At 32.3% G+C, this 572,343-nt stretch overlaps 45 protein-coding genes, 3 long non-coding RNA genes, 6 other non-coding genes and 1 pseudogene across 72 annotated transcripts; 25 read left to right on the top strand and 30 right to left on the bottom strand.

The window, feature by feature from the left end:
* Positions 1–4,133: 4,133 nt before the first annotated feature.
* Positions 4,134–7,143, bottom strand: LOC105789143 (replication factor C subunit 2). The gene is made up of 7 exons (XM_012616392.2): positions 6,905–7,143; positions 6,325–6,431; positions 6,131–6,232; positions 5,702–5,897; positions 4,785–4,913; positions 4,511–4,705; positions 4,134–4,414 (listed from the first exon to the last, which is right to left on the bottom strand). Exons 1-7 carry the CDS (start codon positions 7,061–7,063, stop codon positions 4,304–4,306), a joined length of 999 nt encoding a protein of 332 aa, XP_012471846.1. The 5' UTR covers positions 7,064–7,143; the 3' UTR covers positions 4,134–4,303.
* A 5,339-nt stretch (positions 7,144–12,482) lies between these two features.
* On the top strand, positions 12,483–15,705 carry LOC105789142 (E3 ubiquitin-protein ligase At4g11680). Its single transcript, XM_012616391.2, has 5 exons — positions 12,483–13,124; positions 13,941–14,063; positions 14,161–14,293; positions 14,827–14,991; positions 15,110–15,705. Exons 1-5 carry the CDS (start codon positions 12,568–12,570, stop codon positions 15,275–15,277), a joined length of 1,146 nt encoding a protein of 381 aa, XP_012471845.1. The 5' UTR covers positions 12,483–12,567; the 3' UTR covers positions 15,278–15,705.
* A 981-nt stretch (positions 15,706–16,686) lies between these two features.
* On the top strand, positions 16,687–28,458 carry LOC105789141 (protein unc-13 homolog). The gene is made up of 26 exons (XM_012616389.2): positions 16,687–17,145; positions 17,291–17,355; positions 17,733–18,000; positions 18,193–18,259; positions 18,419–18,569; positions 19,134–19,301; positions 19,802–19,900; positions 20,032–20,241; positions 20,366–20,467; positions 20,622–20,852; positions 21,006–21,083; positions 21,645–21,716; positions 21,799–21,978; positions 22,075–22,233; positions 22,942–23,034; positions 23,629–23,700; positions 24,005–24,122; positions 24,547–24,719; positions 25,519–25,603; positions 26,042–26,179; positions 26,309–26,415; positions 26,605–26,682; positions 26,763–26,858; positions 27,004–27,099; positions 27,181–27,364; positions 27,743–28,458. The coding sequence occupies exons 1-26, from the start codon at positions 16,944–16,946 to the stop codon at positions 27,910–27,912; spliced, it is 3,462 nt and encodes a 1,153-aa protein (XP_012471843.2). The 5' UTR covers positions 16,687–16,943; the 3' UTR covers positions 27,913–28,458.
* A 7,345-nt stretch (positions 28,459–35,803) lies between these two features.
* Positions 35,804–40,348, bottom strand: LOC128034851 (uncharacterized). The gene is made up of 5 exons (XR_008190920.1): positions 40,288–40,348; positions 39,732–39,815; positions 37,969–38,034; positions 36,723–36,807; positions 35,804–36,022 (listed from the first exon to the last, which is right to left on the bottom strand). It is a non-coding gene; the product is annotated as an uncharacterized LOC128034851 (long non-coding RNA).
* Positions 40,349–48,328: 7,980 nt separating this feature from the next.
* LOC105789140 (uncharacterized) lies at positions 48,329–49,281 on the bottom strand. Its single transcript, XM_012616386.2, has one exon. It carries the CDS (start codon positions 49,075–49,077, stop codon positions 48,595–48,597), a length of 483 nt encoding a protein of 160 aa, XP_012471840.1. The 5' UTR covers positions 49,078–49,281; the 3' UTR covers positions 48,329–48,594.
* Positions 49,282–65,591: 16,310 nt separating this feature from the next.
* LOC105789139 (heat stress transcription factor B-2b) lies at positions 65,592–67,596 on the bottom strand. The gene is made up of 3 exons (XM_012616385.2): positions 67,399–67,596; positions 66,766–67,121; positions 65,592–66,690 (listed from the first exon to the last, which is right to left on the bottom strand). The coding sequence occupies exons 2-3, from the start codon at positions 67,024–67,026 to the stop codon at positions 66,019–66,021; spliced, it is 933 nt and encodes a 310-aa protein (XP_012471839.1). The 5' UTR covers positions 67,027–67,121; positions 67,399–67,596; the 3' UTR covers positions 65,592–66,018.
* A 1,922-nt stretch (positions 67,597–69,518) lies between these two features.
* Positions 69,519–72,333, bottom strand: LOC105789137 (uncharacterized). The gene is made up of 8 exons (XM_012616384.2): positions 72,207–72,333; positions 71,822–71,976; positions 71,673–71,727; positions 71,549–71,606; positions 71,265–71,359; positions 71,069–71,172; positions 70,825–70,953; positions 69,519–70,640 (listed from the first exon to the last, which is right to left on the bottom strand). The coding sequence occupies exons 2-8, from the start codon at positions 71,953–71,955 to the stop codon at positions 69,770–69,772; spliced, it is 1,446 nt and encodes a 481-aa protein (XP_012471838.1). The 5' UTR covers positions 71,956–71,976; positions 72,207–72,333; the 3' UTR covers positions 69,519–69,769.
* A 6,133-nt stretch (positions 72,334–78,466) lies between these two features.
* On the top strand, positions 78,467–79,401 carry LOC105789136 (thaumatin-like protein). The gene has a single exon (XM_012616383.2). The coding sequence runs from the start codon at positions 78,546–78,548 to the stop codon at positions 79,218–79,220; it is 675 nt and encodes a 224-aa protein (XP_012471837.1). The 5' UTR covers positions 78,467–78,545; the 3' UTR covers positions 79,221–79,401.
* Positions 79,402–95,759: 16,358 nt separating this feature from the next.
* Positions 95,760–96,462, bottom strand: LOC105789903 (LIM domain-containing protein PLIM2c). Its single transcript, XM_012617207.2, has 2 exons — positions 96,236–96,462; positions 95,760–96,156 (listed from the first exon to the last, which is right to left on the bottom strand). Exons 1-2 carry the CDS (start codon positions 96,344–96,346, stop codon positions 95,905–95,907), a joined length of 363 nt encoding a protein of 120 aa, XP_012472661.1. The 5' UTR covers positions 96,347–96,462; the 3' UTR covers positions 95,760–95,904.
* Positions 96,463–114,547: 18,085 nt separating this feature from the next.
* LOC105789135 (uncharacterized) lies at positions 114,548–119,478 on the top strand. The gene is made up of 9 exons (XM_012616382.2): positions 114,548–114,971; positions 115,250–115,450; positions 115,569–115,694; positions 115,840–115,877; positions 115,986–116,073; positions 116,187–118,382; positions 118,518–118,673; positions 118,818–118,876; positions 119,051–119,478. Exons 1-9 carry the CDS (start codon positions 114,894–114,896, stop codon positions 119,283–119,285), a joined length of 3,177 nt encoding a protein of 1,058 aa, XP_012471836.1. The 5' UTR covers positions 114,548–114,893; the 3' UTR covers positions 119,286–119,478.
* Positions 119,479–135,515: 16,037 nt separating this feature from the next.
* Positions 135,516–139,197, top strand: LOC105789134 (probable LRR receptor-like serine/threonine-protein kinase At1g63430). Of its 2 annotated transcripts, none has more exons than XM_012616381.2 (13): positions 135,516–135,893; positions 136,066–136,204; positions 136,291–136,362; positions 136,467–136,610; positions 136,695–136,844; positions 136,959–137,075; positions 137,161–137,225; positions 137,342–137,590; positions 137,699–137,904; positions 137,980–138,112; positions 138,191–138,348; positions 138,422–138,637; positions 138,711–139,197. In XM_012616381.2, the coding sequence occupies exons 1-13, from the start codon at positions 135,809–135,811 to the stop codon at positions 138,954–138,956; spliced, it is 1,980 nt and encodes a 659-aa protein (XP_012471835.1). In that variant the 5' UTR covers positions 135,516–135,808; the 3' UTR covers positions 138,957–139,197. The 2 variants fall into 2 exon arrangements, with proteins under 2 accessions (XP_012471835.1, XP_012471834.1); XM_012616380.2 differs by having other exon boundaries at positions 135,518–135,893; positions 137,161–137,240.
* Positions 139,198–140,316: 1,119 nt separating this feature from the next.
* Positions 140,317–141,277, bottom strand: LOC105789133 (actin-depolymerizing factor). 2 transcript variants are annotated; one of them, XM_012616379.2, is made up of 3 exons: positions 141,171–141,277; positions 140,819–141,084; positions 140,317–140,725 (listed from the first exon to the last, which is right to left on the bottom strand). In XM_012616379.2, the coding sequence occupies exons 1-3, from the start codon at positions 141,171–141,173 to the stop codon at positions 140,575–140,577; spliced, it is 420 nt and encodes a 139-aa protein (XP_012471833.1). In that variant the 5' UTR covers positions 141,174–141,277; the 3' UTR covers positions 140,317–140,574. The 2 variants fall into 2 exon arrangements, with proteins under 2 accessions (XP_012471833.1, XP_052483596.1); XM_052627636.1 differs by lacking the exon at positions 141,171–141,277 and having other exon boundaries at positions 140,819–141,090.
* Positions 141,278–146,873: 5,596 nt separating this feature from the next.
* Positions 146,874–149,686, top strand: LOC105789131 (tubulin beta-9 chain). Its single transcript, XM_012616377.2, has 3 exons — positions 146,874–147,369; positions 147,481–147,750; positions 148,730–149,686. Exons 1-3 carry the CDS (start codon positions 146,976–146,978, stop codon positions 149,401–149,403), a joined length of 1,338 nt encoding a protein of 445 aa, XP_012471831.1. The 5' UTR covers positions 146,874–146,975; the 3' UTR covers positions 149,404–149,686.
* A 1,453-nt stretch (positions 149,687–151,139) lies between these two features.
* Positions 151,140–153,230, top strand: LOC105789132 (tubulin beta-9 chain). The gene is made up of 3 exons (XM_012616378.2): positions 151,140–151,625; positions 151,692–151,961; positions 152,236–153,230. Exons 1-3 carry the CDS (start codon positions 151,232–151,234, stop codon positions 152,907–152,909), a joined length of 1,338 nt encoding a protein of 445 aa, XP_012471832.1. The 5' UTR covers positions 151,140–151,231; the 3' UTR covers positions 152,910–153,230.
* A 4,463-nt stretch (positions 153,231–157,693) lies between these two features.
* LOC105789130 (protein trichome birefringence-like 19) lies at positions 157,694–160,305 on the top strand. Its single transcript, XM_012616375.2, has 2 exons — positions 157,694–158,229; positions 159,295–160,305. The coding sequence occupies exons 1-2, from the start codon at positions 157,798–157,800 to the stop codon at positions 160,096–160,098; spliced, it is 1,236 nt and encodes a 411-aa protein (XP_012471829.1). The 5' UTR covers positions 157,694–157,797; the 3' UTR covers positions 160,099–160,305.
* A 1,023-nt stretch (positions 160,306–161,328) lies between these two features.
* LOC105789129 (tubulin beta-7 chain) lies at positions 161,329–164,028 on the bottom strand. Its single transcript, XM_012616374.2, has 3 exons — positions 163,536–164,028; positions 163,170–163,439; positions 161,329–162,360 (listed from the first exon to the last, which is right to left on the bottom strand). The coding sequence occupies exons 1-3, from the start codon at positions 163,927–163,929 to the stop codon at positions 161,690–161,692; spliced, it is 1,335 nt and encodes a 444-aa protein (XP_012471828.1). The 5' UTR covers positions 163,930–164,028; the 3' UTR covers positions 161,329–161,689.
* An 11,342-nt stretch (positions 164,029–175,370) lies between these two features.
* LOC105789128 (5-amino-6-(5-phospho-D-ribitylamino)uracil phosphatase, chloroplastic) lies at positions 175,371–177,446 on the bottom strand. The gene is made up of 2 exons (XM_012616373.2): positions 177,288–177,446; positions 175,371–176,745 (listed from the first exon to the last, which is right to left on the bottom strand). Exon 2 carries the CDS (start codon positions 176,741–176,743, stop codon positions 175,601–175,603), a length of 1,143 nt encoding a protein of 380 aa, XP_012471827.1. The 5' UTR covers positions 176,744–176,745; positions 177,288–177,446; the 3' UTR covers positions 175,371–175,600.
* A 13,487-nt stretch (positions 177,447–190,933) lies between these two features.
* Positions 190,934–194,291, top strand: LOC105789127 (uncharacterized). 3 transcript variants are annotated; one of them, XM_052627635.1, is made up of 3 exons: positions 190,934–191,080; positions 191,604–193,479; positions 193,568–194,291. In XM_052627635.1, the coding sequence occupies exons 2-3, from the start codon at positions 191,620–191,622 to the stop codon at positions 193,895–193,897; spliced, it is 2,190 nt and encodes a 729-aa protein (XP_052483595.1). In that variant the 5' UTR covers positions 190,934–191,080; positions 191,604–191,619; the 3' UTR covers positions 193,898–194,291. The 3 variants fall into 3 exon arrangements, with proteins under 3 accessions (XP_052483595.1, XP_012471825.1, XP_012471824.1); XM_012616371.2 differs by having other exon boundaries at positions 190,934–191,085; XM_012616370.2 differs by lacking the exon at positions 190,934–191,080 and adding an exon at positions 191,193–191,373.
* A 2,513-nt stretch (positions 194,292–196,804) lies between these two features.
* TRNAV-CAC (transfer RNA valine (anticodon CAC)) lies at positions 196,805–196,878 on the bottom strand. The gene has a single exon. It is a non-coding gene; the product is annotated as a tRNA-Val (tRNA).
* A 441-nt stretch (positions 196,879–197,319) lies between these two features.
* Positions 197,320–197,391, bottom strand: TRNAD-GUC (transfer RNA aspartic acid (anticodon GUC)). The gene has a single exon. It is a non-coding gene; the product is annotated as a tRNA-Asp (tRNA).
* Positions 197,392–204,487: 7,096 nt separating this feature from the next.
* On the bottom strand, positions 204,488–204,559 carry TRNAD-GUC (transfer RNA aspartic acid (anticodon GUC)). The gene has a single exon. It is a non-coding gene; the product is annotated as a tRNA-Asp (tRNA).
* Positions 204,560–205,696: 1,137 nt separating this feature from the next.
* TRNAV-CAC (transfer RNA valine (anticodon CAC)) lies at positions 205,697–205,770 on the bottom strand. The gene has a single exon. It is a non-coding gene; the product is annotated as a tRNA-Val (tRNA).
* Positions 205,771–209,691: 3,921 nt separating this feature from the next.
* Positions 209,692–209,765, bottom strand: TRNAV-CAC (transfer RNA valine (anticodon CAC)). The gene has a single exon. It is a non-coding gene; the product is annotated as a tRNA-Val (tRNA).
* Positions 209,766–211,188: 1,423 nt separating this feature from the next.
* LOC105789126 (kinesin-like protein KIN-14J) lies at positions 211,189–218,967 on the bottom strand. 4 transcript variants are annotated; one of them, XM_052627634.1, is made up of 22 exons: positions 218,616–218,967; positions 217,813–217,970; positions 217,575–217,732; positions 217,316–217,414; positions 216,567–216,770; positions 216,376–216,459; positions 216,131–216,208; positions 215,940–216,032; positions 215,816–215,845; positions 214,738–215,079; positions 214,580–214,661; positions 214,370–214,465; positions 214,121–214,300; positions 213,884–213,990; positions 213,613–213,791; positions 213,193–213,357; positions 212,858–213,111; positions 212,594–212,757; positions 212,120–212,354; positions 211,792–211,972; positions 211,581–211,693; positions 211,189–211,473 (listed from the first exon to the last, which is right to left on the bottom strand). In XM_052627634.1, exons 2-22 carry the CDS (start codon positions 217,904–217,906, stop codon positions 211,406–211,408), a joined length of 3,006 nt encoding a protein of 1,001 aa, XP_052483594.1. In that variant the 5' UTR covers positions 217,907–217,970; positions 218,616–218,967; the 3' UTR covers positions 211,189–211,405. The 4 variants fall into 4 exon arrangements, with proteins under 4 accessions (XP_052483594.1, XP_012471820.1, XP_012471821.1 ...); XM_012616366.2 differs by having other exon boundaries at positions 211,792–212,354; positions 218,616–218,966; XM_012616367.2 differs by having other exon boundaries at positions 211,792–212,354; positions 217,825–217,970; positions 218,616–218,966.
* A 5,075-nt stretch (positions 218,968–224,042) lies between these two features.
* Positions 224,043–224,441, bottom strand: LOC105789727 (probable E3 ubiquitin-protein ligase RHC2A). The gene has a single exon (XM_012617091.1). It carries the CDS (start codon positions 224,439–224,441, stop codon positions 224,043–224,045), a length of 399 nt encoding a protein of 132 aa, XP_012472545.1.
* A 474-nt stretch (positions 224,442–224,915) lies between these two features.
* On the top strand, positions 224,916–227,819 carry LOC105789125 (uncharacterized). The gene is made up of 5 exons (XM_012616364.2): positions 224,916–225,285; positions 225,666–225,732; positions 226,319–226,367; positions 226,974–227,018; positions 227,572–227,819. The coding sequence occupies exons 1-5, from the start codon at positions 225,019–225,021 to the stop codon at positions 227,636–227,638; spliced, it is 495 nt and encodes a 164-aa protein (XP_012471818.1). The 5' UTR covers positions 224,916–225,018; the 3' UTR covers positions 227,639–227,819.
* Positions 227,820–227,887: 68 nt separating this feature from the next.
* On the bottom strand, positions 227,888–231,469 carry LOC105789123 (uncharacterized). Its single transcript, XM_012616362.2, has 6 exons — positions 230,668–231,469; positions 229,810–230,060; positions 229,359–229,734; positions 229,133–229,264; positions 228,874–229,049; positions 227,888–228,220 (listed from the first exon to the last, which is right to left on the bottom strand). The coding sequence occupies exons 1-6, from the start codon at positions 231,211–231,213 to the stop codon at positions 228,097–228,099; spliced, it is 1,605 nt and encodes a 534-aa protein (XP_012471816.1). The 5' UTR covers positions 231,214–231,469; the 3' UTR covers positions 227,888–228,096.
* Positions 231,470–235,954: 4,485 nt separating this feature from the next.
* LOC105789122 (UDP-N-acetylmuramoyl-L-alanyl-D-glutamate--2,6-diaminopimelate ligase MurE homolog, chloroplastic) lies at positions 235,955–240,770 on the top strand. Of its 2 annotated transcripts, XM_052627632.1 has the most exons (5): positions 235,956–236,352; positions 236,683–237,543; positions 237,705–237,821; positions 237,906–238,081; positions 240,285–240,770. In XM_052627632.1, the coding sequence occupies exons 1-5, from the start codon at positions 236,112–236,114 to the stop codon at positions 240,405–240,407; spliced, it is 1,518 nt and encodes a 505-aa protein (XP_052483592.1). In that variant the 5' UTR covers positions 235,956–236,111; the 3' UTR covers positions 240,408–240,770. The 2 variants fall into 2 exon arrangements, with proteins under 2 accessions (XP_012471815.1, XP_052483592.1); XM_012616361.2 differs by having other exon boundaries at positions 235,955–237,543.
* A 263-nt stretch (positions 240,771–241,033) lies between these two features.
* LOC128034585 (probable pectate lyase 19) lies at positions 241,034–243,966 on the top strand (annotated as a pseudogene).
* A 5,268-nt stretch (positions 243,967–249,234) lies between these two features.
* On the top strand, positions 249,235–254,124 carry LOC105789121 (signal peptide peptidase-like 2). Its single transcript, XM_012616360.2, has 14 exons — positions 249,235–249,568; positions 249,990–250,148; positions 250,241–250,352; positions 250,595–250,714; positions 250,824–250,975; positions 251,089–251,271; positions 251,467–251,501; positions 251,897–252,053; positions 252,488–252,541; positions 252,688–252,780; positions 252,916–253,058; positions 253,359–253,429; positions 253,640–253,723; positions 253,823–254,124. Exons 1-14 carry the CDS (start codon positions 249,422–249,424, stop codon positions 253,951–253,953), a joined length of 1,641 nt encoding a protein of 546 aa, XP_012471814.1. The 5' UTR covers positions 249,235–249,421; the 3' UTR covers positions 253,954–254,124.
* Positions 254,125–257,268: 3,144 nt separating this feature from the next.
* On the top strand, positions 257,269–259,548 carry LOC105789119 (aquaporin PIP1-1). The gene is made up of 4 exons (XM_012616357.2): positions 257,269–257,717; positions 257,855–258,153; positions 259,014–259,154; positions 259,249–259,548. The coding sequence occupies exons 1-4, from the start codon at positions 257,390–257,392 to the stop codon at positions 259,342–259,344; spliced, it is 864 nt and encodes a 287-aa protein (XP_012471811.1). The 5' UTR covers positions 257,269–257,389; the 3' UTR covers positions 259,345–259,548.
* A 1,289-nt stretch (positions 259,549–260,837) lies between these two features.
* LOC105789118 (short-chain dehydrogenase TIC 32, chloroplastic) lies at positions 260,838–268,890 on the top strand. 4 transcript variants are annotated; one of them, XM_052627630.1, is made up of 16 exons: positions 260,868–261,145; positions 261,423–261,654; positions 261,732–261,808; positions 261,888–262,041; positions 262,125–262,203; positions 262,283–262,367; positions 262,465–262,514; positions 262,607–262,767; positions 263,784–264,160; positions 264,259–264,407; positions 264,918–265,025; positions 265,196–265,252; positions 266,078–266,143; positions 266,229–266,289; positions 266,381–266,438; positions 268,706–268,890. In XM_052627630.1, exons 1-16 carry the CDS (start codon positions 261,040–261,042, stop codon positions 268,752–268,754), a joined length of 1,869 nt encoding a protein of 622 aa, XP_052483590.1. In that variant the 5' UTR covers positions 260,868–261,039; the 3' UTR covers positions 268,755–268,890. The 4 variants fall into 4 exon arrangements, 3 of the variants coding, with proteins under 3 accessions (XP_052483590.1, XP_012471809.2, XP_052483591.1); XM_012616355.2 differs by having other exon boundaries at positions 260,869–261,145; positions 262,468–262,514; XM_052627631.1 differs by having other exon boundaries at positions 260,870–261,145; positions 266,381–266,427.
* LOC105789117 (UDP-glycosyltransferase 74F2) lies at positions 268,773–270,530 on the bottom strand. The gene is made up of 2 exons (XM_012616353.2): positions 269,857–270,530; positions 268,773–269,772 (listed from the first exon to the last, which is right to left on the bottom strand). The coding sequence occupies exons 1-2, from the start codon at positions 270,502–270,504 to the stop codon at positions 269,050–269,052; spliced, it is 1,371 nt and encodes a 456-aa protein (XP_012471807.1). The 5' UTR covers positions 270,505–270,530; the 3' UTR covers positions 268,773–269,049.
* Positions 270,531–272,163: 1,633 nt separating this feature from the next.
* LOC105789116 (short-chain dehydrogenase TIC 32, chloroplastic) lies at positions 272,164–276,130 on the top strand. 3 transcript variants are annotated; one of them, XM_012616351.2, is made up of 9 exons: positions 272,164–272,304; positions 272,405–272,539; positions 273,192–273,423; positions 273,908–273,987; positions 274,129–274,282; positions 274,376–274,454; positions 274,915–275,002; positions 275,106–275,152; positions 275,263–275,659. In XM_012616351.2, exons 2-9 carry the CDS (start codon positions 272,434–272,436, stop codon positions 275,425–275,427), a joined length of 951 nt encoding a protein of 316 aa, XP_012471805.2. In that variant the 5' UTR covers positions 272,164–272,304; positions 272,405–272,433; the 3' UTR covers positions 275,428–275,659. The 3 variants fall into 3 exon arrangements, 2 of the variants coding, with proteins under 2 accessions (XP_012471805.2, XP_012471806.2); XM_012616352.2 differs by having other exon boundaries at positions 272,174–272,304; positions 272,400–272,539; XR_008193764.1 differs by lacking the exon at positions 272,164–272,304 and adding an exon at positions 275,895–276,130 and having other exon boundaries at positions 272,322–272,539; positions 275,263–275,485.
* Positions 276,131–276,257: 127 nt separating this feature from the next.
* Positions 276,258–278,305, bottom strand: LOC105789114 (BTB/POZ domain-containing protein At5g41330). Its single transcript, XM_012616350.2, has one exon. The coding sequence runs from the start codon at positions 277,887–277,889 to the stop codon at positions 276,498–276,500; it is 1,392 nt and encodes a 463-aa protein (XP_012471804.1). The 5' UTR covers positions 277,890–278,305; the 3' UTR covers positions 276,258–276,497.
* A 3,004-nt stretch (positions 278,306–281,309) lies between these two features.
* On the bottom strand, positions 281,310–284,899 carry LOC105789113 (uncharacterized). Its single transcript, XM_012616349.2, has 2 exons — positions 284,567–284,899; positions 281,310–283,362 (listed from the first exon to the last, which is right to left on the bottom strand). The coding sequence occupies exons 1-2, from the start codon at positions 284,678–284,680 to the stop codon at positions 281,641–281,643; spliced, it is 1,836 nt and encodes a 611-aa protein (XP_012471803.1). The 5' UTR covers positions 284,681–284,899; the 3' UTR covers positions 281,310–281,640.
* Positions 284,900–297,452: 12,553 nt separating this feature from the next.
* Positions 297,453–304,738, bottom strand: LOC105789112 (puromycin-sensitive aminopeptidase). Its single transcript, XM_012616345.2, has 33 exons — positions 304,552–304,738; positions 304,075–304,137; positions 303,910–303,954; positions 303,585–303,725; positions 303,410–303,485; positions 303,109–303,185; positions 302,895–303,008; positions 302,728–302,802; positions 302,527–302,634; positions 302,229–302,441; positions 302,084–302,145; positions 301,929–301,956; positions 301,757–301,843; positions 301,632–301,657; positions 301,309–301,372; positions 301,138–301,218; positions 300,942–300,989; positions 300,804–300,822; positions 300,643–300,647; positions 300,520–300,531; positions 300,359–300,415; positions 300,150–300,259; positions 299,978–300,058; positions 299,700–299,883; positions 299,359–299,507; positions 299,132–299,270; positions 298,846–298,992; positions 298,660–298,741; positions 298,401–298,576; positions 298,202–298,312; positions 297,996–298,112; positions 297,822–297,893; positions 297,453–297,640 (listed from the first exon to the last, which is right to left on the bottom strand). Exons 1-33 carry the CDS (start codon positions 304,627–304,629, stop codon positions 297,563–297,565), a joined length of 2,925 nt encoding a protein of 974 aa, XP_012471799.1. The 5' UTR covers positions 304,630–304,738; the 3' UTR covers positions 297,453–297,562.
* Positions 304,739–307,092: 2,354 nt separating this feature from the next.
* TRNAT-UGU (transfer RNA threonine (anticodon UGU)) lies at positions 307,093–307,164 on the bottom strand. The gene has a single exon. It is a non-coding gene; the product is annotated as a tRNA-Thr (tRNA).
* Positions 307,165–308,632: 1,468 nt separating this feature from the next.
* LOC105789111 (ubiquitin-conjugating enzyme E2 5) lies at positions 308,633–311,886 on the bottom strand. Its single transcript, XM_012616344.2, has 6 exons — positions 311,724–311,886; positions 311,552–311,631; positions 311,168–311,282; positions 310,980–311,032; positions 310,743–310,871; positions 308,633–308,969 (listed from the first exon to the last, which is right to left on the bottom strand). The coding sequence occupies exons 1-6, from the start codon at positions 311,861–311,863 to the stop codon at positions 308,836–308,838; spliced, it is 651 nt and encodes a 216-aa protein (XP_012471798.2). The 5' UTR covers positions 311,864–311,886; the 3' UTR covers positions 308,633–308,835.
* A 4,805-nt stretch (positions 311,887–316,691) lies between these two features.
* Positions 316,692–317,482, bottom strand: LOC105799945 (uncharacterized). The gene is made up of 4 exons (XR_008190915.1): positions 317,388–317,482; positions 316,995–317,083; positions 316,859–316,912; positions 316,692–316,757 (listed from the first exon to the last, which is right to left on the bottom strand). It is a non-coding gene; the product is annotated as an uncharacterized LOC105799945 (long non-coding RNA).
* A 7,608-nt stretch (positions 317,483–325,090) lies between these two features.
* On the top strand, positions 325,091–329,007 carry LOC128034582 (uncharacterized). Its single transcript, XM_052623155.1, has 2 exons — positions 325,091–325,256; positions 328,553–329,007. The coding sequence occupies exons 1-2, from the start codon at positions 325,091–325,093 to the stop codon at positions 329,005–329,007; spliced, it is 621 nt and encodes a 206-aa protein (XP_052479115.1).
* A 5,975-nt stretch (positions 329,008–334,982) lies between these two features.
* LOC105789109 (probable E3 ubiquitin-protein ligase RHB1A) lies at positions 334,983–338,096 on the bottom strand. Its single transcript, XM_012616340.2, has 5 exons — positions 337,951–338,096; positions 336,805–336,957; positions 335,756–336,188; positions 335,549–335,658; positions 334,983–335,455 (listed from the first exon to the last, which is right to left on the bottom strand). The coding sequence occupies exons 2-5, from the start codon at positions 336,871–336,873 to the stop codon at positions 335,426–335,428; spliced, it is 642 nt and encodes a 213-aa protein (XP_012471794.1). The 5' UTR covers positions 336,874–336,957; positions 337,951–338,096; the 3' UTR covers positions 334,983–335,425.
* A 6,698-nt stretch (positions 338,097–344,794) lies between these two features.
* LOC105789108 (uncharacterized) lies at positions 344,795–348,485 on the bottom strand. Of its 3 annotated transcripts, none has more exons than XM_012616338.2 (7): positions 348,224–348,485; positions 347,150–347,627; positions 345,733–345,877; positions 345,514–345,650; positions 345,362–345,421; positions 345,199–345,267; positions 344,795–345,098 (listed from the first exon to the last, which is right to left on the bottom strand). In XM_012616338.2, the coding sequence occupies exons 2-7, from the start codon at positions 347,339–347,341 to the stop codon at positions 345,003–345,005; spliced, it is 699 nt and encodes a 232-aa protein (XP_012471792.1). In that variant the 5' UTR covers positions 347,342–347,627; positions 348,224–348,485; the 3' UTR covers positions 344,795–345,002. The 3 variants fall into 3 exon arrangements, with proteins under 3 accessions (XP_012471792.1, XP_012471793.1, XP_052483589.1); XM_012616339.2 differs by having other exon boundaries at positions 345,754–345,877; XM_052627629.1 differs by lacking the exon at positions 348,224–348,485 and adding an exon at positions 347,840–348,093.
* A 14,043-nt stretch (positions 348,486–362,528) lies between these two features.
* Positions 362,529–369,302, bottom strand: LOC105789106 (beta-adaptin-like protein B). Its single transcript, XM_012616337.2, has 15 exons — positions 369,081–369,302; positions 368,300–368,497; positions 367,473–367,586; positions 367,095–367,345; positions 366,635–366,770; positions 366,367–366,546; positions 366,136–366,228; positions 365,790–366,001; positions 365,585–365,648; positions 365,292–365,471; positions 364,795–364,887; positions 363,931–364,337; positions 363,505–363,694; positions 363,221–363,424; positions 362,529–363,127 (listed from the first exon to the last, which is right to left on the bottom strand). The coding sequence occupies exons 1-15, from the start codon at positions 369,165–369,167 to the stop codon at positions 362,828–362,830; spliced, it is 2,709 nt and encodes a 902-aa protein (XP_012471791.1). The 5' UTR covers positions 369,168–369,302; the 3' UTR covers positions 362,529–362,827.
* A 2,091-nt stretch (positions 369,303–371,393) lies between these two features.
* On the top strand, positions 371,394–377,451 carry LOC105789105 (general transcription and DNA repair factor IIH helicase subunit XPB1). Its single transcript, XM_012616335.2, has 20 exons — positions 371,394–371,559; positions 371,647–371,687; positions 371,786–371,861; positions 371,968–372,136; positions 372,237–372,459; positions 372,550–372,606; positions 373,122–373,265; positions 373,655–373,735; positions 373,863–373,950; positions 374,302–374,639; positions 374,731–374,806; positions 374,902–375,095; positions 375,267–375,430; positions 375,509–375,581; positions 375,929–376,042; positions 376,177–376,257; positions 376,361–376,420; positions 376,560–376,643; positions 376,725–376,867; positions 377,036–377,451. The coding sequence occupies exons 1-20, from the start codon at positions 371,550–371,552 to the stop codon at positions 377,130–377,132; spliced, it is 2,313 nt and encodes a 770-aa protein (XP_012471789.1). The 5' UTR covers positions 371,394–371,549; the 3' UTR covers positions 377,133–377,451.
* Positions 377,452–380,077: 2,626 nt separating this feature from the next.
* LOC105789726 (uncharacterized) lies at positions 380,078–384,720 on the top strand. Its single transcript, XM_052623153.1, has 8 exons — positions 380,078–380,318; positions 380,571–380,592; positions 380,675–380,731; positions 380,823–380,904; positions 382,286–382,381; positions 383,052–383,176; positions 383,662–383,680; positions 384,364–384,720. The coding sequence occupies exons 1-8, from the start codon at positions 380,219–380,221 to the stop codon at positions 384,718–384,720; spliced, it is 858 nt and encodes a 285-aa protein (XP_052479113.1). The 5' UTR covers positions 380,078–380,218.
* A 73,005-nt stretch (positions 384,721–457,725) lies between these two features.
* Positions 457,726–461,919, top strand: LOC105789104 (hydroxyproline O-galactosyltransferase HPGT1). 2 transcript variants are annotated; one of them, XM_012616333.2, is made up of 12 exons: positions 457,729–458,061; positions 458,156–458,219; positions 458,518–458,567; positions 458,643–458,836; positions 459,487–459,550; positions 459,625–459,697; positions 460,010–460,130; positions 460,524–460,611; positions 460,719–460,769; positions 461,048–461,119; positions 461,196–461,308; positions 461,584–461,919. In XM_012616333.2, exons 1-12 carry the CDS (start codon positions 457,940–457,942, stop codon positions 461,604–461,606), a joined length of 1,035 nt encoding a protein of 344 aa, XP_012471787.1. In that variant the 5' UTR covers positions 457,729–457,939; the 3' UTR covers positions 461,607–461,919. The 2 variants fall into 2 exon arrangements, with proteins under 2 accessions (XP_052483588.1, XP_012471787.1); XM_052627628.1 differs by lacking the exons at positions 461,196–461,308; positions 461,584–461,919 and having other exon boundaries at positions 457,726–458,061; positions 460,976–461,115.
* Positions 461,920–464,284: 2,365 nt separating this feature from the next.
* On the top strand, positions 464,285–467,027 carry LOC105789103 (BTB/POZ domain-containing protein At1g63850). 2 transcript variants are annotated; one of them, XM_052627627.1, is made up of 3 exons: positions 464,285–464,444; positions 464,567–465,592; positions 465,695–467,027. In XM_052627627.1, exons 2-3 carry the CDS (start codon positions 464,621–464,623, stop codon positions 466,637–466,639), a joined length of 1,917 nt encoding a protein of 638 aa, XP_052483587.1. In that variant the 5' UTR covers positions 464,285–464,444; positions 464,567–464,620; the 3' UTR covers positions 466,640–467,027. The 2 variants fall into 2 exon arrangements, with proteins under 2 accessions (XP_052483587.1, XP_052483586.1); XM_052627626.1 differs by having other exon boundaries at positions 464,296–464,444; positions 464,553–465,592.
* Positions 467,028–504,208: 37,181 nt separating this feature from the next.
* On the top strand, positions 504,209–508,138 carry LOC105789101 (homeobox protein BEL1 homolog). Its single transcript, XM_012616330.2, has 5 exons — positions 504,209–504,529; positions 504,634–505,440; positions 505,901–506,283; positions 506,564–506,624; positions 507,301–508,138. Exons 2-5 carry the CDS (start codon positions 504,697–504,699, stop codon positions 507,880–507,882), a joined length of 1,770 nt encoding a protein of 589 aa, XP_012471784.1. The 5' UTR covers positions 504,209–504,529; positions 504,634–504,696; the 3' UTR covers positions 507,883–508,138.
* A 10,145-nt stretch (positions 508,139–518,283) lies between these two features.
* Positions 518,284–520,653, top strand: LOC105789099 (uncharacterized). Of its 2 annotated transcripts, none has more exons than XR_008193763.1 (3): positions 518,284–518,450; positions 518,903–519,384; positions 520,054–520,653. It is a non-coding gene; the product is annotated as an uncharacterized LOC105789099 (long non-coding RNA). The 2 variants fall into 2 exon arrangements; XR_001132227.2 differs by having other exon boundaries at positions 519,988–520,653.
* A 7,272-nt stretch (positions 520,654–527,925) lies between these two features.
* LOC105789098 (uncharacterized) lies at positions 527,926–530,692 on the bottom strand. Its single transcript, XM_012616329.2, has 3 exons — positions 529,465–530,692; positions 528,330–528,872; positions 527,926–528,245 (listed from the first exon to the last, which is right to left on the bottom strand). Exons 1-3 carry the CDS (start codon positions 530,449–530,451, stop codon positions 528,144–528,146), a joined length of 1,632 nt encoding a protein of 543 aa, XP_012471783.1. The 5' UTR covers positions 530,452–530,692; the 3' UTR covers positions 527,926–528,143.
* A 10,789-nt stretch (positions 530,693–541,481) lies between these two features.
* LOC105789095 (probable polygalacturonase) lies at positions 541,482–543,703 on the top strand. The gene is made up of 6 exons (XM_012616327.2): positions 541,482–541,847; positions 541,929–542,216; positions 542,302–542,422; positions 542,498–542,672; positions 542,774–542,844; positions 542,926–543,703. The coding sequence occupies exons 1-6, from the start codon at positions 541,815–541,817 to the stop codon at positions 543,591–543,593; spliced, it is 1,356 nt and encodes a 451-aa protein (XP_012471781.1). The 5' UTR covers positions 541,482–541,814; the 3' UTR covers positions 543,594–543,703.
* An 8-nt stretch (positions 543,704–543,711) lies between these two features.
* Positions 543,712–547,778, bottom strand: LOC105789096 (mitogen-activated protein kinase 4). Its single transcript, XM_012616328.2, has 6 exons — positions 547,307–547,778; positions 546,423–546,552; positions 545,523–545,660; positions 544,797–545,129; positions 544,255–544,438; positions 543,712–544,166 (listed from the first exon to the last, which is right to left on the bottom strand). The coding sequence occupies exons 1-6, from the start codon at positions 547,471–547,473 to the stop codon at positions 543,994–543,996; spliced, it is 1,125 nt and encodes a 374-aa protein (XP_012471782.1). The 5' UTR covers positions 547,474–547,778; the 3' UTR covers positions 543,712–543,993.
* Positions 547,779–551,491: 3,713 nt separating this feature from the next.
* LOC105789093 (heat shock protein 90-1) lies at positions 551,492–554,947 on the top strand. Its single transcript, XM_012616325.2, has 4 exons — positions 551,492–551,811; positions 552,495–552,636; positions 552,767–553,047; positions 553,143–554,947. Exons 1-4 carry the CDS (start codon positions 551,668–551,670, stop codon positions 554,697–554,699), a joined length of 2,124 nt encoding a protein of 707 aa, XP_012471779.1. The 5' UTR covers positions 551,492–551,667; the 3' UTR covers positions 554,700–554,947.
* Positions 554,948–556,054: 1,107 nt separating this feature from the next.
* LOC105789092 (transcription factor MYB106) lies at positions 556,055–563,222 on the bottom strand. The gene is made up of 8 exons (XM_012616324.2): positions 563,018–563,222; positions 562,799–562,928; positions 561,667–562,375; positions 557,945–557,977; positions 557,804–557,852; positions 557,427–557,706; positions 557,207–557,336; positions 556,055–556,376 (listed from the first exon to the last, which is right to left on the bottom strand). Exons 1-8 carry the CDS (start codon positions 563,148–563,150, stop codon positions 556,293–556,295), a joined length of 1,548 nt encoding a protein of 515 aa, XP_012471778.2. The 5' UTR covers positions 563,151–563,222; the 3' UTR covers positions 556,055–556,292.
* Between the last annotated feature and the right edge of the window lie 9,121 nt (positions 563,223–572,343).

Below are 572,343 nucleotides of genomic sequence, written 5' to 3'. Positions count from 1 at the left end.
AAATAGCATGAAATGCATATAGATTGTTATCCGGTTATTGTATTTAAAAATTAATATTTTAGTCAGTGTTTTCATTTAAAAATACAAAATTTAACTTTTTAAAAGATTGATGGTCAAATCCTACACTTTTTAAAAAGTTGATGACCAAATTTAGCTCAAAAAAGAATAAAGACCAAATTGATAAAATATGTAAATATTAAGAGCTAAATTTATTATTATACCTTTAATTAAATCTTTCAAAAAACTATTCCTCTAATCAAGTTGCTCTACCAACTTAGGTATTTTAAAATATTTATCAGTTTATACATATTTTAAAAACATTTTAAAATATTTTGAATTATTTATTCACTTAAATTGGATTTAAATTGGTATGATAATCCAAATAATAACTTGATTTTTAAATAAATATAAATTTTTTAATGAAAGCAAAATTATCTAATAAAAGATGGAGAGATTATTACTTGGGGAAAAGGGAGATTAGGAGACAAAATGATGATTTGAAAAGCAATAAAAAGGTTTTAATCCTTTTTAGCTCTTCTTTAATCATTTTAATATATTAGAAAGGGCAAAAGGAAAAGCTTAATCATGTTTTCTTTATTACTATTATAATATATTAATATATTTCAAATATAATCAATATAATTTTTAATTAATTTGAATTCAGCCCATAAACACCTTAATCATATTTAACTCCATCTTTATTTTTCTTTTATTTCAGTCATTTATTTTATTTTTTAACCTCTCTTTCATTTTTCTTTTTTCTTTGACCAATTTAAATTAAATTTTAAGTTTGGTTTACCCATTTTTCCTAATGTTCTTTTAAATTTTAAAGGATCAAAATATATTTTTACCATTAGATTAACCCACTTTTCTCATTTTAAAATTAGTTTATATAAATTTCAAAAAAATTATATATTATTAACTAGCTCAAGTCAATATTGATTCCAAGTACAAGTAGAAAAGTAAAAAAAAAATAGTTTTTTATTTATTTATATTTACACTTAAATACTTCACTTATTGAGTTGGATTTTTCTTTTCCAAGTTGGAATTATAATGATTTTGAATGCATTTTTCAAATAGGATGAGATCACATATTTGGTGGAATTATGTAACCTTTAGATCAAGAATTATATTTCAAAACACAAGTCTTTTTCCAATGGGGAAACACATGTTTTTTTTCTTCTTTTAAATTGCTTTCATTAATTTCCAGAAATTTCAATTTAATCAAATATCATAGCGGTTTTTTATACTATGAATCAAATTGTATTTTGCTCCGTCTATTAAAAAGGGGCAAATTAGTCCTTTCTGTAAAAATTTTATGCTTTTGTACTGTTAAAATCTGGCATAACTAACAAAAAAATCAGACAATGACACTTGGTGTGCCACGTATACCTCATGTTGATATACAATAACTAATTTAGAAATAGATAAAATTTTTAATAGAATGACTAATTTGCTCTTTAACGTACATGAATTAATTTGCCTACCTTTTTAGTATAGAGGCCAATATGTAATCTAACTCTTAATACGGAGACCTACATAATACATTTACCATCAAATTCGACTTTGATTTTCTTAATTCACTTTTGAAATTACAAAAATCTATCATTATCACACATTTTTATTTGTTTATTGTATTTAATTTAATTTTAAAAACTTGTGCAATTTTAAAAAATAAAATTAAGTTTGTAATTGATATTTCTAATAAATTTGCAAAAGAAAATTTAAATTTCAAACATATTGGGAAATAATATTGATTATATATAAGTCCAAAGTTATGACTAATTCTACAATTGAAAATATTTAATAAAGAAAATCACAACTTAAATGTTGAAGTTGTGGATGATAATTGTTCGTCATTTGTAAGGATGTAGACGTTTATTTGGGTATAATTAAATTTAGTTTGCAAATATTATGTTATGTTTATTTGGGTAATAGTTAGAATTTTTTTATATTTTTTATTCAATGCTAATCATTCTTTAAATAATTTCTCTGTAACATACAATATAAATGAAGTTAGAAACAAAAACTAGTGTGAAAAGAAATCCTAAACCCCACATGAAATCTCTAAACGCGTTTAGGGGACTCGAGGCCCTTTTAAATGAACATTTATCTCTAATGTCGTGTTTTAATTTTTTTTGATATAATATATAATCTCGCTATCATCATTATTTTTATATTAATCACAAATCAACGCACCAGCTATTTAAAGTGCCTTTAATTTAGATATGATGAAAACGCAGAGGCAAAATGGAAAAAGGAAGGGTGACGCAAGCTGAGATTAGGCGGAGGCGGAGGGAATAGATGATGAAGTTGGTTGTAAGAAGCGTGTGCGTGTGCGTGTGCGTGTGTTTATCAATATGTATGTGAAATATGAATCGAATCTGCAGGAGAACATGCACAAATTGTGTTGAAGTATGAGTTGGTGAAATGGGTATGGTAGGCTGCCTTGCTTGCTTCCAAGCTACTCTCTCATCTACATCACGTTGCCATTTGTCTCTCATCTGCCCCCTTTTCTTTTCTTTTTTATGACTTTTTTCCCTTCAGTCCCTCTCATCCACCAAAACCACTTTTAACCTCTGCCTCTCATTCTATATTTATGTGTCATGTGGGAACTTTCCTTTCTCATTTTCCATCTATGTTTTGTACCCACTTTAAATTTAGTATCTCTATGCTTCTTTATAGAGATAAAATATATTTAACCCCTAAATTTGATAGCTTTCTTTTAATTTGATCCTTAAATTTTTTTTCCCCAATAGTCTTGAAACTTAAGTTGGAACTAAATGTTTGTTCTTGTCCTTTTTATATATAAAGTTCGTAATTCATTAAAAATTTGAATACAAATCTTTTACCACTCTTCCGATTACTTAGTATTTGTATTTGGGTTAAGTTTAAAATAAAAGGAAATAGTAAGGTTGAAAACTATTGCTCACCTCAGCTTTTATTGTTGAACCAAGACAGGGATGATAATAATAATTCCTTTTGAACTTTGATTAGTTATGTCTGGTGTTAATCAACAGGTCCACCTCAATAAAATAAACGCATTAGGGATGCTCTCTTCTCCATTTTACGTTTTATTTCTTAATAAAACTGAGATGGATTGACAACAAGTGGCATTAATTTCTAGCCTTAAAACTCATAATTAAACACTAAGCATCCCTTTAGCAGGCGATACGAGAATATTTTAGAAGCATTTTGACAAAAATTTGTCCCTGCCTTCTAAGTATTTTTCAATTTTTTTAGTGTTTTATGTTAAAATACTTTCAGAAATTACTAAATTAAATAATTAGTGATTGTTCATGATTCTCAATGCATTAAATAAATTTTAAAAAAGCTTATTTACAGATTAGATAAAAATGAAATCTTTAATAGAAGTTACATCCAAGACGAACATTATAAATGTAAACTGTTTTTCACTTAAATATGTTGGACGTCCAATGATGCAAATCTTTATCGATTCATAATTTATCTTAAAAAATTCACAAAAACGACCTATTCAAGAGCAGAGTTGAGCAATTCAGATCAACCGAGATGAATTTAAATATGGAAATTTGGACTTCAAACCAGCCTGACCCAAATTATTATTTAAATTTAATTATAAAAACATTTTATTTTTAATAAATAATAAATTAGAGTCATAAAAGAATCAAGCTTGGCCAACCCAAGTGAGGTCTAAAAGAGCCATTGGATCCACTTTCCTATGTCTCAAGTCTCAACCCAGGGGCCAGGTTTTAGGTAGCTGAGTTGCCCATTCCATGTCTATAATCACTTACTTAAAGCCTAAAAGCCTTAGACCTAGGCCTAATTCACAAACCATAATCACAACCCACTTCTCTAGAGCCACTTCAGGGGCTTAGGCCGTAGCCATAACTACCCTGCTTCTATTTCTTGGTTTGCCTAAGTTTCACAATATGAATAAACTATGAACGACAACAACAATCAGGTTTTGACTAACTAAAAGTTGAAGCTAAAATAAATAAAACCTTGATTTTGTTATACAACTCGTTATGGTATTCATGAGGAAAATGGCATCTAAACCGAAAACGATCAAAAGATTCGCCATCGCCATTCACTACCATGACACACAGGAGGCCATGAAGGAGAAACCAATTAAAAGGCAATAAGCTCAGGAATCGGTAGCAACTAGCAAGTGCCCATATAAAAGCAACTTCAGCAATCAAATGAACAAAAAAGGTTTCTATGCATGTAACCTAAGACATCTAGTGCTAAAATCTGCTTATCATCACAAAAAAAAGGTTCTTGTAAGAAACCAGCAGGCTCTAATTTTACAAACCATCTTAAGTTATGTTGCTTTAGCAGTTTCGCGAACTTGAGAAAACTTTGCCAGAAGACCACACAACTGAAGATATGAACCAACTCCATCACAGATCCTCATATGAGCAAACCCAGTTTCCTGCAACTCATCATAAGAAATAATAAATATTGTGGCAAAAGACTGGATTTTGTACTTAAATGTAAATTAAATACCGGCCTAGCAAGATTGGTGTACCTTCATGAATTCCAGTTTTAAGTACTCGGCCATATCATAATTTTTTATTATTCTGAAAAGGGTAGTGATTATATCAGTAGGAGAATAGCCCAAATCATAGAGTTGCTTCAGAGCGAAACAAGCATCATCAAATTTCCCTTCAAGTACATTGCGGACCATATTTTTCACATGCAATGGATGAGGCTGGTCACAAACCTGAAAAGAAACAAACATATTATAGCATTCCCAAAGACATATCGTACCAATTTGTTAGAAGTACTTTTTGAGATATAACCTTGAAAACATTTTCTTGATTGACAAAACGGAATCCACTGTATGTAGCCTGCAAGTTGTTCAACGCCTGTCTCATATCACCATCAGCTGTGAAAATGATGGCTTCAAGACCTTCCGGAACATACGGTACCTGCATTGATTGAAACGTGAGGTCAACTATACATTTGCATCAATGGAAAGCATCATTGATTGTCCTGAACAATAAATCCTTGAGCCACTCAACAGTAAACAGTTATCTCAAAGTAACTAAAATTCTGCCTCTTTAGTATTTTTCAGCTAACACATGGAACTGTGGAATCATCATTGCAAATTATAGACTTCACTTGATAAAGTGAAAAGAAAATAGGAAGGACAGAAAATTGGAAGAACAGATCAATAGAAAGATGGAAAATATAATTTTTCTTTCCATTGGTGTGCTTGGAAGGAAAGATGGAAAATCAAAAAAAAAGTAATTTTCTTTCTAGTCATTGCTAGGTAGAGTTGAAAAATAAGAGGACAGAAAATGAAACCTTTGTAAAATGCATAATTTTGAACTAAAATACATCCACCTCTCATTTGGAATGATTTGTTTCTTATGCATTAAGATAGAAATTCATCATCTCTCTTGTCTTCTTTCATCTCGATTTTCTTTCCTACCAAGCACACCCAAATTTTATTTTCTTATAACTTTTCCACTCCCTCCTTCCATCCTCACTTTTTCACTCAACCAAACACACCCTTAGTGTTTAAAAAGCAAATAGACAAAGGCACCCCCTTGAAAAGAGAAGTGATGAAATTGGCAACAAGCAAAAGTGTTAGCATTTCATAGAGACTCATCCTTAATGATAACAAGAATGAGAAAAGTAGGGGGGCCAAAGGTACCCTACAGACATCAAGTAACATGCAGGAATAAAACTTATTGCAAAAAAACTAGTATACCTGCTCTGCATCTACTACCACCATGAGACGGCCAAGAATCTCCTGATCAGATAACCTTGAAAATCGAACAAGGGCACATCTACTCTGAATAGGTTCAATGATTTTTGATGATGTATTGCAAGCAAGAGCAAAACGAGTAGAGTTTGAGTATATTTCCATCGTCCTCCTCAAGGCTTGTTGTGCACCAGATGTCATGCTAACAGCAAAAAAATATAAGCATACCAGATATTTAATAGAAAGAAAAGAAGAAACCCAGTGAATTAACATTATAAACTCAAAATCAAAAGAAGCTCCCAGCACAAATTAACAAAACATAAATACACAAGGTAGTTTGATTATTCAAATTCTAGCAGATACAAGTAGATTATCAAAAGAAATAGGCAGCATGATCAACATCAAGATTCATGTCATATAACCACTAGATTTTACCTGTCAGCTTCATCCAAAATAATTATCTTGTGCCGTCCAGGAGGTAAAGTTACTTTCTTTTGAGCAAACATCTTAATCTTGTTCCGAACAACATCTATACCCCTATAAGATAAAAAGAAAAATAACAATGGAATTTGCCAACTTAAAATTCAAAAGTTAAAGGAACTAAAATGCCACGAACACCAAAAGTTTACCTGTCATCTGATGCATTAAGCTCCAAAACAGCCTCCTTATAGACTGGCCCCAAAAGCTCATGTGCAAGAGCCAAAATACTAGTTGTTTTACCAGTTCCAGGAGGACCCTAAGAAATATCGTGCAGAATATTCACGAAACTAAGAATTCTTATTCATTGCTTGGATTTTTTTTTTTTAATTTTGCTTTCATTCATTAATTCTCAAAGACATTAATCCTTAAAAAATAACTCAAAAATATGTTTTACCTATACAAGATCTCGGTACACTACATTCAAAGCAAGTCATCAGCCTACTTTAAGGTCCTTCAAGCAACTTTACCCTTTTTTCCCTAAAATTTTAACTTAATTGTGGAACCTTATCACATTTCCAGCGCTTAATGAAAATCCACCGGTTATTATTCTTCAATAAAAAAATGAAGATCCCACCAGTTATTTTAGTAGAGTCATTGCTACTATGAGTTAGGGTTTTAACTAAACTAATCGAATCGGCCAATTCCAGTAATGACAAAGCATTTCAGAAACCCAATAAGCAATTGAATCGTAATCAGAGGTCTGAACTTAAACAGTTATGAAGAACTTACGGATAAGATGAGATTGGGCATGTTGCCATCGCGAGCAATGACTTGGAGTCGAGACACGGCATCTTCGTTGCCGACGATGTCAGAGACTTTGCTCGGCCTGTATTTTTCTACCCAAGGCACGTCGTAACCGCCGGCTGTGGACGATGAAGAGGACGTCATTGTTATTTTTGAGTCAGTGAAAGGCTTTGCAAATGCAAAGCGATGGTATTTCACTATTTGGAGGGAAATAGAACGAGACCTACAACATTTCCCCGCTCGTATTTATTTTGTTTCGAGGGTCTATAAATTTGAAAATTGCAATATTGTCCCTTTACTTTTATTATTATTGTAAACGCCCTGCTAATGGAGAAGGATTTTTGTGATATGAGTATGTCAGCATAATTTGATTTTTACTGAACTAATCAAAGGTAAAAAAATCTCTCAAGTCCTTCTCAATTTTAAAATTGAGCAAATTGATCTTTCTCAAAAATCGGAACAATTTAATCCCTACCAATTTCGAAAGCGAGCACTTAAAGACAATTAATTACGATATTAATGTTTTCATTCAATTGTACATAATTTTAATTTGTATAATAATAAATTTATTTGGTTTAGGTGACAGATTTAGTCGTCTCACAACATCATTTTAGCATCAAATCGAGAAAAGGTATCCCTCGGTTCAATATTGGACGACATGCCATTAGTGAATTGGTATGATCCATAATTATCATATTCGGTTCATTGAAGAACCAATTTGACGTCACTATCGAGTGAGTGGTTGGATCCGTCAAGAGAGTTAATGATTAAGTTTAAACAATCCACAGAGTTGAAGCCATTGATTTGAGTTAGGTTCTTCTAGTTCGTAAGGTTGCCAATAAATTAAATCGTGGAAGTTGCTTTTAAGGTTATCCACCTGGTAAGGGCTAGCTATCGGGCTATTCCCCCAGTGGCTATTCCTCGATCTCTATAACCAATTTATCAATTGAAAGAGAAAATCTATTGTTCGGGCTCAATTCATAGCTGGAGTCAAAATCATGCTTAAAGTTAGAGTTTTCATTTATTTGTTTTATTTAGATTTAATTTTGTTTTACTTATTTTTATTTCATTTTGTTTTACTTATTTTTATTTCATTATTATTTAATTTATATTATTTATTTTAGATTTTGATCTATTATTTATTTAATTTAATTTAGCAGATTTGTCTACTTTTGGTCATAAGAAATTGTAAAATTAATCAGTTCAATCTCAGTGGGATCGATCCTAGTTACTATTCTGTAAATTTAATTTAATTTTGATTTAGGCGAAAGAGAAAATCCATTGTCTAAGATCAGTTTGTAGTCGGAGTCAAAATCACACTTGAGGTTAGAGTTTTCATTTATTTGTTTTATTTAGATTTAATTTTGTTTTACTTATTTTTATTTAATTTTTATTATTTAATTTAGATTTAGATTTAGATTTAGATTTAATCCCTCTTTTATTTATTTTTGAAAATTTGTCTAATCTTGGTCATAAGAAATCGTAAAATTAACCAGTTCAGTGTTTGTGGGATCGACCATACTCACTATACTGCAAATTTAATTTAATTTTGGTTTAAGCATAACAATTTTTTTTAGTGGACTCGAACCCATCAAATTTTAGCATTGCCGTTGGAGACTAGTGTTAACTAATTTTATGTTTTCTTTTTAACCAGGTACGGACGTACCGACCGCTCGAGTACGATCTATAATTAGAAAAGGCTACTTATGGCAAAAAAAAAACCAAAAAAGATGATGAACGATCGAATGTATTCCGCTATGGCTATGAATTATTATATGTTTGGGTTTATGTCTGATTACCCAATGAGAACACAAGAAATAAATGTATCACCCATGGAAATTAAATTTAATGATGTTGCTAACATTATTCATTGTACTGGCGCACAGGAATTTGATCTGCTACAATTCATTGTGGGAAATTAGATTATTTTTAGCACTTAGCAAGCTTATTTTCTAGCAATTTAGTATTGTTTTAGTTATTTTTTTGTTTTAGTACTTACTTAATAAAATTAGCAATTTTGAGTGTTTTATGACCTCTTAGGGCAACTCAGGTCTAAGAAAAGACTAACATGTTGACTGAGCGTGCAAGACATCAAATCGGGCCAATAAGTCAGTGGATTGCCTCTGATGTTGCAACACCCACTCCAGAACCTCCAGGAAGCATTGTGTCTTTGATGTCGCGATACTAACCATGCGATGTCGCGACACCCAACCTAGATGTGGAAAGGAATATTCTACCTTTAATGATGCGACACCACTGCGACGAGGCCACTAAGTTGCTAAAGGTGTTTTTGTCCGTAGAACTTTAATCATTTATGTTCGTCAATTGTATTAGGTTTAAATGAGTCATCTGACATGATTCCTATAAATAGTAATGCTCAGAACATTAGAAAGGGGCATTTTCCCTTGATTTTAGTTTAATATATAAATTAAGGTTTGTTATTTGGGATTATGGGCTATTCAAACCTTGTTCTTTTCTATTTCAATTCCAATTTTAGTTTATTTCTTTAATCATTTATGTTCCTTGCATTTGATCGCCAATCACTTAACATCTATTACGGGATTTTACGTTTTTGCGCGCAATTGATATCTCTAGATCCAAATCTTTATTCTCTCTTTTACTCTTTTGAATATTTATTGTTAATATTTGAAAATAAATTAGAGATGTTTACATTTAGATTCATGTGTAACTAAAATTCTAAGGAGATTAACGAGTGGATATGAGATTAATTAACGAACATTTTAGATTTGTTCTAAAATTAGTTGGATTGGGTTGAGTGAGATTAAACCTTAGGCTTGACGACTATAGGAAGTTATCTAGGTATATGAGGTCGAAAGAATAATCTACTTAGCATCATTTGACTAGTTAATTTAGTTAGAGGCCGAAATGTAATAACTAAGTTAATTAAGTGAAACCTTGAAAGCAGTAGTTAATTATGAACACTAAAATGAGTAAATCTTTTGTTTGTTTAATTGGGTGATTTTGAATTGTTTATTTTATTTTCTTAATTTGCATGTTCTCATTTAGCATCTCTCTATTCTTTATTTATCGTAATATGATTTTAAGTAGGTACTATTTAGACTTGTTAGTGTAAACGTTAATTGCTATTTAATTTAGTCTCCATTGGGTACAATTATCGAAATACTTCAGTGTTCTGTTGTACAAACTATATTACAACTTGACCCGTATATTTGCGGACACCACCTAATTCCTATATGTAGTTGCAGTATTTTCTAGCCTTGACATTCGCATGTTGGGTGGCGGTCAGAAATATAACGTTGACCATGGTGTGTGGTATATGTACTGCACCCAACCATGCGACTGAAATGTGTCTTGTCTGGGAGGACAATTATCCGATACATTTTAGCACTATTGGAAGTTTTCATTGACCATCTTAATAAAGATACGACTCATTCTTTAATACAAGGGTTGAAGTATGCTTGAGCTCATTTGATCAAAGTGTTGTGTAAACTTTGGATTCGTGATTGTCATTTTCATTGTCGAAGTCACAAACGGTGACGAAAGATTGTTTCCATGACCAGATCCCTTACCAATACGGTACGAATGCCCATGAGAATAGTATGTCGAAAAACAAGCGTGGCGAATTGTTGCACTAGATTCAACTAAAGAGGTTGGGATGCTTAGGAACTACCTTGCTAATGTGCTCGTCAACAACTTGAGTTATGTGTCATTCCCGTATTACTAGACACATCAATTGGATAGAAATGCTTGTGGCCCACTTGGTTGAACCATTGGATATATACCTTAAAGGCTTTGGAATTATTGTCTCAAATAATTTCCTTATATGTGCTCTACTCATCTTGTTGGTTCCAAAGCTCAACACATGGTGTATGCTCTGCTGACTAACGCTTTTCTACCTCATCAAATCTATCCTATGGAGTTGCTTAATACGTTAGGACTCTACTAGAATTTCTTGGACGAATCCAAACTAGTTTTCACTCGATCAGGGTGTTGCCACTGCACGAAGTGGAAATAGAAGATGTGCACTCGCACTTTGAATAACTCATACTGTTCAAAAATAGTCTCCAGTATAATGGCAAACATTTCGTTGTTTAGGCATGACATCCACTAAAACTACAAATATATACAAATATATTTATATTCATTGATAGGAATACTAAATTTCATTAGATGCAAATACAACATCAATATACCTCTTCATCGGTTCGTCGATCAATGTCTCGCCACATTCATATCGAGTCCCTCCTATAGCACAAATGGTCCAAGTGGCCTCTAAATCCGTTCCAATATTAAATGCAATATGAATTTTCAAGTATTGATACCAAAATAAAATTTAAAATAAATATATATATGATATTTTTACCTTTTAATAAAAGGTAACTCCTAATAATGGAAAGGAATGGACGCTAATCAAAATATTTGTATCCATACCCATGTTTGCAAGAGCAAGCCACAACTGTTTATTTCATCAATCTATTCACAGGTTGCCTTGCAAAATGCTCTATACAAGTAGACTAAAGTTGTAACACCCTAATCAAATCTATCCGCAACCTTAAAGTCATTTAATAGATGAAGATACATGCAATAGACCTTGTTTCCAAACAAAGACATTATTGTTAGACTTGTTTGGCAACAATATTCCTCAAACCATCTAAAGTATCCAAGCTCTAGTGTAACAATCTATTTCCTTCATTGTTGCATATGGTACAGGGGGCGACGTGACAAGCCTTCCAACCATGTGCACTTCACGCAACACCCGTCTAAGTCCTTCTCAAGTTTATCCATAGATGGGACAACACTCAATAATCGATGGCACTTGTACTCAACATCAACGTCACTAGGTACAATTACCTTGTCAATTGGAAGGCCACTTATTAAAGCAACATCTTCATCTGTTTTCGACCTTCATCTTTCCAACAATGCAACAAACAACTTGAGGGTGAAATCGGACTTTGCTATCGTAGATGTTAGATATAAACCGATATTCTTCAAGTGTTCTATGACACATCTATCTAATTTCAAGAATTTTAAATTGTATCTGGTATAAACAACTCGATCATCTTGCTGTTAAAAAAGATCACAAAAGAATAATATTAAAATTCAAAATATTCTTAAAAGCATTTTCAATAAAGATTGTCAACTTCCATTTAGTAGGTTAGTTGAATCAATAACCAAATATATTCTTAGGTCAAACAATTAAACTTTGAACTCGACTTCTATAATCGTCAACGTATTATTAATTATACTTTAGATTTAAGTCTTATATTTTTAATAAATTTATTATAAGTTTGGATCAGATCATTCTTTTTGACATGATATCTAGAATTGACTATAACATTTTCAACTTATTAATAGAAATATACATTTTAGCATATTCAAACTCACTCTACTATATTAATAATAATACCCATATCAATCGAGTTAAAATTAATCTGCAGATTTAAATCTTATAAATAATTGCTAGAATTCCATAAATATTTATTTTTTCCATGAGTACATAAAAAATGTTAGAAAGCTGTATTCCTTTGAAATCCAGTTATATTTGTATTTTATTAATTATCCAAAACATTCTATGTGCCGAAAGTTAAATCAGAATTGTCCAAAAAAAAAAAAAAGGTTTAAGTCAGAAAAGTTCAAGGAAATTTTGTTCTACAGTTCTCACCAAAATGACTTCGACGACTCCAACGAACAGATCCTCTGCCGATGACATCACCAACACCACTCCCTTCCTCTCATCAACAACCACCGTGTCACGTTCCGACTCCGCCACGCGTCCATCAGTGCGTCGTCAGAGCCTTCGTGAAGCGGCTCGGTTCATGCGCCGAGCCACAAGCCGAAGAACGATGCGCGAGCCATCTATGCTTGTTCGAGAAACCGCCGCCGAGCAGCTGGAGGAACGCCAGAGCGATTGGGCTTATTCAAAACCCGTGGTGATTCTCGATGTCATCTGGAATTTTGCTTTCGTTGCGGTGGCAGTTGGGGTCTTGTTCTTGAGCCGTGATGAGAACCCCGAGATGCCGTTGAGGCTTTGGATAATTGGGTATGCTTTTCAGTGTTTGTTGCATATGGTTTGTGTTTGTGTGGAGTACAAGCGGCGTAGGAGGCGGCAGAGCATGGATTATAGTCCATTTAATGCAGGGGAGGATGGTGTTTTGAGCTCGGGATCGGGAGTTGAATCAGAGCAGTACGTAACGTTTGCCCAACTGGAAGAAGATAATGGAAGGTAGACATTTATATTGATCATAAAAGCTATATTGGTCTTCGATGATTTAGAAGTTAATGATAGTTTTGGGTTACTTTTCAGATATTGCTTCTTATTGGTTAATTGTTAGGTTAAGATGGAAGATATTACTTATGCAGTGATAACCGAGATTATGTTTCATTAGTCATTTTGGGAATTTTATTTGTGCTTTGTGGAGTTGATTTGAACATTCAAATTCGATATTGAAGTTGTAGTGAGTTATGAGAATCTGCCCTATGTGGTTGGCATTAGTTGAATCAAGTGCTGCAAATCCTTATTATGATCTTTGGCATGTGTGACTGTTTTACAGTGTCCCATGTATATATCTAACCTCACCCATTACAGTGGTAAAAGTATCATGGAGGCCCTTGTACTAAGAGCTAGTTTGCATTTTGCACACTTTACGCAAAAATTAGGCAAATTAGTCTTTGTACATCAGATTAAAGAGCAAACTAGTCCTTTTTGATAAAAATTTCATCCAATTCTACTGTCAAAAACTGGCGTAGCTGCTAGAATAACGAGTTTCTCATGATGACGTATAGGGGCGTATCTCATGATGACGTATGGGGGCCAATTTGTAACTGTAGAAATTGATAGATATCTTAACAGAAGGATCATTTTGCTCTTTGATCTAATGTATAGGGACTAATTTGCCCATTTTTTTAGTAGAGGGGCAAAATGTAATTTGACTCCTAATATAAGGGCCTTTATGGTACTTTAACCCCATTATAGCTTATGTTGTATGTGATACTGGAAACCTGTGGTTAGTGGCTAATCATTTCAAATTGATGTTTTCAGCAATGTTGCAAAGCATCTTGAATCTGCAAATACTATGTTTTCATTCGTCTGGTGGATCACTGGATTCTATTGGGTTTCTTTAGGTGGCCAAGCATTGGCACGTGGCTCCCCCCAGCTTTATTGGTTAGTTCTTGTGTCATTTTTTCGTGCTGCTTTTTTGGTGTTTAAAGGTTTACTTGGTAATGCGATCTTAACTCTTTTAATGCTATATTTTCTGCAGGCTTTGTATAATTTTTCTTGCTTTTGATGTGTTCTTTGTTGTTTTCTGCGTTGCTTTGGCATGCATCATTGGCATTGCTGTTTGCTGCTGTCTTCCATGTATTATTGCCATCCTATATGCTGTGGCAGATCAGGTAACTTTCGAATCCTATTTGCATGTAAGATTTTCGTGATTTTTTTATATGCCTTGTTAATTTGTTTGTGCATTAGATGCTTTAGCTTTGTGCTCGTCTTTCAAATGGTATGGTTAGTGGAGGTAAAAAGCTTGTTAAACTTTAAAGTTAACTTAGAATCATCAAGTTTGTATGGGGAATGCCTCTTCATTTTCGTGCATGAATCCAATTCGGTTGAGATGATTGTCTTATCACACTGGATTTAAAGGAAGTTGATAGAGGTTATTTTCGGAAAGTTGATACAATAGAATGACGGCCTTTTGTGTGAGATACGCATTTTGTATGTTGAATTTTACTTGATGTCCATGCTTCCAGTTCTTATATATATACATGTGAAAAGATACTTACTTAACTTTCCGCATTTGACTGGAAAGTTTAAGTTGAAAATTACAAAGACAATTAAGATGGCATTTGCTTAGATCTTTTGTAGGATGTTATATTCTCTGTGTCGGTTTACCTTTCTCTTTACTTGCTTAATATGACTGTCGAATCAGGAAGGAGCTTCCAAGGAAGAAATTGATCAGTTGTCGAAATTCAAGTTTCAAAAAAATGGTGATAATGAGAAACCTGCTGGTGATGTCCAAGGACCTGTTGGGGGAATTATGATTGAATGCGGTACTGATTCCCCCATGGAACAAGTGCTTTCCCAGGATGATGCAGTGAGTTGATTTCACTCTCTCTCTTTTCCCTGTTTATTCATTTCTCCTTCCTCGTATGATTTGCCCGACTTGGTTATTCAAGTACCCTACTTATATCAATTCTTGGTTTGATTTATAGGAATGTTGCATCTGCCTTTCTGCTTACGAGGATGGAGTTGAGCTAAGGGAACTTCCTTGTCGCCACCATTTCCACTGTGCCTGTGTAGATAAGTGGCTATACATAAATGCTACCTGTCCTCTCTGCAAGTACAACATTTTAAAGAGTAGTTCCCAAGAGGAAGTGTAGAAGAACCAAAAATAAAACAATCATTTACAGTCACGTCTAAGACCTTTGCATAGGGATTTTAGCTCGAGAGTATTATAATGCAGAATATTTCACGTAGACCGATCCAGGCTATTCTATTATTGTTGTTGTTGTGGTTGATGTAGATGTTGTTGTAGTTTCTTTTAGTGCCTGTGACAGTCAATGATGCACTTGTTTTACCTAGGTCCTTCATGGAGTTGTTGTGTATATCGATGTTTCCCGGGGCATCCAAGCACTAACCAAGTTGAGAATGGGTCACGGTTCCAGCTTTTCTTTCTGTTGTTTGTAGTTCTGTATACTGTCTTCAGATGAAACTTTCTGTTGTTACGAAATGTTTTAGTATGATGTATAACATACTATTTTGCATGAGAATATTCAGCTTCCAAAATCCATGAGATTTTTTATTTGTACTTTTTGTTTTCATACACGGAAAATTTTAATAGATTAAGAGTGGAATTGGATGGGTGGTGCGTTTAGCTGTGGTTAGTGTCAAAACAGTGGATGGCGATAAGATTAGATACTGTAGTGTTAGACAAAAAGTAAGCTAAACACATCGCACTCATTCGCCCATCCAAACTCACCCTAATTATATTTCGGATATATATTTAGATTATATTTTTCAAAAAAATTCCTTTCCTTTTGATCTTTTGGTGGAATTTTTATTTTAATTTTAGCTCGATTATCATAAGTATTGTTGTCAATGCAAAAAGGACTTTGGGTAATTCTAGATATCATCGAATTTATAATAAAATTATTAAAAAATTGTTGGCTAGATTTTAAATCAATCTTTAAAACATTTTATTTTAATTGAATTTTTAAAGTATTGTCATTAAATATAAGCTAAGCTAAAATGTAATGTTGAAAATAGTATTTAAAACATGTAATGTAAATACCTCAAGAACTATTTGAAAAAGACACCATTCTTTAAAATTTATCTAGATGATTTCAAAATACTGTAGGTCAGATTTAACATGATTTTAACACCTAAATTGATAAGATGTTATTGGAAACAATTTAAAATTTAAATTATAGTTTGAGATGGTCAAACACAAATAGCCATTTAAATAAAATAAGAGTAATTTACCCTTAAATTATTAATTTATTAAAATAAGAGCTGTTTCATAAAAAATAAAATTGTAAAAGAGAAGACTAAAAATAACATTTAAAGCATACAATAATGAAAGCTTTTGAACAATTTGTAGACCATTTTATATTTTTGTAAACTTGAATAATTAAAATATAAACTTACTAATAATTTATAATTAGGAGTGTAATTACTCATAAAATAAATACAACATCCGAAAATCTCCGGCGCGATAATAAAAAATAAGTCGGGTTGAAAAAATATAAATAAGGAGAACATAAAGGATGGGAAATGCAAATAAGCAGGGTACAGGGGACAAAAGGCTGGTAAAGAAACAATCTCCGCCATCAAAATTGTCCTTTTGGACTCGGCTTTTCGCGCTCCCCGATATGGACACTTTTTTCTTTTTTGTGTGTGTATTGTAATGAAATTTGTGAAATCCATTTTCTTCCCAATCAGTACAGTGAAAGGAAAAGGATTTCTTTTAAGCGTCTGAAAATTCAAATTTGTTAGGTCAATAAGCAATTAAACATGGACTTGTATTTGTAACTTGGCCTAATTTTTATGTGTATAACCGGGCGACGGATAAAAATGGAGCAGGATTCTCTGCTACAACGTTACCGTCGCGATCGCCGGAAGCTCTTGGAGTTTTTGTTATCTTCCGGTTTGATAAAGGAAGTACGGACGCCGTCCGGCTCCACTCCTCTCTACGACGCCGACTTCGACAAACTCAGTGCCGATTACATCCTCCACTGTATTAAATCTGGTATATGCTTCCTTTCGTTTTACTTTCATTTCCGATAAATCGGACGAGAAGGAAAAGAAAAAGAAGGAATTCAGCTGGAAATAGTGATTAGTAGTTTCTAGAATCATCCGTGTTTAGTTGTTTCTTTTCATGTGCTTATTTTCAGGTGGAATCGTTGATGTTTCTGAAGCTTCTAAGAAGTACTATGCAGAATCTGCTCATCCAATAATGGTAATAAATCACCTTATCTCATTTTAGTTGTAGTACATATTAAGTCTTTTACTGTTTGCTTTGCGTTCTAGTGAATATGTAAATAGTACTTACTTATTTTTTTCTCCTTTGTTATTGCAATACTTTCACGTGCTTGTGGAATAATTTTAGATTAGGTTTTCAACAATTAGAATTTAGAACTGTTATTAGGAATGAGTAGTTTTTAAGCTAAACTAGAAATGTGCAACTTGTGCCATTAGATTTTGGAGAATTAGTTTGGTCTTTAATGCTGGAATTACTTGCAGTGAACAAAAGATGCACTATTGACTTGAAGTCTTAAACTATATTTTTACTATTACTAATATATGTTTTTAATTTTTTTGGTTCTTAAATTGCAGATTCATTCTAAATTAGGAGATTCGTATTTTCTTACTTCTGATCCAGATATAGCTGGATCTCCTCCTCGGCGGGTGCCTCCTTCAACTAGTGTTAGCAGTAATAACCATGCTTCATCTTCATCCAGTAAGCTGGATTCTTTCGACATGAAGAGTGTTGAAACTCATGGGGATGACTATGGTTTGAAACAGAAAGTAGAAGCAGCTGTAGCTAGGGCTTCTTTCAGGGATTCTGGAATACCTTCTCTTGGGTTACCTACCCTCAAAACAGGTATTAGTTGGATAAACTTATATTAAAATTTAATTCAGAAGTTTATAAAACATTTACTAAATGTTTGTCTAATTTTTATTTACTGCCATGTATTTACTGGTACAAACAATGCCATAAGGATGCTAATATTTATATCTTGTCTTAGCATTTCTTGTTTGAATAAACTGATACATAACTTCAGGATTTTTGAAGGATTGTCTGATGATGACTTGCGGGAATCAGCCTACGAGTTATTGCTTGCATCTATGTTTTTTTCTGGGTACTCTCTCTCTTTCTCCGCCTGTGTATATGAGTATCAGTGGGTTCTAGTACATTTGATCTGATGTGATTTCAAGTAAATCCGATGATTGTATCCTAAAATCTTTGTCTCAACTTGATGTCTGGTTGTCATCTCTAGCTCATTTATTTTTGTTATCAGGGTCGAAATGTTTCCGGTTGAGGATAGGAAGAAAGAAAAGAATTCAAAATTTTTGTCTAGATTAAAGAGTAAAAGGGAAAAACCACATTCAAGACCTCAGCTGTCAGAAAGACATTCAGAACTTGTTGATACTATTCGTGCACAAATGCAGGCAAGCTATAAATCTTCTCCTTTTCTGGTATAACTTCAGTTTTATCTTGTAGATATAGGTATAGCTGTTTGAGAAAATACAATTATTCTTTTGAAGTTGTTGTTACTATTCATGTTACACGAAACCAGGTCTTTTAGAAACTTCTTGAATCCACGTATCAAGTGTATATTGTGTTGACTATGGGTGTGAAAAGACTTGATACTTGTCTTTTTATGGTCATGAGTTAATCATGCTACTAGTAGTTAGTGTTTTATGATGGTAAAGTTATTTGAAATTTCTAAGTATTAAAATTTAATTCTCATCCATTTAACTAATTGTGATCCAATAAATAAAAATATAAGTATCATAAGTACTGAATAAGAAAAAAAGTCTGATGAAGATATTCAGATCAGTTATTCGACAATTTGTTAATCAACCATACTATTCGTCCCAACTTGTTGTCAGTCAACCTCGTGTGCACTATGTTTGCTATCATTTTATCCTTTTGTTTTTGTTTTTGGTGTTTTTTTTTTTTTTTTGGTATTGCTTGGTTAAATTTTAGTAGTAAATACTCCCCTTTACTAGATTTCAGAAGCAATGGATGCATGTATTCGGCGAAATATGGTACAACTTACTGCAAGAAGAACATGTGGGCAAATTGATCTGCCTCAAATCTCATTAGAGCTACTCATTGGCATTTTCAGATCTGATTTTCCTAATGAAAAATCTTATATACAATGGAAGAGTAGACAGGTATTATAAACTTTTTTGTATTGTTTATTAGCCTTATTTTTTTATATAGTGAACTAAATATCTTTTAGTTGGAGTTCAGAACTTCAATAAATGCAACTTATATAATGTATTTGTAAAGCTAAACTTATTAAGGCCACAGTAGCTGTGCTGACATATAGGAATGTTGTTTGGATCACTTCATCAAAATCATGGTTCCTCAACCAACTTTGATTATATCAAAATATATTTCTATAGACGGTGATTAAGCTTAAAGAACTTCCCTAGTGAAGCATTAGGTCTATTACAATATATTTTTGAGTTATCTACCAGAACTTTGTTGTAAAATCTGCACAGGTATGCACGTGTTTGTTTATATTGAACCTAAATATTGGCTGGTTATTAAATTTACAAAAAATGAATGTAAAATGGTTAACTTCTCCAAGCATAGAACTCACTGTGCTGTTTTATTATTATTATTATTATTATTATTATTGTTATTATTATTATTATTATTTCTGTAGGTGAATATACTAGAAGAAGTTCTATATTTTTCAGCTGAACTTCCAGAAACAGAACGTGTAATCATTAAAACTTGTCTTGCAAAGATTAGAGATACAAAGGTATGCTCTGTGTGGATTTTAAATATTCATGGAGAATTACTTGTGGCACCGAGATGGCTTCAAATTCAATTGTAATTGTCACTTGATTATCATTATTTAAATAGACATTCTTGGTTCATTGGATGCTTTAGGAATGGGATGTTGCAATGTCTCCTGCTCAACGAGTTGAGATTATATCATCTATTAGACAGGTGGCATCAAAAGCGTTCTTCCAGCAGGGGAAGTTTGGTCTGCAAAATGAAACCTATTACTGGCAAGCTGCTTATCATTTGAACATTAGACTTTATGAGAAATTATTGAATGGTGTTTTTGACATTCTTGATGAAGGCCAACTCATAGAGGTGCCAACGCAGATCCTTAGTCATATTGTTGTTGGCTTGATTTTTTGTTTGCACAGTTTTTGTGATTACTTCTAGAATATTTACTTTTTATGTTGATGAGTTTGTTATTTCAAAATTTTGCTAGGAAGCAGATGCAATACTGTCACTTATAAAACTGACTTGGTCCACTTTAGGCATCACCGATAAATTGCACGATGCTCTATATGGGTGGGCTCTTGTTCAACAGGTATGTCTTATGTTATTGTAATGTTTGTTGTTGCATAACTTTATCCTTTAGCAATGATATATCATCTTTGATTTACGACTCATTTATGTGTTCAAGTCATTAAAATTATTGTTCATTATGAACTTTTTAACCATTGGTATTTTCTCTATTGAAGTTTGTTGACACTGCTGAAGGCACTTTGTTGGAGCATGCTGTTCTTCAGTTGCAGAGAGTTGTATCTGCTAAAGAAGATGACTGTAATGAAGGGCAATATATGAATAGTATAACATGTTTAAAGGAAAGAAATGGCAGTCAAAAAAAGCTAAATCTGGTGCAGTCCATTTTCCTGTCCATAGGCACTTGGTGTGACAGTAAACTACAAGACTATCATCTACATTTTAGTGAGGTTTGTTGCTAGTTTGGCTAAATTTTTTCTTGGTTCTATTTCCAAGCACATCCTTTTGTTCAATAATTTTATTTTATTTTAGTTATTGTTGTCTGATTATGGGTGAATATGGAACTCTATACCTGTTAATTACGAACTTCTTTTTTTCCACAGAAACCTGTTCACTTCAAAAAAGTGGTGGCTTTGGCTTCGACTATAGGATTGCTCAGTTCTGCTGATTGTGCTGATAAGGTAAGGTTGACCGTGATGGTGCACAGTTACATACATGTTTGGTTGTTCAATGAAACATGTTATTTATATAACCTGATAAGCTTTTAAAATCTGGAACTTGTAAAAAGATGAAGCTCGTATTGATGTAAATATTTAAAAATTGAGCTAATCTCAAGTTCAATATAGCATGTTACTTTTGGCTTGAGCTTTGTCAGACAATATAATTGTGTTTGACTACAGCTTCACTTGGTTTATTATGCAATAAGTTGAACATATACAAAGTTTTCTCTTATTACTAAGGTCATATCGGATGGCTACCCAATTCTGTCGTGAGTAAGCAATTTGCTCATAGCATGAACCGGTGTTTTCCTCTTGGCTGAGTTCTTTTTAGTTGGACATAAAAAGCCCAGATCAAACACCAAATTGTCCAACTGAAAAGAGCTCAGCCATAAGGACACACCAAAAAGTAAGATGTGGTTTAACAATTGCCTCTTCCTTACCATTTGAGGATGAAGCTTATGTATATCTATTGACAATTTTTCAAGCTTATGTATATCTAATGACAATTTTTCCTCCAAGCAGGTAATTGTCAATGCTTCTCGTGAGAAAGTTAAAAGTTATGTAGAGAGGTCTCTTGAAGCTGCGATCGGGAGGGTGAGTCTTTTTATAACTATAGATATATATACATGTATAGATTTCTTCACAGATAGTCAATTAAAGCTGTTTATATTTTTAGGTGGCAGTTACTGTTCTTGAATCTAAAGAAAGGACACATCGGTTGGCTCTACTTGCAAACCAACTAAGACTGATTGCTGACAGGGAGTTAAAAATATTTTTCCCAGTATTGCGTCAGTGGTCTTCTGAATCTATGATGATTTCAGTGCAGAAACTACACCAATTTTATGGGGAAATACTGGTTTGTTCCTTTTAAATGAAACAGTCTCTTTTAGTTGAAATTATATTTGGTAGTATGCTGTATCTTTACTGGGAGACTATTCTTGTCAATTTGTAGATTACATTCCTAAAGGGAGTCTCATCTTTATCTGAAGATGCTAGATCAGTGCTTCCTGCTGCCTATGCCCTGGACAACGAACTTGGCCAACTTTATACTTCTGCTCTTGAGGAACAGAAAGTGCAGCACTCTCCTAGACCATATTTGGACCATTACCAGGTTATTTGTTTGCATTTTATGATACTGTATTACTTATCAAAGTGTTTTGAATCATGTTTGTAAACTTATGTCTCTGCATTATCATTCTATCTTGTATCTGTTATTGTATTTCTCCTCGTTGTTTGCTTCCTGCAATATTACCTTTTTATTCTTTTCTGGTGTTATTCTTTGTTCATGATTCACATATTACTAGCTAGTGTTTTCTTTTCAATGGAGAAGCAATTGTTTTTCTCTAAGGATTAAATACTTTCTGAACTCATTAGTCTGATATTTGAACATTCTATCAATTTTTTAAAGCCCCCTGGATCTTAATTTAAATGTGACCGATATCATGTCATTCAATCCTTATTTGGTCCCTTTTTAAGAATAATATGTTAACTGAAATACAGAGAGGTGCACTTTACAGACAACAGCTGGACATGATTTTGCTTATTGGTTCACTTGCTGTTTTGTGGACTTCTGGTTATAAAAGAAAAACTTTGATTTAGGATTAATGATGATCTTAAACATAATTTTCTTTGTGCATCCGATATTATTTAGGTTGATGCAAGTAGTGGAGTGGGTAATGGTATCGTGCAGGTTGGAAAATGTTCCACATAGAAATATTTAGGAGCTAAACATTTCCAAAAGAAAGTGCTTTTGATGTATGGGTTTAGATAATAACGTGATGACTAAGTGGAGTATTAATTTTGATTTACTTGTGTGCAGATTGAAAAAGTCTCAGGGCCATTAATTATTGATTGGGTGATTGGTCAGCATACTCACATACTGGAATGGACAAGAAGAGCATTGGAACTTGAGGTTAGTTCCATAGTAGGATTATGTTAATTTATTCTTTTTCTGTATAGTAGGATGGTATCAATTCATACTGAGACTGTATAGATTTGTACCTGTACATGGTTATGAATTTTTTGAGACAAAAGTGAGAAAATGAAACATTTGATAGACTCATATTGACAACTGAACTTGTTGACTTATTTTTTTCTTTGTCTCTAGCTCTTATTTGTTGCGTCTTTGATTTTGTTTAATTTTCCTCTTTTTTTGTGTTCATTGCACAGACTCACACATATTTTCTTTCTTCTTGCCTCTGTTCTTTTCTTTCTCCCTCTAAAAATATTTTTGTGGTCACAAATCCCTTTGGTTCTATTTTCTTGAGCTACTTTTGTCAATGAGTGACAGAAGATGATGATTTTGACCTACCTTTCAAGCCAAGGTAGGTTGTTTTTATCCTTAATTGGATTTGATGCTGATATATGATAACATGTTTGAATGTATGAAATATAAGTATCCTGTGTTTGTCTTACTAACAGACAGTTATCATGAGTTGTTTCAAATTAAAATTGCCGGAACTCTGGAACAATGGTTAAACCACATCTTACTTTTTGTAATGTGCAGGATTGGGAGCCGTTGTCATTTCATCAAAGGCAGGCAGCATCAATAGTTGAAGTTTTTAGGATATTGGAGGAGGTAAGCCATCTCTGGATTTAGGGCCTGTAATTCTCTTATGTGTTTTTTGTATGTGGGAATTTCCATATCCATAGATTGCTCTTTGATGCAATAGATATCCTTGCCTTAGGAATCTCACCCTTACTAAGTTTCATGAGTGCTAAATAAAAGCTGTAAATGCACCTTCAACCAGGAAAGATAGTAATAACTTTTCATGTATTTAATTCTATTATTTTATATTTAAATTGTAATAATTGAATCTCATTTGCTTAGTTGTATTTGTGGTTTATGGTTTCTTGTTTCTCTTAACTGTGTTAACTTGCAGACAGTGGATCAACTCTTTGGAATGAATCTCCCTCTGGACATTACTCATCTGCAAGCCCTTCTATCTATAGTTTTCCACAGTTTGGATGCATATCTGCAGAGAGTTCTCAATCAGTTAGGTAGTACCTATGTTTTGTTTCCTATCTTTGAATTGTGCTTGGGAAAGTTAGGGCATTATCTTGTTATTATTTTCATGATGGTTATTACCTCATTGTTATTAGCTGAAAGCAACCTTTCTATGCCTACACCTTTTCTTTGAAATCCTTGGTACTGCTAGGGTGTAGCTAATTCTTTTGTTCTAGTTGAACATCTAGTGGTAGCTATGTAGCCTGGATCCAAATTACTCTTTGTTTATTTGCTTGTGTTTTTAATGTCACGGATCTTCTGCATGCCTTTTCAAGTTTTTTTCTTTTTGCAATTGATAGTCTTAGTGCTTTTCTTCATTATTGTTAATATTATTAGATTATGGAAGTTTCTTCTCGTCAATTGCTCATATTACCGAATATATTTTACAACGTGATGATGGTACATTAAATATTGCAGTTGAGAAGAATCATCTCTACCCATCGGCCCCTCCATTGACTCGTTACACTGAGACAGCTATTCCACTAATTAAGAAGAGGTTGAATGAATACAAAGTCTTAGATGACATCATGCTTGATAGATTGAATGAACTGACAATACCCAAACTCTGCATCCGGCTGAACACCCTTCAGGTAGTCTGATCATTTTTAAAAGTATTGATTACCTTATAATGTATTTTGTTACAAATAAACAAATTTTGGGTATGTTCACTCTTGTTGCAGGAACTGTCTTTTGGGATTATGCAAATCAATTTTCAGCTTTTTAAGAACATATAAGATTTAACACATAATTTTATCTTCAATCTAAAAACTATTTAGTCTGAGCTAAATCTGCATTGAGTTTAGAACAGGAAAGTCTAATCTGAATGCAGCCTAAGATCAGTCATTTCAACATTGCTCAAAATCCATTAAGACTTTTTACGTAATATACCAAAGTTCCTTTCCTGTCTTTGAAGAATTCTGTACTTGTTTTTGCTTTTGATTTGGTTGTATTCGTTCTTATACCTAGCAGGTATTGATGTAGTCCTTTTCCAAATTGTTTTTGGATTACTTGATATTTCTACTTACTTTCTTGTCAAAAACATTTAGAGTTGATTGTAAATCTCCAAAAGTAAGCCAGTTGTTTTTTTATCCGGATCGAGTACATGGTTTAATAAATGTGATGTAGAGTTGGTTCAAATTTGCAGTATGCAAGATTTAAACGCTGGCTTAGAATTATATTGGCAGTTACGAGATTTCCAAAATGGCATTTTCACTGTGGTTTTACTTGAGATAATTATTTTTACTCTCTTGACTTATATCTATTACTAGGTTTTTATTTGTGATAATAATTTCTAGTAACGGGTCATGTATCTATATCTTGGGTATTACAATGCAAAATTCTCAGAATACTGTCAACTTATGCTTGTGGCATATTCTTGTTTCCATGCAGTATATTCAGAAACAGGTTGGCGTACTTGAAGATGACATTCGAAACTCTTGGGCAGCTGTAAGGCCATCCCTTAACCAAACACAGGGTAAGTTATATATGCATGTAACTAATAACAGGAATCATAGGCTGTGATGCAATGATGGCATGAATGTATGTATTTCTGGATGTAAAAGCTAATTGTACAACTGGAAAAGGCAAGATGTCTCTACCACATAAAGTTGGATGAAGTATTACTGCACACTAGTTCTGGTTGTTTTATATGAATGATCATTTATAGGAGATGAACAGACCAACATGAAACAGCATTAAGAGCGTTGCCATATACAACACGAACTTTCTTTTTAAGTGAAAAGAAACTTAACAATTGAGATTTGGATTTTGGAAGGACATTTTTAGTCATTTTATTCATAATGGTTATATTAATTTCAGGATCTTCCGTATTTTATTTTATATTTAGATCCCTCCCTCCTTTCTACAGTTTTGTGGTTATTATGATCTTGATAGTTTCCTTCCTTTCATCCAGCTGAAGAAGAGCCTGTGGAGATTTTGGAGAGTGACTCACTAACACATAACGAAACAGTAGATGAACTCTTTGGTACGACCTTTAACATCATCAGGGATACTGCTAAAGATATTGGCCAAAAAACTTGTGACCTGATTGGTGAGCCGCTTGCATTTTCTTTTAAAGACTGCAAAATATTTTTATTTTCTAATCTTCGCTACTGAGGATTGATTATATTATTACTATTATTCTTAAATTTCAACTTCTTTCTATTTAAATAATTTCTAGGAACAAGAGTTGTGTTTTGGGATCTTAGAGATGCATTCCTGTTTCATTTATATCGCGGCAATGTTGAAAGCACTCGTTTGGAGAATTTTCTTCCCGATTTCGACATGGTAATACACTAAAGTAGATGGCTTCTGCCTTCTCCAATCTTTCTATTTCTCTCTTTTGTTGTGTGCATGGTTGCACCTATGAATATTTGTAGGAATTTTTAAACATTTCTTTTCTCTGTCACATTAGTTTTAATTTTTTGCTACCCCTTTAAAGATATATTGTGCTAATATTGGCTAGCTTGAATGCAGGTTCTGGACAATGTATGTGGCGTGATAGATGATGCTGTTAGAGATGTTGTAGTTATAAGTATTTATAAGGCTTCATTGGTATGCTCGTGGCTTGTCCTCCTGTGATCCGTTAATGCCCTTGTTTAACAACTTAACTTTTTGTTTCCATCATGTCTCAGGAAGGCTTTGTTTGGGTATTACTTGATGGAGGTCCTTGCCGTGCCTTCTCTGATTCGGATATCATCCTTATGGAAGAAGACCTTTTGACACTAAAGGTTTGTATTGCATGAAAAAATACATTTCATGTTCAATAAGCATGACACTTTCTATAAAAAGTGCCAACAACCTTGATGCATGTATTCAGGATATTATCTCTATGAATTATTTACTAGCTAATAGAAGTGTATTGTCTTATTCTAGGAATTTTTCATTGCCGATGGAGAAGGCCTTCCAGAGTCTTTAGTTGAGCAGGAAGCAAAATTTGCTGAACGCATTCTTCACATGTTTTCTCTTCAGGTTGGCCAGCTTATACTTTTAAGTGTTTCTTGTGTATAGCAAAATTCGTAGTACATTGGTTTAATCATTGCTTTTTGGCAGACCGAAACTGTTATTCAAATGCTAATGACTGCAAGTGAGCTCATTTCAATGGGATTAGATTCAAACAAACAAGGCCATACAAACTTGGGGGATGCTCACATTTTAATGCGAGTATTATGCCACAAGAAAGATAGGGAGGCATCAAAGTTCTTAAAAGTGCAATATCAGCTACCCATGTCTTCAGGTGATACTTTCTATGCAGTGTAGCTACAAAAGTGTTATTGGAAATATAAGCAATTTACCAGAAATATGAATGAATCGAAAGAACAGGCTATTCAAGGAACAAAGTTATCATTTAATTAATGTTACAGGCTGTTTTCGTTAATTAATGTTTAGTAATAGTATTTCCTTTGCTCTACACATGAGCTCTAAAGATATGCTTAATTGATGTTCAGAAATTTAGCAGCTTATGATAATTGTTATGCTTTAGGGTATGTTCAAATGCTTTACATCATGAGAGTTGGAAGCCACGATAAACTGTTTGCATATTGAATTGATGATTAATTCTTGGTTATCAATAGTTTTCATCTACTGAAATTTTGGCTGATCAATTCTTGACTAGATTATGACGATACTCCCTTAGGGGATTCGACCTCAAGATTGCCTCGTATGTCAGATGTTCTTAAGCGAAGCACCTCAATTCGCTGGAACAAGAAACGACAAAGTAGTTTTAAATCGATGAAGAAGAAAATTCAAGGAGCAACAAACGAAATCAGAAATGTTGGAAGGTAATGTAGCTGCGAAATCATGTTTGCATATAGGGCTTTATTTATATCTTCATCAAATCTCAATAGAGCATTCTAGCTGTCTCCTTGTGCTTAGAAAATGAGCTGGGTCTCTAAATCCAATTTATTTATAGTTGCATGCAAGTAAAAAAGGCCAATGGTGGTAACACTAATTAGGGACTTAGGCATCATGCATACAACTTATTTATGAATGTAATGTTCTGTCGGTACAAATTCGTGTAAATCTACCCTCCAAACCAAGAATACCGAGAGAAACGAGGCCTACCCCAATAACTAAATACCTATCCAAGTTTTGTTTTAGTAGTGATCAAACTGTAAACTTTCATTTTTTGGCTCTTGTTTTTCTTATTTCATATGTTTTAGCTGGTTGCAATTGTTGAAGGGAATGAGAGATCCTAATATTTTGGGTTTGAAGTAGTGAAAGGACATCGGTTTTCATTCATTTTCTTCCTTTTTCTCTATTATATGATGTAATAGGCCGACTTTAATCAATTTTTATTATCTTCCATTAATTATGTGGATTTTTTTTTAATTACCGAAAATGAGTGTCAATTCATTTTCTTCCCTTTGCTCTATTTGATGATGTTATAGGTTGACTTGAATTCATTTATTGTTATCCCTACTCATTAAAATGGATAATTATTTCGTCTTAGTATTATCCGTTCTTATATGGGTTAAGAATAAGATAATTAAAAAAATTAAAGGTTTCAAAGTGTATAATTATATCACTTTTTAAAGGTTTTATTTGTCTTTATTGTGTCTGTTGATTTGCAAATGCAAAAGAGTGGTAATTTCGAGGATAATTTTCATAAATAAATTCTGTAGTAAATTTGTATATAATAATTTACGGAAAAAAAAGGTTGAGAGCAAAAAGAAATTTGAAAGAACTTTTATGATTCTTTGCATAATTATGATTATTTAGAAGTTTATAACTTGTGGATTATTTGCAATATAAACAGTGGAAGAACGTTAGAAGTGGATAAATTGTTTCCAAGCTCACGTTATCATTATCATTATCATTATCATTATCATTATCATTATCATTTGTTTTATATATATTTCAATGATAAGAAGTCCACGTAATGAAACTTATCCGTTCTAGTATATTTTTTTATTCATAACAAATAAATCCCTTTTTCTTATTTGTCGTAAAAAGTCAAAAAACCAAAACCACAGTCACAAACCCAGCTATGCATTTTTCGTCCCACTATTTGATAACAACCCCTAACCCAGCTAATGTTGTCGGTTCTAGTGAAGAAGATACCTGTCATTCACATTTTTAATGAGTTTAGTGTTTTGAGGTGATTTTTTTTTAAAATTTTTGTCAAATAATTTGATATTGTTTATTTTTTAAATTTATGTTATGACACTCTTTGAACAAATTTTTGTATATTGTAAATGAGTAAAAGAAGAAACACTATAGTATTTGTTTAACAGTAAAACAATAAAATCAAGGTGTAATGTTATAATTTTAAAAACAAGTCGTGCCAAATATAAGTTTCAAAATGTAAATATAAATTTCAAATGAAAGGTTAATTTGACGTATAGTTCTTGAGCTCTCATTCAATGCGGATATGGTACCACTTTTGTCATATATGTGTACTCCAAAATTTTAATATCGTTTAGTTTATTTGCTAATTTTGTAAAATCGCATAAATGAATGTTACATGTTATACGCTTGGTTTTGGGTTTTGAATGTGATTTTTTAGATTGATTAAATTATTTAAATTTTTTTATTTCTGTTCTAAAGCAATACACAAAATTAGAAAAGAAAAGCTAAATTGAATAATAAAATTATATTTAAAATTAAAATCAATCATATAATAATAGAAACATTGATATATTTATTGTTGTCAAGTCAACGTGTATTGATACATAGAAGAATGTTACGAGTATTAAAGTAGACGATATCTTTATACAATTAGTACATTACACATTATATGAAAGTTCAAAGTTCAATTTTCAATGTTAATAATAAAGAGGTTTCACAAAAGAGAATAACACAAGGACCTTTATACAAAATAAATGAGACCAACCCTCTTTCAGTCAGTTGATTTGGCAGGCATAATTACTCGGCGGCTACCTAGCCACCACCGGCGTGCCAATAACCTCCTGACCGGCGTGCATAGGGCAACCATAACTTTCCAACTTTAACCGGAGATCAACAATCTTATTACCCCTTGAACCATATTTCCCCCGTAGCTTGTAACTCAAGTACCGGACTGACCCTACCGGCGGTTCCCCAATATCAGCAGCCGGAATCTGACACCAACCTAGTAAATCCTTACGACCAAGGAGCCTTTTGGTGTGTAGTTGAAGATTTATGTAAGAGTTATTAGCGAAGAAGGTGGATTCTATTGGTACCACAAAGCTTTCACCAAATGTAGATTTCTCAGCATTAACTTCGCAAAGATTTTTCACACCATTGAACTTAGTGAGAGATATATGGAGTCTTAAATGTCGAGTAAAGAGACCACAAGAAGCTTGTTTTTTAAGGTTCTCAATTGGCAAGACTGTTAACTCCATTACGAACTGTGGCAATGAGCAATTGTCGGCCATGGATGTTTCAGAGACGACCCTTTTTTGCTTTGGGTGGAGTTGGATAAGAGGTGATTTAGTGATAGATTGATAGGTACTAATAGCCGACTTAAACTATATAAAACAACACATTATGGAGACCGTACAACTTGCCGTCCAATAGCAAAAGGATTTAAAGAGAAAAATGCGTCTTTTTATCGCACCAATGTTATTAAAGATTCCTAAAAGTTTTAAGTGCTTGAGTAGATTTACCCATTAAGTGTTATCCTCGTATGAGTATACTACTTAAAAAGAGGTTTGGAGCTTCAAGATACTTTAAGGGTGAGTTTGGATGGGCGGTGCGTTTACCTGCAGTTAGTGTAAAAACAGTGGTGGCGGTGAGATTAGACACTGCAGCGATACTGTAGCGTGAGACAAAAAGTAAACTAAACGCACCGCACCGCACCCAATCGCCCATCTAAACCCACCCTAAGCATTAGAATGAATGGCCGGTTGAGAATTAGTATGGTTCCTATTTAAGAAATGAGGAAGAATTATGCCTAATTTTAGGTATTGTATAAAAAAAGGTAAGCTTAAGACTCGTAATTAGTTAAAAGACGTTAATTTTTTTTTCAAACAAGTTCAACACGTTAAAATTTTTTAATTTTGTTTTGACCCTACTTTTTTAAACTAAAAATACTTCAACAGATTTTCAGTTTTTTTCGTTTCACCTTAAATTCTTTTGGGGATAAATAGTAAACTCTAGGGTAAATTATACCCAATGTCACCAAACTATTAGTAAGTTTACATTTTGATCTCTCAACTTCAAAAAGTTACAAAATAGTTATTGTACTTTTCGAAAGTTTTCATTTAAGTCATTGAACTATTAGAAAATTTTTTATTTAAATCATTAAGTTGAGTTTTTCTAAGTTTGACTAGCGAGCTCCAAGCGATGATTCAACGATTGGTACAGAGGATCAGTACTCATTGACAAGTAGACATACCTTAAATCCATGTCGATCTGGTGGTTAGTGTCAGAGATCGAAGAAGAAAGCTGTTTGGATTTTGATTCATAAATTTGTGATGTTCAAAGTTGTTTCATGAAAAAACTAAACTGTAAAAGAGGAGAGGAGAGCTTTCGATTGGTGCAAGTGGTGCAAATAGAGAAGGCTATACAACAGTGATTTTAATAGCCTACTGACTTAAATGAAAACTTTCGAATCGTTTAGTGACCATTTTGTAACCTTTTGAAGTTGAGTGACCCAAACATAAACTTACTAATAATTTAGTGATCTTGAGCGTACTTTACCCTAAATGAAAAATTTCACAAAACATTTTCAAGATTTTAAAATCTTAAAAACACAAATTTAAAATAATTTGATATATTTTTTTAATGTTTTTGAATTGGTAGAATTTTGTTTTGATTTGTTTTAAACTTTAAAGGATTTTTAGGTTAAGAAATGATCTCCCAAGGATAGTATCCTTAAGGTCAACCCCAAATTTAATCCCATACAACATCTAAATTGAAAAAGAAGGACAAAATATTAATCCAAGAATTGATCTCTCATTCTAACAACTACATTGATGAAAGTGTTAAATGAAACTTATATTATTAACCAGACATTCTAACTTGTTTACAGAGATATCATCAGTGACATAAGTTTCATTTAACACTTTCATCAATGCACTACGATATGTCTCTGAGCTTAAGAGCAAAGCTAGTACTGATATGCGAGCTGGTTGTTTGTGTAGCTGTTTTACAACACTATACTAACTATACTTTAAGAATTTCAAGAATTTCTTAGCCTCTTTCTCAGGTACCGGCTCATTAACAGGTGATTCAAGTCTAGCCGTCTTTTCTTTCTTATGTTCGACCGCCGAGGCTTTTCCTTTAACAAGCTCGGTTTTTGTATTTGCAGGATCATAGCACCTCCCACTGCGCGTGTAGAAACCCATATCCTGGCCCTCATCTGAAGTGCTAATCGGGTTCTCCTCTCCCGGGATCATCACGTTGCAGTCATAATTCCATGGAACCCTTTTGCTACCTTTATAGGAAAAGCCACGGGTTTCTGAATAATGACTCTCGGTGCAACTTGTGTCCCTGCTTCATAATTTATCGGCCGTAAAATAATCACCACTGGGTGGTTGACCTTATAGACCTTCTCTATCGACCCTTCTTCTGAGGTGCACACATCTTCTTCTTCTAAGCCCTTGACATCTTCATAAAATTCAATTTCTTTGTTATCCATCAAATTTTGCACTAGGGCCCTGAACTCAACGCATTCTTGGATTTCATGACCTTCTTTAGCGTGGAACTCACAATAATTCCAAGCTCCTTTGTGTCTTTCCTTTGAATCTCATATGATTAATCCTCTATTTATCATTTTTTGTCAGAACCATTTTAGTAGGGATTTCACCTCCGCAACATCGATTTTGGTCCTCTTCCCTCAATTCTCAATTATCGCGTTTACCTCTTGGCCTGAATAACTAGGTAACATATTTCCTACCACATTAGGTCTCAATGGATCATCGAACCTTATGATCCCCATCTTAATGAGCCTTTCAATCAGCTTCTTAAATGCAGTGCAGTTCTCAATTCAGTGTCTCGTTATTCCTACATGGTACTCTCATTGAGCATTCGCATCGTACCATTTTTGGAATAGAGGTTGCATGGGCTTTAAGTAAAATGGGGATACCACATGTGCATCGAACAAGTTCTGATATAACCACCTATATGTCATCAAGATGGGCGTGAAAAAGATTAAAAGAGAAAAAGAAATAGGACTGGATCGAAATGCCATTAAAAAGCGGAAGGATCGAAAGCATAAATATCCTCTATAGGCGAAAACACGCGAATCTTAGGGGATAGATCGGGTCGAGCGATGGGTCGCGTCAAAACGACGCCGTTTTGGCGTCTGAAATTAAATCCCAAAACGAAGCCGTTTTGAATGGGTTATATAAGTAAAAAACTTAGAAAAAAATCATTTTATCTTTTTAAAAAAAAAAAACCCTCAACTCTCATTTTTCTTCTCAAAGCCTCCTTTTTTTGTCTCTTTTTTTTAAAAAAAAAACTTAGATTCTAAATCCAGAATAGAGGTGCTCATGGGCCGGACTACCGGCCCGACCGACGGCCCACTTGAAATATGGGAGGTTTGGGTAAAAATATAGGCCGAAATATGGGCTTGGGCAAAAAATGAGGCCGTTTAGAAAGCGGGCAGACCTCAAGCACCACTTTTTCACTGCCCGATATAATAAATATATTTTTTAATTTTAAAATATTTTTACATACTTTTTAATTTTTTAAATTTTAAATATTTTAAAATACTTTTTTAAATTTTTAATTTTAAAATATTTTTAAAATACTTTTTAAATTTTTTAATTTTAAAATATTTTTAAAATACTTTTTTAATTTTAAAATTTTAAAATAAAATGGTAGGGCTCTGGGCTTATGATTTTTTCGGGCGGGCTGGGCAAAATCTTAGGCCAATATTTGAGGCGGTAGGGCCGAGCCTAGGACTCGGGCCAAAATTTTTTATGGGCCCGGCCCGAACCCGGCCCGGCCCATGAGCACCTCTAATCCAGAGGCAAACGCCTAAAATAATTAAAAAACAAAATCGACTTTCGCCCTTTTCTGCCGAAAGAAGTCATCTTTAATCGGATATGACGGACCTCGGCCACTCATGGAGGTAGACTGCGAAGATTCAAGTAGGTTTTCAACCTTTACTTTTTATTTTATGTTTTTTTATATATAAAAAAGGATTCGCAAAAAGATAAAGTAAAATCACCTTTTGAAGTTTTGTATTATGTTTTTTTGATTACTTTTGTGTGTAAAAAAAATCGATTTTTATAACCGAAAAAATATTACAATATATACTTTTCGATTGCTTGCTTCTGCTTCTTTTCCCTTTTTTGTGTGTCGAATCACATCCCATCACATCCTAGTAAGGCACTCCATGACTCTACCACCAACCTTATGCAATAAGGTAGTTCTTTAGTAGGCCCCACACCAAGTTCATCGCTTGTATAAGACCTTCGTTAACAAAAATGAATTCTAGGCCTCCCTTACTGTAACACCTCTAACCCGTATCTGTCACCGGATTAGGGTCACGAGGCATTACTAAACATAAGTACAGATCCGAACATTTACACAAATTGTAATCATATAATTAAAGCATATGACTAATTAAATATTAAAGCATACGTTATTACTCAAATTACATAAGAATGATACCTCAAAATTTAACCGAATCCGTACCATGTATGTAAACATATTTTCAAACAAATAAATATGCCTCAAAGTTATACCATAAGTATACCTACTTTACAAATACATAACTTAAATCATAAGCACATTACCTTAATAATATTCAAACACCTAACATAAGTTAAACACTTTACTTCATAATTCAATGCATGCTTATACATGGCTTAATGTCCGTTAGCAAATGCGGCATTAACAACACCATAATATGATCAAATATATTTCATTAAACATAAAAAAATATTATGGGCATTTAACCACATCGAATTTAACCATTCAAGCAAAATTATGTGCACTCATTGTCATTTATTCTATCCTCTAATCGGCTAGTAATTACCATATAAAAACCATACCTAATTCATGCACAACTCATTTAACTAATATTAGCCAACAATCCAAACATTAGCAACCATGACATAAGTGCATATATATACATTCAATTTACCTAACTTTAGTCAATTTTGCATGTGCATCATTTACTAACTCTAAACCTATTTCCAAGACAACTATACATCAATTTATAATACCAAAACATACCTATTTACTCATTACAAGTTTGTGCGTATATGTATACATCAATTGAGCCATTTCCAAACACTCATACTAAACATATCACTTTACATATACTTTATAGTTCTATTAGTCGAAGATATTGAATTAAATATTATAGCCTTTCCACTCCTCTAATAAACATCAATCATGTTTCATTTTCATATGCAAAACCAAATCAAATAACTCTATTTGCAATCATCAAACTTAACCTTCAAAAATTTGTACCATTCCTAACTTGATCTGTACCTAAAGTCTCACTCATTCAAGCATAATATGTATGCATACTCTTTCATTTCCAAACTGAATCAAAGTTAACCAATATACAATCAAATATAAATTCATCATTTTACCTCATTTAAAGCCAAATTATAAACTAACCATAAATGCAAATCTAACCATGTAACAAGCATACTTGATGAGAAATTACAAGGCATTCATGACATATGCTAACAAATCATATAACCAAATTACCATTCATGCAAGTTATGAAACATACTTACCATAATAAGCTTAAACCATAATCAAATATAATCGGACTCAAGCATAATGATCAAGCCATTTTTGCATGGCATATATATATACAATTTCAAACTCAAACACAATAAGACTAGCTTATACATGTATACACTTTCAAATCCAACCAAAACAAATGCTAAACTATACATGCCATAAGTTCATAGTTCAAGCTTTTAAAATACAAAAATAGTGTTCGATAGTGTGACGGATTTCCTTGACGATCCCTGAGCTCGTAACTAGCTTCCAAAATCTATAAAACACCGAATGAACACACAAAGTAAGCTTAGAAAGCATAGTAAGTCATAAGCAAATATATCATCATATGAACATTAGCATTATAATATCATTTGGCCAAATATGAATAATCACATGTACATATAAATCACCTTTTATAACATGAATAAATTATATCATTAGTTCAAGTACTAAACTTACCTTATTTTCATGAACATTTCACTTCGCTCGTACCTGAACCATTTAGCTCGATTTCATATTCGATCTTAACTTAACATTGCCCATTGAACCATTCGAAATTAATAAACTTAGATAGCTCGAAAAGATTGTTCAATGCCAACGTCCCAGACATGGTCTTACATGAAATCAAATATCGATGACACTGTCTCAGACAGGGTCTTACACGAAATCATATACGATGCTAATGTCCCAGACATGGCCTTACACGTAAATCTAAAATTGATGCCAACGTCCCAGACGTGGTCTTACACGAAATCACATATCGGAATCCTATGTCATGACATATGTATCCTAACTATTCCTAAGGTTCGTACAGGGCTTTCGGACGTCGTAATTCGATCGATTCAAGGTCGTAGTTACTTCTCCCATACTTATATCAATTCAGAATACACATATAAAGTTACTAAAATACAATTCGGCGTAATTAAATACATTTTCATACAAATTTAACAACAATTATTAACTTATGAACTTACCTCAGACGAAGACGAACGGACCGGGACGACTATTCAACAACTTTAGTTTTCTCCCGATCCAAATCTGATTTCCTCTTTTCTTGATCTAAATTAATATAAATTAAACTTATTTAATCACATATGTACTAAAAAAAACATAAAAGGGCAATTTGCACTTTAGCCGCTAACATTTCACATTTTTCACAAATTAGTCATCATTTTACAAAACACAAAATATTCAAAATTTCACCACACCCAAGCTTGGCCGAATTTCACTAAGGTCCCTAGCAGCCCATTTCTTTAATTTATTTCACATTTTGACCCTTAAATTTATGGAATTCACAATTTAATCCTAAATAGGCATTTTTACTAAAAATCACTTAATTAAACTTGACAATCTAACAACATATATTTATTTTTCATCATCAAACACAAAAATCATCAAGCTATCAACAATGACAAATCTCAAATTCATCATCCATTCAGAAAATTAAAGTATGGGATAGCTAAAACACGAAGCAACGATCTCAAAAACGTAAAAATTATAAAAAAAACCGAGCAAAAACGAACCTTGAATCAAGCTTGGACCAAGGCCAAATGTAGCTAGCTTATTTTCTTTCTTTTTCCTTTGAAGTTTTGGCAAAGATGATGAACATAATGCATGGTTTTTATTTTATGTTTTATTATATTAACATATTTAACTAATTTACAAAGCTAACCTTAAGGATTTTAATGATAAAACCTTATAATATAAGCCCATTACCGTCCATGCATAATTTCAATGGTTAAAATACCACATAAGGACTCCACATTAAAACAACACATCAATTTTGCACATAATCAATTAAACCATAGCTTTTATATTTTTCGCGATTAAATCCTTTTTTTATAAAATCGAGCACACAAACGATAAAATTTTCACACGAAACTTTCACACATATTAATTCACATACTGTAAACACCAAAAATAATTTTGAAATATTTTTTTGACTCGAATTCGTGGTCTCGAAATATGTAACACCCCGACCCACGTCCGTCGCCGGATTAGAGTTACAAGGCATTACTAAGCAAAGCACACATTCGAAAACACATTTTACCCAATTTAAACAAAATGATCATGAACAAGCCATTTTTAAACCAAACCGATCACAAACATGGAAATTAAACCATTTTCGCATGGCTAATTATATATTATGATCCAAAACTAATCAAAAACATAATCAAGCCTATACATGCCATAAGATCGAGATCAACTTTAATAAAATACCAAAAGAAGTCGATAGTGTGATAGACTATTCTGATGATCCCCGAGCTCGTAACGCGACTCCAAAATCTATAAAACAGAGGTAAACAAAAACACACACAGTAAGCTATTAAAGCTTAGTAAATCTAAAGCTTAACAAATTATATAAAGAAAAAAAAACAATTAAATAAGTTATTGGTATATCTATTGAATTTGCAAAAATCACATATATATTGTCTTTTGAATATTTGCTATTCATAATCCCCTTATTTATAATCAAACATATGAATTCACAAAATACAAATCACTAAACTCATATATAAATATAAACAATATGTATACCACCAATTTATATATATATATATGCATTCGTCAAAAGTCCTACTTACGAATGCATTACATATTATTTGCATATAATCATATGCATACGAAATTTTCATAACTTAAAACTCAATGTATATACATTTCAATTATGAATAACCGAATGCTTATGTATTTGCACCTAACAAATTATCATAACCAAATGAGTATACATATACATCAAATAAATATGTTCAGATATAATCACATTTACCAAAATACATATATATATATATATATATATAGCACAGTACAAATATATTCCTTAAAACATATACCAAATGCATATATAAATTTACTATAATGCATATAACCATATATATATAATTTCATATGTAACAAGTGTAATAAACCGTGTATGTATATAAATATATATAAACTCTCCAAATATATAATAACAAGTATTTATCGCTCATCAAACTTATTAATCAAATATATATACTTGATCTTCAAATATATATAATATTTACATATCACGTACATATTCAATATATTGAAACCAGTAATATAATCACCGAATTTAGCCTCGCTAGGTTGTAAAACTCGATTTAATACACCGCTTTTAGCACCGCTAGACTTATAGTCCGAATAATTTCACTGGCATTAAGCCTGCTAGACAATGAGTCTGAATTATATCACCGGCATCTAGCCTGCTAGACAATAAGTCTGAATTACATTCGATCACTTTGTATTAGCCGTTCAAACTAACAACCTCATATATTCATTCCCATTCAAGAACTTTCGCATGAATAATTTCACATAATCGAAACTTTCTTAAACATATATAAGTTCCATACCTAAATTCATTTCAAGAACATATATGCATATACTTGCTTCATCGCATTTCATAATATCTTACACATATATCCTACCTAAATTGGATTAAGCACCTATTCATGTATGTAAACATATCCAATCAAATATAGCATATTCATATATTTTCAACTCACACATAAACATACCTATTCAATACTACATATATACTCATGAATTACATGTCTTAAATTAATTCCAAAGATTTATACATGTATATATATATATATATATATGTATATTCGAACCTTACATAATAACAAGTTATAAATACCTTTGAATCTAAACCAAGAATTTATACATATTCAATATTCATACTTTAACTAAATTCAAAACTTATATATATAGATTAGAGTGTTTTAAACATACGAATACATATACATATATACTTACTTATTCGAATATAATTCATACTTTTATACATTTTATATTTTTATTTCAAACCATAAATTTATACAAGATTAAACTTGTATTTTGAACATTATAATTATATAAATTATTCATAACTTAAAATTTATTCAGTTAACATACTTTTATTTTATCTCAATACCAAATACAATTAGTATACATGTATAAATATTAACTTAACAACTCTTAATTGCTAATAGACTTACCTCGGATGTCGACGGACTGTATAATCGACTATTCGACTACTTTCGACTTCCCCTGATCTAATTCCGTTTTCTTCCGTTCTTGATCTAAATAAATTCAAATTTAACTAACTTAAACACACATTCATTCAATTTAATCCAAAAAAAAAACACATAAATGGGAAAATTACCATTTTACCCCGACATTTACATTTTTGTAATTTAGTCCCTATTGCATAAAACACAAAATACACAAAATTTGCATATACCATATCTAGGCGAATCTTCCTATAGTCCATCTAAGTCCACACATTTTATTTATTTCACATTTTAGTCTCTAAAATATTATTTTTGCAATTTAGCCCTAATTACTCAATTTTACCAAAATTCCAATACAAAACATATTAATCTAAAACATATCTTTCATTATTCATTATCAAACATCACAAAACACAATTATTCATCAATGGCATAGCTCAAAATATTCATCAAAATAAAAAATTTGAGCATGGGTCGGGTAGTATTCGAAGCAACGATCTCAAAAACATAAAAATCATCAAAAATCGAACAAAATCCATACCTTAATCAAAACTTGAAAGTGCCGAATGAAACAAAGCTTTAAACCCTTTTATTTTCTTTCAAATTCGGCCAAAAGATGAAAAACATAGCTTTTAATTTGTTATATTAAACATATATTAACCTTATTATTAATTTACTATATTAACCTTTACTAATATATATATAAAACATATATAATAAGGTTACATTAGTCCTTTGCCACCCACTAACTTACATAGTGGGCTAATTGCATCATAAAATCTCTAAATTATAAAGACAACAACAATTAGGCACTTTCATATTTAACCATTAAATTTTTATTTTACGCGATTTAATCCTTTTATTTAATCGGACACTCAAACGGCAAAATTAAAGCACGAAATTTTCACGCTAGTAAATTCACACATAATAAACACAGAAAATAATATTAAAATATTTTTCTAATTCGGATTTGTGGTCCCGAAACCACTGTTCCGATTAGGGTAAAAAAATGGGCTGTTACAAAATCACTGTCCGACTAGGGTCTAAACCGGGCTGTTACACTTACACAACAATACCCAGTTTGAACTTTTTCAAAGTTCTTAAAACTCACAAAATCACCACTAAAATCTCTTGACATTTTGTGTGAATTGCCTCTAGTCATCATTTATAAACCTTGTATCCATAATTGGCATTGTCTGTGGAAAATTGAACAAGAAGGTATAGCTTTTCCTAACAGAAGTAAACGCAACATTCAAAACCTAGAAAACCCAGAGAATATTTAGCAAGAGCACCATATAGTTGCTCTTCCAATGCCATCCAAAGTGACCAATCAACATGAACTATTGAGCCAAATTTATTAGGTTAGGCCTCCCTACAATTTTTATGGTTAAAAATGCAAATTTGACTATAATAATTTGTATTATCCTTACCCTCAATATCCCATGCATTAATATCACATACATTTGCACCTACAAACTCAAACTACTTACGAAAATTATCTATTGTTATCACCCAACCTTCAAAGGCTTGCTTTCAAAATTTCATACCAAAAAATCGAGTGATGCCACCAGACTCTATACCAACCTTCAAGCAATACTTAAAACTAGGAACCCAAAATGGATTTTTTTTTCTAATTCAACTCCAAGAATAAAAATAGGTCTATCCCTAACATGAAGAATATTAGCCTTAGACAATTCGCCCCAAACAATGACAAAGCTAAAGGAGGAACTTTAGTTCACACACCAAGGGAACCTCAAATTGAGGGGGCAAAAACTTTTACAACCCCTTCAGCTATACAAGAACAAAACTGACAGGGCTCACCAAAACACCCTACAGTCAAGAAGATAAGAATGGACCATTTGTACTAGATTTGATAATTATACTCCTCTCAATGTCTCATGGGCTTACATTTTAAGCAATATGGAAAATGAGGAAATCATTGGGCCCTGCCACCTTCAAAATAGTCAAACATTTAAAAGAGACAATCTTTGTTGAAATGCCAAATTCATGGGGATTTTAGACACGTAAAAGAAGACTACCTCTATTTGAAAAATACAATCAAAATGGCTATAAGACAAGGAAATCTTAGGTAGTATGCTAAACAACAGACCTAGAAACAAGAAAAAATGAAACTAAGACCTCACAACAAGATTGTAGAGCCAAAACAATAAGAAAGAGGGCTCATGAGAGAAATAATAAGCAATATCACTAGCATATCTAAAGAAATTATAGTCCATTCAATATTTACCCTCGAAGACTAGAAAGCAAAAGCTTGTGATTTAGGTTTACCACGATAAATATAATATCATGCTCATCTGCATTTTTGTTGCTATCCAATGAACAAAGCCTTTATATTTCTCGAGAAAGCTTTGTAGGATTATTGAATGACAAAGATACACAAAAGCTAAAAAGAACCTTGTTGATAGTCACTTCGCTAGCCAACCTACTAAAGTCCTCGTCAATATGGTAACATAAGGTACTTGATCAGCAATCAAAAAATATATTGACTTCTACTTGACGTTAACCCCTATTCTTGCAGCTTTGCCTCTTTAGGCATCCTAAAAAACTAAACTAACCTCTTAAGGCCCTCGATTCTATAAGACCTTGATGCCCAAGTCTAATGCCAATGATAGAGGCTATGCCCCATTGACGGCAGAAACTAATGCCAAAAAAGTTCGCTGCTAGGATAGAAGCCACAAACGTAGGGGTAAATGGAACCCCACCTCAAACATGTACATGTTAGATAAAACGCCTTTTTATTCTTCACCATTTCACTCATTTTGTAAGTACCTTCTAGCATAAAAAATTCATAACAATAATAGGTCAACTGGATTTCCCTCAGCATAAACATTTTCCTTATCTCCATTTTCGTTGTGTACTCTCAAAAGTTACCCTCTATCCTACTATCAAACTCTCTAAAAGTGCTACTTGCCTATTTCTTTTTATCTTTCTCTTACCTTTGTCCCCTTCCTCTACCTCTACTGACCATAATCTCAACCAAAGTTTACAAAGAACTTTAAAACTACAAAAAAAAAAAAAAAACCAATCACAAAGAACCTTGTAAACTCTGAATGATATAGTAACATTAGAGAAATGTAAAATAGCAAATTCAAGCAATCTAGAGAAAAAAAACTAGAATAATAAAATAAAAGGATGAAGAAAACTTTCCCAAATCTAAACTTCTTCATTCTAGCATGAATCTTTCATGTGTAAGGCAATTGCTAGTGAATTTAGTAACACTTCCTCATGGTTTTCACTAGAATGAAACATCATGGATAAGCTTCAAAATACATGAAAACTAATAGCCAATTGGCGCAGGATGCGTGGCAAAACCCATCATTAATATGTGATTTCACCACAATGAGATGTCAACATGCATCTTTCTCATTAATGAAAAGTTGAACAAACCTAAGATTTAAAAGTACGATTACATCACGTGAATTTCAACATGCTTATATTATTTACATTGATTTGACTTGTGCTTATTTTGTTTACATATTTATATGCAAATCAAGATCATGCAAAGTATGCTTCATGAGATATATTGTCCATTGCATGATTGAGTACACCACTTTATCCTCACTAAAAAGTAGTTGTGTATAGTTGTTAGAAAGCTAAGTTTTAATACTTAGAAGTCAAGTCTCGAATTCCAGTGGCGTTCTTTGGCTACTGACTTGCAAGGTCTCGAGACATAAACCCCTAGTCTTGAGTCTTGATTCCTAAATTGCCTTGTAAACACTAAAAACACTTGAAAATACTTCAAGTACAACAAAATAACATTTGATCAAGTAAGAAGCACATTTAGGACATGTTAAGTTGGGTATTTGCAAGTCTTTTAAAATGTTTGGTTACTAAATGACTTAAGAAATAAACAATTAAAGCCTATCTTAAATATTAATATATCAAAAACTTGAGACATCAAAGTAAATATACCACACAACAATGTCACCATTTCCATGCTAAAGAAACCAATACAAAGTACTAAAAAACTATGACTAATTTTGGTTCAAACTTTTTTTTATTTTTATCATTTCTCCTTACCTATCGTTCCAAGTGTAGAAGAATTCTCCAATTAATTCAAGAGGCTTATGATTTTACTCCTTTTAACTCTTTTTTTTTAAAACAAATGAGTACTACTTCAAGTGGTTTCAAATTAGAACCCCACTCAAAGTAGCAAATTGAATCCAACTAAAGCTACATATGCAATGTGACATGCAACTAAACATACATGACCAAAAATCAGCAAAAAAAAGTCTTCCAACTATATAATATAATATAATATAACCCACAAGGTATAACATTGAAGGGAATGGTTTGGAATTAATTTTCTTTCATTTAATACCGGCATTCGAGGCAATTTCCACTAACAACATGCATCAACATTGTTTGGTAGATTCCGACGGCTAGAGCACATGGTGACTAATAGAAAAAGACCAACAAATCTTCTGTAAATATCATACAAGTCATATTAATGTTGACTAAAATGGCCATATGATATATGGTTGCTTGTTGGTGCATAAAGTCACCAAATCATAAGATAAAATAATAGCACATGGTTTTACTAAATCATATGCTAAAATAACTTTTTTGACGAAATGGTTTTTTTTTCTCTTTTCGCATCCAAGGGTATGACTTTTTTCTCATTAATCAAATTAGATTAAGTTTTAGTTAAATTAAAATAAAATTTTAATAATTTTATATCAATCCAAATTCAATCTTTCAAATCTGGGTAATGCTTATTTTGTTAATTTTCGTTCATATATTATGACTGAAAATTGAAATATATTCAAACTTTAAACTGAAATAAATTTAGATAGGGCTTGCATATAATCTATGAAAACCTTCAATGATATTTATGTATTGATGAGACTCAAACCTTGAACATTTAGATCTCGAAGTCTTAACTTTACTAACAAATCAATGCATTGTTAGCCTAGGTCTTTCGTATATTTGATTAAATTCAAATCAAATGAAACTTAGGCTATTTTTTGTGTGTGTGAAAATATAAACAAACAATTACTATGAAAACGAAATCAATTTGTTAAGTCAGACTTTTAAAATTAGCTATGAGCTTCCCGGGAGCTTTGTCGAAAACATGAACATCTTCATTCTTGTCTGATGCCATTTTAGTTAAGAAATCTTTCATGCTTTAACCTCCATTGTTTAATACGCTCTAAAACTTACGGAGATAGAATTTGATATTGGCAATTGCCCATCTTGAATGCTTTTCAACTCTACTTGTATTTGCATCAGCATACCACACGCTCATCTTCACAGCAAACTTGCACGAAACAACTGCATAAACTTCCCAGCATATAAAAACATTGCTAGATTTTAGTCTAATCAATTAAAAAACATGCAAATATGTAGCAACATTAAAAAAATGCAAATATTGCTAATTACATAGCAAAATGGCACGAAGATTGAGAAAAGAGTGACTGGTAAAATAGTTTAAAATACTTCTAATTTAATAGACATGGTTAAAATAAAACTATAATTATTGTAATTAAATATATATGTATATTTATTATATAAAAAAACTATTATTCTTGTTAAACTAAGTTTGAGCATTGAAAATTGACTATAAACTAATTAATGAATATATAAATTTACAATGCAGCTTCAATTCCTAGCAAACTTATAATCCCATCTTACCCAAACACTTTCATCGAATAATCATGATATATAAATATAAACCTTACCATGACATATGTATATATAAAATATACATATACAATGGTGTTTGTATTTACATTATAATATAAGATATGGTTTCATTTCATTGTCAACATCCTTAACCAAGCAATTCTTGCTTCTTAAACACGTCGGTCTAATTGGTTGTCTTCTATCCTATCATAACCCTAAAAATTATAATAAACTGGTGGTGATTAATCCATGTCGCTCCACCATCCAACACAACATTAAATATATAGCTAGCAAATTACCCTCTATCACTTTTTAACATTATGGTTCAATTAATTATGAATTGACTTACATACTTTTGATTCAAGTCTTCTCTCTCTCTCTCTTTTCTTTTTCCTTTTAAGTTTGTTTTGGTAAATTTATCACCAATCTTAATTTTCCAATTTAGTTAATTTTATAATTGCTGCAACTTAAAATAAAGTAAAAACAGGATAAATTTTAAAATTATACATTAATTTTAATTTAATATGTAATTATATACATGAACTGTGGTTCGATGTATACTTGAAATTTTAATTTTATTTAATCATATACATTAAAAGAAATAGGTACATCAATTTATTTTTATATTAGATAAATATAATTATTTATGTATGCAGATATAAATATAAAATGATGTTATATCAATAATTGTGTTAATAATTTACAATAATTGAATCAAATCAAATCAAATCAAAAATTGCATAAAATCAAAGTTCATGTATATAATTTCACATTAACCATAGTTCATGTACAGTTTTAGGATTTATCCCAAAGAAAAAACTATGTATACATATTGAAATTCTAACTAATTTTATAATCACGTATTTTATTTTTGATACTTTTCATATCCGTTTTATAGTTTATATTTGAGGCTTGTAATTATCTCTCTCAATAATATATCTTATCATTATACCAACTAACTTCTATAAACAAATTTGCAACTGTCAGATTACACTATGCACCTAGTTTTGTTTGTGGAAAAACATGTGTTGTCGGAAAGTGATGGAGAAGTGTCGAAAAAGGAACTGTACAATTTCTTTTGTTTTGTTTATTTATTTTTTTACTTAGAAGTGGAATAGAGAGAAAATTCCTCCTAGTGTTCCTAAAATCATGGGTTCATATTATTATTGTAATAATTTTCAGAATAAATGCATGAATGATGCAAATGAATCTCCTTTTCCAACAAACATAAACTTCAAACTCTATCACAAGATAAAATTTTATATGTTTGGAATTTTATTAAAATTCATCTTAAAAAGTCGACAAGAGTTCTTTAAATATGTCCTGTCAGATCATTAAGAATGAAGTTTATCTGAATTTATTAATCATTTTAAGCCTTGTGATTCATAAGTATCTTAGAGAATATGACTCTCTTTTCGAAGATATATACAATGCTAAAAAAGTTGCATTATGCGTAATTTGATAACTATAATCCTAATATATAACTTTTACACTTTAACATTAGTTTCTAATTAGTCCATCATCAATTAGAAATTAGTTACTTGAGTATTTACACATATTTAGTTTATCGTTATTTGATAATTGAAGGCCTATTAACCCTAACCATACTAAATCACTTTTAATTTGGACTAAATAGCGAATAACAATATGTAATTATTCTTATTATATAAGTGATGTTCATATTATCCAATAATCTCCCACTTAGATCACATATATATTCTTATTACCTTATAACCTTATGAACTCAAAACTTTACTATCTTAATCAAAATGTATTTTAAACAATCTTCTCCATCAATTATGTTAACATAGAACCCAATGCGACTTTCTACATAGAACGTAGCTAAATCCGCCCTGATTATGTAAATTAACCCAACCAAATGACATAGATCAAGCATGAATGTGTGTAGAATGAAAATTATATTATGCAATATGATCTAAATATATATATTTTCCAATTAGTCTTCCTTAAACCATAGTGAGATCAAATCATATCAAAACTAGCGAGAATAAACCAAACTAAACTTTATTTCTGCTGACAATAATCTTAAAATGTTCGTAAATTGAAATAACAAAAAATGTGTTTATAACATAAGATCATTTGAAATGACAAACTTCTACTAAAACTTAATATCTTCAAATGACATGAGACTCATGTGAGTAGTGTGCTCATGAAAACCTTAGGTGGTTGTCCTTAGTAAGTAGGTTTGCAATCATGGAGCCTATATCAATATGCTCTATAAGTATCCGACCATTTTGAACTCTTTTTTTAACAACTAGGAATTTAATATCTATAAGCTTCGACTTTGATGTGTTCATATTGTTATCGAAATAAGGACTGCAAATTTATGGTTAAAACATAACTTAAGTGGTCTTTTGTTTCATTCACAATTCCCAATGTAGTGGCAAAATTTTGCATTCATATTCCAACAAAATTGTAGTTTGTATAGTCAAAGATCTCTAACTTATCAAATCTCCTATATGGGAACGTGTATTATTTTGGCTTATACTTATGAATCATTTGAATTCCTTCCAATAATCCATAATCTCAACAATGTATATAATATTCAAATGCATACAAACCTATATTAGACACCCTATTGTTGAAGTATAAGAAATTTTTTTGCATTTCTTTAATTTTAACACCATTTTTGAGACATTGACTAAGACTGAATTTGCCTCACTTAGTATCACCTGATTTACAATCATGCATGTTAAATCTCTTTAATACATTTTTTATGTAAGCTCATGTGATAACCCAATAATATCTCAAGAATGATTTCGATGTAAAAGCGAACAATTGTTACGTGTTTACTATCAAAATTGAACATGATCAATATTAGCATAGCTTAAGTTATATGTATTAAACCTTAAAAGGGGTTATAAGCCACATAATTTTTTATTTGAGGTATACGTTATACTTTAAACTTCGGTTAATAACCCTTAATTAAATAATTTATATATAATATTAATAAACAAAAATGATTGAAGTCTTTAAAAGGTTTACATCCTTCAAAAACAATTAATTTCCACAACATTATCCATACAGTACAATCGTTCTCATCGTAAACCCTGCCATTTCACCACCGCATCGGCACAGTCACCTCCGGTCCCCACAGTTCCTCCACTTGTCAAATACTCAGACTCTTTCCAGCTAGACCCCACTTCCCTGCCAAGCGGCATAACCCTAACCGGTACACCAATCACAGTCCGACACCTGTCATTAGAATGGACTTCAACTTCACCGCAACGTTGACAACTCCATGAGTCCTCGTCCCGTCAGCCTCCCTCAGCCGGTAACTCAGTTGCCTAACGGATCCCACGGGCGGCAACCCTATATCGGCGGCCGGAATCTGGCACCAACCCAGTTGAGCCTTGCCGGAAATGAGCCGTTTGGTGAATAACTGGAGATATATACACGAGTATCGATTAGCAAAGAAGGTATGATGAATGGGAACAAGGAACTTATCACCCCAAGTAGGGTTAACACCACCTTGGTCATCGACCCTCGTTTGAAACCCACGGCAGCTCTTTAAATCGGCAGCTTCTAACGGCGGAGGGAAGGTGGTGATGGTAATGAAAGGCCTGAGACGGTGTGTGAAGAGAAAAGAAGAAGTGTTCTTCAGCCCTTGAGCTGATACCACTGTCATCTCTAATGTGAACTGTTGTTGATTGTTATCCAACATATTCGAATCCAATACAAAGGAAAGAACAAGGCAAAGATGCAGATATAGGGTTTGAATTTATAGCAGATATCATATGGAATATAAAGAGTGAAAATATGCAGGAAATTTAGGGGTTGAAGAAGAAGAGAAGGTATTATTAAGTTAAGAGTGCAACTTCGTGGTAGAATAATGGATGCTGAGAAATTTAAACGATGAGTAAGGTTAAAGCAACTGGTGAGTACTTGATTGGACTAAATAGTAGGTATATTATTAAAACAAATCAAATAATTCCAAATTGTAACATTTAGGGATAATGATTTATTTGGCCTTCTAATTTTATAAAAAATCATTTTAGTCCTCTATTTAATTTTCTAGTCTTTTAATCCTTGAATTTGTGTTTTTTTTTTAAATAACCCCAAAATGAATGAAAAAAGTTTTGTTAACTTTGTTGACGTTGCGTACATGTGAATTGCCACATGTATGTCAAGTTAGGAATTAATTAAATTTTAAAATTTTAATAAAAATTTTAAAAATTATATATATATTTTTAAAAATTTTAAATTTTTTTAAAAAATAATTAATTGCCAACGCCGCGTACACATGAACTGCCATAGGATTTCACGTCAGCAAAGTTAACAAACGTTAACTTTTCTTTCTATTTTTGGGTGATTTGACAAACAACGCATGCTTAGGGGCTAGAAGACGTGAATGCTAAAATGACTTTTATTTATAAAGTTAGAAGGCCAAATAAGTCAGTATGCCTAACATTAACCGTATAAAAAGAATCTAGAAAATTATTATTATTAATTACAGTTGAATTCCAAAAAATATAAAAATATCAACTTAATTTCATTTTAATTTAATTTAATGTAAATAGTTTTAGCAGTAGAATGATGAGCTTGATTTCTTTTAATAATAGAAAATCAAATGGATCTGATCCAAGGACCTCCTAAGTGAAATAATAGTTTAAATTTGTTAGATTTGGTTATGTAAGTCAACTAGAAGTCTGGAGTGAAATTACTTTAAATTGATAATAATTAAAGGAAGGGAGGAAAAAGACCGAGTCAATTATATTTTATATAGTGATGGAGAATCATGGCAAATGGCAACTACCTCTCATTCATGGGAAGCTCACTAGTAGCTTCCACTTTCCACATGACATAATAATTTGCTTTGCTGTTATGTTTTGGATTTAGGGTTCCTCTTTTATTTGGTGGTCCTTTATTAATAATTTTTACAATTTATATATAGATGTTAATATAATGATAAAGCAGTCGATTGAGTCCTAGTTCAGCTGGTATTGATATTATTATCTATGCAAGAGGATATGGATTCGAACACGTTGAAGTATTGAGGAGGGACTATAGGTAGTCCTAGGTATTTATATTAAAAAAATATTTAAAAAGTAGGCTAAATGCTCAAATTGGGGTCCAATCTTTTAGGGGTTGCTCACATAAGGATTAAGCTTTTCAAAATGATTATATGACGGTCTAACTAGACCTGTTCATGGGTCGAGCTACTCGTCTAGGCTTGAAGGCCTATCTAAAATTTGGGAGGATTAGAGCGAAAATATTAGGCTCGAAAAATGGATTTAGGAAAATAAATTAGGCTCGTTTAAAATATGGGTCGGGCTCGAACTTAAACATTCAAGGGTCGAGCTCAGCCCGATCGAGCCTATTTTTAAGTTTATAATATTTTATATTTCTTTATTTTTATATATTATGTAATTTATAACACATAAAAAATATATATTAAATATATAATACTACACTAATGTAAACATTAAAATAATACTACAAAAACTATATAAAAATTTCAATAAATAAAAAATATTAAATTGAAATAATATAAAAACTTTTTAAGAATAATATGGGCGGGCTTAAAATGGGTTTGAGTTAGTCTTTTGCATTTATCGGCGAGCTTGTGCAAAATTTTAGGCTCATTTTTCGGGTCGGACTTGGGCAAACATAAAATATTTTAATATCATACTTAGGTCCGATCCATGAATACCTCTAGGCCTAACCTTTATAAAACTGCTCAAATAAAGGCCAAACATTTCAAAATTGTCAAATAAGGGCCTAACATTTTGAAAGTACTCAGATAGGGGCCAAACCTTTTCAAAAGTGACTTAACGAATGTCGTATATTAAGTTTTAAATTTTGTATTGATTGCTTTCTTTTCTTTTCAAACAATATCTAATTCTGGTTGTACGTATTTTATTCCAAATATATCAACATTTACTTAATTTTTTTCTACAAATTAGGTGAAGTTCATGAAAAGTCTTTATTTGAACATTTTAAAAGATTTAACACTTATGTGAACAACCTCTAAAAGTTAAACCCTACTTTAAGGATTTACTCAAAAATAATAATATTAGAAGCTGAAAACTTACTATTAAAGGAATGATTCACCAACAATTTTTTCTTATTTTTCATACATTATTTCTAGGTTTTTGCTTTTGAAAATAGTAAAATTCTTTTATTATTTAACAAAATAAGAGCCATGGTTCATCTTTAATTAAATTTTATTCATTTAGAAAACCTAATCATAATAAATGTGTTTAATCAAATTTGACACTTTTAAAATTATAAAAAATATTTTTAATTCAGATGTCTAAAATTATCTATAATTTCTCAACTCTTAAATGAGATAATAAATATATTTTATCGCGCTCGAACTTACATCCTCCCATGTAGATAACAATATCGATACTAAGTACTCTTTCTAAAATTTATATTAATGTTTATTTTCCTAGTTATTGTAATGTCTAGAATTTGCACAACCCAAAAAAAAATAACTAGGTCCGAACTCCGAGGTGACCATAAGGGAAATTAAAGACATTTCCATTACATCCCATAAATAGATAACAGCGTCTGATTCCAACTTTCTGTCACGTCAATATCCTTATTTGAATAGGATTCATCGATCATATTAAACAGATTAAAAAAATTACGTATAGAAGAGAATAAAATTTATTATGTTGTCATACCACTTGTTATCAAGATGTCATATATAAACCTTATATGTTGGCTTGATGGTCAAGATATTTACCGCTTCAAACGTAGTCTAGTTTGAGTTGTGCTAATCGCATTACTGTTAAGACTTTACCTTCTTCTTATAATTCACTAAAAAATAGACGTTATGTAAAAAGTTTCTATAACCGATCTATCAAGTAATTATTTTTAAAGTTAATTAAAATTTATTCAAAAATATATATGAATTAACAATCTCAATTGGTACTAGCATTTATTTTCGATAATTAATCATAAAAATTTCTATATCAATTGAAATGAGCTGTCTATTGAGTCTTAAACTCATCATTTCGTGATTCCATATATAAAGAAAAATTAATTTAATTAATCATGAGATATGATATAATGGTCACGCATCTCATCTTTTAATCATGTAGTTAAGAATTTGATTTTCGCTCATAAAAATAAAACACATTTTACGACCAATCATTTATTTTTTAATTACCACTACCAAAAGATGAATATCTTAATTTCCAAAAAAAATAACTTAATATAATTTAATGTATGAATTTATTAATTATTGGAACATTTTATGATCTTTTAGCATATCCATGCAGATAAGAATGCATGGATTTTTCTAGGCGATAAGGAGTAAACGTGGCTACACCAAAGTGCTTCCATCACGTCTACGTGTCTATAAAATAAAATAATATTAAAAATTATTTAAATAATTTAATTTCTAAGATTAACCAGAAATATTACCCACCGAATCCAAAAGAAAAATCATCTCAAAGGACGTCAAGATTCGGCGGATCACTAGTTTTTAGCATTTAAGTCTTCCTACATTTTCCTCCTTTGCGTCGGTCATCACAGTTACGTTTCCTACTTCATTTTCCACAAAATTTCCGAATAAAATTATGTAATAAATATATTTATATTTTTATAGATTTATCGAAATATAAAAATAATAAATATTTTAAAATAATATTTTTTATTTTGTAAAAGAAAAGGGATAATTTTTAATTAAGTTAAAATAGGTGACACCAACCCAATTAATACTTTAATATATAATATAAATAGATAATATACATCCATTATGAACCAAAGATTTAATTGCTTTAGGCACCCTTAAATTATGACCTTCATTTTAAATTGGTTCTTAAAACTTTAAAATATTTTAATTACATCTTTAAATTATCGATGTTATATAAATAAGATCCTTCTATTGCTAAAATTGTTAATTTAACCATTAGATGACACGTCCTTATGTAACATAATTTAAAATGAAGATTATAATATAAAATGTATAGTGTACAATTAAATTTATTAACTAAAATTTATCAAATATACACCAATATAAAATTTAAAAAATCCTAAGTATTGCACGAACTTTCTCTTCTGATTTTGCAGGTAGACTACATTAAATGAACTGTGAGGTTGATGATGTAACTTTTTATAAATAGGTCAGGAATTTCTGCTTAATTTCCAATGGGAATCATAAAAAGGATCAAATTGCATGTGATTTTCTTCCTTTTCTTCTTAAAATGAGAGAATGACGGCAATTGAATTCCTTTCTTTTCCTCTTTTTTGTCCTATAATTAATTATACAATGGGACATGCATGCATCTAAGAAAGTTAATTGAGTTATTTATTGCATTTTTTTAATCCTTAAATAAAAAGATAATGCATTTCAGTATATTCGAATTCATGTCATCTAGTATGGTGGAGCATAGTGGAAACTCAAGGGGTCATGACCCCCCTAAAATGGTAAAAATTTAGATCTTCTATAATTTATAAAATTTTAAATTAGTAATAGTAAAATTGTATTTTGGCCTCCTAAAAATGATAAAAATTTGATTTAACCTTTTAAAAATTATAAAGATATAAGCTATTAAGATGATGAAATTACATTTTTTACTATCATAAAAATAAACAATTTAATTCCGCCCCCCAAAAAATTTCAGGCTCCACCACTACCTGCATTGACAATAACATCAATACTAGTCGAATTAAAATTCAATCGGCAACTCAAAAGAGTATTTTATACTTACCTTAACGTGATAAATTTAAAGTAAGTTTCCTTATATAAATGCATAATGAGTTGGGAAATTGTTTAGTTGGATCACCCAAGGAGCCAAGTAAAGTCCAGGGGAAGACACGCTTTCCACATGAAATTGGATTTTATTTATGGACCATGTCAACCTTTACTATATTCTTCAAATTTTCTTTTTGTTAGACAAAAATTCATCCTATTTTATCAGATTTGGGATGTGATATGGTTCCGAAGAATGAACTGGGCAGTTCCAATAAGATTCTATTCTTGAACAAAAATTCATTTTTTGATTTATTTCATCTATTCCATGACCAGAATAGGAGGGGATACTGAGGCCCCTGCTAGCCCCATCTAGATTTACCTCTGATCATGATGTTAGTTTTTGGAATAAATATCCAATACCACTAAACTAACCGTTAGAGTTTATATTAAAATACAAATATTAAAGTTATTTGATAATTTTGATTCAACGTGTAATCAGGGATGAAGTAAGAAAATTGTTTAAGGCAGCGAAATTAAATTGTAATTTTGCCGATAGTAAAATATAATTTCACTATTTTAATAGCCTATATCTTTATAATTTTTAAAGAATTAAATTGTTTTTTATCATTTTAAAGGGTCAAAAATATAATTTTATTTTTACTAATTTAAATTTTTAAAAATTTTAAAAAGCCTAAATAAAAAAATCATTTTAAGGAGGTCGAGGCCGTACTAAGCTCCCTAACTATGCCCTGTTCTACACATAAACTATATTTAAGATTAATTACTTCATACTTTTTTTATTTTTAACCAAAAAAAATCATTAAAAGTAATAGATATTATTTGCTAGTGCAACTAGTTGCAACTTTGCAGTTGGAGGAAATGCTGATTGTTTATTTTGTTGGCATATTTAATCTTTACTTTAACTATTTTTATGCATATTTTTTAAGCATTTTTTATTGAAAATTTTTGTGATCTTGATTAAACTCTTAGGAAAACAATTGGAAATTGAACCTAGATAATTGTATAGAGTAAGACTACAACACGGTGAGTGAGTTGAGCTTAAATTATAACTTATATTGTTGAATTATAGCGAGTTATTATCTGGGAAAAGCACCATAGATGTAGAAAAATATTCCAAACTACATAACCAATTCGTGTCTCACAATACAACTTATCACTAACTTTTATTGTATCAACTTTTATCCTAAAGACATCAGGATTGAAAAGGAATTTAGGGTCTGTTTGATTGACGGAATTGATTTTCCGGAAAATTATTTCTAACTTTTCCAGCATTTGATTGGCGGAAAGCATTTTCCATTTGGAAAATGAACTCCAAAACAAGGGAAAATGGGTTACATTTTAGGGAAAATGTCTTACCCTTTCAATTTCCGTAAGACATTTTCCGTGCTCTCCTCTCTATCGCCTCCTTCATTCCTTCCTTCATTTCGGTAGAAAACCGCTTACATTTATCGATTTTCCAAGAATTTTTTTAATTATTCAATACTTGTTTTTTAACACAATTACAAATAATTTATTTGATATTAGTTTTTTCAATTTATAACGATTAATATTGTAGCTTAATAATTGAGTATTATTATAAATAAATCATTGCAATATATGTAAAAACAATTTAAAATATAAAATTTATTAATATATATTAATATATGTAAAACAAATTTTCTGAAAAATAGTTTTAGGAAATCATCGTGAAAATATTTTACATGATTCAATCAAACACCGTAAAATATTTTCCAAGAAATCATTTTACGAAAAGTAAAACATTTTCCGAAATCATTTTACGGAAAACATTTTACCGACAATCAAATGCACCCTAGTTATTTTCATGTTTGTTATAATGTTGAAATATGCTATAAGTCCTTGTATGATTTACAAATTTGAAATTTAGTCACTCTACTATTCATATTTCAAAATTCAGTCCAATCTATTAATATTGTTCATTTTTTAGTTAAATTTGTTGGTGTGACATTTTAAATAAAAAATACTCACTAAGTAGTAATGTAACTAAAAAATGGCGTTATAATGAACCTAATTTTAATAAAAATAATTTTAACAGTTTTAACAATTGGACTTAATTTTAAAATCTAAAAAGTAGAGGGACTACATTTTAGAAATAAAAGTATAGTGAATAAATTTCAAATTTTCAATTAATACAAAAGCTATAGCATATTTCAATCTTGTTATAAATATTTGCTTGTATACATAATCATAAATGTAAAATGATGTGGGGCAAATGTAAGGTGCAAGCAAGGGACTTAGTAAAATTATAAGATTATAAACTTGTATGATGATAAATTTATCTTTGGGCCTTTGAAAATTTATCTATATTTAATATATTAACTCACTTTTTTACACTTTAATCTTAATAATAATAATAATAACCTTAATTATTATTAGTTGAGAAAATCTATTCTTTTACACTAAAATAATCTGACTTAATTAATAACCCACTAAATATTATGACAATACTAATACAAAAATAATTTTATATTCTGTGATTCGTAATAAAGTTAGGTTTCTATTTTAGAGTCAGATTATATTTTATTATTTTTATTAAAAAATGAGTAAATTAATCATTATACATTAGATAAAAGGGTAAATTGATCAGTCTATTAAAAATTCCATTTCATTTCTATTGTTTTAAATTGATTATTATACACTGATTGGGTCTTAGCTTAATTGGCATGGATATTGTTACTAATGCAGGAGGACGTGGATTTGACTGCACTGAAGCGTATTATCCTTTTATTTATGGGTTAGAGGGGGGACATCGGTAGTTTTAAGCGTTATCTCAAAAAAAAAGCACATGTGTAATAGTCAAAATATTATGTCAACCGTCCCGATTTTTAATAATATAAATAGATAAAATTTAAAAAGAAAAATTAACTTACTTTTCAATTTGTAGACTAATTTTTTTAAAATTCTCAAAATTAACTATAAAAAGGAGTTAGCAGAACTCATTATCAGGCGGTGCGGCGCACGCTGAATTAATAATAAAATAATATTAAAAAATGTCTTCTTCTAGAAAAAGGTTCAGCAAAAACCAAACTAAAATAATCCAATAAATTCATGCCCCCACTCTGCTTTCTTTTTGGTAGACTTCATAATTTTTTGTAATTCTATTGACTTCATAATTTTTGGAGAATTTGTGGGTAAACTAATTTTTCACAAATAAATTTGTGTTAATTTATAAGTTTTGAGAAATTATATTTGAATCGAGTTTGAATTTTGAAATTAATATTATTTAAAAGATTTTACTTAATACCACTCGACAAAAAAAACTACATAGTACCACACATTGTTTAATCAATAATGATGTTTATAAAATTAGAATCCAAGAGGAGGAGGAGGAGGAGGAGGAGGAGGAGGAGGAGGAGGAGGAGGAGGAGGAGGAGGAGGAGGACTATCTGAGACTAAATTTTTTAAACATCATTGATGCGGTGGATTTCATTATAGTTTCTGATCATATTTTTGACATAATGTTTAGAATTATCCATAACTCCTCCCTAACCCATAAATAGAAAGATAATGCTTCAACGCACTCGAACTCACATCCTTCTATATTAACAATAATATTTATACCAATTAAATTAAAACTCAATCAGCTTATATTATTATTTCATGTTAATAATGATATTTCTTTAAAAAGTATATTTACGACATCAAACTCGAGCTTAAAGGTTACACATGGCTTTTAAAAATCAATTAAAAAAAGGTTTACATTTAAAGCAATGATTGGTATATATTATAGAGAGGAATAGCAAGAACTAGAATTTCATGGAATCCAACTCAAATGGTACCTATCAACCATGAAATCTTGCTTATAGTGCTGGTTTTAGTCAATAAAGTCGGCATAATTTTTGGTACATAAAGTTATACAATATTGAAGTAGCAGGGACCAAACAATTAGATTTTCTTTTTGGTTGCTGAGGAAAGTGCTGGGGGATTTCTTGCCTTGTTATTATCAATTTTTCTGGTCGACAATTCAATATCTTATCGTAAAAGAGTAAGTAGTAAAATTTAATCTTTATACGTTAGATTAATCAAATCTTAGAACTACTTATAGTCTTTCTCCAAACTCATAAATAAGAAGATGATGCGCTTTACTTCACTTAAACCTATATTCTATATTGATAACAATGCACGTATCAATCTAATCAGCGATAATATGTGATTTGACTTTTTAATAATTTTGAGAAAAGCTAAAAGAGGAAAGCACGTGCACCCAACTAGACTTCTTTTGCCCTTTCATTTCCATTAAGGATATATTGTATTTGTGGTCCTTTGATCTATATGACAATTTCCCTTTTCTATGGAGGTGGAATTTTCTTTTGTGAGCAAAGAGATATGGTATTTGATTCATACAAAGACCAAGACTCTGATGTAATGTGGAAAACATGTTTTGGTTTATTTTCACTAGTATTAATTAATTCATGGCTTTTTTTTATATTATTTCAAATTTTGGTCAGATAAATCTTAAAATTATGCATGAAATTTGGTCGATGTATAATTTTATACATAAACTTTGATTTTGTGCAATTTTATACATGATATTTTGGTTTGATCCCAGAAAAGAATAGAACTATTTATGATGATGTATTCATAAGTAAGTTACCTCACCCTATTAATATTATTATTAGGGATAGACATTTAAAAAATGAAGGATACTACCCCTCAATACTTCAGGCGCCATAGCCGCTGAAGTTAGGCAATACATTTCGAAAATGTGTGCCCAACAAACAACAAAGAAATTAATGAAACCGTCATTAAAATGCTGTGATAATTTTGAGGATGTCCCTCAAAAATTTGATTGTAAACGACCCTATACAGGTCCAACTAATAAGAATAAGAAAAGGAAGTATAATAATAAAACTTCTCATGAAAAATATTCTAAGAAGGCAATTATTCTAAAAAGAAATATTGTCCAATGGGTAAAAGGAGCTGCATGTGTTGGCTCTGTAAAGAAGGTGGTCATTACGCAAGTGAATGCCCTAAAAAAGGATCAAAATCCCAAAAGGTTAACAAGCTATATTAGCCTATGTAGACACAGGAGCTAGTATAAACCCGTGAGTGTTAAAATTGCTGATAACAGCATTATACAAATAAAATATGTAGCAATAATGCTAGATATTATAATAGAAGGATGTAGATTACCTACACCAAAAAAATGGCAACCCGATTCCGGTGTTCCCATGAGTATAGGAAATAATTTCCTAAGATTATATGCACCTTTCACACAATATGTGGATAAGGTAAGCATTAGGTGTCCAAAATTAATAGGAGACCGTAGTAAAATGATAGAAACAAAGATCATAAGGGTACGCTAAAAGCAATATATGCTTTTATCATTTCTCAGGAGGAGAGGATTAAGACTCTAGAATCAGAAATAAAAAACTAGAAGAAAGATTTTCTCTAGATATTTTAGGAGTTAAAAACACTAACCCTGCTTTAATAAAAATTAGGCTAAAAGACCCCACAGAGGAAGTCATTGTTCCTAATAATATTCCCTATAACATTGATGAGTTTAGAGAAGAAATTAAGTCATTAGTGATAAAGGCGTGGTTAGACCTAGTCAGTCCCAACATAGTGCCCCAGCCTTCTATGTCAATAATCATAATGAGCAGAAACGAGGTAAGCGTAGAATGGTCATTAATTATAAAAAGCTTTAATGAAGCTACTATAGGAACCCCTAAGGTTGGGTCTAGATGGAATAGTAGTTTCAGGATCACAAATTCGACGAGAAAAAATTTATTTTAAAATTATGACATGGGTTGCATTATGATAGGAAGGTTGAATGAAAATACTGGTATGAAAATTTTATCGATTTAGTGATTAATTAAAGAAGATTAAATTACAAAAGTGAGAAAAGTTTTGTTATCCAATAGTAAATATTCAAAATTTGAGGGTTAAAGTGTAAATATGAAAAGTTGAAGGAGCAATAGTGTAAATATTTTAAGGGTGGAATAATCTAGAAACTAAGGAAGATGGATGAATTGGGACCAAATTGAATATATGAAGTAATTATGAGGGACTAAATTGTAATTTTATCAAATTAAGTGATGACTTAAGGATGAAATTTTAAAAGATCTAAAGGGCAAAATGGTCAATTAGAAGAAAGAGAAATCTAGAAAATAATGATGATGTTGGAGATATTTTAGATTAAATAAATAAATATTAGTTTATTTATATTTTAAATTGATTTTAACGATATTTTATTATTATTATTTTATTTAGTGTATATTTATGGAAGAAAAGAGGAAGAATCATCATCTTCTTCCCCATGCAACTCACGTATGAAGAAAAAGAAAGAGAGAAACTTTCTTTTCTTTACAATTTGGTCCTTTTACCAAAAATTTACTATTTTCACTTAGAAATCAAAAGAATTTCCATATCCATCAAGAGAGAAAGATAACAAGGAGACTATGGGGAGCTAGAATATCAAGTTAGATTCAAGAAATAGAAGCTGGAGGAGGGAGAAAATAAAGTTAAAGATTGAAATCAATGGCATAAGGTAAGAACATCAAGATTTTTATATACTTTTGAGTTTGATATTATGGAAAAAGTAGGAAATTAATGTTAAGGTAGAGTTTCATTATACTTGTTATGTTAGTAAAGGGAAATAAGAGAAAGTGATGGAAAATATTGAAGGGAAGGAACAGGGATTTAAATTGCGGTCGCGGTCACGTTTTCGGTCGAGTCGCGTTTATCGCGGTCGCAGACATAACGAACGCTATTGCGGTTACTGCGGGTATCGCGGTCGTGAATTTTTTTAAAAGTCGCACAACTTATTGTAAAATATAGTAATTATAATTATAATTATAAAAATAATAATTTTTAGAGTATTTTCTAACACTTATGAACTTTTATTAATATAATTTTGTGTGTAACCCTAAACAAACCCTAAGTAATGAAAATTATGAAAATTTAAAATAATAATAAATAATAAATAATTATCATTATAAATCATAATTACAATATTAATTAAAAATAACATATAAACTAAAATTATAAATCTAATAACATATAAAGGAAATGAAACAGTTACCTCATTCTACATTTCAAACCTTTCCTTGTTATTAGAAATCCCTAACTTCTCAAATTGCTAGATTCAGAGACAAACAAAATAGGAATAGTGTTTTCACCAAATTCAACCTTTTTCACCAATGGGCAATGGCCGCCTTTCTTTTTTGCTTTTTCACACAAATTTTCCGCCATGCCGCCTCCTAATCCACGCCAAGACGCCCGATAGCAAACCCACTCAACCCCGACGGCTTTTCATTTTCTTTTCCTCTTTCACTATTACTCAACCAACTTTTTTTCCCTTTTTTGTTCGCCAGATCTCTGCTCATCGCTAAGTGCTCTCGCTACCCATTTCTCATCTTCGTTCCTAATGGCGATCCTAAGTTTTCTTTATTGAAACTTTTCTTTGTACCGCTTTTTTTGCTTGTTTTGTTGAGGTATTCAATATTCATGATCCATGGGTATGAGAAATAGGATTTTATATTTTCTATTCTTTGTTGAGTTTTGAATCTTTGGACTTTGATTGCTTCTTGCTGTTGTTTTAGTGTTTCTGTTGATTTTTGTTAGAGGAGATGATTTTTTTTTAGTTTGCTGTTAACGGAAAATAACGGGAATAGCGGCCCGTTATTGCCGCAATTGGCCGTTACCCGTTAAATTACGGCCGTGATCCACCGCTATCGGAGTGAATCCGCTTCACACCGCTATTTTCAGCAATTGCGGTTTCGGACGGCGCCGCTACCGCTATATAACGGCCGCTATTTCGGTAGCGGACCGCAATTTGAATCCCTGGGAAGGAAAGTGTTATAAATTTAGTTATCAACATTTTACACTAAAACAGTTTTGAGACAGCAGCAGTAGTCTGACTTTGAAAATCTAACAAAAATCGTATAAATTGAATTAGAGGATGAAAAAAATATGAAATTAAAGCTTATTAAGTCTAGTTTCTCATAGAAGAAACTATGTAAGCAATGGAATTGTAAATTATGAGATATAATAGGTTTTGTGAGATAAGGTCAGAATGATTTCGGGTTCCCCTGTACTGACTTTGGAAAATCATCAAAAATTGGAGAAAAATAATTAGAGGCTTAAATTTATATTTTTAAATCCTTAATGAGTCTATTTTCAATAGAAACAAATGGTAACATCATTCGAATTCTGTACGAGGAGGTAATTAATTTTTAGTGAAGAAGGGTTGGAACTGTCAGACAGCAGAACATGGATGACTTTAAAGAATAAACTGTACTTATTGGCTAAACCAAAAATTCTAAAAATTTTATGGTAAGAAGATATGTGAGTCTAGTTTCATAGAAAATTAACGGATCTAAATTTGGATTCTGTTTCTCAAGATATAAATAATTTAGTGACTATGACTCAAGTGGACGGCTTTGAATGAATATATAAGTAAATGGTGAAATTATAGATAATGTTACCTATAAGCATATTATATACATTAAGGATGTGGAATGGAGAGGAGGAGGAGGAAAATATATGATTATTCAACTAGCATGAGTTTTCATTAAAAATGACCAATTTACATGTTTTAGGTTCGAGATTAAATTGAACAAATGTGAAACTTTAAGGGTAAATTTGTAAAATGTCAAAAAGTGAACAAATTGCATGAAATGAATTGTTTTATTATTTAAATTAGTAAATTAAATGAAATAATAATTTAGATCATGATTGAGTGGAAATTGAGAAAATAGAATTTTTTTCAAAATGTCCCCTAATTTTGGTATTTACGTAATTTAGCTTTGTTAAGTTCGTATGAATTATATTTTGTATAATTTTAATTGAAGTGAATGCTATTTGGTAATGAATATTATATATATGTGTGTTTTATTATTGGAATTGAATTATTGTTGGTAATATGTATAATTATTAGATGTTTTGAAATGATTATCGGAAGCTCGATTGGATTGGAAGCTTGCTGGAGATATATTACATTATCCGTTGGTTCTATCAATAAGTTTGGATGATTTGACTCTGGTTATAATGACATGTATAAGTTAAATTGGTTAACCTTGGCTAATTAATGTTTTGTGATTAACGTTGGCTAATTAATGTTTTGATTTTGATTGGTTATAAATATGAATGCTTGATGAAATAAAAAGTCTGAAAATTAATTAGTAAACTTTGGTAATACTCTATAACCCTATTCTGACGATGGATACGGGTTAAGAGTGTTACAAATGAAATGGTTTTCATCCTTAGATGTAAAATCTGTCTACTGGCAATTAAGGTTAGATTAGGAAAGTAAACCTTTTACAGCCTTCTCATTTTCACCACAAAAATATTATGAGTGGAATACTATCCCAGTGGGATTAAAGCAATCCCCAGGTTTGTTTCAAGATTTTATGAATAATAATCTTACAGGATTAGAATCATTTTGTGAAGTTTATATAGATGATATTATCATTTTTAGTAATAAATCTAAAATTGATCATCTAGAAAAGGTAATACAAGTTTTAGACCGATGTAAAGAGAAAGGTATATTCTACATTAATAAGAAGATAATGCGTTTTACCTCACTTGAACTTATATTCTACATTAATAGCAATACACATAATAATCCAATCAGCGATAATATGTGATTTGACTTTTTGATAATTTTGAGAAAAGCTAAAAGAGGAAAGCATTTGCACCCAACTGGACTTCTTTTGCCCTTTCTTTTGTGAGCAAAGAGATATGGTATTTGATTCATACAAAGACCAAGACCCTAATGTGATGTGGAAAACATGTTTTGGTTTATTTTCACTAGTATTAATTAATTCATGGTTTTTTTCTATTATTTTAAAATTTCGGTCAGATAAATCTTAAAATTATGCATGAAATTTGGTCTGATGTGTAACTTTGTATATAAATTTTGATTTTGTGTAATTTTATACATAATATTTTGATTTGACTCAATTTTCACAAAGTATTAACATAATTATTGATATAGCGTCATTTTATGTTTATATATTACATACACTTGAAATTATATTTCTTCAATATAAAAATAAATTAATGTATTTATTTATTTTATTATGTATAATTACAACAAATTAAATTTTAAATATCAATTTACATATTTTAATCTTTCTCATTATTAATGCTCATTTAATAGGTGCAACCTAACTAAATTCCAACAAACATTAAAGACATAACAACCACCACCAAGCACAAGAAAACTAAAAAAACTTGGTGAAACATAAGATATTAAAAAAAACTTTAAAAAAATAAAAACAAACAGTTCTCGAAGTTTGAAAAGACCCATCAATAGGTCGTGTATCAAATAATTCTATCAAGAAATAAGGATAACGATAGAGATGATCTAGGCTCAATCCCTTTACAATTGAAAGATGATATATGCATGGATAGAGTAAAATTTATTAACTTAAATTCATCAAAGATACTGCTTGCGACGGGTTTTCTTATGGATCTAGTAGATAAACATAAATGGAAGGTGTTAATAAGCTTAGAAGAGTTTTAAGTGTTGGAGGAGTACTCCTTTTAAAATTCAAGCCCATTTGGATTCATCTGGTTATTGTTTAGGCTTTTTTGGTGTTTCTTTTGGCCATGGAAGAATTTTTTATGCCTTTAGTTAATAGTCTTTCATTTGTTTTCAAAGTTTTAAGGGTTGGGGATTTTGAGACAGTTTAAGCTTCTTTAGATATGTGTTGACCTTATCCATCAAAGTTTAGCCTCTTGAGTACTCTTAAGACGTGTATGAGCCTGTAAATATGTACTTTTCGAACACTCCTTAGAGAAGTTTTTTTAAAATGACATAATCGATTTATAGTGATTCGGCTTCAACTGTTTACCTTCATTATCTTAGCTCAACTTACCTAAGACTTTTCTCACTCACTACTTTGAATTGCTACCTTTGAAGAATAGGGTAGCCTTTACAATATCTATCTTTTACGATTAATATAAAAATCGCTTTCCCTAATTTTTCAAGGCTAAAACAGAACAAATTCCTCTAAGCTTTTTATTTAAAAATCTTAAGTTCACTCTTTAATACAATAAGAAATTTGAGCAAACAAATGGCGTTTGCAAAACTAAACTCTAAAAAATACAATACACTATGTACAAGAAGAGAGGAAAGAAATAAAGAATTAAGAGATTTTCTTTTTAATTTGCTTGCTTGAACATTTGGGTATCTCTTTATTATATGTTGGTATAAATCATAGATGTCTTCATATGATTTACTATCCGAGTATAATTCAAGGTAGAGGTGATATTGAGATAATGCCCTCCCAGAATTCGAACTTAGTTTAACTATAATCTAACTGTTTAGATATCTCTTAGTTATGTGTATTGATTCACAGACGAAAAAAAGGTCATTTAAAGCCATAAAAGCACGAGTTCAAACAACCTTGTAACACAAATGAGATCGATCCGAAAAATAACTTTAGAAAGAGGATCCATCCTTAGAATGTTGCGTTGATGCCGACTTTGGAGGGGTCAATCCATCGCCACTTGGGTGCTTAGATAAAATCTACATAATCTAAATAAAACAATCTTAGTATAGGTAGTTTAATCCAAAAATCCCATCATTGGTAAGGCTCCTAAGCAACAACTGTTAATTTTCTTCAATCAGCTTTAACCCTGTGTAATACAATAACAAGATGAATAAATAGCCAACTACTGCGATTTGAAATGGAGGCCCGTCTTCGAATGCCCCATTCCGTTTGGGCAATTTTGCCCATGTTTACTCCATTTTACATGTTCTGTCGTCTGTGGGCTTTACATTCTAGAAGCATCCAGAACAAGTATTTCATATGGCGCCACGTGTCTGATTCCCCAACACGTGATTCTTCGAAACATGCTCGATAGGGACCACGTTGGCGCGTTCCTTTACGATTCTCATCATCAACATAGCCATCCACTGATTAAAAGAAAATCAAATAAATAATAACAACAAATCTCATTCGATCATTTGCCAAGCCCCAGCCACGTGGAGTCCTGATTATCATTGTTGCCATCCAACGGCTCTGATTTAATGTCAGATCCAGGCTTAATCTCCTGCTGCTGCTCCTCATCCATCACCCCTTCCTCTTCCTCACCTTCTCTCCTCACGCGCTTCATCCCTATTGAAACTCCAAACAACTTCGGCCTCAAATCCTCCGCTGCTTCCTCCTCCGTCTCCGCTGGGACAGGCTTCGAACCACCACCGTCCCTCGTCCTCGCTGGCAAAAGATCCAATGCCTTCCCTTCAGCCAAGTTTGAACGGTTCTCCACTTGACCGGAAGCATAATTAGTCATCAAAATTACAATATTGTTATACAGCCTCTTCAACTGAGTTAACTCATGGTTAAGCTGCATGTTTTCTTTTCTAAGCCTCTCGTTTTCCTCCAAAAGCTCCGCCGTTGTCGTGCAGCTCGTGGTCCGATTCAAAACGGTAGCAACAGGAGGCGAGTTCGATGAAATAACCTGCTCATCGCTCGAATTCGACGGCGATGGCTTACAAGCAACCGCCGCGATGGTCATCCCAGAAGCATTATGAGTTATTTTCCGGCGCTGTATGTCTCGGAGAAGTCCTTTTTCACCTCTTTTGAAACAATCGTTAGCGAACTCCCATCTATCAGGCACTACCTTCCTAAATCCCTAAGAAAAATTAAAATTTAAGTTGAATTAAAAATAACTATTAGTACTATCACGTTCAGATTTTTAAACACTTACATATGTATTGAGTTGACGAACGAAGCTAGAGAAATTGTTATGTTTGAAGTACTTAGGGAGCAAATCACGAGCAAACTCAGCTGGGCGCCAAACTATGAAAGTTGATCCGTCGTCGTTCCATGAAATCAAATCATCGACGGATGGATTATCGACGAGCTGATAGGTTTTAGAAAGGAACGGAGTAGGTAAAGACCGTTGTGAGTCAGCCACAGCACCGCTGGCATGAGATTCGCAGGGTTGATCGGCCGGCAATGGTGCCATACGGTTCGTTTCTAGATCCGAACTCTCTAGAGAGAGGGAGACAGATCACTTTGGCGTTCCTTTACATCAAACGTAAGCGAAAGAATAATAACGCTCTGATTGGCAGCCGAGAGAGTGTTAGAAAAAGAATATAAACAAATGAAACAAAAAAATATCTTCGATGCATAGAGCTGAAAACATCTTTTTAAGTTTACCAAATTCAACATCAAATCTTATATAGATCATTCAAAAGCACAGAAACGGAGACGGTTTCAGAATAATATTAAAAGATTTCTTGCTTTCGTTATGAACAAATATTATAAACATCCATACATAAGCATAGAGAACAAATTACATTAAAAAAACTCAAAATTGTTCAAATAAATTCCGTACCTTAAAAGGCAACGAAAATTTTCTCAGTAACCAAACAAGAAACCAGGTCCGTCATGCGATAAGATCGTTGAATCCAAAAGGGTTTCAACACCGTAAGAGAGTGAAAGACGGCGACAGCACCGTTGCAGAACGTAAGGTTAGGTTTTTATTATTTCTAGAAGATTCTGGGATTTGGAGTAAATGATATAAGGGGAAGAAAGTGGAAAAGGAAATCGAGAAAGAAAGGATAATAATTAATAAAATATTAAATTAAAAAGGGAAAATATAGAAAATTAAAGAAAAGGTCAAAGTACGTGGGACCCAGATGGACACTGAGGTTACGGGTGCGTCTTCTAGAAACTCCGTCCTTTCCTTTTGATGATTATTCGGTAAAAGAATTTTAAATGGTCTAATTTTGTCATCGGTCCCTGTATGTTTGGCATATTTACAATTTACTCTTTCTACTTTTAATCGTACTTTTTATTAAATATTCCATCAATTTCTAATGTTAAAAATTGGTATGGTTACGTGTAAAAATAAAGTAAAAATAAATGAAAGTTTTAATAAAGTAATTTATTTACTTTTTAATCTAACATATAAAAATTAATATACCTATTTTTTAAGTAGAAAAATATAATCCAATTTATAGTACAAAAGCTCCCCTAGTATTTTTCTAGACAAAGCATCAACCCGTCTTTTGTTTTTTGGGGAAACACGAACAGCACAGTTATTCTAAAATATCCGCAAGATAATCTTGCAATAATCGAACACCAGAAGTTTGATTCTTTAGCCGAAGTTAAACCCATAACTCTCCAGCCATGTTTGTTATTTCATCAAGTTAGCAATGGGATTTGTTGTAAAAGAGAGTTTTGTTCAAGTCATTTTATTGGGTTTTTTTATGCAATTGATCCAAAATAATTAATTATTTACGAAAATAGCCTAAAAGTCAAATTTTATGTATGTAAAAAAATAACTTTTTTGGGTGTTGTCACTGTGTCAAGCAGCATCGACATGTATTTTTTAAAATACCCATTAAAAATACGAGTATTCAGGGAGGGAAAAAAATATATTTTTTAATGGATGCTTCCAGTTTATTAGGTGGCACCAGGGAAATTTTCTTTTGAAAAGAAACAGTTGAAATAGAAAAAAACGAAAAAGAAAATAAAGAAAAAAACCCGTGATCGATGTTTGCTTCATAGGTGGTTCTTGTCTTATTTGTTTACCAATGCCACTATCAGGTTGCCAATAGTTCTTTCCGTTTTTTATTTTATTTCTTTTTTTCCCTTCTTTTTCTCAATTAGAAACCCTAACTGTAGTACTTAATAGCCACTAATGCCACCATTTATGGATGCCTTTTGTGTCAATTATGACACCAAAGAAGATATTTCCTCCTTCTCGTTGACTTTTATGGTTCAAATCTCCCAATAGCGGATTCCAAAACTTCTAAAACAATGACCAAAGTTTCAAATTACTCTTTCTACAACGATTTTTTTAAAATTATTATCGATGGCACCTGGCACAATGATGGCACCTAAACACATATATATTTTTTAAAACATTTTAACAGATGCCACCTAATAGACTGATAGCACCCATTAAAAATATTTTTTTTTTACTATGAATGCCCGTATTTTTAATGGGTATTTTAAAAAGTACATATTAGTGCCACTTGACACAGTGACAGCACCCAAAAAAATTATAGTTCTTTAAAAAGTGTATGATTGACTAATAATGAGAGGAAGATACCGCCGGCATGTCAGGCGACACTTACATAATTTTTTACTGAAGTCATTTTCATAAATAATTAATACATTTGGGTTAATTGCATTAAAAAACCCATTTCATTGTCTTGAAATTATTTTAGATTCTGCCATAATATTTTCACCTTCAATTCTCAAATATCATCTTCAATTAATTATCTTACATTTCCAACAATGAACGTCCAATGATGTGATTTTGTATTCGTGATATTCATATTCTTATAGATGTTATTTCTTAAGATCAAATGTTATTTTTATTCTTACCATCCTCTTTTGATATGTTTTTCTTTAAATTTTGATCCTGGTCTCTAAATGTCAATCTTGCAATCTTTTTGTTGTTTTGGAAAAGAGAAACCTGTTTGCATATATGATTGCAAAAAGTAAAAATAAACATCAAACTTCATTGCTTGAATCTGATAGTTTGTGAGTGTGGGTGTTTATATATAGTTTATGTATATATAATGCCCGTGCTCATATATAACTTATGTATATATAATGACAGAGTTGATTTTCTGAACAGGATATCATTCCAAATATCCCTAGACATATGTGGTAATATACTTTGACACACCAGGGTACTGGTTTTCAATGCATAGATATGGTGATGTCAAGCACATACCCCTGTCCAGAACTCACATTTCTTCCATATGAAAACACGAAAAAGTCCTTACAGGATAGGAGGCGGCGAATTCCGAGATGTTATCGTTCCAACCCTTTTTGTAACTTCTCTTCCTAATGATAGAAGGAGTGTTCTTGAAGGTCATTGCAGATATCCTCAATATAGATTCTAGACTCCTACTGTTAGGAGAGAGGCTTCCAATGAGTTTGTTAGGTGGTGAAGCATGGCAAAATGAACTTTTAAAACGGATATCTCCATTTTCCACAACGGGAAATACAGTACTTATCGAACCTTCTCGCTGAGCTGGCTCGTTATGCAACGAGCAGTCACTTGAGTATGCTGTATTTGTTCTCCGGATTTTGCTTTCCGGGTTGAAAGCTAAGGAACTTGATGGAGAACCGACTGATGTTGAAGCAAGAAGAGCACAACCACCCTGAGAAACTATCCTGAATAAGGCTGGTTGAGGTTCATGTACCTTAGTGTGCTTATCATACCTTGTTACAGATCCAACGATTGAATCATCGATTGTACCCTTCTCATTGAAATGCACGGGCATCTGATCATACGACACTCCTGGAGACCTGTACTTTCCTACATTACCGGGGTCTGCTCCTAGTTTGATTTCTGGTGGACCAGCAATTCCAAGAACCAAATCCAAATTACATGTTTCAGCACTATAATCCACAGTAACATTCTGATTGACAAATTTTGTTTCATCAAGACCCTGTCTGAAGTCTTTGACCTTCATGCCTTTCGGCATAGTTTCCCGATCATGAAAATCAGAAGACCCTTTTTCGATGCCCTTGGCATATCGACGAGGCGAGTGCAAACCAAGCTTCTTCTTTAAGGTACAGTTCCAGTGATTCTTTATTGCATTATTGGTCCTGCAAATTGCCAAAATGATATGAGCAGAGGAAAAAATATTCAAACCTCCTGTATTATCCATGTCCAAAATTTCAACAATTAACGTGTCCGACACCTGTGTCCCGAGTCCAGTTAACATAGCATATGGCATTAACTGTCAACATATGTAGCAATTGTTTTCGGACTAATTTATTGAACGCATACCTTCCAGGTAGAAGCTCAGCTAATTTACTCCACTTATTCCCATAAATTTGGTGATAATATGTAAGAATGGCCTCCTCTTCTTCTCCCCATGAATCTTTTCTTATGGTTGGATCCAAATGATTGTACCACCTGAAATATACACTAGTTTTATCGCACAAACCCGAATCACATCACGACACACTAACTAGGCTCCTGGTTAGCCAAAAATAGGCCATTGCCATATCAGAATCTATAATGCACTGACCTTTCTCGGCATTGCTTGCCTATGCGACCTCCCACAAACTTCGCAATAACAGACCATCTCCGACAACCGAATTTTTTAACCAACCGAGTAATACAATCATCCTCCTGGAATTTCAAAAACAACAACAGCCCGAAGTCAAGTATCAATGGTACTAGTATCTCAAATACCACGAAAACGTACTCTTTTATATTCAAACCTCTTTTGTCCAAGGTCCTTTCGAGATTCCGGGATTCAAGACCTTTTGCCATCGATGCAAGCACAGGATATCTGTTCTTCCAGGGAGAAATTCAGCTGCAAATAGCAAACATTAACCACATTTCACAACTGCAAATCCGAATAATCCGTAAGGACGATGAAGACTAAGCGCAACCGCATAGTGGAAAGAAATTTCCGAAACTAGTAGATGCAATTAAACTAAAAGGAAAAGCCTTCATTCATTGGAAACTAAAAGCGAAAAGAGGTGAAAAATTTCAGTCCCACCTATTCCCTTCCAATTCCTTCCATTGCATTTTTTCACAGCTTCAATCAAAAGATTATCCTGTTCAACCCACAATAACATAAGCATACATACAAACATACATATCAGTCACAACAAGGGACTAACCTCTTCTTTAGTCCACCCTCCTTTCATGGACCAGAGAGTCGGACCGGTTACCCTTCTGGTATATAGCAACAAAAGCTTAGTTTTATCAAATTAATTAACAATGTTCAACACAGACAAGTTCATGGGACATTGTAATGATAAAAACATACCCTTGAAGAGAAGGTGATGTTGTAATAGTATCAAAACTGCTGCTTGAAAATGAAGAAGGTGAAGCAGATGATCTATCCTCTTCAATTAAATCTTCATAATAATACTCTTCTTTCTCCTTTTTTACTTCCACCATAGTTACAAATATGAGCTAAACCTGTAAAAAAAATAAATTAAAGCTCCATTTAATCAAAAGGTTTCACCATCATTTCTCTCAACACTTTGAACTTTTTTTCTGTTTGTTTCCAAAGAAAACAAAGTAAAAGAAATGTAACACTAAGATAAAAAATATTTCCCACATTTTCCTACGGTTTCTGGCAAGCCAAACAGAGCAATAAGAACATAAATTATACATAACAAAATCAAACTAAAGGAACCCAAAATTACCTTAAAGCAGAGGCTCTGAAATTTTGGGGTTTCGATTTTGTGTTTTTCTTTTTCGAGAAGATTGATAAAATGAAAGTGAAGTAGCGGGAAAACTAGAATAGAGTTATGTTTTATTGTGTGTTGTCTTGTCGGAGAAGCAAAAGGTCGGGGGAGAAGCTTACGTTGGAAGGTTTTCTAACGGCTAATTTAACGACGTTTTCAGTTTCTTTCAACGTTTTTAAACGGAAACCGTTTGCCGACCTTGAGGAGAAGCCCAATAACTTTAAGTGTAAATTATGTCTAAACTATTAGTAATTTTAGGTTTTAGTTATTCAACTTCGAAAAGTTATAAAATAGTCATTGAACTATTCAAAAGTTTTTATTTAAGTTACTGGATTGTTAATTTTTTTTTTAAAGTTTAGCTAGCGAGGTCTAAGTAGTGACTCGACGATCGATACAGTGGATTAATACCTATTGGCGATCAAAGAAGAAAGTTGTTTGGATTTTGGTTTGCAGATTTATGACATTCAAAGCTGGTTAATGGGAAAAAAAATTGAATTATAGAAAAGAACAAGAAAGACAGATTTTAATTGGTATGGACAATACGAATAGTGAAGTCCATATAGTAGCGATTTTAACAACCCCGAGACTTAAATGAAAACATTTAAATAGTTTAATGAACATTTTGTAACATTTGAAATTTAATGACCAAAACATAAATTTATTAATAATTTAGTGACACGAGTGTAGTTTATGCTAACTTTTATTAGATTATGACATACAAATGGAAAAAATGTATGTAACAAATTTAATAAACACGAAACTTTAGTTGAAATGATGAAAGTATTAATAATTATTGTATTTTGAGTATAAATCTCATAAAACGTATTTTTTAGATTTCATATTATTTGAAATGATAAAACGCCCCTCTTGAAATGTTTATTATTTTATAAAAGAAGAGCTTTTGATAATTACTTAATTAAGTTAGAATTCGGTTAAACAATAACACCAACTCAATAAACTCCTTAAATATCAAAAGCCCATTTTTTTTATTATATTATCATGTTTGTTTTACGATTCATGTTCAGAGTTTGTGGTTGCCATTTCAAACATGTCGTCTTTAACGTTTGAACATACATTTCATCTTGAGAGTACAATATATTTTATCGCTGTATCCAATATTTATAGGTAAAAAGCCTATTTAATGGCATACATTTTTCAAATAATTGTGGACTCTTTTTTTTTAAAGCTTAAATTAATTTATGATTTGGCCCAAGTCTTTCTTCAAGCCCTTTTTTATTTTAAGGCTTTCAATCTTCGCTGCTTTTGAGGTTGTTTTGGGCCCTTGCGGCAGTATACATACACTTAAATGTTATTTGGTATTTTGTTTAATTTGCAGAAAATACAAAAATAAAATAAAACATTATATAATTTTAAAAATAAAAAATGAAAATTTAGTATAAAAATCACCAAATTTATAAAAATTACAAATTACGGCGGGTTTGTCTCACAAAATGATTTATAAAAAATATTTTTTACATTTTCTTGTGTTTGTTTGTGGAAAATAATTTGGTTAACAAAAATAAGTCTATTTTCATAGAAATTGACTTACCATTTTAAGAAGCATAAGTTATTTTCGGAAAAAAATTCATTTATAAGTAATTTTATTTTTATGTAAAAATTAATTTAATCAAGCCTAATATTATCATAATAATAATTTTTATTTTAATATTTTAAAATTTTTATAAATATTAAAATATTAATATCAAATATTATAATTTCCAATATTATTAAAGATATATACTTAATTACATATTTAATAATATAATAAATGATTATTATTTTAATATTAAAGATTTTAACAAAATTTTTAACAATAATAATTTTATAAATTAAGTAATATTCACTCTCTATGTAATATATGTAATTTAAATTAAGTTTTAATTAGGTATTGTTTATTATTAAGTTTTATATGATATTAATTATTATAAAATATTATTTCATTAGAAAATAAATTTTATTGTCAAAATAAAATATTACTATAATATTTTGTAACAAATATATCGATTTTGTGTTTGTTTTATTATGAATAACTTTTAAAAAATGATTTAAACAATATCAAATAATAGAAAATATTTTATACAGAATCATCTAAACACTAAAAATATAATTTTCTTTTCAAAAAATCAATCTATTTTTTTAAATTATTTTTCGAAAATTATTTTCAATCAAACAAATGTAGTCTTAATCTTTAATATGCTTCCAAAGTGATGGGGTTTTAACCGACACCATGCCATCGACACCCTAAAGAACCAAGAACTCACCATGCTTTATTAGTGTTTTAATACTGCATTAGTGGATGTATCGTTTTTTTTTTATTGGGACTTGGTTTTATTGGTTTATTATTAGAATGGTGCACATCGAGTAGAATAGCTGTAATTGGTGTGAAACCGACTACATTGGTTATAGGTGTTCACTCTAAAACCCACATCCAGAGCATAATCCATTTGTCGAGCACTCTTTTGAACTCGTTGTCTTTTTAGGTAATTTTAGGCATTTGGGCTCTCTACAATGTCAAAAAACAAAATCCCAAGTGAGGGTATACAAAACGTGTTAAGGGATTCTCTGGCACCAAATGAATGACACTTCAAATACTTTTGTGGAAGAATTTGAAATACCTCATTAAGCATAAACAACTTTCTTTTTAAAAATGGTTAAAATATGTCACAGGTCATTGTACTCTTCACAAATTTAGAATTTAGTCCCTATACTTTTTTTTTCAAAAATTTATTCTCTTTACTTTTCAACATTTAAAAATTTAATTGTTAACACTATTAAATTTTTTGTTAAATTGGTTGGTGTGACATTCAACTAAAAAATGATGTTGTGATGAACTTGAACTTAACAAAATAATTTTAACAATGTTAACAGTTGGACTAGAATTTTAGAATCTAAAATGTAAAGGGACTAAATCCTAAAAATAAAAATACATAGACAAAATTGTAAATTCTGAAAAGTACATGAACTTATGACATATTTTAACAACAAAACTATAGTGTAAAAGTTATTCCAAAATCACATGTTTGTAGGATTTTTAAATGCCATGATTTTAAGAGAATTTAATCACATTCTATTAATATAAAATTTGGTACCTGAACTTGACTTTTTATATCCAATTTGGTATTAGAACTAGAACTTTTTCCTAATTTGGTATATGAATTTGATATTTTTTTCTTAATTTGACACTTAATATTTTTTTAGGTCTAATTTGATACTTGAACTTTACTCTCTCTCTCTCTCTCTCTCTCTCTCTCTCTCTCTCTCTCTCTCCTCCTCTCTCTCTCTCTCTCTCTCTCTCTCTCTCTCTCTCTCCCTCTCTCTCTCTCTCTCTCTCCTCTCCCTCTCCTCTCCCTCTCTCTCTCTCTCTCTCTCTCTCTCTCTCTCTCTCTCTCTCTCTCTCTCTCTCTCCCTCTCTCTCTCTCTCTAATCAAAGATTGATCAATATGTGGCAAATGACATTGTGTTTCTTTCCTGCAACTTAAATGTTAAATCACTTTTAGTTTAACTTTTTTTTCTATTTAATTAATTTAAAATAATAAATTTCTTTTATTTTGAGTTTTTAAAACTCTTGTTTTTTTAATATTAATTTGTTAATCATAGTTCAATGCATACACTTTTAACACAAATTTTCTCTAATACTGACGACATTTTTTGTAGTATAACATGAAAATTTTAACACCATAAGTAGAGGTGATCATGGGCCGGGCCGGGCCGGGTTCGGACAAAATTTTAAGCCCGAGACCGGCCCAAAATATGGGCCTAAAAATTAGTCCAAGCCTGGCCCGAAAGAAAATTGCTAAGCCCGAGCCCAACCTGGCCTGGCCATATTTAATTTTATAACACCAAAAAAGTATATATTTAATATATATTTGATTAAATAAAAAAAAATATATTTAATATATAATTTGGGCCGGGCCGAGCAAAAAAGTTTTACTTGAGGCCCGACCCATTTTCTAAACGGGCCTCTTTTTTACCCAAACCCATATTTCGGGTCTCTATTTTTACCCGAATCTTTCCATTTTTTGGGCGGGCCACCCAACCCATGATTATCTCTAACCGTAAGTGCTTTGGGTAATTTATATAATATTTAACAAGTTTGGATACCAAATTAAAACTAAAAAAATTAGGCATAAAATTAAGAAAAAAATGTCAAATTTCAGTACGGAATTAGACTAAAAAATTTTTAAATAGCAAAAATAAAATCAAAATTAATTGGAATCACATAATATATTTCATTTTTATTTATCACACAAACAAAATATGAAAAGAGCACATAAAATTCAGCACATCATTGTCAAAATTTTCGAAATTTCTTAATTAAATACATTGCGGTGCTGACTAAAATACTTGAGACCGCAATTAACGGGGACATTTCAAATTCCACAAACTTTACAATTTCACCCCAAAATGTCGTCTTCCACTTCTACACATTAATTCCTTTTTCCTTTAAATAAAATAACAAATTTTAAAAGCATAATAAAGACTTTTTTTTTGATAAAAATATTACGAAGAGACTCTGTATTATGGATCAAATTGTATTTTGTTCATTTTACTCAAAAAAACGAGTAAATTATTTTAAAGACATATTAGTCATTTTTATTAAAAATTCAATCTATTTATATTGTCAAAATTTGGCGTCGTGACATGTCACATTTACATCATGCTAACAATAGAAATGGATAAAATTTTTAACGGAATCACTTATTTACTCTTTAATTTAACTAATTTACCTATTTATTGAATAAAAAATACAATTTTCCATCAAATTCGTTAATTCTGACATCTAAAAGACCCATATGGCCATATTCTAATTTTCACATCACATGATAACCGACAAAGAATAGTCTATGATAGGGAACACTCCTATCCTTTTCCTTTAAAACATATCCCACAACTTGAATATAAAATAATGAATTTTTTATATAAATTAAAATTTTGAATACAAATATATTAATTTTTAAGTAATTATTATATGAACATTTTAAAGTAATTTTTAAATCACCCCAAAATGAATGGAAAAATTAATGTTTTTGAACTTTATTGACGTGGCGTGCATGTGGATTACCTCATGGATGACACGTTAGCTTTTAATTAATTTTAAAGTTTTTAAAAATTAAAAATTTAAAATCATTAAAGTTATTAAAAAAAGTATAATTTTTTTAACATTTTTAAATTTTAAAAAATTAATTAAATGTTGACATGTCATCCACGTGGCAACCTATGTGTATGCCACGTCCCAAAATTAACAAACATTAACTTTTTCATCTATTTTAGGATTATTTGAAAAAGAATATAAGTTTAAGGGTTAAAAGAGACGAAAAATTAGAGGACAAAAAAAATCATTACACCTTTCTTTTCTTTTCTTTTTAACGTGAAGAGTCTTTGATTTTTAAAAATCTTGTTGCATATCGGAAAAGAAAAAGACTATATTAGGTCCATTTACAATATCGGTAAAAAACCATTTAAAATTGATTCAATAACTATTATTGGTGGAGTTTTAAAGAATTTGTATATAAATCTTATTGGGATCGATAATTGGATGTGTGGTTTTTAATTATTTTTTAATTATGAAAAGAATATGAAAAATAAAAAATCACCATCATAATATTAGTTAAAATGTATATTAATATTTTCTGAACTGAATATAATCGATTAATTAATTCTTTGATTAGTGGCAGGTAAAACCCTAACAATAATACGACTAACACAGCACGAACCCAAGCCACACATGAGGTAATAAATACTCTGACCATCAAGCCAAGGTTCTCACTCACCTATAATTCAAAGATTTAAGTGGAAAATAATAAAATTTTTGTAATAAAACTTTGAAAACTTATGTGTAGAAAATTTATTTGTATTACTTCAGTTTCTAGATTTTGTGAGTAACAAGAAAGTGTCAACACATGTATGTATATATTTTCAACACAACTGTATTAGGTTTTTTTTCTTAATAAGCTCATTATTTTTCAATAAAATCTAGAAAAAAAATTCAATGTTAATTAATAAAGTAACACTATACCAATGCTAAGCTATATAATTTCTCGGAATGGCCTAACAATGCATAAATTAATGCTACTCTTGACTTGACTTGAGGTGAAGCCAAATGTCTTAACATCATCATCTTGATAAAAATTCTAGCACGCAATTGCACCCGTAAATCATACAAAGCACTGCCATGGCCGCCCCCCCTGGCTCCATCCCTCTATATAAACCCTTCGCTCATTGCAACTCCAAAGCACCATCAAACCCATATTACTACGACATATACAATTTAGCCAACTCTTGTGTATTTCATCCACGATGAATCCCTTCAAAACCTTGCCAACCCTTTCTTTCCTCTTCTTAACCCTTTTCAGCTTAGCCCATGCAGCCACATTTGATATAAGAAACAACTGCCCTTACACCGTTTGGGCTGCCGCATCTCCGGGTGGTGGCAAGAGACTTGACCAAGGTCAAGCATGGCAAATCACTGCAGCCTCTGGAACCACACAAGCCCGAATTTGGGCTCGAACCAAATGCAATTTCGATGCCTCCGGGAAAGGCTCATGCGAGACAGGCGACTGCGGTGGAGTCCTCGAATGCAAGGGATACGGTAAAGCTCCCAACACACTAGCCGAATACGCAATCGACCAATTTGAGCACCAAGACTTCATTGACATCTCCAACATCGATGGCTTTAATGTTCCTATGGAGTTTAGCTCCAACTCCCGAGGGTGCACTAGGGTTATCAAGTGTACGGCCGACATTGTCGGACAATGCCCGAACCAGTTGAAGGTTCCCGGAGGTTGTAACGGGCCTTGCCCAGTGTTCAAAACTGAAGAACATTGCTGTAATTCTGGGAACTGTCAACCTACCGACTTCTCGAGGTTTTTCAAGGAGAGGTGCCCCGATGCTTATAGTTACCCAAAGGATGACCCAACAAGCTTGTTTACATGCCCCACAGGGACTAATTACAAGGTTATTTTCTGCCCATGAAAAGTATTTGGGATGGTTTTAAGTCCTTTCTATACACAAATTAGTAGGTTTATATCAATAAATGGAATAAACTCGAATGCTATTTGAGCACATTTCTTGATGTGCATATGTTCTGATTTGTAATAATAGTGTTTGTCATGAATGAAAATTTGGAGTCTCTATGGGTTTCGTTTTGTGTTCATCATCGCCATGCTTCTGTAATCATACAACTTTGTTGTTAGAATCGAACAAGATAGGTTGATCAAATTAGGAATCGATTAATATATCGACTCTATTTTTGAGTGAGCTATTTGGAACTAATTGAACCAAATTAAAAAATTAATGGAATCAATGGCTAAACCGTTTTTCTCTATTTTTTATTTTTTATAATTTATTTAATTAAAACCAAATGACTTGTATCATAATCATTTTTATTTTACTTTATCAATATAGAAGAGATAAGATAATTTTGGAAATGGCACTGTTTGGAAGATCAACCATAAACCCCAAATATGAATCATATAACAGACATGAAGTATACCAAAAAGATATATAAGGATGAGGCCAACAAGTGTTGGGTGCAGTAGTAAATTACATTACATTTCTAAGGAGAGCATGCAAGTCGAAACCTTAAAAGATGATATTGTCGGAAGAGAGAATTACAAACCTAAAACATGGACAGTAAAATGGGCATAGAGCATAAATATATTGCATAATAACTTATTTGTCCCCCCAGTTTTATAAAAAAATTCATTTTAACCCTCGATTTAAAAGTTCATCTTTTTTTAGTCTTTAAACTTGCGTTGTAATTTGTCAAATCACCCCAAAATGGATAGAAAAATTAACGTCTGTTAACTTTGCTGACGTGACATACACATGGTTGTCACATCAGTAATTAATTAATTTTTTAAAAAGTTATTAAAAGGTATAAACATTATAAAATTATAAATATAAGATGTCATGTTTATTTAAAAAAATTGACTATTCAACCAAACAATCTATTTGTAACAATTAAGTCCTAGGTATATTTGGGCTTTCTTTTTATGATGATAAAATATACATTATCCAATATATAATTGGACAGTTTTGCAATTAAGCCCTTAAATTTAGCCCATTTCTATTCAGGTCTGATAATTTTTCCCTGAAAATAAATATTTTCTTCTTTTCAAAACCTAAACACAATTGTGAAGTTGTTCACCAATTCCTACTTAATATAATATCCATCATGCAACCTAATATTTGATTTTTAAATTAATTAATATATAAAAGAAAATAAATTTATATTGATATCTTTGGAATGTAACCAATACTTATACCAACACCATTTCAAAGAATCTTCTACTCATTGGGCTCTTTTTTTCTTTTTTTAATTATTCACGAAATAAAAGAGAAAATCATATATACGAACATTTTTTTAAAATGATTACACGAATCAACTGAACATCTACCATACATGCATGCATGCTAGTAATGTTTCAAAGTGAAACTAATGCAGCTTTGGCATGATGTCAAGTACCAAGTACTGTGATATGTCTCTTCTGTGAAATTTTTGTATGAAAACTGCTTGTTTTGGACACTTCAATCTGTCAAGTCCTATTTCTACACTCACATACATACAAACATATTATATATGTATATGTGTATATATTATGTTTGATTTTATTATTGGGTATATTTCCCTTATTTGAAATTCATAGATTTTGTAGTCCATTGACTCATCATTTTCATATCTAAATTTGTAGGTAAAAGTACTATGAAGGTTTTTGTATTAAGTAGAAGTGTTATGCACGCAAAGTATTTAGATCAATTTTTTAAGTTCGGGCTTGATCCATCTAAAAAAATGAATTTACTTTTTTGTCCAAGCCCAACCCAATTTAAGAAAGATAAACCGGTCTCGATCTGACCCGCCCATATTTAATATTTTAGATTAGTTTTTATTTAAAATATATTTTTTAAATACAATACACTAATTGTACTAAAAAGGGCTAAAATAAAAATACATAAAAAAATATTTATATTAAAAATACTACCATAAATATAATAAATATTTTATTTTATTAAAAAACCCAAATAAATGTAATAAATATTTTATTGTATTAAATATAATTTTAAAATTTTATATTTTGGGTTGGATTATTTAATTGAATAAGTTTTATTTTAGGTTTTCAATAATGGATTTAATTATTGTTGGGTTGCTGATTTAATTACAAATATAAATATAAACATATATAATTATTATTTAACACATATAATTTATATAAATTTTTTTATACCATAATATATTTGGGCTAGGCTCAGGTCAAGAAAATCTTGTCTAATGCCTGACCCATATAGAAAATAAGCCTTAAATTTTATCCAAACTCATTTTTCGGGCATCGCATTTTGTCCAAACTCTCCTATTTTTCAAATGGCTCCACTCATGAATAGGTCTAGTGTTAAGAGTCAATTTGCATTTTACTCTATTTACTCAAAAAAATGAACAAGTTAGTCCATGTACATTACATCAAAAAGTAAATTAGTCTTTTCTATTAAAAATTTCATTTATGCATACTGTTAAAAATTAACGTGGCTGACAAAATAATCAAATAGTGACATGTCACGTATATGTCATGTTGGCGTACATGGGCTAGCTTTAAATAGTAAAAATGGATAATATTTTTAACCGATGAACTAATTTACTTTTTAATTTAATAGGAGAAACAAATATAATCTTATAAGTCCACCATACCTTTAGGTAATGTTAAAGTTTTTGGTGTTACTGCTTTGCTTGCTAACCTAATTCTTGTATATAATAGGAAAATTGTATTATTACACTTAAATAATTATGGAAGTAACATCAAATAAAATGTGGGTTTTGAGTTTTTACCCTTTTAAGCCATAAACAAAGAAGATGCATATATTATTAGCAACTAAAACATTGTTTTCATTCTCTTTTTATTTTATTTTTAAATTTGTAATAAAATAATAAATCTAAAAATCATAAGTTATAACCATTGAATTATTAAAACTTTTAGCATCAAAAATAAAAATAATAATTTAAACACTCATAATATATAAATCAATCATTTTGATCATTTCCGTTAACATTACGAGATAACGTAATAGTTAAAAAATTAATATAATAATAATTTTTATATATTATATCGATTTATTCATAAATTTAAAAAATTCGCCTTTAAAATTTACAAATAATCTCATTTTATACTAATTTTAAAAAAAATTAAAAGAATATATAAAAATAAATATTTTCAAAATACTATAATAATAAATTAATATTAATATTAATACTAATATTGAATAAAATAAAAATCCCCCACCTTCCTCTCCCCCACACCCCCACCAGACCTCCTCCACCGCCGTTCCTGTGAAAACAATACCCGGGAACTCAGTATGCATTGAAATAAAAGGGTATTCATCCATCACTTGATTGATTAACTCGAACTTCCAATTCCAAATTATCGGACCATACTTCCCTAAATCATTGCAGGTTTCCATCTGAATATTCAAAACCCATATCGGAAAAATCAAGAAATTACAACAAAAAAGATTTTTTTTTTCTTTTTTGCTTCTTTGATTTTTGGTTATTGAAGAGAATGAGGGTGTGTGGGTTATATAGATATTTAGCTATGGAAATCATATGAAGATGTTGCTTGGAAGGCGGTGAGAGAGAGAGAGAGAGATGGAGCGTGGGTGCCGCCATTGAAGCAAATAAAAACAGAGGGTTTTCAATATTCATCGCGTTTGGGTTGGGGGTGGGGAAGGGGAAGAGAGATTTAATATTAATATAGTTTATTATTATATATTTTTAAAATATTTGTTTTTATTTTTAAAAAATTAAAATTAAAATATATAATTTATAAAAATTAAAGGGTAAATAAATTATTATATTAATTTTTTTAACTGCAACAATTTTTTATTTATGATTATGAACGAGGAGTAATCAAAATAATCGCATTATTTACAAAAAAAAAATTCAATTATTTACAAAATTACAAAACTCCACCTCTGAGAAAGAACCAAGAATTTCTGCAAAACCAAAAAGAAAATTGCATTCTGTTTCTCAAACTATCTATTAATTACACATATTTCTTTTCAAAAAACACAAAGACGAAGTATAGGGTGCCAAAAATTTGTATACCTCAAACACATACAATTAAAAAGATCTGCAATGGATTGAATCAATTATGAAGAGGGTTAGGTCCCCCAGGAACTGTTCTATAAGAAACTTGATAAACCGGTTGATCCTTTTCAGCTCTTGATGATGGCTCTGGAGATTTTGCAGGAAAATGCCATGTGTGGAACTCTGTGTTGCTTCTTTCTTCAGCTTCACTGCTTAAGCTTCTTCTGTGGATGAAGTGGCAACTTGAGAGGTGGGTGATGGAAGCCAATATGATCATCAGGAACATGAATGAGGATTTGGGGTTATAAATTTTCATGGTCTTTTTTCGAATGGATGATGAGAGGAGGCTTGTTTTTTGGGGAGTTGAATTTTGTTCAACTTTAAAGAGGCAGGTGTGGAGTTTTTATCAATATGAAGATCCAAGACATAAAGGAAACTAGTGGTGACAATATAGCCAAAAAAAAGAAGAAAATTAGGAATTAATTTGGTTGGAATGACGGAAATGCCCTTCATTCATGGCTAATATCTGCCCCATCCTCGTCTTTAATAACTTGGAGACAAAACTACAGTAGGAAATTAGTGGTAGTAGTTGTGATTTTTCTTTTACTTTGCTTTTGGTTTCTAGTCTATGATGCAAGTTTTTCTTAATTGCTTTATTTTTTATTAGTCCGGTGAAGCTAGTTGGTCGGTTTTAACCTTGGTTTAATCAGTTAATTTAATTTGTCATCGATTTTTAAATTTTATAAATGAATCAATTGAAAAAAATTCAATAACCCAAGATCGATTATTAAAAAATCGACTGAATTAACCGAATCAAAATCGATTTGGTTTGGTCATTTTCTCATCTGAAATCAATCAGATCAGGTAAATAGATGGATTAAAATTTAAATGTTCAAAATTGTGTAAAAGGATAAAGTTGTATACAGTAGAGGAGAGAGAGGCTAAATTGGTCATCCTGCACTTGGTGGAGTGCAACCTTGAAAACCTGTGTTTTTTCTCTTTCTAAAAGGCCTGTTTTAACCGTTGACTTTACATTAATTTGGGATCAAATCTTAATTGCCAATTTGGGGTTTGGATTATTGTTATTGCAAACTCCAAAGATCAATAATTGATGGGTTCTCTTTTCCTTAAGGGTCTTGAATTCATGGACAAATAGTAGTGTCCCCAATAGTTTTTCTTCATCACATGTAATTGCTTCGAAGCATATACTAAGAGTTTTATGAAGGCACATTCCTTTCGGGGGCTCCATTTTTAAGTACCTCAAGTTTGTCCCAAATGATGGGGTAGTTGCAGCAGCAAAGATTTTGCCACGATGAATTTTGGGCAATATATGATGGTCTTATATTGGCTTGGAATGCAAAGATGAAGAAGATTATAGTTGAAACGGATTATACTCTAGTTGTTGGGGCCATTTTGGATATCTCCTATGTAGTTTCATACAGAGATTTGGTCTTACAAATTCAAAATCTGTATAGACGAGATTGATAGGTAGTCATACAGCAAATTCCAAGTGAGGCTAATGTTGTCGCGGATGAATTGTCCGGTTTGATGATGAATTTTCCTCATGGTCTTGAAGTGTTCCAGCAGACTCCGGATCTATTAGCGGAGTAGTTATGTAAAGATGCTTAGTACGCGATTATTTGTGTCGCGAATAGCATATAGTTAATTTACTTATTATCTAAAAAAAACTATATAATATTAAGTTTTAACTCTTTTTTTACTCACCCATGGTGTTAATTTCATCTCTAAAAGGGATAAAATTTCCATTTACCTACTACCCTTTATAGTGTTAGTCTCATAACAAACAATTAAATGAATAATAAATTTGATGTTTCCCATTAAGGTACTAATGGGACCTTAAGAAAATAATAATAATTAAGGGATTAAATAAAGTGGACCAAGGAATATTTTATTATGATGGGATCCATACCTGTAAATTCTTTTGTGCACATCCTCTCTGCTCACCAAGTTAGGTAGTTTATTTTGGCTGGACTATGGGGACTTATTTATAGCCAAAAACAAAAAATCATTTGAAAAAAAGAGGAAGAAGCTGAGGGAGTAGATTATGATCTTTTAACATGTTGTGTGCCTGAGGCATCAGCTTGGGTCTGAAAAAATGGACTAAAGTAAAAGCTTTGCCTAACTTTTTAGTATCTGATAAAAGATGAAAAAGGGAGTAGGGTTCACACTGTTGTCAAAGTCCAAAAACTTGAAAGTCCTTTTTAAGCTTTGTGGAAGGGCTAGTCAGCTGCCCCAGCTTGATATTTTTCTTGAAATGACATCATTAACTTGTCAATTATGAATGATTTCTTTGTCCATGTGAATCCAAGGTCTTGACATTTTATGTTTCTAAATTGGATGAATTAGCTATTTAGATTGAATTAAAAATTTTCAACAAGAGCTGATGTATTAATGACAAAATCTGAAAGGTTGAGGTGAGGTGAGGTGAAGTGCAATATATGAGATTTTGGGTAAAAGTATCATGGGATTTTTATATTAGAGTTGGATTACATTTTGTTCCTTCTACTAAAAAAATGGATAAATTAATCTCTGTACGTTAGATCAAAGAGCAAATTAATCTTTCTGTTAACGATTCTACCCACTTTTACTGTTAAAAAATAGTACATGTATGTCAGTATAAGTTATATATGGTATGCCATGCAGTAATCTGTTTAGTTATTTCATCACTATGCAGGTTTTTAACAATAAAATGGATGAAATTTTAATAGAAAGAACTAGTTTGCCCTTTTTTGAGTAAAATGGGAAAAATACAATTTAACTCCTAATACGTAAATTTTATGATCGCCTAATTGTATTTAATTGATAGGAGATTTCTCTTTTCAAAAAAGTTAGAGATATTCAATGAAATCGCATGATCAAGCACAAATTTTATCTATGTTGGTTCATAAAAGAAAGCTTGCCTTGTCTACATCAAATACAAAACAATTAACAAGGTTACATAACCTCTTTTAAAATTGTTACAGAAAACAACAACGGTTATCTTCGAAAGAGATAGACTCGTTCTCGGTACAATCTAATGACCTCTTAGGTGTTTCAACAATAATCTGCACAAGTTTTCAACATAGATAATTAGAGAAGATTTTTCTTTCTAGCATTATGATGTAGAAGATCCTATAAATATTTCACAATACTAGAACATTACCAGGCATAAAAGGTAAAAGAGCTTTGCGATAATATTTTTATTTAAAATATTTAAATAACTCTTATTTTTTATTTTAAAAATATTTTAAGGAGGCATTAATTCGAAAGTTATTTGCAACTATCAAACAAATTTTTTATAAATATAGTAAATGACCCTTGATCTATACATCCATTCTTATATTATTATTTAAATGGTTTTTTATTCAAAAGTAATTTGTTTTAGCACATAAATTGATTTTTATTCCGTTATATAAATTGACTTTTTTATTTAGGTGTGATCGGATCACCTTAAAAATGATTTTGGTCCATGAGTTTAAGAAAAAAAACGGGTTCGGGAGTCAGTTACATACGAGGAAGGATTAACAACCTCGTAACACCCAAAATTGGTACCGAATTGATTATTTAATGTCTTAAAGTTGAATGTAAAAAATTTGAAAATATTAAAAACGATCCCCATTTTAATAATGATATTTCTTTAAAAATTTGTATAAATTTGAACATATGTAGGAAGGCCTTCTCATCCCGAGGCAACGAAATATCGTATCTTGTAAGTTAGGATGCAACATTTGAATTCCCGAGCATAAGCTAACTTTTACAACCCTTTATTGAAACTTTGTGTATTTGAAAACTAAAAATGTTTGGCCATCTTGATTCAATGAGGAAATCGAAACCCCGTAAGTTAGAGCACGATTCTTCAAAGTTCCAAAGACGATGCATGAGTTTGCTTTTATTTTAAAAAAACCTCGTCTCGAGATAACGAAATATCATATCCAATGAGTTAGGACACAATGTTTCGAGGACCCCAGATTCCGAGTATTGCATTATTTTGAAAACCTTTGAATAAAATGATTTCAATACTTTAATTAAGCGTAATCTTTTGAACAAAAAACGATGGAATGATAAAGTATAACGCGAAAGGACATCTCAAAAATAAAATATACACCAATGAATAACGAATAATCAATAAATACGAATTAAGAAATACAATACACATAATAACAATAGTTATATAACATGCAGTATTTTAACAGTAATAAGAACAATCAAAAATAAATAAAATAGATAATAATAATGGCAATAACAACAATGTATGCACATAAAGAACAATACCAATAAAATAGCATAAAGAAATAAATATGTAAGTAAATATAGAGGAGTAATTTATAAGATATTCACAACAAAGAACTAAATTAAAATATAGGTGAAATTAGGGAAACATTAGGTAAATAAAGTAAATAAGAATTTTGATTAAAAGAAGATTAAACACAAAAAAATAAATATAAAAATAAATAAAACAATTGAATTAAAATTTTCAACAAGAGCTGATGTATTAATGACAAAATCTGAAAGGTTGAGGTGAGGTGAGGTGAAGTGCAATATATGAGATTTTGGGTAAAAGTATCATGGGATTTTTATATTAGAGTTGGATTACATTTTGTTCCTTCTACTAAAAAAATGGATAAATTAATCTCTGTACGTTAGATCAAAGAGCAAATTAATCTTTCTGTTAACGATTCTACCCACTTTTACTGTTAAAAAATAGTACATGTATGTCAGTATAAGTTATATATGGTATGCCACGTGTAACTGTTTAGTTATTTCATCAGCTATGCCAGTTTTTTAACAATAAAAATGGATGAAATTTTTAATAGAAAGAACTAGTTTGCCCTTTTTTTGAGTAAAATGGGAAAAATACAATTTAACTCCTAATACAGAAATTTTTATGATCTGCCTAATTGTATTTAATTGATAGGAGATTTCTCTTTTCAAAAAAAGTTAGAGATATTCAATGAAATCGCATGATCAAGCACAAATTTTATCTATGTTGGTTCATAAAAGAAAGCTTGCCTTGTCTACATCAAATACAAAAACAATTAACAAGGTTACATAACCTCTTTTAAAATTGTTACAGAAAACAACAACGGTTATCTTCTGAAAGAGATAGACTCGTTCTCGGTACAATCTAATGACCTCTTAGGTGTTTCAACAATAATCTGCACAAGTTTTCAACATAGATAATTAGAGAAGATTTTTCTTTCTAGCATTATGATGTAGAAGATCCTATAAATATTTCACAATACTAGAACATTACCAGGCATAAAAGGTAAAAGAGCTTTGCGATAATATTTTTATTTAAAATATTTAAATAACTCTTATTTTTTATTTTAAAAATATTTTAAGGAGGCATTAATTGAAAGTTATTTGCAACTATCAAACAAATTTTTTATAAATATAGTAAATGACCCTTGATCTATACATCCATTCTTATATTATTATTTAAATGGTTTTTTATTCAAAAGTAATTTGTTTTAGCACATAAATTGATTTTTATTCCGTTATATAAATTGACTTTTTATTTAGGTGTGATCGGATCACCTTAAAATGATTTTGGTCCATGAGTTTAAGAAAAAACGGGTTCGGAGTCGTTACATACGAGGAAGGATTAACAACCTCGTAACACCCAAAATTGGTACCAATTGATTATTTAATGTCTTAAAGTTGAATGTAAAAATTTGAAAATATTAAAACGATCCCCATTTTAATAATGATATTTCTTTAAAATTTGTATAAATTTGAACATATGTAGGAAGGCCTTCTCATCCCGAGGCAACGAAATATCGTATCTTGTAAGTTAGGATGCAACATTTGAATTCCGAGCATAAGCTAACTTTTACAACCCTTTATTGAAACTTTGTGTATTTGAAAACTAAAATGTTTGGCCATCTTGATTCAATGAGGAAATCGAAACCCCGTAAGTTAGAGCACGATTCTTCAAAGTTCCAAAGACGATGCATGAGTTTGCTTTTATTTTAAAAAACCTCGTCTCGAGATAACGAAATATCATATCCAATGAGTTAGGACACAATGTTTGAGGACCCCAGATTCGAGTATTGCATTATTTTGAAAACCTTTGAATAAAATGATTTCAATACTTTAATTAAGCGTAATCTTTTGAACAAAAACGATGGAATGATAAAGTATAAGCGAAAGGACATCTCAAAATAAAATATACACCAATGAATAACGAATAATACCAATAAAATAGCATAAAGAAATAAATATGTAAGTAAATATAGAGGAGTAATTTATAAGATATTCACAACAAAGAACTAAATTAAAATATAGGTGAAATTAGGGAAACATTAGGTAAATAAAGTAAATAAGAATTTTGATTAAAAGAAGATTAAACACAAAAAAATAAATATAAAAATAAATAAAACAGTTCGTAAAGAATAAAGTGAAAAATAATAAAAATAAAAATTTAAAGCTTAAAGGCCTAGGACGAATTAAAATTAAAATAAAATTAAAGCGTATAAATTTAATTGGATAAATTTTAAAAAAACTAAAATTAGGGCCAAAATTATACATGCGTGCAAGTCGGGGACTAAATGAGAAGTAATCCTAAACTCCTTAAGCATCGACTTCATGCGGGACTAAAATGAAACGAGGGATAAAATTACGGGATAAATTAAAAGAAAAGAAAAGAAAGAAAAGGACCAAATTACAAAATAATTGCAAAAGTGGAGGGACGGCGTAAATAGTCCATTTTCAAGAAACACGTGGATCCTCACCATGGGTCGGGTCAATCGCGGGTTAAATGTGAAGCAGACGCCGTTTTGGGCTATTGAATCGACCTCAAACGCGTCATTTTACAAAGCTTATAAGAGTCAATTTTAAAAAAATCATTTTAACCCTTACCCAAAAAAAACTAAATCCTTCCCTTTTCTCTCTTTGACCCCCAAGGTAGAACTCGGTCGCAGACCACCTCGGTGGCGAAAAATGAAAATTCACCATTTTTTAGTTTTTCAATCCCGGACCCATGGAAGCGTCGATTTTCATCGAAATCGACACCTCGTCCAAATAAAGTACGATTTTAACCTTTTATTTTCGTTTTCTTTAAAACAAAACAAAAATAAATAAATAAATAAGCGAAATAAAAATCTACCTTTATATAAAACCGGTATTTGATTTGATTTTCTGTTTTCTTTTTATTTTTGTAAAAATAATACATAGAATCGAGGCCTTTTATAGCCGAAATTTTCCTATTTTCTCTACTTTTACTGTGTTTGTGTTGGTATTGGACTCTCCTAGTCCGTTTTGCGTGAGCGTGGCGAAGGTGGTTCAGAGTTGTCTGCGGCTCACGTCTGAGGGAGGTGGTCCTAATTCTTTGCTTGTGGCGATATCTGCTAGGGTTTCTTCGAAATTTTTGTTTGGACCACATTGAAATTGGGTTAGGGTTTAGATTGGGTCTTGGTGTAATTTGAATTTGGGTTTGTAATCGGGCATGGGCTTGGGCTGAATGCGTTGAGTTTATTATTTTGAAAACCTTTGAATAAAATGATTTCAATACTTTAATTAAGCGTAATCTTTTGAACAAAAACGATGGAATGATAAAGTATAACGCGAAAGGACATCTCAAAATAAAATATACACCAATGAATAACGAATAATCAATAAATACTGAATTAAGAAATACAATACACATAATAACAATAGTTATATAACATGCAGTATTTTAACAGTAATAAGAACAATCAAAAATAAATAAAATAGATAATAATAATGGCAATAACAACAATGTATGCACATAAAGAACAATACCAATAAAATAGCATAAAGAAATAAATATGTAAGTAAATATAGAGGAGTAATTTATAAGATATTCACAACAAAGAACTAAATTAAAATATAGGTGAAATTAGGAAACATTAGGTAAATAAAGTAAATAAGAATTTTGATTAAAAGAAGATTAAACACAAAAAAATAAATATAAAAATAAATAAAACAGTTCGTAAAGAATAAAGTGAAAAAATAATAAAAAATAAAAATTTAAAGCTTAAAGGCCTAGGACCGAATTAAAATTAAAATAAAATTAAAGCGTATAAATTTAATTGGATAAATTTTAAAAAAAACTAAAATTAGGGCCAAAATTATACATGCGTACAGGGTCAGGGACTAAATGAGAAGTAATCCTAAACTCCTTAAACGCACAGCTTCATGCGGGACTAAAATGAAACGGGGATAAAATTACAGGGATAAATTAAAAGAAAAAGAAAAGAAAGAAAAAGGACCAAATTACAAAATAATTGCAAAAGTGGAGGGACCGCGCGCGTAAATAGTCCATTTTCAAGAAACACGTGGATCCTCACCATGGGTCGGGTCAATGCGCGGGTTAAATGTGAAACGACGCCGTTTTGGGCTATTGGAATCAGCCTCAAAACGACGTCATTTTACAAAGCTTATAAGAGTCAATTTTAAAAAAAAATCATTTTAACCCCTTACCCAAAAAAAAAACTAAATCCCTTCCCCTTTTCTCTCTGCAACAGCCCCCCAAGGCCGGCCGAACTCCGGTCGCCAGACCACCTCGGTGGCCGAAAAATGAAAATTCACCATTTTTTTTAGTTTTTTCAATCCCCGGACCCATGGAACGTCGATTTTCATCGAAATCGACACCTCGTCCGCAATAAAGGTACGATTTTTAACCTTTTTATTTTCGTTTTCTTTAAAACAAAACAAAAATAAATAAATAAATAAGCCGAAATAAAAAATCTACCTTTATATAAAACCGGTATTTGATTTGATTTTCCTGTTTTCTTTTTATTTTTTGTAAAAAATAATACATAGAATCAGGGCCTTTTATAGCCAGAAATTTTCCTATTTTCTCTACTTTTACACTGTGTTTGTGTTGGTATTGGACTCTCCTAGTCCGTTTTGCAGGTAGACGTGGCGAAGGGCTGGTTCAGAGTTGTCTTGGCGGCTCACGTCGAGAGGCGGAGGTTGGTCCTAATTCTTTGCGTTGTATTTGGCGATATCTGACTAGGGTTTCTGCTTCTGAAATTTTTGTTTTGGACCACATTGAAATTGGGTTAGGGTTTAGATTGGGTCTTGGTGTAATTTGAATTTGGGTTTGTAATCAGGCATGGGCTTGGGCTGGTACGTTGAGTTTATTATTTTTTTGTAATTTGGATTGTTATGGACTTGGTTTTAATATTAAAATTTGGTTTTTATTTTTGGTGTTTATTAGGCCGGGCAATAATTGGGTATTACAAAAACAATGCAGATTTAGAGGGAAAAAAAAAATAAAGGGGAAAGGGAGAGAGGGGAAGAATAAGTTAAATTTAATTTAAAAAGGATCACGAATCAAGTGATTATGGGGAGAGGAAAAGAGGAGAATGAATAATTTAAATTTAATTAAAAACTATCATGGTTTTTGGTCGAAAATGTTGTTTCTTTAATATCAATTATTAAAAGGTTAATTTGTTTGACGATAAATTTGATTAAAATTTGTTACATGTGAAGTTGATATTAGTTGAAAGTTTCATATTTTTAAGTATTTGACAATACGATCAATATTTTTGAAGAAAAAAAGTATAAAGGGAATCTAGAAATCGAGAATAGTTCATTGCTATTTAACAGTAATTTAAATAAAGAAAAAAAGAACTAATGGAATTTAGAGGTCAATAAAAATTTGTGAAACAGCCCGTAATATTTATACAATCTCCTTATAGGTTGTTGGTGGACACTTGTTAAGACTCTTTTCTCGACACCTATCGGATTTTATTTTGATTTTAGGATTTTGGGCCTTCAAGTGTTAAAATTATATATTTATAAATGGTTCACATAATTATTTTTCAATTGAAATTTTTCAGAAAAAATATTTTATTTTTTTATAGATTTTTAAATATAGGGCATAGATAATATTTTTAAATGATTCATTTGGAAAAGAGTAAGAAGATAAATTTATTTTTAATTATTTTGTTGTAAAATTGGAGTTTGTCACTATACTTTATTTTTATTTTTATTTATCAGTGTCCTTATAAACTAAAGATGAATTTATCACTATACTTTTAATTTTATATTGAATTTTGTTAATTTACTTTTATTTGATTGAATTTTGTCATTAAAGTTATATTACTTATTGAATTTTACTATTTAATTATAATTTAAAATAATTCGAATATAAATTTTAATAAAAAATTGTATATTTTACTTTAATATTTAAAAAATTGTTAAACCATATTTGTTAATTACTTCGAAACACAAAGTGTTAATGGAAGTAGTGTTTGGCTGTAGTGGCCATTTCAGTTGCCACTGTAATGAACAACTTAAAACAATTAAATAAAAGTCACACAAGTTGTTTACACAGTTTAGATTTTCTACATTTGCGGAGCTTAGCTGAATGAGTAAACCTATTATCTTTTTCACCAATGCAGCAAGTAAATCATGTCCTAACACCCCACGATGTATAAACCTTACTTTTGGTAGTAAAGACTATATCACTCACCTCTAAATTCTCCTCCTAAAAATTTAGGCTATAAACACAAGCTGTTTACACTCAAATGTGACCACAAAAATATGTTACTTTGTTAACAATAAAGTGCTCTTTATGCTCTGTATAAAACCTATACAAGTCTCTCAATATATAGAAGTATTCGGAACTTGCTAACATACTAGAGATAAATTACAATCCAATCTCTTAATATAGCAACTATAAAATAGTAGCAAACAATATAATAATAAAGACCAATATAAAATGGACTGTTGACATTCATTTTTCAATGTGATCTCGATCTGTTCTCCATAATTTAAGTGATCTAATTGCTTGATCCGAACCGATTTAATCTTTAAAGAAAGTTGCTTTAAATGGATTTGTCTTCAATGTCGAGCTTGCATATATCCAGAATATCGACACAATTCAAAGTCAAAGATTTTGTTTCAATAAATTGTCAAACTCCAGATATAGCTAGTAATAAGTTGTTGCAAGGATGACAGAAGTGGCCACTCTTGATTGATACTTAGTAAGCCACTTCAAAAATTTGCCTCAACAAAAATATTAAGCTAATCAATATAATATTAAAGTTAAATACAATGGTTATTTTTAAGTTTTTATTGCATTAAACAAAAATTCTAATTTAATTTATTATTTTTAATATTTATAAGTTAAATTATCGTTAACTATTAAAATATAGTATTTGAAATAATTTTTCTTATTAAATTATTTTTCAAATCACCAAAATTAATATTGAGTGTTAAATTTTAATTAAAAATAAAAATTGTTGGTAAAATTTAATAAAATTCAAAGATTAATAATAAAGTGTAACCACATCGAGTTGAATGGAAAATTTATTTAATTTTTCAAAATATAATGATAAATTAAAAATTATAAATAATTACAATTTGTTCATACATTTGCTTTCGGGTAAATTTAAAATCAATCCAACGAAAATAAAATACCAATAATAATATTTTATTAATTTTACCTAGTAAAAATACATTAAAATAAAATTAATATAAATTATATATTTATTTTATATTTGAATGAAACAAACAATTAACATATTATTAAATTTTATTTTATCAACTAAAATTTAAATAAAAATAATTTTATTTTAATTAATTAAAAAAACAGTGAATAATTCAAAGAACTCGGAAAACAAGAGGTTAATTTTAATAATGCTCAAAACAAAGCATCATAGTACCACTTTAGCTAGGCTTATAGCCCAAACTAATTAGCCACTTGTTCTTGATCCACCAATGATGACTTGACGCATGGCACAGGGAACAAGATATACATCCCTTCTCTCCTAATTTGTTGCTCCAGGCATGGCCTTCTCCCCCATCTTCTACTTTGACCACCTAAGTATCACCATTTTTATAGGTTTAATTGATCGTGTGCTCTTTTTGACATAATGTCTAGAACTACTTATAATTTCTCTCTAATACATAAATTAGAAGATAATGCATTTCAACATACTCGAACCCACATTCTTCTACATAATACTCATTCCAATTGAGCTAAGACTTAATCGACTTCATATTTTATTTTATTTTATCCTTCTTTTCTTCAGGTTTAAAGGAGCACTTTTTTTAATAAAAGAGCTCTTAATTTTTAAATATTTTAAATTTGCCGGTCTAAGTAATAAAATAAAATAAAATATAATTATTTTTAAGGTTAACATAATGTATTATCTTTTGATACAATATTAAGGTAAGGAATTGGAATAATACGATTTGAACCGTATTGAACGTAAGATGGAAGTAACAAAAGTCTTAATCCTTTAATTACCACTCTATACAAAATTTTATATAAAAATACAAATTTATATGTATGTAAATACCAAAAATAATATTTCTTTGAGTAATATTATTTTCAAAATTCATATGAAGTAAAAAAATCAAAATATATTTCCATTTATCAAAACCCTCCATCTCCCAATCACTACATTAAAGTAGGTTTAAAAAATGCTTGCAAAGTAGAAGAATGGGAAGAACTAGAGTGAAAATAAACAGAAGTTAAGATCCCTTTCATTACTTTTCAATAAGTCATACTTATGAATGGTGATAGAAAAAAAAAAGTAATGGAATGTAGCTTAACCCGTAAAAAGAAAACACCTAATTCAAATCCCTATTGTAAGAATCATCTTATTCAGCTTCAGCTTCAGCTTCAGCCCCTGGTGTTGGATCATCTTCTGTCTTGGCTTCTGATGAGGTTTTCTTCATGGCAGTTGCCTTGGTAACATGTGCATAGCTACCTTTCTCTTTGAACAATTGAGCAAAGTGGATCTTACAATAGAGGATACCATCTAATGCAGCAAATGAAGATGTTGTAAGCACACAACCACCATGTGAACACCTAAAGCAGTTTTTATGGTAGATTTCTCCTTCCATTGTCACCTGTTAATTAAACATTATTCAAAATCGTATCACGTTGAATAAGATACAAAACAAGGCAGAATTGGAAATAGTAGCTGACCTTCTCTAATGGGTATGCAGTTTTCTTGCAAACTCCACATTTGTCTTGTGTGCCGGAGAAGAAGGATGCATATTTGCCAGCCTTTTTCTCTGTTGTCCCATTGGATGCCATTTTTCTTACAATTATTACAAATAATAAATGGTTTCAATGAAAGACAACACTGAGTTTTGTTCTCTAACTCAAAGGTTCTTGAGATAGAAAACAAAACTCAGATATGATTTGTTTATTGCCTGTTTCAGTATGTTGTTTAATGAATCTTAAATAGGGCAGATTTTAAGAGTAAAAATTGCAAAACTAGTGGAGGGTATTTATTAAGGATACACAATCAAAGCTCCATCACTAATTTCTTGGTGTGTATAATATTTTGTGCCACAGGGTCATCAAGGATCCATCACCAAGTCTTTCATGGACGATTTAAATTATAGTTTTCAGGGTTAACTTTCGTTAAATGTGCAATTTCATGCATTAACCTGATTTTATGTAATTATACACATGAAACTTAAATTGTCGTTCATGTATATATATACATTAAACTTTGATTTTGATTCAATTATACACATTTAAAGAAACGAATGCATATATTTGATTAATATAACTATTTGTGTACGCAATATATTAGCGCAAAATGGTGCTAATTCAATCGAATCTAATTAAAATTTCATATATAAAATTGCACAAAAATTAAAGTTCATATATAACATTATACATTGAACTAAAGTTCATGTATAGTTTTTATATATATCCCTAATTTTTTCATACATTTAAAAGATATATATACTCATGTTTTATCAACTGGTACATCTCGTTTTGATAATAAATCGGACCCTAAACTATACTTTGCATTACAATGAAAGCTTCGGCTTGTATTGGTCATAGAGGTGATCATGGGTTGGGTTATCCGGCCCGGCCCGATGGCCCGCCCAAAAAATGGTAAGATTCGGGTAAAAATATAGGCCCGAAATATGAGTTTGGGCAAAAAAAAGAGGCTCGTTTAAAAAACAGGCCGGGCCTCAGGTAAAACTTTTTTAGCCCGAACCCGGCCCGAATTATATATTAAATATATATTTTTATTTTTAATTAAAAATATATTCTATATATTAAATATGTATTTAATATGGGCCGGGCCAGTCCGATTACATAACTAATCAACTCTAATTGGTCATACCATTACGTTTTGCCTCATTTTATTCTTATTTATCGGAATAATGTATACCAACCGGTACATAACTAATCCACATGAATAATGCTAAAAAATGAATTATTTTAATTAAAAATAACTATTTTAATAAAAATATATTATCTTAATCAAATTTAATTATAATATATAACATTTAATATAAAAAACTAATATCTTATTATTTTTGAGTTACTAAAATGAACTACCGGAAGGATTGATGGCAAGTATTATATTTTTGGATTTGTTGAATAATGTATTATATTTTTAAAATTTATATATTAAATTTTATTTAATTTATGAATATTTTCATATATATTAAAATATTTTTAAAATATGAATAAATTCAAAATAATAACATATCGATATATCGTTATATATAAATAATAATAATAGAAAAATAATATATCCACTTATACGATATTAACTAGGATTATATCAAAATTTAGATATAATTTTTTTATTTTGTAGTTAGGATATATATATATTATTCTAAAGTTCGTATGTATGTATAATATTTCAGCTTTGAAGGTTTTACAACTAAAATAGTCTTTAAATTTGTATTATTTATCAAATCACTTTAAAATAGATGGAAAAGTTAATATCTGATAACTTTGTTGACGTGGCGTGGCATACACGTGGATTGTCATGACATGTCAGTAATTAATTATTTTTTAAAAATTTTAAAAAATTCAAAAAAATATAAAAAATATTTTTTAAAGAATTAAAATTAGTAAAATTATTTAAGAAGTATAAAAATATTTTAATTTTAAAATTTTAATTAATTGTTAACATGACATACACATGGACTCAGGGGCAAAGCTAGAAATTTTATTTGGGGGCGAGAGAAAATTATAGACTTTTGGAGGGGCCAAGGTTAAATTTTTTTTGTACTAAAATGCTTAAATTACATTGTTTATATTTTTAAAGGTGCTAAAAATGAAAATTTTCCATTTATTCAAAAAGTGAAAAACTTAATTTGAATGATTTATATTTTAAGAGGGGTTAAAAAAGAAAATTTTCCTATCAAGCGGGGTCAAGGTCCTTACCAGATCCCTTAATTTTGTCACTGCGTAGACTACCCCGTGGATGTCAGGTTAATAAAATTAACAGATATACTAAAAAAAACGAAAAATTAAATAAAAAGATAGAGGAGAAATAAATTATTATGTTATTTTTATCTATTTGCTGAACTTTTTTATTTCATCTTTTGTTTGGGGGTACAACTGCTGTTTTCTTCATTAAACTTGACAGTTGTAATAAATAAATAATATTATCCAAAAGAAACCATATAGTAATTAATAAATAAACCGACCACGAAAATTTATATACAAATGTATCACAATCATACTTCGTAATGCTCAATATTAATATAAAATTCCATTAGTTTAAATCCAAAATGAAATTATTAAAACTTTTATTTACTATTTAAATCATTAATTTTTGAGGATATTACATATTGATAGTGTATTTTATTTTGATTATCTAAATGAATTTTTTATTTAATTATTAAGTTTTTCGAAATTCAATTTTTTTAATAATAATAATAATAATAATAGTAAAAAATGTCAACTTATTGCCTTCAATTAGTATGAGGTTTCGTTATGCCTTCAATTAGTATAAGGTTGTTACGCCTAAATAGGCTTCTTATTGTATTGAAGCGGGTGGGTCGTCCGAAGTACTATTCTAGTAGGTGGCTTTGAAAAATGAATGATGCTACTCCTCTAGTTGAGACGGGTGATCGACCAGGGCATTGCGTCATGAGCGCGGATCAAAGCCCGTGACGAATGCACACAAAACGTTCCATGGAGGTCAACTGATTAAATGGGGTTCATTTGACTCACTTAAACTAGCTCAATTCATGGAACATATGAAGAAACCTATCTACTTGAAGCATTGGTAGTCCAGTGAAACACTCCAATAAAAGTAGAGTTATGATGGTAAATATTTTGTAACCCTAAGGGATAAGATTGTATAGTGTTTAAATCTCTTAGGACTCTCATCTTATAGATAGGCTTTGGTCTCAACCATGGATGTGATTTAAACTATACCGTTGGATTTAGAGGATCTCAACTATAAATAGAGGTCTTCCCTAGAGTTACTGAATATATTTGAGAACATTTATTCAAAAACCTTTGTGTATTGCTTTATTGTGGCTTTCTCAGATCTTTCATTACTGTTTCGCTTTGAATTTGTTTCCGCTTTATTTCAATGCCTTAGAGAATTTCCTTTGTGAATTCTCACTTTCGAGAGTTAGATTGACTTAAACAAATTTTAAGCTAAAACCTCACATTTGTGAGATTAAAATTCTAGTCTCGTGACAATTATCTCAAGTAGAGTCAAGGAAGAGATCAACACCTTCTACTTTACTGACACATATCCATATGGCGGAGTGATATAACAATATTATTCGTGTTGTTACAATATATTATAACATGCTCTATCATTATATTGGAAAAATTACCGACATTAAGAATTTTAACCTTTTCTATTTGGCACTAGAAATGTTTTTAAATATTCAATTCTTACATCATACGTGGAAGAAAAGAACATGCATGTATGGTATCCAAGCTTGAAACTTTGACTGATGGGTTCCCACAGGTAGACCCTAGCTTAAATTAAATTAAATCTCAACATCTCTATTCTAATCAAACTTGTCGGATTGCCTCCACACATGCTCGCAATGCCATCTTTTTTCTCGAAAAACTTGGTCCGGAACCATAGCATTGGAAGCCCCATAAAGTGTTAAAAAAACAAGCAAAAACATGGGACCAACGCCCATGGTATCCCCCTATCTCTTTCTCCTATAAATATATATAGGAATAGGATCTTACTTCACTTTCATTCAACCATTCATAGTCACTTTCACCATTTTTATTCATATTCTTCAGGGAATATCAATTCAAAATGGATGTGTTTATTCCCGAAGAGTACGTTATAAGAAGAAGATTTGAGAAAAAAGAAGCTACCATTGCTGAGGAGAGATCAAATATGGTGGTGAAGGCAAGCCAGAGAAACGAAGTGGAGACAAAGTCACTTCCATTACTGCTATATGGAAGAGCAGGTACCAATGGGTTTGTAGCTTCTGGTGGGATTAATGAAAATATAGTTTTTAGCTGCTTATCAGCCTAATTCAATGCCCAAAACAAAGCTATTTTGTAATCATCCAATTGGAATCAATGTATGTTACCTAGCATTAATGTATAATATATGTTAGTTTTAGGGTGTTGACTAGTTTTCATTTCCGTACCATGCACACGTCAGTGGTATTGTTATCTATAAGGGAATAATTTAGATTAAAATAATCCTAAAAACTAAGGTTTTAGGCACCAATAAAATAGTGCCACATCATCAAATTTTAAAGATAAGAAAGTATTAATACATATTATATTTGTCTAATCCAGTTCGGCTCAAAATATGGGTTTAAAATTTGACTCAAATATCCTCATATTTTTAAATGGCTAACTTAAGTCCATTTAAAATCTGCCCCTATTTTTTTTAAATGTAAAATATATATTTATCTTGTTTCAAATTTAATATTTAAATTTTTATATATCTTTATTTATTAAAAAATTATCTATAATCATTTTAACATTTTTTAATGTTTACGTTGTAGTAATATTATATATTACCATGTAGTTCATTTTTATGTGTTATAAATTGCATATTATAAAATATTACAAACTTAAAAATCGACTAGGTTAGGTTCAAGCTTTGAATGTTCAAACTCGAGCTTGACCCACATTTTGAACGGGCTAATATATTCCCCAAGTTTATTTTTTGAGCATAATATTTTTGTCTAAACTCTCCCAAATTTTGGGCGAGCCTTTGAATTTAGGCGGGCAACCTGACTCATGAACATGTCTATATATCAACCTGTTAAAAAAGATGACATAAAGCTTGTTGCTATATCAACGGGCAACTCTTGGAGTTTCTATTGGTTCAAACAAACATCCTTTCTTTACTAGTTTGTCTCAGGTAAAAGTATTATAGATGCTCTTATACTAAAAGTTAGATTACATTTTACCTCCTTTACTAAGATATGGGCAAATTAGTAAATTGGTCATTGCTGTTAAAAATTTCATCCACTTGTATTATTAAAAATTGGGGTAGTTGACAGAATAACTATATAGTGACACATGGTGTGCCACGTGTACCTCATGTTGAGGTACAATGAGTCAATGACCGACTTTTAATAGTAAAAAATGAATAAAATTTTTAACAGAAATATCGATTTATTCTTCGATCTAATGGGTTAATTTACTTACTTTTTCGTAATAAAAAAGATAAAATGCAATTTAAGATTGAAGGAACTCCATCACCGATTCTCTCCAATTTCTTTCCTTCAATGATTTCCATTAATTTCTGACATCGTGTTTCTTTAACAAAAAAAAAAAAAATAGCCTATAGGAAGCTGGAAATGGCAAACAATGTACTTCTGTCTTCGTTACTATATATAATTCTGTTTCTTTCTTCAACGTTATTGGTGCAAATTGGCAAAAGTTTAGCAGTGGAGGATTTGTCAGCTTTCTTTCAGCAGAGTTTGCAGTTGATGGCAATTGGTGGTAGAACCAGAAAGATATGTGGGTACTTGGGCACCAGCACCACCAACACCAGGGGCAGAAAACTAGTGATGATCAACAAAGGCATCATATGAAATGAAATTCCTGGATATTAGGTATTAGATTGCATTTTATTTTTTCTATTAAAAAAATAAATTAGTAATACATTATATTAAAAAGTAAACTAGTCTTTTCTGTTAAAAATTCCATCAATTTCTGCTGTTTAACACCGGCATGGCTAACAGAATAATCGAATAGTAACACGTGGCATGCCATACGTACCAGATGTTGATGTATAGGGACCAAACTTTAACTGTAAAAATGGATGAATTTTTTAATAGTAGGACCGCTTTACTCTTTGGTCTGATGTGCAAGAACTCATTTGCCCATTTTTTAGTAGAGGGAGTAAATTGCAATCCGGTTGCTAGCACAAGAGCCTGCATAATACTTTTATCTAATTTATAATTTTTTTGAATTTTTTCATAAATTTAATAATTTATATATTTTGTAAAGTTAGATTTTTTTAAATCGTGACCAAATTAATAAAATGTATGAATCTTGAAAGCTAAATTTCTTATTATTCTAAAGATCATGTTAGCATTTTGTTTGATGACAAAATACATTTTAATATTGGACTTACTAGAATTTAAAATTGATCAAACCGAAATACGAAATTAACAAAAAAAGAAAACACTTTTTCAATAACCAAAACAAGAATGCCCTAAAACTTGAGTGGTTACGTAAGTAGTTTACAAAATTATTAAATATTAAATGAAAAATAGCATAAATTAATTTTATATATTGTTTTGCTTAGACAATTATAAATTATGTTAATATCGTACTGGCTCGAACTAAGCTTAACGACCCATAAACACCTTTGGTCGGTGGCTTGTAGAGGTGTTTATGAGTCGGATTTGATAGAGCTCATGTATGGCTTCGACATTGTACTTAATTTTCTAAGCCCATCCCGGTCCAAAATATGAATATCAAATTTTATCTAACCTCGTGTATATTTATAATTAGCTAACACAAGCCATTTAGACATGTCGGTTTTGTTATCTTTTATTTTTAAAATATAATTATATAGATTTCACTACCATTACATATTTTTATTTTATTAAATTTTAAACAAAAAGAAATTTAACATTTTTTAATATTTATATGATAAATAGTATATCTATTTTTAATATGATTAATTTAAATAATACATAAAAAGAAAAAAAAAACATAAACATATTGTAATGAAAAAAATAATTTATATATTTCTGATTTTCTTCTCATCATAAGAGGCCCAAATTGAAAGGACCTAATTGATATAAAGGAAAGTGGGTAGGCTAAAACGTCCAATAGCCCAAACATTTTAAAGAGCTGGCCTAACTTCATACACTATAGGGTTATTTTTTTTTCCCTTTTTAAGACATAAAAATGAGTGTCCCAAAGTTTTTTTAAGGAAATTTTTTTTTTTGAAAATCTTCAATTATTTTATTTTTAAATGAGCTTTTATATAAATATATATATAAATATATATATATATATATATATATATATTCTCTAAGGGCTTGTTTGATAAACTGAAAACTTAAGTGTACTTGAAAAATTAACTATTGAATTTTCATTGAATTTTATAAGTATTAATTTTATGTTAGAAAATTCTTTGATAAATTAGTAAATATAAGCATTGAATATAATTATGTTGTTTGATAAAATTAAATATTAATTTTTGAAAATTATTTATTTTTATTTTTAATTTTATTAATATAATAATTTATATTATTTTGAATAGTTTTGGATGAGAGATAAATATGTTAATTTGAATATCTCATTTAAAAAAATGATAATTTCTTTCAATTTTTAATAAAATAAAATCAACTTAATATTTTCTACTAAGTGATAATTAAGTAGCTATTTACCTACTTACCTTATTAACATTTTTTGTTGAAAATTTTATATAAATTAAAAACTAAAATGATTGTCAAACATACATTAAATAACTTTTTCCTTTATCAATTTTTTAATTTTAAACTAAATAAATATTTATTTTAAATAAAATTAAATTTAAGTTTGGATTTATATAAATAATAGTGTATCCACATTTATTATATGAGTGAAAAACAAAAATAATATAAAAACTATTTAACTAATAATTTTTTCTTAAAATGATTATTGATAAATAAATAATATAGATAATTATTTTTGGGGAGGACTCACTTACACAATGTAAAAATTAAAGTAGTTTTATATACTTCCATAACTATTTATATGATCAATATTGACGATCCAAATGCTATATTTCATGGTCTATTTATATAGATCATGCATGTTAAATTGATATAAATTTGAAACTTCTAACTATTTATATATTTTATGTAAAAAGAATCTAATCGTTGAATATATATTAATATATAAAGTATTTCAGATCGATATGATCTGGATGTCGATCTGTTTGAAAATTTACATGCATGAAAAATACAACTATATTGATAAATTCAGCAGCTAGATCGTTAAAAAATTAATCATATAAATAGTTACAGAAGTCTGTAAAACTATTTTAGTTTTTACACTGTGTAAGTGGATCCCTCCCTTTATTTTTATTTTTTTTGTAATCAAAGTATCATTCATATCTATTTTATGGTCCATATGCAAACTAAAGCTTTCAGGGTTCGTGGCACCTCCTCCTAATAAAGTTGCCTTCAATGTTCAAACCTAAGTTTTTTTTCTAGAAGTGCAATGTGTCTTATTATTACACTCAAAACTTATTCGTAAATACAAATAATTATTAATAAAAAATAAAATGAAAAAAGAATAGAGCGCGATTTTAGATTTCCTTCTTTACAAATATTAAATTAGCCATACAATTTTTTTTGAATATTCTCATTATAGATTCCGATCATATATGCTTTTTTTGACACAATATCTAGAACTACTCATAGCTCATCCCCAACTCATAAATAGGAGGATAATGCGCTTCAGCACACTCGAACCCACGTCCTCCTGTATTGACAACCATGTACATATTAATCGAGTTAAGATTCAATCGGTAAATTAATAAAAAATTTATAAACATTGTATTGTTAGTTTATCATTTTTATTTCATAAGGTATAGATTCTATCCAACACCTCTAAACAACAACAAAAAAAGATGTACAAAATGAGTGGAATAGTAAGGTGATGATGCAAATAAGACCAAAATCAAATAAATTGAAATGTGTTGTGAGAAAAAAGAAGAAATAAAATGATGTTTAGGGACCCAACTGCCCTCTGCCCCTTTGGTTGTATGTGACCTACAAAATAGCATAACCTTCACGTGAGCACTTTGGGTTGTCTCTCATGTTTGCACTTATTATGCTTCATTATGGTTTCAAGGTCCCATTTACCAGCTTTTTTTACTCTATTTTTCTCCTAGAATTTTATGTCATTTTCAGCTTTATTTTCGTGCAAAGCTATTATATGGTAAAGTGAGGTATATAATTGGGTTTGTATTTAATACATTGATGTTGAAATTTATCATATTTCCATCTAATTTTATTGTAGTTGTTCATGATATTTTAATTTGTAGATTTACTTGTTGATTGAGTCTTAATTTGATTGGCATCGACATTTTTGTCAGTGTAGGTTCGAGTGCATTGAAGTGCATTTGTCTTTTATTTAAGGGTTGAGGAGGAGTTATGGGTAGTTCTCTTATATTAATGGTTAGGGGAGAGCAATTTTTTATTTAGCCAATTGGAGCGGGTCGATTTGTTTTGACCTTGATTTAATCAGTTAATTCAGTTGGTTGATCGAAAAAAACGATTTATCTTATATTATTTAAAATATATTTATATTCTATAATATATAATAACCATATAAGCCCAACCTAATACCCCTAAAGTCAACCCAATAAACCAAGGTTGATTAACAAAAAAAATCAACTGAATCAAAATCGGTTCAATTTAATCAATTTTCTCATGTTAAAGTCAATTAAATCGATTCGGAAAAAATGACCAAACCAACCGATTAAACCGATCACTCACTCCTAAATACGGTTGCAAAATGAGTTACGAAGGCCACAAAAACTCAATGTGTATGAAGGATTGGGTGGTTGTGACGCTTTAAGATCTCGCTGGATTGATCTAACAAAAACATCCTTAAAATGATATTATTTGTTTTGAAAAGAAATGGTGTTTTAGTTGTTAATCAATTGAATCGGTGCCCAATTGAGTCATGCTACCAGCTCAATTAAGGGTTTAATATGTAGTATAAATAGATATAAAGAAAACAATTACCATACATTCAATACGTGAGGTTGGTTTCAATGTTTAATTTGGTACTCAGATTGAATGACTTCTTGTAGCCCAATGAATGTTTGACACGTGCACTATAGTAAAAAAAATATATAGGTACTTGATTAAGACAAGAAAAGTTTAGGTACGAAATTGAATATTAAAGTCAAACTCAAATATTTATTTGAGACAAAACACCCCTCAAGTCCAAATTGTGATAATAATAAAACTTAAATACTAAATTAAACATTAAAACTGAACACAAAAATCAAATAATATATTAAACTAAAAAAACAAAGATTTAATCATGCACAGAAATTGAGAAATTATAAAGAAAAAGACTCAAAAAAAAAAAAGGACAAAATGGGTATGATACTTTGATGTCTTAGGTAAATCATGTGCCTTTTTTCTAGCTTAAATTAGAAGTTTCATATAATTATTCACTTTTTTATCCAAAAATCAATGTAGGGTTTTGGGAATTTTTGGTTTTTATTCAATTTAGTCCTTGATTTGATTGACAAGTTTTCTCAACTTCCCCTTATTGAAGCCAAAAAGGTTGTAATGTCCCCTAACTTTCTTGTGAGATGAACATTTGTTGATAGCTTAATCATTAGCCCCTAAAAAGCATGACATTGCTGCTTTGTTATACGCAATTCATGGTAAAGTTAAAGTAAATAATGAAATCAAATTTAGATTAAGGGTCCCCTCTCAAAATCAGATTTGGAAAGTCATGCACTTATCTGTTTAATTTTTGGAATTATTCATTTTTATTCTATTTTATTTTATTTAAAGTTAATATAAGTTCTAGCTGTGTATAAGCATGAGCTATTGAGGGATCAAATTCAAAATTGGTGTTACAGGCAAAGATAAATTTTTTGATAGAGGGACAAGATCGTTTTTTTCTTTAAAAGATCAAGATGTAAAAGCTACAAATTTGTTATTGAATTACTAATTTTTAGGAGGGCTCAATTTTTTTCCTTTTTGATTTCATTTAAGGAAGGAGCTAAAAGGGGTTAAATTGAATTATTTAGGTTTAAGAGGAGCTGAACCAATCATATTACCACTTCTTGGTCCGATTACTCTATCCGGTTCAAATCAAATAAATTATTAAATAATTAATAAAACTATTTTAAAAATAAAAAATTACAAAATTATAAAATCCGGTTCAACTGGTTTTTTTAGCCCAGTTCAATAGAGGCGAATTGTTATAACGGCCTATGAGCCCCCTAAAAATTTAGAGAAATTTTAATTTTTTTTAGAAAAATTTAACTAGGCCTCTCAAATTTTTTGAAATTTCTCATTAAAATTTTTTCTAAAGAAATTTTTGTTAAACTCTTAAAATTTTTGGAAATTTTACTAGGCCCAGAACTTAATCCCAAAATCCGCTATTGCAATTCAATCTGTACCGATTCGAGAGGTAATTGATTTTTTCCTTATTTCGGACAGTGTACTGACCAGTTCTTAATCCAATTGGTCAAATCGATCGATTCAATTTGGTTCTAAAAACATTACAACTAAACTATTTAACCAAGATGCTAGAAACAAATCTAGGGAGGGCAAGTAGGGGCTTAACCCCCAAGTTTTAGATAACCTTTTAACCACTTATAAGTGATAAAATTAGAAAAAAAATTTATGATTGGTCCAAAACTAAAAAAAATTTCATTTTAATCCTCACAAAAATTACACTTCAACCTAAAAAAAAAATTATAATTCAATCCCCACCTCTCTTAAAAAGTTGTATACAAGGGAATTGGACATTGATGAAAGTAGTAGTGCGGTGCATTAAAGGGGATGGACCCAATAAATCACTGCTGGTGGCTTAGCTTAAGAGCCATCCATTGCAACTTATCCACTTCGCCACTAATCGAATCATTAAAAAGAAACACTTGAAATTTTGGTTTCACTAACAACAGTACTCGCCATTGGTCTGAATGCATGTGTTTATATGCTTAGTGGGGTTGCACAGCATGGCCAAAAAGTAACATGACAAGTTCCAAGGTTGCAGTTACTGTTCCTTACGTTAAATTAAAGAAAACTCTTTCTAGCATCGATTTCATCAAAACATTAGTTTTGTCTGTAATTTATCATAATGCAAAGTTCATTATGCCAATTGTAACATTAAAAATATTTGGGTAAATTATATCCAAGATGACTAATTATTAGTAAGTTTACGTTTAGATCATTCAAATTCAAAAAATTACAAAACGGTTGAATTATTCAGAAGTCTGCATTGAAATCACTGAATTGTTAAAATTACTATTGTATAAGCTTCTCCGTTCTCACCTCCGCCACCAATTGAAAGGGTAAACTTTCTCTCCTCTTTTAAAATTTAGTTTTATTCATAAAACAGTTTTAAATTTTACCAATCTGCGAATCAAAATCCGAACATCTTTCTTCTCCGATCTCTGACACCAACTATCAAATCAGCTTGGATTTGAGATATGTTCTTCTGCTCATTAGTGGGTACTATTTTGCTATACCAATCATCATATCGTAGCTCGAAGCTTGTTAGTTGGACTTTAAAAAAAAAAACGGCTTAATAGTCTAGTAACTTAAATGAAAACATTTGAATAGTTCAGTAACTATTTTGTAACTTTTTGAAGTTGAATGACCTTGGTGTGGTTTACCCAAAATATTTCTATGTATTTGCAGACAGTGGAATCTGGTTGTTGGGGTGGAGTCTGCTGGGACTAACAAACAATGGTGAAAAGGCAGGCTTTTTTGAACCGAAGTGGCGTCTTTGTTGAAGGATGCTTTGCCTTTGGTTTCCGTCTCTGTGGGTACACTTCTATGTAGATATGTATTATTCACCGCCAACACATGATATGGCCAGCTTTAAAGCTAAATTAAAAGAAAAAGAAGATATGCAAAGCAACTCAATACAACCTAGATTTGTGAATTTTTATTTTAAAATAATTCGATTTCATCATAAAATTTCAACACTTTAACTTATCCGATTCAAGTTTGATTTGGTTCGAACTTAAAATTACCTAAAGAAATAATCTAAAATGATTTAAACTTGAAGTGACCAAAACTTAAAATGATCTAAATATATTACATGAAAATCTCGAGTTTCAAATTGAATGCTATAACCTAAAAGGACCCAAACGCAAAAAAAAAAAAAAAATCCTATCCAAAATAAGCTCAACCCAAATTGATTCAAAACTGACATACCTCAACCCACCACCCAATTTACAATTTTATAACATTTTTTAGTACATTTGCGATTGAGTTATACACGAAATAAATCATTGTCAACTCACACACCACAAATAAGATTATCATGTGATTCAAACTATTGTTTTCAGAACTGAAACGAATGGAAGATCGAGAGTTAGTAGGGTATCAATCATAAGTAAGAGGTTAAATCAATTGACTCATGAACTGATTGAACAATCAGACTAACCCGATCGAACTAAAATAACCATTTCAACTAATTTTCTTAATTTTTTAAAAAATTTTTAAAATATTTTTATTCAACCAAACAATTATAAAAACTGAGATTCAGAAGTAAACTTTGATTGAAACGTAGTATGTGAAATTTGGGAATAGATACCAGTATCACTGAGGTTCACATATAAGAAGTTAATTCTCTACCTAATCCTTCTTTTTTTGATCTTTTATCGATTGACTTTTCTTATCGAGTATAGAGCCAGCATTAATACAAGTTTACTGCAGTGAACAAATCGAGGAAACCAATTTCTCTTCGAATTTTATCGATGTATTAAATAACATTAGTTTACTTGTATGGTCAGTTGTCTTGTTGGTTGTCTCTCTTTCAATTTAATAATCGAAAATGTTAATTAATAAAGAAGAATATAAAGAGGAGAAGGTGGTGGTACTAAAAAAACCTACTCACTTAAATAAGCGAAGAGACGAAAAAGTAAGGAAACGAGGTAGAGAAGATTGTGAATACAAGAAAGGCAGAGTGCTGAGGATATTGCTTCGTGTTATTGATGGGAGAAAAGGTCTCTTGCACAGTAGTGCCACATCACTTTCAATTCCTAGACACGGTGATCATGTGGTCGGCTAGGTGGCAAGGTTGTCATACATGGGTTGTCTTCAAGTGTGGTACTGCTCTAATATTCTCCTTACTAAGGTAATATGTAGTTGTTATAGGAGTGTACTGACTAAAAGCAGGTGGACAATGTAAGGTGGAGCACCATTCGTAGGTGCTTCTCACGTAACCTCTCACGTGCCACGTGTCCAAACCAGGTGGGGTATAACAATACATAATCATCATTTGAGTCCAACCCCACTATAATAATCATCTCAACCTCGAAAAAAGGTTTTCCAAATAAGAACTCATCCATCGAAAGAATTATAACCAGAACCTATCGAAACCCTTCTGTTATATATGATGCATAAAAATCACATCATAAAAGATTTTGCTACCAAACAAATGATTGTCAAGATGCGACAGGACGTGACCTAATTACCCTACCACATCTTACTCCCACCTTCGAAATCTACTTGATTCTTTAATTTACTTGCTATGGCTCTCGACATTATCGTATGAACTACCCAAACTGTCCAACTTCAAACTCTACATCAATATAATCATTAACCTAATAAAAAGAAGAAGAAAAAAACCATCTAATAACTCAAGAACAACAAGACATATTAACCTAATAAAAAGGTTCATGAACTATTTGCTATCAAAATAAAATAATACCCCAAAAGTCATAAAAGAGTGCCATCTTCATCTTATTCAAACCTCCCACCTAACATATTAGAATGTAAACCAAAAGGCACGTGAATTATATTGTATTATATTATCATATAATATAAGGTGCTAAAGAATAATAGGATTTAATTTTGGTTGGTCCAATATTGTCCCATTTCATCATACAATATTAAAGACCTAAATCTTTGTCAAATTTATTAGAAGAGAGGTTTAACTAATTGACTTTGATTCCAAACCTAACAAACATATGAAAGAATCACGTCATAATTATCATTAAATAAATTCCATAATTATGCATGATAGCTACAAATAATGCATGGATAAAAAATTAATGCATTTGACATTTTTATATCATTGTATGATTATTAATATAAAAAACAATAAATGTTGGACATCAAGTAATTCAAATTGTACTATTTTGTTTTTTTTTTAAATATTTTTAAATAATAAACAAATTTTAGAAGCAAAAGCAATCTAAAAATCTCAATGGACAAGCCGGTTGAGTCTGAGCTCAATTGACATAGGTATTATTGTCAATGCAGGAGGATGTGGGTTTGAGTGCGTTGAAACGTATTATCCTCCTATTTCTGGGTTGGGGAGGGGTTATGGATAATTCTAGCCATTGTGTCAAAAAGAACAAAACATGGTAGCAATTTTTCGTATAATGATAAATTTAGCTCTTAATGTTTACATGTTTTATTAATTTGACTCTTAACTTTCCAAAAAGAGTCGAATTATTTTTTTAACAAAAATATTGATTAAAACATTGAATTTATATACCCGACAACAAGCATAACAATTCAAGTGTATTTCATGTTTTCTTTTTTTTAATGAACTTTTATAATTTTTGAATTGCAATTTTTTATTTTAAATTATTTATCGGCCGACATATAAGACAAATAATGTTATATAAGTATGAAGTAGACATAAACTATCACACAAGTTGTCACACCAACATCATTAAAAAATTAATATTTTAATCAACATTGACTTTTAAAAAATTTAATGGTCAAATTTAACTAAAAATAAGGATCAAATTAACAAAAAATAAAAAATAAACATTTTATTTAAAAATGGGAAATTTATATGATGCTGAAACGTATTTTTTGGGGGTTAAAATGTCATTTTCTAGTGATTTGAATACAAGTTTAGTTAATTAATTAATCATTAATTAGTGTGGCAATTGGCATTTACTAAATCTTTGGATTCTTATTTTGAGTAGTCCGTCGGCACCCAAACTTTGTAGTTTATTGCTACAGCCAATATTAATTGGCAAAATTTAACAAATGACATTAATGGGGTCAGCTATTATCATTATTTTCTAAATATTTATTACCATTTATATAATATTCAAAGACGAAAAGAAAATAGAATCCAATAAAATCCAATAACATTTATTACTAAAATAATTTTGAGATACATACACATTCAACCTACCAAAATTGAATATATTGCTCTTTCATTCAAATAATATAAAATTAAATTTTTAAAGGAATTAAACTACAATTTTATTATCTTGAGGACAAACTGTATTTTTACCATTAAATTAATTTATAATTTTAAAATTTTAAAGTGGCTAAAATGATATTTTACTTTCCCACTTAAACCTGATTAACCTAGAATTGTTGCAGTCATATATGCTACGAATTTCAACCTATAAATAGCCCTTAGTTACTCTAGGTTTTACACAACAAAAATTATTTAGATGGAGAGAATTTTGTTCTTTGTTTCGAAGTGTTTTTCTTGTGGTGGCTTCGAATTTTTCTTTTAATTCTCTCCATCTTTTGTACTCTCATTTATTATAATGAAATCTCCCTTTGCCTGTGGTTTTTCATCCTCTCCTGAGGAGTTTTTCCACGTAAAATTTGGGTGTTCAATCTTTTCGATTATTATTTTTTCACTTTGTTCATTGTTTAATCGGGTTTATCCCTTACATATCAGTATAAAGACTATTAATAACTAAATTAAAGTACAGAGATTAACTCCATAACTCGAACATAATAAAAACAACATAATTTAACTTAATGAAAAGAGTAGATGACATAAATACTAATAAACAAACAATGATGAAAATATAATACCCATACTTAATTTTTACACGATACATTTGTGTAAAATTCAAAGAGGAAGAAGAAAAGGATTGAATGCACATGTATCACATTGATGTAAGCATTTATTCAAAAAGCCTTGAAGGAAAAGGATGTTGAAAAGTGAAGTGTATTTTAACTACATTTTAATGTCCAATAATTCAAAATGTAGATAATCAAACATTTCCATTTCAAACCAATTTAACAAAAAATGGGTTAAGTGGATTGAGTCTTAGTTCGATTGGTATCAGTATTGTTGTCAGTGTAGGAGGACGTGGGTTCGAGTGAGATGAAACGCATTATCCTCCTATTTAAGGATTGGGGAGGGGCTAACATTGTATAAAAAAAGAACATATATGATTAAGTTAAAAGTTTAAAATGCATGTTTCCTAATTTACATCCTATCGTTGTATTTATTTTTACTAAAAAGGGAGAAAAGACAAAAATACCCTTACATTAATATTTATTTCTTTGTAAAAGTAATGATTTTTTAGTAATTTTTAACTAAATTGATGCCCGATTAACTTATGATACCAACTTAATATTGATCAAAAGTTTCATATTAACATAGTAAGTATAAAAAATAAATGTTTAATTCCACCAAACATCCCTAAATTATAAATCGTGTTTTAAAGTGGTATCTAAACTCAAGAAGAGTCTAATGAATATTCAAACTAAAGTATCATTTTAATTAAGATTTTTTGTCACTTTAGTCGTATCTTTGGCATTAAAAATCGATTTGGATCTGACGTGCAGGGGCAAAGGCAAGGGACAGGTAGTAACCTTGGTCCCCTCTAACATGGTAAATTTATTTCTTTAAATCCTTTACAATTTATAAAATTACAAATAAATATAATGATAGAATTATACCTCGACCCTCACAATATTTATTATTCAATTTTGACCCTTTAAATAATATTTTAGCTTCGCTCCTATTGACATAGTTCCTTATTTAATCACGTATAAATTAATAAATATTTTTAAACACGACAAAATCAAACTTATATTTAGTGCCAAAGTTGATGACTAGATTAACGGAAAATTTTAATTGGAGGACTCAATTGGAATATTTCAACTTTTAGTGGCTGATTTATAATTTAACTCATAGTTTTAGGACTTCTTTAAATTAACCCATAGTAAAATTTCTTGGATTTCGACTATGTAATTTCATTTTCGTCCATCAGGTCCGTATATTATATTTTATAGTTTTATCTTAACCGTATCCCAACTTATTAGGCTAATACAGTCAAAATCAATTAATATTTTTTATTTTTTCTTACAAACTACCCGTTTCACCCTCGTCCGAAACATGGAATATTTGCTACAACAAAACTGACACATGGGGGCATTAATGTCAAATTAATAACCTTTACTTACTGTTCCCTTTGCTCAAAACAAACAAACACATGTTTTCACCTAATACGTAATTAATTTTAATTAATCCTTGATTAAAAATTAATTTAATCACAGAGAAGCTTCTCCTTCAATTTTTTTCTCTTCCAAAATTTTCCCTTTTCTTATATTAAAAATAAAATACGTGCAATCTCTTTCCACCAGAGAGACTGTTACAACTTGCAAATGGCTCTGTGAGGGACAGAGAGAGGGAAAGAGCTCTTCTTTAGATCTGTTCTCTTTCAAGGCGTTTTTTGATTCTGAGTTCTAGGCTCGGTCTTTGACTCAGTTCCACTCGAATTGAACGAACTCGGTTCTGTTCAGTTGAACTCTATGTGTGGACTGCTGTAACTGGCTCTGTTTTCCCCGGTGCGTGCTTGCATTTTGGATTGGATTTCCGGCATTGGATCGAGAGATCGATTGAATGACGGCTTGCCAGCTGGATTTTCCGGACCTCAGGTGAGAGTCCGGGAATCCCGGCGATTTTTGCGGAGAAGATGTTTAAGTCGGCGAGATGGAGGAGCGACAAGAACAGGAGCAAAGCCGTCTTCAAGCTTCAGTTCCATGCAACTCAAGTACTCTCATTATTTCAAATTCTTTATCTTTCAGAATTTCGTATTCATCGAACATTTTCTTGTAAATTCATCTTTTTACTTTTTTTAGTAGCTTATTAGTCAGAAATTGCAGCTAAAACTGAAAAAAAAAAAAAAGAAATCGATTTGATTTTCTTGAAGCTGTTTGAGCTATTTTTCTCAGTTTAAATGATAAATATTTTAAATTTTTTTTCCAGTAATGTGATTGAATAAGTTTGAAGAATATTGAAATATTAATAGTTTTTTTCTGTGTGATTTAGGTTACGCAGTTGAATGTGCAAGCATTGATGATATCAGTGGTCCCTGGCGATGGAGGAAAACCGAGAACAAAGCTAGAAAAGGCGACGGTTCTAGACGGTAACTGTCGGTGGGAAAATCCAGTTTACGAGACCGTTAAATTTGCTCGGGATCCAAAGACTGGGAAGATCAATGAAAGAATCTACCATTTTATTATATCATCAGTAAGACATAAGTGTATACTTTTGATGAATTCATGTCTTGGATGTGTTGCATCTTTTTTTTTTTTTTTTTTGTTCCTTAAAATAATGGTGTAGTGAATATTTTATATGTTTGTTGTAGGGATTGGGAAAAGGAGGAGGTTTAGTTGGGGAAGCTTCAATTGATTTTGCTGCTTATGCTGATGCAATTAAAATTTCCACCGTTTCTCTTCCATTTAAGAATTCAAATTCTAAAGCAATTTTGCATGTTAGTATTCTCACTCTCACTCCCTCTGTTTCTCTCTCATATTTATATGCATCACGGATTACTTTTGGTTGGGATTTTTCTTTAATCTTTCCCCATTATTTATGTTGATTGATGTTTTGAAATTGAATTCAAACTGTTGGACCAGGTTTCAATTCAGAGGCTGCAGGAAAATGCTGATCAAAGGTAAAAGACTTGTCAATTCTTATTGAATTCTTGTAGTTATTGGATGTTATTTCAGAGCCTGGATCGTTTGTTTTTAATGTTGACTTTTTTTTTTGATAATTATTACAGAGAGGTGGAAGAAATTGAAAATGCGAGCATTGAATCGCAAGATAGGAGCTTGAAGGTCGATGAAAACATTAAGAACGAATCCACTGAAGTAAGGCACTTATCATCATTTTCGGTTTTCTTGTTGCTGCTGTTAATATAAAAGTTAATTGAAAGTGGATTTGCATGTTTTACTTGTTTCTTTGTTTATCATCTGTCTGACAGGATGTGACTTTCAGCAAAATCACCCACAATGTTGAATTGCTTGGGAACTGTAGAGGATCCAGTGGATCTGATATTACCATTTCAAGTTCTGATAGCATCTCTGGACTTAATACTCCACAAGAACTTGGAATGAGAAACAACAACATCAACCAGGACCCTTATCTGTCATCTATGAATAGCACCTCAGTTATTCCTAAAGCAACATCAATTACTTCCACAGCAATCTACGAGGAATGGTCAGCAGGGTCTGATCTTGGAATGAGTACTGATGACTCAAACAGTTCTCAGGACACCTTTCCGCGAGAAATTTCCCAACATGGTTCAGATAATGAGATTGAAAAGCTCAAGAATGAGATCATTTCTTTGTCCAGACAAGTGGATGTGTCGGATTTGGAATTACAGGCTCTTAGGAAACGAATTGTAAAGGAGAGCAAAAGGGGGCAGGATCTCTCGAGGGAAGTTGTTACTTTGAAAGGAGAGAGAGATGCACTCAAATTAGAGTGCAAGAAGCTGAAAGTCTGTGAGAAGCGAATGGATGATGCAAAAGTGAAAAGCAGGCTGCAGATTGAGAGTGGGGACCCCTGGGTTCTTGTTGAAGAAATCAGACAAGAGTTGAATCATGAGAAGGCATTGAATTCCAGTCTTCAGTTACAAATGCAGAAGACGCAGGAGTCAAATGCTGAGTTAATTCTTGCTGTACACAACTTAGAAGAAATGCTGGATGCGAAGAATATGGAGGCATCCAATCCACCCAATAACAAATCAGGATCCCATGTCAGTGCTGAAGAATTGAGAGTAATCATCTCAGGAAATCACACAGATGACGATGATGATGACGAGCAGAAGGAATTGGAACAACTCGTTAAAGAATATAGAGACACCAAGGAAACCTCTGTACTTGAACAAAAGATCATGGACCTTCACAGAGAGATGGAGGTCTACAAGAGAGATAAAGATGATCTTGAGGCACAAATGGAGCAGCTAGCACTTGACTATGAGATACTGAAGCAGGAAAATCACAACATCTCCTACAAACTAGAGCAAAGCCAACTGCAAGATCAACTAAATATGCAGTACGATTGCCCATCTTCCTTTGCTAACATAAATGAACTCGAGGCCCGAATAGAGTGCTTGGAAAGTGAACTCAACAAGAAGTCAAAAGAATCCTCTGACTCTTTAACTACCATAAACGAACTAGAAACCCACATCAACAGCTTGGAGGAAGAGTTAGAGAAACAGGCACAAGTATATGAAATGGATCTAGAATCTATCATACAAGCCAAAGTTGAGCAGGAGCAAAGAGCTATCCGAGCAGAGGAAGCCTTGCGAATGACAAGATGGAAGAATGCTAATACAGCTGAAAGTCTGCAGGAGGAATTTAGAAGGCTCTCTATGCAGATGGCCTTTACATCTGATGCAAATCAAAAGGTGGCTACAAAAGCTCTGACTGAAGCTAGTGAACTACGCTTGCAGAAAAATGAGCTGGAAGAACTACTCAAGAAAGCTAACGAAGAGCTGCAATCAGTTAAGGAGGATTATCAGGCAAAACTCTGTTACTTTTTTAATCAAGTGAATTTAAAATCAAATCAGATAGTGCAGATGTTGAAGGAAATTGATGATAAATCAAAGCAGCTTGAACATCAAAAGAAGCATGAAGAAGAAGTTAGTGGGACTTTTTCCCAAGAGATCCAGAACCTAAAAGCTGAGATTGACAAGCTGACTACAGAAAATAAATGCCTTCGTGAACAAGCTCAACAGACAGAAAAGTTGACACTGGAGTTGGATCACATCAAAGCATTTGCTGAAGAAATTGAAGTGCAGAATCAAAGAGGAAATTTAGAAAGAAATGAGCTGGTGAGTACAATTGCTTTGATGAGGGTTGAGAAAGAAGCTGCAGCTGAATCCTTGCAATCAGAGCTGGACACCCTCAAAAAACAATGCACTGAATTGAAGTGGTCGGTGTATGAGGTTGAAGTAGAGAAAGAAAAACTCAGAAAGCAAGTAGTTGAATTAAAGGATGACCTTAAGAAGAAGGAAGATGCTGTTACTACCATGGAAAAGAAGCTGAAAGAGAGCAATGAAAGAGCGGCAGTTTCTGATGGAACAAAAACACCATTAGAAGACGATAAATCTGCCATGGTTCCTCTCAGTCCTATAGAGGTTGCAAGCCTAAGGGAGAAAGTAATGCTGCTTGAGGTAAATTTTCACATTCGAGTTTTATTTAAAATCCTCTTTGGAACAGTTTGTTGCACACGGTTCATCTTTTTTTCTGGAGCAGAGTATGAAAAAGGAGAATTTGTGTTCATATGATTCATATTTTCCTCATGGCAGGGACAAATAAAGTCAAAGGAAACTGCTTTAGAAACGTCAACAAATGTCTTCTTGGAAATGGAGAAGGATCTTCAGAAGAAAATTGATGAGTTAGAAAGCAGAGTAGAAGAACTCAGTGAGCGCAGCACCAGTTTCTGCAAATGCCAACTCCAAAAGGTCAGAAACATTATACCATGATTGTTAAGAAGATACAAAAGAACTCATTTTTAAGGGGAATTCTCTAATATTAATGAACAATAATTTGAAGGTCATTATATCCAGCTTTGACTTATATTTTGTTCTAAATATATAAAAATGCAGGTGTGTAAATATTCCGAGGATACATCAAATGACATTATATCAATGCCTTTTGCGAAAAGGTAAGACTTGGAAGATATAAAACTCTATTTTCTGACTCTGTTCTTTTTGTACCTTTTTCCACTATTCTTCCTTGTACTAGTTAGTTGAGGGAATAAATACCAAGAAGAGTATTAAAGAAACCAAAGAAAAGAGAAAGTGACTAACAATTACTTCTATTGATATCTTATCCGCAGCAAGTATGACAGTTTGTCAGAGAAAGAACAGTCTATTGTCGATAAAGACGGTAACCAAGATGAATTGATAGCTGAACTAGAATCATTAAGAGAAAGAAACAAATCAATGGAAAATGAATTGAAGGATATGCAAGAACGATATTCCGAGATAAGCCTCAAATTCGCGGAGGTAGAAGGTGCACGACAACAGCTTGTGATGACTGTACGTACCCTAAAAAATACCAAGAGGAGCTGAAACTTAAAAAGGTAAAATCTTCCTATACAAAAAAAAAATGGAACGTAAAATTGAACTAGTAGCTTGGTGTGCCCGCACGGAAAAATTTAGGTGGTGACAGTTCCTATTTTGAGTGAATAAATTAAATTGTACAAAAAAAAAAATGGACAGTTCCTTTTTAGTTTCCAAATGTAGGTAAGTTTTCCTTTGATTATTCAGGTTTGAGTTTTGTTCTATCCCATATTTTCTTTTTTGTTATCATGGTAACAATCTCCATTAATATAATTATTTCATTTTTTGATAAAATAATAGACCCTAAAGAAAAACCTCTTGGTGGGCCAAGTTTAGAAAGATATCTTGTTTCTATTCAAGAACAGGTTCACATTATTGGATTTTGTACATAAAACTGTGAAGAAGTCTATATGGGTCTTTTTTCGGAATTGTGGGAATTTCAATGTTTTTAGAATTAAATTTATGGTTAAACTAGTCAGGTGATCGGTGCCCAGTCCAGTCCAATTAGTTCATCTGATTCTCAATTCGATGGTTGATCGTACCAATTCGTGGATGAATTGGGTTGTCTTGCTTTAGACCTGATTCGACCAATCGGTCCAGTTTAGTTTCAACAACTAGTTTTTATTTTTAGGTTTTTTTTTGGGGTTAAGATTCTGGTAGGCTTTGGGCACTTATGTTTTTCAAATCACTAGTTTTTAAATGTGGGTCCTGAGCTTGGTTTGTTTAATTTTGATAGGCCACTAAATGCTTGGGTCACGAAATTTGTACAAGCCGGTTCGTCAGAGCCAGGCCTAGCCATCAGGCTCCACGTTTCCCAAACTTTCAGTTTTCCAACTTTACCCATGGGATTTTACATGGAGTAGAAAAGTTGCTGAAAATTACCTCTTTACTTATAAATTATAAAGGCTAAAAGTTCGGGGAGGGGTTGAGGACTCCGTCAATCCTTCTAGCACCGCCTCTGATTTGAAATTTGGCCACCAAAATTAAAGATACCTTTAGATGGATGATGAGATCAATTTTGATGAATAGTGAAATTCGAGTATTGTAGCAGTGAGGTAGAAACAATAATGATGTGTTTAGGTTGGAATGTAGTTGAAGCGGTGATGGAAAAATAGGAAAAAGAAATGCATTAGATTAAAAAGGGTACATAAAAATAAAAAAATTAAGAATTTTAATAAAATTATTTAAAATACATAAATGTATAATATACAAGACATAATATATCAGTTTGTGAATGAAAACCAGAACTCGATTTTACCCATTTGAGTTGTTTCTCAAAAAGTTTCTCAAAGTTTCTCAAAACTTTTAAGTTTACAAAATTTAATTTTTAAGTTTCCAAATTTTCAAATTAAGTTTTCAAACTTAAGCTTTCAAATTACAAATATATCATTACCAATTCGATCTTCAGATCCTTGGGATTTACTGGTATCAGAGCCAAGGAGGACCAGGTATTTCTAAGTTTAAGAAAATATTCAATTTGTTTTCAATATTTCTGAGTTCTGGTTTAACTATCTTCATTAATGTATTATTATTTTTCTGAGAATTGATACAGTGTCCAGTTAGCCATGGGTTAGGCGTGTCAAGGACTAAGTATCCCTGTAAGCAATTTAATTAATTCAGAGATTCAAATAGTAGAACCCCCTATAGGAAATAAGAAAACAAAGCATGTTTCCTTTCCTTAGAAGAACCAATTCTTCTGCTAGCTTTGTTTCTAATCAATCCCAAGAATCTGACCAAACCTCAAACAACACTGTTAATGAACAAGAAGAACATTATGAAAATATTCCCCAAAGATTTGATAATTGGACTCTTCCAAGAGTTCCAACAAACCAAGTTTACAAAAAAACAACTGTTGAAAATTTAAATGCTTTTTGCAGTTATGTTATAAAAACAAAAGAAATGAGTTTACCTATTCAAAAAGAATATGAAACAATCCAATTATTAGATAAAGTCGTCATTAATAAACTCAAAGAACAAAGATACAAATACATCCATTTTGGATTAGTCCAGGTTGGGGTCAAACCTCTTAGTGTTGAACCCACTAAAAATACTTCAATATTAGTAGTCTTAAGAGACCAAAGACACATCATGTTTAATGACTCATTATTAGGAACTATAGAAACAAGCCTATGTACAGGCTCAATACATTTTAATTGTTATCCAAATTTTATGGTTTCTTTGATTGATAAAAATATTTTACAATCTTTGACACTCCAAATACATACCCATAACTACAAAATGCTTCCTGGTACAGAAGTATTAACTTTGGCTTATAGACTCCATTTCAAAGCTATGTATTCTGTAGTTAATACCAAGGCTCTATTCCAAAGCCCAAAAGGAGAAACCCTCTTAATAGAGACATGCACCACAAGATCTCATACCACAATCCCCAGAACAATACAATGGCATGAGATAAACTTTCTTGATAAGTGGAAACTTGAAGGTGCTACAGACCCTGTGGCACCAACCCCCATAAGAAACACTTCATTAAGTGAAATTTCTCAGCACCAAGATGGCACAGTTGAATTAAAATTCAATAGGCCACAAAGAATGCCTCCAAGACACTCCTTCAAAATAGGAAGTACCAGCACAGCTTTTAGGAGGCTAAATATAGAAGAAGAGTCAAATCCAGAAACACAAACAGTAGATTTTAGGACAGCCAGAGCCTTTGTCTCTTCTATCCCAACAACATTTAGGACCAATTAACAAGGAATAGATAATTCCTCAAATATAGCTCAACCTATCTATGCCAGACAGGAAGAGAGTCCTCAAAATTCACCTAACATGTCACTAACTTATTCATCAATGACTAATAATGCAAGACAAAGAGAAAATTCAGAAATATTTGTTTTAGAAAAATTGTTTGAAATAAATAAAGAATGGTGTAGAAAGCACTTCTATTCCAACAAAAATAAGCAAAAAAGAGAAGATTACTTTAAAAATTATAATGATAAAAAGAAAGCATTCTTCAAGAATATTATGGATTTATGAATACTCATAAAGTCTATATAAAATTCTTTGAATGATTTGAAGAATATTATTTAGGATCTGTTAATATAATAAGGCATAATACTAGATGGCAGACTAATAAAGGAGAAATTGAATCTCAACATCCCCCTTTAATGGAGGTTCAATATCTTCATAAGAATATTGGAATAAAAGCAAACCCTTTAAGAATGAGAGCTCCTGATGCAGAACAAATCTCATCAAAAGATATCAAAATGATAGTAGAACAAAACAATTATACAAATATTAATCTTCATACAATAGGAAAACAATTAGATTATATTGAGACTCTGGTAGAAAGTCAACCAATCAAGAAAGAACCAGTAAAAGAGATAATCGAAAAAAGTTCCAAAGAACCAATATTCACACCTTATGAGATTCCAAAAGCTTTCCAAAAATCCCAAAATGATTTCTTAACAGAAATCCAAAATAGACTTAACGCTTTAGAAAACTACAAGTCTAGATTAATTGCCCCTAATACCCCAATACAAACCCAATATTCAGTAAATACATTACACCAATCCTCCCAATCTGACTCGGATCAGTCAGATGAACAACAAATTAACAAGATGGCTTGGAAAGAACCAAAAAGATTATATTATCCAAAAATCACTGCACCTGATCTTAACATAGAAGAAAAACCTGTTTTCCAAAATAAATACAATGCTAATACAATTTATGAATGGAATATAGATGAAATTTCTGAATACAATATTCTTAGTTTATTACAACAAATGACAATGGTTTCAAATGTTTATAAAACCCAAAATCAAAATGGATTAATCAATGATCATGCTATAGCTAATCTTTAAGTTGCTGGATTTAATGGTCAATTAAAAGGATGGTGGGATCATGCACTCACAAAAACCCAACAAGAAGAAATTTTAAAAGCAATAAAAAAAGATGACCAAGATAGAATTATTTTAGACGAACAAGGAAGATAAATCCAAGATGCAGTAGCAACTTTAATTTTCTCAATCTCTAAACACTTTATTGGAGATCCTTCTCATCTTAAAGATAGAAATTCAGAATTATTATCAAATTTAAAATGTAAAAAATTAACCGATTTTAAATGGTATAAAGATGTCTTTATAACTAGAGTCATGCAAAGATCTGATAACCAACAACCATTTTGGAAAGAAAATTTTCTAGCAGGACTTCCCACTTTATTAGGAGAAAAAGTTAGGAATCAGATAAGAGAAAATTACAAAGGTATTATTCCATATGAAAAGCTTACATATGGTGAACTAATTAGTTTCACCCAAAAAGAAGGATTAAAAATTTGTCAAGATTTAAAATTACAAAAACAACTCAAGAAAGAAATATATCAATGAAGAAAGGAATTAGGATCATTCGCCACCAATTTGACATCGAGGAATGAACACGCTTCTTCAAAAACATGTTACCTGAAAAGTCAAAAATAGGAAAAGAATATTTAGAATATTATAAAAACCTAAATATAAAAAATACGAAAATGGAAGAAACAACAAAAAGCAGAAAACAAAATTGATAAAACAATAAAATGTTATAGATGTGGAAAACAGGACATATCTCAAAATATTGTAAAATCAAAAGAAAATCAATAAAATTTAGAAGAAGTGATAGAACAAAAATTAAATGAAATCCTATTAGAAACAACTTCTTCGAAAATGATACATCTCTTCAAACAGATGAATTATAAATAGACGAATTACATACAACATCCAGTCTTCTAGAGATGAAAATGAACCTTCAATTAATATGCTAACTAGAGATCAAGAATTTATGATAGAAGTTATTGATAAAATTCAAGACCTAGAGCTTAAAAGAGAATACCTTTTGAAATTAAAATCCTCATTAAAAGATAAACCGAAAAAGAAAAAGAAATCATTTCTAGTCAATAAAAATGTATAATATACAAGACATAATATTTAATAAATATGAAAAATAAAACCAAGACAAATTACAAACTCGAATTACGGTTGGAAATAAAACAGATTAAATCAAAACTTTCTCAGCTTAAAATAGAACAACAAGAAATGAAAGAACAAATGAGGTCCTTAAAACACGAAACCTCAGAAAAAAGTTCATCGAAGCGAACTCGAACTCAAGAAAATACACAAGAATATATGATGGTTCTAATCAAGTATCTATTCAAAGATATTTAATAAAAATAAATATTGTCATAAATAATGAATTTCAATTAGAAACAATAGCCTTTTTTGATACAGGAGCGGACCAAAACTGCATTAGAGAAGGAATAATTCCAACAAAATATTATAATAAAACATCAGAATCTCTTAAGGCTGCAAATGGTAAAAAACTAAAAATTACTTACAAAATTCCAATGCGGAAATATCCAACAAAGGTATAAAATATCAAACATGTTTTTTAATGGTAAAAGATATTACCCAAGATGTCATATTAGGAACCCCATTCATATCCTTCTGAAACCTTATAAAGTAACAAATAATTCTATCTTCACTAAAGTTTTAAACACTAAGGTGGAATTTCCTTTTGTAGAAAAACCGAAAATAAGAAATCTCAACCTATTAAAATCTTTATCCATTCATAATGGACAAATTAATAATTTAATTAATTACAAACGAAACAAATCTCTTTCCTAAAAGAAGAAATATGTTTTAAAAATTAACGAACAATTAAGAAAAGAGAAATACAAAAAGAATAGATCAAATTAAGAAAGAAATAGAATCAACAATTTGTTCTGACATTCCTAATGCCTTTTGGAATAGAAAGAAACATGAAGTAACATTACCATACGAAAACGATTTTGATGAAAGAAAAATACTCACAAAAGCAAGACCTATACAAATGAACAAAGAAATGGAAGAATTTTGTAGAAAAGAAAAACAAGACCTTCTTAATAAAAAATTAATTAGGAAGAGCAGTTCCCCTTGGAGTTGTTCAGCATTCTATGTAATAAAAAATGCAGAACTTGAAAGAGGAACGCCAAGATTAGTAATTAATTACAAACCTCTCAATCAAGCCTTAAAATGGATTAGATACCCAATACCAAATAAGAAAGATTTGCTACAAAAACTTTGTAATGCAAATATTTTCTCAAAATTTGATATGAAATCTGGATTTTGGCAAATCCAAATAAAAGAAGAAGAAAGATATAAAACAGCATTTACTGTACCATTTGGACAATACAAATGGAATGTAATGCCTTTTGGGTTAAAAAATGCTCCATCTGAGTTCCAAAGAATAATGAATGATATTTTTTACCAATATTCTCAATTCACAATAGTATACATCGATGATGTATTAGTATTTTCAGAAAATTTAGAATAATAAATTTAGAAACTACTAAACCATTATTTCTTATGACTTTTATAAAGATCGATATATGTTTAAAGTGTTTTTCTAAATTTTCTGAAAATACTAATACTAATAAATTTAGAAACTACTAAACCATTATTTCTTATTTCTTATGACTTTTTTCTGAGGTTTCGTGTTTTAAGGACCTCATTTGTTCTTTCATTTCTTGTTGTTCTATTTTAAGCTGAGAAAGTTCTGATTTAATTTCAAGGAATTTACTCATGTTACTTTTCAGATTTAAAAATGTAAGTGCAATTGTTAGCACCGTCAAAATTCTTTTATTAAATTCAGGTTCATTAAAACGTCATTTTCTTGTTACATGACTACCGAGTGACTTTTTATTTATTTATTTTAAAATATCGTACCAATGAATTTTATAAAATAATTTAGCTAGAGTTAACAATTGGACTTGAATTTTGAAATTTAAAAGCTAGAGGGACCAAATTCTAAATGTGTGAAGTGTACGGTGCACATTTGAACCTAAATTAAAATACAAAGATAAGGACCAAAAATATAATTTGACCTCAGATTGATCAAAACTCTTTATTTGTTTAGATTATTTGCATTCAATCATTGGTACCATTTTGGCAACGCCTTTCTTGAACTTGATAAACTAAGAATTCATGGATTTGAAATTTGAGGAGCTCAAAATGGACTACATTTATGATTTACATGTATCACTTGTTAAATGAGTATATGCAAAGTAGTTGAAATTTGAGGCAAATGTACCAAAAGGAGCATTGGGGTTGTGCTCAAAGACAATGGCCTATGATGCACAAGGACTTGAAGGGAGGAAGAAGAAGAAATTCATGATGGAATAATTGGTGAAAGGCCCTTCTATTAAATTCCATGCAACCCTTCCTTCCCCTTAACCTCGAGCTCTTGCATTTGGGCAAAAGGCCCATCAAAAAATTCAAAATTATATAGTAAGTAAATAACTATTCTTTTAAGCATGAAATCCAGGAGAAAATGTGTCACACTTCATATTTTGAAATCCGGTTTAATAGGGTGGGTCGGGTTGGACTGTTTTGACTTTTGCTTAATTCGGTCGGTTATTAGTTTTTGAATCTTCAAATTTAATTGACCGAAAAAAATAACTTATTCTATATTATTTTTAAATTATTTATAATATATTTATATTTTAGAATATAATATATATTACCATATAAACCTAACCCAATAACCTAATGTCGGATGACCAAAAAACCGATCAAATCAAATTTAGTTTAATTTAATCTATTTTCTCAAATAAAATTATCTGGTGTTTTCTTTTCTTTTCTGTTTTTGATTGAATAGAGAGTAAATCAGAAATGCGCCAATGATGAGAAATGCATAACACAAGCAAATATATGTTAGCACTAAGTCAGATACAACAACACAAGGTTCTTCAAACACTTTTCAAGCAACTGATATCCTCATGGTTAAGGCCGTCGTACCATTCGCTACCTGATTCCTCTGTCGCCCGACATGCTGCACTCGAACATGAGTTTTCTCATTTTAAAATCAATTAAATAAGGTTGGAAAAAAACCCCACCAAACTGATCATTAATATCCGACTATAGAAACAAGCCAACAATGCCCGCAGTTCACTCAAACAGTACAAGCCAATGGTACTGCTTTGAAATAATACTAATAGAACCTTGGTTTTGCCGTCATTCAAAAGCAATTGAAGGGGTAAATTATGTTATTAGTCCCTGTACTTTGTAAAAATTATGGATTTAATTCTTACACTGTAAAAATTATATTTTTTTGAACTGGTCAATTTTAGTGCTTTTTAAAATTTGAAATTCTAGTCTTAAGCCAACAATACCAGTTAAATTTGTTTAGTTAAATTCAATTACAAGTCTTGTACTATCCGTGCAGTTTTAGATTTAGTCCATATTCTCTAATTGGATCAATCAAAGTCCCTATACTTTTCAAAATTTAAAATTTCAAGCTTGACACAAATTACAGCCAATAATCCATTAACTGGAGTAATATGTAAAAATAACAAAATAACATAACATTATACTGTTTACCACATACTTAATAAATTTAACAATATAATTTTAAATTTTAAAGAGTACAATAATTAAAAATGACTAAATTAAAGTACAAAAATTAAATCCGAAACTTTTATAAATTTTCAAAATTTTGGCACCCAACAATCACAAACATCACACAAATTCAAAGGCATTAAAGCAAAATAAAGGGACCACAACACCAAGAATAGGATATGCAGAGATCATCATCACCATCATCACTTTTATTGTTCCAAAAAAGTGTGATGCAATATTATTGCAAAGACATTGAATTGGACCCTTACCTGTCGAAATAGACAAAACAATGAAGAAAAAAAAATAACCCCATCACAATCCAAGTGAATGCAATGATCTTCTTCCCTTGCAGGCCTGCTGGTCCACTGTTTTGTTCCTACAAGATAAACAACAGATAAGATGAATGTCCTTGTTTTTGTAATGAACATGAAACAATCGACTTCTTCATAAAAATTCAAAATCAAACAAGCTGGAACTTGGGAGCTTTCCTCTCATGGAAGTAAAATGGGGAAAAAGAAAAAGAGATTTGTGTGAGTGGTCCATTGTTGTTCACTATGTTTGGATCTTTGCATATTGTAGAGAGAATTGACAATAATTTAAGCTTCTACTGATTGAGACTTGATAGAACCTTAGTCTCCCACTTTAATGGTCGAACAATCGACAAAAGCTGATGCTTTCTCTCAATTTTTCTTCGGGGGGTTCTCATAGAAATTTTCTTCAATATGTGTACATATCCTACTATTTCTTTTATCTTTCCTTATTTAATTGGTTAAACCATATTTTTCGGATTTAAACTTGATTATTATTCTCACATTCGGGTTTAATTTTTTGTTTTTGTTTTTGTTTTAAGTTAGACTTCAAATTTGGTAATTATTCTCACATTAGAGTTTGAACTTTTTTTTGGTTCAAGTTAATCTCTAAACTTAAACGTGAACTCTTTTTTTTTTGTCAAAATTAATCTCTAAACTCAACGATTATTTACCCAAATTAATCCACGATATTTCCTTAAAACCTTAACGCAGAAACAATTATTAAATTCATGATATTTTTTATAAAATAACTTATGTAAAAGGAAATATAATAAAATGTAATTTCACGTCTTAAAAATAACCTCACAGTCTTTCCATAGCTTTCCTTCTAAATTACTATAAATAAAAATTAAGTAATTTAATGCTTTTCCTCTAAATTGCGATAAAAAAACTAAATCATTTAAGAGAAAGTAAGGAAAATATAGTGGAGGATTTACTTACGATGTAAAACTTAAGTGGTTTTACATCTTTTCGTAATTTTTATACGTTTAATATTTTAACAATTTAACCGTTGAATTTATTAAAATATCTGTACTTATCATGCATGTAAATTTTTTAATCTATTCGATATTTCTATCATGTCGATCTAAAATATTATCTACACTAATACATATATATATAATGGTTGAAAGTTTTTAACGTAAAACAAATAGTTAAAAAATTTCATTTATGTTAAACTTGGTATGCACAATTTACATGATTGGAGCATGAAATATAACGATTGAATTATTAAAATATTAAATGTTTAAAATTATAAAAATATAAAACTATTTAAATTTTACATCGATATAAGTGACTCACTCACATATATATAACATACAAACGAAAAAAATGTTACTTTTCTTCTAATTCATATAAATATGATTTTTTAAACATTAATTTCATTACAAGTTTTTATTATATCTATTTTTTTATACAATAGGAGGATAATACGCTTCAACACACTCAAACATATGTCCTCTTATATTGACAACATGCCAATGCCAATACCAATCGAATTAAGACTCAATCGACAACTATCTTACATATTCAAATAGACTCTTTAAATCAATTAAAATTAAAACCAAAAAAACCAATTAACCAAATTTTATCGATTAATTCGGTAACTCAATTTAATCTATTTAGAAAACCATAGTAGCTAGCTAGACATGGCTTCAATCTTGCTTCCTATGTTTAGGTTTTTTATTTTCATTTTATAATGTACAGGTAGTGAGATGTATTAAGAGATATGAGTACATCAAATGGTACATCGATAAATAAATATATAAAGAATAAAATATTGAATATAAAAATTGGTAACACAATTTAGATTTAACTGACGTCTTCCAGATCTTATCCAAAAATGAATCCATTAATACTCACAATTATAATAAAATTTAAGCCCAACCTTCTTACAAAAATGTTGCAACTTTTCTATTGTATCACTAGGTAAACTCAATGAAATCACTCACCTTTCTATTGAAGATACAAAATACAAACTCGCAAAGGTGTAAAACACGACACATAAGTTATGTCTCTCAATAATGCTATAATCATGAGGTGTGATATAATAGTTGCTCGTCGCATTCTTTAATCATGAAGTCGGGGATTCGATTCCTATCCGTGAAAATAGAATACATTTTATGACTAACCATTTAGAACAACCTAATGAACCTTACTCAATAATCGCCACACTAAACTCTGTCACAACATCTCATCTGATGGAACACAGGACAAAGCTTAAACCCAAAACAACCAGGCAGAAGGACATGATGTTCGTATCACAAACTCCTCTCTCTCTCTCTCCTTTTCTTCTCCTTCCCTCTTACCCCCTCCGACCACCTTGTTAGGCGACCCTCCACTTTATATAAATATGGTTACCAGTCCATGATCATTGAAAAGGTAAGCAACATTAGGTCAGCCTTAAGTATTATTATTTATTATTTGGGGGGGGGATTAGTTGTAGTGTTAGACTTAGATCTCAATTCCTTTGCTAACACTCATCATGTCGGTTGGAGAAATTGCCACTAATCACAGTCCTTGTCTTCCATACCTAGATTTTGCATTTCGTAGCGTAATATCGATTCAAGAACCAATTATAACACTAACTTGAGATAGAGATAATGTAACCTAAACCCCAAATTCGAAATTTTAATTATTAATAAAAATAAATACAATATTTAGGTCAGCTTGGCACATGAATAAATGTAATAATACTTTGAAAGGATAATTTAAGGTTTAAATTGATGGAAAACTAATGAGTAAGAGAGACCTACCAAAGTTTACTAAGAAAAGAGTAACCCCACCAAATCATGAGGGGTCTTGCTTTTAAAGCTTTTTAATTAGTTACCCAAAATTTTGAGATTTCTTGCTCATAGACTTGAATCAACATAGATTGTGAAGTACACAACAACTTATATGATACTAATAGTGTGAACCCAAAAAAATAAGTTACATTTAAGGTCATTAAACTATTAGTAAATTTATATTTTAATCGTTTAACTTTGAAAAGTTATAAAATGATTATTGAAATATTCTTCTACTCGTCGATGAGCAATGATCCATCATATAATCATCGAATCGTTGCTTGGAGCTCGTTAGCTAACTTTTAAAAAAAAAAAAACTTAACAACCTAGTGAATTAAATAAAAACTTTTAAATTATTCAGTGACTTAAATGAAAACTTTCAAATGATTGGATGACTACTATTTTGTAACTTTTTGAAGTTGAGTGACTAAAACATAAACTTACTAATAGTTTAATGATATTGAATATAATTTACCAAAAAAAAAATTAGGCAATTTAAGTTTATTTTGTGTAAATCATATGTAGGTATAAGTTATTCTCATTTCTAATATATATCAAACATAATTCTTTTTACTATTTATATATATATATATATATATATATATATATATTCAGATTTATCCTAATTTTGATGATAATTATTTTTATTATGCTGAAAATTTTTATGTAAAATCGAAATGCATCCCTCCAACGAAATCATTTATATCCATGGCAAACGTAACTTTTTATAATTATATAAAAAAACATTATTTCACAATCAATAATTAATCGGGTGTAATGATAAAATATATTGGGCTTACGAGTGCACTTTAAAGGGGAGAACGTAGATTCGAATTTTGGAAACAGCATTATTACGAGGGGCTATCATTAACTTAAATCATTCTCACCAATTCCAAATAAAATAATTAATTTGTACCAACAAAAAATTGAAATAAGTAAATGAATTATTGAAGACAGAAATCTGAGAAAGACGAGGTCTAAAATAAATAAATAAATAAATAAATGAAAGGATTTTCGTTTTCTATTTGCATTTTAGCTTTCTTTTTTTGCATTATCAACTAATAAAGTGTTTTATATAATAAATGGAAAAGCATTGCTGTCTAAACACATGCTAGCTTTAAAGAGTTTGATTGGCAAGTGATGAACAGGCCGGAATTTAGATTTCATAATAAATTAATATGTTATATACACTAGTCGCGTTGGGTTGGGTTGATTATTAGTTTATATCAAATTATAGAGTAAATTTTTGAAAATTAAAATAAAATCTAGCAAGATTTTCAGAACCGGACCGATGGTTGGACTAGTTAGGTTACTGGTTCGTATGGTTTGATTGAATAAATTATTAAAAAATATTTCAAAAAATAAAAAAACCCATTCAATTAACTTTTTAACTTGGTTCAATCGATCTGCATTGGTTTCTGGGTTAATTGGTCTGATGTCTCTCTCTGGACCAATCTCCAACCGGTTCAGTCTGGTTCAAATAACCATGACTCTAAGTCTCTACAATTCGTACATTTGGAGTTCTCCTACTTTTATTTTCAAGAATTTAATCTTTATACTTTTTAGATTTATAAATCTACTTTCAAATTATATATAACTACGTAACGTTTTAATTGAAAAGTTCACGATATTAACTATTTAAACTAACTAATTACATATATATATATATATATATATATATATATATATATATATATATAAAAGCATGAATTTGGAAAAACTTTTGAACTGATGAGAATATCAATTGTTTTCTCTTGCCACTAGGTTAAAAGGTTGTTGGCATAATTTGAGAATTTTCTATTATAATATTTGAATTGATAATTTAATATATTTTAATTATATTAAATTATTTAAATAAAAATATTATTTTACGTTACTGCAATTAAAGGATAAAATTTGAAATTTTAATTAAATATTAAATACATAAAATTACATGTAAGGCATGTGAAATTAGAAGCTAGTATCTTAAAATATGTACATAGGAAACTTATTTTCCATAATAGCCATGGGTGTCGAGGTAATTACAATTTCAAGTCTCTATGATTCCGTGAAAAATATTCATGAGCCTCGATACTCACAAGTATCGAGGTCTCTTCTTATAAATACCTCGCCTCATCCTTTTATGTTTTCACTAAAAATCCTCTCCAAAATTATTAACATAATCTGTTTTAACATTAATCTCATTATAGGTTCTTATTATATATGTTTCTTTTTAATACAATACCTAGAACTACACATAATTTTGAACGCACTTAAACTCATGTCCTCCTACGCTGACAATAATGCTTATACCAATCGAGCTTCGGCATTATTGAAATAATTTAACATATTTAAGCTTCAAATAAATAAATAAAAGAAGGATGATTTTTTTGACTTTGTGACACAAAAAAGCTCAATGACTTGCCCAATCTTTAATCTATTTTCACTTTAATATTACTTAACCTTTTGGAATCTTTTGCTTGGAAGAATTTCGAGTAATGACCCTTCCACCTTGAATAAATCTTCAATTCTTTAAGCCAATATATATATACACACCCAAATCTTCATTCTTATGTATAAATTAAAAATTGTAAAAAGAATTATAAAATACTAAATCGGTGGTGAGATGTTTTCAAACCCCCACATAATTTTCGATAAAGTTGAGAAACAAAATTGAATATAGATACCCAAAACCCAATATCGAATGAACGACACGTCGCAAACTTCACTTCAAATAGTCAAACTCCCTTCAACAGGGTCTCAATTCATTTAAGAATTTAATTGACTCGCTTATCATAAAGTAACATAAATAAAATATTTGATTGTGAATAAAAAACAATACATTAATCTACTTAAATTATACCCAAACTCCCTTGGCGGCATTTCAAATAACTGTAGGTCACTTTTTTTTTTATCAACATACGTTTTAGCAAGATTATTTGTCTCTTTATTGTTTTCTCTAGATACGTGATAAATTGATCATTGCGCAATTTTAATCAATAAAATATTAAATTCTTCTAACTAAAGCAGAATTCGACACCTTTAAATAACTACTCTGTATAACTTATACCGTTTCCAAACTATCTGAGAAAATAAACATACCGACAAAACCAGATCAAGTGCAATAGTATTCTAATTATAATAAAAATAGAGCTTAAAGTTAATAATTTTAAAAGGGTCCACATTATCACAACTAGCTACTTTAATCATGTGCATTTATTGATATTTTTTATTAATGCATGTCCAATCCATATATAAATATATATTGTTGAAAATATATAATACCATTTTTGGCAAATATAAAATTAATAATTGGTAATATTAAATTATTAAATTGTTTATTTATTTTATAATAATTTAGAATTAAGATCTTCATAAAATATTTATTCATGCAAAATTGCAAATCCTTGTTGGGTTTTTTTAGTTTTAATTTTGACTTTTAAAAATAATAATAAAGATGGAGTGGTTGTGTTGTGTTGTGTTGTGTGTCCATATTCCACATTTGATTTTTTGATTAATTTAGTTTTCCAATCCAATATTATCTTAAACGTCAAAACTAAATTAGATACAAAGACCTCAATTTAGGTCTTGATTTGACTCACAATTAAGGTAATTATTATTATTATTTTCAATTATTAAAACCCATTAATTTGTTAAATGTTTTCAATTTTCAAGAATAAAATGAGGAAAATTTATAAAATCTTCATTCATTTGATAATTATTGTTTATTCTTATCCACTTACCATATAGTATATATTCCCACCTAAGGAAAAGCTTGTATGAAAGCGAAACATCACATTATCATGTATCCCTTACCAACTATTTAATGGTATTTTACCATATTTTTCTATGTCATTTACACATCATTTTGTTAATTTTTTTAATCTGGATCTTAAACTTCAAACCCTAAATTCTGGACCATAAACCTTAAACCTCAAACTATGGACCCCAAACCTTACACCCTAGACTCTCGATCTTGAACTCTAGGTCAAGGGTTTAGGTTTAGAGTTTAAGGTTTATGGTTTGGGTCCAAGGTCTAAAGTTTAGGAATCAAGGTCGAGGGTTCAATATCCAAGATTCAAAGTCTGGGGTCCAAGGATCAAGGTCTAAGATTTAGGGTTTAGGCTAAAAAATTATCAAAATGATGTGTTAATGACATTAAATAATTAAATAATTGACATACAAAAAAATTAACTGAATCTTGAACCTTAAATCTTAAACCTTGGACCTCAACCTTGGACCTTGGACCATCGACCTTAAACTCTATGTTTAGGATCTGGGGTCCAAGGTTTAGGGTTCAAAATCTAATATTTAGGGTTTAGGGTCTAATGTTCAGGGTTTAAAATTTGGGATCCAAGATTTAGGTTGAAAAAAATTGCCAAAATGATTGTCTAATAACATGAAAAAAATGTTGAAATAACATTAAATAATTGGTAAATGATACGAGATGATGTGGCGTCTCTATTTCATACTATTTTTTCCTCTAGAAAATAAATGATATTAGTGTTTTAAATATTTTTGAGTTTATATATAAATTTCTATTAATTCATAAAAGAATAAGATTTTGATAATTTCTCAATAGCTTTATCAGATTAGAGAGTAGAGATAATACTTACTTAAATCTTATAATTTCAATATATTAATTCAAAGTTGATAAAATTTTTAGTGATAAAATAAATCTTGTTCACTGAAAACTTCAATTACATCCAAGTTTTCCTTCACACGTCACTTTTCTTCCTATTATTTTCCCTGAAAAGACTTCACATTTTTATTTCACTCCCTCTTTGATTTTCTTCACACTCTCTTATTTTCATAATATTCCCCCTTTTTTATTTTCAAGTGATTTTGCTTTCGTGGGTAGTTGATAAATCTTAAAGCTTTAAACCCAGTAGTTTTGCATTAAAAGCTAGCATCTTTATATCTCTTCATTATTTTGTTCTTGCTTTCTTTCATTTTTCTTTGTACTTTTTTAAACAAAGAATCCCCATTTCCAGTAGATTAATGCACCAAAGCTTTGAACTTTACTTTTAGTTTCAGTTTTTTCATAAAACCCACATCTCTTGTTGATGAATTCTACTTGTTGGTGATAAAAGAAAATGATGGCATACATTTATTTGCTTCTTCTATTTCTTTCTTATGGTGTTTCTTTGGTCACTTCTCGTTCTTTTCCTAGTGATGAAGGTAATGTGCTTTTCCTTTTAGTCTTTACTTTTCTGGGTTTTTTTTTTCTTTTGCAGATCTTGTTTGGTTTCTTGTAAAATGTGAGTAGAAATAAGGATCTTAACTGTAAATTCTAGCTTCAATGGTGTTCAAAATTTTGTTGCTAAGTTGGGGGAACTTTGGTTCTTTGCAGTTATGGCTCTTACAACATTTAAGGAAGATATATATGAAGACCCACATCTGGTTCTGTCAAATTGGAATGTTTTAGATTCTGATCCTTGTGAATGGTTTGGGATTACTTGTAATAAAGAGAGACAACATGTTATAAAGATGTAAGCTTTGATCCAACATGTTCATAAACATTACTACACAATTGATGTATGTTTTTAGTGTAATCATGTTTCTTAATTTGTTGCAGAAACATATCATCTTCATCTTTGAAGGGATTTCTTGCACCAGAAATAGGCCAAATTACCTACTTACAAGAACTGTATGTTGGTTCTTATTCGAATTTGTTCAAAGCCATGTTCTTGATTCAACTTATATCGGTCTAGAATTGTCGTAGTTGATACATACTTACCTGTGTTTTTCTAGAACTTTACAAAAAAACAAGCTGTTAGGGATAATACCGAAAGAACTCGGCATGTTGAAGTTCCTCAAAGTCTTGGATCTAGGGATGAACCGGTTGACTGGTCCGATTCCTCCGGAGCTAGGGAATTTATCGAGTGTGGTGAAGATGTAATGTAAACTTTATCGGCCTTGATTTAAGGAAATGAACTTGTTTTTTTTCCTTATTAATGGCTTTTTCTTTTGTTATCACAGAAATCTTCAGTCAAATGGGTTAACAGGAAGCCTGCCTGCTGAGCTCGGCAACTTAAAGTATCTTGAGGAACTTCGACTCGATAGAAATAGACTTAAAGGAGCTGTTCCTGCTTATAGCAATTCAACATTTACAGCTAATACGCGTGGAATGTAAGTAGGAAACAGAGGATGCATGACCATTGTAATAGGATGGTTATAATCTATATGCGCCATTGGTTGTGTTAGTATTTCAAAGTTGATATCTAATAATTCTTTACACTACAGGTATGCGACACATTCAAACTTACCCGGACTTTGTAGCTCATCTCAGTTAAAAGTGGCGGATTTCTCCTATAATTTTTTGATTGGAAGAATTCCGAAGTGCTTGGAACACCTTCCGAGGTAAACTTTATTTTTGTATATCATTGATGTGTGTTGGCTTCTTTTTATACTACCGGTTCATGTTTTTCCCGTATTATTAATGCAGCGCAAGCTTTCAAGGGAACTGTCTTCAGGCCAACAATACTAAACAGCGTCCCAGCTCACAATGCGGTATATACATACACTGTAAGTAACCTTTTATCAATGCTAGCCGATGGTCTTATTACAATGAAATTGTTTTATAATGATGATGTAACGGTTGACGGTGAAAATATTTGTTCTTTTAGGTGCCGAGTCTTCTGAAAGTCACCAAGCACCCAGCCCTAAGCATCAGCGTGCCGAAGATGTTGCAAAGCGTATGAAAGCATCGAAACCCGCGTGGCTCTTGGCACTTGAAATCGTGACGGGAATTATGGTGGGATCTCTCTTTCTCGTCGCTCTCCTTACCGCTTTCCAGAGATGCAATAGCAAGTCCGCAATCATAATCCCTTGGAAAAAGTCCGGGAGTGGGAAGGATCATGTGGTGGTGTATATAGGTTAGTTTGCTGTATATGCTGTTGAGCCGTTGCCTATTTTTCCTTGGATTAACTTTTGTAGTTTATTCCTTGAAACAATATTGATTTAACATCACAATTTTTTCACAGATTCTGAGTTATTGAAAGACGTCACTAAATTTAGCAGGCAAGAGCTCGAAGTAGCTTGTGAAGACTTTAGCAACATTATCGGTTCTTCTCCTGACAGTTTGGTCTATAAAGGTACCATGAAGGGTGGGCCGGAAATTGCTGTGATATCCCTCTGCATTAAAGAAGAGCGCTGGACTGGTTATCTCGAGCTCTATTACCAAAGAGAGGTACTTGTTATCGTGTAACAATGTGACGAACTTGGAGTAATCGGATTCTAAATTTTCGGTTAAATTGCTATGCAGGTGGCAGAATTGGCAAGATTGAATCACGAGAACATAGGGAAATTATTAGGTTACTGTAGAGAGAGCACTCCATTTACGAGGATGCTTGTTTTCGAATACGCATCAAATGGAACACTTTATGAGCATTTGCATTGTAAGCATACTTCCTCTCTTGCTCGGTTCACATGCAATGGTTAGCATGTTTTTACCATTGTGATCAATTTCCATGCAGACGGTGAAGGATCTCAATTATATTGGACAAGGCGAATGAGAATTATTCTCGGCATTGCTCGAGGACTTAAATATCTTCATACAGAACTTGATCCACCATTCACTATATTAGAGTTAAACTCAAGTGCCGTGTATCTTACAGAGGATTTTTCTCCCAAGGTATCTAATAATTTGTTCATTACCTCGGATTCCGGGGATATCTTTCTGATCAAGAAATTATCTTATCATGCAGTTGGTTGATTTCGAAAGTTGGAAAAGTATTCTTTCCAGATCGGAAAAGAACTCCGGCTCCGTCGGCAACAATGGAGCCGTTTGTCTACTTCCTAATTCCGTTGAAAAACGCCATGTAGACATCCACGGAAACATCCATGCATTCGGTATACTTATGCTTGAAATAATCAGTGGGAGGCCTCCATTTTGCAAGGATAAAGGTTCCTTGATAGATTGGGTAAGCAAAACTTTTAATGTCGTCATCATGTTATCGATAAACTTGCATTCATGTGCTCTAATGCATTTTGCAGGCGAAGGACTATCTCGAGTTACCGGAAGTAATGTCTTACCTATTAGACCCGGAGTTAAAACATTTCAGATACGAAGACCTCAAAGCTATCTGCGAAGTTATATGCCTTTGTATTCAACCAGACTCTTCGAAACAACCATCGATGGACGAAATAAGCTCGGTTTTGGAGAGTAAGATTGACACATCGGTTTCGATCGAGTTCAAATCGTCTTCTTTGGCGTGGGCTGAACTTGCTCTCTCATCATGATTGATTTAAAAGCTGAACACACTGTACATCAAATACATACAGTTTTACAACCCCTTTTTTATCTTTGTAAATGCTTCTGCCATGCCAAACAAAGATAAACATTTGGCTTCACTTATATACCCATTGGATGTTGAGAAAAAAAAAATCTCTGAAATCATAAAACATTTGATTATGTTTGTAAATTATGTTGATGTTGTTCTTAGCATCATACACAAAGAAATTGTTGGTTTTATTGCTTCTAGTAATCTTGAGAAAATTACATAACCAGTTATATATATATATATATACAATCTATATCATGGATGTCGGTTTAGTGCGCACTGTTTCAGTACTAAAATGGAACATCGGCAGTTTTTTATCATACAGGGTAGAACATGGTGCGTCAGACACCAAAGAATATTAAGAAAATATTAAGCTCTGTTGTTGAATTCCTAAATCTCTAAAATTTCAGCCCCTAGCTTGATTTCAAACAACTCTTTCAACCTTTGATAGGTATGTTAGTACGGATTATATCGAGGTTTAATGCATTAGATTTTCTTTCATCTTTAGAGTTTATTGATTAGTATTTTATATAATTGATAAATATTTTGTATTTTAAAAATATATATATTAGATATACTCTTTAAATTTTTTTAATAAAGTCGAAATGATACGGCGAAATAAACGGGTACCGATACGTATCAATTTCAGTAGAAAAATGTGTGTATCCACCGGTGCTGTACTGACTACTTTGATATATATATATATATATATATTTACTGATATAAACCCATTATCGAGTTTGGTCTTTAGTGTAAGGAGTCAATTGAACATCAATCCAATTGTGTAACGATGGAAATGTCTTTATTCTACAAAGTAAATTATAAATGTGTATTTGTTATTTCATATCTTTTATTAGAAAAATGGGGTGCCACTAGCCAATTGAGCACTAACTCAATTGAATAATCATAAAATATCATTACTTTACAAAGTAAATTATATTAATTTAATGATGTTTTGTCATTTCATATTTTTAATTAAAAATAAAAATATAAATACACATAATAGAATGGTTAAAATATGCCACATAAGTCCCTATATTCTTCACAAATTTAGAATTTAATCCATATACTTTTAACTCTAAGAATTTAGTCCCTCACTTTCAAATTTCAAAATCCAAGCCCAAATGTTAACAGAGTTAATAATTATACTTATATTTTGAAATTTGAAAAGTAAATGGACTTAATTCCTAAATTTGTAAATTTGATCGAAGTATTTCTATTTATGGGTTAGAGAGGATTATGGGTAGTTCTAAATATTATCTTAAAAAAATGATCCCAACTATAACAAGATTGTTAAAAAAATGAGCGAAAATAATGAGTTATTCACTTAAAAAAACATATATAAAGATAATTACACAAAATTAAAATAAAAGAAAAATGATTGATCCCCCGCTCATAGTTTTTTCTTAACCTTTCAACAACCCCATGAATCCAAGCCGATGATGCCGACTCCATCTTTGACACCATAACACATAATATGATCAGTTCCTAAATTTCCAATAATATTTATGATTATAGGAAAATTTAAAAAGAAAAATATTTAATGCCCCCCATTTTTTGGCAATATAAGCATTATTTTAGAAGGCTCTTTCTTTGACGATATCAAAGCTCATTTCACTGGGATCGGTGGCTTGCAATTCAACTTGAACACCATCCAGTTCTCTTCTGAACCTATCTTTGGAACTTGCGTACAACATTTTGCTCCTCACCCTCGATGTGTCTGGTGACCTGTAATGCAACATGAATTTTATGAAGAAGTGCCATTTACGTATAACAAAATATTTCATGCAATTGTTTGGGGGCGGGGGGGGGGGGTGATACCATGCGATGAAGAAAATCTTGCTCTTTTGGCAATTCTCATCGGTGGTGAAATCGAAATCGTAGACAGCGTAACGACACTCATCGGAAGGCAAACTGGAACATAATTTCTCATAGCTGTCTTTGGGTGCACCTACTTTCTCCACTACAATCTGTTGGAGGTTTTCCTCTATTTTGAAAACGATGAACCTGTAGTTTCGCTTCGCTTTTAGCTCCAAGAACTTGGTTTTACATTCATCGTTTACTGCCATGCCCGATGCTGAGTTTGCCTGCATCCATATCCATCAATGACACAATTTTATAAAAAGAAAACATAATCATATGATGTTGTAATGAGGATTAAAAGAAACATTACCATTTTGCCACCAATGAGAGAGAGGAAAAGGAGAGGGGGAGGAGGGGGCTTTGAGAGAGGTGTGAAGTAGTGAAAGGGGAGAGGAGGGAGCAAGGAAGTGATGGTGTGTAGTTAAATAGGAAATGGGATCCTTGATTTTAGGGGTTATTTGAGGTTTAAAATTTTTGTTTTTATGGAAGATGAGAGATTTTAGAGTTGAAATTTTTTTAGTGGTTTTCTAGTAGCTTTTCTATGTTTAGGAGTATCATAATGTTAACTCATGAGATACATCCTAAGTTATAGTATATTAGTTGGGTGTTGGTCCGACTCAAAAATAATTTGGGTTCACATCATAGTTATACTATAATGAAAAGATTAATGGTAAGATATATGTTTGTGTATTCCGAATTAAAAAAATTTAAAAATAAATAAAATTTTTAAAATATTATATTTAAAAATACTTTAGGATAAATTTGGACAAATTGTTGTCCATCTAACCTAGACACATGGTTGTCTAGGTTCTCAATCACCATAACTTTTTAGATAATTATAAAAAGGGTAAACTACACCCATGGTCACTTTTGTTTACCTTAGGTTACATTTCAGTCACTTATGTTTGAAATGTTACGTTTTAGTCACTTACGTTATTGTGTTGTAACATTTTAGTCACTGAGCCGTTAATTGTCGTTAATGGTGTAATGGTAAGCTGACGTGGCACGTTAAATTATCATTTCAAACAAAAATGTTAGGTTAAATTATACAATTGGTCCCCATAATTTTTCGTTTTGAGCAATTTAATTCTTTTATGTTCTTTTAACTTTCTTTCTTTATTTTCCATTCTCTTCTGCTTCTCGCTCTGTTTTCCTACCTTCTTTATTTCTTTTAACATACCAGGAAGTCGAATTGGTAGTGAAGAAAGAAGCATGGTATGGGTTTATGGGTTTATGGGTTTTGGTTATAGGCAAATGATGATAGTCGACTTCCTACTTCTTTTTTTCGACTTCCTAATATGTTAAAAGAAATAAGAAAGATATGAAAATAGAGGGAGAAACAAAAGATAATGGAAAAAAAAGAAAGTTTAAAGAACATAAAAGAAAAAAAATTAAATTACTTAAAACGAAAAAAATATGGGGATCAATTGTATAATTTAACCTAAAATTTTGTTTGAAATGATGATTTAACGTGTCATGTCAGCTTACCGTTACACCATTAACGACGATTAACGGCTCAGTGACTAAAATGTTACAACATGATAACGTAAATGACTAAAACGTAACATTTCAAACATAAGTGACTAAAACGTAACCCAAGGTAAACAAAAGTGACCATGGATGTAGTTTACCCTTATAAAAATATAGAAAAATAATTTAAACTTATTAATGCTTATAAGGACTTATTAAAAAATATTTAAATTATAAAAATTTATAGAAAAATGTATTCGGTTCTTTTTCAAGCTTTGAAAAAGTGTCTTCATCATCTTCTCACAACCCCCACCAACCTCTAACCTTTGCTTTGCCATTTCGTTGATTATTGCACCTTCCATTTTCATCATTTTGTTCCCCATCAGCTCATTGATTTTGTCCCCAGTCTCCACACCCTTCACAAAATGGTTTAAGTCCCATCCCTAGCTCTTCATACAAAGCCCCCATCCACCTGCCCTTGTCATCTCAACATTGATCATTTGGTCACCGTGTTGTGTGGCTATCCCGGGACTGGTATCACATGCCAAGCTGCCTGATGCAATGCAATGGTGCAGTGAAGTTGGAATGAAGGGAGGGTGTAGCAGAGGCTTTATGCGAAGCATGGCAGGGATGCTGGAGGGCAATGGTGAGCTGGGTGCTGGGCAATCTCGCTGGGTGACTAGGAGGCGATCTAGGAGGTGACCTGATTTCTGTGTCTCCAAATTTGCCAAACCGTAACTACCTTTGTCTTCATGATATCCGCTGGTTCATCCTGTTGCCATAACCCACCCCCGGATAGGAGGAATAGTAGTATTATGAATTCGGAGACCAAGGTTCGAACCAAACCAGATAGCGCGAACAAACGTGCATGTGCGAAATAAATGATCTATGGTCTCTGGATCAGCATGACACATTGGGCATATACTATGAACGTTAGGTAGATAGCGTTCACTGGTCTACTAAACTGGGAGGTTTTGATTGATGATTTTCCAAAGAAAAAAGAGTATGGAAGCTTGATTTTCCAGAAAACACGCCAATTAATCAGAGATACCTGGCTTGTCTGAGGTTGGTGAAGGAAGTTGCGCTTCCTTAACACTGAATTAATTTCCCATTATAACTATATTTCTAGACAAAACGATCCCCGGATTTCAGGACTGAGAATGACTTGGAAGGCATTTCAGTTGCCCAAGAATCATGTAATTGTTCTTGGATGGTAGTATTATGCCATGATAACTGACCCTGCTGTCTTATGCAAGTAATCGGCAAACTTGGCAATACTTGCTCCGCATACTGTTGCAATACCAAACCATGCTTGAATCTTGACACTCTATTTCCATCCCAGATTTGAATATCTATTCTTTGACTACATATATCCTTCCTCGCAGTACACACTTGCATGTCCAGGAATTAGTGGTTTTGTTCGTTACCTTCATATAATTTTGCTTCGTGCAGTGTTTCGCAAGAAGGGTTCGCTGCATGAACCCCTGTGGATTGGAAAGTATGTGCCATGCTTGCATAGCTACTAGTGCATCATTCATGTACTTGGACTGGCGTATCCCGAGACCATCGAGATGCATAGGCCTGCATAATTGCTCCCATCGACAGAGTGCAGTCCACGTTTATGATAATCATGTCCCCACCAAAAGGATCGAGCAATTCTATCAAGAGAGTTAAGTATCGTTTTTGGTGCTTGAACACAAAACATAGAGTATAGGGGAATGGATGCAAGGGTTGACTTAATTAAGATTAACCGTGTCGGATCTTTTTTGTGTCTACCCTAAAATGGATAAATTTTTTGTATTTATATGATGCTGTCACTGTTCATAGATATAACATGTTAGGTAGGTCTCCATGCATGCATGATAACATGTACCTTACTTTAGGGTTAGCACGTGAATACTTGAAGTGGGTTCGCATACATAGGGTTCACACCATGTGTAGGCGAACTCATATTACGTATTATGCGTCATCATTTGGGGCTCGCTCATACTACACATGTGCGAGCGTTATGCATGTACAAACCCATACAGAATACAGGTCAGGACCCAACAGACTAGCGGGTCAATAGATTGATAATTGTTAGTATCATAACAAACCGGTACTAATAAATCTAAAAGTTTAATTATAACAAAAAAAATCGATAAAATATTCAGTTCAACACCGATCCAATTTTTAAGAACATTTTTAAAGTTGAATCTCCTCGGTTGTGGCTACAACATTGCAATCCAAGCAAGTCACTACACAAAAATGTTTCAAACGTGACACAATAAAACAGCCATTGCATTCAAACAAAGCCAAAGCAATTATTGACAAATTGAGTTTCAAGCAACCACATACAAGGGAGCATAAAGGCAAAATCATGGAAAGTTGTTGGAGTGATTTATAAGAAGATGAAGTCATTCAATGACAGCAAAAATAGTTGGGGATATGTAGTTTGCTTTACACACAAGGCTTCTTAAGCATTAAAAAAAGAAAAAAAAAACCCTAAGAATCTATCTTACAACTTCCAACATTAATCAATTTCGTCCTTTGATAATGAATAGCAACCCTTTTTTCAGTCATTCAAAAGGGGAGATGAGATGAGCTGAGATGAGAGAGTAAAATGCAAGTTTCCAAAATAAAAAGAAGTGAAGGATTTGCTTTTTGCCTTTGCCATCAAATGTTTACAGCCATTGTTTCACTAACCTGATACCTTTATTTGCTGCGATTTTTAAAATCGAATTGATAGTCAAATCAATTAATTTATTAATTTTTAGTTCGACCGATTTAATCATTGATTTAATTTTAATTAAATATAAATAAATTAAAAAACATAAAATTTTAAATAAATAAATCATGTTTAACCGTCGGTTCAATTAATTAAAAAAATAACATATAAATGTTCAACATATCAAAACATGGTAATATATGTTTCCTTTCCTTAGAAAAAATGAAAAAGAAAATAGTACATATAAATATAGTATGATGTGTCTGATTGAGTCTTAACTCGATTGGTAAGGGTATTATTGTCAATGTAGGAGGACGTAGATTCGAGTGTGTTGAAGTGCATTATCCTCCTATTTATGGGTTGGGGAGGGGTTATGGGTAGTTCTAGGCATTGTGACAAAAAGAGCAGATATGATCAGAACCTATAATAAGATTGTTCAATATATATATATAGAATGATGTGCAAGTCTAATGCTTGGGAACATTAGGACTAATTCACCTTTTATTATTATTATATATAATATATTCAGATCATTTCTGACTTTTTTGACACAATACCTAGAATTACTTAGAGTCTCTCTCCAACCTATAAATAGGAGAATAATGCGCTTTAGCACACTCAAACTCACGTCCTCTTGCATTAGTAACAATACCCATACCAATCGAGTTGAGACTCAATCGGAAAGCATTTTAATATATATATATGTATATATATACACTATAGCATTTTAAAGTTACAATTAAAGAAAGCATTTTAATATGGCATAGTTAAAAAATTGCTATTTGACATGTTAATTATTTACGTATTTTTATTGACTAAAGTTTAAAATGAATATTATTTCAATCTAATTTCCTTATAAAAACATATCAATATCGAATACCCATTCATATAACAAGGATCATATATGTTAATAATTTTTTTGTAATTGATTTAGTCATAGATTACGGAAAAATATAGAAATATGTACACACATAATTCAGTTTTAACTCTTTTTTTCTTAATATTAAGTCCTTATATATATAGTTTTAATATACATCCAATAAATTTTACACATTCATTCATGCAAACTCATTATTTTAATTATTAAAATTCAATTTCATATATAATATATAAAATTATTTCTTTCTTTAATAGATAAATGATAAATATACTAAAAATATTATTTAAATCATACAGATTAATTTTTAATATAAATACCTTTTTGATTCAAGTTTATTTTAAATATTAATTTTTGGTCTTATATTATATTGATATAATTTAAATTATCATAATTATAAAAATTAAATATTTATATTATTTTTACCTTTTAATAATAATATTTACAACTGATTTGTAATAATTTCATATAATATATTTTAATTAATACACACAATTAATTCGTGCATAGTAGGAAAAAAGAACTAGTTCAATCCTAAAAAAATTACAGTATTAATTACTAAATTATGCATAAATTTTTATTTGACCACTTAAATTTAGTTTTAATAATTTCATATAATATATTTTAATTTAATTTTTATATTTTTAAATTTAGACCTATAATTTTTAAAATTTAATATTTAAAGTATAATTATTAAATTTATTTTCTTACATTTAAGAGGAGCGTGAAACAAATCCCAATTTCAAAAAGCGAAAAGAAAATTTTAATTTTTTTCTCTCTAACTTTCCGTCCATCCAATCAAAAGACAGCACGAATTAAATTCAGTAAATGGAATTGATTTTACTCGAAAACAACGAAACAAATCCCAATTTCAAAAAAAATTAAATTTCCCACGAAAATGGAACGTCCGTTCCTAACGGAAACCATTAATTCCTCTATAAATACGAAGCTCCCATTTCACCTGCAAATAAGTTCACTCTCCTCAGTCCTGTATTCTTAAAAATCTGTAGTCCTTCTTTGATTTTTCCCCCTCTTCAATTTTCCGTCGCTTTCCCGAGAAAATGAGAGAAATCGTCCACGTTCAAGGTGGTCAATGCGGCAACCAAATAGGAGCCAAGTTTTGGGAGGTTGTTTGCGCCGAACATGGCATCGACTCAACGGGTCGGTACCAAGGTGATTCGGAGCTTCAACTAGAGCGGATCAACGTTTACTATAACGAAGCAAGTTGCGGTCGTTTTGTTCCTCGCGCCGTTTTAATGGATCTAGAACCTGGTACTATGGATAGCGTTAGATCCGGGCCGTACGGACAAATTTTCCGACCCGATAACTTCGTTTTCGGGCAATCCGGAGCCGGTAACAATTGGGCTAAGGGGCATTACACCGAAGGAGCCGAGCTTATTGATTCCGTTCTTGACGTCGTCAGAAAAGAATCCGAGAACTGTGATTGCTTACAAGGTATGCCATTCCTTTTACAGAGTTAGCTCTGTGATTGCTTACAAGGCATACCATTCCTTTTAAAGAGTTAGCTCTTGTTTATATTTGAATTGGACCTCGGTTTGGTTACAGGGTTTCAAGTATGCCATTCCTTGGGAGGAGGAACGGGTTCTGGAATGGGAACATTGTTGATATCCAAGATCAGGGAAGAGTATCCGGATCGAACCATGCTTACATTTTCGGTGTTCCCATCTCCTAAGGTTTCTGATACTGTGGTTGAGCCGTACAACGCAACACTCTCTGTTCATCAACTGGTGGAAAATGCAGATGAATGTATGGTTCTTGATAATGAAGCTCTCTATGATATCTGTTTCCGTACCCTCAAGCTAACTACTCCTAGTTGTAAGTATTCTTTTTCTTTTTGATTTTCTAGAAAATGAAGTTTTAATATAAGATCCATAATCTTCTTGTTTATGTTCCACTATATGAACCCAATTTTTGGTATATTGATGGTAGTGTAGAATGATCTACATGAGTATTATATTCTTTTTGACTGCCTATGCATGTAGAGTTGCACACATACAATTGGGATTCACATTGGGTTTCACTTTCTAGAGCATTTTGCTTAAGATAGAGATTAAATTAAGAATGAAGTGTGGGGTGAAGTAGTAAGTGAGGGTGAAGCCTGGAATTGTTTGAAGAGAGTTGAGATAAAACTATAAAATTTTGGAGGGGTTAAAATTATATATTTTGTGGTAAAAGAACTTAGATTGTGAATTGCTACTTTTAAAAATTTCTGAAGTGTAAATTTTCTATTTATTAAAGATTAAAATACTTTAATTAATAGCTTTACTTCTTGGAGGGGCTTAAAATGAAAGTTTCATTTAATTAGGGTTACTAGTGGTGGTAAATTATATTGTACTCTAAAAAAATAATTCAGGTTTGAATGTTAGAAACAATATTATTGGGAAGAATTACTACGAACCCCGAAAATTAATAAATTATAAAACATACATGAAATGTAGATATAGAAAATAAGATTAAAAATTTGGTTTTGGCATTTCCCAGTTTTTGGTTATACGGTTTAAGAGGTATGGTACTTCTAAGGAGAATACAATAATGGGGTTGGCACATGGGTCACTAATTAATAACTATTATGATTATTTTATGATAAGGTTCTCATTGATGCTAGTATTTTGGTGAGTTGCTAGGCTATTGTTTTCATTGATGCTAGAATTATGCATTTTCATGAATACAGTGGTCAATTCACATGGGGTCTCACTGGGGTTCATTGAAAGAGAAACCCATGTGAATTTGTTTTTATTTCATCAAAAGAAAAAGAAAATCACATGGGGTCTAACTTTCAGTATTTATTGTTCAGTTGGAGATCTTAACCATCTAATTTCTGCCACCATGAGTGGTGTTACATGCTGCCTCCGTTTCCCGGGTCAGCTAAACTCGGACCTCCGCAAGCTTGCCGTAAACCTCGTCCCGTTCCCCCGACTACATTTCTTCATGGTCGGGTTCTCGCCTCTCACGTCTCGTGGTTCCCAGCAATACAGAGCACTAACAGTCCCAGAACTAACACAACAAATGTGGGATGCCAAGAACATGATGTGCGCTGCTGATCCTCGACACGGTCGATACCTCACGGCATCAGCCGTATTCCGTGGCAAGATGAGCACGAAAGAAGTCGACGAACAAATGATCAACGTCCAAAACAAGAACTCATCCTACTTTGTCGAATGGATTCCAAACAACGTGAAATCCACCGTTTGTGACATTCCTCCGAGCGGATTGAAAATGGCATCGACATTTATAGGGAACTCGACTTCGATCCAAGAAATGTTCCGAAGGGTGAGCGAGCAATTCACCGCTATGTTCCGAAGAAAAGCTTTCTTGCATTGGTACACTGGAGAAGGAATGGATGAAATGGAGTTCACTGAAGCTGAAAGCAACATGAATGATTTGGTTTCGGAGTATCAACAATACCAGGATGCTACTGCTGAAGACGAAGAGTATGAAGAATACGAGGAGTACGAGGAAGAAGCTTAAAGCTGGTTCCTTGTTATTTTCTTTTTCTTTTTCTTTTTTATAATGGTAGGATATATTTGGTTGGTTTTGTTATGCTTTTGGGCATGTGAAGCCTGTTGGTGCAATGTCGGCATTGCCGGGTGCTTGGATGAGGATCACTTTAGTGTTAATTTTCTGTTGTTCTACTAGACTACTTATATTGCTGCTCTGTTTTCTTATGAATAATCTCAGCAGCCAGTTTGTTTCTCACTAATACTGCTCATAAAACGTTTTAAGCTGTGAGCCCATATACAGCGTTTCTTTATTTCGAATCGGACTGACTGATGGGTTGGAAGAAATAGATCGGGAATTGTCCGGGTATTAATTAGAATTGTTTATGAGTCTAGTCGGGTGAAGTAAAAATTTAAATTTATTTTCTAAGCCTAGATCAGTTTAACTGAAAATAAATTTAAAATTTTATATAAGTTCAGTTTGAATAAAAATATTAAAATTAAATTATTTTTCTACATTAATTTTTAAAAATAAAATATTTCGAGGAGGTATAATAATAATACCATAGAATCAATTCGAGAATAAATATATGGGTAATTTATAAATTTATTATTTAAAATAAAAATTAAACATGTAAATTTTTTACAGAAAAATGTCTAAATATATATCCTTTAAAACTTAGTAAAAATTTTTATCCTATATTAAAATTAAAACCAAAAAACAATCCACGTGTCTGTTTTTTTGTCTGAATGTCCTCTGCTATGAAAACAACAAAAGAAAAGGGTAGACAGCTGTACAGGTGTCAATTAAGACACATTATTTTCAAAGTATGGTACGATGTTACAGATAAAAGGAATAGCTCAACATAAAATAAATTATAATAAAATATTTATATATTTTTAACTTTTTTGGAGAATATATTTCTTTTAAATAAATAAAGTCATTTTACTTCAACCAATCATCATCAACTTCATTTTAAAAGGCTAATTATAAAGGGTAAATTTTACCCAAAGTCACTAAACTATTAGTAAATTAACGTTTTGGTTACTTAACTTCAAAAATTACAATATGGTCATTAAACTATTCAAAAATTTTTATTTAAGTCACTAGGTTATTAAAATCATTGTTGTATGGCCTTCTATATCCCACCACCTGCATCAATCGAAAGCTCTCTCTTCTCTTCTATAGTTCGGTTTTTTTCATAAAACAACTTTGAACTAAAATACAAACAACTTTCTTCTCCGATCTTCGACACTGAATTTCAGATTGACTTGGATCTAAAGTATGTTCTTCTATTCGTCGATGGGTCCACAGTACCGGTCATCGAATTGTTGCTTGGAACTCGCTAGATGGACTTTAAAAATTTTCAAATAGTTTAGTGATCGTTTTGTAACTTTTTGAAGTTAAGTGATGAGATTGTAAGCATACTAATAGCTTAGGGACCTTAGTTTTAGTTTACCCAATTTATGAATAACTTATTTAATCTTTCAGAAATAGTTTTATGTCGGTGATTCAGTAATCAACCACATGGAGATGATTTTAATAAATTAATACTGTAGGATCCGCTAATGTCAGTCCCACACTAATTTCACTGCTCCTCCATTGAAAAGAAGCCACGTAATAAACTCAGTAGTTGCGATATTTTACGCATAAGCACTGAAACAATCCCGATTTCAAAGAAATCAATTTCCCACTAAAACGTAACGTCCGTTACGAACCGAACGGAAATCGTTACTCCTCTATAAAAATGAAAATCCATTTTTTTGGGTCATAGAAAATATCTGTCTCTTCACTCTTCAGTCCAGTATTCTAAGGTGCATTTTTTTCCCCTTCAACTTTCCGTCACTTTCCCGAGAAAATGAGAGAAATCGTTCACGTTCAAGGTGGTCAATGCGGCAACCAAATTGGATCCAAGTTTTGGGAAGTTATCTGCACCGAACATGGAATCGACTCAACGGGTCGATACAACGGCGACTCGGAGCTTCAGCTGGAGCGTATCAACGTTTACTATAACGAAACAAGTTCCGGCCGCTTTGTTCCCCGCGCCATCTTAATGGATCTGGAACCCGGTACTATGGACGGCGTAAGATCCGGCCCGTTTGGACAAATTTTCCGACCCGATAACTTCGTTTTCGGGCAATCCGGTGCTGGAAATAATTGGGCCAAGGGTCATTACACCGAAGGAGCCGAGCTTATTGATTCCGTTCTAGACGTCGTCAGAAAAGAAGCCGAGAATTGTGATTGCTTACAAGGTAATTTTCGTTAATTTAAAGGTTCAGTCTGGTTTATCTTTGAATTGAGCCTCTGTTTGGTTACAGGGTTTCAGGTATGCCATTCTTTGGGGGGAGGAACTGGATCTGGAATGGGAACTTTGTTGATATCCAAGATCAGGGAAGAGTATCCGGATCGAACGATGCTTACGTTTTCGGTGTTCCCATCTCCTAAGGTTTCTGATACTGTGGTTGAGCCGTACAATGCAACACTCTCGGTTCATCAGCTGGTGGAAAATGCGGATGAATGTATGGTTCTTGATAATGAAGCTCTCTATGATATCTGTTTCCGTACCCTCAAGCTCACTACACCCAGTTGTAAGTACTTTCTTTCTTGTTTATCACTGTTTGTTTAGTATATCTGGATGTTTGCTTCTGAAAATTTTGTTTTGGTTGATAATTATGTGTTGTTTTGATAAATCCAACGTCGTCTATCTATGATTCTGTCATATCTGCAATAGTTTTTTATGTTAAAACTAGGAACTAACGACTTTACAGACATGGGGCCGTTTTTCTGTGTATTAGTGATGAAGTAGAATGAGCCACATGAGTTTAGATTCTTTTGACTGCCTCTGCGATATTTGGTGTTCAGTTGGAGACCTCAACCATTTGATTTCTGCCACCATGAGTGGGGTTACGTGCTGCCTTCGCTTCCCTGGTCAGCTGAACTCGGACCTCCGCAAGCTTGCTGTAAACCTTGTTCCATTTCCCCGGCTGCATTTCTTCATGGTCGGATTCGCACCTCTCACGTCTCGTGGTTCCCAGCAGTACAAAGCCTTAACTGTCCCAGAACTAACACAGCAAATGTGGGATGCCAAGAACATGATGTGCGCTGCTGATCCTCGACATGGTCGATACCTCACAGCATCAGCTGTGTTTCGTGGCAAGATGAGTACGAAAGAAGTTGATGAACAGATTATCAATGTGCAAAACAAGAACTCATCATACTTTGTCGAATGGATTCCGAACAATGTGAAATCCACAGTTTGTGACATTCCTCCGAGTGGATTGAAAATGGCATCCACATTTATAGGGAACTCTACTTCAATCCAGGAGATGTTCCGGAGGGTGAGCGAGCAATTCACTGCCATGTTCCGAAGAAAAGCTTTCTTGCATTGGTACACTGGAGAAGGGATGGATGAAATGGAGTTCACAGAAGCTGAGAGCAACATGAATGATTTGGTTTCAGAGTACCAACAATACCAGGACGCCACTGCAGAAGACGAGGAGTATGAGGAATATGAGGAATACGAGGAAGAGGCTTAAAGGATGCTCCTTGTTCTTTTTATCATGTAGGACATTCGGTTGTGCAATCTCTGCTTTGCTGATTTCCAGCATCTGAATCGCTTATTGCTGCTATCTTTGCGATTTACAGACTAGTATTGCTGCTTTGTTTTTTATCAATAATTTTCAGCAGTCAGGTTCGTTTCTCTCACAAATTTAGCTTACAAATGTGGGAGCAAATGTTAGGCTGCGAATCTATTTATTAAAGTATGCCTCTTGTACTTTTTATCATGTGGGATATTTGGTTGTGTGTATGTGAACTCTGTTGATGCAATCTTAGTATTGCCTGTTGTGTTTGTATCACTTTTTATCTCTGTTGTGTTTCTTTTTATCTTGTACTCTGTCGTGTGTATTTGGTACTTTTAGCACAAACAACCCCCCCCCCCCCCCACTTATGCCTCCTGTTCGACTATGAGATCCACCATCCTTAGCATGCAGGTAAAAAGCCGACAAGAATAGTTTTCAAAGGATAAACTACACTTAAGGTTACTGAATTAGGTTGGATGCTATCAATGTTGCGATCCCGCCACCTATGACATAACCGTCAAGGGTAGAAAGAGAAACACTTATGCCTCCTGTTCGACTATGAGATCCACCATCCTTAGCATGCAGGTAAGAACCCGACAAGCATGGTATTTCAAAGGATAAACTACACTTAAGGTTACTGAATCAGGTCGGATGCTATAAATGTTGTCATCCCGCCACCTATGGCATGACCGACAAGAGTAGGAAGAGAAACACTTTTGCCACCTGTTCAACTATGAGATCCACCATCTTCAGCATGCAGGTAATAATCAAGGTTACTTGATTATTATTAAATTTACATTTTATTCACTCAACTTTAAAATTTATAAAATAATCACAGAACTAGTCGAATGTTTTCAATTAAGCTATTGAATTGTTAAATCTTTAACAAACAATTGATGTAATCGTTAAATCATTTTTTATCATATATAATATATATTAACCATGTAATTTTCCCATGACTTAAAAAGACGTTTTCAATGCTTTTTATCCTTTAATGAATTAAATCTTAGTCTATTTTGTTTGAGAATAGTAAACCAAATTTAAGGACATTCCTAGAAAAACCTAAAACAGAGTAATTTAGGTTGGGTTAATTCATTAAAGGATAAAAAGCCGACTCAAAATGTTATTTTTAAATGCCACATGGAAATTATGTAGTTAATATATATTATTATATTGAGAAACATTTGTTTAATGGTCACATTAGTTGCCTGTAAAGATTTAATAGCCTAGTGATTTAGATGAAAATTTTTAAATAATTTAGTGACCTACTTTTTTGGTGGAGTGATCAAAATATAAGCTTTTAAACAGTTCGCTGATCATTTTGAACAGAGACGCTGATGGGTAAGCGGGGGCCTTCCCCCACCAAACGGCAAATTATTATTTTAGTCCCTTAAAATTTTTAAAAAATACACTTTGGCCCCTAAAGATGAAAAGTTTCCAGTTTAATCCCTTTAAAATTTTAAAATAATAAGCAATAGCATATATAAAGATAACATTATCCTTTGATCTCATTAATTTTATAATTTAATTTTGCTCCTCAAAGATAAACTTTTGACTACGTTCCTGTTTTTAAAGTTGAAAGACCAAAGTATAAATTTATTAATAATTTAGTAACCTTGAATATAGTTTACCGAATCCGAACATATCAAATGGGCCTAAACTTTTATCAAGACTCAACCTGACCCATGAACATGTATATCGTCAAATTTGTAAGTTAATTGGATAAAGTAATGGATTGATTTAGGAAAATGATTTAATATATGATATTAAATTGAATAATAAGAGTAAACTTCACGAATATAATAATTAGAAATAAACATATATAATTTTTCTAAAAAGAATATAAAAGTAGAAGGACTAATATCAAAATTTAACCTTCATTTGTCATTTTCCTTTTGACACAACGGATCACAATATGCATATACGAAAAGGTTAGCTGGTGTCAGCTATGTAATTTCTTAGGCCCTAATTATCAATCATTAAAACCGTAATAATTGAGTTAACTATTAATAGAGTAAAAAACAATTGACGAGTAAGATTAATATCATGAAAATGTGACAAGTGTATCATGTAATAAAAATATAAAAATTTTAATATAAGGAATGTAGAGCTTGTCATATATATCTGATCTGATATCTGATCCAATGTAGAGCTTGTCATATATATCTGATCTGATATCTGATCCCTCGTCTGTTCTCTAACTTTCTTATCGAGGACACGTGTGTTCGCCATTCATCCCAATTCACGAGGTATAGTCCAACTAGCTATACTCTTGTTTGCCCCCAGTTCGCCCATATTTTCTGGGAAATATTTGAGAACGCGTGTAACTCCTAGGGAGTAACGTGTAGCCACACATGGTGCCTAGTTACCTTTACCATGTCACGTCAATGGACTGTGCCTTGTATATATATATGAAGACGAGCCTTCTTGAGAAAGGAAATGGAGAAATAAACACTCAACACAAATAAATATGATACTTGTCACACTCTTAATCTATTTATGGAATCTAAAGCATTCCATAAATGCTGTATCAAATAATTACTCATTTGTGAAACTTATTTACTCCATTGACGCTTAGTAAGATAATAGTGGAATTACAACTCCATTATATATACATATAACTTTATATAATTGAAGTTAGGAGCAGTAAAATTTTGCAATAACAATTGCTTTGCTTCTAAGCCAAGCCTGTCTAAGAACATCGTACTAGTAGTAATTATAAACAAAGACTAATTTTCACTTTGGGGTCACGACAAGTACTAAAGCGAGGGGCTAACATGGTGTGGGCTCATGGGTTTCTTGTTTTGGGGGGAGGGGAGGGGAGGGGTGAGACTCATCATTGCTGCAAATATTTAGTTTTAGAATGAAATGATATTGACTGATGATTGAAGTTAAAAACTCTTAGGAGGTCCCCCTTCAAAAACCAAAGATTCATGCATATAATTCAGATCCAAATGAATATGTGTCATATAATGCTTCCAATGGATGAAAGATGACAAAAAGTGCTTTTTAGGTTAAATTTTGCTATTAGTCCCTATAATTTATGAAACTTATAGATTTAGTCTTTGTATTTTTTCGAATTGCTCAACTTTAGTCCATGTACTTTCGAAAATTTGGTACGTTTTATGCTTCTTCAAGTCAAGCTCGGCTTGGTTTAAAATATGAGCCTAAAATTTTATCCAAACTCATCCATATTTGTAAATGTCTAACCCAAGCACATTTTATGCTTGTCTTTATTAGTTTATATAAGGGTAAACTACACCCAGTGTTATTAAACTTTAGTAAGTTTATGTTTAGGTCACTCAACTTTAAAAAGTTACAAAAATGATTATTAAATGATTCGAAAGATTTCATTTAAGTCATTGAGTTGTTAAAATCTTTGTAGTATGGCTTTCTCTGTTTGCACTATCTGTACCAATCAAAAGCTCTTCTTTCCCTTCTCTTCTACAGTTTAGTTTTTTTTTTCTTTAAGAAACAACTTTAAACGTCACGAATCGGCAAACCAAAATCCAAATAACTTTCTTTTCCGGTTTCTAACACTAATCGTATGATCAACTTGGATCTAAGGTATATTCTTCTACTCATCGATGGGTATTGACCCACCATACCGGTTATTGAATTGTCGATTAAAGCTTTCTAGACGAACTTAAAAAAAAAAACTTAATAGCCTAGTGACTTGAATAAAAAATTTCAAATAGTTTAATGACTTAAATGAAAACTTTTAAACAATTTAGCGACTATTTTACAACTTTTTGTAGTGGAGTGATCAAAATATGAACTTACTAATAGTTTAATAACATTGGATGTAGTTTACCCTTTTTATAAATATCCCGACCCCTATCAATATTTCTAACTTCGCCCATGAACACAAATGATAATCGTTATAAAATATTTTGCACATCATATATAGGAAATAACTGAATTTAAATGTTATCATTTGGTGGTTATTAAAATTTTAAATTTTAAAAACTATAGGATTAAATCCATAATTTTACAAAGTACAAGAACTAATAAGAGAATTTAACCTTTTCTTTATCATATATCGATTTGTCATTTAAGCCGACTTTTATAATTGCCGAAAAAATTTAAAATGAAAAATAAAAGACGAGACTGAAGTTGATTGGTTTTGACTGTAAAATCGTGGTTTTGCTTCTCTTTTATTCATTTCTTAACTCCAATCATTCAATTTAAATAAGTATATTTATAAATTTAACCCTTAACATTTATATATTTTATTAATTTGGTCATTATTATTTTATTCTAAAATTGTTCCTTCATCTTTTAAAAGAGTCGAATTTGACCATCAACTTTTCAAAAGAGTCAAATTGTTATTTTAATGGAAATACTAAACAAAACATTAAACTTTCAAGCACGACAGACAACATGATAATCCACGTGTATTTTTAAATATTTTATAAATATTAAATTTTGTCATGTTAATGCTTTAGTCAACATTTCCATTAAAAGATAAATTCGACTTTTTTTTGAAAGGTTAATAACTAAATTTAACTGGATAAAAAGAAAAGAATAAGACCCAAATTAACAAAAAAAAAATGAAAACGCTAAAGACTAAATTTGATATTATACCATTTAAATTTCCAATATTATACCTAATATTATTCCTTCAAAAACAATGGACCATTTTGCTATATACCATAAGAGAACTCCCATGTTTTCTTACTATAAAGATGTACAAATATAATAAGCATTCTTTTGAAACAAACAAAAAACATTGGGGATTCATTCATTATGATAATGATGAATTAGTTGGTGCCACTCAGCCCTTGTCAAAATTCATATATAACTTCAACAAGTTCACTTGCTTTTTTCTATCTTCCCAACCATGAAATTTCATCAAACCAATTGCCAAAAATTTCTTGTTTCAACCCTTTCTTTGATTTTTATCACTTCCATCCCTTTAATTCTTTTGAAAAATTCCCATCCTCCATTGTCAAGCAGCTTGAGAAGAAGCACTGAGTTAGGTGGTGGTGATGATGATAAATGTGATGTGTTTAGTGGAAAATGGGTGATTTACCCTCAAGGTCCTTATTACACCAATGAAACATGTCCCCTCATTATTGATCAGCATAATTGTATGAAGTTTGGGAGACCTGATTTACAGTTCATGAAATGGAGATGGAAGCCATTTGGTTGTGAGTTACCTCTCTTTGATGCAACTCAGTTTTTAGAGATTGTTCGAGGGAAATCAATGGCGTTTGTTGGTGATTCTGTAGGAAGGAACCAAATGCAATCGTTGCTGTGCTTGTTAGCTCATGTAAGTGAAAGTTGCTTCTTTTCAATCATCCTTTTAAAACAGATAAAAGTACCATCAAGGTTTTTATATTCGGGTTAAATTGTATTTCGTTATTTCTTTTATTAAAAAAAGAGAATAAATTAGTTTTTATACGTTAGATCAAAGGGTAAGTAGGTTGTTTTTAGGTAAAAGTTGTCCCCTCTACTCAAAAAATAGGTAAATTAGTCCTTGTACATTAGTTCAAAGAGCATATTGGTCCTTTTTTTTGTTAAAAAATTCACTCAACTATGATTTTTTTTTGCGGCATCCAACTATGAAAAATTAAAAAATGGCCAGTCAACTATTCAATTTTGTCTTTTTTGGTCATCTAACTATCTTGGTTTTTTGAGTGTTTGTAATTTTACATTAGCCCGTTGGTGACCAAAAAAGACAAAATTAAATAGTTAGGTGACCAAAAAGAAATTTACTAATAGTTGGGTGACCATTTTGTAACTTTTAATAGTTAGGTGACAAAAAAAAGAGACCATAGTTGGATGGCCTCTACAATAGTTTACCCTAAAATGTTCATATATTTGTAGTATTAAAAGCTGGCTTAATAATTAGGCAGTTACATATGACATACCATGTGTATCTTATGTCGACTTATAGGGACAAGTTTTTAACACTAAAAATTGATGGAGTTCTTAATAGAAAGGACTAGTTTGTTGTATGATCTAACAGATAGGGGCTAATTTGCCCCTTTTTTAAGTAGAGAAGGCAAAATGCAATCTGACTCTTAGTACAGGGGCCTTCATGATACTTTTGCTATTGTTTTTGTTAAAAATTTCATTCAGTTCTACTGTTAAAATATTGAAGTGGTTAACAAAATAATCAGACAGTTACACTTGGTGTAACACATGTACTTTATATTGATGGATAGAGACCAGTTTTTAACACTAAAAATTGATAGAATTTTTAATAGAAGAACCAGTTTATTCTTTGATCTAATGTATAATGACTAATTTACTCATTTTTTGAATAGAAGAGACGAAATTCAATCTAACTTCTATTACTTTAATCCCCTGAATTTGCATTTTATCTTTTCAGGTAACTTATGCAGAGGACATATCAAACAAATCTCCATCAGCCTCAATCTATTCAACACATTTGTTCTATAGTGAATACAATTTCACATTATCAGCATTGTGGTCACCATTCTTAGTTAAATACAAAGATTCAGACCCAGAAGGCCATTCATTCAACAGCTTAATGAGCCTATACTTAGATGAAGCTGATGAAGAATGGGCAAATGAGATTAAGAATTTTGATTATGTAATCATATCAGTAGGCCAATGGTTCTTTCGCCCATTATTGTACTACCAAGATGGTCAACTCATAGGTTGCCACAAATGCAACCACAGCAACATCACTAGCCTCACAAGGTATTATGGGTACAAAATGGCATTTCAAACAACTTTTAAAACCCTTCTTAGCCTTAAAAACTATGAAGGGGTTACATTTTTAAGGACATTTTCAGCAGCCCATTTTGAAAATGGGGATTGGAATAATGGTGGGAGTTGTGATAGAACAAGACCCTTTACAAAAGAGATGAAAATAGAAGAGTATAATAAAGAGTTTTATTTGACTCAAGTTGAGGAATTTAGGAAAGCTAAGGTAGAAGAAGGGATACAAAATGGGTTGAGATTTGTACTTATAAATATCACTGAAATCATGTGGTTGAGACCAGATGGGCATCCAAATAGGTATGGACATTCAATGAACAGGAATGTATCAGTAAATGATTGTGTTCATTGGTGTTTGCCAGGACCTATTGATACTTGGAATGAGTTTTTGGTATATTGGATGAAGAGGGAATTGTTGTTAAGAGGAAAGTTGAAGAAAAATGCTTGAAAAGGATTAGATTGTGAGAATTCAACATTTGGAGGGATTAAATTACCATTTTCGATGTGGCTTTGGTTGGAGCTTTTGTGTAGATGCAATATGTGTTAATTTTTTTTGGCATAATATAATTATAATTTAATTATATAAATTTATTTCTTTGTAATAATTTATATTATATAAATTTTAATCATTAAATTAAAGGTGTTTACAAATTCAGTCCAAAATTTAAACCTTCTTATATTATTTTAATTTTAATTTAATAATTATATATATATTTTATAAATTATATAATATATAAAATAAAAAATATAATATAGGCTTAATATAATATTTGGTACTTGAACTTGACATTTTTCTTAATTTGGTACCTAAACTTGATACTTTTTGTTAAGTTGGTACTTAAACTTTTAGGTGTCCAATTTGGTACATGAACTTGACTATTTTTCTTAATTTGATACCTAATCTTTTTTTTTGTACAGTTTGGTACTTGTCAAACGTTTTACAAATTACTCCAATATACTAACAATGTTGTTTTTTATGAAGTAGAAAAATAATAAATGTATGACCGACATGAGATAAATTATATGATTTTTTTTATTTTATATGTCCAATTACTTTTAGTTTTATTTATTTATTTATTTATTTTATTAATTGAAAATAATCAATTTCTTTTAATTAGGGTTTTAAACTTTTTTCTTATTTAATATTAATTCGTTTAGCATAGTTCAATACCTATTTTTTAACATGAATTTCCTCTAATACTGACAATATTTTTGTAGCATAACAAAAAAATAACACCATTACTATTTTATGTAATTTGTATAATATTTAATAAATTTAGGTACCAAATTGAACCTAAAAAAAGCTTAGTTTCTAAAATAGAAAAAAATGTCAAGTTTAGGTACCAAATTAGGCCCAAAAAAAGTTTAGTAATCAAATTAAGAAAAAATGTCAAGTTTAGATACAAAATGTTATATTAAGCTTATAATATATTACAAAACTAAAAAACCAGCCAGACAGAACTCTTGCCTTGAATGTTCAAGCCCAAATTCGATTCATACTTTAAACATGCCTAATTTTATTTTTTTTGCTAAAGCCCATTTTTCGGCCTAATTGTTTTTGCTCGAATCATCCCAAATTTTGAATGGGTAACCCAGCCATTGAAGATGATAAAACAGAAGAGGTACCAAATTGAAAAAAAAATTGAAGCATAATGCTTAGAACCCATAAATAGGAATATAATGCGTTTCAACGCACTCAAACTCACTTCCTTTTGTATTGAGGACAATATATGTACCAATCAAACTATGACTCAATCAACAAATTATTACAAATGCATAGATAATCATAGTCAAATAAACAAGCCAAAGTGAAGTTATTATATAAATAAACACACAAATAAGCAAAATTTACAATCCAAAATTACATACAATCAATCACATATTTTCAATCATAATTCTTCACAAAATGCATCAAATTCAAAACACAAATCACACATGGCTCTTTAAGCATCAAATGACAAATCACCAAGTAGTCCCCAAAAACACCATTGGCTTTTTTTTTTTTTTTTTGAAGTTGAATTTTTTTTAAAAAAATCACCTTAATTTTCCATTGCCTCATCTTCATAATCTTCATCATTGTCATCTGCAACAGCATCTTGATATTGCTGATACTCCGAAACCAGATCATTCATGTTACTTTCCGCTTCTGTAAACTCCATTTCATCCATTCCTTCCCCTGTATACCAGTGCAAAAACGCCTTCCTACGGAACATAACGGTGAATTGTTCCGAAACACGCCGGAACATCTCTTGAATCGACGTCGAATTCCCCATGAATGTTGATGACATTGTTAACCCGGTGGGTGGGATGTCACAAACACTTGATTTAACATTGTTGGGAATCCACTCTACGAAATACGATGAGTTCTTGTTCTGCACATTTATCATTTGTTCATCAACTTCTTTAGTGCTCATCTTGCCTCTGAACATAGCTGACGCCGTCAAGTACCTTCCGTGGCGGGGATCAGCGGCACACATCATGTTTCTAGCATCCCACATTTGTTGAGTTAGCTCGGGGATCGTTAAGGCTCGGTACTGTTGCGAGCTACGGGATGTCAAGGGTGCAAAACCAACCATGAAAAAATGCAGGCGTGGGAATGGGATCAAGTTTACAGCTAGTTTTCGGAGATCGGAGTTGAGTTGGCCTGGGAAACGAAGGCAGCATGTAGCTCCACTCATAGTTGTTGAAATCAAATGATTCAAATCACCAACTGTTCATATAAATGCACAAAAAAGAGGTTACTTGAAAAACATCATATGTAAAAAGTCATTGAATCCTCAAACCTACCTTGGCAAGCAAGAAAGGTTTTATTTCTTTCATTTTGAAGTATATGACTAATTAGATCTCTGAATTACACGAGTTAAGTTGGTTCTGGATCAAGTCAATTTAGATTGGATCAGTTTTAATTTTTAAATTTTGGGTCACTTCAGTTTGAATTACTTGAGTTTAGTTCACTTTAGGTTTAGATTATCTTGGGTTCAAATCATTTCAAATTTTGATCACTTCTAGATGTGGAAAGAAGGGTAGACAGTGATCTTGACTCCCCTAAAATGGAAAAATATCTATATCATCCCTTTAATTTTTAAGAAATCACAAGTTAATATAATAGTAAAATTACACTTTAACTCCCTTAAAATAATCTTCTGACTACGCTCTGATCACTTTGAGCCAAGTTGTTTCAAGTATGGGTTTGAGGCTCAATTTTCTAATGTAATGTTGAGTTTGGGTTTTTCAAGTTATTTAGAGTTTTGGGTTTGAGACTTGGGGCTTTTCAAGTAAAATTGTATGGATTTGCATCATTTCAAAACTTGGTTACGTGTTCGAACTTTTTCAAGTTCTCGTCTATTTTTGGGTTCAAATCAATTCAAGTTTAAATTGAATAGGTCTAGATTGTTAACTTTTTTATTATCAGTATTAATTTTGATCGAATTCGACTCGGGTTTGATCGAATTTTTGTGTTTGAGAATAAACCCAAACCCAATTAGTATATATGAAAATAGAATTTAAATATCAACTTACAGCTGGGATTAGTGAGCTTGAGAGTTCTAAAACAGATATCATAGAGAGCTTCATTATCAAGCACCATGCATTCATCACCATTTTCCACAAGCTGGTGCACTGATAAAGTCGCATTATAGGGCTCAACCACCGTATCAGACACTTTAGGCGACGGAAAAACCGAGAAAGTCAGCATCATCCGATCAGGGTATTCTTCCTTGATCTTTGATATCAACAGTGTCCCCATCCCCGAACCAGTTCCACCTCCCAAAGAATGACAAATCTGGAAGCCTAATTGCAAACATTCCATCACAAAATAAAAATAAAAATAAAAATAAAAATAATAAATTGTGTCTAACAGAGTCACTTAGCAATTTTATCAAATACCTTGTAAGCAATCACAATTCTCAGCTTCTTTACGAACAACATCAAGAACCGAATCAATCAATTCAGCTCCTTCAGTGTAATGACCCTTAGCCCAGTTATTCCCAGCTCCATTTTGACCAAAAATGAAGTTATCAGGTCTAAAAAGTTGTCCGTGCGGACCAGTACGCAAGCTATCCATGGTTCCTGGTTCAAGGTCCATTAAAACAGCTCTGGGTACGTAACGACCACCACTAGCTTCGTTGTAGTAAACATTAACCCTCTCAAGCTGAACACGAGAAGTACCGACGTAGTTCCCTTTGGGATCAATTCCATGTTCGTCGCTAACAACTTCCCAGAATTTGCCTCCGATTTGGTTTCCACACTGACCGGCTTGAACGTGGAGGATTTCTCTCATGATGGGATTTTTTTTGATGAAATCAAACAAAGTATTAAGAACTGAAAACAAAGAAAAGAGAGAGCAATGAACAAAGAATTTGACGGGTGTGTGGGGTTTTTATGTAGGCAAAGAAGTGATGATATACGGAAGATAATTGAAGATTGTGACATTGATATTTTTCTTTCTTTCTTTCTTTGTTGAATAGTAAAAAAATTTGTAATTTTTGACAAATAAAGAAAAAATAGTTTCATGTGTGTTTGTTTGGAAGAGGGCTTGTCAAATTCCAATGGAGTGTTTATGAGCCGGATCTTGAAGGTGACAACTTGATTGATTCTTGTCATCCCCTAAACTCTAATGTGATTCTCCATCTGCCATTACTATTTCTACCTAAATCAAGTAACCCAAAATAGCTCGAACATAAAGTCACCAGAACAAGAAATTATGGGTTTACATAAATAATCCCAACCCAAAACAATATCCAAACTACAAATAATTTAAACTTAAAATTGTTGAAACCGGACTAAACCGATTGGATATAGAATTTGAACCCAAACAGTACGAACCGGTTGAACCAAACTAAATAAAAAAAAGGTTGAATTGGGTTTTATGATTTTTTTAATTTTTTTATGAATTTTAATAATTTATTTAATTTAAATAATATGAATCGGTCAAACTGATAATTAAAGGTTTGTCTAATTTAATCACTGATCTAGTTCAAAAAACATTGCTTAAACCTAAAATGACCGAAATTCAAAATGATTCTAAGCCACTCTAATCAAAATGAGATAGCAACTTTAAATCATGAATATTCAATATGATCCAGATTGATCCATCTCAAAACCAATTCGACTCGTCCAATTCCAAAGAAAAATAATTGCACTCAATTTCAATGTTATTTGAACAAGATCGGATCAGTTGATCAAACCCAAAACCGGTCGAGTATCGGTACTAAAGGTGCTGTTAAACTGATTAGACTGGGAACTGATACGAAGTGTTGAATCAGCTAAAATCAATTGAACCAACGACCAAACCGACAAACTGATAACCTAACTGATTCGACCATTGATCTGATAGGTGATTGCATCCCTTACAAATTGAAGACCACAAAATTTGTTAAATAATTAAGAGGATTTTAATTAAAAGGATATATTTAGATATTCTCTATTTGACTTTACCTTAATTTCAAAAAGGTACAATCATTATTATATGACTGACCCAATAATTACTACTCTCTCATGAATTTAGCCATTCAAACATTTTAAACAAAAGTTGTACTTAATAATTTAGTAGTAATTATGCATACACAAACTCTTATCACTATGATTAAAAAAAGAGAAACTTGTAAAACAATTTTGAGGGAGAAGCATGGGCAAGCTGATAAGGAGGCTTTACCCTAAAACTCATTAAAAGATTGGATGTGAGATTTTAGGATGGAATTAGGTGTGTGTTAAGAATAATTATTAATTTATTAAATGAAATACTAAGGTCATATTCTCTTATTAGACCCTGTATTTTACGTAAGTTGTGGATTCGGTACCTATACTTTAATTTAGTCATTTTCAATCCATGTACTTTCAGAATTTTAAAAGTTTAGTCCTGACCAGATGGTAGCTATTAAATTCATTAAGTTAAATTTTGTTATTTTCAAAATCCGATGCGTCAAACATATTATCACATGTATAATGTCATGTCATTTTGTTATTTCCACATATTACTAAAAAAATAACATGAACTAAATCTATAACTTTACGCATAATACATGACTAATAACGAGTTTAACCAATCAAATTTAATTCCTACCATTTGATTAAGTTTCAATTTTCAAAGTTTGAACAGTACAAAACTAAAATTGATCAAATTAAAGTATATATACACTAAATCCATAAATTACGCAAAGTACAGGATCTCATAATAGAATTTGAACAAAAAATTTAAAGGTGATAGGAAGGTGGCAATAATTAAAGGTTTCCATTATTGGAGGGATGAGAGATTTAATCTGTCTCTTCTCAAAATAAAACTAATCTATCTGGACCCTCTTTCCATCCCTTTTTTCACATCACAAGCAAACAATGGTTACTTGTTGGAATCCAATGCTTTAATTTCATTTCATTTAGTGGTATATGTTTGATATTTGAGAGTGATAATATAAATATGTGTTAGATATGGATATATTTAGTGTAGTTTATATCTCATGTTTGAGTATATTTGAAGCACAAGTGTTCGATATAAATTCGTGAATTTATAATCAGGGGCGGAGCTAAAAAAATTTTAGAGGGGGTTAGAATAAAGTTGTATGTTTTTATGATAGAAAAAGTGAAGTTTCACCATTTTAATAGCCTATATCTTTATAATTTTTAGAGGATTAAATTAACTTTTTCTCATTCTTGGGGGGCCAAAATGTAATTTTACCATATATTAATTTAAACTTTTTTGAATTATAAAAGGACTAAAAGTGAAAATTTTCATTTTAGGGGGGCCGGTCTCCTGCTAGCCCCCTTCGCTCTGCTCTATTTATAATATGATTTCTTCATTGTAAATGGTTGTATTTTTGTAAAAATTGAGAAAAAAAATTAATTAAATGATGTGGCATTAATTTAAAATAGGGTTAATATATTTTGCTCTAAATTTTCTATTGTTTTTATAAATAAAAAATAAATTTACTACTATTCTTTCATTCTATATTCAACTTTTACTTTGTTAAATTTTAATTTAAAATAATTTGAAGACAAATTTTAATAATAATTTTATATTTTACTAAAATATTTAACAATAATAAATTAATTAATATAATATAATATTTAAATTAAGTAAAACCGGTTGTTTTATAAAATAAATAAACTTATTTTTTCTTTTATGATGTATGTATTTTATTTTTCATGTTTTTATTTCAAATTCTAATTTAATTTATTAAGTTTTAATATTTATAAATTAAATTATTGTTAACTATTAAAATAAAATATTTGAAATTTTTTATTAAATTATATTTTCAAATCATCAAATTAATATTGAGCGATAAATTTCAATTAGAAAATCAAAGTTTTGTGGTAAATTTCTATCAAATAAGGTTTGTGGTAAATTGCTGCTATATTTTGCTATTGTTTCCACTGTTTTGTTGTTGTTTCTATTGTTTTGCTGCTGTGTTTTGTTATTATTTTGCTATCATTTTGCTATTATATTGTTACTATTTTATTGTTGTTATTTAGATATTTTATAATCATTATTTTATTGTTAATGTTCCTACTATTTTAGAGACATTTACTTGTTAAGTTATATCTATTTTAGTGTTATTTAAGTATAAATACTTTTTTATTTTTAATTTGTTGGGAAACATTGATTTTAATATTTTTAGTATATTTGATGTATTATATTTTTTAAAAAATTATATAAGAATAATATTATAAAAAGAATTAATATAGGCGGGTCGAGCAAGGCTCGGGTTTTAGTAATTTTATCTGAGTCAGTTTAGGCAAAATTTTAGGCCTATTTTTCGAGCTGAATTCAAGCCTAGAAAACGAGCCTAAAATTTTATTGAATTCCAGTCCAACTCATGATCACCTCTACTCATATTTTCTAAAATATAATGGCAATTTTATCCGATTCCATACCTTTTCCACCATTAAATGCTATATTATTTAACTAACTCCACCTCAAGAAATTAATTAACAATTTTTTCTTTTTAACTTTTTAAAATTTTATTATTTTAATCAATTTTCTAACTTACAAAATCTTTGTGCTCATTTTAAAAGTAGATGAATCATTATAGTAGACAAATCTTTAAATAAGTTACATCAAGGATCTGTACAGTAATTTTACCCTATATTTTTTCATAGGGAAAAATTAGTGTAAGGTGAGACGTTGTTTTCTAAATACAGAAAAGATGTCGTCGTTAATTAAGAACCCATAACTAGTAGTCATTGTTCATCATAAATGGATATAACAAGTTACCATTTGAAACGACATCGTCTTATCTGTATCATGACAAGAGCAATTAGACATCTCATCTCTTGGTGCTCATCTCACATTATCTCACTTCTCATGGCTTTCATCACACCATTGTTGAAAGAAGGTTTTTAAAATCGGATTAGTGGTCAAATCAGTAATGTTATTGATTTGTCGGTTCAATCAGTTTGAAGATTCAATTGAATAAATTAGTAAAAAATAAAAAAAATAAAGATAATATTAAAACCCTATTTTAAAGATCAATTCAACCAGTTTTTTAATCTAATTGAATTGGTTTGTACAAGTTCTTGACTCAACCAGTTTTTTAGCTTGTTGAATCAATCCGTACTAATTTCCAACTCAACCGATCTAAAGCTTTTCTGTGGATCGATACCCCAACTAATTTTCAATTGACGGCCGATCCGTTTCAAACAACATTGATTGAAAACTCTCTCATTTGTCCAACAAAACACCCCCTAATTGTCACAACATAGTGATTTTAAGAAAATCCATGCGTTAAACAAATAAAAGCTAGGCAAAGCTAGGGGCCAAAATAATAATTTTACTAAGATTGCTTGCATATCGTTGAAAACAAATACATGCCTATGACAACCGAAGCAAAATACTCATAAACAAAAGGGTAAATTCAATCTTTAATCACTAAACTACGGGTAAATTTTCGTTTTGGTCACTTAATTAAAAAAGTTACAATTTGGTCATTGAACTATTCAAAAGTTTTCCCCTTCTCTAAACTACATCATTAATCACTAAACTATGACTGTTAAAATCGATGCTATATAGCTTCCTTTGCGCACACTGCCTACACCAATCGAAAGCTCTTTTTCCTTTTCTCTTTTACAGTTTAGCTTTTTCTTCATGAAACAGCTTTAGACATTATGAATCTACAAACCAAAAGTCAAACAACTTGTTTTTCTTATCTCCAACACTAACCTTCAATTGACGTGGATCTAAGGTATGTTCTTCTACTTATTGATGAATATTGATCCATCATACTAATCGTCAAATTATCGCTTAGAGCTTGCTAGCGAAGCTTAAAAAAAAAGCCTTAACAACCTACTGACTTAAATGAAAACTTTCGAATAGCTTAGTGACCAAATTGTAACTTTTTTTAGTTAAGTGACCAAAACAAAAATTTACCCATAGTTCAGCGAATAATGGTGTGTAATTTACCCTAAACAAAAAGGAACCAAGGAATGTAGGTTTTTTAAGGGAGTGTTTCAATTTCCTTGTTGAATTCAGTAGCATGTTATTATATTATAAACTAGTATGGTACACCCACACTTCGTATTTGGTTGGTTATTTATTTGTATCAAATTATTGAGTTTAAGAATTTAACCCCTTTACTTTTCGGATCTAAAATATGCTTTCAAATTATATATAACCACAAAACATATTAATTGGAAAGTTAATAATATTAACTATTTGGACTAATTAATAACATTATCAAAATATAACAACCACACTATGTTTGAAATTAAAGTATAAGGATTAGTTCTCAAATTTAAACATAATAGAGGGTCAAATTTGAAATTTAATCATTTTCTATGATGTAAAAAGTAAAAATTAAAATTTTCTCTAAGTTTCTATACAATTAGTACATTTGGAATATAGTTCCCTACTTTTATTTTTAGGAATTTAGTCCTCTACTTTTTGAATTAAAAGCAGTTCAAGTCTAGTTGTGATCACCATTAAAATCTTTCTATTAAATCCATTGTTACAACATTTTGAAATTAAAAGGAATATATTAAGTCATGTAACAATAAAATAATATTGAAAATACCGTGTGAATTTTTCTTAAAAACTCATTCGAACTCGTCATGATAAAATAATTTTTTGTTGAAATATTGTTCTTAAGAAAATTTAACGTTAATATTTTCATTGAAATGGTTTACAATATTAACTATTTAGAATAGCTAATAACATTATAAAAGTAAATGTACCAAATTATGTAAAAAATTAAAGTATATAGATTAAATCTTAAGCTTCAAGACTGTCAGGGCCAAAACTAAAATTTGACCATTGTTTTATAACATAAAAAAAAATACAAACCCAAAAGAAATGGGAATCACTTGTCAATCTTCAAGATCCTTAAGGCATTCAAATTATATATAACCACGTAACGTTTTAGTCGAAAAGTTAATGATATTAATTATTTGGACTAATTAATAATATTATAAAATATATAACAATTAAATTTTAAATTTAGGCATAATAGAGGACCAAAATAAAAATTTAACTATTTATCTATAATTAAAAAATAAACACACACACACAAATGGTGTGTAGTCTTCCGTTTCATACATAGTTATAGGATCAAAATTGTAAATTGAGAACATTGTCCTGCAATATAAAAGGGTTAATGTACTATTTGCCCCCAAAGTTACACTTAATTATCACTTTGGTACCTAAAGAAATTTTTTTTATCAATTTGATACTTGAAAATTTCAAACGTCAAGCATGTTATCCCAGCCGTTACTTCCGTTACAAAAAATTGATGTGGCGTGCTCCCATCTAATTTTATTCTTTTTTCTAAAATAAATGCAAAAAACGAGAAAATGCAAAAAAATTTTAAAAAAAAGGGAAATCAAGACCCTTTTAAAAAAACATAAAATACAAAAATAATTCAAAAATAAAAGAAATCATTCAAATATATAAAAAAAAAACAAAATAAAAAGTATTCAAGGCTTGTCAATTGCTTTTCTAAAAATAATTATAATCTCAATTCTATATAGCAAATATTAGTAAATTATTTTTATATGTAATTGAATTTGAAAATTTGTCTAAATCAATTTCAGATTTACTTTAATTCCGTTTGAATCAATTAAAAATTGTAGTAAAAGAAATTAGGAGTGAGCGTTTGATCGAATCAAATTAAATTAAATGTAAAAGTTTCGAGTTAATTGACTTGACGAGTCTCGTTTTATCATCCTAACTCGATTTGAATTTTTTTGAATTTAGTCGAGTGAAATAAAATTCGAGTTCAGTCAAATCGACTAGAATTGTTTGAGTTAAATTAAAAAAAATTAAACATGTCAAATTAACATCTTGTTACTATATAACTAATTCTATTTTAGAGCATATAAACACGTATATTTGAAATCTCTTTCAAAGCAAAATAAGAGAAAAAAATACTTTAGAATGATAAACTTGAATCCTTAGTTTACTTATTTAGGTCTCCGAAATTATTTTTCAATTTTTTATATATATTCTTTAGAATTTTTATAAATATTTGGATATTTAAAAATTATTTTGAATTTCTTTTGGAATTTTTTTAATTTTTTGTTGATAGAGAAACCAACTTGCTCATTTTCAAAAATGAGTAGGGACCAAAGCGGTATTCACACCAATTTGTTATTTGAGTTATTCGAATTATTCGAATTGTAAAATTCAACTTGACTCAAACTCGAAACTCGAATTACTTATTCAAATTGACTCAAAAAAATCGAATAACTCAATTCTTTATTTTTTTAATTTTTTCGAATCAAATCGAATTTTACTCCTCATCAAACTCTTGTAAATATCACAAGCCTTTAACCTCTTGGATAGCAACATTTTAATTGTACACATTTCATCATAAAAGAAGACTCCAAATGCACGATCCATAGTCGTACTATACAGAATTTATGTCCACAATTGAACAATCATCATGGCCTATCACTTCTTTTGCAGTTCATCGATCCGTCACTCTTTTTGCATTTAAATTAATCAAATTTGAAAGCATCTAAATTTAAAATAATTTAACTCAAAATTAATTAAATCAAATCTCAAATGAAAAACGTTGATTGAAGAAAATTATGACCACTATTAATTCTTTTGCATAGAAATTTATGGTAATGACAGCTCCAGTTTGGAATCGAAAGTGTTGAAAAACAAACATAAACAACATGTAAAGTTAAAGCTTGATGGGCATTGAAACCACCAAATAAAAATTCTTACGATAAAATAATACAAAATAGCAGTATAGAGTAGTAGGTTTGAATCCATTGAGATTGGTTATCTAATTTCTCCTTTTCTTGTGACTAGAATTATTGTCGCGGCAATAGTCGTGCCCACGACTCGTGATGAGCTTGCTAAAAAAAATAAATAATGGGGGGAATGAAAATGTTTGGGAAGTAAATGAAATGAAATAGCAACAAATAACAGTTATATTAATCGAAAATAAAACAAGTAAATGGAGTTGAATTTCTTAAGCAATAAATAAAGTATTAACCTTAGACTCGGTTAATTTTGATTCTGAATCGATCCTTGAAAATGAGTTTTTTCCTCCAAATCATAATCTGGTTATAGCAGCTAAGAACATCCCAACTGGAAATTCTTCCTTTTATAGTTGATTCCAGTATGACCTACGAACCATCCCTCACTGATTGTCTAACCGCGATACACGTGTTCGAAATTCAAGACCCTGGCAGCCTTGCGTTTTGAAGAGCCCAACTAGTATGACCCCACCAAGATACGTCAATTTGTTCGCGGGTATCCGAATACAACACAGTTGACTCGACTTCCCAACTGTACGCCAAACAACTCCAACCCAACTCGCGTTTTTTGAATTCAAATTGAAATTACTTTAATGGACGAATTTGTACTATCCCATATTCCAGACAGATGGTTAAAACCGTTATGAAAGATTTTTAGTACGAATTCATTTCTCACTATTCTTGACCGAAAAGAATATCGGCTTAAAGCTAAGTAGAAGTTTAGTAAAGTATGAGATTAATCATGCTAGTTGGTGTATGTAAATGATTTTAATAAAAATGGTTGAAGGTGGAAAGAGAAAGGTACTTAGAAGTAATTTAGCCAAAATAATGAAATGAAAAAAAAAATTGACAAAATGTATAAACTTTAGTAATGACGCGTAAAAGAAAGAAAGGATGAATTTGATTAAATTTCCAAGTGTACTCAAGCCACTTGCAAAGTCCACCATATCATATATTAAAATTAGTCTACCTTAACTTAACAACCAATTACATGAAATCACATTCATATTAGATTTTTTTCTAAATGGGGCTTTTACAAAGTTAAAAATCTAATTAGCCCTTAAATATCTCTAAATTTCTAATTCAACCCATTTTTATTGTTTGTGCTCTAATTTAGTACTTTTTCGCTTGTTTTTTAATGAAAAATCCAATTTCGTCCTAATGAATTTAAATATAAAATCACCAAGTTACCAGAATTAATTCATGAATTAATTGATTTGAACACGTAAAATATACAAAATAAACATAATCTCAAAGCTCAAAGCATTTTGTACAATTTTAATTTAATTATTGAATCTTGATAAACCTTGAAAGAACCAATTTCATATACATATTGTGTTTTTAAAAATATTTTTTTATAATTTTGATTTTTTCTGCTATGTTTTTTTAATTTTATTGTGAAAATAAAATTTAAAAAAATAGAAAAATATTCAAAGGTGATTAAAATGACTATAGATATTTATATATCCATATTATTCCATGTTTCTTTTTCTATCTTTGTACTGTTTTTTTCTTTTACTTTTTCACTATTTTTTATATTTTATGTTTTTTAAAAGTATGTTTTTAAATTCTGAAAAAAATTATAATTTTTCCTATTTATAATTTCCTTTTGAGATTTTTCGCCTTTTTGTTTTATTTATTTATTAAAAAGAGAGTGATGTGGCACACTCTTGGCATGCTACATCATCTTTTCTATAATAGCAATAATAACCAGATAACGTACTTGAAGTTTGGAAACTTCAAATATTAAATTGATAAAAAAACAGTTCTTTAAATACTAAAGTGATAATTGGATGTCACTTTGGAGGCAAATATTACATTAATCCTATAAAAATTGTGTGAAGAATATGTGTTGGGATTTCACTTTCAGCATATTCTAAGGATTAAAATTGAAATTATACCATTGTTTTAAATTTTCATGAAAAGAAAAGAGATTTGTATGTTTATTTGAGAGGTGTTGGTAGAAGAAGAATTGTAAGAGTTTTTCATATCCGTTTTCTTTAATACAATATTTAGAATTATCTATAGTCTTTCCTCAAACCTCAAGGAATAAAATAGGAGGATAATGCGCTTCAACATACTCAAACTCACGTTCTCTTGCATTCGCATCAATGCCTACACCAATAGAGTATTAATAAACAATTATTACATTGTCTAATTTTTCTAAAAAAAATAAGCTTTTTTATTAATATTTTTAAAAATAAAACACATTTTTATTTTATTTTTCAAATAAATTACTTTTTAAAAATTCAGAATAATTCAATTTTGTTCAATTTTAAAATCAACAACTAAGCACAATTAATTGTATATATTTATTATTAGTATGATAACAAATTCAGTCCACAAGATTTACACATCGTGTCAATTTAACTTTAATTTAATAAATTTAGTCCATAACATTTACACATTCTATTAATTTGATTTTAATTTAACAAATTTAGCTTTGTAGCATTTATACATCCCGTTAATATTTACAACGAATATATAAAAATTAAAGGTTAAATTTATTATTATACCAATCATAATTATATATAATTATTAAAAAATATTAAAATTAATAAAAATTAATTTTTTTAAGGGACCAATTTATTAAATATAAAAATAGAAAGAGATAGGTCCCGTTACCTAAAGAAAATTAATGTAGTCGTTTCTGGGTTGCGTGCACGTTTCTTGGCCACGTGACTAAACGACTCTGTTGCGTCCACTCTTTCCTAGATATTCTTATTTCCTGATATACTATTATTATATAAATTTATTGCTTTATAAATAAATCAATTAATTCATAAATAAAATATTGATAAAGTAACATAAATATGTCATATTTAGACTTATTCATAAGTCGAATTATCTGTCTAGACTTAAAAGGCTTGTCGAAAATTTGAAAAAGTTTAAGTAAAAATATTAGACTCAAAAAATAGACTTGAACAAAAAACTAAACCCGTTTGAAATATGACTTGGACTCGAGTTTAAATATTTAAGGCTCGAGCTCAACTCGTTTTTAAATTTATAATACTTTATATTATATTATTTTTATATATTATATAATTTAGAACGTATTAAAAATAAATCTATACTAAATATATAACCTTACTCTCATGTGTAAACATTAAAATAACAATAAAGTATATATAACTATATAAAAGTTTTCAATAAATGAAAAATATTAAAATAATATAATATAATATAAATATATTTTTTTTTAAAATTAAAAAATATATGAACGGAACTAAAATGAATTTGGATTAATCTTTTGTAAATATAAACGGATTTGGACAAATATTTAAGTCCATATTTCAGACCGGACCCAACCCAACCCGGTCCATAAGCACCTCTACTTGTATTAGAAATCAGATTACATTTTATTAATTTATTTAAAATGAGTAAATTAATCCTATATTAAATCAAAGAAAAATTAATTTTTTATTAAAATTTTATTTATTTATACTGTTAAATACTAACAAAATATAAGAACCAATTTTAACGAGAGAAACGAATTAACCCAATCCAAATTAAACCAAGCAAAAATACGAAATCTTACCTTTTATAACTAGAAATTTGAAAAGCAAGCATGTATATGATACAACTATACATCTATGGGTAAATAAATCATGTGGTTGTCCAATGCAGACCACCATTTTTTTTTATATTTTCTTCATGTTTTTTGCTCCTTTTTTGCTATACAATAAATGGAACAAATTATCATCAAGAATCATATGAAGAACATTGAAAAAAAAGTTTACAGTTCTTTCAGGGGGTTACCAGAAAATACCATCATCAATTGCTGTTGATGCAGGCGGTTCATCATCTTCCTCGTCTATCTCCATCTCCAGGATTGGGTCTCCGGATCCGAATTCAGGTGACTCTATATCTGCAAGGTTCTTTAAATCAACAATTGAAAGCTCGTCTAAACGTCTTACCACCAAGTCTGCAGCCCTGAGCTCATAGACAAGATGCTTGTTAGCAACAGCAACGCACTTCATCCGTGCCTCATGAGCTGCCTCGACGGTCTGGTTAGAGTTTCCGAATACAATGCACCGCTCTGCAATGAATTCTAGAAGTTGTGCAGCGTATAGAAACATTTCTGGATCGGGTTTTCCTCGACATACGTCCTCTGCCGCCACAATGGCACTGAAGCACTCTTCGATGCCGATTGTTCTCATTGCAGCCTCTAGAGTTTTTCTCGGCCGAGTCGAGACCAAAGCCATTGGAATATTGTAATGCATCAAAATATCCACAAACTCACTAGATCCATTACAAAATCTATACACCCCACCTTGTAAAGATTGGTAAATTTCTTCTTTCCTCGCGGCCATTCTTTTAACCGATGCCGGGTCTCTAGACCAACACAAGATTTCAGAAATCGCTTGCTCATTCTTCATCCCTTCTATTCTTCTCAGCATAAAGGCTGGAATAGGGGATCGGCCTTCTTCTTCAGCAAGAGTCAACCATGCTTGCTTCTCGAGCTCAGGGTTATCTTTAATTATAACTCCTTCCCATTCGAAAATAGCCGCTATCCAACCACAACCCATCCTTTCGTGACGAAGCCGGGGATTACGCAAGGAAGGCTTATCGGCTCTATTTTCCGGTGGCCACAAATCGGGTTTTTGAACGATACCAGCCTCAATTTCATCCTTCCAATTCTTAGGAGATCTTTCTTCTTCTCTATACGCATGCACCTCCTTCGTCAGCTCTATCGCACGAGCCTCTACCCCTAAATTAACTAACCTATCGGCTTTCAACCTCGGTAAAAGAGGCGACACAACAATTCTTCTGCCGGTAAATTCTGTAACTCGGAGTCGATAACTGATTGGTTTCTGTTTGCCGGAAATGTCCCTTACAGAAACTCTACCATGCAAAGGACTATGACCAAGAAGAGATGTCGTTGTAATCGACTCCATCACTGCCATTTTCAACCAAAACTATAACTTTTACAAATTCCTCTATTAAAACCCGATCCTTCTAAATTATTTGCAGAAAAGTCCACACAAATCCAATCAAATGAACACCAAAGGAAAATTAAAGAACCGAAAAGAAAATTCAACTTTCCTCGAATTTGCACCACAATTCACACATCAACATCCAAAAAAAACACCCAAAGATTGAAGTAAAAAAAAGATGCAAAAACCAAGTTCTCAAATGATTCTCTTTGACCATAAAAGGGTAAAGAATAAAACAATTTGTCTCACAATAAATAAATAAATAAATAATCCAACTTTATCATCAAGCAAGCTACTTCCAAACATACCCTTCAAGTCAAACTAAGCATAACCCAAAAAAACCAAATTCACAAAGTAAAACAGGAAGAACAATTATAGAAAACAATAAACGCAAAAAAAAAAAACCCAGAAATTAAAAAGTTGAATAAAAATACATAAATGGAAAAAATATGCAATTATTATAATTAAAACAAATCAAAGGAGGAAAGGAATAATGAAGAAGAACCTGGAAACCAAAGAAATGAAGACCCAAAATGAGATAAACTTAGATTCTTCAATTAAAACCTGTGAATCTGCCATTTTAATTGTTTCTTGAACAAGTTGGTTTCCTTTTTTTTCCTTTTATTTCTTTATTTCTTTATTTTTTTTTTTGCGTGTGTGGTTTATAATTAAAATAAAAAGTTAATAACAATCATTATATATAGAGTTAAAAAGAAAAGAAAAGAGAGAGTAGTGGAAGTGACTGGCTGGCCCTACACCTGTCGGTCATAAAATTTAACCTTCTGAATTTTAGGGGTTATATATGAAAAGATATTATTATAAATTTGATCCAATTATGGTTTTAGTCCTTTTATTATGTTAAAATTTTGAATTTAGTCTTTATACTTTAATTTTTCATATTAATTAATCCAAATAGTTTAAAAATACTTATTTGAACTTAAAATGTTTCGCATTGTAATGATAAGTTGACGATAGTGTTTTTTTTTAATTCGCATCAATGTTTTAATTGGAAGAATTTCCATATTATTTATTTGAATTAACTAATCAGATTATGAAAATTTATAACGTACAAATATATTTTATAAAATTAATATAAATAATAAATTAAGCCTTAGTTTAATGGTAAAGTATTGTTATACTTCCTCGACAAATGAAGACACATAGCAAGTCGAAAGACCACCCGAAGGATAAACTCCACCAGATCACCTTGAAAGTTACTAGAGGCTTCACCTCCCATCCTAACCATCCAAACAAGCGTAAGGTAATCATTCAAGAAAGTCATTCGTTCTTCCAAGCACTCGGCCTGCTGTTAAAAGTGTGATCTCTTTAGTCACTAAAGCTCATGTGCGTTCAATCGCCCAGTACCATCAAATAAGAGTGAGTGTCAGGATTTGTTATATCATAGACATCCTTATCCCAACGAAGACATCCACACACACATCTTACAATGATAGCTTGATGGCAAATCCAACACGTTAACGCTATCCTCCACGGGACCCTCACCTATAAATATCCCCGAAGACGATGAAAGGGATCGATTCTTAAATATACTAGCCTACACTCTGCCCTCTAACTCTCAGCACCCCACCTCCAAACTCTCTCCATTTTCCACTCTTTATAGCCTCCGACTCTCTGCCTTGATTGGGTGAACCGACCTCCATTGACACCAACACATGCTCCTTCATACTCCTCCCTTGTTGTATCATTGTATCAACAAGTATAAATGTGAAAAATAAAAGAAGCATGTTTTCAAATATTACTATATGTATATTTTTCTATTTTTTATATAAAAGATATAAAATGACAGAAACACTCTCAAAATAGTACAATTTACTTTGTAAAATGAAGGCATTTTCGTCTTTTTTTTCGAATTGAGTTGGTACTTAATTAATCCGTCACACCAACTTAATCGAAACTTTATAATAAGTATATAGATAAAGAGATGAAATTATGCTAAATCAAAATAAAAGAATTAAATCCCAATTTGAACATAATAAAGGGACTAAATTTAGAATTTGACCCTTTGTGTTACATGATCTTCATTATTTAAAAATTACAAAGAGATAAAGAAAAACTAAAGGTCTGTTTGATTGCCACTAAAATATTTTCCGTAAAATGATTTGGAAAATATTTTACTTTTCTATAAAATAATTTCTTGGAAAATATTTTCTAGTGTTTGATTGAATCTGTAAAATATTTTTATTTGTTTATGATTTCATAGAAATATTTTTGAAAAATTGTTTTTACATATATTGATATGTATTAATAAATTTTATATTTTAAATTATTTTTACATATATTGCAATGATTTATTTATAATAATATTCAATTATTAAGCTACAATATTAATCGTTATAAATTGAAAAAATTAATATCAAATAAATTATTTGTAATTGTGTTAAAAAACAAGTATTGAATAATTAAAAAACAAGTTCTTGGAAAATCGATAAATGAAGCAATTTTCTACTGAAATGAAGGAAGGAATGAAGGAGGCGATAGAGAGGAGAGCACGGAAAATGTCTTACGGAAATTGAAAGGGTAAAACATTTTCCCTAAAATGTAACCCATTTTCCCTTGTTTTGGAGTTCATTTTCCAAATGGAAAATATTTTCTGCCAATCAAACAAACAGAACCTAAATTATGATACACTGGGTGAAAATTTTATCTAACAAAATTTTTAAAATTTAGTATATCAACTAAATATGTTCTAATTGAAATGGTAAATTTGAGATGTTAAAGATTGTGATGTTTTAGCTTCAAATCTCGTTATCCTTATATGAATTTGTTCTATACTTCAATGTTGAGAATACATAAGTTTTGGGTTCACGTGACTTACAGTGGCAAACGCTTGTAAAAAAAAATATAATTAATCAGATAGGCGGTTTTGGGTTATTATTAGGAATCTTAGGTTTTTATTGGATAATGGGAAATTTTAAATTTCAAGATTTGTTTGAAATATTTAATAATTTGATTCATAATAATGAGGTTTATTTTTTTATTTTTTTATTTGTTAGTAGGTTTTTATTGGAATGTATTCTTATTTATTGATAGGTTTTTGGTTCACAAGACTCACGGTGGCAAACGCTTGTCAAAAAGTATTTGTAACTAATTCGATATGCGGTTTCGGTTTATTATTAGAAATCTTAAGTTTTTATTGGATACTGGGAAGTTTCAAATTTCAAGATTTGTTCAAAATATTTAATAATTTGATTTATAATATTGAGGTTCAGTTTTTATTTGTTAATAAGTTTTTTACTGAAATGAATTCTTATTTATTAATAGGTTTTGGTTCACATGACTCCCAACAGTAAATACTTGTCAAAAAGTATTTGTAATTAATCATATAGGCGATTTTGGCTTATTATTAGAAATTTTAGGTTTTTATTAGATAATAGGAAGTTTGAATATCAAGATTTGTTTGAAATATTTAATAACTTGATTTATAATAATGGGGTTCATTTTTATTTGTTACTTTGGTATTTTTGAAGAAATAAAACGATGTCATTAAATTTCAAATAGTTAGTTTCACTAATAAAATACGAAGACTTACTTCACATTTGGAATTGCACAAAAGAGTGCAAGTTTTTTTTTAGATTTCATATTAAAAGATCATTTTGCCCTTAAAATAATATTTTTATTTTGTAAAAATAATGGATTTCTGGTAACTTTATACATTATAACTAAGTTGAAAATCGATTTATGGATGACACCAACTTAATCAATATCTTAAATATAGTAAAAAGAAGATAAGCATAAAATAAAATTATTCTTAAAACAGACATCCATGTATATATAGTTTTAGGGAAGAGAAGACAATAACACAATCTTTTCCTCACATTGTTTGTAGAGGAAAACCCATGGAATTTCAAACTTCAAGTTGTGGCTTACTGACTGAGTGTTTACTTTTCTTGGGAATAACTTAAATTAGAATCATCGTTGTAAAAATAATTGTGAGATTCGTTTAAGGGTGCATATTTTTCAGTTTTAACCGGATTAACTGATTGAATTGAATTAATTTAGTTAACTGGTTCGCCACCAAATTTAATTCGATCAAGGTCGATTAAATTTTTTTTGAAATTTTGGTTATCGATTAATTCAGTTTGAAACTAGGTAACTAATCGAATTAATCAATTAACTGGAAATAATAATATATTATAGGGTTATAAAATTTAACCTTATGAATTTGGAGGTTATATATGAAGATATTATTATAAATTTGATCAAATTATGATTTTGGTCCCTCTATTATGTTAAAATTTTGAATTTAATTTTTATACTTTAATTTAACATAATTTAATCTCCACTTTAATGCAATTAATTAATTCAAATAATTAATAATGTTAACTATTTCAATTAAAATGTTGACTTTTTAAAAACACTTATTCAAACTCAAAAGTTTAACATCTCAATGATGAATTGAAAATGGTGTTTTTAAAAACTTCACACCAATATTTTAATCGAACAACTTCCATAGTTATTTATTTAGATTAACTAATAAGATTATGAAAACTAGATTATAGCACAATCGCGACGTGGGTGAATAACAACATTTTATAACAAATGTATTTATAAAAAAATTGATTTAAATAATAAATGAGGCTTTAGTTTAATGGTAAGATATAAATGTGAAAAACTAAAGAACGATGGCGGATCTAGGCAATAAGTTTTGTGGGGCCTAACTAAAAATTTTAAGAACTTTGAGGGTTTTGGTGAGAATTTTCAGAAACTCAAATCGAAATTTTTAAAAATTTTCAAAGGTTTAATGATAATTTTCAAAATTTAGGAGGGGGTTAATTAAAATTTTCAGGGTATAATTAAAATTTTCAAAAAAATTGGGGGGCCAAGGCCCTCCTAGGCCCTAGTGAGGATCCGCTTCTACTAAAGAAATATATGTTCAAATCTTATTGCATATATTTTTCTATATAAAAGATACAAAATGATAAAAACACTTTCAAAATTGTACAGATTACTTTGTAAAGCGAGGATATTTTCATCTTTTCCCAATTAAAATGGTACTCGGTTAACCCCTGACACTAATGCAATCAGAAGCTTTATAATAAGTTTAGATGAAGAGATGAAATTATGCAAAAATAAAGAGATGAAATTATGCAAAATCAAAATAATAAAAAAATTAAATCTCAAATTTGAACTTGAAAATATAATAAGTTTAAATAAAGAGATGAAATTATGCCAAATCAAAATAAAAGAATTAAGTCTCAATTTTGAACACAAGTTATCTGAAAATTATAAAGAGACATAAGAAAACTAGATTATGGTGGTAAAAGTATCAGGGAAGCCCTTATACTTAGGGACAGATTGTATTCTGGTCTCTCTACTGAAAAAATGGGTAAATTAGCCTTTATACATTTCAAAATGTGCAAATTAACTCATTTGTTAATTTTTTTTGTTAAATGATGACATGGAAGTTAAATCAATGTTGAAAATTATTTTTTATGGGTAAATTATAAAAATGGTCACCCAACTATGCCTTGCGTTCTATTTTGGTCACCCAACTATTATTTTTTCGATTTAGTCAAGAACGTTTTGAAATTAAATATTTTAATCACTCTAAGCTAATATGGGTTTTTAATTGGTCTATTAACAAAATTAGCCCTCTAATGTTTACTCATTCTATCAATTTGATCCTAAATATAAAAATTAACAAATTTAACTCTCAATATTTACAAAATTTGCAGTTTAGTTCAAATTCTAACTTTTAGAGTTCTTTTGCAAGTGACTTGAAAGAGATTACTATTTTCTTATTTTAATATCTCACATGGGTTAGTCAAATGGTTATAAAGAGCTAAAAATGATTTTTTTAATTTTTTTTAAATTTTTAGAGTTAGGACTAAATTTACATACCTTGTAAATGTTGATGGCCAAATTTATTGAATTTTTAGAATTATAACTAAAATGAAAAATTTTGTAAACATTAAGGGCTAAATTTGTTGAATTTTTATATTTAGGATCAAATTAATAGAATGTGTAAACATTAGAGGGCTACTTTTGTTACTAAACTAGTAAAAAAAGTCCGCATCAACTCAGAGTGACTAAAATATTTAAATTTAAAAATTTTAGTGACTAAATCGAAAAAATTAATAGTTGGGTGACCAAAACAAAACGAAATGCGTAGTTGGGTGATCATTTTTATAATTTACCCCTAAAAAATAATTTTCAACATTGATTTAACTTCCACATCATTATTTACCAAAAAAAAAATTAACGAACGGGCTAAAATCCAAGTTTCAAAATGTACAAGTGCTAATTTGTCTTTTTTTAGTAGAGGGGCCGATATGTAATTCACCCCTAAGTGCAGGGGCTTCCCTGGTACTTTCACTGATTATGGTACACTTACGATGTGAGTGAAAATTTCATCTAACAAATTTTTTAAAATATATATATGTATGTATAAACTAAATATGCTTTGATTGATTATGAAAAAAAATTGCTTTGATTGAAATGGTAAAGTTGAGATGTTAAACATTATGATTTTTAGGTTCAAATCTCTTATACGTAAATATTATTTTACCCTTAAATTAATATTTATTGCTTTATAAGAATAATGAGCTTTTGGTAACTTTATAATTGGGTTGGGATCCAATTAATAAGTGACACCAACTTACTTAAAAAAATTTTTTTTGAACAATCTCATTATAATCCCCTCCCCAGCACATAAATAGGAGGATAATACGCTTTAGCATATTCGAATTTATTTTCTCCTGTATTTGTAACAATGCCCATACCAGTCAAAATCTTAAATATAATAAAATGTATAAAATAAAATAATTCTTAAAACATATACTATATATGTACATAAATAGTTTTGTTATTTGGAATCTTTAACACACCTCGTATGGTGCCAAACTTCACAAATATCACATGAGATCAATCATTCCCCATTGTCATCTATGGCTCCACAAAGGCAATCCACCATCCCAACACTCTTTACCCCATATTCATATCATATACCACTATCCTCCTTCATGGTCCCCGTTTGATCACCATGGAATGGTCCGATAGTTCTTGGTACCTTAAGGCAATGACACAAATGTCGTTGTAGGAAATGTTGAGATGATGATTTAGCAAGCACGACAATGGCATCCCCCCAGATTGCTTCGATGACTTTTCGATGGATTGACTCAATTACAATGTAGCAGCCTCATTCGAACTTTGTATCCCCACCGGCCGAACCATAGCTGACCATATGCTTACTCACTTTCCTAGGAAAATTATGCAGGGAAAATTGCTGAATTGTCTAAAAAAAAATTTATAACTCCGCCATGCAAATCTATCGTTGAAGGTAGTTTTTTTAGATTATTTAATGGTTACACAGTTGAGGTAAAGAAAAAGTCAACTTATCTTTTTCATATCACAAATAACTTTATCAATTTCATAACTTCGCTTAAATACCATGTTACACTCAATGAACTCATATAATTCATAATAGATATATTGTTAAGGATCCTTTATGACACCTATCAATCTATCACATCTAGTTAACGTTTTGTCTAGTTCTTTCAAATCAACTTCAACAATACCCTAAGTTGGCATCCACTATTATATTATGACAACCTTGGAATAGGAAACTCAATGGCTGGGACAACATTGGGGTAAAAGGAGAGACAACATGTATAGTCAAAACTTTGACTTTCTCAAATCTCCAACCTTACCGACTTTCTACACTATCCATGACGTGAACAACCCTCATCCTAGCAATTCTTCGCACCCTTGCAATACGAACTACCCCATTGTACCACCAAACATCTTACATAACTTTAGTGTTATAATAATTGACTTATTCATGAAAATCTAATAAAAATTTATGTCTCTACCCTTGAAGGCTACAATCAAGTAGTTTAAGTTTCGTTTGATATAAAATAACATAGCTTGTACTAGTACGTATCAACCTGTACCATCCGATATAAAATTTTTAAAAGTTTCGATTAAAAAGAAATTACAACAAAACCCTAAAATATATATAAATTAAATAATATCCACGTGAATAAATAAACTACCACCCAGCCTCACTAGTTTTCACAATCATATATATATATATATATATATAATTATTAAGGTCATACCTTTTTGTGATCCAAATTCCAAATCCCTCGAACCAATCTTTAAAAATTGACAAATGTGTTATTTTAATCTTATTAAGAAGTTGCAACAAATTTTTGAAATGACGTGAATAGACATTTGCAATTGTTGAATTGTTGAAGGAGGAAAATTACACAATTTTAAGAAATTTAGTTGAACAAGTGGGCTTAAACCGAAACAAAGCTTTGAAATTAAGTGATATGTCAAATAGGAAGCTTAAAGGAACGAGGAGCAGCTAGGGGAGGAAGAAGCAGATACATCTTGAAATTAGAGGCAATCTCTGAGCTGACAGTATAGCCTCGATACAGTGAGAGCACTTTATTTACCGTTTCACTTAGTGGCAAAAAGACGAAGTCGGGGCGTCGCAATTATTGTTACTGGAAACACCTAAAGGAGTATTGCATATTCACTTTCATCATTATACCTTTCTAAATGTCTGTAAAGAGAAATCTATAGTGGGAATAGAGGAATATTGGAACTTGTCACTCGTGCAGCTTAACTCATGGAAGAGGAAGTCAGGGCAGAATGCTTATATCATAACTTATAACTATTCTATCAATGATTATCTCAGCCTAAAGGACACCATTGAGGAAGTCATGACTTGTGAGGAAAGGGGTAATTAGAAGACAACACAAGAGTAACTATGCTTGAAACTGACTCAGGTGAGTAGTTAGAGTTAGAGAATACTTAGTGGCGCAAGACAATTTTCTCTAAGAAATTTGGAAAAAATAGCCCCATAATTTGGGGAGAAGGGATGCCTCCTCACAAAGAAAATTGTAGATTATGTAGAAAAAATTGTTGGATCTAGTGCTTTAAGTATAGTATTTTCGTCTATGTACATTTGTAATTTTTTCGAATAGATTGGTTAAAAAATAATTTATTAATTACATTAATATCCTTTGTATAATGTTCTAATGTGGTTTTTACATGCAAAACAAAATAAAAGTAAATATTGGCTCACTGATTGTCTAATGTTTAAACTAATACTAAGCGGTGTTATGTAGTCGGATTGTAATACGGAAAGACAGTTTGTATTAGTAAACAAACCTAAACATATCTTTAGTTTAATTGGAAATGAGAAAACTAATTGAAAGACTAATATGTCGTCTAACAAGTCCAGTTGGGATATGTTTTGTCTTGAATATCGGCGCGGATGACTCTTAAAAGATAGAGATATAAATATGACTGATTGGACTAATAGTACATCGGATTGGACCCAAAAAGAATAGATCCTGAATCTGTTTATGGATTTATTCACTTATGACGTTTAAAGTGTGACATACCTTAATCATGAGTGGATGACGAACTATATATGCGTGACTCGTATATTTTGATGTAAGTAAAAACTTGAGTTCAAATAGATAAGAAACTGAAAGCTGGTGTGTCAGGTATACGACTTCTGCAGTATGTAGCATCATTCACAACAGTGAAATTCATAACTCGAGATATGGGTAAATGATATCCTCTCAATGACATTAAATGGTTGATGAAAAGTAAACGTGGTCACGAATCATTTGTCTTTGTGATGAATGACTTGATTATTATTTAATAGTAATTGACTTTTCATGAATGAATATGTAATGGTTACCATGAGATAAAATATGATCATATTGGGAGAATGAATTTATCCAAAAAAGATTAAGGATATTTTATAAGGGTAACACACTTATGATAAAATCATTGGATAAACACTAATCGAGTTGCTTTTGTAATTGTATGTCATTAGGAAGAGCTCAATAACGATACTATAGTGGAATGACTTTGTGACTAAATGAATTTATAATTAAGAGGTGAAAAACTGGAACTTAATTATAAGTCTTAATCGCATATGTCCAATTGGTCCTCCCGCCTCGTTGAAACCATAAATAAATTGTATGTCAAATCAAATAAGCATAAATGAATAGAAATGGTAAGAATAGAGAAATAGGAAACATTTAGAAATGAATGTGATTTTCTCCAAAATGAAAATGAAAAATGATCTGTAAATGAATTTATGATTTTCTAATTAAATTAAGCTCAAAAATGGAAATAAATTATTTGGTCATAGTGAATACGTTTAATGTAGAAATATTAAATATATTTTCTCATAGATTTTTACGATAAAGTCGTCATGATTTTAACAGAATTAGAATTGGGTTGAGAAAATTATTTAATTAATAAATTAATTTACGGTATTTATTTTTGGAAATAGAAAAATAAATATCGAGTTGGATCGAATTATAAAGTACTAGGTTAAAAATCAAAGAAGTGTTTGTAATTGGACTCGATATGGTAGAGGCTCAATAGCCTCTCATGTTTAATGCTAGAGACGACAAGTCTTAGTTTAATTAACTAGGGTTGTCGCCCCACCTATTAGTTAAACAAGGGTTTCACCTCTTCTCCGTATAAATAGATGACACCAGTAGGGCTAAATATACAACTTTGAGATATTGTTATTCTACTCGAAAATAATGAGAGTTTATTCTTTAAGTATAAAACCTATTTTTTCGGAATAACAATTCTACTAACTTCTATTGAGAGAGAAATTTGCTTCCCCATTGAAAGTAAAGTAAACAATTTCTGGTTCTATATTTGATTCGAATTAGTTCGTGCCCACACTCAAAGCAGTTTGTGATACGAGAATAATGAAGAAGGTCATCCGGATGAAAGCAAAAACAACAAGGATCCGTCTAGCCGAAAACACACATGCGACTTCGGTAGATGATTCATTTCTATAAATATTACAAATCGACTCAGTATTCAAAATTTTAATTTCCTGCTGTGCTAAAAGGACGTTTTCAAATCGAATTTTTTTAACAAAAACACTATACTCTTTATAGAAAGGAGTGAAAAAGAGTTCGAGACAAAAAAAAATATCTTAAAATTCTCATAATATCAAAGTAAAAGAATAGATAATTTCGAAATACAAACACACAATAACCAAGAACAAAAAATGAGAGAAAATAAAATGATTAAAGTCCCTTTAAGATCAATCACTCGATGAAGATGGACCATCAACTCCTCCATATGAACAAAGGCAACGCATGATCAAGTTCCCTTCAAGATGAGTCACTCAATGGAGTTGGTCCATCAGCTTCTCCACGTGGGCAAAAGTCCATTTGGACCCATTTTCAGTCATGATTTTGTCGCATTATCCATTTTCACCGAATTCTTCTTCACAAAGTAGGGTAACATAATGGAGTGGGGGTTGGCGTCTAAGCAAACACCATGCTTAGTTATGGTGGTTGCCTAATTGCCGTTGTTAATGCTACACTTTATATAGCTAGATGTATAGCTGATCTTCCCATTCTTTTCCTTTTTTTACCTATTAAAAGTCATAACTTTATAGAGCCTTGCAGGCAGCCTATCCCATGCAAAACCTTGATCCATCTCCATCCCCATCTCTATTATCACCCATCATTACTCTCAAGTCTCAAGGAATAACTTTTATACATTCCATGAACAAAAAGAAATCACATCTTTGACATATAAATTATCCATATAAAAATTTGATTTTATTTTAATTTTTACAATTTAAAATTATTTATAGTTTCTGCCCAACCTTCGAATAAAAAGATAGTATATTTCAGCACACCCAAACTCATATCTTTCAACACCGACAACAATATCAACATCAATCGAACTAAAACTCAATCCACCTTTTTAAATACAATTTATCTGGTTGATTTCCAAGCTTAGAAAAAGGAAAATAAAATGGGAAAAAGCAAAGAACTTGGAGTAAAGAAATAGAAGATTCTCCCGTGGGTTTGGTGTGAAATGTGATTGACCGCCCCACCCCCCATTTCGTTTGCTCCCTCCCGCCTAAGCAAAATCACATGCATTTTACAATTAACAATATTATATATATTATATACTTATATACTTTTACCATTTTCTCCTTCACCACCAATCATATTATATCATATAATTCCATAAAAAGTTTATTATTAACTCGATTTATATCGGTATTTTTGCTAATGCAGGAGGACGTGGGTTCAAGTGTGTTGAAGCGTATTATCCTCCTATTTAAAGGTTCGGGAGATACTATAAGTACTTCTAAACATTGATAATAAAGAGCAGATGATAAAAAACTATAATAAGTTTTGTTTATCAAGATGAGAGTGAAAAAAGCATTCAATTGGGTCTACCTTACGGAAAAAATGTTTTACCAATTAAAACCCATAAATTGATTGTTGTTACCTTCCCTAAAACCAATTTTTTTACTTGAATTTTCTATTACAATTAAGTCACTTGAATGTCCAATCCTAACACTGATTTGGTTGTAGTACATATTTTAGGACCCAATTGAATGATGCAAAGGAAAGGTCTAACACTAAATTCGATTGTTGAACTCACTTTAAGTTGTTGTTCACAACGAAAAGTAGGTCTAAAATTTATTGAACTTTGGAATCATATATTATAGGGCTATGATAAGTGTAAATATATAAATATCACTTAAAAATATAATTAATGTATTAACAAGCATTACATTTTAAAAAGAAAATACATATTCAAATCATCAACAATTAAATAAATTATTAAAATTCATAAAAAATAAAAATTATTAACCGATTTTTTAACTCGATTCAACTGATTTTGAGCGAGATAAGTACATTAACCAATCCAATTTAAACAATATTGAAAAAAGTACAATTATTAAAATCTAGTTGATTACCTTTATTTTAAGTTACTATTTTAATAATATTTTTTTAATCATATTGTATATATTAATATGATAAATTATTTTATGAACTCTTCCCATCACATCATCCACAGTCTCCTTCCAATTATTTAATAACATTTCAACAAATTTTTTCCATGTCATTGACACATAATTTTGGTATTTTTACCCTAAACTTCGAACTCTAGAACCCTAAACATTGAACTCGAACCTTAAACACTAGACCCCAAACATCAAACTCAAACCCTAAACCTTGAACGTTGAATCTTGAACCTAGGGTTCAGGTTCGAGGTGGGGTTTAGGGTTAAAAATTTACCAAAATTATATGTTAATGACATATAAAAAATTACTGAAATACATTAAATAATTGAAAAAGGACCTGATATAGTGAGAAAGGTCCATAAAATAATTTATCTATTAATCTTCTACATTAGTTTATAATAGTTTTGGAGAAGTTTTAAATTTTCAAAATTTACTCATCAAAATCTTTTTCCATAATTTGACCAATCCACCCCTCTTCATTCAAATATACCAAAAAAGAAAATATCTAATAATGCCAACGGCTAATTTTTCTGGCTTTTATTATTTAGCACTGTGCCAAGTGGTTGAAACATTATTATTTCTTAATCTAAACAGAGTTTAGGGCAAATTTGTCAACAAAATTGGTCCACACTCCATAGCATTTATGATTGGGGAGGGGGTTTATTGTAATTCCAATGAGACAGATCCGAATTTACAACATCATTAATGTCCTAAATTAAATGATTATTTATATATTTATTATAATTGTTTGGGAAATAGTTAAATTAATTATGGGAATCCAGTTTTTTGATACAATGTACACTTCCCAAAGCCATTAAGATAATGGTACTGTGCCAGTGATACAGTCATCCCCTTACCTCTTTTCTATTAAAGAATATTTTTTTATTAATAACTTATGTGAAAACCCAGAAATACCCATTACAAAGAAATTAGATTAGCATTGTTTATTGGTATTTTTGTCTTTCCCCAAACGGGTGCCCCCATTAACACCCTTTGGCTGGAAAAGTTGTAGCAAAATCGTAATATGGGGGTAAAATTGTTTTTCCGGTCCCTTTTAAATTCAAAATTGAGCAAGTTGGTCTCTTTAAAAAAACAAAGCAATTTAATATATATCAATTATACATAATTTTGATCGATATAATAGAAAATTAAGTTTCCAATATTTATATATTTTGTTAAGCTGTTGTTCGCTTTCAAAATTAAGAAAGATTAAATTGTTTAAATTTTGCTAAAATGGATCAAATTGCTTAATATAAAAAATTAAGAGGGACCAAAGAGATGTTTTTACCTAATATAGGAAACAAGCATATGATGATGAATTGGAACAAGATTGCTTTATTACAAGACATAAACAGAAGCTGAGCAGCTCATTGTCTCTCATGAGAGATCATGTGAGAGAGAAAGAAAAAGAAAACACTCAAATATACTTGACTCTCACTCTTTTTTGTTAAAAACACAATCTATAGCACACACAGTCAAGGAAAAGGGGCAAAGGCAAGGCAAGGCATGCTTTTTATGTCTATATCATACTTTTGTTTTCTAGTTACTGTTCCAGTTCTTGTTATGTCTTGCTTTTTACATTGTACTTTTGTTTTTGTTGGGTGTTTCTTTTACAATTCTAAGTACTCTTTCATGTCTGGTTTGTTCTTAAAAGAAAGGATTTTTGGTGTTCTTTCTCTTGTAGATTTTTTCATGAGAGAAACTTTGAGTTGAAAAATGGGTATTTTGATTTTGCTTGTATCTGCTTAGTTTTGGGGTTTTCTTTTAATTCACTTCTCTAAGATCTATAATGGTGGGTATCCCCATTTTTTGTCTTTCACTTTGCCCCCTTTTTGTTAGCTTGAAATGCAAGTGAAAAATAAAGTTTCTATTTTTATTTTTAATAAAGTTCAAATCTTTTACCAAATGAATGTTATTTCTAATGTTAAGATCAATTTAATTTGTGGATTGTTGAAGATGATGGCCTTTTTCTTTTTTAGCTCGAATTTGTGTTTATATGACTTGCATTGCATTTTTTTGCAGGACTGTAAATGAATCAATGGGATTAGAGATGGATACATTAGATCTGAGTCCCAACACTGTTCTTCCACCTCCTCGACAATGTTCGAACATCGAGAAGCGATATCCGAAAGGAAAATCGGGTCGTAAAGATGAGATATTGAAGGTAAAGGAAGGGTTTACCGAAATCAGCTTTCGCCGTTACCGTAGTGCTTCTTGTAAGAACATGCAATGTAGATCTATTGGGGCGGAAAGCAATGCTGAGTTAAAGCGTGGATCTATATATCAAAGCTCTAAAGAGGTAAGTAAAATGAAAAAGACTGGTACCGTCGAGGGCCGGAGGAAAATTGAATTGTCGCGTAGTAGTGATACGTCTTATTCGTTTAGGTTTGTCGACTCTCTTTGTAATTCAGAAGATGAAAGGAACTCAGTGATGTCTGTTGGCTCAAACTTGAAATCAGGTTCAGTTAACAAACCTTATGTCGAGCCATGTTCATCGAGTGGCTTTATTGAAATCTGTTTAAGTTCGGATAATAAAAATTTAGATAAGAGAGGGAAACAGTTGGTGCAAAGTGTCAGGATAGGTAACAAGAAGGATGTAAGTTTTGGATGTGAACCAGTTGTTCGTCCTTTAGATGATGGGAATGATCTTCTTGAAGAAGACACGGTTCAAAAACTGCATAAGTCGTTATCTGCTAAGGTGGAAGCGTCTTGTTCGCCATCATCGTCGGAAAGTGACCGGTTTTCCTGGACCAGCTCAAGGCCTAGATTTAGTCCTATTAAAAAGATGTTTGATCCGTTCATGAAATCAAAGTCATTGCGAAGTCCATTGGGTTATACAGCAGAAGCCGGGATGGAAAATGCTAGGAGAAATAAGACATTTCGGAAATCTTTGTTACACGACTTCTCTCATTCACCTCGGAATTCCGAACCGGATTCCTTGTTCACTACGAAAGATAGGGTTCAATCACCAACGGCAAGTTCACCGGTTCACCTACATGGTTGTCTCAAGTTGGGAGTGAAACATGGGATGCCATTTTTCGAGTTCTCAATGAATCAACCAGAAGATGTTGTTTTTCTGGCCAAACAATGGAAACAAGATAATGCTTTCAATTGGGTATATACGTTTCACTCAGTCGGCAATAGAAAGAAGAGCAATGCGAGTATATGGGGATTGAGTGATAGTAGCAAAGATTCTTCCATTGTTGCGCAGATGCAAGTCTCGTGCTGTTTGTGCTCAGAAATTAAAGATAATGGGGTTCTTGAAAACTCCATGGTTACAGAATTTGTTTTGTATGACATTGCGCATGCGAGACAGCATGTTTCCGTCCAAGAATCCCCTGATGTTCGTAAAACCCGGGTCTGTCCTAGTCCAGGCTCAGATGTGGGTTGCTATGAATCAGATGATGGCTCTAATGCAGTGAGGCTGAAAGATCATTTAAATGTTGCTTCGGACAGCGATGAGGTCGAATCCGTAAATGGATCAACTCCATTGTTACCTGCGAATTTGCACCCGAGCCTTGAAACTGCCGCCATAGTCATTCAAGTACCATTTAAGAAGAGAGAGAGCTTGAAATACAGACGAGGCGATAAAATAGGCTATACGAGGCATTTAAACCTACTCAATCTCTCTATGGTCGAAGAATGCAAAAGCAACGTACAAGATAGCAAGATCCAAGAAAAGGTGAAGGTGGTTATTCCGACCGGAAACCATGGATATCCTAGTACCGAGACTTCGGGTCCTTCATCATTACTCGATAGGTGGAGGAATGGCGGAGGCTGTGATTGCGGTGGCTGGGACATGGCTTGTCCCCTTGTAGTTTTTGGCAACCCAAGTATAAATTGTTCCGAAGATCAAGTGTTAGTGGACAGTGAGCAGCCTTTTGAACTTTTTCTTCAGGTAAGGTTTTAATTTTACTCCGAAGCAACTTTTCGATTCTGCAGGGTTAATTAATGTTACCCGTTACTAAATTTTGATTATCATGTAGGGTGCCAAAGAGAATACACCGGCATTGACCATGACAGCCATCGAAGGAGGGTATGCGGTTGATTTCCATGCAAAGTTGTCCGCATTACAAGCATTTTCCATTTGTGTCGCCATATTGCACGGTAGTGAAACCCCCACAGCTACCGGTGAACCACAAACCAATCATTTGCCCGAATGCAATTCACTGAAATCATTTCTTGAGGATGAAGTGAAATTCTTAATCGAAGCGGTCACGGAAGAGGAGAAGAAGAAAAAAGCCGGCAAGAGAGCGATGCCAATCCCACCATCCTACGTGATTAACCCTCCCTTCTCTCCAATTGCTCGTGTTTAGACATTGAAAAGCAAGGGGTTACTGTATAGGGGGATGTCACACATCTTACTCGGCAAATCAGGATGCACATTCGATAATCCGAGTTCCTCGAGGACATGAATTTCTTCATTGCACTATTGGTTCATTCTTGAGTTCCATAATTAGAGAATTAGAATAGGGAAAAAAAACACCATACTGTTCATATTGTAACTTTGATAGCAAGGCAAAAAAAGAAATAGTGATGTAGCTATTGAGACTATGGAGCTATGAGGGGCAGTAAATCATAGAAAATTTTTACCTGAAAAAATATTTTTACTATGTCTGGGTTGGAACATGGAACCAAAGTAGATTTGAAGGTAAAAAAAACATTGTTCATATTAACAATAATGATCTGAGTTGCCCATTTTTGTCCTCAGATTCTATCAAAATTTTCACCAATTACCATCTTCTTTGTCTTATCCCTTTTTTAACTATTTCCCACTTCAATAATTCAGTAATAAATGCTGTTTTTCTTTTGAGAGAAAAACCAAGTGACTGCAAATCCTGTCTGTAGAGACTATATCATGATGTACTTATGTATCATTGTCAGAGTTCCATGATACTGTTGTAAATGCAGGGGATTCCATGTTACACATATTGACTTCTTAATTGCTTATTCCTCCCAAATTCTCGGATTTAGTCCTATGATTTCATCAATTTTAGTTTCGGTATTTTTCGAATTGGTCAATTTTAATCCATTAACTCATTGAAATTTAAAATTTTAGTACTTACTTACACCAGTCTTGTATTATGCGTATAATTGTAAATTTGGTCAATATTCTCTAATTAGATCATTCTAAGTTCTTATATTTTCTGAATTTTGAAATTCTAATCTTGACACAAATGGCAACCATTACCGTTTGCACATACGATAAGGTATTGAAATAACAAGCTGATAAGGTATTGCATATACGATAATATGTTTGGCACATTAAATTTTAGAAATAATAAAACTTAAATGAATATAACAATTATCAGTTGGTGAGGATTGAAACCTTAAAGATTAATTTTATTATTTATTAATTTATAATTTCATCAATGTTAGAAGATTTTTATTTTTCCATTTTGAGAGGATTAAATTGCAATTTTATCATATATCAATTTGTAGTTTTATTATTTTAGGCCAAGTCCCTGCCTCCCCTAAATTCCCCTTATATTAGCTATCCTTGAAACATGGAGTAAGGCTAATCATTTCTAATGGCATATCTTAATCTTTTTGATTTCATATTTCAATATCCTAATTTTGCTGCTTTAATAAAATTATAAAAATACATAAAAAAAAGGGTCAAATTAAAAAGAAGAAGAATATAATAATAGATGCTTATTTCGTTAAAAACGTAGAAGAACACTACATTTTTTCGCCAGCAAATTCCGAACTTAATAATAAAATTGGAGGTGGATGAAATATGGAAAAAATTATAGGTCCTCAACAGCAATTAGGGTTGCTGCCGGCACAAGAACAATAGCCAGCAGGAGTACAAACATTAAAGTTAGTATCACACTGATTCACTCGGTTTCGCATTTCAGTTGCTTTTGCGCTTCGATCATCGTTGGCACATCCGAGAACAACATACCTTCAAACAACACAAAAACTATAGTAAATGTTTCCTCTTCGAACAAACTCTCAGAATATATCAATACCGATACATCCAACATATAGACTTATCAAAATTTTATTTTAGGAGGAGAAACTATAATTTTATCATGTATTAACTTATAAAATTTAATTTTGGGAGGAAAACAAAGACAGACTTGACCATGGAGTGTATCATGTTGGGACAATGCAAAACTTTAGGTCTTTTTTCTCGGCTCAACTTGACCTAAAAAATGGTTTAAAATTTTGCCCAAGTCTGGTCCAGATTAAAAATCTTACTCAAAATTTGACCTATTTAAAAAATGAGTCTTATTTTTTTTTTGTAAAAACTCATTTTTCAATTCTATATTTTTACTCAAACACTCCCATTTTTTAAGTAGAATTTTGGGCTTAGACAAATAACCTGACCCTGACCCATAATCAAGTCTTTCATCATGGTTTTATCTTTAATCTTTGTCAAATAATAGCAAGTTCACAAAGAGTGAGTGCTTCAAAATTGGTCCTGCATGACTCTCATGCAAAAGTAAAAAAATAAAATCTTAATATGAGATAATACCGAATCTATTAATATACCACTTGATCTGTAAATCTATTGCAAACTCGAAACACAACGGTTGCTTATGAAAAGACTTACCAGAAGAGAGCAAAAGAGTGAAGAAGACAACTAGTTTCAAAGCAGCCTCCACGGTGGTGGTGTTTCTTTTAAACAAATTCAGTAGCTTTTCTTTGGGTAAATGAGTGTTGTCTGTGTGTGAGTACTCTACTGCTATAAATAATGTCACTAGGTTGGCTCCATGTTAATTTTATAAAAAAGGAAAACAGATTTAAGTTTGGGAAATTTAGGAACTTCCCAAAAGTATACCTCAAATTTACATAATCTTTTCGATTGTAGGATTTTTTTCTATAATTATGCAGATCTTCTTTCAATCTGTTTCCTTACATTATTAGGTTGACTTCACGATTATTTTTTAAATAAATGAAATGAATAATTATTAAGTTTTAAATATACTAAAAGAAATCTTAATATACAAATTCTAATTCTCTTTAGTCTTAGGTTCACCGACCCAAATATAGTCTAAATTGAGTTAAGTCTCGTTACTGTTAAAACTTTATCCTCCTATTGTAATTCACAAAAAAAAAAAAAAAAAACCTCTTATATTTAAACAGGACTTTACTCTAAAACTAGTTGTCCAAAAGAAATTCAGATAGATAAGCCGTATTTAAAAAATTTAAAAAAAAAAAGTTCGTAAGAAAATTCAGGCCGAAGAGAAAGGTTTTAAAATTTTTATTTGAATTGTCTGAGCCCGGGTTCGAACCGGGGACCTCTAGTGTGTGAGACTAGCGTGATAACCAACTACACCACCCAGACGTTGATGACAAGGAATTAGTTTTAAAATGTTATAGTATAACACAAAAAGCTATTAATGTATGGATATTGATAAATTTAGCCCTCACGTTATACTTTCTGTCAATTTAGCTATTATAGTATTATTATTTTTGAGCTAAATTTAGACATTAACCTTTTAAAAGTGTCAAATTGCTTTTCTTTAATGGAAATACTAACTAAAACATTAAAATTTTAAGGGTAAACTACACCCAAGATTGCTAAACTATTTGTAAATTTATGTTTTGGTCACTAAACTTTAAAAAAATTACGAAATAGTCACTAAACTATTTGAAAGTACAGGACTAATAATGACCAAACTAAAATGTAGTGATTAAATCCACAATTTTCGTGAAGTACAGGGAGTACTAGCAGAATTTAACCACTTATGATGTGAAAACTGAAAATATAGGAAATTGCAAAATACGCCGTTGCCGGGGATCGAACCCGGGTCACCCGCGTGACAGGCGGGAATACTCACCACTATACTACAACGACTGCAATGTTAAAGTCTCTAATTTATCTTCTTCTGTTCTTTTTCCACCATTTAGTATTGAACATAATGACCGGAATGATGGAAGATAAAATTATTTTATGGATTTTAATTACTTGAAAATTAATTTTAATATTTGTTATGTTAAATAAAGTATTAAATTTATTATTAAATTATATTTTTGCTAATAATAAATATTATTAAAAATGTTAAAATTAATCAACTTTATATTGTATTTTAGAAGTGTAATTTCGAAAACTATTATCACATTTCTATTAAAGTGTTTCATAAATCAAATTGAAATCATTGTAACTTGAGAAGGAACATGTGAATATAATAAAAACAATCATGCACACGAGGATGTTTACGCATTTTTCTTAATGAAGTTGGTGTGGCATCCCGCTGGCAGCCCAAATACATTACATGCTGACATTAGACTATTTACATGCTATCTCAACTAATAATTTAAGAATTATAAAAAAAATCAAAATTCTAAAATAATTATAAAAATTTCATAAAAATTCAAAAATATTAAAACGAAGTAAATGTTGATTGCCATGCAGAATGTTATTTTTAAAATTTTAAAATTTTAATTAGTATTTTCATTAAAAGATATTAATTCGACTCTTTTTCAAAAGGTTGATGGATAAATTTGATTTTTTTTTTTTAAAGTTGTAGGCCAAATTTTTTTTAACTAAAATTATTAAAGGTGGACTTGACCCGATTTTTGGTTACGTAGTTGAGACTAAAATCGAATAGTTATAATGGTTGTTGTCTAAGGTTTCGTTTATTTCACTAAAAATAATTTCTGGAAAAGAACATACTTTTCTAAAAAAAGCAAATAGTTTTTGGTGTTTGGATGAATCTATCGAAACCATTTTTATATTGATTTGAAAACGGAATTCGAATTTTTTTAAAAAATGAAAATGGGAGTCGCCACCGATCTTTTATTGAGGTGCGATCGGATCACCTTGAAAATAATTTTAGGTTTGCGAATTTTGATAAAACAGGTTCGGGAGTCGGTTACCCACGAGGAAGGGTTAGCACCCTCGTGACGCCCAAAATTGGTACCAAATTGATTGGTTAATGTCTTAGAGTGAAAATTTTGAAAAGATTCTAAAAATACAATCCTTTTAAATTTTGAATTTGAATAAACCAACTTGAGCAGCAAGATGTACTCATTTTGCAGAAATAAATTGCTACACTCAGTGAGTTAGGGTGTAACAATTCAATCTTCGAAATTAGATTTGTTCCCTTCTTAAGAAAGTCTTGTGTTTAATGAAGGTTACTTGATTGTTTAAGTCAATCGAGAAACCAGAATCCAGTAAGTTAGGGTTCAATTTCTCGAAATTCCTAAACCTCAAATATTGCCTTCATTTTAAAATCGGGACAACAAAATGTCGTATCCAGTGAGTTAGGATCCAACATTTTGTAATCTTAAGAATTTCATTTTAACAATCGTATGGTTTTAACAAAATGAACACTTGATGATCTAAATTCATCGAGAAAAATTGAAGCCCAGTAAGTTAGGGCACAATTCTCTCGGGAGCTTATGAACACCACGCTAATGCTTTAATAAAATGCAATTCTTACAAATAGAACATAATTAAATAGCAATACATGTAATGTAAAGGATAAATAAGTATCTAAATTTAAACTAGAAGCAACCAAGCAAGTAATAGGCTAATACAAACATTCTTTAATCATGTTATACAAACATCCACATTAATAATTAAGCAACCTAAAAATTAATAATCAATAAAAACTTGAAACAATGAGAAAAAGAAAAGAGAAAAAAATAGTAACAATGAATAAGATGAATATTTGATACAATTTTGGTAATTGAACCAAAAAAAACAAATAAAAGGTTTGAATAAATTCTATTGAAAGATTTTAAAAAGGAAATAAAATAAAAGTGAATAACATAAAATTAGTACTTATATTTTAATTTATAAAAAAAATCTAGTATAAACAATCATACATACATAGTAATAATGTACAAAAGTTAAATAAATGAAATAAAATAACGAATTTAAAAGGAATAAGATTTCTATACATAAAAAATATCATTTGAAATTAATAACATATTATTATATATATATACTAAAAAATACTACATATACCTATATAAAAATATGAAGTATTATTAAAAACTTGAGGTTAATATATATATATATATATATATATATATATATATATATAAATATAAATATATACGTGAACAAAAATAAAAGGTATGTATAAATTATATTAAGGTAATATCCTAAACATATATAAAAATATTTATAAAATTAAGTAATGAATACATAAGTAATATTATATAATAAAAGAGTTTATGGTAAAATTTTACTAATTGATATATATAAAAATATAATAACAATAAATGAAATTAATAATAAAATGTTTAATTTAATGAAAAAATAGATTTATTTTAAAATCAAACAAAAATTCCAAGGGTTGATTTGAAATAAATAAGCAAACATCTGTATTGAAAACCCCTGAATATCATAGGGACCATTATGGCAATTTAACGCAAAATCCTCTTTGGCTTAGGGATTGGAATCTTCAAAACGACACCGTTCTAAACTGTACTTAATCGAAATCCGAATCAAATATAATGTATAAATTAAAATAAATAAAACAATTGAATCAAATTCATATAAAATCTAGAAGGACTTCCTGCATAAATAATCCATAAAGGCAAAACGCGCGGATCCCTCCCTCGGAACGAGTCACCGCGCGGATCTATGCCTGCAAACGACGCCGTTTCGAAGCCATGGCCCTAGCCTCAAACGACGACGTTCCCTTCCCCATCTAAAACACAAAACCCTAAGCCATCTGATATTTCCCCTAATCGAAAAGAAAACCAAAAAAAAAAATGAACAAAACTTTCTGCGCCGATTCCTAAAAAATCGCACAAAGTGAGACCTCCGAACCCTTGCTCCAGCCCCGACTGCGACGGAGAGAACGAGGATTCGACCGCAAGGTATGTTTTTCTGATTTCTCAACATATTTCTATTAGTTTTCATATGGTAAATCAAAAACAAGAACAGTAAAGAGAAAAAAAAATATAAAAAACGGAGAAAAGAAGAAAATACATGCGAATCACCTCCCAAAACTCAAAAAAACTTTGTTTTTGATTCTTTCTATTGATATTGTGTGTGATACAGTATGCGTGGGTTCTCCTCCCCCTTTTCAAATACAGAAAAATGGCTTTTATATAGCTGGATCCAAAAAAAAAAAAAATCAAAATACATCTCTTTTTTCTGCCCTTTCTATTATTTTTGCTCCTTTTTGCCTGCTGCTTTGTTCGTTTTTGTTTGTTGCAGGCGTACAGAGCAGTGGACGTGGAGGCTCGCGTGGATTTGGCGCGAGGCGCTTACATGTGCAGCGCAACACGTCTGAGGAGGAGGCTGGCTCTGTTTGTTGTTGGAGGTTCTAGGGTTCCTCTCACGATTTTTTCTATTTTGGGCTATCGGGCTCGTAATTTGGGGCTGGGTTTAATGGGTTTGGTTTAGGTTTTAGGCTAGGCTAGTGTTTGGGTAGTTTAGGTTAAAATGATTTGGGCCACGTTGGGCCCATGTATTTAGACTGTGGACTTTTAAACTTTGGTTTGGTTTATTTTATTAACGGGCTGGGCAAATTGGGTCTATTACAGAATCTAGGAAAAATAATTTTCTGTTGTTTGGTAAATTTCCTGAAAATATTTCATAAAAGTTATTTTTAATGAAACAAACATACATTTGTGATTTATGATAAGTAGTGAATTGATTATGAAGTGATGTTAAGGTGAAATTATAGTAAATAATGAATCTTCATGATGTTAAGGATTAAATTGTAAACTTTATGAAATTTATAATTGAAATAAGAGAAGTGATATGCATGAAAATTTGTTATGTGAAATAAGATATTATAATGAATTGTTTGATTAAAGTGCTTATATGGTGAAAATTAAATTACATGGCAATAGGGACTAAAATGAAAAACATACAAAAGTTTAAGTGTGAAACAATTTAATATGCGAATAAGGAAATTATGATAAAAGTTCAATGAATGTGTTATGAGATGATGAAATATGTAAAAATATTGTAAAAGTGAAATTGTGAAAAATACGTAAAAGCTTTTACGTTAAAACAAACGGAGCCGTAGCTAAAATTATCACTATTGTCAAAGATTGAACCCTAATTAGGTACATGATAGACAGGAATACTCATCACTATACTACAAGATTTCATTGTCAAATTCACTAATTTAATTTTATAGTGCTTATTGGATTGTCATTGATCAATAATATACGTACAACTTTTTTTTTTGGTAGAAAATAGGACCTTAGATAAATAATGTTCGGAATAAAGCTAATAATTGAAGTTGATGCAACTTCAATTTCAAGATGGGTGATGTTCAAATCAATACATCCCTTAACCCAATTACCCTTGTGGTCCCTAATGACAGCACCCACACCCGCTTTCCCTGGGTTTCCCTGAGACGAACCATTCGTGTTCAATTTTTGCCATCCAAGGGTCGGGGCTTGCCATGGAACAGGTACAATGGAAGGTGGGTAGCGGACTTTGATTTCAGGTGAAAGGGCAAAGGACTCACTGGCGCCTGCAAGAGCCCTACAAGTCACTGTTCCTTGTTGTATGGGGCTGTTAAAAACAAGGCAGTGACGAAGGGGCCAAAGCTCCCACAAAGCGAAAGAGAAAGTGATGTTCCAGGGTATCTTAGGAGATGACAATTGGCAAACATCCAATTCTCCCAGTCATTGTCCAGGGAGCGAAGCTGAAGAGCTTTGGGTATAAACCTCGCCCACTAGTTACTAACAGTAATGCAGTCCCTCAACAAATGGCATATGGTTTCAGCATTATTTCTACAAAAAGGGCAATGATCTTGAACATTCAAGCCTCTTTGGTTTAAAAAAGTTTGCAGTAGGAAGGATTTTGAGAACACATTTCTAAAGGAAGTATTTGAGTTTAGGGGGAAGCTGACTTCCACAGCGAAACCCAATGTTTCTCATAAGTAAAAGGTTGCATCTTAACACTATGAGAGGCCACTTCATAAGTAGAAGGTTGCAAGGGAAAAAAGAATTCGTAACCAGTTATCAACTCAAACTTTGATTAAGCAAGTCAAAATGTCTAAATTTTATCTTTCAGCTTTTAGAAAATTGTTTTTCAATGAAGTTACCTATTTATCCCCCATTAAATCTTCTACTTTATAACATCATGTCTAAAATTGACATTTTATATTCTTAAAAACATTTTTCGACAACAATGGTAAACACTATCAAACTTTTCAAAAACTCTTTTTCATAGCACTTTTTAACCTCAATGATAAACTAACCCAAATACCATAACACCGCAAGATACAAAAGTTAAGAGACTATTAAGGCATCTTGACATTTCTTTATCTGATCATACAAGAGCTTCTGAGTTATCACTACAAATACCTTTATAGTAAAAGAGGCTTCGTAACACTAAGATGCCTTCCAAAGTTGGTTGAATGTCTTAGTTCAAGAACATATCTCAAAGATTCTACACATGAATTGTCTTTGGTCCAAATGAGCATTGATGTTATACTCACTCGACTAATTCATAAAAAGAAGAAGAGAATGTAAAAAGAAAAAATCAATTGATATTTACGTAATTGAGTTTGTCAATCTACGTTTGGGAGTCTTCAACCAATCCTTGAATTGTTGCAACTTCACTCTCGTACATTCATAATAATATCACGATTAATTACAATTTCAATTAACCAACAAGCCGTAAATTATAATAACACAAACATATCAATGTAATTTTCTTAAAATTTTAACCAACATTTTTTAAAATTGTTTACTATTTTCATTTCGGGTAATTAAATTCTCAACAATTAGATAGCAAGTGAATTACATTCCATGAGGACAAAGTACTTATTTTACTGAAAACGTCGAACAAGAAGGCATTTTTTTCCCACAAACTCCATACATATTAATAATATTGGATGTAGATGAAATAGGGTAAAACTTATAGGCCCTTAACAACACTCAGGATTGCTGCCGGCACATGCACAATAACCAGCAGGGGTGCAAACATGTAAGTCAGTAGTACACTGCCTCACACAATCCTCATCGGTTTTGCATTTCAGCTATTTTTGTTGAGCCTCGATCATCGTTGGTACATCTGAGAACAGCATACCTTCAAACAACATCACTTTAGTAAATGTTTTTTTTTTCAAATAAATCCTAAGTAATAGAATAATACATCAAAATATAACGATGCCGAAATATATATATATATATATATATATATATATATATTGATGTGCCTTGATTCTATCGAGAGTCTTATAAGTTTACAAAATGAAGCTTCACGGGCAAATTTGTTTTGTCTTCCGATGGAGTTTTTATTTCCCATCTTTTTTTTAATACTGATAGGCTCGCAATACTTTCAATAGAGATGAAAACAAAACCTTAATAGGAGACCATACCAAATTTATTAATATACATCAACAATTTATTGGGGCAGTCTGAAGGGGGCTGGCAGAGCCAGGGCCTTAAAATGAAAAATATCACATTGGTCCTTTTATATTTTATAAAATTATAATTGAGTCAATGGTCAAATTACACTTTGATATCCCTAATATATATATTTGTATTGATTGCTTATAGAAAGACTTACCAGATGACAGCAAAAGAGTGAAGAAAACAACTAATTTCAAAGAAGCCTCCATGGGAATTTATTTTTTCCTTTTTAATTTCAATGGATTTTCTTTGAGTAAATGAGTGTTGTGTGTGTGTGTGTGTTAGTGACAGTACTCTTTTTCTATAAATATTGTTGGTAGGTTGGCTCCATATGTAAATATTTACAAAAAAAAAAAAAGGAAAACAAATATAAGTTTAGAAATTTTTATTGCTGTTTTGGAAAATTTACAAACTTCCCAAACTCATTCCTCAATTTTCCATAATCATTTCAAGTGTAGTTTTCGCAAAGTACAGGGACTAATAATGGCCGAATTAAAGTGTAGGGATTAAATCCACAATGTTCGTGAAGTACAGAGAGTACTAGCAGAATTTAACCACTGAAGTATGATGGTGAAAACTGAAAGTAAAGGAAATTGCAAAAAAAACGCCGTTGCCGGGGATCGAACCCGGGTCACCCGCGTGACAGGCGGGAATACTCACCACTATACTACAACGACTTCGTTGATGAGTTTACTAATTTATTAAAAAGTATATAAAAGTACAACAACCTAATCTCTTAATAATTTATTCTGCTTTTTCCCCTTATTTAGTATTTTTTATGTTAAATAAAGTATTAAATTATGTGTTTGTTAATAATAAATATTATTGAAAATGTTAAAATTAATATTTGGAAATTTTTATTGCTGGTTTGGGAAATTTGAGAACTTCCCAAAAGTATTCCTCAAATTTCCATAATCTCTTGGATTGTAGGATTTTTTCTATAATTATGGGGATTTTCTTTTACTCTGTTTACTTACATTATTAGGTTGACTTCACAATAATGAAATGAATAATTATTAGCTCATAAATATACTAAAAATCTTAATATGCAAATTCTAATTTTTTTTAGCCTTAGGTGTTCACTGTCCAGATGTAGCCTAGGTTTGAATCACGCTAGTCCCATTACTGTTAGGGCTTTACCCTCCTATTGTAATTCACCAAAAAAAAAAAAGTTTTTCTCTCATATTTAAACAAGACTTCTACTCACTAGTTATTCTCTTCTGCTTCTCCCTCTATTTTCCTCCATTCTCCATTTCTTTTAACGTAATTTTCTATATTTTCTATTTGTTAAAATTAGTCCCTATACTTTTATTTTTAAAACAATTTAATTTTTTTGAATGAGGCAAGCTTGTGGACTAGTTTTAACAAATGGAGAACATAAAAAACTATGTTAAAAGAATTGAAGAAGGGAGGAAAATAGAGGGAGAACCAAAAGATAATGGAAAATAAAGGAAGAAAAAAAGAAAGTTAAAAAAACATAAAAGTAAAAATTAAACTGCTCAAAATAAAAATATATATAGGGATCATTTGTAGAATTTAACCTAAAATTTCATTTGAAATGATGATTTAACGTGTCACGCCAACTTACCATTACACCGTTAATAACAATTAATGGCCCAGTGATTAAAATGTTACAACACGATAATGTAAGCGACTCAAATATAATATTTCAAACATAAATAACTAAAATGTCAACTGAGAAAAACAAAAGTGACTATTTTACTAGTTTACCCTTAAAAAAAATTTCGAGTTTGTAAGAAAATTTAGGCCAAAGAGGAAAAGGTTCATTAGTTATTTAAGAAAATAAAAAGAATTGTCTGAGCCCGGGTTCGAACCGGGGACCTCTAGTGTGTGAGACTAGCGTGATAACCAACTACACCACCCAGACGTTGTTATTAAGCCATCAGTATTACATGAAAAGCTATTAATGCAGGGATATTGATAAATTTAGCCCTCATGTATACGCTTTCGGTCAATTTAGCTATTATAATATTATTATTCTTTTTTGAGCTAAATTTGACCAATTAATCTTTCAAAAAGTGTCCAATTGCTTTTCTTTAGTGGACCTCACGTATACACTTTCAGTCAATTTGGCTATTATACCTCACGTATACACTTTTGGTCAATTTAGCTATTATAGAATTATTCTTTTTTGAATTAAATTTGACCATTAACCTTTTAAAAAATATCAAATTATTTTTCTTTAATGGAAATACTAACTAAAATATTAGTATTTTAAGGGTAAACTACACCCAAGATTGCTAAACTATTAGTAAATTTATGTTTTAGTCACTAAACTTTAAAAAGTTACAAAATAGTCACTGAACTATTTCAAAGTTTTTATTTAAGCCACTAGGTTGTTAAGGTTTTTTTTTTTTTGAAGTTTTGCAAGCGGGATTCAAGTGATGATTCGACAATCGATACGATGGATCAGCACCCATCAACGAGTAAAAGAATATACCTTAGATCCAAGTCAATTTGATGGCTAGTACTGGAGATCAGAAAAAAAAGAAGTTGTTTGAATTTTAGTTTGCAGATTTGTGTCGTCCAAAGTTATTTCATGAGAAAAACTGAAATGTAGAAGAGAAGGAGAAAAAGAGCTTTTGATTGATCCAGGCAACGCGAATAGAGAAAGCCATAAAGCATCAAATTTAACTACCCAATAACTTAAAGGAAAACTTTTAAATAGTTCAATGATCATTTGTAACATTTTGAAGTTGAGTGACCAAAACGTTAATTTACTAATAGTTTTGTGACCCTAGGTGTAGTTTATCCATTTTTTAATGAAGTTGGTGTGGCATCCCGTGGGCAGCCCAAATACACTTCATACTAACATGAGACTATTTATCGTATATGCTACACCAACCAATAATTTATATAAAAAATAAAAAATATATAAAAGAATTATAAAATTTAAAATATTAACACAAAGTACATGTTAATTGCCATGCGAATGTTATTTTAAAATTTTAATATTTTAATTAGTATTTTATTAAAATATTGATGGACAAAATTTAATTGTTTTTTAATATTATGGCTAAATTTAATTTAATTTTTTAAAAATAAAAGTTAAATTAATAAAATAAAAATATTAAAGACTAAATTTAATATTATGCCTAATTAAAATGAAAAACTCGAAACAATAACATGGTCTCAATCATAATTCTTGCGATTCAAATGCCAAATGCTTTATGAAATACTTTTTCCATTAAAAGAAGAAATAAATTTTCATATCAAATTATTTTAATATTATTGTCCAAATTTTAATATATTTTATGATAAATAGAGTATTAAATTTATTTTAAATTATATGTTTGTTAATAATAAATATTATTGAAAATGTTAAAATTAATATATTTTATATTTTATTTTACAAGGGTAATTTCGAAAATTATTATCACATTTTTACTAAATTGTTTAGTAAATCATATTGAAATCGTTGTAACTTAATAAGAAACATGTGAATGCAATAAAAATAATCAAACACACGAATATGATTACGTAATTCGATTTAGGGTGGGTTTGGATGGGCGATTGGGTGTGGTGCGGTGCATTTAGCTTACTTTTTGTCTCACGCTACAGTGTTGCTACAGTATCTAATCTCACCGCTACCGCTGTTTTTACACTAACCGCAGGTAAACGCACCGCCCATCCAAACTCACCCTTAGTAACGTATATTATGCCATGCTTAGTGAAAAATCCACTACATATTGTTTGTACAAGCTATCATATAATCTCAACCGCTCCTTGCATATTGTTGTAGCCTCTCGCACTTTCACAATGAATGCTCTCACCCAAATAAGTATTTCCAATTTAATACATTGTAGTTGCACTCAAATAAGTTCTCCACAATGAACCAAATTGCACACTCTCTAATCTTTATATTCCAAGGTCCATTGAAGCTTCAATGTATAAAAGTTTACGACATCACTTCAATTTAGCTCTCAAATCGGTCCATATCTTTTAAACTACTATAGAGATTCTTATATTAGGAATCAGATAACATTTTGTCCCTTCTACTAAAAAATGAGTAAATTAGTCTCTATACATTAGGTCAAAGAGCAAATCTATCATCATGTTAAAATTTTCATCCATTTCTACTTTTAAAAATTGATCTTTATGCATCAGCATAAGGCACACCCGGCACGCCACTTGTTACTGTTTGGTTATTTCATCAATCACGCTAGTTTTAACAATACAAATGAAAGAAATTTTTAACAAAAAAAATCAATTTGCTATTTGATCTAATTTATCCATTTTTTTAATAAAAGAGATAAAATGCAATCTAACTCGAAGAGTACTTTTACCGATCAATATCCTAATTTTGCTAGTCTCAAAAATAGTCAACTTAAAAGTACTACAATATTCTCACTACCAATTGCAATGTCAATTGTAACTGACCAAACATATTGACATGCAACAAGTTAGATTAATATAAATATATTAATGTAACTTTTTTTAATTTTAATTATGAAATTGCATAAAATCAAAGTTTATGTATATAATCATACATTAAACCATAATTCATGTATAATTTTGAGATTAATCTCGTAATTAAGAAAACCATAGAAACATTATAATCGTAGATACTTACTTCATTGAAAACGTCGAACAACAATACATTATTTCCCAGAAAATTCCAAACTTATTAATAAAATTGGATGTGGATGAAATAGAGTAAAAACTTATAGGTCCTTAACAGCAATTAGGATTGCTGCCGGCACATGCACAATAACCAGCAGGAGTACAAACATGAAAGGTACGTAGTAGTGCACTGCCTCACACAATCCTCTTTGGTTTTGCATTTCAGCTTCTTTTGTTGACCTTCGATCATCGTTGCAGCATCCGAGAACAGCATACATTCCAACAACAACACCAACACTTTAGTAAATGTTTCTTTTTCAAACAAACCCCAGGTGCTAGAATAAAACATCAAATCATATCGATACCAATGTGTATATATATATATATATATATATTTATCGAAATTTTATCTCCGATCTTTATCCAATGCTGACAAGTCCACAAAGTAAGAGTACTGCAAAATTGGTCTTGCAGAACTCTATTGTAAAGATGGGAGATAAAACCATAATAATAAGACAATATCGAATCTATTAATGTAACCATTGACTTATGAATCTATAAAAAATTTAACAAACCCAAAACACATCTGCATGTATATTGTATTGATTGCTTGTTGAATTACTTACCAGATGCCAGAAAAAGAGTGAAGAAAACAACCAATTTCAAAGAAGCTTCCATGGGGATTTTCTTTTCTTTTTTAATTTCAATGGCTTTTCTTTGGCTAAATCAGTGTTGTGTGTGAGTGAGAGAGAGAGAACCATTATGTTGCTATAAATAATGTTACTAGGTTGGTTCCATACGTAAATATTTATAAATAAAAAGAAAAAAGAAAAAAAACAAATATAAATTTATAATTTTGGAATTTTGGTTGCTTTTTTTTTGGGAAATTTAGCAACTTCCCAAATTCATTCCTCAAATTTCCATCATCAATCGATTATAGGATTTTTTATTTTTTTTTTAAGAATTATGCAGTTTGTATTTTACTCTGTTGCTTTCCCTGACTAGGTTGACTTCATAAATTTTTTAGAATAAATGAAATGAATAAGTATTATACCATAAATATACTAAAAAATTAATAAATTTAATATACAATTTCTATTTCTTTTTAGTCTTAATAAGTTTTTCCCTCTGTTTCAAAAAGAAAAAAGAATAATTTTCTCTCATATTTAAACAGCACTTTAAAAAAGTTGAGATAGATAAGCCAAGCCGAGGAAAATTAAAAAAATGTCTGAGCCCGGGTTCGAACCGGGGACCTCTAGTGTGTGAGACTAGCGTGATAACCAACTACACCACCCAGACACTGATGATGAGTCGTTTGTTTTACTTATTTATAGTATGACGCGAAAAGCTATCAACATTAACAATAATTAAATGGCATGATGATAATTTTAACCCTCAACATTTACATTTTCTATCAATTTGGCCATTAATCTTTCAAAATTTTTCAAATCGCATTTCTTTAACAAAAATACTAATTAAAATATTAGTTTCTTTATGAAGTTGATGTGACAAATCACATGACAATCCAATTGCACTTCATGCTAACATGAGATTTATTTTGGTATGTGTTGTTTATGGGCCAGCCTAATGAAAGTGGGCTTAACCCCATTCTTGCTTACGCTGTTGGGACTAATATCGAACAGTTGCAATGGTCGTCGTCTTAATTATCGAACCAAAAGTGCTTAAGCTTAGTTTAGGAATGCTTTTCAAAAGTGCTTTCAAGAATAAACTAAAATTTTCAATTTCTGAAAAAAGTGCTTTTAGGCCAATTTTTAGTTTAAACGAAACATTTTTTCTCTGAAAAAACAGCTTGTTTAAAAATATTTTTGTCCTAAAAGTACTTTTTGTCCCAAAAGCACTTTTAAGAAACATTCTTAAATTGGCATTTTGCCAAAACTAGGTCACTATTGCATTTGCCATAGAGCTTCAAATTCTCAAAGTATGAGTTGAATGAATGGTATTGGTATTTTTGGAAGGTGTAAGCTGTAAACTAAGAAGAGATTTTCACGCATGCTCATTAGAATCCTGATTAAATTAATATATAAATTATTTTTCAAATAGTCCAAATTGAAAATGAGATATTTGTGTTTGCAAATTACTCAAATTTAATTTGAAAATTATTCAAATTCAATTCAATAATATCGAGTTGAACTTGAGCTCTCGATCAAGCCAAATTCGAGCTTCGTAGTACTTTACTTGAACAACTCATGAGCCTTATCAAGCTCTTCATATTTTCATATTACCAAATTATATTATTATCCTTGATATATACTATTAACCATAAGCTTAATTATCAAAGCAAGCTTGAGTGCAAAAATTGGTAAACGAGCTTAATCGAACTCGAGCTCAAGTAGCTCAATTATATCTCAAACCAAACTCTAGCTTAAAAATAAAAGTTGGATTGAGCTCAAACTAAGTATCAAGCTCAAGCTTGACAATATTCAGGCTCGGCTCGATTATACCCCTAGACATCATGTATAAATCTTACTAGGCTAAACTTATCATGTCAATTTTAGAATTGCCACGTGATCTTACTATTATAAAAAATATAACAAAAATATGTGATTAATTAAGTGACTATATTATAACTTTAGACCAAAAAAAAAAGGTTAAACATAATTGTGTGACCTGCAATGTACATATATGGATTATTATTTAATACACAATGTATCAAATAATTATCCTATATATATCAATAAAAAATGCATAGATAGAGTAGCAGTTTGACGAGAACCCAAGTGGAGGGGCTGATATAACACCCTTTTTTTTTAGTAAGTATATTACAAGTGAACAGTTTCGCTAACATTGGCCCCCTTCCAATAAGATAAATGGAAGGAAGAAACAACCTACAGACAATAAACATAGTGAAGTTTTCGATATAAATTACAAACTAAACTTTAAGTCAAAGATCTTCTACCATCTAAAAACATAGTTTCAGATCACGGCCGTCGTTTTGGGGGCTTAATCGAAGAATTGCTAGTGGTTGCAGCAGTTATTTTCTTAGAACCTGATGATATATATATACACATTCCAATGAAAAACGAAAGAGTGAGGAGACAATGATCAAAATTCAAAACAGTTTGATCATAGGAACAGTATATAATAATTACGTACTCGATGGGATCTTGGAGGTGCTCCGGGACAGTGACAATCGAGCAGTAGGTTTTGTTTGCAACACTTTCTGAGATAGCTTTGGAAGCTTAGACGGGAGTGATGGGGCGATAGACCTATTTTTGAACAGGAGCCGACCGGAGTAAGTCAAATTAATCAAGTTATCAGATATTGCAGTGAAAAATAAAAGCCGTAGGAGTTAAAGTATACTTACTTCCCAATATTATCAGATTTTTCAGATTTGCTTGCTTTCTCAACGTTCTCTGGTTTATCAGCAGGTTTTGAAACTTCCGGGAAAAGAGTAAACTCCACGGCACTACAGATTGAGCCATCAGTATCTGTAGCCCCCATTGATAGATCACCATCAGATATATCACTTAATCTCTCCTCTGAATCTGCATTTCCGAATCCCAACAGTTCAATATCGTCAGTAAGATTCGGACCCAAATCTCTTCCTATCATGTTTGTATGCGCAAGTGATTCATTTTGATGCCTGGATTCATCAATTGACCAATGAGAGCCAGATTCAGAATGCTTATCACCATTAGCTGAGAAAATGTCAGCATCAACATCTGCTTTCTCAAAACTTCCCAAGCTTGGCCGTCTTGAGAGGCCCAGGCTTTGTCGAGGAGTCCCACTGGAGCGTCCCCTAGGAGAGGAAGACTCGTACCTCAGTGAGCTCATACCACGCTTAGTACCATTGCCATTACCCTTAAGCAGTTGCAAACGCTCAATCTCCTGATCTTTCTTTGTGATGGTTTCTTTGAGCGATGAAACCTATAAGATCAAATAGAAGATTATAAGTGAACGAGATTACACCGTTGCAACGATGCCAGTTGATAGGCTCATTAATGAAAGTGAAGATTTTCATGGTCCAACATTGGACTATAACTCTGCTTTCTCTGTCCCCAGAGAAATAAGGTAACCATTTTCAAACAATCAACTATTGGTTTCAACAGCTATGCTACATTAACTCGAAGAAAAGGGAAAATGAGTAGAGGAAGAGAAAAGGATACTTGTTCCATAAGTTCTCTGATATCTCTTCCTTCTCTGTTAGTCCGTGCAGCACCTAACTCAACACCAGAAACTCTTTCGGCAAACTTCAAAGTACTTATGGTTTCAGCGTATGATTCTACATCAGGATTAAGCTGCACAAACATAAGGGTTTTCGCCTGGCCACCTACAATCAGTAAGTGCAAATAAATAGGCTTTTAAGGTATGTAGAATCTAATGGGCATGACCGTGAAATAGCAAATTAAAATCTGAACAGTAAAAAGTACCCAGAGAACTCTGGAGAACTTGAGTCAGTTTGCTGTTTCTATAAGGGACATGAGAATTCTTTTGTGCCAGAGCAAAAATTACATCTCCTAGAGCTGACAGGGATTTGTTTATATGTTGTGCCTCCCTAAGCCTATCTCCAGTTGCTTCAGAACGATCTACCCGTTCACTGCCAGCAAGATCCACCAAATGTAGACTACCGCGCAAAACAGCATTAGTTTTTATGTCCGTGCCACGAACATGAACGGTGAGAATGCTGCACATAATTTACTGAAACCCATTAGATGCAAAACTCAAATTCTCCAAATAACAAGTTACATACAGAGTAAAATATAACCTGTGGGATCTGCTACTCCTCTCATTTAGGGCGGTAGCACCAACAGCCCTATTCATTAAACCGATATTCATCAATTCCAGAACATCTGTGGTTGATTTTACAGAATGCATGCTTGCTTCAGGGACAGCTAACCCATTTGGTTGGGTGGTGCTCCAAATCCCAAGTGTGTGCAAGTCAAAGGAAACAAATAACATCTTTAACGGCAGGAAAAAGAATCACAAGGAATAAAATATAACCATTAGACCAAACACAAAATTATAATGAGTATTGCAAATTCTTAAACCAATAGGGTAACGTAAGGTATTGTATAGAACCAAGGATAAGGAACAATAGCAATAGAACATAAGTTATAGAGCCAAATTTCAGACCAGATTCAAGAAACATAAGAAATGAAATTAAAAAGATTAAAATAAAGGATATCTTCTCTGAGAACTGTCAATAACAAGCAGATCACGAACTTGTTCATTATATATCTCAACCATTTGCACACCAACTTCATATATAATGGAGCTCTTCCTGCTTTGAGAGATTTGAAAAAGATCATTCAATGCTCTATAGTTGACTCCCCAGTCTTCTTTAGAAGACAAATTAGGTCCACTCTGGAAAGAAGAATAAACACGCATAAGACATAGCCAACAAGTTTAAAATAATCTATATATTTCAAATGGAAAAATATTAGCAGGCAGCTCACCATAGTATAAGTTTTTCCTGAGCCAGTTTGACCATAAGCAAATATGCAAACATTGTATCCGTCAAGAACAGATCGAATCAATGGTTGGGTGTCCAAAAATACCTCCTCTGCAGACATATCACATTGAAATATGTGATATACAAGCAGCAGTCATGAAAAGTGTGGCTATAACTATATAGCATTAAATTAAGAGATGAGTTTCATTATCAAATGAACTGAGTTAAGAAATTTTAGAACCTTGGGTAGCTGCTGGACTAAAAACCTTGTTAAACTTGAAGAGCCTATGAGTGTCCTTCCCTAATTTTGAGGGATTCGAAACAACCAATTCACCATTCTCACCAACATATTCTATTGCTGTTTGTTTTTTACTTTGCCCTGGAAGGAATGGCCTTATCCTACAATAGACTCTAATATTTCCTGCACAAATAAGAAGTAGTTTAAGCTACTTGGCAAAGAAACCCGAACAAACTAAGATATACAATGTACCTTTCAAATCCTGAACCTCATTGTACAATCTACGGTTTTCAGAAAGAACCAAATGATAATTTTCAGCAGCATCTACCACTCCTTTAAGCTTGATTCCTACTCGAGGAAAAAGGGTATACACAATGAGGAATTGCTCACATCCCAAAATATAAGGAAATGAGCAGACCAAGCCAAACAAACAAAACAAACAGCAAGAATAACCAACACTACCTAAGAAATTTAGATCCTCTGAGTAGCTCTTTTTAGTCTTTAGAACCTCACGTTTGACAGATTTTGAAGCGTCCCTCAATTCCTAAACAGTGTAAAACTTCATGTTATAGGACCATGTATCAATATCCTATCATAGAAACATCACAAACACAACAAACCTTCAAAGCCCGAAATTGCTGATCAATGAAGCTCTGATAACTGCGCTCCCTATCTTTCCATCTCTTTTGTTTAGATTCAGAAAATGACTGAAGCTCGTCCACTTTCTTCCTGGAGTCACTTAAAAGATACTCGACTTCTTTTAACTTCTTTTCTAACAATACTTTATTATCCTCAGCCTGGGCTTCCAGTTGGAGACACTGTATTTCATGCATCTTTTTGCTGCTCTCTAGTTCCTCTTTTAGCCTAGAAATCTCAAGGTCTTTCTGAACCTTCTCCTTCTTAAGCTGAAGCACATCCTGCTCTTCAACTTTACCCTTCTCCTCCAGTTTGCTCTTTTCAAACTGCAATTCTCATGAAATAACAAAGCAATTATATTAGACTATCAAGCAACAAAATATGGCAAAGAGATAAATCTTTGCATAACACCACATAGTCGCCTGGTATTAAGACTTACAACGGGAAAAAAGAATAGCCTCATTGATTAGCCATGTCAATCTTAGCTTGAGTTCACAACACAACAGGGATCAGATTATCTACTATCCAAATTCTAGTGAAAAGTTCCGATCCCAAACTAGTTAAACTAACATAAAAGCATTGCAGGCAGTGCAAGTACGTAAAAAGGAGACTAATATCAGATCTGCAAACTTAATATAAGCATTTTAAACTAAGTAATACAAAGTTAAACCATCCTTTAAAATTTTCTTCTGAAATTAAATGGCTTTTCCTTCAAAAGAAAATTCAAATCTCAAAGTCGCTTCTGTCAGTACACTAGTTGAATTTCATACAAGATATAAATGGAAATACATGCAAAAGTACATATAAATATACTGTATCCTTCTTGCAGTTTAAACTTAACTAGTAAATATAAGTTAAGCAATTCACAGAAATAGATATAGTCCTTCAGTTTCAAATTTATGGATGAAGCATTATGGATGAAGCAATTATTAAAAGATGTGAAACCCAGAGAACAATATGTCAATGAGAGTCTTCGGAAAACCAAAGGCACAGAACTAAAACAACATGGTAAAATTTTAAAAATCAACAATGAATTAAGAGGGAAAACATTAAGAATTGCACCTTTATATGTTGTAGATTCTTTAGAACAACCTACAGGAAGCAAAACAAATCCAGGATTATTGAGACAGGGAGAACTAAAGGCAAAAAGAACTAAGGCACATGCCCTAAACTGTTAGTCAAGTACCATATTTTCCTCCATGGTTCCCTTTGCAAGGGTCTCAAGTGCTCTTATCCTTGATTGATACTTTTCCTCCTGTGCCCTAAAAAGTTTGTTTTGCTTCAGGATCACAAAATACAAATATTCATTATCCATGCACCGCACATGAGAAAACAATCTCTTAGAGAGAGGAAATAGAAAGTTCCGAAGCAATTTACATTTTTTAAATTTCTTGCCCTAGTTGAAACTCGCCATTCGATCTCTTCTACAATCTTTCTCAACAGGCATGCGACACGCTGAGCAAAAAGGAAACAATAGAAAACCACAAATTAAAAAACGGTATCAAAAAATATATATATAGCACGACAGATGCATGACTACCAGTCTCAGAAAAGAGACAAAACTAAAAACATCCATGAATGCTAAGGAAATACAGCAAATGTATGTACTCCTGATGGCATACATGAGGTACATCTCCTTTCTTTCTTTCAATACTTTCATCCATAATCTTGTAAATTATACTGAATAGTGATTGAGTTGAGACGTTCTGCAAAAAGGAAGGTGCATAAGAATGCATTAACCAAAAAGTTGCTATCAGAATCTTGAGTACGTAATAGATACAGACACATGTATGGAAAGAGTTCAGAATCTTACATCTAAACTGCTTGATTTCAATAATTCCAAAACTGTTGCATCAGAAAGATCAGCATAACATCCTTGCTTCATTTGGATGCTCTCGAATTCACCAGAAATATCCCATCTCTTTCTGGAAGGATGTTGGAAGCTATTGGCCTCATCATTAGGATTGAAACATGATCTAAGTGTCTTAAGGCACTCTAAAACCGGCATCATATGGCCCTGCATATGTCCCAAATTATTAACCAAAAGGTAGAAAGAAAAGAAAAACAGCAATGGAATGCTAACTTGCAACTTGAACCCAACCGACTAGGGTAATTCATTTTGTCCCAAAAGAAAAAAGGTAGTTCATCATACACCATTAACCAGATAGAGGTTTCATTCCATGATCAAATGATCAATCCATCAGGGGGAGGGGGGGAGAAGCCTCCACTCAGATCAAGAACCATCCCAAAGTTAAGATCAAAAGGGCTTGAAAGAGGAGTTTACATCCCAAGACAAATTCTTTTGACTGAGATAGACGTACAACTAAACATGAGAGTCCAAAGTTCATTTTATCAGGTATATACCAAACCCATACACCCAAAACTGAGCCAGCCATAGCTTACTCCTCATCATGCACAAGCTAAGATCAATTTTGTAGGCAAATAGTTTTTGTTTCAAGATCAATTAGTAGAAAAATGTTTTCACTTTAATCCAACCTTAAATATTTGGCACCCAGAATAGAACATTGCTCAAAGAAAAAGCTTCTTCAAATCAACTGATACCTGCTCAATATCAGACAATTCAAAGCTGGGCAGCCCCATTTCATCCATAGCAATCAGAAATTTCTTGACATTTGCAAGACCACAATCAGAATCACCATCCTGAAGTTAGAGAAGAAACATGCTCAAATGGTGAAGTAGAACGTCCAGAACAAGATAAAAACATTTAAAATTAAGTCTTAAAAAAAGAAAAGTGAACTAAAATAATAATAATAATAATAATAACTCAGCAAACAAAGTATTAACAAATGATTGATCAAACCATTTCAACAGAACCAGGATGCAGCTTGTTCAAAATGGTACAAAAAATAGTTCCATCAATCAGACACCCTCTCAGCTCGTCTTCTGTCATATCCAGTGGCAACCTTAAATCAGGAAATATTGCATTTAACCAGTCCACCAAAGAAGACAGCCAGTCACCTAGTAAAATCAAGGCTCCAAGTTCAAGAGTGGAAGATGATTAAAAACACTGAAAGAGCTAAAAAATGTTATTACTTTACGTCGAATCACACCTTCAAAACTTCCCATTTGTTCAATATCTACATTATGAGTTCCATGCAAGCCATTAGCTGGACCGCTTTCCTTCATATGCATTATTAGCTGAATGTCGAAGCTGACTTCTTTGAAATCTATCTTTCAGATAACATAGGACTCAGTCCTGCAAAGGGGATAACAATATTTATCTTAGTGAAAATTTTGATATATATATCATTAATTATCTATTCAGAGCTAAATACAGAAAGTAAAGGCACAAATTTTGTCATACTAGTTTGCAACTTCATTATAATTTTAAATAAAAACCGATTTTTCAACGAATTTAGCTCACATTTTAGAGGGAAACTAGGAGAAAGAAAAGGCATTACTGGTGTTAAGCATAAAGCCCTTTTTTTTCTTCTTTTTTGGACACAAGCGAAAACTGAAAGAGATAAGAGAGAGAGAGAAAAAGAAAGAACGGAGATTCTTTTCGTATCTTACACTTAATAAAATCACTCTGCTAACCAGAAACTAAGAGTGTTCAATTGTCGAAAAAAAAATAAAATTTAAAATAAAATAAAAAGTAAAAAAGAGCTCGGAGTTACACTCTTCACGTTTTCTCAGCAACCAAACAATCAAAATTCCAAAAAAAAAATCAAAAAAAATTCAAAATTCAAAACATCAAGCTGCATTATCGATTCCCCGTATAATTTCTTAAATAAATTTAAAAGCTGAACTAAAAATAATCGAAAAAACCCATACAGATCCAAACACAACAATAAAATTCAAAAAGAAAATGTAAGAACAAAATGTAGGTTAAAGCACGAACCTGAGGAAATCTAATAGAAGGCTAGATCAAGATCTCGAAAGACAGAACTCAATCTACAAATTCCATAGCTCAAAAAAGAAAATCAAATTTTCCCGATGAAAAAATACAATGCTTAGAAACCAAATATAAATTTTATTTTCCAAATTTCGAAGCAGATCCGTCGAAAAAAAAAATCAAGCGATTTCAAAATCACGAACCGCTCGATCTTTTTACTTCCTCTTTTTCTCCTTCTGTTCTCCGCAAAGAAGAAAGAAAAACAAAACAAAGTGAATTAGCGTTGGAAAATGGAAAAACAAGAAAAAGCGAGTGAACGTGCGAGAGCGAGTTTTGGTTAGGTTTTTTGGTTTTTAAGGCTTTGTTTGTATTTTTCCTTTTTATCGGACCATTTTTTTAAAAAAAATTTGTTTTTAGTTTTTGTTTAATTTTGGATTTTCGATTGGGCCCAGCGATTTTGGAGTAAAGTTCCCGCTTTCGTGCTTTTGGGTTTTTCTTTGTCGTTTTATTTATTTTTAATTTGAAATATTAATATTTAATAGAGACGAACAGAATAACGGACTCAACGGTGTAACGGTGTTCTGTAGATTAGATAGATCTTTTCTTCATAGTTCAAACAGAATACTTTCAAAGGTTTTTTCTTTAACTGTCACTAAATTAGTAATCAGTTTACTTTTTCATTACTTAAACAACTTTCTTTTCGATCTTCGGCACTGACAGCTTAAATCGACTTAAATCTAATATATATTTTTCTACCCGTTGAATCATCGCTTAGAGTTTGTTAGCCGAACTTTTAAAAAAAACTTAAGAACTGAAATGAAAATTTTTGAATAGTTCAATGATCATTTTGTAACTTTTAAAAATTAAGTGACCAAAACATAAATTTACTAATAGTTTAGTGACCTTGGATGTAATTTACTCCTTTTTTTTCAATGTTCGTTTTATAATTCATATTAACCCTCCTAATAATATCGTATCCAAAGTTCACTCATTAAGAATGCAATGCACCTTACCATTGCATCCATCACTTGTTGATAAATATTTTTATTCTTTAGTTTCTTATTAAAACTATATATTAAATTTCATAGGTGGATTAATAAAATAGAATATGTATTATATATTTAAAATATTGAAATATATATGTTTGTTGTTGAATAATGTACTTAAACGCTCACACTCATATATTCTTAATTGTTACAATAATAATAATAATAATTGTACTAAAATTCAGTCAAACAAAATTTTGTACTCGTATAAAAAATAAGTTCTAATAATTTTGAAATTTAAAAAATAATTCCAAAAATAAAGTATACATACTTACTAGGCCTTATTATTTATACCAAAACAATCTCATTATAGATTCTTATCATACCATAGCCTCACCTCAACCCTTAAATAGAAGGATGCTGCACTCCAATGCACTCGACCCCACGTCTTTCTATATTGATAACAATACTCATGCCAATCAAGCTAACACTCAATTCATATGAATTAATTACTCATTAGATTTTCTATGACTAATAAAAATAAAATATGATAAACATCTTTACACGACTCTAGAATATTAGGATTAAATTCGAAGCAATCGTTTGTCTCCTCATAATAATATGAGTTCATAAAATCATAATGCCTTTGCAAAGCAATTGTACTCGACCATAACTAAAAATAAAAAATAAACACGACTTCTTCTTTTTTTGGAAAAATAATAAATTAAACAAGTTGATTAAATTTTAGTTCGATTGATATTGATATTGTTGTCAGTATAGGAGGATGTGCGTTCGAGTACGCTGAAGCTCATTATCCTCCTATTTAAGAGTTAGGGAGAAGCTATAGATAATTCTAAATATTATATAAGAAAAAAAGCAAATAAAAATCTATAATGAAATTAATATTAAAAAAATTAACACAATTGAATTATATATTTTTTAATGCATTTAACTCAATATTATTGTTACTAAAATAGATGGTCAAAATTTATCATAACTCCTTAGATTTTTTGTAAATTTAAAATTTAGTCCATATATTTTTATTTTTAAGAATTTAATCTTCTACATTTTAGATTTCAAAATTTAGGGTAACATCATTTTTTATTCTAAAATACCACATCAATAATTTTGACAATATTAATAATTGGGTCTAAATTTAGAAATATAAAAAATAAAAGCAAATTTAATATTAGTTGGGAAAGGCCGGCCGCAAATCAATGGCCAACTAACTGACATTTGGTCCACCATTACGACAGAAAATAAGCTTAAAACATTAGTTCGATGTCATGTCAACTTCCTGCCATTTTCATTAGGTACAAATTTCTCTAATTATATCAAATTGGGTCCACAAAATTACCCCTTTTTGGGGTTAATTCGAAAAGTATAAAAATCGTAAGGTTTAATATATAATTTAGTATTTGAGTTTAACATTTTTTTAATGCGGTGTCTTTTAGGTATTAATGTTAATTTTTAGTGTTGAATTCAAGTTTTAGGATTTACTTAATATTATTATATTTAATTTTTATGATTTTACTAATAGAATAAGCTTACTATTAACAGTGAATTTGTTTAATTTTACATTTAATTTATCAAATACAATCCGGCAGATATGAGTTAATTCGGATTTTGGGGTTGCTACTATTATTAACTAATTATGAATTTTAATCAAATCAACTCTAATACCGAATTAAACACTAAAAATTTAACATTGTTAACTTCAAGTACCAAAATGTATAACTTTTATCAAATACTGGTACCACGTTGAAATAGGAAACACACAAATACCATATTAAAAAAGATGTTATACTGTACTAAATTGTGTATTAAGCACAATCAAATAATCAACATTCTTATTTTCTAGACAAAATAGTGTTTTTCTTTTCTTTTCTTTTTTCTCAAAGGAAGACATTGTCACTAATATCTTTTCAACACAATAGGGTTTGCTTAACCTTTATGTTTGTACTTATATATATAAGCCAACTTAAACAAATAAATAAATAAAGGCCAATTTAACTATTATTAATGGGTAAATTACACTAATAGTTCTTAAACTTTATTTAAAATTACATTTTAATTACTCTCAACTTTCAAAAGTCATATAATTGTTACTAATGTTGTCGAGTTTTTATATTTTTGTCATTCATCTGTTAACTTCTATTAAGGGAATGATGTGGCATGTTAATTCAAAGAGTTAATAATTAATTTGCCCCTTAAACCATAACTAAAATATCATTTTGATACTTTTAACCAGTGTTTTTAGAACTAGGTCAGTGGTTGAACTAGCCAAGCCATCAGTTTGTCGATCTAACTAGTCCAAACGAATCGGTTAAAGAAATCATTAAAATTTTAAAATATTAAATACCAGTTCAACCATTGATTCAACGAGACTTTTTCGCCAGATTCAATTGATTCGTACTGGTTCGTAGCTCAACCGATCTAAAGCCTTTCTCCAAACTGGTTTCTCAGTTGATTTCCAATTCAACCAGTCCAATCGGCGTGTCTGATCCTATTAAAGTAAAGTTACTTTTAACTTTTTTTTCATAATAATAATTCTAAAAAAATAAAAATTATAAATTAATTAATTTTTAAATTTTTTATATTTTATTTTTTAAGATTTTTAAATTTGTCTAGAATTATTGTTGAGACAAGTGTTAAAAGTGTCAAATTTATGTTTTAGCTATAGTTCGGATGCTAAATTAATTATTAACCAATGTGTCACGTCATAAAAGTTAATGAACGAGTAATTAAAATGTAATAAATTTATAATATTAATAACGATTACATAACTTTGAAAAATTAAATGATTGAAACGTAATTTTAAACCAATTTTAAGAAAATTAAAAGGTAATCACTAGCATTTTAATAAATAGGAAATAAACAGTTTGAATATAAATATATGCTTCCTAATTTGGACCTAGTGGTTTTTCGAAACCTTTCATCAAAGGTAATGATGGAGGGATGATGTTGGAAAAGAAAAGGTAGACAAACGGTAGTAAAGTTTGATGGGCATCATCATAAAAAAGTTTTAAAGGTAAATTTATGGTTTTCATCCTTGTACTATATTACTCACATAAAAGGTGATTAATGGATTTAATGACTATTGTTTACGTAAAGATTAAAATTTCAAATTTCAAAAAGTATTTAAACTAAAAATGGTCAAACATAGATTAAATCTATGACTTTGCGGATAATATAGGATTAATATTAGAATTTAACCAAATGGACCTAATTGCTACCACTTGGTTCAAGATTGAAATTTTAAAATTCTAAAAATACAAAAGTTAAATTTAACCGATTCAAGGAATGCAAAAACTAAATTTGATGAGATTAGTGTATGAAGATTAAATCCACAACTTATACACGTAATATAGTGACTAATAGCAAAATTTAACATATATTATAAACAATTAAAAAATATCTCGTCATATTTTCGAACCTTGTAGGAGGAAACCCTTCCCTTGCGTTGAAGTAGAGTTGTGCGGTGCTTATGAGGGATTACCAAAGGCATTTTCGAACCCTGTGTGTGGAAACCCTTCGCTTGCGTTGAAACAGAGTTGTGGGGTGCCTTTCGCTTGCGTTGAAACAAAGTTGTGGGGTGCTTACGAGGGATTATCATTGACATGGGAGAGAGGTATTCGAAAAGTGCACTTGGAAGTTGATAGTCTAAATGTAATAAATTTAATGCCGGAAGAGTTTGTGGATCAACGAGCCATAAAAGGTGTATCCTTATGTTGCCGGCGACACTTTTGGAAGTTAAAGTCTCACACATATTTGAATATTTTGGGAGGGAAACCAAGTTGTTGATGCATTGGGTTGATTGATAGATTTGGATATATAGAGTATTCAAATCAAAGCAATAATATTAGGAGGGGTAGGGGCCTTAAAATGAAAGTAACGATAAAATTACATTTTACCCCTTAATAATGAAATTTTAATTTGGTCTTTTAAAAATTTATAAAGATATCAGTTAATATAATGATAAAATTACATTTTAACTCTTATCAAAATATATAACTTAATTCTACCAAATGTAAAAAAATATTTTTTCAACTTCGTCCTTAAATAATATCATGCTTCCTTCAAAAAGGAATTGTGGTTGAATCCTCGTACTATTTTTTATTACAATAGCCACAACACCAACTCAAATGCATATTTTTTTGAACAATGTCATTATATATTCTGATCATATCTGCTATCTTTTTACACAATGCCTAGAACTACCCATAACTCATATCCAACTCATAAATAGGAGAATAATGCGCTTCTGCGCATTGAAAGTCACATTCTTCTGTATAATATAGAAATAACAGCTTAAAAAACATTCCCTAAAATGCTACAACATAAACATGCAAGACTACGGAAATAAGAAAAATTTTCAAGTATCATTCATTTTATGCTCAAAGTTTAGATACGAGAAACTTCAAGGTTGAGAGATTGAGATCCAAAATCAACACGAAGACATATCTAAATTCAGATCAAAATCAACAACAGGCAACTTATGGCGACACAATGGACACATATTACTATTCTCTAACATTTGTATAATACAACCGGCATGGTAAACATGTGCACAAGGTAAACGTCTACCATCCGTTTCATTCAGCAACTCTTCCGAGCAAACCAAACATCGCAATGACCCTATTTTGCTTAATTCTTCACCGTTGTCGGCCTTTACGTTTTCCAACCCTTTGATCGCCGTTTTACTTGCCGGCCTCACATTCATGTCGCTACTATCGTCGCTAATGTTCCTGTCAAAATCACTATTGAAATCAATAATGGTCTCATCTTCTGAATCATCATAGTCTTCATCAGTTTCGTTGAAGGGCTCGAATAGGAATGTTGACATTAATACAGTTGTGATTGCTTGTCTTGATGTAGTAAATCATAGATAAATGACCATTTCTCCTTCGTGATTGATACTCATTGTTGTCGTCACTGAAACGTCGCTTGTTTGAGCAATGGGTGTTTTGTCAGAAATAGTTTTGATTGAGAAAATATTTCGAAATTTAAGAGAATTTTTATGCTTTCCAAAGTATTTTGGTATGAATTTATATTTTTAAATTTTTTTTTGTATGAAATACAGAAACTGTTGCTAAAAGCAGTGAAAAGGAAAACAAAAATGAATAAAACTAACATTTTAAACATAAGTGACTAAAATGTAACTTGAGGCAAACAAACGTGACTATTTTGATAGTTTAATCTAAAAATTGTCTAAATCCAACCCAAGTCAGATCGGGCCTGATGGGCCACCCGGTCCGTAGTAGGTGTACTTGCAACTGGGTAATTCCAGTTAAAATTTCTTTCTGATCCAATTCCCCCCATAATTTAGCCGCAAAGAAAAGGAAAACAAACAAACAAACAAACCCGGGAAGCCAAAAATTCTCTGGAAAAGCATTGAGTAAATTAACGGGGGAAAAAGAACAATGGAAGAATCATCGTCAGCTACGACAGGAGATCAGAGAGATAAATCAACTGAAGAGGAAGTTATTATCAGGGAAGTGGACACGGATCAACCGTCCACGTGTCCCGAGAATGAACTGGATGACCGTGAACTCGACGGTAGCGAATCGAAGCCGCCATTGAACAAAAGCGACATCTTGAAAGCAGTGGAGGTAGTTGAAAGAGACTCTCGGGCTATCGCCGATAGCTTCTCTTCTCTCTTCGCTTCGCTTCGTTTGGCTCTCTCTGAGGTCTGTATGGTTCTTGAGAAAACTTTTGTCAATTTACCATAATTGATTAGCTTTTTCATAAGTATTACGCTTTTATTGTTGTTTAAATTCTGGAAATTTTAGGCAATTATGATTTTGATCAGTTACGGAATATGGTGGTATTTTTATTTTATTTTCCTTATATTTAGGGTTTTTTAATTTTGAAATTATGCATTACTAGTTTACTACGAAGCGTCGAATGTGATGGTATAAGCATCCTTTATTAGATTATTGGTGATGAATCGGAGCGTTGCTGATGTTACTTTCCTTAATTTCACTGAGTTGAATTCAGTTAATTCGTTTCGTGTGGTGAAAAATCGTTTTCTAATAAGCGCATGATGTGTAAATTACTTCAATTGTAGGTCACTAGCGGCTCAGTTGATCATATGCGTTGCTTTGGAGATGCAGCTGGGCGTCTTCAAGAATCTGGTAATGAAATATTAAACATGGTACTTCACTGGGGCGGATTTGTTTGTTAAATCCATTATGGGTATTTTTTTCATGTTATCTTTTTGGCATGACCATACGGTTCATTAAGACTAATCCTCATGGCTGCCCCTCACAATAATGTTATCTCCAGGGAGAGAATGGTTCAAACCTGAGTTAGCTCCCTGTGAGTGCAGTGTGCCTTACTACTGCACCCCGTACTTGTTGGTACTTTTTGTGTTTTCTATATCATTAGCTTCGAAGTTCTAGCAACTGCTCAACCCTAGAGCTTGTTGTTTTCTTATCCTTAATTAAGCTCAGTAGTCTTCACTGGACGTACTTTTGAATTTTGACAATTGTGTCGAAATATGGTTGACGTGGACTGAGGACCAATGTGTGTATGTGTAATTAATATTATCACTGTTTTTTTTGGTAATAATATATCACTGTTGTGCTGTTATTTAGAACGTATTGGTCATCTGGAGTGTGATGGGCTAGTGTTGTGGTTTATTTCCCCTCCAGAGATATTTCATTGTGTAAAATAGATTGATTCTGATGTAAAATGTGAACTTGCTCTTTGGGTTTGCAGCACTTGATGCGGCTACAAAGGGGAACCGGTATATAAATTCATGTCTCAGGTAGTATCCCTTTTCCAGAGACTCCTTTTTTGGGGGATATAATGTAACAAACTGAAATATAACCTGTAAATGCATTTAATGTTTTTCTTGTCCTATTTATGGTGATACTGACAAATAGTTTCTTAGATGTGTTGCGTTGAGCTTGAGAAACTAATGGGAACTAGAAGCAAAGTATTTTCGATTTGTTTCTGGTTCATTATTATTACCATATGCATTCTGTTTGATGCCTGTTGAAGCCATCATCTAGTATCTATTCCAGTTATCGTTTTACACATTTAAGCTAAATAATTTATTATAAAACAATCTATGCCAGTATTTTTGCTGAGATTGCTGTAGCTGGTAGTAGGAAAAGGGACATTGTTACTATTTCAGCTAGAAATTGATGATCAATGTGTGTTATTTACAAAAGAATTATCAAGTTTTATAGTACCAGATGAAGAAGAGTTCAATCTTTTTTCGGAACATTTGTTTCCTAGATTCTATGGTAGGATATGTGTTGGGTTTATAAAAAGTTCATGCTTTTTATGTGTTGGGTTTATAAAAAGTTCATGCTTTTTCATATTGATCTTGCGTTTCTTAATGCAGTTTTTTGCTTACCTTCTGCAGGTTAAATGAGGAAATGAAGGGCATGGAAAGTCTAGCTACACAGCTGTATCCTTATCAATTGCCTTGCTCTCCTTTACGTTTGCTTTATTAGATTGTAGAGTCTTCCTTTCAAGTTTTTTTTTTTTGCTATCTTCCAAGTTCATTTTATAGCCCATGTTCGGAGTTCATGGCTGTTCGTATTAACAATCTTATCTTTAAGGTTTGCACATGTGTTCTTCTTAAGAGTGCAATGTGCATTACCACTACATCTAACACTTGTTGGTGACTTCTTTTAAGCTGGTTATAGCAGACCTATGAACAATGCTACTACTTAAGAGTTTTCATTATAAATTACCGATGTCCACATAATGGTATCCAAAATTTACCCTTGAGAATGGGTAACATAGCCAATGAACATATTACATTACACTCTCCCATTAGTACGTAACAGCAAATGGCAAACTTCACGATCTGTTTGGTTTTTGGCTAGAACAAGGTTCATTATTGGAATGCAGTAAAGGTAAAACAATATGGAACTCAGATTAGCATGCAGTTTTATTTTGATTTAACCTCATTTATACATGGCATTCATTTCATTGGTTCCTTAATGCTTGTGAAGAAAAGTTCTGAGGAGGAATGTAGATGCCCTAGACACAGCCGTTAACAAGCTCGTACGACTTCCATGAATTATTTGGACGATGAGTACAGCTCAAATTAAGAAGAAAATCAATGTTTTTTTTATTGTCTTATGCACATTTATGTTAATGCAAAAATTCTGGTACTTGTACATCATATTTTTGCCTCTGCTATTATAAAAGAACAATTGAATCTTCCAATGGTTAATTATGTCAAAATCATTTGATTAAACATACTTTTCATTATCAAAGATTATTTCTTAGTATGCAAAGCACATTTCAATTTAGTTATAGCCCTACTTCAAAAGACATGCCCATTATATTCGGCTAAAACTATAAAAGCATCCATCAACAGAAATAATTACAACTGCCAAAAGAAATATAATGCTAAATATTACTAAAAAGTTCCAATAGAAATTTGGTATTTCATTGAGAGAGATAATGTAGCTTAAGAAATGCTAGCCTCGGATAAAGACACAAATATATCACCTTTGCTCTACGGCATGGCATCACTCCCATTCGATTGTCGATGGGGGCTTCGATGTAATGTCCAGAGTAACACGATTCACACCTCGAACATTGTTACAAATCTTTTGAGAAACTTCTTTAAGGAAACTGTTTTCAAAACAGTACCTGGAATTCCAAAATTTCATGAGGAAAAGGAAATGGAATTTCACGGTTTTGGACTTAAGAGGGATGAAAAAGATTAGTTCCTTGGTTCTCAACACATAGGCAAATACGACTTCCTAGACAATAAAAAACTTGTAACATGCGATACATGATTTGCCAACAATCTCATTTGAATGATTTCCAAAATAAATTGCATTTTGTGCTTCTAGTTCGGAAATCTATATCGTTTAGGCCAACCTATTTAAGCAAAATAATTAACGCTTTGTTGATACACAGTCGAGTAAGAGGTGGAGATGGGTGGTTCACCTTGATTAGGACAAGGTGGAGAGCACGGAGGAGTCATCTGGAGCTGTGTTGTATATTTCCCCTTCTACTACCTCACCCCAAGCTCCAAACTCCTCCTCCACCCTATCCTACGCTCTCTGCCTTGTCCTAAATAGGGTGAACCACCCATCTTCACCTCCTACTTGATCATGTATCAACACAATTCTTGCATAGCCATATGATGTGCATAAAATTATTTTTAACTCGGCCCAAAGTTGGAAACACTTTTGAGCTTACGGCTTTATGCGTGTTTACTATACTATTGACTCATGCTGAGCACATAATATGCGCAACCATAAACAGCAAAGCAGTGCAGAACAATGAAAACTTACCAATCTGCTGTCATTCCATCTTGACTTGTAACAGCTCGGAGAGTAACAACATATGAATGTGTCCTTTGATCACCTTGAACTCCAACGGATTTTACAGGCAAAAATACAGCAAAAGCTTGCCAAATTGAATCATAAATACCAGCATCTTTGATGGACTGAATGAAAATTTCATCAACCTGGGCAAAAACAGAGTTCATGAGCAAAAGAACACAAGCTAAAAGGTAACATGGTTGCACTTCCTTATGTAAGAACTTCATACCTGGCGCACAATGTCCAAGGCATTGCCTTCAGTTACATCACCCAAGACTCGAACTGCAAGGCCAGGCCCAGGAAATGGATGACGCTTTAAAAATGGCTCAGGAACCTTCAATATCCTCCCGAGTTGCCGAACCTTCAAAAATTAGGCAAAAGAAAAGAGGGAAAAGTAAATTAAAAGATGGAAAAGCCTTCTATAGAAGTAAATGTCATAGGGAACAAATCAAAACCTCGTCCTTGAAGAGAAGTTTAAGTGGCTCAATGAGCTTTAACTTCATGTCTTTGGGAAGTCCTCCAACATTATGATGACTTTTGATTGTGTGTGAATGGGTTCTTCCACTTCCTGGTGGAGGACATGATTCAATCACGTCTGGATACAAGGTTCCTTGAACCAGAAAAGCCGGCTTCTTTCCTACTTTTTGCTCCAATTCATGAGCAAAAGCATCAAAGATGCAGATAAATTCTTTGCCTATTATCTTTCTTTTCATCTCAGGGTCTACAACTCCTTTAAGTTTACTAAGAAACTGCTCACTTGCGTCAACGCAAGTAACCGGTAAATGCAGATCCCTTTCAAAGGTTTCCATCACACGTTCTCTCTCTTTATACCTGCAGGGAAATCAAGCAACTAATTATAGAAGTACGGGGCTTATTAACAAATGCACATTTGGCAAAAAGTTATACCTTAACAAACCATTGTCAACAAAAACACAGTGAAGTCGGTCCCCAATTGCTTTGTGAACAAGGGTTGCAGCAACTGTGGAATCAACACCACCGGATAGAGCACAAATAACATGATCATCAGGAGCAACCGTGTTGTTGATCACTTCAATTTCTTCATCCATAACATCTTCCATTTTCCAACCAGCATTCACACCGCAAACATCAAACAAGAAATATCTCAGCGTTTCCATCCCTTCCAGCGAATGTGTAACCTTAACAAACAAAAATGAGATCATCAATTTACCGCCTTAAAAACCACAACAACCAGCCTCCTCACAACCAATCAAAAAACTTTGTTTCAGGATAAGTCTTCAAAGTGCCGTTTCCCGGCCAGCCAACCAGACCCCAACAACCAAAGGTATTGTCCCCCGAGAGAGCTGTCTCCCATGCTCTGCCGAGAGCCAACATGCTGTGAGCGGCTACCCTGAAGGTCTGGTTCAAAGAGCCAGGAGTGCCTTCACTCTAGGCGGACATTCGGCCACTCACCAAGGCGACATGAACGTCTCGCCCTTTGTGGATTCCAATCCCTAGCCTATGGCATATAGGTCAGGGAAGATGGTACCACTCAACAAACTTAAAACCTGATCTGTTTGTTACTGAGAATAAACAAATGCTAATATTCTTTAAAAATATATAGTAAAAAGTATACTTTTTCTGGAAGAACGGTGCAAGATTTTACTTTTATATTATAAAAACAATCACATTCAAATTGCTGTTAAACTTTAAGACGTTTGTCCAGTACTTCATAAAAAAATCGAAAAAATACCAATAACAACGAAGCTTAATAAACAAAAAATAAAACCCAAAATCTCAAATTACCTCAGGATGATACTGCAACCCATAAAATTTTCGGCCTCTGTCCTCAACAGCGGCGACGGCGCCCTGTTGACTCCTAGCCACCACTTCAAACCCATCGGGCAACCTAGCAGCCTCATCACCATGACTCATCCAAACAACCTGCTTATCCCCAACCTTCTTCCCACCAAAAATACCACAATTTTTCTCAACCTCAATATCCATCCTACCATACTCCTGCTTCTCCCCAACCCTAACTTCCCCACCAAGTCTCTGAACAAGTAACTGAAGTCCATAGCAGATACCCAGGACAAAAACCCCATTGGACTGAGCCCAATCAACGAACCCCTCAGCAAACGAAGGTGAATCATTGGAATGGACAGAGTGAGGTCCACCGGAAAGGATAACAACTTTGGGATTGAGCGAAGTGATGGAAGAGAGAGGGGAAGTACCGGAGATACAAAGCGAGAAGACCGACAGAGCACGAATACGGCGAGTGATGAGATGGGTGTATTGAGAGCCGAAGTCGAGGATAAGGACTAAGTCGGATTTCACGGCTTTTGGGTCCATTATGGCTTTTAGGGAATGAGTGGTGGCGATTGAGGCGGCTGTAGGGTTTAAGGAGGAAGGCGGAGGGGAATTAGGGTTTTTAGAATGGCGGGAAATGGGACCTATAAAATTATATGCCTCTACCCGTAGCAAAATACTGTAACTGCTTTATTTTATTTGTTTTTGGACTAAACTGAATAAATAAATTATTAAATTTGGAAATTTGGAAGCTTTTTGGACCTTTCCTGGAAATTGGGGACACCCCACTAGTTAAAAAGATTTATATTAATAATATATGGGAAAAAAAAAGGCACAGTTATCCGGATGGAATCGAAGGAGTGCTGGAGGAAGAGTAAGGCAATGAATCCGGACTGAAAAAGTTTTCAGAAGAAAAGGGATTTCGATAATGATAGCACACTGAAGAAAATTTTTTGGTAACTGTTAACTTTTGAAACAGAAGGGACGAGTTGGAAAATTAATTGCGTCCAGCTGTTTGAAGTGACTGGGCATTTATTTTGTTCTTTTTGCTTTGTCTTTTCATTTTCCGTTTTTCTTTAAGTTCATTTTTATTGGGCAAACTATGTAGCCCAAGTTTTGTTTTATTTTTGCAGACAGTAGGAACTAGCCCAAACATATTGGGTATCATTTTGTTTTTTTGATTATTTATTTATAGAGGTGCTCATGGGCCGGGCGGCCCGGCTCGGCCCGACAGCCCGTCCGAAATATGGGAGGGTTTGGGTAAAAATATAGGCCCGAAATATGAGCTTGGGCAAAAAAAGAGGCCCGATTAAAAAACGGGCCGGGCCTCGGGCACAACTTTTTTGGCCCGGCCCGGCCCGAATATAATAAATATTTTTATTTTTTTAATTTTTTTAATTTTAAAATACTTAAATTTTTTAAATTTTAAATTTTTTTAAAATACTTTTTTAATTTTTTTAATTTTAAAATATTTTTAAAATACTTTTTTTAATTTTTAAAATAAATTTTTGGTATTTATTTAAAAAACGGGCCGAGCCGGGCCGGGCCCGAGCTTATGAATTTTTTCCTGGGCCGGGCCTGGGCAAAATTCTAAGCCCATGTTTCGGGCCGGGCCGGGAGCACCTCTATTTATTTATATAGCCCAGTTATATTATTCAAAAAAAAAGGCACTATTTAGCTTATGTGAATCTTGATTTTCGGCAAATTGGTACATTTAAAATATATTTGTTTTTAAAGGTTAAATTACATTTAAGGACATTAAACGATTAATAAATTCATATTTTGGTGACTTAATTTTAAAAAGTTACAAAATAATTATTGAGTTATTCAAAATTTTCCATTTAATTCGCTGGACTACTAAAATTGATGTTGTATGGCTTTCTTTGTTTGCAGTCCACGCACCCATCAAAAACTCTCATTTTCTCTTCTACATAGAGGTGAATGCAAAAGTGGCCAAGCCAAATAGAAAATTACATTTTAGCCCCCTTAAAAATCATTAAATTATAAATTTATATATGTAAAATTGCGCTTTGGCCAAAATAAAATAAAATGTTTAGTCATTTTCAAAAATGATGAAATCATAAACTAATATATGGTAAAATTATATTTTGACCTCTCAAAAATTTATAATTCATTTTTGGCCCCTCTTAAAAAATTTTATAGATTAGCCTTTGCTTTTACAGTTCAAAATTTTTATATGAAATAAATTTGAACATAACAAATCTGTAATCCAAAATCTAAATAAATTTATTCTCCAATCTATGACACCAACCGTTAGATCGATTTGGATCTAATGTATGTTCTTCTATTTGTTGATGGGTATTGATCCATGGACTATCATGTCGATCGTTGAATCGTTACTTGGAGCTTGTTAGTCGGGCTTTTTTGGGAAAGAAAAAACAACTCGGTGATTTAAATAAAAGCTTTCAAATAGTTCAATACTTAAATGAAAACTTTAGAATAGTTTAATGACCATTTTATAATTTTTTAAATGTAAGAGGAGGATAATGTTTTAGAAGGGAAAAAAAAAAGATAAGGAAAATGAAATTTTAGAATATGGGCTCATGATCGGGTCAAAATATCTTATTTAATGCACGACCGATTTAAAAAACGAGTTTTATTTTTCGTTTAAGCTCATCTTTTAGGTTTATATTTTTGTCTAAACCCTTTTACTTTTTAAACAAGTCTTCAAGTCTAAGTGAGTGACCCGAATTATACAATGATTCAATCAAATTCATCTCAACAATGGTTGTAATTTATTGAAAGTTCTCTAGGTATACAGATTCTATTATAAAGTGTTACAGTTAAATTATTATTTACTTTCTAATATTTTCAGAGATATTTTCGATCTTTGACATATTGTTGAGATATTCATGCTTGATTTTCAAGTACTATATATATTTATTATGCGTTTGGATCCACTTAGTTAATTTAAAATCTAACACATTTCATCCGAGTATTTTAATTTAAAGACGTGTTTTAAATAAAATGGATTGAAAATATATCTAGCTAAACACGTTTTTGATAACTGTTTTTGAAAAACATATTATTGTTGTTATGAATATCCGGATGTCCATCATGATCAAGATAAAGTTTTAATGTACTTTAAATTCTAATAGGTATTAGAATTAGATCTCTACTTGTTTTATACCTCTTATGTCTATAAATAGAGACTACGATGAAACATTGTAATCATCCATTTTGATTAAAAAGTACATTCTCTATTGCTTTCATACTTTCTTTGTTCTTTATTCTTTTCATCTCTTTATATTTTATAACAATTGTTTCTATACTCGAAAGAATTTTAGAGGTTTTCTTAACAATGTATTGCGCTAGTTTTTGAAATACTTAAATAGAAAATTGAACACAAATTATTTAAATTTTTTAATCTTAAACTTTGATTTCGTTAATATTTTTGTTCAATTTTTTATCGTATTCAAATTACGTAATTGTTTTTCATTCAAAATAATATAAAATATTATATTAATAAGATTAAATAAGGAGAGAATTTTATTTATTTTGAAAAGATCTTATTTTTTACACAATATCTAGAGTTACTCATAGTCCCTCCCCAATTCATAAATAGGAGGATAATGTGTTTCACTGCACTTAAACTTATGTCCTCTTGTATTGATAACAATACTCATACTAATTGAATTAAAACACAATAGGTTTGCTTTTTTCTCTTCGTTAGCTTTAATTTGCTTTTAGTTGGCATACTAATTATTGCAGGTTAATTTTCAAGACTTTTCTTGTAATAATATTATTGAAAAGTAAATAATTATTATTTAGAGTAAATTGACTTTTTTTTATTAAAATGACTTTAAAGTTTTAATAAATTATGAAAATTACTTACTTTCTTGATTATGTATCTAAATAACTTGAAATAAATAGTAAAAGTTGGTGGAATCAAAGAGATTGATGCTACCAAGTCTAGAGGTGCTCATGGGCCGGGCCGGGCCCATAAAAAATTTCGGCTCGGGTCCTAGGCCCGGGTCCGGCCCGGCCCGGAATATGGGCCTAAGATTTTGCCCAAGCCCGGCCCGGGAAAAAAATCATAAGCCCGGGCCCGGCCCGGCCCATTTTTATTTTAAAAATTTTAAAAAATTAAAAAAAGTTTTAAAATATTTTAAAATTAAAAAAATTAAAAAAAAGTATTTTAAAAATATTTTAAAATTAAAAAAAATTAAAAAAGTATGTAAAAAATATTTTAAAATTAAAAAAATAAATATATTTATTATATCGGGCGGGCGGCTCGTGCCAAAAAGTGGTGCCGAGGCCCGCCCGCTTTCTAAACAGGCCTCGCTTTTTTCCCAAGCCCATATTTTGGCCTATATTTTTACCCAAACCCTCTCATATTTCGGGCGGGCCGTCGGGCCGGGCCGGGCTGCCCGGCCCATGAGCACCTCTACTACCAACATGTCATGTCAACCAAATATTGATATTTTTTAATACTTGGGGGGCCAAAAAATAAACAATGGTGGTGGAACCATTCTGAATGGTGCCACCAGTGTAATTTATTACCATTTTTTTAATTTTAAATTAAGAAAACATTTTAAAAAAATTGGTAATAAATTAAACTAGTGACGTCATTTAGGATGACTTCACCAAATAAAATAATATATTTTTTAAATTAAAAAAAACTAAAAAAAATTAAGCCTAACATAGAGTGGTAGCACCATTTAGAATGGCTCCACAACCATTATTTATTTTTTGGCCCTTTAATTATAGAGAAATACAAGTATTTCCCTAATATTTATATATGTAGCGTCATTCTCTATGGCTCCATCAAAAAAACTTGATTTTTTAATCCCCAAGATTGATATGGCATGTTGGTGGCGCCAATCTCTTTGGCTCTACCAACTTTTGTTATTTATTTCAAGTCATTTACGTATATAATCAAGAAAGTGAGTGATTTTCATAATTTATTAAAATTTTAAAGTTGTTTTAATAAAAAAGCTAAGTAAACTCTACCATTAGTCATTAAATCATGTGTAAATATCTGCAAATCAAAATTTAAACAATTTTTTCTTTGATTTCTGATACTGACCGTTAAATCGATTTAGATCTAAGGTGTATTTTTCTTCTGATTAATGAGTACTAATTCACTGTATTATACTTAAAACTTGCGAAATTTTAAAAATAAAACATTTAGTAGACTAATAACTTAATTTTTTTTAAATAATTTAACAATTTAAATAATAACTTTGAAATAGTGGAGCGGGGAAAGGAGAATTTACACCGTTATAGTTTACTTATAACTCTCACTATATATAAAAATCCCACTGTTCGCTGAGTGTCGATGCCATTGAATTGAAGACCTCTGTCCACCCCTTGTCCCCTCCACATTTTCACTAAAGAAACATAAGCATTCAACAACCACCTCCCTGATCTGTCTTCATTAGAACCTCACTGCAACTCCAAGTACTGAAGCTCTTGCAATGGCTTTCAGTTTCACCCTTCTCTCTCCCCCCACCCTTCTTTCTCCTCACTACAACCAATCCTCTCTAAAAACGCGTCACCCCCACCACCACCGCCGCCATCTTCTTGGTGAACCTTTTCGCCGGCTTCCGGCGATCGGCGTGGAAAAGTTCCAGCAAATTCACTGCCAAGCCGCCCGTGATAGCAAAGTCCAAGAAGAAGATTTTAGAAAGAACGAGTCAGATTTAGAAGAGAGTAATGGTAAGATTAATGAAGTTAGAATTGTGGAACCCAAGTTTAAAATGAGTTTAGCTGAGCTTTTAGATGATAGTAAAGTAGTGCCGCTGTCGATTTATGGTGATTTAGGGGTTCAAATAACAGGGATACAGCATGATTCTACGGTGGTTAGTGCTGGGGATTTGTTTGTTTGTTGTGTTGGGTCGAGAACTGATGGGCATTTGTATATAAATGAAGTTGATAAGAGAGGAGCTGTTGCTGTTATAGCAAGTAAAGAGATTAACATTGGATATACCTTGAGATGCAAGGCATTGGTCATTGTTGAAGATACTAATTTGGTTTTGCCTTTGCTAGCTGCTTCTTTTTACAGGTACCCATCGAAGAATATGGCTGTTATTGGGATCACTGGGACCAATGGTAAAACAACGACGTCTTATTTGATAAAAGGCATGTATGAAGCTATGGGTCTTCGAATTGGGTTGCTAGGCACGGTTGCTTATTATGTATATGGGGACAATAAGTTGGAATCATCATATACGACCCCAGATGCTGTTTTAGTTCAGAATTTGATGGCTAAGATGTTGCATAACGGGTCAGAAGCACTTGTTATGGAGGTTTCTTCTCAAGGACTAGCTGTAAGGAGGTGTAATATGGTTGATTTCAATGTAGCTGTGTTTACCAATTTGACTAGGGATCATTTAGATTTTCATGTGACTGAGGAAGAGTATAGGAAAGCTAAAGCAAAATTGTTCCAAATGATGGTGGATCCCGAGAGGCATAGGAAAGTTGTTAACATTGATGATCCAAATGCACATTTTTTTATTGCCCAAGGCAACCCTGACGTTCCTTTGGTGACCTTTGCAATGGATAACAAGAATGCTGATGTTCATCCCTTGGAATTTGAGTTGTCCTTGTTTGAGACTCAGGTCTTGGTTAATACACCACGTGGGGTATTGAAGATTTCATCAGGTTTGCTTGGAAGGCATAATATATATAATATTCTTGCAGCTGTGGCTGTTGGGATTGCAGTGGGGGCAGATTCGTTGGAGGACATTGGTAGAGGGATCGAAAAGGTGGATGCTGTTCCTGGCAGGTGTGAAGTAATAGATGAAGGGCAGGCATTTGGGGTAATTGTGGACTATGCTCACACTCCTGATGCTGTTTATAGACTGCTTGATTTTGTAAGGGAGCTTGCACCAAAGAGGATTATTACTGGTAGGCTTCTCACTTTTGTGTTTTCCTTTTAACTTCTGCTTCAAACGAAAATCACTGATTGACCCAAATACGAAATTGACCCGAACAGATAAAAGTGATTATCTTTTTTTTTTTTTGGTTTTTCCGTTAATTTCTAACTAATTATGTTATTTGGGAGAAAGTTCTTGGTTGTGGAGGGGATAGGGACCAGTGGAAAAGACCAACGATGGCCAAAATATCAACAGATAAAAGTGAAGTGACGATTCTTACATCTGATAATCCTAGGAGTGAAGATCCATGTAAGTATAAGAAAACAGTAAAATCATCATGAGTTATCGAGAAACATTGAGGCTAATTTCTTGCATGTTTCCTTCTTTAATCAGTGGACATCTTGGATGACATGTTAGCCGGTGTAGGACGGACCATGCAGGATTATTTGAAATATGAAGAAAATGATTTCTATCCACCTCTGCCAAATGGTCATCAACTTTTTGTGCATAGTACAAGGCGAGTGGCTATACGTAGTGCTATCGCAATGGGCAAAGAAGGCGATATGATTGTAAGTTTTCTGAAGCTTGGATGTTCTTTTCTGATCCTTGTATAACTGCAGTCCTCATTAAAAAGAGTTGCGCAGTACCTCTCTCTCTATATAACACTAGTAACACGCTAGAAGGAATTTTTAAAAAAAATTGAAGTATAATGAAAATTTTGAAAAAGAAATTAAGAAATTAAAAGATAAATAGATATGTTCCAAAATAATAATAAAAAATCAACTATTACATTTAATATAACAATACTAATAGAATTATGATTTGATATATTGGTGGAGTATTTTAGTACAAATGATGGTTTCTTAACCTCACTTGTGGAGGTAAAAAACTACAGCACCAGAATATCAAATCATTATATATCCATATTCGTAACTTAAAAATTAATCTTGAAATATCTTCCACATATCTAAGCCTATTTTTCAAGTGTGAGTTGTAAGCTTTTCGGGTTGTATTTTGAGTGTCAAAACATTTTTAATCTTCACTTTGTTGTTATAGTGAAATTTATGATTGCCTCTACTTGTAGATGTAGGTTACTTGCATGATATTTCTTGTCGTGTCTTATTTTTTCTTGATAAATTTATTTGTGGTCATATTAACATGCTTTCGTCGATCCATTGGCATTAGAGCTTTGTTTTGATTGCTTTTATGGTATTTGCAAAGTGGTTGTGCTTATGATATTTCTTTTGTTACTTTCATTATCACTTAAGATGCGACTGATGCTGATTCAACAAGAATTGCTTAAGGCATTGTCCGTTAGAGATAATAAAAATATGAGATACTGAAAAAAGCATATTTCACTGTAGCTATTAAAAATATGTGCTATTTTGTTGAGTCTGGGTGATGTACAAAAGGTAGCCAAAGAAACCACCATGTCCAATTTGTGGCTCCTATTAAAGAGTAAGTACATTATGAAGTTATTGATGAACCAACTCTACTTTAAGTAGCGACATTACACCCTGAAAATGGAGGAAGGTACGCCTATTTCACTGTACCTTGACACCTTTAATTCTATATCATGGATCTTAACAATATTGATATTAAAATTGATGATTAGGATAAAAAATTGATTGTTTTGTGTTTTTTTATCTTCAAAATATGGGAATTTTGTTGATATTATGTTGTACAGTCATTATGCTATTTCTCTTGAGGAGGTGATATGAGGTTCTAGTGAGTTAAGAAAGAAACTCGCTAGTAATGCTGGTGAAAATCATCAAGGTGAAGGTTAGGTTGCTTGAGGGAGATTTAAGTCAATAGGTGGAAATTCAAGCAAAAGTTATTCTAGATCGCAGTTCAAGAAAAAATATAGTATTATTATTGGAAGATGTTTGGGCACATAAAGAAAGATTTCCAAAGAATAAAGATAATTTAGAACCATAGGAGCAGCAAAATAATCATGCAAATGTTATTGATGTTGAATCTTCAAAGTGATGTTGAGATCATTTTGGCAGTACTCTACTCTTAAGTTGGTAAGAGGTGGATTCTTGATTATTTCAATCTAGGTGCTTATTTCATAATTTAACATGATATTCCCTTAAAGAGTTAGTAAGCTAGTGATGGATCAGTTGTTCATATATGATAACATGTAATTAAGTTCCTCTTCGTCTATTAATTATATTGTTATTAGTCGTGGAGTTAAATCACTAAAAGTATCATAATTGATTTCCCAATTCATAAATCATACAATGTCATTTAGAGAATACATTTAACTTCTAATGCAAGTTATGATTCCACTATCTCTAAGTCAAGCTACATCATCTATAAGTCATTTACCCAATATACTGAATTGGAGTTGACTAGTATGAAATGCTTTAGTTACCAATGCATCAAAGTATATTGTCAAACACATGTAGTTATTTACTGAGGATTAAAGTGAATGCACAATGAACTTTACAAGTGAATTAATCTTTAAACGATTTTAAGATTAATATATGTTAGGTTTAGTTCAATGTGTTGTCAATGCAAACTAATATATCTTTATCTTTACTTGAGAATTAATGTTTCTCTGATAACCGAAACGAGCTATCTCTACTTTAGACAACATTGTACTTAAATCAATCACTTGCTCACTATGATCCCATTGACTAAGGGCTATATCTTTAGATTACCAATTACATACAAAACAATCTTTCTGATGCATCTTGCAGTTAGCTTAATTTAGCTCATAATTATGTGCTATGCGTATTTGCTAATTTGATCCACTATCGGTTGCAGGTGATTGCTGGTAAAGGCCATGAAACATATCTAATTCAAGGTGACAAAAAAGAGTTTTTTGATGATCGTGAGGAATGCCGAGATGCGTTGAAATATGTTAATGTACTTCGCCAAGCCGGATAAACACTTGTGAATTCAGATGGCGGTAGCTTCATCTTTGTGTAGAGGGTTCTTTGGTGGAGAGAGAGGAAGCATTGCAACCAAGTAAATGGGAGGCATCGGAAGAAAGCGAAGAGGAAGACTGAAGTAAATTTGGTAACACTAAACGTAGCGATAGTTGGTGGTTAGTATGGTGAAGAAAGGGAATGTGGCTGATAATAAGGTTGAACAAAAAAAATTAAGTTGAGAGAATTTTAAGGATAGCTTTAAGACTTAGAACGTGCCAAAAATCTTTTTACCAGTTATGAAAAACTCGTATTTATAGTATTTCAAGAATAAGAGTTACAAAGCTAGCAATTAATAAGAATAATAACTTATATTTTTCAATCATGAAGGCATTAATGATTTTCTTATTATAAAATGATTTTGTAGGTGATGATGAATAGTGAATAAGAATTCACTAGGTTTCTAAAAGGGAGAAACACTCAATGTTACAAGAAAACATTAAGAGGAAAGTTTTTTAATTACCTTCATACCTGATTCACTAAGTTAAACTCTTCGGATTATTCCAAGAGTGAAAATAACTCAAAAAACTCCCGACATATTCTAAGGTTACTTCCACTTGTTCTACTTTGGTGAAGTAATATCATTTAACTTCTAATGCAAGTTATGATTCCACAATCTCTAAGTCAAGCTACATCATCTATGAGTCATTTACCCAATATACTGAATTGGAGTTGACTAGTATGAAATGCTTTAGTTACCAATGTTCTACTCTTTCAAAAAAACAAAATTGTTTTAAATACAAGTTGTTCCAAACAATGATGGTTCTAAATATAGCTATTTCTGAAACATCATTATTTGAAACAAGAATCGTTTCAAACTTTAGTCGTTCTTAACAAGAATTGCTTTCTGATAACAGCTACATTGAATGTCAGTTGTTCTAACTAAAATTCAGTTTTAAACATAGTTATTCTTGAGCAACGATTATTTTAAATAACAACTATTCTAAACAAAAATAATTGCTCTGAAAGAGATATTAAGTGAAAAAACGATATCACATTACCTTTTAGAATCTCAATATCAACATCTTACTTCACAGCCTTGGGTGTTTGTATTACCTATTTACCTCCAAATGAATTCATCAATGTCTCCTTGAACGAGATGTACTCTCCTTCTGAGGAGTCAACGACCACATCTCCACCGCTATCATCTAACGATTCCTCCTCCCTACATCTAACCTTTTTAAAACATAAATATTTCATGTGTAAAAATTATCTATAAAAAATATATATATATTAAGAGAAATTAGTTGATGTTTTTAAGAAATAAAATATAACAAACATAATGATAAATATAAAAAGAATATATATTTTATTTTATAATTATATAATTATTAATTTATTTATATAAATGAAGGAGTTATTAATTAAAATATTTTAACATAATGGTATATATAAAATATATGTTTTATTATATAATTACATATTTATTATTTTATTTTTATATATAAAATAGTTATTAATTAAAAGATGAATTAAAAATTAAAAAATTAGAAATAATATATTTATTAATTAAAAAATTAATTAAAATAAAAATTAAAACAACATGAAATAAAAATACAAATGTGCTTAAAAGAAGAATTAAACTTGGGACTTAAGAATGAAATCATTGTTATTTGACAATCTAACCAGATGAGCTGATATGTTAAGAAAAACGCGTTTTTGTAGAAAACATTTTTCAGAAAGCATTTTTCCCAGGACACGTTTTTGATTTCTCTCCCTAAAAAGGGCCTATTTCTCTAAATTTAAAAAAAAATGCCTAAAACCCTCATTTCGTTCTAAAATCGACATATTTACCTAATTAAACCATTATATAAAAATATATTAAAAAATCTAAAAGTTTAATCATACTTAAACTCTTTAATATATAAAAATTCTTGTCTATCAACTTTATTCTTTGGCTCAGAACTTTCACGGCAGCCCAATTTCCTACTCTTTTTTACTTTTCGGGTTTGCTTTTGCACCCAAGAATTAGTAGCGCCTCATTTAAGAATTTATCAAAATTAAGCACAAAAAATCTATCAATTAGTCACATTACCAACCATTAACAAGATCTTAATTCTTTTCTTAAAGATATGTTAAATAGGGGCATTATATATTATTTTGGACAATTTGTTGCAGGGCTCTCATTAAAACTAGTACCAACCAAATCATAGAATTTAAGGATGTTATTACCAATAATACAAAAAGATACTCGAGCCGTAAACATAAAAAGTACACTGGTCCATTCTTGGCTACTAATCCAATTGATAGGTGTTGGCAGTACAAGAAGAGTTGGGCCAAGAATTGCAAAAGAGTAGCGAAATGTGTGTTTGGTTTTGGTTACAAAAATTTTGGTGGAAATAAAGACGAGTACTATTTGGTGACAGATAATACTAATGATGACGTCTTAAACCCTAAACAAGGAACTTTATGTCATGTTGTGATCTAGAAAAGGCCATTATGGATAATTTTTTTCTCATAATATGAACATAAAAATTATCACAAGAGCTATTAGTTCAAAGCCACAAGACAATTAATGGTCATAGAGCTAATGTTCAAATAGCACATGGAGATGGCATTACACTTCAATTTTTGTAGAATGTCATAATTCACAACATTCATGTTCATCACATTGTTGAAAGCCAAAGTGGCTTAATTAGAAACTTTGAAGATCACTATGATTATTGAATGGTTGGTGATGGAGATGGGATTTCTATCTTTAGATCGTTAAATATTTGGCTTGATCATATTTCAATGTCTGAGTGTCAAGATGGACTTATTGATGCAATACAAGATTCCACTGCCATCACCATATCAAACTGTCATTTCACCCATCACAATAAGGTAAGTTTTACCTTAAAATACTGAAAAACCTACACATTTTGTCATCCAATTTCAACTAAACATTTTTGGAATTTTCTTTCAAGTGGTCTTATTGGGTGCAAGTGACATTTACGCTAAAGATCAATACTTGCAAGTCACAGTTGCCTTCAATCATTTTGGCAAGGAATTGGTACAAAGAATGCCTAGATGTCAATGAGGATTCTTTCATGTCGTCAACAATGACTCTACTTATTGAAAAATATATGTCATTGGTGGTAGCACGTATCCTACCATTATTAGCCAAGGAAATAAGTTCATTGCTTCGGATGACCCTTTAGCCAAAGAGGTAAATAAAAAATATAATTAAAGAATTGATAGCTTTCTTTAATTTTGTAATTGCAATAAACATGATCCAACTAGAAATGTATCTTTTGGTTGTACCATTAATTTGCTCTTTTTTGTTACAATTTTTGTAGATAACCAATAAAAGCTATGCACTAGAGTTAGAATTGAGGTATTGGGTATGAGGATTAGAAGGAGACTTGTTCATGAATGGAGCTTTCTTCAAAACTTCTGGACCACTTTCACCTCCTCATTTAAAATTTAGCAAGAAGGATATGATCAAGGGCAAACCTGCAATATTTATTAAAAGACTCACTCGTTTTGCGAGGATTTTAACTACAAAAAAGAAGCCAAGTGTTAGAACTAACTCTTAGTTCTACTAAAGTCTACAAAAAAAATTCTTCTTTCTTGACATGTAAGAAAGAGAAAATCTCCTCTAAAAAGTGTTAATCTAGCATGGGTTAGCATGATATATAAATATAACAAATGTATTAAGTTTTACTAAATTTAATAAAATTATTGCATTAAATGTAAAAAAAATTAAAAGCTTGATCTTTAAAGTTTATTTTTCCAATACAAATTTAGGAAAAGGGAATGAGTGACATATGACTTGAAACCTAGTGTATGATGCCAACAAACAACAATTTATCACTCTATTTGTGCTTTATTTACAAAAAAAAAACTTTCTTAATTTGTGTTTATATGATCTTATTTGTTAGGATTTTTTATTTTTGATTGTCCTTGAGATTTCTCTAACCATCGATGCTTGGTCTAACAAAAATGCACTTTCAAACAAATTTCTTACTGAACAAAATATAAGTGCTAACTCTTGTATCATCTAACTAAACAAGCTTAACGTAGATTGATTAAATTGAATACAGATGGGGCACGTAATCCTTATTTGGGGCTAGCATCTTCGGCTGCTGTGGCTAGGGATGAATGCAGTAAATGGCTTTGGGAATCGAAAGAAACATTGGGAGAAGTAATGTTGAGCAAGCTGAGTTGTGGGCTATTTATGATAGCCTCCAGTTTGCATAAAAGGCAAAATGGAAAAATGTCATCGTAGAAACGAATTGTGTTCTTGCTATTGAATCCATTCATAGTAGTTTTCAAGGCCAACTGAATAGAGATTTAGCTATAAGAATTATTGAACTCTGTCGAAGACAATGGAGGGTAGTGATCCAATATGTCTCAAGGGAGGCTAATACGATTGCACATTGCCGGATTGATGAAGCAATTTCCTATTGGTCCACATGTTTTTCAGGATATACATTTAGTGGTAGCGGATCAATTAGGAAGAGCGAATTCTTCCTCTAGCTTAGGGTACTATGGTTAATGTGTAATTGTTATTATCTTTAAAATAAGAAGGTAGGTTTGTTTGCTAATATATATATATATATATATCAATTACAATCAAATTCCCACCAAAATAGTCTTCTAAAAAAGACTACAAATATTCTAATAAAGATAAGATTAGATAACGAGATCTACAAGATATTCTTTAATCAACTCAATCTAATCTCGACAAAAATGAAATTCAAATTATAAGATATACTAACTGCGGGTAAATGTACTGCCCATCCAAAAGGACTTTAGAAGGTAACCAAAGCAAAATTTTCTTGTTAAGGGAAAAATCCTTACATACTTGGCAGTTAAGTGAAATCATGGGTATGAATTATCCATTTATTTCACACAAAAAACTGTAAAATGGAATTAATGGGACTATACAGAGAAGCAAATCTTGTAATTCATAACATATCAAAAGACAACAAAAAAAGCCAACTATTTTGCTTTGATTACCTTCTAATTATACGTTCTATTTGTTTTAAATTCTAGGTTTCATCTCTTCTTTGTATTGAGTTCAGTTGTGGACCATTTTGTAAAAGTTCATTTGATTTTTTTTTTTTTTTTGGATCTTCTTGATAAGCATCAATGGGAGAATTGGGATTTCAACAAAGGTGGGAGTTACGGAGGAATGAAGGTGACGGCCTCGATTCTTCGTTTGACGATATGAAATCGATTGGGAATGCCAAGAGATGTAAAACCAGGGAAGGAGTTGATTTAAATAGGAATGAAACAAGTGATCATGTTGCTGATCCATTGGATGAACTTAAAAACTTGATGGAATCTTTATTGAAGGATCTTAAAGTTACAAAACAAGATTTATTGAAATGGATGTTGGAGGAAATGAGGAAATTGATATCGGATTATACTCGTCCCGAACCGAAGAAACGAAAACGGGGTCACGGAGGAATGAAAAAGGCTAAGAAAGTGGAAGATCAACACGAAAAACATCCGAATAACATAGAGAAAAGTATCCAAGTCCAACACCGTATGAACTTATCGAGAGATCGAGTCGAGTCCGGACAAGTAAACGAGTTGCAAGGTCATAAGAGTTTTATATTGGCAATAGAAGCTCAAAAAGGCACTACGAAAGGCAAAAAGGCGGTTGATCGTAACAATTGCCACCATCAAGTAGCCGAAGGTCAAGGCAAAATGAACGGTACTAACGGAGACAAGTTTGGATCATCGGTTGCTCGGAATTTCCTACATAGTCTTTCAGGTCAACCAACTGAGCCCATTGTTACAAATCAAGGGCTTGATGCTTCTTCACTCTATAACTACATGTCACCTAATCAAGGATCATTTCAAGCATTAATGGCGTCCAAAAATATGGGTTCCATTAATCAAACTAGTCCCTCAAGTTCAAGTATTGGAAGTGGATTTGGAGTCCCATTTCATCAAGCCATTGATGTTGTTGGTTCAAGCATGAATCCACAGTGTGTTACAAAGGATAATGGGAAAGCAGTGAGTTTGATGATGAATAATGGAGGAGGAAGCTATAATTTATCACAGCTTATTGCATCAAACAATCACCATTGCTTCATGTCATATCAGATGCAAAACATCAAAGATGGTAATCTTTTCAGACAGTAGCTCAACAGCAACAACATTGATTTTCTGGTCTTTTTTTTTTTTCCATAAAAAAGTATTCCATTAATATAGTTCAATTTGGTTAGATTCTTGAAATGGTACTTTGTAATTGGACGTCAATGGCAAATCCTTAATTTTCAATAATAATAAAAGATAGAATGAATAATGAATAATTTTTGCACATATTCTCATATCTAAAATAGAAATTTTAGTGGATAAATGTACTTGGTACGTCTCTCTACTACAGGGACTGCACCAAATTAATAAATGATCAATTTAGTCCCTATATTAGTAAAAAGAATAAAATAAGATTAAATTTTAATGAGTTAATATTTACCGTTGTTTAGAGTTGAACTGTAAATGAAAAAATTCATGTCAATTTTTAAAACAATAAATGTTAATTATATTCCAATTTAACCTTATTAATTCTTTTTAATAGTAAAGAGATTAAATTGATCCATTTAAGATTAAAGAGATTAATTTATTACAATTCCTATAATAGAAGGATTTCTTAAGTACATTCACCAAACTTTATGTGCTCAAATCTCGGATGGGTACTATTCGTGAGAAGATTATAAGGAAGAAAATATCTATTTATTAAATTTGTTTGTTCAAAATATATTGTTCGTATTTTAAAATGGTAGTTTAATTATTAACATCATTAATATTTTTCGTCGAAATTGATCAATTTGATGCGTTTATATGAGGACAGTTTAATTAATATGATAAATTGACAAATTTTGCTGAAAAATAATAACGATATTAATGATTGAAGTAAGATTTTAAATAAAAAAAGATAAGAGGATATAATTTTAACTTTTTTTAACTATCGGGACTAAATTTTAAAAATTTTAAAGCATAAGGATTGACCGTAGAGGTACTCAGGGGTTGGGGCGGGTCTAAGCATGATATTAATATACTTTATGCTTGTCCAAGTTCGGCCTGACCCCAAATCTGAGCTTAAAATTTTGCCCAAACTTGCCAATATTTACAAAATATTAACCAAGCCCATTTTAGGCCCGCCCATATTATTTTTTAAAATTAAAAAAAATTATATTATATTATTTTAATATTTAGTAATTGTATACATTTTTTATTTATTGAAAATTTTTATATAGTCATCTTAATATTATTTTAATATTTACATTAGAGTAGTATTATATATTTAGTATATGTTTATTTTTTAACGTGTTCTAAATTACATAATATATAAAAATAACATAATATAAAATATTATAAACTTAAAACGGGTCGGGTCGTGCCCAACCCATATTTTAAACGGGCCTAATTTTTTTGCCCAATTTTATTTTTCAGACTAATATTTTTGCTCAAATCCACTCAAATTTTGACAGACCTTTGGGCCTAGGCGAGTAACCCAATCCATGAATAGGTCTAATTGACAGTATATTTTAATTTTTTTCTTTTTTGCCGAAATAACATTAAAAATAATTTTTTAAAAAGACATTTAAGAAAAGTTTTTAGTAGAAAATGAAAAGATAAATGACTCCTTTACAAAATATAGGCAAATTTCCTTGTTTGATATGCAATTTGAGAAATGGGCAAAATGTGCAAGAAACACTCATGATGTAAGGTGAGACCACAGAATACTAAAAGACACCCAATTACTCACTACTTTATTTTTTGAAAAAAAAGGTTGGACTAAGGCAGGTGATTACAATGGAAGACTTTAAATTTTAGGTAAATTATATTAATTATTTTATTATTTAATTATAAAAAATTATAAAATGGTCATTCAACTATTTAATTTTATCTTTTGATCCTCTAACTATATTAAATTTTGGGTGTTTCTATTTTTATATTAATTAGTCGGTGATAAAAAAGATAAAATTGAATAGTTGAGTGACCATTTTGTAATTTTTTATAGTTAAGTGATAAAAGAAATACTAATAGTTCGTTGGCTACTAGTGTAGTTTTTCCTTAAATATTATATATTTTTTCATAACTCCTTCCTACCCTTAAACAAGAGGTGAAAAGTATGCTCCCACCTATGTCGTGTGAGTTAAGATTCAGTCAACCTTAAATATTTGATTAAATTGATGTGAGAAATTAATTAAATATTAATTAAATTAACGTCACAAGTTAATTAAATATCAACTATATTGAAAAATAATTTAAAAATTATTTTAAAAAATCAATATTATTATAATGATATTTTATTTTAAATATTTTATACAAAATATTTAATTAAAATAACTAAAAGTCACTAATTAAAATAAATTATATCTTGTTTATAATTTCATTATCATTTTTTATGTCATAAAAATTTTGTTTTTATTTAAGTGGGTTATTAGATTATGAGTTAATAAATATATTTTAAATTTTATAAAAAAATTGAGATTTTGACCGTTAAATTTAACCGAGTTTAAAATTTTAAATATCATTATGATTGAATTTTATTGATTTCATATAAAATTATAAAAATACAAAAACAACCTTGTAATAAATAATTTATTTTGTATATAAAATAATATTTTTAATAAATTTTAATTGAATTAGTGTTTGATAAACTCGTGGTAACGATAAAGATGTTAATATAAGTTTGATAAAAATAAAAATAAAAATAAAATATTAATATTAATTTGTCTGTAGGTTGCAAATTGTGCCCATTAGCTAATAAACGAAGAACGACGTCGGGTCTGTTTTCACAAGCTTTCAGTTAGGTGGACCATTTGGCTTTGAGGCTTTGACAGTTGCCTTGCTTATGGCATTTGTTTCATTATTTTATTTATTTTTCTTAAATTTTTATGGAACAAAGCCCAAACATTTAAGTGATGCACAGAAATAAAGGGAACTTTCAAAAGGGTCCCCTTGAAGTTGAATGATAACAAGTAGAATTAGTAGGAAGAAGAAGAAGAAGATTGAAATCGCCCATTAATGGATTTGCAAAGTCTTTGCAAAGTAATCTTAGTATCAGCTCTAATTTCACTTGTCTGTCACCCATGTTCCGTCACCGCCGGTGATATAGTACACGACGATGATTCAGCTCCCAAGAAGCCTGGTTGTGAGAACGACTTCGTTCTTGTAAGCATCCTTCTTTGTATTTTACCCAATCCTGTTTCTTGATTTTCTCAATTGGGTTTTGCTTAAATTCTTGTTTTTTTATTCCTTTTTAATTGAGTTTGGTAGTAGTAAACTCTTAAATCTTGTTTCTTTAGAACTAATTTAGTTTATTGAAGACTCAAATTTGTCTAGACTGGCTTCAGTTTGATAAATTTGTTGAGTGGTATATTGTATATCTAGATAGATAGTTACTGCTTATATAAGTGGTTTAGTTTATAAAATTTTCATTTTTTGAGTAAGGAATTGTGATAAATAATAATGGCTACTTACTTGATGATTCATGGTGATAACATATAGGATTACCTGCCCTTTCTGTCATTTTGTTTTAGGACTCCATTGCATCTTGTTGAGTTTAATTGTCAATTAATCATGACTTTTTTAGGTCAAAGTTCAAACTTGGGTTAATGGCATAGAGGATGCTGAGTTTGTTGGTGTTGGTGCTAGATTTGGTACTGCTATAGTGTCAAAGGAGAAAAATGCAAATCAAAGACGCCTCGTTCTTTCTGACCCTCGTGATTGTTGTAGCCACCCGAAGAATAAGGTTTGATTATTTGGCTATTGAAATACTCTTTTACATGTATGTATGATCATGCACAACAAGCAAGTATGAATGCATAACTTTGATGTTTTTAGCTTGATAATGATGTCATTATGGTGGACCGAGGTCACTGCAAATTCACTACCAAGGCAAATAATGCACAGGCAGCTAATGCTTCTGCTCTCCTCATTATAAATAACCAAAAAGGTAATAATGTTTCCTATAGTTACTTGATGCATGTGTTAAGTAGTCGAGGTTTTCAAATGCATTGTTGATAAATAACCTGAGTGTCTTTGTCATTACTCTGAAGTTTATCGTTTTGGGTTCCCGTGAAACAGTATGAGATTGATGGTAACTTCTTAAATTATTTTTCTATAAATAGTTTGACCTAGAAAGATATTGGAGTACATGTGCATTGCTAAAGGTCAAGCTTGTTTCTTCTCGTGCAGAACTTTATAAGATGGTATGTGATCCTGATGAAACTGATCTAGATATACACATACCTACTGTCATGCTCCCACAAGATGCTGGTGTGAGCTTAGAGAAAATGCTGACAAGTAATTCATCGGGTAAGCTTCTACTCTAATATTTGTTTTATTAAATTTTGTCATCTGCATATATGATTGCCCTACCATGACCTATACGTGATATCTTTCTGAATGCTTTGAACTTTTGCAGTGTCTGTACAGCTTTACTCTCCAAAACGACCTCTAGTGGACATAGCTGAAGTGTTTCTATGGTTGATGGCGGTTGGTACCATATTGTGTGCTTCATATTGGTCTGCATGGAGTGCTAGAGAAGCTGTTATTGAACATGACAAACTATTAAAGGTCACATGCAGTTGATTTATTATGTATTTCCCTCCAGCATATTTAGAGTTTTATCTGTTTATTTACAGCTATATTATGCTTATTAATTTGTGGATTGTAGCTTGTCAATGCAGGATCCTTTAGATGAAATTCCAGATACCAGGCATGTCGGTTCCGGTGGCCTTTTGAATATCAACACCACATCAGCTGTCTTATTTGTTGTTTTTGCATCTTGCTTCTTGATTATGCTTTACAAACTTATGGCATATTGGTTTGTGGAGCTCTTGGTGGTTCTTTTCTGCATAGGTGGTGTGGAGGTACAACTTATTTTTATGTGTGATTCCAAGTAATTATTTATTCATACATGCATGTATGCATATGCCGCTTCTCTTAATTCATGTTATAGTTTTGCATACTAAACATGTTTCTATGAACATTACCGGTTCTTTTCCTCAATTGTTCCATATATTTCAATGTAGTAGCATGTAACTCAGAATTTAATTTATGTGCAGGGCCTTCAAACTTGCTTGGTTGCTTTATTGTCAAGGTACTCATGAATTTCTTAGTATGAGTTCAGTATGTTATGAGAAGTTTGCATTTAAACACATGCCACGCCTGCATGTAAACTTTTGGGTATTTGTTGACTGATTTTTGTAAATTTATTGCTTAGCATGTATTGTTATTTTATTCTCTACATGATAACCATCAAAGAATTATGAGAAGTTAAACAAAAGGATCTAATTTAAAACCCCTTTTTTTTTTCATAATAGTTCCAGCTTTCAGCAATATATGAAGAAATATGTTCTTACATTTGTTGCCATGGATGCCTAGGAATTTAATTTCCTTTTTGATCCTAGATAAATACCATTCTTCAGTTTTATAACCTTCATCAATTAAGGGAATTAATTCATCTTTTCAATGTTGTGAATTTATTTCTTACAGGTGGTTCAAGCGCATTGCAGAATCATACGTTAAAATTCCTTTGTTTGGAGCTGTCTCATACCTTACATTGGCTGTTTCCCCCTTCTGCATTGCGTTTGCTGTTGTTTGGGCTGTTTACCGCAATGTTTCCTTTGCTTGGATAGGTCAAGATATACTCGTAAGGATGTACTATCTTGTTTACTGTCCTAATACATTTGGGATTATCTAAGTTGCTTTATTGTAAACTACTATGTCCCTTTTTTTTCGCCTAAACTTTTTCGACTTTCACTAGTTGCTACACTAAAGCAATATCTATGTGCTTCAATATTTGAATGTGCCCATCTTAATACAGTCTTTATACCTTATCTTTTTCAGCAACATTTTTCTTTTCCATTAATGGAAAAGAGTGAATTTTGAACAAGCTTCTGTTTCAACTAATGGATGGGTACCTTTTTTGCTTCTGGGTTCTTGATGGAAATCCTTTTTGTTTTCTGTCAAGCCATGTTTTTTGTTAACTGGTCATTGATGGAACTATCTCATTCATCATGTATTAGAATACCACATTAAGAATTACATTGCGGAGTTCGACTTTATAATTTTTTTTCTTTTCAGGGAATTGCATTGATAATCACAGTTCTGCAAATTGTCCATGTTCCTAATCTCAAGGTAGCGTTTCAAATCCTTTTGCTCTTCTTGTTATATTTTAGAATCGTACGAACCTGTCTCTTATATTGCTTAAAATTTTCTTTCTTGAATGTCCAAAGTAATAAAATATGGCATGCTTAAAGTAATCTAGCTGGTTTGTGTATCAGGTGGGAACAGTTCTACTCAGTTGTGCTTTCTTATATGACATCTTCTGGGTTTTTGTTTCAAAGAAGTTGTTCCATGAAAGCGTGATGATCGTGGTAAGTAATCCACCTCATCCAACTTTAGTTCATGTGCCATATCGGAATCTGGGTGTTTTAGTCTTTAGACTATTAAGGATATATAAATATGGAATGGCTAGAAAGCAACACCGACTGCTTGTGTCTATCCCATAGGTTGCTCGTGGTGATAAAAGTGGGCAGGACGGAATTCCGATGTTACTGAAGATCCCACGAATGTTTGATCCATGGGGTGGTTATAGCATAATAGGATTTGGTGATATCCTTTTACCTGGATTGCTTGTAGCATTTTCACTCAGGTTCGAAATTTTGCTGTCTTCACTTACAGAATATGTTATTCCTTTCAACGCTCTGTTATTCAAACCTGTCCCTTAATGTTCATACCTTCCTTTTTGAAGAAATCATCCTTTCCTGCTTCTTCTAACAAATGCAATTTGATGTATTATCTTGTGTATCGTTTTCCTGCCCAAGGTTATGTGATGACAGAAATGACAACCTTTTTTATTGTCTGCTAAGTTTCAAATCATATAAGCTTACATTTTTGGCCATTGAATTCTCAAATTCTGCTTAGAACTTACTTGAATCAGTTGGGGGTACAGGTATGATTGGCTGGCAAACAAGTCTCTTCGAGCTGGCTACTTCGTTTGGGCAATGATTGCTTATGGCTTAGGTATGAGATGATAAAAGAAAGAAATCATGCTAGTCCCAGAAAACAAAAGGACCGATACTTTTTCATGTATAGACTGTGAAAACATAGTTCATTTCTCGATAAATGAATGAAAAAATTAGTTCCGAAAATTCTCTTCATTTTGTTGCCATCGCTGTTTTTTAATTGGGGTTTGCAAATGACAGTTTTCTAATCCTTTCTCACCCGTGGCAGGTCTTCTTGTTACGTACGTTGCACTAAATTTGATGGATGGACATGGTCAACCAGCACTCCTTTACATTGTCCCTTTTACACTTGGTAATTTTTTGTTACGAAAAGCAGTTTTCTTCGTCCTTGGTCCTGGAATCGTGTTATTACTGGCTGAGAAGTAAAGTTAACGCCTCGTTGTTCTTGCAGGAACCTTTTTGACCCTAGGAAGAAAGAGAGGTGATCTAAGAATTCTCTGGACAAGTGGGGAACCAGAAAGACCTTGTCCCCATATCCGACTCGAACACCAAACTATCGAAGAGTTGAACGATGAAAAGTAAGATCCTTGTAATTATATATTGGAGAACTAACTCTTAGCATAAATCTTAATGCCCTTTAATGCTATACAAGGCATGTTATGAATTTAAAACGTCTCATTCGAAAAAAGAAAAAGGTGTGCTTTTGATAAGCTTCAAAGATTGCTTCCAAAATAATTGACATCTTTCAGCCCACCACCTGCTTCATTTTGCTTTCAAGTATTTCCATAGTTGAATTTGAAGAAAATAAACTTTATTTCGTGGTTGCAAATATAAGCAATGAAAACAAAAGTCACATTACACTCTTAAAGAGAGAACACATGTTTAAACTTTGAAGATGACATTATTAAAAGGGACAGTCATGAACAAATTTTGAATATAGAGTGTAAAATGGATATGGAATATACCAAAAATCCTAGAAGGGGTGAGGACAGGGCATTACAGCTCAAGAAGTATATAAAAGAGCCCTCCAAAAATGAATGATCATGGACCAACAAAGAATGCATCAATGATTAGGCATTCTGCTGAAATTAATTATTGAATGGAGGAGACATTTAAAAACATATCAAAGGCCAGAGATATTCAAATAAATATTAAATTAGGCATGGTCATGCATGCTCGTGAAAGGGAAGGAATCCAATTCAGTTGATATTTGATAATAGTAATAATCCCAAAACCAAAACACAATATATACATGCATACTTCAACCTAGCGACTAACTCATTCTCAAGACATGCAAAACAGTAATCAAAACTTGGCTACAAATAGGGGTGATTTGAATCATAAATTTTGAAAGGATCAAAGTGTAATTTTATAAAATTTTAAGGGATTAAATGATAAATTTATCATTTTTAGGGATCAAAGATCACTACTTGCCCCTTTTAACTTCACCACTGACTACAGAAACTTGAAGTCACAAGACACACTCCCATTGCCTCAAAACTTAAGTGCTGGCTAATTCTCAAGACACGCAAAACAATCATCAAAATTTGGCTACAAAGATCCAAGGTCTCGAGTTTCTTGATTCTTCTTGAAGTTGTTTTTGTTTGTAATATTGTATAGATGACTAAAACATCAATTTACTTATAGATATATTAAATTTAAATGTGAATTAACTGTATAATTATTTGATTGAATCGCTATAATAAGTGTCAATTAATGTAATACTTCGTATTCAAATCAAATAAAACAACATATAAATAGTTGACACGTGTCTCCCTAGCATCCACATGCTACCAAAATGGACATCGGTCATATCAAATATCAAGTGTCAAAGAAAAAGAAAGCTGGTTTGGTTGGGTTTCTAAAACTACTAGAAAGCTCCTAGTTGAAATTTTGAAATACATTTGCTTTATTATATGAAAAATATGTTTTGAGTTGGCAAAGGGCTAAGCTTGGAGGGGAAGGTGGGGGCAAATGCGGCTGCATGTGATGTGAGGGTAACCTATAATGAAATATGAGTTGTCTTAGCATTATAAATTTGGTCTTTTTTTCATATAAAGTAAACAAAGAAAAAAGAGTTCAAGCAAATTTAAAATGAGAAGACATGACATTGGCATATGTGATATGTGGTCCAAAATCCAGACCCTCTTTTCTTGTTTTGTTATATATTATAATATATAATATAAATGTTAAAATAATCGTTTGCGTCTTAGCTTAATTGATATGAGTATTATTGTCGAGTGCACTGAATCGTATTATATTTTTATTTGTGGGTTGGAGAGTGATAATAAGTAATTGTAACTATTACGTTTAAAAGGATAAATATAATCAGAATCGAGATTGTTAAAAAAATTTTAAAACATAGATAAGGAATAATAATATCCATACCATGTCTTTTGCTGATTTAGCTGTGTTTTGGGGACATGGCTTGCAATTTGCGGCATTGAATGAACTTTGACGAAATTAATTATTTAAGCTATTCATCATCATTCATGAACCTTCCCAATATATAGATGATGAGTTGATATGGTTGTTGATGGTTAATTAAAGAGGGAATTTATGTTCGAATTTGAGAGTGGGATAATTATAAATTTTAAATATGGATCGTAAAACAAACATAAAGAATTTGATAATAAACAATTAATAGTAGAAATATTAAGGAGTTTTACATCGTTTCATATATGATATCAAATTATAAAATAAACTCGAACTTAACAATAACTCTTACATTAGAGTCTGAACTTTTTTTTGTCTAAATTGCCTCTGAACTTAATAATTGTTCCTATATTAGAGCTTAAACTAAACACTTATCCTTAATTTGATAATTGTTCTTAAATCGAGGCTTGAACTCGATACATTAGAGGGATAATTACCAAATTTGAGACTAATTTAGATAAAAATTTAGACCATTTCAGGATTAATTACTAAATTTAAAGATTAAGTAAGAGAAAATTATCCAAAAATTAATTTTACCCTTTTTAAAATAATTCAGAATCATGTTAAATATATTGCCGTTGCGTACTCTAACGTGTCTGTCACTTTCACCGTTTCCCCCAACGGTAACCCAAACGGTACAATTTCTTCTATCTACCCCTCCGAATTTTCTTTTCCGTTCCTTGATTTTTCTTCCCGTTTTCTCTTCGCTGATCTCTCGTAAATGACAATTTTATCCCTGTTATTTTATATTATTTCTCCGCGATAAAATGCTGTGAAAGTGACGACAATTTCCTCAAACAAATCACGGCCGTCCAAAAGGATTGGAAAAAAAGAAGTTGCGGTCAGTTAGATAAAATGACTGTTTATTTATTGCGGTGATGTAAGCAAATTAACCGCCCAATCAAATACTACCTTCACAATGATAACAGACAGATCAAACCAGTTTGCACTATTACTTTTTTATTTGCCTTTATTCTGGATTATGATTGCTAGGTGGATATGGGATAATCATTGGAGTTCCACCACTTAACTGTGTTACGAGTTATTAATAAATTTTTTAATATTTCTAAATGATTTAGGTTACACATATTTTTAAAGAAGATAATCGAGTTGTTGATGAAATGATAACAATTGTATAATCAAAATCTTGAGACAAATGTATTTATATGCAATTTCTAAATGAAAATTTTCAATTACGACTATTCTAGAATGGCATGAACTCGAATAGTCCAAATTATAACATAAAAATCAATAATTAAAACATCCTCCACATCTTTCCACAACATTCTTATAAATTATAAATACAAAAATATTTTATCATGTTGAATATTTTCATACCATTAATACAATAATTAAAACAAGGAGACAAAAGAAACACTAAAAAAAGAAAAGAAAAAGAAATTAAAGACAACCCATTTTTGCTTTGAGCCGAAATAATAATACACTGTTGCCTTGTACCCTATCCCATCTATAAAGGCATCATATTCTCTAGCTTTCTCTGGTATGCACTCATTTGGCTTGGGTTTATTGTGAGGAAAAAAAAGCTTCAATCTTTGGTTGTTAAGTGGGTGAAACAAAAAAAATGGAGGGCAAAGAGGAGGATGTTAAGCTAGGAGCCAACAAGTTCTCTGAGAGACAACCTATTGGGACATCAGCTCAAACAGACAAGGACTACAAGGAGCCACCACCAGCACCATTGTTTGAGCCTGGTGAGCTCAAGTCATGGTCTTTCTACAGAGCCGGCATTGCTGAGTTTGTTGCTACCTTCTTGTTCCTTTACATCACTGTCTTGACTGTCATGGGTGTGTCTCAATCTAAGACCAAATGTACTACTGTTGGTATTCAAGGCATTGCTTGGGCCTTTGGTGGCATGATCTTTGCTCTTGTTTATTGTACTGCTGGCATTTCAGGTCACTTTCTTCCTTCAGCTTTTTGATGGGTTGTTTTCGAAGTTAGAACCTTTTTTCTTGAAAGATGCTTAATAGAACCTTTTTTCTTGAAAGATGCTTAATACCCAGATCTGTGTATTTTTTGGGATAACTTTCAGGTGGCCATATTAACCCAGCTGTGACCTTTGGGTTGTTACTGGCAAGGAAGCTGTCCCTTACAAGGGCAGTATTCTACATGATCATGCAATGCCTTGGTGCTATCTGTGGAGCTGGTGTAGTGAAAGGATTCGAAGGAGACAGTAGATATGAGATGTTGGGTGGTGGAGCCAATGTTGTGAACCATGGCTACACCAAAGGTGATGGTCTTGGTGCTGAAATCATTGGCACTTTTGTTCTTGTCTACACTGTTTTCTCTGCTACTGATGCCAAGAGAAATGCCAGAGACTCTCACGTTCCTGTATGTACTATGTTCTTGTCCTTATTCTTACTTGCCTCTTAACTGTCATTACATAAATTATCTGCTTGATTTTAATGTTCACAAAGTCTATAGCTTGGTTTAGCTCCAAATGAAGTTGTTGAGGAGTTTGAAGTCCTATTGTATGATCCCTAGATGATACACTCACTGCATGAGCTCTCTTAGCTCCTTTTCAATTTGGATTGAGACCTATATATATGTTAGTTTTACGTTTGCTAGATGCAATATCTAGTATGCATAAGTGACCTTTTAATACACCAAAATCTGGTTTGCTAGATGCATAAATGGCCTTTTGTCATTTTTACTTAGTTGTTTAGGTGTGTCACAGCATGACCCTCACTTGAGACTCCTTGTCTAGCAACTTGCCTGAATGGTGAGCCCACTCATTAACTGTCATATTGGCTTCTAGCCATCTTGTCCCATTCGAGATGACCTGTGACACATCATAATGCCACTCTACTTAAACCTATCCATGACCCGCTAATACTAAGTCATCATGTGGCACCTCGAGATGGGAACAATCAATGTATAAAAGGCCTAAGGATACCTTCAATCTCGCCAAAACCTCTACTCCCATCTTCTTTAACTACAGCCATCCTTCTCATTGGCACTCCTCCCTGTCTAAACAGGGCAAACCGACCATTTCTGCTGCCAACTCGTCCATGTATCAACAAGGTGGCTAGGATTCATTAATTGAAAGTATTAGACTGGTCTAAACCATTCCTCTCTTTTCAAGCATGCAAATTCCACTCCAATTAGGGGAATATCAAATAGTAGTCTGACCTTTTGAAGTACTTGAATTATAGACTCTTTTAATGAACTTTATTTCAATTACATTGCAGATTTTGGCTCCCCTACCTATAGGGTTTGCAGTGTTCTTGGTTCATTTGGCCACCATTCCCATCACTGGAACTGGTATTAACCCAGCAAGGAGTCTTGGAGCTGCCATTATATATAACAAAGACCATGCATGGGATGATCATGTAAGTACATATATAGCCTTCTGCATTCGGCCATTCTTTCTCCATGTTGATGGCATTTAGAGATTGATTTGAAGTTTTATTTTTGTTTTTGCAGTGGATTTTCTGGGTTGGACCCTTCATTGGAGCTGCTCTTGCTGCAATTTACCACCAGATAATCATCAGGGCCATTCCTTTCAAGACCAGAGCTTGAAAATGATCTAATCATTATTTTGCATCTTTTCATAGTTTCCTTCTACATGTTGTCCTTTTGTGGATCTACTTAACTGATGTGTCTCTCAACTCTTTGTTTCACTTAATTTGGATTATGTTTTATGGTGTTAATTAATGTGTGTAAATTATCCTAGAGATATATGCTTGTATTTAGTTATCAATGAAGGATTCTTTTTTGTCTGCATATGTTCCCCTCTATACTACTTCTATTGCCATTGTTGCAAGCTTTCATTATGGATTTGACTCGGATTTTGATTTATCTTTTTTTTTTAGTATTCTTTAAGTTCATGTTACAATCTTATCTTTAAAATTCGAACAGGTTACAGCCAATAAAGTTGGGCTTTGATCAAATCACAAATTGATGGGTCTAGCTAACTGGAATTGCCTATTGATCTTTATTCTGCCTTGGTCCATAAGACCCAAATTATATGTATAAAGTACCTGCTATTCTCTTGTTTCTGTATATATATCTAGCTACTAGTTGCAGTATAATATTAAATATATTTATAACATTTAAAATTTTCTATAATAATTTATACTTTTTAAAAAATCTAAATTTTAATAAATTTTAACTTAAATATCTAATTAAGTTCCGTAAAATAATAAAAATTAATTAAAATATTATAAAATAATAAAAATCAATTAAATCCTTCCCATTGTCATTTTTCACATCAATTATCATATAATTATTTTTCTGAATCAATCGCTATATCAACACTTAACGGCCCATTAAACGCTTCACCGGAAAAAAATGAATTTAAGAGACTTAATTATGTACACAGTGGATGCACTTTTCCATATATTCAAAAGGATTATTAGGCATTTTAGTCCAAATTTAACGATTAATGATGGGAAAAAATAGTCAAATAGATATATATTTGTATAATCATAATTCTTAATAGAGATGATCATGGGTTGGGTTAATGCAAAAAATTAGGCTGGTTTTCTAATTCGGCTCGAAAAATGAACCAAAAATTTTGTTCAAGCTCAGGCCGCCCACATTAATTTCTTTTTAGATTATTTTTTATATAAAAATGAATTTTAAAAATATAATATATCAAATAGACTAAAAATATTAAAATAAATATTTCTCAACAAATTAAAAATTCATATAAATACTTAAATATGCAACTTAACAAGTAAAATTGACAATAAAACAAGAATTATATAATATCCAAACAATAACAATATAGCAGCAGTAAACAAAAACAAATAACAACAAAATTTTTTTGTCAAATTTGGGCCGAATATGGGCCAAAAAAATCTTGCTTAAAGATTGAATCTAATTTTTTATACTTATTTTTCGAGTTTATATTTTTTTTCTAAATCTTCTCACATTTCGAATGAATCTTCAGCCCTAAGCAGAATATTTAATAATTATAAATTATAATACACGTTTTTATATTTTTGTAAGTCAAAACTCTACAGCTACATGTATTTCATGGTTTGTTCTTTTATGCTTCTTTTTGGTCAATAATGTTTTGTCATGATTTCCACTTCCATTCTTTTCCCATAAGATATTGTTGCTTTGTAAGAACCATATTCATAGGTCAACCACTGTATTGTCAAGGATTTGGTAAAGTTTAAGACTTTTGCCCAAAACAAACCCTGCTAAGTTTCTTATATTAAGTGAATTCAGAGTGTAGCTTTTTTAGATTAAACTGCAAAAGAAAACATGTGGTTTTTTGGAAGTAAAGGACCATCAGGATTCTCTTCTTCTTCTACAGCAGAGGAAGTTACTCAAGGAATTGATGGATCTGCCCTCACTGCCATTGTTACAGGTTCGGTTTTTTCTTTTCTGGGTTTTTGTCTTGTCTTTCATTAATCCTTGTAGTTGTGATTTTCTTAAGCTAAACTTTTGTTTGGTTGATCGGATAGTTTTGGGAAAATTTTCTTTTCGTAGAGAGTACCAAGTTGGTGGGTCTTTGCCAATCAAATAACCCCGAATATGACAGGATTTTCGGGTTACGTCAATATTAATGTGTTGTAGAGAGCTTGACTTGATGGATTAAATACGCACGCTTGTCACTTTCGATTACTTATATCAGTTCATTTCAGGAGCATCAAGCGGTATTGGTGTAGAGACGACCCGCGTCCTTGCATTGCGCGGTGTCCTCGTAGTTATGGCCGTAAGGAATGTGGATGCGGGTCGGAATGTCAAAGAAGCAATATTAAAGGAAATACCTGGTGCTAAGATTGATGTAATGGAATTAGATCTAAGCTCAATGGCATCAATAAGAAAATTTGCATCACAATATCAATCCTCTAATCTTCCCTTGAATCTACTAATGTAAGAACTTCATATTCTTGCAAAGTTGAATGATTAAAGTTGCTGTTATACTAACATTTTCTTTCTTGGCTTGCAAGCAACAACGCCGGGGTTGTAACACCGTTCATGTTATCGCACGACGGCATCGAATTGCAATTTGCAACCAACTATTTAGGTTCATATATTTCATAGAACGTTATGTCTACATGAATCTCAAATCTAATAAGATGTAGTAACATTGACATATTTTGCAGGTCCTTTTCTTCTAACCGATCTTCTTTTGGAGACTATGAAAAAAACAGCACGCGAAAGCAACATAGAAGGGAGGATTGTCAATGTATCTTCGATAGGTCATCGGTTTACGTATAGTGAGGGAATCCGCTTCGACAAATTCAACGACGAATCAGGGTAAATGAACCAGTTTTTGTTGGTCCAAGATCTTTATAAAATGCTCAACCATTTCTTTCTCATCATTTGTTGCCAATTAACAGATACTCCTCTTGGTATGCTTATGGACAATCAAAGCTTGCTACCATATTACATGCCAAGGAGCTTTCTAGGCGTCTAAAGGTACGGAATACGGTTAAGACGCCATTAACATGCCAAGTGAGAGATCTGAGAAATCTTCTTTTTTGTTGTACATAAACAGGAAGATGGGGTGGAGATTACAGCAAATTCACTTCATCCCGGAGGAATACCGACCAATATTGTGCGCCATGATCGTTTCATGAATGGTAATCCCTTCGAGTGTATTCACTTATATCCAAACACTTACACTCGAGTCCAAAAACACATTGCTTGAAAATACTGATCCAGTACATTTCCTCAAAGCAGGCTTTCTCCATTTGATTGGGAAATATTTCCTCAAGAGTATTCCACAGGTATATTACTCTTTACAAGTTGTTGTGAGATTCATTAGAAGATAGATACAAGCACAAGTCCATATATTGTTTTTGTTTTGGTATGGTTGTAGGGAGCTGCTACTACATGTTATGTTGCATTACACCCACAAGTTAAAGGTGTTAGTGGAGAATTTTTCATGGACAGCAACATAAGTAACCCAAGCTCTATGGCTAACGATGTAGATTTGGCTAAAAAACTATGGGATTTTAGCTTCACCTTGATCAATCCCAAGTAGGTTGGCTCACAAGGCCTTTTCTGACAGGATTTGCATTATGTCACTTTGATATATGAAATCAAAATTTTATGACTAAGCTTGAATATGTTCCATGTTATACCAAAAATAATATTATATTAATCCCTAAAAAAATGAAATACATTTATCTTTGGTATTTCTTACAGCAAACATTACTATTCTTGGTTGGTATTTTTCATTGTGACGATTAGGGGTGAGCAAACTGCTTATTTAATTGATTCGGTTGGTTTTTTTTTTTTTAAACTAACTTAACCAACAATTATATACAATAATCAAATCGATCGACTTATATAACATAAACCAGCTTAACATTAGTCGGTTCCGTCGATTAACATATTTATTTAAAATATATTATAATATATATTTTAAATAATAAAAATATAAACATATGTAATCGACTTAAGTAGATAAGTCAATTTTTCATTTATGAAATTCAGTATCTGATAATTGATTGATATAACCCAAATGAGGAAATCTCTTATGAGCTCTCTCAAACATTAAATTTTATTTAAGCTTTTAGTTATTAATTCAAATGAAAATATTTCATTTTGTTCTTCCCAAAATTTAATAACACAATTTAATCCTTATTAATTTTGTTTTTTTCAAAATTTATAATTTTATCTTTATTCTCTAAAATATTTTAACTTTGTTATCGTTCAAATCAGTCAAGATTTTTTTAACATTCCTCAATATTAACTTATAAAGTTGTCAAAATTATAGATCATCAATTCATCAATTCTATCTATACAATTAAATAAATAATTAAAATTTATAAGAAGATAAATAAAATTGATTCAACTATTAATTCAATTATTAATCAATTTGATACCAATCTCGGATTAGTACTCTAATCTTTCTTAATCCAATCGAGTTTAACATAATTTTATATAATTTTTTTTACTTTTGGATCAGCCTTTTACTTTTTAATGTGATGCTTTTAGTTTTCTTTTATCGTCACAGTTATTATCATTATATTAATCGCAAGTAAATGTAGGATGAATGTAAAGGGATGTAAGATTAGACAAACGCTAAAGAAGATGCAATTGCCACGTTACAACATAAGCTGGTGGTCGCATTTAAGGTTGATGCGATTGCCACGTTACAACATAAAAGCTGGTGGTTGCTTTTTAAGTTTGATGATGAAGAAACGACCTAACGAAGTGATGGCTAGAATTTACAACGGAAAAATGCAAATACCAAAGAGCAGCATGGCGTTGAGAGGTGCTGCCATGGCTGGTGGTGCTTGCATTGGAAGACAAAGAGCCACCCCATTTGTCCTTTCATCTTCTCCATTATTTTTCAGGGTACGATCCCTTCATTCCCCTTCACATCCTCTCCTAAGATTCACATCTTTTCCTAACCCCAAAACTGGTATGCCTTCATTCCTTTTTGTTTTTGGGTTACATATGCATTTTAATTTTCATTCAGGGAGTTTGATTTGTTACCAACTGTTGTACATTTTTTTCCAGGATTTAAGTATCAGATTCGGGCAATACAAGAGGTAACTGCAGATACTGTAAAATCCCAGAAAGGAAAAGAAGATGATGAACAGAGTTCCCCACAAAATTGGAAGATTAAAATGCTTTATGATGGAGATTGTCCGCTTTGCATGCGTGAGGTACACCATTTTTCATATATATGGCTTATGATAATATTTGGCGTTCATTATTGTTGAAGGGAGGTCGGAGTCTCACCCCTCAAATAGCGGAGTTATTGTGTGTGAAGTGTCTATGCTCAGTTTTACCAGGTTTTGTCTCCCGATTCCAAAGAGAGCTTAACCGGAATCACGGAGGTTAGGAGTGCCTCGCCACCAAAGAAATATTGAGCCTAGTGGGGTTGGAACCCATACACTTATATGGCATTAGTGGCTAAGAACACTACCACTTGATAGACCTCAAATCCCACCAAGGTCAAATGCTTAATATTTCCTTGGTAGCGAGGCGCTCCCTAAACTCTGTAAACTCGGTTGGGTTCTTCCCGGAGTTGGGAGACAAAACCCGGGGATAAAACCGAATATAGACACCCTGAGCATGATACCTCCACTGTTTGAGGGTCCGAGACTCCAACCTCCCCCTTAACAATTATCATAATCATTATCGCTCTGTTTAATTATTTATGTTGTCATTAGGTTGATATGCTAAGGGAGAGAAATAAGCAATATGGCACTATCAAGTTTGTTGACATAAGTTCTGATGATTATTCTCCTGAAGAAAATCAAGGATTGGACTACAAAACTGTATGTTCATCATCTACAGCATTTTTTTAATCTTTTAGAGAAGTCAGCTATTTTGTGTGGTCTATCTTTCATTTTTTTTCAAGGTTATTGAACCCCTTTTTGATAAATTTCAAGGAACATGATTAGTAATCAAATGTAGGATTTGAATTGGTTCTGTTTGCTTTTTATAGGTTATGGGAAGAATTCATGCCATTCTCTCTGATGGAACTGTTGTCACAGATGTTGAGGTATGAATTCCTTAATTTATACAATGCTGTCCTGGATTGGAAGTATTCTTAGCCTAATTTGCTATTAGATTTCGGAACATGTTATAGTATGTAATCACTACAAGTTATCATATGTACATGTATAAGTTTCTATAGGCTCGGACTGAGATATAAGTGTTGGATAAGTGTATATGTATGACATGGGTGCATTCAGTATTTGGAAGGTCATATCCTCATATCCATCAAGGTCTACAGTGCTTTAAGAAAAATAAGGTAAAAGTACCATAAAGGCCCTTTTACTAAAAGTCAGATTGCATTTTGCTCCCTTTACTCAAAAAATGGGCAAATTTAGTCCTTTCTATTAAAATTTGCATCCATTTGTACGGTTAAAAACTGACATGCATGACAAAATACTAGACAATAACATGTAGTGTCACTTGTACCTTATGCTGGCATACATGGACCAGTTTTTAACAGTAGAAATTGATGGAAAATTTAACAGATTTTAATCTAACATACAGTGGCTAATTTGCCCATTTTTCGAGTAGAGAGGGAAAAATGCAATCCGACCCCTAGTACAGGGGCCTGCATGATACTTTTACTAGAAAAATAAGGCCAGCACAATATAGTCAATAGGCATAAACAGTGTGCTTATTTGTACAAAAGGGTTTTAATTGAAGTGCTATAAAATGTTATTATATTGAAGCACAAACCAATAAAAGTCTAGTTCTAAGAGACCTTTAAGTTTCCCCCTTATTCCTTTATTTTTGTTTTGTTCCTCTTTAGAAGCATGCTGGACTGTAAGAATAAATTCAAAACATTGTTTACATTATTGATATCTTGCAGGCATTTAGAAAATTGTATGAGCAAGTTGGTCTTGGATGGGTTTATGCCATTACCAAATATGAACCAGTAAGCTTATATGCTTCCTTACACGACTTATATTTAGTTCTATTGATCTGCCCCTGCCCTTTCTAATCCATGCTATGATCTGTAGATTGCGGCAATTGCCGATTCCATCTATGGTGTTTGGGCGAAATATCGTCTTCAAATAACTGGTAAAACATATGTTGTACTTGAAAGTTTCAAATGCTAGCTTGTAGGTTTTATCGGGATCTCATGTTTTAAAGATCCTGTTCTTCTTTTCAGGCCGGCCACCATTAGAAGAGGTCTTGGAGACGAGAAGAAAGAAGAAGGTACGCATACGGTAACTATCAGAGCTTTCAAGGTTCTATATTGTTGAAAGCAAAATAGATAAGCTAAGTAGCCTACATGCTTAAGATGCTGGTTTTTTTGCTCTATAGCGCAAATGTTATCATTTCTATATTAACTCATTTCAGATTTTTAGATATTCCTACCTTTTGAAAGTTAAATGTCCTTAGTCTCAACTGTGTGGTTTGTTAAAGGCTAGAGACGATAGTGTTAGTGTGACTTTTACCATCACCGTATTGTTAAAATCCTGTCTTTTTTCCTTCTAGCCAAACAAAGGTTAAGAATATGTCAAAAAGAATAAAAGAAAAAAGAGTTGCATTAAGAGAATAGAAGAGATTCTTTTGGTAAAAAGGTCTCTTCAGTCCTTCTCAATTTTGAAATTTAGAAAAGTAGCCCCTCTAAAAAACCAGAGTAATTTAATCCCTATCAATTCTTAAAATGAACAACTAAGGATAATTAATCACCAAGTTAACATGATTTTAATTGGTATAATAATAAATTTAGCACTCAAATTTTACAAAATTTATCAATTTGGTCTTAATTTAACAATTTTATCCTGCAATATTTGTTCAAATGTTGAGGTTGAATTTGTTGGTTTTTAGAATTAAGGTCAAAATGACAATATATAAACACGTTATTATACCAACCAAAATTATATATAATTTATAGAAAACACTAACGTCATGATTATTTGTCCTTAGTTGCTCACTCTTGAAATTAATGGGGATTAAATTGGTCTAATTTTTAGAGGATTAATTTGCTCAATTTCAAATTTGAGAAGGACTAGAGAAGTATTTTACCGGTTTCTTTTTAGTATTCTATTTTCTAATTTTATCATGTCTTTTGCATCTCCTTGTCATATGTATGGCAATTTTACCTAAATAGTCCAAAAAAATATTATATTTATAAAAATAACTTAAGTTTAAAAACAATCACCAAAATAACCTGAAATGAACAGTAAAATGGGGTTGTGGCATGTCAATAGCCTAAACCAACTCGTATTTTGGACTCATGATTGCTTGATAATTGTGTTATTTAAAAAAATCATTTTTTTGGTTATGGCTTGTCAATGGCCGGAACCAATGTAATTTTTTTAAATTATATAATACTGATATACAAAAAAAATAAAAAAAATTTTGGGTGCTGGCCTGTCAATGGCCGGCACCCCTGTACACGGAATTTTTTTTTTGAGTTTTGGTCTGTTAATGGCCGGCACCAAGACATGAAAAAAGTAAAAAAAATGTTTTTTTTTGTGGTGGCCTGCCAATGGCCGGCACCACCTTTTTTGAGAATTTTTTTTTACACTCTTTTCGTGTCAATTGCAAGTATCAATATACGAAAAAAGTAAAAAAAAAAATTTGTGGTGACTTGCCAATGGCCGGCACCACCTTTTTTGGGGGAAATTTTTTTTTTACTTTTTTCGTGTCCTGGTATCAGTATACTAAAAAAGTAAAAAAAAAAAACAAAATTTGTGGTGGTGGCCTGCCAATGGCCGGCACCACCTTTTTTCGGAAATTTTTTTTTCACTTTTTTCGTGTCAATAGCATGTATCAGTATACCAAAAAAGGAGAAATTTTTTTTTGTGCTGGTTTGCCAATGGCCGACACTACCTTTTTTGTGGGAAATTTTTTTTTTACTTTTTTTGTATACTGATACTTGCTATTGACACGAAAAAAGTGAATAAAAATTCACGAAAAAAGGTGGTGCCGGCCATTAGTAGGCTATCATCATTTTTTTTACTTTTTTCCTATACTGATACTAGTTATTGACACAAAAAAAGTAAAAAAACAAAAAAAATTCCCCCCAAAAAAGGTGGTACCGGCCATTGGCAGGCACCACCAATTTTTTTTTTACTTTTTTCGTGTTCTAGTGCCGGCTATTGGCAGATCAAAACTCGAAAAAAAAAAATTCGTGTACAGGGGTGCTGACCATTGACAGGCTAACACCCAAATTTTTTTTCTTTTTTCTTTTTTCTTTTTTGTATATCAGTATTATACAATATACTGATTCCGATTATTGATAGGCCAGAATCAAAAAAATTATTTTTTTTAACTCAAACATAATTATCAAACAATCATGGGTCTAAAATACAAGTTAATTTCTGCTATTGACATTGACAGGCCATAATTTCATTTTACTGTTTATTTTTGTGATTATTTTAAATTTGAATTATTTTATAAATATAATATTTTTAAGACTATTTAGGGAAAATAGCCTAGATGTATACTCATCTCTTTTGCTTTGTTTTTTATTTCTTCACAGGCTGACATATGCAATGACAACAATTGCAAGATATGAAGTTTCCTATTAATTGCAGATAACAGGATACTTCTGTGAAACCTTATCCTTATGATACGACCTTACACTGTTTTTGAACTTTCCAACATTATACAAGACATGCAATTGACCTTTAGCATATTAGATTATAAAGATATATACTTTGAGAATTATGGACTTCCTGATTTGTCCTTGATTACCTGCAGATTTGTTGTTTATTTGATGGATGAACTTTATTAGTGATGTGTACCGGAAATACCAGCCTGTGGTGGCCGGCACACTCCTAGGTCGGTTCATGGACACTCTTTTCTTTCTTTTCTCATTAGTACTTACTGGTCAGGCTTCAGCAGCTTTGCAATAAACTCATCTATGTTCCTATCTGAGCTCCCACCTACACTAACAGCTCTTTTAGCAAGCTCTTTCCATTTCAATGCGTTACTCTTAATCTCTCCGCTTCTTTCTCCGATCATGACTTCCCTTAAACAATTCCCGAGTTCCTCCCTCGTGACGATCCCTCGGTCTTGTTTAGCTCTCACACCTGCCTTCCATACATGCGCTAAGAACTTGGCATTAGTAGGCTGGTCACTCCTTTGTGGCACACACACCATCGGCACGCCTAGACTCAAGCCTTCTAGAGTTGAGTTCCATCCACAATGTGTTACGAAGCAGCCTACTGCTTGGTGAGCCAGCACCTCCAGTTGGTTGCACCATTTAACAACTAGCCCCCTTTCTCCGGTCGAGTCAATGAGCTCAAGCAGCGGGTTGTCTTTGAGTTCCTTTGCAACCCATAGGAAGGGCATATTGCTTGCTTTCAAGCCCCATGCTATTTCCTGAAATTGTTCAGTGGAGATGCTTGCCATGCTTCCAAATGATACGTATACCACCGACTTTAATGGCTTTGAGTCCAGCCATTTGAGACACTGATCATTATCAAAGTTCCACAGGCTAGCCCCATAGCTTGTATCTCCTTCAATTCGAGAATCTAAGTAGAATGACGGCACCATGGGACCAATCATTACCACGGGCCATTTTGCCATCAGAGCCTCGACCAGCTTTTTCAAAGACAAAAAAAACACTGAACTGTTATCATTTAGCTACAAAAGGCTTTGAACAAAACTAAGAATCCAGTTAATTACCTCACTTTCGAGCTCTTCGAAAGAGTTGCAGAAAACCCAATCATTTTCCTCGCTATTGCCAAAAACATCCAAGATCAGTGCTAAATAAGCAGATTGACTGGTCGGCTGAGCAAGAAAACTTGGCAAATCAGATACGTCGAGGAAAGGCAACCCAGGCATTGGCGGGGCTGCTAAGGTTTCCTGTTTCGCAAGCAAATTCAAGCTACCTTGATTGTTATGCCAATACAAGGAGCACACCGAAGCCGAGTTCGTCAACATCATAGCTGCAGAAATACCGAAATCTTTAGCTACATCAAGAGCCCAAGGCAGCAACAAATCGTACGCAACGCAACAGACCGGTGTCCCCGAGTTGTAAAGCTTCATAATCAGCTCTGTCAATGTTTTAGACCCAGCAGCTTTGAAGGATTCCAAGTAAGCTTGTAGACTTGGAGCTTGGTTGAACCCTCCTTCATCAAAACCATCGGAGATCGGCTCGATAGCTATCGTACTGTTTACATTGATGGACTTGACGGTGTAAAGGGTGGTCGCTACGGTGGTTTTCACTCCTTTGGAGGTTAAGCGTTTAGCAAACTGGATGAGAGGGTTGATGTGGCCTTGTGCAGGGTATGTGACCACCAACACGTGGGCATGGCTTCTCTGGTTTTGCATTATTTTTACTTTTGACAGTTTTTGCTTTGCTTTAACCAGAACAACTAGGGAAATTATTTGAAGGCCTTTTTAAAGAGAGTCGCTACTCTTAGGATCAAAAAATGTGCCTAACTTCCACTATAGAATTGATGTGACGGATCAAAGTGGGTACAAACTCGATTAAGAAAATTACTATAATATCTTTTTATATTTAAAATAAATTATATAATGAAGATGGTATTTTTATCTTTTTACATTTTTAATAAAACCATTACTCTTGCATGTAATAATATTCAAACCCTATTTTCACCGTTCCAATTAAAATTTTGTTTTGATATTTATTTTATATATCTATATTATTATTTAAATTTATTGGTTTCACGAGTTAATACTAATTCGGTCAAATAAATTATTACAATACCTTTTCACATTGCTTATATATTATTATTATAGGTAAACTACACTCAAAGTCACTAAACTATTAATAAATTTACGTTTTGGCCATTCAATTTTAAAAATAAAAAGTGATCATTGAATTATTTAAAATTTTCATTTAATTATAGTTTACCCTATTATTAATATTATTAGTTTCAAATCATATGTTTTATTTATTTTATTTGATTTTTTTAAATAGCACACGTGTTCTAAATATATTAAATGCAAATTTGAAAATTAATTTTATAATTTTATAATTAAAAATTTTATTTGTGAATTAATGGGAAATTTTACAATTATAATTATGAGTTTAATAATTGTATATTATGAAATATTGATTTATGGTAATGGAATTTTAGATTTTTGTCTTGTGTTTGACTTGTTCCATAATATACCATATAAAACTAAAACTAAATTTGTTGATGTTATAAGGGTAAATTATTAAAATAGTTACTTTTGTTTTTCTTATGTTATATTTTAATCATTTATGTTTGAAATGTTACGTTTTAGTCACTTACGTTAACATATTGTAACATTTTAATCACTAAGAATTTTTGGTTAAATTATAGAATTGGTCCCCATATTTTTTTTGTTTTGAGCAATTTATTTTTTTGTTTTATGTTCTTTTACTTTCTCTTTTTGTTTTTCCATTCTCTTATTCTTCTCCTCTGCTTTTCTTCTATTCTCCGTCTCTTTTAACATAAAAGCAAAAAATTAAATTGCTAAAATGAAAAATTTAGGGACCAATTGTATAATTTAACCTAAAATTTTGTTTGAAATAATGATTTAACGTGTCACGTCATAAATGACTAAAACGTAATATTTTAAACATAAATGACTAAAATGTAAACCGAGAGAAGTAAAATGACTATTTTGACAGTTTAATCATATTATAATTACTAAAAGAAAAATGAACAAAATAACTGATAAATTTTGATTTTTTTATGTAGTCTACAATTATCATTAATTAATACAAGTGTTAATCAAAATTAAAATTTTTCCAATAATGTTTTTTTCAGTGCATCGAGTTAATTTTATTAGAATTTTTTTTGATGAATTACAAAAGATGGGTAAAGTCTTAATAATAGTACGATTAACACAATTCAAATTTAGACCACACTTAAAACAGAGAACACATTAACCATCAAGTTGACATACGAAATTTAAGTTGAAATTTATTACTGGAGTCAACCAATGACAAAGCTTAGTAGAGACTACAGAGGCATGATTCTCTTAAAATAGTAAAATTTTAATTTATAAAAATTTTTAATTTAAAAATGATAAAAATTTAATTCAACTTCCTATTCGCTAGTGATTTTAACTTCAACTCTATCCCGAGAAGACAAATTTCGCTTGTAATAGCCATATCGAATTGGTCAACGAATGGTAAAGTTTTCATTTTGGGGATCTAAATACTGCAAATTTTTACACTCTTGCCAATAGAAAACTGCTACTTTTTCTTATATTCAGTGAATTCATAGTGTAGGATTTCTAAATTAAACTGCAAAAGGAAACATGTGGATTTTTGGATGGAAGGGACCATCTGGGTTTTCTGCTTCTTCTACCGCAGAAGAAGTTACTCAAGGGATTGATGGATCTGCTCTCACTGCCATCGTTACAGGTTCTTTTTTTCTTTCCTATGTTGCTTTGTACTCCATTTTTTATATGGGTTTTTAGTATTGTCATTCATTATAGCTGTAATTAATTTTTCATTTCCTGGAAAGTACCAAGTTGTGTGGATCATTTATGTTTCTTCAGATTTTAGAAGTAAATAGAAAAATCAGTTCATTATTTCGCTAGAAATATTAATAATAATAAAAAGGAAGTGAACTTTTTGACATTTTTCTTATTTATTTATTCACTGTTCATCAAGCTTGTCATAATTAGTGATCTTGGTGATGATCTTTTTTTATTGCAGAGAGATCATGTATGCTTTTTCTTGATTCCAATTTCTGGGTTTTGAGTATATAGAAAATAGAGTTAAATTTACAGTAGTTTATTAGATCTATGACATAATAGGAGAATCCTTGCTCTGTGTTATTCAAATCAAAGAAGACTGGGAAAGGAAGCAAAAGACATAATTACAAATTTAACCTTTATGTTTATATTTTTATTTTTTTTTCAATTTGGCCTCTATTGGTTTTTTTAGCTAAATTTCGCTCTCAAACTTTTTAAAAAGTGTTGAACTAGATGAAATACTGTTTAACCATTACAGCCTTTATATTTGGTGCTTTTATGTTTTTCTCTTGGTTACTTATATCAGTCCATTTCAGGAGCATCAAGTGGTATTGGTGTAGAGACGACTCGCGTCCTCGCATTGCGCGGTGTCCACGTAGTTATGGCGGTAAGGAATGCAGATGCCGGTCAGAATGTCAAAGAATCAATACTAAAAGAAATCCCTCGTGCTAAGATTGATGTTATGGACTTGGATCTGAGCTCAATGGCATCAGTAAGGAAATTTGCATCACAATATCAATCCTCTAATCTTCCCTTGAACCTCCTAATGTAAGAACTTTAAACTACTGCAATTTCAATTATTATGATCTCTAATCTTAACAACCAATTTGTGCTGATGATTTCAGCTATTACTGAGTAAAAATATCATAGAGGCCTTGTACCAAGAGACGGATTGCATTTTGCCCCTCTTACTCAAAAAATGGGCAAATTAATCCATATGCTTTAGACCAAAAATTTCATCCATTTTTCCTATTAAAAACTGGTCTCTGTATGTTAGAATGAGGTACACGTCACGTGTAACTCTCTAGTTATTCTATCAGCCACTCCAGTTTTTAACAGAAAAAATGGATGAAAATTTTATCAGAAAAGACCAATCTGCTCTTTGATCTATGTATAATGACTAATTTGATCATTTTTTGAGTAAATAGGGTAAAATGCAATCTGACTCGGCCTCCATTGTACTTATGCTTGTCAGCTTGTGCATGAACTTCGTTAGATGAGAAGACTAACATTTTCTTTCTTTGCTTAAAAGCAACAATGCAGGGGTCATGGCAAGTCCTTTCATGTTATCCCAAGATAAGATCGAGCTGCAGTTTGCGACCAACCATTTAGGTTCAATATATTTCATATAACTTTCATCTATAAATAATGTGTGGAGAATGAGTGCATTAATGTGATATACTTGGATTGAAAATTAGTTGGCATGTCTACGTGAAATCTTGAATCTAATGAAATATAGTAATTATTTTGCAGGTCATTTTCTTCTAACTGATCTTTTGTTGGAGACTATGAAAAGAACAGCGCGTGAAAGCGACATAGAAGGGAGGATTGTCAATGTATCTTCGGAAGGTCACCGGATTGCATACAGCGAGGGAATTCGTTTCGATAAAATCAACGATGAATCAGGGTAAAGAAACAAGTGATGGCTGGCTTCACCACTTTGTTCCCTTTTTCGTGTATAAAAATCTTGGATCTCATTTTGTTTCTTGCCAATTTGCAGATACTACACTTGGTATGCTTACGGACAATCAAAGCTTGCTAACATATTACATGCCAAGGAGCTTGCACGGCGTCTAAAGGTACGGAATACTGTTCAAATTCTCTGAAATATACGATCTATAAGTAAAATTATCGTGGAGACCTCTGTACGAAGAGTCAAATTGCATTTTGTCTCATTTACTAAAAAATTGGCAAAGTAGTCCCTGTATGGTAGATTAAAGAACAAATTAGTCCTATTAAAATTTCATCTATTTTTACTATTAAAAACTGGTCATTGTACATCAATTTGAAGTACAGGCGTCAAAACTTTTAACAAAAATAACCGATTTGCTCTTTGATTCAACTACAATGATTAACGTGTCCCTTTTTTAGTAAATGGGGCAAAATACAATCCGACTCTTAACACAGGGGACTCCATAGTACTTTTTTGGTTGATTTTTTTTTTTTTTTTATTTTGCAAGAGGAGTGATTCTTTATATGTGTGAAATTAAGGTTAGCATCTCTAAGCTTAAAGTGCTTTTTTTGCTTTGACATAATCAGGAAGAAGGGGTGGAGATTACTGCAAATTCACTTCATCCTGGAGCAATTATTTCGACCAATCTTATGCGCCACCATGGTTTAATCAACAGTAATCCTTCAAACCATTTTAGTTTTTGTTTTGGTCTATTGGAAAGTTCCAAACAAGTTACATCAACTTTTCCTTTAACTTCCAAGACATTGGTTTGATGCAGCCGTTGGTCAAATGTTGGGAAAATACTTCCTCAAAAATATTCCACAGGTAGATAAGATTTTCATTATGATAAAAACTGTGTTTCAAATTAGTACTATCACTCTCATACAACTCATGTTGGTCCATATACATTGGCTTTCTTTTTGATATGGTTGTAGGGAGCTGCCACTACATGCTATGTTGCATTAAATCCACAAGTCAAAGGTGTTAGTGGAGAATATTTCTTAGACAGCAACATAGGTAACCCGAGCGCTAAGGCGAAGGATGCAGATTTGGCAAAAAAACTATGGGACTTCAGCTGCACCTTGACCAACCCCAAGTAGTTAGTTGGTTCACAAAGCCTTATCGAGACGAGCTGAAGATGTTCGATGCTTAGTGCTGGTACTCTTTTATCTGAAACTGTGATAAACCGTAATATTTTCATAGACATCCCAGTTTTATCGAGAAGATTTGAATAAAATGCAAAATATGTATAGACACTGAAAATGAAGAAATCGTTGATGGTTTCAACTAGTAGTGTCCTTGACTGCAAGAATCTGAAAACATGTTTACAAAGATTAGCCCCACTGCCGTCACCACTGATACTGGTACGGTGTCAGTGCCGCAAGCCATATTTAGTAGTTCATGTAGATCATGATTATCACACACAGTTCTTAATGCAGAAGTTATAAGATTTAGAGAAGTACCATGTCAAGGAAAAAGAATGCATAACTAAGTCCTGACAGTGTAGGTAATAGGCTATCCAAAATCAACGATTGATTCTAATATGACTTGGTACTCACCTCTCTAGGAGTATTTGAAGTGCCTGTTCGTCGGAACATGATGAAGCCAAGAGCAAGCAGTGTGGACACCCCAACATTATTGATACTCAAATTCCCAGTAACGAACATTCAACAGAAAAATTATATTATCAACAGCGCATATAAGACCTGGTACAAAAGAGAGATATATGTAAGAGTTCTAGATTCAAGGTATATTACTTAAAAATTAGCTATTATGGCAAGAATACTAAGAAGTTTCTTACTATTTTCCTCTCGCCATGTTTCTACTTTCGAGTTGAGATTCTTCATTAATCCCTCTCGAGTCGTGACCAGGATATTTCCGAATCCAAAGGAAATAAGTAAGCAAATAATGGGTATAAAAAGTGATAGACTAAACAGCAAAAGCATGGAAGTTCTTCATTTATGATTCAATATAAATTGTAACAATAGTTGATGATGATATCAATTCAATCACCAAGAACCAAATCCATAAATTACAAAGATACAATACAGACCTTTCATTTACACAAAGTATTGAACTAGACACTAACTTAAGAAACAAACAGTACCCTGATTTATAGTTTGATCAAACATTCTCTCCTACGAAACATTTAACTGAAGGTCTCGAAGAATCAAATCCCTCTAGCCGAACCCTGCCAAATCTCGATAACTTGCTGATCTTTACGGGTCACAAACATCTTGTTCCCACCGAATGCCAAGTTCGTTATCCTCGAACCTCCCATATCCTTCACTCTCCCCATCATATTCTTTTTAAAATCCCTTTTCGTCAACTGGTCCTCACTACCGTTACTAGTCTTGGCCGAACCCATTACAACCTCCGACCACAACTCGATATCCCCTCCTTTACTACAAAAAACTTGATTTCCGTGATTCTCGATTTTGCACCCAAACCCTTCTTTTTTCCCATTAATAACTTTCCTCTTATCACCAAGACAAATCCATGGATTACTATTATCATTCACACTGCTTAAACTCCTAAAATCTGTGTAAAAAACCTCACCAGAATTCACTCCGACTTTAAAAACCGCATTAAGATTATCTGAAACACAAATATCCGAAAAGCAATCGATTTTCTCCTTCAATTCGAAAACTACATTACCAGATCTTATATCCCAAAACCTAATATTACCCGATACGCCCGATAACCCGCTATGTGACCCGGAAGCCATAACTAACCCGTACCTTGAAACCCATCTCAGCTTTGTAGCTGGGATGGCTGAATCAATATCAGCCCCAAAAATCTCATTATGACCTATTTCAGTAACAGGGTTCAATGTATTCAAATCATAAACCATAATTGAATTAGAGTTTCTCCTACTGGATTCGAAGCTAGTAAACAAGAACTCGCCTGATGAACCGATGGCTTGAACCGTGGAACCGGATCGGGTCGCGTTCTCCCAATTGAGAGTTTGTTTGACAGACCCGTTTTGGAGATCGAGGATCTGGAGCCCCGAGAAGTCCGTCGCACCGGCCGCGGCGGTATCAGGGGAAATCGCGAGTAATGAATCCACGGCTGGGAATTGCGTTAAGATCGTTGACTTTCTCGTCAACGACCAATCGAAAGACGTAATCTTGCTCCCGTGGGAAACATGGAGGGATCCAAACGGCGTAGTGGCAACGGCGGAAGGGGAGTCGCGGCCATTCAAGGGTAAAATCGAAGATTTCTGAAGGGCAAAAGCGTCTAATTGAGAAGGGTTGGTCAAAGAGTTCGTCAAAAGGGACTCAAGGCCGTAGTATCTCGACTCTTCGATGAGATCCCTAAGGTCAAAGTCTTTGACTTTGGACGGAAGAGCACCTGTACGGAGGAGTGAAAGAAGGAGCGAGAAGTAAACAGGGTCCCGGTCAACAAAACGATCCGACGTCGTTTCAGCCAATTGAGAAAGGAGAGAATTCGGTCCCGCTTGTGTTAACGTCTGTTTGGTCGTCTGAAAATTTTCGCCGCCGACGTTGATCGTTACGACATTGGTGGTGGTTAACTCCGGTCCTGGTTTCAAACACTGCATTTCTATAATTCCAAAAAAAAAACCCAATGAATTTTTTTTAGATTTCTAAATTCCAAATTGACCCAAAAGAGAAAAACAAGGGAAAAAGAAAAGGCTGGAGAGACAAGATCCCAGAAAAATTGTTTTCAGTTTTTGAGTAAGTTGTCGCGAGAGAAGAACCCTAATTGTAAGGGAAATTTGGGGTAAGAGAAGATAAAGAAGGGGATTTGATTATTTTGCGGTGTCGTAAGAAAAAGAGAGGTCAAAAGAGACGAGGAGACATGTGGGTTATTGCTAGAACCAAACTCTTCACTATTTATTCGGCGATTTCTGTAATAAAGAAGAGAAAGCACAAACTGTACGTACAAGAATGCTCTTTTTTCTCCTTTTCTTACAAAAGAGAGGAGGTTCTTCACTTTTTTGTCATCATTTTATTACAAGATTCGAGTTTTTTGTCACCATTTTATTACAAGATCTGTTTTTTGTTTTGATGAATGTTTTAGTCAAATTGATTGATAATTATTAATTATTATAAATATTGAGAAGATTTGTTTGAAAAGAAAAAAAAATCCGTTTAGAAAATGGGTCGAGTCTCAAATAAGTTTTTCGAGTCTAAGTCTAGTTCAATTTGAAAAAATTTGTTATTTCTTTATTTTTTGTTGTTATTTCACTATCATATTGTTATCATTTTATTGTTATTGTTTGAATATTATATAATTCTTATTTTATTGTTAATTTTGCTACTATTTTAAAAGCATTTGCTTATTAAGTTGCACTTATCTTAATATTATTGAAGTATAAAGACTTTTTAAAAATTTATTTTAATATTTTTAGTGTATTTAATGTATCAAATTTTTAAATTTTACTTTTTATATTAAAAAAATTAATACGGACAAATTGGGCCAGGTTTGGATTTTAATTTTTTTATCTAAACTGAATTTGGATAAAATTTTAAACCCATTTTTTTAAATCAGGTCAAACCTAAACCTACCAAATAAACCTAAAATTTTATTACAATCCAAATCCGACCCGACTCATTATCACCGACCTAATACAATATTAACTCAAATAATATACATGATGATAGCAAAACATTCCCAGGTTGATCTTAATTTACCACAAATCATGTTGATAGCTTTATAACATTCTGACATCCATTTCGATTAATCAACAACGGATTTTAGCCGCAAATGCATTCACAGATTTCACTTATACGTTATTTTCGTCAATAACTTCACCGCTACTATTTTTCAGAACTATTCTTAGTATTTTTGGCTCTAAGTGAAATAATAAATTAGAACTTTTTAAAAAATTATAAATTGTAATATAATAAAAATTAAAAAAAATTTAGAAGATGAATCATTTATGATGAAAAATTGAATGTTCTAGGCATTTAATTTATTTATTTTAGTCTGAAATTTTTTTTCTTACATTAAAAGCTGAAAAAAAAATGACCATTTCAGCCTTGAGCCGTAGACGACTGCACTCTCAAACAACCTCCAGAGTCAAGTCTACTGCTAACCCGAGGTTAATTATACGAGCTTAGGTTTAGTTTAATATTACTTTTCAAAAGTAATTTTGAGAAAAAAATATATTTAAGTAAAAGTTAAAATTTTCTGTTTCTACTTTTGGCTAAAAATGTGATTTTGTAAACTTATTTTTTTGTCCAAAAAGCACATTTGGAAAGCTCAAAAGCATGTTGTTTGACAATATTTTTATCTCAAAAATACTTTTTGTCTCAAAAATGTTTCTTAAAAGTAAAGCTAAATGTTTCTTAGAAGCAATACTAAACTAGTTCTTAGTAATATAAGGTACTCTACAAAGCAATCCATTGCATCTTTCCAAATGAAAAACCCTAGATTTCCAAGCAATGAGACTTATTAACCTTTATGCATCCATCAACTTGTGACCGATCTAAAACCCATGAGACTCGGGTTGTAATGAAAGGAGGTTCTCTCAAGGGGCGAAGCTAGAAAAATTTTTTGGATGTCGGAATTAAATTATATATTTTTATGATAGTAAAAATATAAATTTACCGTTTTAATAGCTTATATATTTATAATTTTTAAAGGATTAAACCAAAATTTTATCATTTGGGGGGCCAAAGTGTAATTTTACCATTACTAATTTAAAATTTTATAAACTATAAAAGAGTCTAAATAGAAAAATTTTCAATTTTAGGGTGATCAAGGCCCTGTCAGCCCCCTTGGATTCGTCATTGGACTCTCCAAACTGTTTGAATGAAAGAACAAAAAAAAATGTGTTCGATAAATTTACTATCTAATCTATATCTTCAACAATGCAAAAATGGAGCATGGTGTCATCATACCAATTTCTCATTAGAAGTTAAATAGTTGTGACACACACTCCAAATAAAAGATTTAATCATTTGAGGAGCTTTGAAGTTTCATTAGAAGAGTTCATGGGTCGGATTTGGGTTAATATTAACAGATCTTATGTTTGCCTAAACTTGTCCATATGCTAACCAAAGCTCTTTTTAGGCACATTTATATATTTTTTTTAATTTTTAAAAATATATTTATATTATTTTTAATTTATTTATATATTATATAGAGTCTTAAAAAAATTTTAATGTTTACACTATAGTAGTACTATATACTACTAGATTTAATTTTATGCACTATAAATTACATAATACATAAAAATAATATAATATAAAACATTATACAGTCTAAAAAAGTCAAATTGAGGTTAAACCCTAAATGTTCAAGTTTGATCCATATTCTAAACGAGACTAATTTTTACTCATCCCTTTCTGATTCATGCCTATAAACATGTATAGATTCCATATACGGTTTTCTGATGATTCAATTTTACTAATTCAGCTAAAGTACCGTTTTCTTTCAAATAATTTTGTGGTTATCCCTGTTATAGAAAAATCTTATACCATTAAATTAAATTAAGTTTCTACTCTTAAATAAATTAATAATAATAATAATAATAAAATGATTCTTTGTTTTGGGTATTTGCGATTGTTGTGGGTTTGGTTTTTTGTTCATAATTTACAGCAATCAAAGGCGCCAATCATTTGTTTGTTTATTATACTTTTTTGATAAATTTTCAAGGTTAAACTCTCTCAAATATATTTTACTATATTTTATTTTAATTACTTTTTAGCCTTTAATTTTTGAATTTTCATGTATCACATGCATGGCTTGTTGTTAATCGTTGGTTAAGTTGCTCAAAAGATTGGGTCTAATTGACATTGCTAGAGGCACATTTGGATCTCAGCATTCCATTGCACCAAATCGGGATTCCAAGTCTAATCGGCCTGGTGAAGTGACAAAAGACTATCGATCTCGACTGCCCGACTTTGATCTCTGAAGAACCTTGACATGCAACCTCAATATACATATCATTATTTTACACCACTGTATCAAATTTTTAGAGCCATTAGATGTGCTATTTTTACACCAAGTGTGCACAAAATCAGAGACTGTTTTTCATATCTGTCTGCCTAAATTAGCAAAAATATAGTACAATATTGTAACCATAGAAATATTCCTATAAGACCCTGTTGTTTTAGTCACGAAGGACGCAAGCAACAGCCTTCATGGATCAGCCAGTCATGCAATATGCAATCTAAGTAAAAGAAAAAACCCCTAAAATTATCTATAACTTGATTTGAATAAAATTGCATGCACTCTGTTGTTGTTACCAAATTGTTTGAATCCCCTCCCCAAGCCACACCTAAGTTCCTAAAATGATGTGGAAAATCAGAAGGCACCCCACGAAAATGCTTCCCAGTTTTTTAACTTACACCAGGTTGCAGCATGGGGAAAAAGGACCAATTCTTGGGAATGCCGTCGTCGTTTCCGGCTACTTTCTCGTTGGCCCACCAATCGGAACTAACAATGGGCTTATTATGGACATCACCTCCATCAAGGTTGTCAAAATTGAATTCTTTGGCTGATCCGAGAGTGATGGATCGGTTCTTGTGGTGCTGTGGTTTGGCTTCCTTATCTGCTGGAGCTTTCTCTGGTCTTACATTGCATGTTTCACCGACACGATATTCGTAAGTTTCCGTCGACTTAGAGTTTTCTTCTGTTTCTCTTGCTGCTTCGTTCTGTAGAGATACTTCAGCTTTCTCTGGTCTTTCATTGTATGTTTCACCAACACGACATTCATGAGTTTCCACCGACTTGGTAGCATTTTCTTCTATCTCGGCATTAACATTGTCGAAATTGAATTCTTTAAGTGACCCAAGAGTGATGGATCGGTTCTTATGGTGCTGTGGTTTGCCTTCCCTATCTGCTGGAGCTTGCTCTGGCCTTTCGTTGCATGTTTCACCAACACGACCTTCATAAGTTTCCACTGACTTAGTAGCATTTTCTTCTATCTCTCCATTAATATTGTCGAAATTGAATTCTTTAACTGACCCGAGAGTGATGGATCGGTTCTTATGGTGCTGTGGTTTGCCTTCCCTATCTGCTGGAGCATTCTCTGGCTTTCCGTTGTATGTTTCACCAACTCTACATACAGAAGTATCCAACAACTTAGTGGCGTTTTCTTCTCTCTCTCTTGCTGCTTCATTCCATAGAGATTCTGCCACAGCTTCGGATGGTGTTGCAGTCTCAGTTTCCACACAACTAGCAGCTTTTTGATTTGTTAACTCGAATGAAACTCTATGATTAACCACAACCTGATCAGTTTGGTTTTCTCTAGCCACGCGTGGATGCGACACAATTTCAGAAATCTGATGATCCAGAAGAAAACCATTGCGAGGTGTGGATGTTGTACCGTCTGGGGTTAAAGTACCAGAACCATGATATGATCCCCATTCACGGTTGGAAAGCTTATCAAGGTTCAAGAGCTTGGAAGGGTAAACCAGTTGGAACTCAGGAAAGCGTAGACCAGTAGTATAATCACCATCGAGGAAAGGAGATGAGGTGCCAGAACCGGAGATTCCTGAGCTTGGGGAGATCAATTGGCCTACAGGGCTCCCAGGTTGAAGATTATAAGACTGAAATTCATAGTGGGATAATGGGAATCGCTGCTCTCCATACTGGAGGTTGGGGCCAAGGAACTGGGCAAATGGCACCTCAGGCGAGGATGGTGTAGTCAAGTGAACTGACTCGGGAGGAGGTGTAAATGGTGCAGTTGAAGGTTCAGTGGGGAAAGCCGAGAAAACAGGTGGGGAAACTAACTGAGTTTCGTGAGCATAAGGGCCAATAGCAAAAATGGAAGCAGGCCCTGGAGAATACATACTAGCAGAAATAGATGTGAGAGACACTAAACCAGCTGGAGACTGTGTAGCAGAGGGGGGTCCAGATGGAAGGAAAGATGCAGGAGAAGAGGGTGGTGCAACAAAAGGAAGTGTAAAGGAGGATGCTTGGTTTGGATTTTCAGCAGCAGGCACATTACCACCAGAAGCACTTGTTTCGGAAACAAGAACAGCAGGCCCAATTCGCTTTTTTTGTTTGTTAGATCCAAAACACCAATAAACACTCCACCAGCCACTCCATCTTCTCTTCTGAATGTCACCAAATTTATGATAAAATGGATTAATACAGTAAATTACACCAAATTCTTATGTAGTTAATAGGAAACCAAACAACTGGCAATGAAAGAAAAAGATCATATTACACAATAAGGCAATGCATCCTCATTGAAGCTCTGACCAAAGTGTATCAAGTAAAGAAACAAATTAAAGCATCTATGCTCAAAACTTATTGGAAATCATGCTACAATTATGCTTCAAACTGTTTGATAGAAAGAGTATGTATGCTTATCCCACACTTTTACCATCTAAATTAAGGTCAAGTAGCATATGCAATTCATACCCATTGTTTAAGTATTTCCGAAGCTTATCCGCGTGATTGTAAATGAGTATTCTTCAACTAGACCTCCACTACAAGGGAAATCATATACAGACAGAACATACACAGAACCACTGATTATCCACCTTGAATTCGGATGTTGAAATGGGATTTACCTTGATCTTAGTCAGGTAAGGCATACATAAGTTTCTAGATTTCCACAATCGGAGCCTATACGAAACCTTCTAATTAACTCTTCCCACATTATGGACACAAAAAAGCTTAATGATACAAACAAATTCAAGGACAAATTTGTATAATACTCTTCTTCTTCTTTTGCTTCCTTACTTCTGATCTAGGAATCTAGGCCGAATGAAAGTAAAATTAGAAACAGTAATGAAGAAGATCACCTAGTTCACGATGTTTGCTGGGTAAATAAGGTATATCGAATATAATAACAAAGAAACCATATATGTTGATAAACACTGTTTCATCAACAAAGACAATTCTTAGAATCCTGAACTGCCAAGTACCAAAAAAGAAACAAGCTATAAATAAGAAAACCTTCAATTTCTAAATCTAACCACAAGCAACAGTGAAAAAAGATTCTTGATTCTGGAACAACTCAACCTTTAATAAATTTAAGCCTAAAATCACATATTATTACGCTGAAAAGAAAGCTTAAACTTGATTCTAGTTAAAAAAAAAACTTATTAAATCACCATAACATAATCACAGAACCAAAAAAAGAAAATCAAATCGTGCAAAAAAACAGATCACGAAATGAATACCGAAGAAGTTTAAAAACATTTCCACAAATCAACCAAATTGAATTAAAACTCCATTGAAACAATCACAGCAAAGAAAACACCCAAAAAAAAACACCAAACGAAACATAAATTTTAAAATTTATTTTACCTGAACCGTAGCGTGTGGAACACGATTCTCAGCTGAAGCGATCGCGTTAGCAGCAGCATGTATAGTCTCCAAAGTATTATTCAAAACTCTAGATTCTCCATTTGCGCCTCTCATTTCTACCTCTCTCTTTTTTTCCCGAGAAACAAACAGCTCAAAACTTTCTTCCCCTCTGAAAATGTCCAAATTTTCCCAGAAAAAAAAAACAAACGAAAGAGAAAGGACGTAAACGGTGATTTATAGAAGAAGCTTCCGTAATGAAAAAAATCAAAAATTATATATTTTTTTAAAAAAATATTAAATTCATAAATAAAAAATCCCCTTTTTATATTATGTCAATGCAAAAACCAAAAAAAAAAAAAAATCTTTTCTTTTTGCTTGAATGTTACTAACATTGTCTGGAATAAGTGTATAAGCAAACGCTTTTAAGGTCAAACACGGCAATGACTTGATTCTTTATAAATTTTATGTAATTATCGAAAAACCTCCCAACTTTATGCTAATGTTTTATATTATCCTTAATTATAAGCTCCATTTTACTTATTTGCCCTTTTCATTGAATATTTTATTGTAAAATTATTTTTAAACATTATTTCAATCTAAATTTAGAAAAAAAATACAATATAAATACGTTATTGACAAGCTTAAATTAACATTTAAAATTAGGGTAAATTATAAAAATAGTCATTTTTGTTTGCCTTAGATTATATTTCAGTCACTTATGTTTGAAATGTTACGTTTTAGTCACTTACGTTATAATTTTGTTATGAAGTAGTCACTCTACCATTAAACTCCATTACCTCTCTAACGACTGTCCTATGTGACAGTCCAAATTAAATTTATTTAATTAAAAATATGTTTTCATCTCAGCATCTGGACATCTAAGTTGGCATTTAAAACCCATTTGGATTGCCACGTAGGACTGTCATTAGTGAGGTAATAGAGTTTAATGGTAGAGTGGCCACTTTGAAACAAAACGATAACGTAAGTGACTAAAACATAACATTTCAAACATAAGTGACTAAAATGTAATATGAGGTAAATAAAAGAGATTATTTTTATAGTTTATCCTTAAAATTATTTAATTGAGGGTTGTAAATGTAGTAAAAAAAAGTGAAATATTCTGTAATAAAAAAAATGTGATCGTTTTTAAAAATGTTTTTGTCAAAGGAGTGCACGTGTGCACATCCCTTACTTAGTAGCTTTCGTGCGCCTACCCACCCCCACTCCTTATAGAGGCAAAAATAAAAAAGAAAAATTGGGTCCCATGTTCTACTCTAAAATTCTCCCCCTTTACCCGCCGCTTCAACTAACTCTCACCGTACCATCAATGTATATTTTTTTAAGGGTAAATTTCAAAATAGTCACTTATATTATTATTTTGTTACAAAATGGTCACTTTACCATTAAGATCTATTACCTCCCAAATGGAAGTCTGACGTGGCAGTAAAAATAAGTTTTAAATGCTAACCTGAATGTCCAGTTGGGATGAAAAAAGTTGTTTTATTTATGAAAATAGAATACAAAATTTTGGGATGTCCATAGTGAATGATTTGGGTTTTAAGATAAATTTTCTTCAAATGTGTATGATTGAATCAAAATCGAAGTTTTATGTATACATATGAACCACAATTGAAGTTTCATGTGTATAATTACACCAAATTAAAATTCATGTATCAAATTGCATATTGAACTAAAGTTCATGTACGAGTTTGATATTTATCCTTTTTATAATATTTTACGTATACAAGTTGAACAAACAGTTAAAAGATTATTTTTTATATATATATTTAATTGATTTTGATGAGTCATCTTTTACTGTAATCGAATTAATTGATTTTTACCATCTTAAATTAACTTAATTGAATTTTATAGGTGAATTCGGTGGACTAAGTTCGAATTGATTATATTTTATATTAAAATGTAATTATGAAAATAAATATTTAAGATAAAAAATATTAAAATTTTATATCAATCATTATTAGTTGGTATACACTAGTACAATTTGTTAAGACTGGAATGGTAACCTACTATTAGAGGTACTCATGGACCGGGTTAGTTTAGGTTGAGTTAGGTTTAAACATGATATTAATATATTTTATAATTGTTCAAGCTTGACTTGACTCGAAATAAGAATCTATGATTTAGCCCAAGTCCACTCATATTTACAAAAAATTAACTCAAGTACATTTTAAGGTCGTCCATATTGATTTTTAATTTTTTTTTAAAAATATATTGAATTTTTTTATACAGATTATCTTAACATTATTTTACTGTTTACATTAGAGTAGTATCATATATTTAGTATAGATTTATTTTTTTATGTGTTATAAATTATATAATATATAAAAATAACATGATATAAAGTATTATAAACTTAAAATTGGGCTGGACTCAGGTCTTGAATTTTTAAACTCGAGCCTGACCCATATTTAAACCTACTTAATATTTTTATCCAAACTCGTTTTTTAATCCTATAACATTCACCAACACAACTGCCTCATATTTAAAATAATATAAATGAAGCCAATTAAGTTGATGGGATCAACTATGAATTTTAATTAATAATAATTAACCAAAAGCCATCCTAACTAAAACAGTAACTGATTTAATCCATTGATTGAAAGAACCAACCTAATGAATGAGCTCCCTAATTGAAATTACATTTATATACATTTATGTTATTCAATTTTTAATATAATTAATTATATTTCATATATCTAATCTCATTAAAATTTGTTTTTCTATTAATTTAATTGACACTATTATTATTGCAATAATCAACAGCACGTTTAAACGCGTATATAAATAATAAAATAAGACATTTTTATTTAAGATTAATTTATTGAATTAATAAATTTATATTTATATTTGTAATGTAAAGTTAATAATATCTATACCTTCCACTAACTGAATTAAGTACTATAAAGTAAACTGTATTATTTTAAAAGTATTTTTATTATATATTTTATATAGAAAATATATACACAAAATAAGTAATAATTGGTATTTAACCAAAACTCTTATTTATAAAGAACGGCAATAATTGATTAAGTCTTAACTCGATTGGAATAGGTATTATCAATGGCACAGTCAAAAATTTTTTTTTAGGGGGTCAAAATTAAATTGTATATTTTTACGATAGTAAAAATGTAATTCCACCATTTTAATAGACTAGATCTTTATAATTTTTAAAGTATTAAATCAATTTTTTATTATTTTTGGGAGGCAAATGTGTAATTTTATCATTACTAATTTAAAATTTTATAAATTATAAATGGCCTAAACGGAAAATTTTCTATTTTAGAAGGGGTCGGGGCCTGACAACCCCCTTGGCTCCGCCATTGAGTATTATTATCAATATAGGAGGATGTGGGTTCGAGTCCGCAGAAACACATTATCTTTCTATTTATGAGTCAATGAGAGACTATGAATAATTTTAGGCATAATATAAAAAAAAACATATATGATTAGAAATAATTGCTTGTGACCAATTTGTTGAAAGAACTTTAACCCTCTTTTTCCCAAAAGAATTATGATGTCTTTTAACCTTCTTTTGAGATACTTAACAAATGATTTTGCTCCAAATTTTGCTTTAAACAAATATGTAATGATTTACCCCTTTTCAAGGGGAAAATTAGATTAAGACTAAATTTTAATCTTCTTTTGACCATCTAGTTTGACTAGTTGAGTTTATGATATGCTACCTTATTAGCCCCATTCCTTTAACCACTCTCAAGGTTATTTTTTACCCGACAAACTCTCAATCTCATCATTTGCTTTGTAATAGATGAACAACCCTTTTTATTCTTACTATTTTTTTTATGTTACGTGTTTTGTGAGTAAATATATTAGAAATTATTTTATATTATTTTTAATTATTTACTAATATTTTAGTAATTTTTTTATCTCATTGATATATAATTTTGGTAATCTTTTTATCCTCGAATCTTAAAAACTCAAGGTTTAGGATCTAAAGTTTAGGGTTAAAGGTTCGGATTTGAGTTTGGGGTTCATGTTTAAGATTTAATAGTTAAAGTTCAGGTTTGAACTTCAAGATAAAAAATTACCAAAATTATGTACCAATGATATGAAAAATTTGATGAAATGATATTAAATAATTGGAAAGAGATCATAGATAATGTGGTGGGAAGGGTCCAAAATATAGTATGATTTGTCATATATTATGTTAAATTGAATTTTCATTTAACTTTAAGATAATAATATCTAAATCGGGTTAATGACTTTGAAATGATATTAAAAAATATAGTGACTTGTCAATTAAGTCTTAACTCGATTGACATGGATATTATTACCAATGTAAGAGAACATGAGTTCGAATCAAACAAAAGGTTTAAAAAATGAAAATTTTAGCAATGATGTGTGAAGAATTTTGAGTCACTTCACTCTCAAATTTCACTAAATTTTGCAGAAAAAATAATTAATCAAATAAAAGCTATAAAATTTGAAAATTTTAATAGGGATTGATTGAAGTATTTTACCAATTATGATCAAATAAATGTTATCATTTTGAGATAATATCAAGTTGAGTCCCTTTCAATTACCAAGGCTTTTATTTAAACTTTTTTAAACAAAATTTCCATATTTTAACCCTTAAAAAAATTGCAATTTTATTTCAACCTTCAATACCAAATTTTCTTTAATCTTTGGGAAACCATTGCCCCTAAAGTTCCTTTCTCCATTCCCTTTTAACCCTTCTGAAGGACAGCAGAGAAAAAGAAGTTGCTTTTGGAGCTACCTTTCACACTTTACATGTATATAATTTTTTCTGGATTAAAATATCTTTTATATTCGTTTTACAATTCATAGAGACAAATCTTTCAGGGTTCGTGACTGCTTCTCTCGACAATATTATCTCTAAAATTCAACCATAAATTCTCCTCTTAATAATATAATGTGGGTTACTATTATACTCAACACACATTGATTCATACTATAGTTAAAGAATTTTTTGCTTTAACTTTATGGTTAGAGTTACATCAATTAGCTAAAAGTTAAATCCTCTAATCTTGCAAAGCTTTATCCTATAGGGTTTCACACAATTATAGCCTTTCAGGGTTTGTGATAGTTTCTTCTTTTTTTCTTTTTCATACATTTAGGTTTGAATGTTTCTCTCGACAATATCATCTCTAAAGCTCGACATTAATCATATAATGTGAATTACTATTATACCCAACACGTACCGATTCATGTATATGATTTTTACTATAACTTGGGGGACTATTTGATTACTATAGCTTGTCCTAAACCACTTTTTACTTTAACTTTACAGTTAGAGTTACATCAATTAGGTAAAAGCTAAACCCTCTAATCTTTCAAACCATCATCCTATAGGGTTTCACACAAATATAGCCTTTTAGGGTTTGTGATAGTTCCCTTTTTTTTCTTTTTCTTTTTCATACACTTATTTAGGCTTTTCTTTTTCTTTTTTTGCCTTGAAATTGAGTCCCCACAAGCAGTTTGGTGATGAATGATTAAAAAACAGTATGCTTTTGGGAAAGGATATATGTAAATTAGTGTTTGATTAATTAAAACCTTGATAAAGATATATATATATAAGGAATGAATTGAGTTAACCAAAGTTTGAGACCAACTTTTGACCCATAAAGGCAAAAAATAAATAATGCTTGCAAAGTCCTTTTAGTTTTTACTATATATTGGGAAAGACCCTTTTAGGTCAAACAAATGTATATTTAATTAGTTTCTCTTATTATCTTTTACTGTCTCACAATCATATTTATCTTTTCTTCCTCTTTCATGGTTTTTTATGGTGGGATGATTTGAAGAGCTTTAAGGAAAACAGAGAAAAAAATGGCATAATCGTAATTTTAATCTTTAATAGTTATATATTTTTTTAATTTGACCCCTAATTTTTAGCTAAATTTGACTCAACCTTTTTTAAAAGAATTGAATTACTATTTTATAATGAAACTACTAACTAAAATGTTTAATTTTAAAATCGGCAGGTCGAATGGCAATTCATGTTACTTCATGCTATACTTTTTATAATTGTTAAATTATTTATTGACGTGACATGCGAGATAAATAGTGTTATGTCAACATGAAAAACATGTAGACCGTCACGTGGGTTGCCACACTAATATCATTAAAAGTTAACATTTTCATTAAACAAAGCGGTTTAATTTACACTTTCCGAAAAGTTAATAACCAATATAACTCAAAAAACAAGTAAGGATCAAATTGATAAAATTGAAAAGTTAGAAAACTAAATTTATCATTATTCCAATAGTTTTTTTATTGGAATACGAAGACAAGCATGAAACATGTTATTGAATATATGCAAATATGTCTATCATCTTACGTAAAATTTCCTCAAATAAATTTTTTTAATTAGTATTTGAAGCACACAGGAATGTGTATAATAAACACGTGATAATTAACGATATATATAATTTTTCATTTAAACTCTTTATAATTTATAAAATTTTAAATTAGTAATAGTAAAATTATATTTTAACCCTATAAAATGAAAAAATTAATTTAATTTTTAAAATTATAAAATATAAATATTAAAATAATAAAATTATACTTTTAATATCGTAAAAATATATAATTTAATTTCAACTATTTACAAAAAAAATTCTGAATTCGCAATAGAATAGAAAATAGAAAATGATCCAAGAATAAGAACTGTTAGGGGTGTTCATTTGGTTAACCGACCCGAAATAACATTAACCGAATTAACTGACCTTTCAAAATTTTTAACTGTTAACCAAACCGAAATTTTTTCAAAAAAAATTAACCGAACCGAAATTTTTTCGGTTAATTTGGTCGGTTAACCGAATTAACCGAAAATTATATATTTTTTATTTTTGGTTAAAAATTAACCGAATTACCCGAATTATCTGAATTAACCTGATTACCCGAATTAACCGAATTACCCGAATTAACCGAATTGAATCACTACATAATTAAATTATTTTTAGACTTTTAGCCTTTAGTTTTAGTTTTAGTTTTAGAACTTTATTTTTATTTATTAAATTATTTGTAATTTTTATGATTGGGTTAGGTTGGGTAATATGGTTGGTTGAATACTTGGGTTTAGATTGGGTTTAGGTGAATAGTGGGCCTATTTATATATTATAATTTTATTTATTAATTTTTTTGGTTAAACCGAAAAAATTTGATTAACTGACCGGTTTCGAAACGAATTAACCGTTAATTAAAAAATCAAAAAATAATTCGATCGGTTAACCAAAATTTTTTCGGTTTTACCCTAATTTTGCACATCCCTAGGAACTGTTAGAACTGAAGAGATGATGAAATGATGATAATGAAAGACAAGACCTTAGACCTAACTTAGGCAAAGAGAAATGACTTCACAAAAGTGAATAATGGAAACATATGGGGAAAATAAAGTGGACGGATGTGTAAAAATTTAAAAATTAAATAAATTTAATGTTATGTCATATTCTTATCGTGTTTTGAATTTTGAGGTATTTAAATTTGGATTTGATTGAAAGAAAAAAGAAAGTTTGAGGTGACAGTGGGACACCTACCACTGCAAATCTTAATACTTAGATTTTTGCGTTGACCTTTTATGGTTTTTGTAGCATACATCAGAAATAGTCTTTAAATTGCAAGTAACGGATTTAGGAGGGGATCGAGTGAAAAAATTTTAAATTAATGAGTTTTATTTTATTATTTTAATTTGATTTAATTTTTTAAATTGAGTCGAGCGAAATGAAATTGATTTAAATTGAATAAAATTATTTAAGTTAAATTAAAATCTTGTTATCGTATAACTAATTTTATGTTAGAGTATATAAATTTGAAACCATATATATTTAAAAAATTTCAAAGCAAAATAATAATAATAAATATTTTAGTATGATAAACTTAAATCATTAATTAACTTATTTAGATCCCAAAATTATTATTGTTTATATATTTTAACTTGTTTAATTTTTAACTTATTTATATATTTTTGAATTTTTTATCAATATAAATTTTGGAATTTTTATAAATATTTTGAATTTTGAAAATTATTTTGATTTTTTGTAATTTTTGTTGAGAGTGACCAATTTGCTCATTTTCAAACTTGAGAGGGACCAAAAGTGAGTTTATACTAATCTATTATTCGGATTATTCAAATTGTAAATTTAACTTGATTCGAACTCGAAACTCGAATTACTTATTTGAGTTGACTCTTATAATTCGAATAACTTGATTCGATTAACTCAAACTTCAAATTTTTTTCGATTTTTTTGAATCGAATCGAGTTTTACTCACTCCTATTTTGTATAATGTGTGTTGTATTTCTTAAAAGGATAATTACAGTTAAAAGGTGACTAAATTATTAATAGATTCACATTCTGATCACTTGACTTTAAAATGTTACAATATGAAAGTTTTCATTTAAGTAATTGAACTATTCAAAAGTTTTTATTTAAGTTGTTAGGTTGTTAAAGTTTTTTCTTAAAGTTCGGCTAGCGAGTTCCAAGTGATGATTTAACAATTAGTACGGTAGATCAGTACCCATTAATGAGTAGAAAAACATGTCTTAGATCTAAGTTGATCAAATGATCAATGTCAGAAATCGGAGAATAAAATTATTTAGATTTTAGCTCACGGATTCGTAATATTCAAAGTTGTTTCATGAAAAACAACTGAACTGTAGAAGAAAAAATGAAGGAGAGCTTTTGACTGGTGTAGGCACTGTGAACAAAGGACATACGACAATAATTTTAACAAGCTAGTGACTTAAATGAAAACTTTCTAAATAGTTCAATGACTATTTTATAACTTTTTAAAACTAAGCATCCAAAATGTAAATATACCAATAATTTAATGACCTTGAGAATAATTTACCTTTTATATAAATAGAAGCTTTTTCCAAAGCATGACATCACCAAAAATCTGCTACTTGGGTGGATAGATTTGGTTTCTACAAAAGTTATTAGTATAAAGGACGAGAGTATCTCTTAAAGTTTATACGGAGGAGATCAAATTAATTTATTCAATGTTAAAAAATATAAAAATATTTTTTTATTTATGATTCAACTACAAACAAATAAAAATTATTCGTAAAATTATAAAAAATAAAAACTTCTAAAATATTCGTAGCAGGCCAATTTTGCCCAGCCTACCAAACCAAACCAAATAAATAAATAAAACCCAAACACAATAGTCCATTTACAAAAGCGACTCAGATGGCCCAAAATACAAAAACCCTAGCTCAAAAATTACAAGCCTACAACCTAAACTAATTCAAAAACTCTGAAACCCTGATGTTCCCATATGCACTGCACCCCTCCCTTCGCTCGTGCCATGTCAGCGAGCCTCGTCCCGAGGCCTGATGCTCGTTTGTTGCCTTGCACAAAACGGCAAAGGCGCCCCTTCTCTCCTCCGTTGACTGAGCGCCGAACTTGCAAAAGAGGACCAAAAAAGAACAGAGGCAGCAAGAACAGTAGCATAAAACAGTAGTAAAACAGAGATGAACAGTGTAATCGTGGCTATAAAAGTCACGAAAATAGTTTGTAATTTTTTACAGAGAATCAATCAAAGAATAGTAGAAAAAATTCTTAAAGGTGGCCTTTTATTAACTTTATTTCTTCGCTTTTTATTTTTTTTAAAGAGATAAACATAAAATAGAATAAAAAGTCAAAATTTTACCGACTTTTCGCATTTCGCCGTCGTGAGTGGCCGAGGACCGTCATCTCCGATGAAAGATGACACTTTTCAGGCTAGGGGAGTCGAAAGGTTGAAAAAATGGCCATTTTATACTTAATATTAGTTGTTTTAATTTTATAGGCCATTTAAAACGACGTCGTTTAGAGCTAATTTCAATAGCCCTAAAAAGGCGTCGTTTTGGCCTTTGACCCGAGATCCAACTCAAGAACCCTAGGATCCGCGTGTTTTTGACCAAAAGGGCTATTTGCACCTTTAGTCCTTCTGCTTTTGCGGCTTGCTTCAATCTGGGCCTATCCATTTTTTTATTTTTAAAATTTTGTCACCTATTTTTATTTTTCTTTCAATTTGGTCCTTGGACCATCTTAAAAGGTGAACACCTGAAATGGTGTCGTTTTGACACGACCTGCGACCCGCAACCCGACCCAAAAGCATCTAAGGATCTGCATGTTTTCATTAAACGGTCTAATTGCGGTCCTAGGCCTTCCACGCTTAAAATATTTTTCAATCCTGTCCTTTTTTTTGTTTTTAATTTATACCCTATAATTTTATTTCTATTTCATTTTAGTCCCTCGAGGAACGACGTCGTTTTACGAACAGGGTATAATTTCCTAGTTAGTCCTTCCTCCTTTGTGCGCGTTTTTATTTTAGTCCTTCATTTTGCCCTTTCTTTTTTATATTTTAAAATCTATCCCTAAATTTCATCTAAATTACAACTTAATCCTCATTCATTTAATTTCAACCCTTAATATATTTTTATATATATTTTTTGTTTATTTATATATTATCATTTACTATTTTTATAATGTTTATGTATTATTTTATTCTTATCGTCATTACTACTACTATTATTTATTTATTTATTCATTTATCTTTATATATTTAAAGTAGGATTGTTACATTTTCTATTTATACATTTTACTTATTCATTATTATATTTTTTATCTCGTTTTTACTATTTCTTTTATCATCTTCTCATTATTTATGTTTATATTCGTCATGAGGCATCTAGCATTTTATTTTTATTGATATTAATTAATTTATTTTATTATTAATACCACAAAATAATATTCTTATTATTGTTATAATTATATTATCAGTATTATTCTTTTATTCAGCCATTGTTTATCATCTTACCCATATAATTATTTTAAACTATCTCATTATCGTTATATCATACATTAGGCTTAAGTATTTACTCATTTGTGTATTATGCCCGAATAAGTTAAAATGCCCGTCTCTATAAGCATCATGATCGTTTTTTGCACGATGAATAAAAAGAAATTTTTTAAACCGAAACGATGTTCATTATTTTTGAAATTAGAAAAGTCGTGTTCTTAAATTACGGAATATAGCTTCCTTCTAAAACCGAGACGGTCAAATATTTACTTTTAAACAATAATGAGATTTGAGTAATCGGTGTTTATTCTCGTTCTCAAGTATTTAAGGCATTGTGTTCTAACTAGACCTGTCCATGGGCCGGGCCCACAAAAAAATTTAGCCCGTTTACTAGGCCCGGGCCCGGCCCGGCCTGAAATATGGGCCTGAGATTTTGCCCAGGTCCGGCCCGAAGAAAAAATATGGGGCCCGAGCCCGGCCCGGCCCGTTTTTAATTAAAATTAAAATTAAAATTATTTTTTTAATAAAATTAAAACTAATTGTTATTAAAATTAATTGTTTGTAAAATTATCAAATTATTAATTGTTAATTGTATTGATTGTTGTAATAAAATCTAACATTTGATTAGTAAATTTATCAAATTATTAATTGTATTAATTGTTGTAACAAAATCTAACATTTGATTAGTAAAACAAACTTGATGTTTTATTATTATTATTTTGTAACACTAGTCAAGGAAATGAAAGTAAATAAACTTAAAATAAAAAACTATTATATTTTAAAAATAAAATATATATATATTTAATATTTTTCAGGCCCGGGCCAAAAAATCTTGCCCGAGGCCCGGCCCATTTTTTAAACGAGCCTAAAATTTTGCCCAAGCCCATATTTCAGGCGGGCCGCCCGGCCCATGGACAGGTCTAGTTCTAACTTACGGGACGTGATCCTTTTTCTCAATTAACTTGAAATAAACCCTTTTTCGCGAAAATGAACTTAGTTAAGTAATGTTTTAATAAAAGATCGTATTTTAAAATCTTTTCAAATTTTTAATTTTCAATACTAAAGACACCAAGTAATCAACTAGGTACCAATTTTGGGCGTAACGAGGGTGCTAATCCTTCCTCGTGCGTAACCGACTCCCGAACTCATTTTCTGGATTTTTGTAGACCGAAAACATTGTTTTAATAAAATCAAACCTCTTATTAAAACGATCAAATTACGAGGTGACCCAATCACGCCTCTCAAAAATAATTGGTGGCGACAACTACTATTATTTTTAGATAAAAAGTCGATTTCAAAAAGGTTTCAACAATATTAATTTGAATTTATTTAATTTTTTAAGTGCTATAAAAATTATTTTGGTTCATTTAATAATAGACAAATTAATCGGCCACTATAATAAAGAAACCTACCAAACACATTCACTTAAGACAAAGCCTCAAGAACTAGAATCCAAATCCTAATTTTGATGATGTTGGATCTCAACTTAAATTATTTTAATTTAAAATATTCAATTATAAATAAATTTGAAATTAAAATATCTAAACCTAAAATAATTAAAACTCGAAATGATCAAATAAAAAATTAAATTTTAAACCCAAATCAAGTAGAAACCAAAACCCACGTCAAGTTTATACCTAGTGTCGATCTTATTTTAAATTTATTTATATTTAATTTTACATTAAGACAAAAGGGAAAAGAAAGAGGTCAATGTCGTGTTCACGTGGCTTGGCAGCATGGGTTTAACACGTGGAGGACGACTGCTGTAATATAGATATTTTCATATTTCCTTACACGAGTATGGGCATTTATTAATGCCAAAGCCCAATTTGCAATGCAAGTATGCAACTAAAAAACCTCACTGTGGATTGAGTTTACAGGGAATGAGTTCCAGTTCGATCGGTATAAATATTTTTATTAATATAAGAGAATGTGGACTTAAATGTGCTAAAATATATTATCCTCTTATTTATGAGTAATTTTAAGTATTGTGTAAAGAAATAGATATGATCATAATCTACAACGAAATTGTTCAAGATAAAAACCTTTCACTCTCACTTCCACAATACTAAAAACACACACACAAAAAACTCTTCACTTTATGACATAATTAACAGCTTTATTTTGGTTTAATAGTTCTTTGTCTATAACTCAATGAGCAGAGCAGCAAATGTTATTTGATACCATTTAAACAGCTAAGCTATAAAACTAAGCTAAGCTCTTTGAAGCAATCTCGAATACGTTCTCTGATAATCCATTGGCAGACATTATCGTCTCCAGTTGTTGCTGCAAAAATTGTATGCAAGTTTTTAGTGTTGTAATCCCACCCGGTTGCACACCGCAATAAAAAAATATCGATATGTTTAGAAGAATAATGAAAAATTGCATTTTCATTGTCAAATTATGGAACAAAGTTGTAACATTGGTCACAACTTACATAGGATAAAACAGCTAAGAGGTCACTTACCTTGGCTAGTGTTTGACGGCTTTCATCGAAACGCCTCCACCTTGAGAAGGCTGACACCATGCGAGAGGCCACCTACAATATCGGAAGGTAAAATGTTACTTAAGAATAGCAAAAGGAAACCGGGTATGCCATCCAGATGAGAAGTGGTCTAAGAGAAGTTGGAGTATGACAAACCTGAGGATTTAGCTTGTCAAGTTGTAGTACTATTTCACCCAAGAACTTGTAGCCGGAACCATCCTTGGCATGGAAATTCACAGGAGATCCACAAAATCCTCCGATAAGTGAGTACACCTATATTAACAAAATAACCCACATTTAAGCAGAAGACAAAAGACACCATCATATGCTTATGCATTGCGTAGAAAGAGTTAATCGATCACCTTGTTTGGATTACGAAGGTCAAATGCTGGATGATTTAAGAGTTTGCGAACATTCTCAACGTTACCGGGAATGTTAGACATGGCTTGAAGGGCAAACCATTTGTTTACAACCTAACAAAGAATGGAAAAAAACAAGATTATCACATATGAGAAAAGAAGTTCAAACTATGTTTTCAGTAGAGGGGAAGTGGAAATTTACCAGGTAGTTATGTTGCCACTTGGTATAGAAGTCGGCCAAAACGTCATCACGAGTTTTACCTGGTTTCTGGGAAATGGCAGACAAAGCAGCAAATTGGTCTGTCATATTTGTTGCAGTCTTGTACTCATGCAGTGCAAGCTCAGTTATCTCTGAATCTTCAAGGGAACCAAGATATGCTGGAAGTAGACAAATGTAAGACAATTAGATTATGTAAATTTCGACACATAAATTGCGGATATACATTAGAGCAAATACAAACCAAGAGCAGTATTCTTGAGGGCACGTCCGGCCATATTAGGATGGTCAAATACATACTCCTCTGAGCTTCTATTGTTCTCAACCTGTTAAAAGGGTCAAGAAGCACAAAGAAAATCAAGCCCATTTGCAAAATTCGCACTAGTCTATAAGTAATAAAGATTTGTTTATAAAAGTGTATATAGCATACTGTGCTTAAAAACTCTGATTTTAGTTGTGAGGCAAGCTCCTTTCTAATGAAGGTTCGAACAGCATGAACAGCATCAGGATCAGCAACTTCCATCATATCCATTATTTCCCCTTCACCGGGGAGAGTTATTGCTTTTGCGATGAATTCCTGATAACAAGAGGCAGTTAAACATAAACTGTATGTTGGTTTCTATATATTGCACACGTCAACACTCCATTGGAACACAAAAGGGCTGATTTAAACAATACGGATTTCATATTTTCCAGTAAGGGAACTATCATCATACCTTATCCAAGCTTGGATCACAAAGTATGCTTTTGAGACCTTGAACAAATTTGGGATTCAAGGTCAATGGTTTGCTTTGTTGGAAATCAGCAACTAAGCTGAGCATCAGCTTCCTTGCCAGCACCTGTCCGGACTCCCAGCTATAAAAAAAAAAAAATCAAATGAACAAATCTAATATAATCCTCGATTATTAAATTAATAAGTATTCATGCTTTGAGAAAGACAAACCGATTAAACTCGTCCGAATCATGAGCGAGAAGGAAAAATAGGTCACTGTCGGAGAGATCAGATTCAAGACGGACAGGAGCACTATAACCTCGCAGTAGAGATGGAATTGGCCGCTCGAATATATCACAAAACACAAATTCTTCTTCTTTCTGCTCAGAAACAACGAAAGAAAAGAAAATCAGGAAGAACATAAAGACATGCAACAGTCATGCTAACTAGTAACCCCCTATGTGTCAATACGGTTTGATTCTAGTCATGGTCTCAAAGATGTTTAGACAATCTAAAGAAGAGTGTAAGTTCCTAGAGATAAAAGATGGAGCACGAGAGGATTTTCAAATGACCTTAGTTACTCGAAGAACAGTGCTGAGGACTGGTTGATTGTTGCTTGCAACAGACTGCAATGTCCCATTGTGATACACAGAAGATAGAGTCATGTCCTTTCCACTTGAGTCCAGTAGACCAACAGCTACTGGAATGAACATCGATTCTTTAACAGGTTGCCCAGGAGTTGGGGGTACTTCTTGACTGTGAAAATGCCGAAACAAGCATAAAACTCAGCAGCAAGATATTTATGCCAAAATCGAGGCTCATACTTGCAACAAAATTCAAGTTTGTATACCTAAACTTCAAAGAAAAAGTATGAGCCTCAGCATTGTAGGATGAAGTAACTTTTACTACAGGAGTCCCAGCTTGTGAATACCTGAGTGATTCAAAAGTATTAAGCATCAAAACTATAAAATGCCGAAGTAACTTTAAATAATAATAAAGAAAAGAAGATGACTGATCCATACCATAGCAAGAAGTTAGCAAAATCCGCACCATTTGCATCTTTCATGGCAGCAAAGAAGTCTTCGCAAGTTACTGCTTGCCCGTCATGCCTTTTAAAGTAAAGATCCATACCCTGAACATTAACAAATCATATTAATAAATCTGTCCAGGATAAGCAACTTTACATATATATACACTTAAATTTGAGACTCAAACATTCTTTAAATTTTACCTTTCGGAACCCTTGAGTTCCTAGGAGTGTTTTGTACATCCTGACAACTTCAGCTCCCTGGCAAGTTGAATCATAAGTAAAATCCATTGATACATCAACATAGCTCTTTACCGCAAATACAGAGTCATAAACAAGAGAGAATCTGGTTAAGATTTTCAAACCTTTTCATAAACCTGTGGAAAAGAAAACAAAAAGACCAAGAAAAGAAGTAGAAAAATTAGATGCCTGGTCAAATGAAACAGTAAACAAGAAAAAAGATGCAAATAAAAGTAGCTAGGGCTTACCGTCACTGCAGTTGTTGATAACCCCATGTTTGATTCACATAAAACAAGATCATGTGACAAAAACAAACGTTCACATTAAAATGGTATATGAAATATATCTATAAAAGGAAACTGATCCATGGACCCATTACGAATTTGTACCATATATAACAAAAACTTGCCTGTGTAGAAGTTGTCCATCTGTCAAAGGGAAAAAGGAGGCAAAAGTTAACATAACTCGGAAGCAAAAACTTTAAAGAGTGAACAAGCATGTGAAAACTTAAAGAAAAGGATAATAAATAAGGGAGATGCTTTAACACCTTAATGTAAGAATGTGGCCTAACCGGATGAGCCATGGGACCAGCATCCTGAACAATTGGAATCGGAGGAAAGTCAGCACTTAAGTAGGTCACACACACACTGAAGTATCTATTTGTAGATTTCACAGTAGTTGCAACATAATCACTCGTTTAACTGGATATGTGGTCACTACAAAGTTGTGCAAGAAAAATTAACCTGTGGGAATTGATAATTCCGAAGCTTTGAAACATCGGCAATCCTCTTCACTGTACGGCTTCCCATGTCAGATGAAAATTCCTACCAGCAACACAATAATAATTACAACCAACAACCCGATTATGTTGCAATGAGGCTACATTTTCCATCTTGGTAATTGAAGAATAGTACCTGGTCACGGAACACAGTGAGGCCCTCCTTCAAGCTGAGCTGAAACCAATCCCGGCAAGTCACTCTGCATATTTCAGCTGATGTTATACTGAACTTTGTTTATCCTCGTAGTTTTAAATAGATTTAACATTGATAAACAGGTCTTCAGAATAACATATAATTCAACTACCTTCATCAATGAACCCCGCAGCAAAGTAAACATAAAATATATATATTAAAACATCATGTAATGACGAAGAACACATATATGACAGATCAGAATTGAAAAACAAATCATTAAACAGTAAAGATCAACAATGAGCCTAAATGGGAAATAAACCGACCTGTTGCCAGTCCAATTGTGAAAATACTGCAAGAAAGCAAGGAATAAAATCAAATGAGAACATATCAAATCCATATATAACATATTTGAAAAAGGGCATCTTCAAAATTTATATCCACAACAAACCTCGTGACCAATAACACCCAAAATTGCAGCATAATCAGCATCTGAAGCAGTTTCAGGAGAAGCCAAAACAAGCTTTGAATTGAAAATCTAAGGCATGCAATAGAAACATACTTCAATAAGATGAACAGTAAATAAATTTAAATGGTTTGACCAGATAAGCCAGAAGTCATACATTCAGACTCTTGTTTTCCATGGCTCCCCTGCATAAGAAAAGAACAAAGCAGGTTGGCATCGACAGAGATGAACATTGCATATAACTAAGAAAAAAGCAAAGAATAGAAAATGTAAATCAAATGCTCAATCTTGTTTGAGAAGAATGCATCTTACATGTTGAAATCAGGAACAGCGACAACATTGAAAAGATCCAGGTCATACTCAAGACCAAAAACCTACAAGAGAATAAGATTTTAAATGAAGAGATCAAATAATATCAATACCACAATAAGAACAATGTAAGGATATAAAGACTGACATCTTCATCCCACTTCATAGCTGCTTTAAGTGAATACATGGCATGTGCAGTCTTGGGTACATCTTGTGCTGGGGTCCAGATCCTTAGAGCCACTTTTCGGCCAGAGCGGGTAACAAATGTGTCATCTCTGCTCTCCAATTGGCCGGCTACTAAGGCAAACAAGTAACATGGCTTCTTAAAGGGATCTTCCCATACAGCATAATGTTTGCCACCCTGCAACAATCCAGAAAAATAACAATGAGCAACAGTCTCAACTCCCAATAAACAAAAAGAGACTACCATAAAAAGTGAAGCTTGCCTCAAGGGTTCCTTGCTCTATGAGATTTCCATTAGATAACAATACAGGATACAGTAACTTATCAGCTTCGATACGGCATGTGTATTTTGCCATTATATCAGGACGGTCCTGTTCACAAGGTAATCATGTCAACAAGGCATAAAACAGATTCACACATCGAAAAGAAAATAATAAAATCCAATATATGTTTCAATATCTTACTTGATAAAATGTAATTTTCCTGAAACCCTCAGCTTCACATTGTGTACAGAAATTCCCAGATGACTTGTAGAGCCCCTAGAGTGAGAAATTAAAATTTACAACATGGGCATTAGGGCAAAAATACCATACATTAAGGAACCAAAACAATAATAACAATAATGCCTCACCTCCAATGAAGTGTTGTTCTGAGGTTGTATCTCAGTATCAATTTCCAAAGTAAATTTGCCTTCTGGTGGTGATGGAAGTGTCAAATGTCGTGAGTCTAAATGATAATCTCCCTCCTGCCAATGACAAATAAGCATAATAAAACAATGTATCTTCAGAGCCGTTTCAATAATTTGGCCACGAAGCCTACTTTGAGAAATGTAATAAACAATATACCTTCAGTTCCTTGCCATCAACCTTGATTGAAATTAGCTTCAGATCTACCCCATCCAAAACCAATGGAGCAGAAGAACCTGTTCTACAAAATACATTAGTATGATATAAAGAATAATGAAAAAAAAAAGTGTTTATCAACATAAAACTTTAAGAACTAGATTCTCACGAAGAAAAATACAAAGCGAAGTTGTAAATTTCCCCTTAGTGAGAATGAAATTTCTTGCCAACATTGTCAAAAACAAAGACATAATCTAATAATGATAATTCAAGTATTAGGAGCAAAGTATAATGATTACAATACCTTCAACACGGGGGAACACAGTTATTTTTGAAGCAACAATTGTTTTCTCCTCGCCCAATGAAAATCTCAAATCCACCTGAAATGCTATTTTCATAAGTAAAAGGAAGCACAAGCAAATGCTGTATAAAAAGGTTCAGAACCTTAGCTGGAGTATTGAACTAGTTACAATTTATACCGTGTCAAAGTAGTAGTCAGGGGACTTGTAGTCCTTAAGAAAGATTTCTTTAGGTGCATCCATATCGGATTCTTCAACTCGCTTAGGTAAAGGTTCCGTTGCAACTGAACAAATCAGCCTTCTGCTGGTTTCTCTTGCCCTCTGAAACAATTTACCCAAAATAACAGAAGTAACCATAAGAGGCCACATCATATTTGATGATAGAAACATCCATGGAAACTTCGATAAGACCATACAAATATGAGCCTTCCAATAAATGCATACACGTAAGCATGTCTCAGTTTAACAGAGCAAACATTGTTAGATGCAAAAGATAGCAACTTACATAAGGCAAAGAATGTGGAAACCTGTAATTTCTTCTATGCGTGGCCTAAAAAAATACAACAAGAAAACTTTCAGCCATAAATGCACAATGGCGAGATAAAAATTATTATTCCGAAAAAAAGGAACCCCAGTATGTTATATTAGATAACTAACAAAATGCACAAACCTCTAGAGCCGAGAAACACCTATACCCAGATATACTCTTCACTGAACAGACACTCCTTTTAACCTGAAGCAGCAAAGCAAACAACAGAAAAATATTTAAACCAATCCATCCAGCCAAAACTGGCAATTTCACAATCACCCTTCTTGCCAGTCATAGCATACAATAATTTGCATATGCAGAAGCCAACATGTAAAGAAGCTGTGCAATGTGTACAAGTGATATTCATTTCTAAGTTTTGAAGAAATTAAACTTCACTCTGATGAAAATTAAAAAAAAAAAAACTACAATTTATAGGGGAGCATAAGAACAAATATGTCACTGAATCCCACAAAACAAAACAATATATATTTCCTAACTATCCAACATCATTTCATAATCTTGAAATCTAATCATAGACTTTCAATGGCAAAAAACTCAAAACCATAGAAGCAAACAAAGCGATATTCATAAAGGAGAAAATGAGCAGTGGATAATCACAGGAGCAGAAGAGATCAAACCCAAAAGACTGGTCCTTGCCAAACACGAACTTTTGCAAGGAAAAATCAACCGGGCCATTCAAAAAATCAAAATAAATACCCTCCTATATATATACCGTTTTAACTACGACATAAAAGTAATAATAATAAACTAGCAACTTTAATCCCCAAAAGTGTTTCTTTAGATGAAATAATAAATACCCAGAGTGGCTAAAACCCTAAATCAGAAAACAACTCAGAAGAGAAAAACAGAGCACAAACAGGAGAGGGGGTTCTTATAAAAGGATAAATATATTATGTTATCATAATATGGATAAAACATAAAAAATATGGACAAGAAAATTCAATGAAAATGGTAAATAAAAAAAACAAAAAAAAAAAACTGGTAACTGAGAAATATATATATGCTTCAAAAAAATGGATTAAAATCGGAAGAAAATGGATTTTACCAAATGATAGATCAGATGGAAAGGAAAAACAGAGGATTTCTGGAAGTGTGGGAACCAAAGAGATTGATTGGTGACACACAGACAAGGTAGTATTACTATTTATTCTATTTTTAAATTTTTTACTTTGCTATAATAATTGAATTAAAATTTACGTGTAATTTTCTTATTGGTTGAAAGTAGACTAGATTTGTTCGTTTTTAACGTAAGAGGATCTATCACTATCGGGTTATCCTGAGTGTTTTTAAGATAGACGATTAAAAAAAGAGCTTAAATGGGTTTGACCAAAAATTTTGAGGTTTTAGGGACGTGATAATGTTGGGTCTTGATTGAGGTGGCCCAACTAAATAAAAAAGGTCAAATTACCTCTTTGGTCCTCATTTTGGCAACTTTTCTCACATTTGCGTCTGAACTTGTAGTTGTTACCACATTGAGACCTGAATTTTATTGCGGCTTGAACTTTATTTTTATCCAATTCAGACCTCGAAATTCGAATTGTTCTCGAATATTTTCAATATCAATAAAGTTACCTTTTAATTAACCTTGAGGAAGAATGAAATCTGCAATTTATACATAAAAAATTCAATTACATAGTAAATTTATTATTTAAAAAACTTGCATTAAATAATTAAAATAAAATATGATTAATGACTTGTTCGTATTTGATCAACAATAAGATAGAAGACGATAAAGTAAAATTTTAGCTAGAAAACTTGAAATTTTAGGTGCACGAAAGAAAATCAAAATAGTAGTAGTCGGTAGAAATTTAAGATTGTGAAATGAAAATTTTGAAATATGAACACTTCATTGAAACGAAAAATCATTTAGGGTAAACTATACAAATAGTCACTTTTGTTTGTCTCAGATTGCATTTTAGTCACCCATGTTTGAAATGTTACGTTTTAGTCACTTACGCTATCATTTTGTTATGAAGTGGCCACTCTACCGTTACCTCGCTAACGGTAGTCCTACGTGGCAGCCCAAATGAGTTTCAAATGCCAATTTGGATGTTCAGTTGCTGAAATGAAAATAGGTTTTTAATTAAATAGATTTAATTTGGACTACCACATAGGACATCTAAATTGGCATTTAAAACCCATTTGGACTGCCATGTAGGATTGCCGTTAGGGAGGTAACGGAGTTTAACAGTAGAGTGACCACTTCGTAACAGAACGATAACGTAAGTGACTAAGACATAACGTTTCAAACATAAGTGACTAAAATGTAATCCAAGACAAACAAAAGTGACTATTTTTATAGTTTACCCAATAATTTATTCTTAACAGCGTAACAAAAAGGACTTGCAAAGAAAATTGCCCATTCTTTTTATTTTTATTTTGGAGGGATTGTAAATTTGAAATTTTATTTATAAACAGAATTGATTAAGCATTTAAGTTAAATATGGTAATTAAGGTATGAAATTAAGGAATTTGTAATGATAGTCATAAATGTAATAGAAAAGATTGGTAAATCGATTTTATGTAGCATGCTTTAATATAGGCTATTGTTTTTTAAATTTATTATTTAATGAATTAAAATTGTTTTATTGTAATTGTAGATAGAAATTTTGGTAAGTAAAAAAATTGTAATTCAAGTAATTACATGTATTTTCTTTGTTTAAATTATTTTATAGCATCTCTCATCAATAATTAATCAATTAGAGAATTGGAAAACTAAAATTAGGACTAAAAAGTCTATATGTTTTAGTGAATCAAGTACAATGCATTAGTTGAATGGTAATATAAGTGACAAAATTAGGTAAAATTATAATGTAAATATAATTATTTGATTTCAAAATTAGTCATGTTGGTGTAACCTATGAATTGCCATATAGGAAAAATAATATTTATTTAAAACAAAAATTTGAAGTAATTAAAATGTTAAATACTAATAGACTCCACTAATTATAATATTAAAAATTGAAATGTCAAGCAGTCAATGGTGCCACTTGTCAGTATCAGAATTATATAAAAACTTAAATATTTAATTTCTTTTATAATTATCTAAAATCATAGTTAAGATACTGACTTGTTTATTAATTTAATTTCTTTTGCAAATATTTCCATATCTAAAAAAGAAAACTTGAGTTTCCATTTTGCCCCCACGCAGGATCGAACTACGGACCTTCAGTTTACAAGACTGACGCTCTACCACTGAGCTATAGGGGCTTCGTTGACCTTGGGACAACATAACCAGTTAAAATTCCAGATATCAGAACCCAACATTCAAGGTTCAAGTTGGTACCTAGGGCTTTTTATTATCCAATTGGGTACTTGAACTTGACTTTAAGGTTCAATTTGGCACCTAAAGTTTATTTTGGTCGAATTAGACACAAACCTTTTGGTCCAAATTAGTACTTGCAATAAATGACTTATTTGAACCAATTTGGACTATGAAGCCAAGTTCATGTACTAATTTGAATAAAAAAACCAAGTTCAAGTACCTATCAGATAAAAGAAAAGTTAAAGTACTAAAATGAACATTGAGGCCAAGTTTAGGTACCTAACTAGACAAAAAAAGAAACTTTTAAGTACTAATTTGAACTTGTTATACCCCTATGCCTTTGGATTCGTGATAACATGAGAAATGACCGAAAAGACACCCGTGAATGACTCCTCCACTCTAGCATTTGGAGGGTCACTAGGTTACCAATGTCTCAAGAAGCCTACTTCCACCCTACCTCCCGTTTTTCTCTGAAGAATCCTAATTGCTCATCCTTGCAGATGAGCTATTAGCTATCTCCGAGATGGCCTTGTCTACTGACCTTCCTAAATAAGCCACCCGTTCCTCATGGCACCTGCTATTTTACCGAGAACATGACTCTTGGGCCACCAATTTTCACCTAAACGTAACAACCATGAATTGCCACTTAGAAGGAATGACAAAATGAGTTATATGACAGACATCCTTCTCATGTGCAATGATGACAACACCTCCAATTACAAAACCTCCACTGTATATACCCTCTAACTCGATGAAGAAATGATCACCTTTAAGCATTCTAGCTTCTATATTACCCTTAGCTCTCACCTTTACTTCCTCAACTTCTTTGCTCACTTTCTTCTTCCAACTCTCCGCCCCGTAGGATGAACTGGCCTTCAACACTACCACGTCCTAATTACCTACACTTTTGTTGATACTCGCATCAATATAAGCTTAAAATCAAGTGTAATTACCAAAATATATGTTTCCCAAAGAAATAATTACAATCAATAAATATTTTATTTAATTCTAACATCCGGAATGCTCGCTCAATTTCTCCAGTTCTGAGGGGGGACCTCTTTCTTTACCAAAATATATAAAAATCAGTAAGACCCCTCCAACTTGCAAAAGAATACAGGGTAATGGGTTGCTTATCCACCGCCAAGTCCAATCATTTTATCAAAACCAGACAATTTCTAGTCCAAATCAAGTGCCATGCCAGTGGTTTTTCACTATCAATACCCAAAAAGTGCACAAGACAGTGAAGTGTAAGCTGAAATCTGCAGCCACACACCAGATCAGATTTTGAAAGTTGTGGACCTTTTTTCCCTAGGAAACAAAATGTAGCAGAGATTTGATCAAAGATGTACCTGCATATTCATGTGTGAACATGAGCTTCTCACATGTATTAAAGTTATTTTGATTTGATGCAAATTGCAAACTGTGGATGAATATTTTTCAAATGTTGAAACAGCAAGTGGGATTTTTTATTTACACATCATCATCCATTGAAAATAAAAAGACACAGGGGGGTGGGGGGGCAGGAATTTTCCATATACCCACCCCCCAACAAGTTGTTTGTCAGGTTTTAAATTATGTACAACACAAGGGAATTTTTTCTAAAGGCACATATCAGCTTAAGGGTCAGCTTTTCCAGCTATTTCCTCGTCATCCGAGGCAGCATATTCGTCATCACTTAGTTCTTCATCACTGGACTTCTCTTCAGGGGCTGCTCCAATGTCTTCTAGCTTGGCATACTTCTCACAATACTCTGAAATGCCAAAAAAATACAAAAACCATACATTGAAAAGACGCATGTTGCAATAGAAGTAAACTTGCTTATCATGCTTCGAAAGAACAATGAATTGCAATGCCGGTAAACCCTTTAAAGCGACTGTCACGGTTTGTCAGTCCTAATGTAATAAAGATGTGAGAAAGTAGGTGAAATGGAATGACCACAACAAATAGGTCAAGTGGGTCTATCTATTGCCAGCTACCATTTATCTACTTGGACTGAAAATGGCCTATTATTAAAGCATCATCTCCCTTTTTCCAAGTACAAATACGTCAGAAATCTCATGTACTCTATAACCCAATATAAGAAAGTAGCCAAAAATGCAAACAAAGGACAGCCAATGGTAATAGATAACAAGCTTAAACTTCAAGTCTCTCTGTAAGTATTGATAACAAGTTTGCCATGAATGTAAAAGAAAAAAAAACGATCTCTCCAAACCCTTAAGGAATATTTTTCCTATATCGATCAACGCTGGGTTCATTCTTGTTCCTCTTACAGTTATGACTAAGAGTTAATTCAATCATATATGAAGTTACAGACAACCAAGCCATTGGAAATGATCTTTACAATTCCAGAGTACTTAACTCACATTATGCACCATATCCACATCCCTCTAAGCTAGTAGAAGATGAAGTAAAATGTTTTTCACATGGTTCAAGGAGATTAAACGCATCCTAAATTTCAATTTGCATCATGACTATCCTAAAGTGATATTCCAAATAACTTAAAACATGAAACAGAAACAGAAACAGAAACAGAACAGAAGTTTCTTCCACTTATAGCAAGGATATGATAACTCGAAAAGAAAAGCAAAATAGCAAATGGTCCATAAGCATCCTTTAAGATGGCATGTATGGACAAGTCAAAAAAGAGGTGCAAATGGCTGGAGAACAGATAAGCAGGAGTTGTGAATACAAAACAAAGAAATGTGGAAAAAGTACCATGGAGGCCCCTGTACTAGGAGTCAGATTGTATTTTGCCTCCTTTACTCAAAAAAAGAGCAAAGTAATCCTTGTACATTAGATCAAAGAGCAAATTAGTCATTTCTATTAAAAGTATCATCCATTTTTACTATTAAAAACTGGCTTAGCTGACAAAATAACCAGACAGTTACACGTTGTGTGCCATATGTACCTCATTTTGACGTACAAGGACCAATTTTTTGCAGTAGAAATCAATAGAAATTTTAACAGAAATGCCAGTTTGTTATTTGATCTAATGTACAAGGACTAATTTGCTCTTTTTTTAAGTAGAAAAGGAAAAATGCAATTTGACTCCTAGTACAGGGGCCTCCATGGTACTTTTACCAAGAAATGGTACTATAGTCCAGGTAATCTTCGAACATCGAGAATTGCTACCATTATCAACCTTTTTCAACTAAATGGAATAAAACATGTGAAAAACAATATCGTGATGCCAAGGCATTTAGAAACAAAAACTACAACTGGTTTAGACTAAGATGAAATCAACCATCAGTGTTGCACTGTTGCCCATTTTAGACTGATGCTAAAGTTCAAGATTGTCGACAACTCAAAAAATTGGCCACTAGTGAGTACAAAGTAAATAGGGTAAGTAGTTGAATGCCACTTGATAAAACAATTTACGCACTCAAATCATTAAGATTGACATGACCATAATTGGCTTCATTAAAGCATGAAATCCGAATAAATACCTTAACTTTAGCGCTAAGCATTCTTATGAAAAAGAAATTACACAAACAAAATATAAAAGCTTAAGCAGAAATGCTACCTTTCACTCTTTGTTCATAAGATGTACGATCACGCATCATAAGTGCAGCAGCTTCTCCATTCAATGGATCCGATGGATTGGGATACAAAAGAAGTTGAGGAAGGAACACTGCAAACACATTCACCAAATCTGAAATCGAACATAAAGGCGAAAACAAATACATAAATTGATTGTCAAGTTCCAAGAGTATATTATTAATTGCACCACGAAGAAAACCAAAATTTTTTAGAAATTTACCAAACATGGGGCTCCAAGTTTGATTAATGACATCCAAACAAACTGAACCAGACCTGATAAATCAATTTAATGATAAAAAGAACATTTTTTTAAAGTGTTAAAAGCCAGTTACCTCATACAAGTTAATACTACAAATATGGAAAAAAGTTAACATTCAAAAAAGAAAAAAAACAAAAACAAAAACTAACATTTCATCAACATTTGGGTGGTAGATCTTGTTAATAAAGCCAATTGATGGAGATTTATAAGGGTAAGCATCTGGAAGTTCCACCCTTATCTTCCACACACCACCATGATAAGGACCTGTCATGTATGAATAATTAAAAAAAAAATGATAATCAACCTTATTTAGAACCAAAAATCTATAAACAAACCTCATCATCATTCAGAAAATCAATGAACTAAAAACACAAAAATGGGCAACTCATATATAAGAAGCCAATAAGTACCGAAGATGGTGATAGATGTTAATCCCTTTCAAAATATCAAAATCATCAAAACTTCAAAATCCCAATAACAATAACAGAACATGTAAAAAAAATGGGGAAAAAGGATAAAGAAATGATATTTACTATCTTTTGGTCCATTGAATTCAACATAAAATTCTTGCATGCCATCGTTGATCATCTCCACCTTATAATCACTCATCATCCTATAAAAAAACCCAAAAAATTAAGTAAAACAAAAAAAAAAAAACTTCTGTTGAAGATTATAATTTTTTTTTTAAAAAAAGGGGGGATTTACAGTTTCATCAAGTCCATCTCTCGGCGTTTGCTTGGAGAAGACATTTTTTTTTTCTTGAGAAAAGAGGAAACCAAATGAGAAGAGAAGAGAAATGGGATTTCTTCACAAAGAAACGCAACCCCCAAAAGTGGTTCAGACATCAATGAATGAATCCAGGACTTCATTTATATATGTGTGCAGTCACCGCCGTAATGCAGTAATTTTTTTCTTTTAACGAAGAAAGGAAGCAAATTTTGATTTTTTTTTATGGGTAAACTATAACTAATGTCACTAAATTATTAGTAAATTTATGTTTTAGTAACTCAACTTTAAAAAGTTACAAAAGTGTTATTGATCTAGCTAAAAGTTTTTTTATTTAAATCGTTGGGCTGTTAAGCTTTTTTTAAGTTCTATTAGCGAGCTCCAAGCAATGATTCGAGGATCGATACCGTGGATCAGTGCCCATCAGCGAGTAGAAGAACATACCTTAGATCTAAGTCTATTTGACAATCAGTGTTGGAGATCGGAAAATAAAGAAGTTTGGATTTTGGTTAACAGACTTGTGATGTTCAAAGTTATTTTATGAAAAAAATTGAATTGTAGTAGAGAAGGGAATGTGAGCTTTCGATTGGTGCAGGTAATGTGAAGAGAGAAGGCTATACAACAACGATTTTAATAATCAAGTGACTTAAATTAGAGTCTTTTAATAGTTTAATGACCATTTTGTAACTTCTTGAAGTTGAGTGACCAAAACCAAAACTTAAACTTACTAATAGTTTAGTAACTATGGGTGTAGTACACCCTTTATTTTTCGATTTTAATTTTGGTTAAAATTTGCTATTAATCCTTGTACTTTACAAAAGTTATGGATTTAATCTTGTACTTTAATTTGGTCATTTTAGTCCCCTGTGTTTTAAATTTTCAAAATTCACCAAACTATAACTATTAAATTTATCAAGTTAAGTTTTGCTATTTTCTAAAATCTGAGGTGCCAAACAAATCATCATATATATACTGTTTAGAGAGGAACTAAATCTGTAACTTTTACAAATTACAAGGACTAATATTGAATTTTTAGAGAGGATGTTAGTTTTTTCCTTTCATCTTTTTAAAGGTATCATTTAAACTTTCTTCTCTTTCACATAACACGGCATCGTTATAAAAATAATGTTGAAGAGAAGTAAGATGTGGACCTGCCTTGAAATTAATATATTCATTCCCATATTATTTGTTTGTTTATGATTATTGGACCAAATAATTAAAAACTTTAAGAATTCAGCCATCTCCATAATTTTCTCCTACCATATGTTACTTTTAATTGCCGATTGAGTATTAGCGCGATTGGTATAGGTATTATTGTCAATGTAGGAAGACGTGGGTTTGAGGGTGCTGAAGCGCATTATCCTCTTATTTATAGATTAGGTAGGGACTATGAGTAGTTTTAGATATCGTGTCAAAAATAATAGATATGATCAGAACCTATAATTAGATTGTTAAAAAAAAAAAGGTCAAATTTTGGTATTTGATGAAAAAATATTTATATTAATTCAAATGAAAAAAGTTGAATGAAGAAAAAAATAAATATCAAATGACATCATTATCAATGTTGTTGATATTAAAATAATTAAATTTTCCTATACGTAGGTTATGGGTAGACCTGTCCATGGGCCGGGTCGGGAAAAAATTTCGACCCGACTCTTAGGCCCGAGCCCAACCTGAAATATGGGCCTAAAATTTTGCCCATGCCCGGCCCGGGGAAAAAATAATAAGCCTGAGCCCGACCCGGCCCGGCCTAATTTTTAATAAACACAAAAAATATTTTAAAAATAAAAAAAACAAAAACAAAAATATTTTTAAAGTATTTTAAAATTAAAAAAGTAAAAAGTAAAAAATATATATTTATTATATTCGGGCTGGGCCGGGCTAGGCTCGGGCCAAAAAAGTTGAGCCCGAGCCCGGCCCATTTTTTTAAACGGGCCTCGTTTTTTACCCAAGCCTATATTTCGGGCCTATATTTTTACCCCAACCCTCCCATATTTCGGGCGGGCCGCCCGGCCCATGGACAGGTCTAGTTATGGGTAGAGGTGTTCATGAGTTGAGTCGGGTTTAAGTATGATATTAACTTACTTTATGCTTACCAAGCCTGACTCGGCCTAAAATTTTGTCCAAACCCGTCAATATTTGCAAAAGACTAACTCATGCTATTTAGGTCCGCCCATATTATTTTTAATTATTTTTAAAAAATATTTATTTTATTTTAATATTTAATATTTTTATATAATTTTTATTTATTAAAATTTTTTATATAGTCATCTTAACATTTTGTTAATGTTTACATTAGAGTAGTATTATATATTTAATATAGATTTATTTTTTAATGTATTCTAAATTACATAATATATAAAATATTATAATCTTAAAACCGGTAGGGCTGAGCCCGGGACTTGAATGCTCAAGCCTGAGCCCAACCCATATTTTAAATGGGCATAATTCTTTTGTGCAAGCCTATTTTTTGGGCCTAATATTTTTGCCCAAAACCCTCTCGAATTTTAGGTAGGCCTTCGGGCCTGGGCGTGTAACCTGACCCATGAACAAGTCTAGTTATGGATTTAGTGCTCCTTTGGATGCCCAGTTAGTACCAGTGAGGTGCGTTTACAGTGCCAAACTCACTGCAGCAGTTGTTTGGTTTGCACGGTCAGTGAAGTGAGTTTTCCTTTCAAACACTTTGGTCACCGATTTTCATGGAGAAGATTTCAAAGATGGATGAATTTATCGAGCTGCTATAATCGTAATGCACAAAAACGCCCTTATTTTTGCTTATCATTTTACCATTTTAGCCTTGAAAATTAAATTAATTTCTTTTCCTGCAAAAACCCTGCTCTTCAACTCCTTCAATTGACACTCACAGCAGACTCAAAGAAGCTCATATTCTCGACTCATCCTATCAATATTGTTCTCAACTTTGATCTGGTAAGTCAAAACCCTTCTTTTTCTACTCTATATATGTGTTTGAATTATATCAAAGTAGTTTCTTAAAGCAGTTAAGTAATTACTAGAAATGAAAAAGAATTTTTGTGTTCATACACAAATCCATATGTTCTTTCTCATTACATGTTTTTTTTACCTCTACTTGCCGTTGAAGAGATTAAACATAATTGATGATTTCATCAAGCATACCAGCTTTGCCTGTGATTTTGTTACATCCTGGTATAAATCTTACAGATACTTCATTCTTTCACTGATTTTCTCCCTTCTAACCTATAAAAATCAACATAATTAAAACATTATTATGTAATGAAAGAGACCTGATAAAATAAGAAAACAAATAAGAAAACATCTCCTGCAATGCTGTATTCATGTCTCAAACCCTTAAAAACTAAAAACTGTCAAAAACAAAACAAAGTACAGCTAAACAAACGAAACAACAAAAGCTTGTATAGAAAGGTTCTAAGGTTCCCAAGATTCTAGAGAAAGGCTTAGCCTAAACTAAAGATAATCTCATTAATCCCATCTTCAACTTCCATGCCTCCTCATTTGCTGCTAAATAAAATTAAAGCAAAAGCCATGTAATTAAAAAGTCAAATATGCCAACACTAAAAACTTTGACTATACAAAATTGTTATTCTATATGTTGTTCGAACATGAAATAAAACAAGAGAAGCAATCAAAGTTCTAATAATCTCCCTCTTTGACATTTTGACAAGATCAACAACAAACAATTAACACACAATCTGAACAAATCAACGAAAACTAGAATATATCTCCCCCTAAGAAATAGAACCATGCTCGACCATACACTTCCCTTGTCAATATGATTGGTCATCACATTGTCCACCAAGCATACACACTCTTTCCAAAGTAATTTCAAGAAATATAGAGCATGACAAATAATCCACACAAGTCCCATCTAGTATCAACAAAAACCACAAAAAGTAGCATAAAGAGAACACGAGATAAGCAACAAATGAACTAAAAATTAAACTTATAAAATTAGGTGTCATGTATGTTAAATTAGAAGTTATTTAGCTTCTCAAATTCTTCATAGCGGTCACTGAAAGCAGTAATCTCTGCAAGCAGGAAGCATTTTAGGAGGTGAAAGTAAGAATGAGACTCTAATATCATAGAAAACTATTAGGCTAGTTGTTCAGAGTGAAAGACACCTGTGGGGCAAACAAATGTGAAGTCCAACGGGTAAAAGAAGAGAATCACATATTTCTTCCCAATGTATTCAGAGAGCTTGACTTGAAAGAATAATGCATAGTTCAGAATAGAATTGGAAAAAACATATGTAATCATAACAAAAGAGGGAAAATTTTATTTAAGTGCCTATACTTGAGAACAATATCCACATAAGATACCTTAATGAACTCTCGGTCAAAGACGGCCTCACCTCAAAATCGGGGCACGATTTCCCACCAGTGGAAGCTCACTCTGAAAGAGATGATCGAAATATGAAACCGAATCATACATGAGAAATTATGTGGATAAAGAAATAGTTCACCATCAAAACATTGAATTCGTTTAGAATAAACATATCTCAAAACTAATTCTGAATTTCACTTAACATAATTTGCTCCTCTTTCTTCTTTTTCCTTTCTCCAAAAAGCTAAAATGTTTATTGAAAACAAACTAATTCATTTTAAACTAAATGATATAGTTATCCATTTTCATTTGGAGCCCCCAACAAAACTCACCAAATGGAGTTAGCTTTGGCTTCCTATTTTGCCTTTACAATGGAGTCATAGACCCACATTTACGGCGCTATTCCTTGGCAACACTATTTTTTTCCATCTTTGTATTAAAATCGAAACCAGATCCAAATTCCACACTATATGAGTTAATATATGATATATTCACAATATATAATTTTATACATAACTTATGAAACAGTTAAGATAATGCGAAGCCTTATTACAAACTATTTCAAATATTTAAAAAGAAAAACTTGAACACATATTACAAAAATTAATTTTCTTAAAAAGAAAATAATGTACCTTTCAAATCTACTTTTGTATCTGCAAGAGCAGAGACAACATAGTACCTATGTTTCTTGTCCTGCATGGATAACCATTTGCAATCACACAGGAAATTAGAAACAAATCTGAGATTCATTCAGCCTTCATGTCCGAGTAACTGTAAAGCATTTTATACTATACCTTCAAGAACAAATTTTTGCTCAATGCACCTCCCAAATTCCCAACATATTTTGCCTGATTGAGAAGAAATATTTTAGTTATATAATCCATGAATATGCTTAGGGATTCATGAGCCAAGTTAGCAGTCTTCTTTTACCTGAGCTTCAACTGTCAAAACAACGGGATGTTCATACTGGGAAAATTCTATTTGAAGCTCCTGCAAGATCCCAATCCACGTACCAGTCACTAAAGAAGAGGGTACAAAAGCATAACCACCATAACTAAAGCAAGGCCATGATTATGATTATGAACCCATATCGAAGTCTGCTACTCTGTTACATCTTTCTACTAGAAACCAAATAAAAGAACTTGCCAAAACAAATCCAACCACCATATCGAAGGATACAGAATTTGAGCATTTATGGTATTTCTAGGTTTTCTAAGCATTTTCTTTTCAATTTCTACATTCACTTGAATAGGTTCTGTTCTTAACTCTTAAGTAACAGCTAAAGTTATAATTCAATCAAAATTTGAAGGAGGAAACACTAACCTCTCGGATTGAACTCACGGCATGGAGAGAAAATTTATTTGTTCTTTCTTCCTTTCTTTGCCGTCTGGGAGAGATGAGAATGACCAAATATGCTCCTTCATCTTTCCTTTTATGTTCTCATAATAATAATAATAATATAAATCCTTTTCTAATCATAAATCTAATGGCCATTATTGATTCATAAATATGTTAGTGGACTTCAATGGCTAAAATCAATATCATCCACTAACTACTGCCTCCGACTCATAGCTTTGATTAATAACTCACCTAATCCTCCTAATGTTTACTACTTCTTCAATTTAGTCTTTATACTATACTTACTAATTTCTTTAATAATTTTCATCTCAATTCTCATTCTCGCCCCGGAAACTTCTTGGTTTAATTTTTCAGAAATTTTCAGTTTAAACAATTCGATCTCAAAGTCGAATTTTTCTACACCGGTGAAAAAACAAGTTGTTACAATGCCACGTAATATTTGGCATGTTTTAATAATGACATGACTTAATTGATATAACAACAATAGTTTAGAGACCAATTCTGAACAATGGTCATAATTTGTGATAGCCCGAAATAGGGCCTAATCGGAATAGTGGTTTCGTAACCACAAATCCGAAGTGAAATAGTTTAATTTTATAAATTTTTATTAGTTACTGATTGATTGAAATATTGTGTGAAAATATGGATAGAAAATTTTAATGCTTTAGTGCTTAATTGAATTTTTAGGACTAAATTGAGAAAAATGCAAAGTGTGTCTAATTAGTGATTAAATGACTTAATTGAATTATTGCATGAAATTGGAAGTGTTTATGTGGCAATTAGACCATGAATTAGTGTTATGGACACAAAAGGGTATTTCTAGAAAAATATCTAAGTAATGGGTCAAGGGCATTTTTGTCCAAATTGAATAAAAGACAAAATAAAGATGAAAACAAGTGTTCATCTTCTTAAAATCAGACGTTTGCTGCCAAAAAAAAATTCATGTCACCATAGCTAGGGTTCTTGAACTTCCTAAGCTCAATTGTAAGTGATTTCTTGCCCCGTTTTTGATTATTTTCGTATTTTTATGCTTATTGATGCTTGAATTTCATGTTTCTACCATTTAATTTAAATGAAATTGAAGTTTAAAAATTGACCCATTCATGATATAATTGTAAATTGATTAGTGATGTTAGATAATGAATGTTTGAAGTGTTAACTACAAGTTTTACTAGATGAATTTCAATGAAAATGTTGAAAAAGGGCTAAATTGTGAAAGAAGGTAAAGTGTGCATAAAGTTGTGATTTTGTGAAATTGAGGGCTGTTATGAGCATGAAATATGATTTAGTGAAGTTTGAAATTTAAGAATTTAGTGAATTTTATTTTTACGAGCTTAGGGACAAAAGTGGAATTTTTGAAAAGTTTTGGGGAAAATGTAAATTTGCCAAAATATTGTGTATGAATTGTATTTGAATGAAATGTTGATAAAATGTATTAAATTGTGTTAATATAGATCAAGAAAGAAGAAATAGTGCAAGTGATCGGGGAAAAGAGAAAGTTATCGACTAAATTACAAAAAATAGTCGTTTTGCATCCGAGGTAAGTTACGTGTAAATAATAGTTATATTTTTATAAATTGTGAATTATATTTGATATGTGAATTAATATTCAATGTGGAAGGAAAATTATTCATGAATTATTCAAGTGTTAAAGTGTTGAAAATAAAGTGTTAAGTGTAAATTCCCGGTTGAACTTAGGAATAGAAGTGGATACAAGTGACATGTCACTAGAGATCAGTGTTACAGTGTTACAGTGAGTCCCGGGTGCTGGGTGATCTAGCATGTGTTGCAGACACCTGACAGCTTGTGTGAGCAGGCCCGTGGACATTTCCAGTGTTATTGATCGCTGGTAGCTTGGCTACGTTTGATGGTAGCCGGCTACATTTCGATGGTAGCCGGCTACATAATGATGGTAGCCGGCTACATACCGGTGTTGCACTTATGTGCTAAATCTCTACGTATCTGTGTATATTCCGAGTGTTCAACGGGAATAATAATGAGTTAAAGTGAATATGAAATGAAGTGTGTATGCAGGTACATTTGAAAAGAATGAGCATGGTGATAAAGGTTAAGTGTGAAAATGTATATGCAAGTGAATTGGTAAGATTGTGCATGTATAAGTGATTGAAATTGCTAAGAAATGTTTTGATTAGTTATATGTTAAAAGTGTTAATTATTAAATGAGTAATTATTGTTTACATGTAACTTACTAAGCTATTTATAGCTTACACATTTCTTCTTTTCCTTTGTTATATAGTGATTTGAACTTGATCAAGTGGGGATCGTTGAGCTCGTATCACACTATCATAATCATCTCGGTATTATGTGCTTTTCAAAATGTTTAAACTATGGCATGTATGGAGTCTTGATCATTTTGAGCATGTTCAAATGATATGGCTAAGATTAGCTATTGAAATGGTTAGTAAAGATTATGTTTTGGTATTATGTATGTGTAAATGGTAACTAATTCAAAGAAGCTGTTTCTTTGACAGCAGCAGTGACGTGAATGTAAAATTCACCATAAATAGTAGAAATGGAATTAGAGAGTGAATTATATATGGAATTAAATCTTATCAAGTCTATTTTTATATGAAAGAAACGATGTAGGAAAATGAATTCTGTATTTTGAGATATTTGAATTTTAGTGAGACAGGGTCAGAATGGTTTTTGAAGTCCCCTTTTCTGACTTTAGAAAATCATTATAAATTGTACAGAAAGAATTATGGGTCATAATTTATATGTGTAGATTTCTTAGTGAGTCTATTTTCAAAAGAAACAAACGATAACCTTATATGTATTCTGTACAAAGAGATAATTGATTTTTAGTGCCGAGAGGTCAGATCTGTCGAGCTGTGAAACAGGGGATACTTTAATGAATAAACTGTACTAATTGGCCAAGTAAAAAATTCTGAAAATTTTACGGTAAGTAGTAATATGAGTCTAGTTTCAGGGAAAATTTACGGATTTAAATTTTGATTCTCGTAGCTCGAGTTATAATTAAATTAGTGACAGTTACACAGGTAGACAGTTTTGTTGTGAACAGTGAATTTAATTTTAAAGGCAAATTTTTATGCTCCGAATCGGTAAGTTAAATTGGATAACATCTCGTACTCGATTCCGGCGACGGTCTCGGGTAAGGGGTGTTACATTTAGTGGTATCAGAGCTACGGTTTAGTCGATTCTCGGACTAACGTAGCGAGTGTAATAGACTATCTATACATGCCATAATTGAATAATGATAGTGTGACGACTCGACATCTTAAAATGTTTTTTATAGTAATGGATTCTAACCGAGATACACTGATGATGCTCAAAGTAATGTGCCTGTTGAAAGTCGATTTGAGACTCGTGGTCAAGGAGATGAGGCTCGAGAAGCTTTTCTCCAGATGATGAACAATTGGTACATCGAGTTTGTTAGAGCTAATCCTAATGCTCAACCTCCTCCGCCCCTCCTATTCCTCAAGTTGTTCCCATAGCTCCTCAACAAACTGAAGTGTTAAGATTGTCAAAGCCTCCAGTGGACAAAATTGAAAGTATGGAGCCAAGAGTTCGAGCTAATGTAAATGATGATCCTGAAGAGCGAGTTCGCTTGATAATACCATCGAGTGTTGGATGAATTATCTTGTACTCCGAAGAAAGTCTCAAATGTGCTATCTCATTGTTGAGGATTCACTTATAATTGGTGGAAAACTTTAGTGTCATGGTGCCTAAAGAGAAAGTTACATGGGATTTCTTTCAAGAAGAATTCGAAAGAAGTATGTGAGTCAGCGTTTCATTGATCAAAAGAGAAAAGAGTTTCTTGAATTGAAACAAGGGCGCATGACGGTAGCCGAATATGAACGAGAATTTGTCAAATTAAGCAAGTATGCCCAAGAGTGTGTATCTAATGAAGCTACATTGTGCAAAAGGTTTGAAGATGGATTAAACGAGGATATCCGATTGCTAGTGGGAATTCTTGAAATTAAAGAGCTAGTGGTACTAGTTGAAAGAGCTATCAAGGCTGAAGAATTGAGCAAAGAGAAAAGAAAGGTGGAAAGTGAAGTTAGAGATGCAAGAAAAAGATCAATGGGCAAGCCATTTCAGTCTCAAGCGAAGAAGTTTAAAGAAATGAATACTCGATCGAATGTTTCTAGTGTAAATTTTCAAAGAGATCGAGGAAGACAATATTCAAGTTCTAAAGCTCAGGTGACTTCTATGGCAAGTGTAGGTAGTGTTAAACCTACTAGACCGGAATGTCAACATTGTGGAAAACGACATTTCGGGGAATGTTATCTAATCAGTCGAGCATGTTTTAAATGTGGATCTCAAGATCATTTTGTGAAAGATTGTCCAGAAAGAGAAGAGATAGAAAAATTTCAGAATGTGAGATCGAGCAGTGTGACTACTAGAGGAAGACCATCGAGAAATGTGGGGACTGGAACTAGTGGTAAAGGTGTAACAAAAGACACGACTGTAAGATCTGAAGTGGGAGCTCCAGCAAGAGCTTATGCCATCCGAGCTAGAGAGGAAGCATCTTCCCCCGATGTGATCACTGGTATATTTTCTCTTTACGACACTAATGTTCTTGCATTGATTGATCCTGGTTCTACTCACTCGTATGTATGTATGAATTTAGTGTCTGATAAGAATTTGTGTGTTGAATTGACTGAGTATGTGATTAAAGTGTCGAATCCTTTAGGCAAGCATGTGATAGTTGATAAAATATGCAAAATTGTCCTTTGATGATACAAGGTCGGTGTTTCCGCCAACTTGATGTTGTTGCCATTTGATGAATTTGATGTTATTTTGGGGATGGATTGGTTGACATTGCATAAGGCCAAGATAGATTGTAGTCGAAAATTCTTGAGTTGAAGTGTAGTAGTGGTACAGTTCTTGGGTTGAAACAGATAAGTCAAATGTGATGCCAATTGTGATTTCGCCATGTCGCTCAAAATGTTTGAAAATGGTTGTGAAGCATATCTTGCTTATGTGTTGAATACAAAAGTGTCTCAAACAAAGATCGAATCGATGCCGATGGTATGTGAATATTTAGATGTGTTCCCGGAAGAGTTGCGTGTTTGCCTCCGATTAGAGAAGTAGAGTTTGGTATTGAAGTAATGCCGTCTCGCCCAATATCGATTGCTCCTTATGAATGGCACCAACTGAATTAAAAGAATTAAAAGTGCAATTGCAAGAGTTGACGGATAAAGGATTCGTCAGACCAAGTTATTCTCCGTGGGGTGCTCCCGTGCTATTTGTGAAGAAAAAGGATGGGACATTGAGATTGTGTATTGATTATCGTCAACTTAATAAAGTGACAGTAAAGAATAAATATCCATTGCCCCGAATAGATGACTTGTTTGATCAGTTAAAGGATGCCACAGTGTTTTCCAAAATTGATTTGAGATCCGGATATTACCAATTGAGGGTTAAAGAGTCAGATGTGCCAAAGACTGCTTTCAGAACCCGGTATGGTCACTATGAGTTTCTTGTAATGCCTTTTGGTCTGACTAATGCTCCAGCTATTTTTATGGATTTGATGAATCGGATTTTCCACCCTATTTGGATAAATTTGTGGTGGTGTTTATAGATGATATTCTTATTTATTCTCAAGTGAAGTGAGCACGCTAGAACATTTAAGAATTGTGCTCTGATTCTGAGAAAAGAAATTATTTGCTAAATTTAGTAAAAGTGAATTTTGGCTCGGTGAAGTTGGATTTTGGGACATGTTGTCTCGGAGATGGCATTCGAGTGGATCCGAATAAGATATCGGCAATAGTTGAATGGAAGCCTCCAAGAAATGTATCCGAAGTTAGGAGTTTTCGGGCTTAGCCGGATATTACCGTCGATTAAGAGAAGGTTTTTCGATGATAGCTTCACCGATGACAAAATTGTTGCAAAAGATGTTAAGTTCGAATGGATGAGGAGTGTCAACAAAGTTTTGAGAAATTAAAGAAGTGTTTAAGCGAGGCACCAGTGTTAGTGCAACCCGAGTCAGGAAAGGAATTTGTTGTTTATAGTGACGCGTCGTTAAATGGGTTTGGATGTGTATTGATGCAAGAAGGAAAAGTGATAGCGTATGCTTCTCGACAATTGAAACCGCATGAACGAAATTATCCTACCCATGATTTAGAGTTGGCTGCTATTGTCTTTGCTTTGAAGATTTGGCGTCATTATTTATATGGTGAGAAATGTCATGTTTTTACAGATCATAAAAGTTTGAAATATGTTATGACACAAAAAGATCTGAATTTGCAGCAGCGAAGATGGTTGGAATTGATGAAAGATTATGAACTTGTAATAGATTATCATCCGGGAAAAGCCAATATAGTTGCTGATGCTTTGAGCAGAAAGTCTCTCTTTGCTTTGAGAGCTTTGAATACAAGATTAACATTGACTGAAGATCGATCATTGCTTGCAGAGTTAAAAGCTAGTCCATTGTTTCTTCAAGAAATTTGTGAGGCTCAGAAAGTGGATAATGAATTACAGAGAAAAAAGACTCAGTGTGCAGTGGACGATAATTCTGATTTTCGGATTGATTCAGATGGATGTTTAATGTTTCATCACAGAATATGTGTTCCGAAAAATGTTGATTTAATTCAGAAAATTTTGCAGGAAGTACATGATAGTCGCTTGGCAGTTCACCCCGGTAGTGTAAAAATGTACAATGATTTAAAGAAATTATATTGGTGGCCGGGTATGAAACGGGATATCTTTGAGTATGTGACAAAGTGTTTTGTGTGCCAACAAGTAAAAGCTAAACACCAAGTACCTTCAGGGTTACTTCAACCTATTATGGTGCCCGAGTGGAAGTGGGATAGAATTACTATGGATTTTGTTTCCGGATTGCCATTGTCACCGAAAAAGAAAGACTCAATTTGGGTAATAGTTGATCGATTGACTAAGTCAGCTCATTTCATTCCTGTGCGAATGAGTTTTTCACTTGACAAGTTAGTTGAATTGTATATTGCTGAGATAGTTCGATTACATGGTGTGCCTGCGTCTATTATATCTGATAGAGATCCACGGTTTACTTCAAGGTTTTGGAAGAAATTACAAGAGGCATTGGGTACTAAATTGAATTTTAGTACAAGATTTCACCCCAAACCGATGGACGATCGAAAGAGTCAAGTGCTCAAGATATGTTGAGATGTTGTGTATTGGAATTTGAAGGTAATTGGGAAAGATATCTACCTTTGGTGGAGTTTGCATATAATAATAGTTATCAATCCAGCATAAAAATGGCACCTTATGAAGCGTTGTATGGACGAAAGTGTCGGACTCCATTATATTGGACTGAACTTAATGAAAATCGGTTACATGGAGTCGATTTGGTAAAAGCGAAGAAAAGTGAAGATAATCCGTGATTGTTTGAAAGTCGCATCGGATCGATGTAAGTCGATGCGGATTTGAAAAGAAAAGAGATTGAGTTTCAAGTGGGTGATAAAGTATTTCTGAAAGTGTCTCCATGGAAGAAAATTCTGAGATTTGGCCGTAAAGGTAAATTAAGTCCAAGATTTATTGGTCCGTATGAAGTGATAGAAAGAATTGGTCCAGTGGCTTACCGATTGTCTTTACCCCCGGAATTGGAAAGAATTCATAATGTGTTTCATGTTTCTATGTTGAGGTGATATCGATCGGACCCATCGCATGTGATTTCACCGACTGAAGTGGAAATTCGATCGGATATGACATACGAAGAAGAACCGATTCGAATCTTGGCACGAGAAGTGAAACAGTTGAGAAACAAAGAAATTGCTTTAGTGAAAGTGTTATGGCAACGACATGGGATGGAAGAGGCAACATGGGAAACCGAGGAGACTATGAGGAAACAGTATCCCAACTTATTCAATGGTAAGATTTTCGGGGACGAAAATCCCTAAGGGGGGAGAATTGTGATAGCCCGAAATAGGGCCTAATCGGAATAGTGGTTTCGTAACCACAAATCCGAAGTGAAATAGTTTAATTTTATAAATTTTTATTAGTTACTGATTGATTGAAATATTGTGTGAAAATATGGATAGAAAATTTTAATGCTTTAGTGCTTAATTGAATTTTTAGGACTAAATTGAGAAAAATGCAAAGTGTGTCTAATTAGTGATTAAATGACTTAATTGAATTATTGCATGAAATTGGAAGTGTTTATGTGGCAATTAGACCATGAATTAGTGTTATGGACACAAAAGGGTATTTCTAGAAAAATATCTAAGTAATGGGTCAAGGGCATTTTTGTCCAAATTGAATAAAAGACAAAATAAAGATGAAAACAAGTGTTCATCTTCTTAAAATCAGACGTTTGCTGCCAAAAAAAATTCATGTCACCATAGCTAGGGTTCTTGAACTTCCTAAGCTCAATTGTAAGTGATTTCTTGCCCCGTTTTTGATTATTTTCGTATTTTTATGCTTATTGATGCTTGAATTTCATGTTTCTACCATTTAATTTAAATGAAATTGAAGTTTAAAATTGACCCATTCATGATATAATTGTAAATTGATTAGTGATGTTAGATAATGAATGTTTGAAGTGTTAACTACAAGTTTTACTAGATGAATTTCAATGAAAATGTTGAAAAGGGCTAAATTGTGAAAGAAGGTAAAGTGTGCATAAAGTTGTGATTTTGTGAAATTGAGGGCTGTTATGAGCATGAAATATGATTTAGTGAAGTTTGAAATTTAAGAATTTAGTGAATTTTATTTTTACGAGCTTAGGGACAAAAGTGGAATTTTTGAAAAGTTTTGGGGAAAAATGTAAATTTGCCAAAATATTGTGTATGAATTGTATTTGAATGAAATGTTGATAAAATGTATTAAATTGTGTTAATATAGATCAAGAAAGAAGAAATAGTGCAAGTGATCGGGGAAAAGAGAAAGTTATCGACTAAATTACAAAAATAGTCGTTTTGCATCCGAGGTAAGTTACGTGTAAATAATAGTTATATTTTTATAAATTGTGAATTATATTTGATATGTGAATTAATATTCAATGTGGAAGGAAAATTATTCATGAATTATTCAAGTGTTAAAGTGTTGAAAATAAAGTGTTAAGTGTAAATTCCCGGTTGAACTTAGGAATAGAAGTGGATACAAGTGACATGTCACTAGAGATCAGTGTTACAGTGTTACAGTGAGTCCCGGGTGCTGGGTGATCTAGCATGTGTTGCAGACACCTGACAGCTTGTGTGAGCAGGCCCGTGGACATTTCCAGTGTTATTGATCGGTGGTAGCTTGGCTACGTTTGATGGTAACCGGCTACATTTCGGTGGTAACCGGCTACATAACGATGGTAACCGGCTACATACCGTGTTGCACTTATGTGCTAAATCTCTACGTATCTGTGTATATTCCGAGTGTTCAACGGGATTAATAATGAGTTAAAGTGAATATGAAATGAAGTGTGTATGCGGTACATTTGAAAAGAATGAGCATGGTGATAAAGGTTAAGTGTGAAAATGTATATGCAAGTGAATTGGTAAGATTGTGCATGTATAAGTGATTGAAATTGCTAAGAAATGTTTTGATTAGTTATATGTTAAAAGTGTTAATTATTAAATGAGTAATTATTGTTTACATGTAACTTACTAAGCTATTTATAGCTTACACATTTCTTCTTTTCCTTTGTTATATAGTGATTTGAACTTGATCAAGTGGGGATCGCTTGAGCTCGTATCACACTATCATAATCATCTCGGTATTATGTGCTTTTCAAAATGTTTAAACTATGGCATGTATGGAGTCTTGATCATTTTGAGCATGTTCAAATGATATGGCTAAGATTAGCTATTGAAATGGTTAGTAAAGATTATGTTTTGGTATTATGTATGTGTAAATGGTAACTAATTCAAAGAAGCAGTTTCTTTGACAGCAGCAGTGACGTGAATGTAAAAATTCACCATAAATAGTAGAAATGAAATTAGAGAGTGAATTATATATGGAATTAAATCTTATCAAGTCTATTTTTATATGAAAGAAACGATGTAGGAAAAGGAATTCTGTATTTTGAGATATTTGAATTTTAGGGAGACAGGGTCAGAATGGCTTTTGAAGTCCCCTGTTCTGACTTTAGAAAATCATTATAAATTGTACAGAAAGAATTATGGGTCATAATTTATATGTGTAGATTTCTTAGTGAGTCTATTTTCAAAAGAAACAAACGATAACCTTATATGTATTCTTTACAAAGAGATAATTGATTTTTAGTGCCGAGAGGTCAGATCTGTCGAGCTGTGAAACAGGGGATACTTTAATGAATAAACTGTACTAAACAGGGGATAGTTAAATTGGATAACATCTCGTACTCGATTCCGGCGACGGTCTCGGGTAAGGGGTGTTACATAATTTGTCATAGTTTCCTTTCTATATTTATAAAATTTTGACTCATTTACTAACACATTTATTTTGACCTGAGTTTTTGTCCAAGAACATTTGATTAAAAAATAAACAAAACAAAACAAAAAAAGATAAATAAAAAAATAAATAAGTCCATCTTACAAGCCATAATAACACATGTATCTATTTATAGACAATTAAAATAACTTATAGACTATATATGTTCTCTATGCTTCTTGGTGAATGCTAGCACATTGACTGAATTATATCAATGACAATAGATGGTAAAGACACGAAATTTTGTGGAGGGAGATAGTAGCTTAGCAACAAAAGCTGTTTGGGACGATGAGTTGACGTTGATATTTTGTTAACTTTGCGTGAATGAAGTCAATGCTGGCAATAGACCGACAACTCATCTAAACTCAAAGGGATGGGAAAATGTTATTGCTCTTTTTCAAGCAAAAACGGGAAAAAATTATGGAAAACCTCAATTGAAAAATAAGTGGGATACATTAAAAAAAGAATGGAGGTTATGGAGGGAGTTGCTTAAGGAATCTACAAGTATTGGATGATGTCCATTTAAAAAGACGGTCGATGCTACCGAAGAGTGGTGGGCTGAAAAAATACAGGTTAGTGTTAACTTTATCATTATTTTAATGCATAAAGTTTATTAAAATTATTAATTTACAGTTATAAAAATCTTAGTATAACATTTAACGTTTAACATATTATGTAGGAAAATCCTGATTTTAAAGGATTTAAGAAGAAAGGAATTGAACCACGATTAAATGAGTTAATGTGACAAATGTTTGGTGGCATTGTAGCCACTGGAGAGAACGCATGGGCACCTTCGTCTGGTGTTCTTCCACGTGGGGTTCCTATGGGAGATGATGCACCTAATGAGGGATTTGGTGATTCAGATGAACATAGTAACGAGAATGAAGGTATTCCCCCTGATGAGGTACCATCAAACCCTTCTCATGAAATCCCTAATCGAAGAAAGCAAACACTTGGGGTTGTACACGGTAAGGGAAAAAAGTCAAGTTCAAGTAGAAAATCATCAAGAAATACATTAACGACTCAGATTGAGAAATTGTGTGAGAGTATGGCTAGTCCAAGGAAGTCAGTGAATGAAATTATTTTTCCTCACTCTCAATATACTATTTCAAATGCAATGGATGCTTTGCGTGCTTTGGGAGATGAAATTCCAAAAAGAGATGAACTGTACTATTTTGCCACCAAAATGTTCCAAATACTGGTGAAACGAGAAATGTTTTGAACTTAGATCCGATGATAGGGTTTGGTGGCTTCGACGTGAGTATCTTGAACAAAATCCAATTGCATCATTTTCATCCTTGGTAGCAACATCCTCATTTCCTTCCAACCATATCATCAACCACCTCCACCATCGCTCCTTAGAAATATTATTGTAATATAACTATACTACTTTTTATATGTAAAACTAATGTATACTACTTTTTATGTTTGGTATTTTTATGTTATGCTTTTAATCAAGTTTCTGTGTTGTATAGAATGTCACGAAATATTAATTTACTTACACTTGATTACCTTTTCAGGTTATGGATGAATTTAACAATATATATAATAGTTTTGATATGAATTATGATACATCTGAATTAAGTGAAGAAGCTCAACGAAGAATAGCCACAATTGTTACCCAAGTTGAGCACAACAATTATCATAATGAGGAAGAATATGTGTTAAGCAGTGTATTGGTACACCACGAAACTTATTTCACTATGCAACCACGTATGGATTCAAATTATACTGGTCAAATGTGGGTGGACGAAGTATTAAATGGGCACGATGATCGTTGCATGATTAGTTTTAGGATGCCAAAAAATATATTTCACGGATTGTTGCATGATTTGCAAACAAATTATGGCTTAAAGAATGGGAAAGTATCGGCGATGGAGAAGTTAGCATTATCATTGTACATTCTTGGAAATAGAGAATCAAATTCAAATGCAACAGAGTGATTTCAACGATCTGGGGAAACTGTTAGTCGAATTTTTACTGATATGTTGCATATATTTGCTCGAATGGGAATAGACACGATTAAACCCATTGAAGGTCAATTCGAGGAAGTACCGAACCATATTCGACATGATACAAGATATTGGCCTCACTTTAAGGTAAAATTTACACAATCTTTATATTTTTAAAACATAAATTATTTCTAACTTTTATCTCATTACATGTATTTATTTTAAAGGATTGTATTGGGGCCATAGATGGAACACACATAAAAGCATGCATTTCGCCTTCTTCTCAAATATCTTATATCGGACGGAAATGTGAACCAACTCAAAATATTATGGCAGCTTGTGACTTCAACATGTGCTTTATTTTGCATTTCACGTTGGAAAGGAACAAGACATGATAGTAGAATTTTTTACAAGCAATTAGAAAGCAAGAGTTGAAGTTTCCACACCTCCACCGTGTCGAACTTTAATTTTAATTACTTTTTACATAAAAATATTAAAATTTTAATTTATTTTAAACTTGATATTATGTTTTACTTTTTTGCAGAAAATATTATCTTGTGGATTCGGATATCCACAAATGGCGTGTTTTCTAGGTCCATATAGGGGGAACGATATCATTTACCTGATTTTCGTCGAGGTAATCATCAAGTATCTGGAAAAAAAGAAATCTTTAATCATGCCCATTCTTCGTTACGCTCTATGATTGAACGAACATTTGGAGTGTGGAAAAAAATGGCCAATATTAAGAGATATTCCAAGTTATTCATTCAACAAGCAAATTTTAATAGTTATTGCAACAATGGTTTTGCATAATTACATTCGAAGACATGCTTGGTCAAATGATGAGGATTTTCGAGAATTTGAGAATATACCGGACATGCCAGTCTCTTCAAGCCAGTTTGACAGAGGTGAATCGAGTTCTTCTAATAGAGAAAGTGACCTTGAAATCACAATGTTAAGGGAAACCATTGCAACTAGTTTAATGAATCAATATTTGTAAACACATTTTGTATCATAACCTAATTTCTAGTAATAATGAAACTTGTTATGTCTTATGTTACTATATTTTTTTTATTAAAAATCATCCGTTTAGATACTTCAAAATTAGATCCAAGTATAATGTTATTATTTGTGAAAATAATATTTATCATTGTTATAAAAAATATTTAATTATAACTATAAAAAAATTAAAAATAATTATCATTTTATCTAATAAATAATTTAAATTAATTATATAATTTATTAAAATATTGGAAGATACATTTTAATATTTTATTAAATGATTTTGCATATTTTAATAATTTTAAAAATCTAAAATAATTTAAATAACTTTTATTATATATCAATTATAATCTGATGTCCTTAATAGTCATTTTTCATTCTCACCTCACCGCTACAGCTGCATTTGAATCCAAACACACACTCCACCATTGTTTCTAATCTCACCGCTACAGTACCCAATCTCACCGCTACAGTAACTAATCTCACCGCCACCGCTGTTTTTAACCTCACCGGAGGTAAACACACCGCCCATCCAAACTAGCCCTTAGTATTTATGCTCTAATTTAGTCAGTTTTAATTTTTATATTTTTGAATTTTGAAATATAAGTTTTAATTCAAACAATAATTGCTAAATTCAATAATTTTCAAAATCTTATGCAACAAATATATTGTCACACATGTAATGTCATGTAAACTTACTATTTCCGTACAATACTTATAAAATAACATGTTTATTTATATAATAGATTTAATGACCACCGTTTAAGTTATAATTGAAATTTCAAGATTCAAAAATATTGAAATTAAAAATGAATAAATTGGTAAATAAGATTAAATTCACAAATTACCCATAGTATGAGATTAATAGTCGAATTTGACCTAAAGGATTAACAAGTATGGGTCATGACTAAAAATTTAAAATTCAAAAAGTACATCAAGAAAATTTTTTGATCAAATTAGAGTATAAAGATTTAGGTCTAGTTTGATAAACCATCGAGAAAATTAATATTTTCAACGATTTAATATTTTACACATATTTGATAATCTAAAATTAAAACAACTCAATAAATTTTTGAATAAAAAAGTGTGAAAAATATTAAGTAGATAAGAGCTACTTATCACTTAATGGAGAATATTTTCAATTAATTCAATTTGTTTTTATTTGTTTTAATATTATATTATTCTATGAAAACTTTACATTTAAATTTATTTTTTGTTTAGAATAAAATAAAATGTTTAAAATTAAGGATAAAATGTAGAATACATTTTTTATAATTTAAAATCTATATTTATCAAATAACCTAATTATATTCCGTAATTAAATTTAAAAATATATCAATCAAATTTTATAACTTGAATTCAATACTTAAATTTTCAGCACTTAGTTTTTTAGTTTATCAAACAATACCTAACTCCACAATTTACATACAGGGTGAAACTAGAATTTTTAATCGGCAGAGACCAAAAGTAAATTATAAATGTTTGGGGTTAAAATACATTTTTACCACTATACTAACTTATAATATTACCATTTTTTAAAGGACTAAACCACCCACCCCAGTGGCGGAGCCAATGGGGGCAGGCAGGTCCGACCCCCTAAAATAAAAAAATTTTATTTAGATTTCTTTATAATTTATAAGATTTTAAATTAATAATGGTAAAGTTGCACTTTAACCTCAAAAAATAATTAAAATTTGATTTAATCATTTAAAATGATAAAGATACAAATTATTAAAATAGTGAAATTACATTTTTACTATCGTAAAAACATACAATTTAATTTTGACTCTCAAAATTTTTTTATAACTTCGCCCCTGACCCACCCCGCTAACTTCACCAATGTTTACATAGAATATACAAACTAGTATAAAAATTAACCTTAGGCAATAGATTTTGAAATTAGGCAAAATGACTAAAGTTGTTTTTACTGATAAAAGTGAGTCAGTTAATAATTTATTGAGCTTAATACACAATGATATGCTTGGATGAATGAATATATAAGTTTATTTCATTACTAATGACTTCAATAAATATGAATAATTAGAAAAGTGATGAAAAGATATGATTAAAACAATATAGAAAGGTTTAATTAACATAATTTAAAATTAAATGCATAGTAATTATTTAATTTAAATAAGATTTTAAGATAAGATGAAGAAGGGAAAGATAAGAATAACATTGATTGAAGCATCAAGATTCCATATTGATTGTATTTGAACATTCTCTAATATCTTATATATATATATATATATATAAATGAGAAGTATTCTAATATTTTAATAATTTAATCATTAAATTTTAATATATTTTTAATTGATATAAATGTAAACTTTTTAATCGATTTAAAATATTATTTATATTAATATATATTTAGTGATTAAATTAATTTATATCAAAATTAATATTTATAGTTTATATGAATGAAATATAAAATATTATGATTAAATTATTGAAATATTAATCAGGATATAAGTAGATTTCTGTATATAAATAAATATTGGGGTGCATCTTTTGACGTCACCAAAACTGTTTACACCATTTATTTAAAAGTATTTAAAAGTTTAAATAATATTGAAGAAATTTATTGTGATATTCATCCCACCCGGCACGTTATCCTTTTGTACTCTGTTTGGACTTGCAAACACCGAAAGTTGTGTTCCCAAATTTTATGGTCAAAATATTCGTGGTTTTAGGTATGATTTATATTTAGTTGTGTTTATTTATTTAGATTTTGTCTTATTTTTATAATTTATTAAAAAAATTATACTACTTAAATTAATCTAAATAAGTAATTAAAAATATCTAAAGTCAAAATAATTTTATTCAAAAAATTTAATTAATGAATTTTAAATGATTTAAAATTTACCCCAAATTAGTTGGATGTATAACGTGATCTTAGGTATGATTATCGAGCATATTAAATTAAAATTATTCGTTTATTATTAAATTTTGATAAATTTATGAATATTAAAAAATTAGGGTCTTATACATACAAATTAATTCAATAAATTTTATTAAAGAATTATAAAATAACCGAATTTTAAAAGGTTGTTGATGTTGGAGCATACGAAATAAATAATTGTTTATTTATCAATTAATATATTATTTGTTACTTGAATTTATTTCAATGTTTTAATTTAATATTTAAGTTTCTTTCTCAATTTGGTACATGAATTTAGCTTCATTTTCAATTTAATACTTAAATTTTTCTATGTCCGAATTTAAGAACTTGGGTTCTTTTACTATAACACGTGTTAAAAATTCATTGTATCACATGATGCCATTTGATATGAGTACCAAATTAAACATTAAAACTAAACTTAAGCACCAAATAATATATTAACCCTTTATTTAATTACTTTGGCTATATTATATATATATATATATATATATATATATAATCCTACTAAAAGAACAACAAAAGGACCATCAACTTCCATTCAGTATTTTTGCATGTGAACACATTTTTACATATTTTATTCATCATTTTCAAGATTCAATTTGGCAAAAACAGAGCAAAGAATCAAATATTGAAACAAAAAATCCTCAATCAAACTTTGAAGTTAGATATGTCAGTAAGAAATTGGGAATTAAAACCAAAATTTAAGCCAGTGCCAAAAAAAAAAAAAATACCCAAACACAAACCCAACAGAACTATTAAGCAAAAATAGAACTTAAAAACACCAGTAGCTGGCATGAAAGGAGATGGAAGCTGGATAAAAATTAAAATTAGAATGTACAACTGAGTTAATAAAGTTTCATGTATATAATTGAATCACAATAAAAATTTCATGTGTATAATTGCACCAAACCAAAGTTTGTATCAAATAGCACATTGGATCAAAGTTCATATGTAGTTTTGAGATTTATCCCTACTAAATAAAATTGTAATGATCAAACTTTGTTGTGAAAATCATACATTTTATGCAGTACATGAGCCATGTAAAATACAAAAAATGCCTATTCCAGTGTGTTCATTTCAAAAGAATAAAAAGAAAAACACATTGCAGTGCACAAATAAAATTCTCACCATTCTAAGAAATTTAATAAACTCAATGATGACACTAGCAGCACATCAGCCATCAGCAAACAATTGCACATGATGATCAAATATAGATGAATATAAACCAAATCCCATTTACAAAAGCAATTCAACAAAAGAAGGGTGATATCAGTTTGCAAGATACGAATTTGCAGGCTCATGGAAACATATGTGTGTGCGTGAGAGAGAGACACATAGAGAGAGATAATGTGCTGCTTTGGGCAACTAAGCAGGATTTTCTGGACAAAGAAGGCATTACAAACCAGCATGATAGTATTGTGTTCCCTATTTTATACATCTTCAGGTACTCACTCATTGGTGAAGGCAGAGAGTAGAAACTAATGACATCCTGAACTAAACATTTAGGGTAACACATAGGCCATGAATATTAACTTTTAAAATGGTACCAAACCTGTTTTTGTTTACTTTTTCTGCATTTCTTTCTCCTTTTCTTTTCATTTGTTAAGAAGGAAATGAAGAAAAAGGAATTTGAAGCTAAAATATTGCCAAATCTGCAGCAGTGCCACTAAATACATGATGAAACACGGAAAAAGTAAAAACTGAAATTCTGATGCGTTTAGCAAGTTGTAACCTTTACAACAAACTTCAAGCAGCTAAAGCTGAGTCCATCAAGCAGAAGGAAACTAATCGGTGAGTAGGTCGAATATCATTTCCTGCATGATAAGAAAACTGGATTGTTATTTCGCTAGGTTATATAGAATAATTCCTATTGACTTATGAGAGATGAATATAGTTTTAAGATAAACCTTATCACAGACAGGACATGTGTCACTTCTTTCCATCCATTCAAGAATACATGCAAGGTGAAAATGATGCTCGCATTTTGAGATAATTTTTGGATTTTCTGCATCATACTCTAACAGGAAAGAACAAAAAAAAGGCTCTTTTAGCAACCTTACTACTTGAAAGTCAAAACAGAAGTTAGCAGATAATGATGTATGGGTAAGATATACCTTCCAAACAGGTGGGACAAACATCCTCCTCCTCCTCCTTTGTGGACACAATTGATTTAACTGGTTTTGAAATATCAACTTCTAGCCCCTTTAAGGATTCAATATCTGTATTGGATTGTGCTTTGCAGTCTTCCTTTGTGTTCTCGGATTTTATAGAAGTCTCTTGAGTATTTACAGCAACTGTTCCTTGACTGCAATTTACATTTGTCGTTTGCAATGTTTCATTGCTCTTACTGTTATGAATTCCTTGGATCACTGAAGAAGTCTGAGGAGGTTCTACAACTGCATCAAATGGCATTGGAGCAGGCGGAGGTCTATAAGCATCAGGAACAGATACCTCCAGATTTGTGTTAACCAGGAGCCCGGTTGAGAGGGCAGAGGCAGCAACATTGTGATATGATAAAGGAACATGCTCATCTGAGGCTTGTGGGTACTGTTAGAAGAAAATTCAACTCAAACAAAGATAACGAAAATGCATTCAATATGATAAGCAATTAGTTCAATATAGTTACCTATGGATGGGGATCAACTACTTCCTAATAAATAATAAGTATGAGAGTGGACAGGTCAACAAGAACTTCTGAATATTCATTTCTAATCTCAGGTTGTTCTACAGTTCAACTCTGACCCGTTTTAGTATTAAGTACAGGTGGGCAGATAATGACAAATGAGCAACTAGTAATGGTGAATTTGTGATCAGGTCATGATTCTTGAGCAACTCAATAAGAGTGACAAATTTTATAATCAGTTCCATCCAGACATCCATAAAAAATAAAGGGCCCAATATTTCAGCGAGTTTAAAACATTTTGATACTCTCAAGTGCTTCAAACTCATTTTATTCTACATCATGCATTCACCCAAGAAATTTTGCAGTGTGGCACTTCATAAAATATATAGTACTCTACACTGATGGGATGAGCTGAAACCGAGTTCAAAACATACAAAGCTAGTTGCAGCGTGAGAAGTAAGGATAAGAAGGTTAGGCTGAAAAAACTAAAAGAAGAAAATTGAGAAAAACAATTAGACATAGGAAGAAAATTTTACTGACATAATAATATGCTGGTGCACTACTCATTTCAACTCCTCCAGAAGAGCAACAGCAGCAACAACCACCCATTCCTTTCCCTTCTGTCTGCAGCCTATATAACACTACTTGTTACTCATTACATTAGAATCCCACACCATCACGAGCTGAGAGAATCTGTTGAGAAAAAGATTAAAATCACTTTTGAAGACATAAACAGAATATTAATCCATCCAGTAAACTCTGTAAACGATAAGCATCCCAAATGCCACATGACAACATGAAAGCTATTGTAACTAATAACGCAAAAATAGAGGCAGTTTGATGTGGTTCATAGATCTAAAAATGCCAATATCTAATAGAAATTCCAGAAAAATAATCAACAGCATGAAGTTCATAGAACATAAGTAAAACCCAACAGAAAGTAATAAATAATTATCTGGCTTCTTTCATATACTTATCATATACAAGCACACTGATGATAGAAAACATGAATAAGATCCTAAAACAAAGTCAAGCTCGCTGCTATTTCACTCTTCGTCTGGACATACAAAAGTTTGCAGACTCTGAACAACAGTAGTAGCAGAATGTTCATGTAAAACCAAAATCAACATGAACCAAGTTCAAAGACCTTAGCCCTTTTCAGTTCAACTGTCCTGCTATAATTCCATATCAAGAACTACAAAATAAATTCATCCAAATAGACCAATGAACTAAACTGAAAAACAAACAAGATTGTGATAAACCCCAACATAAATAACCCATCTGCTGAAATAATGGTAATAACAAATAGGTAAATTCAATATAAAAAAAAAAAAACAAGAATGAATTGCCTATAGTTATTCTTCATCAGCAAGCACTAAAACAGTAATTAATCCAATAAGAAAAGGCATCGAAATAGCTGAAATTGATAGTGTAATAGTAGAAAAAGAATCTTACATTGAAAAAAAAAAAAAGAACAGAAAATCAATAGCTAAAGCCAAACAACTAGATTTCACAAGATTGAGAAAAAACCCAGTAGAATTTATCAATAACTCAACAATCCAAGAGCTAACAAGAGGGAAAAATTAATCAACTTATGCTTACTAAAAAAACCCTAGAGAAAACCATTATTCAATCAAGAAGATAGGGAAGCCATATTCCCATGAGGAAAAAAAATGAAGAGGATACCTGTTGATCGAAACTTGGATTGGAAATTAATTCAAGAATTCCCAGTGAAATTTTAAAAAGAACTAAAAAATTAAAAAATAACGTGATTCTATTTCATTATTTTAGAGCGTGTAACTGTTATATGCTTGTTTCGTGTAGAAAGAACAAGTTTCAGTGAGAAAGGAAGACTCTCCATTAAAATTGAATCCTGCAGAATTTTTTTTGGTGAAAAGACCTCTCCAGTCCCTCCTGATTTTGATATTGAGCAAATTGGTCCCTATAAAAGATAAGAGTAATTTAATCCCTTTCAATTTCAAAAGTGAGCAATTAAAGACAATTAGTGTCGAGTTAATGTTTTCTGTCAATTGTATGTAATTTTTATTGGCATAATAACAAATTTAACTTTCAAATTTTAGACATTCTATCAATTTAGTCCCGATTTAACAAATTTAGCCTGCAACATTTGTGTAATGTTGAGGTTAAATTCGTTGATTTTTTTAGAATAAAGACCAAATTGACAAAGCTTGTAAACATTAATAGTTAAATATTTTGCTATATCAATCAAAATTATGTACAATTGGCAAAAGACATTAATGTCGTGATTAATTATCTTCAGTTACTCAATTTCAAATTTGACAAAGATTAAATTGCTTTGATTTTTTTGAGATGGACTGGAGAGATCTTTTACCAACTTTTTGGACTTGTTTTGTGGGGTTTCTTCACTCCGTAATCTATGATGTTTATCCATGTTATACATTAAAATTGAAAGGTGTAATACATCATTTGATACTCGAATTTGACATTTTTTTTCTAATGTGGTACTTGTGTTATTTTTTGATTCAATCCGGTACTTGCATTTGGCAAAATTTACATATTTTGGTTTCCAAAGGTAATAATGTTAATTTTTTAGTATTTAATCCTAATTTTAGAGTTGATTTGATAAAAGTTAATTGCTAATATTATATTAGGTTTGAATTTTTCATGATTTTTAATAGAATAAATTTAGTTTTAATTATAAAATTATTTAATTTTGTGTTTAATTTGTCAAATACAACCCGATGGATGTGATTTAATTTTGGTTTTAAAGTTGATGAAAGTTAATTGCTAACATTAATAATTAATTATGAATTTTCATCAAATCAACTATAAAACCTAAATTAAACACGAAAAGTTAACATTGTTGTCTTCAGTACCAAAATATAGTAACCACATTGGACCAAAAATAACATAGGTACCACATTAGAAAAAAATGTCAGACTCAAATACCAATTTATGCATTAAGCCAACACTAAATAAATAAAATAGGTGGCTAAACTACAATATAGCTCAAACAACTGTGATTTTCTTTCTTTTTTGGTCACTTAACTATGAAAATTTACAAAATAATAACCTAACGATTAATAAGTTTCTTTTTTATCACCCAACTATGAAAAATTACAAAATGGTCACCCAACTATTCAATTTTGTCTTTTTTGGTCACCAAAATGGAAACATCCAAAATCCAAGATAGTTGGGTGAGAAAAAAAGTTTACCTTTTTTGGTCACCAAAATGAAGACTTCAAAAAATCTAAAATAGTTGGGTGACCAAAAAAGATAAAATTGAATAATTTAGTTATCATTTTATAATTTTTCATAATTGGGTGACCAAAAGAACAGAAAAATCATAGTTCAGTGACTACTAGACCTGTCCATGGGCCGGGCGGCCCGGCCCGGCCCGACGGCCCGCCCGAAATATGGGAGGGTTTGGATAAAAATATAGGCCCGAAATATGGGTTTGGGCAAAAATTTAGGCCCGTTTAAAAAATGGGCCGAGCCTCGGGCAAGATTTTTTTTGGCCCGGACCCGGCCCGGCCCGAAAAATATTAAATATATATATTATTTTTAAAATATAATAGTTTTTTATTTCAAGTTTATTTACTTTCATTTCCTTGACAAGTGTTACAAAATAATAATAATAAAACATCAAGTTTGTTTTACTAATCAAATGTTAGATTTTGTTACAACAATTAATACAATTAATACAATTAATAATTTGATAAATTTACTAATCAAATGTTAGATTTTATTACAACAATTAATACAATTAATAATTTGATAATTTTAATAACAATTAGTTTTAATTTTATTAAAAAAATAATTTTAATTTTAATTAAAACGGGCCGGGCTCGGGCCCCATATTTTTTCTCCGGGCCGGGCCTGGGCAAAATCTCAGGCCCATATTTCGGGTCGGGCCGGGCCGGGCCAGGCCTAGTAAACGGGCTAACATTTTTTTGTAGGCCCGGCCCATGGACAAGTCTAGTGACAGCTAAAGTAGTTTACCCTATATATATATTTAAGTTATAGATTATCAATAGTTAGGCAAAAACACATGTCCAATTCCTCTTAGTTTAAATATTAAGCAAATTGGTCCTTCTAAAACAAACAAAGCAATTTGATCATAGTCATATGTGAAAGTAACCAACTAAGGATAGTTAGTCATGACAATTAATATTTTCCGTCAATTATACATAGCTTTAGCTTATATAATAACAAATTAAGTTCTCATTGTTTACATATGCTATTAATTTAGTCCTGATTTTATAAATTATCTGAAAAATATATAAATTTTAAAAAATCTAAAAGGTTCAAAAGAAAATATATATAAAAAAGAACTTTAGCTTCATATATATAAATAGATAAAATGTGTAAACTTGGATGACTAAATTTGTTATTATATCAATTAAAATAAAGTGAAATTGCTGAAGCTCGACCATCTCTGTGACCATGTGCTCATCGTCGCCCAATGTCACTGGAAAAATGATCAATCCTTTCAGTGCGATCAGCTGGCTGGCGAAGCCGTAAACCGGGCTAGCTTTCTTCAGGGTGGAATCCTTGAGTTCCATCTGGTACAAGGCCTTAGCAATGAAGATGTCAGCTGAACTCCCTGTATCCATAAGGATCCTTTTTATTTGGAATGAGGCTATGGTGCCTGAGACTACGAGAAGGTCATCACCCTCAGCATCTAACTCTTCTTTCCCATTTGCCTCAAAGAACTGGAATTGCTAGGAAAATATGGCCTTGTGCTTTTTAGTGGAGCAACAACAGACATGATACTCCGAAGATGAGCCTTCTGCTTAGAGTTGGAAGTGGCCCATTCTGCATTATCTTCGATCAACACATCAATAACCCCCTGCACAGGTTGTTTGCCCTTGTCATCTCTCCGAGTGTTGGATGGTCCTATCTCCCTATTATAAGACTTGGTTACTCAGGTGTGGCTCTCGTGCCAAAAACTACTTCAAGTGGTCCTATTGGATGACCGACTCAATGGCATTTTTTAGATGGATACAGTTCTCAGTGCAATTCCCAGGAGCGTTGTAGAACTAGCAATGATGATTGGAGTTGCTACGGTGTTGGCTCGGAAGCATTAGCAAAGGGTTTTCTAGTATCCTTTAATGTTCTACTTGGCTCTTGGTACGTGCGAAAACAGTTGTAGGGGGCCATGTTCCTCTTGTCTTGGCCACTCTTGTCATCTCTGATGGGTTCTAAGTGACGGGTAATTGAGGGTAGTGACCATTCGTTGCGCTCCCTGAGGTAATGCATGGTACTGTCTATTTTTGCGGTTGCCTACCGGAGGGCAAGTCCGGTACTATCCCGCGTAACTACAAGAACGGGATGGATTGTGTGGAGGATAGGAGTCCTAGCGCATGGGAGCGAAAAGTTTGGCATTATTTTGCTAGATTTTGTCACTCTCAGCAAATCTGTAGGCAATTTGATTCAGTGTCGAGAGCTTGTCCGGTAAGTTCCGGGAAATGTTGTACATGAGGAATTGGTGGGTTGTGCCAGCAATGAAGGCATGGATGACTAGATCATTTGAAGCTCCTTCTGTTATCATTGTGGCTGCATTGAATCGTCTCACAAAATCACGGAGGGATTGACCATGTTTATGGAAAATGGACATGCGGTACACAAGAGATTGTTGCAATGTCTTGTTGGCCAAAAATCGGCTCATGAGAAGGTGCGGATGGAGCCTCTTGGCAGGGTAGATACCATGCTGGGGCGGTATGTGTAAGCGTCATAAAGACGGCCCGACACTTGATTTCGCCGGATGCACCGAGGATGTTCATGTGGTTGTTGTAGTGGGCCAAATGATCTTTTGGGTCTCCTAAACCACCATAAGAGACCTTGGGAAATTTTAAAGGACGATAGGAGGTTATAGGCTAATACCTCTGCAACAAAAGGTTCATTGGAATAACTCCAACAAGCTTCATTAGTTTTAGGCCCTCAGAATTCTTACAACTACTTCATCTTTAGCTCTAATAAAAAAAAAAAAAAAAAACACTACTTCATCTTTAGCACTTGCATTTGTTCTTTCCAATGAGGTATAATTATCATGGAGGGCTCTGGCTTAGGAACTAATTAGGTGATTATTATAACAAGTGGATCATTCTGTTACTTTTGGTCATGCTGCCTGCAGAGGGTGAACTGAGTTCTGTCCTCCTCTTGAGGTTTTCGGTTTCCCTAGCTGGTTTCTACTCGCCTTAAGTTCCGCAATCAACTGCTTATTCTGGGCATTTTTTAGGTCTAGTAGGCGTTGGCGTTTCTGTTGTTCCTGAAATTGGTGTTGTTCCTTAGAGAGTTGCGCTTCTAGGCGGCATGTCTTCTTCTGCGTCTTCGTGACTTGCTGCTAAGAGCCAGGTTTTGGTGCTGAGAGACTTAATCAATAAGAGTGGTGGCAGCACCGACCTGGGGAGATGCGGTAAACCACCAGCTTGGGGGAGGATAGTGGTAGTATGGGGTAAGCATATCTGAGCAGAGAGGAAGAAACACCAGGTGGAGACTAAGAGTAACATAGTGTTGTTTGGTTAAGATTGATGGCTAGTGGCTGAGAGAGTGATGCAAGTGATTGAGTTGAAACAGGTAGTTGGGTTTATGTTTGGTTTGAAGGAAGCTTTGTTTTAAGGTTTGTTAGGTTAGCAGGGGTATTAGTTGAAGAAGGAGCCATGGTTCAGTACATGCTTACCGCATCAATTGCTGATATCATGATACAACATAGGAAGAGACAAGAAAAGATGATGGTGGAGATAAAGAGGTTAGTTCTCCTGAGCAAGGGGGACCCGAAGTAAGGAAATAATGGAGGAGAGGAGATTGTGACATTTAAGATAGTTGAAGGTTGGGAAAAAATCATTTCTTCATTATGCCGTTAGGTGTATATAGGGGAAGGTCTCCATGCTTGATAGTGTTACGTATGGGATAGCATGGGTGGTGGCTCGATCAAGTGACAAATTTGTCATGTGCTGATTATTATCAAATGGAAGCCTACTCTAATATGCTGAAGTTGTACGGAGTTGTTATGCTTCCCGTTAGTGTTATGTTCTCTTAGGTATAAGAATACACCCACTAATAACAGGTGGCCTAGTGGAGGACTGCTATTAGTGCGTGGCCTAGGTAGTGCAATGTGGAATATCATTTATGGGTGTTCTCAAGTCATTTCTCGTGTCACCACGTGTTCCAACCAAGTAAAGGTATAACAAACTTAAAAACAAAACAATTTTTTTACCTTTTAAAATTTTAATTTATTTTTTCAAAATATAATTTTAAAAAATTCAAAAATTTAACTATATTTTTTTGGGTGGTTGCCTTGCTCTTTCCTTGTACATACATCATGATAACTTTAAATTTAATTAAAATATTGATGTTAACAATATTAACATCGTTAATTATATTAATTAAAATTTTAATTTTAATTTTCTTAAAATATTATTTTAATAAAAATTATTTTTCATGATGAATTTAAATTAATATTTTATAAAAAAATATTTTTATTTATTACATAATTATTAAATCTTTTTCCATTTCAATATTTATTTTTGTAAAGAAAATAGTATTGTTGATTTGATTGAGGGTATGGGTCCATTGCTAGTCTGAAATATCTGGAAAGTTGTATTATAGCCCACTCCACTAATGGCTAAGCGACAATGCCGTCTGCCATGAATGCCCGTGCCAATGATGAAATAAGTAGGGGCAAAAAAGTCAAAACACCCATTTTCAATTTTAACCATCAGCAGCGGCAAATAATTAAGAAGCAAATGGGAAATCCATATGTCCCCATCACCTACTGTTGCACAATTCTCCATGCCACCAAATGCCAGCCTGCACGGCTTCCCCCTATCATCATTTTCCTTATAATTGTGGGCTGGCTTTACTTTCCGCTAGTCAAACTATAATTAAAAAGGTTTTCAATATGCAATTTTTTTTTTCTAATTTGAGATTTTAATCCCAAATTAAAAATTAAATTTATTTCTTCTGTCAATTATATGAAGATTGCCTTTAAAAAATTTTAAAAATAATCACTTTTATTTAACTTAAATTACATTTTAATCACTTATATTTAAAATATTACGTTTTAATCACTTACGTTATCGTTCTGTTATGAAATAATTATTCTACCATTAAATTTTATTACCTCCCTAATGATAAATTTTAAATGCCAACTTGAATATCTAACTTAAACAAGAATAATTTTTAATTAAGTAAATTTAATTAATTAAAATTTTAAATTAATTACAACTTGAACTGAAAAAACTATTACTCCTTTTTCTTTTAGGTTTTTTCATTTTAACTGAAAAACGATTCTCATCTCAATTAAACATCCAAATTGATAGTTAAAACTCAATTAAACTACCACGTAAGAACTTAACGATAAACTGACTAAAAATAACATTTCAAACATAAATAACTAAAATATAATCTACAACAAATAAAAATGACTACTTTTATAATTTACCTTAAAAAATATTTTAACTTTTAAATACAGAGATTAAATCTCAAATTTTGTTCGGAGATTTCAGTCGCTAGTAGTAAGTTTCAGTGAAGTCCATGAAAGGGGTAAGGGGTAAATTGCATTGTTGGAAATAGTAGATATACTAGAAGAAAATTAACAAAAGGGCATAGACCCTCTATATTACAAAGGTTAGAATCCGGTTGGTCGGTTGAGCGACAACTCTTCCCAATTAGTCTTTTTTTTTTCAAATTAGATTCTAATCTAAGGTTAGAGTTAAAGATATGTATGTAAATTATACAATGTTTGACAACACTCAAAGTTGCTCACCCTTGGTGTCACCGTCTACCGTTTTCAGTCTCTTAGCCGCTGTGATGAATTCCGATATCACGTGTACCTCGTTCAACGGCAGCTGTATATAAATAAAACGGATGTTAGGTTCAAGCAGAGTAGCATAACCATGGTAACCATGCATTCATGTATATGTATGTGTGGATGGATGGATGTTGGACCTGTGACATAAAATGCTGCTGCACAGTATTAAGCAGTTGTTCCCTTGGTGAATAAGCATTGATGCCACCCTACAAAAATTCCAAACAAAAGAACTCTAACCATACTTTTCATTTACATCCTTGAAAAAAAAATTCACCGAGGTAAACGGTTCGAAGGACGTACGAGTTTGAAGTGTTTGCAATATCTTCGTAACGAGTTGGTATCGAGTCTTGCCAAATTTACCTTCAGATATCGGAAGACAAACACAATACAGTCAGAAAGTGTTCGATGAAATTAAGGGTATGTGCAATGGTTAAAGTTGGGTGGACACTAACCGATTGTGGCGCATGAATAATGGATCGGACATCTCTGTAACCGTTACGATTCGTTGATTTCATGGATGCAGATGGAACCCAAGGTTTCGTATGTCGAACTCTGGGTTTCGCTGGCCTCTGGAACTCGATGCTACTAGCTGATCAAAGAGACGAAAAGGGGATGATCCATTATGTTAAAACCGACATCGATGATTTTTAGTTAAAACTGTTTTGACTTACGGAAATCATGGTCTTTCTCACCAATGTCGGAGCCACTGCTCGAGTTATCCAAATCATGATCATCGTCTACTTCGTTGCCGGTAGGATGTTCCAACACGCTCAATGCGTTTCTTTGCAACTTGACTTCAACGCCATTCTTCAAAACCTTGAAAATGGCAAGCACTAGTGCGTCACATAATATGATTCTTCCACAAAAAAAAGTCAACAAAGTAAGTGCTCACTAGCTATAAAAAAAAAGGGTTTAGCCGCAAAGGTATATCCAAATTAAAAAAACAAATCTTATCATAACCAGTTTCATTAAGGACACAACATCATAAACTAAGATGATGTCTGGTCCGTCTTCCCCAATTAAAAAACCGATAAAAGGCTAACCAAAAGTTAAAAGCTTTATGTTCACTAACACGGATATGCTCAACTTCCTTAAAAATTGATGCAGACAGCAACCAAATATAATTCTTCTATCACTTGTACGAAAAATTATTTTATGGACCATTCCCACCGCATCATCCATGATCTACTTTCAATTATTTAATAACATTTCATCAATTTTTTTCATGTCATTGATACATAATTTTGATAATTTTTTACCCTGAATTTTAAATCCCAAATCACGAACCTTGAATCCTGAATAGGGGTTCAAGATTTAGAATTTGAGTTTGGGATTCAACATTCAAGTTTGGATTTAGGGTTCAGTGTTAAAAAATTACCAAAATTAAGTGTCAATAACATGAAAAAGATTGCTGAAATGTTGTTAAATAATCAGAAAGGGACCAAGGATAATGCGGTGAGAAAAGTCCATAAAATAATTTCTTTTGCTCATAATTTTGATCGATATAATAACAAATTTAGTCCTTGATATTTACGCATTTTGTCAAACTAGTCTTGAATTCAGCCTCTTGCAGGCTAAATTTGTTAAACCATGACCAAATTGACAAATGTGTACACTTTAAGCACTAAATTTATTATTGTACCAATTAAATCCATATACAATTGATGAAAACATTAAAACTTTCCATTAGTTACTCACTCTCCAAATAGACGAAAATTAAGTTGTTCTAATTTTTTTGAAATTGAGAGATAAGTAGAGATGTTCCGAATATATATATATATATATATATATATATAAAACGAGAATCTAGCCGTATCCATATCTGATATGGATATGTAAAACAATTACAATGCCCTATGGAAAAAGCATAGACCATAGTTACTCCAAAGAATAATCCACACCAATTAAGGACCACGTTGGTAAGACTTAGAAACCATAGACCATAGTTACTCCAAATCAAAGGTTCTTTTTTTTTTAAAACCCAAAATTAGTAACAACCTAAGACTTGAAAAAATCATATTGATTAAGGTGAATTTGCATTAAAAAAAGAAGCAGCCAATAATAATGAAGGTAAAGAGCGGAAAATACCAGCCAATGCCAACCACCAAGGCCCACAGCTTTCTTGACTACGCCTTGTAAACCAACCAATACTGACTTTGTTCTATTGTTTCCAGTGACAATAACTTTGGTGTGTCTCGGTAAAACCGATAGCTCTTCGTCGCCGCTTTCTTCCCTGAACGGTGACAGTACCCGAGATGAACACAATTCCTGCTCCAACATTCTTTTTTTTTTCCCTTCTGTTAGTCGATTCTCAAAAATACCCAGATCCTCAAAAACTCCGCAATTATCTTCGCATTTAATTTAAAATTTCTGGAAAAAAAGAGAAACCCAGATTTTGAATGTGAGTTTTGGGTTTAGAGAAAACCAATTCACTGATTCACGGGACTTGGATTGATATCAATTAATGAAACCCTCTCCCTCCCCCCCTCAAAAAAAGAAAAAGCAAAGAAGGGGATGCTATCTCATAATTTAGTTTCTTCTTGATAAAGCTTGTTGATGATACCACCTGAAAAACAAGCAAGATTTTGAGTTATATTTGAAACCCGTTTTGTATGTATTAAGAAATTGAAACACAATCAGAATTGTCATATTTCTGCTAATCATCAACATCAACCCGTGAAAAAAACAAAAGGAAAAAGATTTTTGTAAAGCTGAATTGTACACATCAATAACTTACAAAGAAAAAAAAATATGTTTGGTTGCTGAGAGAATTTTTACCATATAAAGAAAGATAAGGAATCCCAACTATAAAACAAAGGTTTTAGTGATGAAGAAAGCCCATTTAACCTTATGAGGTAAGCATTTAGAAACAAGAAATTAAACTTGGGTATACACTTCAAAAACCCATTAAATCTAAAAACAGAGAGAGAAAAAGAGCCAAAAAGTAGAGGTAAAATTCTATTTGCTGCAGTTTTTTTTCCAGGAAACTGTATTAAAACAGAGCAATGTTTCTCACTTTCAAGTTCTGCTCAAATTCAATATATATAAAAAAAAAAATCAAAAACCCAAGTGGGAATTAACAAGTTTTTTTTTTGGGTATTATAAGAGAATCTTGCATTGAATAAAAGAGAACAAAAGTTAAACCCAAAAAATCTGATGTACCTGCAAGAGCACGAGAAAAATGCGAAACGATTGAACGAAGAAAGAAAAAACAGAGTACGAGATGGATTTTGGGTTCGTAACGGATCTGTAGTGAATACTGAATGGTGACTTAAAACAAATGGATAAGAAGAGATAGAAAAGAAAAACGGCTATGAACTGAGCAGAAAAAAAAAACTGGGAAATGCACAGCTTTTAAGAGAAAAATTTAATAGAAGAAAGAAAAAAAAAGAAAAAAGAAAATGGGAAAATTAAGTGAGAAAATAGAAGGAAAAAAAGGGAGAGAGAGAAAAAGAAAAGTATAGAAAAGAATTTATGAGAGAGAGAAAGGGAAAGGGGGATGGTGGGAAAAGCACACTAAATGCTTACCAACTGCCATGGAAACGACCTGCCATGTGCCGTACGGTCACTCCTTTCTTTTTCTTTTTTCTACCGGCTATACCCGGTTTTGTTTATATTTTTTATTTTGCGTTTGGGGATGACTCGGCTAAACTGTTATTTGAGCCGAGCTATCGTGTGTGTTTTTGCCTTATACCTTAAACAAGCCCTCAACAGAATCTTTAAATAATCAATTATTAAATTCGCATCCAATTAAATATTATAGTTTAAAATATAAAAATATTAAAATTAATATAATTTTATAAAAATTATAGAACAGACTAAAACTTATAAATATTACAAATGATATTTAAAATTTTTAATAAATTATAAAATTAATTAAACATATTTAAATTATTTAAAATTTTATAAAAACGTATTAAAATTCTTAAAAACTTATAAAAAATTATTTAAAATATTAAAATTGATATAAACTTATGAAAATTATTAAAAAATCATAAGAACTTAAACCGGATCATACCAATCAATCAGACCGGTTAGATTGAAATTGACAAAGGTATCTGTCGAAACCGTTTTTTGAAAACAAAAATTTTAGTTTCAACTTAAAAATAAAAACTGGAGTCGCCACCGATCCTTTATTAAGGTGTGATCGGCCCACCGAATAAAGGAGGAGTTACCAAAGCTGCTAGAGGAAAGGTGCAAATGGCTCGAGGAGAAATTCAGGGCGATGGAAGTCACTGAAAGCTGTCGTGGGATTGACGCTAAAGAGCTGAGCTTAGTTCCTGATTTGGTACTCCCTCATAAGTTTAAGATGCCGGAATTCAAGAAGTACAATGGGACGACTTGCCCAGAGGCTCATAGCAGAAAGGGCTAGGGTTTCTGGACTGGGCTAGGGTTAATGTAATTGGGCTGAATTTTTGGGTTTAGTCTGTAGATGAGTAATTGGGTCTGTTGTGTTTTTATTTTGTATGGGCCCGGGCAGAAAAATTGGGTATTACAGCATCGATTCAGAGAAAGTTATTAGATCAGTTGACCTGGGAACCGAACAATTGAACCGGCTTTTTTATTTTTATTTTAATATTTTTATCTAACCAAAATTTTGTTATCCAACTTTTAACATATGTTAGAATGAAATATTTTGACTGAGATTCTCAAAACCGATTCAATAGTCAAAACAGTCTGGCCACCAGTTAGCCAATTTGACTAGTTCATTCAATTAAATTAAATAAAACACTAAAACTATTTTTAAAAAACTGGTTCCACCGCCTGGTTCCTAGGTCAAACGACCTAATGACTTTCTCTAGACCAATACCTTTACCGATTTCAGTCTAACCGATTCAACCGACTAATCTAGTCCAATTCAAGTTTTTATGATTTTTTATAGGTCTTTATCAATTTTATAATTTTTAATAATTTGTTATAATTTTCTATGTTTTTTTAAGAATTATTTAGAATTTTAATACATTTTATAAAATTTTAAATTTTTTAAATATATTTTAAATTTTATTAGAATTATATTTTAATTTTTATAGTATTATAATATTTTTATATTTTTATTATAATTTTATAAGTTTATATAAATTTAAAATTTTTCAAATATTTTATTTTTAATAAAATTTATAAATTTTAATAATTCTTTTTTCTACTTTTTTAATTTTTCGATTTTGTAATCATTTTATGAGAAAATATTAGATTAAACCTAAAGTTGCCACACTTCACCATCTGATTGGTTCGTTAATTTATTTTAATAGTCAACATGGTCAATGACAAAAATCATTAATTGAGGGGCTCAATTAATTATTTTAATTAACGACTTCAGCTTAATTGGGTGAAAAATAATACATGGGTTTAATTGATTTTTTCACATTTTCTTAAGGGCTTTCTTGATATATATAAGCCTTTTCTTTCACATTTTAACTTATGCTTTGATTTGGATCAAATTCTATTATTAGATTTTGTACTTTGCATGAGTAGTGGATTTAGCCCATGTACTTTAATTTGGTAATTTCAGTTCCTTTATTTTTAAAAATTTGAAAAATTTTAGTCATTACCAAATGATAACTATTATTTATTAAGTTTGATTATTTTCAAAATCTAACGCGTCAAACATATTATTGCATTTGTGTCAAACATATTAGTAGCTTTAATTTTTTTCAAACTAAATTTTTGTTTTGTTGGCAGTGGTGGTGACATTCAGACTAGTTGTTAGGTCGCAACTTTTACAACAATATTTTCATGATTTTATTTTGTTTTAAATTTTAGTTCATATTATCGTGGTTTTGTCCACAGTTTTATGGTTTTATTTTTTTTCCACATTTTTTGTAGTTTTTGTTTTGTCAACTTTGTTTCCTTTGGAAGCATATGTGGTTTTGTTTTCAATTTTCAATTTCTAGTCATGTTCTAGTGCATGTGTGAAATTTTCCAATATAATAGTGCCACTAGATCTATTAAGTACCGTTCTCCAAGAGTTTTATTATGATAAAATCATAGTGATGGTGATAGATTCAAGATAATGATGAGAAAGATAAGTCATATGAGACTTAACCTTTTCTGCATTACTGATACGGTGGGTCTCTTAGGACTTTTGGTAGTTTTTTCTTAATTGATCAGTGTTCATTGTCAAGTTTATTTGATAATGGCGAGGATAAAATGCAAATTTTAACGATTTGATCAAGTTAATGTATCTCTGGTTTGCTTCTAAATTTTAACATTTTGAATTCACTTGAACTAAATTTTAACTCGAAATTACCCAAACAACCTGTAATGGTTTGAACAAAAAGTGATCAAAATCTAAAATGAGGAAATCCTAAAAAGAATCGAACTTAAAATGACCTAAAATGAAATGATCCAAACTTGAAATAACTTGACTTGAAATTGACCCAAACAAAACTAACCTAAAAGTTTTAAATTTTGAATAGGCATGAATTAGATTAACTGGACCTAAAAATAACTCAACTTGCTAGATTGTATATGATATCCTTAAATGTTAGTGTCAAATTTATATAATCTTAATTGAATTCTAATTAAGGCTAGTTGGGCACCGTTATTACGATTGAGAAGTGTTTTTGAAAAGCTTAATTTTGAAAAAATGCTTTTGAAAAGAACAATTTGTAGTTATGGGTGTTTGACATTGTTGTTAAAAATTACGGTGGAAAGCCAAAATATCCATTTTAGACATTGTTGAATCACACAGTTGCTAATTGCATAGAAACTAAATGCTTGACTGGAAGTACTTGGCTACAGTGGTCACTTCGTTACCACTCTGATTAACTAATAAAACAGAGTAAACAAGTGCTACTAAAGATTGTATATGCAATTCGATTCCCTTACGTCTGCAAAGCCTAACTTAGTAAGTAATTCCACCATCTTTAATCCTCGATACAACTAGTGAAAGTTCTATCACTCACCAAGTATAGCAACATCACTTATGTATCTTAAAGACCTAGAACACTCACCTCTAAATTCTACCCTTAAGAACTTAGGTTATAAACATACGTTGTTTACTCTCAAATGCACTCACAAATACATTCCTCGATGAACAATAAAGTATTCTCAAATACTCAATACATAAACTTATATAAGGCTCTCAATATGCAATAGTTTTAAGAGACTTGATAACATCTGAAAATTAAATATTTTTAATTAATTAATATGAATTATTTTAAAATTAATTATACATGAAATATTTGAATAATCTAATACAAAGATATTTGTAAATGATATTTAAATAATTTGATATAATGATATATAAAATATAAAATAATTTTAAATTTTAAATATTTTGAAATAGTTAATATAAAGAAGGATATTTTAATAATTTCACTTTAAAACACAAACACTAAAACACCTAGATCATATTTTTTGTGTTTGGATAGAAAACACTATTGTTTAAACCATTCTAAATTTCAAGTAAACTTTCTATTTATCCAAACTCAGTTCCATACCTAATATTTGTAATTAAACCTTTCAAATTTTAAATAGACCTTCAATTCTAGGCGAATAACCTGATTATTGAATAAATGGGTAAACTATTAAAATAGTCAAATTTGTTTAATTCAGGTTACATTTTAGTTAATTATGTTTGAAATGTTATGTTTTAGTCACTTACATTAACGTGTTGTAACATTTTAGTCACTGAGCCATTAATTGTTGTTAATGATGTAATGGTAAGCTGACGTGATACGTTAAATCATCATTTCAAACAAAAAAAATTAGGTTACAAATACAATTGGTCTCCATATTTTTTTCATTTTGAGCAATTTATTTTTTCATTTATGTTCTTTTAACTTTCTTTTTTTTTCTTTATTTTTTATCTCTTCTGCTTCTTCCTCGGTTTTCCTTCATTCTCTATCTCTTTTAATGTAGCTTTTCTATGTTTTCCATTTGTTAAATTTAAAGGGAAGAAGAAAAGGAAAATAAATAAATAAAAGAAAAATTTAAATTGTTCAAAAATAAAAGTATAGGGACTAATTTTAACAAATAGAAAACATAAAAACTACGTTAAAAGAAATGAAGAAGGAGTAAAACAAAAGGAGAAGCGAAGGAATGAAAATAAAAAAGAAAAAAAGTTAAAATAACATAAAAGAAAAATATGGGGACTAAATATATAATTTAACCTAAAATTTTTGTTTGAAATGATTATTTAACGTGCTATGTCAGCTTACGTTTACACCGTTAATAGAAATTAATTGCTTAATGACTAAAATGTTATAACATGTTAACATAAGTGACTAAAATATAATTTAGTAAACAAAAATGACTATTTTGATAGTTTAGGGTAACTTTTAACTATTACCGCCAAAACTATTTTGTTTTTTCAATTATTAGAGTAAATTGTAATAGTTGTGTTATTTCGGTGGTATTATTGGGATGGGACCCAGTGTTATCGGGACTGGGTTGATAGTGATCTTGTGGGGCCCCTGGGTTCCTTGTTTGTTGTGAAAAACATTGTTCTGCATGGTTTATACGGCCACACACGAATCCTTCGTGACTCCATTAAATGCTTATTTATGCCTTATGTTCCTGTTTTTCATTATTTCTTCAATTTGGTCCCTCCTTCCCATCAATCATTTATCCTTGTTGTATAAGTTTTCACTACTACATTATATAATATAATAGGATATCCTTTTGGCATGTACTAAATACTTTGGTAAAAGTTTCAATGCTCTCAAATGTAAAATCATTTATAAAGTTTCATGATATGCAACGTGTCATAGATAAAAGGCTTTGAAAATATATTTTTTAGTTTAGGGCCAATGTCAGAGGATAGTCAGATGTATTGTCTCTAAGAATGACAAAACTCAAGCTGTCCGATGAATTTTAAAAGATTCTTTTAAAAAAAGTGAATACAAGCTGGAGTGGAGTATGCTTTTTTTTTTATGAACTATGAGTATGAAATAATTATGGTGATTGATTGTCGTGCCTCGTTCCACTATACAAAGATAGCATTTTATCTTTGTATATAGATAACTGTTAAAAAGGGTAAAAATGTAATAACGAGTTACAAAAAAGTTTTCATATATTTTATGTTTTAAATTGTTTTTTTGAAGCACTATATTTAAATATTTGCTTACCTTTGACAGCTTAGTTTTAGCTCAGTTGATATTGATATTATTGTCAATGCAAGAGGACATGGGTTCGAGCAAACTAAAGCGTATTTATCCTCTTATTTAAGAGTTGGAAAGAAAATTATAAATAGTTCTAAACATTGTATCCAATGATGCATCCAATATTCATGAAAGTGATAATAATTTTATTATTATATATCCATAACGGATCAAAACAGATGGTAATAATTTAGCAACATTCACCACCATTTTATTATAAAAGTTAAAATTTCATACAACTTCAACCTTGCAAAAGGTAATATACATGTCATGAACAATATCTTGAATGAATGTTAATTAGTATGGAAAAAAAGGTAGATTTCGTTAAAATAATAAATAAAATAATACAATTACTTAAAAAAAACTTTTTTATTAAAAAGATTAAAATATCCACCGATATCTTAAAAGATTAAATTGTTTATTAAATAATCCAAGCTCTCTTTATTTTTATTTTTTTTCTATCCAAAGTCGAAACTTATCATACAATAATATTAGAGGTGTTCATGGGCTGGGCCCATAAAAAAATTTTGGCCCGCATACTAGGCCCGGGCCGAAATATGGGCCTAAAATTTGGTCCAAGCCCGGCCCGAGAAAAAAAATCTTAGGCCCGAGCCCGGCCCGGCCCGTTTTTTTTAAATAAACACCAATTTTTTTAAAAATATATATAAAAAAAAATTTAAAATATAAAAAATATAAAAATATATTTTTTATTATATATTCGGGCCGGGCCCAGGCAAAAAAAGGTCGTGCCCAAGGCCTGACCCGTTTTTTTAAACGGACCTCATTTTTTTGCCCAAACCCATATTTCGGGCCTATATTTTTACCCAAACCCTCCCATATTTCGGACGGGCCGTCGGGCCGAGCCGGGCCGCCCGGCGCATGAACACCTCTAAATAATATCCAACCCTCTAATAATTGAATTCTTTGTCTATAAATATTATACAAAACATTATTTTCAATATTGAATTTTTTTGGGACTTAGATCTTTAATTTGAGAAAATTTATTTTATAAGCCTTTCGCACTACATTATTCACAGTTATTTTTCAATTATTTAGTGACAAATTAGTATTTTTTTCATATAATTGACATATAATTTTGGTAATTTTGTTACCTTGAAATTTAAATCCCGAACCTGAACTCTTTGGGTTTAGGATTCAAGTTTAGGATTTAAAGTTTGAGGTTTAGGATTTAGGGTTTGAGTTTGAGTTTGAGTTTAGGTTCGAGGTCCAAGATTCAAGGTGCGGGTTCGAGTTCGGGATTTAGGATCCAGGATTTGAGATTTGAAGTTTGGGTAAAAAAATAACCAAAATTATATGCCAATGACATAGAAAAAAATTACTGAAATATCAATAAATAATTAAAAAGAGACCATAAATGACATGATGGAAATGATAAAAAATAATAATTTCTCTTAATTTAGTAATTAAGAAGGTGATATACCCTTCTCACCCCATTATTCATGGTTCATTTCCAATTATTTAATGACAAATCAATAGTTTTTTTCATGTAATTGACATATAATTTTGGTAATTTTTTATCCTAAACCTTAAACCCCAAACTCGAACTTTTTGGATTTATAATTTAAGTTCAGGGTTTAGAGTTTGTGGTTCATGGTTTGAATTCAAGTTTGGTACATAACCTTTTTACTCAAACTCTAAATCTCGAATCTTGAATCCTAAACCTCGAACCCAAACTTGAATTCAAACCATGAACCACAAACTCCAAACCCTGAACTTAAATTATAAACCCAAAAAGTTCGAGTTTGGGGTTTAAGGTTTAAGATAAAAAAAATTACCAAAATTAAAATTAAAAAGTTCATATTTAAAATATGATTAAAAATTAAAAAGAGACCATGAATAATATGATGGAAAGGGTAAAAAAATAATTTCTCTTAATTTAATAATTAAGAAGGTGCTATATATGGACGAAAATATTATTAGTTTTTCTATATCTTTTCTTAAACGTGATGTGTACAATACAAAAATTTCCCTAAAATGATAAATAAATAATATTAAATCGTACTAAAAGGGTTTTAACTTTATTGTGAAATTTTTTGTTTTAAAATTTTAAAACAGATGCAAAGTAAAGGTGCTCATAGCCCAAACAGCCTCCTCAGTTCTTTTTGGGTCGAGTTTAGATAAAATTTTTAGAACTAAATTAGTGGTTGAACTAATTAAATTATCGACTCACATCAAATAAATTATTAAAAACATCGTAAAAGCTTTACAAATTATATATAAAAAAATTATAAAATTCGGTTCAACAGATGTTGTAGTCTTGTTCAACCTGCCTGATGTACTGATCGATTCGTGATCCAACCGATTGGACCTGATTCTATAAACATTAGACATAATTTATATTTTTCAATTTTGGACGGGCCAGATTTGATTCGTTTTATTATTTTAAAATAATAATATAAAATCATTTTTATATTTTTAATTAAATTTAATAAAATCATTATTTTTATTTTTGAACAACGAAACAGTCATTTTGACAGACTTGAGCAGACCAGTTCGAATTAAATTTTTTAAAATCGAATTTCAATCCCGATTCATGAACACCTCTTACGAAGAGCAAGGACGGTTTGTTTGTTTTCTTTTTCTTCTTTTCCAAATGTCCTTCCAAAACGTTCTATTTTCAGGACTCGTTTAGAAGATATCCGACAGTGATTTTCAGCGGCTAGGATTCACCCGATTATCCACGACGCTGTCGTTTCGACCGGATATTTTGTAATTTAGCATTAACAAATAGCCAAGCGGAGCTGATTTAGTCCAAAAACCAAAGCCAAGCCGATGACCGGTTGTTCCAAGAAAGAGAAGCCTACAACGTACACGTGTTAGAGACACAGCTGTCGGATCTTATCCTAGCAACCAAAACTCGTACTATTATTACACTACACCTATCAAAATTATTATTATTTATCTCATACACTTCCAATTTTTTAAATTCGGTTAGTAAAAGATGACGTAATTTTTCTAAAGAAAATTAATTTCATTACATATCCAAATCCAAATATATAATTAATTTCATCATTTAGAAAGGATTAAATAGTCAATATATGGTGATTCTTTTTAATGGACTAAATTGATCGTTTTTCAAAATTTAAGGAAATAGGTCGATTTTAGAGAGAGTCTGAAAGTACGTCCAATTGGGTGTACTTTCTACACAATTGGCAGAAAAGTTAGTCCAGTTGAGCAAGTTTTTCATATAGTTGGCAAGAAAACTTGTTCAACTGAACGCGCTTTTTACACTCAACATATTTCCCTAAATCTTGAAAAAAAAGAAATTATTCGACCAGTTAAAAAAATTGACATATTTAACCTATTTAGCCTTTAAAAATTATTAGATTACCATTTACATACAATTGATATATAAATAGATAATAAAAGAAGAAAGTGTTAATTTTTTTGGTATAATGACAATTTAGCTCTTAATATTTACATTCTTTATCAATTTGTTTCTTTTTTTAAACTAAAATTAAGTTTTAAGCGGATATATTGACTAAAATGTTAATTTTTCAAACATGATAACTCGTATGACAATTCATATGCAGTTCATGCTATTTTTTTAATTTTATAATTTTAAATTAATTATTAACGTGTCATATAAAACATATAATATCATGTCAACATAAAATACACATGCGAATCTAGAAATGTTTTTAAGCAGAGGCCAAAATGGAATTATAATGTTTTGAGATGTTAAATATAGATTTTTTTTCATGTATTAATTTATCATTTTTAAAGCACTAAATAGAGTTTTCTCTTATATTAATTTATAACCAAATTATAATTTTTCAAAAATTTTGGAGCAGGGCTCTACCTGCCCTTTGTATCCACTTACCGTTACACGGGTTACAGGCCGACATTGTTAAAAAATTAATATTTTAGCTAACACTTTTATTAAAAGATGGTATTCGATTATTTTGAAAAATTAATAAACGAATTTAATTAAAAAAATAAAGACTAAACAATTTTACATTATACCTTAAAAAAAATCATAATTATTGTTTTAGTGGGAAAAAGTTAAATAAATTTGAAATATGATTTGAAGTTCGGTTATGCAGCTGGAGCGCATTTCTAATCTAATCTAAAAGCCCGCTTCTAGATTTTAGGATTCAAAGTGTGGGCCCTTTACTGACCCCACATGTTCCCTTTCTTGTTTTTTTTTTTTAAAGAGGCATTGCTTTAAAAACAAACTTTGTAGCATTTCAAAATTTCAAACTTACCCACCCAACTGCATCAATCAAAGCTCAATAAAACAATTTATTTATATTTTATATAAAAATTTATTTCATTTTACTTTACATATTCAAACAAATTATATTTTCTAAAGTTAACCTTTTAATTTAAGTGAAATTTAATTAATATACATATTTTTTAGTGAAAAATAATATATATTTTAGCTAAATTAACAAAATATACCAAAAATAAAAGTTAATTGGTCAAATAGGTTTTTTTTTAAAAAAATTAAAGAAATAGATCGTTTTTGAAGAGAAAGTATGAAAGCGCGTTCAATAAAGTGAAATTTTCTGCTAACATGTTAAGGAATACACTTTTAATTGGATGCGCTTTTCGATAATTACGTCCAGTTGAGTGTACTTTTTTTATCATGTTAACAGGAAAACTCGTCTAACTGAATGCATTTTCCTGCCAACTATATAAAAAGCACACTTAATTGGATGTGTTTTCACGCACTCTCTAAAATTGACCAATTAACTTTTTTTTTCCAACATATTTTTTGTCTGATTCTGATATTAATAATTAATTTCTTTTGGATGTTTTTTTTTCAAAATTGAATAAGGGCAAGCATGGAGGTTTCCTTGAAGTTGAGTAAGAAAAAGATAATGGATAATTTGTCTCTACGTGTGAAATGTTTTTTTCCCGCCAAAATTGATTCCAATGTGTGGGTTAAAAATCTGCACTAAAGTTCAGTTTAATTTTTTATTATTAAAAAGAATATTTTAGTTCTGTAGGTTTAAAAAGTTAACATTTTAGTCCCTGCTAATTAATTTACTTTTAATGAAATGATATAATTTAATCACCAATCGTTTTCGGGTTTTTTTTACATAATTGTTGTGTTTAAATTATTTGTAGTTTGGTACATGTTAATCACCATTAAACCACGCCATTCCATTGATAAAAGTATCATGGAGACTTTTGTACTAAATGTCGCATTGTATTTTGCCTCTCAACTAAAAAACATGAGTAAATTAGTCCCTAAACATTAAATTAAAGAGTAAACTGTTCATTTTGTTAAAATTTTTTATCCATTTCTATTGTTAAAAATTGATCCCTATACATTAAATAAGGTACACGTGGCACACAAAACAAAGTGCTACTGTTTAATTATTCTATCAACCCTGTTACGCCAGTTTTTAATAGTAAAAGTGGAGAAATTTTTTAACAAAAAAGGGGCCAGTTTGTTCTCTATTCTAACATAAGAGAACTAATTTGTATATTTTTTTAATAAAGAAAATAAAATGTAATTTGACTCTTAATACAGGAGCTTTTATGATACTTTTACGCATACAAGTTCAATACGTCAGCCGTTGTTAAATAACATCATTCCTCTAACAGGAAAGCTAATGTGTAATTTTAAAATGTCAGTTTTTTGAACGTCTGGGACTAAAATATTATTTTTAATAGTAAAGTGGTTAAATTGATTTTTTTGATATAGTACAGGGACTTATAATAAAATTGACTTAAAATATTAATTTACTTTTTAAATTTAAAAATTTTAATCTAATCCTTGTTAACATTTTTTTATTAAAATTTGTAAACTTTATATATATATTATGCATCATGTATGACAAAAATTGAGAGCAAAGACAAGCGCAGCTATTTAAAACGTGAACAATTTGACGCAACCTTCACACTGAGCCCCGCTTCCTACGCTTGTCTTGTCCCTCAAAATCCCAATGCCTTTTCTTTTATTTATTTTGATTTCATTCATGGAAGAAGTTAGAACATTTATTTGGTATTAGAATTAATAAATTATAATTTTTACGGTAGTAAAAATATAATTTTATTATTTTAATAGTTTATAAAGGATTAAATCAAAAATTTTATCATTTTTAGGAGGTCAAAGTACAATATTACCTTTACTAATTTAAAATTTTAAAAATTTTAAAAGACCTAAATAAAAAATTTTTCATTTTAAGAGAGGTCGAAACCCCTACCTGTGCCTAACTACGCCCCTCATTTCATTTGGAGAAATTTGTAACTTGTTTTATTTGTTGGTATGTTACCAAAATATATTAATTATTTATTTGTATTTTTTTTAGAATTCTGTATAGAAAGTGTTACGTTTATAATTAGAGAAGAGATTGAATTAAACAATGTTATTTTTCAGGATTCTTATGTGATCTATTTATTTTATATTCTAATATATGCAATTCAAGATTATATGGGTTGACTTTATGAAGATCGTGATATAAAAGGTAATTGATGAGGTTTGGGTAGATCATATGATGGATTGAAGTTTACTTAGTGAAGCCAAATTTATACTCTAAATATAGAAGGCTTGTTTACTTAGTGACTTACACGGTGCTAGTGCAGTTAACACAACATCGGACAACATAACTTGTCATATTTAAAGTTGGCAATCTTTTGGAACAAAATCTTTAGATTGAAGATCTTACTTATTGTGGTAGTATGATATTCCATTTATGAAGAAGGCTCTATTTGAAACAACATATCTTGAAGATTGATTTGAGTCGGAGCAAACAATTAGGTCCTTTGAAGTAAGAAGATTGGATCGAGATTGCGTTAAAGTCTTACCTTCAAACAATTCTATTTCATTTTGGACTTCACTAGAATATTGCGTATGCAATTTCATAAGGGAATTGATTGTATTCTTAAAAAAGAATACATGTTTGTGGAAACAACATTATTAGAAATGACAACTATGAATCCCAACGAATTCAGGAAAACAATTATGGACAGACATGCAATGAACTTTTCATCGCCATTCTTCTATTCTTTTTTGTGGAAGAGCATGTGCAAAGATGTGAAACAATTCGTCATCAAATGCCAATTATGTCAGCAAATAAAAGCTTCATTTTTGCTTCCGAATGGTTTGCTACATCCATTGCTCATTCCCAACTTGTTGTTTGAAGGCATATCCATGGATTTTATTGTTGATTTAACAGCAACCGAAGGGAAAATTGTCATTATGGTAGTTGTCGACTGTTCGTCTAAATGTGGGCACTTCATCAACTTAGCATCCAATTTCACCAACGAATCTGTAGCTGCAGCTTTTGACAGAAACCATTCATTTTCATGGGTCCCCGAATGAGATTGTGACAAATGTATATAGCGTATTATCCCGAATGGCGGATTATCCCGAATCTTGGATGCAGATGCTTACCATAAGCAGAATATTTGTATAATACATCTTACTTCTGATCAAATGACCCCTTTTTGAGGTTTTGTATGGTTGTCCACCACCAACAATCGCCCACGACTCTACTGGGAACTCCTTAGTTGAGATTGTATGCTTACTGGTGATGAAGTGTTGTCTTCACTAAAGCATAATCTGCGAAAATCTCAAGCTCGGATGAAACCATTGGCTGATCAACATCAACGTGAAATTTACTTTGAGGAATGAGATTGGGTAAATGTTGAATTCTACTTTCTCTCTCATCTTTGCATACTTTTTGCACTTCAATTTTCCTTTTCTAAAATTCTTTCAGCTGTTTTTTTTTTGTTTTTACTATTTCATAGTGGTTGGGAGCGGGGGACCACTAACTCACTGCTTTGTGATTTCAGCAGCCATAGATAGGACAAGAAATCCCAGAAGAACCCCAGTGATGGTTTTTACAGAGCAGTTTTATAACATTTAACAACCTCTTCACGTTTTAATGTCCACGTACCATAAAATCCCTTGTAATAAAAGTTAAATTGTATCTTACTCTATTTATTAAAAATAGATAAATTAATTCATTAAGACAAAAAATTGACTAAATTTTTTTATTTATACTGCTAAAAATTAACGTGTCTAACGGAATTACCAAATAATAACACTTAATGTGTCACATGTATATCATACTACCATAAAAAAAAACTCATTTTTAGTAATAAAAATCGATAAATTAAAAAAAAAATACTCTTTAATCTAACATATAAAAACTAATTTGATTTGTCTATTTTTTGAGTAAAAGAGACAAAATATAATCTAACTCTTATTAAAATAAACTCTAAATACTTTTACCCCGCTAAAGGGGTTCAAACTTTTTAATCCCATTAGTACTCCAACTGAGTCATAATCATAAAGCCTCGTCTGTGTTTTACGTTAATTTAGTCATCATCTTAAAAACTGGTCCACATTGCTTCTTGCTTTTGATAATAACAAGCAGCCATTAACAGCGTAAAAATACATATGTTCAGTTTTTTTTTCTCTCTGAAAAATATGGAAAAGTTAATTGTACAAATAGTATTCAACACAAAAATGGAAAACACTTGCAACAATAGAAGAAAAAAGTAAACTGAAAGTTAAAAGTAATACAGAAAGCAAACATGCAGGGATTATTTAAAAGGGGGCAGATGGGGAGATTAGCAAGAATGTGAATCCAAAAACTGGGTTGCTCGAAGATGAATTTTACATGCATTTTAACATTTTTATAACCGAGTTCAAAAATAACAAAGGGTAAAAGAATCATCATGCCTTCAGGAGTGTTTCAATAGCTTCGAAAAACAGTGGCGCCATCTCTGGATTTGGGGTCTTGATCGCACACTTCACACCCGGGTTTCCAATTATTGTTGTAAGTTCAATCAAGAAAGGTATACCTCGAGGGATCTTGGCTGAGAAGTAGAATACATCTTGATTGGCATGTTTGCGCTTCGCTATAAAGAACATGTTTGATGCAGCTAGTCGATCAAGGGTTGCTTCAGCAGTGGTCACCATGATGCCTGGGAATTCTTTCAAGACCTCATTTGAATCGGGTAGTGACCTCCATGTCTGTATAATGGGAAGAAATCATTCCATTTCCATTGCTAGGATCATCCTTTTGCACCAGTAAAAAACCAAAGTAATACGGAACAAACTTCTTACCTCAAGAAAACTAGTTCGCTCCATTCTCCCATCCTCGGTAAAGAACACGTGCAACAAGATTTTGTCATTGAAGTACCAGACTGGTTGCTGACTATTTTTAACAGCAACCTGCAGAAGAGTGTTTGGAGGACCAGTAGACGTATTCTGGAACAATACCATGGGCAGCAATGTTCTTGCTGATGCTCCAGGTGCCAATGGGGGAACCTAATAGACAGTACCCATTAAATCCTAGAAATGCAACAAGAAGCTAAATAAAGCATCAATACTAAACAAGTTGTGATTACCTGAAGAGGTCCAGCAGCTGCCAGACCGAATGAATTCTTGTTAAACTGAATCATAAATCCATCGAGTGTGATCTGTGTGTTATTCTCAAACAGTAAACTGTAAAATATTTGACCATCCTGTCGAACTAATTGTGCACTGATTTGCAAACCCTGTCCACTTCCTGCTGGTAATAAAATAGGCAAAGGGGGGCTGCAAATCATCAAGGTAAAAAATACAGTAAGGGCAACATATCGGCGTGCATGTACTTAAGTACAAGCCTCATGCATGACTCCAATTACATAAAAAACTGAAAAATGTTTACAAAGTTCTTTTAGTGTTAAGCAACTTAATTATTATTTAAAATATTTACAACATTTGCAGCAAAATATCCTGGTAACTAAAATGAGACTTCTATCTGAAAAACTAATGCATTCCAGCATACTTACCCAGAAGATGTGGCAGGCTGATCAGCGGGGACAATTTGATTGTTATCAAGGCCAATCAGATCACTTAAGAGGTCAGGCACTGCAGCAGGTGCAGGAGCAGCTGGGGCAGGAGCTGGCTGCCTAGCTGCAGCATGTGGGACACTACTAGAACTGGGTGGTGATGCACCACCATTAGCAGCATTGGAAAGTGTTTCAGAATACCTAGTTTCATTTCCATCAGGGTAGTCATCGTCTTCAGTTTTCTGTGTTGCAGTCTTTGCACGAGTTACAAAAGCATCAGGAGGTTTGTGATAGACAGAAGAAAGTGTAGCGATATTGGCAAGAAGCTCATCAAGAAGGGTCGAATCCAGTTGGTTTGAATCATCACTGATCACAGGTTTCTCAGCTAACACAACATCCTTAGCTGCCTGAGAGCAGAAATAGGAAGTCAACTATATAAAACATCCTGAATTTGGTCTAGATTCACCTTTAAATAAATACACATTCACGTCAGCAATGACACCTGCATTCAAACAATGCTACATCTATTGCGACCTATGATACTGGGACTAGCTTGATTCTGATAGAAGACAAATCACATTGGGACAGGAAAAACACACAAATAAAAAGACTCATGCTAATCATACCAACATGGTGAAAGGCATTCTAAACCTCAGCTTAATCATATAGTACACGCCCATTTTAAGAGTGGTCATCAAAATGGAGATGAAGGTGATTCAAGCAAAATACTTAGATAGCCCTTCCCCTCCAAGGTAAGAAAGGACATGAAAATAAAAAATGTCTCTGAAGTGAAAAATGATTCCTCAGACTTTTGAAACTGAATTCATTGAATGGTGCTCTGCAATTGGTTGAATAAAACCATACCTCAGGATCAGTTGATAGAAGGCGCCAATAAATGTAGGCACGGTCCCGTAAATCAGGATTGTCAGTTTCCACAGTAGCATTATTCAATACAACCTATGGAATGACCAAAATATTAGAAGTCAGATGGGATGGGATGTTATTTTCCAAATAAAAATTGAAAAGAAAAATTCCTTGAATAATCAACAATCAGCAGTTAATGTAACTTGTATAACCGGATAATAAAAGCAAATCAAAATCATATGTTCAGTGGTTCTTGGTGGGAAAAGTAAGATACTAATACTATGCCCGATTCCCCCATGAAATGATACAGTTTGCATTGCTCTAGACCTGTTTCTTATTGGGTAATTCAAAATCCAGAGAAATCAGACAATGGTTTTGGAAAAGTGTAATGTGTAATCATAGATGATAAAACTATTAGTAAAATCCTTGCACATACAAATGTGATGAAGCCCAAAACAAATAACAGAAAATATGCATGAAGAATGCATATATGAGACCTGAATCATCTGCTGTGGGCCTTCTGTAGGCTTCTTCAGAAAAAGTTTGACTGTTGCAGTTAGCAGCTGCAGTTGAACTTGGGGAGGTTCTTCAGGGAAACTCTCCAAGAAGCTTTCAAGGAGCTCGTCAGCATTGTCAATTCTTTCAGCATATTCTCCAATTATCCATATCATTGAAGCCTTATAAGAGAGGGCACAAGAAGAGGGGAAAAAATGCGCTTACAAAAAACAATTAAGAGTAATAACAGAAAACGGTGCTCTGATTCATTTTGCAATTTCTAAGACAAATGTACCTTAGCTTCTGGCTCATCCAAAGTGTCCAAGCTCTCACAGAGGGTTGCAATAATAGATTCATATCTGTGAAAGTTATTAGGAAATCATCAGCTGGGATTCAAGTTGCACACACAAGCATTCAGCTACTGTTAAGAAATATAATGATAGGGCTTTTTATATTTTGGATAATATTGCAACGCAAAGGAGTAAATAAATGATACTTACGTGTTAGGATATCTTCTAAAGATATCTTTGATAACTATAATAGCCTCTTGAACAACATAGTTCACTTTAATCTTGATCAACTCAAGCAAAACACTGATGCACCGTTCAGCTGCTCTCTCTAACTTGATAGCACAACGACCGATGGCACGAACAGCCTTTCTGACAAAATCTACATCTACTTCTGTTGCATATTCTTTGAACTCCAATAAAACCTACATAGACATCATCCAAAGGGACCATCTCAATATGATGGTATACTAACAATATAGTTTTAAATGCAGGAGAAAATAAACTATCAACCTAAATAAGTCCATAACTAATTCTCTACAGACCAAAATCTGGATACCTGGTCTATATTTCGGTCGGAAGCAAGCTTTATCATGATTTCTAACTTCTCCATCTTCACATAAATTGGATCATTGTACTTGCAGAAGAATACCTAGAAAGAATAAGCATTTGATAAGCATACATTCAAGGAAACTACATTGATACAGAAGCATACAAATCAAGCTGTCATGCAAATGTGTGAATAATGACTGTGGGCAAGCATGCACATGTTCTATTCATATAAGTCCACCTTGATTTCATGGGCAAGAATCGTAGGCCGTCTTTGTACTATGAGGTTGATATTCCGCAATGCAACATATTGTATCTCGGGTTCAGCAGAGAGTAAGGTCACAAGAGGAGGAGCCATCTTTTTGCAAAGATTTCTAACAACATCAGTGCTAGTGATAAGTTCCATTTGTTGAAGAATCATCTGGAAAGCACAAAATTATGGAGTGCTCATAAGTCAACTGATAGAAGACAATACTGATGCAAAATTATGAATGGAAATGAAAAGTCACCTTAACAGCTGAAAGTACAACAGCGCAATTAGCATGTTGAAGCCGTGGCGTAACTCTTTCCACAATATTTTCTGCTTCACGTGCATCAGATGCCTTGTATCTGGAGAGAGCGTCAAGTATAAAAACTTGACCCCACCTGACATGGAACATTTTCAAAATGAGATGGGTAGAGAACAAGGTTCCCAGGGAAAATTCAACAAAAATTAACAGATGCTAGGTTAGTGACTTTGCTCAAGTTATAATGCCTGAAGATTAATATAGCAGCATATTCATCTCAAAAACCATGCTATTATACCAACATCCTATTACTCACTTTAGAAAAATAAATCATGATGTCCCAAAATGGAAAATACAAAATATCAAAATCCTATTGATCAGCTTTTTATAGCAATTAGGAAGAGAGCTCAACCACATGGCAGTACCCTGATTGTATTTGTAGGTTTCAAACCTCTGAACTTACTCTGTGCATTCATTAAGAGCAGTAAGAAGCTTTGTAAGTGTGGGAGTAGTGATTTCAAATATTGGTCCACTACTATTCTCTTGTATCTCAGCAAGAGCTGCCACAGCATTAGCCACAACCATTGGGTTATTGTCAGATATCAAATCCTTGAGAGAGTCCAGAAAACCCCTATCCTCAACCAACTCAGCATTTATATCATAAAGTTTAGCAACACATATGGCAGCTGTCTTGCGAACATATGGATCATCATCCTGTTAATATACAGTAAGAGAATCATAAAAACTTGAGTGACTTGCATAAAGCAAGTCTATGATATTGGAAAAAGGAAACCAAAAGCATTGCTAAAAGTTTATACTATATACTATAACAGGAATCAACCTTTAGGCACCTCTGAAGAGGATCACAAAGATATTCTGTGATCTTATCAACACGGATGCATCCCATAGTCCGAACAGCCAAAGCACGAATTAGAGGATTTGGATCCTGTGAATCCTGGATACATACTCATAAAGCAAAAGCTCATTAGAGATTTATAAAGCATCATTACAGAAACCTTAACACAAACAGTACTCCAAACAGAACATATCATGTAACCCTAATAGTCTATAATCCTTGATACCCTTTGAGGCAGATAGAAAGACAATGGGTTGGTCAGAAGTGCCACTTCTTCGACTTCTTTTCCTTAATACAGATTCTATTGACCAGAAACATTTGTGCGACAAATTTTGCAAATGCACAATGTGCTCATAAAAGAAGAGACACTCTTGCCCCAGCATGCAAACCCAAACCAAAAAAAAAAAACATTTAACACAAATAATTTACAATCATGTTCAAACTCTGGGGAATCCATAACTACCATTCCTGAAATATTTAGGCTGCTCGTAAAAGAAGAGACATTCTTGCCCCGGTATGCAAATCCAAACCAAAAGAAAAACAATTAACACAAATAATTTACAATCACTTTCAAACTCTGGGGAATCCAGAACTACCATTCCTGAAATATTTAGGCTGAGATATGCAGCCTGAGCATGAAAAAAAGGCCAGTATCTTAGTCAACTTAAAATTTCAAATTTAACATGTTCATATCAGGCAAATTCGATATCCATGCCCTTTTCTTTTGGGGGGCCGGGGGGGGGGGGGAGAAGAAAAACTTTCTTTTAAGCTGTGATAAATAGTAGAGACAAAGGGCATAATAAGTTACACACCTTTACAAATGTATTTACTGCAAGAATAGCAAGGTCGGGCTGACTTTTAGCATAATTTATGAGATACAAATAAACAAGCTTTTTCAGCTCCAAATTCTCTGTTTGCATGCAATTCACCACATCTGTGAACAGTGATGACACATCCTTCCCAACCGTCATTGCGGCAATAACCTTCTTTACGGCATCTTTTCTTTTATCCTTCATAACATGGAAAACAAAGACATGATTACAATCCCATAACCATAAGCCACAAAAACATAGACGCTAAAATATCCATTCAACTTCCAATGGGCACAGTTTACACTTCTTTCACATGCTAAGAGCGCCAGGGTTAAAAACTCTTAGAAAACTCGTATAACTACAGCAAAATCAAGAGAATTAAAAAAAAATTGTACTACAGTTAAAATTCAGTTTCAAATTAGACAAACCTAACTGTTCTCGATAGAAACTTTATGAAAGGAGAAACATAATCCAATGCTCGAATCGAGTAGCATTAATCCTAATAAAGAAAACTGAATATCTCTTTCCATTTCCAGCTTATTTTCCATTATCTCTAATCGATCCAAACAAGAACCTAAAGCTTAGCTAACAAATACGTAATTCAGCAGATTGACGACTTCAACGAACAAATCAAAAAGGAAAACCAATAGATCTAACGAAAAACACGAACTAATGACATAAAAATGTATCAAATCGAAAACCTAGCAAATTAAAACAAGCAGATCAACAAAGAACTCTGCAGAAAAAAAAACGAAGATGGATTAACAAGTAGGTTAGCTACCTTGTACTGAGAATTGAGCTCTTCCTTGAGTTCAGGGATTTCTCCCTTCTTCGTCGTTGAGAAGTACTTTGAATCGTGACCGCTCATTTCTCACTCTTCGAGACCTCCTCTTGGTGGTGTTGTAGATTGGAGTCGACGAAGAAGAAAAAGTAAAAAGGAAACGATGGCGAACAAACTGTGTGAAAGATCATATAAACAAGACCAGATCGAGGATTGAAAAAAAGAAGAAGAAAAAGGCTCGTTTTAATCTGCTGTAGGGCCTATTACCGGAAGCATTGAGTCCAATCCAGATTATATTCGGGCTTTGGTGACCAAGGGGATACCATATCAAACCCCAACATATTCAAGCTAGTCCCGCGGAGCCAAGCTCGAAAACTATGAAGCTCAATTAAATTTCTATTTTTTAAGCTCGTGTTTGGTTTGAGATATAGTTTAATTAAACTCATTTATCAATTTTATACTTTAACTTGAGCTCAAACTCAGCTCGGTTATTAATCATAGTATTAATAAAAAATATTAAAGGAAACAACATAATTTAATAATATAAAAATATGAAAAGCTTGATAAAATTTACAAGCTATTCAAGTCGAGTATTACCAAACTTGAATTCAGCTTGATTGATAATTCAAATTCGGTTCAATAATTATCGAATTAGGCCTGAATTTTTTTCGAATCAAACTTAAGTAACTTGTAAACACCAGTATCTCATTTATCCCCTGATTCAAGCCCCTTAACAGTAAACCTAGTTTGGTTAGTTTCGTTTCTTTATTTTTTTTATACTAATTTTAAAATTTTTCATTCATATTCATAACAAATTTAAGTAAAAAATAATCAATAATTCTTATGTATTATTTTTAAAAATATTTTATAGATTTTTTAATTTATTTTACTATTTAAAGTACAAAATGTTTATTGACATATCAATTTTTAATCACAAATTGAATAAAAGTATAAATAGATTTGGGATAGTGGTTTTAAATTTTTATTCTAAAACCCTAAACCTTAAACATATTCAATTTGTGACTTTATTTTTAACCCTAACTAGATTAATTAATTGACTCTAGAGTGGTTAGTTATGCCAATTACGACCTAAATTTGAAAATTGATTCGATCAATGTAATATAAATATGTTTTAATTTAATTTTATTTACCGAATTTAAATTTGACCATAACTTAAAGTTGACTTAAACTTGAAACGATTTGAACCCAATATTATTTAAATATTAAATGACACAAACTCAAAACAATTAAATCATGAAATGATCTAAACTTGAAAATTTAAATGGCTAAAGTCCAAAAAAACAACTTGAACTTGAAAGCATAAAAGCCCAAACTATTTAAAAAATTTAAAATTTGACCTTATTCATGTGCACAATTGAAAGAACTAACTTGATAAGCCGAAGGTAGGTATACGAATGAGACACTAGTGCTCGCAAGTTATTTGAGTTTGATTAAAGAAACCCGATTTCGATTCGATAATTATCGATACGAGCTCAAACTATCGATCAAACCGAACTAGAACATTATAATACTCTTTTCAAACAACTCATGAACCTACTCTAACATTTCATTTTAATATATTTTTATATCATGAAAACACATTTTTATCCTTATAGAAATAGCTTGTACAAACAAACTGAATCGAACTAGAGTTCAAGCATAAAATTGATAAGAGCTTGACTGAGTTTGAGCTCAAATATATCTCGAGTCAAATTTAAACTTAAAAAATAATCTTCGATAAAATTATATCAAATAATAAGTTACAATTTTCAAATTAAGCTCAAGCCCAAACCTGCTGTTACCTGAGTTTATTTTGGCTAATTATACCTCTAGCCCAAGGATTAAATTGGAGTAACAATAGCAAAAGACAATTAAATTATGTCATAAGTATTTATATTTTTTGAATTTTAGAATTTAGTGTCTAGACTTTTCAGATTTCAAAATTCATATCCAACTCTTATCATTGTTAATTTTTTTTTCTTATTAAAATTGTTAGTATGACATTTTGAAATTTAAGAAAAATACTCACTTGGTAGTCACGTAATTAAAAAAATGACATTGGAATTAACCTGAATTTAACATTGTTAAAAGTTAGACTTGAAATTTGAAATCTATAAAATATAAGGACAAAATTTCTGAAAATAAAAATATAGAGACTAAATTCTAAAATTCCAAAAAGTACAGGGACTTATTGCACATTTTATCTGCAAAAGACCCAAAAAAAACGCTGCGTTTTAAGTTTTGCACGGTGGATCCCGCTAAACTAGAGGTGCAGATCGTCTATAAATAGAGTTCGGCGTCCCTGAAACATTTTCTCAGATTTCTCAGTATAGGAACAATCTATTTTTTTCTCAGGCAAGGAAAAATCGCTTGAATTATATAAATATATATTCAAACCTATCGATCTCTAAAGGGCTGATAATCCGATAAGGAAAACGGTTTTCCCAATACACGGATTTAAGCAAAAACATGGGACATGGTAACAAAGGAAACCGGAAATCCATGATTTTTGCAGTTTTGATTTATTTTTTTAAACGGTTTTGTATAACAATTTAATGATTCTCAGGTGAAAGAGGTCGGCCCAACAAAAAGTTCAAATTTGCCAAGGTTAGGCGAATTTCTATATATTTTTTGTTTTAATTTTATGGGTTTTGTTAATTTTTCCTTACAAAAGCATGATTCGTTTTGGGTTTTTTTTTTTGCAGGATGATCACAGGGGCTCAGCTATGGAAGATGATTATTCTTTTTATCCTGATGAAGCCGATGATGAACCTCGTGATGGTACTCATTTGTTTGTTCTTTTTTTTGCTTTTAATCTATTTAGATTGAATTTGAGTTGTATTTGGTTTATTATTATTATTATTTTAATTTATGATTAATTTTGAAGGTGAGAATGAAGGAAAGAAAAGAGATTTTACCAAATTAGAACTAAAACTCGATCATGGTAATCGCCCATTATGGGCCTGTGCTGATGGGCGTATATTTTTGGAGACATTCTCCCCTTTATACAAGCAAGCTTATGATTTTCTCATTGCTATAGCTGAACCCGTTTGCAGGTACTCACCCCATTAATATAATGTGATTTAATTTTAATTTTTTTTTTTGCTTATTGGATGTACATTAATGTGTATGAATGTGAATTTTCAATTTATGTAGGCCGGAGTCAATGCACGAGTATAATCTCACACCACATTCCTTGTATGCTGCGGTATCTGTGGGGTTGGAGACAGAAACAATTATATCGGTCTTGAATAAATTATCCAAGACTAAGCTTCCTAAAGAAATGATTGATTTCATTCATGCTTCTACCGCTAATTATGGCAAAGTTAAGCTTGTGCTTAAGAAGAACCGTTATTTTATCGAATCCCCATTTCCGGAGGCAAGTTGGTTGTTTTTGGTACCTTTATAATTTATTGGAATTTATTGATTCTTTGCGTATTAATTGTTTGGTGATGTTTGATCCTTGCAGGTTCTGAAGAAACTGCTTCAAGATGAGGTTATAGGTCGAGCAAGGCTTGTTTCTGAGGTTTGTTACATTATTTGAATTGAGCTTGTTGATTTATTTTGTTTATTGCATTTGAGGCATAAGCTTAATCTTCTTTTAGTGGTTATTCTCTTTTCTTCCCATTGAAATCATGCTCTTGGTCTAAATGATATCTTCTCATGCAAATCAGTTTCTGTGACACTTTGTCCTGCCGTATGCTTTTTCACTCAAAGGTCTCAATCTGATTCTGCTTAGTGTTCTCTTAGATGCCAGCGTTGAATAATAGTCTAGGAGAAACAGTTTGAAAGAACAATTTAAGCTCAATTGGATTCATTGGGTCACTTTCTGTAGGTTCATGAGTTTCCATGTGGGATTCTTTATTGTTAACTTGCTTGGTTCTTTGGTTGTCATGTTTCTTCCGGATGCTTGTCAACTATTTTCTTGACTTCCCTTTTGTTTTCCTTCATTTCTAAGGAGATGTTCCCTTCTTTTTTCTTTTCTTTTTTTTTCCCCCTTCTGGATTGTGTTTTAATCAATCCATTATGGATACTATATAGAATGCGCAGGGAAGTGATGGATTTACAATCAGCAAAACTGCGGGTGAAATTGAGTCAGGCCATAGTGGTTTGCTTATGGAATCAGAACTGGCAGCTGCTGCTGAAGAGAAAGAAACACATGCATTTGAAATTGACCCTGCTCAGGTATTTGTTTTTCATTTTTCTTTGACTTCTCATTTCAACTTCATGCTGCATAATTTCCTTGAGGATTAGTGCATTTGATTTCAACTAATTAGTTTAGAACTAAAAGACTTATGTAGAGTATGCTTACAGAGGCTGCCTTATTTTTCGTTGCTTTTATGACCAACTTGTATGTTGGTATCTGAGTTCTGTTTAGCCATATTTTAGCTTCTGCATTCCTATCTTGTGATGTCTTAAGGAAATGAGTCAGCGATGTTTGAAATGAATATCTTTGGATACATCATTCTATTAGAAGATGCTTTGCTTATAGTTTGACTAAACTGCTGTCAGTTTTGAACTGGAATTGGATTATGCTACGTATAAGTTTTTGCCTTGTACATGTACATTGCCAGGTTGAAAATGTAAAGCAAAGATGCTTGCCAAATGCTTTAAATTATCCAATGTTGGAGGAGTATGACTTCAGAAACGACAGTGTGAGTAACATTTATCATTTCCTTGACACTAGTAATAAAGTGGCTTTCAACAAATGGTGATAACTGAGTTCATAATATCCAGATCCGGGTATTATCCTGGAGTTCTTATTGTTTCTTTGAATTGTAGGTCAATCCTGACCTTGACATGGAACTGAAGCCTCATGCACAGCCACGACCATATCAGGAAAAGAGTCTTAGTAAAATGTTTGGAAATGGTGAGATCATCAATACTATAATTTGTTCAACTAGTTGTTATTGTGCTTAATATTCTCACATTCCATTTTTATTGTATTGATGACACCTTAACTTCTTCAATGGAAGAATTATATGCCTTTTCTAACTTACAATGTACTGAATTGTTGATCTGTCACTTATAAGTTACAATAACAATGAAAATATGGATTTTGTGTTGTTAGAAGAGCACTTTTATCATTCTATTTCAGAAATTTGTGGACATGCTTCAACTTGTTTTTATTGTTAGGTTTCTAAAATATATAAAACAAATAAACTCTCGTTTGCACGAGTGCTGGATTTGAGACAACTTCACCTGAGTTTCATTCATGCAGGTAGAGCCAGATCCGGCATTATTGTGCTACCTTGTGGTGCTGGAAAGTCTCTAGTCGGTGTTTCTGCAGCAAGCCGAATAAAGAAAAGTTGCCTTTGTTTGGCTACAAATGCGGTTTCAGTGGATCAGTGGGCTTTTCAATTTAAACTCTGGTCAACCATACGGGATGAAAATATTTGCCGTTTTACATCTGACAGCAAAGAGAGGTTCCGTGGCAATGCTGGTGTGGTTGTAACAACATATAATATGGTTGCTTTCGGTGGTAAGCGGTCTGAAGAATCTGAAAAGATTATTGAAGAGATAAGGAACAGAGAATGGGGACTGCTTCTTATGGATGAGGTAATTACTAATTGTCATCGTTCTTGTCATTTATGTACCTTTAAGGAAGTTTTTCAACTTTATATGCACTGATTGCATTTTTTCTTGGTAGGTGCACGTTGTCCCTGCTCACATGTTTAGGAAAGTCATTAGTATCACCAAATCCCATTGCAAACTGGGGCTTACTGGTACTCTATTTTTTTTTGCTGTGATGCATCTCTAGCTCTCAGCTACCTCTTACATGTGAATATTTAAAATAAAATACCTAAATCCTTTTTTGTAGCCACACTTGTGAGAGAGGATGAAAGAATTACAGATTTGAACTTCCTTATTGGTCCCAAATTGTATGAAGCAAATTGGCTGGATCTAGTAAAAGGAGGGTTCATAGCAAATGTTCAGTGCGCTGAAGTCTGGTGCCCGATGACAAAGGAGTTTTTTGCTGAATATTTGAAGAAAGAAAATTCCAAGAAGAAACAGGTTCATTTATCTAAACAGTTCACCTTAATTTGTTGGTTCTTAACAAGTTTTGGTGTTAATTTTAACTGCACATATTTGGAATTCGGTCATGCTGATTTTGTTTTTTCTTTTTTAATAAGACTAGTAGCCAACAGTTAACCTTACTGTTCTTGGTTGCCTCTTGCATTTCAGGCACTTTATGTGATGAATCCTAATAAGTTCAGGGCATGTGAGTTTCTCATACGGTTCCATGAACGAGAGCGTGGTGATAAGATAATTGTCTTTGCTGACAATCTTTTTGCACTGGTTGAGTATGCAATGAAGCTACGCAAGCCTATGATCTATGGTGCTACCAGGTTATTTTTGAACATCAATTGCTGTCCTTTTTGTATTGTTTTTATATTGTTGTGTCAATCTTCCCTTGTAATGTGCAGCCATCTTGAGAGGACAAAAATTCTCCAGGCATTCAAGACTAGTCGTGATGTGAACACTATTTTCCTCTCAAAGGTATTCATCAGCAGATTATATTTTACTCAGTATTGTCAGCGAATGTAGAGAAATGCTGCACAATTTTGATTATGAGCTACTATCGCACCCCCATCAAAAAGCCAAGTTTTACTTTTATTCTCCCCTCTTTTGGTCCCTATAATGTGTTGGGTTTTGGGAGGAGGGGGTGGCGGCGGCATGTAGAAATGATTCAAATTAACTGCAATATAGTCTTAAATGCATTTGGCCTTAATTATCTATTATAGTTAACATCATCTAATCTGTTTTAAGATGATGAGACTGCTAGTTTTGTTCCCAAGTGGATTCTTTTCATGAAAATGGTTTGGTGTTTCTGTTTCTCTCTACAGGTTGGTGATAACTCAATAGATATTCCTGAGGCAAATGTGATCATTCAGATTTCATCACATGCTGGTTCAAGACGTCAAGAAGCCCAGCGTTTGGGACGTATTCTTAGGGCAAAGGTTTGTGTTACAGTGTTATTTTGCATCTGACAATTTTCATCATTGCTTTACTAATCGGCTGCATATGTTGGTGAACGAATCCTTTGATAAATGCAACAAACATAAAAATTGAAATTCTTATACGGCTGCAATAGGGTAAACTTGAAGATAGGATGGCAGGTGGTAAAGAAGAGTACAATGCATTTTTCTATTCCCTTGTTTCAACAGATACACAGGTAGATATCTATCATCTTTCAATGCCATAGCTATTGTTAAGCATTTGTTATGTTAAAGATGGTTTTTTAACGAAAATAATGTATAACCTGTTACCCTTTGCAGGAAATGTACTACTCAACTAAAAGGCAGCAGTTTCTAATTGATCAAGGTTATAGCTTTAAGGTACATCATTTACTATGTAACCTGTATGTGGTTAATACTTTGTCTATTCTTTTGTACGACAAAAACCGTGCATATGGTACTCGTGAAAATAGAAGTGTGTGTGATTTGGCAAAATTTTGAAAGCAAATACTTCTGACAGGTGATAACAAGCTTGCCTCCTCCTGATGCTGGTGCCGACTTGAGTTACTACCATCTCGATGAGCAGTTGGCTCTTTTAGGAAAGGTGCTTATTTATCCTTTTATAACTTTTAAAAGTTTAAGAGATTGTTGAACTAAATAGTCACTGACAAGTTCTACAAATCAGGTCTTGACTGCTGGTGATGATGCGGTTGGTTTGGAGCAGTTAGAAGAAGATGCAGATGATATAGCCCTTCACAAAGCTCGTCGCTCTATGGGATCCATGAGTGCAATGTCGGGTGCAAATGGAATGGTCTACATGGAATACAGGTATAAAAAATGTCTCGATTTCCTTCTCATGTTTTCTTTCTCTGTCTAGCTGACCTTTAAGAGTACAAGAGAAAGCCCTATTTCTGTTAGTCTATCATAAACCTTCTACCAATTAAAGTTGATTTATTTACGTATTAATCCGCATATACGAATCTTTTCCGTTTGCAGCACTGGAAAGCATAAACTTATGGGGCATGGCCAGAATAAGAGTAAACCTAAGGATCCATCCAAGCGGCATCATTTGTTTAAGAAACGCTTTGGTTGAGATGAAAGCCAAACCATGCAGAATGATGGTTGGTTTATGACAATCTACGAGGTTACTTCCCGCATTGTTTTGTTTAAGAGATGCTATGGTCGAGATGAAAAGCATAAACCCGAATTACGTTTGGTTTATATATATCATCTAAGAGGTTCCAAGAAGAAGAAGAAGAAGAGTTTTATTTCTTCAGAACTTGAATTACTTCAATGCCAAATAAACAAATTGCTTATAGAATTGGTACTCTGTAAGGTATCTGTTTGTCTTGAGGTAACCTCTCTGTATGAACATGGCTGGCAATGGCATATGAGCATGTTATTTCCTAAAATTTCTACATTTTTGTATGACTTTGCACTTTGGAAATATAGTATCTTGAAGCGAGGATTGTACTGTTTGAAATGAAAACATCGAACAAAGAAGTCCAAGACTGAACAAAAGTAATGGGTTAAAATTAGAAAATATTGCTTTTAACAGATATATTTTGGCAATATGGTGCATAACTTGAAGCAGAGTTTTTAACATTAAAATTATATTATTCTTTTTTAATTATTATCTAAATTTGTTACTTTTAACATTAAAATTATCTTTTATGTATGGCTAACCTAACCTTATATCTGATTTTCAGTCTTTGTCATAATCAATGATCATGGTGCCACATTAGCAAAGTTTCTGTTGATGAATTTGATTGGTAATAGTTGTCGACATTGTAAATAGGGAAATGTAACTATATTAAAATTAATTTGGACAATTGATGTTATAGTTAATTTAGATTTGGCCATACAATTGTTCAGTTTGGACGAGTGTAAAGTTGTAAAAAAATAACAAATAATAATAAATAAATTTTTTAATATATATGCTTCAATAGCTACAAAGTACAACAACAGTTGTCGATTGAGTTTTTGCTCGATTGGCATGTGTATTTGTGTCAACGCAGGAAAACGTGGGTTTGAGTGCGTTGAAGCACATTATCCTCCTATTTATGGGTTGAGGATGGGTTATGAATAATTCTAAGCATTGTCTCAAAAAGATCAAATATGATGGACTATGAGTAGTTCTAAGCATTGTATCAAAAAAATTAAATATGACCAGAACCTATGTTGAGATTGTTCTATTAGCTAACTTAATACACAAATTACTCATTTTCATTTCTGTCAATAATATATAATTATATATATATAACTTTTGTTAAATTATAGTTTTGATGTTTTTATTATCATAAAATTTGAAATTTGTTTTATATTTTAATTTGAGATAATTTGATTCTTTTAATTTTAAACAACTTTTACATTAACTATTCTTCTTAAAAGTATTAATGTGTATTTTTATTCTTAAAAATATTATTAAACATTTAGTTGACATATGAACTTTTATTGGATTAAATTGTTTGACTGATTTGTTATTTTAAATTGCCATTTTAGCAAAATTTCATCTCAACACTTCTACAAAAGTAGTTTAGGTGTTAATAAAGTTATTAAAATTTATGTTAAATTAAAATACAATAAATAAAATCAAAATTTTAATAAAGTAAAAGGGTCAAAATTAAAATTTAAACTTTAATTTTTAAAGAAAATTACACAAAATTATAACTAAATAATTTTTTGGTGAAAATAAAACAAATTATATAAGATTATAATTCTCAAAAGCACCACTTATTTTGTCTTGTTTTGTACTAGGGTGACTTAGATTTAGCTGGTTTCCTGGATCTTTCGAATTGTTTTCGGCTTTTATTCTAGTTTTCTATTAAATTTGGGTTTTGAGTTTTAGATTTATTTTGATAAAATAAATTTTGTTTTTACAAGGGTTAAACATTATTAATAAAGTTTCAAAATAATTTTCATAAATATTTTCAGAAAATTAAAATTTCAAGTAAATTATAAAAATCAATAACTATTATATAATATATTTTTAAAATAATAAATTTTATATAAAAACTTTAAATTATTTTTCATTATTTTAAATATAAAATATTTACATTTACATCATAAAAATTAAAATTAAAAAAATGAAATTCAATTTGATTTAAATGAATATAATTTTCTAATTTGTATTCTAAAATTGTAGAAACACCGTGATTAGAACAAATTTTGATTTATCGATTTTTTCAATCCTAATTTTTATATCATTCCATTTTCATTTTAAGATTTATATATTTATTAATTTTTTTTACATAATGTTTAAAGCTATTCATAGCTAGACCTGTTCATGGGTCGGATTATCCGCCCAGACCTGAAGGCCCGCCTGGAATTTGAGAGGGTTTAAGCAAAAATATTAAGCTCGAAAAATTGGCATGGACAAAAAAAATTAGGCCCGTTTAAAATATAGATCTGCCTCGAGCTTGAACATTCAAGGCCTAAGCTCGACCTGGCCCGTTTTAAATTTATAATACTTTATAATATGTTATTTTTATATATTATGTAATTTAGAACACATTAAAAAAATAAACCTTTACTAAATATATAATACTACTCTAATGTAAATATTAAAATAATGTTAAGATGACTATATAAATATTTAAAAAAATTTAAAAATAATATGGCCGGGTAAAAAATGAGCTTGGGTTAATTTTTTACAAATATGAGTAAGTTTGAGCAAAATTTCAGACCTAGATTTCGGGTCAGGCTGGGTTTGGACAAACCTAAAGTATATTAATATTATGCTTAGACTCGACTCGATCCATGAACACCTCTACTCGTAGCCCCTCTCACCCTATAAATAGAAGGATAATGTGCTTCAGTGCACTCGAACCTACATACTCCCTCATTGACAACAATATTTATGTTAATTAAACTAAAACTTAATCGAGAATACTTATTATTACTAATTTTCTAAATTTGTACCAAACTTATTTACTCATAACGCAAATAGCGCTCTGTTTCCAAATTTGCTTAACTTTCTCCGTCTTCTTCTCTTTTCTCCCTTCTACATTGGGAATTCTTTCATTTTTCCCATTCGGTTTTTATACATTTTTCGATTCTTTTCAAATGCGTAAAAGCAGAGCCACCCCATTAGCCCATTCAACTTTCCAATTCCTTCAACCCTTTTTCTTTCTTCAATCTCTATTTTGAAGAATTTTTGAAGAATTTTTCTTTTGAGCCATGGCGTCGGAAATACAAATGAAGAACAAACAACTTCGCCAGAACTATCAAAATTTTTGGCAAACTGATCTCATGAACACCCTCTTTGTATTTTCCTCTTACCTTCTATCTACTCTTATAATTTTCTTTCGGCATAATGATAAATTTAATAGTTAACATTTATAATTTTTTTTAAAAAAATTTTGAGCTAAACTTGACTTTGAAATTTAAAAAGAAAAATTCGAATTTACCTATTTTAAAAAGGTTAGTACTAAAATTTAACCAAAAAAAGAGAGCTAATTTTGCTATTTTCTATATATTTTGAACTTTTATTGTTGATTTATGGTCATTCTTTGTGTTTTTATTTTCCCAGATTGTTGCTTTGCTTGTTGGTGGTAAGTACTGTTTTCTACTTGTTTGTTTAATTGCTTCAATTAGCTAGTGTTCTTATTATTGATGGTTCAAGGTTTGGTATAGTGGCCCATGTGCGTCGTACTTGCTTCGAAGACGAGCACTTTACAATGACATGAAAAGGTAAACATTCATGCATTTGTTTCCTCTTTCACCACAAATTAATGATGTCTGTCTTGGTTCAAACATGGTTCTATATGTTCTATCTTTGTAGGTATAAATGTTGTGCTGGTTATATGCCATGTAGTGGTAAGTGTAAAGAAAATAAATGTCCCGAGTTTTGCCTTTGTACTGAGGTACGAACTTTGTCCCTATGCTCTAACTTCAACTCCTACCTTAATTTATAAATGTGTTGTCACCTTTGGTATGATAGATATTGATTTAAAATTTTATTTTACAATTAATTTAAATTTATGTATTAATTTTATCGATTTAACGCTTATATATTAAGTCAACGAGGCTTTGGCATTGTTGGTTAATGTTGAGTCTTCCTAACCTTAAATTTGAAGGCTTGAGTTTGAGTCTCACCATTTGCAGTTGCGATGTGTGGAATTTCCTTCTCATTATGTGCATATGCCAGGAGGATCTTTGTGAGAGAGTTGTGTTTCGGAATGATCAGAGCAAAATTGCATAAATTTAGCTATACATTCATACTAATAATAAAATTTGTGAGTTTGATGCTACGAGTTAAGTCACATTTAAGGGTGTATTTAAGGGTGTGTTCGATAAGTTGAAAATTTAATTATTAAATTTTTATTGCTAAATTTTATAAGTGCTAAATTTATATTAAAAATTGTTTGATAAATTAGTAAATATAAATACTGAATATAATTATATTGTTTGATAAGTATAAATATTGATTTTAAAAGATTGTTTATTTTTTAGTTTTAATCTTATTAATATAATATTTTATATTATTTTGGATAGTTTTGGATAAAAGATACATATAAAAGATACATATTATTTTAATTTTTAATAAAATAAAATCAAGTTAATATTTTTCATGAGTAGCTACTTTTTTGTTGAAAATTTTATCTTAAATAAAAATAAAAAAACATTTAAAATTTTAAAAATAAAAATAAAAACAAAATTTAAAATAATTTATCAAATACACCATAAATAAAAAAATTAACAAAATCAATAAATTATAAGCTACACATTTAATATATTAAGCCTTAAAATCAAATCCACTTTTAACATTCCACTTAAGGTAATTAACAATATATAACCTTTTTTAATATATATTTTTTGTTGAATGTACTTGAGAGGTCCCTCTAATATAGGGACTTAATCAAATTAATATCTTTGCTATTAAATAGATTAATATAGTCCCTGTACTATTAAAAAGAATTAAATAAGGTTAAGTTTAAAAATATAATTTATTATTTAATAGAGTTAATATTTTTAAAGTTTTATGATTTTGTAAATAAGATTTTTGTTTGTAATTAAATTACAAATTTGAACTTATTTGATTCTTTTTAATAGTATAGGGACTATATTGATCTATTTAATAATAGAGGACTAATTTAATCCAGTCTTTATAATACAAACCTATATTTTTCACACACATGGGTGTCCATGTATCAAGTACAAACTATTTGCCTATACATTCTTCCATTCCTGTATATTCTTCCATTACATTATCATGGTTTCCTTTTGTTGTTGTTGCATTACTAGGTATTTTGTTGCTTTGGAAACTCAGTGGCATCTACACGATTTCTATTACAAGACGAATTAAATATTCAAACAACAGAGTGTGACAATTGCATCATTGTAATATTTTCTCTCTTCTTATTAGAGTTGTTCATGGGTCGGGTTGGGTCAAGTAAAAAATCTAGGCTCATTTTTAGGCTCGGACCTGTCTTGAAAAATGGGTCTAAAATTTTTCTCAAGTTCGGCCCGAATAAAAATACTAAAACTCGAGCCCGACCTGCACATATTAAAAAATTATATTATTTTTTATATAAAAATAAATTTAAAAGGTATAATGCATCAAATACACTGAAAACATTAAAATAAATATTTTTCAACAAATAGAAAAAAAAACTTAAATAACACTAAAATAAGTGCAACTTAGCAAGTAAATACCTCTAAAATAGTAGCAAAAATAATAATAAAACAAGAGTTATACAATATTCAAACAATAACAACAAAATAGTAGCGGAATGATAACAAAACAATGAAAAAACAGAAGAAATATTTTTTTTACAAATTCGGGCTAGACTCGGGCAAAAAAATGTTTACTTGAGGCCCAATCAGTTTAAAAAACAGGCTTTACTTTTTTTATCAAAGTCTATTTTTCGGGTCTATATTTTAGCCCAAACTCTTTTTTTTTGAGCGAATCTTTGGTCAGACCACTCTACGTATCTCTAAATATATGATCTGCACTATTTTTTTTTTTACCATTGAATTTAACATATTGTTGCTTGATATATACATACAGGCTTTCATGTTATGCCTACAACAAGTTGCCTGCATATTTTCTTTTGTTGCAATGATTATTGGAAACGATGAGATTCGAGAAGCCGCGCATATACTCAACTGTTTGGCCGATATAGCTTATTGCTCGTAAGGATTTCCTTCCTTTATCAGTAGTGGACCTCGGTGTTAAGTTTTGGAAGGGTTTAATTAAAATTTTTTAAGGGTTTAATTAAAAATTTTTAACTTTTGAGGGTTTAGTAAGATTTTTCAAAAATGATGGGGTTTAATAAAAAATTTTTCAAAAAATTTTAGAGACTTAATAAGATTTAAAAAAATTTGATAGACCTAGTTAAAATTTTCAAAATTTTAAAGGGCCTAACAACAGTTTTCCAAAATTTTGGGGCCCTGTTCCTGTCCTCCTATTTATTTATTTATTTATTATTGTTTTACACTTACCAAAATAAAAAAGGAAGCAATTTATTTTGACATTAAAAAATTATAATTTATTTATTTATTTTATCTTAACATCTCAATATGAAAAATTTTGACTTCACCCATAAACAATACTTGTTTTTTCAGCTAATTTTGCTTAAAAATGGTATACTGAAAGTTTTTTATTTTTCCTTTTGCAGGGTCTGTCCATGCATGCAGGTACTAAGTGCTTCTAAATTGTAATACGTGCAAATAAGAATCACTTAATAAATTTAGTCTTTAATATTTATATATTTTTATTAATAAAAAATCAAAAATTTAAAAAATATATAAAAATTCATAAAATTCAAAAATTATTATGAAATACATGTGGATTGCCATGCTAATTGCCATGTTTAAAATTTTAATGTTTTAGTCAATATTTTTATTAAAAAAGCAATTCAACTCTTTTTAAAAAGTTGATAATAAAATTAGACTTTTTTTGTAAGATTGATGGCCAAAATTGTCTCTTTTTAGGAAATCGAGGGCCAAATTTAACTAAAAAATATAAGGGTTAAATTGAAAAATGATGTAAACATTGAAGACTAAATTTACAATTACACCAATAAAAAAAATATGGTTATGTTTGAGGCAACTTATTGTGTTTCAAAGTAATGTGACCCCCCCCCCCCCCCACAAAAATCCAACTTTTTTAGGGGTTAAATTGTTTAACTTAATTTTTTCACGTGACTTTCAAACACTGAAGTTAATATTTTCTAATATTATTGTTGTTTTTCTATTTATTTTAAAATTAAATGTAAAAAAAATTAAATTACTAACTTTATAATACATCGTAATTTAATTGAAAATATTTAATTAATTTTACTTATAATAACTTTTAAATGTTTTTTCTGCGAATGCAGACACAACATAAGATTGAAATGGACAAAAGAGACCGCATGTTCGGTCCCCGACCGATGACAATACCTCCGGTCCAGTTTATGTTGCGGACCTATTATCATCAAAATCCTCCTATGGATGGATATCCACCACCGTACCAACAAGCTTATGCACCTGGCTATGTAGTTCAAGATTATCCGCCATCTGTTCCCCCACCACCCGGTTATCATCAAAATCCTCCTATTGATGGATATCCACCACCATACCAACAACCTTATGCACCTGGCTATGTAGCTCAATATTATTCGTCGCCTGTTCCCCCGCCACCCAATTATCCGTCGTCTGTTCCTCCACCACCCAATTATCGACCATCGTGTTAGCTGGTCATTCTCTGAGTTACTTAGGTTGCAAGCCACCTGAGTCTGTATTATCGAGTCATGGATGGAGCTGGTTGCATGCATGTTGTGGCATATATACCTTTGTGATTTGCTTCTTTTGTCATTCCTCATATACAAACAGGTAAAGGTTTCAAATGTATTCTAACAATTTGCCCATTTCTCTATAATTTTCATTTTTAAGTTCATTTTAGGCGTCTCTGGTGTTTGTGTCAACTTTTGTAATTCTTATATGTAAATTTTGGTACATAAATCATAATGTTATTATTTTTTGTTAATAGTACATAATTTTAATTGGTATAATAACAAATTTGACCATCAATGTTGATATATTCTATGTAAATGTTGACAGAATGTGTAAATATTGCGTGTTAAATTTATTAAATCAGGACCAAATTGATATAATGTGTAAACTCTAAGAGCTAAATTTGTTATTATACCATTAAAAGTATGTATAATTGATGAAAACATTAATGTTTTTTATTAATTGTCTTTAGTTCCTCATTTTCGAAGTCGACAGGGGTTAAATTGCTCTAATTTTTTTGAGAGGGACCAATTTACTTAATATTGAAATTGAAAGGGGCCTGAGGTTTTTTAATAAAAATGTGACTTTTGAAATTGAAGTTGTGGTTCATCGAAAACAAATAAAGTGCGTTTAGTTGAGAGAATAAGATTATCAGAAATAATTTTATACTCAAGAATTATATTCCTATGTTTATATTAAGAAGATTAATTTGATTTTGACAATGTGATATTACCAATAGTGTTTGGTTCAAAGAATCTAAGATTATGTAATGAGATTATGAGAATGTAACATTACGGGATGAAATGTTCGGTATAATACGTTACTTTAATTTATTTGGATGATGGGAAATAAAATTATAGTAATAAAATAAAAAGAGGTTGATGTTAAGTTTTAAATTGGATGGGAAAATATTAAGATAAATGAATACTTCAATGAATTAATGACTGATTGTCCCAAACTCATCACCTCAACAAGTAAAAGCATCCTCGAAAGAAAAGAGAATAACACATCAGCCAAAATCAAAAGGGACTAATTGTATATATAGCCTCTGCCATCTTTGCTAGTCGTCGAGCTTGGTAACGCGAGTTTTGGAGATCGGAGAATGAAATTATTTGGATTATGGTTTGCAAATTCGTGACATCTAAAGTTGTTTCATGAAAAAATTTGAACTGTAGAAAGAAGAAGAAAGAGGAGGAGAACTTTTGATTGGTGTAGGCGGTGTGAATGTATAGATATTGAAAGTTAAAGTTGCTATTATACAAACTTTAAAAGTCGGTAGGTCATCTTTCCATTTACCATTTAATGGATGGTGACCAAACAAGAAAAAATCGAATAGTTGGGGACTCTTTTATAACTTTTATAATTGGGTGACAATACGTATTGTTTATCCTATTTATAATAATATCTTAAATATGCAATTTAAGTTTCTACAACAAAAATGACAACATCAAGTTTTACAGTCTAATACAAGAGCTTTATGAATTTTTATATCAATATCTTCTGATTAATGATGTACTAAATTTGTTAAAAATAAAACAAATGCTACACCAAGGACAATTAAGTAAATATGTTTTTAAGTAATCTTATATTTTGTTAATTAAACAACAAAATCATGCATTCCATCCAAATGGATCAAATATGGCAATGTAACATATCAACTAATTTGATAAGATTTTGGTATCGACATTGTTGCCAGTACAAGAGAGTATAAGTTCAAGTGCGCTGAAGTGTATTATCCTCCTATTTAAGGGTTGAGAAAAGGACTATATATAATTCTAGGTATTGTATAAAAAAAGCAAATACTAGAAATTTTTTGATGCTGTACTCATATAAAAGGAAGTAAATTAAAAAAAATTACATTCCAATAATCTTATTAGTAGAAATAATATTACACTGTGCGAATTAGATGCGCTCTAAATAATTTTACATTTCAATAACCTTATGGACAACGACAAGGTCACGAACTATCCTTGTTGAGGAGCACGACCAAAACCTAATTAAAAAAAAACATTGTCAAAGGTGTCACAACACATATTGGTAAGTAAGTCGATAAAATAATGAAATTATATTTTAGCTCTTACAAAAATATAGAACTCAATCGCAATTGCTCAAATTTTTTTTGTTTTGATTTTGCCTTTGAGTAGGGGCGGACTATAGTCGACTTGGCATCCGCCAACCGACTCGTTTTCAGTGATGGTTGAAGGAGAGGGCATTGGGTGAGACCAACCTTCTTTTTTTATCTATGAACTTGGTGTAATAGATGATATTTGAGGCTTTGTTGAGGTTAAATGATAGTAAAAAGTTCAACCCATAAAAGTTGAGGCTATGAAAAAAATGGCCATGAACTTACATAATTATAATTCCCAATAAAAAGAACCCCTCAGAATGCTCATTCTCTCTATAGAATGCTTTTAGTTCTTGTCTTCTACTTATTGCTTTTGTTCGAGTCCCTCTTGATGGCTCACTGTTTATATTTACAGTCTATGTAAACACTCCTTTCTTTTGTTTCTCTTCTCGAGTTTTTTTTAAGTATCTGCTTAATGTCAATGTTGTTTTCTCGTCTGTTCACATTTTTCCATTTATTATTGTATTCCATGGCTATTGATGATGAAGGCAGTCTTACAAGTTATGTAAAACATATGGTTTAATTTTGTTCAAATATTCATTTTAAGTTTTCAATGAAGTTCCCAAACTCATCACCTCAACAAGTAAAAGCACCCTCGAAGAAAGAGAATACCATATTGACCAAAATCAAAAGGGAGTAAGGGTCCGTTTGTTTGACTGAAAATGGTTTTCGGAAAATAATTTCTGAAAAATGACTTACTTTTCTAGAAAAGTTAATATTTCTAGTGTTTGGATGAATCTCTGTAAAATATTTTCTTGTGTTTGGACAAATTTTCTGAAAATATTTTATAAAAACTGTTTTAAATGAAACAAATATACATTTGAGATTTATTTTTTTCATCCCGAGTTTATTATTTTAAATATTAAAACTATATTTTACATTGTTTTTACATATATTGCAATGATTTCTTTATAAATAAATACTTTAAATTAAATATATTAACAATTATAAATTGAAAACAACCAAAGCAAATAGATGATTCCTAATTGTGTTATAAAAAATAACAAACAAAAATTAAATAATAATAAATTAACTTCCAAACCACAATTAATATTTTAAATTTTGATACCAGATCATAATTTTTGGACTAAAGTTCATACCAGACAATAATATACAAAGAATGAAAGAATTAACAAGTTCTTGGACTAAATTTCAATTGTTTTTTTATTATTAGCTTTATATCTCCATTTCTCTTTCTCTAAATAATCAGCATCCAAGAACCTTGAAACAAATATCCAAAGCCTATAAATGTCTTCAAAACTAGTGAGGAACCCAATTGTAGCTGTAACATCTATCCTAGGCTGAAACTCATCTTTTTCCTTCATTTCTTCATGTTTAACACTGAACCAAATGTGTTGTAAACACCCAATGATCAATGAAATATAGTTCCTATTAGTCAGTTTTTGCACTTATCCAAGATCAATCTTTTCCCCTTTCCAATCAAATACATTGAAAGCCACTGTTGGACCTCGATCAAACATTACTTTTGGACCATAGATTTTGATAGCATGGATTCCAGTTTTTGAATGCGGATGTTGGAGACTCATCAATGCATTGACCAGCTAGTTAATCAAGCTCCTTGTTCTGCTACTTATTAGTACAAGACCTAATGAATCTGCATGGTCCAAGGCCTTGCATTGTAGGGTGTTGCTGGTTCTTGAATCTATTATTTCCTCGATTTCATGCAATGGTGCCTTTTCTTTGGGTGCTTCAAGCTTCAATGGTGGAACAAGGCTCACGATCCCAACATTAGTGGTTGAACCTTTCAAAACAGATAAACCAATGGATTTCTTGATAAACAAGCAGTAAAACCTTGATGGGTTTTCACAAAAAACTCCGAAAAATGAACAAATATGGAAATCAGGATCAAACAATGAAAGCCTCCATTTCTTTAGCACCTAATGCAATTGCATCAAGCAATACATGCCATCCATTTTCTTGAACTAAACTCATCCATGTATATGAATATCTAGACCTAGTAACATTTGATTGAAGTGGAATGACAAATAACCCTCCTTTTTTCATTATCTTTTTCCTTAACTTCTCTATTTGAATTTGCAGATTAGGCCATGAAAAACAACTGACATGTTTGGTATGAAATTTAATCCAAAAACATATGAAAAAGGGGAGTGATTATCTAGGACACAAAACTAAACACTATCATTCAATTGAATCAAAATACATCTATAGACCAACAAACAAACGTAAACTTATACTAAAACCAACAATTAAATTCTCTTTTTTTTTCTTAACAACCTCTTTCTTTATTTTCTGCACATTTCCTTTATAAATAATCGTTAACCCAAACCCAAGTCTTTCTCCATATCTCTCTCTCATTCTTTCTCATATCAATTTTCTATAATAGTTGAATTAAAGACTTAGTGCTAAAGGACATTGCTTTGCCAATTATTACATTGTTACTAGCTTTGGGAATCCAGGCTGGGTTTTCACAGAATATTAGCAGAGCCAGTTTCTCAAAGGGCTTCATTTTTGGGACGACCTCTTCTGCTTTCCAGGTTGGTTTTTTTTTTCTTTTTTCATTTTTTTCAGTAAACTGTCCATGAAAGTTTCAGTCTTTCTTACCTTCGAGAGAGGAAGATGAATGCCGTCGCCAACTAGTGCAGTGCAGATTTCGACAACGAAAGGTGAAAAGGGGTAAATTAAAGATCCATGCCTGCAACTGGTGCTGAGAACCGTTGTTGGCTGGCGGTAAGCATTAAATCGGGATGGGAAGGAAGGGGGAAGGGGAAGAGGTTTCGTTTGCTGGTGAGGAGAAATTTTTTGGAAAATGTCTTCTTACCAAATGAAAATTTTTGTCTTACCAAACAAACAGTGGAAAAGAATGAAAATGTTTTCTGTAAAATATTTTACAGGTAAACAAACACAGCCTAAAAGTATATATAGCCACTTGCCCTCTATGTAGCTTGCCAAGTTGGTAACACGAGCTTGTTACTTGAGTGGGGGCTATAAGGTGGTGGAACACGGGTTAGGTTATGTCGGGTCGGATCTTTGGTGGTTGAACTCTAGTTTGACCTTTACAAGTTGAGCCACGGTTTGGCTAGTTTGGCCCAGATTTGGGTTGGTTAAATCTTTTAACCGGTCCAAAATAAAAGTCAATATCATGAGAAACTTAAGCTTCCTCCATTTCCAAATATGTTTTGGCAGAAACTTAAAGCTTCCTTCATTTTCCTGTTTGTTGAAGTTAGTTTCCATGCATCACGTGCAGCAGCAATCATGGCCATGTAGGTCACATGGAGCAAAGAAGCAGCACATGAAGGTAGCAACTGGAGCTTGTGAATGTTGTCCAAATTCAACTTATTTTGTTGGTTTAAGTTTATAGTTTGTAACTTAGTTCTTTTAGAACTTAGTGGTAAATCTTTTGATGTAATTTCAGATGTTGATTGACTGAAAATTCAGCAAAGCAACTAGTGCAAGATAGTTTAGCAATTTTTAATGTATTAAGTGATGTTAGGTAAGTGTTTAGGTAGTATTTTGACTTGTAAGCTTAACTCATGTTTGATATATGTAATGGAAACTTGCCAATGCTTTGTTAATGAAAAATTTAGCTTGTTTTTCATTTATATACTTTCTATTTTTGCTTTCAATTTTTGTTCTTTGAAAGGGAAAAAGTTTCTGCTTTGTTTCTTCTCCAAGTCACGAGGATTACTGATTAAGCAAAGCTAAATCAGCTTGCTTACTGCCATTGACACCAACAATTGGTATCTAGAGCCTTTGTCTTAGTGGACCTGTTGCATTTCAAACACAACTCGAATGGCTTCTTCAGGCTTTTCTCCAACAGCCCCACCAGTCTTCAATGGAGAGGGCTTTCACATATGGGTGGTCAAGATGAGGACATACATGCAGGCCTTTGATCTGTGGGAAGTTGTAAACACCGATGTTGAGCCAACACCACTTAGGGCCAATCCCACAGTGGCTCAAATTAGACAACATGCTGATGAGAGGACTAAAAGGCACAAAACCATGTCCTGCATTCAAAACTGTGTGTCAGATGTTATCTTCACCAAAATTATGGCTTGTGAGACACCAAAGCAAGCTTGAGATAAGCTTAAAGAAGAGTTCCAAGGCACAGAGAGGATAAGGCAGCAGCAGCAGCTATTGAATTTGAGAAAAGATTTTGAAAACTTAAAGATGAGGGAAGAAGAAACAGTAAAGCACTATGCAGATAGGATCATGGCAGTGGTCAATAGCATAAGGCTCCTTGGTGAATAGTTCAATGAAGTAAGGATAGTGGAGAAAGTCCTTTCTACCTTATCTGAGAAGTATGAGGCAAAAATATCCTTTTTAGAGGATTCAAGAGACCTAGGTAGCATCTCTCTAACTGAGTTAACCAACTCCTTCTATGCTCAGGAGCAAAGGAGAGCTAGTAGGGTCGAAGAGCACCAAGAAGATGCTTTTCAAGCCAAGGCCAGAGAGGTCTCGAGCACCAATGCCTACAAAGGCAAAAAGGTTTGGATAAACAAGCTTAAGCCTGATGCTGCAAGGAGAGAAGACCAACCCTGCAGGCACTGCAAAAGGCCTGGTCATCCAGAAGAAAAATACTGGTTTAGACCAGATGCATTATGTCAACATTGCAAGAAGAGAGGGCATGTTGAAAGGGTTTGCAAAAACAAGGGCAGACCTAGGCAGATTCAATCACAACAGAAAAATGTAGAAGCTCGAGTGGCTGAAGACAGTAGTGACCATGAAGAGCAGGTCTTTGCTGTGTCATGCTCAGCTAATCAGAAGAAGGGCTCAAAAGGTTGGCTATTGGACAGTGGTTGCACTAACCATATGTCACCAGATGCAACCATTTTCAAAACTTTAGATAGAAGCTGCAAGACCAAAGTGAAGGTTGGAAATGGTCAGTTTATAAAGGCTGAAGGAAAATGGGATGTGTTAATATGCACACCTACAGGTGGTAAAGTCATTCCAAATGTGCTCCTAGTGCCTGAAATTGATAGAAATCTTCTCAGCATTGCTCAATTGCTCGAGAAAGGCTACTTAGTGGTGTTCAAGGGGAAGGAATGCCAAATTGCTGATCTAAATAGATCAAGCTTCATGACAGTCATTATGACTGATAATTGTTTTGAAGTCAATTGGCCAAGTGGCTCACAACATTCAGCCTGCACTGCCTTGACTGAAAATTCCAAGCTTTGGCACCAAAGGCTTGGGCATGCTAACTTTAGATCAATGATTCAAATGGTTAGAGAAGATCTAGTTGAAATCTTCACCAACTCTGTTGAAAAGGATGAGATTTGTGAGGTTTGTCAACTTGGAAAATAGGCCAGATTGCCATTTCCTACTAATAAAGCTTGAAGAGCCTTAGAGAGATTACAGCTCGTACACACTGATGTGTGTGGCCCAATGAAGACAGATTCACTCAATGGGAATAGGTACTTCATTCTTTTCATTGATGATTGTACCAAATATTGCTGGATTTTCTTCTTGAAATATAAATCTGAGGTAGCTCAAGCTATTTTGAAGTTTAAATCAGCAGCTGAAACAAAAACATGATGCAAGTTGAAGTCTATAAGATCAGACAATAGGGCTGAGTATACCTCAGCTCAGTTTCAAGCTATTTGCAATGATGCAGGTATTAAACATCAGCTAACCAATGTTTATACACCTCAGCAGAATGGGGTTAGTGAAAGGAAAAACAGAAGTCAGCTGGATATGGCAAGGTGCCTTCTATCTAAGAAGCAATTGCCCAAGACCATGTGGGCTGAAGCAATTAACACTGCTGTTTACATTCAGAACAGGCTACCAACCAAGGCATTGGACCATAAGACTCCATTTGAGGCCTGGTTTGGACTTAAACCATCATTGGCTCATATAAAAGTATTTGGTTGCCTGTGTTATGCACAAATACCAGTTGTGAAGAGAGACAAGCTGTCAAAGAGGGCCCAACCTGGTATTCTGGTAGGCTACAGCTCAATCAATAAAGGTTACAGGATCTTGGATCCTTCAACAAATAAAATCTAAGTGAGCGGGGATGTGGTTTTTGATGAAAAAGGTTGTTGGAATTGGGAAAGAAATGAGCCAGAAGCTATTTCTGAAGAGCTGATGGCTGATCAGACTAAATCTGATCAGTTTGGTCCTGAAATGGACATCAATAATGTGCTTGTCAGGGGCACAAGGCTCTTGGATGAAATTTATGAGAGAGCACATGTTGCCACAGTGGAACCAAGCAGTTTTGAAGAAGCAGAGGCTGATGAAGGATGGAAGCAAGCCATGGTTGATGAAATCAACATGACTCAGAAGAATCAGACATGGGAGCTGGTTGAAAGGCCTGCTAACAAGAAGACCACTGGTGTAAAATGGGTCTATCGAGTCAAACAAAATGCTGATGGGAGTCTAAACAAATTGAAAGCCAGACTAGTTATCAATGGATTTAGCCAAAGATAAGGTCTAGACTACATGGACACTTTTGCACCAGTAGCTAGGCTTGATACAGTCAGAATGTTAGTTGCTTTGGCTGCACAAAAGCAATGGACCATTCATCAGTTAGATGTGAAGTCTGCATTTCTTAATGGCTTTCTAGAAGAAGAAATTTATATTGACCAGCCTCAAGGATTTGTTGAATCTGGCAAGGAACACATGGTATATAGACTCAAAAAGGCCTTATATGGCTTGAAGCAAGCTCCTAGAGCTTGGTATGCTCGAATTGACAGCTATTTGGTTAGTTTGGGATTTGAGAGAAGTGTTAGTGAACCAACATTATATGTCAAGAAGAATGAAGTTGAAACACAGCTCATTTTGTCCCTTTATGTTGATGATCTCTTGGTGACAGGAGGAGACAAGATTATGTTGATCGATTTCAAAACCAAAATGATGGAGATGTTTGAAATGTCTAACTTAGGCAGAATCTTTCTCAGTCAAAAATCCTTTGCCATGAAGATTTTAGACAAGTTCTCTATGCAGAACTGTAAACCAACTAGCACACCTATGGCTGTTGGCATGAAACTATCGAGCCAAGGAAATTGTGAGCCAGTCTGTGAATCTATGTACAAAAGTCTTATTGGTAGCTTGCTGTATTTGACAGCAACCAGGCCTGATATCATGTTTGCTGTTAGTTTGTTATCGAGGTTTATGAATTGTTGCAATGAGCAACATTTACAAGCAGCAAAGAGAGTGCTAAGGTATATCAAAGGCACTCTTGGCCATGGTGTATTATTCAACAAAGCTGAAAGCTTGAAGTTAATAGGCTCTACTGACAGTGACTGGGCTGGTTCGTGTGATGACATGAAAATCACTTATGGATATGCTTTTAGTCTTGGCTCAGGCATGTTTTGTTGGAGTTCGAGGAAGTAAAATCTTGTGGCACAGTCAACAGCAGAAGCTGAATATGTTGCTGCTGCAGGAGCTGTAAATCAAGCCATATGGCTTAGAAAAATCCTAGTTGATTTGAACCAACATCAAGAAGGAGCAACAGAGATTTATTGTGATAGCAAGTCTGCTGTTGCAATTGCAAAGAATCCTGTTTTCCATGGTAGAACAGCGCATTTTAATATCAAGCTACATGTGATAAGGGAAATGGAGCAAGCTCATGAGATATAGCTGGTTCATTGCAATTCAGAGGAGCAAATCGCAGATATTTTTACAAAGGCACTTAATGTGTCAAAGTTTATAAAATTAAGGAAGCAGCTAAGTGTTACAAGCATGGAAACTAAGGAGGAGTGTTGAAGTTAGTTTCCATGCATCACGTGCAGCAATCGTGGCCATGCAGGTCACATGGAGCAAAGAAGCAGCACATGAAGGCAGCAACTGGAGCTTGTGAATGCTGTCCAAATTCAACTTATTTTGTTGGTTTAAGTTTATAGTTTGTAGCTTAGTTCTTTTAGAACTTAGTTGGTAAATCTTTTGATGTAATTTCAGATGTTGATTGACTGAAAATTCAGCAAAGCAACTAGTGCAAGCTAGTTTAGCAATTTTCAATGTATTAAGTGATGTTAGGTAAGTGTTTAGGTAGTATTTTGACTTGTAAGCTTAACTCATGTTTGATATATGTAATGGCAACTTGTCAATGTTTTGTTAATGAAAACTTCAGCTTGTTTTTCATTCATATACTCTCTATTTTTGCTTTCAATTTCTGTTCTTTGAAAAGAAAAAAGTTTCTGCTTTGTTTCTTCTCCAAGTCAAAAGGCTTGCTGATTAAGCAAAGCTAAATCAGCTTGCTCACTGCCTTTGACACCAACACTGTTCTTCTATTTTGTTGACAGTGGAACATTTGGCTGTTCAGTCCTTGGCTCTCCTCCAAGCTATCATCTATCTCAGTAGCAGATGAATCAATCTCCCAACCCATACGCCTTCTCTTTTGTTTAAAAGGAGCTTTTCCTTTTTCCATCTTCTTCTTGCGAATGGATCTTGAGGTTCATGAACTATTTGTGTATTTAAAATGATAATTAAATCATCTTTAGTGAAAGTATAAAAGAAGACTAAAAAAGAGTTGAAAACCCAAATATGGCAGTTTCTTTTTTACAATTAAAATTACAATCCATGAATAAGAGAGTTTGTGGATTGAATGACGATGTTAGATTTGTAAGTCGTGGGAATGGAACAGCAGACAAATGAGAAGGTAGGCATACCACTGTTTTAAACATGTTCCCAATGTATTGAAATCAGCATTAGCACAAGATTAAATTAGAATTTGAAAAAAACAAAAAGCCATTGACATGAAAAATACCAGCAAATAAAGTATCAATATCTGACTGATTGTCCCTTTTTTTTATGTGAAAAAAAAACGAGAATGTTTAACTGGGGATGAATTGCTTCACAAATGATGTTAAACATATCCAAATCTTCATGAAGTTCCCAAACTCATCACCTCAACAAGTAAAAGCATCCTCGAAAGAAAGAGAATACCACATCGACCAAAATTGAAAGGGACTAATTCTATATATAGCCCTTGCCCACTTTGCTGGTCGCCGAGCTTGGCAACGTGAGCTTGTAACCCGAGTGGGGCTTTAAGGTGATGGAACGCGGGCTTGGCTCCGCTAAGTCGGATCTCGGTGGTTTAACTCTGGCTTGCCCGTTCCAAGTTAAGAGCCGAGCCAAGGGGCTTGAGTGTAAACTCTGAGCCTCGTGGTTCCTAAAGTAGAGGGTACTGCGTGAGGCTGGTTTCACAGAGCAGCGAAGACCTCTCTCTCTTGACAGTGGAAGGATAACAAGCTGGATCTACTCCGATCCAAACATGGCTCAGCGAGCTAACCCTAACTGGACCGTCATCTTTTTTAGTTTTTGCATTCACTTCCCTACAAGCTGGTTCTGCAATATTTAGTATTTTTCCCCCCCTTAAAATAAAAAAGAAAAAAGAGAAAATCCGACTTAAGTTCATGAAGCAGAAGCTTGGTTACCACACCGACCAACAAGTATATATAAAATGATAAGCCAGTCTTTATAAATCCACTCATCCACAAAGTCATTTTCCCAGCTAAGGTGATGGAAAAGAGGTTCGACTATGTGTGGATGACTGCATATATGAGATGTGTCTTTTTTACTCAGTGGTCTCTTCTTGTGTGCCCATATAACATGCAAAAGTTTCTTCTTTGTTTATTCCACTTCTGTGGTAGTAGCATAGTAATATAGTTTGCATTGTAAGTTTATTTCCATTCATTGCAGATCTAGAAGCGTGTTGATGCTTGAAGATAAGAATTGGTATAATTTTGCAGGTAACTTCAATCCACAGCGTTGTAATTCTTCATGCAATTCCATACTCTTGGGAAAAGTAAAACATTATCTACTCCCCTCATTTTTCAACCAATATTATTATTTTGAAACAACTAACTTTAACAACACATTTATACAATGTTACGATTCCCAGAAACAACGCCAACAACTTGACTCGCATGGTAATTGGTACTAAACAATTACTAATCTAGTTGAATAAAAAATTAGTAAAGAGGAGGGTACTGCATGAGGCTAGTTTCACAGAGCAGCAAACACCTCCGGCTCTTGACAGTGAAAGGATAACAGGCCTGATCCATTCGAGCAAGTATTATCCCCTAATGTATTGTGATCTCATTTTAATTTCGTTTCAGGTTCAAATCACATATCGCCTAATGTATTAGACTTCCAATTAAAACAAATTAAACATTTTCTTCCTCAATCATCTAAAATCATAATACTTAAATTCAAATCATAACCATCAATTTGTTAATTTAATCATTTGAAAAACATAGTTTTCATCTCAAAACATAATTTTATAATATTAACTAAATCATTCAAACTCATCCAAAACTCATAAAAATAAAATAAATATAACTAGTCATAGTAAACTAAATATTTAAAGTTTTATGTAATGAAAATAAGATATTTCGCTTTACTCCTTCTCTTCACCTTTATCCTTCAAGATGCCCGCTTCGTTTTTAGTTACAATAGGAGCAATTCAATACAAAACAATGTCATTTATCCATTCTAGTACTAAAACTAATAAAAATAAACTTAAATATGCATGGTTAATCAAGTTGACAACTTAAGTTTTCTAATCCAAAATTCGTTTTCACCAGAATACTCACTATTTCACAAGCTATCATTTAGCACTGATATTACACAAAGTGGCTAATGTTCTCTACTCCTCCTTCACCATGACCAAATGTGCCAAGTAAACTTTCCATCACTTTTTATTTCTTCTCCATAATTCTAACAAGCTAGAATTCATCTTCCAATCATTTCTTATTAAAAAATGCATATATTTCACTTAAGTTTTATAAGCTTCCATCAATGTCCTTTAATGGCAACTTTCAATATACTTGGTAAAATAAAAAAAAAACTATTAGTACACATATGTAAAACAAGCTTCAAAGATTTAAAATCTATGAAAATTTAAAGAAAAATCATACCATATACTTGAATTTGAAAGAAAATGATGAAAGAAAATTTCTTCTTCTTCTTTCCCCAACTTCCGTGAATAAGAAAGAAAAATAAATTAAGAGAGATCATCTTTAATTTACTTATATTATAATAATACTTAATAAAATATTAACATTTTAAATAAAATATTAAATAATTATTATTTAATAAAAATATCATTTAAAAGTCATAGACCATTGTTTTTTTAAGTAATGGTAAAATTGCAATTAAGTCATTTTATCAATATAAAAATAGGAAAATTACACTTTAGTCTTTATATTTTCCCAACTTATTCAATTTAATTCCTGAACTCAATACCGAATTTTTAACTTAACCACATGCTCCTAATAATAATTCTCTATGTTTTTATGTCTGACGGTTTCCTCTAAAAACGATCACAATTTCTTATACTACTATCTATTTATAGATCACTTGTTTAAGGACTTTTACCATAAATATTCTTATTTTTTAAGTGGGGATGTTACAGATCGAGCCTATTATCCTTCCATTGCCAAGAGCGGGAGGTGTTCGTTGCTCAGTGAAACTAGTCTCACGCAATACCCTCCTCTCTACTAATTTTTGACTCAACTAGATTAGTAATTACTTAGCTTGTAATAAATTTGATAAACACATTTACTAATTTTACAATTCTTCATTTGATCTTTGGAGTACTTCGTGTGTTTTATTATAACACTATAAATATTATAACTCGAAACTGTTATACTTGTAGTAAAAGTCGTTTTTAAATCCTTATATTTTGTGTTAATTCTTTGCTTGATGTACATACATCATGGTGTGGTCAATTTGTTGGTGCTGTTATTAAGATTGTAACAGTGTAAATGTGTTGTTAAGTTAATTGTTTCAAAGCAGCAATACTAGTCGAAAGACGAGGGGATCAAATATACTTTTTTTTATATTTTTTGTTTTCTTTTTGTTATTTTATTTGTTGACCTTGTTGAAGACTTCATTTGATCATGTTTAATAATGATGGTTATAGGTGATTGGGAGACCAATACGGATATGACGAGAGGTCGAGTTCAATGAACAAAAATTCGACGAGTTGTTGGAGTTATAATTGTAATTTTGGAAGGCAAGAGTATTCAAGCATCCTTGTGATTCGTGTGAATATGTAACTGAGATGAGTAGCTACAAGGGTGGTCGGATAATTATAGACATATGATTCGTATTTTTCATATTACTATCCGGAAAGTAATACGAAGAATGACGAGTATATTGAAGACTCATCCTTTGTTAAATGGGTTAGAATGTTGGAGGATAATATCTCTTCATTCCAAGCTACTATATCCTCCATTTCTAATACGTTGGAGCAATTATTAGAAACCTTCCAACATCGAGTTGAAATGAGCACTTAGGTGAAAGAGGTCAAGCATGAGGTTCTCGAACTTAAGGAGAAGGTCCACCTTACCATAGTTGAACATGACATGTTGAATATGGGTGTTAAACAGGAGTTCAGAGTTGGAGATCATGAGAAACGGAAATGCTATCTTAACCCTTACTGACATAGGATTAAAAGTAGGAGTAGAAATAGAGTTCGATGTAAAGGAAGAACTAAGTCTGTATTTAAATGAAAATGTGAGAGCCAACACGCTTTCCAAATGTCATTGTGGAGTTAGTAAACAAAATGATGCCAAGAGTATGGAATTGCATGAAGAATTTCAACGTTGTGGATTGAAGTTACCTGCAAATTTATACCAATTCTTATCTTCAAGCAACAACACGCTTCTAGATCTGCAATGAATGGAAATAATTACAATGCCAACTAAAAACAGTAACTACGGTCGTGGGTATAATTTTAAATAGAAACTAAAATCATAGAATAAAAACATACACAATACTATATTACTATGCTACTACTCACAACGAAGAAGAATTTTTTGCATGCTATATGGGCACACAAGAAGAGAAACCAACTATAACAATTGTTAAGTCTTATATATGCAGCCACCCAATGATATAATATTATTAACTACTGTCGTTAATGAGATTTTAACCAAACTAGAAGAAAAGACAATTTGGACAGTAATAACCAATGCCAAATTAAAAGATTTGACTAAGAAAACACATAGTCGAACCTCTTTGCCATCACCTTAACGGGGTGGGTGAGTGGATTTATAAAGGCTGGCTTATCATTTTATATGTACTAGTTGGTTGATGTGATAGCCAAGCTTCTGCTTCATGAACTTAAGTCGGATTTCTCTATCTTTTTTATTTTGAAGGGGAAAAAAATACTAAATATTGCAGAACCAGCTTGAAGGGAAGTGAATGCAAAAACTAAAAAAGATGATGGTCCAGTTAGGGTTAGCTCGCTGAGCCATGTTTGGATCGGAGTAGATCCAGCTTGTTATCCTTCCACTGTCAAGAAAGAGAGGTCTTCGCTGCTCTGTGAAACCAGCCTCACGCAGTACCCTCTACTTTAGGAACCACGAGGCTCAGAGTTTACACTCAAGCCCCTTGGCTCAACTCTCAACTTGGAACGGGCAAGCCAGAGTCAAACCACCAGAGATTCCGACTCGGGAAAGCCAAGCCCGCGTTCCATCACCTTAAAGCCCCCACTCAGGATTGAATATAACTTAGGCAATTGAGTTTTAGCTCGATTGTCATCGACACTGATGTCAATAAAAGAGGATATGAGTTCAAATGCGCTGAAATGGGTTAAGAATATATATAACTTAACCTAATGTCATTGGATTAAAATTTAGCTAAAAATTAACCTACTATCAATTATTTAACTTAACTAAGTTTACACATCTTTTCAAAGACAAACATATAATAATATGGAGTTCAATCTCTTTTCTTTATTTGTTTAAAATTTGCAGAAATTACCATTAGAAACTCACATTTGGTAGATGTTATGAATGATTGTGTTATTAACTGAGTTGGATTTGAAGTAAATGTCTTTCTAAATGCAACGGAGTTGAGACAATGCTGGCTTAAGAAGTGAATTTCTTTTGTTTCTTTGCAGGAATCAAATGATTACCTCTGATTCTAACTTTAGTCCTTCTACTATCATGAAATTTAAGATTTAATTTCTAGACATATTTTGTCTTTTTAATCTTATTATAAATCCAAATTTATTCTTGAGTATTGTGGTTAAAGTAATGATATATAAGAACATTGTCATAAATTATTTTTACCGTAAAAAAAAACCATGCTAACTATAATGCAGAACCAGGAGGGGAAGAAAGTAAATAAAAAAGGTAACGGTCCAGTTAGGATCAGCTCACTGAGCCATGTTGGATTAGAGAGGATCAAGCCTGTTATCCTTCCACTGCTAAGAGAGGGAGGTCTTCGCTGCTCTGTGAAACCAGCCTCACGCAGTGCCCTCCACCTTAGGAACCACGAGACTCAAAGTTTTCACTCAAGCCCCTCGGTTCAGCTCTTAGCTTGGAACGGGCAAGCCAGATTAGGACCAACTCCAGATCCGATTCTGCAAGCCAGCCCCATGTTCCATCACCTTAAAGCCCCCACACAGGTTACAAGCAAGCGTTACCAAGCTCGGCGATCAGAGTGCAGGACAAGTGGATGTATATAGAACTAATCCTCGTTGATTTTGGTCGATGTGGTATTCTCCTTCTTTCGAGGGTGCTTTTACTGGTGATGGGTTTGGGAACTTCTTGGAAAGCTTAAATGAAGATTTGGATAAAATTAAACGATATGTTTTACATCATTTATAAAACTTAAAATATGTGGAAGATTATTGAAGGAAAAACTTGAAAAAAGTAGCAATCAAACCTCTCGTTTGATTTGGGTGCCTATTGTTATATTCCTCCGCCACTTAAATACGTGCCGGCACTAGAAGTAGCATTAACCATCTTGTTGACTCCGCCCAAAGCTATGCCTTGCTTGACCACCCACTTTGATAAAGGGGCATGAATAGCTCACGCCCTTAACCACCTGCTTTCAGCACCCTGGGGTAAAGCCATTCACTTCTTTCAGAAAGGGTTAGCCATTCACTTTTTAAATGTAAACACTCTTCAAGTACGAACACACCCTGAAAGTTATGTTGGGCCCACTAAAGTGTAACAACCTCATACTTGTTAAAATTCTTAGTCCCTTAATTATAATTTAATAAATGATAAAATTATATTTTAACCTCTCCAAAATTTATAAACTTTAAAAAAAAATCTAATTTTTTTAAAATTCCCTTTTAAATTTACTCAAACAAATAAATTTAGTTTTTATATTTTAAAAACTTTTTTCTCTAAAATCCTCACCCAAACCCGCTCTAAAAATAACTATATAATGTGTTGAACACAAAAGCAAGAAAATTCATCACAAAAGAGAAATCTCATCTCACTCTTTTTTTTCTCCAAACGAAAATGAGCTTCGCAAAGCTACTTGACCTTCTCCATTACCTTGCCAAATTCATTTCCAATCTTTTACACTCTCTACGTCTCCCTGGTTTCAGCCAACCCTACATTCCATGGCGTGACACTTTGGATACCGACACTTCCACCTTTGCCTTTGCATCTAACTCTACTCCTACTCTTATGTCAATCGGAGTAAAGATATCATCTTCGTTTCTCATGATCTCATCACGATCTTCAACTCTGAACTCTTGTTGAACATCCATATTCAACATGTCATATTCAACTATGGTAAGGTAGGTCTCCTATTCAAGTTTGGGAACCTCATGCTCGATCTCTTCCACTGGAGTGCTCATTTTAGCTCAGGTTGGACTACTTTCAATAATTGCTCCAACGTATTGGACATAGTAGCTTGGCATTAAGACATGTTATCCTTCAATAATCCAACCTGTGTAGCAAAGGATGGGTCTTTAGTATACTCGTCATTCTCTAAAAGTAATATGGAGAGTATAAATCATATGTAAGATAATTATCCAACCACCCTTGATTGTAGCTACCCATCTCGGTTGCATATTCATAAGAATCATAAGGATGCTTATATGAATACTCTTACCTTCCAAATAAAATTGGCATCATAACTCCAATGACTTGTCGAATCTTCATTCGTTGAACTTGACCTCTTGTCAAATCTGTATTAGTCTCTCAGCCACCCATAATCATTATTATTAAACATGATTAAATGAAGTCTTCAACAAGGTAAACAAATAAAATAACAAAAAAAAAACACAAAACATGAAAGTAATGCACTATTTAATCCCTTCGTTTGTTTTTTTTTTTTTACTAATATTGCTCTTCTGAAACAACACATTTACACCATTACGATTCTTGACAACAATGCCAACAACTTGATCACGTTACAACATACGTATGCTAAGCAAAGAATTAGCACAAAACATAAGGATTTAAAAGAGACTTTTATTGCAAGTGTGACAAAACATAAGAATTAGCACAAAACATGCTTTTGGTTCTATTTCAGACACTCAACTATTAAGTTTTTCGATTTAGTCACTTAACTTTTCGAAATTAAATATTTCAATCACTCTCTTGTTAGTTGTTGTTAGATAAGTAACGGAGACGTGAGCTTTTTTTTATCCTAATAACAAATTTAGCCCTTCAATGTTTACACCATTTTAGTTCTAATTCTAAAAAGTTCAATAAATTTAACCCTCGATATTAAGTTATAAAATTTATCAATTTAGTTCTAATTTTAAAATTAAAAAAGGAAAATATTTAAAAGGATTTACTTAGTAAACTTATAAAAATCAATGATATATTAATTGTTAGATTAGTAAGAGGGTTAACATTAAAAGGAATGGATATTATAGTAGTTGATAGTTAAATATTATTATTTGACTCTATTAGAACTGAAAGTGTAATTGAAATTTAATAAAAAATTAATAAGTATGCATTTTTATGAAATGTAGAAAAGAATAGATAAAAGTTTAAAAGAAAAAGAAAATGAAAATATGGCAATGCTAGATAGGATAAGAAAATTGAATATGACTCAATAACATTTAAATGACTTGGGGTGATTATAGACACTATATTTTCATACTCAACAGGCAATCTAAATACCAGCAAATAGTTCAAAACTTCGTGAGACATCTAGGTCCATATTCAAGGCGTGGGCGTTAGAACATTGAAAGGACATTTCCCTAATACAAGAGGATCGGGAAGGACATACTACTGGTGTACCAGTATCGTGCCCACGATAAACATTAAGTAGCCAAGTGCGGAGCAGATAACTGCTGAAAGCATCTAAGTAGTAAGCCCACTCCAAGATGAGTGCTATCCTATTCTAACTTCCCAAAGCTTCTGGTAGCACAGTCAAGACGGCAAAAGTTTTATGTCCTTGCGGGATCGAATAATGAAGTTTTAAGAATTCAAGAGAATATGTGATTGATTATCCTTTTTATGTTAAAAAACATGAGAATATTTAACTGGGAATGAATTTCTTCACGAATTTGAAGTTTAAACGAGAGGGCAAGATGCTACACTGTTTTCCTTAATTTTAGCTAAAATGGTTTAATGCCAAAACACTTTAGATGTGATTGTGAAGAAAACCCAAGTAGGCCCTTTTAAGCTTTGGTTGCTACTTTTTTCAAGTTTTTCCTTCAATAATCTTCCACATATTTTAAGTTTTATAAATGCTGTAAAACATATCGTTTAATTTTATCCAAATCTTCATTTAAGCTTTCCAAGAAGTTCCCAAACCCATCACCAGTAAAAGCACCCTCGAAAGAAGGAGAATACCACATCGACCAAAATCAAAGAGGATTAGTTCTATATATATCCACTTGTCCTGTACTCTGATTGCCGAGCTTGGTAACGCTTGCTTGTGACCTGTGTGGGGGCTTGAAGGTGATGGAACATGGGGCTGGCTTGCAGAGTCGGATCTGGAGTTGGTCCAAATCTGGCTTGCCCGTTCCAAGCTAAGAGCTGAACCGAGGGGCTTGAGTGAAAACTTTGAGTCTCGTGGTTCCTAAAGTGGAGGGTATTGCGTGAGGCTGGTTTCACAGAGCAGCGAAGACCTCCCTCTCTTAGCAGTGGAAGGATAACAGGCTTGATCCTCTCTAATCCAACATGGCTCAGTGAGCTGATCCTAACTGGACCATCATCTTTTTTATTTATTTAACACATGAGAGTTTCTAATGGTAATTTCTGCAAATTTTTAAACAAATAACGAAAAGAGATTGAACTCCATATTATTTTATGTTTGCCTTTGAAAAGATGTGTAAACTTAGTTAAGTTAAATTATTGATAGTAGGTTAATTTTTAGCTAAATTTTAATCCAGTGGCATAAGGTTAAGTTATATATATTCTTAAGTCATTTCAGCGTATTTGAACCCACATCCTCTTTTATTGACATCGGTGTCCATGCCAATCAAGCTAAAACTCAATTGGCTAAGTTATATTCTTTAATATACATATATTAGTTTTTATTATTTCGATCATGCATGAGTTTAGTTATATGTATCAATTACAATTTATTATATTTATTTTTTTAAAATTATAATATTTCAAAAGTGCTATGATTGAGTAAACAAAAATAAAATATTATGAATATTTAATTTTTAGAATCTTTATAGTTTGCATTAGAATTAATATAAGTTGTTGAAAAATATGAAACTGGTCATTGAGTGCCAAGGAAGTACCCAATTCCCTAGCAATGGAGTCAAGTGACCATTTCCATATTTGAGTATTGGCAATTTATTGAACGGTTGAAATGGGTTGTGTTGATTATCTGGACATGGAAGAATGGATCGAATTAAATCACCCGAGAGAATCCCTTGTATCATGAACATTTGGATTGAATTGAAACTCTATGAGATTAGCTATCAAGAGTCTATGATTGATTTTTTCTCTTTTATTATATTGTAAACATATTATTGTATTCCTGTTTTAATGAGATTATGATAGATCTTCTATGTTAGCAAGTTTCGAACATAAGTTTCTATGTTAGCAAGTTTCGAACATTAATTCTATACTCTCGATATTTACTAAAAATCCTATCACATGCATATGCGTATAGAAACTATAGATTTAGAACGCAAATGCATATGGAAACTAATTAATGATATGTGAAAGATGTAAGACAATAAAATTAAAAATATTAGATTAACTTTTTATCATTGTGTTGTCATCATCTTTAGTCGGTGTCGAGTTAACTTATGACACCATCTCAATTAAATATATTATTAAAATATACAATTGATGGAGGTAATAATGTGTGCATAATAAAATTAAAATGTACAAAAATTTTAAAGTAAAACTTTAGTTGAGTGGTAAATTAAAAGGTTTACTATTGTATTTGGGATGGGTTTGAAACCTACCACATGCATATTTTTATAGATATTAATTTACCTTCAAACAATATAATTTATTTAATTATGGAAGGGCATTTCCATAATCTCTCTAGTGAGTTGGTGCTCGATTAACTTGCGACACCAACTCAATCACGAGGCTAAATAATAATAAGATAAGATACATTATGTCAATTTAGTCTTATATTTAAGAAACTTAACTCTCAACATATACATATTATGTAAATTGGTTTTTTTTTGCTTTTCTTTATAACCCTTTCACCTAAAAAGTTAAAAATAAATTTATCAGCTAAATTTGATTAAAATATATAAAAATAGAAACACCCAAAATCTAATATAATAATTTTCATCTTTTCTTATTTTTTAAAATTAACCCTTAATATCATAAAGTAAGCAAAATTGTAAATAAAATAAAATAAATTACAAAAATGCGTAAATATTGAGGGTTAATTATTTTAGAATCAAGACTAAATTGACACAATATATAAATGTTGAAGATTAGAGTTGTTATTATATCAATTTTATAAGCTATCAAATTATGACGAACCAAAATAGTTAGTGAGCATTTTATAATTTTTATAGTGGAGTAATTATCGGTAGTTTACCCTTGTTTTATTTATTGTACCTCTTTAAAGTTGATACTATGGCTACAAAGCATTGCTTTGATGATAATCAACAAAGAATTCAATGGTCCTAGACGGACCCATAGCTTCTCATAGAATGTTTCTTCCATATCATGGGGAACCAAATTGGGTTCTACAAAGAGGACATGTTTGTTGATCATATCCCATCCAACGGTCCAAACATCTTCCATGGAATATATGTCGACAACTCATAAGCTGCCTAATCTCATCCTCCTCTTCAAACTCGCACAAACAGACGGGGCAGTTGTCTGGCGGGTCGATGAGGTCGGAGAACTTGATGACCGGTAGGTGTTCACCGATGAGGAGAGCAAAGGAAAAGGTGGAAGTGTCGGTATCCAACGTGTCACGCCATGGAATGTAGGGCTGGCTGAAACCAGGGAGACGTAAAGAGTGTAAAATATTGGAAATGAGTTTGGCAAGGTAATGGAAAAGGTCAAGTAGCTTTGCGAAGCTCATTTTTGTTTGGAGAAAAAAAAAGAGTGAGATGAGATTTCTCTTTTGTGATGAATTTTCTTGTTTTTGTGTTCAACACATTATATAGATATTTTTAGAGTAGGTTTGGGTGAGGATTTTAGAGAAAAAAAGGTTTTTAAAATATAAAAACTAAATTTATTTGTTTGAGTAAATATAAAAGGGAATTTTAAAAAAATTAGAAGGTCTTTTTTTAAAGTTTATAAATTTTGGAGAGGTTAAAACATAATTTTATCATTTATTAAATTATAATTTCATCATTTTAAGGGACTAAGAATTTTAACTGGTATGAGAGTGTTACACTTTGGTGGGCCCAACATGACCTTGAGGCGGGTTCGTGCTTGAGGAGTGTTCACACTTAAAAAGCAAGTGGCTAGCCCTTTCGAAAGAAGTGAATGGCCTTACCCTGTGGTGCCGAGAGCGGATGGTTAAGGCGTGGGCTATTGATGCCCCCTCATCAAAGCGGGTGGTCAAGCAAGGCATAGCTTCAGTGAGTCAACAAGATGGTTAATGCTACTTCTAGTGTTGACACGATCCGAGTGGCGGAGGGATCTAACAATAATCACCCAAGTTGAACGAGAGGTTACAATATGGTCTTCCGTGACACATATTGAAACAACTAATGGCGAAAAATGATTCTTCTTGTCGGAGATGAAAAAAATGCCATGTCCCTTCTAGAAGGTTTGCCATAGTTGTTGCTTTTAGGAAGAACAACCATGATGAGTTGCATTTGACATAAAGCAAGTGGCGGACACTATTTGACATAAAGCATTTGACATAATGCGTGTATGAAGTTTTTTTTTTGAAAATACTCTATAATCATGACCTTTATCTTCCTTGAAACTACTTTTATTGTTGTCGAGTTTTCAAAGTTTTCTTGCTTTTCTATTGCTTGAAGTTCCCTCTTACTGGTTGCAATTTGAAATTTTCTACATTCCATCGTCGTTTCAACAAGTTAAACATGGTTAGACTTCCTATGAGAGGAGGAAGAATTGGTAGGGTTTTGTCGCAAAGGGTAGAGGTAGTTTCTCCACCGCCAACAATAGGGCAATGATGGCAATTCCTAGGGAATTGTGACAACTTTGAGCAATAAGGGCAAGTTCTAGAAGAGCAAAGGGTTGTAGATGAAATGGTTGCAAGTGGTTAGTGCACTTGTATGCTCCTACCGAGCGGGAAAGACGAAGGGTGTTAAGGTGTAGGGGTTCCTCCAAAGGCATCCAAAGTATGAATTTAACGCTTTGGAGGGACACATTACCTAAGTTTCGTGTTCGAGCCAAACTATGGCAAGGGAAGGCCAGATTCTACCGTTGTTGTACTTGTTGGAAGCAGGTTTCACTTGCCACCTCACTAGTTTGTCATGGACTCGTGAATTCTTATCGTTAGCACCTGACAGTTGGTTGGAAGTTCTTGGTGGTTGATAATTAGATTCATCATCAAATGCGAGGCGAGAGGGTATATGGCTTGATGTGTCACTATCCCAATATGTACAATCTACTGTGAAAAGGAGGGGTAGTTGGGGCTTTATTTCGTGATCCGGAGGGAGAGGTGTTGGATCCGTATCTTAAGTGCGATATTTTCATCTTTGTACACTTGTACTTTTTTGAATAAATTGGTTTAGTAAAATTATCAATGAATTTCATTAAAATCCTTTATATATTGCCCTCAAGGTTTGTAAAATTTTTAGACTCCATTGAGACACTAGCCATCTTTTAAAAGTGTAAAACTATAGGAAAATTACTTGTAAATTAATTTGTGAAGTTTAAACTTAAAATTAAAATGTAATTTGATGGGATAAATATGATTAATCGTTTCTAAAGATTGGTTGGATTCATGCAATATTGAGATATTAATTTTGGATATTTTAATTTATTATTCAAATAGGAAATACAGATATAATTAATGGATATCTAAAAATTTACGTTCTAAATTAATCAAGTAATTGATTGCATGAAAAGTTTCCATCTCTATCAAGGGATAATGGTAGATAAGTGCGTCTTCAATGAATCAACGAACAATGTTTGATTTTGTAAGTATGCACAAAGGAATTAGAAGTAGCATATGGTTGTTGTAATCATGTTGCCAAAGTATTTTAGCACAAAATCAAACCAAGATAAGAAGAAAACTAATAATAGCTAATGACCGCAAATAAAGAATCATTGTATATGGCTTAACTGTCCCTTCTTAAAGCTTCCATGAAGTTCCAAACTCATCACCTTAACAAGTAAAAGCACCCCCGAAGAAAGAGAATCCCACATCGCCTAAAAACAACAACTATTAATTATTTATATAACAAATTGGCCATTGCATTAAATGCCGAGCCTGGTAGCGCAAGCTTGTGACCCAAGTGGGGGCTTTTAGGTCATGGAACACGAGTTCTACTCTTTGAGTCGGTTCCACAATGGTTTGACTCAGGCTTGCCCGTTCCAAGCCGAGAGTTGGACCAAGGGGCACGAGCGTAGGCTTGTGCGTCGCGGTTCTTAGAGTGGGGGATAACAGGCCTGATCTATCCAGGCGATATGTGATTTGAACCTGCAGCAAACACCTCCGGCTCTTGACAGTGAAAGGATAACAGGCCTGACACTCCTCTCGAATTCCAAACTGAGCAAGTAGGAATCAATTCGAGCATACCAGGCTCGAGGAGCCTGCTTCAGGCCATACAAGGCCTTTTTCAGCCTATACACCATGTGTTCTTTGCCATTGATCACAAATCCTTGAGGCTGCTCGATGTAGATCTCTTCTTCCAGGAAACCATTGAGAAATGCAGACTTAACATCAAGCTGATGAATGGTCCACTGATGTTGAGCAGCTAAGGCAACTATCATTCTGACTGTGTCAAGCCTGGCTACTGGAGCAAAAGTTTCAAGGTAGTCCAGACCATACCTTTGGCTAAATCCTTTGACAACAAGCCTGGCTTTCAGCTTGTTCAGACCGCCATCAGATTCTGCTTTTGCTCGATAGACCCATTTTACTCAATGGTCTTCTTTCCAGCAGGTTTATCAACCAGCTCCCATGTCTGGTTCTTCTCAATCATGTTGATTTCATCAACCATAGCCAGTTTCCAACCTTCATCTGCCTCAGCTTCTTCAAAACTACTAGGTTCTGCTATAGCAACTTGTGCTCTTTCATAAATCTCATCTAGGGCCTTGTGCCTCTCACAGCACATCATCAACATCCATCTCGTGACCAAGCCGCCGAGTTCACTTGATTAGGCACCGTGTCTTCAAGCGACTTCGGTTCACTCTTTTCCCAATTCCAAGAAGCCTTCTCATCAAAGATGACATCTCCGCTCACTTGGACTTTGTTTGTCAAAGGATCCAGCACCCTATAGCCCTTCTTAATCGAGCTATAGCCTACTAGAACACTTGGTTGAGCCCTTTCGAGAGCTTGTCTCTCTTTTGTCACTGTATTTGTGCATAACACAGCAACCAAACACCTTCAGTGTGCCAAGGAAGGCTTGAAACCAAACCAAGCCTCGAAGGTGTCTTGGATGCAAGGGCTTTGGTAGGAAGCCTATTTTGAAGGTAGACAAGAAGCATCGCCTCGCCCACATGGTCTTGGCGCTTCTTCTCAAAAAACAAGCACCGCCATATCCATCAAGCTTCGTTTTTTCTTTCTCGATACCCCATTCTCATTGAGGTGTGTAGACATTTGTGAGTGGTGTTTGATACCAACATCATTACAAATAGCTTGAAACTGAAGTAAGTGTACTCATGCCATTGTCGCCTTATCGATTTTCAAACTTGCAACCTGCTTCGTCTCTACAAGTAGCTTTTAAACTTCACAAACACTTGAGCTACCTCGACTTGTGTTTTAAGAAGAAAATCCAAAAAACCTTGTAAAATCATCAATGAAGAGGATGAAATAATTGCTTTTTTTGAGTGATTCATCCTCATCGGGCCATATACATCGAGTGCACCGAGCAGATCTTTCAAGAGCTCTCAAGTCGAATTTGTAGGAAATGGCGTCTTGCTGCTTCCCCATCCGCAAACTTCACACACATCATCATGCTCCACCGAAATGGTGAAGTTCTCTACCAAGCCCTCTTTGGCCATTCGAGCCAATGATCTAAAGTTGGCATGCCCGAGCCTTTGATGCCAAAGTTTGGAATCATCAATGAGGTCGGTATGTCGACTTTGAGTCATTTGGCCATGCACCTCAAAGCATTTGTCACTCATTGTGGATCGCTATAAGACTTGATCCACTTGGATCAAGAATGTGGCAATCGCTTGTCCTTGAACACAATGAATAGCCTTTTTCGAGCAATTGAGCTATACCGAGAAGGTTTCATCAATCTCGTGCACCAAAAGCACATTTGGAATAATTTGTTGCCTGTAGGAGTACATATCAGCACCTCTCCTCTTCCTTCAGCCCTTATGAACTGACCATTTCCAACCTTGACCTTGGTTTTACAACTTCTATCCAAGGTTTTAAACAAGGAGGCATCTGGTGACATGTGGTTAGTGCAACCACTATCCAATAACCATCCTTTTGAGCATTTCTTCTCAGCAGCTAAGCAAGAAACAGTAAAGACTTGCTCTTCTTGATCACTACTGTCCTCAGCTACTCGAGCTTCAACCTTTTGTTGTTGAAATTGACTCTGCCACGGCTTGGTTTTGTTTTTGCAAACCCTCTCAACATGACCTTTCTTCTTGCAGTGTTGGCATACTGCATCTGGCCTGAACCAACATCTGTCTTCTGGATGACCTGGCCTCTTGCAATGTCTGCAGGGCTGGTCATTGTTCCTTGCAGTATCAGGCTTAGGCCTGCTTTTCCAAGGCTTTTTGCCTCTTGGAGCATTGATGCTCGAGGCTTCTTTGGCCTTGGCATTGAATGCACCTTCCTGGTGATCTTCAGCTCTGCTAGCTCTTCTTTGTTCCTGAACATAAAAGGTGTTAATTAGCTCAGTCAAAGAGATGCTTGCAAGGTCTCTTGAGTCCTCTAGAGAGGATATCTTGGCCTCATATCTCTCAGGCAAAGTGGAGAGGACTTTCTCCACTATCCTTGCCTCATCAAAGTGCTCACCAATGAGCCTTATACTGTTAACCACTGCCATGATTCTATCTGCATACTGCTTCACTGTTTCTTCTTCCTTCATCTTCAGATTCTCAAAATCCCTTCTTAAATTCAACAGCTGTTGTTGTTTTGTCCTCTCAGTGCCTTGAAACTCCTCCTTAAGCTTGTCCCAGGCCTGTTTTGGAGTCTCACAGGCCATAATCCTTGTGAAGATCACATCTGACACTGAGTTTTGGATGCAAGACATGGCCTTATGCCTCTTGGTTCTCTCATCAGCATGCTGCCTGATTTGAGCCACTGTTGGATTGGCTCTTAGTGGCTCTGGTTCAAGATCTGAGTTGACCACCTCCCATGGATCAAAAGCCCGCAGTAGGTTTTCATTTTGACCACCCATATGTGGTAGCCTTCTCCATTGAAGACTTGAGGTGCAGCTGGTGAAAAGTTTGATGAAGCCATAGATTTGTATAACAGATCCCTTAAGAAGTAAGCTCTCGATACCAATTGTTGGTGCAAAGAGGCAACAGCAAAACTGTTTTGAATTTTGCTTGGATAGCAAGCCTCGAGCCTTGCTGAAGAAACAAACTCGTATAAGAATGAAACAAAAATGCGAATAAAAACAAGATAAAAGAGAGAGTTTTTTGAATGAAATGAGCTGATATTTTTCATTAACACATCAACAAGGCATCAAGCCATTACATATATCAGTCAACAAGTAAAACAAACAAGTAATCACCTAATCAACTACCTAACACCACTAATTTGCATTGAAACTTACAAGATTAGCTTGTACAACTTGCATTGCTGATTTTTCAGTCAATCAATATCAAAATATTTACCTACTTAGTTCAACATGAACTAGATTACAAAATAATCAAAATGCAACTAAAAAATTGCAAGTGGATCGGCAACTTCAAGCTTCAGGCTTCAGCTCCTGCAGATCAAGGCTCGAATGCCTGCTACGTCATCTTGCATGGCCACCTTTGCATGGAAAGCTGGTTGCATGGGAACTAACTTTAACAACCAGTATCGTTAAAAAACATTGAACAATCTCAGTTACGCAAAATAAACACAGGAAGTGGGGAAAAAATGATGGTCCAGTTGGGGTAACAAGCCTGCGCTCGTGCACCTTGGTCCAATTCTTGGCTTGGAACGGGCAAGCCTGAATCAACACCGCTACAGAACAGACCCAATGTGTCGTTGAACCCGTGTTCCATCACTTTATAGCCCCCACTTGGGTCACAAGCTTGCTTTACGAAGCTCAGCGGTCAATACAGCGGCCAATATGGTATATAAATAATTAATATTTGTTCTTGCTAGAAATGTGGGATTCTCTTTCTTCTGAGGGTGCTTTTACTTGTTAAGGGGATGAGTTTGGAACTTCATGGAAGCTTAAGAAGGGGACAGTCAAGTCATATAAAATGGTTCTTTATTTGCAGATTTTATTCTTTTCTTGTTATTAGCTATTATTATTATTATTATTCTTAATACTGATTTGATTTTGTGCTAAAAATACTGGTTTTAATACTTTAATTTGGCAAAGAGGTTCGACAATGTGTTTCTTAGTCAAATCCTTTAATTTGGCATTGGTTATTACTGTCCAAATTGTCCTTTCTTCTAGTTTGGTTAAAATCTATTATCTTATCTTTAACCACAGTAGTTAATAATATTATATCATTGGATGACAGCATATATAAGACTTAATAATTGTTATAGTTGGTTGATGTGTCTTTTTTACTCAGTGGTCTCTTCTTGTGTGCCCATATAACATGCAAAAAATTCTTCTTTGTTTAAATACTTCCACAACCATAATTTACGGTTTTTAGCAAGTATTGCAACTTTATTTCCATTCATTGCAGATCCAGAAGCATGTTGATGCTTGAAGATAGGAATTGGTATAATTTTGCAGGTAGCTTCAATCCACAGCGTTGAAATTCTTCATGCAATTCCATACTCTTGGGATCATTTTGTTTATTAAAAGTTAGTATTGGGTGAACTAAAAATATATATGATCGTGACGTACGTCGATTGATTTCTCCATAATGGTAGTCGGAAAGTGTGTTGGCTCCTTCACACTTTCATTTAATTCCAGGTTTAACCCTTCCTTTGCATCTAACTCTACTCCTACTCTTATGTCAATCGGAGTAAAGATATCATCTTCATTTCTCATGATCTCATCACGATCACGATCTTCAACTCTGAACTCTTGTTGAACATCCATATTAAACATGTCATATTCAACTATGGTAAGGTAGGTCTCCTATTCAAGTTTGGGAACCTCATGCTCGATCTCTTCCACTGGAGTGCTCATTTTACCTCAAGTTGGACTACTTTCAATAATTGCTCCAACGTATTGGACATAGTAGCTTGGCATTAAGATATGTTATCCTCCAATAATCCAACCTGTGTAGCAAAGGATGGATCTTTAGTATACTCGTCATTCTCTAAAAGTAATATGGAGAATACAAATCATATGTAAGATAATTATCCAACCACCCTTGATTGTAGCTACCCATCTCGGTTGCATGTTCATAGGAATCATAAGGATGCTTATATGAATAGTACTTTTACCTTCCAAATAAAATTGGCATCATAACTCCAATGACTTGTCGAATCTTCATTCGTTGAGCTTGACCTCTTGTCAAATCTGTATTGGTCTCTCAACCACCTATAATCATTGTAAGAGCCCATTTTTGCCCGGGAAATAGACCCAAAATCCAAAATAAAACAGTCCATTACATTAGTGGCCCAAAACCGAAATTACACCCAACGGGCCCAAAATAGAAAAACCTAGCCCAAATGACTTTAATAGTTTGGCAGAAAAGAGCAAACCCTAAGCCCAGCGCACGCATGCCCAGCTCCAAGAATGCGCTGCTCCACCTCCTCGCACGCCGCCACCGCCCAAGGCTCGCCAACCACCGGTCGTCCACGCGTCTGACACCTGCAAAAATTAAATACAATGGCAAAAAGAAGGCACGCGGATAGTTAACAGACAGTAAAGAAGAAGAAAATGTTTTTTAATTCGGTTATAAAAGCCCGAATCAAATCGTTGTATTTTTTTTACGAAGAGAAATCAAAAAATCAGAAATAGAATAGAGCTTTCAAAGGTTGAATCTAATTAGTTTCCTTTTGCTTTACTGTTTTATTTTTCCTTGCGTTTTTCCTTTTATCTATTTCATTCATTTCTTTTGCAAGTCGGTTTTTAGCAAAAATTAATAATAAAAAAGAAAATGAAAAGTGGTAATCGGCTATAAAGGCCATAGGCCACTGCTTGTAGTTAGATAGCAATAAAGATATCGATTTTGAATCAGAGAAGGGGATTTTGTTTTTTTTTTGTGTGCGTTTTAGATCTAGTTTTTTTATATTATTTTTTTTTTACGAAAATAAAAAATAAAAGGGAAGAGAAGAAACTTACCTAGGGCCGCATGCAAGGTCCGTCGCCGGAACCGCCTTGGTCGGTGAAATCAGACCAAGGGAGGCCGTGGGGTTTTCTTCTTCTACCTCGAGCCCAGAGGCTTGGCCTTCAAATGGCCTTTAAATCGGGTAAAAGACCGGACCTTTATGTTGTTCGATCACCGATGACGGCGGAGTCACGGCTGGGCTACTGATATTTCTTGGCAGAACCCTTGGACCGAGAAGGGAGTTTGAGAGGATTTGAGAAACCCTCGTGGTTTTTTTTAATATGGGTGATGTTTGCTTTTTTGTTTTAATTAGGCTATTTATATGGGTATCTATACTGGCGTCGTTTTGGGTTTAAGTGATGATAGCCAAAACGACGTCGCTTCGCTGCTTGACCCAAAGACCGACCGGTTAAGCGAGAGGATCCGCGTTCTCAAGGCCGAATGGGTTATTTATGCTGCATGGATCCTTCCGCTTTTATTGTCATCTTCAATGCGATCCTTTTACCCTTTTTAGCATTTTTAATTTGACCCCATATTCTTTGCACTTGTCTCGGTTTAGTCTGCAAAAAAAGTAGCGCTTAAGGAATGGGGATATTTCGATCGATCCCTCGTTCTTTAAGCGCATCCTATTTTGGTCCCTTGTGACCTTCTTTATTTATTTGCAATTAAAGCCTCAATTTTAATTTCATTTCAACCTCATCCTCGGTTTATTTAATTTATTTATTTGTAGAAAATGTTCTTCATCGTTACTTATTTTTAAGTTTTATATTCATTATTTATTTGAAGTTGTTTTACATTAAATTTATTTTCTATATATATATATATATATATATATCATTTCTTATAACTTATGTATGAACATCTTTCAAGTTTCTTTATGTACGATATATGTATATTTTCCAAACTGCTTTTATTGGTTCTATTTTAAATATACTATTTATTTTTAATTGTTTCTATTATTATTTATTTATTGTCTAATTTTTATATATATTCTATTTATTTGAAACGTTATTATTTATTTTGAAATGCCTTCACAAATCATTCATTTTGAGCCGTTATTTTCTTAAATTAATTTATGTATTGTTTCGTTTTGTTCGTTTAGGTTATTGATATTTGTATTAGATATGTTGTGTGTTCATTGTCACAGCGTATTTATAATTTGCTTATTCCTATCCTTGTATATTTGTCATGCATGGATGTATCATTTTATTCAGAAATTGTTATGCCATGTTCCGTTATCATTCAATTTCATTTCATCACTTGAGTTACGCTCAATTTTGTACACCCCAATAATAAATCATTGTATTTTGCCCTAAATAAAACAAATGCATCTCGCTCGAGTATTGTACTGCAATTATTCAAAAGGAAAGGTTTTAAATCAAGGCAATATTTCGCGTTTGGAAAATTCGAGAAAACGTGCCCTAACGTCTTTGGGTTTCGATTTCTCGCTCGACCAAATGGCCAAATACCCTTTTAAACTTTCAATAATAATGACAATATTCAATATTTAGAAAATTCGAGAAAATCGTGCCCTAACTTACTGAGCTTCGATTTTTCTCGGGTTGATTCTAAATAACTGAATATCCTTTTTAAAAATTAAAATGCATGCGGTTTAAATACAAAATAAAAGGCAAGCTTACTCTCAAAAAAAATACGAGGTGTCGTGTCCTAACTTACTGGATGTGACATCTTGTTAATTCGAGATAAGAAGACATTCTTTATTTTGATTTATTCGAGTCATTTTTAAAATAACACAATATAAAGAGGGATCGTATTTTTAAATTCTTTTCGAGTTTTCAATCTTCGACAATAAGACACTAATTAATCAACTAGGTACCAATTTTGGGCGTATCGAGGGTGCTAATCCTTCCTCGTGCGTAACCGACTCCCGAACCCATTTTTTTGAATTTCGTAGACCAAAATCGTTGTTTTAATAAAAATTAAAATGTTTATTAAAAACAACCACTTTTTGAGGTGACCCGATCACACCTCATCAAAAAGGATTGGTGGCGACTCCCATTTTCGTTTTTATTTTTTTAAAACCCAAGTCGACCCCGTTTTCACAAAAAAATGGTGTCAACAGCTTGGCGACTCCACGGGGACTAAATTTGTGAGTCAAGCCACGTGTTGATTACTTTTGTCTTCTTGTCGAAAATAAATTTTTTTTAAAAATGTACGATCCTTTCGTTGCATTTCATTCGTCTTTATTTCGGTTTTTATCATTGTAATTTGATTGCTGTGGTAGTTTAAATTGATATACTGCTGCATTGCATTGCATGATCGGTTGATCTTACCCTTTTAAGTGGGAGTGAGAAACTAGTCCTTCATGAGGTTTTCACCTCCGTGCAGGATAGTGGATCACTTTCGGGATACATCCGTACCTATGTCTTCGTGAGATTTTCATCTCCGTGTAGCCATAGGGAAATGTATTCCCCTGAACTGAACTTGGTCCGTATGAGCCTATAATGGGTGAGGATCGATGAATCTGCTGGTTCAGGTACCTTTGCTTTAGAACCAAACCACATATAATGAACCTCAGAGCCTACCCTAGGAAGAACCTCTTCGATTCCCTAGTATTCACCCGAATAGGTGTTCTATTTATTCTTGCTTGCTTTTGCTTTGTACTAACCTGTTTTCCTTTTTGTTATGATTGCATTGCATTTTCATCATAAAAAGAGGTGTTGATTCACGTTCGGTTGTTAAATAGAGAGCTTATCATAAGGAAATGGGTTTCTTGATAAAGTGGATAATAATACGGTTGTTCGAATATGGTTCAAGAAAATATGATAAGAGAAGGATGATAGTTTAATGGAGGACTACACAACCATTGCTCAGTGGCCCAAGAATTCTAGGTAACAAGGATTATTCGAGAGCCGCTGAACTGTCTTAAAAGAGAAGCCAACGAGCACCGCGAGGTTGAGTGAGCAACGAGTCACGGCCCGGATTGAGTAAAAAGGAGATAGAAGATACGTCCCTTTTGAAGAGTTCGTGAGATTTATCTTAACGTTCAAATGAAGAAGAGGATCGAATGTCTCCGCCTATGAGGGCAGAACCGTATATATATCCATTTTATGTAAAGAGATTTGTTTTCTAGTAAAGTTGTTCTAATAGAATTGAATCAAGAATCAGCGTCTCTTTTTGCATTCATGCATCTGCATTACATTTCATTGCAAGCATCTTTTCATTCATTAACATTACATTTCATTGCATACAATAAATTTCCTAAAATCCAAAAGTGCATTGAGTTCAGAACTTTAGTACAGAGCTAGATAGATGAAAAAGAATTGGAATTCTTTGAATATATTGATAGTTTAGAAGGCAAAGATGTTTGTACCTTTGAGGAAGAAACTAAAAAATGAAAAACCTATCATGAATTTATTTCTACATCCCTAAGGGCGTTCTAAACAACTGAACTGTGGAGGAGATTCTTGTAATTTTTAGGACCATTTCAGAGTAATATTTGGAACGCTCTTATTGTTCTAAGCCTGGGAGCAATAGAAAATCCTTTTGTGAAAAGGCACATGTCCACTATTCTTTATTTCAACGAAATGCATCTTTGTGTCTTGTTTTGGCAAATATTCTTTTGTTCTTTCCAGTTCATTCATACTCATACCGTACATATAATTATCCTTTGATTCATTAACTCTTTGAGCCTTCTTTCGTCCCTAGAATAGGTCTCCAAATATCAATGATATGAGCGACACTACTATTGACTCAGAATCTCCTTTTGAGCAAGATATGTGTCTAGGAGAACTTCAAGACTTCGAAGATGATCGAGACTGTAATTTATCTCCTGATTTATTAAGGATGATAGAGCAAGTCGAAAAGTAAATCCTACCTTACAAAAAAATCAGTTGGAAATTGTGAGCTTAGGAGAAGAGAAAAAGGTGAAGATCAAAGCCTGTATCACCGCAGAGACGAAGCGAGATGTCATTGAGTTACTCCAAGAATTTAAAGATGTTTTCACATGATCAAGATATGCTTGAGCTACAAAGACGTGTGGACGCCCTTAAGGAAAAGAAGATCTTAGAAGAGGTCTATACGGGTGTCTGAGGAACACATGCATTGATTTTGCAATGGCCAAGTGAATCATGAGATATGGGTACTGCTGGTCCACCATGGAAGGGGATTGCATCAGTTATACCAAGAAACGCCACAAGGGCCAAATTTACGGGGACAAAATTCAAGTACCTCCATCTATTCATGTTATGACTTTTCCATGACCTTTCTCTATGTGGGGGCATGGAGGTCATTGGGCTAATCTCGCCAAAAGCTTCTAGCGGTCATCGAGTAATCTTTGTAGTCATCGATTACTTCATTAGGTGGGTGGAAGCTGCTTCATATGCCTGACAATCAACAAATTTCTTGAAGAATCATATGTCAATATGGAATGCCAAAAAGGATCATATTAGACAATGCATTGAATTTGAACAACCGCACGACATCAGAAGTTTGCAGTCTGTTCAAGATTAACATCATGTCGCCTCAAAATGAACAGTTCAATGGAGGCAAAAGAACAAAAAAATAAAAAAAAAGTAAAAAACAAAAAAACAAAAAAAGTAAAAAAAAGAAGCAAAAAAAAAGAGAAAACAAAAGAAAAAAAACAAAAAATAAAAAATAAAAAATAAGAAAAAAACCTCTACCGGGGCAACTCATTTCTCAATGGCATTTGGAATAGGGACAGTTTTACCCATCGAAGTTGATATTTCTTCCCTTCGAGTCTTGTCAAAGTTGAAGTTGGATGAAGTAGAATGGATCCAGGTCCGATATAATTGAAGAGAAAAGGTTAAAAGCTATCCGTCATGGTCAAATGTACCAAAAGCAAATGATGTGAGCTCACCAAAAAATGTTCACCCTAGAGAATTCCATGAGGGGACCTAATATCGAGGAAGATCCTTCCCATGCAAAAGGACTTCATAGGAAAGTGTATGTCAAACTGGAAAGGACCTTATGTGGAATGCCTTATCTGAAAAAGCATCGATATTGACCAAGATGGATGGCAAAAACCTGCCTAATCTTGAGAATTCTGATTCAAGCAATAAATACTTCACTCGAAAAAAGAAACAAAAAAAAGAAAAAAAGAACAAAAAGAAAAAGGAGAGGCCAAGGTGAAAACCCGCAAAGGGCGCCTTGAGACCAAAGGGGTTTTGAATTGAAAACCCAAGAATGGGCAGTTCAAATTTTGATCGAAGGTGGGGCATGCAGTAGCCTTGCCCTCTCTGAATTAATAAGAAGGAGAGATGTTACATCTTGGGGCATCAACAAAGTCTTCTAGGACCTCTAGACACATATCAAGTTCAAAAGGATCCTCAAGAAGTTTGGGGCAGAGAAGCTCATGCTATGATATCTGGGGCACCTATTTCTATTTTATTCATTTTTGTATTTTTGACGAAATACGCCATCTTGATTAATTTATTCTCATTTTGTATTCTAGCAAAATTTGCTATCTTGATTAATTTGTTCATTTAGAGCTTTGCTCTCAACAAATTTCCATTTTATCCATTGTGATAATCTTTTTCATCTTATACATCTCGTATCTCAGCAAAATTTGTTGTCTTGATTGATTTGTTTGTTTAGAGCTTTGCTCTCAACAAAATTTCATTTTCTCCATTTTGATAATCTTTTTCAAGCATTTTTCATTGAAATAACGATTACTGGACTGACAGTATTCAAGCAGAAGGAGTTCTGCATATTACTCTGAAAGTTTCTAAATAATACAAGGACCTGAAACAGGACTATTGTTTAGAACTAACCAAACCTGAGGGTTAGAAATATTAGAGAAAGAGTAGTCTAAATTGCGACTATTTCTATCAAAGATACTTGTTGAACGAGAAAGCATCAGTGATAGAACCTTGATGAACAACGAGGAATGACAACCCAAACATTAAAAAGGGATCATTCTCATGACATTTTGCATTCATGCAAATATGTATTCACTCAAATCTAGTTAGGAGCACTTGATTCATTCTAATCATGACGTCTTAAACACTAGGCATAAGTAGGTCCATGAAATAAATTTTGCAGGTCATGTTCCCCAGAGAACAGATCAAAGATGGCAGATTTTACCTCCCTGACTACAGAGGAGTACATTGAAGCCGATAACTCTATCTCCCTGGTTGGCAGTGGAATAGATTGAAGATTGCAGATCTTGCCTTCCTGTATTTGGCAGCGAAGCAGATCGAAGATGGCAGATTTTACCTCCCTGTGACTACAGTGGAGTACATTGAAGCCGATAACTCTATCTCCCTGGTTGGCAGTGGAATAGATTGAAGATTACAGATCTTGCCTTCCTGTATTTGGCAAACAAGCGATCGAAGATGGCGATTTTACCTCCCGTGACTACAAGTGGAGTACATTGAGGCCGATAACTCTATCTCCTGTATTTGGCGGTGGAATAGATTGAAGATTGCGATCTTGCCTTCTGTATTTGGCAAACAAGCGATCGAAGATGGCGATTTACCTCCCCGTGACTACAAGTGGAGTACATTGAAGCCGATAACTCTATCTCCCCGGTTGGCGTGGAATATATTGAAGATTACGATCTTGCCTTCTGATTTGGCAAATGAAGCGGATCGAAGATGGCGATTTTACCTCCCCGTGACTACAAGTGGAGTATATTGAAGCCGATAACTCTATCTCCCGGTTGGCGTGGAATAGATTGAAGATTACGATCTTGCCTTCTGTATTTGGCAACAAGCGATCGAAGATGGCGATTTTACCTCCCCGTGACTACAAGTGGAGTACATTGAAGTCGATAATTCTATCTCCCTGTATTTGGCAGTGGAATAGATTGAAGATTGCAGATCTTGCCTTCCTGTATTTGGCAGCGAAACAGATCGAAGATGGCAGATTTTACCTCCCTGTGACTACAGTGGAGTACATTGAAGCCGATAACTCTATCTCCCTGTATTTGGCAGTAGAATAGAGTGAAGAAAACCAGATCTTATCTCCCTAAGCAGTAGTGGAGCAGATCGCATCAAGTCTTATCTCCCTAAGCAATAGTGGAGCAGACAGAACCACAGATCTTATTCCCCTAAGCAGTAGTGGAGTAGATCACATCCAGTCTTATCTCCCTAAGCAGTAGTGGAGCAGACTAAAACCACAAATCTCATCCCCATGGAGTTGCAATAGAGTAGATTGAAGTCGTATCTCTCTGAAGTATAATGGAGTGTAATAAGGCAATAAGACACAGTGGACTAAAATGAGGCTGCTCAAAGAAGAAAGGCACCAAGAAGTCAAGACTCGGCGAGACCGGGCAAAATTGACCTTTCTTAGTCTTTGCTCTATTCTCGTTACACGACAATGAGCAAAGAGGGGCAGTTGTAAGAGCCCATTTTTGCCCGGGAAATAGACCCAAAATCCAAAATAAAATAGTCCATTACATTAGTGGCCCAAAACCGAAATTACACCCAACGGGCCCAAAATAGAAAAACCTAGCCCAAATGACTTTAACAGTTTCGGCAGAAAAGAGCAAACCCTAAGCCCCAGCACAGCATGCCTGTGCTCCAAAGAATGCGCGCTGTTCCACCTCCTCGCACGCCGCCACCGCCCAAGGCTCACCAACCACCGGTCAGTCCACGCGTCGACACTGCAAAAATTAAATACAATGGCAAAAAGAAGGCACGCGGGTAGTTAATGACAAAGAAAGAAGAAGAAAATGTTTTTAATTGGTTATAAAAGCCCGAATCAAATCGTTGTATTTTTTTACGAAGAGAAATCAAAAATCGAAATAGAATAGAGCTTTCAAAGGTTGAATCTAATTAGTTTCCTTTTGCTTTCTTGTTTTATTTTTCCTCATGTTTTCCTTTTATCTATTTCATTCATTTCTTTTGCAAGTCGGTTTTAGCAAAATTAATAATAAAAAGAAAATGAAAAGTGGTAATCGGCTATAAAGGCCATAGGCCACTGCTTGTAGTTAGATAGCAATAAAGATATCGATTTTGAATCAGAGAAGGGGATTTCGTTTTTTTTTTGTGTGCGTTTTAGATCTAGTTTTTTTATATTATTTTTCTTTTTTTTTACGAAAATAAAAAATAAAAGGGAAGAGAAGAAACTTACCTAGGGCCGCATGCAAGGTCCGTCGCCGGAACCGCCTTGGTCGGTGAAATCGGGACCGAAGGGAGGCCGTGGGGGTTTCTCTTCTTTCGGCCTTTGAGCCCAGAGGCTTCGGCCTTCAAATGGCCTTTAAATCGGGTAAAAGACCGGACCTTTGCGTTGCTCCGATCACCGATGATGGCGGAGTCATGACGGCGCTATGGTGGCCTTCGGCAGGAACCCTTGGACCGAAGAAGGGGAGTTTGAGAGGATTTGAGAAACCCTCAGGGTTTTTTTTTAATACTGGGCTGATGTTCTATTTTTTTGTTTTAATTAGGCTATTTATATGGGTATCTATACGGCGTCGTTTTGGGCTTAAGTGATGATAGCCAAAACGACGTCGTTTCGCGTTTGACCCAAAGACCCGACCCGGTTAAGCAGAGGATCCGCGCGTTCTCAAGGCCGAATGGGTTATTTGCGCTGCGGATCCTTCAGTTTTATTGTCTGTCTTCAATGCAGTCCTTTTACCCTTTTTAGCATTTTTAATTTGACCCCATATTCTTTGCACTTGTCTCAGTTTAGTCCTGCGCAAAACGGCGCGCTTAAGGAATGGGGATATTTCCCAGTCAGTCCCTCGTTCTTTAAGCGCATCCTATTTTGGTCCCTTGTGACCTTCTTTATTTATTTGCAATTAAAGCCTCGAATTTTAATTTCATTTCAACCTCATCCTCGGTTTATTTAATTTATTTATTTGTAGAAAATGTTCTTCATCGTTACTTATTTTTAAGTTTTTATATTCATTATTTATTTGAAGTTGTTTTACATTAAATTTATTTTCTTATATATATATATATATATATATATATATCATTTCTTATAACTTATGTATGAACATCTTTCAAGTTTCTTTATGTACGTATATATGTATATTTTCCAAACTGTTTTATTGGTTCTATTTTAAATATACTATTTATTTTTAATTGTTTCTATTATTATTTATTTATTGTCTAATTTTATATATATTCTATTTATTTGAAACGTTATTATTTATTTTGAAATGCCTTCACAAATCATTCATTTTGAGCCGTTATTTTCTTAAATTAATTTATGTATTGTTTCGCTTTTGTTCGTTTAGGTTATTGATATTTGTATTAGATATGTTGTGTGTTCATTGTCGTTGCGTATTTATAATTTGCTTATTCCTATCCTTGTATATTTGTCATGCATGGATGTATCATTTTATTCGTAAATTGTTATGTCATGTTCCGTTATCATTCAATTTTATTTCATCACTTCGAAGTTACGCTCAATTTTGTACACCCCAATAATAAATCATTGTATTTTGCCCTAAATAAAACAAATGCATCTCGTTCGAGTATTGTACTCGCAATTATTCAAAAAGGGAAAGGTTTTAAATCAAGGCAATATTTCGCGTTTGGAAAATTCGAGAAAACGTGCCCTAACGTGCTGGGTTTCGATTTCTCGTTCGACCAAATGGCCAAATACCCTTTTAAACTTTCAATAATAATGACAATATTCAATATTTAGAAAATTCGAGAAAATCGTGCCCTAACTTACTGAGCTTCGATTTTTCTCGGGTTGATTCTAAATAACTGAATATCCTTTTTAAAAATTAAAATGCATGCGGTTTAAATACAAAATAAAAGGCAAGCTTACTCTCAAAAAAAATACGAGGTGTCGTGTCCTAACTTACTGGATGTGACATCTTGTTAATTCGAGATAAGAAGACATTCTTTATTTTGATTTATTCGAGTCATTTTTAAAATAACACAATATAAAGAGGGATCGTATTTTTAAATTCTTTTCGAGTTTTCAATCTTCGACAATAAGACACTAATTAATCCACTAGGTACCAATTTTGGGCGTATCGAGGGTGCTAATCCTTCCTCGTGCGTAACCGACTCCCGAACCCATTTTTTTGAATTTCGTAGACCAAAATCGTTGTTTTAATAAAAATTAAATTGTTTATTAAAAACAACCACTTTTTGAGGTGACCCGATCACACCTCATCAAAAAGGATTGGTGGCGACTCCCATTTTCGTTTTTATTTTTTTTAAAACCCAAGTCGACCCCGTTTTCACAAAAAAATGGTGTCAACAATCATTATTATTAAACTTGATTAAATGAAGTCTTCAACAAGGTAAACAAATAAAATAACAAAAAAAAAACACAAAACATGAAAGTAATGCACTATCTAATCCCTTCGTTTTTTTTTATTACTAATATTGCTCTTCTGAAACAACACATTTACACCGTTACGATTCTTGACAATGATGCCAACAACTTGATCACGTTACAACATACGTATGCTGAGCAAAGAATTAGCAGAAAACATAAAGATTTAAAAGCGACTTTTATTGCAAGTGTGACAAAACATAAGAATTAGCACAAAACATGCTTTTGGTTTTATTTCAGACACTCAACTATTAAGTTTTTTGATTTAGTCACTTAACTTTTCGAAATTAAATATTTCAATCACTCTCTTGTTAGTTCTAATTCTAAAAGTTCAATAAATTTAACCCTCGATATTAAGTTATAAAATTTATCAATTTAGTTCTAATTTTAAAATTAAAAAAGGAAAATATTTAAAAGGATTTACTTAGTAAACTTATAAAAATCAATGATATATTAATTATTAGATTAGTAAGAGGGTTAACATTAAAAGGAATGGATATTATAGTAGTTGATAGTTAAATATTATTATTTGACTCTATTAGAACTGAAAGTGTAATTGAAATTTAATAAAAAAAATTAATAAGTATGCATTTTTATGAAATGTAGAAAAGAATAGATAAAAGTTTAAAAAGAAAAAAGAAAATGAAAATATGGCAATGCTAGATAGGATAAGAAAATTGAATATGACTCAATAACATTTAAATGACTTGGGGTGATTATAGACACTATATTTTCATACTCAACAGGCAATCTAAATACCAGCAAATAGTTCAAAACTTCGTGAGACATCTAGGTCCATATTCGGCGTGGGCGTTAGAACATTGAAAGGACATTTCCCTAATACAAGAGGATCGGGAAGGACATACTACTGGTGTACCAGTATCGTGCCCACGATAAACATTAAGTAGCCAAGTGCGGAGCAGATAACTGCTGAAAGCATCTAAGTAGTAAGCCCACTCCAAGATGAGTGCTATCCTATTCTAACTTCCCAAAGCTTCTGGTAGCACAGTCAAGACGGCAAAAAGTTTTATGTCCTTGCGGGGATCGAATAATAGAAGTTTTAAGAATTCAAGAGAATATGTGATTGATTATCCTTTTTTATGTTAAAAAAACATGAGAATATTTAACTGGGAATGAATTTCTTCACGAATTTGAAGTTTAAACGAGAGGGCAAGATGCTACACTGTTTTCCTTAATTTTAGCTAAAATGGTTTAATGCCAAAACACTTTAGATGTGATTGTGAAGAAAACCCAAGTAGGCCCCTTTTAAGCTTTGGTTGCTACTTTTTTCAAGTTTTTCCTTCAATAATCTTCCACATATTTTAAGTTTTATAAATGCTGTAAAACATATCGTTTAATTTTATCCAAATCTTCATTTAAGCTTTCCAAGAAGTTCCCAAACCCATCACCAGTAAAAGCACCCTCGAAAGAAGGAGAATACCACATCGACCAAAATCAAAGAGGATTAGTTCTATATATATCCACTTGTCCTGTACTCTGATTGCCGAGCTTGGTAACGCTTGCTTGTGACCTGTGTGGGGGCTTGAAGGTGATGGAACATGGGGCTGGCTTGCAGAGTCGGATCTGGAGTTGGTCCAAATCTGGCTTGCCCGTTCCAAGCTAAGAGCTGAACCGAGGGGCTTGAGTGAAAACTTTGAGTCTCGTGGTTCCTAAAGTGGAGGGTATTGCGTGAGGCTGGTTTCACAGAGCAGCGAAGACCTCCCTCTCTTAGCAGTGGAAGGATAACAGAGGCTTGATCCTCTCTAATCCAACATGGCTCAGTGAGCTGATCCTAACTGGACCATCATCTTTTTTATTTATTTAACACATGAGAGTTTCTAATGGTAATTTCTGCAAATTTTTAAACAAATAACGAAAAGAGATTGAACTCCATATTATTTTATGTTTGCCTTTGAAAAGATGTGTAAACTTAAGTTAAATTATTGATAGTAGGTTAATTTTTAGCTAAATTTTAATCCAGTGGCATAAGGTTAAGTTATATATATTCTTAAGTCATTTCAGCGTATTTGAACCCACATCCTCTTTTATTGACATCGGTGTCCATGCCAATCAAGCTAAAACTCAGTTGGCTAAGTTATATTCTTTAATATACATATATTAGTTTTTATTATTTCGATCATGCATGAGTTTAGTTATATGTATCAATTACAATTTATTATATTTATTTTTTTAAAATTATAATATTTCAAAAGTGCTATGATTGAGTAAACAAAAATAAAATATTATGAATATTTAATTTTTAGAATCTTTATAGTTTGCATTAGAATTAATATAAGTTGTTGAAAAATATGAAACTGGTCATTGAGTGCCAAGGAAGTACCCAATTCCCTAGCAATGGAGTCAAGTGACCATTTCCATATTTGAGTATTCGCAATTTATTGAACGGTTGAAATGGGTTGTGTTGATTATCTGAACATGGAAGAATGGATCGAATTAAATCACCCGAGAGAATCCCTTGTATCATGAACATTTGGATTGAATTGAAACTCTATGAGATTAGCTATCAAGAGTCTATGATTGATTTTTTCTCTTCTATTATATTGTAAACATATTATTGTATTCCTGTTTTAATGAGATTATGATAGATCTTCTATGTTAGCAAGTTTCGAACATAAATTTATTTAAGGGAGAGATTTTTATAGGTTTTTGTATGAAGAGTTTTTAACACTTATTCTGTTCAAGATAAGGAATGTTTCTTTGACTGCAAATTGTTAGAAAAACCATTTGTGGTAATGTTTTACTTGCTGAGTTCATAGGGGTAAATTTAGTGGTGAGTGTATCTGTCTTCAAGGTTCGAAAATGAGGAGAATCATCACGAGGTGTGTGAGAATTTAGAATAATTTGTTGTAACTGTTGAAAATAGTGGATATTTCTCACTGAACTACACTCCGTAGATGTAGAAAAATCGAACTACGTAAATAATTCCTATGTGTTCTTTTTATTTTTTATTTTTAATTTTGGTGCCCCGCTTTCCTATCTCTATTTCCAAGCACTTAGATTACTTCGCAAGCAACAATTTAATAATTTCATAAGTTAAGAATAAAATATTAATATTTAAAATAATAATGATATATTACTTAAAAATGTAAAGAGGAGACAAAAGTTTATTATTTAAAAAATATTTTATAAAAGAATAATGCTAAAAGGTAGCTAATGTCATTGGGTGTGATGTGAAACGGTTAAAGTTCCTAGGAAATCTCTGTATTATAAGGATTAGATCGCATTAACCCCTCTGTTATTAAATGGGTCAATTTTATTTTTATATTAAAAAATGTATTAAATAAGTTTAATTTGTAACATAATTAATATTTATTGTATACAAAATGTTTTAAAAATTAGTACTTTTTCAACTGGAGATCAATTTTAAACAAAAAAATTTATTTACAAAACCATAAAAAACTTTAAAAATATTAAATAGTAAATAGTGTATGGTGGGTAAAAAAAGTTGTGGCGGCGATGAAGGATTGGGGGATCGATGTTTGTTTTTGGGAGGATGTATTGGTATGGTGATGTTCCCTCGACAGATACATTTACCTGATTGTATTTATTAACTGTTCGACAAATAAAAATGTCGAGGTTTCGTTCAGATTTTAGAGATGATATTATTAAGAGTAGTCACAAACTTCGAATCTGAACCGTAAAACGGATATGAAGTATAGGAAAAAAATGTCAAGATTTGATGTGTGATAACTAAAAGGTTAAATTCTATTATTAGTACCTTTATTATGTGTAAGTTGTGCATTTAATACTTGTACTTGAATTTGGTCATTTTAATCCGTGTACTTTTAGAATTTTAGAATTTTAGTCTTAATAAAAAAATAGCTATTAAATTTATTAAGCTAAGTTCGCTATTTTTAAAATTTAATGCGACAAATATATTATTGCATGTGTAAAGCCATGTCACTTACTATTTTCATATATCACTCATAAAAAACAACTAATAGATTTAAAGACTACCATTTGCATTAAGATTAAATTTCAAATTTGAAAAATATACCGCTAAGAATGATTTAGTTGGAGAATATGGGCTAAATCTATAACTTTAAGTATAATACATGACTAATAGTAGAATTTAACCAAACAAATTTAACTACTACTGTTTGGTCAAGACTAAAATTTCAAATTTTGAAAAGTATAAGGACTAACATTGATCAAATTAATTAAAGTATAAGTACTAAATCCACAACATAATCAAAATATAGGGTCTAATAGAGAAATTACTAAAACAAGCTTTAGCTATCATTGGTAACTTTCTTTTTTAGTCACGATTACTATTGAATTTATTTTTATAACTAGCCGTTAAATATGTAATGAAAAAATGATATGTCAGTATTTAAAATTGACATAATAGTAATTCTATACTCGATATTTACTAAAATCCTATCACATGCATATGCGTATAGAAACAATAGATTTAGAACACAAATGCATATGGAAACTAATTAATGATATGTGAAAGATGTAAGACAATAAAATTAAAAATATTAGATTAACTTTTTATCATTGTGTTGTCATCATCTTTAGTCGGTGTCGAGTTAACTTATGACACCATCTTAATTAAATATATTATTAAAATATACAATTGATGGAGGTAATAATGTGTGCATAATAAAATTAAAATGTACAAAAATTTTAAAGTAAAACTTTAGTTGAGTGGTAAATTAAAAGGTTTACTATTGTATTTGGGATGGGTTTGAAACCTACCACATGCATATTTTTATAGATATTAATTTACCTTCAAACAATATAATTTATTTAATTATGGAAGGGCATTTCCATAATCTCTCTAGTGAGTTGGTGCTCGATTAACTTGCGACACCAACTCAATCACGAGGCTAAATAATAATAAGATAAGATACATTATGTCAATTTAGTCTTATATTTAAGAAACTTAACTCTCAACATATACATATTATGTAAATTGGTTTTTTTTTTTTGCTTTTCTTTATAACCCTTTCACCTAAAAAGTTAAAAAATAAATTTATCAGCTAAATTTGATTAAAATATATAAAAATAGAAACACCCAAAAATCTAATATAATAATTTTCATCTTTTCTTATTTTTTAAAATTAACCCTTAATATCATAAAGTAAGCAAAATTGTAAATAAAATAAAATAAATTACAAAAATGCGTAAATATTGAGGGTTAATTATTTTAGAATCAAGACTAAATTGACACAATATATAAATGTTGAAGATTAGAGTTGTTATTATATCAATTTTATAAGCTATCAAATTATGACGAACCAAAATAGTTAGCTGAGCATTTTATAATTTTTTATAGTGGAGTAATTATCGGTAGTTTACCCTTGTTTTATTTATTGTACCTCTTTAAAGTTGACAGCTATGGCTACAAAGCATTGCTTTGATGATAATCAACAAAGAATTCAATGGTCCTAGACGGACCCATAGCTTCTCATAGAATGTTTCTTCCATATCATGGGGAACCAAATTGGGTTCTACAAAGAGGACATGTTTGTTGATCATATCCCATCCAACGGTCCAAACATCTTCCATGGAATATATGTCGACAACTCATAAGCTGCCTAATCTCATCCTCCTCTTCAAACTCGCACAAACAGACGGGGCAGTTGTCTGGCGGGTCGATGAGGTCGGAGACCGGTAGGTGTTCACCGATGAGGAGAGCAAAGGAAAAGGTGGAAGTGTCGGTATCCAACGTGTCACGCCATGGAATGTAGGGCTGGCTGAAACCAGGGAGACGTAAAGAGTGTAAAATATTGGAAATGAGTTTGGCAAGGTAATGGAAAAGGTCAAGTAGCTTTGCGAAGCTCATTTTTGTTTGGAGAAAAAAAAAGAGTGAGATGAGATTTCTCTTTTGTGATGAATTTTCTTGTTTTTGTGTTCAACACATTATATAGATATTTTTAGAGTAGGTTTGGGTGAGGATTTTAGAGAAAAAAAGGTTTTTAAAATATAAAAACTAAATTTATTTGTTTGAGTAAATATAAAAGGGAATTTTAAAAAAATTAGAAGGTCTTTTTTTAAAGTTTATAAATTTTGGAGAGGTTAAAACATAATTTTATCATTTATTAAATTATAATTTCATCATTTTAAGGGACTAAGAATTTTAACAGGTATGAGAGTGTTACACTTTGGTGGGCCCAACATGACCTTGAGGGCGGGTTCGTGCTTGAGGAGTGTTCACACTTAAAAAGCAAGTGGCTAGCCCTTTCTGAAAGAAGTGAATGGCCTTACCCCAGGGAGCTGAGAGCGGATGGTTAAGGGCGTGGGCTATTGATGCCCCCCTCATCAAAGCGGGTGGTCAAGCAAGGCATAGCTTCGGGCGGAGTCAACAAGATGGTTAATGCTACTTCTAGTGTTGACACGTATCTGAGTGGCGGAGGGATCTAACAATAATCACCCAAGTTGAACGAGAGGTTACAATATGGTCTTTCGTGACACATATTGAAACAACTAATGGCGAAAAATGATTCTTCTTGTCGGAGATGAAAAAAATGCCATGTCCCTTCTAGAAGGTTTGCCATAGTTGTTGCTTTTTAGGGAAGAACAACCATGATGAGTTGCATTTGACATAAAGCAAGTGGCCAGACACTATTTGACATAAAGCATTTGACATAATGCGTGTATGAAGTTTTTTTTTTGAAAATACTCTATAATCATGACCTTTATCTTCCTTGAAACTACTTTTATTGTTGTCGAGTTTTCAAAGTTTTCTTGCTTTTCTATTGCTTGAAGTTCCCTCTTACTGGTTGCAATTTGAAATTTTCTACATTCCATCGTCGTTTCAACAAGTTAAACATGGTTAGACTTCCTATGAGAGGAGGAAGAATTGGTAGGGTTTTGTCGCAAAGGGGTAGAGGTAGTTTCTCCACTGCCAACAATAGGGCAATGATGGCAATTCCTAGGGGAATTGTGACAACTTTTGAGCAATAAGGGGCAAGTTCTAGAAGAGCAAAGGGTTGTAGATGAAATGGTTGCAAGTGGTTAGTGCACTTGTATGCTCCTACCGAGCGGGAAAGACGAAGGGTGTTAAGGTGTAGGGGGTTCCTCCAAAGGCATCCAAAGTATGAATTTAACGTTTTGGAGGGGACACATTACCTAAGTTTCGTGTTCGAGCCAAACTATGGCAAGGGAAGGCCAGTATTCTACCTGTTGTTGTACTTGTTGGAAGCAGGGTTTCACTTGCCACCTCACTAGTTTGTCATGGACCTGCTGAATTCTTATCGTTAGCACCCAGACAGTTGGTTGGAAGTTCTTGGTGGTTGATAATTAGATTCATCATCAAATGCGAGGCAGAGGGGTATATGGCTTGATGTGTCACTGTCCCAATATGTACAATCTACAGGAAAAGGAGGGGTAGTTGGGGCTTTATTTCGTGATCCGGAGGGAGAGGTGTTGGATCTGGTATCTTAAGTGCAGTATTTTCATCTTTGGACACTTGTACTTTTTTCGAATAAATTGGTTTAGTAAAATTATCAATGAATTTCATTAAAATCCTTTATATATTGCCCTCAATGTTAGTAAAATTTTTAGACTCCATTGAGACACTAGCCATCTTTTAAAAGTGTAAAAACTATAGGAAAATTACTTGTAAATTAATTTGTGAAGTTTAAACTTAAAATTAAAATGTAATTTGATGGGATAAATATGATTAATCGTTTCTAAAGATTGGTTGGATTCATGCAATATTGAGATATTAATTTTGGATATTTTAATTTATTATTCAAATAGGAAATACAGATATAATTAATGGATATCTAAAAAATTTACGTTCTAAATTAATCAAGTAATTCGGACTGCATGAAAAAGTTTCCATCTCTATCAAGGGATAATGGTAGATAAGTGCAGTCTTCAATGAATCAACGAACAATGTTTGATTTTGTAAGTACAGACAAAGGAATTAGAAGTAGCATATGGCTGTTGTAATCATGTTGCCAAAGTATTTTTAGCACAAAATCAAACCAGTATTAAGAAGAAAACTAATAATAGCTAATGACTGCAAATAAAGAATCATTGTATATGGCTTAACTGTCCCCTTCTTAAAGCTTCCATGAAGTTCCAAACTCATCACCTTAACAAGTAAAAGCACCCCCAGAAGAAAGAGAATCCCACATCGTCTAAAAACAACAACTATTAATTATTTATATAACAAATTGGCCATTGCGTTAAATGCCGAGCCTGGTAGCGCAAGCTTGTGACCCAAGTGGGGGCTTTTAGGTCATGGAACACGAGTTCTACTCTTTGAGTCGGTTCCACAATGGTTTGACTCAGGCTTGCCCGTTCCAAGCCGAGAGTTGGACCAAGGGGCACGAGCGTAGGCTTGTGCGTCGCGGTTCTTAGAGTGGGGGATAAAGCGTGAGGCTGGTTTCACAGAGCAGCGAAAACCCCCCGCTCCCGGCAGTGGAAGGATAACAGGCCTGATCCATTCGGAACCACCACGGCTCAACGAGCTGGCCCCAACTGGACCATCATTTTTTCTCCCTTTCCTGTGTTTATTTTGTGTGACAGATTGTCCAATGTTTTTTTGTCGGTACTGGTCATCCGCAGAACATAGAACTCCCTTCTATGTCAGGCGAGGACGTAGAATCCCACTCAGTTAATCGACTCCACCATTGATCTAAACAAGTCTGAATTTCTTCATTTCTTTGCAGGAATTACGTCCTATGAATCATAAAAAATGATTAGGTCTAATTATGATTTTAGTCCTAATATGATGAAATTTAAAGAATTAATCCCTCTACTTTTAAGTAAATCTTTCTATTTTAATTTAACATGTCTATTAAGTAGTGTGCCGTTAAAGTAATGATAGAGATTCTTTTTCTCATCAGGAAGGCATACAACAGCCTTAAGATCCAATGTTTCTTACATGGAAGTCTCCCATTTTATCCTCTAAAAGAAGTTACCTAACATCTAACATGGAGAAATGAATCATTTCCAGATCATATTTATTCCTAAAACAAGATTTAGCTATGCAATCAGTCACTTTATTCACTGCACAGAAGACATGGTGAATTTTGATAATCCAATAGCGCCTACTTCCTCCTTTATTCTTCGAACTAAAGTTGTTGTTGATGATCCTAGTGAAGCATCTGTTAGTATATCCACTGCACTTTTATTGTCAGATACAATTATCACCTTGGTGTATCCTTCTGCCAAGCCATTTCAAGACCATGAAGGATCGCCCATAACTCAATCGTTAGAGCAGAACCTCTCCCAATGAATCGACAAAATCCTGCTAACCAATTACCATGCGAGTCACGTAAAATGCCACCTGCAGCTGACCAGTCTCCACTCTCTGCAGTAGCTCCATCAGAATTAATTTTTAGCCAACCGTGGCAAGGTGCCTTCCCTTTGATGGCAATAGTTCTGGATGAATCTTCTTTCAACTCTGCTGCTGCTGCATTGCTTGTGTGAATGACGAGTGTTTCAGCTTGTCCTATACTATCATTTCAGTGCTACCATATTTTCCTTGAAATATTACTGCATTCCTGTACTTTCAAAATAAACCAGCAAATAACTGCAAAAAAAACTGTCCATTTAATCGCTCCAAGACTAAAATCTGCCTGGTTCTTTCAATTTGATAAATGATAGAGATTTTTAGTATAAGAAAGAAAAGACAATTTTGACACTAATAATTAAATGCCAAGACAAAGCTTTGAGATGAGTGGATTTATAAAGGCTTAGCATTGGATAGAGTTGGTTGATGTGGGATATAACCTAGTTTTTGTTTGATGAATTTAAGTGGCATTTTCTCTATCTTTTATACTCATAAACATGCTAAGTATTGCAGATCCATCACTTCCATGAGTACGTGATATAGATAAACAATTAAATATCAGCTGCCATTATCTTCTTTTCACTCTGTTTCATAACTTTGTGTAGGTTTGGTAGTGGACCAGTTCAAAACATGAAGCTGAATTGCTGCAAGCATCGGAGGGGAAGAAAATAATGCAAAAAATTAAAATAAATATGTGTCAGCTCATCGAGCCATATTGGACCAGCGGGGATCAAGCCTGTTATCCTTTCACTGTCAAGAGCCGGAGGTGTTTGCTGCTCTGTGAAACTAGCCTCATGCAGTACCCTCCTCTTTACTAATTTTTTATTCAACTAGATTAGTAATTGTTTAGTACCAATTACCATGCGAGTCAAGTTGTTGGCGTTGTTTCTGGGAATCGTAACATTGTATAAATGTGTTGTTAAAGTTAGTTGTTTCAAAATAATAATATTGGTTGAAAATGAGGGAGTAGATAATGTTTTACTTTTCCCAAGAGTATGGAATTGCATGAAGAATTACAACGCTGTGGATTGAAGTTACCTGCAAAATTATACCAATTCTTATCTTCAAGCATCAACACGCTTCTAGATCTGCAATGAATGGAAATAAACTTACAATGCAAACTATATTACTATGCTACTACCACAGAAGTGGAATAAACAAAGAAGAAACTTTTGCATGTTATATGGGCACACAAGAAGAGACCACTGAGTAAAAAAGACACATCTCATATATGCAGTCATCCACACATAGTCGAACCTCTTTTCCATCACCTTAGCTGGGAAAATGACTTTGTGGATGAGTGGATTTATAAAGACTGGCTTATCATTTTATATATACTTGTTGGTCGGTGTGGTAACCAAGCTTCTGCTTCATGAACTTAAGTCGGATTTTCTCTTTTTTCTTTTTTATTTTAAGGGGGAAAAATACTAAATATTGCAGAACCAGCTTGTAGGGAAGTGAATGCAAAAACTAAAAAAGATGACGGTCCAGTTAGGGTTAGCTCGCTGAGCCATGTTTGGATCGGAGTAGATCCAGCTTGTTATCCTTCCACTGTCAAGAGAGAGAGGTCTTCGCTGCTCTGTGAAACCAGCCTCACGCAGTACCCTCTACTTTAGGAACCACGAGGCTCAGAGTTTACACTCAAGCCCCTTGGCTCGGCTCTTAACTTGGAACGGGCAAGCCAGAGTTAAACCACCCGAGATCCGACTTAGCGGAGCCAAGCCCGCGTTCCATCACCTTAAAGCCCCCACTCGGGTTACAAGCTCACGTTGCCAAGCTCGGCGACCAGCAAAGTGGGCAAGGGCTATATATAGAATTAGTCCCTTTCAATTTTGGTCGATGTGGTATTCTCTTTCTTTCGAGGATGCTTTTACTTGTTGAGGTGATGAGTTTGGGAACTTCATGAAGATTCGGATATGTTTAACATCATTTGTGAAGCAATTCATCCCCAGTTAAACATTCTCGTTTTTTTTTCACATAAAAAAAAGGGACAATCAGTCAGATATTGATACTTTATTTGCTGGTATTTTTCATGTCAATGGCTTTTTGTTTTTTTCAAATTCTAATTTGATCTTGTGCTAATGCTGATTTCAATACATTGGGAACATGTTTAAAACAGTGGTATGCCTACCTTCTCATTTGTCTGCTGTTCCATTCCCACGACTTACAAATCTAACATCGTCATTCAATCCACAAACTCTCTTATTCATGGATTGTAATTTTAATTGTAAAAAAGAAACTGCCATATTTGGGTTTTCAACTCTTTTTTAGTCTTCTTTTATACTTTCACTAAAGATGATTTAATTATCATTTTAAATACACAAATAGTTCATGAACCTCAAGATCCATTCGCAAGAAGAAGATGGAAAAAGGAAAAGCTCCTTTTAAACAAAAGAGAAGGCGTATGGGTTGGGAGATTGATTCATCTGTTACTGAGATAGATGATAGCTTAGAGGGTTTTTTACCCAAATATATTAAAAAAAATTAAATACCGAAATAGGTTGTCAAATAGATTAATTACCGAAATGGTATGTTTTTTTTTAATCACGCCTATCTGACAGGTGCGAATCAATTTTTTATATTAAAATTTTTTTTCGTTTAATAAAATATTATTAATTTTTTTCCCAGATCAGTATATAACCCGGGTATAGATACGAGGCGCAACTAGTTGAGCCTATCTCAAAGGCGCGACTAGTTGAGCCTATCTGACAGGCGCGACTAGTTGTGCCTAACTCAGAGGCGTGAATGGTGGGGCCCGCTGCTACTTATTTTTTCCCTTATATATACCCCGAAAATCAAATGAGCACAGACATAAATTTTAGCAGAGGAACATACACAAAATTTAGCAGAACGGAAATAAGAAGATAGGGAGAAGAAAAAAAGAAAAGAAAACAAGAAGAAGGATAAGGTATTTTGGTTTATTTCTTTTTAAATAGAATGTAGAGTCTTGTTAGTAATTTTATTATTTGAAAGTTATTTTGTTAGGTTATTAATTTGTTAGCTTTTGAATGAAAAATTTTGCATTAAAATTTTATGTAATTTTTTTTGCATTTCGAAATTGTTTTAAGAATTTTGAAATTTTTTTAACAGATCTAGTATTGAAGATGGAGAATCAGTTTTTTGTATGCGTTTATTTCGATGGAGAAATTTTGACAACAACCATGGGATGTATATTTGAATGTCGCAAACAAGTAGCAATGAGATTTAATAGAAATATCTCATTTGATAATATGAAGGAAAAAATTAGTGAAAAAAATTATAGACGTTGTGGGAGAAGGATATCAAAACTTTTCCGCAAGTTTCCAACTTCGACGGATCTAATAAAATTTACCAAAATGGAACTTGTAGACGATGAAGACGTGGAGACAATGGTCGCTCTTTATTGTGGGACTCGGAGCAACCAAAATGCACCGGTTCAGTTATTTGCTGAGTTAGCTAGTGTGGAGGCAACTGAAGATCCCACTCCATTAGGTGAAGAAGATATAGTTCAAGAGCCGTGTATGGTGGTTCCGGTATCGTATGTTGATAGTCAATCAATTATACACGGGATTGATATTGATCTTAATGCTGCACCTGAGACTGATGTAGTTAGTGATGATGTATACTATAGTAGTGATCCTGTTGATCACGAAGTTGATAGTGAGAGTGATCCCGACGTGGATGAGGTCCCGGATGATATTGATGACGAAGGTGTGAATGAGGATGGAAACGTTAACGTGTCTTCAGTCGGAAACCAGATTCGTCGTATTGTGATACACAATAATCATGGAGCACACATGTCTCGGATAGACCCCGATGTGGCGCGGGCAGTCGAGTTTTCAGAGTACCCTAAAATACTACCTGCTCATCGGATGGTCGTATATTATGATCTTGAGGAGTTGTTCGTGGGCCAGAGATTCGAAAACGAAGAAGAATGCATATTTTCCATTAAGCGGAATAGCATGAATATATCAGTAAACTACAAAGTCGTCGTGTCTAAACCAACATTATATATTGGAGAGTGTTGGAGGTCGGTAGAAGGCTGCAATTGGCAGATACAAGCTGCATTTATCCAGAAGTCGCAGATGTGAGAGATACGAAAATTTGTTGGGCCTTAAACATGCACTTCATCACGTATGACAAAAGATAATCAAAAACTTGACTCTAAAACTATCTGTACGTGCATCATTCAAATGGTGAAAGACATGTCGACCATTAAAGTTTCAGTACTGATTGCTGAAATGCAGGCACGATTCCAGTATCGAGTATCATACCGGAAGGCATGGATAGCTAAACAGATGGCAATGTAGCAATTGTAAGGAGATTTTAATGCATTGTATAATAAGTTAAAGGGATGGATAGCCGCTATGAGGGAACACGTGCCGAAGACTGTCATTGAGTTGCAGACACGACTTTATTACAGGTCGGATGACCAACTACAATCAAGAAAAAGAATTTTCCATCGGATGTTCTGGACGTTTGATCTATGTGTGTGCGCATTTCCCCACTGCAAACCATTTGTGCAAGTAGATAGAACCTGGCTATATGGAAAATACATACATATCTTACTTCTTGCGGTTGCTCAAGACGGCAACAGGAACATGCTCCCGATAGCATTTGCCATCATCGTTAAGGAGAACATGGAATCGTGGGAGTTCTTCCTTACCAACCTGCGGAGGTATGTTATTAGCAACGATAATATTTGCATCATCTCCGATAGAAGGAAAGGATTAATTGCAACCATTAGGCATTCCGGTGTACCATGAAGATCCATTTACTGCATCCGGCACATCGTGTTTAACTTCCAGTGAGATTATAAGAATGCAGACTGGAAGAGACAAGTTGTGAGAATGGGTAAAGAATTACCTTATCTTTTCAATATAAGTTTTAATATTTTAGAGAAATACTGTAACTTATATTTTCTTAATACATATGCAGCGCACGAGCTAGAGCTGCACATTTTTTGCCAAAAAATAGCCTGACTTGAGAATGACATGGAGGGTCAAACCAACACATCTTTTCGACAGTGGTTGGGTACCATAGAGCCGTGACAATGGGCTCAAAGTTTTAACGAGGGCTTTCGTTATGGTCAAATGACCACAAACTTGGTGGAGGGGATCAACGCTGTGTTATTAAAAACACAACATCTTCCGATTTCATCTGTCTTCTCAGCTACGTTCTACAGGTTGGCTACCTTGATGCCAAGAATGGGTCAGCAACAAGTCAACCAGATAGAGGCAAGACATGTGTTTGTCGAAGATGTTAAGGATGCAATGGTTGCAAACCGTCAGATGGCGAGGTCGATGATAGTAGAAGTATATTCACGATGTAATGAAACGTTTTGAGTTACAGAGACCATCGGTCGTCGACCCGGTATACCACCTAGGTCCTACAGAGTTTATCTCCGAAGCAGACGGTGCAATTGTAGGAGGTTTCAAACACTTCATTATCTATGTGCACATGTCTTGGTAGCTTGTGCTAAAGTTAGGCTCAATGTATAACAATTTATCAATGAAGTGTACACCATCGAACGCACGTTGCGTGTATGGGAAAATGAGTTCCTTGTGTTTCCTGACCTATCTACTTGGGAGGTACCTCCGACGACCTTCGAGCTTGTCCTAGACAAAGGGTTGCGTAGGAACCCGAAAGGTTGTCCACAATCATCCAGAATCCATAACGAAATGGACATTAGGGAGAAATCTGACGGGAAGCTGTGTGGTGTATGCAGATTAGTCGGTCATAATCGGAGTAAATGCCTGCTCCGAAACTACCATGTTGGACAATTGTCTCAATCGGGTAGAAATTGAAATGTAGTTCATTACATGTTGAGAGGATTGAATCACAAATTTGTCTACAATTTGTTGCAGTTAATCTAATTTGAAATTGCAAAATAAAAAAAACCATAAAATTTTATTAAGTAAAAAGGCAAAAAAGTCATTATATAAATACAAAGTTGACTATTTAAATTGCAAAAAAAAATTGATAAATAAAATGCCAAAAAAATTTATTACATAAATATGAAGTTATTTATATTACAAAACCCCCTAAAATTGATGGTTTGATAGTGTGGTTCTAGGGGTATATTTTTGTGGAGCTCGATGTTCATGTTTTGGGCGATTACGGTGATCAACGTTCTCGTCATCTGTATGTAGGGGTATGTGAAACATAGATGAAAAATCATATGTCTCAAATGCCATCGATGAACTTAAGCCAGGAGGAGTGGAGTACGGTGGTGGATATAGGCCAGAAGGAGCGTCGTACTAAGGTGGATACAATCCCGAGAAATAGTCATCGCCCTCCAAATCTGGATGATAAGAACTATCCCTAGAATGTAGTTTCGTCTCTGTCTCCGGCTCCGGCTCTGGCTCTGGCTCTAGTGCATGATGCGGATCTAGAAAGGGTTGCCCAATTTGTGTTGTATGCGGAGGGACTACCATCGACTGCCCACCAAACAGAAATGGCTTCCCTATCTCACAGTACCATTGTATGTACTCTAACGAGGGTTGCAGATCCAAAGCATGATCCATCTGAGGTACCCTCCCCAACCGGTTGTTCCACATTAATATATTCTTCATGCACTTCTCCCAAATCATGTCCATACCTCCCCCTCCTGTTCATCCCATGGATCTCCCCCAATCGTACTGGTAGTGTCGGGATATACTGTATGCAACTGAACTGCCGGAGTACTCGATTGCCATGATACCACTCCACTACCTGAAAATTGATAACGGGTGCGCTAATGCACCATAGGTTTGAGTGGACGTGGGCAAATGAGGGGATAACTGCCATAATTTCTAGAACAGAATACGACATCCAAATGAACTGCACAGTTAATAACATTGTTATATTAACGCGAGTCAAGTGAGATAAAATAATAAAAGTAAGTTTATATTGGAAAACTTACCCTCTCTCCAGCATGATTCTCAATCATTAGACGGTATATCGGAACCGTGTATGACCTCCCGATACCTGAATTAGTACTTCATCTACGAAAACAGTTTGTTAGAACAATATAATCTGAAAAAAAGTCAACTAATTCTTATAACGAGTAAAAATTCATCACCTATTAATGAGTGGAAATATATGTTTGGTGACTAATGGATGCCAAGAATGGCATCCGGTAAAGTGCCCACGACTGCAGCAGTATGAGGCATCCGCCTATGTCCATCGCAGAAGGATCTGTCGTCCGACAAAGTTCGCGATACAGCATGGCTAAAACTGCGGACCCCCAACTGTATGAACGAGTGTTATGCAAATTGGATAATAGGGGTAAGTACATCAAGTGGACCGTACTGCCGTTTGCATCCGGCATGAGTACACCCCCTATAAGGTGCATAATGTAAGCTCGAACGGCCTGCATCACCTCCCATTTATTGGCAGTACTCGGCAAATGCTCAAAATTGGCCTTTAGCCATGAAAATCTCAAACTGGTAAATTGCCCCTCACTTGGCAAGCGCCCAAGTAATTCATAACAAAGGGTAGCCGACCTAGAGATTGAACTTACGCCCGTGACCGCATTCTCGTCGATGGGAAGCCCGAGTTGTAGTGCAACATCCTCTAGAGTGACGGTACACTCCCCGCACGGCAAATGAAATGTGTGGGTCTCCGGACGCCATCGCTCGACTAAAGCGAAAATCAAGTCGTATCGCAGATCAAAACTCCGGTTCAATGCCGTTGATCTGAACTCAGCTAACTCTAAGTATGGTATTAGGTGTTCATCTGGTAGAAACCCTACACTATTAACATGACCCCTCAATACGCAATACGAACCCTGACATTATTAAATTAGCAAAATAGTTAATACAATATAATTTAATTCAACAAATAACATGAGTATCAAATAAAAAATTTATTACCATCTCATTAATAGTACTTGATACGTGATTATTATTAATCAAAGAACCCATTTGTTGCAAATCGCAATTAAAAAATAAATTCATTTAATTTGTTTCAAAAATAAATAAATTATTTCAAATTTCAAAAATAAAACACGGTAAATATCTAATAATTTCCCATAATTTACCTACAATAAAAAAATTATGTTAGATTACAACAATAATATAATTAAAATTAATATAAACTATCTAAACATAAAAACATACAAATTAAAAAATAAAATAGAAATAGATACATACCCGAGTAGTTTATTTCAAACAACCTATAAAACTATATGACAACAAATTTAATCAACATTTTAATAAATCAATAAAATTGTTAAATAAATAAAAATCAAATAAAATTACATTATATAAAATATCCATATCCCATATTTTTCATACACCAAAACTCTACTCCCATTGCTCAAAATAAGAATCTTAATTATGAGTTTTGGGAAACGCTTTTAATTGACACTATTAATGTATTATCATCAATTTTTAATTTTTTAAGTTGTTGTTAAGTATTGGTATGTTAATAATTGATTTATATTCCTCAATATTTCTACAATCATTTTTTTATAAAATTAATTTTAAAGTACATAAATTTATGAAAAAGTCAGTTATGATTAAACTCGACAAATTGATATCCAAGTTTATATAAAAAATTAAATGAGTTAACAACAACTATGTTTATATAAAAAATTAAATGAGTTAACAAAGAACTATATGATTAAAAGAGTCCGTTATGATTAAACTTTTAATGAAATGATTTTTAATTTTTTATAAACTTATATGTTAAACTCACCAAAAACTAAACTAAACACAACAATTTATAACTTAATCCTAAATTACTAATAAATTAATTTTAAAATAATTACAAACACAAAAATTATAACATAATCCTAAATTACTAACAAATTAATTTTAAAATAATTATAAAAAGCAAAAAATTACATTCATACAAAATACTAATCCAAAACTATAAACACTAAACATAAATAATTTATAATTAATAATTAATAACAAAAAATCACAATATCTTAATTAAACTCTTTAAATTATAAACAAAATTATTTACTAAAATAATACATTACCTTTTTTTCTTTATTTCTTCTTCTTCTTCTCTTCTTTTTTTTTATTCTCTTTTCTCTCTTTTCTTTCTCTCTTCTGGTGGATACATGGGGTTTTGGGGGACCATACTTATAATGTAACATCCCGATTTTGGGCCTAGTCGGAGTAGTGGTTTCGAGACCACAAATCCGATGAGGAAAAATTTATTTTTCTTATATTTTTATGGTCTAAAATTTCATAAAATAATTTTGTGAAAATTTCGTTCAAAAATTTCGACGTTTGGGCACTCAATTTAGTCAAAAGGACTAGATTGTAAAAAGTACAAAAGTTGAGTTCTACATGTTAGAGGTGTCCAATTGTTATGAAACTTTAAATTGGAGGTCCTTATATGGTAATTAGACCATTGTTTAAGTTGGTAGACAAGAATGGACATGAGATAAGTGAAATAGAAAGTTTTTAAGTTAGGGACAATTTGGTAATTTAGTAATAAAAAGAATTAAAAAGGGAAAAAGATGGCAAAATGTGCTCATCTTCTTCATGGTGAACGAAAATAGCAAGGGGGAAGCCATATTTAGGGTTTTCAAGCTTCCAAGCTCCATAGTAAGTGATTCCAATTCCCGTTTTTAATGTTATTTACGTTTCTGGAGTTTCAGTAACTTGATTTAACTTATTCTAGCAATAATATAACCTAGGGTTTATATTTGGAAAAATACTCATAGGTGAAATGTGTTTATTTTTATGTTTTGTGGTAGAATATGAAGCTTGAAATTATGTTAAACAACTTTTGCTAAGCGATTTTAAGTGAAAACGAGTAAAACGACATAATCGGTAAAAATACCTATTGTTCATAAGTACATGCTTGAGTGGGAATTTGATGTTGTCATGGAAGGTAAAAATGTTTAGCATGTCATAAAAAATAATAATAAGAGATGAAGTTTAATTTTCGAGCTTTGGGGAAAAAGTGTAATTATGCAAAAGTTCAGGGGCAAAATCGTAATTTTTCCAAAGTTCGAGTCAAGGATTGTTTTGATGAATGTGAGTATTAAATAAGCTAAATTTGCTATTATAGATCAAGAAGAACGAAATTTGGAGTTAGACCAGGGAAAAAAAAGATAGAGGACTAAGTTGCTAGATTTGGTCAAATTTTGTACCGAGGTAAGTTTACGGTAAATAAATGCAATATTTTGATAATTATTATTAATGTTGTTATTTTCCAATAATTATATATTTATTTGATGAATTTATTTAATGTTGACTCAAGTATGATACAATAGAGAATTAGTATTAAAAAGTCCTGTTGAAACTTTTGGAATGTATCAGATACAAATGTCATGACATTTGGGTGATAAGATCCCATGTAAGACCATGTCTGGGACATGGCATTGGCATCATTGAGACTATGAGAGATCCCATGTAAGACCATGTTTGGGACATGGCGTTGGCACCGAGATGAGAGGTCCCCCGTCAGACCATGTCTGGGACATGGCATGGGCACCGATATGAGAACTCCCATGTAAGACCATATCCGGGATATGGCATTGGCAGTACAGGAAACATCCCATGTAAGACTATGTTTGGGACATAGCTTTGGCATGTTATATTCAGACAAGAGACTCGAGTATCCTTAGTATTCCAAGTGATTCAATAGGCTAGAAAATGAATTAAGTTACATGAAAGTTCAAGCAAAAGTATGATAACTAGATTCAGGTGAGTTATAAAGGATTGAAAATATCTCAGTTATCAGTTGAGAAAAAGAATTTCAATAAGTGAAGAGTAAGTTATAATCGTGAGTTATTTAAGCAAGCAAGTAAGTAAACAAGTAAGTGAGTACGTAAAGAAGAAAGTAAAGATCCTAGTGCTTGATGAAAATTTATGAGTATGATGGTTTGTGATAAATGTTGTTATTTATTTACTTGTAAACTTACTAAGCTTTATGCTTACTTCTTTTATTTCTTTTTCTTTCATATAGTATTATCAAGCATAGTCGGGATCTTGAAGACATCGGAGAGCGTTCACACTATCAACCACCACAACTCGGTATTTTAAGACGATAAATGTTTCGAGCTATGGCATGTATAGGGACTTAGTCATTTCGATTGTATATTCTTAAATTATGACCAAAAGATGATATGTAAATATTTGATGATGAATAGTTATTAAAATGGCTAAGTATGAAAGTGTTTGTTGTTATAAAAGTCTAGGTGATAAATTATGCCTAAAAATCATGAAAAAGTAAAAATTGGTAGTGAATCAGTTTTGAGACAGCAGTAGTGACGTGATTTTGAAAAATCACCAAGGATAGTAGAAAATGAATTAGAGGGTGGATCAGATATAGAATTAAAGCTTATTGAGTCTATTTTCATAGAAAAATAGCAGTGTAGACAAAGGAATTATGTATTCTGAGATATTTGCATTTTAGTTAGACAAGGTCAAAGTGGTTTTCAGAATCCCCTGTTCTAACTTTGGAAAATCATTAAAAATTATACAAAAATAGTTATGAGTTTTAATTTATATTTCTAGATTCCTTATTGAGTCTATTTTTTGTAGAAGTGAGAACACCATATGAAATCTATACAATGAGATAATTAAATTTTAGTGACAAGAGGTCAGGACAGTCGATCAGTGAAACAGGGGAGACTTTAACTAATAAACTGTACTAATTAGTTGAACCAAAAATTCTGAAAAATTTATGGTAAAAAGATATATGAGTCTAGTTTCAAGGAAAATTTACAGATCTAAATTTTGAGTTTTGTAGCTCGATTTATAATTAATTTAGTAACTGCTGCATAGGTGGACAGATTTGTTGTGAATAGTGAAATTAATTTCAAAAGTAAAATTTTATGCCCCGAACTTTTAAGTTCAGTCAAGTAACGCCTCATACTCGACTCCGGAAACGGTCTCGAGTAAGGGGTGTTACATATAAGGTCCCCCATTTGTAACTTTTTCCCATTGAAGGGATAGTAGCCTGGTGGAAGGGACAAAAGCATGGTGTAAGGGACAGCAGCATGGTGGTGTAGCAACAGCTGCCAGTAGCAGGGGAGGGGGCATTCACGCCTACCAGTCAGGCGCGATTAGTCGAGCCTATCTGACAGGCGCGACCTTTTTTTACCCGTTTTTTGATCCGTTGACCATATTTTTACCTGTATTTATATTTAAATATTTTTAATAAAAATAAAAAATTAATATTTTAATTAAACCAAAAAAATTTAATATAAAAAATTGATTCGTGCCTGTCAGATAGGCACGATTAAAAAAACATACCATTTCGGTAATTAATCTATCTGACAGCCTATTTCGGTATTTAATTTTTTTAATATATTTGGGTAAAAAACCCTAGCTTGGAGGAGAGCCAAGGATTGAACAGCCAAATGTTCCATTGTCAACAGAATAGAAGAACAGGAAAATGAAGGAAGCTTTAAGTTTCTGCCAAAACATATTGGGAAATGGAGAAAGCTTAAGTTTCTCATGACATTGACTTTTATTTTGGACCGGTTAAAAGAGGGTTTTTTACCTAATTAGGATAGAAAAAAATTTACTGAAATAGTATGTCAGAAAAAAAATTTACCAAAATAGGTTACTTTTTCATTGGAGCCTATTAGATAGGCGCCAATGAATAAAATAATAATAATTTTTTTTATTAAAATATAATTTTATATTTTTTTAATATTTTAAAAAAAAATTTGGGTCAAAATACAGTCGGGTCGGGTCGGGTCGGGTCAGGTGGCGCCTGTCAAGTAGGCGCCAATGAAGGAGCCTGATGGACAGGCGCCAATGGCTCTGCCCCCCTGCATGGTGCTGCTGCTGCTGCCATTGAAATGTCCTTCAAAACTCTTTATTTTTGCTATAAGTAATAGCAAATGGAATGGTCCCAAGCTCCACACGGTAGAGAAAAAAAAAAAGAGAGAAAGGAGAAGAAGAAGAAGAAGAGAAGAAGAAGAAGAAAGAAAAAAAGGTAATGTATTTTTTAATAAATAATTTTGTTTATAATTTAAAAAGTTTATAGTTTGTGAATTTTTAGGATATATTTTAGAAAATATTGTGAATTTTATGTTATTAATTATTAATTATAAATTATCTATATTTAGTGTTTATAGTTTAGATTAGAATTTTGTATGAATATTTTAAATTTTTGTATGAATATTATAATTTTTTATGAATATTGTAATGTTGTATGAATATTGTAATTATTTTATAATTAAATTTGTATTTATAGTTTTGGATTAGTAATTTTTGTATGAATATTGTAATTTTGTATGAATATTATAAATTTTTGTATGAATATTGTAATATTATAGTTTTGGATGAATATTGCAATTTTTTGTATGAATATTGTAATTTTATAATTTTGTATGAATATTATATTTTTTGTATGAATGTTGTAATATTATAATTTTGTATGAATATTGCAATTTTTTGTATGAATATTGTAATTTTGTAATTTTGTATGAATATTGTAATGTGAGGATATATTGTAATATTGTAATTTTTGTATGAATATTGTGATTATTTTATAATTAATTTGTTAGTAATTTGGGAAAAATTCACAATATTTTGTGTTTGTAATTATTTAAAATTTAATTTATTAGTAATTTAGGATTAAGCTATAAGTTGTTGTGTTTAGTTTAGTATTTGGTGAGTTTAATATATAAAGTTTATAAAAAATTAAAAATCATTTCATTAAAAGTTTAATTATAAAAAATTAAAAATCATTTTATTAAAAGTTTGGGTTTTTACACCAATAATATAGAAAAAAATATCTGAAATAGGATGTCGAAAAAAATTTACCAAAAATAACTGACTTTTTAATCATATAGTTGTTGTTAACTTATTTAATTTTTATATAATGTAACTTTTATATAATTAAATTTTATTTGATTTTGTATTTATTTAACAGTAATTATTGATTTTTGAAACAAATTAACTGAATTCATTTTTTTATTGCGATTTGGTGAAATGGGTTCTCTAATTAATAATAATAATCACATATCAAGTACTATTAATGAGATGGTAATAAAATTTATTTTTGATAATCATGTTATTTGTTGAATTAAATTATATTGTATTAACTATTTTGCTAATTTAATAATGTCGTGGTCCGCATGCGCATTGAGGGGCCGTGTTAATAGTGTAGGGTTTCACCGGATGAACACCTAATACCATACTTAGAGTTAGCCGGGTTCGGATCGGTGGCATTGATTCGGACTTTTGATCTCGCTATACGACTTGATTTCCGCTTTAGTCGAGCGATGGCGTCCGGAGACCCACACATTTCATCTGCGTGCGCGCAGAGTGTACCGTCACTCTAGAGGACGTTGCGAAGATACTCGGGCTTCCCATAGACGGGAATGCGATCACGGTGTAAGTTCAATCTCTAGGCCGCCACCCTTTGCAATGAATTACTTGGACTTCGCCAAGTCGGGAAATTACCGGTTTGAGATTTTCATGGCTACATGCCAATTTTGAGCATTTGCCAGTCATCGCTAATGAACGGAGGTGATGCAGGCTGTTCGAGCTTATATTATGCACCTTATAGGGGGTGTACTCATGCCGGATGCAAACGGCAGTAAGGTCCACTTGATGTACTTACCCTTATTATCCAATTTGCATAACACTCGTTCATACAGTTGGGGGTCCGCAGTTTTAGCCATGCTGTATCGCGAACTTTGTCGGACAACAAATCCTTTTGCGGTTGACATTGGCGGATGCCTCATACTGCTGCAGTCGTGGGCACTTTATCGGATGCCATTCTTGGCATCCATTAGTCATCAATCATATGTATTTTCACTCGTTAATAGGTGATGAATTTTTACTCATTATAATAATTAGTTGACTTTTTTATAATATATTATTCTAACAATTTGTTTTCGTAGGTGGAGAAGTAATCCGGGGATCGGGAGGTCACCGTCGGTTCCGATATATCGTCTAATGATTGAGAATCATGCTGAAGAGGGGGTAAGTTTTTCGAATATAAACTTAATTTTATTATTTTATCTCACTCGACCCGCGTTAATATAACAACGTTATTAATTGTGCAGTTCATTTGGATATCGTATTCTGCTCCAGAAATTATGGCAGTTATGCCATCATCGGCCCGCGTCCACTCAAACCTATGGTGCATTAGCGCACCCATTATCAATTTTAACGTAGTGGAGTGGTATCATGGCAATCGAGTACTCCGACAGTTCAGTTGCATACTGTATATCCCGACACTGCCAGTACAATTGGGGGAGATCCATGGGATGAGCAAGAAGGGGAGGTATGGAGATAATCGGGAAGAAGTGCACGAAGAATATATCACGATATGGAACAACCGGTTCGGGATGGTACCTCAGATGGATCGTGCTCCGGATTTGTAGCCCTCGTTAGAGTATATACAGTGGTACTGTGAGACAGGGAAACCATTTCTGTTTGGTGGGCGGTCGATTGTAGTCCCTCCGTATACGACACGAATTACGCAACCCCTTCGAGATCTGCATCATGCACCAGAGCCAGAGCCAGAGCCAGAGCCAGAGCCAGAGCCAGAGCGAGAGGCAGAACTACATTCTAGGGATAGTTCTTATCATCCAGAATTAGGGGGCAATGACTATTTCGTGGCCTCGTATCCACCTCAGTACTTTGCTCCTTCCGGCCAATATCCGCCGTCGTACTCCTCTCCTCCCGGATCAAGTTCATCGATGGCATTTGAGACATATGATTATTCGTCTATGTTTCACACACCCCAACATACTGTTGAGGAGAATGTTGATAACCGTAATCGCCCACAACGTCAGCGTCGAGCTCCACAAAAATATACCCCTAGAACCACACCATCAAACCATCAATTTTAGGGTTTTTTGTAATAAACAACCACATATTTATGTAATGATAATTCTTATCTAAATAAATTACAATGGTTTAAAAATGTCTCCATAACTGCAACAAATTGCAGACAATTTTGTAATTCAAACCATATTTATGTAATGAAGTACATATCAATTTCTACTCGATTGAGACGATTGTCCAACATGGTAGTTTCGAAGAGGGCATTTACTCCGATTATGACCGGTAATCTGACACGCCACACAAATTCCCGCCGATTTCTCCCTAATGTCCATTTCGTTATGGATTCGGATGATTATGACGACCTTTCGTGTTTCTACGCAACCTTATGTCTGGGACTAGCTCGAAGGTCGCCGGAGGTACCTCCCAAGTAGATAGGTCAGGAAGCACGGGGAACTTGTTTTCCCATACACGCAACGTGCTTTCGATGGTGTACACTTCATCGATAAATTGTTCTACATTGAGCCCAACTTTAGCACAAGCTGCCACGACGTGTGCACATGGAAAATGAAGTGTTTGAAACCTTCTGCAATCGCACCGTCTATTTCGGAGATCAACTCCGTAGGACCTATGTGGTATACTGGGTCGACGACCGATGGTCTCTGTAACTCAAAACGTTTTATTATGTCGTGAATATACTTCTACTGTCATCGACCTCGCCATTCGACGGTTTACAACCATTGCATCCCTAATGCCTTCGACAAAGACATGGCCCACCTCCATCTGGTTCATTTGTTGCTGACCCATTCTTGGCATCAAGGTAGCCAACCTGAAGAATGTTACCGAGAAGATAGATGAAATTGGAAGATGCCGTGTTTTTAATACCACGGCGTTGATCCCCTACACTAAGTTTGTAATCATTTGACCATAACGAAAGCCCTCGTCAAAACTTTGAGCCCATTGCCACGGCTCCATAGTACCCAGCCACTGCCGAAAAGATGTGTTGGTTTGACCCTCCATGTCACTCTCAAGTCGGGCCATTCTTTGGCGAAAAATGTGTGGCTCTAGCTCGTACGCTGCATATATATTAAAAAAATTTAAGTTACAGTATTGCTCTAAAACATTAAAACTTATATTTAAAAGATAAGGTAATTCTTTACCCATTCTCACAACTTGTCTCTTCTAGTCTGCATTCTTATAATCTCGCTGGAAGTTAGCCGTGATGTGCCGGATGCAGTAAATAGATCGCCATGGTACACCAGAACGCCTAATGGATGCAATTAATCCTTTTCCTCTATCAGAAATGATGCAAATATTATCATTGCTAATCATATACCTCCGCAGATTGGTAAGAAAGAACTCCCACGATTCCATGTTCTCTTTATCGACGATGGCAAATGCTATCGGGAGTACGTTCCTGTTGCCGTCTTGAGCAACCGCAAGAAGTAAGATCTGTGTGTATTTTCCATATAGCCAGGTTCCATCTACTTGCACAAATGGTTTGCAGTGGGGAAATGCGCGCACACATTGATCAAAAGTCCAGAACATCCAATAGAAAATTCTTTTTCTCGATTGTAGTTGGTCATTTGGACCGTCATAAGATCGTGTCTGCAACTCAATTACAGTCCCCGGCACGTATTCCCTCATGGCGGCTATCCATCCCTGTAATTCATTGTACGATGCATCGAAATCTCCGTACAATTGCTCCATTGCCATCTGTTTAGCTATCCATGCCTTCCGGTATGATACTCGATACTGGAATCGTGCTTGTATTTCAGCAATCAGTACCGAAACTTTAATGGTCGGCATGTCTTTCACCATTGGCATGATCATGTACAGATAGTTTTGGAGTCAAGTTTTCGATGATCTTCTGCCATACGTGTTGAAGTGCATGTGTGGGGCTCCACAAATTTTCGTATTTCCCACATCTGCGACTTCTGCATAAATGCAGCTCGTACCCGCCAATTGCAGCCTTCTGCCGACCTCCAACACTCTCCAATATATAATGTTGGTTTAGACTCGATGACTTTGTAATCTACTGATATATTCATGCTATACCGCTTAATCGCAAACATACATTCTTCCTTACTTTCAAATCTCTGGCCCACGCGTAACTCATCTGGATTAGAATATACGCCCATTCGGTAACCATGTGGTATTTCAGGGTACTCCAGAAACTCAACTGCCCGTGCCGCATCGGGGTCTATCCGAGACATGTGTGCCCCAGGATTATTGTGTATCACAATACGACGAATCTGGTTTCCGACTAAAGATGCATTAACATTTCCATCCTCATTCACCCCTTCGTCGTCAATATCATCCGGGACCTCGTCTGCGTCGGGATCACTCTCACTATCCACTTCGTAATCAACAGGATCACTACTATAGTATACATCATCACCAACCACATCAGTCTCAGCTGCAGCATTAAGATTAATATTTATCCCATGTATAGGTGATTGACTATCAACATACGATACCAGAACCACCATACACGGCGCTTCAACTCCATCTTCTTCACCTAATGGAGTGGGATCTTCAGTTGCCTCCACACTGGCTAACTCAGCAAATAACTGAATCGGTGCATTTTTGTTACTCGGAGTCCCACAATAAAGAGCGACCATTGTTTCCACGTTTTCATCATCTACAAGTTCCATTTCGGTAAATTTTATTGGATCTGTTGATACTGGAAACTTGTAGAAAACTTTTGATATCCTTCTCCCACAACGTCTATAAATTTTTTCACTAATTTTTTCCTTCATATCATCAAACAAGATATTTCTATCAAATCTCATTGCTACTTGTTTGCGACATTCAAATATACATCCCACAGTTGTTGTTAAAATTTCTCCATCGAAATAAACGCATACAAAAAGCGATTCTCCATTTTCAATACTAGATCTCAGAAAAAAGAATTTCAAATTTCTTAATCTGGTTTCAAAATGTAAACAAAATACATAAAAATTTTAATGCAAAATTTTTCATTCGAAACAAACAAAATTAATAACATGGCAAAATAACTTTCAAATAATAAAATTACTAACAAAACTCTACATTCTATTTTTTAAAAAAACCAAAATACCTAACTTTTTTCTTCTTTTCCTTCCTTCTTTTCTTCTGCTTCCTTCCTTCTTCTTTCTTCCGTTTTTGTAGTCAAATTTATGTCTGTGTTGGGGGTATTTATAGAGAAAAATCACAGCATTGGCGCCTCCTAATATGGCACCACCATTGGTGCCTCCTAGATAGGCACCACCATTAGCGCCTCCCAAATAGGCACCACCATTGGCGCCTCCCAAATAGGCACCACCATTGGCGCCTTCCAGATAGGCGCCAATACTATGTATTATACGGGTTATATACTAACCCGGAAAAGTATAAATTATATTTTAATCAAAAAAATTTATTATTATTTTATTCATTGGCGCCTATCTAATAGGCTCCAATGAAAAAGTAACCTATTTTGGTAAAAAAATTTTCTAACATATTATTTCTGTAATTTTTTTTCTATCCTAATTAGGTAAAAAACCCGGTTAAAAGATTTAACCACCCCAAATCCGGGCCAGAGTAGCCAAACCGTGGCTCAACTTGTGAAAACCCATCAGGGTTTTGCTGCTTGTTTATCAAAAAATCCATTAGTTTATCTATTTTGAAAGGTTCAACCACTAATGTTGGGATTGTGAGCCTTGTTCCACCATTGAAGCTTGAAGCACCCAAAGGAAAGGCACCATTGCATGAAATTGAGGAAATAATAGGTTCAAGAACCAGCAACACCCTAGAATGCAAGGCCTTGGACCATGCAGATTCATTAGGTCTTGTACTAATAAGTAGCAGAACAATGAGCTTGATTAACTAGTTGGTCAATGCATTGATGAGTCTCCAACATCCACATTCAGAAACTGGAATCCATGTTGTCAAAATCTATGGTCCAAAAGTAATGTTTGATCGAGGTCCAACAGTGGCTTTCAATGTATTTGATTGGAAATGGGAAAGGATTGATCATGCATTAGTGCAAAAACTGACTAATAGGAACAATATTTCATTGTGCATTGGGTGTCTACACCACATTTGGTTCAGTGTTAAACATGAAGAAATGAAGGAAAAAGATAAGTTTCAGCCTGGGATAGATGTTACAGCTACAATTGGGTTCCTCGCTAGTTTTGAAGACATTTGTAGGCTTTAGGTATTTGTTTCAAGGTTCTTAGATGCTGATTATTTAGAGAGAGAAATGGAGATATAAAGTTAATAATAATAATAAACTATTGAAATTTAGTCCAAGAACTTGTTAATTTTTCCATTCTTTGTATATTATTGTCTGGTATGAACTTTATTTGTATATTATTGTCTGGTATAAACTTTAGTCTAAAAATTATGATCTGGTATCAAAATTTGAAATATTAATTATGGTTTGGAAGTTAATTTATTATTATTTAATTTTTGTTTGTTATATTTTTATAACACAATTAGGAATCATCTATTTGCTTTGGTTGTTTTCAATTTATGATTGTTAACATATTTAATTTAATGTATTTATTTATAAATAAATCATTGCAATATATGTAAAAACAATGTAAAATATAGTTTTTAATATTTAAAATAATAAACTCGGGATGAAAAAAAAATCTCAAATGTATATTTGTTTCATTTATATAGTTTTATAAAATATTTTCAGAAAATTTGTCAAACACCGAAAATATTTTACGAGATCCATCCAAACACTAGAAAATATTAACTTTTCTAGAAAAGTAAGTCATTTTGTAGATATTATTTTCCAGAAACCATTTTCAGTCAAACAAATGGACCTTTACTCCCTTTTGATTTTGGTCAATATGGTATTCTCTTTCTTTCAAGGGTGCTTTTACTTGTTGAGTTGATGAGTTTGGGAACTTCATGGAAAACTTAAAATGAATATTTGAACAAAATTAAACCATATGTTTTACATAACTTGTAAGACTGCCTTCATCATCAATAGCCATGGAATACAATAATAAATGGAAAAATGACAACAGACGAGAAAACAACACTGACATTAAGCAGATACCTAAAAAAACTCGAGAAGAGAAACAAAAGAAAAGAGTGTTTACACAGACTGTAAACATAAACAGTGAGCCATCAAGAGGGACTCGAACAAAAGCAATAAGTAGAAGACAAGAACTAAAAGCATTCTATAGAGAGAATGAGCATTCTGAGGGGTTCTTTTTATTGGGAATTATAATTATGTAAGTTCATGGCCATTTTTTTCATAGCCTCAACTTTTATGGGTTGAACTTTTTACTATCATTTAACCTCAACAAAGCCTCAAATATCATCTATTACACCAAGTTCATAGATAAAAAAGAAGGTTGGTCTCACCCAATGCCCTCTCCTTCAACCATCACTGAAAACGAGTCAGTTGGCGGATGCCAAGTCGGCTGTCGTCCGCCCCTACTCAAAGGCAAAATCAAAACAAAAAAAATTTGAGCAATTGCGATTGAGTTATATATTTTTGTAAGAGCTAAAATACAATTTCATTATTTTATCGACTTACTTACCAATATGTGTTGTGACACCTTTGACAATGTTTTTTTTTAATTAGGTTTTGGTCGTGCTCCTCAACAAGGATAGCTCATGACCTTGTCGTTGTCCATAAGGTTATTGAAATGTAAAATTACTTACAGTGCATCTAATTCACATAGTGTAATATTATTTCTACTAATAGGATAATTGGAATGTAATTTTTTTTAATTTACTTCCTTTTATATGAGTACAGCATCAAAAAATTTCTAGTATTTGCTTTTTTTATACAATACCTAGAATTATATATAGTCCTTTTCTCAACCCTTAAATAGGAGGATAATACACTTCAGCGCACTTGAACTTATACTCTCTTGTACTGGCAACAATGTCGATACCAAAATCTTATCAAATTAGTTGATATGTTACATTGCCATATTTGATCCATTTGGATGGAATGCATGATTTTGTTGTTTAATTAACAAAATATAAGATTACTTAAAACATATTTACTTAATTGTCCTTGGTGTAGCATTTGTTTTATTTTAACAAATTTAGTACATCATTAATCGGAAGATATTGATATAAAAATTCATAGAGCTCCTTTAAAACTTGATGTTGTCATTTTTGTTGTAGAAACTTAAATTGCATATTTAAGATATTATTATAAATAGGATAAACAATACGTATTGTCACCCAACTATAAAGTTATAAAAGAGTCCCCATTCGATTTTTCCTTGTTTGGTCACCATTCGTTAAATGGTAAATGGAAAGATGACCTAACGACTTTTAAAGTTTGTATAATAGCAACTTTAACTTTCAATATCTATACATTCACACCGCCTACACCAATCAAAAGTTCTCCTCCTCTTTCTTCTTCTTTCTACAGTTCAAATTTTTCCATGAAAATACTTTAAATGTCATGAATTTGCAAACCAAAATCTAAACAATTTTATTCTCCGATCTCCAAAACTGACCATCACATCCACTTGGATTTGAAGTATGTTTTTCTACTCATTAATGGGTACTAATCCACCGTATCGATCGTCAAACCATTTAGAGCTCGCTAGCCAGACTTTAAATAAATTAAAAAAAAACTTAACAATCCAATGACTTAATAAATAAAAACTTCCCAATAGTTTAGAGACTTAAATGAAAACTTTTGAATAATTTAGTGACTATTTGGTAACTATTTGAAATTAAGTGACTAAAATATAAAGTTACTAATAATTTAGTGACCTTAGATGTATTTTACCCAAAAGATATTATTGTAAAATAATTAATAAATTAAACCCAAAATACTGGATATGTACGCTCATTTTGAAACTTTTTTAGATAATTAAGTTTATTTTCTTTGAATTAAGAATTGTTTTTTAACTTAATTAAAGTATCTAAATAATAAATTATATCCCATTACTAACATTTCAATATAAAATTTCATATCATTCTGTTAATACTAAAAAAATCCAATACGGTTTCCGATAATGTTATAAATTATTTAACGCTTGAAAAAGAAGTATATAAATAGAAAAAAAACGTCTAATTTATTATTCCTCAAACTACCACAGTAAAAAAATTTCAAATCAAGATTCAATTTTTTTTTTTTGGTTTCAATAAATCCAGATTCAAATTCAAGATTACGTATGTCTTCTTCTCCTTCATTTTTATCGTCAACCTCGTTTAATTCCTGCAGGTCTGCTTCTTAAATTACAAAAAAAAAAGGGATTTTCATTTAATCCTTTTTTATATAACGTGGATCGTCGAGAAAACGAGTAAGCGAAAATGCGTAGCCGGGGATCGAGTAACCGGCTATCTAACTCTGGTGGCTCTCCTTTTCGTTCTAGAATTTCTGCTTTGCTTCTCGCCATGTTCGCTACGATGGCTACGGTTTACGTCGCCGGCCGGTTAGTTTTCGTTTTTTCTTCTTTTTTTTTTTTAAAGTTTTTTGTTGTACGTTTATTGAGGAATTTTTATTTTGAGCCTTGTATTTAAATGTAGGATGTGGCAGGAGGCAGAGAGCAGAGTATATTTAATTAAAGAACTTGATAGGAGAACTGGTCAGGTGATTTTCTTTTCTCGTTTTCTTGATCTCGCCTTATTTATTTTTTAGATTATGCTTTCAAATTTAGTACATCTGGTTCTTGGCCGTGCCTAGGTTTGAGGATGATGATCTGCATTTTCATTCATTGCTGTTATATTCTCTATCAAACTTGATGCTTTCGCATTAAATTTATTGTTGGCCACTGATTTGGATTATGTATAATATGATATAAAGTGATGGTGTTTAAGAGTTTGAAGATGATCTATTTTGGTACAAATCAGTTGGATTTTGGTGACATTTAATTTTTGAAAATTTTCAGGGTCATTCTTCTGTATCTGTTTCTGAGACACTAAAGATCGTTACCTGCAAGTAAGTTTTTTCCTTAGTACTTTTACATTTATGTTCTGTGTATTGAACCTAGTTTGATAAAGCAATGCATTCCAGGGAGCAATTGAAAAAATTATCAGCCATTCAGATGGATCTAGCTGCTGCTAAGCAAGAAGGTTATGTTTCGAAGGAGCACTCGGGAAATGATGGTACTCGTTCTAAGAAAAGGCTTTTAGGTGTTATTGGTATCATCACAACATTTGGACGAAAGAAGAATAGAGATGCAATTCGGAAGGCATGGATGCAATCTGGTAATGCATCTTTTCTCTTGACTAGTTTTATCTTTTATGTGTGTTTTAAGAATGATTGAAAACAATGAACCATACCAATACTGTAGGCTCCAAATGTTTTCTAATCTATTCAATCTCTTTGCATGTAACAACAACTATAGCAGTTATATATATTCATCAATCTACTGGGGTTTAGTGCCACTGGAACACATGAAATAGAATGCACATGAATGCTTTATGATCCCAGGGTTTTAATCAGATACATAGGGGATTGTTGTCTACTAACAGTTAATATTAAGTCTCATGCAAACTTCTTAACTGCTAATTAATGCGTACAATGGAGTCTGTTGCTAAATTAGTATTAACTGCTAATTAATGTGCACAACGGAGTGCTTTGCTGTAAATTAGAAGCCTAGATTGTTTTATTCAACTAAAAGGCTAAATGACCAATGAATACCATTCTGTTATAAATGAAGATGGCTTATCGTCAATTGCTCCAAATCTATCTCTAAATTAGTTTGAAAGAACGCTTTCCTTCTCTAGCATAGTTGATGGATATCTGCATTCCAATTTATTACCCTCCATTAAATTATTCATAGATTTGTAAATATCCTGCTACCTAATTATCATTTCCTCTGATAGTAGTTAAACTGAAAATATAATATGTGCAGGTGCGGCTTTGAGAAAACTGGAAGAAGAGAAGGGAATTGTTGTGCGATTCGTAATAGGAAGAAGGTTTCTAATTTATGGTTTCTCCTATCAAGTATTTCTCTTCCATTTCTGTTTATTGAATTTTATATTACTGGCAGTGCAAATCGTGGAGATAGTTTGGACAGGGAGATCAATGATGAACACAGCCAAACTAATGACTTCATTATTCTGGTATGGTGACCTATTTGAAGCTATTCTGTGCATATCTAGGAAAGTTTTTACTTGGGAATACAGGAACTTTAAGCTTATCTTGAATTATTTTGAATGGAATTGTAGCTCTTAGAAATTATTGCCAACTAGTGTAAAGAGATTCAGTAACTTGGTGATATCATTCATTCCAACTTTTAGGGTACATATGCAAGCATATTTCTGAAAGACCACTGACTTGATTCACATGTTATGTACGTTATTGCTGGTGAATCAACATGTTCCAAAGGATTGATCTTGTAGTGCCAAATATAATTTTCCTTTGTGTTTCAACAGGATGATGTGGAGGCACCTGAGGAACGTTCAAAGAAGATAAAGTTATTCTTTGTTCGTGCTGTAGAGAGCTGGGATGCAGAGTTCTATGTTAAGGTCAATGATGATGTTTATGTTAATATTGGTATGTAATCCTTTTTAGTTCTTTCAGGTATTGTTTTAGGTACTACCATGTGAATATGTTGACATGATTTCTTGTTATGGAAGTTTGCTTTCTCCCCCTTCCTCTAGAATTTTCTCCTATAATACATCTGTATATCAATTGCGAAAGGCCTTACATCCCAAAATAGTTGTTTTGAGTTATATCAGTTTCAATAACATTTCAAGTTCTTGTCATAAGTGCAAAGCATTGTTGCAGAAAACATGACAGTTTGTGATGATCAGCTGAAAGTGTTGTGGTGCAGGTGCAAGGGTCGTGTTGGTTAATTGAGAATGCATACTGTTATAGAACTAAATAATTCTTGACAGCCTTTACTGATTCAGTAATATTTGAAGCTGATCCTTTGATTGTTTACAGATGCTCTAGGAGCTAAACTTTCTGCTCATTTGGACACGCCTCGTATTTATTTGGGGTGTATGAAATCGGGAGAAGTTTTCTCTGACCCGTGAGTAAATTGTATTTGTCTGAAGATTACTTACATATATCGATTGAGATCATCTCCTTCCCAATTTTCCTTTGGTAAAATTTATGTTCCCCTTTATATATGTTCAGGACCCACAAATGGCATGAACCTGATTGGTGGAAATTTGGTGATGGAAAATCGTGAGTAACAAACAATCCTTTTCTTTTTCCTCTCCTATGCATAACGGAAATTTAGTAATGATCTAATAGTCTCATGTTAAATATAGCACACACGTCGAATCTATGTTTTTCTCTTAACTATAAATACAATGAAAACAGATCAAATGCTAAGAATTTAGTTCTTCAAAGTCATCATATGATATTCATGCATTAAGTTCTTTTTGCAGCTTTGTGTCCCCTGACATCCGAATTGGTCTATGGTTTCCACTTGTTTCTTAAAATTCTTATGTACGGTGCAGATACTTTCGGCATGCTTCGGGCGAAATATTTGCTATTTCACGAGCTTTAGCACAGTTTATCTCAATTAATAAGTAAGTTTTAACACCTTCTTTCGCCTCGGTTTTTCGATTGCACTCGGCTGACCTCAAAATTCTCTCTTTTTTGCAGGTCTCTTCTTCAGGTCTATGCACATGATGATGTGAGTGCAGGGTCATGGTTTATTGGGCTTGATGTGCAACACGTTCACGAGGGGAAATTTTGCTGCAACACCTGGTCTACAGGTTTGTCTTCCTCTCCTTTTTAAACACACAAAGAGATGCATGCATGCTTTCCCTTGCACGTTTCCGCATATAGTTGCAAAGGTGGTTAGTTGGTTAAGATAAGAGGATCCATCTCTTCTCAACTCTCTAATTCAGAATTGGCTATCAAATTAATCGATAATGTTCTGTCGAATTACCAAGTACCTAGTATTGTTATGTCTTTTGGCTATATTTAAACCAGTTATATGGAGATTCGGATACATCGTGTTTATATAATCATTTTCATTGCATGCCAGGTTCAGTATGTGCAGCTGTCTGATTCGACTAACCGGATTTACGTCAGCACCATTTTTATATAAAGAGAGTCCATTCTTTTTGCATTTTGGGAGTGTGGAAGTGCCAAAATTATTGACATGGAAGATTTCAGTCAGAAATGATTCTTTTAATTCAATCCTGGTTCTTCCAAGTTCTAACTGATGTACATGCAGGCCAACATACTTATCATTCTTAGAAGGCACATTATTTTTTTCCCTTTTGTTGATGTATTATAGCTCTGTATATTTTAAGTTCAATCTTTAGATTTGATTGATAAAATTTTCCAATATTTCAGATAAAAAATGAAGAGTTCTCTACGAGGATGTTTGGGTTTTTAGAATTAAATTTTCATCCGTCAGAGATGTTCTCGAACCTTTCAAGACTCTCAGACAGAAAAAGAAAACAAAATCCCAACCAAAACACAATACCTAATAAACAATACTTTGAATATTTCTTAAAAAAAATTATCTCCCTCAACAAATCTAACTTTTGATTTGGGTTGTGAAGTGGGCTCCTTTACTTTATCAGTCACATGTGGGGAATTCACATTTAAATTAGTCAAGCACAACTCTACATTTTTCCACCTTGGCTTGCAATTTTAAAAGTGCTTAATTTGTTTGTTCATAAATAATGCCAATTTATTAAAATTTGAGAACAGCTTGTGCATTGTTCTCCTATGCTTTTCGAAGGCAATAATACTCTTCATTAAAGAAAAAAAAAAAACCCTATTCGGTTTTGACATAAATTTATTTTGACCTAAAATATGACAAAATTGGCTTTGGGTTAATCAAGAAAATTTTGATCCTTTTGGGTTAGACGTTGTCCAGCCGAAGGTCTACTTGAAAAGTGAGGATTTGATAAAAATATATGTTTAAGAACTAAGTTTAACAAAAAAAAAGGTTTGTTTTCTAAACAGTTTGAGTTTCGGGTAAGTTTTCTTTGTCCAGCTCGGTCCGAATTTACAAAAAAAAAATTATTGTGGTTTTGTCATTATTTTACTATCATTTCGCTATTATATTGTTACTATTTTGTTGTTATTATTTAGATATTGTATAACTCTTGTTTCATTATTAATTTTGTTATTATTTTAAAAGTATTTGGCTAAATTAAATTTATCTTACTGTTATTTAAATTTTTTTTTCCATTTGTTAGGAAACATTTATTTTATTGTTTTTATTGTATTTGATATATTATATTTTTTAAATTTTTTTACATAAAAATTTTTTAATACGAACAGGTTGGGTCAGGCTCGAGTTAAAAAAATTTTAATACGAACAGGTTGGGTCAGGCTCGAGTTTTAACATTTTTATTCGGGTTAAATTTGGACGAAATTTTAGGTCCATTTTTCGAGTCGAGTCAGACCTAAACTTTTTACTTGGCTTTTCCGGAACCCAACCCGACCCAACCATGAACAACTCTATTTTGAATTAATAAATATTTATAAATTTATATCTATAAAATTGAATCAAATGGATAAGATAACATAATGTGATGTGGAGTAAAGTAATAATAGCACATTGCCTTGAGTGCAAGCTTGCTAAAAGTCAGTTATTTTTATAGAAGGCTGAAATCAAGTTCATTATTCGAATAATTATGGCATCTTTATAATAATAAAATAATCAATTTAACATATTATACTTATATAATATTTAATTTATACTAATAATTCATAGGTAATGTCCAAAATTGCCATCTAATCAAAACAATGGTGGGCCCTTTCTGGTGGGGTTTGCTGAGTGCTTTTCAGTATTTGCTTACCTTCACATCACTAAATGTATCCTTTCATATTATCGAATCCAAACTACAATATATTATTTTTATTATCGGAGTAACTACAATCTTAATATCATATAATTTAATAACTTTTACAAATTATTATGTTCCATTTATAATCATAACATATTGTATAACAATTTTGAGATTTAAACAAACTTATGAAAACTCTTTTAATAATTTGAAGTCGTTTAAGGTTTAAAATGCAACATTTTCAAAATTATTGGGTTGACGTCGCAACGTCGAAGTATCATATCGCAACCTTATCTTGAGGTTTTATCACCCTCCTCTGCCAAGAGTGTTGAAGGGTTCACAGAGGGAGAGTGCTTTGGTTCGTACGATACTTGTAAGTATGTGGCTTATATATTTTAGGTTGATAGTTCGAGTCCCCTACACATAGGTGATTTACATAATAAATATTACACACTATACTGATCTCTCCCGTGAGGCTTGTAGATCATATCTCCACCAACAAACATACAGTTAATACCTACCATGCTCGAAGGTTTGTCTAGTTGCTTGATAGATGATGACACTTCAAGAACTTCTGAAAGAGTCAATCCCTTAACAATATTTAAACATTTTTTGTTCTCTTGAAAATGTACGAAAGTTGATAACATTATCCACGACTCTTAATTTACCTAAAATGTTTTTTAAGTCAAATGAAATAAAATAATAATTTAAGTATCAAAATGAAAAAAATAAATGCGAAAATAGAAAAATAGATATAATTCAAAACTTAAATAATAAATTAAGGCATTTAAACATTAAAAAAAATTACAAATAAACCCACCTGTTACTATTGGCTTTTGCAAATTTGTCCTCTTTGTTTTGCCCTCTTTCCCTCCCTCTTTTTTTTTTTTGTTTTATTTTATAATCCAACTGTAAAAATGCCCCTAATACCAAGCGGTGTGATTTTGTTGTCTCCCTCATCTAGTTAAAAAGCAGAGCCAGTGCAAGCGGCTAAAGGACGAAGCTCCCAATGTCCAAATAAAATCCAAAACCAAACCTAATTTCTCTTACATTAAATGCCCATTTCAGACACCCTCATTGTCTTTTACACCAACTGGTAAGTAACAGCTCTTTTCTCTGTGTTTTTTTTTTTGGTTTCTCGTATCTACCGCCATTTTTAATAGGTACTATCACTGACGCTGATGCCAATGCTGTAAACTAAAAGACAATATAACACAGGCAAAAAATTGTAAAAAAAAGGGTATTAGATGCCATTACATTCAATGCAATTTCATGGCAACAACTACAACTACAACAAAAACATCATCAATTTCCACAAAAACAGCGTCTGCTCAGCTCAAAGTTCAAGTACAACCCATTAAGCCTAAGCGCCGCAAGTGTAAAGAAACCACTATCTCTTGTTCTTCTGCTACTACCGGCGCCGCAAACGGCTGTTCCGATTCTGGTTTTTCAGCTCGAAAGCTTGACCCCCCGACTGTTGTTTCAGCTGATAGTTCTTGGTGTTGTCCTGCTTCTAAGCCTTTCCCGACTCCGCCACCTCCTCCTCCTTCTCCTCCTCAAACTCGCCTTGTTCCGGACCAGGGTTCGACCGATTCTTCGTCGGCTTCTAAGATCCGGTATTCTCCGGGAAGTTTATCACCCGTCATGGATTTCACGACGATCTCCAACGGTCATTCACCCTCGAGTTTCACTAAGTTCAACTCTGCACTCACTGCGGGTCTTTTAAACCCGCATTCTCCGCCGCCTCCGCCGGACAAGTCACGATCTAGTCCAACCCTTTTCGAGATGATGGCTAGCGAACCCGATGTCCACCCAAGGACCCAAACCCAGATCCAAGTACCCATTTCAGGTCCTGGACAAAACCAACCCCCACCAGTCATTGACAAACAGGTGTTGACAATGCAGCGGATTTCAAACCTTTTGTCAACCCGGAGCCCCGGAAACCAGTTCAATGATCCGGATTCGAGTGATATAAAGCTAACGTTGAGTTCCAAGGATGGGATTAGTGTGTCAATGAATGTGCATAGGCAAATTGTGGTGGCTCACAGCAGGTTCTTTGCCGTGAAGTTATCTGATCGATGGGCAAAACAACAGAGAAATGGATCGGCTGGACCGTACATTGTTGAAATTGCAGATTGTGATGATGTTGAGGTTTATATTGAGACCCTGAAATTGATGTATTGTAAAGATTTGAGGAAGACGCTAATGAGAGAAGATGTTCCTAAGGTTCTTGGCATTTTGAAGGTAAAGTTTCAATCTTTTTCAATTACCAATTTTTAGAGTATGGATTAGGGTTTTTAATTGTTGAAATGGTTGATTTTGTGGGGTTTTTTTTTTCTTTGTTAGGTTTCAGCTGCAATTGGATTTGATGCTGGGGTTTTATCTTGTTTGGAGTACTTGGAAGCTGCCCCTTGGGCTGAGGATGAAGAAGAGAGAGTGGCTTCTTTATTGGCGGAGCTCCGCCTCGAAAATGTCGGAGCAGGGGAAGTTTTAAAAAGGGTTTCTGTCGAAGTTACTAACGGAACCGATGATGGTGGTGGCGATAACGAAGAAGTGCTTCTCAAGCTTTTGCATGTTGTTCTCGAAGGCAAAGACGAGAAGGCAAGGCGGGAAATGAAAGGGTTGGTCTTGAAGATGCTTCGCGAGAATTCATCTCAGAACGATCTCCGGAAAGAATCGTTGTATTCGGCTTGTGATGGTTGTTTGGAACTGCTTCGTAGCCATTTCCTCCGAGCAGCATTGTCGGATTTGACGGATGTGAATCAGATTGCTAGACAAGCAGATAATTTGCATTGGATTCTGGATATTTTGATTGATAGGCAAATTGCTGAAGATTTTCTAAAATCATGGGCTTCTCAATCCGAATTATCGAATGTTCATTCTAAAGTTCCGGCTGTTCACAGGTACGAAGTTAGCCGAGTGACGGCACGGTTATTTGTTGGAATCGGAAAGGGACAACTGTTGGCATCAAAGGAAGTAAGATGCTTGCTTTTACAAACATGGTTGGTACCATTTTATGATGATTTCGGGTGGATGAGGAGGGCATCAAGAGGTCTCGATAGGCATTTAATCGAAGACGGTCTAAGTAACACAATTCTCACTTTACCTCTAGCTTGGCAACAAGACATTTTGCTTGCTTGGTTCGATAGGTTCTTGAACTCAGGCGAAGATTGTCCCAACATTCAAAGAGCCTTCGAAATTTGGTGGCGGAGAGCGTTCTGGAAACGCAGCGGTGATCAAGAACTACCAAGGGAATCACATGTTACAATTGCAACCATTGAGAATTCATAAAGCTGGTGATACCCTTTTTCTTCGTTTCCTTTCATTGATAGCTCATTTTTCATCTTCTTCGTCTCTAAACCGAAGCTCGTCGCGGTTTAGTCTGGAAGAAGGCGTCAAGACAGCAGCCTTTAGGTTACATTTATGTTGGAAATAAACACTATATAGAAACCAATTTTCATGTTTTAATGTTTTCACTGACATATCTGGTTTTGGTTTGTATTGGAGGGTCATTTTAGAATTCAACCAAAAGACACTCTTTTTTGTTCAGCTCTGGATTTTACATGTCTTGGCATGGAACAAATAGGCATATATTTATGTTGTTGTAATTAAAGGCCTTTGGAGTTGCTGAGAGGCTGTGTTGGATGATGTCAAAGCATGCTTCATAAGATTTTGCAGAGATGGTATACTCTTTTTGTTGGCTTGTTTTATGACATTTTGAAGTTTGAAACCCATAGTCGATTCAAATCAAATAAATAATTAAAAGGTTATGAAAATTAAGAAAAGTAATTTGATTCAATTAGTTTATAATGGACAGATATGTACATTCTCTCATTTGAATCATATGGTATAAAAGAAAGGGTTAATTTATCAAAGCATCCTTAAACTATCATTCATATTTCAAATTGGTCTTTACGCTTCAAATCGTATTGTAGCTGTCAATTCTGAAACATATTTAAAACATGTGAATCAAACAATAAGCAGGGGGGATCGAAATTAAATTATAAATTTTACGATAGTAAAAATGTAATTTTACCATTTGAATAGTCTATATTTTTATAATCTTTAAAGGATTAAATCAAAATTTTATCAATTTTAGGGGACCAAAGTATAATTTTACCTTTACTAATTTAAAATTTTAAAAATTTTAAAAGGCCTAAATGGACAATTTTCCATTTTCAGGGAGGCCGAGACCCCTTCCAGCCCCCCTAGATATGCTTACTGTATGGACAATTTGGATTTGATGTTTTTAATAAAATAGTGGTAATAGAATTTAGGAGGGATAACCTTTCGTTATTATAACACATCATATCGAAGTTATTCATCCAAAAAGTACACATATTTTTACAATTTAGTTCATATGTTTTAAATGTACTTCATATCATATTGTGTCCAAGCTAACAGTTAGACTATACGTTATTTATACTTAAAGGACTTAATTAAAGCATTTTAAAGTTCAAAATTTAATTTAAAATTTTGGGTCTTAGTTTGAGGACCTCTTATGAATTAACCCAAAAAGAAAATGAAAAGTTATAATCTGGTATGTGCTGGACAACTTTCAATCATTTCATAGCAACAACGCTTCTGTCTTATCTGTCGAGTGCAGCATCTTTGTCTCTTAACCACCTTTTTTATTTCATTGACTAAATCTAATAATTCCATTTTTTATATCTTGCTGTGTGTTCACATACTGCAATTCAAACCTGAAAACAAGAAAACTTCACTACTGATGTTGATCCAGTTATGATTTTTTTTTAATCTATAAAATGATTATTTTAGTACTTTTTTGGATCATCAGTTGATTAACGTAAAAATAGGAACACCCAAAAATTCAATATAGTTGCATGACAAAAAAACAAAATTAAATAATTAAGTGATCATTTTGTAATTTTTTCGTAATTGAGTAAAAAACATAATTAGTTAACTACTAATGTAATTTACCCAAAAAATAGAGTCAAAGGTGTGTATCAAAGTCACCGTCATTTTAAATCCCATCACTTCTACTACACACATAATGTTGTTTTTTTCTCTAGTTGAAAATAGTTAAATGATTCATATCACAAAACAAACAAATGTTTCGGGTTTCGGATTCAATATGAGAATTTTAAAATTTTGAATAAACTATATTGGTAGTCACTCAATTATTGCTAAGGTTTTTTTAACCACCTAATTATCAAAAGTTACAAAATAGTCACCCAACTATTTGATTTTGTCTTTTTTAGTCATTAGTCGTTAAATGACTAATGGGAAAATGGCGTGACAACTTTTAAAATTAGCTTAATAGCAATATTAACTCTCAACATTTATATATTGTATCAATTTGTCTTGATATCAAAAATTTAACCCTCAATAAGTACACATTGTGTAATTTAATTTTTTTATGGTTTTACTTTTTTTCTAATCATTTCATCTAAAAGCTAAAAAATAATTCCGTAAAGTAAATTTGACAAAAACTATATACCAAAAATGGAAACACCCAAAATCCAAGATAATGATTTTATTTTTTTCTATTTTTAAAAATTAACCTTCAATGTCATAAAGAAAAACAAAAGCGCAAAAAGACCAAATTATATAATATGTAAATATTGAGAGTTAACTTTTTCAAAATCATGACTAAATTGACACAATGTACAAATGTTGAAGGTTAAAGTTTCTATTATGCCAAATTTAAAAGTAGCCAATCTAATTTTTGTTGGTAATTTAACGGCCAAGGACCAAAAAAAGAAAAAAGTCGAATAGTTGGGTGAGTATTTTATAGTTGGAGGACCAAAAAAGAATTACTAATAGTTAAGTGATTACTCATATAGTTTTTCTTAATATTTTTAGGGTAAATTACATCCAACCTCACTAAAGTATTAGGAAGTTTATGGTTTGGTCACTCAACTTCAAAAAGTTACAAAATGATCATTGAACTATTAGAAAGATTTCATTTAAGTCATCGGACTATTAATATTGCTACAGTATGGCATTCTCTATTTGCATCGCCTGTACAATTGAAAGTTCTCATTCCCCTTCTCTTCCACAATTCAATTTTTTTTATGAAACAACTTAAAACGTTACAAATCTACAAACCAAAATTTAAACAACTTTGTTCTCTGATATTTGACATTGATCGTTATATCAACTTGGATCAAATGTATGTTCTTCTATTCGTCGATGGTACTAATCCACTGTACCAATCATCGAATTTTTGAAAAAAAAACCTCAATAGCCTAGTGATTTTTTTTAACATTAATCTCATTATAGATTATTATCATATTTGCTCGTTTTGATACAATGCCTAGAACTATCTATAGTCTCTCCTCAACCCTTAATAGGAGGATAATGCGCTTTAGTGCACTCGAACCCACGTCTTCCTGCACTGGCAACAATGTTGATGCTAATCAAGCTAAGACTCAACTGGTAATAGCTCAGTGACTCAAATGACAACTTTCACATAATTTAGTGACTTAAATGAAAATTTTTGAATAATTTAGTGACCATTTTGTAGCCTTTTGAAGTTGAATGATCAAATTGACTGTCACTCCAAACAAAAACCTTCTGCAAATAATAATGAAAATGGACATTGTTAGAGTTGTGTGACTCAAATTTTAAGAGATTGCTTGCAAGTTAAGTTAAATAAAATATATCTTCTTTCTAGAAGATTTAGTATTTATGAGTATAATATATTTAGCATTTATTAACATAATATATTTGACTTTGATTAGAATTAGGTTTTTTCAACCTATAAATAGATGTAGTCGAAACTCCTCTTATAATCATTCGAATTCGACATAGTGAATTTTCTTCTCCTCTGTCCGTGATTTTTTCCCGAAAGGGTTTTCACGTAAAAATCTGTGTGTTTTTTATTTTTATTTTTTTGCGATATATTATCATTACCGACGTTTTACTTTTACAGACATAACAGTGGCAAAATCATGATGTAAAACTACACAAAGCCAAAAGAAAAAGACACTAAACAGGCTCGAAATGTTGTTTGCTCAGTTTGTCTGTCCGGCTTTTACTTTGTCTAGTAATAATTATCAGCTTGTTTCTTTTGTAAACTGAGAATTTGAACAGTAAAAATGGTATATGCTGCCTTTGTTGCCGTCCTCATCTTCCAATCTTTTTGCACAAATTATTTAGAAACCAAGAAACTTCAAAGGTAAGCATTAGAACTTGAAAGGTTAATAGACTCACGGTTTTCATTGTTGAATTAAACAAAAATGATTATTTTAGTATAAAACTAAACAATTTCATTATTATTAGATTACGTTGTTAAAACCGTAAAATAAATATGAAATAAAATTTAATAAATCAATCAGGATCTGTCATGTCAAATCATTAAGAATAAATTAAGAACAAAACTAGAGTAGGTTCGCTCTCTCTTTTTAAAGACAGATATTAAAAAGTTACATTGTGTGTAATTTAGGACCATAACCCTAATATATAATTTTTACACATTAACCACAATTTCTAATCAGCTCATCATTAACTAAAATTAATTACTAGAGTATCTACACATAAATGACTCATACTTTATTTAACAATTAAAGCTCAATAAACCTTAACCAAATTAGATCACTTTTAATTTGGGTTAACCTATTATGATAGTAAATAATAACATGTAATTATCCTTATTATATATATGATGTTCATATTTTTCAACATACGTTACAACCACGACCTAAATAAAAAAATATTAAAATATATTTATAAAAATTATTCAAACTACTTATGATTAAAATTTCAATGATCATTGAATTTTGATTTTTTTAAATTTGCTCTCTAACTTATAATACAATAACTCGTGAGATAATTTGACCAATTTCCTCACTTTAATAGTGAAGTCGCTCATTTTCTTTATTTTATTATTAAAGTGACTACATGATATTATATAATTTGCTGACATTTTTCTAGAGAAAGTAGTGAGAAGTATGTGTTCATTACTTGGATAGTTGAATAGCTTCTATTGGAGTTGAAAAAGTGGGAGATATGATGGTAGAGGATGGTGTGAAAATAAAGAGTGGCCAAACTAATCAATTAAGAGTGTTATGAAAAAGTAGTGGTCACATGGTGAACCTGGCAAAATTTGATCGGCCCAATTGGCAAAGAGGACCATGGAAAAATTATTGGCAACTTTAATGATGAAAATGGTGGCCTAAGGCACCTTCAAGTGGACAATGAACATTAGAGAAACTTTGTCGTCGCTCCTTGACTGATCTCTTTATCTTTTTCCATCCTATTTTCTTAACACATGCCCTTCTATATTATAACATGACAGCAGAACTTAATATATAGTACGATAGCTTAAAATTCACGCATGATGAAATTTAAACTCATACATGTCATTTGCGCATAATAGGATATGAACTTAAACCATTAAGATTTCAAGTCTCAACATTGCTAATACAACCACAGTATCTTTGACTCCACAAACAATATATTTAAATATTTGTAACATTTATTTGTTTTTCTTGACGGGTCCATTCCTTCGAGAGAAGTCTTCAAAATGTTATTAGCTAGGCAGTCGACCAAGTCCCCAACAATGGGCAAGGATTGTTCTCGGGTCATATTAAGGTTTTGTCTCTCGCTTTTGTCGAACCAATTTACTTATGATACTTAGTTGACATTCATAAAAAAGTATCTAATCATGAGTTCAATACATCATGTTTAGCAGAAAGGCGGATATTCCTTACTCATTATTAGATAATCACTTATTCACAAACTTCGTGCGGGACTAATAGTTTTCATTTCCCGTCTCGTGGAAATCCCTTTTTGCTCCGCTTAGTCCTATCTCCCTCTAGGGGGGTTGCCTCGTGCACTCATGTACATACTAATGCCTTGAGGCGCTCCACCTCTGTGAACCGTACGTACATGGCTCTTGACAGAGGCGGTAGACAAAACCTTGACATGTCCTAAGGATAACATCTAGCATTGTTGAGGGCTCGACTAATTGCCTGGTGGGCGACACTTCAAAGACTTCTTCTAAATGAGTCAACCCCCCTCAATTAATGTTGTTCGAACCAGACCAGATTGACTAGTAAGACCAATTGGACCAAAATAAGATGGGGTATTGATTCAATTAGAGAAGTTGGATCAATTGACTCTCAAATTGATATAAACCGATTGAACTGGTTTTCTCTATTTTTAAAATATATAAAAAAATTTAATCTCACACTCAACCATTCTGTTAAAAGGTTCTAATTTAATTTGAATATTTTTAATTAGATTAATTCATGAATGTACTTCGACTATCAAAATAGAATAAAAAAATTTAAATACCAAAAAAATAAATATGAATTAAAATTCGATAAAGATAAAATGGCAATGATTAGACGGGCACTTTCCGGTATCGATTGATGCTAATTTGGGCTTACTAATTAAGTTATTAAAGGAATGCAGCCCATTGACCCACACTTGGCTGATCCCAGCTCGTTATTAATTGGTATGAAAGATTTTGATGGGCTCAGCTCCAATTACATGTTTGCCACCCTTTTGTAGTTTATTATTATTATTATTATTATTATTATTATTCTGTATAGTTAGAGGGTTAATATTCACACCCAGTAGAGACATATTTCAGAGGGTACTACACACTACGTTTAAAGGGTGTTGCCTGAAAAAAGGTTTACCACTTGCTCTTTTGAAGGCTTGAACTCTGATAAGTTTTATGGATGAACCATTCTTGATTAGACTTTGTTTATGAGCTAAGGAATTCGTATAATTTTGTTTTTACAATTCACGTAAAATTGGTAGGAGTAAACCACTTCCTTATACACATACATCACTAGTATGCAATTCCTATAATTTGATCTTACGACACAAATTTAGGATAAATACTCTTGACTAATGGATCAAACACTTTGCTTAACTAAATCCATATATTTTAAAAAAGGTTTTTGATTTAGTGTTGTATATGTTAGAGATTGTGTGACTTAAATTCTAATATTTGTTAAAGAAATAAGTACAGTGGCAAAATAAGGGGATCTGTGGGGGCACAAGTTGAGCCCGTATAGAACTACACTTCTTCTATTTAACTTTGATTAGAACAGGGTTGAAAAACCCTTAAATTGATGTAGTCAAAACTCCTCTTGTATCATCCGTTTTTTAATATTAGTCAATTTCTCCTCATTTTCCCGTGATTTTTTTTTTCAAAAAAAGATTTCCACGTAAAATTTGTGTTCTTATTTTCTTTTATTATTATTTTGCGGTCATTCTACTGACATTATCAATGTTTATTATAACAGTATAAATATATAATTTCAGTATATATGAAAGTTTGATGCTTTCTTCAATCTCAAGCCATTAATGAACTTATTCTTTGGACCATACTATATTAAACTTTTTCCAATGCTTTTAATTGTAGAAATCTTTGGATCGAAAACATACAAACAATCCCACTTTAAAACTCATAAAAATGGACGAAACATACCAAAGAATGGTACTACAAGACTTCAAATTTAAACTTTGATTTGAGGAAATTGCATGGAAAGTATTAAGTTGTAGTCTTATGGGTTTTGAGGAACCTCACTAAGAAAATTAATTACCATTGTTGGATATTTACTAAGTTTACCTTCTCTTATACCCCCCTGAATTTTCCCAAATATTTTATTTTCTTTCCATTTTTGTCATCATCCGACATGACATAGGTTGTTTTGTCTGTCGAAATCACATTGGTGTAAAGCTATACCTTAACCTCTTCCGTGGATAAAAAAATAGAGAGGAAAAGATATAAAAATCCCCATTTGATTACTTAAAGTTCAAATGTATGTGTCCAAAAATATGATTAATTAAACACTTGAATAAGATAAGTTTTGAGGGAACGATGCATTGTTTAAGATTAAACAATGTTGCTGACAAAAGCACTCTACATGACTTGGACGATTAATGGGTTTATGAATTTTTTTTTTTGGGAGGGTTAATTGCACTTGATGCCCTCAAACTATTTCATTGATTTTAAATTGATCCTCAAATTTCAAAATGTTCTACTTGAGCTCTCAAGTATCAGTATCTAGCTATTACCTTGGGCATTAAATGGCAGCTCGAGATATGATATGAAGTGTATTTAAAATACATGAATCAAATTTTAAACATGTGTATGATTACTATATGGACAACTTAGGTCTAATGTGCTAAAAAAGCACAACCTACTTTCTTTTTAAAAACATGTGAGATCCAAGTTTGTCTATGTGATAGATGCACACTTAATTAAAATTTGATCAATATGTTTTAAATATACTCTACTACAGATTTAAGCTAGCATTTAATACCCAAATTGATAGCTAAGCTAATGAAAAGTTCTAATTGATATAATATTCATACTTCGAGAATTCAATTAGATTACTTTTTAGTTTTACGGACCAATTTAATATTTGGACCACAACTTAAAAACGTTTAATTAGACTTATCTAAAGTCCTTCATTAAGCCGATTGAGTCTTGGCTCGATTAGCATGGACATTGTTGTCAATGCAAGAGGACATGGGTTCGAGTGCACATAAGTGCATTATTCTCCTATTTATGGGTTGGGGAGGAGTTATGGATAGTTTTAGGCATTGTGTCAAAAAAAATATATATGAAAAAAAAAAAGCTCCTCGTTAAGATTCACTTCCAAACTAGAATACGAGACTAATTATACACAAAAAAAGATTGTTTAAAGTATATATTTGGAAAAAGATCAAAGCTAAGAAATTTCCCATGGATGAACCAATTACTAGTACTAACTAAACATTATATCACTTGTTTTTGAGCTGTCCTTGGAGTGCTTTGCCTAGATTTCTAGTTGCACGAAATCACAAAGAAAAGGAAGAAAAAAAGAGCTTAATACTTAAGTAGTTATATGAAAATCATTTTAGTTTAAATTATTATTTGATATATTAACGATATAGTTTTTTTTAACTTCTCAACTGAATGCTTTGAATGAGTCATTGACGGAGGTTTCCAAATTTAGTATAATTGATGCACAATTAGTGCTAATACGGTGACTCTCATTCCGTTTTCCAGGTTGTCTTATTATATGTAAACCATACTGAACGAGACACTTTATCCCTTCCTTTTTTGTTAGACTTAACTTTTGATAATTCAATCTTGTCTTTCGATGAAATTGTGGGACGTTAAGACTCAAGTGTGTGAGGTAGACCTATTGGCTCGAGTTGTACTGATCTTCTCCGTGCTTTTTCTCGTTTAATATATGCATTTTTGTTTTTAAAAAAAAAAGATTCTCAAGTGACAACTAAAAATCCAACATATGTTTCATCTATTTAAATATCAATTTGTTGATTATATATTCAAAACTGTGACCACTTTGATTGGAAATTGTGGATTAAAAATCAAACCATGTGCGTGATTAATTTGACAAAAGAATGAAAAAATTAAATGGATGAAAACCAATATCATATAAATTTGAATCAATTTGGTCATAAATTCAACTATTTTGACTAAAAAACAAAACCCAAATAACAAGTTTATAATTAGTTGAAAAAATTCTAATTAAAATTTGTAGCTAATGTTGAACCACACATTGTTATGGATATTGTGTGGTTCTCAAGGTATCATAAAATTCATCATATATAACAGGCAACTTGCTTATTGACTTTGATCGACGTTTAGAAATGGGAGACGAAGAAATTGAACAGTGTATATATAAATTAAATCACAACTACTAATTCGATCATTGGTGGTTTGTTTGAAAATTACGACGAATTTATTCAAAAAATCAGTAAACTAATTTTTATATCTTATGTTAAAGAATAAATTAGTTTTTTCAATTAAAATTATGGAATAATCAGATAGTTACACATGGCACATCACGTGTACCTCACGTCGAGGATCAATTTTTAATAGTAGAAATGGATGGAATTTTTAGTAGAAGGAACGGTTTGCTCTTTAATCTAACTTATAGGGACTAAATTGCTCGTTTTTTAAGTAGATGGAAGAAAATGTAATCTGACTTTTAGTACAAAGGCCACCAAAATACTTTTAGCATTACCATGATTATTTGTACTTTAAACTTAAATTCCATACATAAATTGATAATCATGTTTTAAATTCAAATTCCATGTGTTTCCACTTAACTACCCAAAAGAAAAATATGGTAGAAAAGGTTGCCATATGTGGACAAGGGACAATTATGTTCAAAGGAGAATGTTATTACTATATATTCACAGAATTCTTTTCACGTGAACTCGAAATTTAATTCAACTTTATTCATACACTATTTATGAAAAATGAAATCACGAGAGTTAGATGAGATGAAAATGGTATCTCCTAACTTAATCAGTGGTCGAGGGTTCGATCCTCTCCCTGAGAAACTTGTGGTCAACATTTACTTTCTTAATGGGCCTATAGAATGCAGATGATTAGTCATTAGGCTCATTGTCATACGTGGACAAGGGAGAATGTTATTACTATGTGGTCAGCATCTACCCCTTAATGGACCTACAAAATGTGGAAGATTAATTACTGGGCTCGCTACCATACCTAGACAAGGGACATATCAAGGGAGAATGTTATTATTGTATGTCCAATTAACCCAACCGACATGCATTTGTAACCCTTTTCTTTATCTACCCTATGACCTGAAAAAAAGGTATGATGATTTTGTGTGGGGAAGATATAAGTTAATAGAACATATCTAATATCTTTTTGTCCAAATACTTTATATATTGAATAAGTCTTCACATTTGGGCGAGTAGACCGACCCTTAAATAGGTTAGTTTCTATTATATATATGATGAAAATTTTTTATGTTCAGCTTGTACCTATGTCATCTAAGTTTCATATAGAAGCATCAACCTTTACCCCAAACAAATCTTATGATGAAAATTTTTTATGTTCAGCTTGTACCTATGTCATCTAAGTTCCATATAGAAGCTTTATCCTTTACCCCAAACAAATCTTGTCATAAGAACACGAGATTTAGTTTAGTTTGATTCATACAACCATTTTTGAAAGGTGGTATATCTAACAAGTTTGACCTTTTTCATGAAACCCAAGCTTTAATCAAGTTTGATTCATACAACCACTTTTTTTTAAAAGCAACAATATCTAAAAGGTTTGAGATTCCGTCTAACCCGAGCCAACATGCATTTGTAACCTTTTTCTTTATCCTTACGCATGAGCAAATAGAGTTCAATTTCGTGCAGGGCAAGATACAAGTTGAATAAGAAGAATGAGCAGAAGTTGTAAAGGCTGGACCACTAGGGTCAAAGGAGGGAAGCTGCCAAACCAACCATGGGACATTTTAACCATTGCTTGGCTTGATAACTAGCCTGTGTTTGATCCAATTGTCGTATTAGCAAAACTTGTCTTGTAACTTTACATAGTTTAAGCATGAAGCTTGAGGATTAAAATAAAATCTGCCCCAACATGCAAGGTAAGTGCTGTACCAACTATGTGTATATAACATGGTACAAAGTTGCATAGATATATGGAGATGGCAAGTGTGTGTGGACCTAAAATTTCAGGGTATTGGATTGAATATGAAATCACCTTTCACATGGACAAACAATGGCAGCCACTTGAGCCTTTTTCCTCAGGCTGCTTTCCTTCTTTTGGATTCTCGAGCTGCCCCCCCCCCCCCCCCCTTTTCTTTATTTTGTTCTTTTCCATCACTTTCCGGCCGAGAAAAGCTAATTAAATGAAATTTGTGGAATTATGAACTATAGAATTGAGAAGAGATTAAAAAGTTTGGTTTTGAGACTTTATTTTTTTATGGAAAATGGAAACCACTAAAAAATTGTGTTTTGTTTGGAAAATGAAAATGTATGGAAATTAGGTTTTTTTTTGTGAATTATAATAACAGGACAAGATCTGAACAACAAACACATCTAGCGCTACTCAAACCTACACCATATCTAGGGCAGTGACGCTTTTGACCATCTGGCCATTACATGGGTTTAAAAACAAATGTTTTTAATTTTGATGAATTCACATTAGTTTAAATCCACAAATATGCAAATATATTCATTTTTTCCAACAATTTTTAAATATCAAATTTCTGGTGTTGGTTCGAATCTCTCGTTATTCTATTATGGAAAAAAAGTTACCAGATGGCTAATATACTAAAAATCCCTAAACCAATACACTTTATTGAAACAAGCCCTTAAACTCTATAGTTAAATAAGCCCCTTTCCTATGATTTTTACCCATAAAACCCTTGATTTTAATATTAAAATAAAATTATTTTGAATTTCAAGCTCTTATCTTAATTTCTTGTTGATGCAATAGAAATTCTATACACTTTTAACATCAACTTAAAATTTAAAAAGAGTGATTAAGTGTGTTACATATATAAGCACTTTCAAGAAATTTTAAAATATTATTTTGTTTTATTGTAAAATTATTATTTTAAAATTCACAACAGCATAAAATGCAAATTAACTAGTTTAAATTTTAATTTTTTATACTTTATTATCAAAATCAATGGCTTTCATGAGTAAAAATTGTAGGTCAGAGGCTTATTTAACCACAAAAATAAAAGAGTTATTAATTAAAAAATGAATTAAAAATACAAATGTGATTAAAAGAAGAATTGAACGTAGGACTCAAGAACAATATCAATATTATTTAACCCATAAAACGCTTCTTGTAAGATATATTTTTCGTCTCTCTCTCCAAAATCAACCTATTTCTCCAAATATTTTTTAAAACCAGCATTTTTTTTCCAAATTTGCTCCATCTTCAAAAGCATGCGACGGGGATTGGTGACAAAACTAGGGTTATCTAGCAAGCAAGAAAAGCTTGCAATTTAATCCTCTTTTTAATCCATTCGCAGTCCAAAATGCTAGCAAACAGATAACTGTTAGAATCGAACAAAAAGGGGTATTTTTAAAAACATTTTTTTGATTATTTTTTCACCAAACCGCGTGCACTAATTTGTATTATGTGACTTTGATTGATGCTGATAAGGATAACAAAATTTGTAAGGTCATGATTAATTATGTGATCAAATCAATTTCATTTTGATGTTTGACGTCTCAATTTTCCAAATTGGTAGACTTTGTGGCAATGGGTTAAGATTATTTTTGGCAATATGAATTCATTGGTAAATGTTGGACTGTTTAGGAATCACTTTTTTAAAGTTTCTTGATGATTGCAGTCTGCTTGCTGTTATATTTCTTTATAGGTTGGACTATGTTGTTTTTTACAGCTCTGTCGATCAGATCTTCTTACTCCATTTTGCTTGTAATCAACTGATTGAGCTAAAAAAAAAATGTAAGATTATTTTGTAAATTATTGAGTATGATATGTTATCTGGTTAGAATGTAAGATTTTATTTGATTAACGGAATATAATATTACCTAAATTATTCCGTAGAGTTTACTTCTTTTTTCTTTATTATTATTTATTACAAAATGGCAAAAGTTTATAATATTTTATCTTATAGTAAATTAATTTCATATATCATTTTTCAAATAATAGTAATTTTGGAGCAGAATCTAATAGACTAAATGTCAATTTTCATTAATAATAATACTAAATAAATATAGTTGAAATATTACTTGAAAAATATATAAAATTTTTAAGAATTTGATTAAATACTTGTTGTTATTATTATTCTATTTTATTTTTTGCCAGATATTCCATTTAATTTAAGTAAAATGATTTTTTAACTAAAATTTCTTGATTTAGTGACAAAAGTATTATGTTATAGGCATGCGAGCGAATGTCATATTAAAATTAAAAATGAGATAATTTTGTAAAAATTAACATATTAAAGAAAACTCAAAATTAAAATTACATCTCATATTCTGAAATCTTCACACTCCTGAGAATATCAACTCAAGATAATGTTTAAACACCAAATTTAAAAATCTAAAATTGTTCCATTCCTTTGAATTAAATACACCCTTAAGATGAATTCCATGTGATGACCTGGTGGTCAAGGGTGTTCACTGCCCCAAGTATGGCCTGGATTTGAGTCGCATTAGTCGCGTTTGTTGTTCAAGCTTTACCTTATTATTGTAATTCACAAAAAAAAATACACCCTTAAAATATTTTTTTTAAAATTACCTAATTTATTATTCTTTTATTTGGCCAGTTTAAATAGGAGGGAAAAGGATTGTCAAGGAATTAATATAATAAATTAATAAAAGTATTTTAAAAATATCCATTAGTAAAATCATTCCTAGTATCATGTGATTGGATTTGGTGTCAACTCGGCACCATATATATTTAGTGATGAAGTGCATAAAAATGGCAACACAAAAAATAAACTAGCTAGACTTGAAAATGATTATTTACATTAGAGGATAGCATGATGTTGATAATTTGCAAATGTCATTTTCTTTTTCTCTTTTGGCACTCTAAGCTTTAACCAAATCTTTTGTCTTCCATAAACTTTGGGATAATAAACTATACCCTATACATGTAATCTTCAATATATAAAATGCTATAACTTGTTAAAATAGTAAAGTATTATAGGGAGTTTGGTCAACAGAGTTTTGGGGCTTTTTCAGTTGATTTGTGCACAATTGGATGATTGGGTAGTCAAATCCTCTAATTGTGGTGTTTGGTGAATGGAGGTTTGTAAAAGCTTGTTGAGCTAAAACCTCCAAAACAAAAAAACATTAGGATGAACAACTTTTTTTCGCAGCTGATTGGGAATGAAATATGTGGAATGACATATCTGACTGTGTTTGCTCAAAAATTACTTACTTTGCCACTATGTACAATTTTATTGATACACTATTAATATATCAATTTCAACAATGTTAATATCTGCAAGTAAGGAACTTAAGAAATTTGTTTATTTAAATTTTCAAAAAATATTCACTAATTAATTTCCATAATGGATGTTTTAATTCCTTGGTAATAGTGTTTTATTTCAATAATTTCACATACTAAAGTATTATAAACAAATAAATACTTAACAATAAAATATGACATACCCTTATTTATCTTTTTACACATATCAGCTTTCCTCTATCAGTTAAGCTTTACCAAACATTTTTAAATAAACAATTAATAGAATCAATTGATCAAACCAGTCACTGCAATTGGTTGATCAACTATGAGCTAATTGCTAAATAAGGCCTATATGTTTGTATCTAAGTTCAAGCATCTGGAACACTTATCCCTCATATATATATATATATATATATATATATATAGTAAGTTGCAGAATTAATGGATTGAAATGTTCAAATGAGTAGTCTTATTTCAAATGTCTTGATTAATGCCATATTGTTGTACATGCATAAAGCTATAGCTAGCAAGTCAAATATGGTCCTTATACGAACTTTTGTAAAGATATACGATTTAGAAAATAGTGTTTTTGGATTGAGATATCAAATCCCATCTTTCACTTTCACTAAACAATAATGTTAAAGAAGGGGCCTAGTTTTTTATTATGCAGAATTTGATGGATGGTTTACTTGTTTTGGGGAAGTATAATCTTAGGGTTCTTGAAAGTCCATAAATGGTTAACAAAGAATGGGTGGAGATTTTGAAATTTGGTATGGAGGCTATGAATGAAAATAAAACAAAATAACCCTTACCTATAAGTCTTTAAAAAAAAAATCATAAATTGGCCCACCAAAGAAGAAATATTAATTTATATTATTATTTTTGCTTTTTCATGTGGACCTTCTTTGGTGGTCTATTATAGGAGCACACTTGTTGTGACAAATTGCAATGTCTCCCACAATAGTGGGAATAAAAAACGAAAGGAATAAAGCTATGGTTACACTTGAAAGAATGAAAAGTTCACATTTCACACTCTCATTTCATATATTTGACCATGTGGTCCACTATAAATTTCATGTTTAGATTAATTAATTTATACCTAAATCAACCCATAACATTAAACAAGCTCAATGATGAATTTATTTGAATACAATAAAATGATAAAGGTGTATTTAAGTTTCACATCTATCTCTCGATTGAGTTTTAGCTCAATTGATATGAGTACTGTTGTCAATGCGAGAGGATGAACCACAAATTATCCTCTTATTTATGAGTTTTGGAGGGGCTATGGGTAGTTCTATTTATGGGTTTTGATCATATCTGCTCTTTTTGAGATAATATCTAGAATTACCCGTAACCCTCCTTAACTCATAAATAGGAGGATAATACATTTCAGTGCACTCGAACCCATATCCTCCTGCATTAACAATAATACCCATATCAATCGAGCTAAAACTCAAATTTCTCTCAGAATTAAAATCATTTATATTACATATAATGAAAACAACCTTAAGAACATGCTCATCAATTTGATTGGGTTTTTTGTTTTTGTTTTTAAAGATGGAATCATATTCCAAATATATCAACTTGTTTAGTTACCGGTCAACAACACATAAATAGCTTCACGAAACAGCTCAAGTCTTTTTTATTTTATGATTTCAATGTTGGCTCTTTTTTTTTTCTTAAACCATTTGTTTTTATGTGAATGGTTTTGATAAAATTGCATCATCCCTTATGTAACAAGTTTTGCCTTTTGCCTTTCGTCATTTGATAAAAATATCACCATTGCGAGATTAAAAAAAAAAATACAAACGATGAAACTCGTATCTCAATCTTCTTTTAATAAAATTTACTACATCAATAAATTATTTAGCTATACTTTGAATTCTACTTCACATTTGTAGTTTTATATTTGAATTGAATGTGGTTCGGGTTAGCTAAAGTGAATTTATTTATGCTTGATATTGTAGATTTATCTGTGCATGTGTGGATGTGAGTGTGCGAGTTTGAACTTATATTATATAAAATATAAAATAAAAATAACTTGAAGGTGGTTCACATTAATGTATCAATAAATCACTAATGAGGATTGGAAATGTTTGGAAAGTTTCAAATCAAACCATTACCTATGAGTTGCCAACCCATTCTTCAAAAGGCATGTAATTGGAGCTTTGGGAGCTTATAGTTTTATGTTCTTCTATTTCGCTATTGATCATCTAGGAGTATTTAGCCTCTAATTCACACAAAATTCCATCTGTCCCACGCTATTCTGGTTAAAGTATAAACTAGTGATGCTTTTGGCTACTAGACTATCGCCATTTAAGGTTCGAAACTTAATTGATCTAAATAGGTGTTTTGTTCTATGTAGGATCGTGGAGTGCTAATGATAAAACTTTGGAGTGTTGTGTTAAGATGTGATTAGATGGAGAGTGATTTTACTCTCTTAAAGTCCGCACTGAAGTCTTGGAAATTTTCTCGAATCTAATTGAAAGACTCTGAGTGGATCTCAATCTGACTTGATAGCTAGCGTTGCACGTGAAAAGTACATAAGAATATGTTGAGCCCCTGTATGAATGAGTTTCTATTGATTAAAGTGGTTAATCCAGTGGGGTCCTTAAACCCTAAAATTAAAAGGACAAAACGCAAAATATGTTATAACATATTTGATGGAATGTCTTTGGGGACAAGCTTAGAAGATATTGATGCTAAGGGAAGCAAAGACAACCCCATGCTCCAAGCACCGTAAGTACCGCCCCAAAACGTACGCTCCATTCTAAGCACGAAAGACCCTACCCCCCCTTAACCGGTCGGACAGTCTCTCCGGTTCAGGTCTGTCTTGATTGATTTATTTATACTAACCCGAGCTATTGTTTATAATATTAAAAATATTTTATCTAATTTAATTTATAAAAATATAAAAATTAATAAAAATCTTATTTTTTAAATTAGCACAACAATCTTACCCAATTAGTAACTAAAATCAGGGTTTAACAAAGATAACAGAAATCTATTTAAAATTATTATGTTTTATTAAAGATCCGTTCTTCATTGTGTTTGGGGTTTCAAAAGTGTATTTTCATTATAGAAATAATGAAGAACACTTAATTTTTGAGGTCAAAACTATTGAAGAAAAGTATTTTTCCACCTAAACGTAAAAGTCAGGATTTAGGTATCTTGGCTTTTGCGATTGCAAACGAAAATTACCAAAATGCCTTTATTTATATTAACTATGTAAAAAGTATATAAAAATTAGATTAATTTATATCTTATGCATAATTAATTTTACAAATAATTTATATTAATTACTTAAAAGTATTTAAAATTTATACTTCATGTACCAATATATTAAATATATACTTAAATATTATATAACTTAACTAACTTTTAACTTTCCACTATCATGTCGAAAAATGACATTTTAACTTTCAATCACAATTTTTGCAACAACGGAGAATACTAAAATTAACAAATTACACTTTTCTACCCGCACTTTTTAGAAACAACAACAATGAAGAACTAGCACAAAATTTGTTTCAGTTTTATTTTTGGTTCACAAGCTAAAAATAATAATTATTTAAACGGAAACAAATTTATTTAATTTATTTATTTTATAATTAGTTTTTATTTTTATAATATAAAATAATAATTTATATTTAAATTAGTGAAAGAAAATCTAAAATACTATATTTTAAGAAAAACTGATGAACCGACAAAAAAAATGAGAGGGAATTGAGTTTGGTTTTCTTATCTTTGATTAAATTTTATTATTTTTAAAAAAATCAAAAGACTTCATAATAACTACAATTTTTTCTTTAACCGATTTCAACGGAGCTTATTTTATTTTTATGATTTTTTAAATGGCTTAAATTATTGGTTTTTATTCTCTAGATCCTTTTCTCTTTTGTTTGAAGAAAAACATAATATCATCTCTAAGGTTTGAATACGTGTCTAAGGGTGAAGGTAAGAAAACTTTTAGGGGAGCCCGAAATTAAATTTTAATTTTTATGATAGTAAAAATGTAATTTCACCATTTGAATAGTCTATAACTTTATAATTTTTAAAAGATTAAATCAAATTTTTATCATTTTTAGGGGGCCAAAGTGTAATTTTACCTATGCCCCTGTACGTGTCTCCCTTAACAAATGTAAGGTACTTTACCCTGCACCCAGCATCTTTTGGTAAATTATTGTTTTTTTTTTCTTGTGAATTAGTGAATTACAATAACAGGGCAAAGCCCAAACAATAAATGCGACTAGCGCAACTCAAACACAGGTCATACCTGGGGCGGTAAACACCCTTGACTATCAGGCTATCAGATGAGGTTCAATTATTGTTTATATTAATTGCTAGAGATTTTAATAGATAATGGGATAAAAACCAAAAGTATATATCAACTAGATTAAAAAAACAACTTTCTTGGGGGAAATAAAAAACCATTCTCCCAAATGTGTTTTTTTCTTTTAATCTAAGTGAAAATAATTTTTTTAATTTAATAAAATATCATGTCAGTAATTTACACATGATTTAATGAAAAAATGTGCCACATAAATAACGAGATTAGTCAAATGTGAAAATTGAACTAAAATTAAAGTTTGATGTATGCAAATGCATCAAATTAAAGTTGATGTATAACATTATAAATTATATCAAAGTTCATGTATAATTTTTTATTTATCCCATAGATAATTTGATAACTTCTAAATAACCCCTTTTCTTTCTTTCTTTCTTTTTTAAATATTTATCTTATTATAGGATATTATCATATCTGCTCTTTTTGATACAATGCTTAGTACTACCCATTACCTCTCCCTAACTTTTAAATAGGAGAATAATTTGCTTCAACGCACTCGAACCCATGTCCTCATGCATTAACAATAATACCGATATCAACCGTGCTAAGACTCAATTGTCCTATATAACCCCGAAAACACACTTTCTTTTTGTGATTATAATAGCTAGGTCCCATTCCAATCCCCAAAATCTCTAACAATCTGCATGGATCACAAAACCCTGTTTAGTTAGCCACAGTCCACCACTGAAAACCCTACATAACTTAAACTCACAGTCAAGCTACTGATAATTCACACATACACTACTTACAAAAAAATGAAGAGGGTCAAAAAGGTTCATGAATGGACCACCCTGTACAACAATAACGTATAGCTAAAGAGTATATACAGGTTTCAAAAAAATAAACAGTAAACACCCAGAGGTACACTGCACACCCAGTGTTTCTCCCAGTTTTTTGTGCTGCCCTCCTTTTATGACTCGTACAATTTTTTATTGCTTTGTGTGTAAAATTATAATGGGTACCTTCTTTCTTTTGTTGTTATCTGCATGTAATATGTGATGCTTAAGCTTTTGCTGGTGAAAATATCTAATGGGAGTTTACGTAAGCCAAAGGAAGCTCCCAGTTTCCTTTGTGGGAAACTAGGAAGGGGTAGTTGCTAAAATGCGCCGGGATGGGTAGGATTGGCTGGGTGGCAAAAGTACAAGCAGATAAAGCGCGAGAAATAGTGACGTCGTCTATGGTGTAAGGGAAATTTGGCAAGTGGGCGGTGAAAGCTTTCCTCCTTAGTCTTGTAGTCTTGTGGACCACTTTTTTTTCTTTTTTTTTTTAACTATATAATTAGTTATTAAATTATAAATAAATTTTCGTTTTGGTCACTTAACTAAAAAAAGTTACAGTTTGATCATTGAATTATTTAAACTTTTTAATTTAAGTCAGTGAACTGTTAAAATCGATGCAATAAGACTTTCTCTGTTCACACTGCATGCACCAATCAGAACCTCTCTTTCCTCTTCTCTTCTGCAATTCTATTTTTTTCATGAAACAACTTTGGACGTCATGAATCTACGAATCAAAATTCAAACAACTTTTTTCTTCGTTTTCCAACACTACTCATTAGATCGATTTAGATCTAAAATATGTTTTTCTACTCGTTGACATGTATTGATATATCATATCCATCGCTAAATTGTCACTTGAAGCTCAATAGCGGAACTTTTAAAAAAAATCATAACAACCCAATGACTTAAACAAAAAACTTTTAAATAATTTATTGACTTAAATGAAAATTTCCAGATAGTTCAATAATCAAATTTTAATTTTTTTAGTTAATTGACCAAAATGAAAACGTATTCATAATTTAGTGACTAATGATATAATTTACTTTCTTTTAGATATTTTTAATTTTTTTACGATTTATATTCAAAATTTATAATTATTTTCCAATCAATATTACTTTCACAATTCAAATTTATGTAATATATGTTTTTAAAGTCTATTTTCATTTGTAAAAATGGAGATAAATTGAAAGCGATAAAAAAGTAACACATGCTCATACTTGGGAGGGTCGATTTTGATAATAAATTCCTATTTAGAAGTTATAATTAAATAAATTTAATGATAAATGGATATTTTTTATATAAATCTTATAATTTTTAGGTTGATTTGTAGATTGAGTCTTTAATTCGATTGACATGAGTATTGTTGTCACTGCAGGAGGATGTAAGTTCGAGTGTGCTGAAGCGCATTATATATCCTCCTATTTATGCGTTAAAGAGGGACTATGGGTAGTTCTAGTCATTGTGTAAAAAAAAACAAATATAATCAAAACCTATAATGAGATTATTTAAAAAAAAAATTAGGTTGACGTAACAATAATAGTCTAAAATTGTTAGTAAATTACATTTTTCTTAGTTTACATTTTGGTCACTTAACTTCAAAAAGTTACAAAATAGTCACTGAATTATTCAAAAGTTTTCATTTTCACAAAGCTATTAAAATCACTGCTATATGACCTTCTATGTTTATATTGCTTGTGCCGATTGAAAATTCTTCTTCCTCTTCTTTTTTACAGTTGAGGTTTGTTTTTTCACAAAACAACTTTTAACTTCACACATTTGAAATCAAAATCTAAACAGCTTTTTTTTTTCGATTTCGACACTAACCGTTAAATCGAATTAGATCTAAAATATATATTTTTTACTTACCGATAAGTACTAATCCACCATATCGGTCGTCGAATTATTGCTATTCGGAATGGGAATGGAGTGGAGTACTTGAATGAAGCAATTAATTAGAAATGGAATTGGACGGGGAAAAACGTTGGACCACTTCAATCTCATTTCCTTCTATCTTACGCACCTCCAACATTTAATTACATTTTTCTTATTATTACTTTTAGTTATATTTTAATGTATCCATTTTACTTTTATTTTTTATTTTATATAAAAATCATGTCTTATTCTTCTAATTTAATCATACCATATTCCACATTATCATATCTTATTTTTAACATAATAATACAAATAAAACCAAACATAATTTATTATTTTGTTTTCCAACCACAATGTCTTTGGTATTGAGGTTGACCAGAAGTATTGCATAGGTATATTTTAGTTTGGTCCTGATAATTTTGAAAGTAGGTAATTAAGGATAATTAATTATAATGTTAATGTTTTTTTTGTTAATTGTATCTATTTTTATTGATATATAACAAATTTAGCCTTCAAAGTTTACATATTTTGTCAACTTAGTATCGATTTAACAAATTTAGTTACAATATTATACATTTTGTTAATTTGATCCTAATTTAACGGTTAGCTTATAATAATTGCACATTCCGTCAATATTATTTACACACAAATTATACCAATCAAAATTATATACAATTAATTGTCCTTTGTTGCTCAATTTTGAAATTGATAGAAATTAAATTACTCTAAATCTTTTAACATTTGAGAGGAACAAAGAGATGTTTTTACTTTTTACTTTATACACTCTTAAAATAAGCACAAAGAAAATTGGATAATATATACTAATTAAATATTAGTTTAATTGGCATAATGTTATTATAAAATTTTATAATTATAAATATAAATTAATTAAAAATTTTAAAGTAATTTAAGAAATCTATAAAATAAAATATTATGTGAATATATACATGTTTAATTATATATTATGAAAATTTTGGCTCACCCCTCCCAAGGCATAAAAAGGGCTCACTTGAAACTTATATGAAAAAGCTAGGATTCATATTCTACTTTGGAAAATGGCTTCTTTTGGGAATCATGCCCCTACAAAGATCTCTACTTCCACTTAGTGTACCTTTTTTCCCCTTTTAATACATATTTTACTAAAATGTTATTTTTATTTTAATTAATCAAAATTATAAGAAATAATTCATTCTTTGTAAAATTTTAAATAATTAAATAAATTTAATTAATATTTAATTTAATTTAATTTTTAAATTTATATTTTGCAAAATAGGAATAATTCAAAATTATTTATTGAAATGATTTTTTAACTATAACCTCGATGTAGGTATGAAATTGTATTGATATCGATACTCATAAGTATCAAATCTTTAAATTTTGTGTAACTTTTTTCAACACTAAAAAACTCTAAATCGAAACATTATAACCCTTAAACCCTCAACTTTCAAAAAATATATTATTTGACACCTGAGTTTGGTTTAATATTCAATTTGATACCTAAGTTTTTATCTCAAATTAGTAACTAAGTTTGGCTTCAATGTTTAACTTGACACTTAGACCAAACAACCCAATCACTGTTTAACATGGGAATTCTAATAAAAAAAAACACAAGTACTTAATTGGGAAAAAAAAAGCTCAGGTACCAAATTGAATATTGAAGCTAAACTCATATACTTAATTGGGACAAAGAAAAACTCAAGTATCAAGTTTAAAAAAAAAAAAAAACCTTAGATGCCAAAGTGAACCTTGAAGCCAAATTCATGTACTGAATTAGAAAAAAAAAACTTAAGTACCAAATTAAATATTGAAATTAAGCTCATGTATTATGTAATACCCCACACCCAGCTTAGACGTTACGGTCGAATCTTGAGTAATTACATAAACTTGTTTTAAACTCAAATTTTGAACTAAAAAACATGTGTTTCAACAATATTAAATTTGGCAAATCTCTTACAAGTTTTTAGGAAGATACTTGTTAAAGTTATTTATTTTACAGAAAACACTTAATTGGTTACTTAATTTTTGCAGCAGAAATTTCAAATTTCTAGTTTTGAAAATTGGAATTCTAATTTTCTAAACCATATAAATTTTGCAGTTTACGATAAAAATATCAAAATTTGATAGAACAAACGGAATCGAAAAAGTAAAATCTAAAATAGTTTTACAATCCAAAAAGACCAGGAATAGTTTAAAAACATAAATCATCTCATTTATTAACAAAGAATCCAATCTTAGCTCTCATACTCCCGGTCCTAAGTTTGTTGATTACTTTAGAAGATAAAAATATAGGATGAACTAGCAAAGCTCAATGTGCAACTCAACCCTCATGCATATAACAGATATCAGATAGTAAAATAGAATTCCATAACGGAGTAGACACAAATGGCATGATAATTTTATTCAATGCAACACAATAGGTAGATCAGATATTGATGCCATGACTTATCATGAGATGCAACATATTTCATATATCAGATACAGATCCTACCCCATCCGCTACACACCATCTTTGTCCATCCCTAAACACCATTTAAGGTAATAAATACTCATCCAACCCTACACACCAAATCAGTGATTGTATGCCACTTTATATAAATAATGCGTTTGTAACAGCCCGTTTTCAGTGAAGTCAAAATAGTGGTTTCGGAACCACAAATCTGAGTCAAAAAGAAAATTTATTTTAACATTATTGCATGGTCTGCATTATGGTAGAGAGTTCATATGAAAATTTTGTTACGAAAATTTTACCGACTACATGTTTAATTATAGAAAGGACCAAATTGCATAAAATGTAAAAGTTGAGTTCTAATAGCTATAGGTATTAAATAGCTATGGAATTCAAAACTTGAGGTCCTTATATGGCAATTAGACCATTAAGAGAAGTTAGTAGATATTTTTGATGATTCATCCATGGAAAAATAAGAAACGAAAAGGATGAAATTAGAAAGTAAAATATGAAAAGATGATAAATAAATAAAATAAGAAATTATCATCTTTTATATCATCTTTCCTAAATAAAATCTATGGAAACCCTAGCCTTAGAGACTTGAAGAAAGAGAAAACTTATTTGGCCAAATTAGGTGAGTATTCAAGTCTCGTTTTTAGTCATTTTTATATTTTCGAGATCGTAATAGCTTAATTTAACTATCTCGGGGATTAATTTGCAAAGTTATCAAGGTACTTGGGTTTTTCCATGGATTAATATGCATGAATTATGAAATTTGTGGTAGAAAATGAAAGGTTACTGATAGATAAACAACTTTTGTAAAGTGAATTTTGATGAAATTGTGATTTAGGGACTAAATTGTAAAGTTGTAAAATTCATGAAAATATTTTGAAATTTATGAAATACATGGGCTGTAAATGTTATATGTAAAAATTAGCTAGGCTTGGAATAAGAATTAAATTGCATGAATTTCATTTTCGAGCTTAGGGATGAAATTGTCATTAATTAAAAGTATAGGGGCAAAATGATAATTTTGCCTAGGATGAGAATTGAATTGAATTGAATTGAATATAAATTGTATAAAATTGATGTTAAATTCATTTATATATATCCGAAAAGATCAAATAACGAGTTAGATTGAGAAAAAAAAGTGTCGGATTAGTAGATTTCCGTATACGAGCAAGTGACGAGGTAAGTTCGTGTAACTAAATTGTGTACATTTATATGTTTGAATTGAATGTTGTATTTATATATGAATTACGAAATTTTTATGTACATGAAATTGATTACATATATGACAATGCCTGATAAATGTCACGTCCCGTTTGAATATATGAAATTCGATGGATACAAGATTTCCCGTATTGGTTGTGATTCTGCATATGTCGTAGACACAACATAGCTCTTATGAGCGTTCCGTTATAAGCCCTCTCAAGCTTCCTGTTATATGGTTTTTGCGAGTATCCCGATTGGTATTGATCATGCATGTGTTGCGGACATACTGCAGCTCTTTGTGAGCGTTCTGTTATATGATTGGTATTGATCTTGCATATATTGCGAACATACCGTAGCCCTTTATGAGCTTCCCGATATAAGCTCTTTGAGAGCTTCTCGATATGGCTCGCTTGAACATCCCAATATTAAGCTATCCGGAGCTTCTTAATAATAACTCTTCAAAGTTACCTGTTAAGCTCACATGAGCTTTCTGTTTTAAACTCTTATGAGTTTCCTGATATAGCCCGGGTAAGCTTCCTGTTACATAGCTCACATGAGCTTCCTGTTATATGGCTCGAGAGAGTGCTTCCTGGTTATGTGCTCTAATGAGTACCTCTGAATATGAATTGACAGATTACAGTTTTGTACACTTCAAGTGTACTATATGTGTATCCATCGATATTTCAAATAAATTCAAGGGCAAAGTTTTGACATAGGCTAAACTGAACATGAGAAGATTTGTCATGAAAATGTACATGTTATATGGAAATATGATATAGAAAGCATATATATATATGAAAGTTATTACATGATGAGCTCATTCATGTTATTGGTTTTTATGTGAATTATTTGACTAACATGATTAATGAAGTTGTGTGTTTAGGCTATTAGCCAAATTGCTTGGATGCCATTTATATGTTTATTTTAATGAAAATAAATGGTAAATTAACTTCCCGTTATGCGAACTTACTAAGCATTATATGCTTACTTTGTTTTACTTCATCTGTTTTATAATACTCGGAAGCTCGTAAAGTTCAGACGTGGGTCGGAGCAACATCACACTATCCTTCAGCTCATTTTGGTATAAAAAGTAAACTTTATTTTGAGTATAATGGCATGCATAGGTAAATTAGCCAATGTTGGCACACTAATGTTTTGGTTGTAACTAGCCATTGAAATGGCTAGTGTTTGGTATATTTTGATGTAATTATATAAGGCATTAACATGTTTGATATGTATATTATAATGGATAAATGATGGGAGTTATATAAGTATGTTTAAAAAACGCATGAATTGGTAAAATATACATCTAAGTTAATATGGCCAAATAGGTATTGTCTTAGTTTATATGTATTAAATTAGTTTGGGAATGTGTTGAAGTGTTGATGTAGGTGCAAGGCAAAATGGGTGAGAAATAAGGCATGGGAAATGGCATTATCTTGTCCACACGGGCAGAGACACGGGCGTATGTCTCAGCTGTGTGTGACACATGGCCTAGCACATGGGCGTGTGTTATGGCCGTGTGTCCTCTACATCCTTAAATTTGAGAAATAGAATGCTTAGGTAGTTTTACACAGGTAGAGACACGGGCGTGTGTCTCAACCGTGTGTGTCACATGGCCTAGCACATGGACGTGTGACTTGACCATGTGAATCCTGCACCTTAATTATGCAAGTCAGTATGCTCACACGGCCTAGTACACGAGCGTGTGGCTCGGCTATGCGATTAAGTTAGTATACCACCTAAATTAGGCACGGGCTGGGACATGACCGTGTGCCCCTGTTTCGAATGCCCACACGGCCTGGGACACGGGAGTGTCACTTGGCCGTGTGAGCCACACGGCCTGATCACACGGGCGTGTGTCCCCTGCATATATAGAAAATTTTGAAATTTCGCAAAAAATTCTCTAAGTTTTTGGTTTAGTCCTGACATGTTTCCAATGTATAAATTGGGCCTCTCTGTCGCATTTAAGGGACAATATGATTGAATATGCTTAGTGTAATGACCCATTTTTGCCTGGGCCCAAAACTAAATAAAATAAAACCAAATAAAAAAATAAAAAAATCCATTTACAAAAGAGGCCCAATACAAAAACCCTAAGCAGCCCGTTGGCCCACAACCTAAACTTATTCTTAGAAACCCTAGCTCTCATGTGTGCCGCTCCTCCTCGGATGCACCGCCCGTGCCTCGTCCCGAGGCCTGACCCTCTTTGTCGCTGTTTCACCAAAATAGCAAAGGGATCTGCCCCTCCATCGCCGTTGACTCCACCACTTGCAAGAAAAGATAAAGAAAAAGGACTATGAAAGTAGAGAAAGAAACAACAAGAAAAAGCAAGAAACATTAGCACAAGAACAGTGTAATATGGCTATAAAAGCCAAACATAAGAATGTAATATTTTACAGAGAATCGAAATAAAAAAGAGATTCACGCAAAAAAAAAAGAAAAAGATTGAAAATAAAAAAACAGAGAAATACACAAAAAACAGAGAAGAAAAAATACAAAGGTTCTTTTTGGTTATTTTTTCTAATCCTTTTGTTTTTCTTTTTATATATATAATAGAAAATAAAAAGAAAAAGGGGGCTTACCTTTGTTCTTGATCGCCGAGAAAAAAAAAGGAATTTTTTATTTTTTGGCCGCCGTAGACGGCGGCGCCATCGCCGGATTCTGGGCAACGGCCAGAGAGAAAATTGAGAGAATTTTGGCCTTTTTTTGAGAAAGAAGAAAAAAATGAAGTTTTTAGAAAAAAAAAAAGGGGTTTAAATAAGGAAACAAAACTGCGCCGTTTTGGGTTAGGAACCTAGGCGCCAAAACGATGTCGTTTAGGGCCTATCCGCGTGAGACCCAACTCGCTCCCGGGGGGATCCGCGTGTTTTCACCTTTTGGGTTATTTACACCCCTGGTCCTTCCGCTTTTTTATTGTTCGCAATTAAGTTTTTTTTTAAAATTTTGTCCTATGATTTATTTCAATTTTCAGTTCGGTCCATATCTGAACAACGCCGTTTTGGAGGAGAAGGGAGAATTTCCCATTTAGTCTCTCCGTGTTATTCGCGTGTTCATATTAGTCCTTCCTTTTTTACTTCTTTCTGATTTGCCCCCAAATTTTGTTTTAAAGTTTAATTTAATCATTTTTGTTATTTTTGCTATGTTATTAATTAATTAATTAATTATTATCATTAGTATTATTATTTTTCCTTTTATTTATTTACTTATTATTACTATATTATTTTATTAATTAGTTTTGCATTATTATATTTCCTTATTTATTTATTTATCTAAATATTTTAAATATATTTATTTTATTATGTCATTTTAGTTATTTATATTCTTTCATATAATATTTAAACTTTAGATTTCTATTATTATTATTATTATTATTATTATTATTATTATTATTATCATCATCATTATTATGAATATTAATATTATTCTTAAATTGTTTTATACAATATTTATTTATTTATTTTTCTAATATTAAGTCTTTAACTTTAAATTTTTAGTTTGTTATCATTATTATTTGTTTTTGTTATTTTTAGCTTGTTTATTTTATTTTATTCTTTATATTGTCATTCATATAAACGCATTTATTATTATTCCGTTATGCATATTAACACCGTAATTTATTTTTACACTTTTTCTATCAATTCGTGTTATATTAATATTTACCCGATACATAAAATTTTTTAAAATAAATGCAATATTCCGTATTTGGAAATTCAATAAGTCGTGCCCTAATTTACTGGGTTTCGATTTTTCTTGCGTTGAATCTAAATAACCGAATATCCTTTTAAAATTAAAAGAAATGAGGTTTAAATAAAAATATAAAAGGCAAGCTTATTCTAAAAAATACGAGGTGTCGTGTCCTAACTTACTTGATGTGACATTTTGTTACTTCGAGATAATGAGGTATTTTACACATTTTGATTTATTCGAGTAATTTTAATAAAAAATAATACAATATAAAGAGGGATCGTATTTTAAATTCTTTTCGAGTTTTTAATTTTCGACACCAAGACATTAAGTAATCAATTAGGTATTTTGGGAGTATCGAGGGTGCTAATTCTTCCTCGTGCATAACCGACTCCTGAACCCATTTTCTAGATTTTTGTAGACTGAAAAACAATGTTTTAATAAATCAAACTATTTATTAAAACAATCAAATTACGATGTGATCCGATCACACCTAATAAAAAGGATTGATGGCGACTCCCATATTCGTTTTCATTTTTTTTTAAATCCAAGTTGACCCATTTTATCAAAAAAATGGTTTCGACACTTAGTTTTCAGAAATGAATAGTAAATTATATGAATTAACTGTATTTGATCTGTAAACTCCAGTAGTACTTCGTAACCCTGTTCCGACGATGGATACGTGTTAGGGGTGTTACAACGTTAATATGCCAAAGTTAGATAAGTGTGGTCAAGCCACCAGAATTACAGTCAAGCCACCAGAATTGCAGTCAAGCTGCCAGAACAGATATGTGGTTAAACCACCAAATAAAGTAGATCATTAAACTGTCAATACTTCCTCCATCACATAATTATCTCACCCCAATGTACGTGCTGAAACATAATACATACTCAAATGCACATAAATGAATCATGCTTTAACATATCAAAAACATGTTAGCAAAATTCTCAGATTTGCAGATCAAATGCAGAATTTATGCTACAAACATGCTTTTAGGTGTTACATCTACAATATCAATACCACAAATTTCATATATCAGAATTACACATATCACATAACAGACCTTACGGAGAAGCTAACCTTGAAACACATTTCAAACATGGCCCTCACTAAATTTTACTGAAAATGGGCCTACATGTTCATGTTGTGTTGACAGTAAGCTTTTCGGCTTCGTGTCAATCACTAATTTTACAGAATTAGAGTTACACACCTAACGTTTTTGGAAAATGATAATACATCACACTTCCAGACCCTAAAACCAGCATTCAAAGTGAACTAATTAGCATCAATGCACCAAAATCCAATCGTTAATTTGGCCACAAGCGTTAAAAATTCGGGCTTAACACCAATAATCAGCCCCTTTGAGACATTCAATTACTTGCCCAATAGTATAACAGTCTTAAAAATCCCCTAATTCACTGGAGGTAAAACACGCGTCTCACGATCTTCTTCTACCAGCATATTAAGATGATCACACTAAGAACCATAAACCACTTAAAAGATTACTCCATGTTAGAGATAATAGTCAGTTAGAGATGTTGTTAGAATGAGCTGAGGAGTTAGCTAATCTGTTAAGGAAGGTGGTTATCTGCTTCTATGAATATGTACATTTAACACTGTATTGAATAGCTTAACAAGAATAATTTCAGATCAAAAACACATTTTATTTCCTTAGTTTACCTAAATTTCTTCATGGTATCAGTCACTAGGTGTTCTTGAGCATGGCAACAACAAATTCTGCTGCTTCTGATTCGGTTGAATTGAATGGATCTGTTTTTTGTGCGGATCGAGTGGTGAATTTGCTTCCTCGGCATGAAGTAGTGAAGCTTGATGAAGGAACTTTTCTTCAATGGAAGCAACAGGTTAGGTTTATTACTAATGGCTATGAGTTGTTTGGATTTCTTGATAGATCTATTTCTGCGCCGCCGAGATTTATGCAAGCATCGGATGGTGCTCTTGTGCTCAATCCGGCGGCATCCGTTTTTCAGCAACAAGATAATCTTCTTACTTCGTGGCTCCTCTCCACCATAAGTTCGACTATTGTGTCTTCTTTTATGGATGTTCAATCGGTATCTGATGTATGGAACACAGCGTTGGCGATGTTCTCGGCCGATACAGATCAACGACAGTCAAGATTGCGTTATGATCTTCACTCTCTCAAGAAAGGGAGCCTGTCGATCTGCGACTATGTGGCAAAGCTAAAAAGTTTGTGTGCTCTCTTGGAGTCGTCTGGAACCACCATCTCGGTGGCAGAGCGGACGGCAGTGTTATTTGCGGGCCTTCCGTCTGAATTTGAAAGTGTTGTATCTTCGGCCTCGTTGTCCTCTACTTTTTTGCCGTTTCAGCGTTTGGTGGAAGCCTTGATCGAGTGTGAGAATCGACATGTTTAAACAACTCAAGAGGTGGTGTACGCTGCTAACCTGGTGGAAGATGCGTCCACGGAAGGTTCTACACGAGGAGGTCGTTCGGGGCCGCGTGACCGTGGGAGGAACTTTCGACCGCGTCTCCAATGTCAGATCTGCTCCCGTTTTGGTTACGTCGCTCAGAGGTGCTATTATTGGTACCACCGTGACAATTCATCGTCGATGCAGGTTCAATTGCCGAACCCTCGTGGTTCTGGATATGGTAGCTGGTCTTCACAACCGAATACAAGACCTAGGATTTCCAACCTTGGTCAAAATCATTATGGGAATAATTTTGGTCAAAATTGTTTTGGGGTTGGTCAAAATAATGGTGTTTCTGGTCAAAATATGTGTGTTGATGGCTGTAATAGTTTTCTGGAACAACGTGCAGGAAATAATTTTGGTCAAAATTGTTTTGGGGGTGGTCAAACTAATTGTGTTTCTGGTCAAAATGTGTGTGCTGATGGCTATAATTGTGCAGGACTGAATGTTGGGCTACATGGATGGCCCAGGCCAGGTAGCCGTGAGTTTAGACCACCTACTAATGGGCCGCATGATGTTGGGTCACCTGATGGAATTAATGGCAGTTTTGGTCCCACTGATATTGGGCCAAATGCTCCCCTTGGACCGAATGCTCCTATTAGGCCCACTAATCCTATGTTGAATCATGTGCAGCCTGGTTCATCTACAAGCCCGTAATCTTTGTCATATTCCATGGCGCACTAAGCGGCGTGCTCGGGTGTTTTCAGCATCAAATCCATGTTTTGGGCTTTCTCGGTTGGGCGATCTTCATGCGTCTGACTCTTCTGATTAGGGGTGAGCAAAATTCGATTCGACTCGAAAAAATCGAAAAAAAATTCAAATTTCGAGTTAAACTAATCGAGTTATTCGAGTTAATCGAGTTATTCGAATCAACTTGAATTTTTTTTTTCGAATTTCGAGTTCGAATCGAGTTGAGTTTTCGAATTCGAATAACTCGAATAATTCGAATAATTCGAATATCCAACTATAATATTTTACAGTTTTACCCTAAACTCCCAAACTTTTTTACTTTTCCCTCAAAACTTTTACTCCTTCTCACTTTTCCCCCAAAACTTTTACTCCCCTCCCCTCCCAACCCCCCAATCTACCCAAAATCCATTTTCCACCAAAATTTTATTCTTCCATTCATTTTTTTTTCAAAATTTTACTCTCAAAAACCCTCAAAACCTTTTATTTTCCCCAAAATTTTTACTCCTCCCACTTTTCCCTAAAACTTTTATTCTCTTCCCATCCCACCTCCCATCTACCCCAAACCCTCCCCCCTCCAATTTTTTTTAATATTTTCCCTCCAAAATTTTACTCCCCCTATTTACTTTCCCTCAAACTTTTATTCCCCAAAACTTTTATTTTCCCTTAAACTTTTACTTCTCACCCTTTACTCTCAAATAAAAATCAAAATTATCCAAAAAATCACTAAACATAAATAGTAATAATTTTATTTATATATACTATTTATATTATTAAATTAAATTTCACATTTTATATTATTTATATTATTGAATTGTTTAGTCATATTGAATATTTATATTAAAATTGAATTCTTAATTATGCCATAAAATATTCGTGTTAAAATTTTATATTGGTATCAATTTCAAATTTTATTTTAAAATAAATTTTATTAAAAATCATATTTTTATATTTAATATATTTTAATTCCAAAATACATAGTGACAAGAATCCAAGATAATTGAAACAACTAAGCAAACAAATAAGCTAACCAAGATATAAAAATTAATAAATAAATTATGAGGTGATGAAAGTTAATAAAAATTTGATTAAGGTGGACAAATTTTATTACGATGGGTGACAATGGTTACAAGGACCCAAAATTATTTTTTAAAATTTAACTCGAACAAATATATTCGATTCGATTCGATTCGAATTCCATCTCACTCGACTCGATTCGAGAAACCTTCAAATAAATTTAGGATGATAAAATGAGATTCGAAAACTCGATTAATTCGAAAATTTTCGATTCGATTCGATTCGATTCGATCGAATGCTCACCCCTACTTCTGATCTATCCGTTTCGAGTTCGCACATAAATTCTACTCAATATGGAGTGAGTGGGGATGAGTCTGACTCGCCGGTTCCTGGAACGGTTGGGACGTCATCCTGGTATCCCGACTCTGGTGCCAGCAATCATGTGTGTCGCGATTCTTCAGCCCTGCTTAATGTCGTTCCTTACTCAGGTATGTCTTCTATTTTAATGGGCGATGGTACGCCTGCTATGATATCGTCTATTGGTCAATGTGTATTACCGACAAGGTCTAGGTTGCTTCGGCTATCTAATGTTTTGTGTGCTCCATCCATTCGGAAAAATTTATTGTCAGTCTCACAATTTGCAACTGATAATGGGGTATTTTTTGAATTTCATTCTACGTACTGTGTGATTAAGGACAACGTGACTCAGGAGATTTTGATGAAGGGGCGTATTCATAATGGACTTTATCAGTTTTCTCTGCCTGATGGTTCTATTCCTCGTATGTCTCATCCGTCTACTGCTCAAGTAGAATATTCTACTCAACATGCTGAAAGTCAGGTGTTTTCGCTATGGCATAAGCGACTTGGTCATCCGTCGTCGAATGTTGTTAAGAATGTTTTAAATAAGTGTCAATTTCGTATGTATAAAACTGCTTTTAGTGATGTTTGTACTGCTTGTAAAAATGGTAAGTTTCATAAGTTGCCGTTTACGGTTTCCACTACTGAATATACTGATTCTTTCTCGTTGGTTGTATCGGATGTATGGGGACCTGCGTCAGTTGCCTCTAGTAACAATTAGTACTATGTGTCGTTCATTGAGATGAGTTCTCGATTTACTTGGGTGTATTTAATCCGGCAAAAATCTCAGGTTGTTACGTGTTTTACTCAGTTTCAGAAACTTGTTCACACTCAGTTTGGCAAGACCATAAAGCAGTTTCAGAGTGATGGTGGTGGGGAATATCGAGCATTGGCATCAACTTTAGCTTCTCAAGGCATTGTCCATCGTATTTCGTACCCGCATACTTCTGAACAGTATGGCAATTCCGAGCGTAAGCATCGGCACATTGTGGAAATGGGCCTTACTCTTCTAGCTCAAGCCGGACTGTCAATGAAATTTTGGGCATATGCGTTTACATGTGCAGTTCACTTAATAAATCGACTTCCCACGCCAGTGTTAGATGGTAAGACTCCGTATAGTGTTCTTTATGGGTGTGAACCTACGTATGATCATTTACGTGTTTTTGGATGTTGCTGCTATCCGTATCTGCGCCCGTTTCAGCGTTACAAGTTAGAGTTTCATTCTCAACCTTGCACATTCTTGGGTTACAATCCTTGTCACAAAGGGTATCAATGTCTTTTGCCTGATGGTCGTGTTGTTGTATCTCGTCATGTGGAGTTTGATGAATCCCGATTTTTGTCTCCGACGTCTTTGTCACGGTCCACTCGGGAGGTGAGTACTGTATCTCCTTGTTTTTCTGTTGTTGAGAAAAAGTCTTCTTGTCAATGGAACTCAGTTGCTGATCCTGTTTGTCCGCATACTGTGACTGGGACTCTGAGTCCTCAGAATGAAGTAGGGGCTAATCCTACAAATTCTAACTGTCATAATACTCCGTCTTTGGATGTGTCTTCGGTTCCTCGTGATGGAGTAGGTAGTTCTCATAGTGGTTCAGTGCACTCTGGAAATCAGGGTCCCACACCTGTTGTTACGATTCCGTCTGTTTCTACAGAGCCAGAAATTTCTGTGCCTACCACGAATGTTCATCCCATGACCACTCGGTCAAAAGTTGGAGTTTTTAAACCCAAGGTACTTGCTATTGAAGTTGTCGACCGTCTACGATTGAAGAAGCTCTCACTAGCCCGGAGTGGCAGATTGCGGCTCAAACTGAGTATGATGCCCTGATTTGTAATGGTACATGAGAACTTGTCCCTATGCCATCAGGTCGCAAGGTTATTGGTTGCAAGTGGCTGTTTAAAGTCAAGAAAAATCCGGATGGTACAGTTGACCAGTACAAAGCTCATTTGGTTGCAAAAGGCTGCTCGCAAGTCCCGGGTTGTGATTTTCAAGAAACATTTAGTCTTGTTGTAAAACCTGCTACTATAAGGGTTATCTTATCGATCGCGATTACTAAAGGATGGTCGCTTCGACAAGTTGATGTCAACAATGCCTTCTTAAATGGTGATGTGGATAGTGAAGTGTTTATGCAGCAACCTCTGGGATATGTTCAGCTTGGGTTTGATGGGAGACCATTGGTTTGTCGCTTAAAGAAGGCTTTATATGGTTTGCGTCAAGCTCCACGAGCTTGGTTTGAGAAGTTGAGAACGTTTCTTCTAACAGTTGGGTTTGTTGGTTCGAAGTCAGATGCATCTCTGTTTGTTCGATTTCACTCAGGGTCTATTCTCTATGTTCTTGTCTATGTTGATGACATAATTATTACTAGGGATCTGTCGTCGTCTATTGACTGGTTTGTACAGCTGTTGAATAATGAGTTCTCGTTGAAAGACATGGGTGAGTTGCATTATTTTTTGGGTGTTGAGGTTACCCGATCCTCTTCTGGGAGTCTTCATCTATGTCAAAAAAAGTACATCCGAGATATGTTGAAACGTAGTGGGTTGGCGAATGCTAAAAGTGTTCATACGCCCATGATTAGCTCGTCACATATTTCTAAGAATGACGGGGATCCTTTGTCGGATCCAACTGAATATAGGAGCCTGGTGATGCGTTCTGATGTGGTTCTCACTGCACTGATATTGCATATCACGGTTAATAGGGTTTGTCAGTTCATGCATTGTCCGACCACAGTTCATATGGTTGCTCTTAAGAGGATATTACGGTATTTGTCTGGTACTCTCGATTTTGGCATTATTTTTCGTCGGTCTGATTGTTTGTCTCTGGTTGGGTTTTCGGATGCGAACTGGGGGTTGGACTTCGATGATCGGCGATCTACTACGGGATATTGCATATTTTTTGGATCTAATCCTGTATCTTGGTCATCGAAGAAGCATCAAGTGGTGTCTCGATCTACGGCTGAGGCTGAATACCGTAGTCTTGCTGCTGTCACTAGTGATGTTTTATGGTTGATTTCGTTATTGCAGGAGTTGCGTATTGTGTCTGTTTCTCCGCCTAATATTTGGTGTGATAGTTCCAGTGCAGTTGCAGTTGCTGCCAATCCTGTTCTACACTCGAAATTTAAACATGTAGAGTTAGATTTATTCTTTGTGCGTGAGAGGGTTGCCGATGGTTCTATTTTGGTCGGGAAAGTACCTGCGTCCGATCAAGTTGCCGATGTCTTAACTAAGCCTCTTTCAGTTTCGTATTTTTCTCGATTCAGAAATTTTCTTTGAGTCTTTTCATGGAGAAGGTGGATGCATGTTAGAGATAATAGTCAGTTAGAGAGGTTGTTAGAATGAGCTGAGGAGTTAGCTAATCTGTTAAGGAAGGTTGTTATCTGCTTCTATAAAAATGTACATTTAACACTGTATTGAATAGCTTAACAAGAATAATTTCAGATCGAAAACACATTTTATTTCCTTAATTTACCTAAATTTCTTCACTCCAACACCAGAGAACCTTAACAAAAAGAAGTATTATAACACTAACGATAATGCCATACTCTTAATCGATACTTACACCACACACAACCAACACCAGCACAAAGAAGAACACTAGCCACCGAAATTGGGATGGTAAAAAGGTAAAGGGTAAGAAAAAAGAGCAAACTCGAAAAAAAGAAAAGAAAGAAATCTCAAAATTTTCGGCAACAAGTTAACGTGAAAACAAAAAATGAGAAGGGTAGAGGGATTTTTGGGGATATTCCAAAATATTTTTTTTAAATAACATATAATATTATTTATATAAATCCTATCAAATTTCTTAGAAAATGACACAGACAGAGGTAAAGCAAAATTATATGCACAAAATTTAAACACGAGACCTCTAAATAAATTGAAATTTTACCACTGAACCAATAAACTATTTCTTGCCAATAAATACCCAGAATTTAAAGATAAGCCAACTACAAAAATAATAAAAATTCAAAAAAAAGGATTTAAATAGAAAACTTTAAGCACACATAATTAACACTTAGCCACCACAACAAATTAATCACTTTAACACAACTTCCACAACACTTGTTTAAAAACAAGGCGTGATTACTCTTCCAATTTTTCTGATATGTCATGTCATGTGGCGGCTTGTAGTTTGGTTTGCAGGCAAAGGACCATCATTAGTCTCTGTTCTTCCCCTTATCCTATCCTGTCACCTGTTGCTTCAGTACTTTGGGAACCAAGGAATTTATTGTTTTAATCATTAAGTTCTTTATATATTTTCATTTTATTTTTTTATTGTTGGTTATGAAGTAATTGAGGGAGAATTTTCTCAGTAGGATGTCTATTTTGGATGTATTAACAATTATATTTTTTTATAAGTATCAATTTAATCCAATATTATTAGACAACGTTTAACATTTTCCTACAAATTTTTACATCAATAACCCTATTGACCCACTTGAGCTAGTGAGAGAAAAGGCAAGGATATGAGTATGAATATGATCATGGTTATGCATAAGGGCCCCCATCATCATCACCTCTGGATCTGAAACTTCTTTTTGTTGTGAAGATTTTAAATTTTCATGGCACCCCATGTTGGGTTTTTAACATAGAACAAAACAAGGTTCTTCTCCATCAAAATCTCCTTTCAAGTTTTCATCCATGTCTGTTGAAACTTGTTCCATAACTGGTAAGGCATCTCTTTTTTCTCTTTCTTACATTAAGTATGTTCTATATAAAGAAATGTTTTGTTTTGAACTGAGTTTCAATTAATGTTTGTTTGTTTTGTTGCAGAATCAGCATCTCAGAAGCTATAATGGAACAAATGAAAAGCATAAATCATTAAAGGGAAATTACATGGATGATAAATCAACTGGTTTTTGCTATTCAACCATGCCAACCCATCTCGTGAATCAGATCCAAAGCTTTGAATCCAACCCGGAGATGTTTAACTTAACAACAGGCATGGAGATGATAGGATTCTTCAATAAAAATGGAAGCAACACCACCACCACAGGTACTCCTTCTTGTTCCAAGGCTGTTAATGAGTCAACGACCGAGTTCTATCAACATGCCGAGTTCACAACTGGGTTAGAAGTTGGAACTGAGTCATCAGGTCCTTGGCAAGATGATTCTTCTTTCAGGTGTGTTTTCCCTTGCGAAGGAAACGAGAGACCAAGTCAAGGTCTTTCACTCTCTCTTTCATCAAGTAATCCCACTACCATTGGGGTACAATCTTTTGAGCTGAAGCAAGTTGGTCATGGCTATGATAATCAACATGATGATATGAGGTTCATTGGTTCTTCATCAAGTTCTAGAGAGGGTTTCTTTGCAAAGCCTGCAAATCATCATCATCATCAAGGGGAGTTCCAATTGAGGAATTCAAAGTACTTGGGACCAACTCAAGAGCTTTTGAATGAGTTTTGTAGCCTTGCGATGAAACAAATGGATTCATCGAAACAAAAGCAATCGATCCATAAGGGTAATAAACAATGGGATGATGAGAATGGAGGTAGCTCTTCAATGAAACAACCCCTTCATTCCCTAGATTTCATGGAGTTGCAGAAAAGAAAAACCAAGCTGCTTTCAATGCTAGAAGAGGTATGTTTGTATGTATGATGATAAAAATACCTTGGAAGCTGTGTAGTAGTTTTCATATTGCAATTTGTCTTTCTTTACTCAAAAATTGAATAAATTAATTCATATATATCAAATTAAATAGTGACATGTGATACATCACGAGAACTTTATGTTAATGTATATGATTAGTTTATAATAGTAGAAATAAATAAAATTTTTGATGAAATGATTAATTTTATTTGATTTAACATATATGAATCAATTAATTTATATTTTTATTAAAATGCAATCTGAATTTTAATATAAAACTTCAACTTTGATAGTATTTTGATAGTACTATGTGTGATGTATGTATGTATGAAAGCTTTTTGTGGTAGATTGAAATGGGGTTTAAAAATATTCTTTTCTTGAACTAATTTAGCGACTTAGGGGGCCGCCCAATAAATGCAAATTTATTGTTTTTCTTTTCATGCATCTTTAGTTGGATAGAAGATACAAGCACTATTGTGATCAAATGAAAGCCGTGGTATTGTCCTTCGAAGCAGTGGCCGGCATCGGCGCGGCATCGGTGTATTCGGCTTTAGCATCGAAAGCGATGTCAAGGCATTTTAGAAGCTTAAGAGATGGCATCGTTGGCCAAATTCAAGCTACTAGGAAAGCCATGGGAGAAAAAGACCCAGTTGCACCAGGGACAACCAAAGGTGAAACACCAAGGCTAAGGATACTCGACCAAGCTTTGAGGCAACAAAGGTCTTATCATCAAATGAACATGATGGAATCACATCCATGGAGACCCCAAAGAGGCTTGCCCGAAAGATCAGTCTCGGTTCTTCGAGCTTGGTTATTTGAGCATTTTCTACACCCGTAAATCTCTTTCTCTTTACTAGTTTTAAAGCATTTTGTGGTTAATCTTTGTTGGTTTCTTGTCATCACCATTCAGATTCCACATTTTTTAAATGTTTTGACATCTTATTTCAACCATTTAGCTTCTCTCTGTTATTTTTTTTTATGTGGATTTGGACCATTTGGTTTCCATTGATATATATATATATATATGTATATATATAACTAGGACCCATCTTTTCCCTCACTTACAAGTAACCAAAAGTACTACCATGGCTGAAAAGTTTCAATACTTTTGCAGGTATCCAAGCGATGTTGATAAACATATCTTAGCCCGGCAAACCGGTCTCTCAAGAAGCCAGGCATGTCCACATCACTTAATATTATTATATAGGTTAAATTTTGCCATTAGTCCTATCCTTTAATTTGATCATTTTTTAGTCTATGTACTTTTTAAATTTTAAAGTTTCAATCCTTACCAAACGATAATTGCTAAATTCCTTAAATTTTATTATTTTCAAAATCCAACGTGGTAAACATATTATCATATGTGTAATGCTATGTCGGGTTTTATTTTTAGATTAAAATTTCAATTTTCAAAAATATAGGGTTTAGAATGATCTAATTGAAGAATATAGACTAAATCTAACTCTATGTATAGTACAAGACTAGTAATTGAATTTAACTAAACGGATTTAACTGCTATTATTTGGGTCGAATTAAAATTTCAAATTTTAAAATTTCAAAATTTGAAAAGTACAGGATTAAAATTGACCAATCCAAAAGTACATGGATTATAATTGATCAAATTAAAATATACAGACTATATTCACATCTTTCACAAAGTACAGGGTCTAATAGTAAAATTTAACCAATAATATTTTATCAATCTATTATAAGTCCCCTGAATTGATTTATATTATCAATGGAGCATATCTTGTTGGGATCTTTTAAGTTATTATAATCATACCAAAATACTATATACTAAAATATATTTGATCATATTATATATATGATGCCTTTTGTTTTTACTTGTAGGTATCCAATTGGTTCATTAATGCAAGAGTGAGACTATGGAAACCAATGGTAGAAGAAATGTATTTGGAAGAAACAAAGGAACATGAAAACAACAACATGGCCTCACCAAATGGAGCCACTAATACTAATCAAAATGATCAAAAACCAACCCCGGACCAGCTTGTTCGAGTTGACTCAGAATGTCTATCTTCCATTGTCACAAACCTAGATAAAAACGATCCAAAAAGTGCCAAAACCATTGAAACCCGTCACAGCTTGCATCACCATCACCATCATCATCAACAACAAAGCTTTGCAACTTATGGTGCCATGGAATTGGACTTCTCTTCCTACAATCATCATCAAGCAGCAGCATCTAACGGTGGAGGTGTGTCATTGACGTTAGGGTTACAACAACATGGTGGGAATAATGGGGTGAGCTTAGCATTCTCCCCAACTTCACAAAGTTCATTGTTTTACCCTAGATCGGACCAAATTGAAGATTGTCAACCGGTTCAGTACTCACTTTTAGATGGTGAAGGACAGCATTTGCCTTATAGGAGCTTGATGGGTGCTCAATTGCTACATGATTTGGCTGGTTAGCAATAATAAAAAAAATGGGTTTTATTCATATTGTTGATGGGATTTATAGATAAATAGATTAGGTAGCATCATACATACATGCTTACGTACATAAATACATACATGCATGCATACATACATATATATATATGTATTGGAAGAACATGTTTATACAGATGTATACGTTTGGTTAGGCCTCACATTGAAAGCTAAGTGATTGGAATGTTTGTGGATGTTGTTTCGGTTGAACTTTCAGAATATATTTGGGGCTTATCTAGATTATTTTATTATATATTTATTTATTTTTACCATAATTTGTTTGGGGGGTCGTTAGTTTTGGAAATTAAGGCAATTCCACCATAAGAATATTATGGGGATATAGTGATGGTTTTTATATTGTTGTGGTCCCTCATGAAGATGATATTTCATGTCCACAAGAATTTCCAGCATTTTTTCATATATGATTTTCTGAAAATTTGAGTATGTTGTATGATGCTGCTTTATGCCTTCAATAACTCCCTTTGTCAGATGTAGTGTGAACTCTGAAACATGCTATTAGGGTTTTTTCTTTTCTTTCCATTATTTAAGGTACAAGTCTTAAAAATAACAATAAAAATCGAAGTCGAGTTGGGTCGAGTTGGGATAAGCCTTTATAGTATTATTATTATCATTATTATTTTTACAAAATTCGGATTCGAAATCTTACTTAAAGAGTATTAAAATTCTTTTTACCCTTCTTGTCACTCGACTGAATAAGTAGTGATAATCCAAGTTGATTTATAATCTTAATATATGTAACTTGTTGATCATTTTCATATTTCTAACTTATTTGTTCCATAAGTTAAAAAATATTTTAGAGGGACTAGAGATGAATCATAAATGTTTTGAAGGGTCTAAGTACAAATTTACAATCATACTAACTTGTAATTTTTAAAATTTTAAAAAGACTATAAAATAATTTTAGCATTTGGGGAGGGCCAAAGCCACGCCCTTTATCAAGTCTCGACTTATGAAAAATGTGTTAGTTTAATGTTGATAATAATGGAATGTATTAGCAAAAAGGTAATTTTAGGAGTGGTGTATCATTCATAGCTAAATACCTAAAAATAGTTTTAAAGAAAGGAAGAAGTACACCCCTCAATGCTTTGCATTCAGAATGGGCAAAATGTAAAGCATGGGAGATTAACCTAACAACTTACTACATGCATGACGTAAAGGCTCATTTAATTTGCTTCAAATCAAAGTGATGGGGAAAAATGACTCAAGCACTACTAGTTTTAAACCATATGATATTTTATTTAATTAAAATTAATATAGAATATAAATTTATAATTTAAGGGTTAGTATTTGGTACATTGGTAGTGTACTTTTTTTTATTTTACAAACACGGGTGTATCTAGGGGGCTTGTAGGGGCTCGACTCCCCTAAAATAGAAAATTTTCTATTTCGGCCCTTAAATTAAAGTTTTAAATTAGTAGGCCTCCTGAAAATAATAAAAATTTGATTTAATTCTTTAAAAAATATAAAGATATAGGCTATTAAAATGGTGAAATTGCATATTTATTATCGTAAAAATTACAATTTAATGTTAGCCCCTCTCAAAACAATTTCTGGCTTCGCCCCTGTCTATAAATAGTCTTTAAAAATTTACATGGGTATATATTTTTAAAATATTTAATTATATCTCTATACGACACTCATCAACCCCTTGATACCCTGTTAAAAGTCTTTAGCATTATGATGAAAAAAAAGTTCACACCAGAACATAAAATAATAATAAAATACTATATTAATAAAAATATTACAAATTATATAAATGTGTAAAGAATTAAAAGCATCATTCAAAAGTGAAAAGTCTAAGTTTATTTATAGAACAAAATTATGGTGAGAAACATATTATATAAAACACGTGGTGGAAATGAACAGATACAAAATGCAAAAGAAAATTGAAAATGTAAAATTTGTGAGAACTATGATATTTATATTAAGAGTAATGCAAATAAATGATAACATTTATTGGAAAGGTAAATAATATTTTGAATTAAACTAAGATTTTCAAATAGGAAGACCTCTTTGGAGTGATTTTTATTTTTAAATTAAACAATAATTTCAAAAATTAAAAAGATTTTTTTATCATCTTTTTACCTTTTATATTTAAAAATGGGAGAAATTCACTTTCATAGTTATAAAACTAAAGTGATTTTACACATTTTCGTGATTTTTATATTAATAATATTTTAACAATTCAACCATTAAATTTATCAATATATTTGCACTTGTCATACATATGAAATTTTGAATTGATCCGATATCTCTATCATATCTATCTAAAATATTGTCTATATCAATGTATATTTAACGGTTGAAAGTTTTTTTACATAAAATAAATAGTTAGAAACTTTTAATTTGTGTCAAACTTAGACATATATGATCTACAAGTATGGAGCATGAAATATGATTATTGGGTTGTTAAAACATTAATTGTTAGGACTAAGGTTGTCCAAGACTAATTACTCGACTCTTGTTTGAACACAACGTGTTTAAATAATTGTTTACGCACTTGTTCATATAAGACCTTTGGGACTAAGTTGGAGATCGACATGTGTTATCACGTAAAACTTATCCTTATCCTTTAAGTTATTTATTTGGTGATTTATTTGTTAATAATTAGCATGTATTTGGGGATAATTTTTGGAGGCTTTTTAAATTATTTTCAAAGTCTTTTTTATCAATATTTAAAAAAAAAACAATAATATTCAACAACTTTTAATAGAATTCACTTTGGTTTTGATTAACTTTAAATTTACATTCCATAAACTGTCCAAAAACCTTAATTAGGGTCGATTTTTGATTTTTTGATTTTTCTTGCTCAACTCTATGTGCAACGCACGTGACTTGGGAACTAGTATAGCCAAAAAAGAAAGTATTTTGGAACAGGGATGACAATTTAAATTGCGGATTTGGATAGTAAAAATAATATTTGCTACAGATACAAATTTAGCCCATTGGATATCTGTAATTCAAATCCATTATTTGAATCTACCTTCGATATTCGAATAACGGATGCGAGTATCCGACTCCAAAATTTGCCTCTTGATAAGGTTACAAAATGTCTACTATTTTGCTTCTAGCATGACTCAAACCCTAGCCTTTTACAAGAGAAAGCTAGTTTAACCAAAACTAGTGTTTAACTTTGATTATAATATACACAATCGACTAAATAATGTATAAAAAATAATATAAATATTTTTTAAAATACAATAATAATTAATAATAAATATAATAATTTTAAATATGCTTTAGTAAACATATTTTTGTATTATATTTAATATAAAATAATTTTAATAAATTTTATACTTGAATATAAATATATTTTAAAATAAATAAATATAGATGTTCAAACTCTGTCATCCTCTTCCTCTTACCCAATATTCTAATGATAAAATATATAAATAATGTTTATTTATAAATTATCTATATATAGTAATTGATGGAAAATATTTGGTACATTGTCGCTTAAATTTTAAATTTCACAAGTAAAATAAGGGTATAATAAAATATTTAAAAAATAAAAAAAAAGACAGGTGATAATTTTTAAAATTACAAATATAGTATGAGTCTACCAAATTACTAACCCTTAATTTATTATTGTTATTATTATGAAGAATATAATTTTTTATTTAATAGTGAGATTGCCTATTACCAGTTAACCTCTATAAACCCAGTGCTTTGAGATTGGATCCATAAAAGAGATCGGCCCTTCAAGGAATAACAAGCACCAAAGAGAAGCCCACGTCAATCTAATTGGCTTGCAACATTTTCCACGTTAAGACATTAAAAATTTATGTTTTGAGATATTCTCTGATGGTCTTGCTTCTGTTTTCTGTGTTTTTTTCAAGAGTGCAAATTTTGTCATCTCGTATATGCATGTTTAGTATTGCATTGTCAAGTCATTGATTTTTATCCTCGTTTTCTTTCTGTTTTAGAGTATGGAGTAGGAGTTACAGAGTCTTTCATTGAAGAGAAGGTGGAGGTAGAGTTGATGGTTAACTCGGAAGAGATTCACAAGGAGGAAATTGATTATGATCTGTGTTTGGTGGAGAAATTTCTTGGGGAGTGAGTCAATAATTTTGCAGGTATGGAAGAACACTCCTCTCCCTTTGGCGTCCAGTACAAGGGGTGAGCATTAAAGCAATCGATGATGGAAGCCTTTATCTGTTTCAGTTTTTCATATAGTTGACCTCAAGAAAATGGTCTCAGGAGGACCGTGGTCTTTTAACAACTGTTTGTTGTTAATTCATCCTTTGTCTAAAGGAGAGAATCCCGAAGATGTAATTTTTTTTGTATGCAAATTTCTGGGTCCAGGACTATGATTTACTGCCCAGGTTTGCTTCAGAAAGCCTTCATAATGTCATTGGGAAATTTATTGATTATGATAATGAGTAAGAAGAGGAATTTTATTACTAGGCCAAGCGGACATGGGCCAAGATTCTATTACGAGACCAACTCATCTTGATGCTCACGAGACTGTTACAGATGCGAGACAAGTGAGGCTTAGGGAGAATGAAATTATGGAGGTTGATGAATCAAGGAAAAGGCCCTGTGATGTGGTTTCCCAGGATTTTTATTCTTCCAACAGATTTCGTAGAAACGGAGATATGTCTTTATCTTCTACTACTATTGATTATTCACTTGGTTTATCGGTCGGCCTTATGGATGGGACTCATCGGGGACAATGAATTGTGTAGCTTGGAATTGTTGGGGTTTGGGCAAGCCTAGTGCAATTTTGTCCTTAAATGACCTTGTATTTTCTAATTAGCCCAAGTTTGTTTTTCTTATGGAAATGTTGGTTCATTCGACTATAATAGAGGAGCTACGGGTTAGTCTTCGGTTTCATAATTGTTTCTGTGTGGATAAAATTGATCGTAGCAAGGGTTTGGTGATACGAACCCGCCCAAGGACTCAATCGAAGCCAATCGAGATCCATTCGAGCTCCCTAGTGGACCAATCACTCGAGCTGAGCCGAGCGATTCAAAGAGGCAATTTCAGCTTTGGTTGATCGAGTTTGGAAGGAAACCACTAATGGATTCGTCAATCAAGTGTTGGACAATCCAACGAGGGATTTTTACAATCTATCTGAAGCTAAATTCGACTTAGCTAGCTAACTCAGCTGCTAAGATTTAAACATTTTAAATATTTAGTTTGTTTAATTAAGTTTTAGTTTTCTACAGCTTTCATTACATGCCTGATGATTTTTGATGATGATTTTTGATGATTGAATCTATTACTCTTGTCATTGTTTTTCGGCCTTTATTATGTCCTAGCATGCTACATATTTAATTCATGTCTTTTCTATTAAGTGTGTTTAGTTTCGGACAGACTTAATGTATGCTAGTAAGTTAAATTCTTAAATGTGTCCTAGTCTAATACATAATTATTTGTGTGTTTAATTGGTCTTGTTAATACTTTAACTAGGTGATTAATTTGTCTTAGCAGGTAATTAAACATGCGAATGGACTTTCATGCATATGAAGCTGGACATACATGCACCATGCCGATTCATTGAAAGCTCATTAATGTGGAGCATGTACTCGATTGTGCATGAATGTTGGAAGCTGTTTTTCAGCTTGACATTCATGTATCTTCCAGATTCAATGAAGCTACTTTAATAAAGAACATGCACTCGATTGTGCATGAATTTTGGGAGTTGTTTTTTAGCTAGACATTAATGTATCTTCCAGATTCAACGAAGCTACTTTAAAGAAGAACATGCACCCGATTGTGCATGTATTTTGAGAGATGGTTGGTACATTTATTCAGCTGATTATTCACGAATCAACAGCCAACAATTGTGAGCTGATCAGCTAACACTTCAAGAGACCATTCTGTGCTAGATGTTCACACTTCAAGTCTCTTCATACCCAAGTGTTCACACCCAAAGGCCATTTGGCTGCCATCAAATACACTCACTAGCTGACTCTTCATTTGGTGCACTTTCAAACATTTACTCCAGCCATAAACTTCATTCACCGAACAAAGCTTCATCCAGCTCACTCATTAAAGCTATGAACCAAGACTGTTCGGCACCTCAATTGATTGAGTTCATTGGATTGTTTCAGCTGGATATTAAGTTAACTTAGCTTAATTCCTTTGTCTTTAATTTATGTCTATTCGGCTGGATATCCATCAGCCTATAAATAGTTCCTTTGTAAACCTTTTGAAAGTTACTTACTTGATTGATTTTGATATTCTATGAAATATATCAGACTTTGTGAGTTGTTCACTCTCATTATTCTTTGATATTCAACTTGACTTGTCTAGTTTAGCTAGTGGCGTCAAACTTGTTCCGTTCTTGAACTTACCACTCTCTGAGTGTGGCATTCAACCTTATACCGTTTGGTTCCTATCTTGCTAGATAGTGGGTCACGGTCCTATCTAGCTATCCATCATCCACCTTAAGACTTATAAGAATTGGGTCCTTAATTGCTATTACAGGTTCATTCTTGTTTTAAGTTCGTTTAAACCACCATACCATTATTCTATCTCTTATCCGCTATTTTTAACTATCTTCTTTCTTTACTTAGCCTTTTGTTAAGTCGAAACGAGACTACTTAATTTGACGATCGGGCATTCAACAACTCAATTACACCTCGTAAGTGAGTTCGTATCATTTGGCTTTTCTATGGATTTCCTATGATAATGCCAGTGTTATTGGTTACTCTATGCAACAGTTGTTGGTGGTTGGATCGATTGTCCTTTGTCTAGTGTACTAGATAAAATGAAGTTTTGCAATGAGCGGCTCCGATCTTGGTATCATTATCTGAATAGTAATTTCACTTCGAGAATTAAAAATGTTAAGCATCAACTACTTGTGGTCCGAATAGGCTTGGTGACGACATGGTCTAGTGTTAGGAGCTCAATTTTATTCTTGCTCAACAGTTTATTTATTGGAAGCAATGGTTCAAGGTTTTTTTGGATGCATTATAGTGAGACTAACACAAAATATTTCCATACTTAGGCGTCGATAGAGGAAGCATTGTAATCATATCCCGATGTTTTTGGCTAGTAATGGGAGCCTGTGTATCAATAATGAAGGAATGTGCTCTGTTGTCCTTAATTATTTTGTCAATCTTTTTTGGGCATCTAATGGTATTAGTTTCAATAAAATTTCAGATTTAACAAAATGTGTGTTTAATGGTGATAATGATCAACTGTTGGCTCTATTTCACATTTAGGAGTTTAAGGAAGTAGTGTGCTATACTGACAGTATGAATTCGACTTTCTTTCAGCAGTGATTTTTACTCAATGTCGTACTTAGCTTCATAACTGTGTGTTTTCCAATTCTCTTAATGTTAAAATTTTGATTTTGATTCCTAAAAAAGGTAAACCAAATTGTATGGTTAATTTACGTCTTATTGCTCTTTGTAATGTTCTCTATAAAATTGTAGCCAAAGTTCTTACCAATAGGTTGAAAGCTATTTTACCGGGACTTAAATTTTAAATGCAATTTGTTTTTATTCCTGGTTAGCTGATCATGAATAATGTTATGGTGGCTTTTGAACTTATTCATCATATGAAGAACAAGAGCAAAGGTAAGACGAGAGAGGTAGCTCTTAAAATTGATATCAGTAAAGCCTACGACAGGGCTGATTAGAGATTTTAAAAATTCATTATGTTTAAATTGGGTTCTGGTGCTACATGGGTGAAATGGATTATGCTTTGTGTCGCAACCTAATAATACTCGGGTTTGTTCAATGGTAATGATGTTGGATTAGTTGTTTTGAGTAGAGGGTTGCGCCAATGAGGCCCTTTGTCTCCTTACCTTTACGTATTGTATATGAAGGAGCTTAGTTATCTCCTTTGTAGGGCCAAAGCAAGGGGTGATATCCATGGTCTTTCAGTTTGTCGAAGTGGTCTTAGTATATCTCATATGTTCTTCACAGATGATAGTTTTCTATTTTTTCGAGCGAAAGAGGTGGAGGCTCGCAATATTAAGGATATTTTGAAGTGGTATGAGGAAGTTTCGGCGCAAGCCATTAATTTCCACAAGTTTGGGATTATGTTCAGCTCCACCGTTTTAACCTTGCTCTACTTGGCAAGATGTCACGCTTTGTTACAAATCCGGATACTCTTTCGAGTGTCACGGGCCAAAGTGCAAAGCTCGTGGCCATGACACAAGATGTGCCCCATGGAGGTCTATCGATTAGATGGGGAACATTTAGCCCATGAGAACTGGCCCGATTCAAAGAACTATTGGAGAAGCCTATCAGATTGAAGCCTGGTTGGCCCGATAATGAAGATATGGAAACTTAGGCTAATTTGGTAACTAATCTTAGAAGATTGAGGGAATCATATCTTGTAAAGATTAGATTAGATTTGATATGACATATCTTGTAAATCCCTAAAATCAAGGGATATGGTTAATCTCATCCGTCAATGTAAATGTATCTTGATCGTCGGTTTTGGGGGAGCTCAACTATAAATAGAGAGCCTCCCCCTCATTTGTACTCATTCTGTTGACACCATTTTTTTGATGAAAACGGGGTCGACTTGGGTTTTGAAAAATGAAATCAAATGTGGGAGTCGCCACCATTTGATGAGGTGTGATCGGGTCACCTCAAAAAGTGGTTGTTTTTAATAAACGATTTAATTTTTATTAAAACAACGATTTTGGTCTACAAAATTCAGAAAAACGAGTTCGGGAGTCGGTTACGCACGAGGAAGGGTTAGCACCCTCGATACGCCCAAAATTGGTACATAGTTGATTACTTAATGTCTTGGTGTCGAAAATTAAAAACTCGAAAAGAATTTAAAAATACGATCCTTCTTTATATTGCGTTATTTTAAAAAAATTACTTGGACAAATCAAAATGGAAAATGCCTTCTTATCTCGAAGTAACAAGATGTCACATTCAGTAAGTTAGGACACGACACCTCGTATTTTCGAGAGTAAGCTTGCATACATTTTTTTGTTTAAACCTCATTTATTTCAATTTTAAAAAGATATTCGGTTATTTAGAATCACGAGAAAAATCGAAGCCCAGTAAGTTAGGGCACGATTTCTCGAATTTTCTAAATAAGGAATATTGCCTTTATTTTCGAAATTTTATATGTTTGAAATTTAAAAGGATATTTTGTTATTTGGGTTTAATGAGAAAATCGAGACCCAGTAAATTAGGGTACAATTTCTCAAATTTCCAAAATGCAAAATATTGCCTTATTTAGCAAAATTTATTTTGAATAATAGCGGGTAATCTATTTGAAGGTATGCATTTATCTCACTTAGAATAAAATAAAGCAATCTAAATTGGATAACTATGTCGGAGTTTAATTTACAATACAATGACGTGAACTAATCAATACAATAATAAACATAGAGTAATGATACATGAATAAAATTATACCAATGACCCACACAATGAAAATAATCACTCAACACACATTATTTAAACATCATTATTAATAAAAAGGGATGAATAAATTAAATAACATATATAACAATTTCAAAATGAGTGGTATAGAGCAAATTAAAATAAATAAAATGTAGAGCAAATTTAAAATAATAATAAATGAATCTTGACCAAATAATATGAAAAAGAAATATATAAAAAATATATATTATATACAAAACAATTTTAAAATACTACGTATGAAAAGAAAATTTAAAAGCAGTATGTATGACATATAGAAGCGTAAGATAGGAAAATTTTAAAATGGATTATAAATAAAACACGAAGACAAATAGCATGGTTGAAAAAGTACAAAACGGTTTTAAAATAATTAGCATATATAATACATTTTAACATAAGATAAATAATATATAAAGCACTTAAGATAAATAGCTAAAATCTTTACATTATCAGTAAAAGGAAAAATTGTTTTTATATTAAGAAATGAAACAGGGAACTAGAATAGATAATGTATTTATATATATATTTAAAATAATTAATGTATATAAAACTTGAAATAAATAGTAATCAATCTAAAACAGTTTAAAATAAAAATAAAATAATATATAAGAGGAAATCCTAAATAATAAAGAATACAAATGCAGTTAAAAAAAACAACATATGTACAAAAATGGGGGCTAAAGGGTCAAGGGTGTGATTGAAACCAAAAAAATTAAGGGGATAATTAAAAAATAAAAGATGGGACGAGGGACTGATTCGCAACGTGCTAAAAACATCAGGTAGCGAAGGAGCAAATATCCCAAGCCCCTTGTGCGCGGCGTTTCAGTGCAAAAGGGGCACACATGGTCAAAGGACCCGATTGCAGCAGACACAGAATTCGCGGCCCGAATCAAAAAGGAAAAGGTCAGATTGCACTTAAGCGCAAGATGAAGGGACCAAATGCGCAAATTACCCATTTGGGCAAGGATGTGCATATCTCCTTCTCTTAAACGGTGCCGTTTTAATTACTATAAAAGCTAAAAAAATAATTTGCCTTCTGCAGTTTCTTTTTTCTTTTAGTTTCAAAACCCTTCCTCCTGCTAGGGTTTCAAATCACCTTGGTGCCGATTGATGAGCCACCTCGGTGGTTCGCCGCACCACCACTATGGCCGGTGGCCGATGGCAAGCGACCACGGGGAGGTGAGTGTCTCCTTCTTCTCTTTTCTTATTTTTATTTTTTAATGCAAAAGAAGAAAAAAAGTAAAATAAAATACACTGAAAATAATAACAAAAAACAAACAGAAACTTAATCAAAAAGAGTAAAAAGAAAAATCATCTAAAAATTGTTCTGCTTTTGATATATCTTGTTCATAAACATTTGTTTGGTTGAGATGGATCCTTAAGAAATAAGGTAAAGAATAGACAAATAAAAGAAAGAAAAAAAATGGAGAGAAAACAGTTCAAAACTTTGAATTAACCTTTCAATATTTCTCTGCTTCTTTTTGTTTTTCTAGTGTTCGTAAAAACGAAGAAGAAGAAGTACAAGTAGTGCTTGGGGCTTTTATAACTCGAATTACAAGTCTCTCTATTTCTAATTTTTTTGTCTTTTTGCCATTTACTGTTACTGTTGCTTGTTCTGTTCATTTTTGCAGATGTCAGGTGGCGCGATAGTAGCGTGCAGCGGCGCGAAGGGCATACGAGGCGACCACGTGTGGTGCCGGGACTGGGGCAGAGGTGCATGCGGCGCCCTAGGGCTTCCCTCTTTGCTGAAAAACTTTTGTTTGTGGGCTAGGGTTTTTTAATTTTCTTTTGGGCCTATTGGGTTTAGGCTTGTAGTTCTGATTGGACTGTAATTTTTTTACTTATTTTTGGGTTGGTTGGTTTTGCTAGTGGGCCGGGCAGAAAATGGGTCTTACACATTCCATTGTATATTGAATTCTTAAGAGTAGTAGAATTCTGAAAGAGAGTATTCTTAAGAGGTTTGATTGTTTGAACTTGTTTTTGCTTACATCTTCTTTATTTGGCATGTATGACTTCTTGGTGAAAATGAAACTTTTGTTGCGTTATGGAACGGGAGATCAAAATCATGTATTCAAACCCGGAGCATGTTTTCTTGAGTTATTGCCAAGTAAAGGTGAACATCGTAATTATACTTTGAATTAATGTGTTGACCTTTTCTGTGTGCTCTAAATTTTATCTTTATTTCCGAAAACGAAATATGTGAATTCTGTGGATTTGCAAGGTCGAAATCAAAATTTTGATTCTGGAGGTTGTTCAATGTTATGCCTTAAGGGATTTGAACATGCTGTGCATGCTTATAACTTTAGTTTGCTTTGTTTTCCTACCATGTTGCCAGTCAAGAAATCTTTAGGTCAACAAGAAATGGTAAGAGAAAACCTTGTTTTTTATCCCGATGAATATTATTCCATATCATTGTACAAAGGATTTGAGTCCTACAATGTTGTTTTCTGAGGTTATAATTTTCGAATGACTTGTGATTATGGTTGGTTGCCATCAATGGATTTCTTGTTTCATTATGATAAGGTGAGACCAACTTCTAATTTTGATCCCGGGATTGGATTATGTGATCAATTTTTGATTCATTGTGGAAGGGTAAAATCAACTTCTATGTTTGGTCCCGGCATTAGTTTATTTGCTCAATTTTTGAATAAGGTTCTGAATAGTTCTCTTGAGATCATAATTTCTAGTGTTGCTAAACTATTTCATTCTTGTGTAGGTGACACTTCGAAATGGTTTTCTCCTAAAGAGAGAGGGCATGTGACTAATATTTTTACTTTTCAAGTTGTGTGTGTTAATCAGATCTTTGTGAGACACTCTCTTCCATTTGACCACCAAGGGCCTTATAATGATGTCTGCTTTGTCGAGGACACGTGGCTTAACTTGAGGACAAGTCGCTTTGAAGAGGAGGAATGATGCGAGCATGTCCCGACACCCACCTAGCTCAAACAAGGAACCGATGGTACTGCCCAAAGATCCTATAACGTGAGTTCGAGCTAAGCTCTTTAAAGAGGCCATCTCGACCTTAGTCACTCGAATATGGGCTGAATCATTGACCGGACCCATTGAAGAAGTTTGGACCAGCTCAACGAGGACTCATTGCAATCTCTTGCAATTCGACCCTAGCTCCTTTCCAGCTCGCCGAACTCTGTTTAGCTCAAATCAGCTCGTTTGAGCTCATTCCAACTTATTTCTAGCTCATTTACTTTATTTCTAGAATAAACTAAGTGATTACTTTAATTTGTTTATTTTGTTTCAGCTCATTGATTAGTTATTAGCTCATTACAGCTTATTACATTTTTTTTAGTATAATTTGAGCTAGCCAAATTAATGTGTCTTGATAAGTCAATATTTAATTTGTCTTAGCTTCATTATATTTTATTAATGTGTCTAAGGTATGAATTTATTTTGTTCCAACCGAATTTAAGCTTGCCTTAACTTCATTAATGTGTTCATTGTATTTTGGTGCTGCCAAATTCATGAAGGATGATTAATGTTAGGTGCATGAACGGTTGGTTACAACGAATGGAGAGATTCATGCATGGCTGGCTACAATGCATGGTGGCTGATTGTTTGGCTTCTCCAAGCACCTATTCGGCTAAGGAGTAGCTGCCATCAAATTTCCAAGTTGGCCGAACATCTTCCCAAGGCAGCCTTGAAGGTTTTCATACTTGCTAGAATTCCTCATTCACCATGAAGTCCATTCGATTCTAAGAATTCACATTCAAATGGCTCTTCAACTTGGTGTTCATACTTCTAATGAATATTCAAGCTGCCCAATTAATGCCCTCAATATTCGGCTGAACACGGCAACGTAATTGAGCTCATTTAAGCTCATGGCCAAACCTAGACATGCCCAATCAGCTCTCAATGCTTCCAAATTCATTTAGCTGAATTCCTTCATCATTAAGCTGACTTGTGGTGTAACACCCCTTACTCGAGACCGTTGCCGGAGTCGAGCATGAGGCGTTACTTGACTTAACTTAAAAGTTCGGGGCATAAAAATTTACTTTTAAAAGTTATTTCACTATTCATAATAAGGCTGTCCACCTGCACAGTAGTTACTAAATTAATTATAACTAAGGATAAAAAACTAGAAATTTAGATCCGTAAATTTTCCCTGAAACTAGACTCATATATATTTTTACCATAAATTTTTCAAAATTTTTGGTTCATCCAATTAGTACAGTTTATTAGTTAAAGTCTCCCCTGTTTCACTGATCGACTATTCTGACCTCTCGTCACTAAAATTCAATTATCTCCTTGTACAGACTTCATATGGTGCTTCCACTTATTTCTACTTAAAATGGACTCATTAAGGAATCTAGAAATATAAATTATAACTCATAATTCCTTCTATAAAATTTTTAATGAATTTCTAAATTCAGAACAGTGGACTTCAAAAACCATTCTTACCCTATCTCACTAAAATTAAAATATCTAAAAATATATAACTCTTTTGCTTACTCTATTTCTTTCATGTGAAAGTAGACTCATTCAGATTTAATTTATATCACACTCAGCTTCTAATTCAATTTACACTAATTTTTGGTGATTTTTCAAAGTTACATCAATGCTGCTGTCCAAAAACTGTTCCATTGCAATTTTATTTTATTTTATTTTTTTAAAAATTCAATATAACCCTTTATAATTATTTAACCTTCCTGCAAATTTCAATTCAAAACCAATTTTAGTATTTCAACTACTTGATTTAAATACTAATAAAGTTCAACCAATCAACCATTTCAAGCTAAAAACATGTATATTTCAATGTCTAACACAACCATCACATTTAGATTTACCTTGCCTACTTAGTCATTCATTCTATTACTTTTTACTTCAATTCCCTATACATGCCATATAGATCAAAAAGTTGTTTAACAAAATTTACCGGAGTAAATCTGGATAGTGTGATCGTTGATGTAGATTCGATCCTCCGAACATATATATATTAATCTACAAGAAATAATAAACACACACAAGTAAGCTTGTAGAAAGCTTAGTAAGTTCATAGGCTCATAATAAAATCTTACCAAAATTTCACTAACAACATTAATAAAAAAAATAAAAATTCAACATTTCCTGCCAACCACAATCTGAAACAATGAATCTATCCAATCGAGCTCAATATCAGATGTCAACTTCAATTCCGACATTTAGCTTCAATTGCACTTACAAATACCTGTCAAATTAAGGATCGTCTTACGGATTTGAGTACATCGTTTGCCCGGTGCCACGATTTGCTTGAATATTTCACATTGCTATAACTCAGTATGGTTTTCTTCACGGGAATACCATACCTACTTTTCACAATTCAGTATGGTTTTCTTCACTGAAATATCATACCTACATTTCACACTTTGCCATGGATCCACCATGAACTTATTCGTCAATTCATCACTGGTTACCGAACGTATGTACTCAATCTTGCGTATCCCTTAATTTGAACTAAGTACTCAATCTTGCGTATCCCTTAATTTGAACTAATAATCTAATCTTATTCTCATTTTTACCATAATCATAATGTAACAACAATATACGAATTGATACATTATATCATTCCCACATTAACAATTAATCATAAAAGTTCAGCCATATGAACTTACCTCGGCCAATTCGTAGAAGTTGTAAAAGTTCAGAAACTAGTTCGATACTTTCTCTTTTCCGCGTTTATCTTCGAATTCCCGATCTATAATATAAATTTTTCCATTTATTAGCATCTAATTCAATGCTAATTTACTTCACAATTTATGCCTTTCAATTTTCGAAATTACACTTTTACCCCTAAAATTAACAATTTTTACAATTTGGTCCCTACTCAATTAACCCTTCAATTGATCTAATTTTTCTCAATTAACACCTTATCCAACCATTTTAGACCAACCATTTTAGACTATTAAACAGCCTTTTATATTCATAATTTCAGTACAAAACCCCAATTCCTAACTTTTTCACAATTAGGTCCTAAAAATCATTTTCTACTAAAATCACTTAATAAGATCATAATATAATGAAATTAAAACTTAAAATCTATAATAACTCATCAAAAATTCCATAACTTATTCATGGTAACTTAAAAAATCACCCATGGAATCAAAAACTAATGAATTCAATAGTTGGACCTAGTTGCAAAAGTCACAAAACATAAAAAAAATTCAAGAAAAAAGCAAGAATTGAATTCACATGGTATAAAAATATGAGAAACCAGCTTGTTTCAGACCTCCTATGGCATTTTTTCTGATAAATTATGAAGAGATCTCAATATTTTTCACTTTTATCTTTGTTTTATATATTTAATTTGTAAAATTTCCAATTTTTCCCTTGTTTCTTCTTACTTTCTTGCTGATTTTTATTGCCCAACCATCCAGCCCATATAATTTGCCCCTAATTGTCTTTTAAATCCATCCTTATTAGTCACTTAAGCTATTTAATCACAATTTAACAAAATTTGCACTATTTTCAATTTAGTCCTTTTTAATTAATTGACTATCCAAACGTTAAAATTTTCTAACGAAACTTTTATACTAACTCAATGACACTCCATAAATATTTATAAAAATATTTATGGCTTGGTTTATGAACTCGAGGTCTCGATACCTCATTTTAGACCCAATTTACCTATTAAATTCTTTTTAAATAACAAAATTCAATAAATCACAAAATTCACTAATTCAAAAATTCTTCTAAATTCACACTTGACCCATAATTTTTAGTTTATTAAATTTTAACTCATTGGTCGGATTTAGTGATCTCGAATCACTGTTTCCGACACCACTGAAGATTACGCTGTTACATGTGGCGTCCCAAAGGCTGAACATGGACAAGAAAGGCTTATGGATTTATTCAAGAACATTTCAGCTCATTTAAAGTCGAATACTTAGTCATTAACCTATGTAATTTGTCTATTCGGCTAGCCTATGTCATGGCTATAAATACTTAGCTATTTTCACTTTGTAAAAAAATCTTTGATCAAACTTTTATCAACTTAATTGAACTTTGAGTTCTTTGTGAGGTTTCTTCCTCTCCAAATTTCTTTCGAGTCTCACTTGACTTATTTGCTTGTCAGTGGTGTCAATCTGATTCTCTTTTGATACCTTTCGTTCCTACCTTTTTAGGTAATGGGTCAAGGTCATTTTCTTCATTCACTAATCCACCTTAAGCCATATAAGTCTCGGGTCGCACTCTCTATAGTGTTGGTTTGTTCTTGACGCTTGAGTTCGAATTCCATTCCATCTACTTATTAAAATTACCTATCTTTATTTCTTTGTTAACCCAACCTATCCAAATCATATTTAACCTACTTCGACCCTAATTACACCCACTACCCTATTATTTATTCAACTACAAGTCTTTTACAAGTTTGGAACGATACTTTCTCGTCGACGATCGGGCAACTAAGACGACTCGACTCACTTAACCGAGGCGGATCGCATCAAAATCTGTTGGTTTGGGTTAGTTTGCTCTCTTTTGTTTGGTTTTGTTGTTTTTTCTTCGGATTTTATACAAGTTTGTTTTAAAATAATTTTTTTTAAATTAAGGTATTTTTATATCCGTTTTATAGTCCATAAAAGAAATTAACCTTTTAAGGTTTGTGATTGTTCCTCTTAATAATATTATATTTAATATTTAAATTTAAATCCCCTTTTAAAGTATAATGAGTCATGAAATAAAAAAGAAGCAAAACAGTTTAAGCAAGTAAAGGGAGAAAGGAAGTTGTACTTGGAGCATATGTACATTGGCCATTAAAATATGTAATAGGTTTTATATTCTTCACAAATTTGAAATTTAGTCTTTATATATATTTTTATTTTCTAGAACTTAGTTTCTCTACTTTTAGATTTCAAATTTTAGGTCCAATTGTTAACATTATTTTTATTATAAATTCGTTGGTGTATCATTTTGAAAAAAAATACTAACGTAGTTGTCATATAACTAAAAAGTGATGTTATAATGAATATGAATTTAACAAAATAATTTTCATTGTATTAACAGTTGGACCTGACTTTTGAAATCTGAAAAATAGAGAGATTAAATTCCTATAATAAAAATACAAGAACTAAATTATAAATTTACAAATAATAGAAAGACTTATGGTATATTTTAACCATCTGTTGGGGGCACTTAAGGGGTGAAGTCAGAAAACTAGCTCTAGGGGGCTAAAGATGAACCATAAATTCTTTAGAGTCAAAGTGCAATTTTATCATTATATTAAATTGTAATTCCATAAATTTTAAAAGGATTAAAAGACATATTTGCCATTTTTGGGGGTCTAAGGTCACTGTTGCCCCTTATCTACATGTGGGACTTCACTCCGTTACTTTTTTATCTATTAATATCCAGTGTATGCTTAAATATCATTCACAAGTTGAATTTCACATTTAATAGATGAATCTTACATGAGTCCTACACATTTGAATGGTGATGATCATTTTGTTACTTTTTCAACTTTTCGTAAAATCGTGCCCCCAAAATCAATTTGTTGATTAGTTTATTTATTTTTAATTTAATAAAATGATATGTCAACAATTTACGCATTACTTAACATAAAATCGTGCCATATAGATAATGAAATGTGAAAACTTAACCAAAATTAAATTTTAGTGTATACAAATACACCAAATCAAACATGATATATAACATTACAAATTATATTAAAATTTTCGTATAATTTTGATATTTATTCAGTCGAAATTTTTTAAATATATATCTAATTTACATTGATTATGCCTTCACTCGTGTCATTTGCTCTTTGGATGTCATTAAGAAACTCTGAAACACTGCTTACACATTGCACCGACACTTTTTAGGTTTGTAAAAGGAATAATATAACATTTGGTCCCTAATTTGACAACTAAATCTAGTTTGGTACCTGTAATTTCTTTAATCTACTCTAGTATTTGAACCTACCAACTGGATTCATTTTGGTTATTGAACTCGAAAAATATAAAAGCTTGATGACGTGATAGCTTTGTTTTAACATTGTCCCTTTGAAAAATGATGATTAAAAGGAGAAATAAGTTTGTTTTAATAATCGGACCAGTGGTTGAATCAACGAGATCATCAATTCCTAATTTAATCACCAACCAAACAATAATTAAATAAATAATTAAAAATTTATAAAACTACATGATGTTTGTCCCAGTTTCGAGCAATTCACTCAAAGATCAATTCAAACTTTATATCCAATTGATATTCCAATCAATTCTCGATTTAACCAATTTGACCAATTAATTTAATAATAATAACAATTCAAATATGAAATTGAAACATTTTGGTCTGAAAAATACGAAGCAGAAAGCGACACATCCGGTCTGCACCAAACTACCTTTTGGGAGAAAATTTCAACGTCGACTTTAATTTTAGACCCTTCATTTCTTTTAGGGTAAATTTCCAAATCGTCATCCAACTTTTCAAACGCTTTCATTTTGATCCTTTCTTTTATTAGATACGTCCTTATCAATATATGAATATTTAACCAAAATTGGTTAGGAATAATGTTTAAAATTTTCGTGAGTTCAATCCACTGGAAGGTCAGGTGAAAATTATTTAAAGTTGAAATAAGGTTACTAAATTATTAGTAATTTCATATTTTAGTCACTCAATTTTAAAAAATTTCAAAATAATCATTGAACTATTTGAAAATTTTCATTTAAATCACTGGGATGTTAAGTTTTCTTTTTTAAAGTCTAGCTAGCAAGCTTCAAGTGACGATTTGATAATCGGTACAGTGAATCAGTACTCATCGACGAGTAGAAAAATATACCTTAGATTCAAGTCGATCTATCAGTTAGTGTCGGAGATTGGAGAAGTTATTTGGGTTTTAGTTTACAAATTTGTGACGTCTAAAATTATTTCATTAAAAAAACTGAACTATAGAAGAGAAATGAGAAGAAAAACTTTGAATTGGTAAAACTTTCGATTGGTATAGGAGTATGAACAGAAAAGGCTATACAACAATGATTTTAATAGTCTAATGATTTAAATAAAAACTTACGAATAGCTTAATAACTATTTTGTAACTTTTTGAGGTTGAGTGACTAAAAGGTAAATTTATTAATAATAATTTAATGATGTTAATAGTAGTTTACCCATTATTTGGAAGTGTGACAAGATAGACAAAAATCTACCTGCTACAACCCGTTGTTATCCTCACGAGTCCCACAATGTGCTAAACTTGGATAGGTGTGGTAAACATGTCAAGGAATGGATGGAAATAGGTATGGGGTAGATTTGCAGCACCGAATTTTCCGCATGACAAAGCGAGTTTCTCATGGCTTTTCAGTTGCAATGCAATCCAATGCTTCATTTTAAACCGTTGTTTATTAAATTTAGGGTTTGAATTGAATTAAAGAGGCTCAATCAAGGGGTTTTTTTTTTTTTTTTGACTTTTGAGGTATGCATATGATTGCCGGTCACTAAACTCCATCCTTGTTGGGGTGTAGTTGGTTTCCGTTGACACCTTCTTTTGACTTAAACCATGCCTCACTTTTTTCCTTCCTCATGCTTGGGGGTGATATTCAACCGAGCTGAGCTCGATTCGAAATCTGAAGTTCGATAGTTGAGCTACTCAAGCTCGACTCAAGATATAGTCGAGCTACTCAAGCTCGAAAAACAAAAACCCTTAAATGATAGCAATACAAAACGCAGAGTCAAATAATGATGAAAAAAAGGTTGTAACTTTTATGGGATACAAATTTCTATACAACATACTTGTTTGGTTCCCAAACGAGACTACCTCAAAAACTCTTGCAAAAAGAATTGGAGATTTGGGACAGATAAATTAAGACAAAAGAATAGTAAAAGACAGTGATTTGAGCATAAAAAAAAAACAAAAAAAGAAGAAGCTAATCCCTAAAAATAATCCAACTTTATTCACTATATTTCACTAAATTCACCTTCCTCACATACACCCACATCCACCTCCATTGTTCTTGGCTCCTTTGTTTTCATCACCCTACAACAGTTTCTTCTCGGTGACTGCCAAATAAAAAACCCGAATTCGATGTTAGTAAGAGATTATAATTGATCTTTGATGCAAATTGTGAATAAAAAGCAACTTACTCTATTCCATAGATTCGGGTCGGGTTTCTTGTAGACGATCACCATTTGAAGATTGTTAGGATCAGCCATTTTCCATCTGCAAGGAGGATGAGGAACACGGTGTCGATCATATTTGCTCACGGTTGTGTTCAGTTTGGAATGCATTCCGACGCCCGACATGTAAAACACGAAAGGCTTTTGGCAAGGGTTTCGGCTAACAGGGCGGGTGTTGAATGAATACGCTGTGTAATCTGCTCTTTTATACCAATTCAAGAACGTTCTCGAAGGCATTTCTATCTCCCTTGGAGAAAAGATTCCTCTAAAAACTTGAATGGCGAAACCCCACGAAACCGATATGGTCCAACTTCTCGTTTTGTCGTAGCAGATGGATTGTTGCATGATCCCGGCTGAATCTAGCTTTGCAGGCAACATAAGGTGATTAAGAGCTTGAACCCTGGTCACATTGGGGTAAATAGGCTCGACGACATCGAGGTGATGCAGCGATACTAAAGGCGTTACAGGGTGTGCAGCAAGCAGCCCGAACAAGTTCCCATACACGTCGTACTGGTACCCATTAACCAACAAAAAACACACAATCAGAGATTGATTTTTCAATGACAACAAACATCTACAAACGCATACACCTAGATAATGTGGGTTCAATGTTCAAGCCTTATACATAATACATATCATCTCGAACTAGAAATTAGTCAGATAACATCATCAATGAAGGGCAGCGATCAGTTTAGCCCCCACCGAGTACTAATGTCGATAATTAGCCCAAAAAATCCAATCACACCATGGGAGGATTCGTTGCCTCAAATGCACTAGGCTCCACCAGGTAAACACAATACAAGACGTTTCTCCCACCCAAAAGACCCACGTGCTATAGTAGCGCTTGGGAAAAAAACCAAGAGACCAAGATCTAAACACTACAAAACAGTGGGTCCCACCTCGTCATCATCTACCCCTGAAATTTCCCGAAACTGAAATTTAAACCATCGGGAACAGGGATTGCACTGTTCATTAACTTAATCACGATTAACTTACCCTAAATCATGATTAGAGGTGAATATTTAGATAATTAATTAAAACCCATAGCATAAAGGAATGCACTTTAACAATGGGAAAAAAGTGACAAGACTGAGTGACCTACCTGGTGAAAACCGAGTTCCTTGGTGAGTGGGACACCGAGTTCAGCCATACAAGCTTGCATTCGATCATCGGAGCCGTACAATCCCGGGTACCTTTGAATACACCGGTCTTGCATCTTCGACAAGGCCTTGGCTAAAGGGTAGCTAATGGCGAACCCACCGCCGCCGTAAGCCATACTGTAAGAGAAAAATATGTTCTGGATATGGGATTCCGATAAGCTTCCGATGTAATAATACTGAGTGTGGTCGTATTTCCTCAAAACCCTAATGAGATTCTCGGTGATGAAGACGGTGTCGTCGTCACCCATCACGAACCACCTCACGTTATCCATCTTCATACTCAACGTCTCCGTCACGATCCGCGAGATCCGAATCGCTGACCGGTGACCCTGCGAGTTCGTATACTGGAATTTCGAAGTGTCGCTGGAGAACCGGACCGGCGGTAGGGTCCGGTTATCTTCGGCAGAGTATTTCACCCGATTGTCCAGCCAAACCACACCGCGCATTCGGTCCGGTTTGTACCAAATCTTGATGTACTCTTTCCTCTTTTGCCATAGCTTAGAAGAAGCCGCGATCCCAAAAACGATGTCGTGGATCTCCGTTGGCCTCCATCTAGGCGGAGCTTTAGGCATTCGTAATAAACCCACTTGTTTTTCTCTAGCATCCCGATGTGGGTGAAGAGACGCCTTCTCCTTTGTCATCTCCGCCGTTCGGTTAGGATTTAATAGAGACCGATGAAGCGATGAAGTGAAAGGGATATCATCGTAAGAATCTTCAGCCGAGCTGGCTAATAGCTTAAGAGTGTAAATAACATAAATAAACGAAACGAAAAGGATTAACCACACCATGAGCTTGGGAATGGGTCTTGACGATGACCCATGAACAAGTGGGTTCCCCGATGAACTCCTCATTTGAATCGGATCCCACACTTCTTTCTCTGAATCTTTCTTCGACTCCTTCATTCTTAAAAATTTAGACTTGTTTTGCATGTAAACAAATAAGTGAACAACTTTGATTAGATTCAGTGACAAAATGTACCCAAAAAAGGGGAAAATCAAATCAAAATGTAGGGTTTTCAATGAAGAAGATAAAAGATTGGCTCGTGTTGCTGCTGCTGCAGAGGAGTAAAGTAGAACGCTTGCATTGTTGCCACCTCATCACTTCAATAAGAACATCACCATTCTCACCAAGCAATTTAAAAATGTTTTATCTTTTATTCTTTTTGATTTTTTAAATTTAATTTTGGATTGTTTTGGGGATATGAAAAAGGGCCTTTTTAGAGTGTGATTAAGGGAGATATGAAAATCCATGTGAGCGAGTTAAGATGGTGGGGGTACAATGGTCCAAGATTTTGGAGATAGGGAAATGTGAGACCCACACCTTGTTTAAAGGGTGGGAAAATAACACGGATCAGCCGACAAATGGATGTAGAAAATGCCAAGGAAATTTTACAGGGGTAAAATTGCTAAATTAGGACAATTTTACTCTAAATGTTCAGAACTCTAAACTAGGGAACATTTACGTGCAAACTTTGCAAGATAACCTTTTATGGGGTCTTTTTACCTACCTTAGACCTCCTTTCATTACAAGGATTTTATATTTCGTTTGTTTACTGTTAAAAATAATCAAATAATATCAAATTGGAAGCTTTTATGGTTTTATAAATGAAATCTTTGGTTTTCTAAACTTTGTTACAAGTTGGATGTATTTAATTCTTTTTAATATATGGACTAAATCGATCCATTTAATAATAGAGGGACTAATTTGATCTTGTCCTTATATAGAAGGACCTCCCAAGTAATTTAATTGTTTCTTATTAAAAAAGGGTAAATATACATTTTGGGTACATGAATTTGGCTTCAAGGTTCAAATTGGTACCTAAGGTTTTTTTTCGTCCAGTTAGGTATTTAAACTTAGTTTTAAGGTTCAATTTGGTACCTAAAGTTTATTTTGGTTTAGGGTTTAGGATGAACTTAGCTTCTCGGTTCAAATTGGTATCTGAACTTGACTTTTTGGTCCAAATTAGTACTTATGATAAATGACTTATTGAACCAATTTGAACTATGAAGCTAAGTTCAGGTACTAATTTAAACCAAAAGGCCAAGTTCAAGTACCTATTCGGAACAAAATAAACTTTAGGTATTAAATTAAACTTTAAAGCCAAATTTAGGTACTTAATTGGAGAAAAAAAACTTTAAAATCAATTGAGGTAAAAAATTTGTATGACACACCAATTTTGTGCAATTTATTATTATTTTTTTAGCGAAAAAGAAGTTGTTACAATACTTAGATTAAACTACCAATATTTAACAGATTCTCTACAAACAACTACTGACCCTAATTCATGTTAAAAGCCAATTTAGCGATGCGATCAACTTTTATATTCTCTTCTCAATAAATATGTATTATTTCTCATTAAACTATTTCCGACAATATTTACCAAATACATCTGATAAGTGCTGAATCAAAAGACCTTGAGAATGGTACTTGAATGGCCAGAATAACTTCCACGCTATCCATCTGAATCGACACTTTGTCCCAGCTCCTGTTATGCAATAGCATCAAGCCATTTAGGATATCTCATAACTCAGCATTGAAAACAGAACAAAGTCCTAATCTCTTATTAAACCCAATAATCCAATGGCCATGATTATCCCTCAACACTCTCTCAACAGCGGTTTCTCTTAAGCCAACTTTAACTGCGCTATCAGAATATAATCGGATTCAAGAATTTTTTTCAATGCTAAAAACGGAAGTATTCAAAGATTTTGAAACATTTAAGCAAAATTGGATAGTATAGAAAACAGGAAAAGATTCTTTTGTAACTGACCACGATTTTATTTTGCTTACTCAAACCTTAATCAAACTAACCACATAGATTTCCTTAATTTCAATTAGATACAAACGTAAAAGATTTGTTTAATTAAGTTTAAAATTTAATTTAATTATTTTTCTAAACAAAACGTGACGTTGCTTTAATTTTTTTATTAGATTGGAATAATGTTATTTTTAAACTTAAAAGAAAAAATATTGATTTTCGAGGTTTGGGTTTGGATGCGAAATAAAGTATTTTTATATTTTAATAATATTTATAGATTTTATCACATATTTGAATAAATAAAATATTTTATATTAATAAATATTATGAATATTTTATTAAGTGGATGTCCATCAAGTTCATGATAAGTTTTGATATACTTTAAATTCTAATAGCCATTAGAAGTAGATCTCTACTTCATTTATACTTCTTACGCCTATAAATAGAGACTTTGTAGAAGCTTTATAAATATCCCGATTGATCAATAAAATATGCTCTCTTTGCTCTCTTATTCTCTTTGTTTTTTACTTTCTATCCTTTTATTTTATAACACGTTATCAACATGATTCTCTTTTATTTTATAATACGATCATTCCAAATCTGTTGCTCAAGTTGTTGCTGATTGCCACTAAAGCTTTTGCAATTTTAGTCTTCAATTGAGGCTTGTGCACTATGGGTAATCATTATCCAAAGAAATTTATATAATCTTTACGTGGGTGATGGTAATGATGTTAAAGACCTTTAAGTATATTTTAAATGTAAAAGAACATTAAAATAACTTCTCTAACTAAATCGGGAGGTTAATTAGTGACACCGACTTAATAAGATTTTATCAAAATTAAGAAAAAAACGATTTAACCAATAAAAATCCTTTTTTTTTTTTGAAAAATATTTCTTTTATTTCTTGCAATTTTTTTCTTCTTTTCCTTCTCTCTTCCAACTTACCTTTATTACCTCAAAAATTTCAACTGGGGCCTTTCTATTTCCCTTCTCCCTTCCAACCTACATTTATTCTTCTCTTAAAAACTCCACCAACATTGGGTAGCACTTAGCAGAATTGGCATGATTATTTAGTGGTATATTTACTTCTGTTGTTGGTGATTATCTTAATGTAAATAGCTATTCTAACAATTATCATCAAGAAAACTCAGTCGTTAAATAAAACAATGATGGTGGTTACAATCAGGGAGCCAAGAATCTTAACTACACCCACAACCTGCTAACACCACAAGCACGCCTAACCTAGAGCAAGGACGAAGAAACCTAAAGCACCATCGTAAGCCATTAACGTTACTAATGCGTTGGTTTCATCATGTCACATTAATCCTCCCCAAGTAGAACGAAACAAAGCCAAGAGCAAAGCTGTGATGATTGAACCTTGAGAACACTATCGGTGGCCCCTGCTTGGGGAAAGAAAAGCAACCTCCACACCATACCAAGGAAACAGAAACGTCACCCCCATAGGGAAAGAGAGGGAGCCAACATAGCTTGGAAAAGATGAAGTTGTTCATTTCTGTTAACTATAACTATGATTTTATTTTTGTTTATTTTAAAATAAGGAGTTTTAACGAAATAATGTGGATTCAGAGTATTAATTATTATTGATTTAACTCAAATACTTTTTAGTTGGATCAAACCAAAACTTGAAATGAGCATGCACACCTAAGCCCAAATCAGAGGCGGACTCTCTTAAAATAAAAAAATTTCTATTTACACCCTTTAAAATTTTTAAAATTTTTAAAATTTTAAATTAATAAATATAAAATTATACTTTAACCGCTCCTAAAAATGATAAAGATTGATTTAATCCTTATTATTAACTTTATTAAAGTTCACTTTATTCACTTATTATTAACTTTGAACATATTTTCATTAATGTTTAATTTTAAAATTATCTATAATTTTACCTTTTTAATTATTTTGATTTAAAGTTTCCAATATTTTCATTCATTTAATATAAGAAAAAATTTATATAATTATATACTAATTAATCAAAATATTTCAAATAATGTATCTATATTTTAGTAATCTTAATATTTTCAATTATGGATTAAATTTCTATTATGTTCTAATTTCCTTAAATACAAATATTATTTTAAGGAGAAAGGATTGTATGAAACTGTGATTTCACGTCATCCTATCTCTTTCCAATAGGAGAATCAGATTTATCCTCCTGATTTTTAGCATTTTTAGTTAGATTTGAATATTTTTAGGAGAAAAAAAAGTTAAAAATCAGATTTGTTATTCTCTGATGGGAAAGAGATAAAATGACGTGGAATCACATTTTCATATCTTGAGGCATTTCCTCTTTCGTTATGGTCCACCTTAGTGTTACCATTAGGCTTATACATACCTCTAAACAAATAGAAAATATAGGTGCCTTTGGTTGCATTAGAAACAGGCATGCTATTTCAACTCTGATAAAGCTTCTTCACTGCTCTCTATTTTCTCTGCTCTTTGGGTGGGGGAAGGGTCTTTTCCTTTAACACTTTGCACAAACAACTCGTATATTTCATGGAAATTAAGTGGATAAATTCTCATGTCATCTTTTTGGTGTATATTATGAACTTTTGGTTTTCTGTTAAGTGAATATCATAGGGTGGAAATATACAAATATATAACAATAGAGAAAAGATGAAGGAGAAGAAGAAAATTACTTTATAATACGTTAACAAGTTAGTTGCAACACAATGTTTAATATATAATCACTAATTATAGTGTTCTAGGCTTCCCTCAAGTATGTTTTCCGGTGGGAATGACGATGATTCGGACCGGCAGTAGCAGCTCTAGATAGCACAGAGACAATAGAGTTAAAAGCATTCGCTGCCATTCTCGACTTGATCTGACCCCTTCTCGGGATTGGTCTCGTCCCTCTCGGACTCCTATCAACTGCACTAGCTTGAGCATCTCTCACCTTGTTGCTCATGATGCCGAACTGGGCAACCTTTCCCTTCTTCAATCAACTCCTACTTTATAAATTTTGATGAACAAGGATTACAAATGTGAAATGCCAGTTTGTCTTGCTTTGATTGCTTTGATTGCTAGTTTATATAGGATTTTGATCAAGCTTGAAATGGGAATAAGTCTAGAAGTAGACTTATGCAGAGTGGTGGGAGTTGGGGTGACATGCCAGCCAGTTCATCAGGCTGTAAAAGATTCCTTGTAGCTCAACTCTAGACAAGATTAATTTCATGGTATGATTTTGATGACCGGTTTTAATGCACGACGTTTCCGAACCGACACGTGCGGACCTTCAAATATAATCTAATAGCTCTCTGCTAGGAATCTTGGTGCTGGTTTCTGGTATGCCCTTTTTTTAATGGATAAGTAATAGCATATAATAGAAAGGTGGGATTCAATGTCTGTTTTTTTTTTTTTTTTAATTTCTTTTCAACTGAAAAATTTGTGTTTGTTTATATGCAATTTGGTCAGGTTTAGAGCATCATGCTTGCATGATTGTCTGCTTGGCCAAGTTGGGGTTTCGAGAGATGCAAGGAAGATCATTTTTAGGGTCCCAAGTCCCCTACCTAGTTAGATTCGCCTTTGTCTGTGTTTCCGAAGATCAAAGCCAAAAGACTTCTATAGATGGATTTAAGTACGCTATTACATCTAACTTTTATTCTTGATGATTTAATATAACAAATCTTGTTTTATTAAGGTTTATATTAGATTTTTACGGTTCTAATAAGAACTGCGATGAATTATTATGTGTCAAATTAAACTTGTAAAGTATGTAACTTGGATCCCAAATAAGAAAATATGAAGGTTTTCTTTTGTCTCCTTTAGATTTCATCACACTCATGATGAGATTTGCATTTTAGAAAAAATATGCTTTTTATGCTTCTTTACTAGCATCTAACAACTTTTGTAGAACATGAGATCAGTGCGTATGTTTGTGCCAACTCTACTCAAATTTTCCATGGGCATAGTGCATGAAAACTTACTTCTTACAAAATAGGGACAACAAAATTTATTTACGTAGTTTCGCTTATTTACGTTTGTGAAGTCTAGCTCAATGAGATGAATCTACTATTTCCAAACGATTACAACTAGTGAACCTAAGTCTATTATACCCCAATGATAATTCCTCACTCTTGTGTCTTTGAAGACTAGATTACTCACCACTAAATTCTCCCTTGAGAACTTAACCCGTAAAATCACAACACAAAAGGTTGATCACAAAAGCACTTTCACAAACAATGTCCCCTTGAAACTTGCTAACATAATGAAGATCTATCTCTATTAAATAGTAGAAATAGCCTTATGCAATATAATATTAACAATCAAGGTAAACAAGGACAGTTGGCAATTAAGTCTTCAATGTTTCGATCTAGTCCAACTTCTTCGATCCAAGAGATTTTATCTAGTCTGATCCGATTTGATCTTTCAAATATTGACAAGTTAATATTTTGTCGTAGTGATTGAGAAAATGAGTTCTTCCTCAAATAAATTACAACAACTTCAAATATTTTACCGTATTAGATAAATAATGATTTAGTAATCTTATTATAGTCCATCTTATAACTACGGTTGAATTAATTTTAATTTCACGTCTCATTATTACAATATCAAATCTCACTACTACAACAATTAATCTCACCAGTGTAAAGAAATGTTTTTGGAGGTGAGAAAGCTATATAGGGATTTAAGATCACAATGGAATCATCACACTTTTATATGTTAAGTGAATTGTTTTTTTAAACTATCTCATTATAGGTTCTGATCATATCTTCTTTTTTGACATGCAGAATGCCTAAAACTACCTATAGCCCTCCCAACCCATAAATAAGAGAATAATGTGCTTCAGCGTACTCGAACCCATGTTTTACTGCATTGGCATTAATGTCCGTATCAATTGAGTTAAGACTCCATCAGCATGTTAAGTGAATATTATAGAGTGCAAATATACAAAATATATATATATATATATATATATATATATATATATATATATAACAATAGAGAAAAAATGAAGGAGAAGAGGAAAATTACTTTATAATACATTATCAAGTTAATTGCAATACAATATTTTGTATACGTTCACTAATTATAATGCTCTAGGCTTCCTTCAATATGTATTCCGGTAGGAATGACGACGGTTCGGACTGCCAGCAGCTTTAGACAGCACAAAGACAATGGAGTTAAAAGCATTCGCTGCCATTCTCGACTTGATCTGACCCCTCTTCGGGATCGGTCTTGTCCCTCTCCTGCTCCTATCAACTGCACTAGCTTGAACATCTCTCACCTTGTTGCTCATGATGTCGAACCGTGCTACCTTTCCCTTCTTCAAACAGCTCCTACTTCATAAATTTTGATGAACAAGGACTACAAATGCTAATTTATATAGGACTTTGATCAATCTTGAAATGAGAATGAGTCTAGAAGTAGACTTATGCAGAGTGGTGGGAGTTGGGGTGACATGCCAACCAATTGGTCAGGCTGTAAAAGATTCCTTGTAGCTCAACTCTAGACAAGATTAATTTCATGGTATGATTTTGATGACCGGTTTTAATGCACGACGATTCCGAACCTACTCGTGCGGGTCTTCAAATATAATCTAAGGGCTTTCTGCTAGGAATCTTGATGCTGGTTTCTGGTATGCCCTTTTTTAATTCATTTCATCTGACAGGTTTTGTTTGCTTATATGCAAATTGCCTATGTTTTGTGAAGCATTGATCTGTATGGATGTAATATTTAATGGTTGTTCATGTTTGCAGCAATGTCAAATTGTTGTCTCATTGCCTTACAGGTCAAGCAACCATCTTTTTAAATTATGTATACTTGATTCTGTATCACATGGTCAAACAGTTGATTCTTTTAGCTCAGGGTCGAATATCATATTGCATGACAGGTACAGAGAGAAAGCAGAATGACGAATAAGGTGATGTTTCATCAAATTTCTATCTGTTGCTTTTAATTTTCTTAGTTTTTGTCTGTAAATGAGATTGTTGTGAGATAAATATGTTAGAAGCTGTCGGGTTCTTGGATCTATGGTTTTATTAGAACTTCATAATTTCCAAGAGATTATGGATTTCCAGCGCTGGACCTGCTGAGATTGAAAACCTTGGCTCATTCTATGTGAAAACCACGTGCAGTAGAGTCAGTGTTAGAAAAAAGGTTAAAATATGTCATAAGTCCCTGTATTCTTTGTAAATTTTGAATTTAGTCCCTATATTTTTATTTCTAGGACTTTAGTCTTTTTACTTTTCCGATTTCAAAGTTTAGGTCCAACTATTAACACAATTAAATTTATTTTGTTAAATTCGGATAATTATGACATTTTTTAGTTCCATTGCTTCCAAAAGAATATTTTTTTATTTCTAAATGTCAATTTAATAAAAATAAAATTAACAGGTCTAAATTTTGAAATCTAGAAAGTAGGACTAAATTCCAAATTTGTGAAGAGTATAGGGACCTATGGCATGTTTTAACCTTAGAATAATATATAGTAGGTTAAAATATGTCATGAGTCCTTGTACTCTTCATAAATTTTGAATTTAATCCTTTTACTTTTCAAATTTTAAAATTCAAGTCCAGTTGTTAACCCTGTTAAATCCCTTAATTTAGTCTAAATTTACAATACTTCTCGCATCTTCAATCTACTTTTTTTCACCCACGCGTTAAGCTATGTGTGAATAGCTTAGTAAGTACTCAACTAAATTCAATCTTACCATTTTATATGTTTACAATTTAATTAATTTTTAATAACACTTATTCACACAATTTCTTTCACTAATATGCTTAAACTTTTAGTTCATTTCCAAATATAAAATCATTTAAATTAACTAATTAACTTTCACATTCACATATCAAAATCTTTCTCTCATTTCACAGACATAACTCGAACATAATTCACATATATCTTTTAACACTTAATTCGCATGTTTACTTTTATCTTTATTTTCATATATTATTACACATACGCCTTTGCTTTCACATATCACTTTTGCAGTCCTTAGTAAGTCTCAAATGAGCTTCAATCAATCAGAACACGTGGTATTTTGATAAATTCCAAAGCTCCAGGCCAAAACAGAACTCCCAACACATAACTCTAAAAAATATACGAAACTCCATTAACCACATTATATAACCCATTTCTCCTCTCCTAATCCTCTCCTAACCCCCGCAACACCAACTTGGTTCTGATTCGAACCCCCAGCAACTCCAAAATCATTTCATTGTCACATATCATATGTCCTCTGAACTAATTTTAATCATATTGTATTTAATTATTTCATATTAAAATGTAAATACTCGAATAATCAAATTAAAATAAACTAATTTTAATTTGATTAAATACTTACCTATTTCTTCACTTGAAATCAACATTTCTCTTCACTGTCCCAAGCTTTCTCTTCACTCTCATCTTTATCTAAGTTGTTTCCACGATTGAAAATATTTCCACAGCACTTTAGGATATGAAAATAAGTTATTGTTTTAAGGGAAAACTCAAGAAAAATGCATGGGAGGTTTTTCTTTCTTTTCTCCCTCTCTTTCTTTCCCTTTTATTTTTGTCGCCCCAAGCTGCTATTGTTCGACCTTCCAATTGTGTAGAAAATTCTACACTTTTTTTTTTCAATTTAGTCCATTTATTCCATCATTTAATCAAATTTCAACACTTTTCAACCTTAAGTTCCATAAATTCTCTTTTACACTTTTCAACATTTTTATAATTTTCTTATAAATATAGTAAATATAAATAAATATTAATGTGGAAGAAATCGTTATATTAGGCCCACCTTTAAAAAAAGATCGCTATATTGGACCTAGTAATTACGGAGAATCACCTCTACCATTATGGGCTAAAATTTTTAGGCCTAATAAAGGTATGATTTTTAGGTCGAATATTTGGTTAAACATTTTTGGTTAAATTCATTGTCACGTACTTATGCTTTAGGCTTAGGAACAAATAGGTAAAATTGAACCTTAAAAGATATTGACTCGGGTAAAAGTACCGTGGAGGCCTTTGTACTAGGAGTGGGATTGCATTTTGCCTCCTTTATTCAAAACTTAGGTAAATTAATCCCTGTATGTTAGATGAAAGTGATAATTGGTCATTCTATTGAAAATCTCATCTTCTACTGTTAAAAACTAATCACTGTATGTTAGCATGAGGTACACGTGGCATACCATATGTAACTGTATAGCTATTTCATCAACTATATTGTTTTTAATAGTAAAAATAGATGCAGTTTTTAACAAAAAATACTAATTCGCTCTTTGAAATGATGTATAATGACTAATTTACCCATTTTTGAGTAAAATGGACAAATATGACTCCTAATATTTACCTATTGACTCGTCATGTGCGTGCGGAAAAAAAAAAGCAACTTAATCATTATCATGTTTTAAAATATTAACTTTTTTCCACCTCACAAGATAAAGTCAGTATTTTAAGCATTAAAATTTATTACTATTTGAAACTTTACCTCTTTGGTTCGGATTAATTTGTTCTTCAATCTATATCTATAGTATGGGTATCTGTCAAGCAGTTTAACCAATCTTTCCCTAAACACTATGTAAATCAACACAAAGGGAAAAGAATTTAGCTTCTTAATTAGCGAGAAAGTTTCCATTCAATGTTTGCTCTACTTGGTGTAAACGCCAAGAAAACAAAGTACATACATATATATCTTGGAGTGAAATGCCTGTATATCAATACCTTGTAAGTTATCACAAAATGGTCATCAATGGATAATTCCAGTTTTTGCACAATGAGTCCCCACATCCACTAAACAAAAATGGGGGGGTCATCACTTAGCAACCAACCAACACAAATACATGAATTTTGAATTCCAACTTGTCTTGTTGCTTAGCTAAAAAGTTCAGTTCTCGTGACTGATGCTTATGGTTCATGTTTTTTCTCTTAATAAAAATAAAATAAAATGATGGGAGTTTTTGTCTTATATTGAGTAATTTCCCCATACAGGCAATAAAGGTGAAAAATAATCCCACAAGAATTTTTAATAACTTTAATGGAATCCCAGTATATATATATATAAATTTCCATGAAAAAGGAACTTTGTTTCCTTGAATTATTGAATGATGATGACGACGAGTTGTTAAGCTTGGTCCGTGAGGAAAAAGGTACGACATGAGATAAGGAAATGTTCACGGGTTGGCATTGGCAATGCCATTGAAGTTACTGATATGGTTTTACTATTTATAAAGACAGATTCTTTCAGGGTTTGTGGTTAGTTTTTCTAACCATATTGATTTTAGTGTTTGAATCTGTGTTCTCTTATCCCGACTCGAACACCGGTCCGATTCTTTTGAAGAAACATTGGCAAAGGGTGTTTATTAAGGAAATGAAATCATCACATGTTTGAATTCTCTAAAGAAAAACTAACCATACCCCATGTATTAAGGGAAAAGTGAAATTTGTTGAAGGGGCTATGTGAAACTTCAAACTATTTGGGGGGATCTGAATTGTAATTTGTTGAAGGTTCCTTAGTGCTTTAAACCTCGATCTCTATTTAAACTCCTAGCACCCCTCTGCCATAAACAAAAAACCAATATTATTTTTATGGTTTAATGGAGATGTGGACAATCCAAAGAAGAAACCAGGTAACCAAAATAAAACTCTTTCCATTTTAGTCCTTACATTTCTCTATCCTTCTGAAAATTTTCCTTTGCTTTAATCTGCAGGTTCTTGATACCATACTTTTGCTTGGAATAGTTCTGGTTTTGATCAACATAAATGGTGTTGAAAGCAGAAAGTACAGTGCTTCATTGACAGACTTTGGAGGGGTTGGTGATGGAGTAACATCAAATACGAAGGCTTTTCAAGCTGCCATTTTTAACCTCAGCCAATATGCATCAGATGGTGGGTCTTTACTCTTTGTTCCACCAGGAAAATGGCTAACTGGTAGTTTTAGCCTTACCAGCCATTTCACTTTGCATATCCACAAGGATGCTACTCTTCTTGCTTCGCAGGTTACAAACTCCCCATGCCAATATACGTTTTTTATATACATATACACATATATAGATGTTGAAGGCTACCCTAAACTTATGCCAGGATGAGAGTGAATGGGCTGTCATTGATCCTTTACCATCCTATGGTCGAGGAAGGGATGCCGATGGTGGAAGATATATCAGTCTTATTTTCGGAACCAACCTCACTGATGTCGTGATAACAGGTACCGAGAACCGTAATCATCTATAACAACATCATAGTTTCATCCAATTACTATAATATGGACTGTATGTTGCAGGTGATAATGGCACTATTGATGGTCAGGGTGTTACCTGGTGGAACAAATTCCATAAGGGAGAGTTGAAATACACCAGGCCTTACCTTATTGAGATCATGTATTCAAATGAAGTCCAAATCTCTAATCTCACATTGATGAATTCTCCTTCCTGGAATGTTCATCCTGTTTATAGCAGGTTTATTTGCCCCCTTTAGTTTGCTAGTTTACGGTTTCATGTTCCTCGGTATGCTGATGTGTCTATATCGTGTTCTAACATTGCTTGTGATTAAAATGCAGCAATGTTGTCGTTCAAGGATTAACGATCCTCGCACCAGTAACTTCTCCGAACACCGATGGGATCAACCCAGGTGAGAAACCGGACATTGAATCGGGCTATACGCATTTGAAGCTTCTTCATTGGTGTTAAAAGGGTTCTTGTTTTTCTTCAGATTCTTGCACGAATACCCGGATCGAGGACTGCTACATTGTTTCTGGAGACGATTGTGTAGCTGTTAAGAGTGGCTGGGATGAGTACGGTATCAAGTTTGGTATGCCAACGAAGCAGCTAGTGATCAGACGGCTCACATGCATTTCTCCATTCAGTGCAGTGATTGCACTAGGCAGTGAGATGTCTGGCGGAATTGAGGATGTTAGGGCCGAAGACATAACAGGCATTAATTCCGAGTCGGCTGTTAGGATCAAAACCGCTGTAGGAAGAGGAAACTATGTCAAGGACATATATGTAAGAAGGATGACTATGAAAACCATGAAAATGGTGTTTTGGATGGCAGGGAACTACGGTTCTCACCCCGACAACGATTATGATCCTAATGCAATCCCTGTTATACAAAATATCAATTTCCGTGACGTCGTTGCCGAGAATGTAACCATGGCAGCTAGGTTGGAGGGAATTCCAGGCCATCCATTTTCTGGGATTTGTATATCCAATACAACCATCGGATTAACACAAAAGCCAAAGAAGATTCAATGGAATTGCACTGAGATTGCTGGGGTATCAAGTAATGTTACACCTCAGCCTTGCAATCTGCTGACCGATCAAGGGCCAGATAATGCCTGCAATTTCCCAGAGGACAGCTTCACAAGTGCCATAGTGTAAGTCTATATGTGTTTATACAGAAAATTTGTGACAATATAAAGTCAAGATATTAATTTCTTTTATGTAAAATGAAATTACATAATTTATGTAAGAAACAATGATTACTGGAAGGCTCGAGTTAAAGAAGTATCTAAAATCAACCTAAAATAAAACCATTGATCAATACAACATTCATTATCTTTGCACTGAGCTCTTGAATTTCCATTACATATATCAAGAAGGAAGTTCTATGTCTGTCTATGATAACATAAGAAACTAAAAGATCATCCTCCTTGTACTTTAGTTATGGTTCGACTCGACTGACAAGGACTCCCATGAACAATGAAGAACAATGTCACATAGGGAATTCCGCGGAAAGAAGCCTTTCCCAGTATATTTCTACATGGGAGATTGATTTCTCTTAATGGATTGGATCTGGATTGAATTTTACAGATTCCCTCCAAATAAGCTCTTTGATGTGATCTTCACTGCATGATAATTGCTCAAAATCGAAAATAAAAGGCCTGGCACAAACAGGTTCGTCGTTGATATCATGAAGAGATGCCAAGTATGGGTGGCTAAGTGCCTCATCAACTGCATAATAGATTTAAGAAAATAATCATAAGTACGTAGAGGTTGAAAAGTGGGGTAACCATAAAGAACTCTATTTCTTGGTTTGTACCTGTAATTCGTCGGTCAGGGTCAAATACAAGCATTTTTTCTAGCAAATCAACAGCACCAGCTGACATATTTGGGAACCTAGCTGAAAACTGTTGTTTCCTACACTGTGGAAGTTGTCTGACGTACCTACGGGCATTATCACTTCGGAGAAATCCAAGACTAGCGTCATCGGGTGAACCTATCAACTTTTTTTTAAAAAGAATTACAATGTTAAGAACATTAACGAACTGCATTAAAAAGAAGGCCAGAGAGGTTGCTAAAAATATGCAAGAAGATACACAATGATATAACCTATGAAGACTTTCACACCATCAGGGTCATGCATGGGCAGAGACAATGCCTCTCTAGACTTATATTCGGTAGGAGACTATGAATCACTGATGAGAAACAGCAACCAGAAATGAAATGCTCAAAATGACTTTTAGGGATAAAGAAGGATGTAAAACAAAATTTTAAAGCACGTCAGCCATTGTTTTGCATCTTGAAGCAATATCATAGATCATGTAAGGCCATAGTGAGATTACGTCGGCAGAAGTTGACTACCTCTGTGATGAGTCTCAGTTGATGAACATAATCTTTGCCTGGAAATAGAGGTTCTCTCGTCATGATTTCACCAAGTATGCAACCAACAGACCAAATATCAATGGCAGCAGTGTATTCTGAACAACTAAGAAGCAACTCTGGTGCTCGGTACCATCGAGTGACAACATATTCTGTCATGAAATCTGTTTCAGATGTTGTTCTTGCCAATCCGAAGTCTCCAATTTTAAGGTCACAATTTGCATTCAACAGCAGATTGCTTGGCTTAAGGTCACGATGCAAAACATTGGCAGAGTGCACATACTTCAGCCCCCGTAACAACTGATATAAAAAGTACTGCAGAGGTTTCATTCAGTATCAGTGTCATGCTTTATGCATTGTCAAACAAAACCAAGGTATAGTAGACATGCAGAAATATTTCAATTGCAAGTAATAGATAAGTGCAACAAATTTCAGGGCAGAAATTCAGATTCTATTTCTTTTTTAAGGTTGCTGCACATATCTAGTCAACAGCTGCCATGCAGTATTGTTGTTTCCTCCATTTGATTTCAAAGCAATCAAGGTTTTCGCGGAAGAATGATAATAGTTTTTTTTTAAAATTCCATGCAAACTACATCAAGTCCCCCTATGTGATGAACCCTTTACAAGAAAGAACTAGTTGGTTAAGTAATTAAAGAAGAAAAGATATATCAGTAACATAAATGCCCCCAAAAACTGTTTCATTCAAACCTGACAATGATCGTCTGTCAATGGTTGATCAGAGCGAATTATCTGGTGAAGATCAGTGTCCATCAATTCATAAACAATGTAAACATCATTGAAGGCATCCTTTTTTGGTGGTCGAATGATGTCCTTGATGGCAATAACCTAAAGGAAGAGAATTGATAATAGTTCCAGGCATGATAAATATACAGCAGATTGCTACAAGAATAAACTGACTCGCAGTAAGCATGTTCACTTGTGCTGATCAATTCACTCAATTAGAGGGGATATATAGTTCCCATTGAACATGTCCTGTTTTATATGTAATTAAGAAGTTTTTTGTTATTAAAATGCTAAAAGAATAAACAGTGTAATCATGTTAGCTCCAATTGCAAATCACAATCCCTCCCTTTGATTTCCAAACAAGCAATCCAGATATAAGCACCATAATTCATGAACACCAACATGAACGCCAGCTAATAAACAGCTTTCATGCAGCATTAGATAGCCAACTCGTTACCAACAAGTGTTAGGTGCAGTAGTAAGGCATATTGCACTCCCAAAGGAGAACGCAAGTTCAAACCTTGGAGATGACATTATTGAGAACATGAAGCGTAAAATAGACATGGAGAATACCCAAAAAAAGAAAAAAGATAGCCATCTCATTAGTTGCTAAGACATTATCAATAGAATGCACATGGTGTTCCTAAGTACTACAATGTCAACAAAAAATCAAAGAATGCCAAAGAAAAAAAATGCAAGAAATGCGAAGGAAATGCAAACAGTGAGTCATAGAAACCAAGTACTTATGAGCTCTATTAAAGGGGGAGCCGGGAAGTGGGGATACAAAAGATATACTCTTTCTTAATTGCCTATTCTCCAAGGACATGTTAAAGAAAGGGATGGCAACATTAGAACCTGTCTTACATTTTCGTGGTCCATGTGACAAAGAAGCTTAATTTCTCTCAACGTCCTTTTGGCATCTATCCTATTATCGAATGCATTGCCAATCTTCTTAATAGCAACCTCCTCGCGGGTCTGTGAATTAACAGCAGCACTGAAAAGGACAAAAGAAATAGAACTCACATAATTCACCGCCACACTAACAAAGTATCAAAATGACAAGCCATTTATGGAAACACAAGAAAGTTCTATAAGATACTTTCCAGGCATAAGCAAAACATCATTTCATTGTTTTCTCCTTTTTTTTTTCCTTAACTACAACAGGGCAGAATCCTCTTTGAAGCGTCCCAAAACCTATAAGTTCAAAATCTTGTGCTTAAACCACACTCACTAAAAAGTCAAATTACATATAACAGACACTTACAACAAGAACTATGATGAACATAAATAAATTAATTTATGCTATAAGATTAGATATGCTACCTATTTATTCATAAAATCAAACTGATTCTATCATGTGCCAACTGAGATCAAAGAAAGAAAATCATTAATAATAATAATAAAGGAATCCCCCAAATCATGCCATCTATTCAACAATCATTAGCCAGTGAGTTTAGCAACTACATCAAGGACAAACTTTAAGCTTGCCATGAAAGAATCTTTATTATAGCTAAAAACCCAACATCCCTAACATTAAAAGTCAGCAGATGAAGAAGAAAGATATTTACTTAACCATAACTACACAAAACATATTATCCACAAAACCAAAACAGGAAGAAAAAAAGGAACTTCTTTATGATTCAACAAAAGGATCAATTAACCAGAAAAAGAACAAAAACCCATCAAATATTTCAAGAAAAAACATTAAAACTAGCATAAACAAATAACTTTCGAAAAAACAAACTTACCAAACAATGCCATAAGCACCTCTACCGATTGGACGAAGAGGAGGAACGTACTTACTGGAAACCTCAAATAAGTTACCGTATACATTGTACTGAACATATTGACCTCCATGAGTGTGCACGCCCTTGATGTTACTTCCCTCTGAACTTGACTCTTTTGTACTTGCCATTTCCTGTTCAATATTTTAACCCCTTTTTCCCCCCTCTTTCAGCCTCACCCACCTACTAAGCTTGAAACCAAATGAAAAAAAAAAACAATTCTTTGTTTCAAAAGCTGGGTTTGTTTTATTTCAGCGTTATATCTGAAGAAGCATTGTCGGCTACTATTGTTGTGTTTTCCAATTACTGTTTGGTTGCCAAATGTTGGGTTTTTAAGCTTTTTTTTCTTGGTTTCCTGGCTTTCTGAGATTCAGAGAAGAGTGGGGTTGTTTTGAAATTTTTTGTTTTTGTTTGAAAATCCGTGAAAAAAGTAAGACTTTTCTTAAGATTTACAAATAAATAATTTTTTTTTATTTTGAAAAAAAAAAGGCTAATAGTTATTTTAGTAGAGAGGGACTGATTTTTTTATTTCTTTATTATCTTTATCATGCCAGTGATATTGTGCCACGTGTACGGTTGCGTGTCATGTGTCCCGTACATTTCTTTTTTTATTTTATTTTTGAAGTGGTGTCCCGTACATTTCATTAATTGCGAACTACCGCTTCTTAATTTATAATTAAGCTTTTGTTGACTTTTTTATTAATTAAAAATCCCTAATAATTTATAAGAAATATAAAATAATGTAAGAAGGATTAAAATTATCAAAATAATATATTAAAAAATTATCAAAATTTTCGAAGAAAATAACTTTTAATGTTTTATTTTAATTTCTATTGCTTTTCATTTCAATTTTTTTACCTCCACCTGTACTTTAAAAATAATTTTTGGGTGATCAAAATAAAATCGACCTATAAGTTTAGTAACCAAAATGAAAATGTAGACATGATTTGGCGTGTGCACAATTAACTATTGGTAAGAATTTAATGCTTGGATGACTTAAATGAAAACGTTCTCTAATAACAATGATGAAATTGCAACGATTTTTTAAGTAACCAAAATGAACTTTTAATTATGTTGTATTATTCTAACTTTGAAGTTATATTATTAGTTCATATTTTACCTGATTCGGATTATTGGTTGATTTAATTTTTCTTTTGTCGTATAATCAATATCATTGTTTATATTGATTTTTTTAATAGATATCGATCATATATTAAAAATTAAAAGATGTCAACCAAAAATGGATAAATCTCAAACTATACATGAATTACGGTTTAATGTAGAATTTTATACATGAAATTTTAATTTGATTCAATTCTTATAAATTATTAACATAATTATTGATATAACATCATTTTGTGTTTATATATTCTTTAAATGTGTATGATTAAAACAAAATTAAAGTTTTAAGTATACATTTGAACCACAATTAGAGTTTTATGTGTATAATTGCACCAAATTAAAGTTCATATGTACGATTACATATTAAATCAAAGTTCATGTATAATTTTAAGATATATCCCATCAAAAGATATGAATATGGTTATTCAAAACTCGAAAGAGAGAAGTAGTTGAAGTATTAATAAAATCTCAAAGGTAGCTCTCCATAAATTTGTAACAAATTCTAAGAAAAGTATATTGAAATTTTTTGGTGATTATTCCTGTGAATGAACAAGTTAATAATGTAGATATAGATATTGATGAGATTTTGGAAGAAGTTGTAGAAGAGGAAGAGTTATTAGTTAACAAAAACTCATTATGAAGATAAACAAGCCGATGAATTAGATGATTCAATTCCTATGATTAGGGTGTTCAATTGGTTAATCGATCTGAATTATCATTAATTAAATTAATCAAATCTCTTAAACCTTTAATCGTTAATCGGACCGAATTAAATTTTTCAGTTAATTCAATGAAATTTATATGTTCTTTTTTTTTTGGTTAAAACAAGTATAAAACATATAAATAATTAATCAAATTAACTGAATTAACCGAATTTAATATATGTAAAATGTATATAAAAAATATAAATTTTTGGTTAACGAATCAGTTTCGAACTGAATTAACCGACCCCGACCGAATTAATTCGGTTTTACCTGAAATTTGTTGATACAAGCTTGAAAGACCTTTTAGTAAAAAAATGTCCTATTAAAGTTGTTGATATAGATTCTCCTAAGGATATCTAATTTGTGAAACACTTTTCAGTTACACCTTATATTCAAAAGTTAGTTTATTCCAAAGACTTGGATAAAACATTTTGTATTTGTTATAATTTGTTAAATGGTATGCTTAATACAAGTAAACCAACTAGTGAAAGTACTAATGATTGGAAAAATCTTAATATAAAGCTTAAAAATATGAAATAAATAATTAGTATATTACTAATGAGTTTATGGATTGATTTAGAAAAAATATTATTAAATAATTGATTTAGAAATAACTATTAATTCTTAAATCATTGTCACTAATATATTGAGAAAGTCGTCCTCTAATTCCAATTAAGAATTTATTGGACCTTTTAGGAACAATCCCTAAAATTGCAAATTTTTATTTATCATTTTACCCTTTAATAACTCATAATCAGACTTTGGTAGCGAAATATTTGGAGCTTGACAATTTAAAACAGGCTTTTCAAGTACTTTAACTATTATTTAATAGCTGAAAATGGGAGAATTTATAATTTCAATCCATGCCATATCATCTTTTTGAATGCAGTCAATTTGAATTGGTATTTTCCCCATCATCATTATCATCATAATTATTGTGAAGAAATGTCCAGAATAATTAGTCTTGAGCAGTTTATTTGTGAAAATGTATGTATAGCCAAAAGCAAACCATGCCTAAAATCGGGTCAAGTTTTTATTGCTCAAGTTGATTCTATAGTAATAAGATCGGCTAAGCCTTATTTGGTGACTCCGGGAGCAATTGTCCATGGGCATTATGGAGAAATTCTTTACAAAAAAGATATGTTAGTTAAATTTCAAAATGCTATGACTTGTGCTAAAGAAATAACTATTGAGATGAAAATAGAACCTAAATTTTGTGAAAAAAGGTGTTATTTGTAGAAATAAACGATTTGATGAGAAATTTGATAAAAAAACAATAAAATCTCCTCAAGAATTTTCTAGAGGAGTTTATTTTTTATACATAATAAATCAATCAATTTGTTCTTTCCAAAATAGATTTGAACAATTTAAAATATATGAAGATATTTTTGGTAAAGTCACTAGAACATGAAAATTTGAAAGTATGTTGTTTTAAACTTGAAAATTCACCTTTACTGCCACTTTACAGAACTGTACATGAGATTTTCACTTCATACGGCTCCTCTTTCAATTCTTTCGAAGTTATTGGGTCCTTTTTCTCGTTTGAGAATCTTCTCCCTTCTTCCACTCTGTCCCGAAGAGTAACTAGAACAAATTTAGTCATGTTTTTATGTTCCAATCGAACACTTTTCATTTTTGATTATTCTCAAAAGAGAAGATTTCTTTTACCAAACATTTGCGGATCCAATCACACGAACTTATTATAAGAACAAGAGATCTTTCTCGATCAATCCCTTTGCCCCTCATACTTTGAGAATAAAAAAGATCCTTTTCAAGTTTAAATTTGTTCATTTAAAAACATGAAAATCACATAGGTATTGATCGACTAGATTTACTTTTAGACTTGAAAGTTTTGAAAGAAATTATCAAATTGAAAAATGACACCCCCATTGCATAATTATATATATATTTGGTACAAACATATTTACTTATATATAAAGACTTTAGAATAAGGTTAACTATTCTATATTCTGGTGTATCAGTTGAGAAAATTTTCTTAAAATTAAAATTAATAAAATCTTACCTAAAATCAACAATATCCCAGCAAAAATAATTTTATATCACCCTAGAAAAATAAATTTTAAATGAAAAAATTATAATTTTTTAATAGTTGCTTAAATAATTTTAATTTTCTTGGAGAGCCACGTGGAACGACGCCGTTTTGATCAATTTAGTAAATTTACCAAAAGAAGATTCTGGATCCACAATGCTGCAGTTATGAATGAAGGGGCAAAACAGGGAAAACACTTAAGTTTAGAAAACGAAAGAGAAGTCTAGAACCCGCGCAAAAAACCGATTCCAAAACCTTCCAGCTTATCTTCTCTCCCTATATAAATTTCACCTCTGTAAAATCTCAGTTTATCATACGAATCCAAAGCCAAATTTTGAGAAACAACAAGAATCGATCGTAGTAATATTCTAGTGAGATCGCAACAGCATCTTCAATCGTGCGCTCGGTATCTCAATTCTTCGTTTCGCTGATCGTTTGATCTGAAAGTGATGGCGGACGTGCATATGGGAGGAGCAGAGTCGGAGACCTTCGCTTTCCAAGCGGAGATCAATCAACTACTCAGCTTGATCATCAATACTTTTTACAGTAACAAAGAGATCTTCCTTCGTGAGATCATCAGCAACTCATCTGATGTAAGTACATATATCGCTTGTTTATTTTCTTCTTTTACTTTCTTTGTTTTATGTTTCTGTTTGTTCGCTGAGAAAAATATCAGAGGAGAAGTTTTTTTTATTAGGAATTTGTGCTTTTTATTTGATTACTGTTAGTTTCAAGATGTTTCGTTTTATTTTCGTACTTTGGCTTTTTAAATATATGAAGTTTGAACAGCAAGTTGACGATGTTTGTGTATTTTTTTTTTTCTGGCTATTGCATTATACCGAGAAAAAAACAGAGAGAATTCTGGTTTTAATATACTAATTTCTATTCTTCAAGTTTGTTTGTTTTTACTGTGAGAGAGAAACCGATATATTTGATCTAAGAATCATGATGTTTTGATTTATATTCTTTCATTATTTTTCTCTACATATATTTATTTACTGCCATGGTTTTATGTTTCTATTTGTTCGCCGAGAAAAAAAATCATAGGAAAAGAATTTTTTCTTAGGGATTTAATTTCTCATGTTCATTCCATTTTCTTGTGATAAACAAATTTTTAATGATATTTGAGCATCAAGTTTTTCTGTTTCGTGTGTATTTTGCTGGCCATTGTCTGTTTGGCTACGGTGAAAATAACATAGAGAATTCTGATTTTGGTCTGTTATTTTTCTATTTTTGATATAAGAATCTGAAGAGTTTTGGTTTTGGTTTTTCATAGGCATTGGATAAGATAAGATTTGAGAGCTTAACAGACAAAAGCAAGCTCGATGCTCAGCCTGAGCTCTTTATCAGAATCATCCCGGATAAAGCTAACAAAACTCTTTCCATTGTTGATAGCGGTGTTGGCATGACCAAAGCAGGTACATAATTTAACATTCTGTTCAATCATTTCTATTGAACTACCTGTATCAATATATATGTTAATTTTCGTTAACATTGTTTTATTTTATCCATTCGAATTGGACTAGTAACTCAAATGTTCTTGTTCAGAGTTGGTGAATAATTTGGGAACAATTGCGAGGTCTGGAACAAAGGAGTTCATGGAGGCATTGCAAGCTGGAGCCGATGTGAGCATGATTGGTCAATTTGGAGTAGGGTTTTATTCGGCTTACTTGGTAGCAGAGAAGGTGATTGTCACCACAAAGCACAATGATGATGAACAATACGTATGGGAGTCACAAGCTGGTGGGTCTTTCACTGTTACCCGTGATGTGAGTGGTGAACCTCTTGGTCGAGGTACCAAGATCACCCTCTTCCTTAAAGATGATCAGGTGAGTTGAAATTTGATGTCAGTTCTATGGTACAATTCAACCTTTTTAAACATAGTTCTTGGTATTGATTTTTGTTTGTATTACATATAATGTAGTTGGAGTACTTGGAGGAAAGGAGGATAAAAGATCTTGTGAAGAAACATTCCGAGTTTATCAGCTATCCAATTTACCTATGGACTGAGAAAACTACTGAAAAGGAGGTCAGTGATGATGAAGATGAGGAGACAAAGAAGGAGAACGAAGGTGATGTGGAGGATATTGACGAGGACAAAGACAAAGACAAGAAAAAGAAGAAGAAGGTTAAAGAGGTGACTCATGAGTGGCAACTCATTAACAAGCAAAAACCAATTTGGTTAAGAAAACCGGAGGAGATAACAAAGGAGGAATATGCATCGTTCTACAAGAGTCTCACAAATGATTGGGAGGATCACCTTGCAGTGAAGCACTTCTCTGTCGAGGGGCAGCTCGAATTCAAAGCTATTCTGTTTGTTCCGAGGAGAGCCCCATTTGATCTTTTTGACACGAGGAAGAAGCTGAACAACATTAAGCTGTATGTTAGGAGGGTGTTTATCATGGACAACTGTGAAGAACTCATTCCTGAGTATCTGTCATTTGTGAAAGGTGTTGTGGACTCTGATGATCTCCCATTGAACATCTCTCGTGAAACGTTGCAACAGAACAAGATTCTTAAAGTGATTAGGAAGAATCTAGTGAAGAAATGCCTTGAGATGTTCTTTGAGATTGCTGAAAACAAAGAGGACTATGCTAAGTTCTATGATGCTTTCTCTAAGAACATCAAGCTTGGTATTCATGAAGATAGCCAAAACAGGAGTAAACTTGCCGACTTGCTTCGGTTTCATTCTACGAAGAGTGGTGATGAGATGACCAGCTTGAAAGATTATGTCACTAGGATGAAGGAAGGCCAAAAGGATATCTATTATATCACTGGTGAAAGCAAGAAAGCTGTTGAGAACTCACCATTCCTTGAAAAACTCAAGAAGAGAGGATATGAAGTGTTGTTCATGGTTGATGCTATCGACGAATACGCTGTTGGACAATTGAAGGAATACGATGGGAAAAAGCTGGTCTCTGCTACAAAGGAAGGACTCAAACTCGATGAAGAGTCTGAAGATGAGAAGAAGAAGAAGGAGGAGAAGAAAAAGTCGTTTGAGAACCTTTGCAAGACGATCAAAGAAATTCTAGGTGACAAAGTCGAGAAGGTTGTTGTGTCCGACAGAATCGTTGACTCTCCTTGTTGTTTGGTCACTGGTGAATATGGTTGGACTGCCAACATGGAGAGGATCATGAAGGCTCAAGCTCTTAGGGACAATAGCATGAGTGCTTACATGTCTAGTAAGAAAACTATGGAAATCAACCCGGACAATGGCATAATGGAGGAGCTAAGGAAAAGAGCCGAGGTAGACAAAAATGACAAATCAGTGAAGGACTTAGTGTTGCTGCTATATGAAACTGCTCTCTTGACTTCAGGTTTCAGCTTGGATGATCCCAACACATTTGCAGGAAGGATTCATAGGATGTTGAAGCTGGGTTTAAGCATTGATGATGATGACACTGGTGGTGCTGATGATGTCGATATGCCATCTTTGGAGGAAGAGGGCAATGAAGAAAGCAAGATGGAAGAGGTCGACTGAACAGCTAATAAATACGTAAACACTATAAAAATCTGTTCATTAGTACATATACCTACAAAGCTCGTCGCTGAGTGTCGGGTTCCGGTGGGTGTCTAGTTTTAGTTTTAGGGTTTCATGGGTGGTTCCATGTTGAGATGTTATGTCTGGTATTAGAGCTTTAATGAGTGCATTTTCAGTTTTCTAGCAGCCTAATGTTAGCTTGAGCTATGTCATTGGGGCAATAAATTGTTGGACCGTTTCTTTCTTAATATTTTTTTCAGGTTTCAGTCTATAGAAGAGTTCATGGTAAACGACGCTCAACATTGAGGAGCAAATCAATCTATGCCACTATAAGTCAATTGTGGAACGAAAAAGTAAGAAACCCTATTTTTCAAGGGATCTTCGTTTTCAACCGTGAGAGAGATAAAGCTTTTGCTACACACTAAAGTAATGCGGTTAAACGTGTAATTGTGTTCTTTAAAAAATTTGTTCCCTGAGGAAATCATATAGCAGAAACAAAAAAAAAACATCAAATTAAAAAAATCATATAGCAGAAACAACCTTTAAATCTTAAATCTTCATACAAAATTTTCTTTTTGAAAAAAAAAATTACATCAATTTACATTGACCAAAAATATCTCTAGTTTTCTCTTGATTTAGAATTTTTAGTGCACTATCATAGACTTTATCATAAATCTGTAAGCTTGTCCTCTATTTTAAACTCAATTTAGTTAAATAATCAGTAACTCGATTATCTTCTCTAAGAAGATGCTGAATTAACCATCACCTTTCAGTTCTCATGATCCGTTAGACCTTCTTTAACACTGTAATACTCGACTTCAACAATATATTATCTTGTAGGGCTCAAACTACTTCTAAATTATCAATACGAATCATAACCATATTGAATAGGCATGCAAATAAATGCACCCAATTACCTCACAAGACTGTTAGTACCAAATGCATGATCATTTAGCTTAGCTCCATTATGACTCAACTCATTCTATTGTACCCAACTATAAAAAACTTGAACAGGTCGCTCCAAATTACACCATGAAAAAGAAAAAGATTCCTATTAATAAGAAAAACCGAATACTTGAGAGGCTAACGACGCGTTGACCCTTTTAAATTTTAATTACTCCATTTTTAGTTTTCAATAAACCACTATAAAATTGCATATTTAAAATTAATCTCATACAAACTCTATTTTAAATACTTGATATGTATTTATATATAAACACTAAACAAAATTAATTAACTAATCCCTTCAATATAAATTCATACTTTTGCCAACAACTTAATTTTATCCAAAGATTTGTTTGTCAAAAATAATTCAGTTGACTTCTTGAGGAAAGAAAACTTCAAACAAAAGTATATAAAAATAAAATGCCAAAGATACTGATTTCATTATATATTATAATAATTAATGTTTCTTCCGAAATTGAGCTGCACAACTTCGGTATTTACTGTCTAATTCAAACAAGGAAAATCAATGCAACAAAAGCATCAAAAACAAGGGGGAAAAAAGAACATAGATAATCTCAATCATTTGAGTGCAAAAAAGCACACCCCAAAATGAACTAGGAAGTGCCATTCAACCTAAACTGACAAAACTCATGGAAGACCTGCACCGCTTGCAGAACCGGCACCACCATAACCACCGCCTCCACGACCAAAAGCAGGCCTTGAACCAGGGCCCTATGTATCCACAAGTTGGAAATTATATCAGTTTTAAGAAGAATAACCAAATTCATTCGGTTGATGCCTAAGCATAACCACCAATATTGTACAGCCACCTCTTCGAGTAAATGAAAGATCATTAAGGGTAAAAGTATCATAAAGGCTCTTGTACTAGGAGTTTGGATTTGCATTTTGCCTACTTTACTCAAAAAATGGGCAAACTAGTCACTGTCTATTATATTAAAGAGCTGATCCTTCTGTTAAATTTTCAATCCATTTTTACTATTAAAAACAGGCCCCCGTATGTTAGAATGAGGTACACATGGCACGTCATATGCAACTATTTAATTATTTTGTCAGCCACACTAGTTTTTAACAGTAGAAATGAATGAAAGTTTTAATAAAAAGAATCAGTTTGCTTTTTAATCTAATATAGAACTACTAATTTGCTCCTTGTTTTAGTAGATAGGATAAAATGCAATCTAACTCCTAATACTAGGACCTCAATGGTACTTTTACCATCATTCAAGCAATCATGTATGGAAGCTGCATTGTTCTAAGTGAAAATGAACTAGCTTCTCTTATGAAAAAGTCCCATGACACTCAATTACAAGCTTATATTAGACATACACTCATTCAACAACTCAATTCCAAGACTTGTTTTTGATCAAATTCGAAACCAAGCAGGGTTTAAAAGAACATGGTAATATCAAAAAGCAAACAAATGATTCCACAATCCAACTATTGTAAACAACAAAAACCTTATACACAATCCAAACATTGTCATTCAAATGCGATAACCATAACAAAGACACAACCAAGGATAACTGTTCAAAGCAAAACATTACCCTGAATGAAGGCTGATAATCAGCAGGCGCACCACCCTTATCACCGAAATCACCGCCTCCTCGTGGACCTCCACGGTATCCATCCCTGTCACCGAATCGCCTCTCACCGTCGCCAAAGCGTGGCGGACCACTGATTCATAACCAACAAAAAACATTAACAAAGCCACTGATTCATTTGCATTTAAATCGAAGAGCAAAAAAGGAACCCCAAAACTATTACCGTGGGCGGCTATCAGAAGGACCCATGGGACGACCACCACCGGGCCTAGTTTGCTTCTTCAAAGTAGCAGGAACAATCTCAGAGGGGAGATTAAGGTATGTCCTTAAAAATTCAATGCCATCGTTGGTAAGGTACCAGTAATAATGCATCCAAGCAAAAGTTTCACGAACGTATTCCTTGGATTTGAAGCTTTGCATCAGCTTTATTACTTGAAGATTTGGAACATCGATTTCTGGGTGTTTTGCCAAGTTGTAATCTTTTTTGGCGTAGCAAACACCCTCTGATAAGAATACATAAAACCCAGATTTGTGAATCCAAATATGCAAATGAAAAAATGGGTTAAATTGAAATTGGGGATGGGATTTTATTTGGGTTACCTTGAAAGAGGTACTTTGATATCTCCCTGCGGTTCTTTTCTGGGATGATCTAGAAAAAAGAAAACAATCGAATTAAAGACATTTTCTTGCAACAAATTTTCTGGAAAACCAAACACAATGTTAGAAACAGAAGAAAATCACCATGATTGCGATGAGATAACGGGCGGCGGAGTGCTAAGAAGAAGGCCTTTGTTTCCTTTAGTTCTCAGCTCTCTGATCGCTAATGACGAAGGATGGAAACCCTACTTTAAAGTTCTTATAGCGTTCATTTATTTGGGCTTGGTTAGGTTTTTTTTGGGCTTGGGTTAGATTCAATGATTTTGGAATTGCACTGCAGTTGAATCAGGTAAGTTATTGATTTTTGGTCCGGTCAGTCTGATCAATTCATCTAATCTTATTCGAATGGATTATTTTAAAATTTTAAATTTTTAGTCGTGTTCATTTATTTAAAATTATGTGTTTATATTTGTTTGTTTAATGTTCACGAACAATGTCCATGAATAATAAAAAAATATATTATTTTTAAAATATAAAATAGTCAAATATAAATATTAATAATTATATTTATATATATACAAATGGAACGATAAGCAAGCTTGTTCATGAATATAAACGAGCTATATAAATTTTATTCGTGTTTAGTTCGTTCTTCTTTATTTATTTAACTTAATAAACAAACATAAATAAATAAAAATTAAAGGTTTAAAATATCAATCCTAACAATAATAATAAATAGGAATATATAGTGTTAAGTGTTTTGTTTGTGTCCTCTTCATGGAAATCAATTTTCTGTTTATATGATACGATTTCATGATTCGATGTATTAGAATTAGGTAGGTCCCCATACAGATCAACATGTATCTTACTGTAGGGTGAACACGTGTTTCAAGAGTAGGAGTTGAACATGCTGGCTAGGTTGTGGGTTGGTATGGAAAACAAGTCGATTTGAGAATCGAATGGAGATGAATACCATAACATAGGATTACTCATACCCCTTCCTCAACCCATAAATAAAAGAATAATGCGCTTCAATGCGCTCAAACTCACGTCCTCCTGCATTGACAACAATATTCATGCCAATTGAGTTAAAACTCAATCGATTAACACCTTTGTGAATTTTACATTCCCTTAAAAGTATATATCTTAAAATTTTATATTAAGATTTTAAACCCGACATACAAACAACAATCAATAAAAGTCATTTATTACTATTAAATCCTTGATTAATTGGGCATTAATTTGACATTATAGTCTTGCTCATTGCTTCAAAAGAGCGAAAGGTCCAACACAACATACACCACTGTAAAATAATAATGATGATCATAATAAAACCTCCAAACAATTAATAATTTCATTTGCTAGTATTATTTTATGTTTGTGTGGAAATATATTTTTACCATATCTCTGTTCATTATAGGTTCTGATTATATCTTTTTCTTTTTTTACACAATGTTTAGAACTACCCATAGCTCATCTCCAATCTATAAATAGGAGGATGACGCGCTTCAGCGCACTTGAACTTACGTTTTCCTGCATTGACAACAATACCCATACTAATCGAGCTAAGACTTAATCGACCATAATTTTTAAATTCAACAACTTCAAAGTTAATTTCTTTTTTAAATTTACTATATTAAATGAAAAATAACAAATAGGGTATTGATGAATTGTCTTTTCTTTTTTCTTCTTTGATTGAAGAAGCAATTTATATATTAGAAATGATCCCTTTCCATTCTTAGGTGAAGAAAAGGAACATCTTTTAGTCATATCAATATATATATATATATATATATATATATATATATATATAGAAGGCCTTCAAAGTGATATAATGGCTTCTTAATGGTCGACCATTTGTATTACAGTTTATGTTATCTATTAACCCTACTGCTCATCCACAGCTTTTTCCCTTCCACTTTTAGGCATAAATATCATTCAAAACTTTGGGATTTTAATCTCGATTATATGATTTTCTTTAATTATTCATTTCACCAATAGTATCATATAATTCAAAATTATATATAGTAAATATAAGTATTCAACAATGACAAAAAAAGGTTTTCAACGTCCACGAATAAAAACTTTAGCCTCAGCAAGAAAAAAAATTATAATATGTTGATAATCGATTTTGTAACAACTTAAGCACGAAATATTTGGGTGAATATAAATATCTAATTTAATAAGGAAATTAGTTTCAGGGGTCCAAAACGGCAAGCGAAGTTAGCAAGAAAACGAAACATCCACTAAAATTGAAATTGAAAATGACAATGACAAATCCATCCCTCAAAACATAAAGATTTTATAAGTAAAAAAGAAAGTTTAATAACTAAAGGAAAATAACACAAAACACCTAAGGCTCAAAGCAACATAGCCCAAATCGAATCATGAACTCATTTGTTATTTCAAAATATTCTCAAAACAGATTCAAGTGCCAATAAAAAGTCACCATTCAAGAATCTAAAACCAACCCACTTTCTAAGAAGCATAGTTGGTGGCTGATGAAAGTTCAGCAAAGGTTAGTAATGGTGTCTATCCATCACAATCCAAAAAAATAAAAATACCTACAAAATAAATCTACAAATTAAAAAAAAAAAAGAATTACACTTGAAGTGAGAGAAGAAAAAAAAAAGGTTGATGGAAGATTAGACAAAGCAAAATAACAGTACTACGTTGTAGTATTATTACGTATGCAGCATTTGCAGCAACAGTTTACGAAGAAACATGTCTATTAATGAAAATTATATGCTGATTGCTGACTTTGAACATAGTTTTCTGAAAAAAAACATTTTTTATTTTTATTTTGTTGAAATCTATGATGATATCATGAAATCCTAAAATCCAAAGAAAACTTCCATATATTGTATGCATGTAGAGATCGTTATTGTTTATATACAAAATGTGGGCAGTCAATATCAGTTCCCAATATTAGTCATATATATATATATATAGGTTGTGAGTGAAATTTTTAGATTTTATTAGTGGGTTAAGAGTTTAATATGTGTCATGTTTATTTATATATATATTTATTATATTATATAGTATGTTTGCCAAATCCTTAATTTATTTGTGGAATTTAAAAAATTTCATTGGCGGTGTATCAAATAATTTTTCTATATATATTATGAATTATTATTTGATACATGAGTGGTGGTTTTTTTTAACTCCATAAGCAGGGTTAAGAGGGTGACAAATGTCCTTAATTGACATTTAAAAAAGGACGAATATTTGATGATTTTTTTATTCCACAAACGACCTTAAAAAATTGACATGTGTCTTTTGTTTCTAAATATTTATTTTTTAATATTTTACTATACTCATATAGAATATTTGTCAACTCTTTAAACCTACTTATACAGTCTAAAAACTTCATTCGTGTATCAAAGATTTTCCTCAAAAAAAAAATATATATATATATATATATAAATGAGACACATGTTGTCTCTTAACTCTGCTTGTGTAGTTAAAAACTTCATCGTCGGTGTATAAAATAATAATTCATATATTATATGATTCTTTTAAGTATAATTTACCCTACAATAATTATAAATATTTAAAATTTTAAAAAATTCAAAATACATTGACCTCGAAAAGTCTTGATGAACCAAGAACACCTTATATATAAAAAAATCCGAAAGAAATGAGTAAATATTATCTAATTAGCTGTTACATTGCTTTTTATTCTTTCCTTTTCCATTTTTCCAAACACCGATAAGAAAGAAAAAAATATAAAAAAAACTGATGCATACTTAAATATGCAACATTCCCTCACATTTTCCACAAGCTCATGACCAATTAATAAAGTTAACAAAAGAAGCAAAAAAGAAAGAAAGAAAAAAAAAATCATCACCATTAATGATAATTTATAGAGATGAAGGGAAAGAAGATAGTGTAGTTCCCATATTTGATGATGATGAAGATGAAGGTGGTAATGGTATTGTTGTTCCCTCAACACTACCACCAATTTGTCCTTCAATAATATTATCCCACAACAAAAAGCTTGAGCATTGTTGTGATTCAACCCATTCATTCAACTCTTGTTGTTGTCTCCTTAAGCTCTCAAGTGTTATTTCTCCACCACCTTCTTCATCCAAGCTAGTACAAGATTGGACTTCAATAGGCACCATGGTTTCCATATTATCTATCAATGGTGGCAAATAATTATTATTTGTGTCCATTGTGAAAGAAGTTGAAGGAGGGGGAAATGGGACTTGAAGTTGAAGCTGCTGGTTGAGATGATTATTATTATTCCAAGTGTTTAATTGAGCTTGTTCATGGAAAACCTCCCCTCTTACATTAACATCTTGAAGTAGTACCCCTTGATCAATTGGTGTCATTGTACTTTCAAACATAAACAATGGGGCTTGAGATGAAAATAGGGTTTCTTGTGTAGGGATTGGTATTGCCCTTGTTGTTGTTGTTGCCATGTCTTGGTTTACTAGCTCAGTAATGGAAGCTGTACCTTGCGTGGGCGGAACTAAAGTCTTTCGTATCTTCTTCTTGATCCATGAATTCCAATAGTTTTTAATCTCATTATCTGTTCTTCCAGGCAAGTGACTTGCTATATGAGCCCACCTGCAAATTCCTTTTGACATATCAGAAATTGAATAACATGAAAAAGAAAATCAAATTTGGAGGTCAAAAAACATGTATTTGCTTGTGGAATTTCAACATCATGATATGGTCTTTCTAACGCCCTTTGAAAATGGTGGTGAAAACTGCTTTAGCAACTACTTAAAAAGTAATCATGGAGCTTGCTTTTAACTTAATTTAAAAAACAAAAATCTTGACATTTACATAGAAAACTTGATATTGAAGTTTGCTTGTTCACTTAGTTGTTTTCAAGCATCAGTGTCTCTATTCTCAAATTTTGAAAGTTCAGGCTAACTTAAGCACCGTGATAATAACAGCTAGCACCATTAGGGAAAAACCCCAGGATCTATGCAACTTTAAAGTGAAAAAAATATTGAAAAAATGTGAAGACAAAGTGAAATGAACCTGTTTCCTACAACCCCATGGAGGCTAATGATCAACTTCTCTTCCTCAGGTGTAAACCTTCCTCTTCTTATATCAGGCCTTAAATAATTAATCCATCTCAGCCTACAACTTTTCCCACATCTCTGAAGACCTGAAAACAAATGAAAATTAAAAACACATTGCATATGCATCAAAGCACTCATCAAATGAATCAATACACACACACACACATGTATTTACCAGCTTTCTCAGGGACTTCACTCCAACATCCATATCCATGAGTGGTGATGAACCTAATGAGCTTTTCATCTTCCTCAGGGGACCAAAGGCCTCTCTTAACCTTTTGTTGATTGCAGCAAGAATGGTGACCCATCCTGTATAATTTAATATGGAGGATGATGATGATGATAAATAATATCAACTAATCTTCTGCTTACTTAATTTTAATTCACAAATTAAAAGAAAGGAAAGAAATAGCTCTTCGGGATTTGCAAGAAATGGAGGCTGTTGCACACCCTCCATTTAAAAGTAAGGCGAAGGGGAAGTACAAAATGATGATATGCTGACATTGAAAACACCAATGGGGTCCAATTATTCAAATGGGAGGGTCCCTGGAAATATTTTTCATCTAACCCTAAAACGACATTTCATCGGCTTCTGTTCACTGAGAGTTAAATTTTTCTACGTAGAGTTGTATTACGTAAACCCATGTAACCATGTTTTCACGTACCCTTCCTTCAATTCTTCCCAAATCTTTCGCCTCTTTTTTCTCTGCTTTTAAAAATATATAATTTAATTTATATTAGAAAATATTGAAAAATCAGGTTGAATATAGCTTCTCTAACACTAAATTCAATTCTCTTTTAACAATATCTAATTTTTATGTTAAAATTAATAATTAGATAGCATAATTTACGGTTTAGGATTAAGAGTTTAGCGTAACACAACATACTCAAGTGTACGTAAGATTATGTATCACGTATTAAAGTTAAAGTTTAGGGTTTTAAAATTTATAATTTTATGAATTTAAATTTGAGGTTTAGTCTTTATAATTTAGATATTCAATTACATTTATTTATTTATTAATTTTTTAAAAAATATTAATTAGAATTAGAAAACCTTAACAAGAGTGTGTTTATAAATGAATTACATTCTTTTAGAACAAAATATGAATTGACATACTTAAAAGTAACTTTTCATTTTAATTCAAGTTAAACTTATCTCTATTTCCTTAAATATTACCAATGTTCAAATGTTTACTAATTACCATCAACTAAAACAAACCGATGTTTATTAATTACTGATAAAACTTTGGTATTTTCGAGTTTCACCGTGTGTAATGATGACGTGTGGATTTCTGGTCCAATCATGACGTATAAATTTTACTTTATTTCATAGGAGTGTAGCATTACGATTTTTAATTTTTATTTTGTATACAATGCCTAGAAGGTTAGAACTACTCATAGTCCCTCCCCAACTCTTAAATAAGAGGAAAATACATTTTAGCGCATTCGAACCCATATCTTCTTACACTAACAGCAATGTCGATATCAACTTAACTAAGACTCAATCTGTATATTTTAATGTGATTAATACAATAGAAAATAACTCTGTCCGGAGAAAAAGGGCGACAGGAAAGCATTAAGATCATAACACCTTTGTGAATCTTGAGGAAGGTTTCGAGATGCTTCTTAGGAGATATGACATAATTTTACTATTAACCATGCCCCCTCTTTACAATTTGCATCATGCAATAATATTTATACCACTTTGGACTTCTTTTGGTGCTTTTCTTACATAAAATATAATAATTTTCATTAAATCTCTTATGAAAACAAGTAATTAACACTTAGAGATAAATTCTAGAAACTATACCTTTACACACAAATGGGAATTTTGCAAATTTATATTGTGAATTAATTATAAATCAAGAGTAATTTCATAAGTTGATAAAATGTTTGATCGAAGGGTCGAAATTATTAGACCGTTTATGATGAGAGAGATGTGGAAATACAAAGCTTATATATGTACAGAGATAAAAGGGAAATGGATTGTAATACAAGACTCTCATCCAGTTAGGAGACAATTTGAGAGCTTGTGAAAATGAAATCACTTAATTCTGATTTTTCTTCATACTTACTTAATTATGGGGATCATACTTATGTATCATCCCACTATTCAAAGACATGACCTCCTTTCTAATTCTATCATTTTTCTTCTTTATTTCTTTCACTAATCTTGATGATGCTTGCATCACGTAGCTCATGTCATTCCATCTCACTTATTTTTACCAAATTTAAGTTGGTTTTCTTCATTTATTTGCTCCATTAATGGAGAAAATGACAAAAGGGTAATAATAGTTTATAGCAATCGTATATTATTACTGATTTAATCTTAGCTTAATTGGTATGAGTATTGTTGTCAATACAGGAGGACGTCATCTTATTTATAAATTGGGGAGAGACTATAAGTAATTTTAAGCATTGTGCTAATAAGAACAGATATAATAATAAAAAATACAATGTTTTCTTCTGATTTATGTAAAGAAAGAAATGCCCAATACGTAGGTAGTATGGTTTATGTCACGTACTATTCTCTCTATTTGATTTGATGAGACCCGTCGAATTGAATTCAAATCTCGTTTTAGAACAACACAACATAAAATTTAATCATAATTTTTATTATCAATAACAAGTAAGGCACTTTTCAATGACTCAATCAAAATTTGTATGTTCCTATTTATGTATTATTTTCAATTAAATCATTAATGGAAAAGGATTTGCATACTATCAAGTTTGCTTTTAAGATTTCTTAAAATAGAATTAAATGTGGAATGGTTTTCGTTCCTCTTTTTCTCCTTTTCATTGATTCTCTCTTTCTTTTGTCTTCGTTCATTTCATGTATTTTCTTTTCTTTTCGATTCGCAGATCTATCTTGTGTATTTTTATTATTTTTACAAGTTGTAATGAACAGATGACGTTGTCTATCGTCCATGAAACTCCATCGACCACCAATAATTTCTCTTGAAAAGTGGTGGCTTTTCGTCAGTTTCTTAATTTGTTTATGTTTTAAGAGTATTTCAAAATAATATATGATTTCACGAGTCGGCTTGGACCCGTCTTGTCTTAAGTTTTATATTTTTTTTTGTAGCAAGTTTTGTAGTCTTGCTTAGGCATGTAGTCTTACTTTTACAAGTGATTTTAAGGATGATTTTGTCGATATCCTTATTATATTAAGTGTTTGCAATCACTTCAAATATGTTGTGCTTGAGTTGTGACAGACCCAATTGTCAACGTGTCATAATGCTCATTTGATACTAAGGCTGAAGCCTTTGTTGTGTTGAAATTGATGAAACTTGTCCTTCACTACCTACAACTGGTGATTGTTGTTTTTTTTTTTTCTTGAATTGTATGGTCCCAATTATGGAATAAATTTCCCTTTTAAAGGAATAGAAATAAACAAAAAATATCAAATAAGTTAATCAACTTGTAAAAATTATATTCAAAATCCAAAACCAATCATATAATAAGACTTGGTATTCATTTATTTATTGTTGCTAAGTTAGCTTGTAAGTTAAACGATGTTAAAGTTTTGTTGTACATTGATACATGGCAGAATAATACAAGCACCGCATTACACATTAGATAAAAGTTCAAGGGCCAACTAGAACATTAATCCATTCTAAAACGATTTAATTTTAACAATATTTCACAAAAATTGCTTAATTTCCCCAACCCTTTCAATGGACCAAAATCAACACCTTTGAAGAATTAGATTTTGTAGAGAAACATTACCAATTTTATCATACATCATTCTAGGATACTTTGATATAGATTTTGGTACGTTAAACTGTCCTTGTTCTTACTTCCTTCGATCATCCCCCAAAAAAAGAAAAAAGAAAAACAACAATAAATGGCAAAGAAATAGCTCGCGGAAACTAGGGGGTTCAATAGTTAATTATCCAAAGTTGTATTATACTCAATCATCGGCAGAGTGTAATGTACACTAAGAAGGATTAGTTTTAAAAAAGGGGTTATTGTGTTTTTGCACTATTTTAGAGCAAGTTCGGGTTACATATCTGCTCTTTTTGACATAATACCCAGAATTACTTATAGCCCCTACTCAACCTATAAATAGGAGGATAATGCGCTTTGACGCACTCGAACCCATTGACAACAATACCCATACCAATCGAGTTAAGATTCAATCAACTGTTGTTTTCGTTTTTGTGATACATCAAGGTTAGTTAGAACATTAAAATAAAAACTTTGAATATATTTCTGGATTTGTATGGTTAGCTAAGGTGTGAGAAACGTTTTAAATGTATACGTAGATGGAAAATAGAAGAAATTAAGAAGGGGTTTTGTTGATTGATGTGAATCATCTCACCGCATTTGATGTGAAAATAAAAATAAAAGTTTATGAAAAGAAAAGACAATTGCTTGAATGCATCGCAAGCTAAGAAGCTTTGAAAGTAATATACGAATCATTTATAAAAAAGACCTTTAGGGGAAAAGGGAGAGATTGAAATATGCTTAGCTTTAAGGAGGAGCAATGGAGTGGGGAAATGGGCCTACCATTCAGCAAATTTTAAGACCTTGTTTATTGCAAAGCATGGTTTGCTTATGTTATTAAGTCATGGATGCAATGTCTTTGGTCTCTACCATCAACCATAAGCTATTTTTTCTTTCTTGAATGTTGTCCTCATGGGTGTTTAGACCTCTCTTTGTCTTGAATCTTCACTATTATTTTATGATTTAATTAAAACATTTCTTTGTGACATACAAAACTATATATATATATATATATGGATAAAAGAATACAATCGAGTTGAATTCCATGTTGTAGGGGATAAACTCAATTAAACAATGAACCGAGTGAAAAAAATAATAAAAAAAAGATCAAATACGCGAATTTTACGTGAAAAAACTCCTCAAAAGAGGATAAAAAATCACGGGCAAAAGGAGATTTCATTATAATAAAGGAGACTACAAAAGGTAGAGATAATTAAAAGAAAAACCTAGAGTAACTAAGGCCTATTTCTAGACTGAAATTCGTAGCATATATGACTACAACAACTCTAGGTTAATTAGAGTGTAAGTGGGAAACTAAAAACAGAGTTTAATTAAGAAAAGAAAAGCCAAAATAATTTTTGGTCAAAATAATTGGCATTCTCCCACATATATATTTTAATTTGACATAATCACTATTAGTTTCTTCTTTACAGTGATGATCTGGGCTTCTTTTATTATTATTAAGTCACACAATTAGGGTCATAAGAATTCCAATCAACCATGTTCAACTAATAATAAATTTATATGGCAATCGAATGCTTAATGTTATCTTTTAAAAATTCCACATCATCGTTTTAAAGGCAATAACTAATAGTGTTTTTAATTTTGATCTACTAATATCATTATAAAAAAAGAGGTTAGTTCTTCTAAATTATGGTAGAACAAAGGTGCATGGCAAATTCCAAATCTCGTTTATCTTTGTGAGGATGAATACCCTAATTGTTCATCTATATATATATTTATACTAAGTAAAAGTATCAGGGAAGCATCTGTATTTAGGGGTGGATTGCATTTCGACCCCTTTACTAAAAAAATGGGTAAATTAATTCTTATACATTTCGAAACGTGTAAATTAATCTCTTCGTTAACTTTTATCTGTTAAATAATGATGTGGAACATTAAATCCATGTTAAAAATTATTTTTTTATGGGTAAACTATAAAAATGGTCACCCAACTATGCTTTCCGTTCTATTTTGGTCACCAAACTATTTTTTTTTATTTAGTCACTAATCTTTTCTAAATTAAATATTTTAGTCACTTTGAGCTTATATGAGTTTTTTTATTAGTATAATAGCAAAATTAGCCCTCTAATGTCTACATATTCTATCATTTTGATCCTAAATATAAAAATTCAACAAATTTAGCCCTCATTGTTTACAAAATTTGTCATTTTAGTTCTAATTCTTAAAAAATTCAATAAATTTGGCCCTCAACATTTACAAAATTTATCAATTTAGTCCTAACTCTAAAAATAAAAAAAATACTTTTAAAAAAAATCATTTTTAGCCCTTTATAACCCATCAGCCAACCCATGTGAAATATAAAAAAGAAAAAGAGTACCCTTTCAAGCCACTTGCATCAATTTCTTTTACTATAATTTAGGCTTCACACTGGACCAAACCAATTGATTTTGTACCTATCTAGAGTAATTGGTTGCATTACTACCCGAACGAATAATGTTTTTAATGTCTATTTTATTTTGGATTTTAAATTTTTTGTGTGCTTTATCCCATATTTTTAGAGTTCTTTTTCAAGTGACTTAAAAGAGGGTACTCATTTTCTTACTTTAATATCGCACATGGGTTAGTCGATGGGCTATAAAGGGCTAAAAATGAATTTAAAATTTTAGAGTTAAGACTAAATGGATAGATTTTATAAATGTTAAGGGTCAAATTTATTGAATTTTAGAATTAAAACTAAAATGACAAATTTTGTAAACATTATGGCTAAATTTGTTGAATTTTATATACTAAGGATCAAATTGATAAAATGTGTAAACATTAGAGGGCTAATTTTTTTACTAGACCAATTTAAAAAAACCACATCAGCTCAAAGCAACTAAAATATTTAATTTTCAAAAGTTTAGTGGCTAAATCGAAAAAATTAATAGTTAGGTGACCAAAATAGAACGAAAGGATAGTTGGGTGACTATTTTATAATTTACTCATAAAAAATAATTTTTAGCATGGATTTAATGTTCCACATCACCATTTTGCAGATAAAATTTAATAAAAGGACTAATTTGCATATTTCAAAATGTATAAGGGCTAATTTACTCGTTTTTTCAATAAGAGGGCCGAAATGTAATCCAACCCCTAAGTACAAGGGCTTCCCTGGTACTTTTACCATCTATACTACTATTTGAAGCTTCGACTTAAATGGTGCCAGTCGAGTCCCAACTCAATTGTAAAATTACCAAAAGCTCAATATTTTTATAAAGCAAAAAATATAATTTTGAGGGTATTTTTATCTTTTTATATACAATTTAAAAAAATACATGCAAGTGATGAGATTTAAACTCAAAACTTTAAAATCTTCCTTATTTCTCTCAATGTTACCATTTCAGCAACATTTTACTTTCATATAAACTTTCATAAATTTATTATAGGAAATTTTTAAGCCAATAATGTAATATATGATAATTATATATATTATAGTAATGGTATTTTTCACTCTTCATATGGTGCCCCCACCTTCAAGTTTAGAATGGACCTTTTGCCTTATTTGGTGCACAGATTTACCCTTCCTGCCCTATCCTTCTTGAAATAGAATTTCAGCTTTAAAGAGCTCTCTCTCTCTCTCTCTCTCTCTCTCTATCTATGTGTGTGTGTGTGTGTGTTTGTCTTTCTTTTCAACTTGATTTGTTGATGTAAGCACTTGGTATATTATTCTATAGCTTACATAGAGCTATGATGTTGAATTGGTTCAAGCCCATGTTCAATACCAAGTATGATTAAAGCAGCTTGAATTATATGCATAGATTATTTGGGTTGGCTTTTGAAAATCATAAAATTATCACTAAACAATGACACCAAGTGGGTGATTTGCGGTAGTCAAGGCAAAAGTAGGGAAAAGCAAATATTGTGTGGATGCATAGCATGCCTTGAATTCAACTTGCAACCCCCCTTCCCATTGATATCTCTTTAAAGCATGCCTGCAATGGTGAGAGGGCTTAGGAGACAGAATGAAAAGTTGGGAAATTAGAATCTTTGGGGGAATTGAAACAAAGGATGAATTTTATAGACTTAATTGGCTTTTGGGTCTAAAATAAATCTTGATCTTTTGAATATACAATGATGATGACTCACTGACTTAATTGTTCTAAGAGGGGGATCTATGCTAATTGCTAAGTTACTTTTATTTAATGACCTCGGTGTTAATGTCACTTTAGTTTCCCATATCACCGATTCATGTTTTGTGTTTGAATATAATAAAATTATAAGCATAGGCTTTACATAAATCATGGAAATTAAATTTCACGGCATAAAGCGAATCCGATATTAATCGAGTTAAATCAGTTAATAGTATTTTTCTTATTGAATTTGGGTAATTGTCGTATACTTACAAACTTAAAACTTCAGGAATATAACATTTCGCCATATGATCAGCCACTTTATTATGATTTCTTGGAATATGATGAATTTTCACTCTCCACCTCTTTCTCAGGATTTGATATAACAAACGTAACTCAACCAAACTGTTATTTTCTCCCCCACCAGCCAGAAGTAACTCCACCATTCAACCTCTATCTATCTAAACCCATTATCTTAGCCCATAATTAGATATATATTGTAATTAATAATAAGTGTTGGTTTCAATAATTAAACATATTGCATTTTTAAGAAAGAATGCAGGTTCGAACTTTAGAGACATCATTATTGAGTGGAGCAACTATAGACTCTGAACATAAATTATAAAACGGACATAAAAAATATCAAAAATTATAGTTATAAACTATCATAACATCAAATATAAAATATTCAATGATGCAATCCACCTCATTTAAATTGAGCTAAGTTAAAATCCAAAACCTTTTTTATTTTTAAATCCCAAGCCCAAACTTGTATTAGGGTAATAATGGGTTCTTGGTGTAAGCTCTTATGGTTGATTCTATAAGCTTAGCAATTGCAAAATCATGTTGATGAGTTTTAGTCAAAGCCCATTCAAGTGCCAATTCCCAACAATAAGATAAAGTGGTGATGGTATTCAAAAAACAAACCCTGTTTTATTTAGCAACTTTGTCATGTCTACCAAAAAAGGAAACTCTATGGCCTAATATTTTTGACATGTGTACAGCCCAAAAAAATTGCCTTGTGTATTGTATGTATTTTTTTAATATTAATTTAATTTACATTTATATTCAAATTTGTATTTGCTTGATTTATTGTTATCCTAGTTTGTCGATACAAGCACAATAATGGAAGAGATAGTGGTGGATCAATGGAGGTCGGTTCACTTGGAGAGGCGGAAAGCCAAAAAGCAACAAGATGACAAGTTAACTGAGAGTGAGAGAGGAGAGGTTTGCTCAGAGTAACTTTAGGGTTTCAAAAAATCAATCCATTTTTCATCGTTGTAACGGCATTTATAGGTAAGGTCCTCTTGTCCACAAGTGTGACGTGGTAGGATAAATGCTCAATCCCACAAAATGCATAAGAGATATTCATGGGTGTGATAGACATGCATCGTGGGATCCATCTTATTATGCATTCAATTAGTACAAGGTTGTTACGCTTAAATGTGCCTCTTATTGTTCTGAGAGCATGTTCATACATGAGGAGTATTCATTCTTAAAAGCAAGTGGTCTAGGTCACAGAAAGATGCCACTCCTCAAGTCTGGACGGGTGGTCAACTAGGATCTCATCTCATATGAAATAAAAAATGAAGTATGAGAACCACATGTGATGGCCTGATGGTAAAATGTGTTCATTGCCCCAGATATAGCTTGGGTCGAGTCGCGCTAGCCACGTTTATTGTTCGGACTTTGCCCTATT

The sequence above is a fragment of the Gossypium raimondii genome, chromosome 2 (genome assembly GCF_025698545.1).
Source record: "Gossypium raimondii isolate GPD5lz chromosome 2, ASM2569854v1, whole genome shotgun sequence".
In the NCBI taxonomy this organism is placed as follows: Eukaryota; Viridiplantae; Streptophyta; class Magnoliopsida; order Malvales; family Malvaceae; genus Gossypium; species Gossypium raimondii.
The sequence above is the reverse complement of the archived record's forward strand: the minus strand, read 5'-3'. Positions and strand labels throughout refer to the sequence as shown.

Coding starts and splice junctions, on each gene's coding strand:
- LOC105789143 (XM_012616392.2), bottom strand. CDS start 7,063: ATGACGTCCTCTTCATCGTCCACAGCCGGCGGTTACGACGTGCCTTGG. Junction 4,914..5,701: donor TGGTAGTAGATGCAGAGCAG/GTATACTAGTTT, acceptor CAATCAATGCAG/GTACCGTATGTTCCGGAAGG. Junction 4,415..4,510: donor TAAAACTGGAATTCATGAAG/GTACACCAATCT, acceptor GATGAGTTGCAG/GAAACTGGGTTTGCTCATAT.
- LOC105789142 (XM_012616391.2), top strand. CDS start 12,568: ATGACTTCGACGACTCCAACGAACAGATCCTCTGCCGATGACATCACC. Junction 14,294..14,826: donor TATATGCTGTGGCAGATCAG/GTAACTTTCGAA, acceptor CTGTCGAATCAG/GAAGGAGCTTCCAAGGAAGA. Junction 14,992..15,109: donor TGCTTTCCCAGGATGATGCA/GTGAGTTGATTT, acceptor TTTGATTTATAG/GAATGTTGCATCTGCCTTTC.
- LOC105789141 (XM_012616389.2), top strand. CDS start 16,944: ATGTGTATAACCGGGCGACGGATAAAAATGGAGCAGGATTCTCTGCTA. Junction 19,302..19,801: donor TACAATGGAAGAGTAGACAG/GTATTATAAACT, acceptor TTATTTCTGTAG/GTGAATATACTAGAAGAAGT. Junction 26,180..26,308: donor AAAAACTTGTGACCTGATTG/GTGAGCCGCTTG, acceptor AATAATTTCTAG/GAACAAGAGTTGTGTTTTGG.
- LOC105789140 (XM_012616386.2), bottom strand. CDS start 49,077: ATGTTGGATAACAATCAACAACAGTTCACATTAGAGATGACAGTGGTA.
- LOC105789139 (XM_012616385.2), bottom strand. CDS start 67,026: ATGGCACCATTGCCGGCCGATCAACCCTGCGAATCTCATGCCAGCGGT. Junction 66,691..66,765: donor TTCGTCAACTCAATACATAT/GTAAGTGTTTAA, acceptor AATTTTTCTTAG/GGATTTAGGAAGGTAGTGCC.
- LOC105789137 (XM_012616384.2), bottom strand. CDS start 71,955: ATGGTGGAAGTAAAAAAGGAGAAAGAAGAGTATTATTATGAAGATTTA. Junction 71,173..71,264: donor AAGGACCTTGGACAAAAGAG/GTTTGAATATAA, acceptor TTGAAATTCCAG/GAGGATGATTGTATTACTCG. Junction 70,954..71,068: donor GGCAAGCAATGCCGAGAAAG/GTCAGTGCATTA, acceptor TGTATATTTCAG/GTGGTACAATCATTTGGATC.
- LOC105789136 (XM_012616383.2), top strand. CDS start 78,546: ATGAATCCCTTCAAAACCTTGCCAACCCTTTCTTTCCTCTTCTTAACC.
- LOC105789903 (XM_012617207.2), bottom strand. CDS start 96,346: ATGGCATCCAATGGGACAACAGAGAAAAAGGCTGGCAAATATGCATCC. Junction 96,157..96,235: donor CTGCATACCCATTAGAGAAG/GTCAGCTACTAT, acceptor TTTAATTAACAG/GTGACAATGGAAGGAGAAAT.
- LOC105789135 (XM_012616382.2), top strand. CDS start 114,894: ATGTTTAAGTCGGCGAGATGGAGGAGCGACAAGAACAGGAGCAAAGCC. Junction 115,451..115,568: donor ACCATTTTATTATATCATCA/GTAAGACATAAG, acceptor TGTTTGTTGTAG/GGATTGGGAAAAGGAGGAGG. Junction 115,878..115,985: donor CAGGAAAATGCTGATCAAAG/GTAAAAGACTTG, acceptor TAATTATTACAG/AGAGGTGGAAGAAATTGAAA.
- LOC105789134 (XM_012616380.2), top strand. CDS start 135,809: ATGATGGCATACATTTATTTGCTTCTTCTATTTCTTTCTTATGGTGTT. Junction 137,905..137,979: donor AGCTCTATTACCAAAGAGAG/GTACTTGTTATC, acceptor ATTGCTATGCAG/GTGGCAGAATTGGCAAGATT. Junction 138,349..138,421: donor CAGAGGATTTTTCTCCCAAG/GTATCTAATAAT, acceptor CTTATCATGCAG/TTGGTTGATTTCGAAAGTTG.
- LOC105789133 (XM_052627636.1), bottom strand. CDS start 141,090: ATGCAGGCAAACTCAGCATCGGGCATGGCAGTAAACGATGAATGTAAA. Junction 140,726..140,818: donor AAGATTTTCTTCATCGCATG/GTATCACCCCCC, acceptor GTTGCATTACAG/GTCACCAGACACATCGAGGG.
- LOC105789131 (XM_012616377.2), top strand. CDS start 146,976: ATGAGAGAAATCGTCCACGTTCAAGGTGGTCAATGCGGCAACCAAATA. Junction 147,370..147,480: donor GAACTGTGATTGCTTACAAG/GTATGCCATTCC, acceptor GTTTGGTTACAG/GGTTTCAAGTATGCCATTCC. Junction 147,751..148,729: donor CAAGCTAACTACTCCTAGTT/GTAAGTATTCTT, acceptor TTTATTGTTCAG/TTGGAGATCTTAACCATCTA.
- LOC105789132 (XM_012616378.2), top strand. CDS start 151,232: ATGAGAGAAATCGTTCACGTTCAAGGTGGTCAATGCGGCAACCAAATT. Junction 151,626..151,691: donor GAATTGTGATTGCTTACAAG/GTAATTTTCGTT, acceptor GTTTGGTTACAG/GGTTTCAGGTATGCCATTCT. Junction 151,962..152,235: donor CAAGCTCACTACACCCAGTT/GTAAGTACTTTC, acceptor TTTGGTGTTCAG/TTGGAGACCTCAACCATTTG.
- LOC105789130 (XM_012616375.2), top strand. CDS start 157,798: ATGAAATTTCATCAAACCAATTGCCAAAAATTTCTTGTTTCAACCCTT. Junction 158,230..159,294: donor TGCTGTGCTTGTTAGCTCAT/GTAAGTGAAAGT, acceptor TTATCTTTTCAG/GTAACTTATGCAGAGGACAT.
- LOC105789129 (XM_012616374.2), bottom strand. CDS start 163,929: ATGAGAGAAATCCTCCACGTTCAAGCCGGTCAGTGTGGAAACCAAATC. Junction 163,440..163,535: donor GAATTGTGATTGCTTACAAG/GTATTTGATAAA, acceptor GTTTGCAATTAG/GCTTCCAGATTTGTCATTCT. Junction 162,361..163,169: donor CAAGCTCACTAATCCCAGCT/GTAAGTTGATAT, acceptor TTATATGAACAG/TTGGTGATTTGAATCATTTG.
- LOC105789128 (XM_012616373.2), bottom strand. CDS start 176,743: ATGGAGTCGATTACAACGACATCTCTTCTTGGTCATAGTCCTTTGCAT.
- LOC105789127 (XM_052627635.1), top strand. CDS start 191,620: ATGGGATTAGAGATGGATACATTAGATCTGAGTCCCAACACTGTTCTT. Junction 193,480..193,567: donor CTTTTGAACTTTTTCTTCAG/GTAAGGTTTTAA, acceptor ATTATCATGTAG/GGTGCCAAAGAGAATACACC.
- LOC105789126 (XM_012616366.2), bottom strand. CDS start 217,906: ATGCATATGAAGGAAAGCGGTCCAGCTAATGGCTTGCATGGAACTCAT. Junction 217,733..217,812: donor TTTTGAAGGTGTGATTCGAC/GTAAAGTAATAA, acceptor TGATTTTACTAG/GTGACTGGCTGTCTTCTTTG. Junction 216,460..216,566: donor TGAAATCAAGCAGTTTAGAT/GTAAGATTCTGA, acceptor TCCTTTTTGCAG/AACGTCTCAACTCAATCACT.
- LOC105789727 (XM_012617091.1), bottom strand. CDS start 224,441: ATGTCAACATTCCTATTCGAGCCCTTCAACGAAACTGATGAAGACTAT.
- LOC105789125 (XM_012616364.2), top strand. CDS start 225,019: ATGGAAGAATCATCGTCAGCTACGACAGGAGATCAGAGAGATAAATCA. Junction 225,733..226,318: donor TGGGCGTCTTCAAGAATCTG/GTAATGAAATAT, acceptor TTGGGTTTGCAG/CACTTGATGCGGCTACAAAG. Junction 227,019..227,571: donor GAAAGTCTAGCTACACAGCT/GTATCCTTATCA, acceptor ATGCTTGTGAAG/AAAAGTTCTGAGGAGGAATG.
- LOC105789123 (XM_012616362.2), bottom strand. CDS start 231,213: ATGGACCCAAAAGCCGTGAAATCCGACTTAGTCCTTATCCTCGACTTC. Junction 230,061..230,667: donor GGTTGCAGTATCATCCTGAG/GTAATTTGAGAT, acceptor TTGTTTGTTAAG/GTTACACATTCGCTGGAAGG. Junction 229,735..229,809: donor GTTGACAATGGTTTGTTAAG/GTATAACTTTTT, acceptor ATTTCCCTGCAG/GTATAAAGAGAGAGAACGTG.
- LOC105789122 (XM_012616361.2), top strand. CDS start 236,112: ATGGCTTTCAGTTTCACCCTTCTCTCTCCCCCCACCCTTCTTTCTCCT. Junction 237,544..237,704: donor ACCAAAGAGGATTATTACTG/GTAGGCTTCTCA, acceptor TTTGGGAGAAAG/TTCTTGGTTGTGGAGGGGAT. Junction 238,082..240,284: donor GCAAAGAAGGCGATATGATT/GTAAGTTTTCTG, acceptor TATCGGTTGCAG/GTGATTGCTGGTAAAGGCCA.
- LOC105789121 (XM_012616360.2), top strand. CDS start 249,422: ATGGATTTGCAAAGTCTTTGCAAAGTAATCTTAGTATCAGCTCTAATT. Junction 249,569..249,989: donor GTGAGAACGACTTCGTTCTT/GTAAGCATCCTT, acceptor TGACTTTTTTAG/GTCAAAGTTCAAACTTGGGT. Junction 252,781..252,915: donor ATGAAAGCGTGATGATCGTG/GTAAGTAATCCA, acceptor TCTATCCCATAG/GTTGCTCGTGGTGATAAAAG.
- LOC105789119 (XM_012616357.2), top strand. CDS start 257,390: ATGGAGGGCAAAGAGGAGGATGTTAAGCTAGGAGCCAACAAGTTCTCT. Junction 258,154..259,013: donor CCAGAGACTCTCACGTTCCT/GTATGTACTATG, acceptor ATTACATTGCAG/ATTTTGGCTCCCCTACCTAT. Junction 259,155..259,248: donor ACCATGCATGGGATGATCAT/GTAAGTACATAT, acceptor TTGTTTTTGCAG/TGGATTTTCTGGGTTGGACC.
- LOC105789118 (XM_052627630.1), top strand. CDS start 261,040: ATGTGGTTTTTTGGAAGTAAAGGACCATCAGGATTCTCTTCTTCTTCT. Junction 262,515..262,606: donor TCCTCAAGAGTATTCCACAG/GTATATTACTCT, acceptor GTATGGTTGTAG/GGAGCTGCTACTACATGTTA. Junction 264,161..264,258: donor TTTTCCTAACCCCAAAACTG/GTATGCCTTCAT, acceptor ATTTTTTTCCAG/GATTTAAGTATCAGATTCGG.
- LOC105789117 (XM_012616353.2), bottom strand. CDS start 270,504: ATGCAAAACCAGAGAAGCCATGCCCACGTGTTGGTGGTCACATACCCT. Junction 269,773..269,856: donor TCGAAGAGCTCGAAAGTGAG/GTAATTAACTGG, acceptor TCTTTGAAAAAG/CTGGTCGAGGCTCTGATGGC.
- LOC105789116 (XM_012616351.2), top strand. CDS start 272,434: ATGTGGATTTTTGGATGGAAGGGACCATCTGGGTTTTCTGCTTCTTCT. Junction 272,540..273,191: donor TCTCACTGCCATCGTTACAG/GTTCTTTTTTTC, acceptor AGTCCATTTCAG/GAGCATCAAGTGGTATTGGT. Junction 274,283..274,375: donor AAAATCAACGATGAATCAGG/GTAAAGAAACAA, acceptor GCCAATTTGCAG/ATACTACACTTGGTATGCTT.
- LOC105789114 (XM_012616350.2), bottom strand. CDS start 277,889: ATGCAGTGTTTGAAACCAGGACCGGAGTTAACCACCACCAATGTCGTA.
- LOC105789113 (XM_012616349.2), bottom strand. CDS start 284,680: ATGAGAGGCGCAAATGGAGAATCTAGAGTTTTGAATAATACTTTGGAG. Junction 283,363..284,566: donor TTCCACACGCTACGGTTCAG/GTAAAATAAATT, acceptor GGTGACATTCAG/AAGAGAAGATGGAGTGGCTG.
- LOC105789112 (XM_012616345.2), bottom strand. CDS start 304,629: ATGGCCCGGTTGATTTTTCCTTGCAAAAGTTCGTGTTTGGCAAGGACC. Junction 301,219..301,308: donor TCACTGTGTTCCGTGACCAG/GTACTATTCTTC, acceptor TGTTGCTGGTAG/GAATTTTCATCTGACATGGG. Junction 299,271..299,358: donor GATTCGGACGAGTTTAATCG/GTTTGTCTTTCT, acceptor TTTTTTTTATAG/CTGGGAGTCCGGACAGGTGC.
- LOC105789111 (XM_012616344.2), bottom strand. CDS start 311,863: ATGTCTGAACCACTTTTGGGGGTTGCGTTTCTTTGTGAAGAAATCCCA. Junction 311,283..311,551: donor ATTCAATGGACCAAAAGATA/GTAAATATCATT, acceptor CATACATGACAG/GTCCTTATCATGGTGGTGTG. Junction 308,970..310,742: donor TTATGAACAAAGAGTGAAAG/GTAGCATTTCTG, acceptor TTGGCATTTCAG/AGTATTGTGAGAAGTATGCC.
- LOC128034582 (XM_052623155.1), top strand. CDS start 325,091: ATGACATACGAAGAAGAACCGATTCGAATCTTGGCACGAGAAGTGAAA. Junction 325,257..328,552: donor GTATCCCAACTTATTCAATG/GTAAGATTTTCG, acceptor GTGGCATTGTAG/CCACTGGAGAGAACGCATGG.
- LOC105789109 (XM_012616340.2), bottom strand. CDS start 336,873: ATGGGTGGTTGTTGCTGCTGTTGCTCTTCTGGAGGAGTTGAAATGAGT. Junction 336,189..336,804: donor GTGCACCAGCATATTATTAT/GTCAGTAAAATT, acceptor TTCTTCTAACAG/TACCCACAAGCCTCAGATGA. Junction 335,659..335,755: donor TTGTCCCACCTGTTTGGAAG/GTATATCTTACC, acceptor CTTTCCTGTTAG/AGTATGATGCAGAAAATCCA.
- LOC105789108 (XM_012616338.2), bottom strand. CDS start 347,341: ATGTTGGAGCAGGAATTGTGTTCATCTCGGGTACTGTCACCGTTCAGG. Junction 345,878..347,149: donor TTGGTGGTTGGCATTGGCTG/GTATTTTCCGCT, acceptor GCCATTTTCAAG/GTTTTGAAGAATGGCGTTGA. Junction 345,422..345,513: donor TTATTCATGCGCCACAATCG/GTTAGTGTCCAC, acceptor CGATATCTGAAG/GTAAATTTGGCAAGACTCGA.
- LOC105789106 (XM_012616337.2), bottom strand. CDS start 369,167: ATGAGCGGTCACGATTCAAAGTACTTCTCAACGACGAAGAAGGGAGAA. Junction 367,346..367,472: donor CTCTTCAGAGGTGCCTAAAG/GTTGATTCCTGT, acceptor GTATATTAACAG/GATGATGATCCATATGTTCG. Junction 363,425..363,504: donor CAGCTGCTGGACCTCTTCAG/GTAATCACAACT, acceptor ACTGTCTATTAG/GTTCCCCCATTGGCACCTGG.
- LOC105789105 (XM_012616335.2), top strand. Junction 373,266..373,654: donor TTGAAATTGACCCTGCTCAG/GTATTTGTTTTT, acceptor GTACATTGCCAG/GTTGAAAATGTAAAGCAAAG. Junction 375,431..375,508: donor ATGATCTATGGTGCTACCAG/GTTATTTTTGAA, acceptor TGTAATGTGCAG/CCATCTTGAGAGGACAAAAA.
- LOC105789726 (XM_052623153.1), top strand. CDS start 380,219: ATGGCGTCGGAAATACAAATGAAGAACAAACAACTTCGCCAGAACTAT. Junction 380,732..380,822: donor CTTTACAATGACATGAAAAG/GTAAACATTCAT, acceptor CTATCTTTGTAG/GTATAAATGTTGTGCTGGTT. Junction 382,382..383,051: donor AGTGTGACAATTGCATCATT/GTAATATTTTCT, acceptor ATATACATACAG/GCTTTCATGTTATGCCTACA.
- LOC105789104 (XM_012616333.2), top strand. CDS start 457,940: ATGCGTAGCCGGGGATCGAGTAACCGGCTATCTAACTCTGGTGGCTCT. Junction 458,062..458,155: donor ACGGTTTACGTCGCCGGCCG/GTTAGTTTTCGT, acceptor ATTTAAATGTAG/GATGTGGCAGGAGGCAGAGA. Junction 461,120..461,195: donor CAGTTTATCTCAATTAATAA/GTAAGTTTTAAC, acceptor TCTTTTTTGCAG/GTCTCTTCTTCAGGTCTATG.
- LOC105789103 (XM_052627627.1), top strand. CDS start 464,621: ATGGCAACAACTACAACTACAACAAAAACATCATCAATTTCCACAAAA. Junction 465,593..465,694: donor AGGTTCTTGGCATTTTGAAG/GTAAAGTTTCAA, acceptor TTTCTTTGTTAG/GTTTCAGCTGCAATTGGATT.
- LOC105789101 (XM_012616330.2), top strand. CDS start 504,697: ATGGATGATAAATCAACTGGTTTTTGCTATTCAACCATGCCAACCCAT. Junction 506,284..506,563: donor TTTGAGCATTTTCTACACCC/GTAAATCTCTTT, acceptor ATACTTTTGCAG/GTATCCAAGCGATGTTGATA. Junction 506,625..507,300: donor CCGGTCTCTCAAGAAGCCAG/GCATGTCCACAT, acceptor TTTTACTTGTAG/GTATCCAATTGGTTCATTAA.
- LOC105789098 (XM_012616329.2), bottom strand. CDS start 530,451: ATGCAAAACAAGTCTAAATTTTTAAGAATGAAGGAGTCGAAGAAAGAT. Junction 528,873..529,464: donor AGGAACTCGGTTTTCACCAG/GTAGGTCACTCA, acceptor AATGGGTACCAG/TACGACGTGTATGGGAACTT. Junction 528,246..528,329: donor ACCCGAATCTATGGAATAGA/GTAAGTTGCTTT, acceptor TTTATTTGGCAG/TCACCGAGAAGAAACTGTTG.
- LOC105789095 (XM_012616327.2), top strand. CDS start 541,815: ATGGAGATGTGGACAATCCAAAGAAGAAACCAG. Junction 542,423..542,497: donor CACTGATGTCGTGATAACAG/GTACCGAGAACC, acceptor TGTATGTTGCAG/GTGATAATGGCACTATTGAT. Junction 542,845..542,925: donor CACCGATGGGATCAACCCAG/GTGAGAAACCGG, acceptor GTTTTTCTTCAG/ATTCTTGCACGAATACCCGG.
- LOC105789096 (XM_012616328.2), bottom strand. CDS start 547,473: ATGGCAAGTACAAAAGAGTCAAGTTCAGAGGGAAGTAACATCAAGGGC. Junction 545,130..545,522: donor TGACAGACGATCATTGTCAG/GTTTGAATGAAA, acceptor AAACCTCTGCAG/TACTTTTTATATCAGTTGTT. Junction 544,167..544,254: donor CCCTGACCGACGAATTACAG/GTACAAACCAAG, acceptor TCTATTATGCAG/TTGATGAGGCACTTAGCCAC.
- LOC105789093 (XM_012616325.2), top strand. CDS start 551,668: ATGGCGGACGTGCATATGGGAGGAGCAGAGTCGGAGACCTTCGCTTTC. Junction 551,812..552,494: donor TCATCAGCAACTCATCTGAT/GTAAGTACATAT, acceptor GGTTTTTCATAG/GCATTGGATAAGATAAGATT. Junction 553,048..553,142: donor TCTTCCTTAAAGATGATCAG/GTGAGTTGAAAT, acceptor CATATAATGTAG/TTGGAGTACTTGGAGGAAAG.
- LOC105789092 (XM_012616324.2), bottom strand. CDS start 563,150: ATGGGTCACCATTCTTGCTGCAATCAACAAAAGGTTAAGAGAGGCCTT. Junction 562,929..563,017: donor TGAAGTCCCTGAGAAAGCTG/GTAAATACATGT, acceptor ATTTGTTTTCAG/GTCTTCAGAGATGTGGGAAA. Junction 557,978..561,666: donor CTTCTTTCCCTTCATCTCTA/TAAATTATCATT, acceptor CCTTCTTCTTAG/CACTCCGCCGCCCGTTATCT.